Source organism: Eptesicus fuscus, chromosome 4 (assembly GCF_027574615.1).
Source record: "Eptesicus fuscus isolate TK198812 chromosome 4, DD_ASM_mEF_20220401, whole genome shotgun sequence".
Lineage (NCBI taxonomy): Eukaryota > Metazoa > Chordata > Mammalia > Chiroptera > Vespertilionidae > Eptesicus > Eptesicus fuscus.
The window spans coordinates 19,273,657-19,848,011 of record NC_072476.1 but is presented as its reverse complement, the minus strand read 5'-3'; the positions used below and the strand labels follow the sequence as shown (position 1 = coordinate 19,848,011).

Sequence of the window (574,355 nt, the reverse complement as noted above, 5' to 3'; positions counted from 1 at the left end):
CCAGGGACTGGCTTGAACCTCCTGCCCTGGCCAGAAGCAGACAGGCAGGTGACATTGCCAAGTAGAACAGAGAATACCCAGTCGAATATAAATGTTAGGCAATGAGTGGTGTGGGCTTTTTCTTTGTTTGTTTTTAGTTTCAGTATGTCCTGTGAAAGACTGGGCATGTATTACAGGTCTGCAACATTTGGGACATACTTATACTAAACAATCACTTGCTGTTTATCTGAAATTCAAATTTAACTGGGCATCTTATGGGTTGTTTTTTTTTTTTGTGTGTGTGTGTGTGGTTATTAAAGCATATATATTTTTATTGATTTCAGAGAGGAAGGGAGGAGGGGAGAGAGATAGACACATCAATGCCCCCCACTGGAGATCGAGCCGCAACCTGGGCAAGTACGCTGAGTGGGAATCGAACTGTGACTTCCTGGTTCACAGGTCGACACTCAACCACTGAGCCACGCCGGCCGGGCAGGCATCTTGTGTTTTTATTTGCTATATCTGGCAATTCTACCAAGGCCTCTCTCTACCTCTGAGTGTCCAGAGCCCCAACCCCAGCAAGGACAGAGAGCCAGGATCAGACACAGGGTCGGGGTGCTACCTAGTCAAGTCTCTCCTCCCCCTGGCCTCAGTATCCCCATCTGCATAACTCGGCAGTCTGAAGGTCTGCTTTCACGAGGATGAATTGTGTGATGTGCGTGGGAAATGTGTTTTGGAAATGGAAGAGATGTTATGGAAACATTAGTTACCAGAATTCATTATTATGAATAACACAGACCAGTCTGTGGAGGCTATTTCTGGAAACTGAATTCCTTTCTTGAAAATTAGTTTTCTTTTTTAAAGCAATTTGTATTTGTTCTTGAAATGTGAGATAATGGAGAGTAGCAAAAGGAGAAAAAAAAATCCTAATTTATATCACTCAGAGACAACTTTTTATAGTGTGCTGTATCCTTGAAAAAGTATGACGACTTCTTTCCAGGTGTGTGTGTGTGTGTGTATGTGTGTGTGTGTGTGTGTGTGTATTTTTCTTTTAAACAAAAATGTATCATATTTTGTATTTTTTTAGGCAACCTGCCTTCTCCTCAGGCTGCTGTCCCTTTTAAAGTAGAACGAGGAACTCTCACCCAAAGGAAGTCTCTTCTTTTCTGTCCAGTTCCTGTGATTCCACGGTATTGGCGTGTGTGTCTACTTTCCATATCTAGTTCTGGGCCCTTTTGGGTTAGAGCACAGCTGTGAAGTCTTCAGTGGAAAGAGAAAACAGTCAGATGTCATGTAACGCTGTGTGTCCCTCCTCCTTCTGCGTCCAAACAGGGCATACATGAGTTGCCTGGTTTACTTTTATTAAAATTGAGGTAATATTCACGTAACATACAGTTTAACATTTTAAACTCTACAGTTCAGTGGCATTTAGGACATTCCAAATATTGTGCATACCAACAGTACATACCACTGTTGTCAACTTCCAGAACGCGTTTAGCATCCCAGAAAGAAACCCCATAGCCATTAGCAGTCACTTCCTGTTCCTCCCAGCCCCTGGCGACCACTCATCAGCTTCCCGTCTCTATGGAGCTGCGTATTCTCAGAATTTCATGTAGATGGAATCATATGACATGTGACCTTTTGTGACTGGCTTTGTTCACTTAGCACATTGTTTTCAAGTTTTATCCACATTATAACATGTATCAGTACTTCCTTCCTCTTTATGACCCAATAATATTTCATCATATGGGTATTCCATTAGTCAGTTGATGGATATTAGTTTTTCCCCACCTTTTGACTATTGTGAATAATGCTGCTGTGTATATTCCTGTATTAATTTTCATTTGAATACCTGTGGTGAAGGAGTAACTGCACCATTTTATTTTTATTATTTTTTAATATATATATTTTTATTGATTTCAGAGAGAAAGGGAGAGGGAGAGATAGAAACATCAATGATGAGAGAGAATCATTGATCAGCTGCCTCCTGCACGCCCCCTACTAGGGATTGAGCCTGCAACCCAGGCATGTGCCCTTGACCGGAATCAAACCTGGGACCCTTCAGTCCCCAGTCCAAAGCTTTATCCACTGAGCCAAACCAGCTAGGGCATAACTGCACCATTTTATATTCCTACCAGCAACATATGAGGGGTTCAGTTTCTTCACATCCTTCCCAACACTTATTTCCATAGAAAAAATTTTTATGACCACTACAGGGGCAATGGGGTGGTATCTCATTGTGGTTTTCATTTGCATTTCCCTGATGACTAACGATACTGAGCATTATTTCATGTGCTTGTTGGCCATTGGTATATCTCCTTTTAGAAATGTCTACTCAAGTCCTTTGCCCATTTTTAATTTAACTTAATTTTATTGTTTTGTGGTAAAAACATACATAATGTAAAATTTACTATTTAACCTTTTTAAGTGTACATCTCACTGGCATTAAGCGCATTCACAATGTTGTGCAACTATCAACACCATTCATCTCCAGAACTATTTTCTTTAAAAAAAAAAAAGACAATTTTTAAATTTTTGTTTATATTTCTTTTAAAATATATATTTTTATTGATTCTAGAGAGGAAGGGGGAAGTTACAGGGAGAGAAACACCAATGAAGAGATAGAATCATTGATCAGCTGCCTCCTGCACGTCCCCTACCGGGGATCAAGCCTGCAACCCAGGCATGTGCCCTGACCGGGAATCCAACTGTGACCTCCTGGTTTATAGGTCAACGCTCAAACACTGAGCCACACCAGACGGGCAAGACAATTTTAAAAAGCAGTTTTAGGTTCACTAAAAGATTGGCCTTACTAATAACATGTACCTCACAACTCCCCATGCTTGGAGGACTTTGAAATCTCCTCCTCTGATTGGGTAACACATGCATGGTTGATGGTAGCGGGGTTGACATAGTGAAAGGTGGTGAGTGCTTTGGACAGGGATGGAGAGGACAGTTTGCTGTGGGACCTTGGGCAAGTCACTCTCCCTGTGTGGGTCTCATTGTCTCCCAGTCTCGGTGTAAAGGCCGGAGATTCCACCACCAGAGGAGTTCTAGGCCCCAGGTCTATGAATCCACTCATGACAGGGTTTATAAGCTGTCAGCCCAAGTGGCATGTCTCTAGACCGCCACGTTAGGGTCCCGTCTATCTCCAGAGTTCTATATTCTCAAAGCCAAGCACAAGCTCATTAAAGACTCACCAGGGAACCTTGCTGGGTTAGGACTGCTGCTATTACCGTATCAAATAGGCAGGAAGCACCCATTTAGGGACAGAGGGTTGAGTGGCTGTTGAAACAGGAGTTGCTGATTTCCAGAGCTTTTTAGCGATAAAGTGAAACAGTACTTAGGGGCCACAGGCCATTCTGACACATACAAGGTAGAAAAATAGCAGCTAGGTTTTCTTTAACACAACCTGTGCTAAACCCTTTGCCTGCATTATCTCAGTTAATTTTCACTAGATCTTATGAGATAGGTACGGCTATGCCCATTTTGCAGACAGGAAACTGAGGCCCAGAGAAACTGACTTGCCCAAAGGCACCAGGAGTATCTTGGGCTGTCTGGATGCGCCTGAATGTCCAGATTTGACTTACGGGGATATCAAGGCCCCCCCTCACAAGGATAGGGAGCGGGGGATTCCTCAACGCGGGGTGTGGGATTCGAGGTTGGTGGTCCGGGTGTCTGAGGGTGGGGGAGGAGAAGGAATGCCAGAAATGGGGGACCAGAGGAGTGCGGAGGGCAAGGGGAGCCGAAATCTGGAGGGTGGATCAGGAGGTGTCCAAGGCACGGGGCGCGGGTCCCGGCAGCGCGCGGAGGCGGGGAGGATCCGGAAGCCCGGGCTGCAGCTCCGCCCCAGCGAGTCCAGCCGCGCGCCGCCCGCGCTGCGGGCTCAGACCTCCCGGCTCGACTGGCGGCGCGAGCGGCGGTGAGTGCGGCGAGCGGCTGGACGCCCATGGGGGCGCGGCGGCGGGGCGGGGCGGGAGCGGGAGCCGAGGGGCTCCCGGGCTGGGAGCTGGGGGTCCCTGCGGCGCGAGCACCTGCCCGGGATGCGGGGCCGCTGAGGCCGGGAGTCCCGAGGCATCGTGCCTGTTGCGGCGGCCCAGGCGGGTCCCGGGGCGCGAGACCGGGTGGAGCGCGCAGGGCTCCGGCTGGAACTTTGTCGCGGGGCCGGCGCGGGCCCGTCTCCAGCCTCCCAGCGCCGTCTTGGCCGTGGGACCGGCGGGGTTCCGCTCTGGCGTCCCCGAGGGGGCCGGTCGTCCGCGGGTCGCGTGCGGTGCGGTCGCGCCCCTGCGGGTGCGCGGTGCGCCCTCCGCGGAAAGGACGCCCCGAGTCCTCTCAGGAAAGTCGGGGTTCGCTCTGGCGTCTGCGATCTTAAAAGTCGAGATTCCCAGAATCATCACCCGGGGATTTAGAAACAAAACCAAACAAAACCCCACCAGTGTCCGGACGCAGGGCTCAGAAATTCGGCTTCTAGGGGCCACGGCATCGGCGCTTTTGTCCTTTCCTCCGGAGATCCTCGCCGGATCCAGGGCCGCCCTCCGGGGGTGCCTGTGTGGACACCTGCGGGCCTGGGGAGCTCCAGGAAGTGAAAACCCGGGCCACAACGCAACGGGAGGCTTGGCGGGCCGGGCGCCCCCGCCCTGAGATGGGCGCCCTGGGAGCGCAGGAGGCTGCCCGTTTCCCGTCAGGGTGCGTGCTGGTGGCACAGCCTCGGGAACCCGTGGCAGAGGCGGACATTGCCCCTCCCGCCACGCGAGGCAGGCGCCCTGCCCTCAGCTTCCCAGGTCAGTGTGCATCTGGGCAGTGGGTTGGGTGTTATGCCAGGAGCTCCTGATCCAGGTTAGTGCGGGGGAGGAGGGGGGACAGGGGCACAAATCTCTCCCCTGGGCCTTGGTTCGGGGGCTGCCTGGAAGGAAAGTTGGCCCCGCCGTCCTCCGGGGGCCCTTTTAAGGAAAAACCATGGTTTGCAGGAATGTGTTCCTCACTTACTTTCCTACCCCCGCCCCCCTGGGCCTTCTCAGGGTGCCTCTTTTAAATGGAGACTCACCTGGATGCCTGTAAAGAGAGATTGTGTCTGGGATTCTACCACCGTTTGGCTTTATCACTGCTGGATCAGGATCCAGAGAGCAGGTGACTCGCTCTGTCTGGCTAGCATAACACCCATGCTGCACTTGGCTTTCCCCACAGCCAGCCCTGGCTTTGGATCCTCATGGGCACCAGACTCTCTAAGAAACACTTACCGTAGCTCCACAATGGGAGAGGCCCATCTTCCCTCTTTCCTGTTACGTTAAGGCATTAATAATAGATGCTTTTAGTCACATTTGGAAAAGTATCCTTGTTGTAATGTTTCCATGGATTACGTGACTTGGGTGATGGATCTGGGCCGGAGGATCAATTGGGTAAAAATCTCTTAAAAGACTAGACTGAGGTAATGCGCTCTCTTTGGTGAGTGAATTTCCCTTTGTTCCTTCAGTCCGTTTTGTGGGCTGGCTGTGGGGGAAATCAAGGGCTACCCTTGCCCTGGAAAGGACACGGGAGAAAGGGTTCCTGGTCCTGAGGGGTTGACGCTGTGGGTGGAAAGTGGAAGCACACAGTTGTGCAAGAGCCAGGGCTCACTAATGCCTGGAAGGGGGTTGGGAGGAATGGGGGGGAGGGTGCTGCGAGCTTGTTAACCAAGAAAAAGTTTAGTCGCAAAGCTGAGGCCTGAGCACCTTGGGCAGAGGGACGTGTGGACATGGTGGGCAGCGTCCCACGTCTGCAGAAGCATCTGAACAGAGCTTCGGAGGAGGCACAGACATACCCGGGGCTGAGGGCACTAAAAAGGGGGACCCCTGAGCGGGAAGGAGCCAGAAGGCATTTCCAGACCAAGTTCATTTTCAGGGACATAAGCATGCATTGCGGCCATCGACCACCCATGCTGGCCAGAGGTGTGGAGGGCCAGAGGTCTGAGAATAGGCTGGTGCCCATCAGGGTCTTAAAATTCTCCTGCCCAAAGTGAACCTCCCCACAGCGGTAGATCCACACGAGGACGTCCCAGCGTCTTGGTACGGGACTCGTCCTCTGTGCTGCTTTTGCTGCTGTGAAAACAGCCCTGTGGGCGAGGGGATCCGCCTCTCCAGGCAAACAGACCTCCTTCACTCTGTCTCTCTTTAGTACAGACGCGTCTGTGATGTCTCTGGTGCTCATTGGGCTGCCGTGGCCTGTTCTGGGCTTGATTGGTGTTTACTTACCGTAAAAATGGTTATTTGAGCCTAAAGGGGTACTTTCCTGAATCCTCAAAAGTTCATCCTGTTGTTTGAATCTGCGTTGGCGCTCTGGGCAGCTGTGGTAACACTTCCGCACCTAATGAAGTTGTCCCTTCAACTTACTTATTTCAGTAGAAGAACTGTGTGTAATTCCATAGGGTGTAAGGCATGGACAGAATCGAGGGTGTCTGTAGTGATTTCCTGCTCACCTCCTAGTAGGCAGGAAGTTAATTCACCTGGATCCTGAATGCCTGAGGCACTTTCTTCTGTATTGCTTTCTTATTGGCGTTAACTGATGGAGAATTGAAACTGTTTAGCTCAGGGAGCTTTGAAATTGACCGTGTTCCTGGGGTAAATTTAAGAGCTTAGCACGGTCTCGCCTGAACCTTGAGTCCAGAAAGGTTACTCATAGATAATGCATTGATATTTTTAAAAGTGATATAGACAATAACAATATTACAGAAAGTGTGGGAGATAGGAAGAAATGAGGCTTCTCTCACCGTGTGAATGAAACAGCTAGCACGTTTGTTTGTTAATTCAGCGGCCTGGTCTTTTGTCATGGTGCCTGTTTTTTTAATGAAGTTGCAATCAGGGTACACACACTTTGGTCTCTTGATGCAGTCCCATTCATGTTCTCATTGCACAGTTTCACCAAAAACCATCATTCATGTGGAAACCGGGGATGTGGTTTCACCAGGAACCCAGAGGGAAATTGCCCTCTCTGGTTCTCCCCAGTCGAAGCATTTTCCACTTCACAGTTCACTGTACTTTGTACTCGCGCTCTGTTTGAACCTGGCTTTCAGGTTGTGGTAAATTTATCTTTGACTTGTAGAATATACCGCCCTGCAGAAACAGATTGAATTCAGAAGATGGAATTTGAAAGCATTTCTCTGAAAATTTCACTATGAGCTTCTGTATTTTTATGGAAGTATACTGAATTTGAATTTGAATAGCCTAACACTGTGGTCGGCAAACTCATTAGTCAACAGAGCCAAATATCAACAGTACAACGATTGAAATTTCTTTTGAGAGCCAGTTTTTTTTAAACTTAAACTTCTTCTAACGCCACTTCTTCAAAATAGACTCAGGCCCAGGCCGTGGTATTTTGTGGAAGAGCCACACTCAAGGGGCCAAAGAGCCCCATGTGGCTCGCGAGCCGCAGTTTGCCGACCATGGGCCTAACACCATGGTACAATTTCTCACTTCCTTCCCTGAAGATGGTTAGAGATCCCAGTTTCCTCTTTTGTCTAAATTCTTCCTCCTTATTAACTTAGAGTTTAAGAATCATCATTTATGTTGGACATTTTCTGGAGCCATTTGCAGGTTAAATTCCTTTACAACAAAAACAGCCTTTCGGAGTCTTTGTGTTTTAAAGATGGCTAGCCAGTGGCCCTTACTTGAAGAATTTTGAGCGATGCTCGATTTAATAAATGCACAAGTGAAGGAGCTCCTTAGGGCGTTTGTAGTCAGGTTTCACTTATGCTCACATTGTTGGAAAGAACCCTTTTCTCCAGAGACAGGAAAAGACCAGATATTTGGGGCCTTCCCCAGCTGGCCCTCCACCTTGTGTACAAACGGAGCCATTTTCTTTGGAGACCTGACAATTTGCATGCGTGCCCTTCTTGTGCTGAAGGAATCCTTTCTTCCTTGGGGTCTCCTGGGGTCACTTCTGTTAGGCACATATTCCGGGATGTCTCCTGGGTTTCTTTTCTGGGGCTGGAGAGTGGAGGCGGGGAATGGAATTGAATAATCTTCCTTTTTTTCCTCCTGAAAGAACTGATTTTAGAGGATTAAGTTGGTGGTGAAAACACTGCTCTATCTTCTCTCTGAAGGCCTTGTCCTTTTGTGTGTTGGTCTGATACCTAATTCCAGAAAACAGTTCTGTACCCATCATGAAGATGTATTTTTAGAAGAGTTTATTACCAACATGTGGTTACAACCACTTTGTGCGTCTTTTAAAGTCTACACCTTCAGGGAGGGGGTACAGATGTGTGGGGTATTGATGTATATTCAGCTGGTAGGAGTTTGGGAGATTCCTTAAATCTTAAGGCCTGATCATTCAATTAAATTTGGGGGTATATTTTTCTTTCTTTCTTAAACCTCCCCAACTAGAAATATTAGAAACCCTAATTTGTTTAACTTCCCCAATTAGAAATATTAGAAACCCCGCCTCCACTTAATCTTTTGCATTTAACCAAAATACAATTAAAAAACATACTTTCTTTTTTTAACACACACACACACACACACACACACACACACACACACACATGCACGTGCATAATTGAACTTGAACGACTTTTTAAAATTTTTTTTTATTTTTGTTTTTTTATTGATTTTTTTACAGAGAGGAAGAGAGAGGGATAGAGAGTTAGAAACATTGATGAGAGAGAAACATCGATCAGCTGCCTCCTGCACACCCCCTACTGTGGATGTGCCGGCAACCAAGGTACATGCCCTTGACCGGAATCAAACTTGGGACCCTTGAGTCCGCAGGCCGACGCTCTGTCCACTGAGCCAAACCGGTTTTGGCTTGAACGACTTTGGACGAGGCCTGCCTGCCCCAGTTCACCTTACAGTTTAATTTTAGATTTGCAGGAAAATTGCAGTTAATATAGGGGTCCCCATATACTCTCACCCAGTTCCCCTGTTGTCAACATCTTACATCGTCACTGCGGCACATTTGTCACACTAAGAAACTGACACCGGTACCTCACTGTTAACCAAACTCCAGTGTTTCCACTGATGTCCATTCTTCTGTTCCAAGGTCCCATCCAAGGTACCACATTGCTTTTAATCCCCCGTCTCCCAGTGTTCTCATCGGCTAGTTTCTCAACCTTTCCTTGTTTTTCAGGACTGTGTTTGAGGAGTACCAGGCAGAGATTTCGTAGAATTTTTCCTCAAGTTGGGTTTGTCTGATGCTTTTGTCATGATTACACAGGGGTTATGGGTTTGTGGAAGAATGCCACAGAGGTGAAGTGCCCTTCCTGTTACATCACATCACTTGGGGCTGCACCCTCTCGCAGTCCGGGAGCCCTCGGGGGATGCCCGACTGCCAGCTTAGTGGGCCTAAGCCAGCAGTCAGACATTCTTACCACTGCTGCAGAGGTGGGAGAGGCTCCCACCACCGCCACGGAGCCCGGCTTCTGGCTGAGCAGCGCTCCCCCTGTAGGAGCACACTGACCACCAGGGGGCAGCTCCTGCATTGAGCGTCTGCCCCCTGGTGGTCAGTGCACGTCATAGCGACTGATTGTTCCACTGTTCAGTCAATTTGCATATTAGCCTTTTATTATCTTATTATCTAGGACTAGAGGCCCGGTGCATGAAATTCATGCATGGGGTGTGTGTCCCTCAGCCCAGTCTGCACCCTCTCCAATCTGGAACATCCCTCTCACAATCCAGGACTGCTGGCTCCCAACCGCTCACCTGCCTGCCTACCTGATTGCCCCTAACTGCTTCTGCCTGCCAGCCTGATCACCCCCTAACCACTCCCCTGCCAGCCTGATCGATGCCTAACTGCCCTCCTGCTGACTCGATTGCCCATAACTGCCCTCCCCTGCCAGCCTGGTCACCCCTAACTGCCCTCCCCTGCAGGTCTGGTGGCCCCTAACTTAAGGTGACCAGACGTCCCGCTTTTGGCGGGACAGTCCCGATTTTTAACAATTTGTCCTGCGTCCCACGGCGTTTTAAAAAAGCCCCGATTTTTGGAAAGAATGCACGACAAGCTAGGGAACGGCGGGAGAACGGGAAGGGAATATACAGTTTTCGGCGGCCATGTGGCTATTTAGCCAGGATATGAGTTTTATATTATTTTTGTTAATATTATAATGTTAAACTTTAATAATAACAAATAATTGTTGAGAACTGATTATCGAGAACTGCTTATCAAAGTTCGCATTGTTGATAAGTTGTTAGAATTCGACCACCATTGTTTGGACTTAATGAACAATGGCATTTTTTGGGATTGGCAACGACGAAAACATTTTGTAACTGTCTCTCAGACGATACACATCGTACTACATGCTAGTAAGCTAGTTAAACAAGTGATATCATTACAAATCAGCTATTCAGATAATTTAGGTAAGTAATTTATTTATTTCATAAATACATAAATATTCTTGAATTTAGCAGACAGTACTCGTATTATTTATATTTTATAGTGGCGGCAAAAAGTCTAGCGCCGGCCTTGAAAGTGACACTTACGACTTACGTTACGGCAAATTTATGACCTTTTAAACAACGACAGCAATCTACTAAAAAAAAATTCACTCAAATGAGAAATATGCCAAATAATAAAATAATACTATACATAATTTTTTATTTATTATATTTGTAAATTATACTTATGTTGAAATTTAAAAAAACATATTACAATACTATTTTTGCGTTCTATGAAAATTTTTGTTGCTCCATATAGACCAAATTTTTAATCAAGAACTGCCCTCCCCGTCAATGGTGTCCCGCTTTACCAATGTTAAAATCTGGTCACCTTACCCTAACTGCCCTCCCCTGCAGGCCTGGTTACCCCAAACTGCCCTCCCCTACAGGCCTGGTCACCCCTAACTTCCTTCCCTTGGCAGGCTGGTCCCCCCTAAATGCCCTCCCCTGCCAGCCTGATTGCCCCTAACTGCCCTCCCCTGCCGGCCTGGTCATCCCTAGCTGCCCTCCTCTGCAGGCTGGGTCGCCCCCAACTGCCCTCCCCTGCATGCCTGGTCCCCCCCAACTGCCCTCCCTTGCAGGCCTGGTTGCCCCCAACTGCCCTCCCCTGCAGGCCTGGTCCCCCCCAACTGCCCTCCCCTGCAGGCCTGGTCCCCCCCAACTGCCCTCCTCTTCAGACCTGGTTGCCCCCACTGCCCTCCCCTGCCAGCCTGGTTGCTTCTAACTGCTTTCCCCTGCCGGCCTGGTCACCCCAACTGCCCTCCCCTGCCAGCCTGGTCGCCCCCAACTGCCCTCCCTGCAGGCCTGGTCCCCCCAACTGCCCTCCCCTGCAGGCCTGGTCCCTCCCCAACTTCCCTCTCCTACAGGCCTGGTCCCCCCGCAACTGCCCTCCCCTGCAGGCCTGGTCCCCTACAACTGCCCTCCCCTGCCAGCCTGGTCACCCCTAACTGCTCTCCCCTGCTGGGCTGGTCGCCCCCAACTGCCCTCCCCTGCAGACCTGGTCTCTCCCAACTGTCCTCCCCTGCCGGCCTGGTCGCCCACAACTGCCCTCCCCTGCTGGCTGGCCATCTTGTGTCCACATGGAGGCGGCCATCTTTGACCACATAGGGGCGGCCATCTTGTGTGTTGGAATCATGGTCAATTTGCATATTACCTCTTTATTATATAGGACAAGACGCTAAATCCAGCTCCCACCCAGGAGTTGGAAGGAAGAGATTAGGCTCCACCTCCTAGAGGGGAGCTTGTCGATGCATATCACTTGGAATGCTGTAAGGAAGACTTGTCTTCTTCATTTAAAAAATACACCCTTCCGCCCGGCAGGTGTGGCTCAGTGGTTGAGCATCAACCTATGAACCAGGAGGTCACATGCCCAGGTTGTGGGCTTGATCTCCAGTAGGGAGCGTGCGGGAGGCAGCTGATCAATGATTCTCATCATTGATGTTTCTATATCTCTCTCCCTCTCCCTTCCTCTCTGAACTAAAATAGATCCAGAGACATGGAATCATCGAATAGGCCATCGAGCCTCAGAGGGAAGGCAGGGGAGAGTGGGTGGGGGGTGGGGGGATGGGGTGAGATCAACCAAAGGACTTATATGCATGCATATAAGCATAACCAAAGGACTCAGACAGTAGGGGGGCGGGACATGTGCTGGGGGATGGGGGAGAGTGGCCAGGGAGAGGTCAGTGGGGGAAAAGGAGACATGTAATACTTTCAACAATAAAGAATTTAAATTAAAAAAGAAGTATACACTTCAAAAGAGCTGGCACTGTACATATGCCATGGAGGGAGGGTCCATGTCTCCCCAATCCCTCAGCCTGTTGTCTGGGGTGATATAGGTCAGATATGTGCATGAAATCTCAGCTCTACACAGAGGTAGGCTGTGTTCCGCTTTCCCAGAGCCCTGTGGGGAATCCAGAGAAACAGAACAGCCCTGGCTTGGCCTGGAGGGGTGGAACGTGGTCCATTTGGACAACAAAATCTAACTTGCAGACAGGAAGTAATTAGGACGCATGAGGAAGGCATATGTCACAAGGGCTGGAGGGGGGGTGGGTTAGGTCCGGGGGAATGAAAAGAGCAGAAAGCGTAATGTTTAATACCCAGTCTCACTTTATTCCTAAGTCTTGCTCAAGGGGAGACTATTGTTTTCCATAGTTTTCAACGACAGGACAATTACAGTACCTGCAGTCATCTGGAATAGAGCCAAAATTGAGGAAATAAGCAAATATAGGACTCCCGGGAGTGTAGATGTTATCATTGAGCCAGATGTCCAGATTGTTTACCTTTCTCATAGGAGGCGCCCCAGTTCACTAGTAACTCTTACTTTACCTGGAGCCCGTACGCCCCGGGCCTGGTGGGACGTCGGGAGGGAGCTGTGAACTGGCCGGAGGAGAGGCGGACTGCGGCTAGCATCAGCCCAGGTTGGACCTGGGCCCGCCTGGGCTAGCGTGGCCGACACAAGCATGTTCTTATTTATTTATTTTTCGCTCATTTTAAGAAGGCAGAGAGCCCTGTGGGATCGATTTGAGAACTTGGTTAAGATACTTTCTGGGGAGCGATGTTGAAAGAGACTGTCAGTCAGAATGAAGCAACACCAGAAATTACGAGAGTGGCATTTTCGTTGTGTTTAGACGTAATCTGGTGGGGAGGACCCCCTTGGCCGTGGGCTGTGGGGCCTGTGATGTGTGTTTACACGGACGGGGGAGTTGGTGGTAGCTTCTGCTGTGGTTGGCTTCTCCCAATATGCTAGGTTTTGAGACTTATTTTTGGAATCTGAACTCCCCTTGGCAGGAGTTGAATACTTTTGGGGGGTTTTGAAGTTGCTCCTGGGCTACGGGTTAGTGAAACAGAACCCCTGTGTGAGGTCCCTCCTCAGAAGGTCCAGCCTGGTGCCCAGACCCTTTGCTTGCCTTAGAATCTGGACTCAGTTTCCCCTTTGTGTCTGCCTCCATATCTTCCTATATGGGCTCCTTAGGGCCATCGAGGGAGAGTCCATGTTTCCCCAACCCCTTGTCCACCACCAGCCGTCAGAACCTCCCCCGTGAAAAATGGATCATAGCACAAAATGCAAAGAGAAGAACTTTATTTTGGTGAATAGGATGTGGTCGGTACAGATTTGGGAATTCTATAGCAGGAATGGTCGAGTACACATCTCACCAAATAGAAATGATCAGCTTAATCACTGTGCAAACACTCAGGGAGGGGCCCAAGGCCAGGTGCGGGGCAGGATACAGTGCCAGTTCACGGGACAAAGGGCTGTGTTGATGTCAGTTCACCCTGAGGCGGGAGGACAGAGGAGGCCAGCCTGGGGAAGGCAGATAAGGGTTGGCAAAGGAGGCTTTTTCCCCCATTAAAAGATTGAATTTATTTTAATTATAAATATATATTGTTATAATCAATAAATTCTAAATCCATTGTGTTATAAAAAATATATGATTTAATTATTTTTCTTAATGTGATCTTGATTATATAATATTGCTCTGGTTCAATATACAAAAGATCGGCAAGGGTATAAATAGGAAAAGTGTTTGTCCCATTGCATCCCCAGTTCACCTTCCTGCTTACAGCCAGCCACTGTTACCAGTTTCTTGTGTATCCTTTTAGAGATATTTTATTCATCTTATATAAGGAAATATGTATATCCTTCTCATACACAAACTAGAGGCCGGTGCACGAGATTTGTGCACTTGGGGGGGGGGGGCGGGTCCCTCAGCCCGGCCTGCGCCCTCTCACAGTCCAGGAGCCCTTGGGGGAAGTTCAAGGAGCAGGCCTAAGCTATCAGTTGGACATCCTTAGCGCTGCCGTGGAGGCGGGAGAGGCTACCGCCACTGCCGCTGTGCTCGCCAGCAGTGAGCTGGGCTCAGGGCTTCTGGCAGAGCGGTGCTTCCCCTGTGGGAGCGCACTGATCGCCATGGGGCAGTCCTGCATTGAGCATCTGCCCCCTGGTGGTCAGTGCACATCATAGCGACTGGTTGTTCCGCCATTTGGTCGATTTGCCTATTAGCCTTTTATTATACAGGCAGTCCTCGGGTTACATCAGACTTGACTTACGTCATTTCGTGGTTATGTCACCATCTCCCATTTACAGTATTTATTAAAAAAAATGTTCCGTTATTTCGACATATGTACATATGTGCTTTATGTTTTTTATTATTTATTTACCACAAGTAAAGGTCAGGAATTGTTATCTTTCTTTAAAATTTTTTTTACTGTTTCACTTAATTACTTCTGTGTATGTGCTCCACGTGAGTGACATAGGTGCTTATGTAGGTGGGTTCCGACTTACGGCGAAAATCAAGTTACGTCACGCCGTAGGAACGGGTCTCCGACGTGATCCAAGGACTGCCTGTATAGCATGCTGACTTGCTATAATTGCTGTCCAAGCTATTCATACAATGATATATTTTAGGGGTTATTGCATTTCTGCACATAAAACTTCCTTGTTCTGTTTTAATGGTTGATACCATTGCCTTGGGTGGATGGGCCATCACTGATCTATCCAGCTCCCTGCTGATGGACAATTAGGTGGTTTCTAGCAACATTGCAGTGAATACCCCGTGTGCTCAAAGTTCTGTCACTTTGCCCATGCATGGGGTTATCTCTCATACAGATTCCTCGAGGGGGAAGTGCTAGGTCAAAGGACTCGTGCATGTTAAATTTTTGGCAGATGCTTCCATTTCGTGAGCCTCAGTTTACCTTTCCACCAGGCCTGTGTGACATCCACAACCAGGCAGCTCCATGTGGAATCAAATGCTTTGCTCTTTGCCAGGGTGAAAGTGCAGATCTAATGATGGGTGAAAAATATCCTGTAATCAGTTGTGAGTTTTTAAAAACACAAACCTTTTATTTTAGAACTAGTGGCCCGGTGCACGAAATCCATGCACATTAAAAGGGAATTAATTAGAGGAAATATTTTAATATTGCTATTTGCCCTTTCTCTATAATAGAAGTGTCAGAGATAAAAGAAAGTTAGTAAAATGTATATGAAAATCTTCCTCCTGTCAGAGCCTGGGGCATGCCGCGGGACCCAGAGTCAAGTCCCCGCCCACCCACGTGTGCCCTCAGACCTGGCTGGCCCCACCCCCATTGGGTGAGATCCAGATCTGGCCAGCCCCACCCCTGTCAAGCCCTGCCGGGTGCGGGGGGGGGGGCACAGCCTCAGGTCCCCCAGCCCAGTCAAGTCCTGCCGGGCGTGGGGCACGGCCTCAGGTTCCCCGGCCCGGGGCGAAGGGCACGGCCTGAGGTCCCCCGGCCTGGCACCGGGATGGGGGGGCGCGCTTTGAGGTCTCCCGTCAAGCCACGCTGGGCAGGGGGCGCGGCCTGAGGTCCCCAGTCAAGCCCCACTGGCTGGGGGGCGCAGCCTCAGGTCTCCCGCCCTGCCCGGCTCCATGAAGCCTCAGGTCCCTGCTGATTGCTCGTTATGGGAACCCCGCCTCCACTGTGGATGCAGCCATCTTGTGATGGTGTGACTGTTAATTTGCATATTACAGCTTTATTATATAGGACTAGGGGCCCGGTACACGAAATTCGTGCACTGGGGAGGGGTCCTTTAGCCCAGGCTACCCCCTCTCACATACTGGAAGCCCTCAGGGGATGTCCTACTGACGGCTTAGGCCTGCTTCCTGTTGGGAGCGGGCCTAAGCCGCAGTCTGACCTCCCTTTGCAGGAGGCGACTGGGCTGATCAGGGGAAGGCGCCAGCCCCATCACTCCTCTGCTGCAGACACTGCCAGTCACCGCAGCTGCCAAGGTATTTTCATCAACAGGGACTCCAGTCCCTTCACGATGAAAAATGACAACTTTAAGCATTTTCAAGATGTGTCTTTCATAAGATATGACATTTCTTTCTTTATCTTTTTTTATCCTCACCTGAGGATATGTTTCCGTTAATTTTTTCTCCTTCCCTCCAATCGCAGGCTCGGCCCCCCACCCAAGCCTAAAGCCTCAGGCCAAGGCTTTAGGCTTGGGCAGGGGGCCCCCTGTCCCTCCAATCGCCGGCTCGGGCCGTCCAGGCTTTAGGCTTGGGCAGGGGACCCCTGCCCCTCCAATGGCCGGCTCGGAGTGACCTGGGTGCCGAGGATGTTCCCGGGACCCAGGTACGTATGCAAATTAACCGCCATCTTTGTTGGGTTAATTTGCATACACACTCTGATTGGCTGTGGGTGTAGCGGAGGTATGGTCAGTTTACATGTTTGTCTATTATTAGGTAAGGTAGTTTCAGATTTACAGGAAAGTTGCAGAGTTAGTGCAGAAGTCCCATATACTCCATCTAGCTTCTCCCATTGTTAGCATCTTACATCACCAGGTGTTTGTCACAACTAAGAAACTGACATCGGCACCTTACTATTGACCAAACTCCAGATTTTATTTGAAGGTCACCAGTTTTTTTCCACTGGATTTTGTTCCAGGGTCCTCCATTGTATGTAGTTGTCACATCTCCTCCTCCTCCAGTTTCTCTGACCTTGGCAGTTTTGAGGAGTACTGGCCTGGTCCCCTGTAAAAAGTTGTCCGGTCTGGGGTTTGTCTGATGTATCCTCATGATGAGCCTGAGGGGTCAGAGGTTTGGGGGAGGAAAACCACAGAGCTGAAAAGCCCTTTTCACCCCATCCTATTAGCAGGTATGTGATGTCCACGTGACTTCTCACCCCCGATGTTAAGCCTGACCATCTGTTTCTGTGTTTTAACTGCACCTCCTTGCTTGGGAGAGAGATGAGGATCTTTTTGTATGTGAAAACGAAGTTGTCCAGAGATGGTCATGGTCAGCTCGATGGGTGTGGGGTTCAGGAGTAGGGGGACCACAGGAACTGTGTGCAGATCCCCAAGTCCCAAGGGACCTGCTGTAGAAGGACTGATGGGGAAGGAGCAGCCCTTGCAGGAGACAGAGGGTCAGGGCCAGGCCAAATGAGGAGGTCCTTCCAGAGCGGGTGCCTGGCAACTTGGGGAGAGAACAGGAAACGGAGTGGGCTTGGAGGGGTGGAGGCGGAAGGGGGAAGGAGGCTGGAGATGGAGGGTGAATCCGTTGGTGTGGGAGAGCGGCAGGGAGCCCCAGGGGCTGAGGCCCAGGCTGAGGGTAGAGGGGCGTTTTGCTTTTACATTTTCACAAGGAAAGATTGGGACCACTGCCGAGAATGGGATGCAGGCAGTGTGAAGGGGTCTGTGCTTGGGTCTTCCTGCCCGCTAGGGGTGAAACCTCTGCATCACCGTGGGCAGGTGACCGCCCCCCCCCCTCCCTGGGCTTTGCTTAGCTTCCCTGTAAATAATTAGAACTGTTTGCTTACAGCAACCCACATGCCCAGTGTTCTGAGTACACCCACCGACTTCACTAGTACAGCAGCCCTCCAAGGGGTAGATACTTTTTTCAGCCCATTTTCCAGATGAGGAAACCGGGGCCACACAGAAATGAAGCAGCCCACCCACGTTCAACCAGCCTGGAAGTGGCAGGGTTGGAATTTGAACTGAGGGAGCTTGGTGCCAGAGTTTCTGCTCTTAAACATTCGACCTGCCTTCAGATTCCATTGTCGTAATACTGTTTTCTTTCGGCAATTTTCATTCCCCTTTCCATACCCTGCCTGCTCACATTTTTTTCATGCCCTCTCTTTCCTCGGAGTGACTGTTGGGTATTCAGTAGGCCAGGCCACGGTCCAGGCCATTCCTACCGTGCCTTGAGAGATGAGTGGTACCTGATCACGCTTATCAGTGTCAGGGGAACACAGACAGATATGTCCGAAAATGCCACATCTGGGCACCAGGCAGAGATGTCCCTCCTGTGACCTGCCTGAGCTCAGTGGCCTTGGTTTCCCCACCGGGTCATTTTCCGATTGGATTTTGTCATGAAGCCCTTTGTATCTTGAGCAATAGTCTGAGGAGAATTCTCAGTGCTGGGCCTTCTCTCTCTGTCCTCTTCCTCCTTTGCTTTTGGGCCCTGCCTGCCTGTGGGTCATTTCACCAGAAAGGGATGAGGGTGGGAAGGAAAAAAGACCCAAGATGCCATAAGTCCCTCACTCGCCGCTATCCGCCCCTCCGTGCTTGCCAGGCATTGACAAGCACTGAGGATGGGGAGGTGTGAACTCTGTAACTCCTTCCTGTCCACACAAGTCAGCAGGAGTTCCTGATGGTTAGGACTCGGGGTACAAACGACTTAGAGCCTCTAAGTTTTCTCACGAAAAAAAGACAGGTTGTCATTGCTGGAGAGTGGGTGACACATCATCCATGTTGAACGAGTGGCTTTAGAGCCACACCCAGGACCAGGGCGTGAACACGGAGTGACAGGCATGTCTGAGCTTGGAGTGGTGGCGGTGATCACGAGTCAGACCCTGAACAGATGATAAAGTTGCAGGAACTGCCACTTCCGTAACCCCAGCCAGCATCGAGGAATAAAAATGAACTGATCTTGAGGTTCGGAGACTGTGGTTTTCTTTTCTTTCTGATTTTATCTTCTTGGTGTTTGCACGCCTCCGCACTTCCCCTTTCAAAGTTCTTTCCACCCACGTCTTGACTTGCTTCCCTGATGCACATCCCAGGGTGCCCTTTTGAGAAACATCGCTCCCCCCCAGGAATCCTGGAGGAAACGAAGGATTCCAGACCCATTAAGTGATTCCAATTCTGGAGCATGTTTGGAGATGCTTTGGCCAAATCCTCATGTTGCCTTGAGACCCTCCATGATGGAGGCCTATCGTCCCATGAATGTCTTTCTTTAAAAACTTTTTCTCAGGTTCTAGGTTGAGGCTCTGAGGGTAAGACCCTCGCGTTTACATCAGCTTTCAGACCTGATGCCATCCAAGGTGGGTCTTGGTGTCCTTTTTACACCCAGGTATTTTCCATGGACATTTGTTGAAACATCAGGGTGACCAACATGTCCTGGTTTGCCTGGGACTTTCCCAGCTTGAGCACCAAAAGTCCCGTGCCCAGGGACACCCCTGGGCTAACGGATGGCGCGTCACCCTGTGAGGCACCCATGATGTTTGGAGCTGGAGATGCAGATTTTAATAAATTTCCACTCCTTGTTCTTATAGGGCCCGCAGACTGGTCAGGAAGACTTAGTAAAAAATAAAATAAAATGCTCTGTGCCACGTACAGCAGAGGAACACTTATAGTAACAGCTGACACATCTGAGTACTTATGTGTCCTTCGTTGCTCTGGTACTTCTCACAAGGATTCATTTCATCCTCCCAAGAACCTTAAGAAACTACCATTGTGCCCATTATACAGATGGAAAAACCGAGGCTCCAGTGTCGTGCTGTGGGACATGGGAGAGCCTGGGTGTGACCACAGGCCATCTGGCTCCATACCCTGCACCCTTGATTCTGCACTGGGTGGAGAGGTTTGGGGAGGAATTCTGCCCTGGGAAGGCCACAGGTGGTTTCTTGGAGGGAGTGACGTGCTTACTGGGATAGGATAGGTGAGAAGAATTTGTAGACACTTTGGGAAGGAAGGAAAATAAGACAGAGAGAAGGAGGGTGCCTGGCATGTTGGAGACATCTAAGCGAGGCTGTGGATGCACAAAAGACCTGCATTTGCACTGGTGGTGGGGGGTAAAGTGAGAGAGGGGTGGGAAGTAGGGGCCCAGTGCATCCTGGGAAACCCCTCCATCCTGGGCAACCTGGTATCTGATCACCTTGATGGGACACATTGGGGGGGGTGTCAGAAAGACCCCAATGGTCTTGATGTTAATAAATGGGCATCACCGGATGGGCTGAACCAAGACTGTGGTGAATTTGGAGGCTCGGCTTGTAGGCCTTGGCTTGTGACATGGAGACCAGAGATTTCCAGCAATGCCTGCTTTTTTCTTTTTATTGAGGTAAAGTTCACATACCATAAACGCACACTTAAAGCGTACAGTTCAGTGGCATGTAGTACATTCACGATGTTGCGCAACCATCACCTCTCTCTAGTTCCAGGGCGTTTTCATCTCCCCAAAAAGAAACCGTACCCATTAACGGTCGCTCCTTATTTCGCCCCCAAACCTCCCTCCAGCCCCTGGCCACCCCTGATTTGCTTCCTGTCACTGCGTTCACCTTCTCTGCACATTTCAGATGGATGGAACCACATGATGTGGCCTTTTGTGTCTGGTTTCTCTCACGTGGCATCCTGCTTTCAAGGCTGGCTCTGGGGGTGTCTTGGAGCTGAGTTATCGGTGACAAAGCTGCTCGGCCAGCCCTCTCTAGGCTCCCGGGAGTCAGCTTCTTCCCTTAGAAGTTAGGGTTCCAGGCAGCTGCTGCCAGTCTTGGCTCCCAAATGTCAAACGAGTGTGGGTGCAGGCACAGGACGAGGGAGATGGCCCTCAAGCTCGTGGTGAGCGCCTGAAACGGCAGCCCTCGTGGCATGTTTCCGGGGATTCTAAAGCTGTTGAGGCCAACTTTTGAGGAGCAGATCCATTGCTGAAAGTGAGTTTATTCCACGTTCTGGGGTTTCAGGATCAGTTAAGGCAGCTCAGGGTTTTTCTCTAGGATTTCCAGGGCTTTCCCCTTCTTTCTTTCTTTTTTAATATACTAGAGGCCCGGTGCATGAAAATTCATGCACTGGAGGGGGGTCCTCCAGCCTGGCCTGTCCCCTCTCACAGTCCGGGAACCCTCAGTGGTGGGAGGCGACCCGGTGATCAGGGGAAGGCGACGCCCCATCACACCTCTGCTGCTGCCACTGCCAGCAGCACAAGCCTCGGCCAGCCCTGGTTACCTGAGCCTCGGGTGGCCCTGGGCGGCTGGGCAGCCAACATGTGAGACTTGCCTGTGCCTCGGGCCGGCCCTGGGTGGCTGTGGGGCTGAGGGGACTGAGGGACTCCGGAGGCAGACGCCCGGCGCGGCCGGGCCCGCCTGCCAATCCGGCGTGCCTGAGGGGACTGGGCACCGCCATCTTGTGGCTGTGGGTGCCATCATCTTTGAGGGTGGGGCAATCAATTATCATATTCCCTCCTTATTGGCTGTGGGTGCCGTCATCTTTGAGGGTGGGCAGTCAATTAGCATATTCCCTCTTTTATTTGATAGGATATTTTTTTATTTCAGAGAGGAAGGGAGAGGGAGAGAGAGAGATAGAAACATCAGTGATGAGAGAGAATCGCTGATCGGCCGCCTCCTGAACACACCCCACTGGGAACTGAGCCTGCAACCCAGGCATGTGCCCTGACTGGGAATCGAACCGCGACCTCCTGGGTGAGAGGTCAACGCTCACTGAGCCACGCGGGCTGGGCTGCCTTCGCTTTCATCAGGGCAGTATTAGAAAGCCAGCCCTGAGCTGCTCTGAGACTCAGCTGGTTAGAGGCCTTTGCCTTTTTCTCCCTTGGGGTCGCAGCCTGTGGCAGAGATAGCCTCTCCCACCGTCACTTACAAAACCTGCACCTCAGAAATTCCGAGATTCCCCCCGTCGTCGTTTGTCTCCCCAGATGAGAAGGAAGAGCTTCCTGGACACCTGCCTTTGGTTGATCGTTGAGATCCCGGCCCCACCCTTACTAAAGCAGATTGTGTCTGCATTGCAGAGTCCCCAGTGACAAAATGACTTAGAATCCATTCCGGCCAGGTCTTCCCTTTGTCTCGGTTGTGTGGTGTGAAGGTCTGAAATGCATCTTTTCACCCTTTTAGGCAGAGGTGACACCTTGAGAGCTGTTCAGATGTGTTGCTTCCACTGAGAATTTCTTTAAAAGGTTTTCTTTAAATTTTTTAATGTTTAAAATCTTTGGTTTTGAAAGCATTACATATGTGAGAATTTATTTTCTGTTCGTTTCACTTGGGGGCAAGGTGTGCAAAACGAGGCTGCTGATTGTGCCTGGATCTCCGAGCCTGGGCGGAGCTTTGGTGGACTCTAAAGGACTCCGGGGTTTGATGGGCCTGGGTTCAAACCCCAGCCCTGCCACTTTGTCTGTGTGACTTTGGACAAGGGGCTTAACCTCTCTGGGCCCCAGTTTTCTCATTTATCAGTTGGGATGATGATAATAATTCCGGACTTAGTGGGTTGAAAACTACATGGGATGGCACCTGGAAGGGCATACATTACAGGGCCTAGTACAATAAAGTAAGAGCCCCCTGTGATTTATGTAGATGCAGCTGTGAATCTGGAGGGGGGGGGGGTGTGGAGAGTAGTAGATTTTGCTCAGGTCAGACCTCTGGACTCAAAGATGCCAAAATAAGGTTTAACAGCCTCCTTATCTGGTTCGCCTTAGTACTCCTCAGCTTCTTTCTGGGGTGAGAACCCAGCAGATTCAAGACCCAGGCGAGTGACTGGTGACAAGAGGAATTGGTCGGCCCAGCCCTGCCTGGCTCCAATGCAGAAAGGAGTGTCACCCTATCCCGCCCTCCCCCTCAGCTGTGACTCATGAGATGGAGGGTGTGAGAGGGCTGGGCTTGCCTGCAAAAGAATATACAGATGTAAAGGGGCATTAGGACTTGGTCAGTAGGAGGTTAAAATGCGTTTGGACGGTTGCATTGATGACAGCGAGAAAAGAGGAGACACATTTTAGAAACACTAGATGAATAAATGTTGGCAATTTTGGAAAATTCATTGGACCCACACTGTGGATTCTCAGGGGAGGCCCAAGGGAGTGAAAATCAGCAGGGGAGGGACCCTCTTGCTGGGGACAGGAGAAGCGAAAAAATACCTTAGATATTACAGTGGTGTGTGGCCCTCCAAAATTCAACCCTGCCCAACAAAATCTTATTTCTTAGTATTTCATTACTCTTGTTAGGCAGAAATTAAATTATATTTAAATTAATTAATTAAATTTAAATATAATTTAATTTTACTCTCTGGAGTGGGGGTGGGAGGGTAGTGGGGGAGATAGCGGTAATGAAAACAAGCTTGAGAAATCCTGTTCTGTACTAGTTCCATGAATGAGCGACTCCCAGACTCATTCCTCTAGGCTCAGGGGTAATATCCACGTAACCCTCACTGCCCATTGACGAGAATGTTTCACTAAGCAAATCGTTGAAACTTGGAACAAGGGAAATTTTCTGCGAGGGACCCCAACATTCCAAGAGGCATAGTTACAGATAAGAAAGTGGGGGCCAGGGTTATGCAGCTGGTCATGAGCCAATATTTCTAAGGCCAAGCCCAGTTCTTGCGTCAGAAATGCAGATCCATGGATTGGAAATGCCTCCTTTTCCTTCTTTCATATATATATATATATATATATATATATATATATATATACACACACACACACACTAGTAGCCCGTTTGCACGAAGATTCGTGCAATAGACCTTCATTCACCTGGCTGCCTGCACCAGTTTTCTGCCGGCACCGGGGACCCAGGCCTTGGCTGTGGCCACCGCCTTCTGCCTTCTTTCAGGGTCGGGGCTTGGCCCCGGGTGGTGGCCTTGGGCTAGGCCGCACCCAGCATCCCTGCTACCGATCGCAGGAGCCGACCCCCAGTGGTTTCCTGTGATCCATGCAGGCTCCCCCCTGGTGCCCAAGGCCGGGAAAGCCTCCCCCCGAGGCTTTCCTGGCCTTGGGCTCGGTGGCACCCAGCGTCCCTGCTACGGATCGTAGGAGCCGACCCCCTGGTCGTTGCCTGCGATCTGTGCAGGCTCCCAGCTGGTGCCCAAGGCTGGGAAAGCCTCGGGCGGAGGCTTTCCCGGCCTTGGGCTCGGCCGCACCCAGCGTCCCTGCAACGGTTTCCTGGTGGGCGTGGTTGGTGGGGGTGGCTTGGGCGTAGCGAAGGTGCGGTCAATTTGCATATCTGTCTATTATAAGGTAAGATATATATGTATATATATACACACATACACACACACATGCAACACACACACAAACACACACTAGAGGCCTGGTGCGCGAAATTCGTGCACGGGGTGGGGGGAGGTCCCTCAGTCCGGCCTGCACCCTCTCCCATCCGGGACCCCTCTGGAGATGTCCGACTGCCTCTTGCAATCTGGGACTGCTGGCTCCTAACTGCTCGCCTGCCTGCCTGCCTGATTGCCCTAAACACCTCTGCCTGCCTGATCACCCCTAATTGCTCCCCTACTGGCCTGATCGCCCCTAACTGCCTCTCCTCGTCCCACACCCGGGACCCAGGATTCCCTCCTCCGGCCAGTCACAGGCACCCAGGACCCGGGCTTCCCTCCCTCTGGCTGGCCGCAGGCACCCAGGACCCGGGCCGGCTTCGCCCGGGCCAGCTGTAGTCACAGGGGACCATGGGCAGGCAGCTTCGCCCAGGCTGCAGCTGCAGGCACCCAGGACCATGGGGCGGATGGCTTGTCCCTCTCCCAGGATGCAGGCGCAGGCATAGCCGCTGGTGCCCGGGACCGCGGGGCAGGTGGCTTGTCCCTCTCCCAAGCCACAGCCTTGCTGGTCCCCATTCCTCTCTCCCAAGCTCATTTATGCCTGGCTGGTCCCCATTCCTCTCTCTCCAGTGTTGCGTGTCTGAGCCGTGATGGTGTGATGGCATGAGGGTGTGACAACCATTTGCATATTAGCTCTTTATTATTTAGGATATTTTTATTTATTTCAGAGAGGAAGGGAAAGGGAGAGAGTGTTAGAAACATCAATGATGAGAGAGAATCATTGATCGGCTGCCTCCTGCACACTCACTGCTGGGGATCGCGCCTGCAGCTGGGCCATGTGCCCTTGGCCGGAATGGAACCTGGGACCCTTCAGTCTGCAGGCCCATGCTCTATCCACTGAGCCAAACCGGCCAGGGCCTCCTTTTCCTTTTCTTTAACCAGCACTGACGTTCAGAGACAGAGCATTGGGCCCTGTGCAGAGACAGAGCATATGTGAGAGACGTTCAGAGACAGAGCATTGGGCCCTGTGCAGCAGGAGACACGGGGCCCTCCTTCCGAAGGTGTCCAAAGTGTGAGGTGGTGGCCCGGAGTTCCCGCCCTTGAGGGGCCTTCCGAGGGGAGCACCCTGTGGGACTGACTGCACAGGTTCCTGCCTGGTCTCACTTCCCATTCCTTAGCATTTTCTTGATTTCTATGGGGGTGCGTGTAAGGTCATGGAGACTGGCCTTTGAAGTGTTCTCGCAAATGGACAATGGAGAAAAGCCACTCTCGGGTTTAACAACAAAGTTAAACAATGGGGGCTGGGGAGGGACCCCCTTGTTTATTCCTGTATTTCCCCCCACAAAAAAAAAGCCCCCGGTAACCATGGCAACCAGGGCTCTGCCGCGATGCCTCAAGGCCCAGGATGCTCAAGGCTGTGCTTTTATGGGCAAAACTGTGGCTTTGCGTTTTGTTAAGTGCTGAGATGCTTTCCCAGGGTTTCCAGTTTGTCCCAGGAAAAGGGACACAAGTGTTAGCTATAATGGTGCTAGCACCTCAGCACCCTGGCAGCCCGATCAGCGTGAGGGAGGGTTCTCGGTGACAGTGGGGTGTGCGTCCGTTGTGTGTGGGGGCGTCTGCGTCTGTGTCTGTGTGTTGGGGTGAGAGACTGCTGCTCTTAAGAGTGTCATGTTGTGGGTTAGGAGGAGGGAGAGGAGGCGGGTTGAGCACATTCCTTCTGGAAGGGTGAGTAGGTGGGTGGCTAGCTGGGCCTCCTGCCCCTGGGGGAAATCAAAGAAAAAGAAATGCGGAGGGGGTGGACGTGGGACTGAGTGAAGTGGCATTTCCTGGCCTGGGGCCTGGGGGAGGAATGCTGTGGAATTTATTTAGAAAGCTTTCAAACCAGCTGGTTATGGGGTTGTTGCTTTTTTCTTTCTTTTTTTATTTTTATTTTTTACTATTCTAGTCTGTTGCTCTTGTTCTTTCCAAAGCCATAAGCATGCTTATGTGGCTGTTTGATCAAAAGCAGTGTTCCCAAGAGACAGTGCCCTGAAATTCCAGAAAATAGGATGTGACTACAAGAAAGACGATGCCTGGTTAATGAACGGGGATCCTGGGCCTTAATTTCCAAAAACAGGAGTTCTTTACAGTCCAGGGGCAGGAGGCTCCTGGCCCGACACTGGTTCTGTTCTTCCTTTCCAGTTCTGGCCGCGTTCCTTTTGGAGGAGAGAGGTGGTGGTTTTGAAGTAAAGGAATTCCGCTTCTGAGTTGAGTCATTGATTTCCAGCGGTTTGACCCAAACTATTTGCCCCATTTAGGGTACCCCAGACCTGGTCTTCCCCTCCCCAAAAGCACTCCGATTGCAACCACTGCAAACAGGGCTATTTTGGGCTTGCCACACGCACGGCGTTTTCTGCTCTCGTGGCGTTTTTCCATGGGACTCAGTGTTCGTAATGAATTGTGTAAGCAGCCAGGGTCTGCCTTTCTGAGACAGGGACAGCACGTCCTTGACGTTGGATGTGGATGTCAATTCCTGCAGAGCATCTCGGCCTGTTCCCCCAGCCGAAGACTGCGGAGCCCGGAGCCCAGTCCCTGCCGGAAGCAGATGGGGAAGTGCCTGGGGCAGCCCGAGGGGACATCAGCTGACGTAGGGGGTGAGCCTGATAGAGAAGTGTCCTGGGCTGGTCTTTGTGGTCTCTCTTTGTCCACCTGCATTTCTGTGTCTGTGTGTCAGAGGAGCCTGGCAACGGCCCTCAGCCGCTTTCCACGGCGTTCCCATGCGTCACCCCGGAGCCTGTGTCCACAAAGCTGGTCTGCCCTCCTGCTTCACCCTCCCCTGTGGACTTGGGTGTCCGACCTTCTGTCCCGTCACCCATACGTGGGCTGTCTGTGGTTTTCTTCTTGCCTCCCTTACGGACCTTCTGTGTCACCTACATTTTCTAGGGTTGGACCTTCCTCATCTCCATAGCCTCCCATGGTTCCCGTTGCTCCTTAGCATTGCTCTCCCGTAGAACCAGGAAATGGGCCACACAGGTGTTTTAAATGGTTTAGTAGCCACGTCTTTTAAAATTTAAAAGAAACAGCTGAAATGCATTTTAACAACATACTGTAACTCAGCTCCATATATCCGAAATAGTATCATTTTGACATACAGCCGATATTTAAAAATTATAAACAAGATATTTCACATTCATGTATTTAAAAGTACTTGAAATCTAGGGTGTATTTTACATCGACAATATTTTACATTGTATCCCAGATTAGATGCTAAAATTTTATCAAAAACATTCAGTCTTTTTTGTTATATATATATATATATATATATATATATATATATATATTTGATTTTTTACAGAGAGGAAGGGAGAGGGAGAGGGATAGAGAGTTAGAAACATCAATGAGAGAGAAACATCGATTCAGATGCCTCCTGCACACTCTCTACTGGGGATGTGCCCACAACCAAGGTACATGCCCTTGACCGGAATCGAACCCGGGACCCTTCAGTCTGCAGGCCGACGCCCTATCCACTGAGCCAAACCGGTTAGGGCAAAAAACATTCGGTCTTGATTCAGAGTTTATTAAATTTGCTGTTGCAAAAATAGATTCACCTACCTGAGGTGTCCCAGAATTACATAAAAGTTCTCTAGTCAATGAATTCCATAGTCAGTTTTAAATTTAGATTGCTTAAACTTAAAAACAATTTGAGAATTGAGTTCCTCAGTCACACTGGCCGTATTTAAAGTGTTCAACAGCCTTGTGAGGCTGGTGGCGACCCTGTTGACCCAAAAAGAGAACATTCCACGCTCCCAGAAAGTTCCATCGGACAGCACAGTCTTATCAAGCCCAAACACCCCAAAAGGACTTTCAACATTTTCTGCAACCCGGCCCCAGCCCGAGCTCGATGTGTCGACTTTGTCTTGCGCGTGTCCACTTCCCCGTGCCTCTCTTTCCACTTTGAAATGCACGCCCTTCTCTCCCCCCGGAGAAGTCTTTCTTCGTGCTCGGCTGGACGGCAGTGCCTTCTCGAAGGATTCGCCCCTTCTCCCCGCAGCAGAATGAATGGCTGCCCCTGCTTCCCACGGGTTCTAGAAGACCCAGCCGAATGGGAAGGGGCCGCAGGCCCGTCGGAGCCCCCGGACCGTGGCTCGCTGCCCCGGGAGCTCATACCCCATGTCTCCTGGGACAGGTTTGAATGGATCTTCTAACAGCAGCCTTGGCCCTGCCCCGTCGGAAAGCAGAGCCACACAAAGGACGGCACTGTGTCCTCTCCGCGGCTGCCCTGGGGCTGTGAGCGGGGCCTTCAGACAGGAGCTCACCCTGGGTACAGGCCGTGTAATTCTAGGCGGGCATCGGCTCCACGAGAAAAAAACAACCCTTTCTTTGCCCTCACAAAAGGAAATGTGGGCCTGGCTGCTCTGATACTCATTTTTCAAAATAGGAACTGCGTGTGTGTGTGTGTGCGTGTGTGTGTGTGTGTGTGCATGTGCGTGCGTGCGTGCGTGCGTGTGTGTGTGTGTGTGTGTGTGTGTTTACTTTAAAAAAATATATAACATATATACAGGAAGTGCATAATTGTACAACTCAGATGTTCACAAAGTTAACGTGCCCATGTAACCAGCCCCCTGATGAGGAAAGAGAACATGACCAGCACCCCCAAAAGGCCTCCTTCCCACCCCTTCCAGACTCTTCCCCGCCTCCTGGGAGTCACCACTTTCCTGTCTTCTAGCCCCATGACTCATCCCGCCCGTTTCGGAACTGTGTGTCCAGGGCATCACAGGCTGTGCATTTCTGGCGTCTGGCTTTTGCTCAGCACTCTGTTCGCCATAGCTTGTGGTTGGTCTCGAATGCCTTGGTCTTTTCTGGCATCGGAAACTTTATTCGTAAAAAGACGCGGCGGTTCGAAACGAAGAAAACACTCGAGGTGAAGGACAGGTTGCCGTTGGGTGGTGGTTTGAAGTGTGAAGAACCTTCTGCTCGGGGTTTTCTAGGTTTGGGCGATTTTCGGTTGTCATTATTTACCTTTTATCTTTACTTAGTGAATCCTGGTTAAGGTGATAATTCTTGGGCCTTGAAAGGATGTGAACTCCCTTTCTGGCTTTTGGCCACGGCTGGACATGAGTCATTTCTTCAGATTTTCTTTTTGTCGGGTAGAAAATTAAAGAAGAGGGTCGAGGAGAGAGCGAGAGAGAGAGAGAGATGTCAGTTAAATTGCTTATGTGGTGTCTTCTGGTTTTGCCTTAGGTGAAATGTCTGCTCCGGGATTGTACCAGGCGGCCGCCGGGCCTTCGTCGGTGCCCTCCGCGCCCCCAACCTATGAAGAGACGGTGGCCGTTAACAATTACTTCCCCACGCCTCCTGCCCCCGTGCCTGGGCCAACCACGGGGCTCGTGGCTGGCCCCGATGGGAAGGGCATGAACCCTCCTGCATACTACACCCAGCCAGCGCCCGTCCCCAACACCAATCCAAGTACGTGCCACCTCTCCCCTCCCTGGTCCCCCTTCCCACCCGGGCCTTGGGGGCTCCGTGAGAATCAGGAGCGAAGTCAGCCCAGTTTTCATCCGTCTGACATGTTACACACAGTCTCTCAGGTTCCGCAGCGGTGGGGCTCATGGCTTTCCCATGATAAAGTCCCGTTGACGAGCGTTCTCAAGTCCGCCATAAATCACCCCTTTGGCACTTACACTGTGCCAGAGAAATTTGGCAATGACAGTTTGCTTTTAGAGACCCCACCCTTCCCGCTGAGGTTTGATAGACGCCCTGGGCCCTGAGTTGAGGGCGGGAGTAGGAGCGGGAGGAGAAACGGCCCCGTGTGAGGAATCGGGGAGCTGAAACCCGCCCCAGCGCACCGTGTGCAAAGGGTGCGCCCCTGCCTCCCAGCAACTTTATTTTTATATCCGCTCAGGGCTTAATATCCAAAATGTATGAAGGACGCAGACAGCTGAACACCAAGGAGACAACCCAGTTAAGAAATGAGCAGACAACCTGAAATAACACTTCTCCAAAGGGGACACACAGATGGCCAGCAGACGGGAAAACGGGCTCCTTGTCACTAACCATCAGAGAGACACAAATCCAAACCACAATCAGATATCACCTCACACCTGTCAGGGGGGGGCGGGGGGAGAGCCTTTCTTTCGAAGCTCGTTCTCTAATCATTGCCTCCCAAACTACCTGAAAAGAAAGCACACGTAAAAAAGTGTACCGTGTGTCGTGCACAGAGGGCCTCGTGGCTGAGGCCGCGTGGTGCTGCCGAGAGCAGCGTGGGGCTCTGCCTGTTGGCACCTGCAGGACTGAACTCCGGGCGGTCAGGATCTTGGCGCACCGGCGTTCATTTGTGTAGCCCAGGGAAGACACCCGTGTGGACACGACACACACATTCAGCGTGCAAGGGGAGTCTCACTCCCTTTCCCGTTGCACCCCATCGACCCTCGCAACTTTTAGGTCACCACTCTCAACACTGAAGTCCCCCTCCTGCTTTTCTTTTTGCAGACACAATGAATACAAATACATAGTCTTGCCACTTCCTTTTCTTACAGAAATGGTAGCATGCTGTACACGTGCTGTGTGTGTATATGTATACTCTTCTGTACCTTGTTCCCCCCCCCCCCCCACTTAACAAAATATCCATATGCGTCCATAGACAACTTCTCCATTCTCTTTTACAGTGCCAACAGAGTATAATGTCCAACTTTTGAAATTCTGCCAGCCTGGTCAATAAAAAATGTTATCTTAGTACAGTTTTAAATGTCAAGAACGAAGGAGGCGTATCACCTTTTCATTTGTTTAAGCCCATCTGTATTTCCTAATAATAACTGCTCTTTTTGCTGGAATTAGCTGGAGCAGGTTCCTGTGGTTGCATACTGTCACGCTGTTTCAAACCGCTTTCTCCCGGAAGCCAGAGTTCCTTCATGCACTAACATTGATATCGGTCCGTGAAGGACCCACGTGGAAGAGCTGGATTTGGCCCCAAGTGTCCATCCTTCTAGAGATAAAGGAAAAGGAGTCTAAGGTGATGGGAGGTCGGCTCTGCCTCCAGCATTGGCTCCAGCTGCCCAGACTGGATCGAGTTTTTCTGTTAAATGCTTGGCAAAGGCGTTGAAGCTCACATTTCTGTCACAGGGACTTGGGACTTGGGAACAAGCAATATGGTGGCCTGTTGATCATGATTTAATAACTTCAGAAACATCCACAGATGTGACATTCTTCTATCTTTTTCCTTTCTTCTCTTCCTGTCTTCTCTTACTCTTTCTGCTTTGGTTATTCCACGCCTGTTACTCCGGGTCGGAAGTCTGACAGGCCTCCCCGGGCTGAGCGAAGGTCTGGGCTCTAGGAGAGAAGCCATTCCCTTGCCTGTCCCACTTCTTGGCTCGTGGCCCCCTTCCTCCATCTTTAAAGCCACACCGGCAACCCAAGTCCCTCTCACGATCACATTGATAAGGGCAGAAATAGGATACTGAGGGCCAACTCTAATTGTAAGAAATACTAATCATGCTCTGTTAACCATGATGGTTTTGTTCGGATTAACGAAGGCTCATGCTAACCCTGCTGGGAGCTCACCTGGAAATGCAGCCCATCCTCCCCATCAGGGGGCTGCCTATCATCACGGCAAGATTGACAACCTTGTTGCAGGAACCAGAGCTACCGGCCCTTTGAAGACCCCCCAGCCTTTGCATACCCACAGGCCTTTGCAAATCTCCAGCCCCCATTACCTGTTGACTACTTCCCCATGTAATCTTTGTCCTTCTACCCACTATAAGCGGCTGGCTTATGGTGGGGGGCAGAGCAGATTTTTGTGGGTGGCCTGCTGCTCTCCCATACTGCCGGCAGTATTGGAATAACCACTCGTGTGTGACTCAACCCTGTCTCTGCTTAATTGGCTCAAGTAGTGACAGGTAGCCTGGAACCACTGATTGTCTATCCGGTTACAACATCACATCATTGCTTCATGGCCTTGCCCTTGGGGACTTCCTGCTGCCTAGGGACACAGCTGATTCAAAATCACAAGCAGCTCAGGAGGAAATCGCCAGGTCAGAGAGTGGTCCCCGGAGTCCGCCCGGGTCCCCTCACCCCCTTGGGCCTCAGTTTCCCCATCTGTAAGTAAGTAAGGGCTCATCGGGTACCTGTATCAGTGAGTTCTTAAAATGAGATAAAGTTTTATGAGTAATCATTTCATAAAAGTGCTCAAGTAACTTTGACCCCCTCGAGAAGGGAGGGGACAATTATTTTAGATCGTTCTCTGATCGATAAATAACTCATTCTTGCACCTCCCCCACCCCCACCCCAAAAGTCTTAATGAAACTGACACGCGGGTACTAAAGCAGGCTTCAGTGCTGCTCTTCTGGGAGGAGCGTCAGGCTCACTTAGCCCTGGGCGGCCGTGCATTTCCTCTTAGGGCAGCGGCACTCCAACAGCCCAAGGAAGGACCAGGAGGAAGTCCCTGTGACAGAAATATGAGCTTCAACACCTTTGCCAAATACCAAAAAGAGCATGTAAAACTCTCAGGGCTTTGGGACTGACATGGCTAGATTCTCTCCCAATTGCGAATGTCTGTACACGTTTGCCATGGAGTTTCCTCTTTTTAGCATGACCTCATATCCTCACTGCATGTGTTCACATGGTTCCCGGACTTGTCCTGAAGAGCTGGATCCGGGTCCCTGCTCGGTGACCCGGCCTTTTCACTGGCATTGGAGTTGGTAAAGGGACCTGTTTTATGCAAAGAGGGAATTTATCGAGGAGCCCCTCTGTCCGAGGCACGGTGAGAGGTTCTTTCTTTACCAGCATTATCTTCTTTAATCCCAACAACAACTCTGTTACATCCATTTTTTATTTTATCTTATTTTATTTTTAAAACATATATTTTATTGATTTTTTACAGAGAGGAAGGGATAGTGATAGAGACTTAGAAACATTGATGAGAGAGAAACATCGACCAGCTGCCTCTTGCACACCCCCTCACTGGGGATGTGCCCGCAACCAAGGTACATGCCCTTGACCGGAATCGAACCTGGGACCCTTCAGTCCACAGGCCAATGCTCTATCCACTGAGCCAAACCGGTTAGGGCTACATCCATTTTTAAAATAACAGCTTTGTTCAAATATAATTCCCAGACCAGAAGGTTCGGCCTCTTTAAGTGTACAACTCAGTGGTTCCTGTCTGTTCGCAGCACTAATTCCAGAACATCCCATCACCCAGAAAGAAATCCTGTACCCTCTATACCCGTTAGCGGTCATTCCCCAGCCTCCTCCCCCAGCCCCTGGCCATCTAATCTGTGGGTTAGGAAAATGGGGGCGAAAACCTACCACGTCACGGTCTCTGAAATTACCATCTGCAGACCACCGTCATAGAACCACTCAGGGAGCTTAAGACAGTTTGGGGACCTGCCCTGGACCAGCTGGATCAGGCTGTGCTGGGGGCGGGGCCCGGGGACCTGCATTCTCCGCTCCTCACATGGCTCCATGGCCCGTTGCCTTTGGAAGCCTGGCCCGCTGAGCACAGTCCTTGCCTCGGCTCGCCTGTGGGGTTCTGAGAGCCCCTCAAAGGGTATTTCTGGAAATCTGCCACTTTCCTCTTTATCTCTTTTTATCACCCCCTCCTATTTTTTTAATATTAGATTTGTGTGTGTGTTTTTATATATTAGACTTGTGTGTTTTTTCATAGCACATACATGTCAGAGCAAAGTGCTGCACATACAACTACAGGTCATTTTGGGGGGGAGCTTGTGAAAAACAAAAGTGCACCTGCTTTAGTTGTGCAGTCCCACCTCGAGGGAGGAGTCCGCGGTGAAGGTGCTCCGGGCCCTGGCAGCGGCTTCCTGGTGGTGGCTGCCCAATTTCTGCAGCCTCGGGCCTCCCCACCTCATTTTTTAAATTATGGTAAAATCTATACTAATAAAAAGGTAATATGCTAATTAGACCAGGTCCACCGGACATCTTCCGGCCTTCCGACTTCCAGACAGTTAGGGGGAAGACCAAGCCAGCAGGGGGCTAGTTAGGGGGAAGACCAAGCCAGCAGGGGGCTAGTTAGGGGGGGGACCAGGCCAGGATGGGGCCTAAACCGGCAGTGGGACATACCCCGAGGGGTCCCAGATTGGAGAGGGTGCAGGCCGGGCTGAGGGACCCCCCGCCCCCGTGCACGAATTTGTGCACCAGGCCTCTAGTATACAACATAAAATATATCATCTTAAGCATTTCCAAGTATAAGTTCAGTGGCACTAAGTACATTCATATCGTGCCACCACCACCCATTTCCAGAACTTTTCCATCTTGCAAAACTGAAACCCTGTCTTCATTAACTCCCCAGCCCCCTCCCTCAGCTCCTGACAACCACCGTCTACTTTCTGTTTCTATGAATTTGACTGCTCTAGGTGCCTCCTAGATGAGGGATCCGGCAGCATTTGTCCTTTTGTGTCTGGCTTATTTCACCAAGCGTCACATCCTCAAGGTCCATCCATGTTGCATGTGTTGAGGCTGAGCCATACTCCATTGTATGGATGGACCACATTTTGCTTATCTGTTCACCATTCGAAGGACATTTGGCTCTTGAAATAGTGCTGCTGTGAACAGGGGTGTGCAAATAATTGTAAAGACCCTGCCTCCACCTTGTCTTCTAACAGATGTTTCCTGGTTTACTCACCGGCTCTCTCCTCTTCCCTTCCATCAGTTACCGTGCAGACGGTCTACGTGCAGCAGCCAGTCTCCTTTTTCGACCGCCCGGTCCAGATGTGTTGCCCTTCCTGCAACAAGATGATTGTGACCCAGCTGTCCTACAATGCCGGTGCCCTCACCTGGCTCTCCTGCGGGAGCCTGTGCCTGCTCGGGTAAGTCAGGGCCACTCGGCACCCCGGGCTCTCCCTCATTCCTCTCTTGCAGGATTTCTCAGCTGTAGCACTTACTTCTGTCTCACGAAGTGCCGTCCTATGCATGTAGGATGTTGCTCAGCATCCCTGGCCTCTACCCGCTATGTGCCAGTAGCTCCTCCCCAAATCATAATAAATAGAAATCGTCTCCCGTTGAGAACCGCTGTTCTTAAGCATCTCAAAGCTTGGGAGCTGCTGTCCCATCATTTCTTCTTTCTTGTTCGTTTGTTAATCCTCACCCGAGGATATTTTCCCATTGACTTTTAGAGAGAGTGGAAGAGAGAGAGAGAGAGAGAGAAGAGAGAGAGAGAGAGAGGTAGAGAGAAGGAAAGAGAGAGAGAGAGGGAGAGAGAGAACCATCAATGTGAGAGAGACACATCAATTGGTTGCCTCCTGCACGCACCCCAACCAGGGATGGGGATCGAACCTGCTATCCAGGTATGTGCCCTTGATTGGGAATTGAACCTGAGACCCTTCGGTGCGAGGGCTGATGCTCTAACCCCTGAGTTATACCGGCCAAGGCCCATAATTTCCTCTTGCTCGTCTGCTCACACCACTCCCTATATGACATATAGTATATGTAGTGACCAGCAGAGCATCCACTTGCATCTGTATAGCGTGATACCTCAGGGATCTCTTTTTCTTCTAGGATTCCGTGATCGAAATCATAATGTTTGCCTCACTCCGAGAGAAGCTTTAAACATCTGCACATTAAAATACTTGATAGTCATCTCTTTAAAATGCCTTATCCTTTTATGAGCCCAAGTATTTTTCCCATTGCCTCCACAAGGGGCTGTGTAAATATTTATGTCTGCACCAAGGGCATTTTATTGAAAGAGACAATAGTTTCTGTTCTGAGAGAAACTTGAATATACACAATTTAACACGCCCCAACACCCCCCCCCCCATCCCCGCCCGCCCCTGCAAACTGATAAAGGCAGCCTCCTGGTTCCTGGCCGTGGACTCTCTCAGAAAACCATGGGGCTCTGTTTTCTTCCCCGGAGGAAGCGGCGTTCGTGCGTTTCTTTTCAGGAGCCCCTGCCTCTTATACGACTGGCCATTTCTCCCTGTGCTGCAGGCCTGGTGAAGGCCCTGCCTGGGTTTGCCGGTGACGTGGGTTAGAGACAGGACTGGGGGAACTTTGTGTGGTGGTTGCTGTAAGAAGCAGCCTCTCCATGTGGAAAGGGGATCCCTCCGAGACAGAGGTCAGCACACTCCAGCCCGCTGTAAGTTGGACTGGAACACATCACCTCTGCCTACGGGGCGTCTCTGGCTGCTTTCACCCGACAGCGCGGGTGACAGAGGTGCTCCCTGGCCCTGTACCAGAGAAGCCCACCAACCTCAGTCTGAGGCTCTGGACGGTGCCAGATCGCCCGGGACTTGAAAACACACTCGGCACAGTCGTCGGTGGGAGCAGCCTTGGCAGGGGTTGGCGTATTCGTTTCCTAGCGCTGCCGTAACCAATGACCTCAGACCTGGTGGTTCAGAACAATAAGAATTTATTCTCTCTCGATTTTGGAGGCTTGAAGTCCAAAATCAAGGTGCCACGCGCCCCCTGGGGCTTAAGGGGCGAGTCCTTCCCGCCTCTTCCGGCTTCCGGAGGCCCCGTGTCCTTGGCTTGTGGCTGTATCACTGCTTGTGTCTTCACGTGGCCTTCGCCCCCCTGTGTCTCTGTGTGTCCTGTTCTTATGAGGATACCAGTCATTGGGTTTAGCGGGCCACCTGAACACTCCGTCATGACTTCATCTTGAGATGAATCATACCTGCAAAGACCCTTTCTCCAAATACGGTCCCATGCGCAGGTTCCGGGGGGACTGGGCTGCCTGATGTATCTCTTTGTACTGCCTGATGTATCTCTTTGGGCTGCCTGATGTAGCTCCAGCCGCTCACCTGCTCCTCGGGGGCTGTGTCTGTCTTCCAGGTGCGTCGCCGGCTGCTGCTTCATCCCTTTCTGCGTGGACGCCCTGCAGGACGTGGACCATTACTGTCCCAACTGCAAAGCTCTCCTCGGCACCTACAAGCGTCTGTAGGACTCGGCCAGACCCGGAGGGAGCCGTGCGTGGCAGGAAGTCCTTCCCGACTCTCACCCGCTCCACCCCGGATGGAGGGTCCACCTCGGTGGTCTCGTCTCTCCATCTCTTCGTGTCTTCTTTTGCGGGGGGGAAATATCGCAAAAGCCACACACTTCCCAGCCCCAGAAACTGCTGCTTGGAGTCGTGCACAGGACATGCAAAGACGTTGACCTTGAGGACTGGGTCAAGGGTTTCCGGCCGCCCACGACCCGAGCCGTCCATCTACCTGTGATCGTTGCCCTGCCTGAATATCTTCTGGTGATTTGCCTTGCCAGCTTCTTTTCTCACCTCAGTGGGCCTTTCCGGTGGCGGCTCAGACCGAGAAGTCACAGGGGGCCTTCTTTTTGAGGCCGTTCTGGCCTGAATAGGACTAAGCCAGCCTGTAGTGCTGCCATCGCACCCCTCTGGTCTCACGTCTGATGGCAGAAATCTTGCCTTAAGGCCTTGGCGCTCAGATTCTGTAACTGCAGGCTTTCTGCTAGCACAAAAATTCACTTTCATTTTTTACTTCATTTTCAGCGACAAGGAGGGACCACTCACAGCCCCCAGACCCATAGATGCGTGCTAGGGATACAGAGCTGGCTCTCGTCACTGGTCGGCTTCCCTCCGTTCTGGGTGCCAGACCCTCGGCCACTTTTCATGAAGGGCTTTTTCTTGTGGAGAGATTATTTGTATTAACAGTTTTTATGACCCTTTGGCCTTAAACGCCTTGGAACATAATTTTGACGGAAGGGATTTATAGAACCATTTTCTGTGACCATATAATTGGTGTCATTTTCCCTTTTGCCAGGGCACTCTCATATATATATATGTTTTTTGTTTTTTTTTTCCTTAATAGAAAAAGTAATGGGTAATTGCATCCCCGGCCTTTCCTTGGGTTTTAGTGTGGTCCTTACGAACCTCTATTAGGGAACTCAGAGCGGGGCCCCTTTTGGGTTCCTGGGGGTGTGTTTGGAAAGACAAGGAAAAGCATGTGTGAGCACGTCGGGTCCCATGGTGCTGAAAAGCTTGGGACCTGAGTGATTTCAAAGGAATCTAAAGTCTGATTTTAGTTTTCAGAAATAGAATTTGTTGTATAGCCTCGGGAGACATGATTTCTAGGATTCAAGCAGCAAGCCAGGGTTCTCGGGTGGCTGCTGTGTCACCTCTGACATCAAGACTTCCCAGAGTCCCCATTTTGATAATAAATAGGTCCACGGAGTGCATGTGAATAATACCATTTAGAAACCCAGCCTCATCCTTGAATGAAAATCTGTGTATCGGCTGAGAATTAGTCATAATCATTGATTCAGCGTATTCATTTGATGTTTTGAAAGTTTCAGTAATTATTTGCTCAACGAATATGGATACTACATTGTACTTTGGTGTTTATATCTGCTTTTAAAAAATAAAGTCTTTGGTTCACTTGGTGAACTATTTATCGACTCTTAACCGTGCAGAGGAAGGTCTCGTGCTTCCAGCCCTCGTGACCAGGGACCTTTATCTGCCCCATCGCAGTCGAATTCAGACCTACCGCGTAGCCCGCGATGCCAAGATGCCGATGTTGAGTTGGGTGGGTTGCTGGTGAGTCCGATTTGAATGTCAGGCTATTGGGACTCAATAGGCGTCATCGGTGGCAGCCAGCCACAGCTTTCAAGTTTTAATAAAATGCACAGAAGAGAGCTGTCCCCATTCATTCTTGGAACAACACATGCTTTGTTCATTGGTCAGGGTGGCTGTGGACGCTAAAAGGAGAGCTTTGTCACTCGCAGGGAATGGGAGTGTCATCCTCCCTTCCCTACCTGGCGACACGGCTTCGTTTTGGCAGATGCAGGAAAAGAATGTCCTCTCGTTGTGGCACACGTGGTCATTTAAACTCATCTTAGGGTCTTGGAAAAGTGCCCCTCCCTCAGTTTGGGTCCTGCGTTTTTTCTTTTCATTTGACAAAATGGAGAGCCATGCATATTTAGCAGTTTTTTTCAGATGGTGGTACAGTAAGGGTTTTCAAGCTGCTATTAATTACATATGCAAAGCCTTCAAAACAAGAGCCCTGCATCAAGGGCCATGACTTATCCGGTGGGACTTTTAATGTCAGCGGCCTGGAGACTCCCTCCTGAACCTGGGCTGCCCTGGGCATTTATTGGACATACCATTTTATTGTTCGATGTACAGGCTCACTCCTATATTTGTACCAATTAAAGGCTCTTTTGTTCTGCCGCTGTTTGTTAGGGATGTTGGCGTTCGTTTGTTGGCTGCAAAGACTGAGTCACATTCAATTAATAAAAGTACTTTGTATCTATCTGGACCTCAGCGAAGAATTGTACCCATTTCTGAACCCCAAATGGCTGTGTTTCGTATATACCGTCAGTCCATCGAGGTGAGGTGACCTTGTAGGTAAGAGTTGGTTTGTGTCTTGTTAACAAAATCTATTCAGTTATTGCATCTAGCTAAGCCAGCTTGAAGCACATGACCGATTCCTGGCAGATCACAGCACTGCCCATGAAAATGTTTTTTTCTGGGACAGCTGGCTTCCCAGTGGCTATTGAGAACACTTCGAATAGGCACGAAACTATTTCTAAATGTGGCATCATACGCCCTGTGGCCTCGGTGTTCTTCCCATGACAGCCTCTTGTGTTTGGGATGCTAAAATCCTTCTGACTTTCTGGGGTCAAAGATCTCCGTTAGGAGTAAGTATAGAGCTTGTGCTTTGACTTACAAAGTTCCCATTTGCATTTTGAAGCCTTTTAAAGTTATCTCCTGCATTTATGACTCACGTGTTTACAATGAGTCATCTGTTTTTCAGAGACATATGAGGAAATTGAAAATAGACCCAGTAAGGGTGATGAAAGAGAAAGGAGATTTTTAGTCCTAGAATTTTAAAGAAACATGATTCTGAGGCTCAGAAAGATTAAAAAACAACAACAACACAAAAACACTTCATGGCCTAGTATAGAGTCTGGTGCATTTACTTACCTGTTTTTGCAACTGTTCTCTGTAGTATTAGGAAAATGTTCACATGTTTAAGTACCCTTTTCCCCTAAAAATAAACTTTTCATAGAGCAGTTTTAGGTTTATGGCAAATTGAGAAGAAAGAACAGAGTTCCCATATACCCCACACATGCCCAGATTCCCCCATTAACAAATCCTCACCTGACTGGCCCAGCCGGTACCACTGACAACCTACATTGATACACCATCCCCCAAAGTGCATAGTTTGCATTGCAGCTCGCTCTGGTGCATGTGCGGTGGGTTTGGACAAATGTACAAGGGCGTGTCCGTCATTACAGTGTCACCGAGAGCAGCTCCAATGCCCGGACAGTCCTCTCCTCCACCTGTTCATCCTCCCAACCCCCAGCCCCGGGCAACCACGGATCGGTTTGTTGTCTCCACAGTTTTGCCTTTTCCCGAATGTCATCCGGTGGGACCAGGGTTTGTATCCTTTTCATCCTGGCTGCTTTCACTCATGCATTTAAGTCTTCTCAGTTTTTTTTTAAGTCTTTTCTTTCTAGCGCTAAATAACGTTCCATTGTCTGGGTAAACCACACATTTCATTACTTTTGTTGTTGTTCCATCTTCAGGCAGGGATATTTTCCCATTGATTTTTGGAGAGAGTAGAAGGGAGGGGGAGAGACAGAAAGAGAGGAACATCGATGTGAGAGAGACACATCAATTGGTTGCCTTCTGCAGGCGCCTGCGACCAAGGTACGTGCTCTTGATGGGAATTGAACTGGGACCCTTCAGTCTGAGGGCCAACGCTCTAACCACTGAGCAATCTGCCTAGGGCACATTTAAGTACTTTTAAAGTTCTTAACACTGTAGTGTCTCAAGTGACCTTGTACTGGGTTTCCCAAATGGGCAAAATCAACTTAGTGTGTCAATACCACGTGTCATCATAGCGTACGGTAGAGTTTTGAAACCTGTGGTTCTATAGCTGTGTATGTGTGGGGGTCACAGGGCGAAGGGAGCGCCCAGGGCAACATCTGGTGGCCTCTGATTTGGTACTTCAGACAGCTGTGGTTCTCATGTTTCTCGCTGACTGACTCGGGCTGTATTCGAGGTGTTGGATGGCCCGGGCACCAAACCCAGCCCTGCCTGGGAAGCGTGAGCAGTGGGCTCAGCACTGCCCTGCCAACTTTCCTGGTGGCTTCTTTAAAACAAACAAGCAAAAAAACCCCCCACTAAAATCCGCCTCACATTAACGTGTGTGATTCAATGACATTTGGTACATTCACAGTGTACAACCATCACCAGAACATTTTCATCAGCCCACCCAAAACTCCACACCTCATCCCTCCCAACCCTCAGCACCTGGCAGCCACCACTTTCCCTCTTGTTCTTTGGATTTGCTTACTCTAGACATTTCCTATAAACAGAATCATATAATATGTGCCCTGCGGTGTCTGGCTCCTTTCACTTAGCATCATGTTTTTAAGGTTCATCCAACACAGCAGGTGTCACTGCTTTGTTCCTCCACCCCTCCCCCCCGCCCCCCTTTAATATTTTTATGGATTTTAGAGGTGGAGGAAGGGAGAGAGAGAAAGAGAAACATCGATGTGAGAGCAGAACGTTGATCGGCTGCCTCCTGCACATCCCCTATCCGGGATCAAGCCTGCAACCCGGGCACGTGAAGAGAACCGGCAATAGAACCGGCAGCCTTTCAGCGCTCGGGACGTCGCTCCACCCACTGAGCCACACTGGCCAGGCGTGTGCTTCTGTTCCTTTCAGTGGAAGAATAACTGTGTGTTTATACCGTATTCTGTTGGTGCCTCATGAATATTTGGCCATGCCCACCTTTGGGCCAGCACAGGTAACGCTGCTGTGACCGTGGGCTCACGGGTCCTTGTGTGGACGTATGTTTCCATTCTCTTGGATGTGGAATTGCCGAGTCCTGGAAATCCGGTTTAACTTGTGGAGGAACTGCCCGGTGACGTCTCCAATGTTCCCTGTTGCACAGCCACATCTGGCAAGGCTTCCCTTTTGGAACCGCCCTGGTACAGAGAACTTTGTCGTCTTCTATCCCGAGAGCCATGGGAGCAGCCGGGTGGCAACAGAGCCGGATTCAGAGCAAGACCTGCGCCTCGGGCGGCCTGCCTCCACTCAGCTCATCTGGACCCACTCGATCCTCCTGGGGCTCCCACTGAGCCTGGAAAGCGAGCAGGGGTGGTGGCCGCGTCCGGCCCCTCTGCGCGGACCTTCTTCGGAGAAGGTGCTGCGAGCTCAAAAACAGAGTCCTCAGATGTCCTGTGGGTCCTGTTTACTGGTGCGCACAGCGCTGCCTACAGCAGCAAGGAGGGGACGCTGCCCCTCCCTGTGGAATTGGTGGGGGTGGGGGAGTGGGGTTGGGAACATTAAACCAGAAAGCCTACCATTACAAACTGGTGCAAACCGGGGAGGAGAAGTACAGGAGAACAGCCTATAGTGGGGATGGTAGGTGGGGGGGGGCTGGGAGGGGGGGGGCTGGGAGGGGTCCCTCATCCTTTAAAATTATCATCCTGCCGTTTTCTCCTGCCGAGGAGGCAGCACGTGGGAGTCCGAGCCGCGGAGCCCGCCCGCTGTCTGAGGCAGGTTCCCCTGTTCCGTGTCGCCCCGTGACTTCATGTGCAGCGGCTCCCTCTCTGGGCGGGATCACCAGAGCCTTTCCCTGTTCTCTGGAAGAGTGACAGCCCTTGAAATGGAATCGTTCTCCAGCTCCAGGTCTTCTGATTTCCTGTTAGTAAGCAGGAAGGGCCCGGCTGGCTTCCAGTAAGCGGGTGGATTCCTGTGGGTGTGGCTGCCCTGCCCCTGATCGGTAGAACTGCCCCCCCTGCCCAGAGGGCCTGAGTTCTCCCAGGTGTCTGCCCCGAGAGGGGCCTCCTCTTGAGCCTGGGCTCACCTGGCCAGGCCTGCCCCCGAGGAAGGACACTGTGGAGAAAGGGAAAGTGGGCAACACCTGAGCCTCGTTCTCAGGAGTCCCCGCTGGGAGGAGCAGGAAGGGAGCAGAGGCAGGAACACGCGCAGCCCTGCAGGAGAGTTTTCTAGGGGATTGTCTGCATTTCTCGTTCCTGTCTGAAACGGAGGGTATGTGCCCTTGACCAGGAATCAAACCCAGGACGCTCTGGTGTGTGGGCTGACCCTCTAACCACTGAGCAACACCAGCCAGGGCTATCAACACAGTGTTAAAACACACTTCTGAAAATATATTTCTGGAGGGAGGGGCCCAGGGACGTCAGCTCGTGGCTCTGGCTGGTCCCCCGGGGTGTCGACTCTGAGGTTTGCTTTCCGTTGAAAGGCTCTGTCGATGTGGTCGGATCCGTTGTGACTGTCTCCGACCACATCGGCAACAGATAGAGACAGGCCCCTGGCTCTGGGGAATTTAGACAGGAACTTCGTCATTTTAGGATGGCTTTGCACGTTATGATAAGGTTATATCTTGCATGCGAATGCTTCCTCGAATACCGTCTTCACCAGTCCTGCCAAGAACGTTTCCAGGTGGAAAAGAAAAACGTCACCGGTTTGCAGCTGAAGTAACGCAGACACAAAATAAGCGTGATGTCCAGGGGCCTCCCGAGCAGCCCATAGCAGGGGACGCCTTCTGGTCCTAAAACACACCGTGGACCAGTTAAAACCCAGACCCCCATGCAGAGGCGTGGGAGGGGCCCGGAACATGGTTTTGTTTGTTTGGTGCTTCCTAAGGGCAGGCAGGGCTAGAAATGCTGCTCCACGCAGCCTGGGACCAGATCAGCCAGAGGGAAGGAGCTGATGGCCAGGCCAGGCAGAACCCCGACTTCACACAATTGGCACCTGGTCCAGTCACTCCTGGGGTGGGGGGCGGGGGGTGGGGGAGGCTGTGCGTTGCTGAGCAGCGTCCTTGGCCTCTACTCACCACGTGCCACACACACACCTCCGCTGTGACAACCAAAACATGTCTTCAGACACTGCTAAACGTGCTCCCGGTTTGAGAACCCCGGGGCTCAGCTCATGGGCCGAAGCAGACACTTCTCATGTGGTTAAAACGTAACATTGGCTCATTTCCACGGACAGGAATGAAGCGCTGATACTTAGGACAGCGTGGATGAACCTTGAAGTCACGGTGCTCAGTGAGAGAAGCCAGACCCAGGCCACATGTGGCCAGATTCCATTTAGAGGAAATGTCTAGACTAGAGACACCCCAAGATTCAGAGCAGATTGGTGGTGGCCAGGGCTGGGGGAGGAGAGAACGGGGAGTGACTGCTTCCTGGGCACAGAGTCTCCTTTGGGGAGAGAACAAAGGTTTGGATCTAGACAAAGCAGGTTACGCAGCACTGTGAATGTTCGCAATGCTACCGAGCTGTTGACTTTAAAACGGTTCCTTTATGTTGGGTGAGTTTCACCTCCATAAACACACGTGCCAATTTGTGTGATTTACGGTGACAGCGAGGTGGGGGCAGAGTGAGCTGTGGGGGCCGGGGGAGGCTGAGTGGGTATCTGAACGAGGCTGTGACCCTTGGCCAGTGTAATAAGGGTGCACCGTGCAGTCAGGTGACATCGTGAGCAGGGGTGGAGCTTGTGGGCGGGAGGGACCCCGTGCTGCCGGGCAGGAACCGGTGCGGTGCTGGGATCGAGTGCGTGTGCAGGCCTGCTGCTGGGTTTGAGAAAGGCCTGAAATCAGTGCCATCAAGAACGGAGCTGAGCCACCTGCTGCCTGCAGAATGGCTGAGGCAGGTCGTTTATTTTTTATTTTAAAAAAAAATCTGTCTTTCTTGATTTCAGAGAGGGAAGGAGAGAGAGAAGAAACACCAGTGATTTTTGTGGCTGCCTCCTGCACGCGCCCTATTAGGGATGCAGCCCCAAACCAGGCATGTGTCCTGACCAGGAATCAAACCCTGACCTCCTGGTTCACAGGCCGACACTAACCACTGAACCACTGGCCGGGTGAGGCGGGTCATTTAAACATCCTGCGCTGAGTTCCTCTCCTCTCTAGAAAGGGGAAGGCTGATCCTCCCAACTCCAAAAGTCTGTACTAGGAAAAGGGCAGATGCAGGGGGAAGCTCTGAAACATGCTGGAACACGCTGGAACATTCATGGGCAGGCTCCTGGATGAGCTGGGAAACCTCTTATTTTTTAAAAAAATATATTTTATTGATTTTTTACAGAGAGGAAAGGAGAGGGATAGAGAGTTAGATACATCGGATGAAAGAGAAACATCAGTCAGCTGCCTCCTGCACACCCCCTACCGGGGCCCTTCAGGCCGCAGGCAGACGCTCTATCCACTGAGCCACACCGGTTAGGGCTGGGAAACCTCTTAAGAGAAGGCTTGGCACCTGGGAGCCAGTGCCATTCACAAGTCCCCACACACTTCACGGTGGGCCACAGGGTGCGCCGGCCTCTGCCTGGCCTGGGCATGCCACCAACGGAGCGACTGCTCCATTCACGGCCCCGGACCCGAACCCGGGCAGAGGCGTGTCTTCCCGGGGTCAGGAAGAATGCTCCGCTCCCTGAAAGCAGGAGCAGGGAAGTGCTGGGGCCTGGGTTCCAGGCCTCGTGGGAGCGCCCTCTGTGGTGGGGGCGTGGTTGTGCAGCTTCCCCGGCCTCCCCCACAGCTGGTGTGAGTGGAATGTCAGGCAGGTGCATGTCGGTGGAGGAGGTGGGGTGGAAGCAGGTGTGGGTTATAGGGCTGAGGGCGGGGGAGGTGGCTGCTGGGTCTCTGAGTAGCTGAGAAGTGGGGGAGAAGGTGCTGGAGGGTCAGGCCTCCGAACCGAACCCGGAGCTGCATTCAGACTCCACTGCAGCCTCGCCTCTGCAGACAGCCACTGACAAGGCTTTCAGGTAAGGACTGCTTGTTGTTGTTGGTAATAGCTTTATTTAGATAAAATTCACATACCAGACAAGTCACTTGTTTCAAGCGTACAATTCAGTGTTTTTTAGGATATTCACGGGATCTTGCAATTATCAGCACAATTTTACAACAGTTTCAACGCCCCCAAAAAGAAACACCTTCCCTATTAGCCGTCATCCCCTCATCTCTCCCTCCCCTTCCCCCCCTCCGCCTCCAGCCCCAGGCGGCCACTAATCTACTTTCTGTCTCTCTGGCTTTGCCGGTTCCGGACATTTCATATAAATGGAATCATATATTATGTGGTTTTTCGTGTCTGGCTTTTTTCACCCGGCGCAGTGTTTTCAAGGTTCAGCCTCGTAGGGTGCAGTTGGTTTGTTTTTATGGAGATAGTCTCTCCATTGTACGGATAGACCACAGTTTGTTTATCCATTCATCTGTTGACAGCGACCTTTTTCTAAATTTATGGTTCTAAAATAGCTACATTATATCGACTGTTCAAGAAAAGGGTAAGCTGTGCGCCATTTGTCAGTAAAAATACTGTTAGCTTTCTTTTGTATTCTCTCCCCCCGACCTCCTCTGTATTCATTTAAAATCTTATATTGTGGTGGCTAATCCAGGTAGAAACTTCAGAGGTGGAAAGGGCTGCTACTTAGGGCCACGCTAGACAACAGACATGTGTGGTGACTGTCCCGGGCGGACCCGAGGTGTGGACGCCCCCTCCGGGCCAGGTGACGCCAATGAACTGTGTGGTCCAGGCCCTGGTGAGACCTCTGAGGAGTCCAGCTCCCAGGGGAAAACCCAGGTGTGGTTTTCAGGCCTGACCCCTGGGCCTACGAAGCCAAGGTGCTACTTCGCAGCCCCCCCCCCGACCCCCCCGAAAGCTGCCTGGTGTCTGAGGGGACTTACAGTCCAGGGCTCACACTCCCCACCCCCTCCTGCGGCTGGGCCTTCGCAGGCCTGCATCCCTAGAGCTCTCCAGGTGCCTCTGCTGAGGCCTCCTGTGGTGGGCGGGGACAAGGGGAACCTCTAAGACACTGCTTCCCACTCAGGACTCAGTGCTTTGCCTGCCTCAACCCCCCGGAGCCCAGAGCCTATAAAACTCCCGGGCCTTGTTTCGGGGTAGCTCTGCAGTGAGAAGACCCCGCCCCGTCCTAGCTGCTGTACCCCGCTGCTCCGCCCACGCAGCCCAGCTCTCCCAGCCTGCGCTGAGCTCCCCTCAACGGCTTTGGCTGTGAAAGGGCGTCTGTACTGGGGGCCTGTAGTTGTGTGTTAAATTAAGAATATGCTCTATGTGTGGTGTCAGGTGGGCGCTAGACTTATTGGGGGATCACTGGGTAAGTTATACAAATATCTAACCACTAGGATGTATGCCTGGAACTGATATAGTACACATCAACTGTGATTCAAAACTTTTAAAAAAATTTAAAAGATAAAAAAATGAATCTGCAGCCCAGCCCGTGTGGCCTAGTGGTTGAGCACTGTCCCATGAACCAGGAGGTTACGATTCAATTCCTGGTCAGGGCACATGACTGGGTTTGGGGCTTGATCCCCAGTGGAGGGTGTGCAGGAGGCAGCTGATCAGTGATTCTCTCTCAGCATTGATGCTTCTATCTTGCTCTCCCTCTCCCTTCCTCTCTCTGAAATCAATCAATCAATAAAAAATTTTCAAAAGAAAGTGCAGTTTCAATACACTAACAAAGGGGAAGTAAAGTCACACAATATATTACTTACAAAAATGGGAGTAGAATGGGGGGCACAATGAGTTGGGGGAAGGACAGCCACTGTCCCAGGTCACCATCAAGCAGGAGACAGCAGGGTAGCAATTATCTCTCTATATAAAAGGCTAATATGCGAAGTGTCCATCTGGATAATGACATCACATAGCAAAGCCCAGCTTCCTCTCCCTAGAGACTAGCCTCCTAGGAGTTTCTTCAGCCCAGGAACACGGCTTGCTTTATAGCCAGGTGGAAACATTTTACACTGTAACCAAATGTCTGTGAAGCGTTTTCCCGTGCCTCATCTCATTTGATCCTCACAGAAGTCCTGGAGTAGGTAGATAGGAGACTCGGTGGAATCCTATTTTCTTTTCATTAGCCAGAAAACAGAGATTTAGAAAGCTTAGAAACTTGACCCGACTGAAAAGAAGTAAGAAATGATGGGCCTTGAAAATGACTTCAGGTTTTCTCACTGCACATAATATAGTCAAACACTGCTGCAGTTAAATATTTTACCCTTTGTTCTCCCTGTGTGATCTACAATAATAATCTGTTTCATGTTGATATTTACTGCTGTGTTGCTAACAATTACCTGAAAGAGAAGTTGGGGTGCTTCACTGGGCTGGAAAAAGTAGCTAAATCAGAAAGCAGGTCTAATTAAGCAAGTTTATTCTCTCTATATAAAAGGCTAAGTTGACTCTCTGGCATCAATTGCACATGAGTGTGTTTCCATCTGTCATTGTTGATTGTGAATTTGATTGACACTTCTATTATAGAGAAAGGGTGAATAGTGATATTAGAATATTTCTTCTAATTAATTTCCTTTCAATATGCACAGATGCATTATATTACCTGTAAGGTGACTGAAGCGGAGGTCACTACCTTCTCCCAGGTTTAATTCTAAGTGGTTATCGGGGAAGGTGCTTTGGGCAAAGCAAGGCCAGAATTGTAAGCTCAGGTGCTTAACTAACTGTGTGGACTCTGGGTGTGAGCAGGGTTGTCATACAGTAAGATGCCTGAGCAGCAGCCCTGGCCTGGTGGCTCAGCTGGTTGGAGTGCTGTCTGTACACCAAAGGTTGCGGGTTGGATTCCCAGTCAGGGCACATACCTAGATTTTGTCATCACAAGTGACCCCGTGATAGGGATCCAGGAGGGAGGAGTGGTCTTTGCCCTTGATGGTGATATACTGTCTGCTTCCAGGAGTTTCACATCCACAGCCTTCATCTGCCTTCCATCTTTCACCTCAAACGTCCACACCTTTTCACCTTTCTTTTCCCTGGAAGCACTGTGTCCTCACCCTTCCTTAGCTGCCACTAGTGCATCCAGACTTCGTTGCCTTTTCACTTATAAACACTTTAATTCTGAATAAGTGTTACATGCCCCAGATGCTACAGTGAAAATGGACTCTCCCTCACAGCTCGGCTTCCCCCGCCCCTGCTCCCACCCCAGACAAAACCACTGTTAGCAGTTCCTGGTAACCTTTCCACAGGGTTCTCTTTGAGCAAGCAAATGCATGCATTTTCTTTCTTGCTTCTATCTTTTAACACACAATGGTGGCATAAAACTTGCAACACTCCGCATCTTCCTTTTTTTCATTTAACGAAATACCACGGATCTGGCTTATGCTTTTCTACAGCTGTGTAGTACTTCGCAGTATGAATCGATGTCATTTGTGGCCTCCAGTGCTTGGCCGTTACAGGCCATGATGTTAGTAATCTCGTGGGTTCAGCACTTTGCACACAAACAGGTATAATGTGGTGGGCAGGATGGCCCCCCAAAATGTCCATACACTAGTTCCTGGAACCTGTGCATATGTTATGGCATGAGGCCAGAGGGACTTTGCCGATGTGACTAAGCTTATGGGCCTTAAAATAGAGAAATTATCCTGGATTATCTGGGTGGTAAACCCAATATAATATGCCCCCCCCCCCAAAACTTTCACACTCTCACCCCCAGAACCTATGCATGCTTCCTCATATGGTAACAGGGACTTGGCAGATGTGAGTAAGGACCTCGAGTTGGGTAGAGGATCTCGGATTATCCAGGTGGAGCCAATGGCATCACAGTGGTCCTTGAGAATAAATCTGTGTCATTTTAAGGCACAGAGCTTATGGTAATTTATTTCAGCATCTATATCAGTGGTTCTCAACCTTTCTAATGCCGCGACCCTTTAATACACTTCCTCATGTTGTGGTGACCCCCAACCATAAAATTATTTTCGTTGCTACTTCATAACTGTAATTTTGCTACTGTTAATGAATCGTAATGTAAATATCTGTGTTTTCCGATGGTCTTAGGTGACCCGGCTAGCGGTTCTCAACCTGTGGGTCGCAACAAATACTCCCAACCGGTTACATGAGCCCTTTAAGCAGAGAACTTTCCCTGGCTGGAGGCAGAGAGATGAGATAGGGGGAATATCTGAAGCATATGAGAGGCCACGAGGCAAAGAATGTGGGCAGCCTCCGGAGCAAAGCCGGCCCCTCAGCTGGACACAGGGACCTCATTTCTATACCCACAGGACCTGGGCTGAGCCAGCGACCCGCATGAGCTGGGAAGCTACCCATTCCCAGAGCCTCCAGAAGGGAACACAGCGAGACGTGACACGCATATCCAGATATCCACACGGTGGAGTAGAATGCAGCTGTAGAAAAGGACAGTCAGATTCATGATATATAGCTAAGTGAAAAAAGCAAGCTGCAGAACATTAGTGGTGTGCCTAATGTTAAAAGAAAAGACAAGAGGAAGAGAGAATATAGGTGTATTTTCTTGTTAACGTGTAGAACTCTCTGGAAGGTCTACCAAGAACTAGTAACAGCCTGAACTCAGCCTGTGAGGCTCCAAGCAGAGGACCCAGCTGCACCCGGACCTCTGCCCACCATCCCCTCACCCCGCCCCGAACTCTGAGATGATGAGTGGTGTTGCTTTAAGCTGCTCAAGATGAGGTAATGTGTTCTGACAGCAATAGAAAACCAATAAGAGGCAAATTCCTAAGAGTAGCATCTTCTCTAGAAATGCATCAAAGTACACATTAAATTTTATCAGCTGCTGAATTTCCCCCTCAAAGGTTGTATGCATGTTTGCATATAGTGTACGCAAAGCCGGGAGACTGTTCTCTCACAAGGTTTTGTCTGTGTCCGTCTGGTAGATGAGCAGGATATCACATGGTAGTGTTACTGAGGATAATTGACATGCCGCAAACCACACATTTTAAAAGAATACCACATGATACGTTTGACGTGTTTATACCCGTGAAACCATCACCACAATCAAGATAGAGAACACACCTATTTCCCACAAAAGTTTCCTTACTCCCCTTTGTCTTGTAAATTCCCTATTCCATGCCTCCCCAAGCAACCACTGATAGGATTTCTAGAATTTTACATAAATGGAGACATACAGAATGTACTCCCCCTCCCACCTCCCCACTGACTTCTTATTAAAAAAAAAAAAAGATTATTGGTCGATGAGAGAGGGAGAGAGAGAACATGAAAGAGACATTGATTTGTTGTTCCACTTATTTATGCATTCGTTCTTGGCGATGCTCTAACCACCTGACTACCCTGTCAGGGCTGCCCCTGACTTCTTTCAGAACAACCACTTTGAGGTTCATCCATGTCACTGTGGGTACCAATAGTTTGTTTCTGTTTGTGGCTGAATAGTCTTCCGTTGTATGGATGGACTACAATGTGATTATCCATTCACCTATTGATGGGTATTCCCCGCCCCCCACCCCCCAGTTTTGAGCTTTACAAGCAAAGCTGCTATGAATGGTCATGTCCAGGTCTTTACCTGAACATAGGTTTTCTCTTCTCTTGGGTAAATATCTGAGTGGAGAGGCTGGGTCACGGGGCAGGTGTAGGTGTGACTTTTGAAGAAACACACTTGGTAGCTTTACTGTGTGTTTCTTTATGTCTGAGGTTGAGCTGCTTTTAGTTTGTTGAAAACCTATTTATGTGCCATTTTCCAAGAACAGGGTGCTCATATGTTTTGTCCATTTATTCAATGATCTATCTTTCTCCAACTGTATGTGATACTATTTTTATCATGTGGTAATTCCCTTGTAACTTGTTTCTTTTCTGGTCCTTCTATTCTCCACTTGAATACTGAAGACTTAACCAGTAATTCCCAACCCCTTTATTTTGCCAATGAGTAAATGAGTCCAGAGAGGCCAAGTGACTTTCCCAAGATCACACAGCAATCGAATAAATAAAGAGATGATCTAACACTCCCCCAAACCTGGCTTCTCCCATCTCACTACTAATCAGCAGGTTTTATTTCAAAAATAAAAGATATGGCAAAAAAATAGAAATCATACTGTGTACGCTCTGAAATTACAATAAAATTAAACTGGAAACCAATAATAGAAAGGTCACAGGAAAGGCCAAAAATACTTGGAGATTAAACAACACATTTCTAAATAACACATGGGTCAAATAAGAAATAAAAAAATATTTTAGAGAAGTAAAAAAATATTTTGAACCATGAAAATAAAGATACAACTTACCCAAATTTGTGCGATGCAGCAACAGCCGTGCTTACAGGAAAATTTATAGCATTGACTGCATGTATTAGAAAAGAAGAAAGATCTAAAATCAATAATCTAAGCTTCCACCTTAGGAAACTAGAAAAAGAAGGCAAATCAAAGAAAGCGGAAGAAAATAAATAAGAATTAGAGCAGAAACCAATGAGATTGAAAACAGGAAATCAGAATCAACAAAACCAAAAGCTGGTTTTTGAAAAGAAATAAAGTTGATAAGCCTCTAGCCAGGCTAAAAAAAAAGGGGGGGAGGGCGGGGGAACAGTCACAGACAACAGTGTGGTGATCACTAGAGGGAAAAGGAGGGTGGAGGGGAGGGAGAGGCAGGCAAGGGACAAGGGATGGGGAATGGGCATGAAAGAGACTTTGCTTGGGGCTATGGGAATGAGATACCATGTGTAGATGATGTTTTACTGAGTTGTACACTTGAAACCTGTATGGTTTTGTGAGCCAATGTCACCCCAATAAATTCAATTAAAATAAATAAAAATAAAAAAGAGAAAGGACAGCAATTACTGATATCAGAAACAGATGATATCACTCCACTTCCCATGGACATTAAAGGGATAGTAAAGAAATATTAACAACTCTATGCCTATAAATTTGATAACCTAGAAAGATATAATCTGTTAAAACACACAAGAAGGAATAGAAAATCTAAATAAGCTTGTATCTATTAAACAAATTGAATCAATAATTAATAACCTTCCAAACAGGAAGCACCAGGCCCAGATGGGTTCACTAGTGAGTTCTACCAGAGTTTTAAGAAAGAAATTATACCAAATTCTCTTCAATCTCTTTCAGAAGATAGAAGCAGAAAGAGTGCTTCTCTTTCTGTTTCTATCTTCTGAAAGAGATTCTATGAGGCCACATTATCTATCTTCTGAAAGAGATTCTAATGTGGCCTCATTCTATGAGGCCACATTATCCTACCACCAAAACCAGACACATTCCAAGAAAAGAAAACTACAGACTAATATCTTTCATGAACATACATGCAAAAATCCTCAACAAAAAATTAGCAAATCGAATCCACAATATATAAAAAGAATCATATACCACAACCAAGTGGGATTTATCCCAGGTATACAGGGTTCATTCAACATTTGAAAGACAATTAATTGGCCCTGGCCTGGTAGCTCAGTTGGTTAGAGCATCATCCCGATACACCAGGGTTACAGGTTCAATCCCCTGTCAGGGCATATACAGGACTCAGTCAATTAATGCATAAATGGAACAACAAATCAAGGTTTCTCTCTCTCTCTCCCCCTCCCCCCTCTTCTCCCCATCTCTCTCTCTCTCTCTCTCTCTCTCTAAAAAATCAATCAATAAAAATTCTGTCCAGCCAGTGTGGCACAGTGGTTGAGTGTTGACCTATGGACCAGGGGGTCATGGTTCGATTCCCAATCAGAGCCCATTCTCAGCTTGCTGGCTTGATCCCCAGTGGGGGGCATGCAGGAGGAAGCTGATCAATGATTCTCTCTCATCATTGATGTTTCTCTCCCTCTCCCTCTCCCTTTCTCTTTGAAATCAATAAACATATTTTTAAAAAATTCTGAGATTTGCCCTAGCCGAGTTTGCTCAGTGAATAGTGTCAGCACTCGGACCGCAGTCCTGGGTTCGATTCTGGTCAAGAGCACGTACCTCAATTGCAGGCAGGGTACATTCGGGAGGCAGCCAATTGGTGTGTCTCTTTCACATCAATGTTTCTCTCTTTCTCTGTCTCTCACCCTCCCTTCCACTCTTTCTAAAAATAAAATCAATGGAAAAATATCCTTGGGTGAGGATTAACAAAAAAACAAAATTCTGAGATTAGAATTGAATTAAACTGGAAACTAATAATAGAAAGATCACAGGAAAGCCAATTAATGTAATCTGTCACATCAACAGACTAAAGAAGAAAGATCATGTGATCCTATCAATAGATGCAGGAAAAGCATTTGACAAAATCTAACACCCTTTCGTGACAAAAACTCACAGTAAACTAGGAATAGAAGGGAACTTCCTAAACTTGATAAAGAATATCTACAAAAAATCTTCAGTTAACACCACACATAATGGTGAGAAACCAGAGGCATTCCCGCTGGGATCAGGAATAAGGCAGGGTGTCTGTGTCACCACTCCTTTTCCATGTCGTACTGGCAGTCGGGCGAAGGCAGAAGGACAAGGAAAGGGAATAAATATGAGGTGTTCTGACTGGGAAGGAAGAAACAAAACTGTCTTCCTTCCCAGATGACATCATCATCCTATATAATAAAAGCCTAATATGCAAAATGACCAAATGGTGGAATGGTCAGCGGGGGGCAGGGCTGGCGAGCGGTCAGAGCCAGGCCAGCCAAGGTGGGTGCCAGCGGGCAGAGGAAGGGGGTGGCGGTGGCAACCAACGGCGGTGGAGGGGTGATTGGGGGGCAGGGCCGGCTGCTTGCTGGCCGGCGCTGTCCCCCAATTGGCCCGCCAGTCATCTCCTGCAGAGGGAGGCCAGACTGCAGCTTAGGCCCCTGAGGGCTCCCGAACTGTGAGCAGGTGTAGGCTGGGCTGAGGGACACCCTCCACCCCCGAGTGCATGAATTTTCATGCACCGGGCCTCTAGTCTATGTATAAAACAGAAAAGATTCGACAAGTTCCTGAAACTATTATGCTATTATAGTAAGGTTGTAGGATACGAGGTTAATACACAAAAGCCCATCATTTCCTATTGACTAGCAATGAACAAGTGGAATTTGAAAATAAACACAATGCCATTTATAGTATCAATAAACTACCTAGGTATAAATCTAATAAACTATTACAGGATCTACATGAAGAAAACTACAAAACTCTGTTGGAAGACATCACAGAAATAAGTAACTGGAGAAATATTCCATGTTCATGGGTAGCAAGACTCAATAATGTCAAGATGTCAGTTCTTCCCAATTTTATTTATAGATTCAGTGCAATCCCAGTAAAAATCCCAGCAAGTTATTCTGTGGATATCAACACACTGATTCTGAAGTTTGCCTGGAGAGGCAAAAGACCCAGAATAGCCAATATAATATTGAGGGGGAAGAACAAAGTTGGAGGATTGACACTACTTGACCTCAAGACTTCATATAATGCAACAGTATTCAAGAGTGTGGAATTGTTGAAAGAACAAATAGATCAGTGGAGCAGAATTGAGAGCCCAGAAATAGACCCACATAAACATAGTCAACCAATCTTTGACAAAGGAGTACAGGCAATGCAATGGAGCAAAGAGCCCGGCCGGCGTGGCTCAGTGGTTGAGCATCGACCTATGAACCAGGAGGTCACGGTTCTATTCCTGGCCAGGGCACATGCCCGGGTGGTGGGCTCAATCCCCAGTGTGGGCCGTGCAGGAGGCAGCCAATCAATGATTCTCTCTCATCATTGATGTCTCTATCTCTCGCTCCCTCTCCCTTCTTCTCTGAAATCAATAAAAGTATGAACAAAGAGGAAAAAAAAGGAGCAATAGTCTTTTCAACAAATGGTGCTAGAACATGGACTTTGGGTAATAATGCTGTCTCAATGTAGATTCATTAACTGTAACTAATGTACAATTAACCAATGTGAGGGGTGATGATAATGGGGGAGGCTGTGCATGTGTTCGGTGGTGGAAGGGAGTAAATGCGAAATCTCTATGCCTTCCTCTCAATTCTGCCGTGAACCTGACTGTTCTAAAAAATAGTTTAAAAAAAAATACGGTGCAGTGGTTTGTAAAGGACCAAATCTTACCTCCACCCAGGTAAGAAGAGCTCATTGCGCCCCCTATCGGTTACTTCTTCTCTACCATGGTATATCTCTTGCCTTAGCTCTGCAAAAACAATACTAGATTTTGATGGTTTAAAAATGCTTCTTAATTTTGGCAGCTCTGACTTGGGTGTGATGGTGCCTAATTTATCCTCTGCCTTCATCCAGAAGTGGAAGCTCGATCCCCAGTGTTGGGAAACCCCGTCCTGCAAATTTCTTCCAAGGAGAAAGCAGTACTTAGCTTTCGTGGAAGAGGAGGTGGGAAGGTCTGATTTAGGGGGGTCTGATCCTGAATCAGACCCTTGAGTCCTGGTGCTCCTTCCAACCAGTCCACCACATTTTTGTCCAGTACAGATATAGACGTGGAGAAAGGAAGCCAGAGATGTGGGGAGCCCTACTCCGGCCGACTCTGGTAGACTGGGGTGATGGCCAACCCCATGAGGCATCCGAATGGCCTGGAGGGAGGCCCTACCCTGGAGGTTCGGATTTCCCAGGTTTAGAGTGTGATGTCGCTGTGTTGACTGGACACAGCACCTGGGGCGTGGCGAGGTGTTCTCCCAGGGTCCTGAGGGTGAGCGGAGAAGACCAGGCCTGCGGGCAGAGAGGAGTCTCCTGGAGGGGAGATGGCGGAAATGAGGACCGCTGAGCTGAGCTGCCAGTTAAAAGAGAGGAGGCTCCGGAGCCAGATGGGGTTAGAATCCTCATGAGCTGTGAGACTTTGGACGAAGGATTTAACCTCTCTGTGTCCCTACTTCCTGTCTGCACAATGAGATGATGCTGGTTCCACCTTGCAGGTTGAGGTTGGTGGGGGCAGGGTGTGTGTGTGTGTGTGTGTGGGGGGGGGCGGGTGGTTAATTGAATGAGTTAATATTCAGTGAGTGTTTTTTTTTAAATTCACAGAGATATATTTGTCATATGACATACAACTTTGTGTAAGTTTAAGGTGTAAACATTGATTCGATACATTTATATTGCAATATGGTTTCCACTGTAGTCTACCTCATGACATAAAGATCATGTCTTTTAGGGAACAGTTAAGGTCTAGTTGCTTTCCCTGACCGGGTGGCTCAGTTGGTTAGAGCATCATCCTGTACACCAACAGGTTGTAGGTTCGATTCCCAGTCAGGGCACATACCTAGGTTGTGGGTTTGATCCCTGGTCAGGGATGTATGGGAGGCGGCCAATTGATGTTTCTCTTTTTCTTTGTCTCTCTCTCTCTCAAATCAATATTTTAAAAAACCACCATATGCTTGGGTGTCAATAAAAATAAAAGGATCTAGTCTCTCAGCAAATGTCGTGTTTATCACCCAGCTTTGTTGCCTGTGATGACTGTGCTGTGTATTAGGTCTCCAGCACTTATCTATCTACAGGTTGCAAGTATACAGTTTCCTAATAGCATTGTTGTCTATCCTTTGAAGCCCCGAGGAAATCTCTCCTTCCTTACTGCTCCCAGCCATCCCCGGGCACAATCACTGCCTCTCCTCCGTGCGTTTCCTCGCTGTGCGTTTCTGAGCTCCTCGGGGCCAGCCTGTCGGATGGAGTTTCCTTTGTTCCTCTCAGAGGTCAGAGCCAGCCCAGAACACACGTAGGCAGCTGTAAGCTGAGGGGCCTTTTTGGTCTCCGTCCTGTGGGTCGGGGGCTTCTGAGCTCTGCCAGTGGAAATGTTTGAGCTGGAGGAGGGGGAAGGCAGAGTCGCTGGTTTCAAAATAGGAAAAGAAAACGGCCCAAGTCTAAAAGCATAATTGATTGTTTTCATAAAACGGGATGTGTCAACCCGTCAGCTGGGTTTTAATTTAGCTCCAAGGAAGGTATATTTAACTGTCCATCAAGGGATGAATGAGCGCGAGAACTGTGTTTACCCGTCCCGTAGAACAGCACTCAGCCAGAACAAGGCCCGAAGTACCGACACCCGCTGCAACAGAGAGGCACCTGGGAAACGATGCTCAGTGACAGAAGCCAGTCACCTAAGGCCACACGGTGAATGACTCCATTTACAGAAAACGTCCGAAAGAGGCAAATCCATGAAGACAGAAAGCAGGTCCGTGGTGGCCGGGGACTGGGGTGACGGGAATGAGGAGCGACTGCTAATGAATAGGCTGTGGTTTCCCATCACGGGGATGAAAAGGTTCTAAACTTGGTTGTGGTGTTGGTTGCACAACTGTAAACATGCTAAAAACAACAACAAGAAAAACCAAACCATTGCATCATGTACTTTAAATGGGAGAATGGTGGGATATTTATTTTATCTCAATAAAGCAGTTGAGCCAGGCCGGTGTGACTCAGTGGTTGAGTGTCGACCTGTGAAGCCGGAGGTCACAGTTCAATTCCGGTCAGGGCACATGCCATGCCCGGGGGGTGGGCTCGATCCACCACCGGCCGGGCTCAACGGCTTTATTGAGATAAAATAAATATCCCACCATTCTCCCATTTAAAGTACACGATGCAACGGTTTGGTTTTTCTTGTTGTTTTTAGCATTTTTACAGTCGTGCAACCAACACCACAACCAAGTTTAGAACCTTTTCATCCCCATGATGGGAAACCACAGCCTATTCATTAGCAGTCGCTCCTCATTCCCGTCACCCTAGTCCCAGGCCACCAGTGTGGGGCATGCAGGAGGCAGCCAATCAATGATTCTCTCTCATCATTGATGTTTCTGTCTCTCTCTCCCTCTCCCCTCCTCTCTGAGATCAATAAAAATACAACTAAAAAAATAAAGGAGCTGATGAAAAGCACAGTTATGAGGGGAAGTAGGTGCATATGAGAGGGGCTAGTCACTGCAGCTGGAAGAGGCGGGCCCAGACCTGGCTGCCTGGAGCCTGAACACCAAAGGTGGGGGTGGAGGTGAGTGTGAGGGGAGGACGCGGGGGTGGGGCTGGGAGAGGACACTGCGGGGTGAGAACAGAGGGCCTCCTCTCTGTCTTCTCAGCTGGTCCTCACATGCCAAGGAGGGTGGCCTGGGCCTGAGCATGGAAAGACCCTTCAGCTGCCCACTTTTGGGGAGAGCCACCACTCAGGCCTGAGCAGTGGAAAAGACCAAATCTCAGACCGCAGAACTAGACAGTGGTGGTGGTTGCCAAGGTCGTGAATGTGCCCAATGCCACAAAATTGCCAGTTTAAAATGGTTAAAATGGTAAATTTTATGTTATACGTATTAGACCGCAGTTAAAAAAAAACCAAGCCATGGTTGTCATACCTTCTGCCCTGAGCACACCGTTTACAAGGGTTGAAAAGGCAAACCATTTCCCTCCCTGGATTGAAAAGGGATTTTTACTTCTCATTGGTCAGCAGCCCCTTTCCTCTCTCCTGGGTGGGGGAGCTCATAACTTTATTGGAGGTTTCTGATGGGCTGTGTCTTTGACCTGAGCCTCCCTCTTCCCCTCCCACCCGCTCTCACCCCCTGAGCTGGGAGAGGGGACTGAGCCTGAGCCCATCCCTTTGGGAAAAGCAGGTGCTTGTCAGGGTTGCTCTGAGCTGCTCTGGAGGGAGAGGCTGGTGGGGTGGGGCTCCCTCAGGCAGGGGTGGTGCAGGTGCCCAGGGCCCTCCTGCCTCAGGTCCGTTCTGGGTTCTGGGCGCTGGCGGCAGTGGCTTCCAGGCGTGAGTCCAGCAGCCGCAGTCCTGGCTCTGCCTGGGGGAGGGAGGCAGCGTTTGGGGAAAAGGAGGAGGAGATCCAGGTGGATCCCTCACCTCTCACTTCCATCTTCCACCAACATCCCCTGGGAACTGAGACCAGGGCTGAGTCCTGAGTGAGGAAACTCTGACTTCTGCCCAGGGCTCCCTGGACCCCGAGGGCAGGGGTGTTAGCTGTCTGTGGGGGTGTGAGGGGCTGTGCTTAAACATGCGGAAAGGCTCTCTGAGGCAGGGGAAACGCTGTGAAATGAACTTTTGTTTGTCGTCTATTTACTGCTGGAGGGTCTGGGCAGCACTATCATAAAAATCGAATGCAAGCCAAGGTGTAACTTAAAGTTTCCCAGTAGCCACATTTAAAAAGTGTAAAAGAGAGGCAGGTGGAATGGATTTTAATAATATGTTGTACTTAACCCAATATACCTAACACAGCCCTGGAAAATGTAATCGATATAAATGAGATGAATGAGACATAGTTCCCATTCTCTGGAATCTAGCGTTTACCTTATCCTCGGAGCCTATTTCAGTTTGGATGCTGAAACTTCATTGCCAATACTTGGTCTGGATTTAGATTTCCTAAAATGTAGGGTGCAACAAGTAGTGTCATATGCTAAGTTGTTCAAACATACGTAAAAGTTTTCCAGTAACTGACTTGAGTATCCGTGTTTAATTTAAATTAAGTTGACATAAAATGAAAATCTATAATAATAAAAGCATAATATGCTAATTAGACTGGACAGCCGAACGACCTTCTGGACGTCATTCTGGATGAAGTAGCGGCAGTGGGGGCCGAGGCAGAGGCAGAGGCAGTTAGGGGCGATCAGGCAGGCAGGCAGGCAGTTGGGGGTGATCAGGCAGGCAGGCAGAGTGGTTAGGGGTCATCAGGCAGGCAGGCCAGCGGTTAGGAGCCAGCGGTCCCAGTTTGCAAGAGGGATGTCTGATTGCCGGTTTAGGCCCGATCCCTATGGGATCCCTATGGGATCGGGCCTAAACTGGCAGTCGGACATCCCTCAAGGGGTCTCAGATTGCGAGAGGGTGCAGGCTGGGCTCAGGGGACCCCCCTTCCCGTGCACGAATTTCGTGCACCAAGCCTCTAGTGTTCTCCATAACACCAGTCACATGTCATATGCTCAGTAGCTACCTGTGGCTGGTGGCTGCTGCCCTGGACCGTGCAAGTCGATCCCAGCAGTTCTATTCACTGTATTTTCAGCACCTGTTTGCCTGGCACACAACAGGTACTTGGTAAATCGGTGTCATCTGGATCAATGAATGAACAGGGAGCAGAGTGAACATCTGAGAAGGCTGAAGGGAGACTCGGCTTCACATGGGTTTCAGTCTGTCTCCTGTCTATCCTGGAAGGGAGTAGGATCTGACAGAAAGATTTATTACCTCCCAACACTCAACATTTTCCCTTCCTTGGTTGACCTATTTAATAGCATCCTTGAATGATTTTGTTTTTCTGAAACTTAAAAAAAACACCACATCTAACTTTTTTTTTAAGTGCTTGCGAAGTGGAGGGAAAACAGACTTCGTTCAAGCAGAACACTTCAAGGACACACCTTGCTCCTGGGAACTGCTGCGTGGCTGGCTGGTAAACAGATCCGGAGGCTGTTGGTCTTTGCAGGTCGAGCAAACAGGCAGAACGCTGGGTCTGTGCACAACCGGGAGTTCAATGATTATGCGTAAACATGTTCAATTTGGTGCCCGGAGTCCATGTTGTCAACAAGTTGAAGGGAGATTGGAAGGGAAATGGATTGGGTTAAAAGTCTTGGAAATAGCCCAGATGGTGTGGTTCAGTTGGTTGAGCATCATCCCATGCAGCAAGAGGTCACAGGTTCAATTCCCAGTTGGGGCGCATGCCCATGTTGCAGGCTCTATCCCCAGTAGGAGGCAGCCAATCAATGTTTCTCTCTCATTGATGTTTCTGTTTCTCTCTCCCTCTCCCTTCCTCTCTCTCTGAAAAATCAACTTTAAAATATTTTTAAAAAAATCTTTGAAATAGGGTCTTATCCATTGATATTCTACTTTAATGCCAAGAGCATTTGGTTAGATGAGCCAAAATCTTCAGGGAAAAACCCTGCCAAATAGCCTGCCTTGTGTTATTGTTTCAAAGGATCTAACCCCAAAAATATAAAATGTGCTTTCCTCTCATTTTGGGGGATGCGTTTTGTTCTTCAAGGGATTAGGCAGGCTGGTGTGTGTGATGACTGCCAACGGAGGCACCGAGGGATAGAAGTGGTATTATTGAAAAGCCATTGCATGGAAATGGCCATTCTGGGAGGGCACAGATGGTGCTCAGGAAAGATCAGGCGAGTGACCGAAAGGAAGGACCAATGAGGATTGACGGTAGGTGGGAATGGAGAGGCTTCACGCTGGGATGGGTGGAGGAAGAGATGCTGACCTTTCTTAGGGAGGAAGGTCTGGGGGCCCCTGCAGAGGGTCCTCAGGAGCCTAAGGTAGGGGGCTGAGGAGTCCCCAGCCCGTTCTGTTCATACTCTGGTTGTCTTTTGCAGCTTAGAAGGAGGGGGGGAAATGAGGTGCCATAAGACCCACCAGGTAGCAGGGCTAGACAGCATTTGCTATTGCAGCCTCTTGGCCTTGCTTTGTTCATTCATTCATTCATTCATTCACTCATTTATTCATGATAATATAGAGGTTAAGGCTGTGGACTCTGGAGCCAGGTACCTGGGTTCAAACTTTGGCTCCACCACTAACTAGCTGAAGGAAGTCACTTAAGGCCTCAGTGTCTTTATCTGTAAGATGGGAGTAATAATAACACTTAGGGATTGTTGAGAGATTGAAGGAGTGGAATATATAAATTGTTTGGGACAGCGCATGACACACAGTCAGTACCATATAAGTATTGGTTGTATATGTATTCGTTTGCTTGTTTATTCCAGTCTCTACTGGAACCAGGTACTTTTCCAGGAGCTGGGGAATATAATGTTAAATAAGAAACTAAAATAAGTCATATAAAATTATATTAGAACTAGAGGCCTGGTGCACAAAATTCATGCATGGGTAGGGTCCCTAGGCCTGGCTGGCAATCAGGGCCGATTGGGGCCTTCTGGCTGCCAGCCGGGGCCTCTCTTCCCCAGCTGCTGGCTGCCAGCTGCCAGCCGCTGGCTGCCGGCCGGGGCCTTTCTTCATTCTGTGCCACCCCCTGGTGGTCAGCGTACGTCATAGCAAGCGATTTGTCTCCCGGTCAAACTCCCACAGGGACATTTGCATTTTAGGCTTTTATATATATAGATAATGATGAGAATAAGGTACTAAGGTAGAAACTGACCGGTGGGGACCTGCTTTGGACAAGGTGGTCTGGTGGAGCTTCATTGGGAGAGACCTTCCTTCTGAGACCTACAGGAGCCTTGGATGTGGAGAGCAGGTGGAAGAGTATAAGCAGGAAGGAACAGCATATGCAAAGGCCTTGAGCTAGAGAAGAAAGACCAGTGTGGCTAGAAGGCGAGAGTGGGCTGTAGTGTGGCCAGAGGGGCAGGCGGAGGCCGGCTCTCCTGGAAGGGATTTTATTATGAGTGCAGGTGGGTGGGAGGGAACCTTAGGAGCTGTTAAGCAGGGAGTGATGTTGATCTGATTTGGGTTTTTAAAATTCATCCTCTAGCTGTGGAGGATGAATTGTGGACACAGGGAATAGGTAGGAAGCTACTTACTGCACTTGTCTGGGCAAAAGAAACTGTGGCTTTGCCTAGTATGATGGCCACAGATTTGGAGACACGTGGATGTGTGGTAGGCAGTTAGAGAGACATGAGCACAGCAAGGATGACGGGCCAGGTACAGAAGGTCACCAGATCAGAAAGCCTTGGGTGCCTAGCAAAGGACAATTGTAGGAGTTCAAGGGTGACCTTTCCTCCCCTAGCATATTGCTGGTCATGCGTTTGGATCTTCTGATCTTTCCTCCCTAGAGAAACATCTAGGCCTCAGTTGCATTTTAGCTCCAGGTCCAGATAAGCAACAAAACCAGCCACAGCTGATCTCAGGACCAGCTGCATTGAATACTGACCCCCTCCCCTGGTGCTGACCAATCATCAGTGGAGACCACAACCCTGAAAGGTCACACAGGGGAAACGGCTGAATATTCTATTAAGATTGTCCCCTGGGACCTCCTGTAAAGTCTCCGCCCTTAAAACCCTTAGGAGGAGGACCCAGTGAGCTCTCCATCCCCGGAGCATGCCAGTGCCTCTCCCTTTCCCTTTCCCGCAGGTGTTAACCATTAGCTTCCTCATTCCCAAGCTCCAAGGGCCCTTCCTTTGCCTCTAAACTTGTTTCCTCAGGCCATCTCTTCTACCTCTGTGGTTTTATATGGAAACTAGTGGCCCACTGCATGAATTCATGCACATTGAAAGGGAATTAATTAGAAGAAATATTTTAATATCACTATTTGCCAAGTCCTGGGTGCAGGTATCCAGCTCCCTCCTCCCTCCTGTCAGAGTCTGTGATGGTGCCCATGGGGACACAGCATCAAAGCCGGCGCCCGTGGGGCTGCGGGACTCCCCCAAGTCCCAGAGTCCCACAGCCCTGTGGGGCCAGCGCCCCAGGGGACATGGGACTGGTGAGGGGGATGAGAGTGGTGGCCTGGCTCTAAGAAAACTGCCCTGGGCCTCCCTGGGTTACCTCTGGGTTCCCCCGTGAAAAGGGCCAGAGACATCGGGGCTGAGTGCAGAGCCAGTGACGGCAGCGACGGAAGAAGCTGTCATGGCTGGCTCTTTGCCTATCACGGCAGCAAGACTGCAGCAAACAGCAGAACATGCCTTGGTGGGAATGTCTCTATCAAATGAGCTGGGTAGGGGCTGATTTAGAACGTGGCTGCCTGGCTACCAGGGTTCCACATTCTGTTGGGCTCCATCATCAGGAAGTGAGGTCACTGCTCTTGTCAGGAAATGAAATCACTGCTCTTGTGTGGGGAGAAGCTCAGGGTAGGGGACCAGGCAGTGACCAGGGAGCTTTTCTGTCATGTTCATACTCAGGTCAAGGATGAGGGGTGGACGTGGAGTGTGGGCAGCTCCCGCCACTCCAGGTTTATCCCGACAGTGGAGCTGAATCTCATTTCCCCCAGGTGGAGGTGGAGTGGGGGTGGTGCCCTTTGCCCTGATGTTTAGCCCATGGAGCTGGCACCCTGTGGGGCTGCGGGACTCCCCTGAGTCCTAGAGTCCCACAGCCCTGTGGGGCGACTCCCCCGAGTCCTGCCCTATAGTCATGGCCGGCGCCCCACGGGACTCCCCATGCACCTCCTGGTCAACTTCCCTCCAGTGCCCTTGCGCACACAGAGTCAAGCCCAGCCCTGCCCACCTGCACACGCCCGCTGTGCATGCAGCCATCTTGTGACTGCATCACAGTGTGACGGTGTGAGGACCACCTTGGCTTTTATTAGTAAGATGTTCTCTTATAGTTGGAGTCTTGGCTCTGAATTCTTTCCTAACCAGAACTCAAGTACCAAAGTTGCTGAACCCAGGTCTAGTCTGACCTTGCCAATCTAACACCTGGTGGCATTCCTGCACCTACAGCAGATGGAGAGAGAGAAGGAGGGATGGAGGTATAGATAGGTGGATGATGGACAGACAGGGAGGAAGGAATGGATAGAGGTGTGAACCCTGAGAAAAAAGTCACCTAGTAAAAAGGGGTCCTGGTGGCTAACTGGGCTCAAATTAAAAACAAACAAACAATAACAACAACAAAAACAGAGCCTAGCAGCCATTTCTACACAGGGGCCTCTCATGCAAACTGCACTTCAGGGAGAAACCTGCCTGCATTGTATTCTGCCACCTGAGCCAGCCCTTATCAAGGAGTTCCTGGAGTCCTATTTCAACCAGTAGAACTGACACTTCCCATATCCAATCAGAGCTGTGAAGCTCTGACCAACCAAGACAGTGCCTTTTGGACCAATCAAACTGTGAGGATTTGGAGTCCTCATTTGCATGAGGATGAACCAATCAGGGACTAGGGGAAGGAACTTCTGTCCATATAAGTCAGCTCCCCTCTAGCTCTGATCACATACTTTTCTTTTCCACTGAAGAATGTGTATCCTTGGTTGAGCTGAAACATCAACGATGTCTCGTGAGAGCAGACAGGCAGGCGTGGGGCAGAACAAAGATGTCTAACTGCCAAGGGGCCAGGCCCCAGGGCCACCTGGACCCAGAACTATTCTAAGGCCTGCTGTTTTCACATCTGTGCTGTATCACAATTGAGCTGTTTTGCATTGAGTAAAGTTTCCTTCTTTACTGCACCCCAAAATTGGGGATCCCTATTGGCGTTGAATTGGTGCCAGTGGCCATCGGTTAACAGAGGGAAAGATGGATAGGTGATGGAGGGAGAGAGGGATGGATAGAGGGAAAGATGGACGGATGGGAGGGATGGAGACCTGAATTTGTTGACAGAATTGGCAGAACTTGTTAACACTGGACTTGGAGTTGATAATAAGGAAAGAGTGGAAGCACAAATGGCTACTGGCTTGAGCAATGGGGAGTGGGGGTTGGCGGGGGGACAGTGTTCCCTGTACCCAAGGTAGGGAAGAGCGGTTGGCTGACAGGTGAGGAGGCCATTACTGGTCCTATGGGAGAGAGAAGGCATTGTCCCCCTAATGCCTTCTTTCAGTGTGCTGTGGGCGGGGCAGTCCCTGCCGTCTTCTGGCGCTGCCCTGGTCCTGTCTGGTTTGTGGTTTCATAAATCCCAAAAGCCTCCTGCACCAGGGCACATGCAAGTGAGCAAGTCTCTCAGGACACCTGTTGTTACTGAACTCAAGAGGTTTGCCGATTGAGACGTGGTTGGAGCAAGGTTTATTTGCTTGCTGCAAGCCAAGGAGACGAAGGATTCCTAGCCAAAGCTCTGAAGGGAGGCTTAGCCGTTGCTTATCTACACTCCTTAGTCCATTACCTATTGATTCCTTCTTTGAAGTTGGCTACATTTATGGGGTGAGTTCCAGTCAAGCTCATTCTGTTTACAGCTGGTCTGCAAAATACTGGGCTACATTTTGACCTTTAGCAAGAATAGCATTTAGTAAGAATGGCTCAGACCTTGAGATCCTTGTCTTATCTAACACTATTGCACCTGTTGTGACCACACAGGGTGGGTGGGGTGTGATTAGGGACAAGTCCAGAGGGCCTTGCGTACATTCCCAGAAGGGCCAGTCAGGAGGAGCAAAGCCAGATCTGCAAGGCGAGTCGTGTTGTCAGCATTTAGAGAAACAAACAGCACACCAGGGCAAGATGCCTTAAGCCTTCCCAGCCTTCAGCCCTGGCTGGGGATTTTCCTCATTGCTGGTGCCCCCTCCCTCCAATGAAAGTCTTTAACCAAGTGATTCCATTTGTATCTTGGGGTGGAGTGGATGAGAGGACCTTAGGGCCAGTTCTTTGCATAGAGAGAAGCACTTTGGGAAATGTGAGGTGTAATTGCACTTGAGTCCAACAAATGAACATGAAAATGTTAATCCAATGAAAAGGAGAAGAGGTGTCATAAATAATACCTTGTTTCATTACTGGTCTCTTGGTGTAAATAGGTTAGAGCCGTGGTCGGCAAACTGCGGCTTGCGAGCCACGTGCGGCTCTTTGGCCCCTTGAGTGTGTCTCTTCCACAAAATACCACGGCCCGGGCGAGTCTATTTTTGAAGAAGTGGCGTTAGAAGAAGTTTAAGTTTAAAAAATTTGACTCTCAAAAGAAATTTCAATCGTTGTACTGTTGATATTTGGCTCTGTTGACTAATGAGTTTGCCGACCACTGGGTTAGAGAATCATAGACGTCATGCTCCCTAAATCAGATCTTCTCCAGAGCAACTACCCCCCACCCCCACCCTCCCCAGTACCCCAAGGCTGGCCAGCTTTACAGCTCTGTCTTCCATAAAGATCAGGATAACTGCCCCCACCCCACCCTCTGACCCCTACTTGCTCTCCACCAAGGCAGCAGGTGAGGAGTCGGACTGCCAAGGTTTGGATCTCAGCTGTGTCCCCTTGGGTAAGTTTGTTAACCTCTCTGAGCCTGTTTCCAACTCTGCAAAATGGATAAAATAAGAGTACTTACCTCAGAGTTGATTAAGAGGCTTAAATGAGTTAATGTAAATGTAGGTCCCTGGTTCTCAGTCAGGATGATTGGTCCTCCCCCCACCTCCACCCCCACCCCCCAGGACATTTTGCAATGTCTGGAAACATGTTTACTTGTCACAACTGGGGTGTGCTAGTGGCATCTAGTGGGTAGAAGCCAGAGATGCTGCTCAACATCCTACAGTGCACAGGACAGCTCCTCACAGCAGAATCACACAGCCCCGAATCGGACCAGTGCTGAGGCTGGGCCCTCAGCTGCGTCGGAGGCTCTTAGAAGAGGACAGGGTAGCACTGGCTAACATTTAGGAAGCACTCGTTGTGTTTTTATTACTTTCTTCTATACCCTCGTAGGGGTATGCAGCCGCCCAGCCTTCCCCCAAGCTCATGGCCCAGACGGACAGAGGGAGTTAGGAGCAAGGATGTCTAAATAGTCCAGGTGGAATTGGGTCTCAGAAAGTGACGGATTGTCAAGGTGGCATTGAGCTGTCTGTCTGCTCTCTAGGGTCAGCTGGTCCCCAGCTTCCCAAGGGCACCGGTTACACCTGTCACTTTCCTACCAACAGCAGCCCTGGCCTCCAGGGGGTCCTGGTGGAGGGGCATGGCCTTGGCCTCCAAGGCTTGGCCACCTTCCATGTGCTTGGCCCACGCCAGATGGCCTCAAGGGTAAGTGTCTTTGGGCAGCTAGGAAGTCACGTTGACACTGGAGAGGGCCAAGGGGAAGCCACAGCCTCTGAAATTTCCGATTTGTCTAATAAGCAGAGAGGAACTTTCTGAGGAATCTGCAATTCAGCAAGTGAGGGCTCCGGAGCGTGACATGGGGACATGGCACCATTTGGGTTGTAGGAGGGGCCGCAGTGGGTGCAGAGGGGGAGCAGCAAGGGTTAAGGATGGAGAGAGGGTCTTCCTTGGAGCAAGTAGAGCCACAGGATGGGACGAGCTGTGCCCTTGGGGGGACTGAGGGTCACAACTCGGGAACCTTGGTTGTGAGCAAAGTCAAAACAAGTCCGGGCCATGTGGACAAGGGGACAGGCTGGGCTGGAGACCCGAGGCCTGGGCACTGGCTGTGCAGTCCGCGGGCCCGCTGGCTCTGGTGGGACGTGGATGGCAGGGTGGAGTGGTGGGGGTCGTCCTGGGTCCGGGCACAGCGGAATTATGAGCTAGACTCATGTGGAGGTTGGAGGCTTCTCTTCCAGATTTCCCCGAATGTCCCCCATGTTCTTGTAAGAGGAAGTGCCTGCCTGTTCCTCGCTGTCCCTTCTGAGACGCTCATGTGCTTCCTGGGTAAACCCACCCACCCTGCACTCAGAGCCTCTTAGTTCCACCAAGGCCTTCTGTCCCACTGGGGAAGCATGTTTGAACTGGCTGAGTGCTTGCTGGCAAGAGTTCCTCAAAACTGTTTTGTTCTGTTTGTACGTAGAGCCCAGGAGAGGGTCTCTCACGGGGCGGCTCTGAGCTGCCTCCACATTCTTCAGCTTCCCCAAATGTCTCTTCGGTCAGAACTGCCACTTTGTTAGAGTCTTTGCTGTCCTTTCCTAGAGGGCATCAAAACATTGGTGTTGCCCGGCCAGTGTGGCTCAGTGGTTGAGCATTGACCTATGGACCAGGAGGTCATGGTTTGATTCCCGATCATGGCACATGCCCGGGTTGTGGGCTTGATCTCCAGTGGGGGGTGTGCAGCAGGCAGTGATCAATGATTCTCTCTCATCATTGGTGTTTCTCTCTCTCTCGCTCGCTCTTCCTCTCTGAAATAAAAATAAACACACACACACAGAACACACACACACACACACACAGACACACACACACAGACAGACACAAAACCACTGGCTGCTGTTTCTCTGCAGGGCGTTTTCACAAAGCGAATCGTGTCCTGCTGCCGTTTCACCCGTTTGTCTGCTTTGTGTTTAGTATTAAACATATTGATAATGTTGAATGTTGTCAAGGGCAGGAAGAACTGGCTTACTTTGGAGATTTTTCAGTGCACATGGAACTTTTATAGCTACATAGGAGGCAATCAGCTAAATAATTTTTGTGTGAAAATACATATTCAGAATGACGTTTCATACACTGAACATGCCTGTATAGTCATCACCAGATCAAGAAATCAAACATAATCCCTATAACTTCCCTCCTTCTCCCTTCTGGTCCCTTCTCCCAAAGGCCCTCCAGATTTCTAGCATCTGTCATCCGATGCTCCAAGGCCAAAGGAATCCCCATTTTGGAGTGCCATGAAGGAGGACACTTTGTTCAGTGCAAACCAGCTCAATGTGGTACAGCACGGCTGTGAACACAGCATGCTGGGAGGTGGCGCTGGGGCCAGGCCCCTCTCGGCTTGCTCTGTGCCAGTCTGCTCTGATGAGACACCCTCGGGGTTTCAGCTCAGCCATGGAAATGCAGCCTTCAGTGGAAAGGGAAAGAATGTGCTCCCAGAGAGGAGCTGGCTTATATAGACGGAAGTCCCCACCCCTGGTCTCTGATTGGCCTGCCTTCATGCAAATGAGGACTCCAAATCCTTGAAGTCTGATTGGTCCAAAAGGCACTGTCTTGGTTGGTCAGAGCTGCACAGCCCTGATGGGAAGGGGAAAGCCTCCGTTCTATTGGTTGAAATAGGGCTCTAGGGGCTGCTTTATAGGGGCTGGCTCAGATGGCAGAGACACAGTGCAGGCAGGCAGCTCACTGCAGGCTTCTCCCTCACGTGCAGTTTGTGAGAAGCCCCTGTGTAGAAATGGCTGCTAAGCTTTGTGTGTTTGTTTATTTTATTTTATTTTTTTAATTGAGCCAAGTTAGCCACCAGGAACCCTTCTTAGTAGGTGTCTTCTTACTCAGGGTTCACACAACATAGATATGTTTTGCTTATCTTTGAACTTTATGGAATTATACAGTACTAGAGGCCTGGTGCATGAAAATTCATGCACTGGAGGGCAGGGGGTCCCTCAGCCTGGCCTGCCCCCTCTCACAGTCTGGGAGCCCTCAGGGGTGGGAGGCGACCTGGCAATCAGGGGAAGGCAACGTCCCCATCACACCTCTGCTATTGCCACTGCCGGCAGCGCAAGCCTCGGCCGGCCCTGGTTACCTGAGCCTTGGGCTGGCCCTGGGCGGCTGGGGGGCTGAGGGGACTGGGGGACTCCGGAGGCAGGCGCGCGGAGCGGCTGGACCTGCCTGGGAGTGGGCCTGGCCGTGCGGCATGCCTGCTGCCCCGACTGGGCGCTGCCATCTGTGGCTGTGGGCGCCGTCATCTTTGAGGGCGTGGCAGTCAATTAGCATATTCCCTCTTTATTAGATAGGATGTTCTCTTTTGCCTCTGGCTTCTTTTTCTTTATTTTTTATCCTTGCCCAAGGATATGCTTATTGATTTTAGAGAGGAAGGGAGAGAATGAGAGAGAGAAACATTGATGTGAGAGAAACATTGATCAGCTGCCTCCCGTATGCATCCCAACCAGGGATCAAATCTGCAACCTAGGTGCATGCCCTCACTGGGAATCAAACCTGTGACCTTGGTGTACGAGACGACGCTCCAACCACGGAGCAACTGAGCCAGGGCATTTCTTTCTTTCTTTTTTTTTATTGTGGCAAAATAGACATAATGTAAAAGTTACCTTTTTAAGTGCAAAGTTCAGTGGCATTGAGTAAATTCTGAGGTTGTATAACCATCACCACTATCCATTTCCAGACTTCTAAATAATCCTAAACAGAAGCACTATACCCCTTAAATAATAACTCCCCACTCCACCTTCCCCCAGACCCTAGTAATCACTGTTGTATTTTTTGTCTCCATCAGTTTGCCTGTTGTAGGTAACTCATATAAGTGTAATCACTTACCATAATCACGATATCACCTTTTGTTTCTGTCTTCTTTCACTCCATATGATGTATGTCTTCAAACTTCATCCACACGGTAACATGTATCAGAACTTCATTCCTTTTTTAAAAAGCTATTTTTGAATTGTAAGAAGCATATTGATGTTTCTCTCTCTCCCTCTCCCTCTCTGTGTTTCTCTCTCTGTCTCCTTCTTTCTAAGCATGCCCTTAGGTGAGGATTAAAAACAATAATAAAATAAATAAGAAAAAAAGTGCCTTGAAGAAAAAGAAAATGTATCTTTCATGTCTCTATTTTACTTTTTGAACACATGGAGTGCAGTTATAATGGATAGTTTTCAAGCTTGTGGTCAGGCAATAAGTAACATCAGTAACATGGCGGAGACCTCATTGCCCTGGACAACCTCTCACTGCAAGTGGAACTGTATTTCACCCCAAGGTTTCAAGCCGGGTGACTGGGGAGGTGAAAGGCCCTCCGCTAGGGGGTGGGGGGCTAGCTTTGAAAAGACAGGAATTGGGCTTTAGACAACATGAATGAGGATTAGTTCCTTTTTTAAAAAAAAAATTTGATTTCAGAGAGAGGAAGAGAGAGGGAGAGAGGGGTAGAAACATCAATGATGAGAATCATTGATTGGCTGCCTCCTGCATGCCCCACACCGGGGATCGAGCCCACATCCCAGGCAAGTACCCTGACTAGGAATAGAACTGTGAACTCCTGGTTCATGGGTCTATGCTCAACCACTGAGCCATGCCAGTCGGGCAGGATTAGTTACGTTGAAATAATGAAATCACAGGGCAGTGAAATTAATCTGTGTGAGACTATAATGGTCCATACATGTCAGTATACATTTGTCCAAACCCACAGAATGTACACCACCAAGAGTGAACTCCCATGTCAACTGTAGACTCTGGGTGGTAGTGATGTGTCAGTGTCGGCTCCCCACTTGCAACAAACGTCCCACTCTGGTGGGGATGCTGGTAATGGGGGAGGCTGTGCTTGGGAGGGGGCCGGGGGGCATATGGGAAATCTCTGTGTCTCAGTCCCCTCACATTTCTATGAACCTAAAACTGCTCTAAAAAAAAGTGCAATCAGTCATACGAGGATGACTTTATGGTTTCAGGGATGACCTTGCTTTTCGCCTTTAGAAAGTCCGTGCTCTTCTGCAGGAAGTGTACTCGCACGCACATGTGCACCGTGTGTATATTTGGCATTGTTGGGGCTACCGTGGTGATAGTGGGACAGCTGAGTCTTTTATTCACGACGGCAGCCCTAACCAGTTTCTGTTCGTACTGCATAGCCATGGGAAAATGGCACACAAACTCCCAGGGCCTGTTTGGGGAAACCGAGACGCTAAGGAGGCCTTGCTGAACATTCAGCAGAGAGCAGTAGATGCCTGGCTGTTTGCTTACCCCTGGAGATATGCGGTACCCCAGACACGGGGACCTTCCGCTCAAGGGAGGGACTCTCTGCCTATCCTCCCCCCACCCTCTACCGAACACGCATCAGGCTGGGCCCAGAACTGCTTTGCAGGTGCGGGTGCTGGTGTGGTCCTGGAATAGCAGTGTTTCTGCTTCAGCTCAAAGACTCCCAGCTGACACCTACCGGGGGCCATGGTGCAGCTGTGAAGGGTCTTGTTCTGGGTGGGGCTGGGTGTGTGAGCCCTGCACCCTCTTCCGATGGCTGCTGGGCGCCGGGTGCACCAAGTTAGGTTAGAAGAACCCAGTGAGGGTGACCCCCCTGCAGCAGAAAGTGCCTTCTTGGACTGACATTCAAAGAGAATTCCATCTTTGTTTTTGTTTTTAAATATATTTTTATTGATTTCAGAGGAAGGGGGGGGGAGAGAGAGATAGAAACATCAATGATGAGAGAGAATCATTGATCTGCTGCCTCCTGCACAACCCCCACCTGGGGTAGAAGCCATACCTGGCATGTGCCCTGACTGGGAATCAAACTGTGACCTCCTGGTTTATAGGTCTACTAGAGCCCCAGTGCATGAAAATTTGTGCACTTGGGGGGGGTTCCTCAGCCTGGTCTGCACCCTTTCACAGCCTGGAAGCCCTCAGGGGATGTTCACCTGCCAGCTTAGGCCCATTCCCCAGGGGATCGGGCCTAAGCTGTCAGTCAGACATCCCTCTGGCAGCCTGGGAACCCTCAGGGGATGTCCAATTGCGGCTTAGGCCCGCTCCCTTGCGGCCGCCTCTGCGGAAGGGGGGGATGCTGGGACCACCATGGCTCGCTGGCCCCGCCCCCCGCCTACTGGTCGTTCCGTTAGGTCATTCTGCTGGCCAGTCTAATTAGCATATTAGCTCTTTATTATATAGGACTAGAGGCCCGATGCACAAAAATTCATGCAAGAATAGGCCTTCCTTCCCTCGGCTGCTGGCACCGGCTGCCCGCAGGCACCTGGGACCTGGGCTGGCTTCCCTCCGGCCCCGGCTTCGTCAGGAAGGATGTCCAGAAGACATCCGGTCTAATTAGCATATTACCCTTTTATTATTATAGATGCTCAACCACCAAGCCACACCAGCTGGGCCCATCTTTGCTTTGACAGTGTTAAGCACCTAGACCAGACCGTTGATGGAGACGGTTGGGAGTTGTCATGATACAGGAGCCCAGGGGCCTTCCCTCACCTGATGGAAGGGACTCCCCCATATGTCCCTATGTCACCCCAGCATGTGCAGATTCTGTGTCTGCCAGGCACCCTCTGGGCGTCGTCATTGAAAACACTCTGGAAGACACTGGGCGCCGTGGAGGCCTCCCCTTCTCTCTCTCAGCCAGATTGGGGTGTTCCCAGAGACCCCCCTCCGTGACCCAGCCAAGCCTGGAACTCGGCCTCTGGCGTGTTTCCCAGGACTCCCTGGTAGTGGCCTCGGTGACCTCAAAGCCCAGTCCAGCCGCCTGATGAAGGCAAGCCCATCTCCACAGATTCTTCTTCCTTTTTCATTGCAAATTCATTTGTTGAAAAAGAAAGCCTTTGTGCAGGGCTGTGGGATGGGGGTGCACCGTGGGCACAGGGACCCCCTTCAAAGGTTGCTGGGGGAGCCAGCGCCACAAGGGCTTTTGTCCCTGGACTCCTCATCAGAAATGCTAAGTCAGTGGGCGGGGCTGTCAGATCCTTCAGACCAGACTGACATTGGCTATTCTGGAAGGGGCGGGCTCATTAGCATTTCTCTAGCACCAGGTCTGAGACCCAGGGGCCTGCCTCCAGAAGGCCCGGACCCTCGCTGGAGCAGGAGAGGGGGCAGTGGCCTCCTGGGGGGGTACAAGTAGAGACAAGTGTCCCTCAAGGCAGTTTCCCCTTCATCATGGGGCATGCGCTGAATTCTGGTTCCAGCTCTTCCCAGACTTGCTGTGTGATTCCCTCCAGTAACTCTCCCTCTCTGAGCTGCGTTGCCTACTCTGCACAATAACGAGGTCTCAAGTCACTTCTGGCTCAGGGTTTCTGAGACCTGTGGTGCTGGAGCCAGCCTCCCTGGGTTCGAACCCCAGCTGCGGCCCTGAGCAAGTCACTTGACTGCTCTGCGCCTCAGTTTCCTCATCTGGAACGTGGGTGGGTGTTGAGTATCTCCCTGCTGGGCTGGGAATGAGAAGTTGGGATGAGCAGCCTTTGGGAGCTTGGCTGTCGATGATTTCGCACTGGACTCGCACACAGACGTTTTGTCCAAGTGATGACAAGGCCGGGGCAGCGTTGAGCAGAGCTGGCTGCCCTTATGTCGCTTGATTCACAAGTGGCTGGAGAGCACAGCTGAGGAGGGAAGCAAGGCCGATCGGGGGCCGGTGGGGACACCCTGGGTGCTTCCCATGGGGCTGACCGACAGCATGGGCTGTGCAAGAGGGGCAGGGATGCTGTGGCCCTGACAGGGAAGAGGTGGCCGGGGGCCTTGGAGGGCCTGCTGCTGCCCTGCTGCCCAGGACTGCGTCCTGCTCCATTTAGGATGTGGGGTGCCAGAGCCGGTGTCCCCACCACGCTGGGCTGACCTGGGGACAAAGTGAAGTGCACGGTGCTGAGCCTGCTTGGCCACTGGGGTGCCCACGGCCCCCAGGCCTTTGAGGATGTGAGGCCAGGAGCCTAGAGAGGGGCTGGGATAGGGGGGCAGAGGCAGGGGGCTGACCAGGCTGCTTGTCCAGGTAGATGTCGTGGGCAGGTGTCACCACCGTGGACTGTACCAGCAAGGTCCCCACAGGCTGCGTAAGACCAAGGACCTGGCCTGCTGCTCCCTGAGCTCCCAGGCCCTGCCAGCCTTCCCCTCCCTCCTTAGCCCCCTCCTCTCTCCACCCCCCTTCACCACCTTCCTCTCTTCTCCCTTTCCCCCACTTCCTCTCCTCTCCCCCTTCCTTTGCCTTCCCCCCTCCTCTCCTCCCCGCCCCTTCCCTCCTTCCCCCTCTCTTCTTCTCTAGTTCCTTCCCCCACTCCCTTTCCCCCTGGACCGTCTCCCCGCTGCTGTCCACAGCTCCCTGTCCATGGAAGTGTGTTGTAAATAGGACATATGTGTGTAAGGATGAGAGCGATCCCTGTTAACATGAACTGTTGTAGAGTCCTGACATCTGCAGGCTCATACAGGACTGGGATGACAGGTGTTTTCATTTTCAAACTGAGGCTTTATTGTTACCCCGACACCCCGACCCCCTGCTTGGGGTTACTGCTTGATGGGCATTCTTGCTTCCCTTGTCCCTCCTCCTCCGACAGCATTTGCTTGGGCTGCTTTGCTCCAGTCCAGGTGGAGCATCTGAAGCTCTGGTGGAGCCCCCAGCAGGGCCCCCATCCCCCCAGCCCCGGCTCTCGCTGCTGGTTTCAGGGGCACCAGCTGGGTCCCCCCATAGCCGGGACCTGGCCTGAGCCCCCGCTGTTTCCCGCCATGGTCCAGCTGCCGGGCCTGGCCTCCCGTCTGACCTGCCTGCGGAGTTTGCAGCCAGCGAGCTGAGGGAGGCCTCCTACACAGCGGACAGGGCGGCGTGGGCCTCTCCGAGCAGGCAGGTGCCGTGCTGAGGCAGGCTGTCCTCACTCACCGGCATGAGGTGCCCGGCTGTCACAGGTGACCAGGGCAGGTGAGGGGACCCTCAGAGGAGCCGCACAGGGTCCTCTGGCCAGAGGGGCCCAAGCAGGCCGAGCTCCACCGCTCTGTCTCTGTTGGGATGCTCTTCAACCGTTTCTGAAAATGGTCTTCGTCGGGAGAATCAGGCTCTTTTTCTAGAAGTTTCTCTGGAAGTTTCTGCTGGCTCAGATGGCTCGGGCTTGGTCTGGTCCTTCTCCCTGGGTTGTCCTTGGTGGAGCTGGAGTTTTGTGGGACCCCAGTTTTTGTGGGGGAATTCACCTTACCGCTGATGACCCCTCAGCCTGACCATTATGGGGATGAGCTGGCTCAGGTTTCATGGTTTTCTGAAAAGTTCCTGCCAACACGTAGCATTCCCTGGAGCATGGCTCCCTCCCACAGTGTTGTATGAAAAGAAGCAAGCAAGGCATGTGTCTGAGGGAGAGATCTTTGCGTATGGTTGAAAACCAGTTATTTCACTGAATAATGGAATAAGAGTGGTTAGTGGTTATTGCCGGCGTTTTGGAAGGATCCACGGTGGGTCAGGAGCTGTGTGGGGTGCTTTCTCTGAATTACTTAGTTCTCATCATAACCCCGTTAGGAAGGTACTGTCACTAACTGCATTTTAAAATAAGGATACTATCGCTCTGAAGAGGAGCGTGCCTTGTCTGAGGTCACACAGGCGGTGAGAGGCAGAGCTGGGACTCGAACCCCCGGCCTGTTCTGCAGCCCTGGCTGCTAATCATGTTTGCCTGCCACGGGCTCACTGCACCGCCCCAGGGAGAGCCCAGCGGGTGGGCGCTGAAGCCTGCGGTGGCCCAGTGTTCCTCTGGCTCCGTGGAACACGGGCTAAGGCCCCACTGGCCGGTGCCCTGACCCCCCCCCCCCGGCCCAGGCACCAGCCGTGCCTGGGGCATCATCACGTCAGAACTGGGGACTCCCCTTGGCGTTGAACGAACTTCTCACCTTTTTAAAGAACAGTTTCGTTGAGATAAAATTCACACACTTTACAATGCATCCGTTTAAAGCGAACAATTCAATGGCTTTCAGTGTATTCACAGAGTTTCGCATCTGCTATGGCAGCCAACCTTACAACATGTGTCGCCCCCAAAAGAAACCTTGTACCCATGCGTCATCACCCCCAGTCCTCCCACCCAGCCCAGCTCCAGGCAGCCGCTAATCCACTTCCCGCCTCTATGGATTTGCCCATAATGGATGCTTCAGGCAAACAGGATTCTATAGGACGTGGCCTTGAGGGCCTGGCTGCTTTCATTCACTCCACATCATGTTTTCGAGGTTCATCCACGTTGTAACACGTGCCAGAACGTCATTCCTTTCATTGCTGAATGAGCTCCCATCCTGCGGATGAGCTTTTCATGGGTTCTCTGTCGATCCTCAGGGCTTTGGCGTCAGCTTATCTGACACTCCCCTCCCCGCATCGCTGGGCACATGGTTAGTTTCCATTTTTATTGTCAGCAGCCGCCGTGATTGTCCTCATGCCTGTCCTCCTCACCTGTGTCTGCAGACATGTGGGAGGAAGCCCCGGCTGGGTGTCAGGAAAGCTCCCAGGGTGCCTTCTGCTAGGCCTGGTGTTCCCCCGCGCGGTTATCCCAGCCGGCGCTTCCCGCCTCAGATCCAGATGTGGGAGACTTACCCCAAGCAGCCTGATGTACGGCATAAACAGTTCTTGGCTCTTATGGTGAATGAGACACAGTCCTGCTTTCACATAAGATGCAGTGTGTGTGTGTGTGTGTGTGTGTGTGTGTGTGTGTGGGTGTGTGTGGGTGTGTGGGGCGGGGAGGGGGCAGGCGGTACCCGTGGCAAATGAGCGAGGATTTCCGTCACTGACGAGCTCTGTGGGGAGATCAGAGCAGGGGTGGCTGAGTGGCCACTTCAGATGAGGGGTCTAAAGTAGAAGACACTGGGATTGAGACCTGGGAGGTCCCTTGAAAACCTGGGTGCGGGGGGAGTGCTCCGAAAAGAGGGTTTGGCCAGGGCCACAGTCCTGAGCCTGAACACGGGGGGTGTGTGGGGAGCAGGCAGGCCAGCTCCTGCACGACCTTGTGGTCAGGATGACTTCCAGAACTTTTAGGCACATGGAGGTCTTTGTTGTACCTTTCGCAGCTCAGGGCTGGACGTCACCAGTGACATTGTGGGGGCGCCACGGTGTCCGGTATCTCTGCCCGTCTCGGCGTTGCTGCTGACTTGGTGTGACCACCAGGGCCTTTCCTGGAAGTGCTCAAGATGCTGGATTTTCCTGATTCAAACCCCAGGGCCTGTGTGCTGACCCCATAACAGCCTGGGAGGGTTTGAAATATACCTTTGTTTGTTTGGGATGCCGTAAAATTCCCACCCCCTCACTGTCGGCTTTCCTGGACCGAAGGCTTGGGGACTGTGGTGTGCCCAGCACGGACGGAAATGCGTCGTTCAGGGTGTGGGCAGAGCGGGGCCCCTGTTGGAGGTGCCAGTTCTAGGCATGGTGCCAGGCGTGCCAGGAGCACCCTGCCCTCCAGAGCTTGGCTTCCGGGCAGCACGTGGGCTGAGGGCTTCTCACGTGGCCCCGTGGCACGCTGGGCCAGGTCGTTTTTATTATGGGGCTGTCCTGGGCCCCGAAGGACGCGAGCGTCACCCCACCCCAGTGGTGACAAGCCAAAGTGTCGCCAGATGTTTCCTGGGAGCACAGCTGCCCCATTGAGAAGCGTTGCTCTATGGCCTGTACTCAAACCATTTTGTGCTGAACCTCATGAAACACGGGAAGGATAGGCCCCTTCCTTCCTCTCGTCTGAATCTCAGCGCGCCCTCTGACCCCCGACCGGGCACTTCCCCGAGGGCAGAGGTGGCTGGGACAAGGGGGGCTGGGCCAGTGCCTCCGAGCCTGGAGACTGGCAGTGCTGGCCCCAGAGGGCACAGGGCGGCTGTCCTGGTTTTACAACGTGAGAGAGGAAGTCAGTTTTTCTCATCCCAAAGGTCCCTGGTGCCAGGGTGAATGGCTGAGGACCTTCTTCCTGAAATGGCTTTTTAGGAAAGCCTCAGTGCATGCCAGCAGCTCCGTGCCCCCCTCTCTGTGTGCCCCCATCTCCTCCCCCCCCCTGTGGGCTGAGGGCCACCTGGTTGCCAGGGGACTGACCTCCCAGGCTATAGCTGGGAATGCCTCGGCCCCTCCCATTGTGGGTGGGCAGGAGGCAGGATTTGTTTTCCAGGCTGGAAACAAAACCAGGACTCCCTGCTGAATAGAGAGTGCCTTCCCCAGCCTGACCCTCAGCAGACAGGCCCGTGGGTTTCGACGTGGGGGGCTGTGGATGGGGACGGCCAAGAAGAGCATCACTCAGGAGTGAAGGCTCGGGGAGGCACAGCTCATGACCACCAGTGGGTCTTCTAAGAATAGGGAGCCCAAGTCACAGGCATTTCTTAAATGCCGACTGTGTGCAGCTAAGTGTTTTAGAGACAGTGTGTGCCAGAGCTGGCTTGCGAGAGCCCGAGGGTTTAATTTCCACAGCCATTACTAGAGATGAGGTTATCTCGTGTTACAATTAAATGACTCCTATTAGAAACAAAGGTAACGAGTGCTCAAGCTCTTCAACAGCAATTATTTTACTGTTGTATTTGCACATGAGGCTATTTGCATTGATTGTAGCTGTGTTCAGTGATAGCACACAGATGGCTTGAAATGGGCCATCGTGGGAGTATTCACACCATGGAAATTGGCAAACACTACGAATCAGAGCTTTCTTTCTTTCTTTCCTTTTTTTTCCATGTCCTCAAGTGGAGGACACTGGTTAAGGGTGCAGATTTAGGCCTGGCCAGTGTGGTTCAGTGTTTGAGCATTGACCTATGAACCAGGAGGTCATGCTTTGATTCCCAGTCAGGCACATGCCCGGGTTGTGGGCTTGATCCCCAGTGAAGGGTTTCCAAGAGGCAGCCGATCAATGATTTTTCTCTCATCGTTGATGTTTCTATCTCTCTTTCCCTCTCCCTTCCTCTCTGAAATCAATAAAATAAAATGTATTTTTTAAACAGAGTGTAGATTTAGGAGCTCAGTGGCCTGGGTTCAAGTCTCAGCTCTGCCACTTAGTAGCTGTGAGGTCACTGGCACTTGACTTAAATGCCCCGAATGTAACTTGACTTCTCTGTTAAGTGGATGCAATGACAGCCGCTCCTCATGGGGCTTTGTTAAGGTGCGTGTAGAGTGCTGGGAACAGTGTGCGGCACACTGCAGAGGCCCCAGACAAAGGAACGGGGCGGGGAGGGGGAGGGGGGGGCGGGGGAGGGATGATTGTTGTTGTTGCTGCTGTTATTTGTGGTGACCGGCTTCTCACCCAGGAGGTCTTCCCGCCATCCCAAAGCCTTCCTCCTCCCGCCCCCTTTGATGTTTGAATTCTCTCCCTGCTGGAGGGGAAACCAAGATGAGCCACTGTGGTCCTTCCCGCAGTGTCTGACTCTGGAAAACTGGTCCTGAAGCCAACACTTGGGACCTGAGGCCTCCCTGGAGGAGGCAGCCGCCCTGCCCTCCCCGAGCGGGCGGACCCAGCCACGCCCTGTGTGTGCCCACTTGCTCCAGGACGCCTGTCTGAGCCCGGAGTGTCTCCGTGATGCTGGGACAGGCAGCCACCGGCCAGAGGGACATGGCCTGGAATCGAGAGTGCCCGGCGCAGCTGCTCCAAATGCGGCTGACAGGGCCTTGGAGGCTGACAGTGGTCAGGGCCGGGTCGTGACGGTGGCGGTCGGCCCGCAGGGGCTGGCTTGTGTATTCTGCACGAGGAAATAAGGACAGAGCTCACGGCGGCCAGCGGCTCCTCCGACAGAAGACACATGATGGGAATGCCGCCTGCACCCCGGGGACAGCTGTGCTGGCAGGAAGGACAGAGGGCCGGGCGCAGTGAGGGGCCTATTTCACAGGCTGTATCTTGCTGACTCAGTCCCTGGTGGGGGGGAGGGTGGGGTTGGGGGCTTCAGTCCTGGCCTTGGCCACGCCTGGGGAAGCATGGGACCTGCCAGCAGGAAGTCAGGACCAAGCCCAGCGTCTCCTGAGACCTGAGGGGGTGTGTTCTGAATAGAGCCCTTTATTGCCTTGCGAGTTTTTGGACATTGAGAGGCCATGCTGGTCAGGCCTTCAGACAAGGGACAAAACCCACAAACCACTCTTTATTAGCCATCACTGTTCATAATCCTGGAAAAACATTTGATTTTTTTTTCCCCCCATTAAAATCTTGGAAAAGATTGCCACCTCACTAACTCTGTGAGATATGCAAAGACTCAATATAAGTAGATGATAATCATGATGAACATTTATGGAGCTTTTATTGGCATGTAAAGCTCACAAATGTAGCTACCATGTCTATTTTTTCACCGCCATGTCCCTACCCCCTATCGCAGTCCCTGGCACAGAGCAGGTGCCCAGTAAATGTTGGTGCAGTTAAAGAATGAAAACGGCCCCATGGCCAGGGGCAGGGATGCGGTGGTGAGGAGCCCAGATGTGCGACCTCATCTCCCTGGGTCTATGACACCTCAGGCGGGAAATGCCAGCGTTATGCCTACTTTCTCTGCATCCTGCCTGGATGAGATGACCCTTGGGGCCCCCCTCCTACTCCCCCTGCTGGGCCCCTCCTGCTGCCCCTCTGATTCCCGTGCTGCGGAGCTGTTCCTGACGCTGGTGTCCGAGCTCCAAGGCCTCCAGGATAAGCTGCCGGGACTCTGCTGGCAGCCTTGCTTTAAACGCAGAGACAACTGGTGACGGCCTCTCCCCACCCGGGGGGCGGGACCAGGAGCTGCCTGGGGTCCTGGGGGCTGGGTGGGCTGGACACTGTCCTGGGTCCCCCCCGAGGGATGGATGGTGGTGATGCCTCCTCTCATCTTCGTGATATCGATTCGTCCTTCAGTTTGGGGATGTCTGTTCTGCCAAGAAGGCGATTGATTGAGTAGGGAGCTTGGAGGTTCCCACGGGGCCCAAGCCCTCTAGAAGCTGAAGGGCCTGGCGGTATAAAGACAGGCATTGTTCCCTCCCTGGCCTTGGACCCTCTTGCTGAGAGCGGCAATTAGCATTCCAATGGGCATCCGGTCCCCTCTGCTGGGCAGGCTGAGAACCCACCCCTGGACCCTGCTGGTGTAGAGACCCCGTGTGTGGAGGGGTGTCTCTGGGGAGCTAACTCCACGTGCTCAGGGCAGTGCACGGGCAAAGCTTGGGGCTCCTTCCCAGAGTCTGGCCACTCACCAGACCCCCGAGATCCAGGTTTCAGGCCTGTGAGTTTTTCAAAGGCTCTCGAAGAGAATTTTGAGACCTGAAAAATTTTTACCAACTCCAAAATAGGAAAGGAAAAAACAAACAAACAAAAAAAACAACCCTGCAAAATAACATTGCCAAATGTCTGATTGAATAACCAGAAAACATTATAGCTCATGCATGATCACCATTTCAAGCCCTTTATCTGTATTTGCTCATTTAATCCTCACCAGACCCCCGAGATCCAGGTTTCAGGCCTGTGTGTAGGTGGTTCTCTTATTTCTACATTACAGTTGCAGAAGGAAACCAAGGCCCAGAGCAGTTAGGAAACTTGCCCAAAGTCACACAGCACAGTTGGGATTTGAACCAGGTGGTCTGTGCTTCTCTATTCAATTCTTAGGGACTTAAATATAAATGGCATTTGACTTGGGCCCCGTTGTCCCTGTGGGCCCTAAGACCACAGGCACCAGGCCCGCCTGCCTGCGTCCCAGGCCCAGCTGGGCCGCTTCAAAGTGTCAGAACGTGGACATGACCCTACTGAACCGCTCAGAGCTTTGCATAGCTTCCACGATGGCCTGAGGGCGGCCGCTGTGAGATGTGCCATCCCCTGGGCCTCTCTCAGTCTCAGGCAGCTGTGGGTGGGTTCCCTGCCCCCTGTGGCATCGAGCTCCACGTGGTCCTCATGACAGTGCTCATCAAGTCGGGGGAGGTGGAGGAGGCTGAGGAGGAGATGGAGGTGTGGCTCAGGTTCCTGGCCTTTGTCCCTCAGCCCACGGATGCCATGGTCTACAAGATGTCAAACTTGCGGCCCGTGGGCTACAGGCCTTGTTTATTTGGCCCGTGTTAACCTTTGAGTTTGACATGCTTGGTCTACAAGCTGCTGGTGACCCCTGGCACCCTCCCCCAGCACCCACGGGGGCCCTCGCCTGTTTGGCTGCTAATTGGACACAGAGGGGCAACCTGCTCTCCTTCAGGCTTTGTGCCAGCTCCTCATGGGGAACCAGTGGAGGCAGATCAGAGAGATCTGGGTTTGAGTCGCAGCAATGTTCCTCCGGGCTGTGTGACCCTAGGCAAGTGACTTAACCTCTCTGAGCCTATTTACAGGTCTGTAAGATGGAGATGGAAGAGTAGCTCCCTTCTAGGCTCTTGGTGAGAAACTTCTACTGGTTTCTGGCAGGAATCTGAGCATGCAGAGTAAGAGCTGCTGTTACCATTTTGAACAAACATTTAACCTTTTGCACTCGGATGTCGAGTGTGACTCGACACGGTTAGCATTAGAATAAAGGAATCGTGAAAAAAAGCAAGCGAGTGCAAAGGGTTAATGAGTCTGGAGATTAAGGAAGTATGCAAAACTAGGCCAACCAGCTCTTATTTAACCCTCACAATGTGTCTATGAAGTAGGTGCTCTTATTATTATTCCCATATTGCAGATGAGGAAACTGAGGCCCGAGGAGGCTGGGTAGCTTGCCCAAGGTGATACTTCTGCTCTCCCCTCCCCTGCTGGGAGTGTCCTCACTTGCTTGGGGGCGCTGTCACTTGTTGCTCTTCACTCTGCTGTCCCAGACCAGCAGTGGGCCCGGATTCAGAGGTCACTCTAGATCAGCAGTCGCCAGCCTTTCGGATCTCACGGACCACCAGTGGTCCGCAGACCAGTTGGCGACCGCTGCTCTAGACGGGGCCCCAGGAGTGTGGGAGACCCCTGCCTGGCCCAGGGGATCTCCAGCAGGACCTTTCCGTCCTCCTGCCAGTTGGGCTCTGGGTCAGTCTCTAGATGGAGTGAGGGCGTATTCACCCCAGGCCTGAACCTGGCCCCTGACCCCTGACCCCTGACCCCAGGGTTTGCAGTGGGGCTGTTCCAGGCCAGCTGTGTGGTTGGGCAGTTAGGAATCGGGCCTCGAGGGGCATTGCCCACCGCTCAGGGCCTAGCAGGTGACATTGGCCACCAGAGACCTGCTCGGGCTCAGCCAGGGCTGGGCAGGTCAGTGTCCCTGAAATCATCCTGCTCTTCCTTCTTTCCTTCCACTCGCTCCTGTGTTCGGCAGGAGTGAGGTGGCTGGAAGCACAGAATCCCTGAACTTCCAGCTTCAAGGCTCAGCTCTGTCCCTTACCCGCACGACCTTGGGCAAGGCACGTAACTATCCTGTGCCTCAGTTTCCCCATCTGTGCTGTGGGAGTAATGTGTAGGGAACGTGCGGACTGATGGGTTATTGTGACGTGTGCCAAGTGTTATGTATGTGGCTGGTGTCCCTGCTGTGACCACTGTTAGGGACGTGCAGTGACAAAGGCAGGCGGGTCCCTCAGCTCAGAGCCCAGCATCTTCTGTCCCTCTAGACCAGAGCTTGCACTGATGTAGACTGGATTTGCTCCTTCTCTCATCCAGTCCACAAGGATGTGTGTGTGCTGGGCACGTGGTGGGCATGCAGGCTTGTTTTGTACAGCCGGGAGAAGGTGGGGAGAAAGAGGAGAGGGGCTGGAGATGAGGGGGTGGGGAGAGAAGGAGGGGGGCGGAAGACAGAGTATTTTAATATACTTTTTATTCTGGAATCATTTTGGATTTATAGAACAGTTGCAAAGACAGTATTGCCTAGACCCCTCGCACAGCTTCCCCCATTAACATCTTCCATCGCCAGGTGTGTTTGTCACGGCTGAGAATCGGACATGGGTACCTTCTGTTAACCAAACCCCAGCTGTTCGGATCTCACCACTTTTCCCGCCGATGTCCTCTGTCTGCCCCAGGCCCCACAGGGCACCACACTGCAGACGGGGTGAGTGCTTTCAGTTACACTTAAAACCAGTCACCCAGAGATCACACTGCTCTGCATGTCCCCCTGGACGTCCACACCTGTGCGTGTCTGTGTAACCACCCCCAGAACAAGGTAGAGGGCATTTCCGGCTCCCAGAAGGCTCTTTCTCGTGGGTGGCCTCAAAGGTCACAGCTGGTCTGACCTTTCTGGCCATCACGTGCTTTGCCTGCTCTTGACATTCACACCGTGGACTCATGTGCACCTGAAGTCTGGCTTCTTTCTCCTTTGTTTTCTGTGAGACGTGTCCATGCCATGCATGCATGCATGTACATGTACATTTGTGATGAGACTTTGTTCTGCCCATTGCTGGGCCGTATTTCACTGCTCTTTGCCGTTTCCTCTCTCAGTGGTGTCTTTGAGGAACAGAACTTCCTCGCTTTGGAGGATCCCAGCCTGCCAGTCATTCCCAGCTGGTGCTTCGCCTCTCCCAGGTCACGGCGCTCCCTATTTTTCCTGCTCCCAGCTTTGCTGTGGACCGTCCAGGAGGGTTGGTTTGGAGATGAGGAAGAAACTGAGTTTGGGACCAGATGAGCGAATGTCAAAGTCCCACTAGAAAAGTGAATTCCGTTGTCTGAGGGTACAGGCTTGGGAACAATTTTATCTTTCCATCTTTAAAATTTTTTTTAAAGAGAGAGAGAACATTGAAGTGTAACCAAGCCTCTTTAAGGCAGAGACTTCTGCATGGAGACCTGGGGCTCCGATTCTTGTGAAATCAAGGAAGGCTGGCAGTTCTGGGCAGACCCCTCCGCCCCTCACTGAGCCACCATCCCTCTTGAACCCCCAGCCTGATGCTGGCCTGGCCTGTGGCTCCCAGAGAGCCAGGTGGCTCCAGCCCATCCTTTGGGTGGCGGCCCTGGCAGGCGGGAACCTGCTGCATGTCTGAGTGGCTTCTCTCCATCTTTTCATAACCCCTGCCCTCCCCGCTGAGCCCGGCTTTCCCTCCCTGGGCTAAGAAAACAGGGAGGGCTGGTTTTCATTTGCCGAATCCAGAATAACACGGAGTGTGCTTGTCCAAGCCACACGGCTCCCCCTTTCACAAAGAAAACACACATGGAGACGCACACACCGAGATCACATACATACACCCTGGGGACAGCCGCCACACTCTGAGACATAGAGACATACACATCAACACATACACGTACCTGGACATGCAGAGATCTGGTACACACAGACATGCCACCTATGTACACCAGGCCACCCACATGCACGGACACGTGAGGACATCCACCACACCTAGACACATGCATACACACCAGGATACATCCAGACATGTGCATACACACACATTGGGACATGCATGTGCACACACAGGGACACAGTACACATACACGCACACATACCCTGTTACATACTCAGACATGAACACACATGTACAGGACATGTGCACCAGTATGTACATGTATACCAAGATACACATGTATTCAGACACATGCACACCCACATCAGAATGCATGCACTCACAAACACTGAGATTCTAACACACACACACACACACACACATACACACACACACACACGCAGACACCCACGTAGACACCCTCCAGTGGGTACAGGACCTGATTAAGAACCGCGAGTCCCGGGAAGGACAGAGCTGGTGCAGAGGCTGCGTTTCCGCAGGCTGCCAGGTGGCCCCGCTCCGGAGAGGCGTGGGTGTAGGGATCCCAGAGGTGCCTCACGCTCAGCACCGGGGCCTGGTTTTCACGAGTGAGCCCAGAATTTGCAGCTTGTGAGGCTGTGAATGTGGGGTAGCATGTGGCCTGGGAACCAGACCCTCCAGGGTTAAGTTCTAACTCGACTACTTCCTGGCTGGGTGACCTCGGGCAAGTTGCTTAACCTCTCACTGTCTCAGGACTAAAGCAAGTGATATGTGTGGCGTGTTGACAGCAGAGCCTGGCAATCGGGGAGCTCGTCTAGGTGCTTATGAAATAAAATACATCTTTCTCATGTCTCCTCTGAGAGGCCTAGAGCCAGCGCTCCCCTGTCCTGAGTCCCCCGCCCCTCGCCCGGCTTTGCCTTCCTCTCAGTTGAAGGCTCAGTGCCCTGGGGTAAGCAAGGGTGGCTGAGCTTCTGGGAGGGGCTCTGCCTCGCCCGCCCCCGGAGTGACCGAATCAGTCTGGGCCCGGTTGCTGCCATTGCCAGGCCCCGGAAGAGATGGGCCTGGTTGAGCTGGGCGTGCAGAGCAGTCTGATCCCAGAAGGAGGACTGGGGGCTCCTCCGGCTCCTCAGGGAGCCCCTCCCAAGGGCCCCCAGCAGGAAGCCCTCTTCAGCTCCCCACCAGCCCATCCCTCTCACTCCCAGAATGAAGGTGGAAAATATATCCCAGAGAAAAAGATACTTTCTGCTGCTTTTGGGTGAAATGTCCTAAAAATCACGATTCAGTCCATCTGGTGTATGTGTTACTTAAGGCCACGGATTCCTTTCTGGGGACAACTGGCTTGTTTGGGGAGCAGGGCCTGGCTTGCCTGGTGGTCACCTCCCTGCAGTGCACAGAGGGATGTGACCCCTCCTTAGGACCCCGCGGTCCCAGGAGAGACGGCTTGTCTCTTGTGCAGCTTTGCAGGTTATCCATTCGCTTTTGTTAGTAGTTACCAGTCTGTTCACATTTTCCCTTTCTTCCTGAGTCAGCCTTGGATGATCATCTGTTTCTAGAAATTTATCCATTTCTTCCAGGTTTTCCAATTTGTTGGCATATAGCTGTTCACAGTATTTTCTTAGAATCTTTTGTTTTTTTTGTGGGGTCAGTTGTCACTTGTCCTCTTGCATCTCTGATATTTTTATCTGGGCCTACTCTCTTTTCTCCTCGATGAATCCGGCTAAAGGCCTGTAGATTCTCAGTCTGGAAGATCTACCCACTGATGTCAATGGGGCGGTCAAGTCCCCCACTTTGGCTGGATCACTGCAGATCGCTCCCTTTCTGTCCATCGGGACTTGCTTTACATATTGAGGTGCTCCTGCGTTGGATGTATGCATGTTTACGAGAGTTATGTCTCTTGTGGGATCGATCTTCTTATCATCATGAAATGCCCTTCTTTGTCTAGTCTAGCTTTTGTTCTGAGGTCTATTTTGTCTGATATAAATATTGCTTCCTTAGCTTTTTTTCATTCCATTTGCATGAACTATGTTTTTCCATCCCTTTGCTTTCAGTCGGTGTGTGTCTTTCAATCTGAAGTGGGCCTCTTGGAGCCAGCATATGTTTAGATCTTGTGTTTTTTGTTTTTGTTTTTTTTTAATCCATTCAGCCAACCTATGATTGGAGCACTTAGTCCATTTCTATTTAAAGTAATTATTGACAGATATGTACTTAGTACCATTTTACTCATTGTGTTCTGATTGCTTTCATATTTCTTTGTTTCTTTTTTATTCTCTTGCTCTCTTGTATGGTGACCTTTTATAGAGTTGTGTTTAGATTCCGTTCTCTTTATTTCTTGTATATATTTATAGATTTTTGATTTGTGTTTACCATGTGCTTCATATAGATCAGGCTATGTTTACAGCAGTCTTTTTTAAGTTGATGGCTGCTTAAATTCAAACACATTCTAAAATCACTACAATTTTTACTCATCCCTTCCATGTGTATGTTTTTTTGTTGTTGTTAATCCACACCTGAGGATATTTTTCCATTAATATTTTTAGGGAGAGTTAAAGAGAGAGGGAAAGACATCTATGTGAGAGAAACACATCAATTGGTTGCCTCCTGCACAAGCCCTTAGGTCTGCAGGCCAACACTCTACCCACTAAGCCAAACCGGCCAGGGCCATGTGTATGGTTTTGCCATTATTTTTACTTCTTTTGTGTGAATGTATATTTGTGTGTATTACTTCATTTATTGTTATAATTGCCTTTTACTAAGTGTTTGCCTTTGTCAGTGAGAATTTTTATATTTTCTTATTCATATTTTTTATCTTTTTTTCTTTGACTTAAGTCCCTTAACATTTCTTGTAATTCTGGTTTGGAGGTGATGAACTCCTTTAGCTTTTCCTTGTCTGGGAAACTTTAGCTCTCCTTCAATTCTAAATAATAATCTTATTGGGTAGAGAAATTTTAGTTGTAAGTCATTGCTTTTCATCACTTTGAATATTTTGTGCCAGTTCCTTCTGGCCTGCAAAATTTCTGTTGAGAAATCAGCTGACAGTTGTAGGTAACTAACTGTCTTTCTCTTGCTGCTTTTAAGATTCTCTCTTTGTCTTTAACCTTTGGCATTTTAATTATAATATGTTTTGGTGTGGGCCTCTTTGGGTTCATTTTGTTTGGGGCTCTCTGCATTTCCTGGATTTGTAGATCTGTTTCCTTTACCAGGCTAGGGAAGTTTATCATCATTATTTTTTCAAATAGGTTTTTAATCCCTTGCTCTCTCTCTTCTCCTTCTGGCACCCCCATGATGTGAATGCTGGTACACTTGAGGTTGTCTCAGAGGTTCTATAAACTATCCTCATTTTTTGGTTTCTCTTTTCTTTTTTGCTGTTCAGATTGGTTGTTTTCTGCTACCTTGTCTTCCTGATCACTGATCCTCTGCTTCATCTAATTTGATGTTGATTCCCTGTTATATATTCTTCATTTCAGTTATTCTATTCTTCAGTTCTGACTGCTTCTTTGATGGTTTCTATCTCTTGTTGAAGTTCTCACTGAGCTCATCTCTTCTTCCTCTAAGCTCATTGAATATCCTTATAACCAGTGTTTTAAACTCGATATCTGGTAGATTGCTTGTCTCCATTTTGTTTAGTTCTTTTTCTGGAGTCTTGTGCTGTTCTTTCATTTGGGACATGTTTCTTTGTCTTCCCCTTTTGGCTCACTCCCTGTGTTTGTTTCTACGAATTAGGTAGAGCTGCTATGTCTCAGTCTTGGCAGAGTGACCTTATATAGTCGATATCTTGTGAGGCCCCTGGTCACTTTAGCCAGGTGCTCTAGGGGTATCACTTGTGGGGGTTGAGTTTGCCCTCCTGTTGTAGTTGAGCCTTGATAGCTGTTGGCACATCAGTGGGTGGGATTGACCCTCAGGCTGACTAGCTGTGAGGCCTGGCCATGACTACAGCGGATGAACTATTGTTTGGGGGGCTGACCCCATGCAGCAGGAGTTGCTTTAGTGGGGCTATGGATCGAGCCGGGTCCATTCTTTGGGTGTATCATTTGTGGAGCTGCTTGTGTAATGCCCTGGTGTGGTCTGACATTGGCTACTGGGTGTGTTGGTTCTGGAGCCTCTTAGGAGGGGCTCTGGTGCAGGACAAGGTCAACTGCCATTTGTGCCCAGCTTGGGACCACCTGGTGAGAATCACAAAGTTACCTGCAGTTGGTTGCTCCTTGTGCTGGGCTTGGGACCCCTTTGGTGGCACCAAAATGTGAGCTGAGACCAGCCACCTCTTGTGCTGATCTTGTGGCCATTTAGTTGAAGCTACGTTCTAAGCAGCTTATGCCAGGCCTGAAGCCATCTGGTGGGAGTTACAGAGCAAGTTGAGACCAGTCGCCACTTATGCTGTGTTTGGAGCTTCTTATCAAGAGGTACAGGTCACGCTGAGGCCAGCTGCTGCTTGTTTGGGAGAGGTGAGGAAAGTCCACAGAGCATGCTGAGGCAGGCCACTTGTGTGGAGGGGTGGCTGGAAGAGCCTTGTGCTGGATGGACAAGGTGGGTGGGGCAGGGTCTCAGGCAATCACCATGGCTGGGCAAACAGTGTTAGCCAGGAGAGCTCAGATTTAGCACCTGCCTGCACCTGGCAGCTGGGTATGGGGAGGGCTCAACAAAGGAACAACAGTGGCTGCCAGAACTTCTGACCCTGGAGAGAGGGGTCCCAACTTGTGCCCCTCTGGCCCTCATCCTGAAGCTAGTCTTTTCAGTTCGTCCCCATATGTCCCTGGCACTTTTTGAGCTGCTGCCTCTTAGCACTGGAGCCCAGAACCCCTAGGTGCACGGGACGATGCCCAACCCACTGAGCCAATCCGCCAGGGCTCTTGCACCCACTGTTTGAGTAAGGTTTGGGAGGGGCCTGTCTAACTGAATTTATTATTTTAGGACAGTCACTGTCCCAAACACTTACTGACCTGTTAATCCTCATAGTTACACCATGAGGCAGGAACTGTTACCAGTCCCAGTTTACAGATGAAGAGCACCAAGGCACAGAGATGTTAAGTAACTTGCCCAAGGTCACACAGCTTAGAAGTGGCAGAGCTGGAATTTGAACCCAGGCAGTCCTGCTCCAGAGCCTGTGTTCTGCAGAGTGCTGCCTCACACTCCTCCTTTTTTTCTTTCTTTCTGCCTCACACTCTTTAAGTCCACACCAGGGGTCCTCAGCTAGGGGCGATTCTGTCCCTCTGGGGACATTTGGCAAGGTCTAGAGATCTTTTCCGTCGTCATACTGGTCTGAGGGGGCTGCAACTGGTACTTAGTGGGCGGGCAGAGGCCAGAGGTGCTGCTCAGCGTCCTACAGCGCCCAGAACAGTCCCCCCACCAAACACAACACAGAATTATCCACCGCCCGCCCCCATATGCCACTAGAGCCAAGGTTGAGAAGCCCTGGTCTACACAGTACTGCCTCCTATGATTAACGCCCATGCAGAAATAGAGAGAAGCTCTTTCTTTGCTGACACGAGGAGCCGTGGGCCCTGCCTGAAGCCATCTGACCCTCTGCTGCCCACTCACCTTATGTGCAGTCCCACACCGGGGGCTGCAGCTGTGCACAGAAGTGACCCTGTCAGCAGCTCACCAGCCCTCCCTGCCCTCAGAGCCTGTGTTCGCGGTGAGATGCTGAAGAAGCGGGACCAGGGCTATGAGAGTGTCTGCAGGAAGCTGCCTCTGCCCTCCACCCCAGGCAGGGCCTATGGACAAACCCCTTTCCAGTCGGGGAGACCGGGGCTCTTCTGTAGTGCTATTGTGCTGAGCCGCTCCTGCGCAGGCTCCCTCCCACCCCAGGGCCCTTGTACATGCTGATCCTCTGCCTGGGGCTCCATGACTCCATAGCTTAGTTCAGGGCTCACCTCCTCTTGTGTCAGCCCCAGCCTATTGTGAGTGACGCCATGGGCTAGGAATGCCCGAGGCACACAGTGGGCCTATGCGCTGGGCCTGGACCACTCCTGGCCAGCCCTCACAGATGTTTTCTGCAACGGGGGCGAGTGTGGGGCTGGCCTGGCCCTTGTGGTTCTTATTACGAACCACAGGATGCACTTCAGCAAAAACCATTAGGGAACTTTGAGGAATAAGAGTCACTACTCACAGTCCTAGGGGGTAAACGTCATTCCTGAGGGCCACCCAGCAAGATTGGGGTGGGGGTGGGGAGGGAGATAAGTCCGCTCTGCTCTTATTAGGGCCCAAGGATGGAGTGTCTAGGGTTTCGTGGGTTCACTCTTTTTTTTTTTAATATATATTTTATTGATTTCTTACAGAGAGGAAGAGCGAGGGATAGAGAGTTAGAAATATCAGTGAGAGAGAAACATCGATCAGCTGCCTCTTGCACACCCCCTACTGGGGATGTGCCCGCAACCAAGGTACATGCCCTTGACCGGAATCGAACCTGGGACCCTTGAGTCTGCAGGCCGACGCTCTATCCACTGAGCCAAACCGGTTTCGGCATGGGTTCACTCTTTATAGGCAAAGTTAAAGTGTAAGAACAGGAATTAGGATGTGGGGAGGGAGAACAAGGTCACTCAAGTGGTTACTTATCTGGGTCACCCAGGTCTTCCCAGGACCTTCCTGGTGGCATCAGCCCACTTTTTTATCAGGTTGCTAGTAGCTGCGCCATACGGCTGGCAATGCTTATTCAAGGTGGATGTCTCTTGAAACAGATGCTTGGCAATGGAAACCTTAATGTCAAGCACTAACACCACACCTCCTCAGTGAAGCCTGCCCTGATTGCCCCAAAGTAGTTGTGTTGTTTTTTTTACTTGGTCTAATAGGACCACATTCCTTCCTTTTAGATCGCCTTTATGTTCATTACTAGAGGCCCGGTGCATGAAAATTCATGCACTGGAGGGGGCGTCCCTCAGCCCAGCCTGCCCCCTCTCACAGTCTGGGGCAGGAGGGGACCCGGTGATCAGGGAAGGCGATGCCCCCATCACACCTCTGCTGCTGCCACTTCTGGCAGTGCAAGTCTCGGCCAGCCCTGGTTACCTGAGCCTTGGGTGGCCCTGGTTACCTGAGCCTTGGGTAGCCCTGGGCAGCTGGCAGCCACCATCCGAGGCTTGCCTGTGCCTCGGGCCGACCCTGGTCGGCTGGGAGGCTGAGGGGACTGGGGGACACTGGAAGCAGATGCGCCGAGCGGCTGGACCTGCCTTGGGGCAGGCCCGGCTGTACTGTGCACCTGCTTCTGCCCCAGCAGGGCTGAGGGGACTGGGTGCTGCCATCTTGTGGCTGTTGGGGCCTCTCTCTTTGAGGGCATGGCAGGCAATTAGCATATTCCCTCCTTATTGGCTGTGGGTGCTGCCATATTTGTGAGGGTGTGATGGTCAATTAGCATATCCCCTCTTTGTTAGATAGGATTGGAGCTAGCTGGTTAATATCTGTCCTCCCCACTGGCCACTCCATTCCTGGGAACAGGTTCAGTTCCTGTTTCACTTTTCACTCCCGTGTCCCCAGCACCTGGCACAGAATGGGCCTGCAGGCTCCTGCCTGAGCTCACAGCTCCCACCCTGTCACCTTACCATCTGTTCTGCCTCCTTGTCAGATGGACTTCCCAGATTCCATGCCTCTGCTCGCTGCAGACCTCTCCAAGGCTCCCGTCACTCTCTGAGCAGGAGCCGAACACCCTGACCAAAGGGCCCGCGGTGACCCAGCCCTGCCAGCCTCCTCCGCTCTCCCCAACTCCTTTCCGGGCTCGTCACTCTCCAGATACTGAACTCGGTTTTTTAATGCCAAACACATCGCTGCCCCAGGGCCTTTGCATGGCCACTTTCTCTGCCTGGCACACTCTTTCCCAAGCATCCATGTGACTCCCTCCCCTGCTTCTATCAAGACTCCTCAAATGCCCCCCTCCCCCTCAGAGGTGCCCTTCCCTGACCACCCTGTCTGGAACAGCGACCCCCTGAGTGTCACCGGGGCACTTAAGACTGACTGCTGTCTTCCTTTTGTGCCTGGTGGTCCTGTGCCTCCCCTTCTAGAATGTAGGGACTTGGTGTATCCCGCGCTCCGCCGTGTGCTCCATGGAATGCCCCGTGCCTGGGTATGGTGATGAACGCATGGACGTTGATGCAGGGTGTTAAAGGGAGCTTGTGACTTGGGCTGTGCTTTCCCAGAAGCAGACCTGAGCCAAGGATTCGGGTGAATGTGATTAAGCAAAGGCTCCAGGAGGACCCAGGGCGAGAGTGGGGAACTAAGGACAGGGGAGGGGCAGATCTGAGCGGGCCATGCCAGGTGAAGGCAGCCGCACCCATCCCCGGGAAGCCCAGGAGCATGAGTTGCATCTCAGAGTTCGGTCCCCTCGAGGCTGAGCAGCTGGGATTTTTTTTTTTTTTTCCTCCTGTAAAAACATTGGAGAACAATGTTCCGGAGGCCCAGGCGCCAGGCATTAACCGGGAAGCGTGCCAAAGCTGGGAGAGGAACAGGCGGAGATGGCGGAAAGCTCCGAGGGGACCTGGGCCCGTGCCTGGGGGGCACTACGCCTCTTCCGTGGCTATTTGCCCCTCCAGTTGAGACCATCGACATGGTCCCGGGCTGTCCCGCGGGGCTGTGCCCTTCCTCAGGATACCGTTTTAGGTCCCCATGTTCCTGGATTGGTTCTTGTCCGGCGAGGTCAAGGATGAGCGCAAGAACTCGAGTGTTTGAACTGGGGGTGGGGACTTCTCTCAGGAAGAGGGGAGTCCTCAGGACCAGGATGGGGTCCTCGATCTTGAGGAGCCCGCTGTTTCCAGGCAGCTGGCTCTCAGGAAGTCTCAGCCCACCTCTTCACGGGACCCCAAGTCGGACGTGCCCAGGGACATCAGCTTCAGCTTACCCCGGGGGAGGTACCGGCTCCGATCTCTCCATCCCAGGAAGAAAATCGAGCTGGACAGTAAAATCGGTGCCCCTTCCTGTTCGCTGTGCCCTCGCCAAGGCCAGGCCCAGGGCGGGCACCTGCCGCTTGCTCACTCATGGGCCCCCAGAGACCTGAGCTTTGCACTGAGTCCATCCTGTGTTGTGGGCGAGGAGCCACAGGCTCAGAGGAGGAAAGTGGCCGGATGTCCCCTGGCAAATGCAGGGGCAGACAGGATGTTGAACCCCAGTCTCTGAACTCTTGTTTCATCCCCAGGAAGGATCGAGACTCTCTGGAATGTCCACGTGAGTCCCCTGGAGGGGATACTGGATGGCAGGGATGTCTACTACGTCAAGGTTTGGCTCACACCCTCGGCCCGCCTGTGTTGGCACCTGCCACCTCCCCGGGCGTTTTTGGCCTTGTCCCAGAGTCCCTGCTCAGTAATAGCCACTTCCTTTCGTGTTTTAACCGTTCTTCTCCTTCCACTTACCAGTAACATTTGTGACTTCCTGATACCAAAACAGTATAAAGAAGGAAAAAATGGGCTCAAATCCCACTATCATGGATGTTTAAAAAAAATGGATAATATTAATAATGTAGGGACATGCTTAAAAAAATAAACTGGCAAGGGGCCGCATGCCAGTCCCCAGATTCCCAGAGGAAATGTCAGTGCGCACACCAGGAAATCTGTATGGGTCTCCGAGGGCTGCTGTGACAAAGGATCCCAGACTGGGAGGCTGCACCAACAGAAGCTTCTCTCTGGGTTCTGGGGGCTGGAATTCCACAATCAAGGTGTTGGCAGGGCGGTTCCTTCTGAGGGCCGTGAGGAGAGTCTGTTCCGTGCTTCTCCCCTCCAGTTTCTGGCAGCCTCGGGCGTCAGCTTGAAGACAGACGTCATCTCCCTGTGTCTTCACTCTGTAGGTAACTCTGTCCTAATTTCCACGTTTTATAAGGACACAGTCATGCTTGATTAGGGCTCATCCTTATGACTTTGTGCCGACTCAGCGATTTTCAACCAGCGTGAAACAAGACTTTTTAAAACATGCAATACCTAACTATTTAGCCAGGGGCTCTGATCTCTTTTCCCTTAAATTGTCAAAATAAAAAAAAAAAAAATGACAACAGAAAACACAACAATAGCTGTCTGGTGCGAATGAATCAAAATAATACCTTTATCTGGGGGGTCAGATTGGTAAAAAAATATATATATATATATATTGGTGTGCCACAGAATTTTAGTAATTCGTTTATGTGTGCCATGAGATGAAAGAGGTTGAAAATCGCTGTGCTAACTTGATGATCTATAAAGGCCTTATTTCCAAATAAGGTCCCACTCACAGGTGCTAGGGGTTAGGACTGCAATATCTTTGGGGAAATAGTTCATACTATACTAGAGATTTGCAAAACCTCTCCGTTTTGAGTTGTTTTTGTTCCCTTTTTAAAAAAAAAACGATAATTACACCCTAGTCTCTGTTTGCACTTTGCTTTTTTAAGTAAAAAATATATATTGGCAAACTTTCTGTACCAGCATGTACTGGTACAATTTAAATTGTATTTAGTTAAGAAAATGGGTAATACATTTAAATGGTTCAAAGTTCAAAAGGTATGGAAGGGCACAGGCCAGCGTGTACAACAGGGTGGTGACTACGGATGTGGCTCCTTGCGTGAGTGAGAGCGATGGAAAATCAGTTGCACTCAGCACGGTTCAGGTTCAGGAACGTTCCCTTGTTCCCTTCGTTGCGGAGAGTTCTGCTGGTGAGCGCAGGCACAGAATCAAAAAGCAACTCTCCCTCCACCCCGCCCAAAGCCAGAGGCCATCTTGGCCCAGAATTGGCAAATAGGTCTCAGTATAGTTGGCCCCGGCCTTTCTAAAAGGACAGATGTCTCCCGTGCATTTTGAATGGCCGTGTAAGGGTTGAAGGGATGGAATTTATTTAGCTACTTCCGTAGTGATGGAGTCTTAAGAGTTCCCAGGCTTGTGGTGTTACACATCTACTTCCCCAATGCCCTTCTCTGCAGGCTAAATTCTTAGCAGCAGGCTTCCCAGACCACTGGGTGTGTGCACTTAACCAGGGATGCCTGCCTAGGGCTCCACGAGTGTGCGGAGTTTTGTGTCTGTCCGCCCTCCATCTGCTGATCAAGCAGGTCTGCGACTCCCCACAGGGCAAGAGCAGCAGCTGCAGATTTGCAAGCAGGAGTCGGGCACCTCGGGCAGCGAAGGCGACTCGGCCTCGGTCTCCAGCGTCTCTCAGAGAGGTCGCAGCTGAGAATCCGGAGCCGGGGCTGGGGTTTCTGCTGCATAAACACAGGCTCCGCTCCCAGATCCGCTTCCTGGCCAGGTGGGGAAAAACCAGGTGTCAGGGGAGAGCATCTTCCTCCAAAGGCCCAGCTGCCTGACTGCCCAGACGAGAGAAATCATTTCCAGAACTCCCTGGGAGCCCCCGGCCCGCGGTGTGAGCTAAATGCACTCGTGCTAATTGCCTGACTTCCCTGGGGCCTCTCTGCTGCTCTCCAGAGGGCTGTCTGCGCCCAGACACATGTGCCTGCAGAGAAACGCCAGTGCTGGCTGCCTCAGACCCGGCACCATGCCGCGGACAGCTGAGTCCCACAGCTTTCCAAAGCCTGCCCTGGTGCAGTCACAGCTGGCCTTTTAGTCCACTCGGGACGCCCGTGTCAGATGAGGAAACTGAGGCAGATGAGCTCACGAACACCAAGCAGAAGAGTACGATTCAACTCGGCGCAGTTGGTGGGGCTGTGGAATGGCGGAGAGTGCACCCTGCCTCCAGGGGTGTGCAGTGAGAGGCACCCCATGTCTCTGGTTGCCTGGAGAGCCCCAGTTTATGACTGATCCAGCTCAATAATGACTAGTGCTCTCTGTAACTGGTTTGGATGAGAAACTCTGCAATCATTCTCCTCATGGGCTGCACCTTGAGAAAGTCATGGCCACTGCTGAGTGGCCTCCGATATAGACCAGACTAAACCAGAGCAGAGTGGAGAGCCTGCATCTGTTTTTGTGCAAGGGGGAGCATGCATATGTATGTGTGTGTGTGCACACACACACACACACACAGAACACACACTCATGTAGGCCTATGTTGTCTCTTGGAGATGCACAAGAATGTGGGCACAGTGGTTGTCTTTGAAAGGGACTGGGAGACCAAGGAGGAGAATGAAACCTTTGTCTTTCTCCATTTGTTCAACTATTTTCAAGCACCTACAAGGTGCCGGGACCCAGAAGACAGCTCAGGGAAAGAGACACAAAATTCTCTCCTCTTGGCGCTTCCATTCTCATGGGAGAGACAATAAAATGAGCAAATTGTGTGGTGATCGGTGGGTCAGTCAGTGCGATAGGAAAGGGAATCGTGGGGCTGGGCACGGGGTCTGCAGTACGTGGCAGGAAGGGCCGGGGCCGGCTGCAGTGTTAATAAGGGGCCGGCTGCAGTGTTAATAAGGGGCCGGCTGCAGTGTTACTAAGGGGTCGGCTGCAGTGTTAATAAGGGGCCGGCTGCAGTGTTAATAAGGGGCCGGCTGCAGTGTTAATAAGGGGCCGGCTGCAGTGTTAATAAGGGGCCGGCTGCAGTGTTACTAAGGGGCCGGCTGCAGTGTTAATACGGGGCCGGCTGCAGTGTTAATAAGGGGCCGGCTGCAGTGTTAATGAGCTGACAGGGTAAGCCCGACGGAGAAGACAGCTTTTGGCAAAGACAGGAAGAATGTGTGGAAACACTGCGTGGCTCTGGGGGAAGGAAGGTCGGTGGAGGGCACAGCGTGTGCCAAGGTCCAGAGATGGGGATGCGCCTGGAGTGTTGGAAGCACAGCATGAAGGCCTGTGCGGTTGAAGCAGAACAGGAAAGAGGTGGCTGTGCCGAGGAGCAGCCAGAAGACAGCGATTTGAGCCTGGCCAGTGTGGCTCAGTGGCTGAGTATTGATTGATGAAACAGGAGGTTGCAGTTCGATTCCTGGTCAGGACACATGCCTGGGTTGCAGGCTTGGTCCCCAATGTGGGGGCGTGCAGGAGGCAGCCGATCAATGATTCTCTCTCATCATAGATGTTTATCTCTCTCTCCCTCTCCCTTCCTCTCTGAAATCAATAAAAATATATTATATTTTTAAAAAGACAGTGATTTGTGACTGTTGTCAAAGAACAAAGGCAAAGACAGGATTTACGAGAGAGCATAAAACAGCAGACAGTCTGAGAACGGGGAGGCTGCTCTTACATGTTTTGGGTAAATGGATCTGCTGGCGGCCAGCAGAGAGGTCTGCCGTCGGCAGGGGCCAGCAGCGACGGCAGTGCAGTCGCTATGGGCTCTCCAGAAAATCTCGAGCGTGGAGCTCTGGAGAGCATTGTGGGTCATGTCTGTGCCCGCTCGCCAGTGCCCTCCCCTGGGCAGCTCTTCGTCTGGCCAGGTCTGCATCGCTGTCCCCTGGAGAAGGTCTGGGCACGCTGGCCTCTGCAAGGACTTGGGCTTTTGCCCTGAGGAAGACAGGTGCGCCGAGATCCTACTTGTCTCGAAGGGGTTTCCATGGTCACCGGGGGGAGAACAGGTGTCAGGGTCCAGGGCGGGAGCCAGCAGAGCCGGGAGGAGGACGTCACAGCGACGCAGGCTTGACGACCAGGCTGGAGCCGGGCAGTGGAGGTGGCCGAAGTGGCCAGGTCCCGCGTTCCGCAGGGCGAGCTACCCTGAAGGAGTGGCTGAGGGAGAGAGGATGGTCCTTCGTAGTTATGTCTGAGTTTGTAATGTGGACGACCGATTTTGAAAACGATCGCGTTTAAGGGATCGGAGAAGGATCAGCCTAGGAGGCCGTCCCCTGCCCTCTGTCGGCTCCCAGTGCTGTGGTCAGGGCCCCGCCTGCTGGCTGGGCCCTCCCCCGGGTGACGCTGGGACCTGTCCAGGTGGGGCGACCTGTGGCAGCAGCGGCGGTGAGGCACCGTGGTCGGAGGCCAGCTGGAGGCGAGACTGGGGATGGCAGGAGGTCCTGGGGTCCCCGCTGGGAACCTCGCTCAGCAGGCAGCAAGGTGGCCTCCTCTGTGACACTGAGCAACCTGCTGAGCGAGCAAGCCCATCTGTCGGGTAGCAGGAGGGGCCTCTTCCTGCCACACCCTCTCCTCGGGGGCCAGGTATTGGGGGGGGCCCGAGGACCCCACTGAAGTCCCCCTCACCCAGCCCACCCATGTTAACATCCCACCTAAGGGAAAGTCAGGCGCCATATCTCCTCACAGCTTCTGTGTGATCCCCCTCCATCCCACTGACGCGCCCCCGCCTGCCCTTCCCTCCCCCAACCCAACCCCCCAACCGCCCCAACGCCCGAACCTTAAAATAGCAGCTTTGGGACTGTTTTGATTCTGATCCACGTTACGTGATATGCTAAAAAACACATTTGCATTCTGAGCCTAGTTGCATGGGTGCTGTTCAAATCTTGAGCGCAGGGTCTGAGTGGATGCCTGCGCGGGGCGGGCCAGGCCGGAGCCCTGTGGTTGTGTGCCTCCTGGGGTGCCTGGGATGACTGGAACTGAGCACCCGCCTGTTAGAAAAACGAAACAAAACAACAGTGTGTGCACGAGTGCACACTGGGGGAATGTAAACCCGTCTCTTAAAACCTCCCCATCGTTACCTCCCCCAGGTAACAATGAACGACATTAAGTGGGGCCATCCTGGGTTGCTGGGAGCTCCTCTCCTGGGAACCAGGATGGAGGGCTGCCTGGCAGAGGAAGGGCAGGTGTCTCTGGTTTCCCTGCACAGGTCAGACCACGCAGCCGGCGCGGACTGCAGCACCAGCAGAAGGTGGGGGTGGGACGCGGCTCAGAGGCACCCACATGCTGGAACAGAGCCACGAGGTCTGCTTTCCCAGGTCCCAGCACTCAGCTGAGTGGGTGCCCAGGCGGATGGGGGGTGGTGGTCTGGAGAGAGCCCCAGGGTCAGGAGAGGGTGGGTAGCACCCTGAACTCCTCCTCAGAGAGACAGATCTGCTCAAGGCGCCCCATGGGGACGGATCTGGAACTGGACCTTCGGTCTCAGTCTTCCATCCATTAACTCAGTTGGTCTTTATTAAGCACCTGCTGTTTGCCCAGTGCTGGGGGAGAACTGTGCACAAGGCAGCACTGGTCTCTGGCATCCTTTGCTGCATGGGGCAGAGAATGAGAGGCACAGACCAAATCCAGGGAGACTCCATTGGCAGGATGGTAAACAGGGCAGAGGCTGAGGGAGCCTAATAGTGGGGAGTCTAGTTTGGATGGGCAGTGGGAAGGCTTCTTTGGGGAGAAATAAAATTTAAGCTGGAAATTAAAACATGAAACAGTTCTGTTCCCATAGAAGTGTGTTGCTGGTAGGGGGAACAGCAAGTGCAAAGGCCCTGGGGCACGAGGGAGAATGGATTGGTTAAGGAACTGGCAGTTCACCAATGACGGGCAGGGTGAGCCGAAGGGAGAATTGGCTGTTCCTTTGTTCATTTACTTGTTTCAACCACTGAGCCATGCTGACTCTTCCCCTGGGGGAGAGGTGACTTCTGGTTCCTTTACTCCTGGGTATCTGGTGCCCAGTGCCATATCTAGTACCTACTTGATACTGAAAAAAAAAAAAAAAAGTATTGAGTGAATGAATGAATGAATGAATGAGTGAGTGAGTGAGCCTGTGTTACCATGATCTGTGGTTCAGAGGTGGAAGCAGCAGGAGGAGCACACAGGTCTGGGAGCCCGAGTCTGCCGTGGAGAGTGGAGGACAGGGAGTCGGGGGTTTATAGGAAGCGGATCAGGAGTCACCTTCCCATGGATTTTTCAACTTCTTATCAGGGCGTGTTCCAGGGTGAGGCGTGTGAGGCACTGACCGTGGGCTCAGTATTGAAGGAGGCGCCAGAAATGCAGTCAGGAAAGGGCGTCACATTCTAACACGGCAGTTCACAAAATCAAAATCAATGCAAAAACAACAACAACAACAAAACAAACAAACAAACCCCATGCCTCCCTCAGAGCTGTCTCCCCAGAGAAGCCGGCCTGCAGATACTTTCTCCCGTTGTGGCGGGCGGCCTTGTCACTCCACGGATAGCGTCCGCGGATGAACAAAAGTTTTTAATTTTGATGAGGTCCAATTTACCTATTTTTACTCCTGTTGCCTGTTTTTAAGAGTCATATTCGAGAAATCATTGCCAAATCCAGTAATGAAGCTTTTCAACCCATGTTTTCCAAAACATGAGCTTTATAAAAGTTTTAGCTCTCCTGTTTGGGTCTTGATCTATTTGAGTTAAATTTTTATACGATATAAAGATCCAACTTCATTCTTCTTCCTTCCTTCCTTCCTTCCTTCCTTCCTTCCTTCCTTCCTTCCTTCCTTCCTTCCTTCCTTCCTTTTCTTTCTTTCTTTCTTTCTTTCTTTCTTTCTTTCTTTCTTTCTTTCTTTCTTTCTTTCTTTCTTTCGGCTGATAAACAACATAAATGTATTTCTCGCCGTTCTGAAGGCTGGAAGTCTTAGATCAGGGTGCCAGCAGGGTTGGGTTCTGGTTGCAGACGGCCCACTTCTCACGGTGTCCTCGCAAAGCAGAGCCCAGCTTCCTTCTTTTGCATGTGGATGTCCGGTTGCCCTAGCACCGTTGTTTTAAAAGACTGTCCTTTGCCCCGTTGAGTAGGCTTGGCGCCCATGTTGAGAGTCGTTTGTCTATAAACGAGAGAGTTTATTTCCGGGCTCCCTATTCCATTTGTCTGTCTGTCTGTCTTTATGCCACTACCATGCCGTTTTGTTTACTGTAGCTTTGGAAGGCCAACTTTTTTTTTTCCCTTCAAGATTGTTTTGGCTATTTGCAGTCCCTTGAGATTCCATATGAATTTGAGGATGGATTTTTCTTAAAAAATAAAGTTCTCAAAATTGATATTAGAGAAAGAGAGGGTGATATTGAGAGAGAGAGAGAGAGAGAGAGAGAGAGAGAGAGAAACATTAGTTTGTTGCTCCACTTATTTAAGATTCATTGGTTGATCCTTGTATGTGCCCTGACCGAGGATCAAACCCTCAACCTTGGGAGTATTGGGGCCACACACTAACCAACTGAGCTCTAGCCAACTGAGCTACCTGGCCAACACACACACACACACACACACACACACACACACACACACACACACACACAATGGACTTTAGATAGGGATTGCATTAAGTCTGTAGGTTGCTTCTGGTAGTATTGACATCTTAACAGTGTTAAGTCTCCTGTCTGTGAACACAGGATGTCTTTCCATTTGTGTCTTCTCTAATTTTTTCCTGCAACAGTCTGTCCTCCTCAGTGTACAGTCTTTTGTCTCCTTGGTTAACGTCATTCCTATGTATTAAATGGACTTAAAGTGATACCAAGAGCAAGGGAATAAGTTCTCCTATGGGGGAAAATGCGACAGTGAAAATAAGCCTAAAATTCCCTCTGGGAGTTACCATCCCAGATCCTGGTCCCCTCCTCCGCTGCCAGGGAAGCATTGTCTGTCCTCACGTGACAGAGGGAACCACAGTCCCAGTTTGGGGCCCATCGCAAGCACTCAGCTCCATTCGGCGAGCCTGGCTCGTGGGCAGCTGCTTCTGTGGCGGGCTTGCACTGGGAGGGCACGTCCCTGGGGGCGTGGGAAGTTGAGTGTCATCTGGGGAGCCCCCTTGGCGAGTGGTGAGGATTTCTGGCCTCCAGGCCTCTGCCTAGCCGTGCCCACCACCTCCCCCTTTCGTTCGCCTGGCTAACTCGAGACGCAGACCTTTCATGTGTCCCGTGACACTTAGATGACATCCTTCTCGCCCGCACCAACAGAGCTCCACGGGCCTGCGCACAGTCAGTGCTTAGTGAATGGCTGTCGCCTCAGTGCTGTTGACAATCCACTGTGTTCCCAACCCAGAGCAGGGACGGCAAACGTTTTCTGTGGAGACCCAGATAGTAACGATTTCAGCCTTGGCACGCCCTACAACCTCTGTTGCAACTGCTCATCTCTGCTCCTTTCTGCATAAAAACACCACAGAAAGTCCATAGCTGATGGGTGTGGCTGTGTTCCCATAAGACTTCTGCTGTGGACTGAACGTCTGTGTCCCTCCCAGATTCACACGCTGAAGCCCTGTGATGGTGTCAGGAGGTGAGGCCTTTGGGCGATGATTAGGTCGTGAGGGTGGAGCCCCAGGGTGGGATCAGTGCCCTTACAAGAAGGGGGAGAGCCCGTCAGCATGGCTCAGTGGTTGAGCGTCAACCTATGAATCAGGAGGTCACGGTTCGAGTCCTGGTCAGGGCACATGTCCGTGTTGTGAGCTGGATCCCCAGTGTGGGGTCTGCAGGAGGCAGCCGATCAATGGTTCTCTCTCATCATTGATGTTTCTTTCTCTCCCTCTCTCTTCCTCTCTGAAATCAATAAAAATATATTTTTTTTAAAAAAAGAAGAGGAAAGGACCTAGCTCCCTCTCTCTCTTCACCACGTGAGGACACGTGAGAAAACGGCTGCATGCAAACCAGGAAGAGAGTCCTCCCCAGAACCCAACCGTGCCGGCACCCTGAGCTCAAACTTCCAGCCTCCAGAACCGTGAGAAATCAATTTCCGTTAAGTCACCCAGCCTGTGCTATTTTTGTTGTAGCAGCCAGAGCTAAGACAAGTTTGTTTACAAAAACAGGGTGGATATGGCCTGTGGACCATGGTGTTCTGACCCCTGCCTTAGGGGGTCTTGGCATCAATCTTCCTAGGAGTAGAACTCATTTTTGCCTGTGTTCTTAGTAAATTATTTTGTCTCTGGGCCTCAGTTGTCTCATCCATGGAATGGAGACAGCAGCACTAATTTCTTATGCAGTGGTTTCTACAGTCGAAATGTAACGCAAGACTCTCCCTCAAGTACTTAGGACATGCCTAGTAGGCCCTTATCCAAGCCTCCTTCTGACCCCTCTAGGAGTAGAAGCTCTGGGCGATGACCACATTGTCCAGCAAGCATTTATTGAGCACCTACTGTGTGCTGGGCCCGGACATGGAAGTCAGTGCTGGTTTCTCCCTTGTAGGACTTACAAAAGCCTGTTGGAAGGTGGGTGACGCCAGGCCAGCTGTGGCCTCAGACCTGTCCCTCTGGGGCTGGGAGTGGCTCCCGGAGGTGTGGTCCCTGAAGTCCTGGGAGCTCCTGGGGGGTGCGGGGGGAGGACAAAGGGCAGGATGACAACCTGAAACACCTGCAGGAACATTCCCCAGAGGTGTCTGCGGTGTTTCACACCGGAGATTGCACAACGGCGCCATGGCCAACTCCAGCCTGCAGGTGTGTTTTGTTTGGCCTGCTTAGCACTTAAATTTGTTTTAAAAATTAACTGTCAACATTTAAAATGGGAAGATTTGGGATAAAACCCAGATGTCAGCTCCTAATTTAAAAAAAAATCAGAAGATCTGACACCTTACAACAAGCTACAACCAAGTAGATGGGATCCTTTTTTCATTTAGTTTAACTTGACTGTCCATTTAAAAAAAAAAAAATCCTTTTAGTGACATTTTTCTCTTCTCTTGGACTCCTATTTATTCTTCATCCATCTCAATTCCAACATAAAGCAACATATTAGAAGTATACACTAATGGTAAAATTCTGTGACAAGACATTTTAAACGTCTCAGTCAAAAGATGGGAAAAGATAGTAACCTGCTACTGATCAAATAACTGTGTATTTATTTCTTACTAGAGGCCCAGTCCATGAAAATTCATGCACTGGAGGTGGGTACTTCAGCCCGGCCTGCCCCCTCTCATAGTCCAGGAGCCCTCAGGGGCAGGAGGCGACCTGGCGACCAAGGGAAGGTGACACCCCCATCACACCTCTGCTGCTGCCACTGCCGGCAGCACAAGCCTCGCCCAGCCCTGGTTACCTGAGCCTCAGGCAGGCCCTGGGCGGCTGGGCAGCTGGGCAGCCGCCATCCAAGGCTTGCTTGTGCCTCAGGCCAGCCCTGGGCGGCTGCGGGGCTGAGGGACTCTGGAGGCAGGTGCGCGGAGCAGCCAGACCTGCCTGGGGGCAGGCCCAGCCATGCTGCATACTTGCCACCCCAGCGGGGCTGAGGGGACTGGGTGCCACCACCCTGTGGCTGTGGGCACTGCCATATTTGAGGGCATGGCAGTCAATTAGCATGTTCCCTCCTTATTGGCGGAGGGTGCCACCATCTTTGTAAGGGTGCGACAGTCAATTAGCATATTCTCTCTTTATTAGATAGGATTGCTGTTATAACAAACTAGAGGCCCAGCTGCCCACCAGGGCCTTCCTTTGTTCCACGCTGCCCCCTGGTGGTCAGCACACACCAGAGCGGTCAAACTCCCCCAAGGGGACAATTTGCATATTAGCTTTTTATTATATAGGATTACCACAAACTTAGTGGCTTAAAAAACACACATTTATCTCACACCTCCAGAGATCAGAAATCCAAAATGGGTTTCACTTAAATCAAGGGGTCGACAGCGTCATGCTCCTTCTAGAGGCTCTGGGGAGAATCCATTCTCTGGCCTTTCCTAGCTTCTGAAAGGTGCCCACATTCCTTGGCTCACAGTCCCTTTCTCCATCTTCAAAGCTGCAGGGTAGCATCTTCCACTCTCTCTCTGCCTCCGACCTCCTGCCTCTGTCTAACAGGAACCTTTATGATGATCTCGGGCCCCTGGACACTCCAGAATAATCGCCCTCCCAAAACCCTTCACTGCAAAGTCCCCTTTGCTCTGTGAGGTGACATATTTGCAGGCTCCAGGAATGAGGGCATGCCCGTCTTTGGGTGGTGGGTACTGTTCTGCCTGCCGCACTAGGAATTGAACATTATTCCACCCCCGCATGGCTCTGGCTTGGGGCTCAGGCTACACTAATGATTCTGCAATTGTCCAAGTGTGTACAGAGCACCCAGGATGTGCCAGGACCTGTGGGGAGTGTTACAGGTCAGCAGCGAACAAGAGAGACCAACGCCGGGCGTGCTCTTCGAATGAGACACAGGCACTCAAGTTTGCCCCCTAAGTCCACCCCGCTAACCTTACCTGAGGTCCTGAAGTTTACCATTTCTGTTCAAAAGACCCCACCTGTGCCTGTTCCTCCTGTCTGCCCTGTGCATGGAACAGTATAGACTGTGTTTTAACACTTCAATCTTGAGACCCTTCAATCTTCTGACTGCTGGGCCCCAAGAGTGGCTTCTGCCGGCCCTTAGAGGTGGCGGGTAATCTCTCTCAGTGCCTCCAGTTCTTGCACACCCAGGCTAGGAACAGGGACATCGAGGCCACTTTGAAAGTCAACCGGAAAGTTGTGCTGCATGTGAACAGTCGGCCCCATGACAGATCACAGCCAGGGAAATCCAGCACAGCATAGCCCTGACGGGCTCACTTCTCCCAGATACCCGTCCCCAGGTTGGGCAAATGCCAACGTGGGACCTCCAAGCAGAGCTCGACTATTGGCGAAGGTAAAGGATGCTGCCTGCTTCTTCCCAGGGGAGGTTCCCCAAGGCCCTGAGTTTGGACGGGATGGAGTCCTCGGGGAACATTCGACTGCAATGTGTACATGAGCTGCCATCAACCACAATGCCACCTCCAAGGTTGCCAGGCTCAGTTTCGCTCCCTTGCTGAGAGAGGAGCGGTTTCAATGTGAGAGTGCAGGCTTCTCTATGGGTTCGCTGAGGAGGTGGTAGGGTGGCCCTGGAAAGTCAATAGCCCAGCCCTTATTTTGACAGTGTCCATGGGATTAATCAGGATGTGCTGACTGTCCTAATATATGTTTGGTTTACCATGCAAGTTTACTTCCCAGTCAGTGTAGCTCTGGTCCATGTAGTCCCTCAGGACCCAGGCTCCCTCCACCTTGTGGCTCTGCCCTGCTAGCTGGCTGGCAGATGGCGGGAGAGAGGGGGAGAATGATGCAGGAAGTTTTCATGGGCCAAGCCCATAAGAAGTCCATGCCACTCTTGCCAGAACTCATCACAGCTACAAGGGAGGCTGGGAAATGCAGTTTTAGCGATGTGTCCAGGAGGAAAAGGAAGTGCGTTTTGGTGAATATATAGCAGCCACTGTAGGTATATTTGTTCACTCATCACCATATACAGCTTGTGTCAATGCTGCATGCCAGGTTCTTGGCGAGGTACTGGGGATGCACAGGTGACTGTTTCTGTCCCCATCTCCAAGGAGCTTTCAGGTTCAAATCCTAACTCCACTGCTGACTAGCTGTGTGTCTTGGGTGAATTACTCAACCCCATTCAGCCTCCGTTTTTCCAGCTATGAAGTGAGGATAGTAACACCAGCCTGCGAGAGCCGTCAGGAGGATTAAGTGAGTTGACCGTTGTAAAGCCACAAACCCAATGCTGGTTCCTGGTCAGGGTCAAATGGAGGGCAGCCATGGACATGGGAGGCACGAGCAGGCGCCAAGGCAGGGAAAGCAGGGGCCTGGGGGTCCCAGAGCTATCCTCCCAGCCCCACATGGGGCCTCACTTCTCAAGCTTTCGAGGAAGAAGCCTGAGTAAGGTTTAGGGCTGAGAAATATCCAGGGAGGATAGAGGTTTCTGACTTCTGCTGTTGGACCTGGGCTTTGGGCAAACTCTGGGATGACCTGTCCCTTCTCAGGTGCCCAGCAGCCACCTCCTGGACTCCTGCATCTCACTCCTCTGCTCCCTCTGACCTCCTCCTCCAACTCCCCCTCCCAACAGGCCTCAGTCCTGCTGAACGGAGCTGACGCCCTCTTGGTGGTGGTCTTCCAGCTCAGACGTCCCCGCGGACATGCCTTCCTCCAAACTTACAGGTAAGGACTGTGGTCCCTTTGGGGTGACCTTGAATTGCCTGCCAAGTGTTGTCTCTGAGCAGCCAGCCCTGGGGGATGGGGAGGAGGAAGGAAGGAGGTTGGAGGCCCCCCGGGAGGGAAGAGGTGGGAGGCCACGCCACGATGTTCAGCTTAGCCAGACAGCTCCTCCAGAATCAAGAACAGATGGCAGGGAGGTTTCCAAATCCATCATTTGGAAGTGATTGTCCAGGCGAGAAGGGTTCTGAGCTCCCTGGGGGGTGAAGGGATCACATTTCACCCTTGAAAAAGGAGAGAAACAGTACTGCTCTCTCAACCCTATCCTGTGTTAGGGTCTGAGGGATGTCTGTGTGATCCTTTATTGACCCCGAGGTATTTTGCTCAGCGTGGGAGAGAAACATTGAGGGGTTTCCACCCCGCAGGGAAGCGGAGGGGCAGAGAAAGAGGACCAGGTGGGGAGGCTGTGCTCAGCTCCCGGGACCTGGTCTTAGAAAGTGTCCATATGTTTATTGCTTCGCTGAGCAAGCATCGTGTGCTCTGTGCATAGGCACTAGGCAGGGGGTGGCCAGGATGCGGAGCTGTGGACAGGTGATCAGCAGTGAGGAGGCCCGGGATTTGATAGCAGTTTCAACGCCTGCCTTGCTCTCTCTCCCCTGTGCTGGTGGGCTTCAGAATGGAGGCCGGGAAGGGCCCTGAGTTACGGAAACTGATCATCCTCAGATGCAGGGGTTTTTTACGTCAACACCTGAAATCAAGGACATGTCTTCAGATCGACACAGGTTCATTATTTCATTAGCAGCCTATCGCTTTCAAGGTGGAGCATAAAGTTGTGCATCTGAGGGCTGCTGGCAGCCAAGGCCAAGGCCACGAGGTCACTGTGCTCAGCTGTAATGGGGGCTGACCTCTGCTGCGTGCCGCGCTGGGCGCTGCTCTGAACCCGTTCCCGGGGTCGTCTCACGGACGCCTGGTGCTGCCCTGGAGTTCCATGTTGCAGATGAGAATCCGAGACACAGGTGACGAGACGCCCAAGGTCACCGAGAGTATAAGTGGAGGCTCTTGGTTGGGAATCGGGGGGGGGGGGGGGAGAGAAGAAGGGGCCCACTGGGAGCTTGGCGGCTGGGTCATCTAATGGGTTGAAATGTTATTATTATTTAAAGCAGCAGGACCCTTTGTTCTCGTTGTCTCTGGGGTTGAATGGGGGTTGAGGGAAGGGCAGGAGCTTGGCCTTCTCAGCCTCCATCCCCTCTTTGAAACTCCCGCGAGGCAATTCTATACCGTGTCTCTCAACCTGATTTTCATTGTTGCCCCACTAAGGAACCTTTTCTAGGCATTGTTTTCCTAACTGCCCTCTGTATGAAATTTTAACCCCACAACCATACTTTGTTTCTGTCTATGTGCTGTATGCTTCTCCAGGCCTCAGACATAAAAGGAGTAAGTTTTTTAAAATACATCTTTTATTTATTATAGAGAGAAAGGAAGGGAGAGGGAGAGAGAGATAGAAACATTGATGGAGAAACATCGATTGGCTGCCTCCTGCATACCCCCTACTGGGAATCGAGTCCACAACCCGGGCATGTGCCCTAATCAGGAAACTAACTGGTGACCTCCTACACTCAACCACTGAGCCACACCAGCCAGGCAAGAGGAAGTTTTGTTTGTTTGTTTTTTATCCATCCCTCTCTCCCAGAACCAATTTTTGCATTTGGCAGTGACATTGCCCCATTCAGATCACATGCTCTGCAGGACCCCTGGGGACCACAGAGGCAGCTGGAGAAAAGAGGGCCGTAGCCTCGTTCTCGGCCCCAGCCACACGTTGGAAACCCCGGGGAGGTTTTAGAGAACACCCGGACCCAGCCCAGAGAGGCACGTCGATTGGTCAGGGGGCCCCAGGTACACATTAAGAAATTAATACACTTTATTTTTAGGGGGGAGCAGTTTTAGGGTAATAGAAAGATTGGGCAGAAAGTGCAGGAGTTCCCATACACAACCTCCCCCCACTTCCCCTATTATTAACATCTTGCATTGGTGTCGTACATTTGTCACAGTGGATGAACTGATATTAATATAATACTGTTACCTGAAGTCTGTGGTTTACATTAGGGTTTACTCTGTCATACAGTTCTATGGGTTTTGCCGAATGCATGCTGTAGGCCCACCTTTACTGTATCATAGAGAATAGATGCACTGCCCTGAGAGTCCCCCATGCTCCACCTGTTCATCCCCCCCTTCTTCTTAACCCCCTGCCACCACCGACCTTTTTACTGACTCTGGTTTTGTGTTTTCCCAGAGCAGCACATAGTTGGAATCACTCAGTATGTAGCCTCAGGGCCTTTGCACAGGCTGTTCCCTCTGCCTGAAATGCTCTTCCCTGCACATCTGCTTGGTTCACTCCCTCACCTCCTTTGGGTATTTTTCAAATGCCGTCTCCTCTGTGAGGCCTTTCCCAGCCATCCTATGTATTGGCACCCTCACCTCCCTGTAGCTCTTCCCATCCCTCTTCCTGGCTTGGCCGTTCTAACATACTATGTAACTTATTAAATATCTTTGCTTCTCGTTGCCTGTCTTCTACTCATCCGACACGAGAATGCAGACTCCGCAAGGACAGGGGTGGTTTTTGTCTGTTTTGTGGAGTGGCATATAGTAGGTCTTCAATTAAACACCTGTTGAAGGAATGCATGAACGTATGAGGTAGGGATTAGCGACTCCATCCCCATTCTGCAGGGGAGGAATGGAAGCTCCAAGAGATTGCGTCACCCAGCTGGTTAATGAAGACATCAGGGCTTGAACCCAGGCAGGGTGACTCCAGAGCTGACCTCTGGCCCCCATGCAAATTGTGGAGATGAGGACCCCTGAGAGGCCCCCAATCCCACGGTCATCTTCTCCTGGCCTCAAGCTCCTCCATCCTTGGCCCTCAGCCTCCTGCAGGGTGAGTGGGGACTTGGATCAGACGGGGGGGGGGGGGTGTCTGAGTGTGAGCTGACCTTCTGGACTGCTCTGGGGACCTGGTGGGTAAGTGATGGGATGGTCTACACCCCCCCGTTCCCTGCCCCCAGGAACCTGACGTGGTCACTCCAGCCAGGGTGACCTCCATGCCCCGGATTGCTGTCCACACGGGGCGGTCCCACCCCTTCAGGAGGCAGTCAGGTTCTTGGTGTCCCTGGTGTGAGAGCCTCCCCAGGCGTGGGGACCGTGGCCCCTTCTGCTGCTGCTCCACACGTAGGAGGGGACGGACTATTGCATAAAGCAGGAAGGAAGTGAACATTCCCGAGGCCCACTGTGCCCCACGGGCAGTTTACTGAGGTGTGGTCCCCGTTCGTCTTGGCGGCGTCCCTCCAGGTGGGCCGGCTGTGCCCATTTTACGGATGAGGACATTGAGGCTCAGAGCTGCCGGGCTTGTCTGAGTCTGCCTGGGAGTGCCACCCGCCCTGACGGGCCCAGGTGGCAGGTGATGGGCTGGGCCAGGTGGCTCTCAGGCTGGAGCAGTGCGTTACCCCCGGGACCCGGCCTCTGGCACACGCTGGGCTCCATCTGTTTACTCTGGGGAACCATTTCCGACTGTGGATGGAGGAGTCTAAGCCAAAGGATAACAAGAATAAACCCCTGACTGTGAGGGTCCAGATCCTGGAGTCTCCGTTTTGAGAGGGTTTCCACCTGCCTGCCAACATGAGGAGCGGTAAGCTCGCAGCCGGGCCCTGGGAAGATGTCCGTGAGGGGTGGGAGGAGGTGGGGACCTCCCGGCCTGGGCTGGGTGAGCTGCAGGTCTATATCAGTTGATAATTGATTTGATACTTGGTCAACCCTGAAGAGAAGCGTTCGTTCATTTGTTCACTCCTTCAGTAAGTACTGAGCACTTGCCGTGTGTCCGGAGCTGTGCTTAGCCCTGGGGACAGAGCAGGGAAGGAAACAGACTCAAGGCCCTGCCCCCACGGGCTGACCTTCCGGCCGGCCAGGGAGGGAGCAGCAAGGGCTGGGAGGTACTTTCGATGGGCAATCAGGGGAGGCTACTTGGAGGAGGTGTCATTTCAGCAGTAACTCCAGTGAGAGGAGGCGGTCAGGCCACGTTTGGGAGACACCTCATGACAGGTGCCATCGCAGGGGCGGAGACATGATGGGCTTGCCCAGGTTGAGCTGGCATCTTCAGGGTACAGCGCTCTGCGGTCTCTGGTGTGACCCTGAGCTGGGAAGGGATGAAAATCTGAGTCCCCAGCAGCCTGTGCCATTTTCTGCCGCTAGAGATCCAGGCCCAGGCTAGTGTGGCCCTCCGTGGCGGGGGCAGTGTGGCCCTCCGTGGCGGGGGCAGTGGGGCCCTCCGTGGCGGGGGCAGTGTGGCCCTCCGTGGCGGGGGCAGTGTGGCCCTCCGTGGCGGGGGCAGTGTGGCCCTCCGTGGTGGGTACAGTGTGGCCCTCCGTGGCGGGGGCAGTGTGGCCCTCCGTGGCGGGGGCAGTGTGGCCCTCCGTGGTGGGTACAGTGTGGCCCTCCGTGGTGGGGGCAGTGTGGCCCTCCGTGGCGGGGGCAGTGTGGCCCTCCGTGGCGGGGGCAGTGGGGCCCTCCGTGGCGGGGACAGTGGGGCCAGTGTGGACCAGGCAGCCCTGGTGGCCCGGCCACTGGATGGCGGTCTAGACTGGTGAACACCAGCCACACGGCACCCGCTTTCTGGAGGCTCCAGGCAGGTGAGCAAGGAGCAGGTGGGCCAGCCGGGCAGAGGCAGGGTTTCCTCCTAATTCTGTCAGCTCCCTTCTGTTCCCAGTGTGCTGAGGACCCACTTTGTGCACGATTGCTGGGGATGCTCTTGCCTCGTGACTCTCAAGCAGTTTACAGGTTGTAAAGGCTTCATTAATAATCATCATAATAGTTGAAACCAGCATCTTGCTGAACAGGCTGGTGTGGATGAGCCTCCGGGAGCCCTGGGTTCCGGCTCCTGGTCCAGGTCCTTTCTGCTCTTCCACTCTTTATCAGTCAAAGCCCAGCTTCCATGTGCAGAGTGCCTACTGCGTGCTTGCCGCCATTCTAAGGGTTTTCTATGTGTTGATTCTTTTACTCCTCCTTATGGCCCAGTGAGAGGCAGGACAGCGCAGTTCACATGAATTCCATCTTGAGGTCAGATCCCAGCCCTGCCACTTGCTGGCTGTGTGGCCTTGGGCAGATCCCTCACCCTCTCTGTGCCCTCAGTGTTCTCGTCTGTGAAATGGGGATAATAATTGCACCAGTAACATGGGGTTGGTGGGCTTGAGTGAGTTCCTACCAGTAATGTGCCCAGGATGGTGTGTGGAGAGGGAAGCTTTTGCTGCCATGGAGATGGTGGTGATGATGGAAATCATGTTCATTGTCATTATTCTGCATCGCACGTGGCCCGCTCAGGGTCACATAGCAAGTAGGCAGCAAACTAGGGACTCGGCGTGGTACCTGGGCCCTTCCCCATGGTGTCCTCCCATCTCTGAGAAGGGGATTGGCTGGGGCCCCCACCGCACGGGGGCCAAGCACGGGGCACTGTCACTCGCCGTGAAGTTGCCTGGCCTGGCCCAGACTCTGCTCCTTCCTGACCCACAGGGCACACAGGAGCCAGGCAGCAACGCCTTCACAGCCTCCTAGCTCAGATGACCCAGTGATTCTCCCCCCGCCCACCCCTCTGCATGGGAGGAGGGACAGTACCCGGAGGCCGAGGGGCCAGGACGTCACCCCCATGAAGAGGGTCTATCACTATACCCACACTGACCGGCCTGGTTCCCTTCTCCCCAGACTTCACCTAAACCCCTGTCCTGGGCTGGGTGGTGGGGAGGTCTGTACGGAGCTTGTTCTTTGCTGATGTCTGGGGCACAGGTCTGTGTTGGGGGCCCACAGAGGGCATTGCCATGGGGCTGGAGTGACAGAGCAGACCTGGGCCCTGCCCATGGGCCCTCACTGTCCAAGGGGGTGTCAGGCAGTCTGGGCCTGTTGGACAGCTGCCACGTTGGGCTAAAGAACAGGGGCATGCTGGGGCTGAAGAGAGTGGCCCAGCCTGTGAGGGTCCCAGGCCCCCACGCCCCCCATGCCTCCCAGCTGCTCCCCTTCTGCTCCCTCCTCAGCCCCTGTTCCTGGAGCTCTGGCAGAAGAAGAGAGGAGCACCTCGTGCAGTGGCCTGTGCTCCTGCAGCCAGCCCGGACCTCGGCATCCGGGGCCAGAATCAGATGCTCAGGTGAGGGGTTCTTTGCAGCTCCGGGGCCCCTAGAGGCGAGGAATGGGAGAGGGAGCCTTGTGTACCTGTGTGTTGATCCCTGACCCCCAAAGTTAATCTTTCTATATCCCACTGCACAGATATAGAAAGAGGCTCAGAGAGGCCAAGTGACTTGCCCAAGGTCACACAGCTAATAAAATAACCTTAATCTTTGGGATCAGGGTGTAAATGAGGAGTTCTTAGTCCCGCAAACTCTAGGCATCCCAGGCCTCAAATATGTATTCGTAACTATTGTAGCTCCTCAGTCTGCAGCCCTACTAGGTGTGTGGCACAGTGCCTGGTGGTCTTACACATACACAGCCAGGTGGCCCACCCGCTAGGCTCTGGCACTTGTACTGGGTCCTGGAGGGAAATGAGCAAGCCGGCTGTTAATGGCGTAGGCCAGTGGTCCTCACCCAGGGCGAGCTGACATTTGGAAATGATTGGGAAGTTTCTGATTGTTATGGCTGGAGGGGTGCTGCTGGCTTCTTGGGGGAGGGGGCAGAGATGCTGCTACACAGTGCACAGTGCATAATTCGGTAGCAATGAGTCATGTGGCCCAGGCCTCAGTCGCGCTGAGGGGGACACCCTGGTGTAGGGGAGCCACGGGATGGTAGCACCCGGCGCTAGCGATAGTGGGCAGCCGTCAGCACCCTGGCCTGGAGGTGAGGCAGGGTGCCGTGTGGACCGGGTGGCAGGCAGGGGCCCACAGAAGACATGCCACCCAGTACCCTTCCGCCCCTAAATTAAAGGGGAAACTGAGGCTCAAAGAGGGCAACTAAGGAACTGGCCCAACATGGCAGAACTAGGCAGAGGCTGAGCTGGGGTTCAAACACAGGCTAGGTTGCCTGAGGCCAGGCTCCAGCCCTAACCACTACCCTGCATGGCCCTCGGGACTCGGGGTGTAGGCATGGCCCTTGGTTGGGCTGCTGATGTGTTCCTGGGTCTCTGGTCTCTGTTGGGAGGCTGGCTTGGCCCTACTCGACCCGGAGCCCCAGACAGGGGCCCTCCCGCCAGGCCTCTCCCATTCTCTTTCCTCTCTTCCAGCGAAGACCTGCAGCCCTCCTAGGCCGTCGCCCCAGCAGAACCTCGCTCAGCCAAGGTAACCGTGCCCCGGCCGCCCTGAGCTCCTAACTGGTTCCAGATGCCCTGCCCGAGGCGGGCCGGGCCCCGCTGCGGAGTGGTAACACGGCCACATCTGTCTGTGGGCCTCCCGCGAGCCCCCCTGGGCCGCCCTCGGAAACCCCTGGCTCCAGCTTTCCCAAACATGCCCAGGTTTACATTCCTGGGCAGCCCCTGCAGCCCCAGCCAGGCCCACAGGACCCTCGGGAGCCGGAGGGGGCCTGCTGCCCGGAGCCTGGCGCCTGGCGCTGCCTCACCCGGCCTGGCATGCTCCCGGCGGCGGGCTCAGATGACACAGGCCTTGAGCTAAGCCAGCACCACCTCCCAGGTATCCCGTGTGCCTTCCCGTGGCCCTGGGTCTCTGCTTGCCATCCTGCCCTGGCCCATGAACCCTGTTCCCACCTGGCCTCTGGACCCCCCAGGACATCCCTCAGTCATGCATCGCCCCTGCATGTGGCGCCTGGGTCCTGGGAGTAGGCGGGAGGGGCCCAGAGGCCTGGCCGGGGTTCCCCCTCCCTGTGTTGCCGTTGTCTCTTTCCCTGTCTGCCCTTCTCTCCCAAACCTGGAGCCGCTGGAGGCCGTGCGCAGCACCGGCCCAGGGCCCTGCACTGGAGGTGCGCGGTGAAAGCACACGGAGTGAATGGATGAATGCCTGCGTGAGCGCGTGAGTGAGTCCACTTGCCAGCTGGTCACGCATTGTCCCGCCAGCTTTGTCAAACGCCCTCCCTGGCCCAGGCCGCCTCTGTTTGCAGAGTGCCTACTGTGCGCCAGGCCCCACACAGCACAGTCACAGATGACTCCCCAAGCCTCAGCGCACCTGCACACTCATTCAGGGAACCACTTGGTTCCTCCCCCCCACCCCTCACCCCCGTCTTTAGTTAGAATAATTTCCAACCTGTAGAAAGGTTACTGTAAGACAGTGAACATTCACCAGTTGTTGACATCTTGTTATGTCTTTCTATTAAACTTATATATGTTATACACATTTGTATATTCACACACACACACTTTTTCTGTATCATCGAGCATTGATACAAAGATGTTTCTGGAGACATCATACCTCTTTATCCTCAGTACTTCAGAGAACGTTTCCTAGAACGAGGATATTTTCTGATAAAACACAATAGAAGTACAAAATTCAGGAAATTTAGCCTGTGCTGTGACACTGTTATGTAGTCCATGATAAAACTGCACTTACCCTGACAGTGTTCTCCCAAGCTGTTTTGTCTGTCTTAAATCCAGGATACAATCCAGGGTCGCCCTCAGTATTGGTTGCCGTGTCTCTAGTTTCTCAATCGAGAACAGAACTCTGCAAACTTTTACTGAAGACCAGATAGTAAATATTTTACACTCGACACGGTCTGTTGCAACTACTGAACTCTGCCATAGGGCAGAAAAAGCAGCCACAGACGTGTAAATAAGTGGGCATGGTTGTGTTCTAATAAAAGTTTATTTGAACCATTTCCTCATGAACACCCACATCCCTACCTAGGTTTCCTCATTCATATTCCCTTCCACTTGCTTTATCACATAGCTCTCTATCCATCTTAATTCTGGATGTATTTCAAAGTTGCAGATACTGATATATGCCCATTAAACATGTCATTGCCATTCACCACCTTAAAGAAGAATCTGGGCAGTGACAATGTTGAAGTGTGCAGGCAGTTTCGGGAAGCAGCCTCCATTTGGATTTGTCAGATTGTTTGCTTGAGGCGAGACTCGAGCGGAACGTTCTCGACAGGGGCTTCCCTAAGTGATTGTCATGATGCTCTGGGAGCTCATAGAAGTGCCAGTTCTCCTGCTGGTTCCCAGAGGCTCTGTCTCACGGCCCGAGGTGGGGGCCCAGAACCTGTACTTTTAGCTAGTGCCCTACGGGGTTCTGCCCTTCAGCCAGCCTGCAACACTATTAGCACATTACTTCATACAGCTTTCATATCAACACAGTAGTATCACTATCCTAACTTACCAGGTGGTTAAGGAACTGGCTGGAGGTCATTCACCCCATAGGTCAGGGGTGGGGAATTCTGGCCCGAGGGCTCTATAAAGCCAAGAAGTCATTTGGTCTGGCCCTGCCAAGGCTTTAGGGGTGAGTTAATCAAATGTTTGGCCAAATAGAGCAGGCTAATTTTTAAGTTGATAATTGTGTATGGCCCAAGAATGATGTTATAAATATCCAAATGTTCCTTGGCAGAAAAAAGGTTCCCCACCCTGCCATAGGTGGTAGAGCCAGAAATGGGAGCCCTGGCCTGTGTGATGTGCTGCCTATACATTGTCCTCTGTGCTAGGCTGCCCCCTGCTGTCCATATGGTAGTACCACCAGAATTCTTGCCTGCTGGCCCCAGGCCGGTAGCTATCTTCAAGTCAGTGTTACAGCACGAAGGGCGTGGAGATTATTGTCATGGCCATGCCTGAGGACCGGCATTTTCATCAGAGTTCATCCAGTCCTGGGCGCCATGGGTCTCTCAGGCCCGGAGCTTTGGGAAGCAGAGCCTACAGGCTGGAGCAGCATCTTCCTGAATGTTCCATCAGCTACTGCTCTCCGCTCTGAGGGTGAGGCTGAGAGTGCGTCTGTATTGGCGGTGGAGGAGCGTCAGTTCTACGTCAGCACCAGGCTGGTGGCTGCTGAGACCGGTCTCACTAACACCATCAGGCTGGAGCAGACCTGCCCCCAGGTGCGTGGAGGGTGACCAGGGCCAGGGCAGACCAGGAGGCTCCCGGGAGCCATTTGAGCAAAGGTTCCCAGGGCGACCCAGTGCAGGCAGGGCTGTGAAATGGACAAAATTGGCTGGAGTGGACTCTCAGTTGGTCTCCAGGTCCTTCCTCCCCTACTCTCTCCCCCATCCCCTCCCTTTTACATTATCCATTAAGCATCTACCAGGTGCCAGGCCAGGGCCACGCCAGAAGCTGGGGCTATTGTCTAGAACGGTACTGATAAGTCCTTCCAAGTGTACAGTCTGATGGGGAAACTGACTCCCAAATTCATACAGGATGGTGATACTATAGAGAGAACAAAACGGGTGGTATGAGTGGGAGTGACTAGGGAATTATTTAGATTAGGTGGCCAGGATCGGCCCCACTAAGGAGGTAACATTTGTGATAGCCCAGGATGACAAGCAAATGTCAGCATTTGAAAATCTGGTGGAAGGCATTCCAGGCAGAGAGGACAACACGTGCAAAGGGCCTGGGGCAGGGTTGAGTCTGGCACGTTTGAGGAATGGCCACTGAGTTGGAGCAGACTGGATGAGTGAGGAGAGAGTGGTAGGTGGTAGTGAGGGTGTGATGGTACAGGGCATGCCAGGCCGCAGGGAAGAGTTTGGAATTTATTGGAAGCCTTTGAGGACAGAGGTCCATGTGAAGATTTCAGATCCCCCTCCGGCTGCTGTGTGGCAGCAGAGATGCCAGTGAAAAAGCCCCCGTAGTGAGCAGGGTGGGGATTATGTGTCTTGGTCCAAGGTGGGGGCAGTAGCCATGGGTTTTAGGGACCTTTAAAAGGAAACTCCCATGCTCCCCACAGTAGTTCCCCTGAGCCACCCCCCAACTGCAGCCACCACCGGCAGGGAGAGTGTCTCCTTCTGGGCCTTTGCAAAGCTATTGCTTCTGCCTAGAATGCCCTTCCCTGTTTGTTCACCAACTTAAATACCTGTCGTGGCCACCCTTGTCACCTTGCCCCACCATTTTCTGTCTCTGTGACCATGTCCCCGCCGGCTCAGAACCCGTGAAGGACCAGGACCAGTCTTGGCTATCTTTGTACCCCAACACTCAGCTCTGGGTCAGGAACACGGTACCTGCTCACTAAACGTTTGAGAAATCCCACTACAATGCAGCAGCTCCCACACGGTCTAGCCCTGGGCTGAGCATACCACTCCTGTTATTCTTACACCATTTTTTGTTTGTTTTGTTAATCCTCATGTAAGGATTTTTTTTTTCCATTGCTTTTCAGAGAGAGTAGAAGGGAGGGAAGTTGAGAGAGAGAGAAGTGGGGGAGGGAGGGGAGAGAGAGAGATGTGAGACCCATCGACTGGTTGCCTCCTGCACACCTGCAACCGAGGTAGTTGAACTTGACTAGGAATCGAACCCACGACCCCTTCATGGCCGTATCCAACCCTCATCCTCTCAGTCCCCCACCTCCCATACCATCAGGTTGGGATTAGGGCTTCAACATATGAATTTGGGGGGACAAAGTTCAATCCATAGCAGCCCTGGGGGCTCCAGCGAGGGGCTCAGACTTCATTCTGTCTTTGGAAGTGAGTCTGGATGTGGAGAATGAGGCGTTTCCATTTAAACACTTACGGCTTCCTGGTCTGGACCTGGCTGAGCTCCTGCAAACATGGGCAGGAAGGGAGGAGTCTCTCTACTCCCCTGCTTCATCCCCTGCAGGGGGCAGGGGCCTCCCGCTTCCCCACCCTCCTCGCCTCACCCTGGGACCAATGCCCGGGGCAGCAGAACCTGACCCCTGGAAGTGAGGCCTAGGGGGCCGGGTCCCAGGCAGGTGACCCACAGGGTGGCCCCACCACTGCAGAAAGCACCCGGCTCTGTAGCCATATGGTCCTGGATGCTCGCTGTGCTATGGGACCCCGGGCAACTCATTCCTTGGCTGTAAGCCTTGGTTTTCTCATCTGAAGATGGGTACAGTTCCCTGGCTGGCATGTAGCGAGAACTCCGGGAGATGAGAGCAGGTTGCCCAGCAAGAGGCAGGCGCTCAAGGAGCAGATGGGCGAGGAGCCAGTGACCAGTGGGCTTCTGGAATCGGGGAGGTGGGGAGCTCAGGTTTCCAGAGGGTTCAGGGTCCGGGACCCCAGCATCACTGTATCACAGGGCTGAGCGCTGATCTGCAGAGCCTGGGGCAAGGACGAGGCTGTGGAGAAATGGGGCCAGCCAGCCCTGAAGGCCCCCTCACTCCTTCTGGGTTTCCTATGACCCTGAGGCCCCGCCGCTCAGTGCTCCCAACAAAAGTCCTGCTCAGAGTATAAATGGCTGCGATGCTGGCCAGGGCTCTAGGGTGAGATTTCTGGCACCTGTGGGCATTCAATCCTCTTATGGGATGAGCCCCCGTCCCAGGGTGCTCTCATGTTCCAGGGGCATCGACGTCCAAGGCCGACCAGATCCCCACAGAGGCCAAGCCGGAGCACAGCCTGCAGCGGCGCTGGCAGAGCTGCCAGGAAAGTGGAGACGGACTAGACCCACACCTGGGGTTCTGTGACCTGCCCTGGGTGAGTGTGTCCTGGGAAAGGGGCCCAGGGACCCGTGGTGGGAGTGAGGTGAGGAGAGAGGAGGACATGAGTGAGGGCGCTAGATGCCCACATCAGGTTCTCCTCGCCGAACGCCCAGTCAGCTGGGGAAGGGAAGAAGCGGCAGGCTCCGGCATGCAGGTGACTGTGGACTTAAGGGAGGTGACACAGGAAGAGCACTTAGCACACAGACGAATGCTGCTGTCATCACAGCAGAGGTGAGGTGTGGGAACCCCGTTCCCCCAACATTCCCCCCGGGCTTATTAGCTGGTTGATTGCTCCTTCCTTCCGTCCATCTGTCCATCCACCATCCACCCCAGGGGTCACAAACTCTGTAAAGGGTCTGAGAGTAAATATTTAGGCTTTGCAGACCACACAGTCTTCCATTGCATCATGAAAGCCACCACCGATGATGTGCAAATGAATGGGTGTGGCCGCTGTCCAGTAAAAGTTTGTTTATAAGAAGCAGCAATGAGCCGGATTTGGCTCATGAACCATAGTTTGCCAACCTCTGATCTATTTATCCACTCATTCAGAAAACATTTTTGGGTTTCACTTGTGCCAGGCCCTGTTCTAAGGACAAGGATGGTGACAGGGACAGACAGTGCCTGTTCTTCTGGAGCTCACATTCCAGTGGGTGGAGGAAGATAAACAAGATGCGTGATGTGTAGTCAGGCGCAGTGAATGCTGTGGAAGGACAAAGCGGGGAGGGTGATGGGATTGCAGGGGGCCTCTGACAAGTGCAAGCTCTGCGGAAGAAACAGTCCGTGCCAAGGCCCTGGGGTAGGAGCATGCTGAGAGTGTTTGAGGAACACAGTGTGGCCCATACAGAGTGTGTAAGGAGGTAAGGTAGGAGGATAACACAGGTCCCCAGGCTATGCCAAGGAGACCAGTTTCTCCTTTAAGTGCAATGGGAAGGCAGAAGACTTTGAGCGGCGGGGGGTGGGGGTGGGGGATAGTAGCTGATTTGAATTTTTTAAAGGTCATTCTGGCTGCCAAGGGGAGCAGGGGCTATGGGCGGGGGCAGGAGCAGAGGATGGGAGACCGGATAGGCCATTGCGACAGTCCTGGTGGCCTGGACCAGGGCGTGGTGGGGAGAGGAAGCTGTGCGCCTGCAGCTCCCTGACCACTGACATGCACTGTCTCGTCTCAGGCCCTCTCGGTCTCCCCGGAGCACACCCTGGGTCAAGATGGGTGTCTGCTGCATTCCCATTGCAGTTGGACCTTGCTCCGGACCTGGACCACAGCCTGCACCTGAGTCTGACCCTCCGCAGCCACAGCAGGACGTGGACATCCGACTTCTCCAGGAGCAGGAGGTGGGTAGCTGGGTTGGGGCTGCCCACTCCTTGGGAAGATTCACTGACCCACCTTGGTTTCCCTCTGGCCAGTGGGCCCACCACCGCCTGGGCATCTGTGCCATCTAGTGGCTATTGTTGGAACTGTAGGCCAGTACCCTGGTGGGGACCAGAGCTTAACTGTAGAACCTTGCTGTCTAAGGCTCTAATGGTGGGATTTCTGGCTCCTGCTGTCCTCTTATGGGGGTCTCTTCACTGCAGCCCTGAGAACAAGCAGCCCTGACACCCAGTCCTAGAACTAAGAGGCGGCAGCTAGACTGCCTGGGATTGAATCCCAAACTAGCCTCTTCCCAGTTGGCAACTTGCTTAACCTCCGCCTCTCAGTTTCCTCACCTGTAAAGTGGGTAATGATAACTGTGCCTACCCTACTTCCCATGAATTAATATGCAAGGATTAAGTATGTTAATTTGTGTATATTGTTTAGAATAGTGCCTGATATAAAGCGGCCACTGATAATAGCTAGTAAGTATTAGCTATTATTAACTTTAATTGGCCCAGCCTTCTCATCCCCTTCCTGATTCCCAGCAGCCCCGGGAGGTAGAAAGGGGCAGAGGTGGACTTGATGCCTGCTCCACCCCAACCTTGCCAAGTGATCTTGGGAAGGGACCTCCCTGAGCCCTGTTTCCTCGTCTGTACGTGGGGAACAGATATATTTCATAGGGTGGTTGGTGGGGTTCTGGGCACCCTCCCCTCTGCCCGCACAGCACAAGCATGCCTCTTGTCTCCCTGGCTGGGCGACCCTGACCTTGTGACTTTCCCTCTCCAAGTCTCAGTCTTCTTCTCTGTCAAGTGGGAGCAAATCCCACCTCCTTCTTAGAATTGTTAGGAGGAAAAAGCGACATCTGCACAGTGCGCACAGTAGGTGCTCATGACATGGGTGGTTCCTGCTGGCATCCGGAGCTCTCCCAGCCCACTTCCAAGTCCAGTAGCTGAGGCCGGTTCAAAGAACTTTCCTTCCTGAGGTTGTCCAGGGCTGACCCTTAGTTTTTCATTTGCCAGCCAGGCCCCAGCCACTCCGGCATCTGTAATCCTGGTGCTCTGTGGCCTGCCTCCCTGGAACCGGAGGCCTGGGAGTGAACCCTTCTTACTTGCTCACTGCTTCCCCCTCCCCCCACTTTGGGGTTTGTGGGGTGGACAGAGGCCCTTCCCAGCCTTACTTGGCCCTCATGCCACCCAGTGGCCCCTGTGCAGAGAAAGCCCGATCCTGGAGGTCGGGAACCCACTCGGGCTGCACGGCAGCCAGCGGGGCCCTCGCCCTTCAGTGAAGGCAGCTCGGCACAGCTGGGACACAGGAGGCATCGGGACAGACACCAGAGTGTAACCCGCGGACGCCCCACCTGTCAATTTTCCTAAGGATTCCTGGGCTCCACCCCCTGCCCACGTAGAAATCTTGGGGAAAGGGGCCTCGGGAAGCTGCGTGTTACTACGTACCCTGAATGAGGCTCCAAGGGCTGCTTCACAAAGCACCCCAACTCGGCAGCGTCACACAACAGCATTTCTCCCCTCAGTCCTGGAGCCAGAAGTCTGGCATCGGGTGTCAGCGGGCCATGCTGCCTCTGAGGCTCAGGGGAGTCCTCCTGGCCTCTCCCAGCTCCTGGTGGCAGGGCACAGTGAGAGGGGGGGACACTCCTGGCCTCACGGAGGTGAGAGAGCCGGGAGCGGGGAGTGTGGCTGTCCCTCTGGGGCAGAGGCCACAGCACAAGGAGCCCTGAAGCCGGGCCCAGCAGTGCCCAGAAAACCAGAGGCCACCAGCCTGTAGCCTGTCCCTCTGTCTGCCGTCCAGGGTTGTAGTTGTTGGGCTCCAGGTACAAGCCCAGCTGGAGGAGAGGATCCGAGGTGTGGGTGCCTATGGGAGAAGGTCCCGGTGCCTGGTGGGTATACTGTGTTGGGGTGTCAGGGGTGCACTTCGAGAATGGGAAGTCTGTGGGGGTGCCTCTCTGGCCCATCCTGTGCCGCTTGCTCACAGGCACAAGGGTCTTCTGTGCCCCGAACCTTAACTTGATCCTGCCTCAGTTTCCCTACCAGCAGCAGGCACCCTGGACAGCTGCCTCAGGTGGGGCCGGGAGCGGTACAGGCAAGTGGCCAAGATGTGGGGCCAGAGCCAGACCAGACAGGCACGACCCTGCACCCAAATCCACACCCACCCCCCCAGGGCCCCCAGCGCAGGCCCTCACACCTGGCCTGGGGCGCTCTTTCAATCAAAAAGGCCGCCTGCTTTCTGGTGGGCCTGCAACCTAACTTCTGTAGACCCTCCTGCCTTATTCTCAGGGACCTACAGCCTTCATATTCCGTCGGGGTGCTGTCTCCATTCTTGTAGCTAACATCTCTTATTCCCGCCGCCTCCTTTCTTGTGGGACAGCTGCCCACGTTTCTTCAGTCCCCGCCTGACTTTCCTGGGTACACAGCTTTCCTGCTCTCGCGCCCACTGTCGTGGGATTCCAGGGCCCGTTTCCGGTCCTGTGATAAGCACCAGTGTGGTTGTGCCGGTGGCTAAGGCTCCGGGCCTGCTCACTAGACACTGCTGCCCCGGGCGCCCTGGAGCTGCGGGAGCCTCTGTCCTCTCCGCAGTCCGGCAGCGGCGCTGACAGCTGGCCCAGCGGGGAGCTGCCAACACCCTGCCGGCACCAAGGCAGCGGCCCTCTAACTGGCTGTGAATCCTTCTCTCACCCGCTTATGTCCCTGGGCCAGAGGCCCCCCTCTTCCCTGGGTTCAGGGAGTCCCTAGATACCCAGAGCGGTGACCTGTCACACGGAAAGGACACAGGACAAGCATAACAAGGTGGACAGTGCAGGGGCCAAAGCCCAAGAGACCAGGCACAGTAAGTAGTCCAGCGGGCGCAGGGGACGCCCTCGGTTCCCCAGCCTAGAATCGTGACAACACCTGGCAGACCCTGTCTGCCGGGGAGCTCTCCAGGGACCCTGTTCTCGGGCTTTTTACTGGGGCTGGTCACGAGGGCAGCCTCTGCCTGGCACGCACCAGACTCGCAGAAGGAACGGGGTGCTCAGCATACACCACGTGTGTGTACAGTGTGGGCGCAGCGGGCCTCACCGCCCTCTCGCCAACCCTGGCTCCCCGATGCCAGCCAAGCGCCGACCTTGTGAACGGCCCTCAGAGGGGAATCTCGGGCCGCCATGCCGACAATCTCCTGCAGTCTCTCGTGCCCCCACCCATGCCAGGTAACAGGCCCTGTTTCCTGGAGGCCGGGCCATCAGGGGACTGGCTTTCCCGCCTGGGCCTGGGCGGTGGGCAGTGGCATCCTGCCTGTCACCAGCCCCAGAGGCCGCACGGTGGCACTGGCTGCCTGTTGCAGGGCCCAGGCCACGCTGAAGGGTGTCTATTGGAGGTGACGCTGTAGCCCCTGGACGAGATGCGGCCAGAGCGAGCAAGAAGGCTGTGCGGCAGTTGCCAGCCTGGGTGTCTGAAATGCAGGGACCTGGGGGTCCAGGCCCCTCGAGGCAGCACTGGAAGCCACAGGGCACCCTGTATTTGGTGAGGTGGGTGAAGGGGTGGCACGGGGCTGTGCCAGGCGGGGATGGCCCTGGCGTCTCTCACTGCTCCCTCCCTTCCCAGGCCGCCCACCAGATGCTTCTTGGGCTGACGCTGCTCCTCAGAGGCGCTCATACTCCGCAGGCCCTTGCTGGACCCGTGCAGCTTCTCACCAGGTAACGGGCTGTGTGCTCCCGCCCCCAGCAGGCTGTGCTCAAACACCCTCGCTCTCATGACAACCCTGCCTGCCAGGAAGGTGTGTTCAGTCCCCATCTTACAGATGAGGCAACAGGGGCTCCCTTGGTCCTATACATCTTATGAGCCCTTTCTCAGAGGCGCTGTTTCAGGGGCTGTAGCTACAGCGGGAATGAGACAGACCCTTGCCTTGTGCGGCCCGTTTCCTGGGCAGCGGTCACTGTGTCAGTAACTAGGCGTCCGCACCAGCCGTTGGCAAACCTTCCCAATGATCGGGCCCGAGGGGCAGGTTTGTAGGCTTTGTCAGCCGGTGGTCTCTCCCGTGGTCTGTTTGTTACTCCTCACCCGAGGATCTTTTTCCCATTGACTTTTAGAGCAAGCGGAAGGAGGGAGGGGGATAGGGGGCCCCTCTGAATGTGAGTCCTGCACCCTCCTCCCTGGGAGCCCCTGTGCCCTTTGGAATGTGGCAGCAGGACCTTCAGGGGCAAGAAGAGAGCGGGCCCACTCCCGGGCGCCACAGTAAGCCCTAGCCACGTAGTGCTGGGCGCATCTGGCCCAGGCTGAGCCCCAAGGTGACTCCGCTGCCCAAGGTCATATAGGACGAAGGCTGGGCTGCAGATCCCGGCTTTGTCCAGCATATAAAAGCCTGGGCCAGGGGCCCAGCACTGGCGAGCAGCTCAGGGCTCCAGGCCAGCGCCCTCCCAGGGGACTGACGGTGCCGGAAAAGCAAAAGGCAGACCTTCAGTTTAGCCGGAAGTGGCTAATTGAGTCCAGCCTCTCGGACAGTCAGGGGCTGCAGTCCTGGCTCGTGCCTGAGTGTGGTCCGGGCTCACTCCTATGGGTCACACGTGTGGGCTGTTCCTGAGCCCAATTCCTCGGCGCTGGGAGGGTCTGGGCAGGCAGGAGTGCCCCTAGGGCGGGGTCCAGGCTGGTGTGCCAGCGTGGGGTTGTAATCACACAAGCGGGAACACAACTGAGGGCACGTGGTAGCCCTCCCGGAGTCAGGGGGTCCGTTCATTGCTAGGCAGCTGCTGCTGGAGGAATGGCCTGGTCTTGACGTCCACCCCCCGAGGCTGGCCTGGGCCTGTGGCACACAGACAGTGCTGCCCTGGCCAGATGGGCCAGGACTGCCCCTACTTGGGCCATCTTCTGCCCACCATGTGGCACCTCCCTTGTGTTGGACGGAACCTTGGCCAAAATCTTTTTTAAAAAAAAATAACGTTTCTTTTTTCAGTAGCTTCATATACCACACAGTTCAGTGGCTTTGAGCATATTCACAGGTGTGCACCCCTCACCCGTTAGTTCTAGAAACATTTCCATCACCCTCCAACCCTCAGCTATCACCAGTCTACTGTCTCCAAGGATTTGCCTATTCTGGACACTGTGTAAACAGAATCACAGAATATGTGACCTTTTGTGATGGCTTTTCACCCAGTAGAAAGTTTTCACGTTCACGCATGTATTCACCCTTCTTTCCTTTTTATTGCTGACTTGGCTGTAAACACGCCCCTAGAGGTCAAGTCATCTTGAAGCTGGGGCTCCTGGGGGACTGGCTGCTGAGCCAGGGACAGACCACAGCTCCCGGCCTGGGCTGCCCAGGAGGACATCGGCCACAGAGCAGGCTGGACACACTGGGGTGCCCTGTGGGTTTGGGGCTCCACTGCAGTAGGCAGAGCCGGCCCTTCTCACCCAGACCATGGTGTGTGGCCGCGCCAGGCATGCTGACCTCCGATGCCAGGCACTGGTGCCCACTGCGGCAGCCTGCTGTTGGCCAAGGACCTTGCTCGTGACACTTTCTCACCGACGCTGAGCTGGCCACACCGCCTCCACCCCAGCCTGAAGGTGAGCACGGGGGAGAGCTGGCCACCACGGGGCAGGTGGCCCATACCCTTCCTGCCTGGTGCCCCAGGAGCCAGTCACCTGTCCCGCTCAGCCCTGCCTGGCCCACGACCTCCAGACTGCACTACCCCTCCCTCCCTGCGGGGAGCTGTCCGGGCCTGGATCTGCCTCTTGTCCCGGCGAGGAGGGCCATCCCCAGGATCGAGCTGACCACTGATGACGGCGCCTCTGTCACCTGTGACATCGAGCTGGCCTCTGGCTCCACGGTAGGTCTGGGCCTGGGCTGGCCTCGCCTAGCCCATGGTCAGCTTCCAGTGAGCACCGCTGTGTCCTCGCGCGGTTGTGAGCAGGAGGCCCAGGTCCTCTCTTGGGCCGAGGCTGCTCCTTGGGGACTCCCAACCGGGGGGAGCGGGGAGGGCTGGAGAACAGCCTGACTGGCTCAGAACTGGAAGGTCAGAGACCATCTCTCCCTGCTCCGCTCACTGATGGCTGGCCCCGTTTCTGGGGCTGTAACGCACACGCTGTCCTCATGCAATCCTCCCAGTGTCCAGTGTCGTCCCGCGGTACAGGGGACCTGACCGGGGTTAAGTGACTGGCCCACATCCACAGCCAGGAGAGTGGGCCAGGATTTGAGCCCTGCCTTGCACGCTCCCCTGGCCCAGAACACCTTGAAGAACTGCATCCTGGCCACACGGGATGGGGATGGTGGCCCAAGAGGTCACACCCTTTCCTCGGTCCCTCTTCTCTCCCTCTGATGAAGGTTTGGGGCCAGTATGATGGGGTTAGGCATGGAGGGGTGGGGTTCAGCCGCCCCCTCAAAGCCTGGCCAGCTGTGCATGTAGGAGGAGGACATGTCCTGCCTTCTCCTGCCCCACAGGCATTTTGGCCGGCCTTCTGGGTGACAACGAGGCTGGGGATGAGCTGATGGTGCTGATGCTGCTGGATGCACAGTGGCCAGCAGGCTGGAGATCACCCTCACCTGGCAGGTCTGCGTGTCACTAGGGCTGAGGGAGGCCCCTCTTGCTGAGGTTCCCGGGCCTCATGCTCTCTTCAGAGATCTCAGGCTGAAGGGGTGGTTGATCCCTATTGAGGCTGAGCTGCCCAAGAGAAAAGAGGTCCAGGCAGAAGGCCAGAGTCCTGCATATGTCCCATCAGGTAGGTGGCGACTGCAGGGCCATGGAGAAGACTCAGCAGGCGTGCCCGGGACAGAGTCCGCCTGCCGGGCCTTCTCCCGGACCCCCACTCAGCCTGGGGAAGTGCTTCCAGGTGTGGAGTGCGAGACTGGGCCTGGACCCTATGGAGGCCACAAGGCAGGTGGACCATGGGGCAAAAAAACGGCCCTCACCCCAACCTAATCTGAGCTACTCGCATGGGTGCTGGATTCCAGGTGACCCCACACCATCCAGGACACCTGTGGCTCCCAAGGAAAGCCAACCTGCCTGAAACCTGGAGGCTGCCTACATCCACCTGTTTGCCCGTGACTTTGTGCCCACAGGAGGTAAGCTGCCCCCGGCCAGCAAGCCCTCTGACCCCACGTTCCATCCCAGAGGGAAAACCAGTGCCTTTCTCCTAGCTCTGCCAAGGGCGGTCAGGCAGCTATAAAGTCGCCTTCTGAAAACGTATAACCACATACCCGCCATTCAGGGGTCTGAATTCACATTCCCCACCATGTCTGGAAACACCTGGGCACACCTGCAACCCGTGTGTGCGTGATTCGAATGACGGACTTCCCAATGCACAGAGGTGGAAGGCCGCAATCTCAGCAGACAACATGAGATTCCTGTTAAATTACTCGTGACACATGTAAAAACACGGTAAGGCAGGGGTCACTCAAGGGGACTGTCATGATAGAGGTGGGGAGCACTAAGGCTCTACCCCAAAAACAACAAGGAGAAGTGGGAATTTAAGCCAAGAATAGGGCAGGGGTCAGTGAGATTCTGGCTAAACAGACCTGACAGGATTCTTGCAGGCCAGAATGATCTCACCTCGCCTGGGGAGACCCTATCAGGTGTCAAGATGATCAGTTACGAAGAATGCAGGGTTCTAGTTAAACGACAGCAGAATTCCTGTTAGAATAGAATAATGCGCAAACACAGAGGTCCAAGAGTCGGGGCCTAGTTGAGATGAGACTTTGGTTAAGGAGAAAATCTTTCTCCAAGGCCTTTGGTCACTAGGATTCAAGATTGTTAAAGACATAAAAGAAGAAATTTTAAAATGACAAGCATAATTCCAAAATGAATCCCATTGACATTTATTTATTTAAATAATTTTTATTGATTTCAGAGAAGAAGGGAGAGATAGAAACATCAATGATCGGCTGCTTCCTGCATGCCCCCCATTGGGGATCGAGCCCACAACCCAGGCATGTGCCTATGACCTCCTGGTTCATAGGCTGACACTCAACCACACTGTCTGGGCTCCACTGACATTTAAAACTTGATAGATTCAACAGCAGAAGAGAAAGTTATGAAAGAGGGAGGGTGCAATGAGAGGGCCCAACAGAAATCCCAGAATGAGAAAGATTTGAGAGACGTGACTCCTCAGATTCAGGAAGCACATGGTCTCCAAAATAGTATAAATAAACCCATACCAGACACGCCAGGCTGGAACTGCAGGAAAACCAACAGTCCTAAGAGGTAATCTTTCAAGAAATGAGTAGATAACCTATCTCCCAACAGTAGTGACAGAAGACAGTGGAATGAATCTTTAACGCATTAGGAGAAAATAATTGTCAAGTCCAATCTTATGCCCAGTTCAACTATTATTTAAGTTTATAAGTTTAAAGAGTAAGTAAGTGCTCAGCACTGAACTATCTGAAAATGTTTTACTACTAGTGGGCACTCACCGAACTAACTCGACCTCGCATTCATTCACACGCTGTCTGGCTACTTCTGTGCTATGATGGCAGAACGGTGTTTGTGACAGAGATGATCCGCTGCAAAGCATAAAATATTTACTGTTTTTTCTGTAAAAGACCAAGCTGATCCCTGGTGTAAATCAAAGAAAGCAGAAGGAAGGAGATCAAAGAGAAATTAATGAAATAGGAAGAAACAATAGAACAGATCAGATCAAGATAAAAAGACAATACTAGAAATGAGCAAGAAGTCAAAACTATAGATCCAACATCGATGATAAATTTCAAAATCTGGATTAAATTATTTCCTAAAAAGATAAAATCTGCCTAAACTGATTTGAGAAAGAATATCAAAGCTATTAAATCACCTGAATCTATAGGTTCAAATGTATCTCTGAAAGACTACAGGTGCAGCTTAGTGAAATTACTAGGATTTTTTTGCTCTGTGAAAGACACTATTAAAAGGATAGGAAGATACACTGAAAGAAAATATTTGCAAGCCACATATCTGACAAAGGACTGATATCTAGAATATGTAAATAACTCAACAGTAAAACAAACACCAAAAACAATCTAAATAGAAAATGGGGGGAAACAAAGGACGTATGGATGGCAGATAAGCACATGAAGAAATGTTTCCCAGTACCAGCCCCTAGGAAAGTGAAATAATACTAACCCCCTGTTAGAACAGTTAAAATAAAAAACACTAACAATACCAAATGCAAGAATGCAGAGATGCTGGATCTCTCAGGCACTGCCGGTGGGCATGTACAATGGTGCAGTCATTCTGGAAAATCGTGTGGCAGTTTCTTTAAAAGCTCAACCTACACCTACCCCAGGATTCAGCAACTGCACTCCTGGACACAATCCCAGAGAAATCCAAACATTCTCCCAAAAACCTGCTCATGATGTTCCTAGCACTATTGTTTGTAATAGCCTACTCCCAGTGCATGGTAGACAAATTTGGGTACATCCACACCATGGAATACTATTCAGCAATAAAAAGGACACAGACTCACCTACTGGCTTGGCTCAGTGGGTAGAGTGTCAGCCTGCGGACCAAAGGGTCCCAGGTTTGATTCCAGTCAAGGACACGTATCTTGGTTGCAGGCTCCTCCCTGGCCTGGGCCGCATGCAGTAGGCAACCAATTAATGTGTCTCTCTGTCTTTCCCTCTCTCTAAAAAAAAAAAAAAAAAAAAATCAATGGAAAAAAATATCCTCAGGTGATATTGACAACAACAAGACACAAACTCTATATACAGGCAACAACTTGGATGGATTTCAAGGGCATTACACTGAGTGAAAAAAGCCAAACTCAAAGTCACATGCTGTATGATTCTATTTATAGAACATTCTTTAAACATATTAGTGGCTGCTGGGGTGACAGATGGGGTGGGGAGTGATTGTGATATAGTGGGGGAGCACAAGAGAGGTTTGTGATGATGGGAAGTTCCGTATGTTGATGGCGGTGGTGGTTACATGAATCTACATGTGTGACAAATGTCAGAACTACATATTCACACACATTCTACCAATGTCCATTTCTGAGTTTTGATATAGTTATGGAAAATGTAACCATTGGGGGAAACTGGACGAAAAATGCACAGGACCTCTCTGTACTGTAACTGTTTCATAATAAAAAGTTTTTTAAAACACCAGGCCCAGACTGTTTTATAAGCAAGTTGTAATAATTTACCACAACTGTTCCAGAATAGGAAAGTGAAACCTAACTCTTCCCAGCTCATTTTAATGAAGTTAGTACTATCTTAGGGTACAAAACCTCACAAGGACAATACAAGAGGAAAATTAGAAGCCCAGCTGCATACTTGATGCAGCTGTTCAACACATTGATGTTGAACATACAGGTTACTAATATAGTAGGAAGCAAAATTCAACAAAGTGTTGAAACAAAAACGAACAAAGCATCGTGACCAGCTGAGGTCGCTGAAGTAGTGACTTAGACCCGATAATTCAGAACCACCCTTCTGGGGGATATCCAATTACTCCAGACAGGATCCAGAAAAAGTCGGATAGGTCAAGATCCAGGGAAGACAGGAGAGTGACATCAGCAAGAGGGCAGGCTAGGCAGCTACAGGCCCTCACTCCTCCAGGGAAACACCGCGTATGTAACAACACACGGACCAAAGTAGTGAGAACTCTAGAAACCAGCTGAGCAGCAGCACCAACCGAGTGCCTAGTCAAGAAAAAGCCGCATTCAGATGGTAGGAAATGTCGTGGCGTTCTGGCTTGCCTTCTGCAGTGCAATTTCAAGGAAGCCAACTAATTCCTGGCTGCTCCCTCAGTATAAAAGGGAAAGAGTGAAACTTGCTTTCAATATTCTGGCTTATCTGGGGGCTGCCAGAGGGACTGGTTTCGGTCTCTCCTGAATCAGATACTGCTAGAGGTTGGAGGTTGCTGAAAGCAGAAGTAGATGCCAGTGAAAGGAGTTTGCAAACATGGGGGTGGCTAGGAGCAAGATTATGGGCAAAGGAATATAATACTACATCGAAACCCTTGAGAAGCAGCAGGTGTGAGACTCCTAGGGAAATCAGGACATTTAAAAGCAGCTGTGTAGCCCGGGCCTGGTATCTCAGAGCGTTGTCCTGATACACGAAGGTTATAGGTTCCATCCCCGGTCAGGGCACATACAAGAATCAACCAATGGATGCGTAAATAAGTGGAACAACAAATAACGATTCAATTTCTCTCTTCCCCCACCCCCCGACCCCCTTCTCCTTCCTTCCTCCCTCCCTCCCCGCCCCCCTCTCTCTCTCACACACACATCAATAAATTTAAAAGCAGCTGTGTACTAGTATATTAGGGAAGTAGAATTAAAGCACAAACACAGGCCCGGGGAAGATGCACCCGGAAATGTTTGAAAGAACCCAATGCCTTACATCAGGCTGTCTAGTTAAGGTCTTCCCTTGCACAGGGACACAGAGACTGGGAGAGTTAGGTCTTTTCCAATGCCCAGTTTCAACAAATGATGACAAGACCTACAAAGAAATGAGCCCATTTACAGGAACAAAAATCTCCAGAAACCAACTCTCAAGAAACACAGGCCTCTTGACTTACTTAGCAGGGACTTTATTTATTTTTATTTATTTATTTTTGTTAACTCTCAGCAGAGAATATTTTTTCCATTGATTTTTAGAGAGAATGGAAGGGAGAGGGAGAGAGAGACACATCTATTGGTTGCCTCCCGCTCATGTGCCCACCAGGGCCAGGGATTGAGCCTGCAACTGAGATACATACCCTTGACCGGAATCGAACCCAAGACACTTAAGTCCACAGGCCGATGCTCTATCCACTGAGCCAAAATGACTAGGGCTCCATTGATTTTTAGATGAGTGAAAGGGACGGGAGGGAGGGGGAGAGAGAGAGAAACATCAATGTGAGAGAGACACATCGACTGGTTGCCTCCCACACACGCCCTGACCAGGCTAGGGATGGAACCTGCAACCCAGGTAGGTGCTTGACCAGGAATTGAACTCTCGACCCGTCATTGCATGGGCCAACACTTTAACCACTGAGCAACACAGGCCAGGTCTAATAGGGACTTTAAAACAACTGTCTTAAATATGCTCAGTTAGCTGAAGGTACATATTGTTTTCCTGTTTTGTTAAATAGAATACCAACAAAGAGGTAGAAATTATAATAACCAAGTAAAATTCTGGGGCTGAAAAATACACTTGAATTTATGTTGTTTACAAGAGACCCACTTTAGATCTAAGGACATGCAGAGGTTGAAAGTGAAAGGATAGAGAAAGATAGTTCTTACAAATAGTAACCAAAAGAGAGCAGGGTGGCTCTATTCATGTCAGACAAGTAGAATTTAAGAAAATTCTATTCCAATTGAACTGTTACAAAGAAGACATAACAATTAGAAGAAAAAGCTCTACAATAATAGTAAGACTTCAATATCGCCCCTTTCAATAATAGATCACCCAGGAGGAAGGTCAATAAGGAAATAGAGAACTTGAACAACACTACAGGTCGATTAGACCTAACAGACAAATACAGAACATTCCACCCAACAACAGTAGGATAAACATCTCTCTCACGTGTACGAAGAGCATTTTCCAGGACAGACCAAAGGGTAGGCCACAAAACAAGTCTTAGAAATTTTTAAAAGTTGAAGTTATACAACTGTCTTTTCCAATCAAAATGGAAAGATACTAGAAATCAATAGCAGAGAAAAAAAACTGGAAAAAAATCACAAGTGGTGCTAAATTAAACACCATACACTTAAATAACCAATGGGTCAAAGAAATCACAAGATAAATTAGAAAATATCTTGAGACAAATACATAACCAAACTGTGGGATGCAGAGAAAGCAGTGTTAAAAAGGAAACTTATTCCTGTAAATGCTTACATTAAAAAAACTAGCAAGATCTCAAATCACCACCTTAACTTCACTAGAAAAAGAACAAAATAAACCCAAAGTTAGCAGAAGGGAGGGAATCGTAACGATTTAGAGATAAATGAAATAGAGAATAGAAAATGAGAGAAAAATCAATGGAATCAAAAGTTGGTTTTTTAAAAAGATCAATGAAATTAACCATTAGCTAGATTGACTTAAAAAAAAAAGAAGACTCAAATAACTAAAATAGGAAATGAAGCCTTTGCTGGGTAGCTCAGTTGTTTAGAGCTTTGTCCTGATACGCCAAGGTTGTGGGTTCCATCCCCGCTCAGGGCACATACAAGAAGCAACCAATGAATGCATAAATAAGTGGAATAAATAGGGGACATTACAACCAACTTTTAACAAAATAAGAGGGGTTATATGGGAGTACTCTGAACAACTATATGACAACAAATTGAACATCGTAGATGAGAATGGCTAAATTCCTAAAAACATCTAACCTGCCAAGACTGAATTATGAAGAAGTAGAAATCTGAACACACCTATACTAGCAAGAAGTTTGAATCAGTAATCAAACCTCCCAACAAAGGAAAGCTCAGGACCAGATGGCTTTGCTAGTGAATCCTAAAAGCACTGAATGAATTAAATCCAGTCTTCTTCAAACTCTGACCAAAGAGGGAACACTTCCAAATCCATTTTATGTGGCCAGCATTACCCCATACCAAAGCCCGACAAAAATACAAAACACTCCACCAACAGGATAAACATGAGACAAAAATACTTTTAGAAAACGACAGAACAACATCCCTGATGAATACAGATGCAAAAATCCTCAACAAAATACTAGCAAACAGGATTCAAGAGCACATTGATTTATAACATTGAAAGGGTTATAAATCCCACAACCAAGTGGGATTTTATTCCTGAAATGCAAGGATGATTCACCACAGGAAAATCAATTAATGTGATACAGCACATTAACAGAATGAAGGGCAAAAACCACATGATCATCTCAATTGATGCAAAGAGAGCATTTAACAAAACTCAACACTCTCATAATAAAACCATCCAATAAACTAAGAATAGAAGGAAACCACCTCAACATCATAAAGGCCTTATATAACAAGCCCACAAATAATATCAGATTCAATTGAAAAATATTAAACGCTTTCCTCTAAGGTCAGGATCAAGACACGGATGCCTGATTTTTTTTCACTTCTATTTCATATAGTACTGGAAGTCCTAGTCAGGGCAATTGGACAAGAAAAGGAATTAAATGCATACAAATTGGAAAGAAAATGACAAAGTTATGTCTGTTTTCTGACAAGATGGTCCTATATGTAGGAAGCCCTAAAGATTCCACACACAAACAAAATAACTGTTAGAACTAATAAGCCAATTTGGCAAAGTTGCAGGATACAACACAAAATCAGGTTCATTTCTATGCACTAACAATGAATAATCCAAAAAGGAAATTGAGACAATTCCGTTTAAAGTCGCATCAAAAAGAATAAAATAGGAGACGACCTGCTTCTGGGTCGGGGTTTCGTACGTAGCAGAGCAGCTCCTTCACTGCGATCTATTGGAAGTCAGCCCACGACGCAAGGGATTATAAAAAAAAAAAAATTAAGTAAAAAAGAAAAAAATGCAAAAAGAATAAAATACTTATGAATAAACTTAACTGAGGAGGTAAAAGACTTGTACACTGAAAACTACAAATGTTGCTAAAAGAAACTGAAGATGATACAGATAAATGGAAATACATTCCATGCTCATGGGTTGGAAGACTTAATACCATTAAGGTGTCAATACTACTTAGTGATCTACAGATTTAATACAATCCTTATCAAAATCTCAATTGTTTTTGCGGAAATAAAAAAATTCATATGGAATCTCAAGGGTCCGCAAATAGAACAATCTTGAAAAGAACAAAATTGGAGATATCACACTTCCTGATTTCAAAACTTTTAACAAAACTAAGTAATAAAAACAGTGTGGCACTGGCATAAAGACAGATATATATAGGCCAATGAATAGAATAGTGAGCCTAGAAATAAACCTCTTCATATACGGTCAAATGATTTTTAACAAGGGTATCAAGACCATTCCATAGAGAAAGAATGGTCTTTTCCTCAAATAGTGCTGAGAAAAGTGGAAATCCATAGGCAAAAGAATGGAGTTGAGCCCTAAGCTGGGTTGCTCAGTGGTTAGAGTGTCTGCCCAGGGACTGAAGGGTTGCAGGCTCGATCCTTGGGCAACCAACCGATGTGTCTCTCTCACATTGATGTTTCTCTGTCTCTCTACCTCCCTTCCACTCTTTCTAAAAATCAGTGGAAAAAATATCGTCGGGTAAGGATGAACAAAAATAAATAAATAAATAAAAATGGAGTCGGGTCCTTACCTAACACCATATGCAAAAAATTAACTCAAAATGGATCAGATATCCAAATGTAAGATCTAAAGCATAGAAGGAAAGCTTCATGACATTGGATTTGGAAATGATATTTTGGGCATGACACCAAAAGCACAGGCAACAAAAGAAGAAATAAGACAAACTGAACTTCATCAAAATTAAAAACTTCTGTGCATGAAATGACACCATCAACACTGTAAAGGCAATATATGGAATAGGAGAAAGTATGTACAAATCATATCTGGTAAAGAGTTAATATTGAGAATATATAAAGAAATTCTACAACTAAACAACAAAAAACTAAACCTAATTTTAAAATGGCCAAAGGACTTGAATAGACATTTCTCCAAAGAAAATACACAATGGCCAACAAACATTTGAGAAGATGCTCAACAGCATTAATCATTAGGTAAATGCCAATCAAAATCACAATCAGATACAACCTCACACCCATTAAGATGCTATTATCAAAAAACAGAAAATAATAAGTATGAGTGAGGATGTGGAGAAATCAGAAGCATTGTGGAGGGAATGTAAAATGGTATAGCTATTATGGAAAACAGTATGGCAGTTCCTTAAAAAATTTAAAAATTAAAAGTACCATATTTTATCCAGCAATTCCATGTCTGGGTATAGATCCCAAAGAATTGAAAGGAGGGTCTCAAAGAAATATTTGTATAGCCACATTCATAGCAGCATTATTCACAGTAACTAAAAGGTAGAAGCAACCCAAGTGTCCACTGATGGATGAATAGATAAGCAAAATGTGGTCTACACATTCAATGGAATATTATTCGGCCCTAAAAAGGAAGGAAATTCTGACCCATGCTACAAAGTTGATGAACTGTGAGGACACCATGCTAAGTGAAATAAGACAGTCACAAAAGGACCAACACTATATGACTCCACTATTATGAAGCACCTGGACTAGTCATATTCATAAGAGACAAAGTAGAAGAGTTGACATGACTGGTGGGAGGGAAAGTGGGGGGTTGCTGTTTAATGGGCACAGAGTTTAAGTTTAAGAAGATGAAAGAGTTCTGGAGATCAGTTGTGCAACAACAAGAATGTATTAAATTTATGTACTAAACCAAATTATGAAGTTTAGTGCATTAAAGTACTAAACTACTCTTATAAATGGTTGAGATGGTAAATTTTATGTTATGTATATTTTACCACAATTAAAAATGTTAAATTAACAAACATTTATTGAGCACCTACTGTGTGCCAGGCATGGTGATACAATAAACACTGTACTTATGAAAACCGTAATTATAAAAAACCAACAAACACACTTTAAGGAGACAAAATTCTAAGAGCAAGAACCAGCACAGGCAGACAACAGACACAACTCACCGGAGTTCGGAGCTGGGTTTATCAGACACAGACTGTAAGTCTTGGCAGGGAATTAGAGATTATTAAAAGGATAATACCGATGTGAAAAAGAAACAATATAATCTCAACAGATGACAGAAAGACATTTAATAAAATCTTCTAAAGCTTATATTTTATTTTTTTTAAATTCTCCTAGCAATGCGGGAGAGGAGGGACCTTCCTTTCCTGATAGGGTGAGGGTTTGGTACACAGCCTTTAATTAACATCACAGTGGTGGGCAGCAGAAGCGTTCCCTTGAAAGTCAGCAGCGAGATAAAGATGCACGCTGTCTCTGCCTCTATTGCACACTGTACGGAGGATCCCATCTCAGCACCAGAGAAAAATGAAGTACAAGAGATTGGGAAGGAGAAAACTTAAAACTCACCTGCTAATGGCGACTTGCCTGGAGGGTGCCCAGGGGCCGCGGGGACCTGAGACCCTGGGCTGAAGAGGTCCATGCTTCAGCATGAGCCTCAGATCCGGGGTGAGGCCAGCCTTCCTGAGAGTGAAGAGAAATCATTCGGTCACTAAATGTTCCGGAACCACCCAAATGCTCCTGCTGCCTTTGTGACCTTGTCTTCATCTTTCAGGGTTCAGCCCCGGCATCATCCCCTGAACTTCCCTCTGCCTCCTGCCTGGGGTTAGGTGCATTGCTGTCCTCCCAACCGTCGTGTGCAGGGGTCCAGCCCTCCCCCGTGGTGGGAACTCCTGGGCTGGGGGAACCATGGCTCTTGGTCTCTCGGGTGTAAGACCATGTACCCGTACCTGCTGCTCTCCCAAGGGGGACTATGTCCTTTGGACGAAGGCCACACTAGGCCCGACACCGCTGGGCCTGCAGGGAGCCAGGGCGATGACAGGGCCCCCAGCACAATTCCAGGAAGCACGGGGCCCCTGTCCTCGGGGCCCACCACAGCCTGGCTTCTCTCCTCTTTACAGTGTGGGATTTTGCTTGAGCCAGCACCAGGCTGCCAAAGGTTACAGACCCCTTCACCTCCAACCACAGCCCAGCTCCTCAGCACGGTCAAGATCCTTGGCTGGGACAGAACAGCGGGCATGGCGTGGCCAGAAGGCCCAGAGGTCACACCCTCCCCAGATACAGAAAAAAAGAGCTGCTTGTCAATGCTTTCGAATGCTTCTGGGGACAGCGAAGCCCATACTGGTCTGGAGAATCCTCTCCCTTCAACACCTGCACTGCGGTCTGGGCGTGAGCTGGCCCGCGGGACCCCCCCTGGGCGGGAGCTCTATCTAGCAGGTGCTCTTTCTTGCCCAAGGTAGTTTTTCACTCGCTCAGCTGCTATTTCTCCCTCCCCCCCCCCCCAGGCCGCCCTTAAGGTCTTCCTAGCTTGGGATTGGCTTCCCCCAGCCTCTGCAAGGGGGTCCCCCGAGGCATGAGGTTCCCAATTTCTTACTCATGAGCCTGAGTGGAAGCCTCCCTCTTTGGGGCAGATACTGAATATAGGACTGAATGTCTGAGGGGCCACTTGAGAAGTCCTTCTTCTTGAAGGGCCGCTTTCCATAGACACGTGCTACGGGCACCTGGGCAATCAGGTCCCAAGGACCCAGCATTCAAAGTGGTTTAGTGTCTTTGGGGGAGGGACAGCCTTTACCCTTTAAATTTTCAATGAAAAAATACAGCTGGCAGATCCAAGAACATGTGCCTTGGATTGTGGGGGCCGATGATCCACTGGAGAAATGGGGGAGACTTGGGGGGCTGTGAAGCCTGCTCACCACTAGGCTTTGAGAGAATTTGAGCTTTTGGAATATGGAGTGGATGGGAATAGGGAAGCCAGTGCTGCATGGCCCTACATTCTGGGAAGAAGAGGGAGGGAGGAGTGTTCTGACGTATTGAGCGTGAGCTGTGTTGTCATGGTTCCAACCAAAGACCCCAGAGTCCAGACAGTGCTCCTTAGATCAAGCATGTCAAACTCGCGGCCCACAGTGAATATTTTTGTGGCCCAGCCAATATAACGGTATGTAAGAAACGTTTTAATAAAAATTTCATAACTTAATTTTTACAATATCCTGTTATACAGAATTATTAATAACGAACTACAACGTTCGCTAATGACTGATTAATCATGTTGCATTCATTTCCCTTACACGCCTTACGTGCAGGCGCACCATTTCTCTCCACTAATACTAGCAGCAAATATTTTAGCAGCCGATTGCCACATCATTAGTCTTGGACTGACTTGTTTGGTATGTGCAACAGGAAATATTTCACTTTCGGAGAACAAGAAAAATAGGTTTATTTGCATAACACTTATTAATTTGTGCAGTTATTCAATGTCTTGTAAGTTAATGATCAAGAAAAAATATTAATTTTTATTAAAATGTTTTATTATTTTATGTTAACAATTACTCGTTTGTTTCAGCCCTTTGTATTCAGCCTGTCTCTTTCGAAATAAACCTGTTTCTATGAAAATTGACGCTTTTGTTTTTTTGCGGCCACATAAACTTAAACCTTGTTTATTTGGCCCGTGCTAGCCTCTGAGTTTGACAAGCTTGCCTTAGAGGTACTGGATGTTGTCTCAGACTTTCTAATAGCCACAGAGGCAGGGAGGACCCCATGGAACGGAAGCAGCAGCCCCTTGGGGACTTATTCAAGGCCGTACAACTAGCAGGCGGCCAGGCTGGCTCTGCTCTGACCTGTCTGCCTCCCAAGGCGGCCCAACCTCAACCACCCACTTTCTACTTTCGCAACAGCCGGTGCCACACCACCCACCACTCCCTTTAAGAAAGAGTCCAGTGAACTTTAGCCCTGTCCCGAGCTATGCTAGGTGGTGCTTGTTCATTTTTTCCTCAGACGCATTAAAATGCCCAAAGCCACCATCACTCACGATCAGAAAGGCAGCCACCACCATGGGAGGGGCTGCCCGAGGCCTGTGGAAGGCACCAGGAGCAGCGGGAAGGAGAGGGTTCACAGTGGAAGCAAACTGATGTGGAGGCCGGGCTGAGGAGCTCAGAGCTTGCTGTGCCCAACACACAGCTGTGGGTTTTCCTGCTCAATTCAATGCACCAGAAATTTCAGTCCATGAAAATTATTGCAAAGAAAGAAAGAAGCAAAAGAAAACTGCAGAAGACTCCCCAACCTGCCTGCACACTCCGTCCATCAGTGCTTACCAGGAACCCAGCTGTGGGCTGGGCGTGGGCACCACCGACCCAAGGAGGGAGGAACAGCTCTCCTTTCTCAAGGCAGACTCACCTTCAGCACTTTGCAGTGTGTGTGTGTGTGTGTGTGTGTGTGCACGCGCACGTAGGTGTGTTTGTGGGGGTGTGTGTAGGTGTGTTTGTGGGGGTGTGTGTAGGTGTGTTTGTGGGTGTGTGTGTGTGGTGTGGGTATGTGTATGGGGGGGTTGGTGGGTGTGGTGTGGGTGTGTGGTGTGGTATGGGGTGTGTGTGTGGTGTGGGTGTGTGTGTGATGTTGGTGTGTGGTGTGGTGTGGTGTGGGGGTGTGTGTGTGATGCTGGTGTGTGGTGTGGTGTGGGTGTGTGGTGTGGGGTGGTATGGGGTGTGTGTGTGGTGTGGGTATGTGTATGGGGGGGTTGGGGTGGTGTGTGGTGTGTGGTGTGGTATGGGGTGTGTGTGTGGTGTGGGTGTTTGTGTGATGTTGGTGTGTGGTGTGGGTGTGTGTGTGTGATGTTGGTGTGTGGTGTGGTGTGGTGTGGGTGTGTGTGGTGTGTGGGGGAGAATGTGGGAGTGGGGGAGTGGGGGTGGGGGTGTGGGGTTGGTGGGGATGTGTGGTGTGTGGGGGAGAATGTGGGAGTGGGGGAGTGTGGGTGGGGGTGTGGGGTTGGTGGGGGTGTGTGGTGTGGGTAGGCATGCTGTGTGGGAGGCTGCGGGGGTGTGAGTGGGGCATAGGGGGGTGTAGAGGTGTAGGGGTGGGGTTAGGTTGTGAGGAGGGGAGGTGGTGGGGTATTGTTGGGGGGTGGGGGGTGGTGTGGTGTGGGTGGGTCTTGTGGATGTGGGGCAGGTGTGTGTGTGTGTGTGTGTGTGGTGTGGGTGGGTGTGGGTAGGTATGGGTGGGTGGGGGGTTTGGGGGCAGGTCCATTGGTGGTGAGTGGGTGGGTATGTGGTATGGGTGGTGTGGGTGGGTGTGGGTAGGTATGGGTGGGTGGGGGGTTTGGGGGCAGGTCCATTGGTGGTGAATGGGTGGGTATGGGGTGGGTGTGTGGTATGGGTGGTGAGGGTGGGTGTATATACACATGTGCAGACTTTATAGAAAAACAGATGTGAGAGGGAATGTTTCCACTTAAAATACCTAAAAATGTTTATGTCCACAGCATATAAAGAGCAAGTACAAATAATCCTTTTTATTGAGTCTCTATGAGATAATTTGGTAAAAAGAACAGGCAATTCAAAAGAGAAATCCAACTGGGGAGTAAACATTAGGGGGGATTTGATTTTACTGGCAATTAGATGTGAATAAAAATAGGATTATAACTATCTATTATGTGGCAAAATAGTATTTAAGTAGTATCCAGACTGTTGAGGCTGTGGGCAAAACTGACCCTCTCATCCTGAAAATGGCCATTTCAATTAGTTCATCATGTTTCAAAACACTAAAACCACTCATTCCTTTGACCTAAAAAGCTTACTCCTGGAACTTGATCCAAAATGAGGGAAATATAAATGCTTCCCCAAAAATTTCAACATAATTTTATTATTCAAAATGATGAGAAATTACAAAAGCCAACAGGGAATGATTTTTAAAGTTGTGGATTTAAAAAAATGCATGCACTATCTTGAACTCATTTGTCAAAAAGTCCAACATGAGGTGATGAAAAAAAGATTAGGCTCCACAGGAACCAGAAGACAAGATGGCATAAAATCTGCATTTAGAAGGACTGCATATGGACAAAAGCTGGTAGAAAATAGAGGGACCTGGAAGATCTGTATAGGAAGGGCCACGACACTGTACTTTTCTTTTAAAATTCCTTTATAACTGTCATCATGCTGTTTGGCCCAGATATATTTTTTAAAATATATATTTTATTGATTTCAGAGAGGAAGGGAAAGGGAGAGAAAGATAGAAACATCAATGCTGAAAGAGAATCATCGATTGGCTGCCTCCCGCTGCCTCCTGCACACCCCCCACTGGGGATCAAGCCCGCAACATGGGCATGTGCCCTTGACCGGAATTGAACCCAGGACCCTTCAGTCTGCAGGCCAACACTCTGAGCCAAACCAGCTAGGGCTGGCCCAGAGATTTTTAAAAATTAAAACAAGGGAGGGAGGGAGGAGAGAAGGAAGAAAGCCATCAATAAATGAATAGATTAAAAAAAAAAATAGTACATCCATACAGTGGAATACTATTCAGCCTTAAAAAGGAAATTCTGACGCATGCCGCACATGAATGAACCTTGAGGACATTATGCTGAGTGAAATAAGCCAAACACAAAAGGATGAATACTGTAGGATTCCACTTCTATGAGGCACTTAGTCAAATTCACAGAGACAGAAAGTAGAATGGTGGTTGTCGGGCTGGGGAGAGAGCGATGGGCAGTCAGTACTAATGAGTATCGGGAAGACGGAAAGTTCTGCAGATGCCTGGTGCTGATGGTGGCACAACATTGTGAAATATTTAATGCCACTGAATCATACACTTAAAGTGGTAAAAATGGTAAGTTTATGTTAGGTGTATTTTACTACAATAAAAAAAATGAAACAAGAAAGGGAAGGAGATACGAGGCTCAAAGGAATTGTTTTCTGAAATGAAGGAGTCAGGGCGGGTGGTGAGTGGTGCATGCTTTTGGGACAGAAGCTTGGAGGGTGAGTGAGAAGGTGGAGATGGCGGTGAGTGGGGCGGGGGAGGGAGGAGGGGAGGCTGGCCTTGGTGAGGAGGCAGGTGCCCTTCCTACCTGAAGCGGGAGTTCTATCTTCAGGGAGAATAACATGCAAATCATTTTCTTTTCTTTCTTTATTTTTTCTTTTAAGAGAGAGAGGAAGGGCCCTAACTGGTTTGGCTCAGTGGACAGAGCGTCAACCTGCGGACTGAAGGATCTCGGGTTCGATTCTGATTGGGGACACATGTCTGGGTTGTGGGCTCAATGTCCAGTGTGGGGCATGCAGGAGGCAGCTGATCAGTGATTCTCTCTCATCATTGATGTTTCCATCTCTCTCTCCCTCTCCCTTCCTATCTGAAATCAGTAAAAAATATATATATTAAAAAAATTATCTTTTTAAAAAAAAAGGGGAGGAGGGGAAGAAGGGAGAGAGAGAAATATTGACATCAGAGCGAAACATCAATCGGCTGTCTACTGGGGATCAAGCTCACAACCTGGACATGTGCCCTGACTAGAAATCGAACTGGCAACCTTTTGGTGCATGGGATGAGAACCAACCAACTGAGCCACACTGGCCAGGACACGTCATTTTCTGGAAGAAACTTCTGTAGAGGAGGGAAAAAATATTTGCTCTGCCCATCTTAGGTTCACTGGCCAGGGCCCTATGAATATGATTGACAAGTGGATAACAAACATACACATTAGCATGTCGCATCAAGCAGACACACAGAAACAAGTAACTCAACGGGGTGGTTAGACCTTGTTAATACAGCATCTTAACAAACCAACTCGTCTGTAGAGAAGGGACAAACAGGAAAATGGGTGGGAAGGCAACTATATGGGAAACTGATTAAAGATGAGGGCTAGTTCTCAGCAGGGCTTTCACGCAGATTCCTGTGGTGCTTATGAAGGTCCCAAGTTAACCTCTGTCCTTCCTGGAATCTACAGGGGAGGGGACACCTTTACAAACTTCTGTCCTTTTAGGCATACGGGGGCAGCAGAGAGCTTTTCTCCTATCTTCTTCTCAAGTACCTTCAGCTCAAAATAATCCTTATGCCAAAGTGGCATAGTTTCAGGTGGCAGAGTCTGCTACCCTCCCCCTTCATCACTCCCATTCTTGCCATCCTTTGGGTTATGACCAAATTAAAAAGTGTGGCCAGTGAGTAGAGCCTGAACAGAAAGAAAGAGGAAAAACTGCTCACATTTGACCTTTGTAAAGGAGGGTAGGAGACTGACCTAGTCAACAGGCATCTTAGGAAAAACGGAGTCAGCTTTTATTACCTAACCTCACTTCTCAATTATTCGTTAAAGACAGGAAACGAGTGGGCAGAAGTGAGGTCACACTGAAGCACTGGCCAGCAGACTTGGAGTTCAGCGGCCAGGAGAGGAGCAGGACCCTGGACTGTTAACGCAGAGGATGCTGCCAGCGACTTCGGCTGCCTCAGGGGCTCTGGGTGTGTCTTAGCCTGTTTCTCCAAGACCAACTTGGAAGCATGGACTCATTTCCCGAATATAAACGTTTCACAAATAATAAATTAACAGGAAAATGGCCTTAATTACTCCCAAATTGTTTTATTGGGTGGTGGTGGGGGGGGTAAGCTAATCCAGACAAGAAGGGGGATATCAATGCTAACTTTCTATACAAACTTCAAAACCTAAAGAAAATGGATTATTTTCAGAGGGCGAAGAGGGGTGATGGGGGCGGGGGGGGGGGGGGTGGTATCAACAAGCACCAAAAGAGAAAATATCTAACTATACCAGGAGAAACTGAGAAAGTTGTTAGAAAAATACCATCATCCCTGAAGTCACATGGAGGGAGCCGGGAGGGGCAGGGAAACCAAGCTCAGGTACTGAAGGTTACCCAGGTGAAGCCAGCCAGTTTGAATGCTAATCCCAATGCTATGCAACTGCACCAGGGCCCACAGGAAAAGGAAACATCTCCAAATTCTTTATTGAGGACTACAGAACATTGGTATCAAAAGCCAACAATTGTAGCACAAAAAAGAAAAACCACAGGCCAACCTCATTTATGTAAAAATCAATGCGAAAGTCCAAAATAAAATATCTACACTATTAAAAGAGAAACATGCGAATTGACCATCACTCCCCTACACCCACCAGCCAATCATAGCGAGTATGCAAATTAACCCGACAAAGACAGCTTAGAAGGAAGAGGGAGGGAAAGCGAAAAGTGCGGGGCGGCTGCAGGAGGGAAAGCACGGGGTGGCAGCAGTGGTGGGAGGGAAGCCCGCCTCAGCAGGCTTCGCTCCCTTCTCTGCTTCGCTCAGGCCACAGGAAGCCCTATTCTTGCAGGAATCTTCCTGCAATAGGCCTCTAGTTAGCAAATAAAATCCACCTGGACATTAAAAGGAAAAACCAGGACATCTTTTAATTCACTTTATAATAATATATTAAACGAGGCCCTAGCTGGTTTGGCTCTCTGGATAGAGTGTAAGACTGTAGATGGAAGGGTCCCGGGTTCGATTCCAGTCAAGGACACATGCCAGGATTGCAGGCTCGGTCCCCAGTAGGGAGCATGCAGGAGGCAGCCAATCAATGGTTCTCTCTTATCACTGATGTTTCTATCTCCCCCTCTCCCTTCCTTTCTGAAATAAAATGTATATTTAAATATATATAAATAATAAAGAGGTAATATGCAAATTAATTATCATGTGATCACAAAATGGCTGTGCCGACAGCAGAGGCGGGGTTCCTGTAACACAAGATGGCCACAGCTTGACAGGGGACCTCAAGGCGCGCCCCCTACCCCGGTACCGGACCAGGGGACCTGAGGCCGTGCCCTTCGCCCCAGGCCAGGGAACCTGAGGCTGCACCCCTGGCCCGGTGCTCAGCCAGGGGACCTCAAGGCCGTGCCCGCCTGGCGGGGCTTGACAGGGAACCTCAAGTGGCACCCCCCACCCCGGCACTAGGCTGGGGGACCTGAGGGTGCACTGGGGGACCTGAGGCTGTGCCCCACGCCCAGTGGGGCTTGATGGTAGACCTTAGGCTGCGCCCTCTGCCCGGCTCCAGGCCAGGGGACCTGAGGCTGCGCCCCCCACCTGGCGTGGCTTGATGAGGGTGGGCCAGCCGGGTCTGGATCTCACCCAATGGGGGTGGGGCCGGACGGGTCTGGGTCTTGCACAATTTCGAGGCACACGCAGGTGGGTGGGAACTTGACTCTGGGTCCCGCAGCATGCCCCAGACTCTGACAGGAGGAAGATTTTCATAAATATTTTACTGATTTTCTTTCATCTCTGACACTTCTATTATAAAGAAAGGGCAAATAGCAATATTAAAATATTTCTTCTAATTAAGTCCCTTTTAATGTGCACAAATTTTGTGCACCGGGCCACTAGTATATATAGATATATATATATATATATAAGGAAAAAAAATCATGATTGTCATAAATGTTGAAAGGCATGACAAAATTTACCATTTATTCTAAAATATTTTATCAAATTAGAAATTACACATGCAGACACACATACCCATCGAGCCAAAAAGCAGCATCATTTGTAATGGTTGGAAGCAGCATAAGTTTCCATGAGACTCTGGAGTAAAAGACTGCTCTCTTTCAACATTATTTTATTTGGAAGTTTCTGGGTTTTTTAAATCCTCGCCTGAGGTTATTTTTTCTATTGGTTTTTAGAGAGAATGAAGGAGGCGGGGGGAGAGACAGAGAGAGGGAAACATTGATGTGAGAGACATCCATTGGTTGCCTTCTTCACGCACCCTGGTCAGGGCCAGAGATTGAGCCTGCAACCGAGGTACGAGGTTCATGTCCTTGACGGAAATTCAACCTGTGACCCTGAAGTCCACAGGCTGATGCTCTATCCGCTGAGCAAATCCAGCTAGGGCTGTTTGGAAAGTTCTATCTGATAAAAGGAGGCAAGAGAAAAACGTAAGAAATTTAAGGAGAGCTCAGCTGGTGTGGCTCACTGGCTGAGTGTTGACCCATGAACCAGGAGGTCATGGTTTGATTCCCTGTCAAGACACATGCCTGGGTTGCAGGCTCAATCCCCAGTAGGGCATAGGCAGGAGTCAGTGGATCAATGATTCTCTCTCATCATTCATGTTTCTATCCTTCTCCCTTCCTCTCTCTGAAATCAATTTTTATAATATTTTTTAAAAAGGAAAGTTAAGGAGAAAGGAATAGATAAAAATCATTATATTTACTTTGAAAAATCCAAGAGAAGCAATTGAAAAATGTGGCAGACAGTAAGAGGTTCAACTATGGGGTCAGGTACAGAAGTAACATACCAAAACACCTAGCCTTCCTATGTACAAACAGCAAGAAGTGAGATCCCACTTACAACAGGCCCCCTGCCACCCCCCAAATAAATTACTAGAAATCAATGCACTAAAATGTAAAGAAAAAATTTTAAAAGCTGCCAAGGGATACAAATACTTCAAAGGCAAAGAAAGCCATACTGCAAATGTTCTCATATAGAAAGGTTTGGCGCTAAAAAGATGTAACAATCAACTGAGTGTCGGGAGAATGTGGAACTGGAGCCCTCACAAATGCTGGTGGGAATGTAAGATGGTGTGGCCACTCTGGAAAGATAGTTTGGTGACTCCTTAAAAAGTTCCATATAAATTTACCACAGCTCAGAAATGCCACTCCTAGGTACCTACCTAAGAGACAGGTAAACATATGCTCACTCAAAGACTTGTGCACAAATGACTATTAATTGTTAAGTGAATAAACAAATTGTGGTGTGTCCATACTATGGAATGCCACTCAGCAACAAAAAGAAAGTACTAATAAAATACAGAGATAATCTCAAAAACATTATGCTAATTTTAAAAGCCAAATGCACAAGGACACATAATTGTATGACTAGAGACCTGGTGCATGAAAATTCATGCACTGAAGTGGGGGGGGGGGGTGGTCCCTCAGCCTGGCCTGCCCCCTCTCATAGTCCGGGAGCCCTCAGGAGTAGAAGGCGACCGGGTGATCAGGGGAAGGCGACGCCCCATCACACCTCTGCTGCTGCCACTGCCGGCAGTGCAAGTCTCAGCCAGCCCTGGTTACCTGAGCCTCGGGCAGCCCTCGGCGGTTGGGGGGCTGAGGGGACTGGGGGACTCTGGAGGCAGGTACGTAGAGTGACCAGACCCACCTGGGGGCAGGCCCGGCTGTGCCATGCACCTGCCGCCCCAGCAGGGCTGAGGGGACTGGGCGCCGCCAGCTTGTGGCTGTGGGCGCCACCATCTTTGAGGGCAGGGCAGTCAATTAGAATATTCCCTCCTTATTGGCTCTGGGCGCCGCCATCTTTGAGGGCAGGGCAGTCATTAGCATATTCCCTCCTTATTGGCTCTGGGTGCTGCCATCTTTGAGGGTGGGACAGTCAATTAGCATATTCCCTCCTTATTGGCTGTGGGCACTGCCATATTTGTGATGGTGTAAGGGTCAATTAGCATATTCCCTCTTTATTAGGTAGGATTCCATTTATATGAAATGCCCAGAAAAAGAAATTTGATAGAAAACAAGCTAGCAGTCACCCGGGGCAGGGATAGAAACAGGGGGTGACTACAAATGGGCACAGGGGATCTACTTGAGGGAAATTTTCAAAAACTGGACTGTAGTGATGGCAGCACACACACAATTGACTGTAAATTCACTAAACACCACTGAAATGTATACAGTAAATGTATACAGTAAGCCCTTACTTAATGTCCTCTGATAAGTTCTGCAAGCAAGTAAAACAATGTATAACAAAACCAATTTTACCACAAGCTAATTACTATAAACAAGAGTTAAGTTCCTGACTTCCCATCAAGATGGTGGACTAGGTAAACACTATGCTCACCTCCTCCAACAACCACATCAAAACTACAACTAAATTATAGAACAACCATCGCTAAGGACCACCTGAAGACTAGCTGAACAGAATTCCTATGACTAAGGATCTAAAGAAAAGCCATTCTGCTGACAACGGGACACACAGCAGATCTGCCTAATACACAGAAACCGAAGAAGTCAGCCAAAATGAGAAAACAACAAAACATGTTACAAATGAAAGAATAGGAAAAATCTCCAAGAAAAAAATAACAAACTAAAAGAAATGGAGACAAGCAATCTAGCAGATTCAGAGATTAAAACACTGGTTATAAGGATGCTTAATAAACTTAGGGGAAGAATAGATGAACTCAGTGGGAACATTAACAAAAATATAGGAAACATAAAATGGGAGCTATAAACAAAGAAGAACCAGTCAGAAATGAAGAATACAATAACTGAAATGAAGACTACAGCAGAAAGAATCAACATCAGATTAAATGAAGCTGAGGATCAAAGAGTGATCTAGAACAATCATCACCAACCAGTGGTCCGCGGGTGGTCTGTGAGGTCCGAAAGTTTGGCGACCACTGGTCTAGAAGACAAGGTAGCAGAAAACACCCAATCAGAATAGCAATAAGGAAACAGAATTTTAAAAATTAGGATAGTTTAAGGGGGACCTCTGGGACAACGTCAAGCATACCAATGTCCTTCCTTCCTTTCTTCCCTCCCTCCCTCCCTCCCTCCATCAAAAATCAATAAAACAGCCCCGGCTGTCATGGCTCAGTGGTTGAGTGTCAACCTATGAGCCAGGAGGTCACAGTTCGATTCCTGGTTAGGGCACATGCCCAGGTTGTGGCTTGATCCCCAGTGTGGGTGGGGCATATAGGGGGCAGCTGATCAATCTCTCTCTCTTTCTCTCCTCTCTCCTCTCTCTCTCTCTCTCTCTCTCCCTCTCTCCCTCTCTCCCTCTCTCCCTCTCTCCCTCTCTCCCTCTCTCCCTCTCTCCCTCTCTCCCTCTCTCCCTCTCTCCCTCCCTCCCTCCCTTCCTCTCCCTTCCTCTCCCTTCCTCTCTGAAATCAATTTTAAAAAATGTTTTTTAAAAATCAATAAAAACATATCCTTGGGTGAGGATTAAACAACAAAAAAAGAGCCTTGGCCAATGTGGCTCGGTGGATAGAACAATGGCCTGTGAACCAAAGGGTCACAGGTTTGATTCCCAGTCAAGGGCATGTACCTGGGTTGCAGATTTGATCCCCAGCCCTGGCAACCAATCAATGTGCCTCTCTCACATCAATGTTTCTTTCTCTCTCTCTTCCCCCACTCTCCCTCCCTTCCTTCCACTCTCTCTAAAAATCAATGGAAAAAATATCCTCAGGTGAGGCTTAACAATAAAAGATAAATAAAAAGAAATTATGACCCAGAACTTACCTAACTTCATAACCTGGCAAAGAAAACAAACATACAAGTCCAGGAAGTACAGAGAGTTCCAAACAAACTGAACCCGAGGAGGCCCATACCAAGACACACCATAATTATAATATCAAAGGTTAAAGACAAAGAAGGAATCTTTTCTCTTTTTTCAAATACAAGCAAAAGTTTATTTAGAAAGTCACAGAGGTAGAATAAGTGAGCTAGCTGGGCTGCATGGGCTTAGGAAACAAGTTACAGAGGCAAAAGAAGGGTCCTTAGAGCTTAGCAGAGGGAGAGAGAGGGTGAGAAAGCAAAGGTACGTGCCTGGAGGAAAGAGGGATAAAGGGGCAGGCATGCTCCAGAGGGAGAGAGGGGGAGAGGGAACCAAAAAGAGAAACGAGAGTAGCAAGAGGAGAGCCATTAGTTACATACAAGGGAGCTCCCATAAAACTGCCGGCGATTTCTCAACAGAAACTTTGTAGGCCAGAAGGGATTGGCATGAACTATTCAAAGTGGTGAAAGGCAATGACCTACAATCAAAATTGCTCTACCTGGCAAGGCTATCATTTAGAATGGAAGGAGAGATAGTTTCCCAGACAAGAAAAAGCTAAGAGTTCATTACCACTAACCCAGTATTAAAAGAAAGGTTTAAAAAAAAAAAGAAATAAAGAAAGATTATAGGAGTTTCTTTCAGTAGAAAAAAGTCCAAAATTAAATAAGAAGATATAAGAAAGAAAAAATTCTCACTGACAAAGGCAAGCACTTAATAAAAGTAGTGGATCAAGCAACAATAAAGCTAGTACAAAAGTTAAAAGATAAAAGTAGGAAGATCATGTGTAATTGCAACAAGAAACTAAGGGATACACACAAATACTCACATAAAAGAAGTAAAAAATAATGACAGAAACATATCAGTGAAGGAGATGAGTAAAATTATAGTGATTTTAGAATGTGTTTAGACTTACATGACTACCAACTTAAAATAGACTGCTGTAAACATAGCTTGGTATATATGAAGAACAAGGTAACCACAAATCAATATCTATACAGATATACAAGAAATAAAGATAAAGGAATCTAAATACAACACTATAGAAAGTCATCAACATGCAAAAGAGCACGAGAATAAAAAGGAACGGAGAAGAACTACAAAAACAATCAGAAAATTATGAATAAAATGGCAATAATTACATACCTATCAATAATTACGTTAAATGTAAATAGAAAAAATGCTCCAATCAAAAGACTTAGGGTGGTTGAACAGATATAAAAACAAGACATGAACATGTGTCCCCTACTTCAGATAGAAAGATACACACAGACAAAGAAAAGAGATGAAAACAGATATTTCAGCCCTAACCTGTTTGGCTCAGTGGATAGAGCATCGGCCTGCAGACTGAAGGGTCCCAGGTTCAATTCCGGTCAAGAGCATGTACCTTGGTTGTGGGCACATCCCAGTAGGGGGTGTGCAAGAGGCAGCTGATTGATGTTTCTCTCTCATCAATGTTTCTAACTCTCTCTCTCTCTTCCTCTCTGTAAAAAAAATCAATAAAATATATATTTTTAAAAAGATATTTCATGCAAATGGAAATGAAGAAAAAAAAAAACCTGGGGTAGCAATATTTATATCAGACAAAATAGACTTTAAAATAAGGGCTGTATGCCTGGCTGGTGTGGCTCAGTGGTTGAGCATCAACCCATAAATCAAGAGATCACCCGTTTGATTCCCAGTCAGGGCACAGGCCTGGGTTGAGGGCTCAATCCCCAGTAGTGGGTATTCTGGAGGCAACCAATCAATGATGTTTCTCTCTCATAGATGTTTCTATCTCTCTATTCCTTTCCCTTCCTTCCTCTCTCTAAAAATCAATAAAAACATTAAAAAAAAACACCTCAAAATAAAAAATCAAGGGCTGTACTAAGAGAGAAAAGCTCATTTCATGATGATAATGAGATCAACCCAACAAGCGAACATAACTTTTGTAAACATCTATGTCTCCAAAGTAGGAACATCAAAGTATACTAATATAAAGCTAATACTGACAGACATAAAGAGAGATATCAACAATCATACAGTACTAGTAGGGAGCTTTAACACTCCCTGACCCAAAGGATAGGACATCCACACTGAAAATCAACAAAGAAATTGTGGCCTTAAATGACACATTAGACAGATGGGCTTCATTGATATTTTTAGGACATTTCATCCAAAAGCAGCAAAATATACATTTTTCTCAACTGCAGTTGAATCTTTTCCAGGACAGACCACATGTTAGGACACAAAACAAGTCTCAATAAATCTAAGAAGACTGAAATCATATCAAGTATCTTCTCTGATCACAATGACATGAAACTAGTAATCAATTACAAGAAGAAAACTGGAAAACACAAACACGTGGAGGCTAAGGAACGTACTACTAAACAATGAATGAGTTAACAATGAGATCAAGGAAGAAATCAACAGTACCCTGAGACAAATGAAAATAAAAGCCCGTGGGGCACTGGCAGGCTAAAAGGGGTCAATGGGGGAAAAGGGGACATACATAATACTTTCAACAACAAAGATTTTTTTAAAGTCTATGGGACATTGACAGTGTGAGATTACAGAGAAATTATCCTTCTGTCATTGTTCAGACCAATTATCATATATTCTTAATCCTTAATTGTCATTTGTATTATTTCATTTTCTTTTTCCCAGTTCCCTTGGATTATTAGTGTCTTTGTTATTGGTTTCTAACAGCACATTTATGACTAAAGATGTTAATTATTTGTCATGCATTGCAAATAAAATACCATGTTTTTTGTTGTTATTTTATTGTGGTGTTTTATTTTTTGGTTGTACAGAAGTTGTGTATTAAAATATATATTTTTTTAAATCTATGGGACACAACCAAAGCAGTTCTAAAAGGAAATTTTAGCCTGGTGTGGCTCAGTGGTTGAAGGTCAACCTATGAACCAGGAGGTCACATTCGATTCCTGTACATGTCCAGGTTGCTGGCTTGATCCCAAGCAGGGAGCAGGGGGCGTGCAGAAGGCAGCTAATCAATGATTCTCATCATTGATGTTTCTGTTTCTCTCTCTCCCTCTCTCTGAAATCAATAAAAACATACTATTTTAAAAAGAAAATTTTATAGTAATATACAAAATCTAACTTACCCCTAAAGGAACTAGAGAAAGAAGAACAAAGCCTAAAGTGAGTGGAAGAAATGATAAAAATCAGAGTGAAAGTAAATGCTGTAGAGTTTAAAAAAATAATAATAGCCGAAACTGGTTTGGCTCAGTGGATAGAGCGTCGGCCTGCGGACTGAAGGGTCCCAGGTTCGATTCCGGTCAAGGGCATGTACCTTGGTTGCCAGCGCATCCCTGGTGGGGGGGGTGCAGGAGGCGGCTGATCGATGTTTCTCTCCCATCGATGTTTCTGGCTCTCTATCCCTCTCCCTTTCTCTCTGTGGAAAATCAATAAAATATAATATAATAATAATAATAATAATAATAATAATAATAATAGAAAAGATCAATGAACCCAAGAGCTGGTTCTTTGAAAAACTAAATATTGATAATCTTAGCCAGACTCATTAAAAAAAAAAGGCCCAAATAAATAAAATCAGAAATGAAAGAGAAGTGACAACTATATGCCAACAAATTGAACTACCTGGAAGAAATGTATAAATTCCTAGAAGCATACAATCTTCCAAGGCTGAATCAAGAAGAAACAAAATCAGCCCTAGCTGGCTTGGGTCAGTGGATAGCACGTTGGCCTGCAGGCCAAAGGGTCTCGAGTTCGATTTCTGTCAAGGGCATGTACCTTGGTTGCAGGCTCCTACCCAGCCCAGGCCCTGGTCAGAGCTCATGCAGCAGGCAACCAATTGATGTGTTTCTCTCACATTGATGTTTCTCTCTCTCTTTCCTTCTCTCTTCCACTCTCCCTAAAAGTCAATGGAAAAATATGCTCGGGTGAAGATGAACAAAAAACAAACAAACAAACAAAAACGTGGCTACGTAGGGATAAAGGGACTATACCTTAGCATAATAAAGGCCAAACATGACAAACCAACAGGTAACAGCATATTCAACAGTGGAATTTGAAACCTTTTTCTTTAAGATCAGAAACAAGACAAGGCTGTCCACTTTCACCACTTTTATTCAATACTAGAGGCCCGGTGCACGAAATTCATGCATGGAGGTGCGGCGGGGAGGTGTCCCTCAGCCCTGTCTTGGCCTGCAAAGACACCAGCATCCCTCACCCCGGCCTCTAGCCAGAGGTTCCTCCCCTCCTTCTGCACAGCCTCTGGGAAGATGCTTGTCCTGGGGCCTCCTCAGGGCCCTGGCCCACGACGCCCTGCAGTTCAGGTACTCGGGGGCTTGGGCTTTCAGGTCTGGCTTCCTCACCTGGCATGGTGAGCATCAGCTGCCATGGGAGCCTTGCCTTAGGAGTCACCCCCTTGGACCATACTACTTGTGAGTGTGTGTGGGGGGATGGCCTCGGTGGCAGTGATTTGATGTCTGTAGCATGCCCGCTGACACCCACCACTGCGGCGCCACACTGGTCCCGTCTGGACTGCTGGCAGGGGGCTTCCAGTCTGCGACTGGGGCTGACGGACTGCGACTGGGGGCTGCAGGTGGAGGACCCCAGCACCCATAGGGCTGTCAGCATCAGGAACTGGAAAGATCCATTTTTCTGGTTCCTTCCCTGCCGCACGGATGCTGAGCTCTGGGCCCCACAGGCCAATTCACTCCCGCCGCACGGCTGGCCGGGGTGGGGCCATGGGCGCGTGGCGCCGGAGGCCGGTTCACTCCCGCCACACAGACGGCCGGGGCAGGGACGTGGGCGCACTGCCCCAGAGGCCCCTTCTGTGCCGCAGCACAGTCATGGCGCAGACGCTGAGCTCGCGCCGCCGCTGGCAACGCGAGCTCAGCGTCCCGCCGGCCCCATTCGGTCCCCGCTCAGCAGCGCAGCGGCCGATCGTGTCGGTGGGAGGCGCCCCCCGCTCCTCCTGCCAGCCCAATCGACCACCTCGGCCATCCCAAGTCCTGCCCCCCGCCGGCCCGATCGTGGGCATAGCGGAGTGATGGTTAATTTGCATATTACCCTTTTATTATGTAGGATAGTATGGGAAGTCCTAGCCATAGCAATCAGACAAGAAAAAGAAATAAAAACATCCAAACTGGAAAGGAAGAAGTAAAACTGTCATTATTTACAGATGACATGATATGTACATAGAGAATCCTAAAGAATCCACAAAAACTGTTAGAATAAATGAATTCAGTAAAGTAGCATGATACAAAATTAATATTAAAAAATTGGTTGCATTTTGTATACTAATAATGAACTCAGAAAGATAAATTAAGCAAGTAATTCCATTTATAATTACATAAAAAATAATAAAATAATTAGGAATAAATTTAACCAAGGATGTAAAATATATGTACTCAGAAAACTATAAGTCACTGAAGAGAGAAATTGAACAAGATATAAATAAATGGAAGGACATACTGTGTTCATGAATAGGAAGAACTAACAGTGTTAAATGTCCATACTACAAAACCAACCTACAGATTCAGTGCAATCTCTATCAAAACACGAATGACATTTTTCAGAGAACTAGAATAAGTAATCTTAAAATTTATGTGGAACCACAAAAACAACAACAACCTGAATAGCCAAAGCAATCTTTTTTTTCTGCCAAAGCAATCCTGATATAGAAGAACAAAATTGGATGTTTCACGCTATCAGGTATCAAACTATACTAGAAGGATATAGTAATCAAAACAGTATGGTACTGGCATAAAAACAGACACATACATCAATAGAACAGAATATAGAACCCACAAATAAACCCATGTGTTTATGGTCAATCCATCCACGACAAAGGGAAACAAAACACAACAAAAATTTAAAAATGGGACTACATCAAACTAAAGAGTTTCTGCCCAGCAAAGGAGACTGCCAACAAAATGAAAAGACAACCTATTGAATGGGAGAATATATTCACCAATGATATATCTGAAAAAGAGTTAATATCCAAAATATATATAAGGAACTCATACAACTTAACATAAAAAAACAAACCAAAAAACCAACAATCTGATTTTTAAAAATGGGCAGATGACTTGAACAGACATTTTTCCGAAGAGGATATATATACACATATGGCCAACAGACATATGAAAAGATTCTCAAAGTCACTAATCATCAGAGAAATGAAAATTAAAACCACAATGAGATATCATGTCATACCTCTCAGAATGGTTATCATCAATAAATCTACAAGCAAGTGTTAGTATGTGGAGAGAAGAGAACCCTCATGTGCTGTTGTTGGAATTACATATTGGTGCAGCATGGAGGGTCCTCAAAAATTAAAAATAGAACTACCATGTGACCCAGCAATTCCACTTCTGGGTATTTATCCAAAGAAATCCTAAAAACTCACTCGAAAAGACACATGTACCCGCATGTTCACTGCAACGTTATTAACAATAGCCAAGATATGGAAGCAACTAAGTGTCTGTCAATAGACAAATGGGTAAAGAAGATATGGCGCATATACACAATGGAATATTACTCAGCTATATGAAAAGAATGAAATCTTGCCATTTGCGGTAACATGGGTGGACCTAGTGGGTATTATGCTAAGTAAAATAAGTCAGATGGAGAAAGACAAATACCATATGATTTCACTTATATGTGAAATCTAAAAAACAAAATAAATAAACAAACAAATAGACACAAACTCATAGAAACAGAGAACATTTTGATGGTGGCCAGATGGGAGGGGGTTGGAAGGATGGGTAAAAAGGGGGAAGGTATAAAAATGTACAAATCGCCATTTATAAAAATAGTCACGGGGATGTAAAGTACAGCATAGGGACTATGGCTTTCTTTGGAAGGAGCACTTTTCAAGCTGCTGAGTGAGGATATGTAGTCCAAGTAGAGAGAAACAGTCTTGTTGAGTGGAGGAAAGAGATGGAATTCAAGAATGCTACCATACCTGAGACTCTCAGGGCAAGGCATAGAAGAGGAAGGAGCCACACAGAAGGAGCCCCAGAAATCTACAGACATTCACCTTAGATCCTTGGCCAAATCCTAAATTATCCTATATAATATGAAAATCGACCCAATGGTGGAACGACTGGTCGATATGATGTGAACTGAGCACCAGGAGGCAGAAGCTCAACGCAGGAGCTGCGCCCCTGGTGGTCAGTGCGCTCCCACACAGGGAGTGTTGCTCAGCCACAGACCGGGCTGATGGCTGGTGAGCACAGTGCCGGTGGCAGGAGCCTCTCCCACCTCCACAGCAGCACTAGGATGTTCGACTGAGGGCTCCTAGACTGTGAGAGGGTGCAGGCCAGGCTGAGGGACACTCCCCCCCCCAGTGCACGAATTTCATGCACCAGGCCTCTAGTGTATATATAAACTGAGACTCTATGAGGCCTAGTGGAAACAGCTCTTGGGGGGAGTGGGTTGATAATCAAAGAGAAATTTTAGAGATCATACAGCTCCAACCCTGTCTAAGAGAAAAGACCTTGATAAATATCCTAGGTATTGGTTGATATCTCTAGAATGGCCAAGCCTGAAGAGTATGTACCACACCCTACAAGAAGGGGCTATATACTAGAACTAATAGGGGTGAGAGTGAGGGAAGACCTGAATTATACCCATGTTAACAGCTGGAAACAAATCCTTAATAGGTTCAAGGTGACCAGTCAGTAATTTAACTGTCTGCAAGAACAAAACTCCATTATTCATTTATTTTTTTATTTTTTAAATATATTTTGATTTTTGAGAGAAAAAACAGAAAGATAGAAACATTGATGAGAAACATCATCAATCAGCTGTCTCCTGCATGCCCACCCCCACACACAGAGTGTTGAGTCCACAACCCAGGCATGTAACCTGACCAGGAAGTGAACCTGTGACCTCTTGGTTCCTGGCTCGATGTTCAACTGCTGAGCTATACCAGCTGGGCAAAACTCTATTTTTTAGAGAAAGATAATATTATCCAGAATCTCTACAACATAACATACAGTGTTCAGCATACAATCCAAAATGGCTAGTTATGTGAAATAGGAAAATACAGTTAATAAAAAAAGATCCACAGATGACCCAGACAATTTAAAATATGTTAAAGAATTTAGAGATAAAAGGAGACAGTGGATGGAGAGATGGAACAATAAAAGAAAAATGGCAACTCTAGCCCCAGCCGGTGTGGCTCAGTGATTGAGCACTGACATATGAACAAGAAAGTCACAGTTCAATTCTCAGTCAGGGCATATTACCTGGGTTGTGGGCTCGATCTCCAGTAGGGGGCATGCAGGAGGCAGCTGATCAATGATCTCTCTCATCATTGATGTTTCTCTCTCTCCCCCTCTCCCTTTCTAAAATCAATAAAAGTATTTTTTAAAGAAAAAAACAAATCTTAAAACCAACCAAATAGAAGTTTTACAATTGAAAAGTATAAATATCTGAAATGAAAAATCCATTAGATGAATTTAACAGCCAACTGGATACAGCCCAAGAAAGAATCAGTGAATCTGAAAACAGGTAAATAGTAGTTATTCAAAACTGAAGCACAGAAAGAAACAAGAATTAAAAAGGAAATTGAGAAAGGGAGAAAGAAACAAAGAACAGATATCTGAGATCTGCAGGACAGTGTCAAGTTATCTAACATACATACATGTATTGGATGCTCAGAGAGAGAATAGGGCAGAAGAATAACTTAAGAGATAACAGCCAGTAATTTATTGAATTTGATAAAAGCTATTAACCTACAAGTCCAGGAAGCTCAGCAAATTCCACACAGGATTAATACAAAAAAGATCACACCTAGGCACAACCTAATCAGATTTGTGGAAACCAAAGAAAAAGAGAAAATCTTTAAAGCAGTTAAAAGATGAAAGAGACATTTGTGTGAACAACAATAATCATGACAGTTGAATTCATTAGATACAGTGGAAGCCAGAAGAAAACAAAGTGACTGGTGAGGAAAAACACTGTCAACCTAGTATTCCATATCCAACAAAAAACAGTCTTCAAAAATGAGGCAGAGATTTCAGGCAGAAATGAGAGAATTTGTCACCACCAGACTCTTGGTGGAAGAGATATTAAAAGAAATTGTTCATACCCAAGAGGAATGATTCTACATGGAAGCCCATATCTGCAGAAAGGGATGAGAAACAATCCAAAGATCTTACTTTTTCAGATGTTTTTCTCCTGCTAATCTGAATTTGGAAAGGAAAGGACGAGAAATTTTTTACCTTCCTCTCAATTGGGCATACAGTCAGTTCCAGGATTGCTAACTTTGGTAAGAATTTTTACCCTCCACTGGCTTCTGCCAGTTTTCTCAGGATCCTATTGCAGGTTCCAGAGCAAACAGGATATCCCAGTGGGTTTCATCTGAGTCATCCAGAAACTACAGTGAAAGAAAAATAATTTTCCCTCTACCCTTCTGTGTTGTTGGCTGAGACCACTGTAATAAAAGATAGATTAACAATAGAAAAATGAACAGAAGTTTATTAACACGCATGCCTCCTGTAAATACAGGTGATGCCCAGGAGAAACGAGTCAACTCCCACGGTGGCTGGAGCCACCAGCTTAAATAACATCTTCAGCTAAAGACAAAAGAAAGGTGTTGGAAGCCAGTAATGGGGAGGTTACCAGCAAAAGCGTGATAAACAAGGGTAAGTTCGTTATGCAGATCTTTAGTTATGCCTTGTTCGTTGATAAGATTCTCTTGAAATTTAGTCATCCTTCTCTTTCCAGGTACGGAGAAGGAGACAGCCAACTGGATACAAACCTCCTTTCCAAATGGAGGTTTCCTTTATAAATAAATTTCCCTTACAAAAAGTTAACTTTTCTGTTTTTCAGAGTTTCTACCATTTCTCAAAATGATCAGCTCAAAATAATCCTTATGCCTAAGAAACATATTTGGGGGTGGCATATTCTTGCTACCTTTCAGTACTTTTGAATGCAACAATTAAAAACTGAGAAAAAGCCTTTTATTTTTTTATGACAAATACCAAATACTGTACTATCGTTTCCCAACTTCCAGTTAAACGTTTCCTAGGACCCAGGCCCAGCTCTGGGACTCCTACAGTTTCACTAGGTGTTAGGAGGTCCCTTTTGCCAAAAAGTAGAAACAACCAAATGTCCATTGACTGGTGGTAAAAATATAATTTAAAACCCCCCACACAATATGCTAAGTGAAAGGGGTCAGACCAAAAGGTCACATGTTATATGATTCCATATGTGAAATGTCCAGAATTGATAAATCCATAGGAACAGAGAGTAGATCAGTGGTTGCTAGGACATGAGGAGGATGGGAGGATTGTGAGGGATGACAGTGTTACCTGTGATGTTGGCAGGGAAATAGTACCAGTTGTTACCGGTGAAGCTGGACCTCGGTTCAACTGAGTTTGGCCAAGAATTCCGAGCCAGGAACTCAAGTTACAGAAGTAGTAGAAGTGAGCCAAGCTAGGCTGAGGCTCGGGAAACAGGTTACAAAGGCAGAAGAAGGGCCCTTGGAGCTTAGGAGAGAAATGCAAAGGTAATGCATTGGGGGGGATGTGGGGCAGAAGGGGGGAAGGGAAAGGCTCAAGCATGCTCCTGAGAGGAAAGCCAGCCCTGGGTGCTTCCTCTTGAAGGTTTTATTTTTATTTTTTAAAATATATTTTTATTGATTTCAGAGAGGGAGAGGGAGAGAGACATCAATGATGAGGGAGAATCACTGATCGAATGCCTCCTGCACGCTGCCTTCTGGGGATTGAGCCTGCAACCTGGGCATGTGCCCTGACTGGGAATTGAACTGTGACCTCCTGGTTCATAGGTCAACGCTCAATCACTGAGCACACCGGCCAGGGCTCCTGAAGGTTTTAAAGGCTGGGGCTGACCTAGCCGGTTTGGCTCAGTGGATAGAGGTTGGCCTGTGGACTGAAGGGTCTCAGGTTCGATTCGGGTCAAGGGCATATACCTTGATTGCAGGCTCCAACTCCCGCGCCGCCCCCCTCCTCCCCCGGCCCAGTTGTGGCCCAAGTGGGAGGCAACCAATCAATGTGTCTCTCTCATATGGATGTTTCTCTTTCTGGCTCTCTCCCTCCCTTCTACTCTCTCTAAAAAAAAAAAAAAATAAAAAAAAAATTAATAAATGAATAATAACTAAATTAAGGCTGGGAGTTTAGCAGAGGATCTCAATAGAATATTCATCTGCTTTATGCTGATGCACCAAAATGAGGTCTATTCCCTTAACGTCATCTACTCTTGGGTGTGATTGGCACAAATGGCACTAATTGGATTTTTGTTCTCTATCTCCCTGAGTAGGGTGATTGAAGCTATTTACCCTCTGGTTGGAGGGAAGTGTAAATCACTCTTAAGTGTCCTTGGTTAGGGAAGATGCTTGGCCTTTTAACTATCTGTCTCAATTTCCCTATTCCACTTGTTCTGGCTTACTAGTCTGTCTCAACAGCTAATGGGTATGGAGTTTTTTTTTTTTGGGGGGGGGGTGATTAAAGTGTTCTGGGATTTAGATAGTGGTGATGGTTGCACAACCTTGTGACTACTAAAAGCCACTTAATTAAAGGGGTGAATTTTGTGGTATGTGAACTTTATGGTATATTTCAATTCTTTAGAAGAGACTAGTAAAAAAAAAAAAAAAGGAAAGCATTGCAAATGATATTTTTGTTTCATAATAAAACAAGAGATTATTTTCCAAAAGAAAGAAAGAAAAAGAAAACTCTTGGTTTTTGCAGACTTCTTTAGTCCCCCGTCCACCCACCCAGACAATCTTTTGTCTGCTGCCACCCAATCAGATTTGCCTTTTAATTTGGAGCTTGGCTGGTAAATTAGAAAGGAGCTCCCAAGTAAAGAGGAGTCCTACATGGATCTGAGCCTCCCACACTCCATGACTCACTTTACCCAGTAACAGGCTTCCCTTCCTGTTTATCAGCTGGGAGAAAGGACAAAATGGCACTTGGTTTTGCGGGGTGTTTTTTTTTTTTTATCCTTACTGAGGACATATATTTCATGGATGAGAGGGAGAGAAGATGGGAGAGGGGGAGAGGTTGGGAGAAACATCAATATGAGAGAGAAACATCAATTGGCTGCCTCCCAAGGATCAAACCCACAACCTGGGTATGTGCCCTGATCGGTAATCGAACCTGCAACCTTTTGGTACACAGGATGATGCTCTAACCCAGTGGTCGGCAAATCTCGGCTCGCGAGCCACATGCGTCTCTTTGGCCCCTCGAGTGTGGCTCTTCCACAAAATACCACGGCCTGGGAGAGTCTATTTTGAAGAATTGGTGTTAGAAGAAGTTTAAGTTTAAAAAATGTGGCTCTCAAAAGAAATTTCAATCGTTGTACTGTTGATATTTGGCTCTGTTGACTAATGAGTTTGCCGACAACTGCTCTAACCAACTGAGCCGCACCATCCAGGGCAAAATGACACTTGCTTTCTGTGGGGGCGTTTTCCACAAATTTTATGTAAGCCAAACTTTGCAAACAACGGTTTCCTTAGCAACCTCTGACCCATTCTCTTCAAATACAATTGCTCTCCAATAATAGAACTGTCCTTTCCCAGCCAACAAAAGTTCATTTTGAGATCTCACTTAAGAAAGAAAAGCTTAGTTTCTCACAAAGGTTGGCCACGGAGAAGCACTTGCAGGAATGTCGGTCTTTTGGGTTTTATGGTGAACCCTGGGACAGGTGACCAAGTCAGGTATGCACGCGCAGGGACCTCCTGTTCTAGAGAGGAGATGCTGCCTGGAGCCCTGCCCCCCACGTTGTCACTGCCCATCACACTCAGCCAGCTTCCCAGCCTAGACCACAGCAGGCCCTGCTCATTTTACTAGCCTTAGTCAGTCAACAGTTTAGGAAAGATGTGAGTCAACTCATCCAAAGTATAGGGTGACCAAATTTATCTGCGTGACCCTGACCAGCTGCGGCCCGATCTCTCTGGACCAGGCTTCATGGGCCTGCAAACCGTGCAGTCAGGGCCCTGCACTCAGAAGAGCCCCCTCGCGTGCCTGAACGCTCTGCTGTCACCACATGAATCATCATAATTTTTGAATGAGGGGTCCTGCCTTTTCATTCAATACAAGGCCCCGCAAATTATGTAGCTAGTTCTGCTTCAGAGTCACTTAACACAGGATCTCAGGTGCCTGGGGAGGTCAGTTTCCATAAAACAAGGGACTGGCCAGCCATGGAGCCTCAGTGGCCCTGTGGGTCTGACCACACCCAGCCCCGGCACCCTGGGCTCTGGCCAGCCGGACTAGCTGAGAACAGCCATTCCCAGCTGTGCTCTGGGATCTGAAAGGCCCTTCCTTTCCTGAGAAGCCTCCTTTGGGGTTTCAAGAAGGAAGTGGAGACACAGAGAGGAAACCGCAAACACTTAAAACTCTAATAGCAGTACCACCTCTCGGTCCATGTTCCCTCCTGAGGGCAGGGGAAGGGCTCTATGTGCTGCCTGTCACCCTGAAGCCACCGTGGGGAGGGGAGCGAGCTGTTCTCCCATGTGTGACACCACAGCAGCTCTGCTCTGAGAGACGAGGAGTGACTGAGACCACCAGCAAAGCTGGGACGTGGACACAAGGGGTCTCTTTGACCTGGGCACCTTGGGTCAGGTGTTGATTTCTGCAGCGCCTGGACCAGAGGAGCCGGTGGTGTCAGCCAGGGCCGCGTCCACTCTGCTGACAGAGGTTTCCCTGTTAAGGACACTGGGGGGCCATGGCCCAGCCAGCTCATCTGTCCCTGGGAACATTCTCTTACAGAGAAACCCAACGAGGAAGAGAAAGCGGGAGCAGGACTGTCAACTTCTGCGTTTCTAAAAGTAACTTTGTAAAAAGATGAAAGGACCCCAGCATTGCGCTTATTATAATCAAAGAGCTAAAGTCCCCAGCTCAGAGAAAACTTAAATGTAGGCTGTTTCCTTTTCTTGTCTAAGTCCTAAACTCGGCCTCCAGACTTTTAGTTCTGAAGGCTAAATTTAAAGCCAGAATGAATCCCCACTCTGTCCTTGCCCACCTATCCCTCTGCCCGAGCCAGGAAGGCTGCTGACAGACCAGACCCTGCTGCCCAGACTGAGCTGGGAACACCTGAAGGACCTCAGACGCCTGCATGAGCTCTTTGCCCCTTTCGTCACTCTGGTGACCACCCTGGGAGCTGATTACACCCCCAAAAATCTTCTGGGAACACTTGAGGCCCGAGCCCTGCAAAAAGGATTAAGGCAACTGAGAAGAGACATGTTTTTCCAATTAGTGATAAACCACCCATGTTGGAACTTTTTGCGAAACTGGCCACTTGCTTTCACATTACCCAAGTTTCCTCATTCAGTCTTTCTCCATTAATGAGTTCACAAGGTTTTCAAGCAAACTGGGTACCGAAGGCCCATAACCGAGGAATAAGTAGGATACTGATGGCAAAATGCCTCCACCAGAATGCAAACACCAAGGGTCTCATCTTCTGTGAGCCGTGCAAGGAGGGAGTGGATGGAAAATTGACCTACCAAACACTCTACTTCGGGTTCGTTCACACACACCAACGAGTGCAATTATGTTTATGTTGCAATTGGATATACATTTTACTACATGCATACATTTTTTTAAAAGAATTTTTTCCCACTGACATTTCTTTCCCAAGCCAAGTCTGGTCCAGCCTGCCAAAGCGGGGAGACCAAGATCCCAATCCAGTGAGCTCAGACAGTGAGCTCATGCTCCTTAAAGAGCCTTATCGCGAGCCAGAAAGGCGGAGAATGCGGGGAAAGCAGGGAAATGCCATTCTCACGCCTGCGAAGACAAAGCTAGGCAGCTCTGGCAGCAGGGAAGTGAGAAGAGCCATCAACCTGTCAGATACAGTCCACATGAGCTTAACAAGGCCATTCTTATTCCCATTTTGCAGACGAGGTAACAGAGGCCCAAGGAGGCTGTGTGCCCCAGACCGCACACACCTTGAGTGGTGGTGGAGCTGGGACTTGAACCCATGATGTCTGTCTCTGGAATCTGCTTTTCTCCTTAGGCTCTGCATCTGCCAGGTCCTTGAGGAGGACAACTCTCAGGTGCCCCCTCCAAGATTCCCACCCTGGTGTATACGCACCTTCTCAATCCAATACTAATCTAAGTGGTGCTGTGATGAGAATTTGGAGATATAATTAAAGCCCCAAGTCAGCTGACCTTCAGGTGAATGGGCCTGACCTTATCACATGAGCCCTTTAACCTGGGGCCTGGAGGACAGACGAGGGAATCGGATGGGAAGCACAAGAATTTGGCACTGTTGCTGCTTAAAGATGAAGGGGGATTCGTGGCAAGGAACGAGTGTGGCTCTGGGAATTAAGTAAGTAAATTAAGTAAGTCCCCAATTTACAGCCGGCAGGGGAATGAGGACCTGTATGGCAAGGAACTAAACATTGCCAACAATCGGAGGGAGATTGGAAAGGATTCTTCCTGAAGCCTCCTGAAGAGCTCAGCCAGTCAGCACCTCGATTTCAGCCCAGTGAGGCCTCGAGCAGAGAAGCCAACCATGCTGTGTCAGACAAACTGCCAATCTGTCTCTCGGCACTATGGTCCCTGACCAATGGCCTCACGCGCCAGTCCCAGCTGTCACATCCGCCAAAGACTCTGCATCCTCAGCTGGCCCTGCAGGCCTCCCTGAGGCCCCACGCTGCCATAATGGGCTCCTGCAGGCCCCTGAGAGCTCTGCTCATTCTCCGCAGGAACCAGGGTAAGTGCAGCGGGAGAGGACTGGCTTTGCGATTACTAGTAGAAGATGCTGAGCAAGTCTACAGCCTCTCAGGGCCTCAGCTGTCTCACCTGCTTTCGTAACTGCTGACTTCTGGGCAAGCCAGACAGCTCTGGACCTGTGCCGCCAATACCAGCTGCATGTAGCTGTTTAAATTCAACTTCGGATAAAATATAGGAGGCCCAGCTAAATTTGAATTTTAGATAAATGGATAATTTTTTAGTATAACTAAATCCCAAAAATTGCATGGGACATACTCATACTAAAAATGTATGTTTATCTGAAATTCAAATTTAACTGGGCAGTCTGTATTCTTTAATTAATAAAATTCATTTTTCAGAACAATATTAAGTCTATGGAAAAATTGTGACAATAGCAGAGTTTCCATACCCCTGACACTCAGTTCCCCCTGTCATGAACATCTTACATTGGTATGATACGTTTGTCACAATCAATGGACCACTCTTAATATATTATCATTATTATTATTATTATTAACTAAAGGGCATATTCTTCAGATTTCCTTAGTTTTTCCTAGAGACTTTTTTTTCTATTCTTGGTACCAGAAATCATTATCTACAAGTATAGGCATCTGATTTTTTTAAAACTCACTTTGAAGCCCTGGCCGGTGTAGCAGTTGGTTGGAGCATAAAGTTTGCAGGTTTAATCCTCAGTCAGGGTGCTTAGGGTAGGCAACCAATTGATGTTTCTCGCTCACATTGATGTTTCCCACTTACATTGATGCTCCTCTCTCTCTCTCTCTCTCCCCCCACCCCCTTCCGCTCTCTCTAAAATCAATAAAAACATATCCTTGGGTGAGGATTTTTTTTTTAAGTCACTTTGGAGCAAAAAGTAATTAATTAATATTTTCTTTTTGTAAATCAATCAAAATTATACCATATTTTTTGTCAGATCGTCAAAAAAAATTTTTTTTGGTGTGCCGCAGAATTTTAGTAATTGGTTTATGTGTGCCATGAGATGAAAACGGTTGAAAAATCGCTGTTCTAGAATATCAAGTAAAAGCAAACAGTCTACCCAAACATAGGTCGTTCACATACCACCCATTCTATTGTTCACTTAATATTTTCCTTTAAATGGACTTTAAAAAAAGAAAAAGAAAACCAGAGATCAGTACCTTGTGTTGTCCTTAGCAGCAGCCCAGCACCAAGGAGGGTCGAGGGTCGAGGCCCAGAACAGCCAGTGGGCGGTCTAGCCCAGCTCCTTTGCATGAGCTTCTTCCATCCTGTTTTTCCTCCTCCTCAGGGAAACTGGGGACAAGTGGCCCTGTTGGTCCTGGTCCTAAGGGCCCCTGTGTCAGTCCTTCATTTGTCCTTCCTCTGGCCAAGGTCCAGCTCCTCCGGACTCCAGGGTCCCCAGCAAAAGAGGCAAAGGGCTCAGCGGTCAACCATCTTCGGGGCAGCTCTGATTCCCGGCCCGCTGCCTCCAGGCCAGGAACCTGTGGATAGGCGGCTGCTACACCTGGCAGGTTTTAAGATGCACGCGGAGAGCTTTCTAAATACTTAGATTAGGGCTGAGGCCGGGTTAAAGGCATCCCAGGTGGGGCTGGTGATGAGCCACGCCTGACAGTGCTGAGGCCCACGTGCAGGATGCACAGACTCAGTAGTTCCTGGGAAAGTCCGTTACTTAAACTTCCATTCTATTCTGGATGGGAAGCCTAGAACAGTTTTTTGCATCTCAGTTGTGATATCTCACAGAGACCAATTCAGTTCATTAGTAGAGCTACCCAGAAAATATGTATTAAACCGTAATCCCTTTTAAGTGGTAGCACAGTTGTGTAGTGGAAGACCCGAGTCTGACTTTCTAAAACAGGCACGGAATATTTAACGGGAACTCTGGCTCTGCTCTTTCCTCATCTCAATGGATACAAACATAGGTGCTAACAGGCCACGCTGAGAAACTCCTTCCCTTTTCCAGTTTGCCCAGGAGGAAGGGAAACTTAAGAGTGTGGTGTTTCCAGGTGCTAGAGCCCATGTTTCTTCTTCACCATCTTTGTCATGTCTCCGGTCCCTTGGATTAGGGACAACTAGACTGCATCCCCTCTGGGTTGCCACCATTGTATTTTGGTGATGGGTTAACTTACTTCTTGAGTTCCACAGGTTCACAGGTGGATTATATCCAGGGCCTCTCCCCTACCAGATGCATATGATTTAGATGATGAGATCCTATAAATGGGATGAGGATTGGGGGCTGTGGGACAGGGTGAATTATTTTGCATCTGGATGGACCTGCATCTTTAGGGGCCAGAGGGCAGTCTGGGTAGGTAGAATGCCTTCCCTTCCCTCCAAAGATGCCCACATCCTAATCCCTGGAACCTATGAATATGTTACCTTATGTGGCAAAAGGGCCTTTGCAGATGTGATTAGATAGATTAAGGGCCTTGAGCTGGGGAGATTAGCCTGGTGAGCCCAATCTAATCATGAGTCCTTAAAAGCGGAGACTAGGTGGCAAGCAAGAGAGGTGAGGCAGAGTGGGAGGTCAGAGAGATTTGAAGGCTAAGAAGACACCGTGCTTCACAGGGAGCAGCCCAGTGTTTTTTGTTCACCGCGTATCCCCAGAGCCTGGGACCCAGCAGGTGTTGAGGAAGTGCTCGGTGACAGAAAGACCAATGAAGTGACTGCCTGGACTCCAGTTAACAGCCATGTGGACAAGCTCCCTCATCTCTGTGACTCCACATCTTCCCTTTGCTACAGATGACGGAGGTCAGTCACCCAGTTAATAAACAGTAGGGCTGGAGCTCAAAGTAGGACCATCGGAACCCATCTGGTTGCCAAATCCAATGCCATTCCCCACATGCTACCCCCAAGACGGCTTGGCCACAATGGGCAACACCCCCGGGATGGACAGCTGTGAAGCTTATGGCCTGCTTTTATTTCTTTGCTTCCTTCTTGTGGCCACTGGCTGTCGTCCCATTTTGGATGGCACAAGCCAGCAGGGGGTGCTAGCACCTAAATGTAAAGACCATGAGCTCCCACTGGAGGACTAAGCAGGCTGAGTCTGATGAAGCAAGACTGCTGATACAAATCTTCTTAGAAAAAAGGGTTGGAGAGAACAGCCCTTATTGGAGAATATCACAGGGCTGACTGTATTACCCAATATTCTTAAAAACAACAAACACCCATGAACTCCCAGGGCTAGTCTGAGGTGTTTCTACATAAAAGGCATCTCAAGCCCTAGCTGGTTTGGCTCAGTGGCTAGAGCACTGGCCTGCAGACTGAAGGGTCATGGGCTCGATTCCAGTTGGGGTACATGCCCGGGTTTCAGGCTCAATCCCCAGTAGCAGGTGTGCGAGAGACAGCTGATCAGTCATTCTCTCTCACCATTAATGTTTCTATCTCTCTCTCCCTCTCCCTCTCTGAAATGAATTTTTAAAAATTTTTTTAAAAGCCATCTCAGGATGAAAGCCCTGGACACCTCTCCTACAACATCGGACACAAGCTGGCCTGAGACCTGTCTCTGCTACAGCCTGCTAGCCAGATGCTCTTGGGCAAAGGGCTTCCATCTCCTTGGCTGCAGTTTTCATAGGCACAGGGGCAATGACACAGTAAAATGAAATAACAGGGGTAAGCTTCTAGCAGTCCCTGGCACATAACTCTTGGTTGAATTTGCATTCTTTAACCAGAGATGGTTGATGATTCTTGTAGGACTAGATTTCTTCCCCCCACCCCACCCCCAACTCAGCAGTCTCCCTCCTTTTCCTCCAGACGGTTCTGTCTTTGCCGAGTCGTCTTTATCTGTTCAGAACATTCGAAAACACCCTAGCAAGCACCCTCAGGCCAGTTACAAAATGCCCTGGGGTGCTTGATTTAAAAGGTACACTTAAGCATGGCCTTTAAGGGCTCCTTTCATTTGAAAACTTGTGTGCCGAGTGCAAATTCAAGAACATTGTGCCTTGCCTGACCAGAGTGGATCAGTGGTTGAGCATCGACCTATAAACCGGGAGGTCATGGTTCAATTCCTGGTCAAGGCATATGCCCGGGTTGCAGGCTTGATCCCCAGTGTGAGGCAGGCATGAGGCAGCCAATTAATGATTCTCTTTCATCATTGATGTCTCTCTCTCTCTCTCTCTGTCTGTCTCTCTCTCTCTCTGTCTCTCTCTCCCCCCTCCTCTGAAATAAATAAAAATATATATTTTTTAAAAAAAACATTGTGCCTTTGCTTGTACATTCCCTCTGTCTTCCTAACTACAAAACAGCCCTTCACTGAACATTTACTCACTGCCCATATATATTACACAAGGCCCGATGCTGGGTGGAGACAGAGAGAGATGTAAGACACAATCACATCACTGGAGGCCCCTCCAATGCAGACAGAGAATGTGCCTATCTGCAGAGATCTGCACTGAGAAGGGGGCTCTAATCTGGTTTCTATGAACCTGCCGGGTACCATCCTGTGGACAAATCATGTCCACTTCACAGACTGACCTCCAAGCCCAAGTGCAGTCAGGAAAGGGCAGGACCAGGATTGGAGCTCAGGTGTGGCTAAGTCTCTCCTTTACCTCAAGCAGGTAGGGGGGCCCTAAAAGATGTGCTTTTGCACAGCCTCCAAGATGTCTGCTAAATGTAGGTCACTATGGCAGAAAAACAATCCTCCCCCTTCTTATTCTTGCAAACAGGCAGCTGTTCAGGGAGTTTGGACCGTGGCCTGAGGTTTAGCAACATGAGGCTAGGCAACACGGGACATTTGGTGGCCCAACAGATCTCAGGACCATACCATCACGGCCGACACCCCTGGGATTTGAAGACGACTACACACAGCGTGTCTTTCAGGTCCTTTTTCTCCTTGGCCATTAAACAAAAAACAGGCCAGGAGACAAAACACAGCTACTTCACGTGTCATTCTGTCCCCTTCCTGCTTCACCTGATGCATAAGATTTTTGTGGTAAAACATGAGCTTTACAAGAATATGCAACAGAAAGAATTAGGGAACTCAGTGATCCAAAAACCAGCTAAATGAGGAGTTTCTTTTCTTTTTTTTTCTTCTAATGTAAAGCAGTTCCAAGAAAAGTGAAGTCACAGCCCGGGTGCTTATTTTCAGTTCTTAGAAAAGAGCCGATTTCAAAAGAGAAGCAGCACGGCCCGGGCACACAGTCTGCCCTTCTCTGGCGAGGAGTGCGTGATGATAAACCAACTTTGATTTGGCACCAGCACACTGACACCCCTACCCAAGATGCGTTCCCATCTGATGATGTCAAGGAGGAAACGTTAGCCGAAACAGTGAGAGATATTATATTCAGGGAAACCACAGGAGCTCAGCTAACATGCTGAAGCGGTAGGGAGCCACAGGGAGCCACGGGCAGTCTGTGGGACTGTGGGAAAAACAGGGCACCCTCCTTTTCCCACCTCCCATACTGCTGCGTTCCTTTGCTGCTCAGGCAGCCATACCAGCCCAATTAGCAATTTTCAATCAGACATTACTTACCAGAAGTTAGGTAGGGGCAAACAGGGTAGAACATGGCAGAGGTTCTCAGCAGCCCGGCTCAATTTTCTAGAAGAAAAGCAGATCTCAGATAAGGGGAACCGCAGTCTAAGGTCTTAAGGGGCCTACCACATACCCAGTTCAAGGGCTGCTATTGGGAGCTCCATGATAATTGTGAAAAAAAGCTTTAACCTAAGAATCCTATAACTGAGGTCCCAAGGACCAAATTAAATGTCAAGGTAATCAAAAGCAGCTGATCGACTGTCCCACCCAGAAGGAGCCTAAGGAGACAGGAGGACTGAATGTAATGGGGTGTCCTGGATGGGATCCTGGAACAGGAAAGGACATTAGAAAAAAACAAAGAAAATCTAAAGTATAGACTTTAGTTAATACCTCCATATTGGTTCATTGATTATAACAAACGTACCATACTAATGTAAGATGTTAATAATGAAGGAAACGGGATGTGGTATATGGGAACTCTTTGTACTATCTTTGTAATTTTTCTGTATACCTAAAATTATTCTAAAAAAATATATAGTTTTTAAAGGCCACTGATGGATGTAAGAACTTACTATTCCTCCCAGCAACTATCATTCGGTGGCTACCATGTGCCAGGCACACATGAAAGTGATTTAGATGAATCTTCATTTATTCCTCACATCAGTGCTATGAGCTGGGTATAATCTGCATCTTATAGATGAGGAAATTAAAGCTCAGAGAGGTTAGGTAACTTGTTTACAGTCACACAGCAAGTTTAACAACAAATGAAGGGCTCATATTCAGGTCTATAGGGCTGCAAAGCTCCAGAAATAGCTCAGCAACATTGCCTGAAAATCCCCAAACTCTGAACATAAACCTCCTCAAAACAAGCTTCAAGAGGTCAACAAACCCAGATCAGTAATAAAAATGATGCATTATTTCCAATTTGCCCACCTTTAAAAGAAAATGCAACATAGCAAATCCAAAACATTGAAAATACCAAATGCTGGTGAGGATGTAGAACAACAAAAACTCATATACTGCTGATGAGAAAGCAAAAGGGTATAGTCACTTAGGAAGACAGTCCTAGAGACTGAAGATGTGTTCCCCCATATTCCTACGTTGAAATGTGGGGGCCTGTGAGAGGTGATTAGATCAGGATGGCAGAGCCCTCATGAATGGGATCAGGGCCCTTGTAAGAGACCCCCGAGCTCCCTTCTCTCCTGCCACGTGAAGACACGGTAAAAGGACGCCATCTCTGAACCAGGAAGCAGCACCTTCATTCTGCCAGTACACTGATCTTGAACTCTCAGCCTTCAAAACTGCGGAAAATAAATTTCAATTGTTTTTAGGCCCCCGAGTCTATGGCGTTTGTTATAGTAGCCCCAAGGAACTGAGACAGTCTGGCCATTTCTTACAAGGTTAAACATAGGCTTGCACATGATCACCAGTTGTGCTCCCAGGCATTTACTCTGGTAAGTAGAAAACATGTCCACAAAACCTGCACACAAATGTTCATTTAAGCTCTATTAATAATTGCAAAAACTGGAATCAAATCGATGTCCTTCAGTAGGTGCATGGGTAAACAAAGCATGGTACATCCATACAATGGAGAATTATTCAGCAATAAAAATAATCGGGCCCTGGTCAGTGTGGCTCAGTTGAGTATCATCTTATGCAACATAAGTTTGCTGGCCCAATTCCCAGTCACAGCACATGCCCAGATTATGAGCTTGATCCCCAGTAGGGGGCGTGCAGGAGGCAGTCAATCAATGTTCACGCTATCATTGATGTTTTCCTCTCTCCCTCTAAAAATATCAAGTTTAAAAATCTTAAAAAAAAGAAATTGGTATCAAGTTGTGAAAAGACATGGAGAAATGTTAAATGTATATCCCTAAGTCAAAGAAGCCAGTCTGAAAAAAACACAACTATATCCTGTATGATTCCAACTACATGACATACTGGAAAAGGCAAAACTATGGAGGTAATAGGCAAATAAATCAGTGGTCATGAAGGGGGAGGAAGGGATGAACAGGCGGAGCACACAGGATTTTCAGGGCAGTGAAACTATGCAGTATGATACCATATGGTAGATAAATGTAAAACGTATACAACTGTGTATCACAGAGAGTGACCTATAATGTAAATTATGGACTTTAGTTAATAATAATGTATCATCAATTATAAAAGAAACTGAGGAACAGGGTATATGGGAACTATGTACTTTTTGCTCTTTTTTTTCCTATAAATATAAAGATGCTCTAAAACTGGGTCTATTAAAAAAAACATACAAGCCGAAACTGGTTTGGCTCAGTGGATAGAGCGTCGGCCTTCGGACTGAAAGGTCCCAGGTTCGATTCCGGTCAAGGGCATGTACCTTGGTTGCGGGCATATCCCCAGTAGGGGGTGTGCAAGAGGCAGCTGATCGATGTTTCTCTCTCATCGATGTTTCTAACTCTCTATCCCTCTCTCTTCCTCTCTGTAAAAAATCAATAAAATATATTTAAAAACAAAACATACAGCATGTAAAACAATTTATTAGTGGTAGAAGATAAATAATCCAGCAAAACTCGACAGCAATGTTGAAACAAAACCTGACTCCTTTGACATTTATAATCTAAAGGGAAAAGAGGGTTGAGTAAGAAGCAGAGAGCAGAAATCCAGTGTTCAATATAATCCCAACAAATAGTCCTTCCATACCAAAAATGTAGAACTCTACACAGGAGGATGCTCCCTTGAAGTATCTCATCAAATGTTAAAAGACCGAAGTTAAAGTTGAGTGAATGCCTGAAAGTTGTTCTCAATCTTTAATTTTAATTTCAACAAGAATTTCAGCATGTCCTATCATCACCCACATCTAAGGGAAATGGACCATAAGGGTTGAGTGGTGTTCAAGAGAGCTGTATCTCTGAGAGGCTGCTGTACCGCTTGACTTGCAAACTGGATATGGAAGTTGTTGATGGAGAAGACGTGGGGCCATGATGTCATTCTTCTTTCACGCAGTCTATTTTCCTGCCCATAACCACACTTTAATCACCACGGACAATGACTGAGATTCAAAGTTTGTACCATAAAATAGGATCGCAGCAGTAATGGAAAAAGTATCATCACTAGTAAAACCTGAGAAATGCAACATGAGATTCTGTGTGCATTAGAGAGAATGAACACACATAAACCAAAACAGAGAGAGAGAATGAACACAACATCTGCTTTTCATCAAAGCACAGGGGCAGCAGGGGCTGAGTTAACTGGTGTCCCAGAAATCCTACATCTGGACAACTGGTGAGCCAAAGCAAAGCTCTCCGAGGAACTTTTGAGAAATACACATTGAACAATGTCCGTGAAATCCACATGGAATAAGAACTTAAGTCCTTTCAGAATTTCCGTTGTTTTTAATGGTTTCCGTTTTTACTTCCAACATCATCTAAGGAATATTCCTGTGTAAATCTTCTACTTCCAGTGCCCACATGCTTTCATGGACGGGATTATCAGAGAGATCTGTCATCTTCACAGCCTGAAGGCAAGGCTCAGGGCTATAGGCCTGAATCACTCCCATTACCATCACATACTTTCCTAGAAGAAAAAAGACCATGGTAATATTCACATTGATAGAAAAAAACAAAAACAAAACAGACCCAGTCCTTCAGAGGGCTTCACTTTATCAGAGAGGCAAATTGGAGACTTTAAAGAAAAAAAAAATGCAGAGTAGAGATCAAAATGCCAAGGCGGTCAGTGATCTATCTATCTATCTGTCTATCTATCTATCTATCTATCTATCTATCTATCTAAAAAGAGCAAAAAGTACATAGTTCCTGTATATTCCCTTCATCAGTTTCTCCTATTAACATCTTGCATTGCTGGAATACATCTACACTAATAAAAGGAAAAGATGCAAATTGACCGTACCTTCGCGACACCCACCAGCCAATCAGGAGTTGAGTATGCAAATTAACCCAACAAAGATGGAAGGTTAATTTGCATACACAGATACCGAGAGGCCAGGGGCAGGACGCAGGCGTCCCACACTGCCCCAGTTGCTCCAGGCCTGTGGGCAGCGTGGGAAGGCAGAAAGGTAGCTCCAGGTCAGAGCAAAGGCAGAAAGGCAGCTCTGGGCTGGAGTGAAGGCGGTGCTGGAAGCCAGGGGAAGGAAGGCCCATTCTTGCATGAATCTTCGTGCATTGGGACTTTAGTTTGTTATAATTGATGACACATTATTATTAACTAAAGTCCATAATTTACATCATGGGTCACTCTTTGTAATATACAGTTCTGTAAGTTTTACATTTATCTACCATTCTGGTATCATACCACATAGTTTCACTGCCCTAAGTTCAACATTTAACTTGGAACATGACATCTGTATATTCTTTGGTTTCTGGTTTTCAAATGTTAAAAAAATAAAAATAAAAATCAGCAAGCTACCATCTTGCACAAAACAATCACGCCCAAGGAATGGAAAAGACTCACATCAGAGTATGAGCTATAGTTAGACAGACTGCTCTCAGGAAGGGGCAGAAAACCCAAGCTTTCTCTTGTCCTTGTTCCTTGCTCAAAGCCACAGAGTATGTGACTGGTTGCAGTCATGGGACCAATCCTCTTTCTGCAAAGACAGCCCCTAACAGCCCCAAAGCAAATCCAATTTTCCCTCCATGTTGCCAAAAGATCTGGGCAAGCTACAGCACCCCTCCACCCCACCCCCTGCTGCCCCGTTGTTCTAACTGCCTAGGACCAATCCCTGCCACCTCCTCCTTTATCCTGACCACCAGCTGGGTACACATAAGCAAATCAACAAGAGGGCAGGCTGCCATCAGGATGATCTAATGACATATTAACTGTGACTCTCTTCCCATTCTAGTGGAGAAGTGGCTCTCCTTGAAAGCAAAACTTGGCAGGTCTTAACCACACAAAACTCAATTGTATAAAAATACCCAAACACAGCAGGAGGGGCAGGCACGCTGCCAGGCCCCCTCCATGCCCTTCCAGGCCACTTTAATCACATGCCTCCAACAGCCGGGCTGAGTCTGCATGTGGGTCTGACTGAAGGAAGCCAGGCAAGCTGACACCTGACCCTCTGGTTTTCAACTCCTGAAAGGATGTACTTAGGTTTCTCTGAACTCACCTCCAGATTCTACTAAGCAAATAACATAGCATTCCTCAGTGACAGAGGCTAGTTCTAAAAATACATTTGCCATACTCTCTGTGAATGGCCCTAAAGTGCTGGTAAAGAGAGAACCCTCAAAAAACAAACAAACAAACATGAATAAAGACACAGGAAAGAAAGAACAAGCTCAAGGAGATCCTAACCAGGAGAGGCTAACAGGAGCCGCACTGTGAAGGCACCCACAACTAGAGGGATGAGCTCAAAGGCATGCGTGCTTTCCTCCCTGAGATCAGACAAGCTGGCTACTAGTCCTGTCCATCATTCCTTCTCCTCCACAGTCTCTCCCCACTGTTTCCCCTTCCCCTCTGTGGTCAGGCCTTCATCCCCTGCCCATTTCAATCGCTGCTTCCTCTTCACAACCATCCCTATTGCACTGCGTCAGCGACCTTTCTCAAATGCAGCTCCTGCCTCCAGAACCCTCTGATCACAATGCGCAGTCTTGGCCACTGTTTGTTTCCCCCCTCTCCACTGCAGACTGAGAGAGTTCTGACTCAATTCTGCATATGCAGCACCTGACATTTATGGAAACAAACTGCTGGCTGTTCCAGAGGAGAAAGCAGTGGGGGTACAGCACTGACGTGATGACTATAGCCAAAGGCCACCTTGAAACAGGCAGGTCCTTCCACAAACAGCTCACTCAGCAGGATGGGAGCCCTCCCACCTTTCACTGCTGCCCCACATTCTGCTTCAGGTTCCACAAAGGTCCAGGGCTCTCTCTCACCTCCAAGCCTCTACACATGCTGTTCCATAGACCTGGACAATCTCCTGCCTCAGGTAGACATAGGGTGGCCAGTTGTTCTGGTTTTAAAACTGGAAGTCCCATAGCCTGGACTCCCCTCCGTCCTAGGCAACCTGGGTAGATTGGACCCTGCAGGTAACTCCAACACATCCTTCAGGTCACCTCCTCGAATAAGCCTTCCCTGACCCTACAGGCCTGGGCCAGTTGTCGCTCCTCTGCTCCTCTGGCAACCTGTGCTCAGGCCTAGATATTACTTCGTGTTTTAGTGGTCTGTTTACTTTCTTGGCTCTCCGCCTGCAGGCAGTAACTAGGTTGCCAATCGAGATTTGGTATTAAGAAGAGGCAATGGCATGACCCCTGCCAGCAAGCATTCAGGCAGTGGGTAAGTCAGACAGGTTCACCAATGCCCATCAGTTCAAATGCTAAGGTACCCACTGATGCCAAACTCATGCCATGGCTGGGACTAGACATGGGCGACACCAAGCAGCTCGGGTTACATGCTAGGCCAAGGGTCAGCAAACTTTTTCTGTAGAGGGCCAGATACTTACAATATTTCAGACTTTGCAGGTGATAGTGTGTCTATCGCAACTACTTAATTCTGTAGTTGATATTATATAAATGAATGTGTCACAATAGAACTTTACTTAGAGCCCTGGCTGGTGTGGCTCAGTTGGTTAAGCATAATCCAGTGCACCCAAAGGTCACAGGTTGATTCTCACTCAAAGAACATGCCCAGGTTTCGGGGTGAGTGTGGAAGGCAACCAATAGATGTTGCTCTCTTTCCCTCTCCCTTCCACTCTCTCTAAAATCTATAAAAAGAAAAAATACAGAAATATATTAAAATTTTATCTCAAAAAATAACTTGAATATTACTTGTGATTTTTTCAACTATTTGAAATGTGAAAACCGTTTTTAGTTTGTCGACCATTTGAAGAGAGGAGGCAGCCTGCAGTTCACTGAGCCAGTGCTAGACTAATGCTGCAGCAGAGGGCTGAGAGGGAGGGACGCTGAACAATGGGGCAGGGGCTGGGGCAAGAAGGGAACAGGAGTATTTCACTGTAAGGCACAATGGTCACTATTTTTTGAACTATCACAATTTTTTGAAAAATCACCTCCTGCGAGGGGGTTTGTTACAAAAACAATGCTGGGGGTCTCTTCCCTGAAGATTACAACTAGGTTTGTGTGTATGTGTGCGCGTGCGCTGCGTGCAGTGTGTGTGTGTGGGTGGGGGGGGGGGGTAGGGTGGGCCCTGGGAACCTGCATTTTCAAAGATCCGGCTGCAGGTGATGCCTATCATCAGGAGAGCTTGGGCAACGCTAGATTGGGCTTGGAACCGGAGGGAAGGGTCCTGAATCAGGGAACCAGCACTGGCAAAGCCCGGAGGAGGGACGACCAGGCCCTGCCCTCTGGCTGCACAAAACAAGGGTCAGTCCCGAGTTCCACTCTGGCCATTACCTGGGGCGACGCAGGGCCGCCCGCGCGGCACCCGCTCCAGGCCGCACACCGAGAAGGCCCCGCTCGGGTCCCGCAGCCGCGCCTTGCCGCCGCCCGCCTCCACCACCGTGCCCTGCATCCACACGGCCGCCAGCTCCAGCGGCGCGCGGCCCGCCGCCGCCCGTGACAGCCGCCACGCGCCCGGGCCGCCTTCCGTGTTGCGCCGCAGCTGCTCCGCCAGCACCTTGATCGGCGGTGACGACGGCAGCCTCACGGCCCCCGGGCCCCCGCCAGAAAACGAGTCCGCCCCCGCTGCCGCTGCCATGATGCTTGGCGGCCACTTTCCCGCCAACTTTGAAAGGCAGCGGGGCCGGCCTACGGACACCAATCAGGGGAGAGCTGGAGGAGCCGGCCAATGGTCGGTCAGAAGGCGGGACCTCCCGGTGGAGCGGCCCACACAAGCCAACAGGAGTGCGCATGCGCACGTAAAGTAAATACCCGCCCCCAAGCTGGGAATGAATTAAAAGAGAATAAATAAATAAAGGGAGCCCGGCCTGTGTGGCTCAATGGTCTACCTATGAACCAGAAGGTCTCTGTTAGATTCCAGGTCAGGGCACATTCCCCGGGGGTTGTGGGCTCAATCCCTAGTGGGGGGCGCATAGCAGGCAGCCAGGCAGCCAATCAATGATTATCCTATCTCTCCCTTCCTCCCTCCCTCCCCCCTCCCTTCCTCCCTCCCCCCCTCCCTGCCTCCCTCCTTCCTTTCCTCTCTCCCTTCCCTCCTTCCTTCCTCTGTAATCAATAAATATATATATATTTAAAAATAATAAATGTAGGGAGGTAAAGAACCTGTTTAACACACCTTAAAATTTGGTGTGCACGCATATCACCTGGAGAACGTAAATATATCTTTACATCTTCTTGCCTAGGAGAGTACTCTGGGGTTAATAAATAGTAAATACTGAAAGGAATAGTACCATATGAGCTCATGTTTATTGGGAGTGATCAAGAGTTGAGTCAAGCCCTGGCCAGTGTGGCTCAGTAATTGGATTGTCAGCCAGCACACGGAAAGGTCCCAGGTTCGATTTTCAGTCAATGCTTGAGGCAACCAGTTGATATCTCTCTCTTTCTCTGCCCCACCCTGCTCCCTTCCACTCTATGAAAAGCAATGGGAAAATAACCTAGGGGAGGATTAACAGAACAGCAACAACAACAAAGAATCGAGTCAAGCCCAAAGCATGCCTGGTGTGGCTAAATGGTTGAGTGGTGACCCATGCACTTAGAGGTTGCAGATTAGATTTCCCCCATCAGGGCACATGCCTGGGTTGGGAGGCAGCTGATCAATGTTTCCCCTCTCATTGATGTTTCTCTCTCTTCCTCTCTATTCCTCTTTCTGAAAAAATCTTTTCAAAAAGATGACATTCTTAAAAAAAAAAAAAAGAATTGGGTCAAGAGAGAAGGCTGAGAAGAGGGACAAGGACTGCTAGTAAAATTACCCTTCCTTTTATTGTATATATAAAATATCCTCCCCCCATGAGTGAGGACATTTTTTTCCATTGATTTTTAGAGAGTAGAAGGGAGGGGGAGAGAGAGAGAAAAGAGAGACAAATGTATTGCTTGCCTCCTGCTGGAGCCCCAACCAGGGGCAGGGATTGAACCTGCCACGGAGGTATGTGCCCTTGACCAGAAATTGAACCCGGACCCTTCGGTCTGTGGGCTGACACTCTAACCACTGAGCAAGCCAACCAGGGCTATTTATTATATTTTAATAACATAAAATAAATTAAAAGTTAATACATATATTACTATATTTCTTACAAAAGAAATGCACATTCATTATGGAAAATTCCGAAAAGTAAATATAAACTAAGAAGAAAATTGTAAAAAGCACTGAGATACTGTATATATCCACTGTTAACATTTGGGTGTATTGGCATCCAGGTTTTAAGAAATACATATAGTTATATAATTTTGATATTGAAATAGTTATGTATATATATATATATACATTTTTTGAAAGAGAGGAAGGGAGAAGGAGAGAGAAGGGGAGAGAAATAACGATGTGAGAGAGAAACTATGGAAGCCCCTTTCACGTCCCGCGTGATTTAGGGTTCCGGTTCAGGGTTCGAGTTCTGGAGAAGGCCGCACACAAATGAAAAAGAGACTTTAGAAAATATTTAATTTGGGAAATGGGGGCCAGGCGGTAGTCCAGCTCTAGTGGGAGAACTACTACTCGCTCTGGCTTTTCCATCCCTTTTATTAAGATTAAAATTATAGGATACACCCATATCTCCTAGGCAGGAAACTCCAATAAAAGCCAATCAGTGAATTTAGGACTATAGGTGGGGGCTTCTTCAACTACCAATATCTAATAATTAGCTCTGACCCTTTAGAGCAATTAAGGTTGACCAGCGCTCCAAATTCCCTGTCCACAGCTCTCTATTATTAAAACAATGATCGGCTTCCGGCAAGAAATACTGATCGGTTGTCTCCTGCACACACCCCAACCGGGGATTGAACCTGCAACCTAGGCATGTGCCCTGAAACGGCATCCTTTTGGTGCATGGGATGATGCTCAGCCAACTGAGCCACACCAGCCAGTGTTGTGTATCTTATTTTCACTTAATAATAAACATCTTTCCATGCTTTCTCCTGAATGCCTGCATAATATTCTATCTGTCTCATCTCCCATCTAACCAATATGCTGGAGTTGGACATCAAGGCTATTTCCAATTTGTTCCTTAAAATCGCCACTGTGAACTGACTTGAGCTAAATATTTGTGCACATGTTTCAGATAAATTCCTAGAAATGGAATTGATCCCTAAAAATTAGATGTCCCCAATCAGCAAAATCCACAAAACCTAACCAACCCTTAAAATCATAAGACCAGTCCTTAGGAGACTCTGTACTCCCAGGGGTTCCTGCAATGCTGGGCATACAAAGGGTATTCAGTAAGAGCTTGGTTTTTATAAAGCAGCTAAAACATATTGTCTGCACTCACATCCCTAGAATGCAAGCTCTTCTGTTGTCTGGGCAGCTTGTGTGTAAACTAACGTGCGGCTCCTTGGAATCTCCTACAAAAAATATCCAAGAGGTTGCTAGCAGCGTTTCACTAGCGCCTGAAGTTGTGACATTGGAGTCTCAAATTATTGTTGTGAGCAGACAAGTGGGGTGTATTGACACATGCTAGGAGACTCACCTCCATGGAAGATTATCTCTCTTTCTACCCACTACTCTCACTTTGGACCTCAAACAACCCCCTTGGCCCCAGCTTCCAAGTGAGTTCAAAGCCTTCTGGAAAGGGGATTTCCTGCCACCTGAGGACAAAGGTCAGGCAAGGGGAATTCTGGGCCTTGGCCTCACACTCAATCTACCCATTCACCTGGACAGATAAGATCTAAAACGCTCTGGTTGCCTGGGACAAAGCCCAAATCCTACCACCCAAAAATAGGGGTTTGTTCTGGAAGGATATATATGCAATGGCATCTTCAAAATAGCAGCAGTTAGCTGAGCATTTACCATGGCACTATGTGCTAAGCACCTTGCCAGGTGCTTCATGTGCAGAGTCTTATGACAATCCTAAGGAAAAAGAGCTTTTCTAAAGCCCACTGTATAGCTGAAGAAATCGAAGCTTAGAGAGGTGATGTGACCTGCCCAGGACCACACAGCTGGTAAGAGGTGGAGCCAATTATTTTGATCCTCACCTGGAACAAAGGGTCCCTCCCAGGTATCTTTCAATAATCAAGCCCCCAGGGGAAGGGGACTCTTACCCACTATCCTGGGTCATCACCAGGGAAGAATACCCTGGGGAATTAAGAAGAAAATACAGGTTCTATAAAAACACACAACTTAGGCCTGGCCAGCATGGCTCATTGGTTGAGCGTAGACCTATGAACCAGGAGGTTGCAGTTTGATTCCTGGTCAGGGCACATGCCAGGGTTGTAGGCTTAATCCCCAGTAGAGAGCATGCAGGAAGCAGCCAATCAATAGTTCTCTCTCATCATTGATGTTTCTATCTTTCTCTCCCTCTCCCTTCCTCTCTGAAATCAATAAAAATACCCTACATATTGTGTGTGTATATATATATGTATGTGTGTATATATATATATGTGTGTGTGTATATATATGTATGTGTGTATATGTGTGTGTGTGTGTGTATATGTATGTGTATATATATGTATGTGTGTGTATGTATATATATATATATGATAAACACAACTTAAATTTAGTTCATGAGATACATGCCAAAGTATGCGGGGTGGGGGGTAATAAATGTCTGCAACTTTCTCTGAAGTGCAACAAAAAGTAAGGTGGGTGGGGATGGATGAATGAGAGGACAGGCAGACAGAGATGCGATAAGGTGAGGAAACTATTCATTATAGAATCTACATGGTGTGCTCATCAGTGTTCACCGCACAACTCTCTCAATAATACAGTGTCAGGAGTGAGTTGGACACTAAAGTGCTCCTGAGACCCAGGAGCACTTTAGTTACTTGTTGCTAATGCCCTCCCCACCCAGCGACAAGCAGGATTCCTATTCCCTCATTCACATAACATCACCAGAAGGTCACTGGATGACCGACACTTCTTGCCTCTGGTGCCCCCTTTTCTTGACTCCAAGCCAGACCCTGGGGTCCTCCTTTCTGCAGGCCCCAGCCATGGAAACTGCAGGCCCAAGGCAGGGTGGGGAGAGATGGAGTTAAACCGCTCAATGACCAACACCCCTAGATCCCCTGCCCCAACCATGATGCCTGCTTTTCCACTCAAGGTGACCAGCCCTACTTCTAGCTTTATAGAGGAGCTCCTAGGCAAAACCCACGTTTTAGAAGTAAGACCCATCTTTCCATGCTAATAATAATCACAATAGCAACTGCTTCTGTCACTACTACTACAGGCTGTGCATGGTGCCAGCTGCTATGTCTATGTCTGCTCATTTCATCCACAAACCCTTGTTAGAGACCTTGGCAGAGGAGGAAATGGAGGCTCGAATGGCACTTAACCTACAGCAATCAAGTCCATGAGTTAATGCAGGGTTCTGACGCAGGAAGGCTGTGGTGCAGGCCTGCAACCTATAATCACCCCGACATTGTATTATTGAAAGAGTTGTGGGGAGCCCACCATTTAGATTCTACAACGAACAGTTCTCTATCCACCTGTCCTCCTCTCTATCCCACATCCATCCACCTTACTTTTTGGATCTCTATCCACCCGTCCTCCTCTCTATCCACCTATCCATCCATCTTACTTTTTGTTGCATTTCAGAGAAATAAACTCATGTAACTATGGCCAGTTGCTTTTTGATAAGGGCCAACAAGATCATTCAATGGAGGGAAAAATAGTATATTCAACAAATGGTGTTGGAACATCATGCAAAAGAAAGAAGTTGGACCCCTACTTCATGTCATATACAAAATGGATCAAAGCACTATATGTAGAAACTAAAACTATAAAACTCTTAGAAGAAAACATGGGGCTAGATCTTCACGACTTTGGATATGGCAATAGATTCTTAGAAATGACATCAAAAGCACAAGCAACAGGACAAATAAATTGGACCTCATCAAAATTAAAAACATTTGCACATCAAAAGATATTATAAAGAAAGTGAAAAGACAATCTAAGAATGAGAAGAATTTTTGCAAAGCATATATCTGATGCAAGTTCAGTATCCAGTATATATAAAAGAGCACTTGCAACTCAGCAACAAAGACAAATAATTTGATTTTTAAAATGTGCAAAGCACTTGAATAGAATTTTTCCCCAAAGGGATATAAAATGGCCAATAAGTACATGAAAAGATGCTCAACATCATTAGTCATTAGAGAAATGCAAGAAAGCACCAAGCTGGAATTTGAACCTGGATCTGTGGCTCCAGAGACCTGAGCTACCTGAGTCTGCTCCCTTACTCCCCCTGCACTAGTCCACATCCTCTGAGCCCAGTCCAGGGAGTTGAAGCAGAGCCAGAGCTTCTGCAGGTGGCATGGCAATGGTGGGGCTGGGAGCTGAGCTAGTCATGGTGAAATCTGAAAACCAGATGGCCCACATCCCTCCCACAAACAGTCCTGGTCTGTTTGGGGTCACTGGTGGATCCTAGAACAATGCCTGAGACATAGTAGTTGTTCTACACATACCTGTTAAATAAATGCGTTGGCAAGGTTATGGCTTGGCAGTTCACCTGGGAAGCTGGCAGGTTGGCAATCAGGTGCACTGCGGGTAGCACCTGCCAGGCAGTGAGGGAAGCAGGAGCAGAGGGAGGAGCTGAGATGTGATGCGGTCCCACCAGAAGTTCTGGAGCTGGGACAGCCCTGCAGAAGTGTCCCAGCTGGCGAGAGGGGGCTGGGCCTTTGAATCCAAGTGGATCAGTCATACTCCACACAGCCAGTAAGAGGTGGGGGTGTGACTAGGGGCCATTCCCAGAGAAAGACTCAGCTTCCAGTCATCAACTACCAACTCTCCCAGCAGCTGAGGAGTGCCTGCCTCAGTCCAGAAGGTGTATCCCACCGAGGTACCCACCATAGTGGCCCCACAGCAGGCAGTTTTTTTCTCCCTCCAGGCTGCTCAGTTTATCTCAGCTGCATTTAGTTCCCACCAAAATGCATTCATTCAACAAGCATATAACAGGCACCCACTCCATGGCAGGCACTGTGCTGATCCTGGGACTAGAGAGACTTACAGACAGACCCAGCCCTTGCCCAAAAGGAGCAATAATCAAGTGGGGGCATAGATATTAGAAAGATACCATGAGGTCACCTCTGTGCCTTCAGCTCCTCCTCTCTCTCCCTCGCTCCCTCCATTCCAACCCCACTTGTTTCCCTGCTGTGCCTCAAATGCACCCTCTGGCCTCAGGACCTTTGCACATATCAAATCTTTGAAATCCACTATGTATTTGACACTGACAGCCCATCTCAATTCACAGTAGGCACAGTTCAAGTGCTCAGTTGCCTCATGAGGCCAGTGGCTACCGTGTTAGTGCAGCTCTGAGTAGTGGAGGGCAGTGCCCTCTCAGCAGCTGGCTACATGGCCCTGGGCAAAACTTCCCCACATTTTCCTTGACTTCTCAGAAAAACCACAAACCACTGAGAAGATCTATGTTTTTCCCAATTTGTCCCTAGAAGATGTGTGAACACTCTGACAGTCCCAAACTGGAGATAATTCAAATATTATTCAATAGGCGAATGGAGAAGCAAACTGTGGTATACCCACACCAACACATACAACTCAGTAAGAAAAATGTATGGACAACTGACAAATGTAGCAGCTTGGATGAATCTCAAGTACATTGGGTTGGGCAAAAGCCAGGCTCAAAAATTAACATACTGCAGGAGTCCATTTATATGATACTAGAGGCCTGGCGCACGAATTCATGCACCGATGGGGTCCCTACCCCTTGGGGGATGTTGAAGGCCCAATGCACAGATTCAGCCTGATCCCCGCAGGCCAGGCCAAGGGACCCCACTGGTGCACGAATCCATGCACCAGGTTTCTAGTCCTATATAATAAAAGGCTAATATGCAACAGAGGAACAACCAGTTGCTATGATGTGCACTGATCACCAGGGGGCAGATGCTCGACACAGGAGCTGCCCCCTGGTAGTCAGTGTGCTCCCATTTGGGGAGTGTGCTCAGCCAGAAGCCGGGCAGCACAGCAGTGGTGGCAGGAGCCTCTCCCACCTCTGCCACAGCAGCACTAAGGATGTTGCATGGTCACTTAGGCTTTTATATATATACTAGCAGCCCGTTTGCACGAAGATTCGTGCAATAGACCTTCATTCACCTGGCTGCCTGCACCAGTTTTCTGCCTGCACCGGGGACCCAGGCCTTGGCTGTGGCCACCGCCTTCTGCCTTCTTTCAGGGTCGGGGCTTGGCCCCAGGCAGCGGCCTTGGCTCTGCTGCACCCCAGCCTCCCTGCTACGGATCGTAGGAGCCGACCCCCGTGGTTGCCTGCAATCCATGCAGGCTCCCCGCTGGTGCCCAAGGCCAGGAAAGCCTCCGCCCCAGGCTTTCCCGGCCTTGGGCTCCGCCACACCCCAAAGTCCCTGCAACGGTTTCCTGGTGGGCGTGGCTTGTGGGTGTAGCGAAGGTGCGGTCAATTTGCATATTACTCTATTATTAGGTAGGATAGAATTCTGCAATGGCTAAAACTATGTGGACAGAAAAAAGAGCAGTGGTTGCCAGGGGCTGTGGGAGGTTGAGGGGACTGACTATAAAGGGGCAGTAGGAAGAAACTTTCCAGGGTGATAGATTTACTTTGTGTCCTGGTTGTCATGGAAGTCACATGAATTTCCACCTGTGTTAAAATTCATAGCACTGTACACACACACACACACACACACACACACACACACACACACACACAGCAGAATCCCAGTTCCAGGCTAGTTGACTCCATGTAAATGGCAATAGGCTGTCTATTGTCACCAGCTGGTGGCCCAGCCCAAAAAACATTTCCTCTTCAAGGGGCTCAGCCTGGAGACCCAAGAAATTACAACAGTGTGTAAGTTAATGTTTAACATGCACTGAGGACTGAGGAGTGCATACAGTGTCTCCTTTTGGACTGATGAAAATGCTTTGGAACTAGATAGAGGTGGACTGTACACTTTAAAATGGTTAATATGGCCCTAGCCAGTTTGGCTCAGTGGATAGAGCTTTGGCCTGCAGACCAAAGGGTCCTGGATTTGATTCTGGTCAAGGGCACGTGCCTGGGTTGCGTGCTCAATCCCTGATAGGGGATGTGCAGGAGGCAGCCAGTCAATGATTCTCTCTTATCACTGATGTTTCTATCTCCCTCTCCATCTCCCTTCCTCTCTGAAATCAATAAAAAATATATTAAATAAAAATAAAATGTTTAATATGTGAATTTCATCTTTTTTTAAAGGTTCAAACCAGAAAAAAAAAGTATCTAGGGATAATTGTGCCCTCAATTTACACCCAAGGAACCCAGAAAGCAGAAAGGTTAAGTAACTTACCTAGGGCCACACAGCCAATAAGAGGCAGAGCCTGCATCAGTCTGCCTCCAAAGCTTCAATTCTTTGCACTGGACATATGTGATAAAATGGATTAAATATCACCCCAAAAAGTGACCAGTTATGACCTGGAAGCTCTGGCCAACTGTTCCTTCTGTGCCATGGACGACCTCAGACCCGTGGATATGTGGCTCCTAAGAACAGCTTTCCAACTGGAAATGAGACAGAGTCCAGTCCAGGATTCCTTTCCCCCTGAGCAGTGTAATCTGATTTACCAGTATCTTTCAGGGATATAAGCCATAAAACTGGGGCAATATATTGTATCTGTAATGGACCCTTTTCCTGAAATGATGGCAGTTCTGAGAAAGTGGAACTGTTCTAGAAAACTGAGACTGAGTGAACATCACCGTCCATGTTTGCATCGAAAAAAACACACACAAAAAATCCTTTGAGCAAGGCAGTGAACAGGAATGCCTTATTTCATGGGGCAGGGAGAAAAGTGGGGAACACAAAGCACTGAAATGGCCCCCCAAAGGCAGCAGGTGCATTCTTCTGGTGGGTTTCAGGCGGGCTTAGGCTGGGAGGCAAAGGGATAGACATGATGACCACCCGTCAAAGCCCGAAGCTGTTTCTCCAAACCAGAATGCCCCACTGCCAGAAAGAGCTACTTTCTTAGCTGTCCTGGGACTGAGTTTGTCTGGGGGTGAGGGGGAATGACCCTCATGGTGGATCCACTGAGGCATACAGCTCTGCGTCTGGGGACTCAGAAACCTCAGCCTTGCAAAACAGAGACACTAGAGTGAACCCAGCTGGGGACAAAGGAAGTGTCAGTCAACCCTGGCTGGGTGGCTGGGTTGGTTGAAGCGTTGTCCCATACACTAAAAAAAAAAAAAAAAGATTGCGGGTTCAATTCCTGGTCAGGGCATATGCCTAGGTTGCAGGTTCAATCCCTAGTCAGGATGCATGCGGGAGGCAACCAATCTCTCTCTCTCTCTCTCTCTCTCTCTCTCTCTCTCTCTCTCTCTCTCTCTTCCTTTCTCTCTCTCTCAAATCAATAAAAACATATTCTCAGGTGAGAATTAAAAAAAAAAAAAAACACAACAAAAAACAAGGCTGCATTCGGGTGCCACAAGAGGCTGGGCTGGAGACAGAGCTTGCAGTTGGGTTCTGAGTGCTACCCGCTCCCCCCTCCGCCCCCCAGCTGTTCTTGGGGACCTGTGGGCAAAGGCCACTTAGAGGGGCTGAGCAGTGCTGGCCAGGGAGTCCACAGGAGAGCCCTTGTGTCCAGGCATGAGGACAGGGGATTGGGGAAGCTGGAAAGAACCAGCTCCCGTGTACGAACAGGCCGGGCCCCCAATGGATGGTCCCGTTCACAGTCCAGTCTCCAGATCTTGCCTGATGCGCCCATGAGTGACTGCCTGGTGCAGTTCATCCCTGCTCCTGCTCCTCATGGAGGACTCCCACCCCGATTTTATAGGAGGGGAAACAGGGCCCCCAGCCCACACAGCTGGATATGCTGTGGTAGATGCCTTCACCAGCCTTTCTCACCACTTGGGCCCTGGTGACCCAAGACAGGTCCCCAAGACGCACCCCATTTCCTGAGGACGCTCTGCCCTCACCAGCCCCAGTGGTGCATGACTTTCCTCAGGCTCCTGTGGTGAGCTGCATGCCACAGAGTCACAGCCCCTGCAGCTGGCTGTGGGGCCAGGTGTCCTGCCTTCATTTACATCCCTCCACACGCTGCAGCCACTGGAGGAGCAGAGGAGCGCGAAGGGGAAGCCACAGGCAGACTAGCCTGGTCACCGTGCCCACCACCACTGCTGCGCAGTGTCTGGTGGAAACTAGACCATGAGGTTTACAGGAATCAGGGCTCCTGAGCAGCACTGAATGTGAAAGCAAAACTCACATGAACACACGCAGAGTAAATACACAGAGGTACATGTGTGTGTGCATGCACATGTACACACACATAGGCACATACACAGATGCCCACGGGCACACACATACACTCACAAGGCACATATACCCCCCTCTCCTTGCAACCCCCTTTCCCAAGTGGCCAGCTCTCACCACCCCCACCCACCAGGAAGCAACCCCCCAGCAATCACAGCTGATCAGAGGGAGGGAGACCTGGGCTGGGGTTCTGGCTCTGGCTCTGCTGGCTTGGTGCCTTCTATAAAGGATTTAACATCTCTGAACCTTGTTCGCCCTCGTTCCTAAAGAGGAGATAATTATAATCATAACACTAACAACTGGCTTCCTTGAGAAGGGTAGCATGGCCAGCCAAGCACACAGTAAGAGCGCAGTGAAAGCTCATTAAAGGAATGAAACGAATTCACCACAGATTGAGGGCCGCCATGTTTACAGGCAGGACCCCAGGAATGCTCACAGCAGCCCCAGGAGGCAAGAGGGCTCCCATCCTACAGAAGAGGAAACTGAGGCCCTGAAGGTAGCAGCATCTTGTCTGAGTTCACTAATATCTACAGTGGGGCCCCTAGCTCCTGACCCCAGCCCAGCCAGCACATCCCAGGGGAGGCTCCAGGGCCCACCATGACCCCAGAGGCCCCAGAAAGGTGTCTGGCCAGCTGGTGTTAGGGGCCAGTGAGCAGGGAACCAGGGGCTGAATGGTGGGGCTGAGGTAAGGACACAGAAGCCCAGAGAGGGGAGGGGACTCGCTCAGGATCACCCAGCACATCAGCATCCTCGGACCGGACCGCTGTAACACATTACCACACACTGGGTGGCTTAAAACAACCAAAACTGCTTCTCTCACAGCTCTGGAGGCCAGAAGTGTGAAATCAAGGTGTCAGCAGGATCCCACTCCCTCTGGAGAGGCCAGGGGAGAGTCCTTCCTGACTCTTCCCGTTTCTGCTGGTTCCAGGCATTCTTTGGCTTGGAGCTGCATGATTCCAGTCCCTGCCTCCGCCCTCACTGGCCTCTACCCCCATGTCTCTGGGTCTAAAATCTCCTTCTGTCTTTCTGTTATAAGGACATCTGTCACTGGGTTTAGAGCTCACCCTAAGTCCAGATGTTCTCATCTAGAGATCCTTAACTTAATTACATCTGCAAAGACCTGTTTTTCCAAATAAGGCGACATTCACAGGGTCTGGGGGTTAGAATGTGAACCCATCTTTCTGGGGGCCACTGATGAACCCACTGTACGGGTAAGCCAGGGGTAGTACCAGGCAGAGCCCTTCCCATACCCCAGCCCTGGTCTGGACTATCACAAGCAAGACCAGGGTTGGACCAGAGACAAGACTGTGGGGCTTCCCAGCCTTGCCTGGTTATCTTGATCTTACCTCTTATTTGCTGTGAAACCTCAGGCAAATAACGCACTCTCTCTGTGCCTCGGTTTCTTCACTTATAAAAGGAAGATAAGACAGTTCTTAGCTCATAATGGGAATTAAATGCACTGATAGATATAAAGCCTCAGAACAGTGCTTGCCTGAAACCTAGGAAACTCACAATAAATATTCTATAAATAAATATACAAAATCATGTCTAGCACACTGAATGCTCAGTAACTGCTGTCTAGTAAAAAGGATTGCTCACCATTAACAACCTGGGTTCTCCTCCTCATTCCCCTAAGCCCCCCGCCCCCCGAAAGGCAGAGAAGGTCACAATGGTCTCACTTGTCAGATGGGAACACTGAGGCCCTTGTGGGGACAGCCCCAAGTTGGTGTCTGGACCCAGCGGAGGGTCCCATGTTCTGGCTTTTGGACTCTAACCCCCGGTCGTATTTTCCAAGCAGAGAGAGGTGCTCCATCAGCTAAAGCGAAAGCGAGTCCTGGGATCAGTCTGACAAAGAGCAGAGGTTCTCAGTGTCACGGGGCCTGTGAGGAATGCACATCCTCAGGCTGCCCCCGAGTCACGGGAGTTCTGGGCAGCTCTCTGGATGTCACTGATGCATGCTGACGTTTGAGGACCACTGGCCTAGGGAGCCACCCCCAACCCCAGGGCTAGAGTCCTTGGGCACATCACTTCATGCCCCCAGGCATCCACTTCCCAGCTGGAAATAGAGGTACCTCTCAGGAGGCTGCACCAAGGCCTTAATGAGCTCACACCTGGCCCTGTGCAAGTGCTGACACGGAAATCATTCCATTTTAGGGACTAGCTTTCATCTGACAGTGTGAATTCGTGTGCATGCACACATATGCACATGGGTACGCACATGTGCACACTAAATATCCTTCTTTTTAGGAAGAGATAAAAGTGTCGATATTAGTTGATTTCTTCAAAACTCTGTTGTTTTTTTTAATTTATGTTGCTGGTTAACTCCCCCAATCAAGTCTGCTGATCCTTGAAGTCCTAAAATCAGGTAACCAGTGCTTTAAAGTCAGAATCACTGAAGCTCTTTCACAAGTGGGTAAACTGAGGCTCCCTGTCTCAGAGGGATTATGGGGCCCCTCCACCTCCACTTGATTCCCAGGCAGGCCACCCTGACCAGCTGGGCGATACTCAGCACTTACTTCTGTGGAGAGTCCTAAGGGCTCTGCTTGTATTTGCGTATTTCATCTTCACAAATAACCCACAACCCCGTTATGTTTCACAGGCAAGGAAGCCAAGGCACAGAGAAGTTAAGCAGCTGCCCACAGACACGCACCAAGTCGACATGGAGCAGGTTCTGACCTCACAGACTGGTTCCAGAGCCAGAGCCCCGCACTGCACCACACGGCCCTCCAGCCCTGGGGAGCCAGGGACTCAGTGAGGAAATGAAAGAACAGAGTGAGGCAGGAGGGGCCAGAGAGGGAAGGAGCCAGGAAAGGGCACAGCAAGGGCAGCCAGAGAGGGGGGGCAGGTGGGGAGGTCAGAGGGCAGAGGCCACTCTCAGAAGGGCCCAGGCGTCACCAACAGTAAAGGAGGGAGGGACAGCAGGAGGGTGGCTCTGCTGCAGATTCCTGCAAAGGAGGGAGTGTCGGGGGCTCTTCCGGAAAGCAGGCGGCAGCTTTCAGCCGCCTGAACTGGGCACTCCCTTGGAAGTAGTAATCCTACTTCTTGGAACCTCTCCTAAGGATTTTCTCCCCTTCCCTTCCTGGGGGCCAAACCACAAAGGAGGTGGCTTTGTCTCTAGGCCCAGGGACCACACGCATTTCCTGAGAAAGGGAGATTGGTTGGTGTGATGCCTTCCAATCCCCCCCAGCACCTGGTGGGAAGGGTGGATGGGAGGGGGGACTTGGAGGGGGTGGAGTCGGGGATACAGAGAGGGTAGGGAGGGAGAGGAAGGCTGAGGGGCACTGTGTGTGGCCAGGCCCAGGCAATGATAACCCGGTTCCTCTTGAGACCATTCTTGATTTCTTTCTCACTGTTATTTAATGTTGTTTAATTCCCTGCCCACGTAGCATCCGAAATCATCTGTGTGCAAACTTTTTCATCGAGGTATAACCCACATGCAGTGAAGTGCACTCATCTGAAATTGCAGCTCAGTGAATTCTTACACATATGCACACGCAGGTAAGCTGAAACCCTGACCAAAGCCCTGGCTACTCAGAGTGTGGTCCTCAGGCCAGCAGCACCCACCCGTCTCTCCAGGGAGCTTGTTGGACACGCAGAACTGCAGGCCCCACCAGCAATGGGTTGAACAGACCCCAGAGGATTCGTGTCCTGAAGCCTAGAACATCCCTGTCACCCAGACCAGGTGCTTGGAGGCCCAGCATTTTACAACTCCCCAGAGAGCTTTTGCAATTCAGGAGAGGGGAGGGAGTCACATCGAAGGTGACCAGACCCCCCAACCAGGCCCTCACCCTGGACTTTGCTACTTTGTGCCTCAACTTACCCATCAGGAAATAGGTACAGGAACTCGGCCCGCCCTGTCTCCCATTGCAGTGGGAACCTTTGTATAAGGGGGGGGGGGGGGGGGAGGGAGGGGAGGGAATTGTGAGCTCCTGACACTTTCTCAAGCCGGTCTGTACACAGCTTCATTTAAGCCACACAACAAGCTTATAAGGCAGGAACTATTGTTACTATATTAATATCAACATCAATTAATATCATCATATCAATATGAATATTAATAATGTGCCATTACAGAAGAGAAAAATTACGGCTCAGAGAGGTTGCCTGGGATAACTTCAAAGTGAGACAGCCCAGATTTGAACCCAGACTGTCTGAGTCCAAAGCCCTAACTGACTTTAACCTAAATCTCTCAGAAAGTGAGCAACATAGGATGTCCCTCCAGGGAGCTAGTTTAGGAAAGAAAGCCTCTTCCTTTTCCTTCTTCCTTAAAAAACATGCGCACACAAACACACAAAACCCACATGCATATGATTTAAACAAAAATTCGAAGCATCCAAAGGCTTTATAGGAAAAAATGTCAGCTTCCCTCCCATCCCACCCCCAACCTCTGGTTGTCCTCCCTGGAGGCAACTGCTGGGATCCATTTCTTATGGGCCTTTCTGTAAAGATACTCTGTGTGTCCCAGCACATAAAGAAAGCGTACCAGTTTTCCTCACTTGGACAAATAAATAAATGGTCTACACCCAGACCTGCCTGGCTTTATCACCTGCACTTTGTCTCCCTATCAGCACATAAAAGCTGGGTTATCGTGTGGATATACTATAACTTGCTTTTCACTTTCAGATTGCCGGGCACACAGGTTCTTTCCAGTCTTTTATAACAGCAGCATGCCATGCCAAGTCACCTTGAGCTCAGGTTCTTTTGTGCAAGGTGAAAACGCTTGTGAGCATTTCTGAAAGACGCCTCCCAGAGGCAGAACCACCCAGCCCTGGTGTGTATGATTTTGACCTTGGCAGATACAAGGGGCATTTCTTATCTACCAGTCTTGGATGGACTCAGTATTTCTGGCGCCTCTTGTGCCCGGATCCTGGGTGGGGGCTGAGAGGAGGGGCCCAGGGTAGGGAAGATTAGGCTTTCCAAGAAGCTGAAAGTGGAAGCAGAGAGAGGTGTCAGCAAGACTAAAGGCGCCTTGAGAGTGAGGACCCAGCTGTGCAGCTGCTTCTCCAGGAAAAGGGCTGGGAGCTTCCCTTTCCCTGAACATCCTCGTGGACAGCTCTGAGCGCCCCAGCCCACTCACGTGCCTCGAAGCCACTCAGACGTGAGCTCTGCCTTAGACGAGGGCCTGGAAGGCAGTGGGAGCCTTTCTGGGCACTCACTTAACCAGCAGTTGTGTGGCACCAGGGTGTCCGGCCACGTTGGTGCCAACCTCCCTTAGGCCAGGCAGAGCTTTATCTGTTAACCTTACAGCTACTCCTGGGGTGCTGGCTGGGTGTCAAGGACTGTTTCAATCACAGTACTGACATTAGCTACCTTAATCCTTGAAAACTGCTGTGAGGGGGTATGGTTATCATGCCCATATCACAGATGAGGACCTGAGGCAAGAGAGGTTAAGAACTACGTGTAGGAGACACAGGCCGTATAAACACTGAGCTATGAGCACTGGCTCCAGCATCCTGGGGGGCTGGTTAGAACACGCTGTGCTGGGTCCACCCTCAGACTTCCTGACCCTGTAGGTGTGAGGCGGGACCCCAGATGCCGCAATTCTAACAAGGTCCAGGTGATGCTATGCTACGGGTCAGGGACCACACTGTCAGAACCACTGCTATAAGCCATCTAGAACACTCTCTACACACCATCATAGTCTTTCCTGGATAAGGGCTGGTCATCAAGGACCAGACCACAACTCAGACCACAATTCTTCACGAAGCGTCTCATGCAGCATCCCCACCAGAGGCGCATAATGAAAAAGACAGAGTTGGTGTGGGGCACTGCCGGGCCCTCTGGGAGCAGATGCTGGGACTGTGAGTTTACAGAGGCTGGACATGCACACGGCCTATGGTTCCGCAATCCCCCTTCTGAGTATATGCCCAAGAGGAATGCGGTTGCATGGTCACCAAAACAGATACAAGAATGCTCAGATCAGCACTATTCCTAACAATCCAAACTGGGAACAGGGAACTCATCAATAACAGAACAGATAAATAAGTGTGCTCTGTTCACCCAACAGAATCACACAGTGATGAGAACGAATGACTATGGCAGCTCACGGAGCCAGAGTGAGCGCGCAGATACAGCGCTCAGACAAGGAGGCCAGACACGAAAGGGGACACGCTGCATGACTGCAGTGAGACATCTGAGAAGAGGGGTAGGACTGGTGACAGTCTGGTCAACAGGACCTGTTGGGGGAGAGGTGTGATGGGCATGGCCCACAGGGCCCCTGGGAGCTGCATTTCCTCTTAGTCTGGGTGGTCGCCACACGAGTGTGTTCACATGTAAAACTCCATCAGAGATTTAGGCACTCTGCTACTTACATGTTATTACACAATAATTTCTTTTATTTTTTTATTTTTAATTGTAGTAAAATACACTTAACCGTTTTTAAGTGCACAATTCAGTACTAAGTACCTTCATGTTGAAAGAGTCTCCAGAACTCTTTCCATCGTGTGAACCTGAAACTGTACCATTAACTCCCCATTCCCCTCACCCAGCCTCTGGCACCCACCATTCTACTTTCTGTCTCTATGAATTTGGTTATTCTAGGTGCCTCATAGAAGTGGAATCATATGGTATTTGGCCTTCTGTGACTGTCTTGTTTCATTTAGCATAATGTCCTTGAGGTTCATCCATGTTGTAGCATGTGTGAGAATATCCTTTCTTTTTGTTTTTTAAAATATGTTTCTATTGATTGAGAGGAAGAGAGAAAGAGAGGGAGAGAGAGAAAACAGAGAGAGAGAAACATCGATTGGCTGCCTACTGCACGCCTCCCACTGGGGATTGAGCCTGAAAGCTGGGCATATGGCCTGACCGGGAATTGAACTGGTGACCTCTTGGTTCATGGAACAACTTCAACCAACTGAGCTCCACAGACCAGGGCAGAATTTCATTCCTTTTTAAAGCTGAATAATATTCCATTATATGGAATATATAATAGTCTCCCACCTTGTATCCCTAGGGGATACCTGAAACCACAGATTGCACTAAACCCTATGTATACTATGTTTTTTTCTATACATACATACATACATACATACATACCTATGATAATGTTTAATTTATAGCCTTGGCCAGTGTGGCTCAGTTGGCTGGAGCATTGTCCTGTACAATGAATGGTCTCAGGTTCAAACCTGGTCAGGGCATGTGAGGGAGGCAACCAATTGATGTTTTACTCTCTCTCTCCTCCCTCCCTCTTTCCCTTCCTCTCTCAATTAAAAAAAAAATCAATAAAAGCATGTCCTCGGTTGAGGATTAAAAAATAAAGTTTAATTTATAAATTAGGCACAGTAAGAGATTAGCAACAATAACGAATAAAAAAAATAAACAATTATTATAGTAATTATTATAATAATACTAGAGGCTCAGTGCACGAAATTCATGCACTTGGGGGGTCCCTAAGCCTGGCCTGCACCCTCTCACAGTCTGGGAGCCCTCAGGGGGTGTCTGACAGTTGGACATCCTTAGCACTGCTGCAGAGGTGGGAGAGGCTCCTGCTGCTGCTGTAGCGCTCGCCAGCTGTGAGCCCAGCTTCTGGCTGAGGGGCGCTCCCCCTGTGGGAATGCACTGACCACCAGGGGGCAGCTCCTGCATTGACTGTCTGCCCCCTGGTGGTCAGTGCACGTCATAGCGACTGGTCGTTCCGCCGTCAGGCTGAACTGGCTCTCTGACATCCCCTGACGGGTCCCAGATTGTGAGAGGGTGCAGGCCAGGCCAAGGGACCCCACCGGTGCATGATTGGGGCCGGGAAGGGACACAGGAGATTAGTCAGCTGGGGATGGGCTGTGGGAGGGCTCCAGGGCGTGTCTGGTCTATCTCGCTTAGTTCCCATCAGCCAGACCCCAGCAGCAAGCTAATGTACCGGCTAGAGTGTCTGCCCCCTGGTGGTCAGTGCACATCATAGAGAGCAGTTGAGTGGCCTTAGCATATCATTAGCATACTAGAGGCCTGGTGCACAAAATTCATGCACGGGGGCAGGGTCCCTCAGCCTGGCCTGCACCCTCTCGCAATCCGGGACCACTGGCTCCTAACTGCTCCCTGCCTCATCGCCCCTAACCATTCACCTGCCTGCCTGATCATCCCTAACCCCTGCCTGCCTGCCCCTAACTGCTCACCTGCCTGCCTTATTGCCCCTAACCGCCTCTGCCTGCCTGCCTGATTGCCCCTAACTGCTTGCCTGATTGCCCCTGACCGCCTCTGCCTTGGCCCCCGCTGTGGTGCCTTCATCAGGAAGGATGTCTGGAAGGTTGTTTGGCTCTCTGGTCTAATTAGCATATTATGCTTTTATTATTATAGATTACACTTTGAATGGCTGAATGGCGACCAGACTACCAGACATTTAGCATATTAGGCTTTTATTATATAGGATACTGTAATAAAAGTCATGTGACTATGGTCTCTCTCTCAAAATATCTTCCTGTACTGTACTCACCCTTTTTTAAAAAATATTTTTTATTGATTTCAGAGAGGAAGAGAAAGATAGAAACATCAATGATGAGAGAGAATCATTGATGGGCTGCCTCCTGCACACCCCCTACTGGAGACCAAGCCCGAAACTCAGGCATGTGCCCTTGACTGGAATCAAACCTGGGACCCTTCAGTCAGCAGGCCAATGCTCCTATCCACTGAGCCAAACCTGCTAGGGCTGTATTCACCCTTCTTGTGATGATGTGTTAACTGCAGGCAACTGAAACCACAGAAAGTGAAACCTCGGATAAGTGGGGATCACTGTACTACGTTTTCTTTATGCATTCATCTGTTGAAGGACACTGATCTGCTTCCACCTTTGGCTATTATGAACAATGTTGCTATGAACACGAGTCTGCAAATGCACAATTTTGTTTTACTCTTTCACACACACACACACACACACACACACACACACACACACTGGGCTGGGCACTGACTAGCTGTATGACCTTGGGCCAGACACTTTCCCTGTTTGAGCCTCATGTCCTTGTCTGTATGGTGTGAATAATGGAGAGCACTTAGCCCAGCCCTGGCACACAGGAGGCATTTGATCAACATTAGCTATTGTTATTCTTCTCATCATCCTCACTCCCCACACAGCCTCTGCACTCAGTTCCCCAAACCCCAGAGTGAATTTTGACCTCCTGAGTGCAGTCATTCCACAGAGTAGGGTAGTAGCCAGGAGGATGCCAAGGAATCCCAAAATGATCCACAATGTAAAAGTTGCCTGCTTCTCCCAAAGGCAAGTGGCTTTCAATTCTAGAATCTAACCGTGTTCAGTAGGGTGAAGGGTCTCTGACAAGGAACTGAGTTAATACGGGTCCTTTAGAGGTATGTGTTTTGGTTTGTTTGTTTTTTTAAATCCTCATCCGAGGAGAGTGAGCACTTTTACAAAATACATCTCAACAGCCCAGAGGCGGAGGCGTCCAGCGTAGGCAGGCAGGAGGAAAGCCCGAGGCTGGGGAAACAAAGGGCCTCCTTTGCAGGTAAAGTGTCTCCCGTGGGACTTGCACCAACCTGAAGCAGCCACAGGAACAGTGGCTTTTTGCCAAACAGAAAAATTAGACTTAAGGTGTTTTCAATGAAGTCCCGAGAGAAGGGGCCCCAGTTGTAGCCAAACCTGCTGGCATTTGCTGAAACTTCTAAACCAGGCCAAAGGGAGCATCTGAACAGCTGACTGAACATTTATCCATGTAAATATACAGTGATGGGCAAAAGGAGGCTTACAGTTGCAATACAAATAAATAAAACATTAATAAAAAATACAAGAATAAACTTGGTGTTTTGCATACTCACAACTGTAGACCTACTTTTGCCTACCCTGTATGTACATATTTTTTGAGCACCCATTATGTGCCTGGCACTGGGCCATATGCTAAGATCTTACTATCATTTATATCCCGATTGTCATTTTTCAGACAGCTTCCTCTGATTCCTTCCAGCATTTATCTGTATTTTGTTGTAGTGGTTGAACAGTGCTCCTAAAAAGATACATCCAAGTCCTAACCCGAAACCTGTGAAGGTCACCTTATTTGGAAATAGGGTCTTTGTAGATGTAATTAAGTTAAGGATCTCAAGGTGAGACCACCTCATATTGTCTAGGTGGGCCCTAAGGCCAATGACAAGCGTCTTTATAAGAGAAGGCCGTGTGAAGATGGAGGCAGAGACTCTTTATGAGAGAAGGCCGTGTGAAGATGGAGGCAGAGACTCTTTATGAGAGAAGGCCGTGTGAAGATGGAGGCAGAGACTCTTTATGAGAGAAGGCCGTGTGAAGATGGAGGCAGAGACTCTTTATGAGAGAAGGCCGTGTGAAGATGGAGGCAGAGACTGGAATGCCGTGTCCATGACCCAAGGAGCACCAAGGATGTGGACAGCCCCCAGGAGCTGGGAGAGGGGCCGGTAATGATCCTCCCCTACAGCCTCCAGGAGGAATCAGCCCTGCTGACACTGTGGCTTCAGACTTGACTCTAGAACTGTGAGAGAATAAACACATTGTTTAAGCCACCAGGTTTGTGGAAATTTGTTACAGCAGCCCTAGGAAATGAATATGATGGATATAATTTATTAACAAGGTTGTATACATGAGGTTTCTTGCTAATACTTATGATAATTAGACTGAACAGCACAATGACCATCTGGAGGACCTTCTGGACGAAGCCAAGGCTGTGAGGGCCAAGCACCTTGCACGAATTTCGTGCACTGGGCCTGTAATATATATATTTGTTAAGCCTCACTAGAAGATATTTTTTCCCTTCCTTTTCAGAGAGAGAGTGGAAGGGAGGGAAGGAGGTGAGAGAGAGAAACATCCATGTGAGAGAGACACATCGACTGATTGCCTGATTGGTTGCCTCCCACACCCACCCCGATGGGGAGGGGAGTGAACCTGCAACCTAGCTATCTACCCCTGACCATGAATCAAGCCTGAGACCTTTTGGTGTGCAGGCCAATACTCTAACCACTGAGCCACACCGGCTAGGGCTCTTGCTGATATTTTATATTGATATGAGGAATAAGATCACTTTTGGGGTCTCCTCACTTTTAACCTGCCTGGTTTTGAATGTACCACTCACTGTGTAACCTTGGACAAGTTCTGTGGTTTCTCTGGCTTCAGTTTCTTCATCTGTTGAAGAGGCCAATGGATTAAATGAAATACTGAATGTGAGGGTACAAGGCCAGGTGGGCACACAGTAGGCCTCTATCAGAGCCAGCCTCTGGGATTTCTACTGTGGTCTTAAGAGTCTCATGGCTTCGGCAAGGCCTGGGGGACCTTGTAGTTTCCCGCCCCAAAGGAGAGGGACCAAAGCTGAGGAACAAGAGGGCTTGGTCAGCCCAAGCAAGGAGTTTCAAAATCCAGGCCAGCAAGGAGCAGAGGCTCAATTTGGACAGCAGGGCTGGCCAAGCCCATGCTCCCTGCCCTACTGGTCATGCAGCCAGCGTTGTGGGAGGGCCCCTGCTCCTGCAACAGCAAACCAAGCGCTCCCTATCCGGGCACGGCTCTCAGGCTTCACAGGTAAAAGGACGTTTAATTCTCCCAACAACCTATAAGGATCATGAGTCCCACTTGGCAGAGAGAGAAACTGATAGAGAGACCTCAGCACAGCCGCCCTCCGTGGAAGAAGGGGTTGGCGTTTCCTAGACACGCAGACCCCTGCATTACAACAGATGTCCCAGCGGTTCTCACCACAGGGTCTGGGGACCATAAAGAGTTCTCAAAGCACTTTTTTCTCTCATTTTATTAACTTTCTTTTTTTAACCACAAAACTACTACCCCTGCGTGCTGAAACACATCACCCAGGACAAAGGAAGGTGAGCTAACGTGCTAATTTTCTCCCTTTCTTTAATCCAACCTTCAGGGAAAAACCATGTTAACAGTTTGGTATAATACAAATTTCACACTCTTCTCAGCTACACAGATCTGGACATAGTTTGAATTTCCTTCTGTTAGTTTTATTTTCATTAAAAAAATAGGGGCTCATAACCATTCATGTTGCCTGCATTTTTTTTTTTTTTTTGATGGCCCCAACATCAAAACACAGAGCGCAAATGCATGCTGTAAACACCTCTGTGGCTAAGCTGGGGCACTGATTCCCTTTGGCAGACAGGGAAACTGAGGCCCCGGCCTGGAGTGAGCCCAAGCACAGTGGCTGCCGCTGAGGAGGAGGTCTCAGGCACTGGGCCCCCGGGGTGGCACTCGGGTTTCTTTGTGCAGCCCTCCTGGGGAGGGACAAGCAAGGAGCTGGCTGTGTGGCTGCAGCAGCCGCAGCCTCACGTGCAGCCACCTCTGCTCTGTGGGCGGTCCCTGCACAGCCCAACTGCAGACCAGGCAGGAAAGTGAAAACAAAACCTGGCTGAGTTTCTCTTTCTTGTCAAACAAGTGCCTTATCGCACCCGGATGGCTGTGTGTGTTATCTGGCCGGTGTGTGTGTGTTATCCGGGACCCCAGACTGCTTTTAATTTTGAGGGCTAAAATTTACGTAATAAAGTGTATGAACTGTATCAACCTTATAGGTCCAGCTCAATTCCTTTTTTATTATTATTATTAATGATCAAGGGCATTCCTAGCCTCCCAGAGATTCCTTTGCAACCTCTGCTCTGCCTTCTGTAAATATCATCGCGTTGCCTGTTCTTAAACTGCACACAAAGCAAACAGCCACAGGGGTGACCCTTTCTTGTCTAGTTTCTTTCGCACAACATGACGTGTGTGAGGGTCTGCACTCTTGCGAGCCGGGCTCTATTGTGTGGATGTGCCTCAGTTTGTCTCTGACCTCCTGTGATGTTCCAGCTTGGGGCTATTAGGGACAACGTTGCTGTGAACATCCGTGTACAAGTCTGTGTGTGGAAATACGTTGTTTTTTTTCCTCTTGGATAAATACCTAGAAGCGGGACTGCTGGGTCACAGTGTAGGTGTATGTTTATAAGAAACTGCCCAACAGCTTTCCTCCCTGGCTGCACAGAGCTGCTTTAAGACCTCAGAGGCCCCACTCCACATCACAGCAAACCTACAAAACGACCTGGGAGCCACATGAAACATCCTTTTTTAGTGTAAAAATACTTTTTTTCGGAGGCTTTTCTAATTTTGCTTTTTGAAATTATTTGGCCCCAGAGCATTTGCTCTGTGGATCTGCTGGAGTTTCTCAGCAATCAGATTTGGGCTGTCTGACAAAGGGGAAAACTGAACACCCAAACTGTTTTTCAATTGGGGTAAGATTTTAAAAAAATTTTATTGACTGATTTTTAGAGACAAAGGAAAGAGAAAAGGAGGTGGGGGGAGAAACATCGATCCGATGCTCCACCCATTCATGCATTCATTGGTTGATCTCTGCATGTGCCCCGACCAGGGATGGAACCCCAAATCCTGGAACATCAGGATGATGCTCCAACCAGTTGAGCTACCTGGCCAGAGCTAGCAAGAAATTTTTATGAATAATACATTTAGCACCTAAATGAATGTCCTTTCCTTCCTCATTGGCTTTGTGAACTCCTATTCACCCCTCAAAACCCCACTCAAAGTCCACACCTCCACAAAGGCCTCTAGTTACAGGGAACTGCTGCCTCCCCCAACCCCTCACCAAGACCAGAACCTATGTGTGACCCCAATGTCACACCCCCTTGGAGGAGGGCACTGGGTATTATCTCAGTTAGTGCATTTGAGGAGCCTATGTCTGGAGCAGGGCCTGACTCAAACCTCCACGTGTGCCTAGCCTATACTGGACACCTGGCACATGTTTGTTGACCAGATTTTTCTAGAATTATTTGTATAGCAGCTGTCCCGCCCAGAACTGCAGGGCTGGGAGGCAGAGAAGCTGAGACCACCTTGAATGTGAATGCAAAATACTGAGTGCTAGGGACAAGGGCCTTGTTTTTCTTCCCATTCTCAGAGAAGTTATCTATGACCTCTCCGCCCCACAAAGAGTTGAGAAGGAGAATCTTCGATGGCCCTGGAAGGAATGTTTCCTGGGCAAGGACACCAGTTACTTACAACCATGCGGGCAAGAGAGGGGACACAGAATTCATCCAGGAAGCATTTAGAATACCCCTTTGCTCCGTGCACTGGGCTCTGGGCTGTGGCAGGGAACATGACAGACAGGGATAGGGGTAGTTAACACATGAAGATGATTTCAGATCACGGCCAGGGCTATGTGATAAACAGTAGGAGGAAGAGGAACATCAGACAGGGAGGCCAGGGAGGGCCTCTCTGAGGAGTCAAAGACCTGCACGACAAGAAGCAGTCAGCCAGGCAAAGCTCTGGGGCCAGTGATCCAGAGGGAACGCCAGTCCAAGGCCCTGAGGCTGGAACCCTGGCTGTGGTGGGAGAATAGCCAGGAGACCCTGGGATCCCAGGTTTCTGCAGCACGCAGGGTGGAGGGGGTGAAGATGGGTGGGTGCAAGGGAGGAGGAGGGGGACTCTCACTGGTCCTCTGACTCCCTAAACTCTCTCCCAGAATGCATTTCCCCATGCTCCTCTCAACCAACTCCTACCGCCATGTGGGGTCTCAGATAAATGTTATGTATCAGATACCCCCAATTTAAACTAGATACCCACTTTCATCTCTTCCTTACAACCTTGACTATCTGAGTGAAAGACCTGGATTCTGAGTCCAGCCCCCTCAGAAACTCCTCCCTCCACCGCAGCCTCCTCCACACTGGGCACCCCAAGTCCCCTTCCCCACCCTCTGCTAGGTCCCTAAGATGTAAAAGCCCAGGCCATCCCTGATCCCGATAATTACAGTGGCCACAATGAGAGCCTACCCACCCCAGGGCCTGCAGGTTTGACAAAGCCCCACCCTACCGAGTCAGCCATGGAAGGCGCTGCCCTGGCTGGAGAGGAGAGACCCTCCAAGTGGAGCCCAGACGCTGGGCCTCCAGCACTGCCCCACCCCCACTCTCACTGAACACATCCGCGCTCTTGGGGTTTCCCTGAGGCTTGCTCATTATATTGATTTAAAAAGGAATACACTAAGTGCAATGTGGGATTCTAGTTTGGATCCTGGAACAGAAAAAGGACATTAGTGGAAAAACTTGAAATCGAGCTCTGCCAATGTAGCTCAGAGGTTGAGCGTCAACTTATGAACCAGGAGGTCACAGTTTGATTTCTGATCAGGGCACACACCCAGGTTGCAGGCTCGATCCCCAGTGGGGAGGCGTGTAGGAGGCAGCTGATCAATGATTCTCTCTCATCATTGATGTTTCTATCTCTCTCCTTCTCCTTCTCCCTTCCTCTCTAAAATCAATAACAATATATTTAAAAAATAAAAATTTGAAATCTTAATAAAGTCTGTAGTCTAATACAGGGGTAGACAAAAGTAGGTCCACAGTTGGGAGTACGTGAAACACAGAGTTAATACAACTACAGTAACAATCACAACCTGCATGTCTTTTCCACACGAACAGCTGTAACCTACTTTGCCCACCCTGTGGTCACGTTCCAATGTTGTGTTTTTAGTTTTCATACTAAAATGGGGAACTGGGTGATGAGTAGATGAAAACTCCCTGTAGTAATCTTGCAACTTTTCTGAATTATTCCGACATGTTTAGTTTAAAAAATAAATGAAAGGATAAAAAGAGGAATGTGAGCCACCCAACAGATTAGTGAAAAAGGAAAACCTGGAGCACCCAGGGAAGGCGATGTGGAGACACACAGGGAGAACCCCACGTGACCAGCGGCAGAGACTGCAGCGATGCTTCCACAAGCCCAGGAAGGCCCCTGGCTGCCAAGGGCACTAAGAGAAACAAAGAGAAAGGCCCCAACAGACCCTGCCCTGGAGCCTCCAGGGGAGCAAGGCACAGCTGACACCTTCCTTCAGTCTTCTGGCTCCCATACCGGTGAGAAAATAGCTCTCTGTTGTTTTAAGTCACCCAGTTTGGGATACCTTGTTATGATAACCCTGGGAAGATAATACAAATTGCATAAAAATGAAAGCACTGGCTCAGGAAAAAACTTAAGTAAAAATTAAATGACAGTTCCAGCATTGGTGGGTGAAAGGACTGGCAAATCCTCTCCCCCCAAGACAACTATGAAAATGGGCAAAATGCTTACTGGAAAACAACAATTATTTCAGAGCTTTGGAATAGGCCAAAGGCATATAACAAATGGAGCATTTATTTAGCAAAAATTGCTGAACTCTGGGTAAGAATAGTAGGAGTCTAGCTCTGCTTTAACATGACAGCCAGGAAAATTAGAGATGCTGTCACCTACAGCCATAAGCATTCTAAAAGTTCTCATTCCAAAACCATTTTTTTAAAATATATTTTTATTGATTTCAAAGAGGAAGGGAGAGGGAGAGAGAGATAGAAATATCAATGATGAGAGAGAATCATTGATCGCCACTGGGTATCGAGCTGGCCACCTGGGCATGTGCCCTGACCAGGAATCGAACGGTGACCTCCTGGTTCATAGGTTGATGCTCAGATGCTCAACCACTGAGTGATGCCAGCTGGGCATCATTCCAAAAAAATTTAAACACACAAATGACACATGAGAATATTCTCATTGCAAAATAGCAAAATGAAGAAAATGAAACTCCACATTGGTTCTTTTATCCTCCAATCTCATCTCCCTCCTTTGTAGAGAAACAAATCATCTGATGGTGTGTTTGTTTTGATATTTAAATGAAGTAATACTGTACTATTAAAAAAAAAAAAAGAGGTAAAACCTGACCATGTCAGGTGTCAGTGAGGACATGGAGAAAGGGCAGGGAAGAGAGGAGGAGGGGTGTGTGATATGTTATAAACATCCTTGGGTCAAGTTCAAAACGGCATATCCAGCAGCCCCATATTCTTCTACTGCAGAGGCTCTCAGAGTGGGGCCCTCAGACCCCCAGCATCAGCAGCACCTGGGAACTTGTTAGAAATGTAGGTTCTCAGGTTCCTCCCCAGACAAACTGGGAAAACAAAAACAAACCGCACGCCTCTGGGTTGGGAGCCAGCAATGGTGTTTTCACCAGCCCTCCCGGTGATTCTGATGCCTGCTGGAACTTGGAAACTGCTGGTCTGCTGAAGGTGCCCTCGGTAATCTTTGACCATGGGCACAAACTTGGCCACTGCAGTGCTGTTCACAATGGCAGAGAATTGGAAACAGCCTACGTGTCCATGGAGAGGAAATGAAGACATCAGTTAGGATGCAGTATCCACATGCAAATGGCAGCTCAGCCCCACTCATCCTCACCCATGTGTGACCATAGGCATGAATCTCACGCACACACAACACCCAGCAAACAAAGCAAACTACATTACACATACAGTGGGATGTCAACAAAGGTTTCAGGACCCAGGAGTGTTCTGATGGGGGACACATGGGTCTGACTATAATGATAAATACCGTTATTTGGGGAGAGAAAAGGGAATGAGATGGGGAAGGAGGGAATAAAAGGGGGAATTCAGACCTACCTAAAATGTTTTATGTTTTTAATCCCCAGAGATGGGGATAGGTACATTGCATGCCCGAGGAGCTTCATTAAAATAATTTTAATGGATACATGCTGTTTTAAAATGATTCATAGAGCCTTAGCCAGTTTGGCTCAGTGGTTAGAGAGTCGGCCCGCTGACTGAAGTGTTTGATTCTGGTCAAGGGCACATACCTCCGTTGCAGGCTGGAACTCTGGCTCTTGTCGGGGCTTGTGTGGAAAGCAACCAATCTCTCTCTCTTTCTCTTTCTCTCTCTCTTCTCTCTCTCTCTCTCTCTCTCTCAAAATCAATGGAAAAAATATCCTCAGGTGAGGAGTATCAAAAAACCAAACCAAAACAACAACAAAAGAATAAAAATGATTTATAGAAACACAGGTACAGTTTAAACCAAGGGGCCGTCATTTTAACCAAACATCTACTCTGAATATTTGGTGAATATACTTGCAAAGTTGGGTCTATTCATTCCTTAAAAAATAATGAATGTGATATTCTGGAAAAGACAGTAAAGAAATCAGCAGTGGTTGCCAGGGGTGGGGGAGAGGAGAAAGGATGAACAGGCAGAGCACTAAAACAGGCAGTCAAACTAGTCTGTATGATTCCGTAGTGGTGGACACATATGGTTATACATTTGTCAAAACTCACAGACCATACAACAGTGTGAACCCCAATGTAAACCAGGCTTTAGTTAATAATGATATATCAATATTGGCTCATCGATTATAAAAAATGTACCAAACTAATGTAGAATGTTAATAGGGGAAACTGAGGTGGAAGGAGGGAAAGGGGATACGAGAACTCTACTTTTTGCTCAATTATCTGTAAACCTAAAACTGCTCTAAAAAAATAACTCTTTTAATTTAAATAAATTAACCCCAAAATGAATGTTTACTTTTCTCTTTTTAAAATGTTTTCTTTAGTGTATGTTTTCGTGTGTGTGTGTGTTTTAAATGAAAAATGGCTCTCAATCACACATGGAGACCACCTATGAGTATTCTCAGAGTTGTCCTTGAACGCACGCTTTCTGACTGCCCACCAGATTCCAACAGACCAGCTAGAAGTTACTGGCCAGCCCTGGCTGATGGACACTGAGATTGCTTCCAACTCTGGGGCTGTCACCAGCAGGGCTGTGGAGGATTGGTCACAGGTGCATGCTTTCCTCATCTGTGGGCCAACACTTTCCAATACAGAAGCCACGAGCTCCATGTGGCTTCTGAAAACCTGAAATGTGGCTTGTCTGAAATGAGAGGTGCTCTAAGGGTGGAATCTACCCGGATTTCCAAGACTTGGTACAAACAGAATAAGACACCCCTACTTTTTCAACCTAAAATTAAGAAATCAGTATTTTAAACATTTTGCTGGTTTTCCTTGTAAGGCCTTCTTTTTTGGCATCTTAAGGAGTTGTTCTTCCTGTTTTCTCCCGTCTGATCATACACTCAGTGGGAGGAGGTCCAAACTGTCTCTCTGCAGCTCTATTTCCATGCTCTTTTGCATAGCTGATTACATTCCGTTTGTATTTATCTTTTTATTTTTTGACATCCTTATGGGCTCAGAACGCTCCGGTCCCTGTTCCTTCTGCACATTCACCTCCACCTCCAATTACGGCATCAGCTGAGGTCAGTAACAATAAGGCTGGTGATTGGAGGAAGCCTGTTTGACAAGGTATGGGCAGCTACGCACCCACGCGGCTCCCTCCTTGGCTGACTTCCGTGTATAAGATGCCCCTCGATTTTCAGTCTAACAATTTTAGAAAAAAATAGCATCTCATACACAGAAAAATGCAGCATCTCATTTCAATATTAAAGGCATGTCAAAATGATATTTTGGAAATGTTGTGTTAAATAAAACATTAAAATGAATTTCACTTATTTCTTTTTACTTTTAAAGAAATATTTTTTATTCATTTCAGAGGAAGGGAGAGGAAGAGAGAGATAAAATATAAATAATGAGAAAGAATCATTGATCGGCTGCCTCCTGCACATCCCACACTGGGGATTGAGCCCACAACCTGGGCATGTGCCCTGACAGAAATAAAACCAGGACCTCCTGATTCATATAGGTTGATGCTCAACCACTAAGCCACACTGGCTGGGCTCTTTTTACTATTTTTAAGGTGGCTACCTTAAAATGACATATTTTTAAATGACATATACCCTGTATTTGTGGCTTGCATTCTATTTCTATCAGATGGCCCTGATCAAGGAGGGAGACTCATGCAAGTGAAACTGCACAGTCCAAAACCTGCAGAAATGTTGCTAATATGTAGTTAAGTGAATAAAAGTAAGTTGCAGAAATGTGGTGGTATCTTCTATTTATTCTTTTAAAGACAAACAACTGTGTGTGTGTGTGTGTGTGTGTGTGTGTGTGTGTGTGTGTGTGTGTACACGAGCCAAATTTTGGAAGGATCCACCAAACTATTCACCTGGCTCTCCAGGTGGAGGGGCTGGTAAGGGGGCCACTGCTCTTTACTCCACCTCCTCCATAGTGGTATCAATTCTTTTTGATAAGGAGGCCCTTACTTACTGAGTAACAAAAAATCGTCTTGGAAAGATACACACATGTAAAAGTGTGGCCGAGCTCCCAGTTTCAGGTACTGGTTCTCTAAGTGGAGGCCCATGTGGCTCTGAAGCAGGACTTGGCTCTAGGCTGGCACCTCTGTCCTGGTGGGTGGAGGGATGACAGGTTGGAACCAAGAGGAGGAGGCTGGACTCTGAGTTTGAATCCTGACTCTGTGAGACCCTGGACAAGTCCCTAAACCTTTGAGCCTCATTCCCCTTCCGTAAAACGAACAAATCCTTCCTGACTGTACAGAGCTGCAATCAACCAATGAGCAGAAAGCTCGAGAGAAGCCTGGCAGTGGGCATAATAGACTTGAGCTCTGTCCGTCGCTGGGAAAGTGGAAGCCCTCAGCTGGAACTTCTGCCATGCCAGCCCACATTCGCCTGCCCTGCAGTACCTGCTCCACATCCCCTCCCTTCCTGCCAGGTACCTGGATGACCACCCCTCTCCTCTCTAAAGCCAGGCCCACCACTGTGTCCACTGCATCTCGTCCCCTCACACCTGCTCCAGGACAGGGCTCCAATGACTGTCTGCTCAGTCTCATCACTTTTTGTTCTCAAAAAAATGAGCATGATTGTTCCCACCAGGAACCAACCATGCTCTGTTTTCCCATCTCAAAACCAAGCCCAAGCAAACCTCTCTGCGGCCCACTTCCCCTGCCAACTGCATTCCTGTTCTCCTGCTTCCCTTGCAGTGGGAGTCCCTGAAAAACCTGTCAGTCTGGCTCTCCAGTTCCTCTCCTCCCCTAAACCCACTCCCATTAGCACGCCTTGCTCCATCATGTTACACAGACTGTTCTGAAGGCTGCCGGTATCTGCCATGTTGCTAACTCTTGGGTGAATTCTCAGCAGGGATACTTTTGATGGCTACAGCTTCCTAACTGGGTTCCTCACTTCCTCCCCTTCCCTTATATCCTTCTCAACACAGCAGCAGAGAATGTCACTCCTGTGGTCCCCATTTCATTCAAAATAAAAGCCAATCCTTAGAGTGACTGACAAAGCCATCATAATTTGGTGTCCCCATCTCTGTGACCTCATCTCCCATTGACCCCTCATCTCTCTTTACTCCAGTCACACGGGCCTCCTTATTGTTCCTTGAACACAGCAGATACATCCCTACCCCAGGGCCTTTGCACTGGCCGTTCCCTCTGCCTGTTATACTCTTCTAAGATGTCCACATGATTGACCCCCTCATTGCCTTCAGGATTTGCTCAAATGTCATCTTAACAAGGCCTGCCCTGATCACCTGAATTGCCACTTGTCCCAACCACCCCCAGGAAGCCCAGCCATCCTCATCTTACTCTACTTTTTCTATTTTCCTTTCAACATACAACACAATTTACTTCTTTATCATGCTTATTGCTCTATCTCCTGCTGTAGACTATAAACTGCAAAAAAACAGGGACCTTTGTTTTGTTTATAGTGCTCAGCACAAAGGGCATTCATCAAATATTTATTGGAATTAATTCATGAATGGAAAGGTACCAGGGGTAAAGGTTAACAATTCTATGACTACCACATGCATACTGAACTGGAACAATTAAGTAAATGATGATGAAAGGCAGTAGCCAGGGTTCCCCCATTGGGGTAGGAAGTTACAGCTAAGCGAGGGGGAGGCCAGATGACCCATATGGAAGTGGATCGAGTTGGAGACATCAGAATGAACTCATGTTTATTTTAACAGCAATACAGATAGTTGTGTATAAATATGTATATGGTTAATATATGCACACATATTTCCTTGCTCTGTCACGGAGAAGGCCTAGAAGCAATATCACCCCATAGCAACAAGCATATCAGGTCCCAGATCTGGGTTTCTAACACCATTCTCCAATGAAAGGACACAGGGCTCCTTGGAGAAATGGCTGATTCTAGGTCTAGGACAGGAAATAGATGAGCCTGGAGCATCTCATAGGGCCTGAAATAAGGAAGTGCTCAAAACTCACATGATTGGGGAGAGGGGGCAAAGGGACACAGGAGTCAACTAAGAGAGCTCCCGATGGCCAAAACTGGAACAACTTGAGCAATAAAATAAAGTAGTATTGGATTATAACCCAAAGTGTGAAATTTCCACGAGTCTGTGTTGATATAAATATGATTAAATAAATAAATGAGGGAGAAGAGACAAATATCCACCACAGAAGAATTTCAAATAATTTATGTACATACCCTGCTCTCAAGGAGGTGGGACATAGCTTCTCATCCCTTAAGTGTGGGCTGCACAAAGCAACTTTCTCCCAAAGACTACTATATAAAATGGGGGAAGAAAAGGAGTAATTCTACAGTAGAAAACCTGATAAACACACCTCAGCCAGGGGATCAAGGTCAACATCAATGTGATAAGTCATCTTGAGAGCATGTGCCCTTGATAGAAAGTGATAATGGCCCTTCTCTCTGTCATCTTCCTCCCAAAACATACACACCTGGTTATGTTTCTTAGTTGTAACAAAGTTGCCATGGTGATGTAAAATGTTAACAGTGGGGGAAAGTGGGTGAGAAATCTGAGAACTCTCTGTAACCAAATTTTTATTAAAGAAAAAATAATATTCAGATAATGCAGTAATGGGTATTATTTTCATTTTTCTTTTTAATATATTTTTATTGATTTTAGAGAAGGAAGAGAGATAGAAACATCAATGATGAGAATCATCAATCAGCTGCCTCCTGCATGTCCCACAATGGGGATTGAGCCCACAACCTGGGCATGTGCCCTGACCGGGTATCCAAACATGACCTCCTGGTTCATAGGTCAATGCTCAACCACTCAGCCACACCAGCTGGGCTGTTTGAATTTTTTTTTTTTACCTAAGGTCCAAGGCATTGCTGAATATGTTATTTCCATGATCAGGGGAAAAAAATGAATGAAAAAAAAATAATACCCACCTGGCCAGCATAGCTTAGTAGTTGAGGATCAACCTATGAACCAGGAGGTCACAGTTCAATTCCCAGTCAGGGCACATGCGCAAGTTGTGGGCTCGATCCCCAGTGGAGCACATGCAGGAGGCAGAGGATCAATGATTCTCATCATTGATGTTTCTCTCTCTCTCCCTCTCCCTTCCTCTCTGGAATCATTCATATATATATAATTTTTTTAAGCAAAAATTTCCTGGGGGTGGGAATGAGGGGAAAAGGAGACATATGTAATACTTTGAACAATAAAGGATTTAAAAAAGGGAAAAAAATTTTCAAACAATACCAAAATAAATAAAAGATAAACCTCCCACAATTCCGCTCTCCACTGCTCAATCAATGTACTGTATTCTGGACTCTCCCACAGGCATATGTGAACATTGACTTAAAAATTTTTTACAAACATGAACATGGGATGACACCCTACATGTTGGTAACTTGCTTAGTGTGGAGATATGTGGACTTCCCTCTCGGTGTACCCCCCTCTCCCATGTTCTTATGAATGACTTGAGCTGTTCTGCAACATGGATGTAACAACTGACTGACCATTTCCTTAAGATGAACACTGTTACTGCCCATTTTCTTCCCACAATGTTCCACTGAACACCCTCCTACACACACCTTCATGAACACATGTGAGAATTCCTGCAAGACAGATCCCTGGCGGTGGGATTGAGGGTGTGACGGCACATTTAAAACACTGTCATCTTACTGCTAAATCGTTCCCTCATTATCCTAAGAATTAATTTCCTGGCTCCAACCTCTGCCTTCACTTCTTTGGTGACATCTCCCCTTGATCAAGATGGCTGTGGGGGGCCACTGTGACATCACAAATGTGGGATGTGGAGAATACACATCCTGTGACTGACCAACCAGGACCTCGGGGGACAGCACCACCCACCCTCCTGACATGCTAGGAATCTCTGCGGGTGTTTGAGATTACTGGAGTCTTGGTGATTAGCCGCATTTCTCAGCTTGGGGCCGGACTCAACAGAACCAGGGCAGAGGGAAGGGATAGGGTGTGTAACATTTCAAAAATCAAATACGGTATCTTGATTTAATATTTGAAAAGTGACAACAAAACTTTCTCATACAAAGCATCCATTTATCATTCAGTTCTTCAATAAATATTTGGTTTATGTACTGATTACTCTGTTACAGAATTGCCATAAAGTCCCAGCTTTATGCTGAGGGGCAGGTGTTCCCACAGTAAGGTAAACACAAGTTCCTGATCTCACAGAATTTATATTCTACTTGGAGACAATGAACACAATAAGTATCAGTTAGTGACAAGTGCTGGATTATTTAGGATAACAGCTGCTAGAACAAATAAACCCCAACATTTCAGTCCTCCCGACCCCAGACCAGGCCAAATGCCCCACCTCATAGCTCCAAGGGCCTCTTCTTCCAAGATTTACAACTATTTCTGTAATGATCTTATTAATGCCTGTCTCCCCCCACCTAAACTGGAAGGCCAAGACTTGTTTTTTCCTCTGAAGCCACAGGGGCCATCTTTCATTCCAAGTTTTTTCCTGTCCCCTGCATAGTCTTCAAACCAGCAAACCACTCCCATCAGCCAAGTCTTCAGCTCACAAGTCCCCTCCACAGAGTGGCCTTCTCAGGCCTCCTTGTGGTACTATGTCCTGCCAGCCACTCTGCCCACCGCCAGCTCGTGTCCCTTCCGCTCTACGGCAGAGGGAGAGAAGTACAACCAATTCTCACTCCCCTTTCCACAGAGGACATTCCTGGGAAGCAGCAGTCCACAGACTTGACCTCCAGGCTTTCCTTGTGTCCCACAGGGTCATATGACTACTCACCAATGATGGAGAACAGAAGTGGAGTGAGTCACTTCGGGCCAAGGCAGTAAAGACACGGAGGAAGGAGCCTTTCCTACTCTCCCTCCCTCCGTCCAGTGGCTGGATGGGAACATCCAGGACATGCTGGAAGCTATGTGTCCGAGTCCCTGAATGACTGCGTGGGGCAGAGCCACTGGCTCTCTCCCTGACAGGGACACCCACATTCAACAGAGGTTGGCACAGCTGGCTCCTTCTCATCAATCAGCTCTCAGCTCAAATGTCAGTAAGGCCTCTCCCAACACCCTCCAGTCATTCTCTGGCTCATCAACTGATTCTGCACATAGTTGTGATAAACTTCAAAGTCTTCTGTACATTTATTTGTTCACTTGAATACTGTCTGTCCCAACTAGAATGCAAGCTTCTTGGGGGACAAAAACTCTCATCTCTCTTACTCATGCTGTATTCCCACTGCCTAGAATAGTGCCTGGCACATAATAGAAGCTCAATAAAAATGTGAATGAATGATACAGCACATATGTTTCAAATATCTCATCTGTAAAACAGGGTCCATACCAAACTCTCCCATTTCTTGGGGCTCCTCCGGGACCATGTAGGTTAACTTTAAAAAGTGCTAAGTGTTATAGGATTTGGGGTGATAATTTATAGTTGATCTAGACATGAATCAACAAAGAAAACGTGTTGCTAACCTACTATGTGACTGGTGCAGCCCTCTTAGTAACTCAGTGGACTTTAGCTTCAAATTCATGGTTTTCCTATCTTGTTGTGGGTTTGGAGGTAAGGTTCTGGAAGTTTCTGGCTGCACCCCCTCTGGGACAAAGAGTACAAATTATCTAACTATCCACTGACCCCTTTCTCCTTCCTAAAAGCCCCAGCTTTATTCTGAGGGGCAGGTGTTCCCACAGTAAGGCAAATGGTCAGAAGGTGAAGCTGGTGGGTGGGGTGTCTGGGAAACTCTTTACAGGGTAATCACACCTTTTACGCCCTCCTCTTCTTCCTTCCTACTTCCTTCCACGGTAAATATGGGTGAATTTCCAAGTCTAGCCCTTAGGGTGCTTTTGTTCCAGTTAGAAAAAAAAACTTGTATGTGAGCATTCAAATGGGGAAAAGGCAGCTCTGTGGACAGACACATGCCTCTGGGTGCTGGGTCTGCATTTCTGAACCACCCAACCCTACGCTGGGAGCTCCGAGCAGTACACCAACTGCAAAACCACCCACGGAGCCCTGGTTTTGGACTGTGGGACAATCGAGGGTGGAAAGAGTTTGCTAAGGGCAGAGCTGAAAGATAAAAGGAGCCGCCACACCAGCCCTGGAAGGCCTCTCTCCTTTTCCTTTCGTTTGTTTGTTTGTTTTTAGTTTAATGATTTATTTTGAAATAACGTCAAAGTGACAGAAAAGTTGCAAGAACTATTCAAAGTAATCCCCTTCATACAGACCGGTCAGTTAACATTCTGTTCCATTTACTCCGCTGCCCTCTCCTCGCCGCCGCCCGCTCCCTCTTTCTCTACGTAGATCTGGACCCACTGCTCCTCCTCCTCTTCTGAATCACTTGAGAGCACTGGGCAGTCACGATGCCCATCATCCCTAAGCACTCCGGTGTGGACACCCAAACTAGAACACTAACGACTGCCCAAGTCTCCTCTGACTGCTGAAGCGAAATGTCAAACTTCTATCCAAAAATCACTTCTTTTGGCTTGCTGTTAAAAGTAACCACATCTACAATGTCATCCTGATAAATTCAATAAAAAGCAAGAAACAATTTTAAAAATGAAAAAAACACAAGAAAAAAAATAAAACTAACCAAATCTAATACCCTCTGTGTCCCTAAAATTCCTGGGGGACGTGGGAACAATCATAGGAAGCTCAGAGTTTCAGGCCTCATCTTGCCTGCCTCTCTGCCCCACCCTGTGGGCCCCCTTTGATCCCTTATAGCTGCCACGCACCTTTCAGCCTCAGAACTTTTCAACTGAGGTAAAATTCAGATAACAGAGAATCATTTCACAGCGAACAATTTAGCGGCATTTAGTACATGCATAATGTTGTGTGACCATCACCTTTCTCTAGTTCCAAAACGTTTTCATCACTCCAGAAGGAAACCTGTACCCACTAAACAGTCACCCCCCAGCCCCCTTCTCCCACAACCACCAACTGATTTGTCTATGGATTGTCCTTTCGGACACTTCATATAAATGGAATCACACATCTCACGCTGCCTCAGAACTTAGCACCAGCTGTTTCCTTCTCCCAGATGCTTTTCCCTCCTCCGACTCGAACTTGTCCTTTAGGAATTCACTTCACCAGCACTTCATTAAGCAGCTTTCCTAGGGCCTCAAGTTCCCCCAACACACGCCCCCATAAAAATCTGAAGTTTCTCTTGTCAGCATTTCTCACAACTACATGTATTCTATGAGGTTATTTCATTTGTGTTTCTTGTAGTTAGAAAGTTTATTAGGCAGGAACATGTCTGCCTTATTTATCACTGTATGTTGACACCTAATCCAGAATCTGGCACATAGTAAGGTGCTCAATAATACTTTGTGAATTGACTGAATGAGTGATTATCAGTGGCTGGTGAGCCGGGCAGCCCCGCCCTGCCCTCACCAAGGGCCTCCCACATGCCCATATATGGACACGATGCAGGACAGTTCTGGCCATGGTCGGAGGTGCAGGCCTCTGCGACCTCACAATGCCCAGGCCCCCCCCAGCGTCTATAAGAGGCACAGGACCAGCCCCTGGTTCACAGCCCTCAAAGTTCCACCTGCTCACAGGTTGGCTGGCTCAGCCAAGGTGGTACCCCTGCTCTGAGCATCTAGGCCAGTTCCACCCAGCACCATGGCCAGATACAGATGCTGCCGCAGCCGGAGCAGATGCCGCCGCCGGAGAAGAAGATGTTACAGACGAAGGAGGCGCTGCTGTCGGAGGAGGAGGAGAAGAGGTAAAAGGGGTCCCTATCTGGGGTACAGAAGCCACAAAGAGCTGGGCAGAACTGGGGGTTCTGCCACACTAAAATTTTCTCTCTCCCCATTTTGCTTCCTAGTGTGCTGCCGCCGCTACACCGTTATAAGGTGTAGAAGAAGATAAGATGCTGAAGGCACAAGCTAGCAAGTCCACACACTCCTGCCTGAGTTTTACCGGCTACAAGACCCTCTTGCTACACCTTGAACATGCCACCATCTCAATGAAGTGAACATGGAACAGGAGCCTGCTAACGAACAACGCCGCCTGTCAATAAATGTTGAAAAAATAACTCCACTCTTATGTCTTTGCCTTGAGAAGGTTGTTCAGGGGAGAGGAGGCTGGGGATTAAAAGTGGGGGATGCCCAGCCAGTGTGGCTGAGTGTTTGAGCTTCGACCCATGAGCCAGGAGGTCAAGGTTTAATTCTCAGTCAGGGCACATACCCGGGTTGTGGGCTCGATCCCCAGCAGGGGGTGTGCAGGAGGTAGCCAATCAATGATTCTCATCATTGATGTTTATATTTCTCCCTCTCCCTCTCTCTGAAATCAATAAAAAATATATTTAAAAAAATAAAAGGGGTTGAGGATGCCGGGAAGAGGGGACATGAGTGACAATTGTCACATTAAATCTTGTTCAAAACTCCTGACTACTAAGTCAATCAAAAGCTGCCTCCCCAACCACCCCTTCAGAGATCCCCCTCCCCCCAGTGGGGACAGGAGCCGAGCCATGCTGTTTCTGAGCACATCTCTCCCCAACACTGAGCTCCATGACTTCTGTTGGCAGCTTGAAATGGACCGCAGAAATTCGTGCGAAAGCTACAAATCAGGACTTGCTCTCCCCTGCCCCTGTCGCAGAGAGCCAGGTAAACATTTACCAGCTCTAGCTCATCACTATATCATACCAGTCCCCAACGTGCCCCCAGTTTTCGGCCCAAAGCTCCCCTTGGTCTGGGTACAGTGATGCCCAGGAGGTAGTTGAACTAAGCTTTCACATTTAACCTATGAAGGAGGCAACATGGTAACCTGACCATTTTGTCTACCCACTTGATCCACATGATACACTGAGGGCTTGAAACCCCAAGATGATGTGGAGATGGTTCACACGACACTTTGGACATCAGCCTACTTGGCTCATTTCACAATCTCATGGTGGCAGAGCAAAGCCCACGGCTGAGGCTCTATCCCTAAAGTGACAGGGCCATCTAGAACCTCCAAAACATGACCAGAACCTCCAAAACATGACCATGACCTGCATGTTTCAGGCATCATGGTGTACAGCTGTTTGGATTTCACTTTCAGGCCCCATACTGACCTTGCAACATAGGCACGGACAACCCTGTCCTTCCAAGTGAGGGCGTTAAATGGGGGTCTGAAGTTGCTTCCATTACCCCAGTCGCCGGATGGCTTCCTATACCCAGTCAGACGATATGGCAGATAACTGGACACAGACCTCCCTGGCCACCTTAATGCATATGAACACCGGATGAAATTAAGCCTCTGTATTCGTTTCCTTTGGCCACTTAACAAATTGCCATACACTTCATAGCTTACAACAACTCAAATTTATTATCTTACAGAATTCCACAACGGGTCTCACAGGGCTAGGGTCAAGGTGTGGGCAGGGCTGTGTTCTTGTCAGCTCCGAGAGGCCCCGCCTCCATCTTCAAAGCCAGTGGCTAGAATCTTCAAAGCTCTTCCTGTGACTCTCCTGCCGCCTCCTTCCAGCTTTTAAGGACCCATGTCACTACATTTGAACTCACCTAGGATAACCCAGGATGAGTTCCCATCTCCAGATCCTTAACTCACCCAGAAAGCTCAGGGAATAGGGCATGGCCAGACATCTCTGTCTATGAAAGGGAAACCAGTTGCTATGATTCTGATTCTGCTTTAATGGGATCATCTCAGTACAGTGAGAGGGGTAAGAAGGGGAGGGGCCAAGGGCATAGACTCTGAAGCCCACCCTTGCCCCTTATTTGCAGAGTGACCTTGAACAAGTCATTTAACTGCTTTGTGCCTCAGTTTCCCCATTGGAAATGGGGATTATAACAGTGAGGAGTAAATGAGTGAATGTATGAAAGTAAACGAATGAAATGCCTGGCATACAGTAACCACTAGATAACTGTTGGATAGAAAAGCAGTAATGAAGGCCCACGCAGACCATGGCCCAGCCTCTCGGGTGGTGAGGAAACTTCAGAAATGGCTACATGGGGATCCCACCAGCTGGATGAGAGAAGGGCTTAGATTTGGACAAGAAAAGGCTGGCAAAGTCCCACCTGCTACAGGGATCGGGAAGGGATGGCCTGCCCTTCCAGGCCCTGCTGGCTGTGGACCCTGGCTCTGTTTTCTTCACAGAGGAGCTGGCCCAGGTGAGGACAATGGTGGGGTGGGGCTGCCAAGTCATAGTGGGGGGGGCCCTTTATATACAAGTGCCCAAAGAGCTGCCGGCAGACCAGACCAACATTAACAGCAAGAGCAGGTGGGCAGGCCTCAGCCCTCCTCCCTGCCCCCAAAGCCAGCGACAGCCTCAGCCTAAGCTCCTGACCTGCAATCACAATGGTCCGACACAACGCCAGGAGTCTGAGCGAACGCCCACAGCAGGAAAGCCAGGAGCAAGAGCAGGATCCGAATGCAGAGGACGGCCAGGTGGATGGGAGGACGCTCAGAGGCCGCTATCACTACAGACACAGGCGCTGCTCCCGAAGGCGGCTCTACAGGATCCACAGAAGGCGGCGCCGCTCATGCCGGAGACGCCGGAGACGTGCCTGCAGGCACAGGAGGCACCGCAGAGGTTCGGCTAGTCCTACTCACTCACGCTCTGGGCACCCAACACCTCCAGACCATGCCCAGAAAGGCAGTGGGAGGCTCATGATACCCTGGGATCCTACCCCATTTGACAGTCCCCAGTCCCCAGCCCCACCCAGGTTCTCTGGATTGCCCTATGACCAGAACTTTCCTTTCCAAAAGGTTGCAGAAGGATGAGGAGGAGGAGAAGATACAGAAGGTGCCGTTAAACCTTCCTGGGCCCATCACACACCTGGTTGGAAATCAAGGAAAAGTCACCTGACAAGGAACCACCTCACATGACCATAGCAATTCCTCCATGCTGGATGCCCAAACCCTGAGCCCATAAGTTCTTGAGTAAAATGAGCAAAAGTCATCTGCCAAATAAAGCTTGAGATAAGAAACTTGCTGGTTGTCAGGGTCTCCTTTATGCAAATGATACGAACATGGCTTCCCTTCTTTGGGGGGAGGTAAGGGGCAGGGGCTAGGGCAGGGAGTCAGTAGAGTGCTCCTGGGAGACAGGCACAGTGTGTTACCTGTGACATCCCCTGTCACCCAGAGCCAGGGTTTGCCTTTTATGATGCTAAAAGCCACACTATTCCACCCTGACCTTCCCATTTCCTTGTCATCCCCATCTGCAGGGGTCTTTAAGGCCAGGCTCTATGCTGAGATGGGAAGGTCTGGCATAGAGGAAACAAAACGAAAGGTGTAGATTAGTGTGAGGCCTATGGGCCACTAGATTGAGATGGGACCCTGTGTACCAGTCAGCAGGGCTGCACTCCCTCTGGGGGCTCCAGGGCAGAACCCGTTCTCATCCCTTCCTAGTTTCTGGTGGTTCTGTCATCCTGGTGTTCCTTGGCTGTGGCCACATCACTCCTGTCTCTGGTCACAAGGCCTCCTCTGTGAAATGTCTGCCTCCTCATGGGGACCCTTGTGATTGCATTTAGGACTCACCCCGCTAACCCAGGATAATCTTCCCATTCAAGATCCCCAGGGGGGCCCGGCCAGTGGGACTCAGTGATTGAGCATCAACCCATGAACCAGGAGGCCACAGTTAGATGCCCAGGTTGCGGGCTCAATCCCCGGTAGGGGGTGTGCAGGAGGCAGCTGATCAATGATTCTCTCTCAACATTGATGTTTCTCTCTCTCCCTCTCCCTTCTTTTCTGAAATTAGTTTTTTTTAAAAGATCCCCAAAGGGTCATTATTCGGTTTATCATAGCCACCAAGGGTTTGGAGCAGAAAACTGGCAAACTGTGATTTACATGTTGGAAAATGGATACCAAGGGAACTTAACTCAGCCCTCCTTTGCTGAAATTGTGTCCTATGGGTATGTGTAGCTAGAGAGACCTGTGACCCCAAAAGCTTAGGAGCGCTGCCTTTAGAGGGTGATTTTTAGAGGACAGGAAATAAGGGTTTTCTTTAGATTTATAGAAGGGGGGTTTTACCGAGGACACAGATTTTAAGTACACCTGCGTAGGCACCACCCAGGTCAAGAAAGTGCACATTTCCAGCCCTTCCCACCACAAGCTCCTCTGTGTCTCCAGGCCCCAAAGGGAACCACTATCTGATCTAGTGTCACATTCTGTCAACAGCTCTCCTAGGCTGGGTATTTCTGGGATGTGGGGAGGAGTCTGTGCGCTCTCCTGCTTCTGGAAATTCTATCCCCAACTGCCACCCCAGCTCAAAGGGGGACTTTTATAAGAGCAAATGAGGCCAGATGGAGGAGGCAACCTGGCAGGGGGAGGCAGCATCGGCACTGGCCTGGTGTTCTGCCTCTGTCCTGCTCTGTAGGTGGCGAGCGCTCAGTGGGGCTGCTCGTGGCTGAGGTTTGAGTCAGGTGTCAAGACTCAGATATCCGAGGGTGGGGAGCTCCAGGGGCACCTTTGTGATGTCAGCGCCCTGCCTGCAACCCTCAGAGCCCCTCCACTTCCCCCCAGAGGCCTTCCCGCCCAGTCTGGAGAGGCAGCCAAAGCAGGCATGGGTTCCCACTGTGCCAAGCTAGGCACAGGCCACAGCCGGGGCCACGAATCCTCCATGAAGAAGCTCGTGGCCTGTGTGAGTCAAGATAACTTCTCCTTGTCCTCAGAGGGTGAGGAGGAGGAGGAGGAGAGAAGAAGAAGAGGAGGAAGAGGAGCTCCCGGTACAGGGCAAGCTGCTGCTGATGGAGCCTGAGAGGCAGGACGAGGGCGCTGAAGACGACCCTGTGGCCCAGCAGAGCCCCGAGCCCAAGCAGACGCACTCCTGACCCCCGAGGACGACCCAGGAAGAGGTGCCTGCTGCTGTTCCAGCGAGAAGAACTTTCAGAAAAGAGCCAATAAAGTCTCCAAAGGAACTCTCCTCCTCCTTTCTGGTCTCCTCAATCCTGTGCCTGTGGTACCGTGTGTGTGCCCCTGTACATGTGTGCGTATTGCATGCTCATGTGTGTATGTATGTGTGTGTTTAGGGAGGTTGAAGAGCAGAAATCTATCCTGCTCTTGACATCCAACCAGAAGTTCTCACAAGGTCCACTCCCTGTGACTTCTCCTCCACCCTCCCGTTTTAGGGGACAAAAATGTGGTCGCCTGGGCAGGAAAGTCATCTCAGCCAGTCCCTTCTCTGGGGGTGTATACATAATGGGACAGAGCGGGAGCAGGTGAGTACGCAGGCTGAGAGCGCCTGAGGGGACAGTGTACCCTCCCTCAGCAAAGCCCCCTTCCTGCTGCTCTAGCCACCACAGTTTTGGTAAGGAGTACTGGCTTGGGAGTTCAGCACACCAGGAATCAAACCTCTTTCTGTTAGCTGTGTGACCTTGAGCAAGTCACTGTCTGTCTTTGAGCCTTGGCCTGCCCCTCCCTGGGTAAGGGTGAGATTAGTAGTGCCCCCTAGGTCAGTGGGTTGGGGGAATTAACCGAAGCGTTGAGTGGGCCCAGGCCTGGCACACTGTGAATGTTTAAGATGGTATTGTTGCGGGAGTGAGGTGTCTCCACGCCTCACTGGCCCTGGTTTTGGGGACAGAGTATGTGTTGGGTCTTAGTCCTCAGCCCGTGATTCTTCTGCTGCCACCCTCATATTCAAGGTGACACCCGTGCTCACAGAGGCTCATATCTGCCTTTATCAAGGGGTCTGGCTGTGGGAGCAGAACCCATGTCCTCATGAGAGCAACAGGCAAAGGAAGCCCAGAGAAGCTGCCAGACACAGATACAAAACCCAGGCCCTCTGTCCACTTACTCTGGCCTCTCTGTTGTCCATCCTGCCCCTGAAGAAATGACACATAATCTCCATCTTCTGCCCTCAGTAGGCCCCCAAGCACCAGCCACTTGGCTGAGTAGAATCCTGATCAGGGCTGTTGGGGGAGGGAGTGGGAGAAGTTTCCTGGGAACCCTCAGCTACTTGGGGGCGGGGTGGGGGAGAGTGTTAGGGGTAAAGAGGCCTTGGGTTACTCAGAGGGGAGGCCACCGTTAAGACTTGCAGATGGCAGCGGGCAAGTGATGTCCAAAACAGGAGGCCCCGCTTTCTGCAAGTCTTAACGGATTCCTACCTACACCCCTGACCCAGTACCTCAGTCAACCAGCTTCTTCCATCTAAGTCAAATATTTGTCAAGCCCCTTCTGTAGTCACTATGGGCCCTAAGATGAACAAAACACAGTCTCCGTCCTTCTACACACTCGGCCGTGTGGAAGTGGGGAATCAGCAGTGGAGGTGGGGAGGAGGAGGAGGACCCAGAATCTTCACAGCATGGCCAACCAGCCCACTGAGCCCACACAAGGCAAGGCCATTAGAACAGACCCCATGTGCCCTCTGTAATTCCCTCAGACCCCTTAGTGACCATAAGGCTGGACAAGGGGGGTGGAGGGGAGACCTGGGTTTGGATCCTGGCTCTGCCACTGACTATCTGTGACTCCTAGCCTGCTCCCTCTTTATAAAATATAACAGTCATGCTGGCCTCATAGGGTTCATTCGTTTCTTAGGATTGCTGGAACAAATGATCACAAACTTCGTGGCTTAAAACAACAGAAATCTATCTTCTCTCATTCTGGAAGCCAAAGTCTGAAATCAAGAAGTCAGCTGAGCCATAGCCCCCTCCTCCAGAGGTCCCAGGGGAGAATCCTTCCTTGCCTTTTGCAGCTCATGGCAGCTCAAGGCAGTCCTTCGCTTGTGGCTGCATAACTCTAATCTTTGCCTCTGACTTTATGTAGTCCATTCTCCCTGTGTGTCTCCTGTTTTATAAGAACACTTGTGCTCTGGCCGGTTTGACTCAATGGTTAGAGCGTTGGCCTGCAGACTGAAGGGTCTTGGGCTCCATGTGGGAGGCAACCAATCCATGTTTCTCTCTCTCCCCCTCCCCTTCCCTTCCACTCTCTCTAAAAATCAATTTGGGGGTGGGGGAGGGAATATCCTCAGGTGAGGATTAACAAAAAGAAGAACATTTGTGATTGGATTAAGGCCCACTTGATAACCCAGATACACTCTCCTTAACTTACATCTACAAAAATGCGTTTTCAAAATATGGTCATATTGACAAATTCTGGGGTTAGGACCTGGACATATCTTTTGGGGACCACCATTCAATCCACTACAAAGGCTCACTGTGAGACTCAAGGAAAAAGCTGCCTAGAAGGGGGGAGGGGTTGCCCATTAATGAGGGTGGTTGTCACCTGAATGATGTGACAAGCTTGTTAAGAAATAAAACTGTAATAAAAGCAGATGATAGTAAAGTCTCATAACAAGAGGAAAGTGTGCTTGAGGATAGAGAAGGAGAAGTAGATGTGGGCTGGGAGGCCTGGGGGGTGGGGAGGAGAGAGATGGAGACTGAAGGAGTTTCATGGGGAAGAGGGGGAAAGTGCAGGCTGACAGTGGCCAAGAGCTAAGCCCAAGGGTGTTGGCCAAGGCGTGGGAAGGGTTGGGCTGCTATGTGCTCACAGGGTCTCCTGTGCAAACAGATTGGGCTTTTTTCCGTAGGTGCCTGGAGGTCTGAGTGGGGTGGGCCTGATTCCTACTGTAGGTGAGGCTTCATTAGTAGGGAGGGGGGTAGAGTCAGGAGGCAGGAATCTGAAGGAGGAAGAGGGTTTTCAAGCACCTCCTGTGGCTTGACAGGCACTTCAGGTTCACAAGAATACCAGGAAGGAAGGAATGACAGCCCTTTGTCAGATAAGGAAGTCTCAAAAACCCAAGTGACCTACCCTAGATAGAAATCAGCACACATTGGGATTGAACCTTGCTCTAAATCTCCCGAATTTAAATCTTGACTGGGAGGTGGGATTGCCAGGCAGCCCCCAGGACCATGGATCAGTTTATCCCATTACTCTTATCATTCATTCATCCAATAAGCCATCCAATCCATTCACCATCCATCTACCCACCCACCTATCCTTGCTCTAGGTATCTATCTTATCAACCACCCTCCCCCAGCCAAATATCACTGAGGTCAGGACTGTGCCTTGGCCTCTAAGTGGCTGGGAGGAATAAGAAAAGAGCTGGAATGTTTAGCAATGTTTATTGAGCTCTTACTGTGGGCTGCCCCTGAGCCAATTGCTGGACACAGATCCTCTCACTTAATTAGTCTGGCATCCCTAAGAGGCAGGCATTCTTACTGTCCCCACTCTACAAAGACAGGGGAACTAGGACTTGGAGGGATGAAAACCCAGGTGAGTGACCCATAATGAAAGGAAAAAGTAGATCTGGGATGTGGGTCTAGCTCAATCTGACCCAAGGGTCCCTACTCTTAACCAACAGATAGGATTACCCCAGAGGGCCTCTGAAAATTGCCCCGCCCTAGGGGTTAGTGTAAGAGTTAGGGGGCTTTGTCCCAACCAGGCCACATCTGTTACACCTCCATGGCCTGTGCCATCACAATTGGGCCCAACTATATAACTGGGGGATGCCAGGGACTCTGCAAAGCTGGGTGTGCTGGAAGAAGAGGAGGAGGAGGAGGTGGCCTCTGCCCCCCTACAAGTGGCCTCCCATGGACACCAAGACACAGAACCCTCCCATCACCCACACCCAGCCCTATAGCAACTCTCGGCCCCAAAGCCACACCTGCAACCAGTGCAATTGCAGCCACCACTGCCAGAACTGCAGCCATGGCTGCAGCCGGAGCCAGAGTTGCAGCCGAAGCCGGATCTCCAGTCAAAGCCCGACCGGCCACCGCAGCCCACCCGGCCACCAAATCCAGAGTCCAAGCCCCAGCCCGCCACCACGGCATCACAAACACACCACGCACTCCCACCACTGCCCCATGAGGCCCACCACCCACTCCTGCAGCTACACCAAGAGCAGAAAGAACTTGGAAGGAAACGTGAGAAAGAGGAAGGTGGTCAATAGGAGACAGCAGGTGTACAAAACAAAGAGGCGAAGCTCAGGTACTTTCCACGCAGGTGGGGAAGGGTGAGAGGGGCTGCCCAGCTGGACGCTGTGGGGCAGTGAGGCGAAGGCTGCAACCTCCAAGCCAAGGAGAAGAAATCATGGCAGTTGTATATATGGTACACTGCTGGACTAGTTCTTCCAATAAGTTGGATGGGTTGATTAGAAAAATAGATAGGTGGCAGGTTAACTAGATAGAAGGATGGATGGGGAATGGGATCTCGGTGGATAAATTCATTAGAAGTGTGGTTAGTAGATGAGTGATAGGAGGGTTAACTAGTTGGTTAAGTGGATTGATGGATGGATAGAATGCAGTTGAATGAGTGGAAAGTTTGAATATGGTTGGAAGGATATGGATGGTGAACTGATTAATTGACTAGTGTGTGAATGATTAAATCATTGTGGATAAATAAATGGGCAGGTGAACTGATGGATGGATGAATTTAAATAACAAATGGAAGTTTCAATAAATGGGTAGCCTGGATATAGTTGAAAGAATTAAATGAATGTTAGATGAAAAGACTGGGTGATTCATGGATGGGTCATGAGTCACCCAGTCTTTTTATTTTTTCACGCCGTCTTTTTAAGTGGATGGGATGGATGGATTCACATAGGTCAAAAGGAACTTGACCTATATAGTCTATGCTCTATCCATGCCCATATTTGATTACAAATGAGAAGTCCAAGACTCGGAGAGGGTTAGTGACTTCATGAAGCACAACTATTAAAGGGTCCCTTTCCTATTCCTATCATTTAGGGCGGAAATAGAACTGAGATCGCACTCCATGGCTTGTTCCTGTGTCAGTTTCACCCAAATGAGAAACACCATCATGCATGGAATGCTAGAGGGAAGTCAAACTTTTTGCAGGAACGTGTTACTACAAGTGATTTCTACGCAACAATGATTAAAGCTTGTACACTGGATGACCTTCCTTGTGTTGGCATTTTTATTTCACTAAAGGTGTCATGTGTTTGGGGGCCTGGTTTGGTAGCACAAAGCAGAAAAGAGGTTGCACAGGGAGCAGGGACATGCCTTGTGATGAAACCTCATGAAAGTTAAGGAGCCATGCCAGCACAGGGGCAGAAATGAAGGGGGGGGGGGGTGGGGAGGTGGAGACACCAAGAAGCCTTTGAAGTAGACAACACTCTGTGCAGAGCCTTCTTTAGTCCTACATGCTCCCACATTCATGCACACGAGTGTGTGCACACACATGGGATGCCCCTGGGCCCACACACTGTTCATGTGATCCGCATGCAGTAGGCAGCCTAGGAGCATAGGAGACAGGTGGGAAGAGGGGTCAGAAATGTGCATTTTAGTCCAGTTTGAATCCTGGTTTATCCTAGCTCATATTTCCCTGCTGTGTGCCTCATTTGTTTCAACTCTCAATAAGGGACCAAGTGTGTTCAGGGCCTGGGTGAGGACACACAAGCACTTTCTGTCCAGAGAAAGAACATACATGGCCAGTCACAATAAGCTGTATCAAGGGAGCAAAGCAACATAAAGCAGAGCAACTCTGGTGGGGTTCCAGGCCAAGGAAAAAGCACGTGTAAAAAACCTGGGGTCTTCAAAGACTGGGGTAGCTGATACAGGGGATACAGGTGGCAGGAAAGGAGGTGAGAGTGCCGGAGGAACCGGCTTTGCAGGGGCTTGCAGGCTGGAGAACTTGGACAAGGTCTAATATGTACAGTATTTAAGGATGGTGTTGGCTGCTGTGTAGAGGCTGGATTACAGAGGACAGAAGGGACAAGAGGAAGAACCATTGGTAGGGTGTGGCCAGGAGAGAGGAACTGGAGGGTGGCACTCCAATGGTCATCATCTCCAATGGTGATGGAGATGGTGGTACCATCTCCAGTACAGATGGTCTGAGGGAGTGAGTTCCTCCTCCAGCAAACATTTGTTGTGAGTCCTCACCTGAGGATATCTTTTCCTGTTGATTTTTTAGAGTTTAAGGGAGAGAAGGAGGAGGAAAGACAGAGAGAGAGAGAGAAACATCAATGTAAGAGAGACACATTGATTGGTTGTCTCCCAAACTCGCTCAGACAGGGGCCGGGAATCGAACTGCAACCCAGGTATGTGTCCTTGACTGGGAATCAAACAGGAAACCCTTTGGTGACTGGGCCAATGGTCTAACCACTGAGCAACTGGTCAAGTTCAGCAAACATTTGCTGGGCATGTACTTATATAGGCATTGGGGTAAGTACCAGGGGGAAGACAAAGGTGAAGAGAGCCCTACAGGCACATAGCTTCCAAATGAATTAGGAGATAAGATGCTGTGTCATTAGATGATTAGATCAATTACCAAGAGAAAACTTCGGCCTTCTCATCTATAAAATGGGTCTCTTGCTGGGTGGCTGGCGGGTTCAATGAGATCATGTGTGTGAGTGGTCTCTAGGCTCAGCACATAGTAGGTACTCAATGGCGCTTTGCTATTATTAATAGGGCATATAAAAGTGCTAAACAACATTTTTAAAAGAAATGCTAGTTGCCAGAAACAAGGACTAAGGAATGGTCAGAGTCCCATGTAAATTATCTTCAAAACTCACAAGCCTTGATTTTAGGGTCAGACCCCAGTTTACACTGGCTCCCACAGTTCTAGCTGGGGGACCTCAGACTAGTCACATTTGCTCTGAGATTTACTTGTCACATCTGTCTAGCAGGGTAATGGCTCCAACCTCAGGATATCAGCAACCCAAGGCGTGTAAGAGCACCTAGCCCAGCGCCAGCACACGGTTGCTCTTACTCCCTTCTGTGTTTCATCTGGGCGGGAGGAATGAGGTGGAATATGTGGAGGTGAAAGATGGGACAGATGTGGAAATGAGGGGGGTGGCTGCAGTGGAGGGAGAGGGACTGAAAGGGGGCCTTATTGTGGTGGTTATTTCATAACAGATACATAATATTTCATTATAAGTAATAATATGTCAATTATAGCTCAATAAAAAAAGTGAGTTTTGCAGGGCAGGCAGTGACATACAGTAGAAGGTCCTCTTTCAGAGCTCAGCTGTGTGGCCTTAGCAAGTCATTTCCTCTCTCTGTGCCCCAGTCAACTCCTCTATAAAATGGGACACTAAAGTGCCTCCCTGGAGGGGTTACTGGGGTTCACTGAGATGATGACCATGCAAGCATCAGCAGAGGGTCTGGGATACAGTCTGCACTGTGTCCCTTGACCCCTCACAGAAGGGAAATGTTCCAGGTTGATACCACCTCCCTCTGAGAGTGTGGGGTAGGGCCAAAACAGGCTGGAGAAATGACCATTTACTGAGCACATACTAAGTACCAGATGCTGCTTTTAAAAAATACATTTTTCTATTGATTTCAGACAGGAAAGGGAGAGAAAGAGAAATATCAAGGATGAGAGAGAATCATTGATCAGCTGCCTCCTTGCATGCCCCACAATGGGGATTGAGTCTGCAACTGGGGTATGTGCCCTGACTGGGAATCGAACATGACCTCCTGGTTCATAGGTGGACGCTTAACCACTGAGCCATGCTGGCCGGATGCCAGATGCTTTGACATAAAATATTTCCACTGAATCCACACACCCTCAGCAGGAGGTATTACTGTTCTCACTTCGTAAATGAATGAGGTGAGATTCAGGTGGAATGATTTGATCAAAGTCTCCAAGAGGGCATGTCTAAGATCAGAGATTCATCCTTACCCCAAACCTCCTGGTTCCTATTTAAAAGTGTAAAGCCACATAATCCCATGATAGTCTTTCACATCACAGTGAAAAAGAATTTGGTAAGTACTTCTAGGGAGCATGTTTAAGGGAGGAGATAGAGAGAGAGGGTCAGAGGATAAGGTCAGGGAATTTGAGCTCCACTCACCAAAGGACCTCCCTATTCCCTGAACAGTGTCCTTTTATAATATGATCATTGAAAGCAGAAGAGCTTCTATTATAGAGACACGATCTCTATAAGAGAGGAAGTGGACTGGGAAACAGACAGACTGGGTCACTTGTGTGGTTTACAAACCCACCTTTAACCCCACATTTCCCTAAAATCAACATGCAGAATAAATGGTGGCACAAACACACAGATATCCAGTTACTTATACCAAGAAACTTCCATTCAAATCCACTCAGACACAGTGACCTAGGTTCACATGAGGACTCCCAAATACAGGCCTCCCACCCCCGTATCGACAGGCAGGCTCTCACATGCTTCCCCTCTTACAGTCAGACACATGATGACAAGAGGAAAAACGTCAAACCACAGATTCATTCTTTCACTTACTTGGTTTGGGGTGGGGTGACAATAGTTTGGGGGCAGGCCTGCTAGAAACCCAAATTCAGGAAAGAGACGCCCAACACAGCCACTGAGGCTATACAGATTCTGAAGGCGACCTATCTGCCTTTCAAATGGTTAATTTCTGCGGGCTTAGTGTGAGGTGAAGCCTGGGAAACAGACACAGCCCTGCCTGTGGTAGGATTGTGGGCTCAGCTGCCTGGGGCACTGTCACGCCTGCAGGTCCTAGATGTCACTGGAGGCCCCAGCAGGCCTGGGGGAGGAGGGAGCAGTCAGGGAAGAGGCTGCAGAGCCGGGTTGAGATGCCCATTTGAGGAACAATTCAGGAGGAAAAATACCTCAAACTCTGTAGCCAACTCCCTGTTCCCTCATTCCCTCTCTGGCTGATCCCAGGCCTGTCTCTTAACCTCTCTGAGCCGAATCTGCACCTCGTGCTTTGTGAAGAGCTCCAAGGGGCCAGGCTGTTCTTGATTGCTGCATCCCTAGTACTTAGCACAGTCCTGCACATATTAGGAGCTCAGTCAATATTTGTTGAATAAATGAAAGAGCGGACATTAAAGCAACGATGATTTGTCACTTGTGTACCTGCTGAATGGACAAAAATGGAAAAGGCTTGGTAATAACAAGTACTAGTGCCGGCACAGGGAAGCAGACGCGGCCAAATGCACTGTGGAGAGGGTAACAGGCACATTGGTGGGCAACTGACAGTGTCTATTGGTGTTTAAAGTCTACAAAGCGCTTCTCACACGTGTGCCAAGACCTCGTACAGGGAGGTGCAGGGCCACATTGTTTGTAAAGCAAAAAACTAGAAACAGTTTATGTGCCCATCCACAGGGGGTGGCTGCATGAACATTGAGGATGCCTTTTTTAAAATATCATGCAGGTTTTTTTTTAAAGAATGAAGTTGATCTATATGTAGTCTATCCAGGTTGCCAGGACATGTTATTGGGTAAAAAGGGCAGGTGGAGAAAGATATAACATTTATAGAGGAAAAAATTATATACAAAGCAACACTGTATTCTTATGGGGGAAAATGCAGGTATGTGAATGCAAAGAAAAAGATCTGGAAGGACACAGACCAAGCTGGTGTCTGGGGTTACAGCTGGGGAAGGGAAATGCTTTTGTTATTTTACACAAGGAAATAAAAAAGTAAATTGAGAGGTGGGGGGAGAGCATCAATGAAGCATCTAGTAAGCATCTAGCAAAGCTTTGTTGACACTGAAAAGAGATAATTCAAGAATGTTGAATAAACTCCGACTGTAAAGTGCTATCTTCTCTCAAGCCAATGGCATCAGTCACTTTCTGGGCTTGAAGGTCTTGGCAAGGTGACTCAGAAGGCTCTCCCCAGAGGGACTCATGCCCCAGGGCCAGCCCATTGCCTTTCCCTAGTCAAGCCTCTGCCTATAAACCAGTATGGTGGCACCGAGTGTCTCCTTCTTAGCCTCAATTTTCTGTCTCCAGGCCTGTGCCTGTGTCATGCTCTGCCAGGAGTGCTCTCCCTTCTCTTCCTTGGGCTAAGTCCCACTTGTTCTTTAAAATTCAGGTCAAGGATCACCTCCTCCGGATCCTGCTCAGGGCCCTGCCGGCTTGGCCAGGTGCCTCCTCTTGCACCAGCAGACACTGGGCTTCGCCACGTCATGGGCCAGTGTCAGGCCTGCTGCTGGTCATTGTGCCCTGAAACGAGATGGCTCCTCAAACTGAGAGAACCAGGCTGAATTCAACCTCTCGCCATGGCACCTGCCACTCTCAACAGCTTTCTCACAGTGAGGGGCCCCTGAGCTGAGGAGTGTTCCTGCCCCCAACTCTCAACATCCCCAGCCTGCTGTGTCGCTTCTTGTGTCTCATCTCATAGCTTGTGTAAATTCTTTTCTCCCTTATGTCAACTGCCAAAGGTAACTGCTACTGCTTCTTGCTGTTAGCTGCTGACACCTCATTTGCCACTTCTGGGATGGGGTAGGGTGGGAACCAGAGCAGCTTAATAGAATAGTATATAAAAATAGAATAAATAGGCTCAAGCAAGGTCCTGAGGGATTTGCTGATGAAAAGGCACTGGGCCTGCCAGCTTGGGCTTTGTGACAGTACTTTGAGCCACTGGCTTAAGTCAATGTGCCTGAAGGCACAGGCTGATGAGGTGGGGGTGGGGAGCAGGGGCTGGAACCAGGTGTCTGGACTCCACAACCAGTGCTCTCAGAAATCCTCTTCCCAGCCCCTCCTATTTTGGAGTTATTAACACAAGAATAGTGACTACTTTCTGAAAGCTGGTTAGTACCAGCTACTTCACATGATCTCCGACCAATCTCTCTTTTCTTCACCTGTCACATGGGAATGAATCGGCCTGCTACACGGTTCTCATCAAGTCTCCCCAGGATTGCCAAGGAGCCAGTCTGTCATCACGCTGGAGTTCAGCCACCAGCTCATGTCATCACTCCCTGGCCCTTGGGCTTCCTCTGTCCGAGAGGAGAACCTTCCCCTTGGACTCACGTGTCCCCAGCTGCATAGCCCTTCCTCCACTGGAACACATGATCTTCCTGCTGTTGGGAGGGGCTAGGACTACGGTCTACTACACACAATGAAGCAGGGCTCACCGAAACACATTCACCAAGTTCCACCAGCTCCAAGCCGTGCTTTTCTTCTCTGGTAAATGGTGCCACAGAATTTCCAGAACTGCGAGGAAAAGGAAATAAGACAACATACCAAAAAGTTGTCACCGGCAAATGGTGATTCCCTTCCCAAGGTCTCCTGGGGAATAGTGACTGACCCCAGAACTCGGCCCTTGGACTCCCAGAGCAGTGCTCTCACCTACAAAGCATGAGTGTCCCAGCTCTCCCTTAGGGGGGTTTCTCCCCATTTCAGGGGCTAGTGTGGTGACATTCCAGACCGGGATAGGGGATGGTCAGGGACAGTCATGAGGTATGTCCCAAGGTCCATATTGAAGGTCATCATGGCTAAAGCCCTAGCTGTCTTAAAGGTCAGCAGCCAGAGGGCTCTTTCTCTCTTTCTACTCTCAATCCTGCAGTGTCTCCTGGGCTTTTAGGGTTGTTTCCTGCAGCCAGGGTGAAATCCAAACCCCTCTCAACTCTCAGCAAGACCCTGCCCCATTGACTGGCCAAGCCCTAGGCCTCACCCTTGCACTCACCCCTTGCTTTTACATACGTCTCCTTTGTGATCCTTCAGCATGCCCCTCACTCCACCTCAGGGCCTCGGCACTGGCTCTTGTTTCTACTTGGACTCTTCATTACCCACTTTTAGAAAGACCTCAACTCCCATGTCATCACCTCCAACAGCTTCCCTCACTGCTTTCTCTCACTCCTCCTCCACCCCATAAACACCTTGTGGCTCCCTTTCTCCCTGTTTATTCCCCCCATAGCACTTGTGATCTGAAAAAATCCTGTGAATTCACTGTCTTCCCTACTTCTGCTGGAAGACCTGAGTTCCCCGTGCCTGGCAGACAGTAGACAATCAATAAATACCAAAGAAGTGAAATAGATAAGGAAACAGAGGCACAGAGAATCTAAAGCTTGCCCCAGGCCACATGCTCATTAAGTGACAGATTTTTTTGTTGTTGTTAATCTTTACCCAAGGATTTTTTTCCATTGATTTTTTTATTAGAGAGTGAAAGGGAGGGGGAGAGACAAACAGAGAGAGAAACATCACATCAATGTGAGAGAGACACATCAATTGATTGCCTCCTCTAAGTGCCCCAACCAGGGCTAGGGATCCAGCCTACAACCAGGGTACGTGCTCTTGGCCAGGAACTGAACCTGAGACCCTTCAGTCCGCAGGCCAACGCCCTATCCACTGAGCCAAACCAGCCAGGGCTAAGTGACAGATTTAAACCCAGGCCATCTGATAATAGAATCCATGCTCTAAACCCCACAGTTCAGGCCCCCACGGGAACCTTGTCTGCCCCACGTATCAGAAGAGGAGGACGGCTGGGGAGCACTGGGGCAGAAAGCAGTCTCAGGATGACACATCCTAACCAGGGCTGCTTTTCCCAGAAGGACTCTGCCAAAGCTGGAAAGAAAAACTGCAAAACTGAGCTCCAAGGGCCGGGTCCCTTATTTCTGGGTTTCCGGGGCCTGCCAAGTGGAGGAGGAGAACCATCCCACATGTCTGGCTGTGGCCCAGCGAGCTGTGGACACAGGGCTGACCCTGTTATAAGAAGTCACTTGTGCTGAGCATGTTCTCTGTGCTTGGCACTTTGCTTCAGGCTTTACAGGCATTGATGCTCTGTGAGGTATAAAGTTCCAGAGCCCACTTTGCAGATGGGTCAAATGAGGTCTGGAGAGGGCAGTTGCATGCCCAAGATCACACATCTGGGGAGCAGTAGGCCTGGAGTCCAAATGCAGCCCAGGCTTGCTGTAGATTCTGAGCTCCTCAAGGCTCCCAGCACCAGGCCTCCAGAAAGAATGACCCAGGAGGCAGATGTTTGTCAATCAGCGTATTTCTTTTTCCTTTTGGCATCCAGATTTGGTTTCGTTTTGAATTCAGAACTTTAGAAAATGAAAACAAAGCTATAGTAACCGTCAATGTTGGCACTGAAGAGAACACACGTGGGTTTAGCAATTGGGGCCTGACTCACTATGCTTTCACAACCAGGATCTGGACAGGTTTGAGGAAGGGCTACTTCTGTTGTGCAGGCCAGGAAACTGAGACTCAAAAGGGCCCAAAGCCACAAAGGGCAAGACGGAGGCTTGGATGCCAAGAGCTTATAAATGAGAGGGAAGCTGGCAGACCTGTACCCACTCCTCCCTAGGCAGGCTCAGGATCCAAATGAATCTCTGATTTCTTTGGCATCTACTCTTTTTTCCAGAGATGGAGTGGTCCAATACCCTGTGTATGAATCTTGGCTCTGCCCCTTCTAAGCTGTATGCCCCTGGACAAGTGACTCCCCCTCTTAGCCTTAGTTTTTCTATCTGTAAAATGGGCAGGTTGGATTGTTGTACACCAATCCAATAGTCAAAGGGCTGTAAGGCATTTGCACATAGTCAGCTTAGGCCAATATGTCCAGGATAAGTAAATTAAATGAAGGAGGGGGCTCCACAGGAATGGGTTGGAGGATATCAGCAAGATGGGGAGTGGGGAGTAAGAGATAGAGGAACCGGTCCCCAGGGAAAAGGGGTGGCTCTCCTAAGAGACTGCCAATGGGAGTTGGGGGCATATGGGCCATCAGCTATTTATAGATTTCCCTCTGCCCAAGGAGACACGTTGGCAGGAAGAAACGTCACGCAGGAGCCAGACCAGCCTGGCTGCTTTCTTTGGGCTTGGACTACCTGTGCTCAGCTCAAATGAGAAGAGAAGGAGGTGCCACTCCTCCCCAGGGCCAGCACCCAGGGGCCTGGTTTGCCCTGGTGACATTCTCCTCCTTCTACTCTGCTTGTGCCTCCTCTAACCTGTGCTCCCTAGCCTAGGGCTCCTAAGATGGGCCTAAGGAAGGAAGCCATGTGTCTGCGGGCTTCAACATGCTGCCACACCCACAGGTGCCCCTGGGTGAACAACAACAACAACATCAAACACCTACTGAATGCTTATTATATGCCAGGGGCTATTCTAAGCACTTGAACAACCCATGATCACTCATTTAATCCCCACTGCTATGAGGGAGGTGCTATTACCACCTGTTTCACAGAAGAAACCAAGGCAGAGGGGTTAATTACATGCTTAAAGGCACAAGGCTAGAAAGTCGAAGAGGTGAAATTGGAACCCAGGTAGTTTGGGTCCACAGTCCACCTCTGGAATGGCCACAGCACCTGACCACTGGCACATGCATGGTTCTGCATCTTGTCACCCCCTGCACACAAGCACATGCATGTACATGCACATGTCCCAGGACCACCACACCAACAACCAACACTAGCTGCTGTCACACACTACTCAGGGAGCTGTTGGGGTCCTAAGCAAGACTGGTCCTGGGGCTACCTTCTATATTCAGGAGGAAACACAGGGGCCTGGGTTCTGCCTGGGGGCAAAAGGCAGGCAGGAAAACGCTGCACCAGAGCTTCAAGGAGAGGAGCTGGCTAGTCGGCCACTGAGAGCTGCCTGTAGAGGGCAGTGCATGCCAGCGTGAGGCCAGCCACCATGCCCTCAGCCTGTCCTGTCTTCTGTGTAACCCCCTCCAGCCTCTGAGACTACCTACCCACCAGCCCCAAACCCTCATTTGTTCTTTCTTCCCTTCAAAAATACATGTTCCAGTCAGGCACCTACTCCATGCCTTTCTACCAGACAGGATCACTGGATCACACATAAATGAACAAATTATAACCTACACCACCATGCCCGCATCATCCCAAGCCTAAGGTGTGAGTGCTGGTGGAAGCAGATGCTTGACTGAGCACTGGGAAGAAGTGGGGGGAAGGGAAGGCTGCCAGGATAAAACAGTAGGTTTTAAGAATCATCACGCAAACCATCTTTTCGTTGGGCTCCAACGTGCTGTTGGAGGTGCCCAGCTGCTTGCTCTCTCCCCTATACAAAAGTGAGGAGGGCATGCCTCCTCCGGAGTTTTCCATCTGACAGTCACTGCAAATCAGAGCCCCTCCCCAGCCTCAGTTTCTCCAGCGTAGGAGGCTGAGCCAAGGCCTCGGGGGACCTTGCCGGCCCCGCCCGGTTTCTGAGGAACTCGACCGGCATTGGAGATGCCCCTCCTGCGCTACCAAAGGGTTCCTCCGAAGCCTGTGGTCAGGCCGCCACTTCCTGGGAAGCCCAAGACAAGACCAGCTGCAGGCGGGGAGTGCGGGGGAGGCTGCAGAGGCTCCCGGACTACAGGGGAGGGGCACGGCTGGAGCAGTCCCGAGAGGTCCGAGGCCGGACCTCCAGGTAGGGTGGGGAGGTCCGGCTCGAGCAGAGTAGAAGATAGAGACCTGCCGCGATGGGTACTGAGACACCTGACGAGGAGAGGGCGCGTCAGGGCTAGTCCAGAATATCCTAAAGGTCTAGGCTGCAGAAATCTGCGGCTGAAGGCAGGGACAAAATAGGGGCACTAGTTCCGAAAGGGGCGTCCGAAAAGTGGCCAGGGGGTTCCGGGACGAGGCCAAGGATCTTGATGGAGGGTTCCTAGGATAGGTGCGAGGCTAAGTCAGGGCAAGGGTTCTCCCAGGGGAGAGCCTCCCGTGTGTGCAAAAGGTCGAGCCGGAGAAGCCTCCCCCTAAGAAAAAGAAACCGAAAGTGGCGCGGGAGATTGGGGCCTGCAAGGGGTGGAGTCTGTGGGGGCGGAGCGTCCTATCGCGGGGCCCCGCCCTAATCCGATTTAAAAGACTGGTGCAGGGGCGGGCGCGGAGCAGAGCGAGCTGCGGCCGTGGCAGCTGCACGGCTCCCGGCCCCGGAGCATGCGCGAGAGCCGCCCCGGAGCCCCCCGGAGCCCCCTGCCGCCCCTCCTGCGGCGCCCCGCGCCCAGCCGCCAGGTGAGCCGGGCACTGGGCAAGGAGGCGGGAGGGAGAGGGAGTAAACGGAAAGGAAAAGACGGCCTGGAGTCAGGCTGGCCTCGAGGACTGCGTTGTGGGGTTGCGGCCGCCACAGCCCCTGTTCCTGCCGGCCCCACCCTGGCAGCCCCCCGCGCGTGGGGTTCCCGTAGCGAAGCTTTTCTGCCTTTCCTGCCTTTGCCCAAATCGCCCAGACCAGGCGCCAATACCTGGCCTGGCCAGCAGGCGGCGAGCCGAGGACCATCCCGTAGATGGGACAGGCTTCTCTGGCACCTCTCTCCACGCCCCCTCCGTTTACCTAAACTCAGAGAGCCTGCTGGAGGCTGGACCCTGCTCCCAGCGAGCCCCCATCGCCTGGAAGTGCTCCGCGCACCTGAAAGTCCATTTTCAAGATAAGCCCACTGAGGCTCAAAGGGGCCGAGCAGTCTAGGTCCTGTACCCTCGGCCCTTTAGGGCCAGCGACTCAGCCTTAAGCCCTCTGCCCACCACCACCACCCACCCCCGTTGCCTCGCGGCCCCTACCTGTCCAACCTGACCCAGACTCCGCTCACTGCCTGTGTCTCCCCCATCAGCGCACCCCCGGACGCTATGGCCCACCCCTCCGGCTGGCCCCGCGAGTAGGATGGTAGCACACAACCAGGTGGCAGCCGACAATGCAATCTCCACGGCAGCAGAGCCACGACGGCGGCCCGAGCCTTCCTCCTCCTCCGCGCCCGCGGCCCTGGTGCGCCCGCGGCCCTGCCCCGCGGTCCCGGCTCCAGCCCCGGGCGACACACACTTCCGCACGTTCCGCTCCCATGCTGAGTACCGGCGCATCACCCACACCAGCGCGCTCCTGGACGCCTGCGGCTTCTACTGGGGGCCCCTGAGCGTGCACGGGGCGCACGAGCGGCTTCGCGCGGAGCCCGTTGGCACCTTCTTGGTGCGGGACAGTCGCCAGCGGAACTGCTTCTTCGCCCTCAGCGTGAAGATGTCCTCGGGCCCCACGAGCATACGCGTGCACTTTCAGGCTGGCCGCTTTCACCTGGACGGCAGCCGCGAAAGCTTCGACTGCCTCTTCGAGCTGCTCGAGCACTACGTGGCGGCGCCGCGCCGCATGCTGGGGGCCCCGCTGCGCCAGCGCCGTGTGCGGCCGCTGCAGGAGCTGTGCCGCCAGCGCATCGTGGCCACTGTGGGCCGCGAGAACCTGGGGCGCATTCCCCTCAACCCTGTCCTCCGAGACTACTTGAGCTCTTTTCCCTTCCAGATCTGACTGGCCGCGCAGGAAGCATTAACTGGGGCGCCTTATTATTTTTTATTATTAATTATTATTTCCTTGAAACCACGTGGGTGCCCTCCCCGCCTGGGTTGGAGGGAGCCAGTGTGGAGGGCGAGGTTCCTCCCCCTCTTGGCTGGAGACGAGGCTACAGACCCCTACCCAACTCTTGGGGGCGTGCTCCCCTCCTGGTGCTCCCTCTGGGTCCCCCTGGTTTTAAGAGCAGCTTAATTTAACTGTATCTGGGGCCAGGACCTGAACTTGTACCTCCTACCTCTTCATGTTTACATATACCCAGTAACTTTGCACAAACCAGGGGTTGGGGGAGGGTCTCTGGCTTTATTTTTCTGCTGTGCAGAATCCTATTTTATATTTTTTACAACCAGTTTAGGTAATAAACTTTATTATGAAAGTTTTTTTTTTTTAAAGAAAAATGGTTTCTAGAGCGTTTGCTTTTGGTCACAGGTTTTCCTTGGTTCTGCATGGGTCCAGGAGGAAAGGGATCCTAAGACTGACCTGTTTGGCTGGAGGTGGTGTGTGGTCCATATTCTGTGGCTATGAACTCTGCTCAGTTCCCCCCACAGCTCTAGGGGTAGAGGAACCGCTGGTCTAGTTTTGGTATTGTATGTCTGGTTAAAATGGCAGCTCATGTTTGAGCACCAGGCCCTATGCGGAGCTTTACCTGCTTCCATTTACTTATATTGAGACAATCCTAGGAAGCAGGGCTCTTTGCCCATTTTACAGAAGAGAAAACCAGCACAGGGGTCAATTTGACTTTGGTCATTCCTGTGTCAAAGAAGACACTTGGGTTTTTATTGGCTGTACATAGAGACTCTGTTTGAAATGGATGACAGAGGAAATTTCATTGTGACCACAATAACTTCCAGGAAGGGATGAGGGAGTGGGGGCTTGATTTCTGGAAGGAGTGGTACATTCTGAAATTCAGCATCAAGGGAAACGTTTTAGATGGGACAGAGGATACAGGGTTGGGCCTTCCTTCTTCCCGCCCTGTTTTGTCTGGTGTACTTTTTGGTGAATGCATAACTTGGAGTCAGACGAGGCTCTGTGGTCTGTGGTGGCTGGGAGGGCCCTGCTAGTGGCAATTCCCTTTGCCTCTTGGGGCCTCAGCACAGGCCTCAAAAATGGGCTTGTTAGTGGAGGTGGAACCCTCAGCAGCAGGTGTCGAGGCATCACAGAGAAAGTGATGTTTTCAAGAGCCAGGGGAGGGAAGAGCTGCTCCGGGATGTTTGCTGGGCTGGCCTGCGTCACCAGAAAGTCCCCATGCCATGGGCTTTATGGCTACTCCGGGCATCTCTGACCGGCCGGACAGATAAGCCATGCTGGGAACGCAGGGCTGTGCTGCTGCACCCAGGGAACTGAGTCATTGTCAGGTATAGGGTTAAGCAGACATCGCGCTTCATTTTTAGAAGTTAGAATGGGCCTCTGCAGCCTCGGACATGCTTAAAATGGAGTGTCCTCGTATTTAATAATACCTTTCAGACTCGAAAGTGCAGCATAAAATTAACTTGAAATTCGGAGCTGCCCAGGCTTGTCTTGGGATTAAATAGGCTCCAGACCTCAAGGTTAAGGACAGCCAGGAGAGATTCCGGGTCTCAGAGAGCTTTGGCAATTTCATCCTTTAATAAGATGGGATGGGAGGGAAGGGGGTGCTGGGAGGTCTCTGGCTCCAAAGAATCGCTGCTTTTTCTTCTTTTATCTACTTCCCTGCCCTTTGTTCTTTACTGTGTGGATCAAGTTCTGTCTTTGTTCTGACTGTCCCTGTCTCATGCCCAGTTTGGGCAGTGCCTGATAAAAACCAGAAATCCCAGAAGGCAGTGCTTGGGCACAGCACAGACACTCAGTGAGCACTTAGTGTGTGTAGGGCCCTGTGCTACCTTGTTTAATCCTCACAACGGGCCTGTGGGTTAGAAACCTCTCCCCCCCTTTTTATAGGTGGGAAAACAGGCTCAGAGAGGCACGGGACACACAGCAAGTGGTGGAGCCAGATGTTCAAACTTAGATTGTATTGCCTCAGAGGCAGGGTACCACTAGGTAACAGCCTCCCACGAGGCCTAACGGTCGCGATAATAATAATAACAGCAGCAGCTGCTAACATTTACATATAGCGTTACTGTGCAGTCACCATTCCAAGCCCCTAGTTACCTATATTAAGACATTCAACCTTCACCCTAGCCTTATGATTTACTGTTAATATCCCCATTTTACAGATGAGGAAACAGATCCTCATCTAAAGAGGGATGAATTAGAAGGTAGTTGACAATATTTTCAGGGTTTTTTCCTACTCAAAAAAAAGTTTAGAAGCCACATCTTCATTACACAAACCCATTCTCCCTATAAAACTTGGAGCAAAACAGCTAAGAATAAAAACCCCCTCTGACCACACTCCCCAGAGCTGGCCCCTTCTCTAAGTATTGAAAAAACATCTGTGTTAACATGAACAGCAGCAGAAAATGACCTAAAAGTCCCCAGGAGCTGTACTCCAGGCCCCGTGTGACTGAGATCCTGTCAGACACCAGGCAGAGGAAAGGGGCTGGGGGGTGGCGCAGTGTGTACCATGTGGCTTCCCCGGCAGTGCAGATTATCTCCAACCTCAGCTTTATGATTCAGCAATGCTGATGTCAATTTACAAAAATGAAAAGTGAGAGGAGGGTTTGTGTGTGTGTGTGTGTGTGTGTGTGTGTGTGTATGGGGGGGGATGCATTGGGGGCTCAGGTACCCTCCCCAATGAGAGGGGTGAGCTGGGCAGCACGGGGCATACAGAATGGGAAAGGGGAAGCTCTTTACCATCATGGGGACTTCATGCAGGTGCAGGAACATGCTTCAAGCCACATCAAAGCTAGGGACTCTGATCCCCATTTCAGAGATGAGAAAATGGAGGTACAGAGAAGTACAGTCACTTGCTCAAGGTCACACAACTCAAACATGATAGCCAAGACATGCACCAGGTCCATCCCTCTCTATAGACCTCTGGTTTCTTAAAGAGTGGGGGAGGGAAGGGAGGAATCCTGATCAATGCATGTTCCCAGGCCTCACCTCAGCCTGCTTGATCCTCCCAAGCGTATGAGTAGATCTGTTATTGTCCCAGGGCCAGGAAGTGGAGCACTGAGCCTCTTCCTGAGGTGATGCACATAAAGCACTTAGCACGCAACCTGGCACTCTGTCTCCGAATGATACAGTGCTTAATAAATGATAGCTGGGTCCATACAGCCCACATTCACTGGCACCTGCTGTGTTCCAGGCATTACTCTAAGCCCAGAGGATACTTGAAGGAACAAAATCGAGGGTGTCCTGTCCCTGCTATGGAGTTCACGACCCCACACAGTAAATAACTAAACATGAAACTAAAGAAACAAGAACATTCCAAGTAGTGATAGTGCTCAAATGAAGACTCAACAAGGTGGTTGGATGAGGGGGGTGTGGTGGGAGGTGGCATATTTTAGAACGAAAGGTCAGGACGGTTCCTCTAAGCGGGACACTGAAATTGTGCGTGGAATGACAGTACTGAGCCAGCCTGGGAGGCAGGCATTCCAGGCAGCAAAACAGCAAGTGCAAAGGCCATCAGTTGGGATGAGTTCAGTGCATTCCAGAAGGCTGGCCAAGCTGGAGGGGACTGAATGAAGGTGAGTGGCAGGAGATGAGTTGGACTGGGTGGGTGGTGGGCAATGGGCAGGGGCCAGAGTCCTGTAGACCATGGTAAAATGTATGGATTTAAGGTGTGGTAGGGAGCCTGGGGGTGACCTGATTTAATCTGTGTTGTGACTAGATCCTCTGACTTCTAGCTAGAGATGGACTAAAGCAGGGAGGACTGGTGAGAGGGCGTTAGGCTTCTTGCCTTATGTGTATACTTGTGGGGGTGAGGGGTGTTCATTCTTGGCCAGACCCTCAGCTCCAGCCAATCAGGCCAACAGCAAGGAAGGGCCAGCCACAGGAATGCTGAGATGGGGCTGAATGCTGGGACTGAGTGTGGGCTAGGCCTGGAGTGGCCAGCCCTGGGGCAGGCATCAATCAGAAACCACAAGTATGACCAGACCCCAAGCCTGGGTCTGAACAGAGCCCCAGGCTCCAAAGAGGGGCTTCTTGGAGCAGTGTTCACCCCTGCAGGGCAGAGCTGGCCTCAACTTTGGGGAAGGAAGCAAAAGACCTGCGAGGAGGTGGACGGGCTGGCGGACACAGGGTGGGTGTGGCCAGTGCTACCTGGAGGCTTGCTTTGCATCCCCCTCACCTGGCCTCCACCATGAGCTTCCAGATAATAACAGGCTTGGCCTGATTTGGGGGGTTGGGGGGGGGGGTGTCTCAAGATCCCTCAGAGGAGGGATGAAGTTTTCAGCAAGGCAAATTCTCACAGGGACAATGGTGCTCAAGGAGGGCGCTCCAACTGCACCACCCGACCCTCGTCCAGGCCCTGGAACCTGCCAGACAACCCTGAGGGACACCTGGGTTCCCTTCTCTACAATGACTGTTCGGCCCCAATACGAACCCTACCATCCTGTACACACATACCCAGTGCGGGGGTCAGGCATCGCCAAGCCCCAGTCCCCCAAGGACTCCCGGCCGCGCTCAGGAGAAGGCAGGCCCGCCTCCCACGAGGACCCAAGAGGCCTGTAGGCGGCCCTTGCCCACGCTTCTGGCCTCAGTTCTCCCCACGTTCCCTCCTGCTACTGGGCCTTTGCACATACTGTCCGCTCACCTCGTGCGTCGTGGGTGTTTCCCAGCCGGTTTCGGGGTGAAGAGCTTATACAAATAAAAGGCGCCTTCACCAAAGTCCGAGGCCCCGCGCGACTCTCCTGCTCCGGCTACTACCGGGCGCCCGCCACGTGCTGCGCGCTGATGACGTCACCGCGCCACTCCGCACGCAGCCCCCCAGCCCACCCTACCTCGGCCTCTGAGCCTCTGTGGGCTTCTGGCCCCTTTTGCCTCCGCATGGTCCTAACGCCGACCTATGAATTCTGCCCGCTGGACATCTGTGGGCTTTCTGGACTCTGAGAGCGCACATCCTAAGGACAAATCAGGCCAAGCCTGTTATTCTCTGGAAGGTCAAGGCCATAATATCGGGCCCTCCCCCACCCCCTCGAGTCTACAGAGACCAAAAAAAAACGCTTCTACTTCATCCCAGTCCACAACCTCAGGTCTCGAATTTTCTCTCTCTCTCTCTCTTTTTTCAAACCCTCTTTTTCTCACTTGGATATGAGATTAATAACTGTACCCACCCCATGGGTAAAATTAAATAAAAGGGTGCCCGTAAAGTGCTTAACATATGATAGGCATCCAATAATTGGGACTGGCCCTCTGTTTCTTGACTATTGCATTGCTGCTATTTTAAAACAATGGCATTTATTGAGCACCCAATGGGTGCTAATACTTCATCCAGGCTGCATCGTGAGGAGACAGGCTCAGAAAGGTGAAGGAGTTGCCCCCATGCACGTGTAAATGGCAGAGCCAGAGTCTGACACCAGTGCTTGATGCCCAAGCTCATGGTTTTATCCACTACAAAGGTCAAGCGTTCATGAATTTATGCTTTATTTCTAACACCCAGGACCACCCTGGAGAATGTTCAGAACCAGCCAGGGCTCAGAGCATCTCACTCACTGCCCCCCTTTAAAAAAAAAAAAAATTTACTGATTTCAGAGAGGGTGAGAGAGATAGAAACATCAATGATAGGAGAGAACCATTGATTGGCTGCCTCCTGCACATCACACATGGAATTGAGCTCGCAACCCAGGCATGTGTCCTGATCAGGAATTGAACTGTGACCTCCTGGTTCATAGTTTGATGCTCAACCACTGAACTACACTGGCCAGGCTCACCCCATACTAACCCTTTCTTTACAGCACAGGCTGGGAAGCCAGGAGAGGCAGTGGGCTGACAACTGCAAGGCTATGTCTGATTTTAGCCTAGGAGAGTGGCCAGGGTTGCTTGGTCAGATGGGGTCCTGAGGAGTGGTCCTGGGACACAGCCTTGGGAGGGGCCATGGATGCAAATGAGGATGGGCAAGGTATGAGCCAGTGAGCTGGAGCTGTGCAAGGGCAGGGCTGGGAAGGTGACATTCAGGGCTGGCCTCACCTAGGGACCTGCAGGGGCCTGTGTGGTGACACACATACTCCCACACCGGGGTGCAGCTGGGAGGGGCAGCCAGAGAGAGGCCTGATGAAGGAGAGAAGGGGGCATGGCCTGGCTAAGCCTTGGAGGGCCCCTCTTCACCAACATTTTCCTCTGGGAGGCAGCATGGAGGAGCAGAAAGAGCTGGGACCCAGGACCTGGGTTTAAGTCCTGACCCTGTCCACTGTATGACTGTAATGGCCTCATCTATAAAATGAGAATTAGACTCAAATAGACCCACTGCTCTGTTTCAAAAGGGTCATAAGGATCAAATGATTTAATATGAGTGGAAACAAAATGAACCACCACCCAAATATAGAATTATAATAATAATTACTACTATTTTTCTGCACACAGGTTGCCCAGATGTATTTGAATCAGCATAACCCATGAAGTCAGACAGACCTGGTCCTATTCGCAGCTCGCCAGTTACTCAGAACTGCCAGGGCTACCAGCTCAGCCACGTCCAGTGCTCACTAGGCATTAGGCATCATTCTATGTAATTCATGCACAATATCTCATCTCACCCTCACAAGAACCATATGAGGCAGGTACAATTACTATTATTATCCTCATTTTGCAGATGAGGAAACTGAGGCACAGAGAGGCTAAAGTTCCCAGGGCCACTCACAGAGAGAGGTGGCAGAACCCAGGGGATGCTAATACAGGAGCCCAGTTTTACAGCCACCCCCTAATTTTAAGCTCTAAGCTGAGTCTGTCAAACCATCAGACACTACAGCTTTTCTTTTATTATTTTTGCCAGATCTCTTCAAGTTCCAGCTGTTCTGCTGCTCAGTTATTATTTTCTTCAAATCAAGTTATTTGTAAGTTTTCTTTAAAGGGAAACATCATTACCATACACAGGAAGCCAGAATCACCTGCCACAAAGAGAGAAAGCCTTACAAAACGCAATGAAATCCCAACAATGTTCGTGAATTCTAGCTAGATATTGGGGTCTTGCTCTCCTTTGAAATAAGGTCTGCTCTGTGTTTGGTTGAAAGGGGGGAGGGAGGGTGGCAGGCGGGGGGGGGGGGGGCGGGGAGAGAAAGAGAGGTGTCAGGTGTCACATGTTAAAGACACAAGAGACATTCCCCTTGACTTAAGCATAAAGACTACAAAAGAATTAAAATAACAAATTGCTGTTTTACATCAGGGGCAGGGCTCAATGTTTTATAAAACTATCCCTGTGTCCCACCTAAAACCATCATCCTGAAACCCTCTAAGGCACCCATCCCCCGCCTGGGAAAACACTGCCCAGCTTGGCTGCTAGCTGTGTGTTGTGGGCAAGCAGTCCCTTCCCTGACTCTGAGACTCAGTTTCCTCACCTGTGACATGGTATAAGCATCCAAATCTCACAGGGTGCAGACTAGAGGATTAAAAGGAAGCAATTACAAACTGGTCAGCGTGGAGTTCATGTTGTGTAAGAGGCACGATGTTGGCAGGGCAGGCTGGGTGCTGTGGCAGGGGCCCTGTCCTCATTGCCAACTTGAGAGGCTGAAAATGAAACCCTGACGTGCCCAGCCCGGGGCTCCTCAGTGCCATTTACCTCATCGTTCACCAAGTCCCCTCTGTGCTTGCCTAGTGACAGGAAGGGCCACCGTTTTTTGGAAGGTGGGTCAAAGTGAAACTACCTCTGGTCCAGCTGGGAGGGGCCTGCGAGGCTCCCCCAGCCAGGTGAGCCGGGGTGTAGGGGAATGAAAGGGGTGGGGGAATACCCACTTGACCCTTAAAGTGGGCCTCCCCTTCAATGGATTGGGAAACTGAGGCTCGGAGATGTGAGTACTAGGGGGAAACTGGGTCAAGTTTGCAAATTTGATCACTTCACACCCCTGGTCAAACACACTCCTTAGCTCCCACTGCAAGTGAGTATACTATTAGCTCCCGCTTAGCACTTTCTAGGTTGGTACCATTATTATCTCATTTCACACTCAAGGCAACTGGGGCCAGGAGTCCTTGTCTATGATCTCACAGCTGGTAAAAGCAATAGAAGCAGAATTTGAACTGAGCAAGATGATGCCAGAGTATTCTAATGGCTCCCAACTGCTAGACATGAAAATTCCCATGGGATTTGAGAGTCTTCACCCCCTGGCCCCAACGTACATTTCTAGCACACCGTTCTCTTCATACTCCCCATCTGCTGCCATCATCCCCGATTTCTCATCATTGCCTCGGCCTTTTGAGCAGCCTGGGGAAAGCCTTGGATGTTTCCCTTGCTCTGCTTCACTTGGTAAACTCTTACTCAACCTTCAAAGCCCAGCTCAACCATCACCTCACCCAGGAATCCCTCCTGGACTCCACCGGGCCCCACTGCCTCCCTGCCTGCCTCTGCTAGAGCCCACAGCAGAGTGCTAAGAGGTTTGCTCAGTCTCTGAGACTTGTGAGCGCCAGGAGAGCAGGGACCGTCTTGTTAGCTGTGTGATACAAGCAAGTTACTTAGCCTCTCTGTGCCTCAGTTTCCCCATCACTGTCATTGCCATCTCCCAGGACTGCTAGGGAGAGGAAATACGTTAATATCTGTAAGTACTTAGAAGCAGGCTATATGAACAAAGTTCCCTAGAAATGGGATAGCAATTCACATTGACAGGATGGCAGGCTAACCCGAGGAGCCCTGGAGAGCGGATGTACCAGGGCACACAGGTGAAGGAGTCTCTAACACAGCCCTTTTCTGAAGTGCAGGTGTTCCACCCCAGCATCATCCTCACATCAGATATGTTGGGCTTGAGATTGGCAAAAATTCTCCTACATGTTTGTTTTCATGTGTATTGGGGAAAAAAATGCATCACCTCAAACCTGAGAGGTTCTGGCTATTATTCCCTGAGACAACACGAAAGTAAGTATATAGATTTTTTTTTTTTTAAGTTGGGAGAGGGACATTTGGTTAGAAAATGTGGGAAAATTTTGTCTTAGGTGAATGATGAGGCTGGAGAAATGCTGGATTAATGTCAAAAGAGAAAATGGGGGGCGGGGGGGGGCAGGGGGGCGGAGGGGAGCCAGAGAGTTGGAAAAAAGGAGAAAGGGGAGAGGAGAGAGAGAAGGGGATGGGAAAAGACAAGAAGGAAAAAAAGAAAAGAAAAGAAAAGAAAAGAGAAAATAGAGTGCCAAAGATTAAAAGAAAGAACACAGAGATGGATGGGTGAATGAATGAATGAGTGAGTGAGTGAATGAATGAATGAATAATGGGTGAAGGAATAAATGACTCAAGGCATGTATAAACTAAAGGGCAAATGAGTGACAGAGAAGCATTGGTGGCCACGCCCAGTGCCAGGCCCTTAGCCCTGGCAGCCCCTGCTTGGCTCTCCTGTGTGTGTGCCAGGCCACGCAGGACCGCTCTGGGCTCCAGGCCTGGTCCATGTCCTGAAGTGTGGCTGTGCCACCACTGGATCCTGCGAAGCCATGCCTGCCATACCCTCCCTTCCCAACCGAGTACCTTGGGCACCTACTCCACGCTGCCCCGGGAAACTGAAAGTGAAAGCCATCCCAGCTCAAAGCTTTGCCCAGGCCTTCCTGTCCCTCAGCTGGTTTCTTAGAAATCAGCTGCCTGACCTTCCAGCTGCAGCCAGGACTTCCTCCCTCACCCAAGGGCCTGGCCCCTGGAGGTGCGCGCTGCCAGCAGTGATGGGGTAGAGGCCTGTGCTGGAGTTGGGGACCATACAGCGTGGGGATTAGGCATTCATCCCACAAGCGTTTATTCGTGCCCGCCGAGGGCCAGGTGTGCAGGGAGCAGACGAAGCTGAGCTGCTCGGAGCGTTAGGAGAGAAGGACCTAGGGCGTGCCTTCAGTATCACCCTCTCCAGGCCCCAACAGGAAGGAGGCTGGAGGGCTGGGCAAGAGGGGGGGCACCAAGGACACCAATTAGGCCCAGGAATTGTGGGAGATGAGGAATAAGGGGAGGCCCCGGGGAAGGTTGCCTGAGTCTTCCAGCGTGAATGGGAAGGAGCTCACGGGGCAGCCTGGGTGGCAGAGGGCGTCCCAGGCAGAGGGGACAGCATATGGACAGGTGACCCATGTCACCTCCCACAATCCATGTAACTGCCCCAAAGCAGCAGGTTTCTCCATTCTTTGCCGGACCTCACAGCGGTGCGGGAGACAAAGTGCAGCCGTGTGACTAACCTCTCCTACCAGAGACGCGAGGAGCCCGGGACCTGCATCCTGGCTGCCTCACCCACCGGGAGCCGGCGCGCTCTTTTCTGCCCCAGGCTTTGGGCTCCCACACACTCATTTAAATCCCGGGCACCACTCTGGTGGGGAGGAAAAATAAGACTCGGAGAGGCAAAGTGACCGCCTAGGTCACACCGCCTGCTGGGGAAGAGCTGGGATTCTCACCCAGGTGTGTGGGTCCCCAAATCGCCCCCTCCTTCTTCTACATGAGGTATCGGGCCCTCACAGAACACAGACCTGAGCTGACAGTCTCTGTCTCCACATTCTATTTATTTATTTATTTATTTTTTAGGGAGGGAGAGATTTGTTATTCCACTTATTTATGCATTCATTAGTTGATTCTTTTATATATACATACATATGTGTGTGTGTGTGTGTGTGTGTGTGTGTGTGTGTGTGTGTGTGTGTGTATAAATTGATTTTAAAGAGGAAGGGAGAGAGAGAAAACAAAACAAAACAAAACACATCAATGAGGGGAGAGAATCATTAATCGGCCGCCTCTTGTACACCCCATACTGGGGACCAGGCCTACAACCCAGGCATGTGCCCTGACCGGGATTTGAACTGTGACCTCCTGGTTCGTAGGTCGATGCTCAACCACTGAGCCACAACGGCTGGCTCATTAGTTGATTCTTGTATGTGCCCTGACCAGGAATGGAACCCGCACCCCTGGCGTATTGGGATGATGCTCTAACCAGCTGCACTACCCAGCCAGGGCTCTGCCTCCACAATTTAAAGGGGTGGAATGAACAGCAAGTCCACAGCCGCCGAGGCTGGAAGGCAGGGCCCACACATGGTGCGCTGTGAGCTAGAGCTTTGTTCTCAAGGAACCGCCCCACCCGGTTCTGTTTGGTCCTGAAGGGGCTGTCAGTCACGGAGCCTTGGCCACAGGTGGACATGGACCAGACGTGGCCAATCAGATGTCTCCAGGCCTAAATTCAGGTCTAAGTTGGACCAGTCAGAGACCTTCCTGGGACTTTTCTGCTGAAACAAAAAGGAACTATTTCCTCTAAACGGGGGCCTGCTGGCAACCACTGTGCCCAACGTGTCAAGAAAGTTGTAGAGAAGGAGCGCAAGACAGAACCTGATGCATTGCATGAACGCCTGCATCCAGCCGTGCCTGAACTCCACCTCTGGACTTACCTATTACACATACCACAAGTTTCCTTCTTTCGCTTATGCTTGTCTGAGTGATGTTTCTCTCTCTTGCAACCCTGAGTCCTGGGTAGTCAGAGTTTGAAGAGCAGTAAGGGTCAGGGGTCAGGTGTGGCTGGAACAAAGGGTGAGTAAGTGGAGTGGAGCAATGCATCCCAGGAAGAGAAAAGATCTGGAAGAGACAAGATCAGCTTTGCCAGACTGGGACCTCACTGATGTCTGCCTTTGAGGAAAGCTGGAATGCAGATACTTTCACACTTCCTGATTTAATAACTCACTTTTTTTTTTTTCACTTAGGAAACAAAAAACCCACATGAAAACAAAATTTCCTTCCCATTTTTAAAAAGACCTATTTTTAGAGTAGTTTTAGGTTCATATCAAAATTGAGTGGAAAGCCCAGACTTTCCATATACCCACTGTCCCACACATGCACAGCCTCCCCAACTATCAACATCCCCTACCTGTCCACATTGTGTCTTAATGTCTACATTTGTTTTTAAATTTTTAAAAGAATCTACCAATAATGTTATTATTAGACACATCATATCTTCTTGATTTCTACAGATGTATATTTTTTTCCTTTTAAAAAAAAAAAAGACACCATCCTTTATGACCCATATTGTAACCTACTTTTTCTACGTAGCATTTCATGAGCAGCCTTCCAGATCACTGGCGACAAGGTAGGGACGAGTGTACCCACCTGATCATTGAGGAAGCGGAGGGCCAGCAGGACCAGTGATGGGGCCCAGGGTTGACCTTGTGATGCACATTTCACCAAATGCTCTCAGTTGTTCCTTTCATGCAAGGGAAAATTGCTGTTGAGAGAGGGTGGGTCACTCTGGTGGGGGGCCCTGGGTGGGGTGGGGAGGGGCTGCTGGTCAGCAGCCATGAACCCAGGCACAGCAGGGGGCTCCGGGAGCTTTGTCATGGGAACAGGGAGCCTGGCCATTGAGGAACCCTCGGAGAGGATGGGCTCCTGCTAAACTGCTATTGTGTGCTGGGCACTGCTGCTGAGTTCCACACACACACACACACACACACACACACACACACACACACGGTCTCAGTTAATCCTTCTTACCACCCTAGAGGGCTACGACTATTATTATCATCCCCATTTCTCAGATGAGGAAATTGAGGCCCAGAGAAGTGAAATGACTTGCCCAGGCTCACACAGCTAACCTGTGATAAAACCAAAACTGGACCTCATGAGGTCTGAATCCATACAGAAGCAATGGGTCTCTGACTTTGTAAACTGTCAACTACACACACACACACACACACACACACACACACACACACACACACCAGCTGGCTGAGCAGTCTTTTTTTTTTTTTTTTTTTTCTTGACCCGTGTCCCGGCGCTTGAGGATAGAACCGGCGGACTGGAAACCGCCGGCACGGAAGACATGACGCCGAGGGGGCCGGAACCCGCTCCCTCTGCCTCCGTACATTACGGGGACCGGGACCGCATGCCCGAACCCCGCCAAGAAGAGGAGGGTGGCTGAGCAGTCTTGAGTGGTGTGTCACAGAGCTCTGGCCTCCGCTCTGTCCTACCTTTCATCTTCCTGGATTCCTCCATGAGAATCCAGACAACCTGCTTATTGCAAGGACAGTGAACCCCCTGGGCAGGATGCCAAAAGAGCCGAGTGGGTGCCCAGGTGAAATTCAAGACATTCACGTGAAGTATTGGATTAAAAAACCAACTGCCCCAATACAGGCTGACTTCTGGCCTTAAGATTATAGTTGAGTGTGAGCTTAAAATTAACCACGAGCGGCTTGCACAAGTTAATCTGGCATTAGGACCTTCCCACCAGGACGCTCAGAACGAAGGGACCCACAGTGACAGTGTTGGCTTATGCCCTCGTATTATGCCTGCACGTGGCGCATGCCCAGGAATCATGGGTGACATTGAGTGTTGGTGACAATGAAGAATGCTTATACCCACTCTGGGCACGTGCTCAGTAAATGGAAGTTCCTATCGGTTGGACAAGGAGAGCATGGGTAAAGGAACTGGTAACACGGAGTGTCATTATCACTGGTCTGTATTATTAGGTAGGAGATACAAAGTATGCATTACAATATAACATAAGGGCTATTTTTGTTTAGCACTTGTTACATATAGGCACTGTACTAAGGACTTCACAAGATCTTATTTAATTCTTAAAATAATATTCTGGGTAGATCACGTCAGGCTGAAGCAGATGAAATTGCTGTGTTTGTAGGTCCAAAACGTAAGAGCAGGCAATTTCACACGGTTCAATCGAATACCATCTTCACATCGGCAGGGCCCGGAGGCTTCTGCTCACAAGATTCAGATTATGTCCTTGGTTTCCTCTCTTCATCCACCTCCCATTCTGGGTACCGTGCGCCCCCCGCCCCGCCCATTGTGGCCAGGTCTATATTTATAGCCCAGGTTTCTGTGAACTGGGGAGTTGAGGAAGTGACTTATTCCAGAGTCATCGCAGCCACCCAGAGATAAAGGCACCCAAGAACTTGAAGTTTGTGACCGACCTCCTCGCCCTACCCAAGTGGGATTTCCCCCCACCCTGGATTGTCAAACCAGCAAGACAGGAACCCACATTGTAGGCCCGCCAAGTGTCCACTCTGGTGGGCAGATGCGATGGATGGGAGATTTGTGTCCATTTTGCTGCCAGGAAATCCGTGCTCAGCCTGATTGGCAATTGCCTGTGTCAGGGGCAGTGAGGAGAGGGGGTGGGTTCCTGGGTACCCAGGGTCCCAGCCTGGTCCAGCCTGGTCCAGCCTGGCCAGAGCAGCCCGGAGGCCTTTGGAAGGAGCATCTGGACCGGCCCTGCCCCCTCTGCTCTTGGGGGATGATGCTAAACAGTCAAGCCTATGGACTCTGTGCCGGAGGGGGGGCGTTTCCAGGTAGTCAGACTGAGATAGAGGGTGGCAGCTGCGGAGACAGCGGAGGAGGAAAGGGGCAGCCTGGTCCCCGCTGCTCACAGCCCGCCCGCCAGGCACAGCCGGTCTTCGGGGAAGTCGCCGAGTCGGAGTTCCAGGAAGCGATAACGCTTGTTGAAACCTCTTTCTTGTGGCCTGGTCTCGTCACATGGCTTGGTGGGGGACCAACGTCAGGCAGGGCCACAGGTCTGGGCAGGCTCACACCCCAGCAACTGCTGCCACCCTCTGCTCTCCCCAGAGGCTGAAGGGGGGAGGAGGGGGCTAGGCAGGAAGGTAGGCAGTGGCGCCACCTCTCCCTCCCCCCCCCCACCCCCACCCCCAAACACACACACCTGGCACAGGCCAGCATCCTCTGTGGCCCTTGTGGCAGGTTCAGCGTCGGAGTCTCCTTTGGGCAGATAAGGCTGAGGATCCCTAGGCTGTAGGGTTGCCGTGAAAGCAGACAGCAGGTGCTGAGGAAACAGGAACTTAGCTCCTCTCCCGTGAAGGCAGGGAACGTGTCTTTGGCCATTCTGGAGCAGGGGCTCCCGGCCTGTTTACTGTGCAGGAGGCAGGGATGGTCAGCAGCATCCCTGGCCTCCACCCACTAGACATCACAAGTACCCACCCCCCGGTTGTGACACCAAAAATGTTTCCAGACACGGCCAAGTGTTCCCTGAGAGGCAAAACCCGAATCTAAATTCAGTGCTTCCCACACAGTAGGTGCTCAGAAATTAGTAGGGCCTCAACCTTGACAGAACATGTCTGGTGCATTTTATACCCCATCACCAGGCAGCATGGAGGTGCCAAGGGATAATGTGGGAGGCCCTTAGCTCTCCAATATATATATTTTTTAAGTTTTATTTATTGATTTGAGAGAGAAAGAGGAAGGGAGGGGGGAGAGAGAGAGAGAGAGACTGATTTGTTGTTCCACTTATTTAGGCATTCATTGGTTGATTCTTGTATGTGCCCTGACCAGGGATCGAACTCACAAGCTTGGCGTATCCGGATGATGCTCTAACCAACTGAGCCATCTGGCTAGGGCAGCCGTCCAATCTTTATCAGCCTCTCGCCCCGCATCCCAAATAAACACACCATCTAAATAAAAACTGTGCTGCAGGCCTTGAACTTGAGGACAGCAGGCTGAATGGTGGAGTCAAGGCCTGAGGCAAGGGGTAAGAGAAAGGCCACATGCCCATCAGCATGATGCCCCTTCTCCCCTCTCCCTGTTTGGTCCCTGGAAGCTGGCAGCCTTGCTTTCCGCAGGCAGGAGGCTAGTGGGGGGCGGGGTGTCTTTAGGGACACTGACCTGCCTAAGAGAAACCAATCAAATGCTGACTCTGGGGTCCTACAATGGCAACCAGGTCCTGCCCAGTCACCCGACGAGACTCACCTGTCCTCATGCCCTGCCCACAGGCGTGAAGCGTCGATGATCTGTTTTCAGTTTCCTGCTCTTCATTATGAACTCACAGCCAAGATCACCAGGCACACCCGGCGGCCTGGGACATGAGAGGCAGAGAGCATCAGCAGCAGAGGAAAAGAACTCCTAGGAAACAGCCAGTGCAGGGAACCCCTTCAAGACCACAACACTCCCTTGGAGAAACAGAAGATGCTGCATCTACAAAACAAGAACAAGAGACTGTGTCAACAGACATTCAGAGACCAAGAAAGAACTAGAGAGGTGACAGCAGAAACAACAAGGTCGACACTGGAAGGGAAGGTTAGGAAATCTCACAGGAAGACAGAAAGAAAATGCGAGAGAGAGTTAAGAAAATGAGATTATTGCACAAGATAGCACATCCCACCCATGGCAGTTACAGAGAGAACAGAGCAAAGGAAGGGGAATTTTTTTTTTTCTGAAACTGAGGGACGTGAGCTTCCATATAAAAAGTTCATCAACTACATCATTCATTTTCGCTTTCTGTGTAAAAAAAAGTTACCCCAACTCGTAGCGGCTGTGACGGGCAGGATTCTCAGATAGCCCCATTATTCCCACCACCTGCCTCACCGCCGGGACCTGTATCTGATGGATTCCGCTCCTGTGGTTAGGTGATGCTACGTGGCACGATTGACCTCCCAGGGAGGCTGTCCAGGGGCCTAACTTAATCACAGGAACCCGTTCAAAGCAGAGCGTTCTCTCTGCCTGGTGCCAGAAAAGGAAGTCAGAGATTTGAAGCACAAGAGAGATTTGACACACAGATGCTGGAGTAGAGGGGGAGGGGCCCGCCCGGCAAGGAATGTGGGTCACCTCTACTGAGGCTGATATCTGGGAACTTCAGTCCTCCAACCACAGAAACTGAATTTTGCCAAAAATCAAGAATGAGCTAGGAAGTGGACTTTTCCCCAGAGCCTCCAGACTGGGAACTGAAACCTCAGCTGACCCTTGGTTTCAGCCCCATGAGTCCCAGAGCAGAGAATCCAGCTAGGCTGACCTGGGAAAGCTGTGAGATAATACATTTGCATTGTTTTAAGCTTTAAATTTGTGGTAATTTGTTAGGCAGCAATAGAACACCCACACAGCTGCTTAGAACAACTCACACTGACCTCACACAGTTTCGGTGGGACAGACCAGGGGGTCCATCATTGCTGGCTGCTAGAACCACGGTTGTTTATCGTTGTTTAGGTACTAGGAAGCAAACTGGAAACTAAAAAGACATACAGATGCAAATTTTCATTGCCTGAAAGAGCCTTTCAAATATTTTCAACTTGCCACCATTGAGCATAACCATGCAAAAGATAGGTTTTGTTTCTTAATTTTATAGAAGAGTGACCTAAGGCTCAGAGAGATGAACAGACTGGCCTGGTGCTGCACAGTGAACCAGGGCAGGTCCCAGCTCTCCGGAGCCCAGGGCTTCTGAACCCAGGCGGAGGGCCCGAGTCCTTGGTGCAGTGGGCAGGTGGGGTCCTCGTGTAAAGCAAAAAGGCAGACGGTTGGGACTGGAGTTGGGACCCTCCGGCACCCTTGAAGAGAAGAGTGGGGAGCGCCCAGCTCTGATCTGGCCCATTCGGGCAGAGGAGGTGTGCAGAGATGAAAAGGCACCGGGGCACCGTGGAGGATGCCTTTGGTCCACGTAACAGAAGCCTGATGTGAGGTGCCTTAAAGCTGCTAGAAATGGACTATCTTCACATCTTGTGCAACAGGAAGTCCAGAGGCAGGGGGTTTCTGGGCTGGTTGATTCAGCTCTCCTGCCGGCCATCATGGGCCCAGGCTCCTGCCATCTCTCCGCTCTGACATTTCGGCATTTGGTTTCACCTGAGGCTGGTTCTAGGGTAGCTGATGTCACATCCGGAAGAAAACCAGAAACCATCTCTCCCCAGGGCAACCCCTTAGGAATAAGAACACATTTCCCAGAATCCTCCCCGAACCCCTGCAGCTGTCCTCCTGTCTCATTGGCTAGAACTGGGTTGCCTGCCCATTGTTGAAACAATCGCTCACCGGGGACAAGAACTTCCTTAATGGACATGGAGTGAGTGTTGGAGAGGGTGTCAGATTGACTGAAAAATTTGGCCCCCGATTCTCCCTCCCTCCCTGTATCCATGCCCTTGACAGTAAGACTTTGCTGCCTTTCTCATCGAGAAGTCTGCATCTCATCCCAAGAACTTGGGCTGCTTTGGCCAATAGGAAGCGATGCAGGAACTGTATTGCTTCCTACCTAAGCCTCAGGAAGCCTTCTGGCTTCTGCTTCCCTTTTTGGGATCTGCAACCACCGTGAGAACAAGCCTGAGCTGGCCTGCTGTACAACGAGAGGGCGCGCAGAGGAAAGGAAACATCCTAGCTCAGGCCACCCAAGACCAGCCAGCCCCAGCTGACCCATCCGCTGGCTCTGGATGCGAGCCTGAACCCACCCAGATCAGCCTAGCCCTGCCTGGACCAGAACTACCCAGCCGCCCCACAGCCTTCAGAGCGACAGTAACTGCTAATTGCTTTAAGTCACTCATTCTGGGAGGTTGGCTATCCAACAGTGGCTACCTGACACAGGGGCTTGACCACATTGCACTACTCATTGGAGTCTGAGCCTTTCAGAGGAGCAGGAAATGCCATTCATTCATTGTCTACATCTTCCTGCCCACTCCCTGCAGCTTATATAATAGACGCAGGACACTCAAAGCCTGATATGGCGTGGCCCCTGCCTCAGGAAGCCCCCAGTCTGGCTGGGAGACAGATTTGTCAACTGAAGCTGGTCACTCTCCCGTGGCTCTCCACTGCCTGGGACCAGGGTCTGACCGAGGTTTAGCAGGTTGTGTGTTCTCTTCCTGCAGACCAGCCTCATTCCTTCCCCACCTCTGCCCCTCTGCCCTTCCCCAAGCCCCACACTCTCTGCCCCTGGGCCTCTGCACCTGCTATTTCTCCCTCTCCACTGTTGTGGCCCATCTTCTATGACTTAGGAACACTAGTCTCTTTTGCACCTGCTATTTATCCCTCTCCCAGGAGCCTTCTCAGAACCACTTCCCACCAAAATCAAGAGCCCCCTTGGAGCCCCACAATCCTCTGTCTGGGCTTCCTCTAAACTGCCTTCATCACTGCATTGTGACTCTTTACCCTTCAGTGCCGCTGCCTCACTTCACAGATGTGGAAACTGAGGCCCAGAAAGGGAAAGTGACTTGCTGGAGGCGGAGCAGAGCTGGAGCTCAGCCCAGGGCATTTCACCGCCCCACCCGCGTCTATGCTATTTTCCTTTCCTTGGCACTCCAGCCCACAGGGGACCAGACGTCCAACGAGGGCGGGGGGGGGGGTGGGGGGGGGGGGTGGCGGGGGGAGGGTGAAGGAAACCTGTGCTCCTACTATGTGCCAGGTCCTGTGCCAGGATGCGATTCCTGGAGGTTCTCCTGGGAGCCTCCATCCTTCCCAGAAGGAGACATGAGGCTCAGAAGGAAGAGGCTCGCCAAGGTCACCTGGCCAGAGAGGGACAGAGTGGGGACTTGAACGCAGGCCTCACAGCGCTCTACATCGGGCCTCTGCCATGGCTTTCAGGCTGAGCCAGGGCCAGCCATAGCGAGGGAGGGACACGGAGAGAAAGCTGGGGCAGCAAGGGGGAGCAGGGGATGTCGGGGAACCACCGAGGCAGGAAGAGGCAGAGCAGAAAGTGAAAGGGGACAGTGGCCGAGAATAGCTGCGGGTGACAGAGTGGGGGACTGCAGATGCCGCCAGAGAGAGAAACCAGGCTGGGCCCCAGGGAGGGCCTAAGGGAGCTGGGGGAGGGGGCGTGGCTCCTGCTGACCCAGGCAGCCCCAAACTGGGGAACAAAACCGGGGGTGAAGGGGCTATCTGGGAAGGCTGACGATACAGCTTTCAACATTGCTGGCATCTGTTACAGTGAGCTTGGAGGGTGTGGGGACTGACGAAACCCGTCAAGAAAAGGCAGCCTGTGAGCCACGAGCCGGGGCTGCAGAGAGAAAGCGATTTATTAACATCGGGGCCGCTGCCACGGCCTCCAGCAGCAGCTCAGCGCAGCTAGGCGGCCTGGGTTCCATCCCGCTCCCGGCGGGTGCTCGGGCCTCTGTTTGCTCCGTGGGGGTGTCCCGAGGAGCTCACAAAACATCTTAGCTTGTGTTCTCCATCAACCACATCTGTGGCGAACAACACCCCCCCACACCCACATGCAGAAAGTCCCTCCAGAATGTAAATGGCCCTACAGCGGGGACTTGATCTTGTTCACTATTGTTCCCAGTGCCCGGAGCTGTGAGTGGCTGGCACAGAGCGGGTGCCCAATAAATGTTTGTGGGAAGAAGGAAAGAGGGAGGAAGGAAGTGAGGGGAGAGGAGGAGGGAGTGGAGGGAAGAGGGGAGCTGTGACCCATGCTGTTTCCAGGTGTGGGACACTCATCTGTTTCTCTGTATTTTATGCTTCTATCACGCCGCCATGCACCATTTGAGCTGACTAAAAGAAATAGTTTATAGGGACAGCCAAACCAGGGGGAGGTGGCTTGTAAACTGTGATGGCCTTTCAGCTCAGGATGCCCCCAAGACCACCCCCACCCCCTGCTGGGAGCTTCAGAGACCAGCCTCTGCAGGGTCAGGCCCCGAGGTGGCAACCCTGAGGCCAGCAGGCAGCGAGAAGAAGTGACAGGAAATTCTACAGGACAGACTGTTCCCGGTCTACCAAGAACTGCGAGGCGAGAGGACACACTGTTCAGGGCTGAGACCTGCGTGCCCCAGCCCCATCCGCCTAGGGGAAGTGTCACCAGCATCCAGGGTGGGGACCTCTGCCCTGGCCTGGGGATCTTGTGGCTCCTCTGATCTCTACGAGGAAGTCACGGCTGGCTTGCTTTCCAAGAACACTTCCTGTAACGGTGGCAATGGCTCACAGCCAATGTCTGGGAGGCGGTGTGACCTTGGACATGTCCATGTTGCTCACCTCTCTGGGCCTCAGCGTTCTTACCTACAAAACAGAGAAAACAGCACATCGTGTGCAGGGCCATTGTGTGTGGATTAAGAGTGAAGTTTGAATATTTTGTTTTACCATCAATTACTATTTTTAAAAATATATATTTTTATTGATTTCAGAGAGGAAGGAAGAGGGAGAGGGAGAGGGAGATAGAAACATCAATGATGAAAGAGAATCGTTGATCGGCTGCCTCCTGCACACCCCCTACTAGGGATAGAGCCCACAACCCAGGTATGTGCCCTTGACCAGAATCGAACCTGGGACCCTTTAGTCCACAGGCCGACGCTCTATCCACTGAGCCAAACCAGTGAGGGCCCATCAATTACTTTTTGAAAAATTGCAGTAAAATACACCATTTATATTGTACAGATTAGTGGCATTTTGTACATTCACATTGTTGTGTAACCATCATCCCTATCTAGTTCCAGAACATTTTCATCACCCCAAATAAAACTCCATACCCTTCAGCATCACTCCCAGCCCCTGACAACCACAGGTCTATTTCTCTCCTCTATGGATTTGCTTGTTTTGGACATTTTATATAAATGGGAACATAAATTGTGTGTTTGGCTTCTTTCACTGAACATCATGTTTCTCGGCTCATCCATGTTGTGGCATGTGTCAGTGCTTGGCTACAAGTCCTATGATTTGTAAAAGTATTTCTTGAGGTAAAACATACAATCAGAAGTATGCATTCATACAGACTATCCAATTTGGTATATTCTGACATAGGTTTATGCTCATGGAACTACCACATGGGTCAAGATCTAGAACATTCCTAGCACCTGAGAAGGTTCCCTCAGGCCGCCCTGCCCCTCCTCCCTACCATCCCCAAGGGTTACTCCTCCAGATACACTACAAATAATTCCTGTACAAAGACAGTCATTGCAGCCCTGACTATAACAGCAAAAGATCAGGAACAACCCAAGTAGAGGACTCAATAGAGGACTGGGTATATAAATCATGTTGCGCCCACATGGAACACTATGTAGTTGAGAAAAAGAAAGTCATCTCTGCATATTGATACAGAACTATTATGTAGACCATTGCTCAGTGACAGAAAAAAGCAAGGTGCAGAATGAGATGAGTGGCAGGCAGCCTGCAGGTGTCTCAACAGCTCTTACCTACCTCCTCGTCTTCACACTTCTGTGTGTCCCTTTTTCACATTAACTAGTGAACAATGTGATTAATAGGAGATGGTGGAAATGTGTGTCTTCTGAGGGTTGGTCATAAAAGGTGTGTGTGTGTGGCTTCTACCTTGCCCCCTTTTTGATCACTTGCCCTGGGAGAAGCCAGCTGCCATGTGTGAGGAACTTAGGCCTCCTGCCAACAGTCACACGAGGGAGCTGTCTTGGAAGTGAGTCAGTCCTTCAGCCCCAGTTGAGCCTTCAGATGAGTAGAGCCCCAGCTGACAAATTGACTACAGCCTCCTGCAACACTGAGCCAGAACCACCTGGCTGAGTTGTTCCCTAATTCCTGAAACTGGGAGATAATGCAGGTGTATTGACACTTTAAGCTGCTAAGCTTTTTGTGGGTATTTAAAAAAATTTTTTTTTAGTTGATTTCACAGAGAGGAAGGGAGAGGGAGATAGAAACATCAATGAGAAAGAATCATTGATCAGCTGCCTTCTGCACGCCCCCCCCCTCCCTCCCCCCCCCCCCCCCCCCCCCCGTTTTACTGGGGATCAAGCCAGAAACCCAGGCACGTGCCCTGACTGGGAATTGAACTGTGACCTCCTGGGTCATGGGTCAATACTCAATCACTGAGCAACACCAGCCAGGCAAAGCTGCTAAGTTTGGGGATAATTTGTTACATAGCAACAGATGACTAATACAGTATGTGTAGTATCCTAACATTGAAGTTGATGCATTAACGGTCTCTCAAAACAAGACATGGATGGTATCAGGGAGGGAGTCCGGCAGCTCAGGAACTGAGAAGGCGACCTGTTTGTCCCTTTGGCATTTTGAACTATCTTTCAAGAAGATCAACTGAATGTCAAATAAGTAAATAAAAACTTCAGTAGCCCTCAGTGAAGAGCTGCTGTGAGTTTTCATTCCACAAATATTTCTCGAACTGCTGGAAGTCCCCTTTGGGTATGTGTGGCTGAATCTACAACATGGGTTTATGAAGAACAGGAAAGTCTGGGGGTTGACAGACATATAGGAGTCCCACCATGCACTAGCTGTGTGTCTTGGGGTAGATTGCTTAACCTCTCTGAGCTTCAGTTTCCTTATCTGAAAAATGGGGATCATGAGTACAACAACTGGGGCCAAGTGTTCAGCCAAAGGCCAGGCATGGGGTAAAAGTGGATTTGGCTGTTATCCTAAATAATAAAAGGGTAATATGCGAATCGACTGAATAGCGGAATGACCAGTGGCTATGATGCGTACTGACCACCAGGGGGCAGATGCTCAATGCAGGAGCTGCCCCCTGGTGGTCAGTGTGCTCCCATAGGGGGGAGCGCGCTCAGCCAGAAGCCAGGGCTCATGGCTGGCAAGCGCAGAGGCAGTGGCGGGAGCCTCTCCCACCACCACAGCGGCGCTAAGGATGTCCAACTGATGGCTTAGGCCTCAGGGAGCAGGCCTAAGCCGGCAGTCAGATATCCCCCGAGGGCTCCCGGACTGTGAGAGGGCATAGGTAGGGCTGAGGGATGCCCCCTGACTACACAAATTTCATGCACTGTGCCTCTAGTTATTAATAAGGTTCAAGGATCTTGCTCTGGGCCAGAAGGGAGAAACCTACTGAGCTCCTTGTCCTCACCCCTGGGCTAAGTAGCCCACAGGGGACAGCTGAGCTGGCCTCCCAGAATAGAAACTGTGTGGGTGAGAGGGTTATGAAGACTAGGGGAGACCAGAGGGTGAGAGAGGAGACCATTGCAGAATCACAAGTCCTCCCAGCCCCCATCCTTCCCTGTGCAAGACCAGTAGGTGGGACAGCCCTGATTTTGAGGTTTTGACAAGGCTGTATGCCCGTGGAACTATACAAAACATCATGCCTGCTGCTGCCCGCTCCCTCCACGGGCCTGATGGGCAGTGCCGAGCAGCAGGTAGCTCCGGCTCCAGAAGGAGGCACTGTGCCCAGGGAATGTTACTTGGATTCTGGCCTTGCCCCAGGACTGCCAGCTGGGAGGGGCAGGGCAGGGGCCCACCAACCAGGAGGCATCACTTAGAGGAGTCGGAGGATCTAGAGGTGCTGGGAGGGGCTGAGGGGTTCCGAGGTTGGGGTGCCCTGGGCTCAGCCCATCCAGAGCTTGGCTCTCTCCCTCCTGCACCAGGAAGGGTGTTGAATGACTGGCACCGGAGCGCTGTGATGACGTTGTAGGGTGTGTGTGGGGGAACTGGGGAATTCCCACACGGGAAACCTGGGCATTGGCCTGGTAGAGCAGAAAGGTGTTGGGAAGCAGGGGAAGTCCTGAGGCTCGGCTCCCCCATCTGCCAAAGGCACGCATCCTCTGGGTCCTGGGAGGCTTACTGGCGGCCTGTCCTGACTCTGAGGACAGGAGGCTGTGTCCCTTTGGGGCAGCGCCTGGGAGGCGCCCGGCCTGGCCGGGGAGAGAGGCTTGATGGGGTTGCTCTGCTCATGACTCATGCTTTCTGGGACCAGCCTTGCCCCTGGGAGGCACTTTCCAGGAAGGCCCCCATCTGGCGCCCTCCACCCCATGCAGATAGACCTCCAGGCCCAGCTGCACCCGGCCCAGGCCAGGAAAAAGCGGGTCAGCCCTGCCCGGAGGAAGCCTGGCTGGGATGGGGTCACCCTTTCTCTGGGTGGTGACCTGCCTGGAGCACTTCTGGCAACATGACCAATAGAGCACCCTGTCACAAGAAAGCTCTGCACCCCTCACCCGCCCTCAGAGCTCCTAGCCCAGTGTCTGGCGGCCACCCTGCACAAGCCAGGGCCCGGACTCCGCCTCTGCTTTCTTCTCGAACTGATCAGCAGCTCTCCTCATGTGGGTTCCCCAGAAGTGGACTGGGAGGAGGGTTCCCGTATTCCCAGGAAGGGCGTGGGGAGGTGGGGCCAGGAGGAAGCTCAGCCAAGAACAGAGCTGGGGTGGGGGGGTGCGGAGATTCACTGATCAGGGTGCATGAGCTGGAATTTGATGCCCTCATGTCCTCTTTACATCCCCCCTAGGGGGGCGGCGTGAACTGTCAGCAGCAAATGGTGCTGTGACAAAGAGGGGCAGGTGCTGCTGTTGCAGAGACAGTTCCCTGGAGGAGACAGTAAAGGGATGAGGGGACCTGGGCAGGTCACCCACAGCCCCGTTGCAGCTGCTGAATGCTTTAGACTCGACCTCTCATTATTTCTAGGAAATGTTTGCTTCTCTCCGTCTCCACAGCTGCCCTCATCTCACTGGGACACCCAGGAGCCTCCAACCTGGAGAGTGGGGGAGGGAGTCAGGCAAGGTGGGGGGACCCCCCCATTATACAGCTAAGACTCAGAGAGGGGAAGGACCACCCGGCCAGGAGGAGAGGGTGTGGCACCCAATGCAGGTGAGATCCCGTTCACCCCAGCAGCACCAGCCTCCCTGCCCTGGCCTTCAGTCAACCCTGCCCAGAGTGGGACCTGCCCCTGGGTGGGTCTTTCCTTATCCTTGTCTTGCAGACTTGACACTGGTTGTCGAAGGGGAATTGCTTGTGTGTGTTCCCCAAAGAGGTCAGCTCCCCAGAAGGCTGTTGTGGACAGCGGTAGAGGAGGGAATGTGGAGGGGGCACCCCAAGGATGTACTTACTATTCTCCAGGCATTTGGCTGAAGGTTGCACATGCCCCCATTTTCCAGAGGAGGAAACTGAGTTACAGTGAGGTACTGGCACAGAGAGAGAGCCCATGAGGATCCCAGGGCCCCTTTTGCTTTTAAATGTGTAATTTGGGGCAGGGAAAAAAATAAGTTCCTTATATGACTCCGGGTTCTAAGCTTTCACCCACAAAATGGGAAAATAAGCCCAGATATTCTTCTCCATCCCAGGGACAAGGCCAGTGCAATTTGGGGTTAAGGGAGGTGAAACTTGGACTTGATATCCATCTGCCACTGCCCCCTGACCCGGAGATTTTGTTAACTCGTGACGCCCCCTCCTCTGCCCACCTCCCCTGGGCTGGCAGGAAGCAGCTGGTGTCCTGCATCCCCTCCCCCCATTTCCCCACCCTTTGGCTTTTCCTCACACGTTCTCGGACCCTGACCGCCCTCTCTCTGGGCAGAGGTGGCCCCCTGCTTCTGCCCTCCCCCTGGAACCCACGTCCCTGGCAGTGGTATGGAGTTCATAGATCTGCTTTCCATTCCTAAATCACGTCTGAAGGTCGGTATCAGCTTGGCTGGGCGTCACCCAGCACCTCCTCCCTCAGAAGGAAACCCTGAGAAGCTACAAGGGCTGTTTGAGGACCAGACAGTGTGTGCAACCTGTACTCAGGAAGCCATGTGTTCAAACTCCGCTTTCTTCTGGTCATGTCAGGTCGCTCAAACCTTCAAGGGCTCCCACTGCCAGCCGCACTGAACTGCAGCTCTCCCCTTGCCGATCGCCACTGCCTCCGTCTTCTTTGTGGCTCCCAGGAGAACCTGCTAGGACCGCTGCAGTAGTCTTTCACCTGGTCTGGTCTGGTTTCCCCGTAGCAGCAGAGTGAGCTTTCTAGAACACAGATCTGATCAAGTCACACCTCCAGTTAAAGCACGTCATTCGGTCCCCACTGCCTGCAAGACAGAGTCCACGCTTGCTCTTGACCTGGGGTTCGAGGCTGTCTTGGATCTGATCCCGGCCAGGATCTCTGACCTCATCCTGTATCCTGAAGCCCATACTCCAAACCCAGATGAGTGGTTCCCCTGTACTGTCCCTGACCTTGACCTTGGCAGCTGTTCCCTGCTCTCGAATACACTTCCTGTCCTTCCGGTCAATACTGTCTCCTCCTTCAAGGTTGATTCGAGGGGCGTCCCTCAGAGGAGCTTTCAGGGTTCTTAGTGACAAACGTTAGAACCAACTGTGGATCATTTAAACAGGAAAAACACACTGAACAGACATTTGGGTGCTCACTGAACCCCCAGGAAGGCAGAAGGCCCACACGGAAGGGAAGGCTGCAGGGCTGCCACGGAGCCAGCCTGGTGATGCCCACGCAGCCTCGCGGATCCCTCAGGAACTTGATGTGCCGAGGCTCCCTCCAGAAAGACCCTTTCTTTGTAGGACCAGCTCCCAATCCAAACTCCATCCAGAGTGGGTGCCTCTGATTGGCTGAACTCAGGTCACATGGCCAGGGGCACCCACGCAGCAAGGGAGGATGGGAAATGGGTGTGGCTATTTGGGCTCCTCCAGTGGGAGACCGCTCTACCTTGCCTCAAGGCCCACGGTGGGCAGGGGGTGAGATTCCTAAATGTTTGTAAGGGGTCTCAGAGGGTGAAGGGCTCAAAGATACCCCCCAGCATTCCCGATCATGGGGCGGGCACAGTGGGCACTCCTTGACACCCCTCTCCACCTCAACCCGTGTCAAATTCATCATCAACCCTATAGGCTGAATGTCCTAAGTGTACTTTAAATCCATCTGTAATTCCCCATCTACCCTGCCTTCTCTGTGCCAGCTTTTTGAGGAGGAACAATGACAGCTAAGTGTAGCACATGCAGTTATGGAGGGACACGCAGGGGGCAGGGGAGCCCCGAGGGGGTACCTGGTCTACTGGGAGCATCTGGGAAGGCTTCCTGGAGGTGACAGTGCTGTCCTAAAGGATGCATAGGAGTCATAGCAGAGCCACAGAGATATAAGAGGGAATGGGGAGGAGCTCTGGGGTCACCCGGGACCGGGTGTGTGTGAGGCAGGGGGGCCAAGAGATGAGGCTACATGGAGTGGAAGCGGCCTGATTGTGGGTCATCTGTGGGCCCCAGCTTTGAGCAAGGATCTGAGAGCAGGGCAGTGGAGTGACGCACATGGTCGGACGTGAGCTTGAGAATGACCATTTGGACAGCGTGACTGGGGCAGGGAGGCGGGGGGAGGCCAGTCGGGTATGTGAGTGAGAATCCTGGCCGGCCAGGTTTGGCTGGTTCTCAAGGCTGGTGAGGCAGTAGGGACCAGAAGAGGGATTTGGGGGCCCAGTAGGCTTCTGGTACCAAGCAGAAGTTTGCCACTGATGCCAAGGCGTGTTGGTGTGTGTGGGAGAGAGGCGGAACTTGGGCAAGTCCCTGGCACAGCCTGGTGTCCTCAGTTTCCTCATTTGTAAATAGAGGGATTGGACGCAGTGATCTCTGGGACAGCGACAGAGAGCCAGTGAGCCATCTCTGCTTCCTGCTCCCCACCCCATGAGCTGGGGAGGCAGTGATGAGCTGTGGAAGCTGCCTCCCGGCTCGGAGGGGAGGCCGGTCCAGGTGGGCTGGACAGGTGACTAATCCACCCAGCAGGGCAGTAGCCCAGCAGACAGGATCCCACATCAAGAGCTGCACCAGGAGGGAAAGGGATCTCAGCCGTCTACCCTCCCCCTCCCGTGGGGGCCCCACTGGGCCAGGTTTCTCCGGACAATCAATGCCATCATTCCAGGAAGCCTGCCCCAGGAGAGGCCCTGATTTCCCCCCATTTGCATAGACAGTAACAGGAAACAGGACTCACATTGCCTCATCCACACGGCTGTGCCTGGCCAGGCCAGCTCAGGGCTCAGCTCGATGACCCAGCCTGGGCTGCCCACCCAGCCCGGCCCTGGACAGCTGGCTGAAGCCCCAGCTGGGCGCCCTGTCCCACGGCCAGACAGGTGGCCGGATCGGCACTCCTGGATGTCAGACATGGAGACTCCAAGCCAGGCCAACTGTGTCCCCCCGGAAGGAAGTGGGGGCAGTTATCAGTGACAGCTGGGCGCTCCGCTGGGGTCAAAGTACACCATGCTCTCACTGAGCCCTCCTGTTCCCAGAAGCGATGGATAGACTTTCCACCCCAGGAGGTGCGCCTGTCTGCAACCTGGCCCTTCTCTGTGCCTTCCTCGTTTCCCCACTCCTTTCCCGTAAGGCTAACTGGCCTTTGAGCAGGAAGCTGACTTCTCAGATGCCCCCTCTCCACCCCCGTAGCAGGTCCAGGCAGAGATCGACGACTCCATGTGCTGAGCTGGGCTCAGAAACCAGGAGTTTGGGGACAAGCTGGGGCTTAGCTGAATCAGAGCCAGGTGGCCTTGGAGGCTTGGACCTCCTGGGCCTCAGTCTCCCCATCTCTGCAATGGGGATACATGTGCCTACCTCTCAGGGTTGGTAAGAAGGAGAAACAGCGAGTGAAGGTGCCATAAAAGTGATAGTTACCGCAATGCCAGAGCTCACTCCTGCCTTTAGGTCAAAGTGCTTCAGACCTCTTCGTGCCAGCTGAAAGAGAAACCGGATTTTGTCAGTTTGTGAAGCATGGTGGAGCCAGGTGAGCACCCTCGGGACACCCTGCAGACACAGCCCGGCCCTGGTCTGGATCCTGGCTCTGCCACTTGCCAGCCATGTGATCTGGGGCAAGCTCCTTGGCATCTTTGAGGCTCAGTCTGCATCTGTAACGTGGGAACAAATAGTGGTACCCACGGGTTGGGATGTGGACTAAGGGATAAGGCACGAAAAGGGCCTGGTGAGAGAAGTGCAATGTAAGGCGGCCATGAGCCCACCCAGGGGGTGTTAAGCTCGACTCAGCAGCACCCCTTGTGGGAGGTTCTGGGTTACAGAAATGAACCCCAGGTGGCTGTGGTTGTGGCCCTCAGAGAGGCCAGAGTCAAGGGGAAGGGGTTAGAGGACTAAGTCCCACACAGGGAACCCAGCGAAGGGCCCAGGAAGGCCTGTGCCTGGTGGGAACATCCAGGAGGGCTTCCTGGGGGTGGGGGGCGTGCGCGGGGGGGTGCCTGAACTGGTCTCCAGGACTGACAGGTGTGACAGTGAGGGTGGAAAGGGAGGCATTCTGGGCAGAAGAATCAGCCCAACCACCCACTGTGCCTCCCCACCCCTCCCCACAGGCCCCGGCCTGCCCACCTGGACACAGATGGCCACCCTCTCCCTTACTCTGGTGTCTTCAGACGCCCTTCAATGGGGACACCCCCTTTCCCCGGACGTGGGAACCTCTGCCGCATCCAAGGCAGGACAGCTTGGGGGCGCGGGGCCTGATGGGCTGGGCCCATCTTTCCCCGTGGGATCCCGCTCTCCCGCCTTTAGTGGCACTGCCGACAGGCCTATAACACAACAACCTGCCGGCCTATTTTCTATGCAATCCATTTCTAAATGAACAAAAAATGGGGTTTCGTTTTCAAACACCTGCAACTTGCTTTTCCCTTTAATGATATACCACAGGCGTTTCCCCAGAGCAAGTAATATTCCAAATCACCATTTCAATGGCCAGGGCAGGGTCCATGGTGCGCACAGACTATAATGAACTTAACCAAGTCTGTAATTTCAGCAAACATTCCTCGAGGCAGCCGAGGAGGTGTGAGCAGCCAAAAGAACAAGGCTCTGCGTTCTGATCCTGGCTCCACTTAGAGCTGTGTGACTCTGGACAAGTTAATAAACCTACGTGTTTGTTCTGGCTTCCTGGAAGACGGGGAAAGAGCCGCCTCTGCTCACCTTATTGGCGAGACTTCCTGGAGACCCTGTGTGGGCAGCACTGAGTTAAGCACAGTGCCCCTTAGACAGACAGGAGACGCCCCATCCGTGGGGTAATGGTGGTAGTTGTGTGTGTGTGTGTTTTTTTTTTTTTTAAATATATTTTATTGATTTTTCACAGAGAGGAAGGGAGAGGGATAGAGAGCTAGAAACATCGATGAGAGAGAGACATCGACCAGCTGCCTCCTGCACACCCCCCACCGGGGGATGTACCCGCAACCAATGTACATGCCCTTAACCAGAATCGAACCTGGGACCTTCCAGTCCGCAGACCGACGCTCTATCCACTGAGCCAAACCGGTTTCGGCATGTAGTTGTGTTGTTTGAACCAGCCTTGAATGCATGATCTGGAAGTGGAGGGTTCTCACGTGACCACAGTTTGAGGCAGAGGGAGAAACGGGGCGGAGGGGGTCGCTGCCTCCTTCCCTCCCTGCCCCCCTCAGAGAAAGCATCAAGCTTGACTGTCTCCAATTCTCAGAACCATCTGGGTCTGGTGAGCCCACAGGCCCAGTACCCGGTGCCTGGCCCCAGAATTGCAGCATTGGGCAAACAGTACTCTTGCCACCCTGAAGTACCACCATCTCACCCCCACCCCCCCACCCCCTGCCTCCTCTGGGCTGGCATTGCCTCTCCCTGGGTCCCCTTTTCATATGCAAATCAACGCCTCAGGGAGGCTCTGCAGACTGCCTGGTGAGGGCCATCCCTGGCGCTGGCCGAGGATGGAGGCACAGCCCCCACTCCAGAGGGGGCCTAGCAGGAGAGCCGGGAGGCCCAGCCCAGGCCCCCAACTGCTCACATCCCAGCATCAACTCCCCTCGTGGGACTCGCCAGCAGCCCTGCTCCCCAGAGTCCTCACCACAGGCTCCTTACTCTGCCCCTCTGTTCCCACGTGCTCACCAAGGATCTCCCAAGCCCACCCTCCTCCCCAGGCTGCTCAGCCCTGAGCCTCAGTTTCCTCCAGATTGGGGCCACTGAGAGGACTAGAGGGCACCACACAGGAGACTGTCACCTCTGTGGGTCAAATGCAGGCGGACTGAGGGCGATGTCGTAGGGTTCCCTCAGATGGGATGGGGCCCAAATGAGGAAACAGCCTTGGTACAGTGCCTGGCCCCCTAAATGCTCATTGTCATTACTATTACTTATTGTGGGGGGTGGAGCTGATTGTGAAGTGATACCTGAGCACCCCAAAGTTCAGTCCAAGGCACCTCAACCCCAACCCAGGGTCTCTAGGTGCCAGGAGCCCCTCCTGGTCCCGCCACAGTCCCAGACTTGCCCGGACACCCCTTGCTGAGTCTTTCAGTCTTACTTCCCCCGAAAAGCCCTGATTCATTGTCTGCCGGGCCTGGGAGGTGGGGGGAGGCACTGTGTGTTGCAGGCCTGGAAGCAGGAAACATGACTCAGGGATCCTGCTAGGCTCCTTGGCTCATTCTCATTGGAGAGTGATTAAGTGGGTGTCACGGGTGTGCACTAAGCATGGTGGGGCGCCATTTCCTCACCCCTGACCTTGTTCTGACTCAGGGCCGGCCTCTCCTCCCCTCCCCAGGGGCCAGGCCCCCTCTCCGTGGCTCTGGGAGGCAGGTACTGAGTGTTTCATTCATTGATTCATTTCTCTCATTTGTCCATTCATTGCATTAGATCGATCACCGTGGCTCATTTGGGTGACTCATGAACTGGTCCGGCCCTTCATTCATTAGTAATAAGTCCAGCCATCCTCCGTGGCCTGTCTTCCAGCGGCTGCCCTGCCAAGTGCGGTTTGTTCTGAAACCCTCCCCGCGCCCAGGAAGAGGGCTGTTACCCCCATTAGACGGAGGGGAAAACTGAGGCACAGGAAAACTCAGGATTTGAATCAGGCCTATTTCTAGGTAAAATGTCATTGTCCCCTCCCCAGCTGTGCCTCCCTTGCTGGGTTGGGGACCCCTCCTCTGTGCTCCGTAACAGCCTGGGGGCACCCCAGTGCAGCTCCTGCACCAGCTGCTAAAGTAATGGTGACTGCATCAGCCTCCTGCCCATGCTGTGAGGACAGGGACCTTGTTGTCTACCTGTGTCCCTCACTCAGCACAGGTGTCTTAACGCTCAGCTCCTGAAGGTTTGCCTCATGAAGCCACCTGTCCCTGGAGGCCACACAAGGTCCCCCAAACCCGCATTCCAAGCCCTGCTGCCGGCCAGCGCCTTCCCTCCAGTTCTCGAAGAATTCCCAGACTTCCAGGGTCCTCACTGCCCTGTCCCGGCACATGGGGTCTCTGTTCCTCACCTTGTGGACGGACCCCAGTGAAAAACTCAGCCCTCCATGAATTCCTCAGGATAAACCCACACTCCCACGAGAAATTTGAGATGGACAGGGCTACCAGGATTTGGGAGTGGAAGGCGGGAGGGGGTTTGGTAGGGGTAGCGCCCATGGCTTCAGGCCAGCATCCATGGCAGGTGGCAGAGCGGCAGAGTTTCTGGCAGAGGCCACTCAGGTGTGGGTCCTCCCCAAAGGTGGGATTTCTTGGGTGGGTCCCGAGGCTGGTTATGAGCTCATCGCCGGTGGGGAAATTTGGCGTGTGTGCCTGTGACTGTGCCCGGACGGACGTCTCACCGGGAAGGTTCCACGGGGCCCTGTGAGTTTGCTTTGGCCGATGCTCCAAGGGGCTCACCAGGTGGAGACCAGTTTTCACACTGATGCCTCAGCTGGAGGTGGCAGCAACGCGGGAGGGTGGGCGGGGGGCGGGTCTGGGGGGGTGGTCCTTACAGACCCCAGACCCTGACCAGCCCGGCTCCCAGTTCTTTAGTTCTTTCCCGGACTTTCAGGTTCTCTCGAGAGACTTCTTCACCCTCCCTGGTCCCAGGATGCGTCCCTGGGTTGGGAGGCAGAGCGCAGCCCCCTTTCACGGAGGGGATGGCCCTTCAGGGTCCTGCCTTCATGCTGGTTCTCTGATCCTTCTCATGTTCAGGCCCAAGGCCAAGTCTCCCGGCCCCACCTGAGGTCATGTCCCATCAGCCTGGGCTTCCCTCTTCATTGCTGGCCCCTGGAATTTACTTTTCTTTTTCTTTCTTTCTTTCTTTCTTTCTTTCTTTCTTTCTTTCTTTCTTTCTTTCTTTCTTTTTTTTTTGAGTTATCAATATATATTTTAAAATTAGTTCCATTTATTATATTTTATTCCCCACCAGGGCTTCCCATGGCCCTTAGGATAACAACTGGACTCCTGGAAACAACTGGACTCCCCGCCAGGCCTACACGTGACTTAATTGGCACAGCTCCGGTAAGAATTAGTGTGTCCACCAATCAGATGAGAAGCTGAGGCGCAGGTAGGAGTGGAAGGAACCCTGCCTGGTGTGGGGGTGGAGGGGATGGGGTACCTGCCTGAGGCTGCCTGACCGCTCCCTCCCGCCCGAGGAAGCAGACACAAGGCCTCTGGCACAGGTGCCTGCGAGGTAAATCCTGGGTGTGGCCCTTCCTTCTAGGAACAGGCTGACTGGAGGTTTCCTTCAAAGAAGTGGGCAAGGCCCTATCAGGCCGCCCTGAGGTTGAGCCAAGAACTCTGTTATGGACTCACTCCGAGTGCCAGGTTCCACCGGCCTCCAGATGGAAAGTTCCACGGGGCCCTGTGAGTTTGCTTTGGCTAATGCTCCAAGGGGCTCACTAGCTGGAGACCAGTTATGGTGAGAGGGTGAGAGCCTGGGGTCTAGGTCAGAGGGACTGCGTCCTGGTCCCTGCTCTGCCCTGAGCAGCCCCTGTGATCTCAGGCAGGTTGCTCTCCCTTTCCGGTCCTCAGTTTGCCCATCTGTACAGTGGGGTTGATAAAGCATGGCTGGAGTGAGAGGCCCACTCCACTGGGCATGGACATATGCTTGGCATATCCTTAGGCCAACCTCTCTGGGCCTCAGCTTCCTCCTCTGTGAGACGGGTGAGTAGTGGGGCCTCCTCATAGGACGGGCAGATGAACGGAGCTGATGCATACACAGGGCCCGGAGCGGGCAGGCGGCGGCAAGGGCTGTGTTGGTGACAAGACTATGATAACCAGCCAGATGTGCACACAGTGGCAACGTCATCCTCATTACTCAGGGTTAAATGTAGTCTCTCACACACCACCTCTTCTGACTCAGGACTCTTGCATTTCCATTCCTCCCCACTCCATCCCTTCTCCCAGGGGTAACATCCTGTGGGGAGAGAGGTCTTCACAGACCTCTGGTGGCCCCTGGCTTCTGCCCAGCGGTGGTGCTTATTCTGGTCAGTGGGCTGCTCAGGTCTGGGTCCTCCTGGGTGTGGGAGACATCGCTGGGCCCCCGATGCCCGGTTCTCCTCTCCTCCTGGGCCCACACCCTCGCAGGGGGGTGCGCTCCAGGCCTTGTGAGCGTGAGCAGCGGGGATGGTTTACCTGGGAGCTGAGACCCGCCAGGGCCGGTGGGATCCCCCGCTCTTCTCCTCTGTCGTCTTGTGCTGAGAGGCGTGGTGCCTCCCTCCGCCGGGAACGGAGTGACGGTGGCAGGCAGAGCCCCCGCACCCAACGCTGGGCCCTGAGGAGTGAGAGCTGACCCTGGCTGTGCTCAGCCGCCCGTTACTGCAGCATAACCTGGTCCACCCTCAGCGAGGGGACACAGTGCCCAGGCCTCTGGCTGGATTCTGGAATTCTTGGTCTGGGACATGCGACCCCTCTGGCTTTTCTGCGGGCCCTTCGCAGGCTGGGGGCCCTGGGGTGGGCGCCGCCTCAGGCTTCCCTTCGCCTGCACGTGGCTCACAGCCGTGTGCCCGCTGCTCACGGGGAAGCAGGGCTCCAGGCTCTGCTGCTCTCAGCGGCGCCCCCTCCGTCCACTCTGTGCTTCCAGAGCCCCACACCCACCCTCTCTTCCTGGGCTGAGTCAGGGCTCCATGTTTCACCTGGTAACCACAAATCTCATCTCTTCTTTTATGATTTTTTTTTTAAGGTTCGACATAGAAGTGAGATCATACAGTATTTGTCTTTCCCTGTCTGGCTTATTTTACTTAGCACAGTGCCCTCCAGGTTTATTCCTGCTGTTGCAAGTGGCAGGAAGGTCTTCTTTTCACGGCTGAATAACATTCCATTGTGTGTACACACCAGGTCTTTATCCATCACCTGTGGAAGACTTTTGGGTTGCTTCCGTACATTATTGGGAATAATGCTGCAATGAACACGGGGATGGCATATGTCTTTTTGAATGAGTGTCTTGGGTTTCTTCGGGTAAATGTCCAGAAATGGAATTGCTGGATCGCCTGGCAGTTCTAGTTTTAATTTTACAAGGAACCTCCATACTGTTTTCTATAGTGGCTGCACCATTCATCTCCCCATCAACAGTGCACAAGGGTTCCATTCTCTCCACATCCTCACCAGCACTTGCTGTTTGTTGTCTTTTTTTTTTTTTTATGACAAGCATTCTAATAGGTGTGAGGTGACATTTCATTGTGACTAATACTTGGAAAAGCTAATTTTAATTGCAAAGGACATTTCACAATGTTGCCACAAGTGAAACACCAGCCTGGTTTGCCACAAATAGCAGGTAACAAACAAGTGCCATGAAGATAAAATCAAGCTGTCAATTCTGGCTCCAGAGGTTGCCTGTTGAAGAAGGGGGGGGGAGGGGCGGAATGGGGGGAAGGCTGGGAGTGGAGGAGGTGTTTTTTCTTTTGCAAAAAGGAAAGATCAGCAAGTGCTTAAATGGCATTAAAGACCAACAAGCACCCATAGAAACTTTCTCTTTGCCTTCACCTGAAGGATCATAGGGAATGAAAAAACGGAATCACTTTCTTTCCTGTGATCTGAGGTTATCTGAGACCCCCATCCCCACCAGGGCATCTCACCTGGGGGGACCCAGTGGGGCCGTGGGGAGCCACGGGGGATCGTAAGGGAGGTTTGGGTGGAGGGGCCGAGCTCTACACATGACAACACTGTCCCCATCCATGACACCACAGTCCGCCCCATAACCTGCCCTTCTTGGACACAGTATGAGAAACAGACCTGGGTTTGACTCCTGCCCTAGGCCTGGAGCGGGTCTCTGCCTCTTCCTCTGCTCCCTCCGGGAGAGGCCGAGAGGCACGCTGCTCTGGGGAGTGTCAGTGCAGACACGGATGAGGCACAGTTAACCCAGCAGGGCTTCCCCTCCCAGCCGGGGCCCAGGCCTGCTGGGTGGGAATCAGTCTCCGCCCCATTTCCCAGATCTGTGACCTTGAGCAAGTCTCATAACCCATCTGTGCCTCGGTTTCCTCATCTGGAAAAAGGGGAGGTCAGAGTACCCACCTCACAAGGTTATTGAGAGGATGAAGTGAGATGGATGATGACTGTGATTTTAGCACAGGGCCCGATGCAGAGGCGGTGCGCGAAGGCTGGTGATGAAGGTGATGAAGATGAGGAAGATGAAGATGATAAAGATGAGGATGACGCCGACAGAGACGCAGACGACAGCTCTGTGTGGAATAATGCAGGGCAGGGAAGCTTAGACTCAGAATGTTTCCCACGTGTGTTCCCCATGATTACCTTCTCACAGCTCAGGGGCATCCGGGGAGGATGTGCGAGTGGCCCCATCGCACATGGAGGGCTATTTAGGGGGCTGCCTCTGTGGAGCCAGGGACTCCCGAAGGATGGCCGTGGTCTCCGCAGCCCCTGCCCGGCCCGGGACCATCCTGCACAAGAGGCTCCAGTGGCCACTCCCTGGAGTGAGAAGCCAGGTGACCTGTCCATTCACCTCAGGGTGCAAAGGGTCATGGTGTGAGCCAGACACTCACCACTGCTCCTCTGGGCAGAGTGTGAACGCTTGCCCACCGGCACTTTGGGAAGAAGGTGTGTGAACTTCCATTTACCAGGAGGGGAAACTGAGGCTCAGAGATGGGAAGGCGCTTGCTCTTGGTCACACAGAAAGCAGGTTGTGGAGTCAGGAGGTGAGCCTGTGTCTGTCTGCCCCTAAGGGCTGTGTGTGTGCCCGTGTGCACATATGTGCATTGTGGGGATATGTGTATGAATGCACACACACAGCGTGCATGTGTGCATACTTACACACGTGCATGTGTGTGTTGGAGCCCTCGGGGCAAAGCTGCAGGGCTGGTTAGATTGGGAGCTGGACTTTCGGCAGCAGCCTCCTAACCAGCCTCTGGCCTCCACTCTTACCCTCCCCCAGAATATTCTCCGAGCAGCAGTCTGGGTGGTCCTGATAAAATACACGTCATGACATGGCCTCCTCTCCTCGAAGTCCCCCCAGGGCTCCCCACATCCTCACAGAGAGAAGGCCTCCCAGGGGCCCTGGCCTATCCCATCATCTCGCAGCTCTTCTCCGCTCGCCTTTCCCAGGTGCCGCCCAGCCACACCAGCCCTCAGTGCCTCCATGTGCCCAGGCCTTTGCACCAGCTGTTCCCTTGGCACGGGACACCGTTCCCCAGATATCCAGGGGGCTCCCTCCCTCCCCTCCTTCAATCTTTGCTCGAATGCCCTTTCTAAGCACGACTTTCCATGACCTCCCTGCTTAGAACTGCAGCCCCTTTCTCCTCTCCTTTCTGGGCTCCATGTATATGTCCTGTCACTGCAGAATTTCTGGATTTGTCTGTCGCCTGCCTCCCCTGCTGGGAGTTCGGCTCCAGGGGGCACAGAGCTTGGTCTGACTGCTCACTGCTGCCTCCCCAGTGCCTGCTTCACGGTAGGGGTTCGGTGTGGAATAATGTGCAAATGATGAGAGAAGGGAGCCCTCTCCCCTGCTTGGGGCCTCACGGGGACCAGCCAGAGGGTGGTGGGCTTTGCAGCCACCTTTTCTCAGAGGCAGATGTCACCTCAGGCAGGCAGAGGGTGCAATTCCCAAGGTATTTTGACAGTGACTGTCCTGCCCAGGTGGATTGGCAGGAAGCTCGCTCGGGAGATAAGCAGGGAGATAAGCAGGTTCAAGAGAAGTCACGAGATAGGGCGAGCTCCAAGCAGTTCCTGCGAATTTGCTGGGCAGGGGAGGGGCGGGCGGGTGCCGGGTGCTTTGCTGGGGCAGCTGGGGTTGGCGAGGAGCCTGCCTGCGTGAAGGAGCAGATGAAATGTGGTCTGGCCTTACACAGGGATGAGATGCTGACACAGGCCACCACAGGCACGCACCTTGAAAACTTTATGTGACGTGAAATGAGCCAGTCACAAAGCCACATACTGCATGAGTCCACCTACAGGCGACGTCACAGGCAGATCCAAGACAGAAAGATGGGGGTGAGCGGGGAAAGGCTGCTTAATGGGCCCGGGATTGCCTCTGGGGGAGACAAAGATATCCTGAAGCTAGATAGATACAACATGATAAATGAACCTGAAGACACTTTAAAATAGTTAACTTCGTTATGTGAATTTTACCCCAAGTGATAAAAATAGTAAAAAGCTGATGGCAGAGCCGCCTCTTCTGTAGCAGGCTCCTCCCACTGGTGGTCCTGGGTGACCTGGACACAGACTGGAATAATGAGTCCCAGAGTGAGCTGCTACTGCTCTCTGCCCAGCCCCCTGACCTCCGCGGAGAGAAAGCCTGGGTGGGTGCCAACACTGTCTGGTCTCTCTCTGAAGAGGGAGAGGGCAGGCCTTGGCCCAGAACCCATGCAGGTAATGGGATTTGCTGTTATTGTACTTACTTTTATGGTGTCACTGGTGACCTCTCCTTTACAAAGACGGGTCCACATCCGACCCTCAGTACCCGGGAGCAGGGTCTTTGCCGATGTGATGAAGTGAAAGGATCTCAAGACAAGGCCCTACTGGATCAGAGGGGTCCTAACGCAATGGCCGGCGTCCTTGTAAGGGAAAGGAAGTTTGACACAGAGGTAGAGAGAGAAGGAGGCCGCAGAAGACAGAGGCAGAGAGCGGAGTGGTGCAGCCACAAGCCAAGGAAAGCCGGGAGAGGCAGGGGACAGTCTCGCTGGGAGCCCAGAGGGAACCAGGAAACAACCCACCTGGCCCCTGGATTTCACTCCTCTGGTCCCCAGAACCGAGGGAGAAGAGCTTCCTGTTGTCCAAGCCCCCGGCCTGTGGGGCTTTGTGATGGCGGCACAGCAAGCGCCACCAGCTGTCAGTTTCCAGAGGGAAAGTGTCCCTTTTAGATGCAACTGATCCTCGGACAACTTGGGTTCAAACTGCACGTCCAACTACACAGGGATTTTAGGGAATAAACACTGTAAATGCACAGGGTGGGGCCAAGGTAGGCTTACAGTTATGAGTAAGTGAAACACAGAGTTTATTCTTGTATTCTTAATTATTGTATTGTTTTCCATAGAACTATAGACCTACTTTTGCCCTATCCTGTATTTCCTCTTATGATTTTCTTAATAACATTTCCCCTCTAGTGGATTTACTGTAAGCAGACATACACATACAAACGATGTGTTCATCAACTGATGGTTATCGGTAGGCTTCCAGTCAACAGCAGGCTGTCTGACGGTCACATTTTTGGGGAGTGAAAGTGATACTGGGGTTTTCAACTCCCTGGGGGTCAGGGCACCCGGACCCACTGCTCTTCCAGGGCCCCCTGCACCCTGAATGTGTAAGGCGGTCAGGCGTCGAGGAAGTGAGCGTCCCGGTGTTGAGGGGCTGTGTGTGTAGGTGGCACATCCAACTGCCCGGAGGGGAATCGGGCTGAGCTGGGGCGTGCGGCCGGGGGCAGATGGTGGAGGGCTGGGGGTGTGAAGGCCGCTCAGGCAGCAGCGCCTGTGGCCTGTGGCAGGCAGGGAGGCCCCACTCTGTCCCCGTCCAGACACTTGAGCACATTTGCAGGAAAGCCCGAGTGTTCCCGGTGATTCAGATCCGCCTTCCTTTGGGGAAAAGCACTTTAGACAGGGAGGTTTTTTCCCACCGCCCTGAAGTGCGGGGAGGAGAGGGAAGGGGGTTCCCAGCAGATGGCCCGTGGGAAAGCCATCTGCCCTGTGCAGGACTCAGGGTCACTTGCAGGAGGGACGCTGCCCACCCTCTCCTGCCTCCCACCTCCGGGTGCCATCAGAGGATGCATGGACAGGCCTCCTGGCACCTCCTCCAGGACAGAACCCCAAACTCTTGCCCGTCACTGGATGGGTCCCTGGGGAAGCCCTGGGCTGCTTCCAGCTGGAGGGGGGACACGCACGCTCTGGACGCCCCTGAAGAAAAGCCGGCATTTCCTAAGAGCTGGAGGCAGAAGAGGAAAGCCAGCGCTTGCCGAGCACCCCGTGTCCACACCGGGCAGGGCCTTGCACCAGGCACCAGCTCAGGGTCTCACTGCCCAGGTCTGGGGAGCGCATGGTTCTGACACCAATTCCACCTCACCTCCTTCTTCCTGCAAACAGCCCGGGCACACGCGGCCCAGCAGCCCCTCACCCTGGGGCTGTCTCCTCACGGCTGCTGCCCCTGGCCCCGCTGCCCCGGGCTGCCTTCCACCTTCTCCACGGTACCCTTCCAGGAAGACGTTTTCCACACTAAAGCCACCGTGACGCAGGAGTGCCATGTCCCCGCCAGGCATGGCTGCCGCCGGGATGGGCAAGGCTGCAGCCAGACTGGCACAGCACTGGGTCCCCAGCAGGCCCTGGTGCAGAGCAGAATCCAACCGCAACCCAGGGACTCCAGCCCCTTTGAGGCCCTGGGCTGGGAGGGGAAGGGAACCCTGCCCTCCGCTGCAGCCTCTACCTTCCGGAGGCATCGCTCAACCTGTGGTATGAGGTGGGCAGGTGGGTGGCGCCCCATTCACTTTGGACTCAATTCAGGGTGTACCTCAAGGCCCAGAAGGTCCGGCTTTTCTGGGCAAGGTTAAGCTGGAGCGTCAGGAATTGCCGTGAGAACCCATTTCCAGAAGTTCCAGAGCTCACGCTGGTGCATGTCCTGGCTCTGGAAGGAGCCAGCCCCAGCACCAACTTCCTGATGCCTGGCCCTGCTGCTTCCCCGCCCAGCAGCACGTGGAAGCCACACGCAGAGGCTCCCTGCACCTGTCTGGGGAGGTAGGGCTGTTCCCACAGGTGCACCACCTGAAGCGCGATGGCCCGCAGGTGAGGGACACAGCACGGACCAGGCTCACTACACCTGGCGGGGGCGGGTGGTACCTTCTGGATGGAACCTGATGCACCTGCGTTTCCCCAGCTCTCTGACCGCTGTGACAGGCTGAGGGTCAGTCAGCAGAGAACCTGCCTTTTGCCTGCGTGGCCGCCCGGCCACAGACACGAAGCAGCAGCCACATTCTGGTAGCTCTTTCGCGTTTATTGCCAAGTAACAATTTACAAGGAAGTTCCAGTTTTCATTTCCACCCTGGTGTGCAGTGCTCAAGAAGCATGAGTCACCCTGGTGAGCAGGTACTTCCCTGAAACGGTCCCTCAACCCAGAGCGTGAGGTTTCCTAACCCTGCTCCTCCTTGGGACAAACTTATTTACATATTTTCAGCTCGGAGGAACATTAGGAACCCTTACAGTTTATGCCCAGTGTCAACATGACTAATGAAATATTTCTCATTTATTGCCTCTAGAAAAGATGAGAATCAGTTCACCCCGTGCCTTTTCAAACAGTGCACCTCGAGACCTTGGAGATGTCGCATGTCCGTGAAAGGTGTGTTTCTTCACTCACCATCACTGGCTGACGCGGGTGGGAAGCTGCCTCCTGCAGAGCACAGAGCAGGGCAGGCCTGGCGGAGGGGGCGGGGGCAGAGAAGGCCTGCTGGGGTGGGAGGACCCTCCTGCCCGCCCCTCCCTGGGATGGGGCATCTGCCCCACCTTCTCACTGTGGCTTTGGGATTGTCCCCTGCTCCTCCCTGGGGAGCTCCTTGAACTCGCCCTACCTGGCCTTTGGGGGGAGGCGCCCTCACTCCCTCAAGCCAGAAAGGACACGGCTTCTCGATGGCAACTTTCAAAGCTGAGGTTTGGGGGTTCATGTGGTCAACCCTGCCCCTAGCGTGGCCAACCCAAGAGCTCAGTGTGGACTTGGGGAGGGTGAGACCAACCCCAGCCCCTCCTGACATCAAAGATCTGAGTTTAAGGGCCCATGGGTCAGAGGGTCCCTCCTGTTCTGGGCTCTCCAAGAATTCCTCGCTTACCTGTCTCTGCCCCACCCGAGACCCAGCGCTCTGTGTGGACTGGCCAGCCTGGGAGTGCCCCGCTGTGAAGTTTGTGGGGTTCTCCTGAAAGTAGCCGAGTCCACTGCTGCTAAGACGGCCAAGACCTTGTGAGATGAAACTTTCATCAAAGCCAAGACCCTGCCTGCTTCCTCCGGACCCGACCTCCCAGCACAAGGACATACATCCTCCTCCTCAGCACCAGGTGTCGGGTGAAAGCAGTCCCCACCCACACACCGAAAGGTGTCCTGCCCAGGTGAGCTACCGGCTGGCTGGGGGGCCAATCTGCACCTTTCACTCGACAGTCCATGGAGGCTACTTCCGGCTCCCCAAGCCTGGGCATGCTGTCCCCCTGCCGAGATCTTCTCCGTCAGTGCCGGAGGCCACGAAGCCACCAGGAACCACTGGATTCCGGACAGCAGGCGGTGGTCCCGGGGACGGCCTGGCTCCACCTGGGAAGTCACTTGGTTTCAGTTCTGCTGCCCGAGTCATTGGAAAACCAGAAGTGCACGGCCTGGGACGGGCTGTTTCTACGTGCAAGCAGATCACGCAGGACCCGTGGCTGGCTGCTGGAGAAGGCGTCCCACCGGCCCTCCTCCCCACGGACTGTCTTCTTCTTCTGTCCCACCTGGCTCTGCGGGTGGTCATGGCTTGTCCCTCTTGCTGGGGCCCTGAACTTCAGCCTAAATGAGTCCTTTCTTTGTTGAAGATTGGTGGGCACAGCTGCCCGGAGGGCTTCTGACTGGCACCACTCCCGTCCCCCGCAGGAACTGTCTCCTCCAGGCCCTGCTGTGGCGGCTGGATTGAGGGAGGCGGAGAGGACCCCATCCTCTAACAGGTGGGTGGTGAGCAGGCGGAGTGTCTGGAGGCCACCGGGGGGGGGGGGGGGGGGGGGGGAGGGGGACACCGGGAGGCAAGCTGCGGAAGGTCTCAGCACAGAGGTGGGAGGGTCGCTTGGCTGTGCCAAGCAGGAAGGAACTTTGGCTGCTTTACTGGATCCGGGAGAACTGGCCCACGCACCCCTGGCCCAAAGGGTGGGGGTTCATTTTACAAACAAGCTGTGTCTGGCGGTGGCAGCAGAGGAAGAGTGCACAGGGTCGAGCGGGCGATGCAGATGCTGCTGCCACGCCTTTGCTCTCATCACAGCCAGTGGGGGCTTCGCGGTCCCCTGTGGTTCTTTCTTAGGCGAACAGAGATGGGGCAACTGAAGGGGATGCTGGGTAACTGTCCTGCTTGCTTTTGGGCCAGAGACCAGGAACAGGTGCTGAGCCAGGAGTTGACTGCAGTTTCATGAAAAGACTTCAGGTAATGTGAGGCCCCTGGGCTGCTGGCAGGGAAACCCCCGCCCTCTCTGCTCCCTGTGTACCTGAGAATACACGTATCTCCCTTATTTTGTTTAAAAAATACTCTAAACTTTCCAGGAAGGTACTTATCATCCCACAGGCCTGCAGAGTTAGTGAGTAATAAAGAAATAAGAATCACTTAAGAAAACGGAGAATGCCAGACGGAGAACTCTAAACCAAAACACTGGGAAGTTCAGGGGAAAACGAAAATGAAAACTTAACAGTAACCTTACACTTTTTACATGACATTAAACCTTAGCATTGAGGATTTTTTTGGACTTTTCAACAAAATAGGTGCTTTTAAAATGAATGCTTTCCACCTGCTGCCAAAAGTGGAAATAAATACCCAAAGGAGATGTTTATCGAAGTTCGCTTTTCTGCAAATTTCTACCTATGGTGACCTCGTCCGCTTCTTCCGTGCACACTGGGATGCACGGAGGAGCTGTGAGCTGGGCAGGGCCGGCTGATGGAGTGGTGGTGGTGGGTCCTGCCACCCAGGCTGGGGGGTGCGCAGACCGGGAACCCAATCACTTCCCGAGGCGCCGCCTCAGCCCTCTGGGGTTGCTGGGGTGTCTCCATGGGTCCCAGCTGCTCTCGAAGTGGAAAGTGAAAGAGGGATTCAAATGGAGTCAAGGAGCACATGGGGTGGTGAAGATGGTCACGGCGATGCTCCAATGTGTCTTTGGAGTCAGTGGCCTGGGTCCCTTCCAGCGGAGCCACACCCACACAGGGAGGCTGCAGGCTCGGACTAGTGCTCGGTGGGGCCTGCTGGCTCCGGATGCACAATCTCCTTGCCTGGGGTCACCGTGCCCTCGGCGGCCAGTGTGGGTGGCGGGGGGATGCCTGCGAGGGTGTGGAGGCTGTGGGGGTCCACAGGTGGGACAAGAGTCAGCGACTCCACGCTCAGCGCGTCGGCCGTGTCCTCGCAGAGCAGGGAGATGGTGGGCTGCTGGGCCGGGGTGAGGCTGGGGGACAGGCTGACCGTCTCCATGTCCACGCTCTTTGCCAGGCTCTTGCAGGGCCTGGCATCTGCTTCCATTTCGTTGACGATCACCAACTGGTCGGGAAGGTTAGGCTGAGGCTGTTCCATAGTCACGGCGTCATCTGGGTGGGGGGGAACACAGGGACACTTAGCTCTGAGGCCTTCTGCTCTGCGGGCACCCTCTGCCCCCGTCCTGAACAAAGGCCCAGGGGAATCTGGGTGGGAGATGGTGGTGTGGAGGGAACAGCTTGTTCCACCGCTCCTTCTGGGACACAGAAGCTGGTGAATCCAGTCTGACCTAGGCCCGGGGGAATCTGTCAGGGCAGGGCTACCCTCACTTGTGATGCAAAGGAAAAGTGAGGGGCTTGTGCAAAAATCCAGGGGTGGATGATGGAAGCCCAGTTCCTGGGTGCCCAGGGAATGGCCCAGGGGGCTGTATGGATGCACCAGGTCTGACCCACCTGCCTGATGATAAACACACATGTAGGGAGGAAATAGGCTTGGGGGTGCTTATCACTTCATGTTATTTCCAGAGTCTAATTTGGTGACATTTACCAAAAAGGAAACTCACTGCAATATTTAAAAAAAAAAAAAAAAGGACAGAGAAGGGAATTCTATAGAACGTTTTAACTTGCAAAGCTGGGACTGCTGTCTCCTGTTCCTTCTTGAAGTGCTGAGTTAGCACTCACAAAGGGACTGTGATCGCCCGGGCCATTCTGGTCCCCACAGGGAGAAACCAAGTCAGAAGAAAGGGGAGGTTCTGCCCACCACAGTTATTCTCAGAGCGGCAATTGCTTTTTTGGGTGCTTTTCAAAACCCTTGATTAGGTTACAGACAGATGGTCTCATTTGCTTTCCATGACGAACCTGCCTGGACAGACACGCCGGTTGTGACTGGAGGGCATCGTGGAAAACATCTTCTAGGATGTCACATGCCCGTAATTTGAAAGCATTGATAAGAAGGCTGTGAGCATCTCGCTTGGAAAGCAAATTGCTATCTGTATGGACCGTGGAGTTGAGGAGCCATCAGCTGGAGGTGCTGGCGACAGTGTGTGGGCCATGAGTCTGGGCCCCGGGGATGGTGGCAGACATTCTTTTTCTAGTTGTTGCTTTCTTATAAATTAAGCCAAAACAAAATAGAATTGCCAACACTGAGCAACAGAATGGAAAAACCAAGAGCAAAATAAAACCAAAGGGCACACAGCATGGATAAAGGAGAGAGAGGATGAGGATCCCCATTGTGGAGAGAAAGTGCAAGCAACAGATTGAGCCCCCAAAGTACATGGCAGGGTTTCTTCCCACGAGACTCTCAGGCGAGATGAGCACTACAAGGTCCCAGTTAAATTTCTTTACAGGCCCCCCCCCCCCTTTTTTTTTAAGTAAAATAAGGTCAGAGAAAACCACCATGTGTAACTTTGGGCCTGTCCTCACTCCTGGAGGGTGGCACCGTGGGCATTAGTGGAAAAAGTGACTCGAGCAGGGGTGACCTGAGACAGAATGGTGAACACCCCACACGCATTCTGGTTTCTCTGAATTTCTGCGACTTTGCTTCATTCCGTTAAGAACGGCTGTGGTGATGGGCTGACCCAGCACGACCTGCCTGTCAATCACCAGGATGTGTGGCTGAGAGGGGGCTCACTTGCCCCGCGGCTGCACCTCGCTTCACATGAGTGGGTGCGTGTCCGTGAGCCTTGTGCATGTGGGTACACATGCAAGTCGAGCTGCTGACAGCACAGTTAAGAAATGACTAATTCTCCAAATGGCACTTTTGTGCCATCTGGAGACAGAGCTGCAAAGCATTTCCTTCACATTTTTCTCAAAACTTCTATGTAAGAGTGTCCTCTCTGCCCATCCACATTTGCAGGCAGATATTCAAAAATGCTGGCAAAGCTCTCTCCCTGATCCCTGATGGGGTTTTTGGTGATGAGAAAAATCAAGGATGTGCAAAAGTTGCCATCAGATATGTTAGAAAACAAACAAACCGACAAACAACACCCTATACACAACACTGGTCACTTCTTTAGGAAAAGAACCCACACTTTTATTAAAGAGATGGGTTTTCCCCATAAAAATAGCCTCTTTTTTTTTTTTTAAGATCTGAAACATGTCTTCATTACATTATTAAATTATTCAGGGCCCACCTGAATAACCCAGAATAAACTCCTCCTCTCAGGATCCTTAACTTAACCACACTTTTTGCCCCATATGGTAATATTTACAGGTTCCAGGGATTAGAACATGGGTGTGTATTTTAGGGGCCACCATTCAATCTATATTGTGACCCTAACAAGAGATTTCAGTTTTTTGGAGCTACAGTTCCTCATCAGTAAGATGAGGACAATGACCCTTCATTGTCATGGCTGTTTAAATGTATTTTCCATGTAAAACATGTTTTCAGGGTCACATAAAAAATTAGCCTGTTTTTTTTTTTTTTAAATAAGAAAAAACAACCTCCTCTTACTCATCACCCACAATATTTTATTTATTTTTACCTTATTATTATTGTTAAACTAAGAACTGCTTCTTAATGTGACCGTCACACTTATCCACTGGGGAGGGGACTTTGCAGGTTTCACCAGGGGAACACAGCCCAGCGAGGACATGTTTTCTGGTCAAGTGCTGAGTGCAAAGGTTACTGCAGTTGGGGTTTAGGAGGTCTAAGGCCACAAGTTGGGGCCTGGCCCAGGAAGTGAGGGATTTGGAGGACATCCTGGCTTCCTGGCCAGGGGCAGGGGAGACGACAGGAGGCTGGAGTGGGAAATCCCGGATGTCCAGGCCTCCATGAGTGATGCTTGGCCTCCCCGTGGCTCTGCCCCAAGCTGACCATCACGCCCCTGACTGGCACCCCCCGAAGCTGGTCTCTGGCTTTGGGCAGGGGCCTGGCTGACCCTTGCTGAGTGAGTTACAGTTTCCAGTAAAAACTTGGGTTTGATGTGCTCGTCTGGAATAGGTGGCCCTGAGTGAGGTGGGGGAGAAAAGAGCAGCACAGCAAGTCAGAGGGCAAAGCTCAGAGGAAACAGCTTTTAAGCACAAAAGAAGGCAGGAGGCTCCTGACTGGCAGGCGCAGCTGCCAAGTGGGAGGGCGCATGTGGGAAGCCCTGAGGAAGCACCGAGGGAGAAGGCAGTGCCGGCGACAAGGTGCGCCGCGGCCCCCCGACCACCCTCACCGCTATCCAGAGCGTAATTGTAAGAGGGGGATGATGGAGTTATAGCCATTGGTGTGTTTGTAACTTGCGGCCTTTGGCTGGAATGTGATGGAATCTATCACTTAGCTTTGAGCAAGACCAGGAGAAAATGAAAAGAAAAAAAAAGCTGACTTACTGCTTGCTTATTGCAAAATCTACCACCCAACCCTGTGGCCTGAACTGGGGCTGTCCTGGGAAGGCGCAGGCCTGTGCCGAGCCTGGCCTGGCCTGCGCGGTGTTGCCCGGAAGGGCGGTGTTTCCAGGCTGCGGGGTCTGGTGTGGAAGGGCAAAGAGCCAGGGGATTTGATCCTCAGGTGAGATGAGGCCACAAAGGGAGGGAGCTCCAGTCCAGCGAAGGTGAGGGGTTTTGCCCACTCTGAGGGAGCTCCAGTCCCCCACTTGGTGTCTGGGAGCCCAGGCTGGCTCGCTTGCCGAGCAGAGCCAGCTGACTGTGCAAATGCGGCGGGCGAGGGGTGTCGTGGGCCGCGGAGGCTAACGGAGGAGACCTGCCTGCATGGACTGTGCCAGAGTTGCCGTGACAGCTGCCGTTCGAAGCACTAAACCCAGTGGCCGCCGTGACTGTCGGCCTCCGACAGGCTGAACACTCGCCGGCGTCCTTTCCTGCCACTCCTGACTAGAGGGAAACACAGCAACAGATCATTGAAAGCCTTTAACAACAGGACAGAAAGGTGACACGGAGAGGGGCGCAGAGCAGAGACGAACACTGAGCATCGATGAGTGTGCAAGGGGCGGGGCAGTGCCCAGGGGTGCTGTGACAGCTGGGGCGTGGGGCGCAGCCCCCCATGCAGGTAAGACAGCCCCACTCTGTCCCTCCAGGACGAGGTGGTGTCGGGGCTCAATCGGGTAAGGACAGCAAAGGTTCGGTCCTGTTGGAATGGAGAGAGTGGGGCCATCGGCATCATCTGGTCTTGGTGAGAGACCAGGGGCCCATCAGTTTCGATGCAAACCAGCAGGTAAGAGGTGACACTGCATCCGAGGGAGGCTCTGAGGAGGGAAGGCTGTGTGGTTGGAGGATCGGAGCCAAACCAGTTGGTGAAACAAGCAGATTTCTGACCCAACGATGAGGCCGATGGCCCTCGGTGTCAGCACCCGAGAGCTGAGAGCGCAGCTCTGTGAGTTCTGGGAAGGCTCGGGGCAAGGCGCTCTGAGACACCCTCCCCAGCCATGGGTGACACTCTCCAGGCGACGCTCTAGTGACGAACCTTTGAAAACCAAGACTGAACCATGGCAGGAAGATCTGAGACCTGGTGCCAAGAGGCCAGAGGGTTGGTTCTAACCGGCTGAAACAAAAATGTTAGGAGCATCTCATTGGGAAGGAAGGAACCGTCATCTGAGACAAACTTGGGATTACAGCAAAGCTTAAAATCAAGGCCACAGAACACAAGGTGAAGGTAGCTAATGCCACTAAAATATAAGCTTAAAAATGGTTAAATGGTACATTTCATGTTATTTATATCTTATCCCAATTTTTAAAAAATGTCGTGGAGAAAATTGGGGAGAAAAGACAATACCTTCGACTCAGGTTTCTGTCCTTAAAAGTTCTGCCCGACTGTGGTAACTGAGTTCAGTGACATGCAGGTCAGTCTTGGGCTGTCTGGCTCTAAGTTGGTCCAAATGGGACTGTGTCCTGGGGTGAAGGTCGTACGTTTGAACAATCACCCTAGGGAGAGGTGAGGACGGGGAGGGAGGCCAGCAGAGCAGTACCCTGCCCCTGTCAAGCTCCAGACAGGAACCAAATCGTCTTTCTTTCTGTAAACCTTGGGGAAACGTCATAATGGCCACAACTCAATTCTGTGGACCTTAGGAATGGACATTAGAAAGAGCAGGCTGGCCCAGCCGGTGTGGCACAGCGGTTAAGCATAGACCTATGAACCAGGAGGTCATGGTTTGACTCCTGGTCAGGGCACATGCCTGGGTTTCCGGCTCCATCTCCAGTGGCGGGTGTGCAGGAGGCAGCCGATCAATGATTCTCTCTCACCATTAATGTTCCTATCTCTCTCTCCATCTCCCTTCCTCTCTGAAATAAATAAAAAAATATATTTTTTTAAAAAAGAAAAGAGCAGGTTGGCCTTAACTCTGACTTAATTTTAACAAACTATTTTCCTTCCTCCTCAAAGTAGCTCATCCAGAACACGTGTGAAAGATTATGGGTGCATCTGTGTGTATGTGTGTACATGTGTAATATATCTATCATCATGTGTATGTACAGGTGTAACTCAGCAAATATTTTTTTTTAAATTTATTTTTATTGATTTCAGAGAGGGAGAGATAGAAACATTAATGATGAGAGAATCATTGATTGGCTGCCTCCTGTACACTCCCCACTAGGGATTAAGCCAGCAACCCAGCCATATCAAATGGTGACTTCCTGGTTCATAGGTCGACGTTCAACCACTGAGCCATGCTGCCAGGCTCAGCAAATATTTCTACAGAATTCCTACTGGTCTTACATTTGGTTCCAAACTTGGGTCTATTTTCTCTTTCCCGCCATATGTTCTCTGCAATTTCAGTTTCTCAAAACCATAAATGTTTAAGGAAAAAATGTGCTGACTCCAACCCTGTAATTTTCTCACTGGGGAATGAGCTGAGGCCTATCAGGCCAGCTCTTGGGGACGAGTGGGCGACAAGAGGCTGGGTTCCTGGACGCTCCCCTGTGCAGGGCGCCAGCTCTCCCCAGAAAGACTTGAAGATCTCAAAGCACTTTAAAAGACAGTGCGAACAGGTCAACTCCTGTGTGAGGTAGTATAACCAGACAGTAAAGTCCCTCTGCACACCTTTAACAGGCACATAATCGAAGATGGAAATAAAATCCCTTGCCCCAACTCTTTCTGGTTGGTTACTTTAGTTACCAGGGAATTCAGCTTTGATTGTGCCTTCGGTCTGGAGTGTCTCTTGGCCCTGATTTGAGGGTCAGTATTTGCTAGAGCCAATCACACCCACCCAGTCTCTGGTGTGCAATGGCAAATCAGAAGCTGGTGCTTCTGGGCAACTGGCAACCGGTGACCCCTCTGGGTGGGGTCCCTTCCCCTTGGGAGGAGCCCTCTGCCGGTGCTGGGCCACAGGTTCAGCCCTGATGGGCACGGGGACTGTTTCTCAAAACCAGGCCGCCCTAGTCTGTGTTTAGGAGGGCAGAATTTACAGGCAGACCCCAGGGAGATGGGGAAAGGAATTAACCTGTCTCCTGTCAGATTCTGGGCTCTTTTTGTGTGAGACCCGGGGCCACCTTCCTCTGGCCTGGAGCCCTGGCCTGGTGAGCCCCTCACCCTTTGGCTTTCAGCTCCAGTGCGGCCTCCTCCAGGAGCCGCCGGCCCTCCCGCAGCTGTTCAGCTTTTGGAGCTCCCTGCACGTTTCCTTTGTCGTAGCTTGTAACTGGACACTTATCTGTGTGGTCGTCTGTGGACCGTGGGCTCCCCGGCTAGCCTGTGCACGCCACCCTTTGTTATCCTGTATCCCTACTGCCTGCATGTAGGAGGGACTCAACAAATCTGTTTGTTTAGAGAAAGTTAATACAATGGAGGTGGGGTACCATGGCAGAGGCAGAAAAGATGCAGAGAGATAAGCCACTAAGAGGCTGAGGGGCAGGGTGGGGTGCCCTGTAGAGGGCCCTACCGTGGTCAGGGTTGACAGCCACAGAACTTGAGTCGTGGTACTGAAGGCCCCGGGGAAGCTGAGAAAATCTGCATTTGGGATAAACCTGTTCTCTTTCAAACTCAGACAGGAAACTTAAGGTCCTCTGGCCGGGACACAGGGCAGAGGCAGAAACACAATTGGGTATCAGGATGGTTTCATGCCCTCATTTAAGGACGAAGCCATTTGGGCTGACAGAGATGTGGCTATCTGGGGTCCACTTTGCTGCTGATTTTGGGGGACCACCAGGCTTTCCCCAACAGGGGTCGCATAGCCCAGCCTCTGCTGACTGGGGTGCAGTTTCCTGGGTCTCTGTGGACGGGCTGCGCTTTTCATTTGGGCTCTGTGCATACTGGAAGGAGAGGTGTGTGCACCTTGTGGGCTGTCCCCAACCAGGACCCAAACCTGGGTCCCGAGTCTCTGCAATACCCTTGAAGGTACCCGAGACCGACCGAGGAACCCCTGATTCTGCTGGGCTGTGTCAGAAGGTAGAGCATGAGTTGGGAGTTGCCAAGGCGAGGGCTCCCCCGCTCACTTACAGCAGCGTCTAGACCAAGCTGCATGGCCTTTCTGAGCCCCCGTGTTTTCAGCTGTACAATGGGAGGCGGGATTCGATGCGGAGGAGTCTGTGAAGCACTTCTGAGCAAGTGCCTGTCATGTGGGGCTGCTGTGGACACAGAGTACGCAGCAGCGTACACAGAGAAGGCTGGGCGGTAGGTGCCGCGCCATGTCGGTGGCCAGATGGTGTGAGGCTCACCCCTGGCTTTATGGGTCTCCTTGTACAATTCCAGGTTTCAAAACCACAGAGCAGAGACATGGGAAGCTGGGCCTGTCTCGTCCCCTGGTGGCCGGCATCTCTCATGTGCTTCCCCAACCAAACACCTGACTGAGCAAGGCACGGCTCCAGGAGCAGAGGAGCCACTGGAGTTGCTGATTCGGCTGCAAGGGACTTGGCTGCTGCTCTCCACACTGGGGACTTCCTGGACTCAGGGGCTCTGAAAACAGGGCTAGGAATGCTTCTGATTCAGCACTGTGCCCTCAAAAGCCACTTTGAGGACTAGTGGCCTCTTGGCTGGGCTGCGGGGAGGCCCTGGCCCACCCCTGCCCGCTGGCCCTCGAAGGATGCAGCCTCTGCTAGACTGTGGCCAGGCCCTGTGGGTGTAGAGTCTGCTGAGCAGGCAACACAGGCCCAGCCTTTCCAAATCAGACGCCTCAACACTGGCCACCATTCCAGGCTGATGTCAAACCAGGAAACTGGCCAAAGGACACCCGTCCCACTAGAACCTTCTCCCCTCTTCCGTCCTTGGCTCCCCATCCAGCACGGCTCAGTAAGACATGGCTCAATAAGGTACCAGGCGGATGTGGGGACCCTCTGGGCAGACCTGGCACTTAGGGACATGGGAAGCCAGGTGCTATCTTCTGGATGGATCTGGGAGGTGGGGGGCTGGCCTGGAAGTTTGGCATTGCGAGGCAAGGGAATGGTGGCCCTCCCGAGACCTGCCACCCTGGCTCATGGCCTGGGACAGAGCTGACGCCTGTGGCTGGGCAGCTGCGATGGGCAGTTGCTCGTGCGCTCTGACGCTCTCTTTCCAGGGATCAACAGGTGGGTCCTGGATTGAGAGTGAAGCACAAGCTGCCCAGTGGGCCAGCCCCTCACCAAGAGGGGAGCTATTTCAGTGTCTGCAGAGATGCGGACAGGCAGGCTGGCCTCAGGCTTTCACTGTCAGGCAGCATAACAAATGGGGACTCACATGCTGGCCCCGCAGGCCTGCCGAGGATGCCCCAAACGGGAGCAGACACCCAGGAGGGTCTGACAATCAGTTATTGACTGGAACTGCCTGGCTACCCGACAGCCAGGCTAACAGTCCCTGCATTTCTGAGACAAAAAGACATGTTGTTGGCACCGTGCAGGGGATGGTGGGGGTAGGGATGGAGGGGCTGAGGGAGACCAAGGAGAGGAGGGGGAAGGTGCTGAGCTAAAGCCTCATGGCCTGTTCAGGGGAATATCTGCATACATGGCCCGATTTTGATAATGTGGCTCTTTGCTGGTTTCAGTTTTAGGCAGAGAAGCGTAAGGCTCATTCGTTAGCTTCACTGTTGGCTGTGCCTCCTTAAAAATGAAAGAGAGGTGTACCTACCTACACCAGGATGAGACCTTTCATCCCAAATGTAACATTAGGTATGCATGTGTTTGGGTGCACACAACACGGACAGAAACATGCACAGGCAGGCAGCACATGGGTTCAACACAAGCACACAGATGCACAACCCTGCACCTTGGCCCCAGAGCCAGCATGAGACCAGGCTTCAGAGGGGCTGGGGGTGCTCTTGGCTTCTGGAGGAAGCTCTGTCTGAATTTCCCTGCTTTCCCTGCTACGAGCCTGGGAATGGCAGCGGCAACTGCTCGGATGTGCAGTCAATCTTAAACGGGCTCAGAAATAGCTCAAAAGAGCCGTCATCTCCCCAGCTGGGGCACAGAGAGGGGCAGGTGCCAAGCGGAAGAGGGTCTGAGTGAGGTGGCTTGAGGGTGACCTTGCTACCTGGGCCTCATGAATATTTTTTTAAATATATATATATTTTTATTGATTTTAGAGAGGAAGGGAGAGGGAAAGAGAAACATCAATGATGAGAGAGAATCACTGATCAGGTGCCTCTGCATGCCCCACACTGTGGATCAAGCCTGCAACCTGTGCATGTGCCCTGACTGGATATCAAACCATGACCTCCTGGTTCATAGGTCGATGCCCAACCACTGAGCCACACCGGCTGGACATAGGTCTCATGAATATTAACGAGATGGAGGTAATGGATGCTCGTGGGAGGAGGGTAGGGGTACAGGTGTTCCTGAGTCACAGGCACAAAGGCCATGCTGGCTTATCCCTTTGCTAGGGACTGCAAGAGCTAAATAGCCCAGAGAGAGGTGTGGGCACCCAAGGAGACCTCTGCCCCTGAAGTGGAGGGAACAGTGGCTCATACCTGCACATCGCTTTGTCATGACCCGTCAATCTACAGTTTAGCAAGAGTTACGTCAGGGGCCCCTGAAGTAGGAAGGTGAGGGCTCCAGATGGGACCATGCAGGAACAGGCAAGGACACCAAGGGTCCCCAAATGGGGTGTGGAGCACACACACTCTCAAGGCCATCGCTGCCACCCCAGCTCGAGCCCTGTCCTCCGGCTGCATTTGGAGGCCATACTGTTGAGGAAACAAGCCTGGGTTCATACACAGTGTAGGGAGGCGCTCATGTGTGAGGGCTCAGGGCAGCTGAAAACACGGGTGGGGGAGACACCCACTCCCATGTCCCTTTCTGGGCTCCCTGCTCACGGGGTCTGTCAGTGACACTTGTGTAAGTTACAGGAGGCGAGATATGACTAGCACATCCTGACTGACTCTCAAACGGGCAGCAGGTGCACCCATGGTCTGAGACGACTGCACTACACCAAACATTTAAAGAGGAAACAGGTATGTTATGAAGGAAAAACAATCAGGAGGGACGTGATGCTTTTGCCAGCCTTCAAACAATTGTGTCTGGGAGGCCCCTCCTGTGACCCCTATGACTTTGGAGGTGAAGAGGAGTGGATTTAGGCTCGGCCTGCCTCTGGTCCTTCCCCTGCAGCTCTGTGGTCAGGGACGGCCTTTCAGTGGACCAACCTGCAAAGGGAGTAAATCCTACCCCGCAGGGAGCGCAATCAGCCAGCCTGTGGGCAGCGCTGTTAGAGAGCACAGAACCCCTAAGTGACAGGGTTCCAAACAAGGTGGTGAGGCGCTGGGTGTCAGTGGTCTTGGCGTCGAGGAATCACAGGTTCCCCGAACACCCCCCGCACCGCGTCACTGGGCCAATACCTGATGGGCTCTGGGCAACAGAGGAGGTGGATGAGGAGCTGGCACCTCCTGAGTCGCAGTGGCTGGTGCTCCCGCTGCCGCTGGGGCTCCCGCTGGCAGATGGTGAGGGCGACGACAGGGATGGTGAGCTGTGCTGGTTTATGCACTGGGCCACGGCAAAGCCTGTAAGACAAGTGGAGGGTGATGTGATCAAGCAGGAGGAAACCAGCCGGCCTGGCGGGAGGGGTCCCAACTATGTGTGGGACCCTCTAGGGCCATGGTCGGCAAACTGCGGCTCGCGAGCCACATGCGGCTCTTTGGCCCCTTAAGTGTGGGCTCTTCCACAAAATACCACGGCCTGGGCGAGTCTATTTTGAAGAAGTGGCATTAGAAGTTTAAGTTTAAAAATTTGGCTATCAAAAGAAATTTCAATCGTTGTACTGTTGATATTTGGTTCTGCTGACTAATGAGTTTGCCGACCACTGCTCTAGGGCAAGCCCCCACCTCAAAGGTGGGGCGGGGCCTTCGTGCTAACCAACTCAAGCCCAGCTCCTTGAAGGTCTGAAATAGTTTACTCTCTGGCCCTCAACAGAGTCTGGTAGAGGATGGAGCAGGGTCTTTGGCACCAGGAAAGCCGGGGTTCTATTCCTGATCTGCCCACTTAGCAGTGATGGGGCCTGGGGCAAGTGTGCACTTCCCTGAGCCTTCCCTTCACCCACCAGTGGGTGGACACAGGGCCTGTGGGGGGTGGTGTGTGCAAGGGGACCTGCTACTCTGTCCCCTATTAGGACTTAGTGGGACCCCCCGGAGGGGCTATTTTGTACTAAGGTTTGTGTGAAGTTATTTTTGTCTAAGGATCAGCTCCTTAAAAGCCATACATCTATTTATATCCCCAGTCCTCCTGGTTTGGGGTGATGTAATGGCAGGCAGATGCGAGGCCTGGGGGGAGCGTCGGAGGTAAATCACCGCACCCTTTTCTGTAGAGGATGATACTCCCACCCCACCCATGGACAGAGGTCTGCCTGCCAGAAGAGCAGGATTACCATGCTGGAGTTCTCAGGAAAGGCACTGAGCGGTATTCTGCGTGTGTAGTGGTGGGGGCCGCAGATGAACTATGACAAACCTAGAAACAGATCCAAACACAGCCAGGAAGATCCCTGGGGGAATCAGCCACAGCCCTGCAGAACCAGCTTTAGAGCTGCTTACTTCTTAATCACTCCCAGTGGTAAACCCCCAAGTTCACAAGCTGCTTCCTTGCCTCAAAAATGAATTGCCCCTCAACAAATCAAAATGTCAAGATGGCTTTTCCTGAGCCACGAATTTGTCAGACCTGTGAGCAGAGGGGCCTGCGAGTGTGGGAACAGAGTTAGGACTAAGCTTTCACCCTCCAACAACGCCTCGGCCCGAATGGATGAATGATGAGGCTGCCACCAAGGTGACACTCACCCCTTCTCTCCCAAGCTCTTTAAAGCCCTGGTTTATTGCCATAAGACATCTCGGGTGGGGCCTTGGGGGGCGCAGCAGGCAAGGTGCTGAAGCTGCAGTCAGATTACTAAAGTTCCTTCGTTTTGGGAATGGATTGCGGGTCAAGTCATACACTGGCAATAAACACTGCACATCTGTTGTATGTGCTGAGAGTTAAAAAGAAAAAAAGTCACTGACCTCTGATACCACCCATTTGCAGGGTCTAGCTGGGCAGAGGTGACTGAGTGCATCTCTCTCTCATCTGCTACTGCTAAAAGCCCACCTTCCCTTCTTTCCTCACCTTTTGCTCTCTTCCTCCCTCCCCCATGGCACTGGGAACCCAGAAAGGCTCGATAATGTGCTTTTTTTTCTGGATGCCCAGACTCCCCCTGCTATTTCAAGGGGCTCCTTCCCCAAATTGAGGTATTAACCACTTTTTTTGTTGTTACTCCTCACCAGAGGATATTGAAATGTATATATATATATATATATATATATATATATATGTGTATATATATATACACACACACACTGAGTGGCCAGATTATTATGATCTCTGAACGCATAATAATCTGGCTACTCAGTGTGTGTGTGTGTGTGTGTGTGTGTGTGTGTGTGTGTGTGTGTGTGTGTATATGGCCTGGTGCATGAATTCGTGCATGGGTGGGGTCTGGCCAGCCTGGCCAGGAGGAGGGGACATGGCTGGTTGGCCGGCCTGCCTGCTGGTCGAACTCCTGGTCGAGGGGACAATTTGCATATTAGCCTTTTATTATATAGGAGGATATACACTGAGTGGCCAGATTATTATGCGTTCTGAGATCATAATAATCTGGCCACTCAGTGTGTGTGTGTGTGTGTGTGTGTGTGTGTGTATGTATGTGTGTGTGTGTGTATATATATGAATTTCAGAGAGGAAGAGAGAGATAGAAACATCAATGATGAGAGAGAATCATTGATTGGCTGCCTCCTGTATGCCCCACACTGGGGATTGAGCCCACAACCCAGGCATGAGCCCTGACCAGGAATCAAACCATGATCTCATGGTTCATAGGTCAACCTTCAACCACTGAGCCATGCCAGCTGGGCCTGAGAATATTTTTCCATTGATTTTTAGAGAGAGTGGAAGGGAGGGGAGGAGGGAGAGGGAGAGGGAGAGAGAGAAAAAGAGAGGAAGAGAGGGAGAGAGAGAGAGAAAGATGGGTGTGAGAGAAACACATTAATTGGTTGCTTCCCACACATACTCCACCGGGACCGGGATTGAACCTGCAACCCAGCTATGTGCCCTTGACTGGGAATGGAACCCGAGATCCTTTGGTGCGTGGGCTGATGTTCTAATCACTGAGCCACACTGGCCAGGGCTAGTGTCAACCTCTCTGAGTCAGTTTGACATGTCTGAGGGTCAGAAGGGCCCTGGAGAAGGCCTGTGACCGCAGAGGCCTGCCCTGTACCTGCTTCATCAGGGCAAGGCAGCTCTTGCTGACCTGGCTTTGGCGCAGGAGGACAGGGGCTTTCTGGCCGTGAGTCAAAGACATCACCTGGAACTTGCACACACTCAGACAAACCAGAGGTCATAGGACAAGGGCACAGGCAAACAGGCCTTCCTGAGATCTCCAGCAGATAAAATTCTTGGCTCTTCCAGAGTATGTCTCAAGAACAGCCTGCGAAATGTGTATCAAAGGCCGTGTGGATTTTCACACCATCTGACCGATTCCAAATCTAGAAATCCGTGCTGTGGAAAGGGTCCACATAGAGAACTACGTGGATGTGCAAAGCACTGGTGTGTGTGGCGGAACTAGAGACAACTGGAGTATCCAACAGCCGGGGAAAGGCCAAGTAAATGCTAACACATCTAGATGACGCATTTAGGAGGGGACACAGCTGCCTGGGAGCTCGACAGGCTCGAGCTCTCAGGTCCCTAACACACCCCTGGGATCTGTTCTGGCTTCCAAAGCTTTCTCCCCAGCCTCACTAAAATCCTCCCCAAAGCCAGGTCAGGCCCGCTGCGCCAGAAGCAGGTGGACCTGTGCCAATGGAGCACCCCCCACACACTTTCCAGGAGCCCGGGTTTCCCAGGGGTGGGCCAGGTCTTCCTGCTGCACTCTGGCCCTGTTCTGCCAGTTATTCTGGGAAGATGAACTCACAGTATGTCTCTAACATTTGTCAAGTACAAAAATACAACAAAAGGTCAGCCTTCTATTTGAGGTCCACTGATAGAAGGAGCACTGGGCTGGGAGTAAGAACCCCAAGTTCAAGTCCTAACGCTGCCCAAATGGCTTTGTCACCTTGGGCAAGCCCCCTCTCCTCTATTAGTGAGGATCTCTTGGCTTAGATGGTCAATAATTTTCTTTTTACCTATAAATCTGAATCTGATTTGAACTCTACGAGGAGACACTGGAATATGCGCCTTGAACATAGCTTCCATACCTTTTCTCTGTGGATAGCACACCACCACCGCGTTCTCCACGGAGAGCCACACTGCTATGCGAGTCCGGGGGCTTGCAGGTGTGATATGCTTAGCTCACATCATGTGTGTGTCAGTTTATTTCAGGTACCACCTTTGTAAGCTAGAAGATTTTACACACAAATCTGAATTTCTGGCTTCATACGAAATAGAAAGATCTGGGCCCCATTCCCCCATGACAACAACTGGAGGGAGGGAGAGAGTTGGTTCCTCCCCTCCCCACCTGTCTTGCCTGGCATTTCAGTTGTTAATCTCTGTTATTTATCCTTAGATGCTTGGTCAAATCCACAGGACTCAAGAAGTTCCAACTCCCAGAGACCTTTTGTGCCAGCTCTCTCCTCAAACCCTACCCACCCCTCAGAACCACTGGGTGAACACGCTGAGATGGGGCCGCCTGCCGTTAGCAGCCTAGGCGGGCCTCACATGCGTGACAAGAACCACTTTCTCTCTCCTCAGCTGGGCTGTTCCTTCAGTCTGGAATTCCCTATTGCCTCTTTTAAGTTCTCACAAATCCCTTCCTCATCCTTTTTTAAAATTCTCACCCCAGGATATGTTTTTATTGATTTTAGAGAGAGAGGAAGGGGGAGAGAGAGAGAGAGAGAGAGAGAGTGATGTGAGAGAGAAACATTGGCTGGTTGCCTTCAGTACACACCCTAACTGGGGATCGAACCCACAACTTAATTAAGTATGTGCCCTAACTGGGAATTGAACCCGCAACCATTTGGTGTACTGGACGATGCTCCAGCCAATTGAGCCACCCGGCCAGGGTTCCCTTCCCCATCCTCTAAGGTTCACTCAGCTCAGGGCCAGCTCAGCCCAGCCGCAGTGGTGGCTTTAACTGTTCTTGCCCCTGTGCTCCCGCAGCCTGCCCTGTCCACCTTGGGGCCTGATCAGCCACAAAGGAGTTGGCCTTCCCAAGTAGGGCACAAGGAACTTGACCTCCAAGATGCTTTTCTATTTTGTGCAATGATTATCATTACCTTCATAGCTAGCACCTGGAATCCTCTGGGGTCAAGAGCATTTCTGATATGGTGAGATGTCTCCCACTATCAATTCTCACCTTCATCTAAGTTACAGAACTTGGCAGCTAGGCATGGCCACGTGATTAAATTGTAGTCGAAGAGATAGAAATGAAAGAGGCATGCTGGATTTCAGGACGGCTTCTTAAAGTGGAAGAGGTGTGCCTTCTTCCATTCTGCTACCGAAAACATGGGTGGAACCCCAGCAGCTATCTTGGACCATGAGAATGAATGACATACTAGGGAGCATTGAGATGGAAGAGCATTGAGCGGAAAGGCGCTTGGGTCCCTGATGCCTATTTGGAGCCCTTGACTACCTTCATCCAGGTTTCCTCTACTTAATAAGGAGATACACTTCTTCTGGGTTTTTCTTTACTATGTAGTTGAACCTAATCTTAACTGACATTTGTGAAAAATCACTGTTAATGCAGGGACGTGAGCGGAGCTCCATAGGACCAGGGACTGGCTGGCCCCCAGAGTTTCCAGTGTAGGGAAAGCTGCCCTGCACTTCCTGGGGGAAATCTGTGAGTGAGGAGTGAGGAGGAAGAAGGGGAAGGGGCAACGGAGATGGGGGAGATGACTTTCTGCAACCCCCCAGATCTTTAGGAAATGCTCCTTCAACTCCTTAGGTGGCACAAGTGGACTTTCTTGGTGGAAACCAATGAAAGGAACTGAGTTTCATCTGGGTTCACATCAGGTCACACAGAGGTTACACACGAAGGCCAAGACCTGGAAATGGGGGAGCACAAGAGACTAGAGGGCGGAAAGGCCCATTTGTGCATGGGCTAGAGAACTGGGTTTGAGCCCAAGGTTTTCTAAATTTCTAGCTAATGTCAGTGCTTGTGTTGTGTGGCAGACTGTAATTCCTCCAAGGACATTGGTTGTGTGACTGAAGTGCAAGTACTTCAGGTTAAAAACTGGAGGATGTGAAAACTACCTAAGTGTGTGAGGGACCTTTTTAGAGAGCTGACGTGGAAGGAACCCAGTTGGCCTAGAATTCATCTCAAGGATTCTCTCTACTAAATGGCAGGCACCTCACCCACAGCCTCATTTAGCGCCTGCTTCCAGGAGGGACTTGAGGTGGCTTATATTTTAAAACCCAAACCCAAATGCCATACACACTAAACTGAAAGACACTATGACACAAACTAAACGACGAGAGTCCAAGAGTAAAAGGTGGGTAGAAAGTGAAGTTACACCAGGACTTCCAGCTGTGGGGAGCTGATGTCAGCACTTGGCTCTGAGCTTCCTGGGAGCAAGATCTCAAGGACAGCCCAGGTGACCTGGCTCTTGAGACACTCCCATCCCATCACACACTCCCAGACGATGTCCCCCAGAGGCAGCTTCCTGGAAGAGACAGCTGCCTGGCTAGAGATGGGGCCTAGTTCTGGGAAGATGCCGCCACATCACAATGCTCTGCAATCTTTTTCCCTCAATAATGAAACTCCAAATTATAAACGAGGTAAAAATGGAATCACTCTGGCTACAGGAGCCTTACAAAGGGTGGACTTCCCCTGTTATTCCCACATACCTCTGCAGCTCCTACCTTTGAAAATAACAGACATGGCAAGTGGGTACCTTAAAGGCTCGAGCCCACGGGCCACAAACTTGAGAACCAAACTCCTGATATGAGGTCTTCTGAGTCTGAAGTGCACGACCCTGAGCCATTTAAGTCTCAGACAGCTGTGCTTTCAGAAGTCCGGTTTTCAAGAGACCTCTTTTAGGATAAAGCTCTAAGATTCTGAGACGACAGCTGTCTGCCCTAACAAAAAATGGTATCTACTTATGCTTGATCCATACTCAAAAGCATAAAATAAAACGCACCAAGAGTTGATTCAGGAGAGGCAGCCCATGCATGTTGGACGGTCTCTGACTTGAATGAGGACCGTGGGGTGGGCTAGGGTGCCCTGAGCTTGCCTTCCATTAGCAAATTCATTCCACTCGGCCTCAGCTCAGGTTTCTGCCATGTAGTGTTCACATTTTCTCACCAGCCCTGATGCTGGGAAACAGTAAAAAATCAATCGGCCCCTTGACCTCGCGCACAGAGCCGAAGACAGCAAGTGCGGCCATGGCCTTATTTCTCCCTCGCTGGCTCCTTCCTCAGCTCTGCCCTCTCACCCCACAGTGCAGTCAGCCAGGCCCCTGGGGCGAGAGAGAAGGCTGGGGTGGGACTGAGCCTGGGACTTCAGCCGCTGGTGGCTCTGGACAGACTGCCTATCGGGTGTACAGGCAACACAGAGCTTCACATCCACACCTCTGACTCAAGAGGCTGGTTCCTCCCTACCACTGGGAAGATGAGAATGATGCTGGAAGCAGTAGGGGGCGGGGCCATTGCGTGGGGGCCACCCCAGAAAAGCCAAACTACCTGTATCTGTTCCAAGATCATGTGTATGAGGAGGGGTGCTGAGGAAGCAGGGGTCAAATCTAACAACGGTGCCCCATGGGGCCAGGGAAGGCCTGTGTGCTTTCCCAGACTCCTTTTGAAATTCACACAAGAAAAAGGCATCTACCAACACAGGGCAAGGGTTCTGAATGGCAGCAACCCTGCCAGGCCAGCAGGACCCTCAGGATCCCCACAATCCCCTCACGCACTGCGCACACTCTGAGGCTTGAAGGAAGATAGAAGACTCAGCTACCTGCGTGGAGGCAGTCCTTTGTCTCCCTTCAGTGAGCCACACCTCAGTTAGAGCTTCAGGGCTGTGTGGACAAACTCTGGGCTTTAGGGGCAATCTATGAGCGTCCCCACACCCCCAGTGGTCACCCTATGTGATTTCTGATTTTCTTTGTGTGTACTTCCTGTCCAGCTCAGGGGCATATTTGCAAATCAGGTGTCTGGGAAGATGGCATTTCTATGGCCTCCTCCGCCAAGCCTGAGCAACCTCACCACACTTGACTAGATCACTTGACTGCCTGCACCTCAAAATGCGTCAAGACTTTCATTTCTGGTTGCTTTTAAAGGGATAACATATCCAATATTTAAAAATAGCTGGGTACAGGGAACTCATACAACTTAACAAATGGAAGATAAACAATCCAATCAAAAAATGAGCAAAGGACCTACGTAGACACTTTGGAAGAGGACATACAGAAGACAGAGACATATGAAAACATGCTTAAAGTCACTAATCATCCAAGAGATGCAGATCAAAACAACAATGAGGTACCATCTCACAACTGTCAGAATGGCTACCATCAACAAATCAACAAATGACAAGTGCTGGTGAGGAGGTGGAGAAAAAGGAACCCTCTTTCACTGCTGGTGGGAATGCAGACTGGTGCAGCCATTGTGGAAAACAGTATGGAATTTCCTTAAAAAGTTAAAAATGGAACTCCCATTTGACCCAGTAATCCCACTTCTAGGACTATATCCCAAGAAATCAGAAACACCAATCAGAAAGGATATATGCACCCCTATGTTCACAGCAGCACAATTTACAATAGCTAAGATTTGGAAACAGCCGAAGTGCCCATCAGCAGATGAATGGATTAAAAAATTGTGGTACATCTACACAATGGAATACTACACTGCTATTAAAAAAGAAGGAACTTTTACCATTTGCAACAGCATGGATGGAACTGGAGAGCATTATGCTAAGCGAAATAAGTAGTCGGAGAAAGATAAATATCACATGATCTCAGTGATATGTGGGATATAATGATCAACATAATCTGATGAACAAAAATGGATTCAGAGACAGGGTGGCACTGAGCAGACCATCCATCCTTGGAAAGAAGGCGGGGGTGGGGGGGTTACAGATCAACCAAAGGACTTGTATGCACGCATATTAGCATGGCCAATGGGCACAGACACTGGGGTGGTGGGGCTTGCCCTCGGGGGTGGGAGTAGCCGGGGGAGGGGGTTAATCAGGGGGAAAAAGGAGACATGTAATACTTTAAACAATAAAAAATTAAATAGCTGGGAACTTGCAGAATCTTTTAGCTTATAGCTCTTTACCCACAGATAAATCTTCTGGGATTTTAAGGACTACACTTGAAAACCTGCAGAAAAGGAAAAATGGTCTTTCAGTGTCTCATGTCATCTTTCAAAGTGTCTGTGTCCAGGGTGAAGCCTGCCTGAGTGTGCTTCACCCATGGGAGAGATCCAAGGTCTCAATGTCCTTGGCTGCTGAGAGGCACCTGGGTGGTGTGAATGCCAGCCCCTGGCTGTGCTCGTCTGGGCTGGCATTCCTTCACAGCCTCAGACACGAGCATCCTCCAGGCCATACCCGGTTGGCTGTTATGTGGATGCGGGTGGGCTAGATCTCTTACAGTGGCAGAACCTTGCTCTGGCTTTTTATAACTGAAGGTTGCCAGGACATGGGCTTTATTCCCATGGACCAGGTCCCCACCTGCCCCAGCCCTGCTCTCTTCCAATGGCATTACTGTCTGTACAGTAGTGATCAAAGAGCTCACAATAGCCTCTCAGCAAAGGCACGAGAAAGCCCATCAGTGGCGGTCTCGGCTGCCTCCCTATTGAGGCAGAGAACAGGGTGGAAAGAGCAACGAGGGCGGTGGGTTAGACAGTTATTAGGGCGTGCTTCCAGATGCAGGGAGGGGGCCACAACCCAGGACTCCTCTGGCCCCAGGGATTCTGTGCCTGGAATCACTGGCCAGGGCTGGGGTGGGGCAGCTACAGCTCTGCTTGCAAAGGACAGCTTCCTGAGGTTCTCATGGCCCAAGGATCGCCTGATTCTTTTTGGCAAGTCTCTCATTTCATCAGACTGCTCTGTCCCTCAGGCCGGAGGGAGGAGGCCACATGGTTCACACCCCACACTTACATGAATGCCCAGCCTCGTGTGTTCCACAAGGCGGCATTGTGCAAAGGAGACAAGGGATTAGTTTGGATCTTCTGAAAGGCACACACATGTAATACACCCCCAAAGCAGAACCAGTACACCTGGGGTCCTGGTTCCATCCGTATGGGTTGCCAGGACTTGGGTTCTGTAGAGTGGAGGGTTACCTTCTGCAGCGGGGCCTCTCCCACCGTGTTTTAACAGACTGGGGTTAGGCCAGACCAACAGCGGGTGACGTTCTATCACACATCGTCAACAAAAAGCACTGGAAATTCTATCTGGGTCCCACTTGGGTGAGACAGAATCAGGGAGTGTGTGCAGGGCCACACAGAGACCGTGATGGATATGGGCCCAAAACAAGCTTCAAAAGCCATCACTGAGGTCTCAAGCAGATAGGACTTTTGTCAACTTCAGCCTTGGCAGACCTGTGGGACAAGCAGGCGGCTGTACACATGGCTCTGATGTCTGCAAGGGAGGAGCCTTGAGAAGAACAAATAGTTGGGTCTGGGCCTGTAGTTCCCACGCTGGGCACAGAAGACAGAGGTGAAGATGCCGGGGGTGTGGCCACCTGGGTGGGCATGTGACTGCCAGGGAACCATGTATCCCATAGCCTGTGGCTCTCATGTGTAAAGTGGGGTGACAAAAACACAGCTCAGGGGCCTGTGAGGGCTAAGCGAGTTGATATGGTCTAAACGTTCAGTTAGCATGAGCTGTTTTGATTACTTAACTGGCGTTTATGGTCCCTGGAATTTGGGCCCAATGAGGTAAGAACTGGAATTTTCATTTTCATAAATGTCATTGCACATGGGGGGATTGGCAGAAGGAATGGCTCAGCTCTTTAGAGAAAACAACACAATACAAAGCAAAATTCTTCCTCATGCTGTCATGACTTAAGGTTTTATGAGTTAACAAAGAGAGCTTTTCTAAACTAACTTTAAATATCGAAGTTTAAAGGCTTTCTATCAAAATAGGTGAGAAAACGGGTTGTTATTTTCATCTCTTTTATGCCTGGGTTCAAGACACATGTGACTGTGTTCTGTTTGCTGGTGTTTCTTTGCTAGAGAGTTGAATGTATTAGGTGGAACTGTATGAAATCGCCTATATTTAACCAGCATGAACAGGAAAATGGCGATTTCATACAGTTCAACCTAAATGGAATCTGTTCCCCTTGAAGATCTCCCCTGGAAATAATTCATGGAGGGAGGAGAGGAGGAACAACCAACTGGACATTCAAACAAGCAACTTTCCCTAGTTCTCCCCTTTTGGTTTCCATCTCTCTCCCGGTGTGTGCGCCTGTACACATGTGTGATCCTCTGTCCAGCTGGGATTCATCTTTTCATTTCCAAAAGGCAGCAGCTGCACCAAAACACTTAAGGAGGTGTGTCTTCCTATGGAAAAGCCGGGAAAGGGGCCTACAGGACTCAAAGGGGCTTCTCGGCGGTCTCCAGCAGGCTCTGTTTTCCCTCGGTGCCTCCTTGCAGATGCTAAGCTAATGCGTTCGACATTAAAATCACCCTGGCCATTCTGCATTTGTAGTTTTGACTTTTTTTTCGTATTATTAATATTTCATCATAAAAGTATTGATTTCCTTTAACGAAGAGACTTTAAAGTTTGCTGCATCCTTAAGCATGATTTTATTATGTCTTGGGGCCAAATGTTTTCCCTCCCCCAAAAGGAATGCTTTTTCTTTCATATAATGTGTGTCAAGAAGAAAAAGGAATTGATTCGCAGAATTCTGCATTATAGGCAACTTTTAAGGAGCGTATCTAGTAGGCATGGTGGATAGAGGTTTCCTAAATGTGACCACAGTGTCTCATTGTTAAGCCCTTTCATCTGTTAGAGGTAAAAATCAAAGCACAGCCCTGACCTGTTTGGCTCAGTGGATAGAGCGTCGGCCTGTGGACTGAATGTCCCAGGTTCGATTCCGGTCAAGGGCATGTACCTTGGCTGTGGGCACATCCACAGTAGGGGGTGTGCAGGAGGCAGCTGATTGATGTTTCTCTCTCATCAATGTTTCTAACTCTCTATTCCTCACCCTTCCTCTCTGTGTAAAAAAAAAAAAAATCAATAAAATATATATATTTTTAAAAAAACCAAAGTACAAGATTTGTATTAAAATACAAGACAACTCCAAGAGAAAGTAGTATGGGAAAATTAAGACAACTCTAGACATGAAGCCAAAGCTCAGAAACTCCACACAAGCTCCAGGATTCATAAAACCCTGTTTGCACACTATCGTGTCTCTTCCCTCCTTTGAGAATACGAACAGAAAACGAGAAGAAATACTGCCTGTGTGAGGCTGCCTAGAAGACGCTCTGTTTCCCTCTGGGTCTAAAGTGCCTGCGTCAGATGTCAGCGGCAGCGTTAGGGAAAGAACGCCTGGTTTTACAGAACCCATCCAGGAAGCGGGCGGAGGGCAGTAACTGGCAACCCAAACGAAGCGCTCTGAAATGTTTAAATATTGAACATCCTTTCTCCTCCCTCCACATTCATTATTAACTTGGACCCACATCACCGGGTACATTGACCGTTTCTTCCCAAGAATCCAAGAACAATGGACACTGCTCGGGGCTGCCGGGTGGGGGTAGGCTGCGATTTGGGCTCCTTTCTTTCTTACCCTCCCTGGAAACCCTTTACGGTCAGCCCCACGTTTTCAGAGCCATGAATTCCTGGAAACGTCTCAGCCTTTCAGTGACCCCTGGTGCCCGAAAGCAGATGATTAGTGCCCCAAATATTGACAGACTTCCCTTCCCAAAAGGGAGCAGTGTTGAGGGAGGCCGCACGGAAGATGCTGCCACCACCCGACGAGGGAGGCTGTGGCAACGCCACTGGGACAGGAGCTCTATTGTGTGGGATGTACACATGCCCCCCAGCTTCGCCCAGGTAGAAACAATGCCACGATGCCATGTGACCATCAGAAGGGTCAGGTTAAAAAGAAATCTGTCTATACCCACCACATGTCCTTTGCTTAGTATGAGACAACGGGGTGGGGGCTGGCAGTGGACCTGCTCTGACACATGAAGCCCATCAGATGTCAGCAGCCGGGCCAAGCAAACTCAGCCTGGGCTGGCATCACTCCCTGTGCAGATGAACACTGGGGCCTGGAAATATAAACCTGAAATCTTTCCAGAAAACGTGGCAGCACCTTTTCTTGGGAAAAATAAAGGAGAGCAAGGGGGGACCATCCATCATCCCCACGCAGAAACCAGCTGCCCTCCCGCCCACAGGTCCTTTGGAGCTGCCCGCAGGATAGGCTGGTGACAAGCATTCGTTTTTCCTGGGCTTTTATCTGTTCACGTGAAACTGTCCCAAATGACTGGCCTGCAGCCCTCACTTTCCTTTAAAAGACAGCACTACATTTCAGATCGATGTTTTCCCCTGAAACGCCAGCTAAATTTATCCTTCCCTGCATCCTGCTCTCTGGCGCGCAGCGCTGGCCCTTGCCCTGCTGAGTGAAGCGTCTGTCTTCCCACGCCATGTGGGCCGGGCTTGGAGCACTCCAGCACCCGGCCCTGCGCTTTGGCTCCTCATGTGCACAGCACCCCCCAGTCCTCTTCAGGATGCCTTGCTGCCTCCTGCTCTGAAGTCCCGTAAATTAAGCTCCTGCTGCCAGACTTCCCTCTCTGGTCCCAGCTCTCCGATTCTACCCTGAAAAGCCTTCAAGTTGGCTCTCTCTGAGTGGCTCTTGAGAACATCCTCCCTACCCCCCAAAGTGGCTGATGCTTATTATATGATTGCTTTTCGAAGGAGTGGGAAGATGTAGGCTGCCGTGGGCTTTACAAACTGAACCAAAGCAGAGAACTTACTTCTCTCTCGCTTGGCAAGCTGCCCTGTGAGTGAAATTGCCCTGATTGATTTAATGTCTGATGCCCAGAGAGCCCAATATTTCTGAAATCTTTATTCGTATATGCGGTTGCAAGGGAAACATGCCCTAAACAGACATTTTGAGCTACGGTTTCTATTTTGCCGTTAACCCGTGGACGCTCCCTCTTTTTGGCAGGAATAAGAAATCAAATACAAGTGAGATAACAGGAAGAATGCAGGTGCCCATGCTGGAGGCACGTGCACACATGCTGAAGAGGACTGTACCTGAAGCACCCAGCAGCCCACATCTCCAGAGAGCCCCACTGAATGAAAAGTCGGGGCCTGGGTACAGCCAGTCGGGCATCCCCAACTCTGCTTTCTGGAAAGCACCCTGGCAAGGTGCTATTGAGAGCCTTAAACACAGGTATTCCCAGGGACTGTAAGGAATAGTTTCTAAAGAAATAATTGGAAGCATGGACAAAGATTTCTGTATAAGGATGTTCATCGCAGGTACAGTAGAAATAACTTAAGTAGCCAATATAAGTGGACTAGTTAAACAAATTTGGCTAATCCAGACTGTTATCCGTTAAATTCTATCCCCCTGCCTCAATTCTTATGTTGAAATCCTTATCTGCAGCACCTCCGAATGACTTTATTTAAAAATAAGGTCATCCTGCCGAAACCGGTTTGGCTCAGTGGATAGAGCGTCGGCCTGCGGACTCAAGGGTCCCAGGTTCGATTCCGGTCAAGGGCATGTACCTTGGTTGCGGGCACATCCCTAGTAGGGGGTGTGCAAGAGGCAGCTGATCGATGATTCTCTCTCATCGATGTTTCTAACTCTCTATCCCTCTCTCTTCCTCTCTGTAAAAAATCAATAAAATATATTTTTAAAAAAAATAAGATCATCCTGCAGATGTAATTGGTTGAGATGAGGTCAGTAGGGTGGGCCCTAATCCAATAGGAATAGTGTTCTTATAAAAAAGGGAAAATTTGGACACAGAGGCGTATGCAGGGACACCATGTGAGAACAGGCAGGTTGGGGTGATGCTTGTACAAGCCCAAGAACAACACGATTGTCAGCCAACGAAGAGGAGCGAGGAGAGAGGCATGCTTCCTTCTCATCACTTCAGAAGGCACCAGCCCTGCAGAGTCCTGAGCTCAGGCTTCCCGCCTGCAGACCAGTGAGATAATAAATGCCTGTTGTTTAAGCCACCCACGTTATGGCACTTTGTTACGGTAGCCAGAAGCCAACAGACAACGGAGTCTTAAGCAACCATTAAAAAGGAAGCTTAAATTAAGCTCCTGCTGCTGGACTTCCCAGGGACTGGCTGGGTGGCTCAGTTGGTTGGAGTATCATCATGCACAGTAAAAAGGTTGTGAGTTCAACCCCTGGTCAGGTGTTGAAGGCAGTCAATCAATGTTTCTCTCTCACACTGATGTTCCCTCCCTCTCAAATTAATTTAAAAAACATATACAAAGGTGAGGATGAATGAAAGAATGAATAAATAAATAAATAAATAAATAAATAAAGGGAGCTTAGGAAGAGGTACTTTGCAGCATAGGAAAATGTTCGTGACATAATAGTGAAGTTGTTAAAAACAAAATTGTTAAAAACAAAACCCCACAGCCCAGTACTTCTGATCTTGGGCTGCACCTGTGCACAGAGTGGTATGTCCAAGGATGCCCACTGCAATGCTGTCTGGGATAATGAAAACCCAGAAATAACCAAATACCCCAGCTAAAGAAACACATGCACCCCACATTGGAACACACAGCCATTAAAAGAAATGAGTGAAATCTGCATTACCACGGAAAGATTTTCAATTCATAGCGGTGTCTGAAAAATCAAGCTGCAGAAAGGTATACAGAATTATCATTCTGTTTAGGTTAAAAAAAAAAAAAGGCAGCTCAACTTATAAGACAATTACAGATCTATAATCCCATATTCTACAAACCTGTGAAGGTAGGTGTGTTCTGGAATTTAGAATCCCTAAGGGTTGGAAGGCCATGAGGTGCATATATATATTAGGTCACACCCTCAGCTGGGTCTCAGGCAGCTGAAACCAAACATTAAAATTCTGCAGGAAGATAACACGAATATTCACAATAAATGGCACATGCAACTCTTATAAATAGCCTATAGATAGTTCAGGGCAGGTTGTGCTAAAGAGCGAGTTATGAAAAACCTTGTGGTTTTCAGTATTATTTGGGTTTTAGAATTGCAGAGAAGTGATTGTGGCCCAGTCCTGTCCTTTGGCTATGGGCACACATATGGAACGTGATTACAAAGAGAAGGGTCTGGAAGGAGATAAACCAAATGGAGATGTCTGGGAATTGAGAGGAACAGTCAAAGGGAATCTAAGTCCCATTTGTAACATTTTAATTTTTTACAAAATGAAGAACCAACTCATGTATTTCTTGAATAACTAAAAAATAGGGGGGAAAAAGAAAGGAAAAAAACAGAGAAGGCACAGATGAAAAGTAAACTGAAATATTAACGATGCTTTCTTTCTGGGGTGGTGGTGGAATGTGCTGATTTCTCCTTCCTGGTGCTTTAGTTTTCATTGATAATTTTCTATATTCGTGGGTTAATGAACACACAGGGAATACAAGGGGCCTGCAGGAACAAAGAACAGCTCTTAGGGTCCATCCATTTCTGCCATCAGCTCATCCCCAGGGCCTTAGGGACTTTGAAGGGCCAAGTCCCGTGCTCTCGGACTTGCTGCCGCCACCACCCCACATCTGCTCCTGCTCCGGCGGCTCAGCCTGGCAGCCGCCTCACCTCCATCGCCATGAAATACGGCCCCTTCCCGGGGCGCCGCACACACACTTGCAGCTTTGATTCATCATCTCTCTTACTATCGCCGTCCTTTATTTTTCTGCCCTCTTTGGCCTTTGATTGCTTTTCGGGAGTTTATCATATTGAACTTTTATCCCTTTCCAGGAAACCCTATTCTTTTTTTCTTCCCTTTCACAATTAATAAATAATCGTGAGAGCACTTCTTTGGAAGAAGCACATCCTGCCTCCTAACAAGAACTGCTGGAGCGTCTCTTTGGGGCCTTTCTGGGACTGTGAAGGACAGCAGTCAACTGTCACCAGAGGGAGAGCATTTTGGTCCAGCTGCACTCGGAGGAAGGGTGCCATCGGGGTTCTCACAATGCGAGCTGCCCTCTATCCCACAAGACTGCTGTGCTTTCACAGCCATCCTCCAGAGAGGGGACTGGCAGGATGGAGCACTGGCCTGGGGGTCTAAGTGCCAGCTACAGCCAGGGAAACAAAGGTACAGCATAAGAGGTCGAATGAGGGCTTGGGAGACAGAGAGACGGGTTCAAATCCTAGCTCAAAGCTGACTGCCTGGGTAGCCTTGAGCCTGTTTCCCTGGGTACAATACAGAGGAAAGAATCCCTGCCTCATGCATTGTTGTGAGGAGTGAGAAGAATACACACAACCATATCTAGCTTAGGGGCTGATATGTACTAACTGTTCAATAAATAGTAGCTGGCATTATTATTATTTTTATTGATTTCAGAGAGGAAGGGAGAGGGAGAAAGAAACATCAATGATGAGAGAGAATCATTGATCGGCTGCCGACTGCCGGCTGCATGCCCACACTGGGGATCGAGCCTGCAACCTGGGCATATGCCCTGACCTGGAATGGAACAGTGACCTCCTGGTTCACACGTCGACCACTGAGCAACACCGGCCAGGCAGTAGCTGGCGTTATTAAGTCGTAGCCCCAGGCACAGCTCTGAGCATTTCTCTCCAGACACCCTTCAAGAGTGTCTCCCACACAAAAGGAGGAGCACAACTAGCCCTGATCACCTCCAAGAAATAACACAGAGCAGGGGATCATGCTCTTAAGACGTTATTGCAGTGAGTTACACAGAGTGGCTATGTATCATCTACCAGCACCAGGAGGCGACTTCCATGGCAACAAGCAGATATTGTTCACCTGTTTTCTCAATTCTACCACGCAGCCTGCTTGCCACTTCAGAGGTTTTCAACAAATGCTCACAGCAGTGATTCTAGTACCTACTTTCTTTCCCAGAAGTCATGATTCTGAGGTCAGACCACAAGCAAGAGAGATTTCTGGAAAGGTATGAAGTGCAAACTTATCTCATAATTTACAGGAAAGAAAAGGGAACAAGAGGCTATTTTACCAGTAAAAACATAGTCTTTTTCTTCAAAGTCAAAAAGAAATGGAAAAAGGAAAATTTTAGGGAAGAGGAAGAGTGCCAGGTGAGTCTGGATTGCATCAAGGTTTCCAAATTATTCCGGAATGCGTTGTGGGTTCCAATTTCTTTTCCCCCCACATTTGGACTGCTTTAAGGAAAATGTTGCATAAATTAGACTATTTTATGATCAAAATGGGACACAAGTAAGATAACCTGGTCTTGAGAAAAAGGCGACAACTTTGTGTCAGTCTGAGTGGTTTAGAACTGTTTTTTAAAAACTGTAACAGCTTTATGGAGATATAATTCACATACTGTATAATCTACCCATTTAAAAGGGACAATCCAATGATCCTTAGGCTATTCTAAGTTATGCAGCCATCATTATAATTCATTTTAGAACTAGTTGTGATTAGAACTTGTAGCAGGAGGTTCCAAACACATTTATCCCTGACTCTGCCGAATGAGCCTTTAAGGACCTCCCACTCCGGATTCTGCCATTAGTTCTCTTGTATGGGGCATAAAACATTCCATTCTTCACATCAGGCCTGAGCTCAAGAGCTTTTCATTCCAATAGAATTCACCAGAAAAATGCCCTGGGTCCAATTCCTCCTCCTGTGCTAGTTGCTAACAAGGGGAGGAGACCTGGGCTGATGCTGGGCGTGAGCTCAACTAAACCAGTGGCAGGTGACACGTGGACAGCCACGTGTTCATTCCTTGGGAGTGTGGGCAGCCCGTGGGCCAAGGCATCAAGGCTCTCCCGTCCGTGCGGGCTCCTGTGTGGGATGGATTCCTGCCAGCTTTGCTCCTCCATCTCCTCCCAGGTCAACAACACCCCTTCCTCACAGAAGCCTTCCAGATTCCTGCCCAGGTCAGATACCGTTGTTGCACAACTATCCCAGCTCTCAGTCCATTCCTCCAGGGCCCTGATCATGGTTGTCAGTTCTGGACTGATCGCTTTGGTTCGCCTGAGTCTACAGTGAATAATGCCAAGCACATAAAGAGGATATTGAAGACTTGTTGGCTTGCTCCATCCATCCACCCATCCATCCAATACTTCCCAAGCACTACCTACCTATATGCTTCCGGTGCAGCTCCAAGAGCTGGACATTTAGCAGTAAACAAAGCACAGTGTCTTCTATCTTGGAGCTGACAATTCAATAATGGCATGGGGTGGGATGGAGAGGTGGGGTGGGCAGACAATGAAAAATCAGAAAATGTTGGGAGGAGAAGAGTGTTGCAAAGATAATTAAGCAGGACGTGGGAGGGCTAGAGTGCTGGGAGTGGGGCAGGGTTGTGATTTACACAGGATGGTCAGGGAAGACCCTGAAGGCAGTGAGGATAGAGCCACCTGGGATGAGAGTGCTCCAAACAGAGGCCACCCAGTGCAAGGACTGCAAGGTGGGCAAGCCTGGCATGGTCAAGCCTCTAACGGAGGCCCCTGTGGCTACCTTGGAGGAGGTCAGAGGGACAGTGGGGAGAGGTGAGGTCAGTTTTAGAAGGAGCAGAGGGACCAGACTATGTGGGCCCTTGGTGACCACTGTTAGGAATTTGGCTTGCACTGGGAGTGAAATGGGAGCCAGTGACAGATTTATACAGAGGACACGTGATCTGATTTACACCTGAAAAGGATCTTTCTAGCTACGGTGCTGAGAACAGACCAAAGAGGCCAAGATTTTGAAGGCCAAGATCAGGAGTCAGTAAACACTATCCTGCAGGCCAAATCCCCAAATCCAGCAATGGGCCTGTTTTTGGAAGTAAAATGTTATGGGAATGCAGCCATGCCCACTCATTTATATATTGTCCATAGATTCTTGGCTGCTCTGGTAGAGACAGACTGTGACGGAGACCACATGGCCCGCAGAGTCTTAAATATTTGGCTCTTGAAGAAAAGTTTGCCAATTTCTGGCCTAGGAGATGGGATGCAGGGTGGGAGGGGACTGGATTCTGACCATATTTCCCAGGTAGCAACACCGACAGCCTGAGTAAGTAAGCTCTGGCCCTGGAGTGGACAAACCAGTGATTTGGTTTCCAGCTGGGAGGACATGTTTTCAGGCGCCTCTTCCTTCCAGCTAAGTGTGGGTCATGGGATCCCAGGGGCAGCCCGGCCTGGGCCCAGCCCCTGTGAATGGTGTTTTCTTTTTCTGTTTGTCTGTTTGTTTTTAATTTATTTATTGGGGTAACATTGGTCAACATGAACATATAGGTTTCAGGTGTGGGTTACAAGATCTGTATATTGCACCGTGTGCCCACCACCCAAAGTCAAACCTTCTCCTCTCACCTTATATTAGGACCCCCTTCTCCCCCCAGCCCTTTCCCTCTGGCAACCACCACACTGCTGTTTATGTCCACGAGTTTCAGTTTTATATCTCACATATGAATGAAACCATATGGTTCTTAGCTTTTTCTGACTGACTGACTTCACTTAGGAATGACTGTTTTTCTGCTCCGAGGGCCGTGTGGTCAGTTTACAGGGCAGCCTTTAGTGCGGCCCCAAGCCCTCAGATAAAGCCACAGGAGGTCATCCCCACATGGTCTCATCTCCTGCTACCCCCGCCCCACACAGCCCAGGCTGCTTGCAGGACCCAGGTGCACACTGTGTTTTCATAGCCTGGGATGCCTCACATTTAATCTGATCCACCCATCAATACTCCTTCCAGCGCCCACCTTGCCCTCCATTTTTGGGAGGGCTGGTGCCCCTGTCCTGGGCTTCCACTCCATCACAGTGCAGATCAGACTATGCAGCAAGAGTGGGTTAGGTGTCACCCAGGACACTGTGAACTCCTTGAGGGAAGGGCCCATCCAAAACTTTCCACTCTCCAGTTCTGGGCAGAGCGTGAAGCAGAGCAGTGCCTATATGGGTTTCCTCTAAGCATGACAAGCTTTGAAGAACTAGTGCCTCCTGAAACTGGGCCCAGGGCACCAAATACACCTGCCCAGTTGTGCTGGACCACATGCCACCCAAGAGCATGGGAGGTACTCAGTGAATATTTGTGGATTAAAGAAATGAAAATCAGGCCATGGCATTTGACCCCAATGGTTACTCTCTTGAAAAGCCACCTAAGAGAAATTCAGTGAGATCTTTCCAACTCTACCAGTGTTGTCAAGACTGGATGAACAACAGAATGATTCAGGGAGCTTCAAAAACACCAGTGACCCTCTCCTAACTGGGCTGCACTGGGCCTACGCAGTGGGGTTTTTCAAATGCTCTTGGGTGTCTAGAAATACGAAGCCAATCAGAGGGCCACAGGGTTAGGCTGGTTCAGCCAAGGGCCTCTAAACTGAAGACCCTGCATGGCCTGGGACTCTATGCTTCCTCTGCCCCAGGCACTGTAAGGGCAGGTCCTATGGGCCTCTCTGGCTGAGAGTAGGGGTTCTAATTGACTGGCTTCCTGATCGCCTAGTTGGCTGTCCCACAAAAGCCACGGAAGCCATGGGGCCATGGAAGGACAAGTCTGCCTACTTGGAGAAGCCAGGAGCTGACCTGAAGGCTATGCTGAGCTGAGCAGGCCTTATCACCCGGCAATGGGACAATGAGATCCCTCTGCTCCTTGTGGATGGTACTGCTATGCCGCATTTGGGTGCAGCTCTGACCAAGATTGAGGGCTATGCTTACTCTAAGGTGGATGAAATGAAGCCGGGAGCCAATGGACCAAGTGGTTTGCTGAGAAAGTGCCGCATGCAAGGGACAGGAGACACTTGCAAGGCATGGTCTTGGGCTTCCAGCTGTTTGTGGATTTGAGGTCAGTAACTTAGAAGCAGTTGTCCTCCCATGGGCTTGTTAGTTATGGGGTTCTGATATCTCTGGCAGGCCTCTGAGCCATATCAGTAATAACACAGGATAGGGGATAAGAGCACAAATGAGAATGTAGAGAGGAAGGCTGGCAAGAGCATGGGCTAGAGTAAGGCAGAGGTGGGATGGAACGCTGGTGTTGCTGACTCACTGTGCAAGTCCAGGTAAGTCATTTAACCACCCTGAGCCTCAGAAAACCTCAACTGTAAAATAAGCACAAACCTGCCTCTCCCCAGAGAAGTTCTAAAGGTGAGATAATGAATCCAAGTAACATGGCTGGTACAGCTTGAAGCACAGAATGATGGGGAGCCAGGGAGCCTACCCTGCCTACTAGTGGGAGCCAGGGATCCTGTCCCTGTCAGAGAGGAGGAGCTAGGGAGCCCTCATCTGTGCCCCTGTACCTTCCTGCCTCAGGGGCCTGGCACATGCTGTCCCCTGCCTGAGACACTTTCTCACCTCCCCATCCAGTTTGTGCCAATGAATCCTTCCACTGTCAGCCCACACCACCTACTCAGGGAAGCCTTCCCTGATCCCCACTAGAGAAGGCCAGGCCTCCCGTTATCAACTAATTATTTACTGGTACGGTTACTTGAATAGTGCCTATCACTCTTAAAAGACTACATGCTCCATGTGGCAGGGCCATGCATGTCTGTTTTGTACACGGCTGCCACCCCAAACCCAAGCACAGCACCTGGCATCTAGCAGATGCTCAATAAATGTGTGCTGAACAAAGGACTGATTGAAAAGATGAACTCCACGGCTTTCCACTGAAGGCCACCTTCGTAGATCTATGAAAGCAATGAGCTAAAGAAATCCCCAAACTTGCATCATTGAAGGGCTTAACTATACTCTGGGCTAGCCCCAGCACCTTCCAGAAAGTTTCTCAATTCATCCCTAACCAGCAGTCCTCAAATCCCTACTGCAGAAGTTCCTGTGCTCGGCGGGCCCACCAGCATTTTCCATGGCAGGTCAGTGCCTTATTATTTTTTTAAAAAGAGTTCTGGCTGAGAGCCAGCCCAGGCTGCAAAAAGTAGGAGAAAAAGCTGTTGATACATCACACCAATTGGGCAAATGTCACTTGGCTTGGGGAAGCCTAGACAACCACTTAGCGCCGCTGCCAAGCACAGGCATCTTGGCCTGATTTATCAGCGAGCCCTGACAGACATGCTCAGAAACCCTTGGCTAGTAGTGAAGAGAGGAGCTCAGGAGCCACTTGTAAAGGGCTGCAGTTGAGATCACGGTGTCCCAGCTTCCAACGGAGGCTCCCCCAGGGCAAGGCCAGGAATTTCTTAAGGTCCCTAGGCCCTGAGGACCCCTGGACCCTGGACTAAGCAGACTGTGGGGTAAGACAGCCTACGAGTGGGTTTTAGCAACACCATTTACCAACAGTGTGATCTGGGGCAAGTTACTTGACCTCTCTGAGTCTCAGCCTTCTTACCTGTTATGTCAGAGATGGGTAACATCTGACCGTGGACCGTGTAAGGCCTGTGAAATCATTTGGTTGGGCCCTGCCAAGGCATTAGGGGTGAGTTAAATGTTTGACCAAATACAGCAGGCTAATCTTTTAACTGATAATTTTGTATGGCCCACGAATGATGTTATAAATAGCTAAATGGCCCTTGGCAGAAAAACGGTTCCTCACCCCTGTGTTACATGGACAGTAACAGGGTCTTCCTCCCCAGGTTGCTGATCGTGGAGACATTTTGCCTGATGCTGGCAATGCACGAGCCCCAGAAAATACTCCTCCTCAGGGGTACCATTTAGACATTTCAACCTCAGAATGGTTCAGCAGGGCAGAATGCAAAGCACACCACCACTTCCTGGAGGTGGGACCTGGGGGGTCACCTCATCACTGAGCGTCAGTTTCCCCATGGCACTGTAGAGATCACAAATGGGAAATGCTTTGCCAACCCTGAGGTGCTACACGACGTGTGGGGACAGCATCATCCACAGGAGCAGATCTGTCATGACCAGGCAAGTTGTACCCAACCTGTCACTGACCACATTAGCCAACATGTAGCCCTGCCCAATTGCTCTTGGCTTCTGAGGGGACCCCAATGGCCCCTGCACTGCTAGCACTGCTATCTCCAATCCACCCATCACCCAGTAGCCACAATGAGCTCAAACATGAATCAGGTTCAGCACTCCCCTGCTTAAAGCCCCCTAAGGCTCCCCAGAGCTCTCAGGATAAAATTCACACTCCTACCCTCAGGCCTACCCCACTCCCACCTGGTGACCTTCACCCCTACCCCGACCCCTCACTCCCTGCGTTCTAGGTGTATCCTCTAGGTGACAGCCCTATCAGGGATTGCCCCCACATAATCTCTGGCACAATGGTCACCCCATTTCAATGTCTGCCTGCCCCACGTGGCTACTGGCTGCACGAGGGCCTGGCACGGGCCTACAGAAGGGGCTCCATGCACACTTGCTGGAAGAATGCACAATACCTGTGATGGTGCCTTCTCTAGTGGCTCTGGCAGATGCAGCAGTCCCTTGCTTGGCAGAGCCTGAGAGTACCTGTGAGGGCTCTGTGGAGCGGCCTGCAGGAGCTGGGCCAGCTGCTCTGCAAGGGGCTCGAGCCATGGACACAAGGCTGGCCACCCCGAGCTAGTGGCCCTGGGCAGGCAATCTAGCTCCCTGGCTCGCCTTCATCAATAGCAGTGACTACGACAATGCTATGCCAGCAGGAGGCACCTATAGAGCATTGGTCCAGGGCTAAGCGCCTGCGAGACAGCTCTTATCATCAACCCCATTTTATAGAAGAGGAAACTGAGGCTCAGAGGCTTTAGAAAACCTCCTGACATCACACAGCTGTCAATGGGTAGGTGGACCGACTCTAGGGCATGTGCCTCTAACCCAGTGATGGGCAACCTTTTGAGCTTGGTGTGTCAAACTTGGCCAAAAAACTGAGCATAACTCGGGTAGTGTGTCACTTTGAGGAAAAAACATTATTTCGCAAATGTTTCATCCTCAGGAGCAGCGAATGTTTCATCCTCGGCATGTGGCCGCCTTAGCGGCCGCGTGTCATCAGAAATGGCTACGCGTGTCAGTGTTGACACGCCATCACTGCTCTAACCTCATGGCAATGGTTCCCTGGCAGGAATGTGGCACAGTTTAAGCAGAATGGTGGCACTTCTGACACACAGTAGGTACCCAAGTGCTAGTAGCTTTTAAGCTGCTCGAGGCCAACAGCTTCCCGTGGGTGTCTCAGCCAGCACAAAGGGCCCCTCTGTGACCCAGTGGAGATAGCAGTTCGTGTGGGGTAGTTTCTGCATTTGCTCTCTGCTGAGGGTGGAGTGAAGAGGTCAGAGAGAGGGGACTATGAGAAGGCTGTGGCCTCCATCAGGCCTGGGCACTGTTTTAAGAAGCAAGAAAGCTGCTCTGAGCTGATGGATGTTTCCCTGGGGCGTCAGGATGGAAATTTGGCCCAAAAAAAAGTGCATTTTTCCAAAATGCCCAAAATTTTATAAATGTCAACTATTTCAGAACACTCTCCAGTTTACTAAGGGTAGTGGCAGGGTGTTTGCGGATAGTCAGCCCATCCACACTGACTCTTCCTGCCATCTGGCCACCCCGATGACTTATGAGGACCTGCTCAATCCAAGAGGCTAGAGCGTGGGTGAGACCCAGCATCTGACGCCTGTGAAGTCAACACGCTCAGAAAGCCACAACAAAGGGCGGCTTTAACTCAGAAGCTCCACAGAGCCCATATGTCAACTTAACAGGAAAGGAAAGAACACTGAACAGGAGATAACCTTTTTCTCAGGAAGCAGGTAGAAGAGGCATTCAAAAAAGCAGGTGTCTGAAACCAGTTTCTCTTTCTGTGTGTGTGTGTGTGTGTGTGTGTGTGTGTGTGTGTGAACTCCAGGACCGTGGACAAGTGACTTTGCTTTCTGAGTCTTACTAGTCCCAGCTATGAAGTGGGATTAATAACATGACAGTTTTTACATATTTATCTCCTTATTTTACGTGAAGCAATTAGCCGGTGCCTAGCACATGGTTGGCATTCAATAAATGGGACTTTTATCCTGGGGTCTTGACAAAATCTGTGAGGCTAGAAGTATGCCACAGATAGTATGCACCTGAACTTTTACTAACTTGCAAGTATTTTGGAAGGAGCCATTGCAATCACAGTCCAAATTTAGCATTTCACATGGTTGAAGCATTTACTCCTGAAATCATGTTGGGACTGGAACTTGGCAGACAGAGAAAAACAAGTGGCCAGCCCCAATGCGATGGGCTTCAGAATGCTTCTGCGATTACTCTGTGCTGAAGGAAGCAGGCTGCTTAAGTGTGAAGAGATGTCACAAAATAGCCATTCCAGTCACACTGAGATAATATTGACTTTCTGTCCTTTGGGAATTTCAGATGTTAAAAAAATAGCACCGTGTTTTTGGAGAAAAGCACATTTATGCAAAATGCCATGGCTGGGCCGCCACAAATAAAGGAAGCTGTATTTTAGTCGTGGGATGCTGGCTGCAGAGAAACGAATCACAGAAAGTCATAACCTCAGCAGAGATGCCAGGCGGCAGGAGCAGAAGTCATTGGTGGCCCCACTGTGCCAAGCTCTGACGTTCTGTCTGGGATGACAACTCAAGCCATGGGCAGTGCCTGGAGACCCCTGCGAGCCCCTGAAAAGCTTTCCCATCATCGCAGCTCCTGAAGGCCTCCTGGACAGAACAGGATCCACAAGGAATGACGATGTTGCTGGGGCAGAAGTTGGGAGTCATCAAAATGCTCTTGTTAGCTATATTCACAAAGAGCATTCAGAGAGAAACCAAGGCTCTTTGATATTGTGCCTTGAACTAGCCCTGTGGCGTCCCATTCCCTTCAACCACATACTTCATTGGTCACCAAATCCTGTTAGTTCCACAGCCTAAATATTTCTGGACTCACTTCATAGTTACTTACCTCAGGGAAATTCTTGCGCAAGGGTGCACGGAGGCACCCATTATTTGTTAAGGACAAAAAGTTGGCCACAACCTACACACCCATCCATGGGGGATTGGCTAAATAAACAGTGGGTTGCCCACGTGATGGACTGTCCAGCAGCAGTCAACAATGAGTGAGGGTGCTCTTATGAACATAAAAAAATCCAAGACATATTGCTCAGTGAAAATAGCATTCCTCTAGGTTAAAAAAGGCAATATAATAGTACAGTACAAGTACACTATGTAAATGCGCAGAAAAAGGTATAGGACATACATCAAGCTGAGGAAGGGGGTACCTCTGTGGAAAGACTTTTTCTCATCCGTAACACAGGCACAGCACCACCTACTGCACAGGTGGTGAGCGCCAAGGGAAAGCTGAGTGTGCCTTGGGTCTTCCCATCCCCTTCTCTGCCCTTCCCGACTCCTGTCTACCCAAACCCTGACTCATCACTCCTCTGCCTTAGAACCTTCAATGATTTCCTTCCAGGGTAAAATTCTAATCCTTCAGCAGGCCGGAAGTCCTTCGCCATCTGACCCTACCCTAGTGTTCCAGCCTCTTGTCACTTCCCTAACCCATGGCCATGCCACCAAATATACCCGTCCCTCATGCCTTTGCACATGCTGTCCCCACCATGTCTGCCTCTTTGCTCTGCATGACCTGTTTATAAGCCCATCGCCTCGTCCAGTGCTCTCTGTATGCTTGGCACAGCATTTATCTGACTCACAAGAGACCCCAGTAAACACTAGCTAAATGCATCCTCACCTTCCTGACTCTAATTCGTGTATTTGTCATGTAACTACCCTGGAATTCTTACAGTTGTTTTTAAAACTGTCAGTTCTTCCCCTGTAGCCCTTTTCTTCTCTTCCTGATGGTCTCCTACCCTGGGTTCTAGAAGCGGCCATGCTTTAAAGAGGCCATGTAGGGCATAAAGAAAAGGGACGTCTGGAGGACTCAATGGCTTATGTCTCTCTGTGAACCTCAGCACTATTATTGTGTCCCTCCTTTACTGCTTTACTTCTTCTCACTCTTAGCGGGTCTCATGATTAACAACACTCTAGCCGTCTGCACACTTAGCAATGCCACTTGTGTCTCCTTCTCTTGGATGCCAAGGTAGGCAGTATGACTGGTTCTTGTGAAGTGATAAAGTGATTCTCAAGTTTTGTTCTGGGGGGACCCTGGGGTTCCTTGAGGTAGTCAGAATTATTTTAAGGCAAAAATTAAACCAAGGCGGTCTTTTTCTAACTCACAGATAAAATTAAGGGCTAGCGTTTTCTGTTTCTGGGTTTTATCCCACAAATGAGTCATCAATCCTTGGCATTTGTTAACACGTATTTGCTAATGAGAACTTACAGTTGATAAAACAAATGACTCAGCAACAAAAAATAAACATCAATGGAAAGAGGCTCATGTTTCTTCAAATAACATTACGGACTTTTTCTTTAGATGCAGAGACTTGCATCCACCGAACACAGCCACGTTCTCTGCTAGTTTTCGTGCTCCTGGTTCATACAACGAAGGGGATACAGCAATCATTTGCGGTGTTCTGCCACCAAATGCTCTGCAGGACTGAGGACACTGTGGCTCGTGGAGCGGAAAGCAGGTGTGGCCTGGTGCAAATCCCAGGCTGGCCACCTGTGCGGCACTGGGCCAGGGGCTCCCCCTTTCTGAGCTCAGGTTTCCCGGTCTGCAGACTAAGGAATGGCGCTGGCCTCTCAGGACTATTGTAAGGTTCAGCGGGAAGCGCCCAGCTCAGGCGGGTGTGGAGAAGGAAGTCAGTATTACGGGTGATCGGGTGTATGCTGGGGGCTGTAGGGGACAGATCTCTGTTCTTCTCTGGCCCTGGCTCTGCCTCTAGGAGCTGTGGACCCTCAGGCAGATCATACATCACAATTCTCATGGCCCATCTGCAGGAGGCAGATTCTGCCCTGTTTTATCAGCTTCGGGAGAAAGCGTTCCTGAAATGATCAAATCTGTACAACTCCAGGGTCTCTGTTAGTTACAGCAGACAGGGCTATTGGATTATTAACTCTGTGCAAACTTATTTAATGTGCAGAAAGGGAACCTATAATTGGGGGTTCCTGGGTCAGCCCTGACTAATAATGACAATAAAAAACACTGAGGGCTGCCAACCTTTATTGCCTGCTGCACATGTGTGAAGGCACTTATGTGAATTAACTTGAACAGCCTAATGAGGTAGGTAGGTGACATATTCATTCTCACTTTTTTCAAATTGTGGTAAAATACACATAATATTTACCATATTAATGATATTTTAGTATATAATTCAGTAGTGTTAAGTACACTGGCACTGCTATGCACTGTCCTCTCTTCTTATTTATTTCCCTACTAAATAAACAGGCCCAGAGGGGTAAACCATCTGGCCCAAGGCCATGGAACAAGTTAAAGTTGGGGCCAGGACCTGAACTGGACTGTGCACTACAGGGCTGTGCTAAGCCATCTCCCTCTGCCGGCTCTCACCTGGGCAACACCCTGCTGCTGAGAAAAGAAGCCCCACAAAGGATGAACAGGAAGCACAATGACCAAGGACACCGGAGTTTACTTTATGGGTACCGCAGGGTGTGAGATCCAGTGCTTTCGCTCTCCTTGGTGCTTTTCTATCTTTACCAATTGTCCTGCAATAAATGTACCCGAGTGGGACTACGAAATTCAGAGATGAGAACTGACAGACAGTGCTTCCCGGAGGCAGGGACAGGCGTGCACACTCGCTCTGGCACATCTCCGCCCGAGCCTACAGAGCATTCCAAGGCATAACCGAGGCCCAAAGGCAAGAATGAAGCTGGGGTTTTGATCTCTTCCCACAACCTCCTGCACAGCTCTCCATGAGGAATCTGGGGGTGTTCCCTGCTCTCTGAGGCCAGGGGCACGCAGTCACTTCAATGGTCTGAAGTGGGTAATGACCCTGAGAAGTGAGGCAACATTCAATTCCTAGGAACTCTGTTCTCCTCCCTGTCTCCACCCCCCAGGAAAAGTTGTCTGGGGCACGATGGTTGGCTCTGCCTGCTGTGTGCTGTGTTTCGCAAGGGGATGGCTCCTCAGACAACAAGTGCTAGCGTCTCTATTGGGAAAGTGTCTTTGGGGACATGTTCCAAGTGAGGAAACCTTGTGGGCCCTGATTCAGTAGGAGGCTCCTGCCGGGCAGTGTGCTCCATGTCCTCAGACTCTCTCGTCAAGGCTGCCCTGGGTGCTCTGAGAAGAGGTCTGGCAAGCAGGGACCCATGGACTCAGCTCAGGACTGACTTCTGAGTGGGATTGGTCCCCACACCCTGACCTAACCACCTGAAGGCTGATCTCTTAGAGACAATTGCCAGAAAGCTTTGAAAGAAGCTTAAATCCTGCTGCTTTTGCACAGGCAGGATTCTGAAGTCTCATTTCTGCTTTTTGTTTATGACAAGCCAGAAACCTGGGGATCGGCCTTTACGTGACTGTGACCTTTAGCCTGGTTGGGAAGTGGTGGCTGTGGGAATTGAGTGTCTTTCTGCATCACTGCCTGGCAGGTTTGTCCCTCATCCAATGGAGGTGGGCTTGGAGAACGAGGACTTGGGAATGTGTGAGTATATCATACAGAGGACGAAAAGGGGAAACGCTCTATGACAGGGCTTCCCTGAGTGTCCCCTGTCTACCTCTGACATGCAGAGGCAGGTGGCAGAACCGTCCCGTGAAGCTGCTCAGCCATGACCAATGCCAGTCTTGAAACAAATGGGATTTAGAGGCAGGAAGTGGAGGCACGGATCTCAGCTGGCCTCGCTTTGGCCCTGTGGCCTTGGTCTGAGCCTCAGTTTCTTATTTGTAGAGTGGGGCAGCTGATACCAGCTGTCAGCACTGTTCAGAGAACGAATGCATACAAAGCACCTGGCACAGCTAATTTTTCTGGTCAACTACACCGCACACTCACAGAAATACATGACTTTTCTAGCCAAAACATGTCTAGGGGCAGAGCCAACGACATGGTTTTGCCTCATACCAGTGAGGCCTCAGGTGGTAAGAACTCACTTCAGATGCATCAAAAGTGAGTCAGGAATTAAAAGGCAAGTTGGTAAGGGATCAGGGTCTGAACAGACAGACCTGAATTCAAAGCCTCACTCAGAAGAAAGATTTTACTATTTTCTGTTTTTGTATGTGAAGAAGGACCAGATATCAGATACCCTTCTAGTTCAATACATTTTACTAAAAAAAAAAAAAAAGTTTCTGTAACTCACCTTCCCCCCACCCCCACCCCCAGTGGGCGGAGTTTCTAACCAGGGAGGGGAGGCTGGGAGGGATTACCAGGGAGTGGGGAGACTGGAGGAAGGTGCAGGCAAGCTCTCCTTCCCGTGTGACTAAAGAAAGGGTATCTTTTTGCCTTGGGGAGCTGGAAGGAGAGAACTGGCTCCAATTTTATAACTGGAAACAAGAAAAAGAATAGGCCTAAAAAATTAGTTTCTGGGAAATGCTGCCATGAGATGGCATCAGCACCTAGAGCGTTATGCCCAGGGGTGAAGTCAGAACTGAGGTCTATGAATTAAACATTGATTTTCTTTGCTCTTTTTTAGATGTCAGTCCGAGGCTTTGTGGTCAGCTCGGCTGGCTCCAGGCACACTGTAATCTTTGCATTCTTCTTTAGTTACTCAACTGTCAAGGCTGGCGCTGGGACTGCCACTGCCTTTCCACAGAACTACTAAGTGTTCTGGGTCAGTGACCTATAGGGTGGGTTGCTCACCTTTGAGAAAGTAACACCTGTGGAAGGCACGGCTCTCCTCCTGTGCTCACTGATTTAAATGTTGGCCCAGAGACTCAGTAGGACAAGAAGCTGGGACAAGAAGTGGTTAAGTTTGACTCTGCAGATGGCACCCCGAGCCACCACCAACTGGTACAGGTGCCAGACCCAGGCATGAACAAGACGGTGCCACCCCTGCTGCAGGGGATTACAGCCTGAGACACAGAACAATTCATCCGGCCCAGCCTCCTTCCGCCAATCCTCATCTCCACCCGCCATGGCTAGTCCTCAGCACTGCTCACTCACTGTCAACACTCAAGGGCAGGAGGGCCAGGGCCCCAGCACCTTCCATGCTCGTGCAGGACTGTGACGGAGATGGGAAGACAAATGGGACAGCTTCACTCATGATAAGGGCTCTGAAGACGGTGAGAAAATAGTTCCTCAAAAAGTTGTATTACCATCTGACCCAGCAATTCCACTCCTAGGTAGATACCCCAAAGAACTGAAAACAGATGCTCCAACAAAAACCTGTACACACACTCATAGCAGCACTAATAACACTTGCCAAAAGGTGGAAAGAACCCAATGTCCATCAATGGGTGAAGGACTGGGTGAATTTAAGTGGTACATCCACACAATGGAATAATATTTAGCCATGAAAAGGAATGAAGCGCTGATACCTACTACAACATAAATGAACCTTAAAAAGATGATGCTAAGTGAAAGAAGCTAGACACAAAGAGCCACCTACTGTATGATTTATATGAAATATCCAGAATAGGTAAATCCATAGACACAGAAAGCAGACTAGCGGGAGCCAGAGGCTAGGGAAAAGAGGAAATGAGAGTGACTGTTTAATGGTACGGAGTTTTATTTGGGGGCGATAAAAATGCTTCAGAACTAGTAGAGGTGATGGTGGCACAAGATTGTGAACGCACTAAATGGCACTGAATTGCATACTTTCAAACAGTTAGGTTATGTGAATTTCATCTCAATTTAAAAGATAAAAATCAGCTGCTGCACAGGGAGGGCCTGGGGTGGGTTGGGGCCCCAGGGAAAGCCCCTGACGAGGTATCTGAGCAGAGGCCTGAATGCCGAGAAGGAACCAGTCTCAGGGAAGTGTGAGGACAGAAGTCGATGTGCTTGGCCCCTATGAGGCGCAGACAGAAAGCTGATGCAGCTGAAATGCTGGGTTGTATTATGCAGAGAGTGGAGAGAGGAGGAGGGGAGAGAGGTGCTGATAGTGGAAAGAGGGCCAATGGGCCATGGAGCGGAGCTGGGGACAGGAGGTGCTAGGGATTTTAAGCACTGTCACTGGAGCTGAAAGGCTGGTGGGGCATGGCTCATGATAAACAAGGTCATGTCATTAAGTCCCCATCAGTGAGGACCTGTGGGTGTCAACCTGCTTAACTGTCCCACTCAAATCCCACAATGCCCTCTGGGCTGTAGAGCCCTTCTATTTAGATAAGAATTAGGAAGGGTCCAGGAAGGACCCGAACGAGAGAGACGGTGATGTTCTGCTCGCCACTCTGCCACCAAGTGAACACCTGGGAGCAGCCTCTTGGCCAGAAGGAGCCCAGGAGTGGGCTGAGGCTGCTCTGGGAGGCCAGGGCCCTGGCCCTCTGACTGGGCTTCTGCTCTGGGTCTGCTGGTCTGCTCAGTTCATGGAGAGACTGCCCTGGTGGCTCATTTGGAAATTCACTCCTCCCCCCACCCCCAATGACAGTTTCTGGCAATCAGCTGTCACGGTGGGTCAGTGGGACGGGTCTTGAGGCACTAACCATGGAGACCTGCACCTCAAAGCCAGACTCCAGAACCAGTCCTCCCTGCCACCCCAATACATGGGTCACCACTGTCCCCCCATCCCCCAGGCCAGGCACGCACACAGGCTTCTGCCCTTGTGAAGCCAACCATTCTGTGGGGCAAGAGCCATCAACATAAAACCAGCTAATAAATAGAAATTGTGATTTCTTTCCAAGCCAAATGGAAGAAGAAAAATATATCAAAGTGGCTAGTTGTCTATTAGCCCTGATTTATATTCTACTTTAATATCTCTTCTAAGGAAATGAAAGGCATATTTTCATCAAATATAATCATTTATAGCTTCTAAAGGGGAGACAAACTGCTCTGTGACAATTACTTGGGCCTGCAGATAGAACTAGAAGATGCGTCATGACAGCAGTGGCTCGTCCAGCAGTCACCTCGAGGCAGGTGGCCAGAGTGAGGACCCCACCCAGCCTGGGAGTCTGCAACAGTGCAGCCTGTGGCAAGGGACCCAGCAAAGTGCTGGGCTCATGGGCCACAGCTTCGGAGGCCAATCTGGGCTGTGCTTCTGATGCCTCCCTCCAGCCCACTCTTTGGCTTCTGCAAACCTCTGACAAAGGTGAGGGCAGTGAAATTCAGTTGATGTGCAACTGACCCAAATCTACCATCCAGTGTACCGGCCCTCTCGGGACGCACATCTCATTCACTTTGTTTGATGGAAATTAAGCAGAGGAATCCTCTTACAATCTTCTGAAATCTTGGTTTCCTCGTCAAAGTGCCACAGAGTAAACTACCCAATGTCTAGGGTCCCAGAACGAATTTCCTCATCTTCCGGGTGTTCACACAAGGAGAAGGCATTAGGTGGGAACTGTGCCAAGGTTGTGCTCATTCTTCATTCAACAACTAGTGAATGCAGGCACAGTGCTAGGCGCTGAGATACAGTGGGGGCAGGACAGATCCGGTCCCCTTGGCAGTGACATTTTCCATGGGGGAGGAAAGACCATAGACAGTTACGCAGATATGTCAGCCAGATAAGGAACTCAGGGTCACAGAGAAAATAAACCAGGCTAATGTGATGGAAAAACCTTTCTGGGGGAGGGTATGATCAGAAAAGGCCTCTCTGAGGAGACTGAGGCCTGAGTAATTAGTAGGAGGCAGCCACACAGATCTGGAAAAGGATATCCAATGCAAAGGCCCTGAGGCAGGAGAAAGTTCAGTGACTTAAAACAGAGTAGTGGTTCTCAAAGTGTGGTCTGGGAAACCTTGGGATGGGGGGCCTCCCAGGGTCAGAACTACTTTCATAAAAATAACAAGACAGCATTTTCCTTTTATTTCCATACTCCCAGGAATACACAGAGGAGTTTTCCAGAGGCCACATAATGCATGCATAGAAAGCAGGAGCAGGCACGAGAATCCAACTGCCTTCTATAAAGCCAGATAAGTACTTAAAAAGCATTTCAGTTTTAATTTATAATCTTAAAATACCAATAGATATAATCCATATAAACCAAAGCTCTTTGGATTCCTCAATATTTTTTAAGAGTATAAGGGGTCCTGTGGAGGCTGAAATTTTGGTAAGTGCTGACTTAGAGGAGCAGTGGGGATGGCATTTGACCATGGGTGGAGGAGCTGCGTCTGTGAGAGGCCAGCTGGAGCCAACCACACAGTGATCATAGGATCAGAGTGAGAGATCTGGATTTTGTTCTAAGTGCAACTGGAAGCCACTGGAGGGTTGCAGGCAGGAGCTTGGATTTGATTTCTGTTCTAGAAAAATCCCTCTAGCTGAATGGGAAGAAGGGGATGAGACCGAAAGCCAGAGATACTGAGGATGCTGTTGCCATGATCTAGGAAGAGATGCTGGTGGCTGGGAGGGGACGAGAAAGTGTGGCATATTCTATAAGCAGAGGAGGCCAGTGGGTGTGGGAGAGGAAAGAGCAGGATTCAGATGATTCTGAGATGCTGGGCTGACTACTGAGACAGCAGATGATGAGGAGGGTGGGAGCCAGGGAGAGCTCCCCTCCCTCTCTGAGTCTCAATGGTTTCGACTTTCTCTTTAGGTCACATCTCTAGCCCAGGCCAAGGTAGGAGGGGTGCGAGGCCTCTGTAACCAAAGGCCCAGAATAATCGACCTGGAAAGCACATCTGTGAGCAAGTCCCTACCCCAGCCCATACCTGAGTGGCACTTCCAGGGGAGAGACACAGCCAAGGGATGGATGGCTGCTTTTGAGCAACTACCTTTGATTTGCCAATTCCCCTGGCTCAACCTCACATACCCAACCCTGGGACCAGCAATAGGACGCTGTGCCGACCCCTCTGCCAGGCAGGCCACTGTAGACCTGGCCACACCCCAGCACTGGATGACCCTACAGTAACCCTGGGCTCCAGCAGGGTGGGAGAAGTAAGCAATAAGTCATGTAGAGCCTGCTGCAAACAGAGAGATGATTATGCAGATGCTGAAGAATGTGACATTTGCCTCTATTTATTTACTTACACTCCGATTCAGAAAGGAAGGAGCGGAAATAAGCCCAGAGCATTTTTCCTTAACCCATTAGAGCCTGAGCTGAAAGACGCTTCAATGACCCTAAAGAAATGACTTTTTAACTAATATAATGTTATATATATCAACTATATCTCAATAAAAAGTTACAAAGGGGTGCTTATAAATTTATAATAAAATGACAGCTGTGTGTAAAAAGAAGAGAGTGAGAGAGGAAGGAAGAAATGATATTTTTTTACCAGGCTAATCTATACTTAGTTAACCTAGACTCATGGTCATCACTTATATTTGCGTAGCGATTACCTCTAAGGAACATGAAGCAACCTGGAGAATGTGTAACAAAGAATCCCTCAGACCCCAGAGCAGGCGGAATCATCTGCCGTTTCACAAATGAAAACAGGCAGTGCTACCATCCGCCTCGTAGCCTAAGACTGGTTTTAAGAATGGAAACAGCCCTGGCTTGGGTGGAAGCGTGAACTGGTGTACTTTTTTTTCCTAGAACGCACGCTGCGACTACATGTATCAGGATGAAGGCCTCCCCTTTGATGGCAGGTCCATTGCTGGGAATGTATCCCAGACACGTGAGGTTTGCACAATTGCACAGATACCCCGAGCAGGTGCAAGGTGACACTCACTGCAAGAGCTCAATACTGGAGACGACCCAAATGGCACCAATACCAAATGTTACAAAAGATGTTGTTGGTCCCTCTGCATCAAAAATACTAACAGTTAACAAGCATGAAGTCGATTTATAAGTGCTAACATGTAACACTGTCTTATTAAAAGTAAAACAGCCCGGCAGAATCACATATACGATATAATCCCGGTGTAAAAACAGATAAGCAAAGACATACATATGACATATAAAGAAACATTTCTGAAAGGATATGTAAAGAAATTGTTAAAAGTGTTAGAAGTTTCTAGGGCCAAGTAGACTTATTTTTCATTTTATCATGCCTTGTTTGGATTTTCAAATATCATATGCTTACAGTATATATATTTCCAAAATAAATCAAGCAAATCAAAGAATGAAAACAGAATGGGGTAGAAGGGAAACAAGGACCCTGACTTTGGACAGGTCCTTATGGCTGAGTTTTTTCTTAAATCGATAACTGCTTTTGAAAACATTTTTCAACATTTGTGATTGAAGCTCGAAACCCTAAATGTGGGGAGGTTCAGTTGCAGGGGCCATAGGGCCCATTTTCTGAGGTTTTTCAATGAAGAGCAAAGCTCTCTTTCGAGGGATGGGGGTGCATAGGGAATTACTTAAATCAGAAGTGTCAGAACAGAAAGGGGAGGGCCTACCCTTCTGGAGAAGCAGTTCTTCCTGCTCCACCAAGGCGACCTTGAACTTTCTATTCATGCTTCCTTTTTGGGAGAGGGGATGAGCTTTGGTGAAAGTGGTTAGAGAGGCTCCCAGACAGGAGACACTGGCAGCTGCCCATGGCTGGCGGGGCCCTCTTCTCAAGTCTCACTTCTTTAGGGGGTTTGTAGCAGGGACCCATACACTATCTCTTTCTAGTCACCCTACATGGAGAAGGAAATTACTCTCCCACAACCTCATTACTAGTCATCTAAGTATTTCCAAGAAACTTCTTTCTTAATTCTGAGAAGTCCTTCCACATCCCCAACAAATCTCTGGAAAACCAAAGCCAGGCGGAAGAACACCAAAGAGAAAGCCAAGATTTCTTTCTGTGGCTTGTGTTTAATACTGTGCTACACTCTGATAAATTCTAAGAAATTTATCTGGTGCTTCCAACTGGCTGGATTTCTAAGAAGGGAGAAGCAGCGTACACAGGCTCAATAGAGGGAAAGCCCTGGACCCCCAGGAGGGGGACAAGTGGTGGTGCGGGGTGGGGCCGGCTCACCTGGCACCTTGTCCACGGACGCGAACACAGAGCGCTGCACTGTGGGGTCACTGCTGCCTCGGCGGCACTGGTCGTAGAATCGGAAAGGCAGGTGCTGGGAGGAAGAGGAGCCGAGTCCGAATCCCAGGACTTCAGTGGTCGGCTGGATCGGAAGGTCCAGGAGGGCTACGTTCAAACAAACCCATGGTCATGCTCAGTGCACGGGAGAAAGTCTAGGTGCGGAGACTCTGGGTAGGGTGGTTGTAGCTGGAGTGGCCAGGCCCTGCCAGGCACATCCCTTGGGCGATGCAAGCAGGCAACTGGCAGCCTCAAGCTGGGGAAACCAGTGTGACAACCACAGGTCCAGCCTGAACCTCAAAACACAGCTGGCGAGGGGTTCAGGAATGGGTGCAGGGTCAGGTCCCACCTAGGTTTCCTGGTTTCCACCCAGACAGGCCAAGGCTTAGCCAGAGGTACAGTTTCAGATCCCACAGCAAATGGGGCCAATTCTGCCCTAAAAGTTCACATATGTGTGCGCACGGGGAAGACTGTGTGAGAGAGAAGATACACACATGTGTATGTGTGTATTTACGAGTGTGTGTTTATCTGCCACAGTTGCTTCCTTCCTTCTATAAACAAATCTCATGATATAGCAATTTGGAGGGGCTTTTAAAAATCAATTGAAGAAATACTCAAGGCGTTAGTTCTCACAGCCACTTTACGGCATAATTCTCAATTTTCAAATGAAATATTTAGCCTTCATGGCAGCTGTGAGAAACTGCTTTACATTAAAAAAAAAAAAAGCCTCTGAAAATAAATCTTGAAAGAAAGGACTGAGTGATTTAAGTCACTTTGCACATTACAAATGCTTCTGTAATGATTTTGCAGGCCAAGTTTCAGCTAAGTGAGAAATAAGACGAGGACTATATGGGATGCAGACTTGCACAAATCAACGAGGCATGTGCAGGAAATAACAATCCACAACGGCCAGAAACCCCGCCCTCTGCGTCTTTATTTTTAGGTAAAGAAAGCTCTCTTCCTCCCCCCGTGGGCTGGAAAGCCTCCCAGAGACCACACCAGAATGAACATCAGCGCTTGAACAGAAAGGCGCTAGTGTCTTGAGAAAGACTTTATAATTTTAGTAATTGATAGCACTTCTTTTCCCCAAGGAAAACACCATGCCTTCCACCCTGACAACTGGAACGCCCTCATCTCAGTGCTTTTATATCTAAGCTGGGGCATTCCCAACCCTGGGCAGCAGGGGGTCTCCTCACAAATTCTCCATATCCCTGTGAAATGTAAAAGGACTTCTGATTTCAGAACTGGGTCCTGGCTCCTCACTAAGCAGGGCGAACTCTCATGAGAGCTGGGAATGGATGGGCAATAGAGTAAGAAGTTCTGTGTTTGGGTTCTTCCAAATAGTTGCCTGTGTGATGTTGGGCAAGTCACCGAGCCTCAGTTTACTCATCTATAAAATGGGCAGAACAGGCCCTACTAATCTCAAGGGTTGTCTTAAGAATAAAATGTGGTACAGGAACGTCGAAGCACTTTATTAATGTAAGCTAGAGAATATCCACGTGCAGGAGTGAGAACAGTTGACCCACTGACGCCTGCCTGTTCATGGCCTCTGCCCTGGTCGGGAGAGCTCTCCTTCTCTTCCACAAGGCCCTAGAAACTCTCTAGAAATCAAGTACGTAGGAAATGGGAAATTCTGAGCAGATTCTCCATTCTCTCACCAAAACACAATTAACTCCTGAACCGTGTGTGCCCTTTTCTGGAGGAGTTACGGGGGTTCTCAAGGTCAATGTGAGAACTACACTGACAGCTCAGAGGACTCTGCACCAGGACCAAGCACTCACCAGCTATCCTCTGCATCTTCATGCGCCTCGCCTGGATGCGGCCCTTGGCCAGGCGCTGCTTGGCGATGATGCAGCGGATGTGGTCCGAGAAGACAAAGGTGGCCTGGAGGATGGGGAAGGGCTTTGAGTGGGGGCTGGAGGCAGGCTTGTGGATGGTGATATTTAGGGCACGGCTGTCATCTTCCACACCAGTCACCTGCATGTCCTGCAGGAGGAGGAGGTGAAAGAAAATGCTTCATTAGGTTCAGGAGGGTGACTGCTCAGAAGCTGTGGGATCCCTGTCTCATCTGCAAGTGGCCCCCGCCCCCAATTTCAACTTTGCTTTTGCCCTGAAGGAGACCATCCCAAGTCTAAGACAGTCAAGGAAGGACACAAACCAGATCAGCCTAGCAAGAGAAGACAGCGTGGGAAGCACAGAGCGTTCACCAGGAGCGATGCTGGTTGTGGGGTGGTACCATCCACAAGAGGACTTGAGTCAGCCTCTTCAAGGGAACCCAACAGTCAAACTCCAAAATTCTTACTTCTGAGAAGCCAGTGATAACAACCCAAATTTTCTATGCCATCTGGCACGATATTAGATTTGTTGACTCATCTACAAACCAATTTCTTCCTGGTTTCTCTTAATAAGGGGGCATCATTAGCACCCATTTGTATGTCTCTGAAGAATCTCTGGTTCCTAAAGGAAAAACTAACTCGGAGAAAGAAGGGAGGGTCACTTAGCAGGCATTTGAAGAACACTGTGTTTGAAAGCTGGAGAAGGAACTCACACATAGCAAGTGTAATTAAGGATAAATCCAATCTAAAACCTCAGGATGGATTCCGTGTAAAGAATCTGCTTCCCACAAAGGTTTGAGGTGATTTAAGATAAAAGCCTGAGACAGGAGCTAGACAGGAACGCCAGACATGCTACGGGAGGCGGGAAAGTGCTGGAAAAGGCTCATTAAGATGGTTGCTGTCCATAGCATTAAAGCTGGCATGGGCTCTTTGGAAATAATACCTACATGGAAATGTTGCTGTGGGATTAGATGAGATATTACACATTTAAGACGGAGAGTTTGGCACACAGTAACGACCTGACAAATAGTGGCTATTGGAAGACGACCAAAAGAAAAGGTTTATGTGGCTTTCATTGTCTGATGGAGGACATGTATTAATCCTTCGAGGGAGAAAAACACTTTCCTAACACTAAATTCTAAAGGAAATTGATCACAAGCCTAGATAAATAAGAAGCACTAAGTCACCTAATGGACAACCACTTACATGGAAGTCTTTTTATAAATAAAAGATTCTTCATATAGTTCTTTCTCACATCACCCTTGGCAAAAGACATTTTTTATATAGAAAGATCTTGAAAAAGAGGAGGTTGGGGAAAAGGTTGCAACAGCATCTTTAAACACGTGGGTGGTTCTCTTGGAGAGCGGCACGCTGCCAGCAGGTCACATTTGTGGAGAGGCGGATGTGGGTCAGCCTGAGCAAGGCCTTGCCAGCAGCCAGGCCTGTCCAGCAAGGAAACGACCTGCCTCAGAGCAGGGCAAGCCCCAGGCCTGTCAGAGTGCACTGGGCATTCAGGGACTGGGGTCTGACGGGGATGTGAGCCAGAAGGCTGTTTTCGACTCTTCCAGTTCTACGTTTCATTCAATGAACCAGCTGGCATTAGTAACCTATCATAGAGACAAACATGGAGGAAACCCAAGCCCCAACTTGGCTTTTGGCAATCCGGAGCCTAGCTCTGCTGGACAGGGGTGGGGAGAAAGGAACTGTTACACACTGCCAGTGTAAACAATCATTTCAGACAAAAATGTGGCGGTGTCTATGAACTTCTTGGAGTCTGCCTAGGGAAACCCCTGCCCCAGTGCACAAGGAAGGAAGATCAATTCTGTTCAAGGCAACCCTGTACAGGTAAAAAGCTAGAAACAGCCGCAGGGCACTGGTAACCATGCCTTGGTATGGCCAGGCGGCAATGAAAAGAATTCCAGTAAGTCTGCATTTACTAACATGGTTAGTTCTCCAAGATATATGTTAAGTGAAAAAAAGCAAAGTTTAGACTCCATTCAACGTGACACTATAAAAAATACACACACATACCCCCTCCCAAGTATATGTACACAATTTTAAAAAACATGGAGTTATATTTATATATGCATTTGGCAGAGACCAGATCTGGAAGGATTACTGGTAATGGGAGGAGAGGAGTGTAAGAATTGGGTTTGGGACCTGACCTGTATCTGTGAGATATTTTCATTTTTTTCAATGACAGCCTGTTCATGTGGTCCTGGTGCCATTAGAAATTAACTATAAAGATGACACTCGTGCGTGTTTGTACAGTCAACGGAGAAGAGCTTCTGCAGTTCTCAGCCGTCGTACCTGCAGGAGGCCCGCGAACTTGACCACTCCCCAGCCAAGCCTGGACACGTCGGGCTCCACCAAACTCATCTGGTAAATATCGACAGCCAGGAATCGCTGGACCATGCCGCCATCCTTGGTGATCACCGTGCACGCGATCAGGTCGCTGTTGTCTGCGAGGAGGGAGACAGAGCAGAATGAGGCGCAGTCTGGCTTCCCAGCCTGATGGAGACTCAAGCTGACTCATGCTCTGTTGGGCAGCAGAGTTCAGTGGTCAGAGTCCAGGCTTGAAATCACGCACTCCTGGGTCTGAGTCCTTCCTCTGAGTCACCCTGGGCAACTTTCTTCACCTGTCTGGGCTTCAGAGTCCTCGTCTGAAAATGGGAATAATGTCCATCCCTCTCAGGGCACTATCTGTGAGGCCTGATATAAAGTACACACGGCAATAGTGCAATGTTTACTACACTTCAGGTGTGCAGACTGCAGACTGGAGCTGAAAAAATAAACCGAAACTCTCGGGAACATTTCAGCGCTTCCTTGTGGACCACTGTGATGGTGTTTGCCTAAATTAAGTGAAGAAGCAAAGGAACAGGACCACCAAGCCCTCAAGTTGGTGTCTGGCAGTGAAGAGCTGAGCTCCGCACTAGATGGTGTGTGATCCTGGGGAGGCACCTGGCCCCGCTGAACCATGGTTTTCCATCCGGACGATGGAAACCATGTCCCCTCTTATGAGATGTTCGGTGCATTAAATGAGAAAAAGCAGGTAAAAAACTTAGAACGGGGTCCTCAGTGTATGCGGGGTCCTTTCTCTTACTTGAAAGTTATCTCCAAATTCGATGTCTAATTTAGTGCCTATTCTGATGACAATGAAATCACCAGGACCATTCACTCTCTGGCCTGCTCGAGTTCCCCCCAATGGAATCCTCCGCTACATGTCTAAAAAGAAACAGCCAAACAAGGAAACAACCTAAATGTCCCCAAATAGGGGAACATTTTGAGTATGACTGTTCCCCAGCACATGGAAAATTATACACCCATTTAAAAATTATGTTTAACCAAACTGTGAGCAGTGGTTACCTATGGGGAGGGAAGTGAGAACTGGAGGTAGGAGTGTGTGTGTGATTGGTGGGGGAGGGGAAATATCAATGAAAGAACTTTAATTTTTTTCTCTATACATAACTGTTTTGCTTGAAATTATCTTAAAGTAAGAAAGTATTCAAGATACACATTTGAAATACATATTAAAAATCCAAGTAAAATACCCTCTTTACAAATACTTGCAGTGACATTGGAAAAGACATTAAAATTTTAAATGAAAAAGAGGGTGAAAATATTCTTACTATGATTTTGATATATTAAAAAAAGATATCCCTACAAAAAACACAAGTGCAGAGAAATATACTAAAATGCTAAAAGAAGTCTCTGATTAGAAGACTGGTAGGTGTTTTTTTTACACACAGCTTTGAGATAAAATTTTATATCATAAAATTTACCCATTTTAAGCACTCAGTTTGCATTTTAGTAAATTTACAGTTGTGTATAACTACATCCAAGCTGTAGACCCCTACCCTGATAATTTCTATCAGGAGCACTGTAACCTAATATTCAGCTTAAATTTAGTGGTGGTAGAGGAGTGGAGGTGACACAGATGGTATAAATTCTGGCCCCAAAAACATGTGATAACAAACTTGGGCTCAAGTATTCACCAAGTTTCCCTCCTCCCATTTCACTTTTCATTTAGGTCTAAAGCAGTCGTCGGCAAACTCATTAGTCAACAGAGCCAAATATCAACAGTACAACGATTGAAATTTCTTTTGAGAGCCAAATTTTTTAAACTTAAACTTCTTCTAACGCCACTTCTTCAAAATAGACTCATGGCCCAGGCCATGGTATTTTGTGGAAGAGCCACACTCAAGGGGCCAAAGAGCCGCATGTGGCTCGCGAACCGCAGTTTGCCGACCACTGGTCTAAGGGATGGCAGATAAATTTCTCCTCTCTTTCAGGCACCTCCCTCACCCCCATGCACACTTCAGTTTAATCCTCTGAGAGCAGAATCTATCTGGGATTGTGGCTTCATGGGGATGAATGTCTTCCAATCCACCTTCTCGGCTTTTCCAGGCCTTGAGTTTCTGTCTGTTCTTCCCAGCATATGCCAGAGGCTCCCAGGGCAAACACCAGCACCAGACAGGCTTAGCTCTCTGGGCTGCACTTTCTTACTATCTAGGGCAGTGATGGCGAACCTATGACATGTGTGTCAGCACTGACACATGTAGCCATTTCTGATGACATGCGGCCGCTAAGGCGGACGCATGCCTAGGATGAAACATTTGCTGCTCCTGAGGATGAAACATTTGCAAAATAATGTTTTTTCCTCAAAGTGACACACTACCCGAGTTATGCTCAGTTTTTTGGCGAAGTTTGACACACCAAGCTCAAAAGGTTGCCCATCACTGATGTAGGGCAAGAAGTTTCCTCCCTTTCCCACAGTCCAGCCAAGTATTTTAAAAGATTTCTAAAAATTATTTTCTCCAGAATTTCTGGTTCCACACTGGAAGACATCTATATTATCAGAAGTGTAAGTCATCATTTTCATTCTTATAAACATACTAGAGGCCCAGTGCACAAAATTCATGCACCGAGGGTTGAGGGGGTGGGGCGTGCGCCTCTCAGCCCAGCCTGTGCCCTCTCACAGTCCTGGACTCCTCACTCCTTACCGTCCGCCTGCTCCCTACTCCTTACTCCCGCCACCACCGCTGCGCTCGCCAGCCATGGGCCCAGCTTCTGGCTGAGAGGTGCTCCCCCTGTGGGAGCGCACTGACCACCAGGGGGCAGCTCCTGCGTTGACCATCTGCCCTCTGGTGGTCAATGCGCATCATAGCAATCGGTTGTTCTTGTCGTTCTGCCGTAAGGGTCACTTAGGCTTTTATTATACAGATTCTTTGTGGTAGGTAGAGTTTATTTTCTTTACTAAATACTTAAGGCATGTTCTTCAATGGGAATCTTTTACTTTTTAAAAATAGGAAACAAAACTAAGTGTATAGAGCATGCTTTTCCTTTCCTTTTTTCCCTTTCTCTCCTCCCTTCTCTCCCCTCTAAACAGGACAACTGCCCTCTTTTATCAGTGGGGTGCAATGACAGTGGGGTTTGTCAGCAGGCAACCCCCTCATAAAGCCCAGAAGCCTCAGGGGCTTCGGGGGAAAAAGACCTACCACCTCTGCCACAGAGAACAAAAAAAGGAAGAACTAAACCCCAAAGCGGAACAACTTTCAGCAATGCAATTGAGGCATCAAAGCCCTGTGAGAAATTTCATAAGAAAACTAAAAGCAACTGTCACCATGAGACAGGACCGCTCAGAGTGGGAGGGAGCCCTGGCTTTTCAGAACCTGTGGGGCACTTAAAGAGAAACACAGTGGCTTCCGAGGACTAAAGAGAAGGGCGTCCAATCCTCAGAAGAAAGGAGATGCTGGTTGGGGACGCGTTTGTGGTCCTCTGCGGTGTAATTTCAGGGAACACCTTCAACACCCTGGCCCTCGCTGCTCTATCCTGGGGGTCAGGGGCTGTCTGGTCACCTTTGGGTGGCCATGATGTCTTAGGCAAAGGAGGACCCAGGAGAGAGGTGCTAAATGGAACCCAATTCTGCCCAGAGTCTGCCCTTTGCCGGCAGCCTTCATGCAGGCACCTGGGAATGTTGCTCTGAGCCAGGGAGCCATGCCGGGGCTGAGGTACCAGGAGACAGGCAACTCTGTCAGGGTACATTGGCAGCCTCATGAGCCTGCCTCTCAGGAGTGGCCTGTGGCCAGGGGAGGCCAGTGCAGGTGACAGGTCCTCCATACACCAGCACTGCCCACCTGAATCTCTGGGTCCTTCTCCCACCAACCCCACTTCAAAAGGGAACAGGTGTCCTGGCTGATTTGGCTCAGTGGATAGAGCACTGGCCTACGGACTGAAGGGTCCCAGGTTCAATTCCAGTCAAGGGCATAGGCCTGGGTTGTGGGCTCGATCCCCAGTGGGGGGTGTGCAGGAGGCAGGAGGCAGCCAATCAACTGATTCTCCTCTCATCATTGGTGTTTCTATCTCTCTCTAGCTCTCTATCCCTCCCCTTCCTCTCTGTAAAAAATCAATAAAATATATTTAAAAAAAAAATAAAAAATAAAAAAGGGGACAGGCCTAGGACTCTATTGAAAAGAAAATTACAGAGAATTGTCAGAAGACAACACAGGAGACTAGCCATATGACCTCAGGGGAAGGAAATAATTTCTTTATAAAGAAATAAGAATCAATACATACAAATAAATAAATGTAAGACTGCTAAACTAACGCCATCAAAATTAAAATTTAACTCATGTATAGCAAATGACTTTATGATTTTATGCATAACAGACCAGGGGAAATATATGCAAATTACCTCTAAGAGGCAAAAGATGAATAAAGCAGGTACTATGAGGGCTCCCATAGGCAATGCACAGATGAGAGAATGGGGACAGCCATCACTCACACACAAAGGTGCTCACCCTCATGAGAAGTCAGGAAACATTCAAACAAGATACCATCTTCTACCCATGAGATTGGCAAAAACAAAAATGTCTGATGACATCAAGTACTGGTGAGGACAAAGAAAAACTGAGATTCTCAAACGCTGCTGGTATGAGAATCAATTAACATAGTCACTTTGAAGGGCAAATTAGCATTATTTGTTAAAACTGAAAGTTTCACACAATATGACCCTCCAATTGGTAAGTTCCCAAGAGAAACACACTTGTGGGCCAAGAGACACGAACAAGAATGCTGATGGCAGGATTTGGGTGTGTAATATCCAGTAATAGAGGAAAGCCTTTAAAAAAAGTGTACATTCAGTCATTCAGTGCAAAGCCAGATGGCAACGGCAAGGAACGAGTTAGATCTCCAGGTATTTCAAGAACATACTGTTGAGTGGAAAAAGCAATTTGCAGCCTGACACATGCAGTGTGACACAATTCGTGTAAAATTAAACCACACAAAAAGAAACTGAATATTTTCTAGGGGTTCAAGCATACAGATGTAAAAGGAAAATGTAAGAAAATGTCTGGCGGGTGCACAGTGATTACCTATTGTAGTGGGGGAGGTGGGATTCAGGGTGCAGGGTCAAGGTCATTTCAGTTAACACAATGCTCTGATGTTTTAAAGGGAAAAGAGGCATGTTATTTGTGTATTTAAGATTAAATAAAGAGACAAGTTCATCTCTTTCCAGACTCAGACACAAAGGGCTCAGTTCCTCGTGGGGCCCAGCCAAGTGGGGGCGGCAGCAGCAGGCCATGCTGTCGGCCAGCCGGCTCTGCCTGATCCCCACGGTGGTGACAATCATCCCGAAAGGGCGATGGCAAGCCGACAGCTTTCCCACAGCACCTCTTGGTACACAGGTGTGCATGTTTTCAATCTGGCCAGGCATGCAAGCTAAGAACTCTGGCACCCATTTCAACAAGCATGTGGGTGTCAGGTGCTGCACTAGGAAAGCAGGCTCCAAAGAATGAGGCGTGACCCTGCCACAAGGGGCTCAGGGGCTGGCGGACACTGGAACTAGGGATCACAAAACACCATGCAGACCAAGTCTCCATCTGGGTACCCCAGGGACAGAGCAGGTGGGATGACAATGTCTCCATCACAGTCCAGGGAGAGGTGACATGTCCCTCCTACTCCTAGGCACTGCCTTTCTTTTATTTAAAAGGCGAGATTTGCCATTTTATTTATTTATTTTTAAAAATATTGTTATTGATTTCAGAGAGGAGGGGAGAGAGAATCATTGATGGCCTGCCTCCTGCATGCCCCACACTGGGAATTGGGTCCAAAACCCATGTATATGATCCAGCCTGGAATTGAACTGTGACCTCCCGGTTCATAGGTCGACGCTCAACCATTGAGCCATGCTGGCTGGGCCACCATTTTATTTTATTTGAAAATATTAAGCTTACCAATCTCTTTGAATAGATAACACATTCATATGTTTCCATTTTAAAAGGAATGCATTCTTTTTTACAGTGGGTGTCAAGTCTTCCATCCACTATGTCTCGAGTGTACATGTAGCTACATTCTCTCCACCTTGCCTTTCCAAATGGTGGAATGTCACTCCCTCTGGTTATGCTTCTGCCACTCGGCCATGAGTCTTGGTGACCCATCAGCACACAGAGACCCTCCTCACTCTTTTTCAGAGCCATACCCGCTCCCACTATCAGGATAACTAGGTGATTCAACAGCTTCCTAGCTGATGGAACATTCTTATTCTTCTATGCATGTGAGAGTAATTCTATACCAGTAAAGAACTTGCACTTAGTTTTTCTCTTAAAATAAAAGGAAACTTCATATCATTGCCATGGATGAAAAACCAGAAGTCCTTATGATAGGGTGACCATGAAAACAGAATGAAATACAACGTGATTAACTTACAGCCTAAAGAACACTCTTTGGGCAAAATGGGAGACCCATGAGTTAGGGAAGTTCTAAGACAAACTAGTACCAATCTGAGACTTTCTCCTTAATGTAATAGAAGGAGTGGCACTGAAATGGATTATACTTCCCAAAGATGGCCACAGCAAAGACTCCCACCTTACAAGCTCTTCTTACAGTGAGACCTTGACCCCTTCCCATCAAGTGGTGGGGTCTTTTCTCTGTGAACCTGAGTGGGTCTCTATCATTGCCTAGACCAGTGGTTGGCAAACTCATTAGTCAACAGAACCAAACATCAACAGTACAACGATTGAAATTTCTTTTGAGAGCCAAATTTTTTAAACTTAAACTTCTTCTCACACCACTTCTTCAAAATAGACTAGCCCAGGCCGTGGTATTTTGTGGAAGAGTCACACTCAAGGGGCCAAAGAGCCGCATGTGGCTCGTGAGCTGCAGTTTGCTGACCACGGGCCTAGACCAACAGAGTACAGTGGAAGTGATCCTATATGATTTCTGGGCAACGCTATAAAAAATGCTCTTAGAACCTATCCGCCATGCTGTGAGAAGCTCAAGCAGCTAGGGAGCACCCCAAGAAAAGCCAGGCCCCAGCCCGACAGCCAGCTCAACCTGCAGCTCCCAGCGAGTGATCCTCTCGTCCCCAGCTGGGCCACTCCAGAAGACACACGTGGAGCAGTGAGGACCTAATCCCACTGAGCCCTGGGTTAATTATAGAAATGTGAGCAAAATGAATGACTGTAGTTGTTTTAAGTCACTCAATTTTAAGATGATTTGTTACTTAGAAATAGAGTTTCAACAGTGATTTACTATAATTTAATGTAGTTTACTGCTTACCCAGGCATAAAATTCTGAAATTCTTTCAGCACCATCAGGGGCTGCACACCACAGCGTGGAAGATGGGCCTGGACAAACGGCCCGGAGCTGACCATTTCGGATGTGCAAAAGGTCCTTCAGGGTTTAGCAGAATGAAGGAAAAGGAGGATAGCCATTTCCCAATCAAAGTTTAAGATGCTGGGAAAGAGGAGGAGAAAAGCAAAAAGCACGAAAGGGCCACGTTACTATGCAGTGTAGAATCAGAGCAACTTGGCCTGGCAAAGTATCTTGGGCTTTGGGGCCATGGAGACCTGGGTTCAAAACCCAGCTGTGCCATTAAAAACGGTGTGATCCTGGACAAGCCACCCCCCTCCGAGTCTCAGGGTCCTCACATGTAACACTAATACCTAACCCCCCGCAGGACCGTTGAGGGAATCTGAGAGAGGCCTGGGGTTATGCCCAGAGGAATGCCGATGGGCATGACAAACACAAGCCCTGTGGTCTTCATCGGCAGTGGTGACTGCTCGGAATGCCCTGACTCTCAGGAGCCAGGACTCTAGTCAGACAGTTCTGCTGAGGTGAAGTCATGCTTTCTGAATGTAGGCTCCAGACTAAGCAAGGTTCCACAGAGGGAGAAAGTGAATCATGGCTTTGGGTTATTCCTCAGAACTCCTGTGGGGTCATGGACAGTGAGCTAAGCTATATAGTACCCCCCCAACCTTTCATCTGTGGTTGCCCCACCCACACAGTTACTCTCCACCTCATGCACCTATCTCAGCCCTACTGCACCCCAGTGCCAACCAGTTTCATGATCCCATTCACTCCCTCCTTCCTGGTTGAGGCCTGTTCTCTGCCTAATGTAAGCCCCCAGAAGGCATTGCCTTGGCCTGTCTTCTTCACTGCCGCGACCCCAGGAGGGGGCCTGGGCAGTGGCAGATGTAGAAGTACTGTCACTGGATGAAGGGATGCTAATATCTTCTGGTCCTCTCTGGCTTTGAGGCAAAGGACTTCTCCACCAGCTGTCCTTACAGCCCCCTGGCTGCAGCCTTCCTCCACAGCTCCTTCTGACAGTGCAGCTCATTACTGAGCAATAACTGGGGCTGATTGACTCTTGCTGCATTTAAATGATCCCTTCGTAATAAAATATGGGTGCCAATAGCATAATTTAATTCTTGGCATTGGTGGCTCCGCACACATTTAGAATTGAAGTCTTTATCCCTACAGTGAGGTTTCAAGGCCAAGAGAGTTCCAGTGCTTTGAAATCTAATACCGTGGGCCTTAGGGCCAAATTCTTAGAATACCACCACGGTAGACCTTGTCCTTCAGGCACGCATTGTTAATCAGGGGTCAGGTGGGTCCAGGAACAGGGTGCACTGATTGCCTGAGAAAGGCAGGCTCATTGTGGGTGGGGTTCTAAGACCAGGCCCACAAGGAGACTTTACAGCTGACAGGAGACCAGGAAGCAGAAAGGCACGTGGCTCTACTTACAAGGAACATGTGGTCCCCACCCCTCCTTGCATCCAAGAGCAGGTTGAGTCCCTGCTCCAGCACCTGCACGTGTGCCAGGCACTAGTGAGACTGCAGTGGCCTGCGGGCCCTCCCAGGGTGACCTAAGGCAATGGGATGACTGACTTTGCTGGAGTTGGTGGCCCTGTGCTGCGGGGATTCAGAGCCATCCAGGGCTTTGGTTCTCTGAAGCCACCTACTGAAAGACTGTCAGGGCTGGGGTTTTGGAAAGGGGGCCCCGGCCCTGCCCCCCACAGTTTATGACTGCTGCTGACACCACGCTGACCTTTACCGAATGCTCCTGTGTGCCAGGTGCTGAGCTCCCACTAGGCAAGTTCGGGATCTTATGAGGTGGATGCACTGGTTCCAGAGGACACAGGCTGCAGCAAGCAACTTCCCCAGGGACACACAACTTCCCCAGGGACACACAACACGTGTGACCTTCACACCATCCTGAGCAAGCCTATTGTAACCTGGGTTCTAGTCCTCTGGATGGGGCCAGAGAGGGGGCTGACCCTCGTTTACCTCAGACGGGGACACCCTCGACCCCGGTTGGCTGGTTCTGGTAGGGGGACAGTCACATGAAACAAGCTCTCAACAGGCAGGCCCGAGAGGTCTTGATCTCATGGTGGCTGGTGGTGTGAAGCCACCTGAATGCTCCTGGGCTGCCCTTGGCAAGGTTCCCCTTTCGCCGGGCACTTGGTGCTCCCTCCAGCATCACCTATGGACCGGGCAGCCCGCACAGAGCTTTCAGACCAGTGCACAGGTGGTGGCGCTTTGGAGCTGCCCAACACCGGGAATTAGTGTGGGAGACAGAGAAGGTGCTCTGTGGCCTTGTGCTCAGTTCCAAGACTCCAGGCCTGGCCTGGCTCCCCGATGACAGAACACAGCTGAGGGGAGAGGCCTTAACTGGCCAGTAATGCAAAGATGGGAAGTGACTGATGAAGCGTCGGCATCGCTGGCTCTCTGGGGTGGAGGTGGGGGTGGGGTGTGGAGAGGGAGAGGCAGGCACATCAGTACAAGGCAGTCAATCAGAAGCCCAGTGGGAAAGTGCAATCCATCTCCCAAACGTCACTACTCTATCAATACCTACTACAAGAATGAAATGATAGCCCTTCAGGGCGTAAGTAAGTTACATACGTTTCCTTGGGAGCTACCCTGAGTGCTTGCAAGTCTTGTGCTGATTCAAATGCAACACAGTGGAGCTGGGTGACAGGGAACCAGGTAAATTCTACAGACCCAGCACAGGAGAATGGGCTTGTATGAGCGACTCCCAGATCTCCTCGGGCCTGACTAATGGGGGAGACTCCACGTATGGCCCAGAACATTCAGAAGTCAAAACAAGGAAGAGATCCGTTTGTTCCCATTCAGGGTGTGAATCATGCACTCAATTAGGGTGGCTGCTTCTCCTGACTGTCAAATCAATCCTTTGAAGAAAATTAAGTAACCATTTCTCCATCAACCCAGCAACAGCTTATGGGTTATTTGCTGCAAGTAGCAATCAATTACTTTGTCTTCTTTGAAGCTCCCTAAAGCCTTCCTTCCCAGCACAGCACCAGGGCAGGTGTAAAGTGAAAGATTTCCTGGATGGAGAGTTTTGCCACACTTCTACTGCCAGGCATAGAGTCCAGTCCCTCCAAGAATAAAGATAAAAAATGTACCAGTGTTGTTCCTAGGATTTGCAAGGGGAGTAGCAAGTGGGGATACAGATATTAGGCTATGGGCTGAAATGCAGTCACCCAGGGAAACTGACCTAGTGCTCAGTTCCAAGATTTCAACCAGGATCACCAGGCTACCTCAACAGCTGCCACTCCTCTCCTCAGCCTCCTGTCCACCTGCCTCTACCCAGAGCTCGATGGTCTCCTAACACATTCCAACTCCACCGCCCCACCTGCAATCACAGCTCTAAACGCAGGGAGCCATGCAGGGAACAGTCGCCCACCAGGCCTGAGTGCTGGCTGCCTGGGGCTGAGCTGTAGCTCGTTGCTCTCTAGTTGTGTTGACTTCGCTTAGGTCATCTCATCTGTGGAACAGGGTAATAAAAAGACAAATGACTTTATGGCTCTACTTCATGATATGCATGCTGATGTATTTAGGGATAAGGGTACTGATGTCTGCAATTTACTTTGCAATGCACCAAAAAGAGAAACAGAGAGAGAGAGGGGGGGGGGGGGGGGGGGGGGGGGGGGGGAGGGAGAAGGTGGGTTGATACATGTGAGGGAATGATTTTCAGGCCAGGAGTCCAAGGCTTGGGGACAGTGCTGGGCTTCAGCTCAGCGCCACCTGCTTCCAGGAGGGGTTTTCCACGACTATTTCCTTCCTCTTGCACGAGGCACTATGACTGGTAAAATAGTGTGACCAATTTTCACAAAGCAACCAAGAAAACCCGTCACATGTCTTCATTTTTCCCTCTTGGAAAATTTCAAGAAATTCTCTTCTTGGGAGAACTAAGAATGAGAATTTAACTTTTCTTATTGCCACACGTCCAGACATGTGTGGGGTGCCTCCCTCTGACTGCTCAGATCTACATAAGGATGGGCAACTTGCAAAGGCTCTATTCCTTGTTCCTTCTTCGCACTAAACAAAGTTCACAGATAGACAACTCGGTGAAAACACAATTACCAGAAACAGAATCCAAATGAGCAGCAATTCCAAGTAGAGCCTTGCATATCCCCTTATCAAGTGACACAGCCTGCCACCAGAGGTACTGCGATCTGATCTTTATAATGCATTGGTGACCACACTTATCTCTACACTCACTCTCCCCGGAATGCCACATTTGCATAGTACATTGCATAATTTCCTCTCTGAAAATGGCCCTGTTTAGCATGAGTAAATAAAGTTACCTAACTCTGTGGCAGCCGAATGGAATACTTGAGATTTCCAAGAAAAGATTTGAATACCTAAGCTCTTCACTATGCAAGATAGTCTAACACAGAATGACTTTCAGCACAGCTCCCTCCTTCCTGCAGCTCAGCAGCAGAAGATGGAGATATCCTGGTCTTGAGGAGCCCATGTGTACCCGCTCCCGCCCGCCCCCCCCCCCCCGCCCAATAATTTCTATGTTCTGGGCCCCTTCACTGGATGTGGTCAACCGACCTGGACTTAGATCAAGGTCCTGTCTTTCCCTTCCTTCTTTTTATTCTTCCAAGAGTCTTTCCACCCAGTATTTGCCTGCTGGCTAGGCGCCAGGTACTGGGCTATAGGCATGGAGAGGGTAGAGATATCCCTGCTCTGGGAGACCTTTCTGAGCCTCAGTCTCCTTATCTGAAAAATGGACGCAACACTTACTTCATAGGCATCCTATGAGAAGCAAATGAGGTGATTTTTCTCTGCATGGGTCGTGTAGGCACATGTCTCCTTTCTTCCTCTGAATAGAAGTTCTAGAAGACAAGGCCAAATCTTCCCTTGGATTTCCTCTTTAAGATACGTCATCAGAAAAGTGCATGTGGGTATTCTAGAGAGCAAATCTTGGCCCAGGAAATTCTCCCTTCTTGGGTAGGGGAGGAGTGGAAGGGGGGTTCCACCTGGGAGAGAACATCGGCTAGAGAGTTTTCCTCAAGTGTTAAACCCCCTGGGCTTTAATATTGCTAATGCCACTAGAGAAGGCATATGTGGGTGCCACACAGGCATCCCCAGATGCTGGCTAAACTTCAGGGAGCTCTTGTGGTCAGTGGCTCTGAGCTTGGCCTTCAAGGCCCTTCTTGGATGGGAAATATTCTCTCTGCTAATATCCAACCTGGATCCTCCCCTTGAGATAGGCCAGTCAGTGGAAGAAAACAGCTTTGTAGATAGAACCCTTTACGCCCACTGTCCTCCTTGCTGTCTCAGACTTTTTATTCAAGCATTTCTGCGGCACTTTCCTCCACACTGGACCATGTGCTTGGCAAAGGAGACTACAGAGATGGGCAAGATTCACGAGCAGCTCCTGTTTAGTGGGGGAGACCAAACAAGTGACCATTACATTTGTAATTTGTGACAAGGCCGCTGCAGAAGAAGACAGGGGGCTGTAGAAGGCTAGAAGAGGGGCTACCGACAGCCCTGGGGTCAGGGAAGGCTTCCTGCAGGAGGTGATGTTTTTTGTTTGTTTGTTTTTTTAAAATACATTTTTATTGATTTCAGGGAGGAAGTGAGAGGGAGAGACAGAAACATCAATGATGAGAGAGAATCATTGATTGGCTGCCTCCTGCATGCCCCCTACTGGGGATGGAGCCCACAACCTGGGCATGTGCCCTTGACTGGAATCAAACCCAGGACCCTTCAGTCTGCAGGCCAACACTCTATCCTCTGAGCCAAACCGGCTAGGGCGGAGGTGAAATTTTAACTGAATCCTGAAAGATGCCCAGAAATTGGTCAAGCAGGGGAGGAAAGCAGCACTTCAGTCCAAATAAAGCTGTTGTCTGTCTCCAGAGGGCTCAGAGGCTCCTCTCTGATATGCTCCTGCATCTGACCCTTCCTGGACCAGCACCAGCCTCCCATTTTTCCACCAACCCTTTGGGGTTTCAGGCTGTTTTCTTCATTTTGATTGGAAAGGTTGAAGGGATGCCCACATGCTCTCCCATGCCCACTGCATGGGTCTTCCCTCCATGTCTGCCCCTTCTGAGCCATACCTCCTGAGGCAGCACGATCACATGGGGGAGGGGCCAGACGCTGCAGTGTGGGCCCTCGGCACACCACCGCTTACCCTGGCTCTTAGGTACCTCATCCAGCAAATGGGGGTGACTGTAACAGAACTTTTCCTCTAGGGCTGCTGTGAAGACTAAGCGATATTCGTGAAGGGCTGGAACCGTGCTTGGCACTCAGGAATAACAGACTCTGAATTCAGCTGAGCAAGAGCAAGCAGGGTTTGGTGAGAAGAGGGAGCTGAGAGCGAGAAGGGGCCTGGGTTTGAATCCCAACTGGGCGCTTATTAGGCTGTAAGGCCTTTATCAAGGCAACTGACCTTTCTGGGTGGGCCTCAGTTTCCTTCTCTCTCAAATGAAGAGGCTGGGACTAAACCACACGCCTCTTCTCTGATGAGAAAGTACGTCTAAATTTCATACCAGGGGACACATTTATGGCCGTTTGGCAGAAATTAGTTTCACAGAGTGAATGCTTACCGGCATAGCAGTCTGATTTTTAATTAGCTTGTGGGAATTCAGTATACTTCAAACATTAGCAGTAAAATATGGGAGACCTCTGGTGGAGACAAGCCATACCTTTGGGCTTAAACAAAAGCTGTATACTTCACACACCAAATTGCCTGCTTTATGTTTCTAATCTCTAGTGCTCAAGCTGAGTGTCAATAAACGCTTAGCACTAGAACAACACTTCCAAAGTATGTGATTTAAAGTGATATGGTTAGTATGAAACTAAATCTTATCAGCCTAGCTCTGTACATCCTACACACCCAATCAGAAGGTCTTCTTTAAATTATTAAGCTGTTTCAAACAAGATAAAAATCAAGAATCTCAACTAATTTTCCCTTAAAGTTTTTTCTTCTTTTAAAAATGAACTTGAACGTAAAGTCCTCCATTGAGTTCATGAAGAACAAAATGAGAAAGAGAACTTTATTTATTCACTCATTCATTTTACTTTAGACATTCAAGGTGGTGGGTCCTCACCCAGCCTTCTGAGCATGTGGTGCAGTCAGCAGGGGAAGAGACACGGAAGACATGTGAGTTGGGGAAACTTCAGCAGTTCCGTGAGGCGGAAGTCTGTGGAACAAGGAAGCACGGGCAGGTAGGGGGTGAGGCTGCAGAGGCTGGAAAACTGCCAGTAAGAGCTATTTATTAAAGCCACGCTAAGGAGTGGAAACAGAGGCCCAGGAACTGGTGACCAAGGGAAGGTTGTCATGGCAACTAAAGATTTTGCCTGTGTGTGGTTTTTCTAAATTAAAATTTAATTCAGGTCTTTAATTGGAAGTTTATAATTAACACGGGAAGTTATAATATACATTTTAAAAAGGGCTACTAAGGATAGGAAAAAATGAACATTTCTCAATCATTCCTTTATTAATTCAACAAAGGATGCAGGGGTGAAAAAGGAGGTTCTTACACTCTTGAAACTTACAGTCTGGAGGATGCAGAGAAATCATAAACAAATAACTTAGGTCTATTTGTACAAATTTTGCTAACACAAGCAGAAGGCAATGCTAAATCTGCTTATAAAGAAACTCTTTTAAAAAGTTCATTTGCAAATCCTGAAAATAAAAAGACTGGTTTCGAAAGTTCCATTTACAAATCCTACAAATAGACCTTTCAAAAGTTCCGCTTGCAAATGCATAGCTATGCTCATTTCAAATAATAACAGTTACAGTTTAGTGAGTATGTTAACAAGCACCTGGCTCTCTGCTAAGCACTCAAATCAATCCAGCGAAGAAGGTACTATTATTGTCTGCAGGTTCCAGATGAGAAAACTGAGACCCTGACAGTCAGTAACTTGCCTGAGGTTGTGCTGCTGTGACTTTTCAGTAAGGTCAATTCCCAGGACCCCAGGCAGGAAATACCCAAAGTAAGGCAAGTCCAAGTTCTTCCATACACTTGAAACCAAACCCCAATCCTACAGATAGATTCTTGTAGTTCATACTCTACAGTACGTTAGGATCCAGACTGGCTGGGAAAAGTTTGACTGCCTGTGTTAAGACACAGCTGCTTTTAGAGCAAGAGCTGGGTGACTTCATTTTGGTGGGGCTCATGAACATCACTGCTTTGCTGAATTCTTGGCAGAGGAAATCCACCAACAGGGAGGGAGGAGAAAGATCAGAGACTGAGATGTTGGCAGGACGGTAGGAGGAAATAACAGGTAGCAAGAAAGCCCAGGCTCCAAGAAGCTGGGCGCCCTGCACACCTATCTCCTTACTACAGCGTGGTTGGCACTGAAAACCCTGTGCCTCCTTGAGCACAAAGCATGTTTGCAAAGCTAGGATGCCACAGATTCTATTTCTTAGGCAAAAAGAAAGGAAAGAAAAGAAAAAGGCAAGCACTGCTTTCTTTATGTGAGAGTTAGTCAGGTTTGTCCAGTAGTAAATAGCATAAGGCAGAGGCAGAGGAAGGGAGAAGATGGCCAGGCTGCAGAGGCAGCTCGGGGCGGCCATGCGCTAACCCTCAGCTCCCATTCTCTGGCTGGACAAGAATCACAAGCCCCACTGTTTCTGCTTCCTGCCACGTGCTGGGTGCATACCCACAATACAGGCCCTAGGCCTCTACTTTCCCATCTTTAAATAGGGGTAATAACAGCACTTAGCTCCCAGGCACTGAAGAATTATCAAGCAGAGAGTCAATGCCCAGGAAACACTAGTGTTCTTTAGCATCATTTCTTCATCTACCACCAGGTCACAGGTGAGGGTGTTGGAGGCTCAGCAGCGTTAAAAACTCAGAGCCAGTGTCCTGGCCGGGTGGCTCAGTTAGCTAGAGTGTCATCCTGTACACCAAAAAAAAAAAAAAAAAAAAAAAAGGCTGCGGGTTTGATTCCTGGTCAGGGCACATACTTTGGATTTGATCCCTCGTCGGGATGCATGTGGGAGGCAACCGATAGATCTCTCTCTCTCTCTCTCTCTCTCTCTCTCAATAAAAACATATCCTTAGGTGAGGATTAAAACAAAAACCATGGAGGCAATATTCTGAAAGACCCCAAAGTTGTGCTTTTCCTGGTTCCCCACTTCATCCCACCTGCCAGACAGTGCTGCCCAGCAGGACTTTCTGTGTTAATGGAAACGTTCTATGTCTGCACTGTCTAGTCCAGGAGCCACAGCCACATGTGGCTAGTTAAGTGAAAATGTCATCCTCTTTCATGTTAGCCGCATATGGCAACTGAGCATCTGAAATGAGGCCAGTGTGACTGAGGGACAGACTCTTTAGTTTAATTTAGGCTTAATGTTATTTTCATTAATTGCTATTTAGATAGTCACATGTGGCTCGTGGCTAGAGGAAACCAGGAAAGAAGAGACGCTGACCGCTGTGGGAGACTGTGGGAACCGGCCCTGCTCCATCTCTGGCTAGGAGCTTGCAGGCGAATGACCTGTCTCAGGAAACCATGGCGACACATGGCAGCGTGACCTAGGGCTGAGAGCTCCCTGACCTGGAAGGAATGGGGCACTCTGGCCACAGGTGCTCTTGTTCTCGGCTCATTTGATGTGGGAGCCTTAGCACCCATGTGTAACCTTAGCTGCTGTTGGGGAGGGAGAATTCTCCCAACCCTGTTTTAGTTCTTATGGGTGGATTAATACAACAATCAAATGGGCACAAGACTACTTTAATAGGAGAAAAAAAATTTAATACGTGTGCATGGGAGAATCACAATAGGATCATGAAATAGGGCTCAAAGGAATGACTGGACCAGATACCTTTGAAAACTTTTTAGACAGCCCTAGCTGGTTTGGCTCAGTGGATTGAGCCTCGACCTGAGGATCAAAGAGTCCCGGGTTCGATTCTGGTCAAGGGCACGTACCTCGGTTGCAGGCTCCTCGCTGGCCCTGGCCCTGGTCAGGGTGCGTACAGGAGGCAACCAATTGATATGTTTCTCTCACATCGATATTTCTCTCTTTCACTCTCTCTAAAAATCAGTGGAAAAATATCCTTGGGTGAGGATTAAAAAACAAACAAAGAAGCAAAAACTTTTCAGACAAAAAAAGCACCAATACATTTGTAAGAAACTGACAGGAAAAAGAACGTTAGTGCTCATTAGAAAGGAATCTAGGCAAGGTTTGGGTATTCATGGATAAGGAATTTAAACAAAGTAGTAAATTAGAAAAGACGCAATAAGACTTGATATAGATGTTTAACTCCAGTGATGAGGAGTACCTCCTCCCAGAGCACAGGACAGCTCTCACAGTGAGATTTATTTCCTGTATCCAAGGAGGCAAGGGAGGGTCAAGGTGCTTTTCTGGCACTGGCTGCTTGTCAAGCAACTTTAATTCAAAATAATCAATATGCCATTGTGGGGCATTTTGGGGCAGGCAGTCTTGGGTCCCGACGCTGCTGTGGCCCTGCAGATCCCACCGAGGAACACATCCCACACAGCTCTCTGGAGCACTAGGGACAATAATAAGGCCGGCAAGTGCTGCACTCCTGTCTCACTTCTGGGTGGGGATTACTCACGGGCTGCCTGCTTCTCTCCAGCTTGACCCCTGAGGCAAAGCAGGGTGTGGTGTGTCCACTGCCCAGTTTTCCCTATGTCCTGGCCTCCACACGGGGTTGGGCACAGTGTCAGGGCAGGGCAGGAAAGGCTCACGGAACGAGTGAAATGGAAAGTTACTCCCTTGCACCTAGCACTTGGAAGGGGACATTCAGACAATTGAAGAGGCTGTTGCTTAGACACACAGATTGAGAGAGATCCAGGATTTCCCACAGGGAGGGCCACTGACAGCCTGGGCACCTAAGCAGTGCAGATCTCAGGAATCCAGACTACGCAGGTGGAGACTGGGAGAGTCTGTGAACATGTGCTTTGGAGACCTGTTGGAGCCTAAATAAAGTTACAGGTCCCACTGAGGCCCAGTATTCACAACTCTTCATGAAGAAGCCACAGCCGGGCCGGGCCTGGCTCCCCTTACTCAGGAGCGAATGATTCTCCAAAGCAGAGGGGACTCAGCAATGACATTACACAGGCCAGGATGTAGAGATATCTGGTGGCAACTTAGAATGAGAGCTGACCACCTCTTGGTCCTCCTTTCTCTTGCTGGGGCCCAGGCATGCACAGGCAACCTCCCCAGGAGGCATTCACCCAGCCCTTCCTAAGAGAGGGACTGAGCAGGATCTGACTTCTGATACTCCTCCTCCCCAAACCTTCTCTTTTTCTTTTTTTTTTGAGGGGTAGGCACTGAGCACCCTTCTATTAGTCCCCATGCTAGAGTGTGCCTTAGAGGTCTCGGTGAAACTTACAGCAGTGGCTCCCAAACTTTGTTTCATGTAGGGTCACTCAGCTCCCGCCCTGGACAGTCTGATTTCACTGATATGGGTTGTGACCTGGGCACTGGGAGTCTTAAGAGCTCTCCAGGTGACTCTACTCTGCAGCCAAGTTTGCAGACCACTGCCTCCAGCATCACCTGAGGAGGCAGACTTGGCCAAGGCCGTCGCCTGCCCAACAGTGAACCCAGCCTTGGTGAAGAGGCTTGTGATCCCCTATTAAAGTGCAAGGAACTTGCAGCCCACCATTAATTCAAACATAACACAACACAACACAACACAACACAACACAACACAACATCCTTCCCTTCATCTTACTCTGAGACCTTAGGGCCTGATGTTTCAGGCCATTCACAAAACAGATGTCTAATGGGGCCAGAAAGCTGGTGAGGTTCTCCTGTACAGGGAGGGCTGGATGAGAAAACACCAGTAAACACACGGCGCTGCAGTGCCATCCAGGTCTGATGGATTGCTTACGGCGTCCTTGGGAGTTCATTGGAACAGCCCTGAACTCAGTCCTCTAAGTCAGCACTCTTTGCCATTAATGATTCAGGTAAAGAAAGATGGAAAATAATAGGGCAGGGAATGAAATTAATTGAGGTAAGCCTTTTAAAAATATTTCTGATACATCAAATTCTAATTAAAGATTAACACACGCAATGGAAATATTAAAAGGCACTTACAAAGGCCCCCAGAACACAGGGAGAGCATGGTATCTGTCAAGGGTGAGGGAATGGATTAAATCTTTCAGATAAAAGAGTGGTCATGATGCACTCACAGCTGTGAATTTAAATCAGGAAAACAGCCCCTGATTACCCACCCTGCTGCCCACACAGGTATCGCCTTCCTGGAAGGCAACTTGGCAATAGGTAAAGATTTTCCAACTGGGCTTGCCCTTGAACCAGCAAGTCCACTTCTAGAATTGTATGCTTCAGCTCACAGAGATTCAACTGCATGAAAGTTCAAACTCGTGTGTGTGTGTGTGTGTGTGTGTGTGTGTGTGTGTGTGTGTGTGTGTGATGGGAGGAGGGGACTTAAAAGGGAAAAACTCACAGATACAGGGAAACTAAATCTTGGCTGACCCACACAATGGGGTGTTATATAGCCAGTTGTGTTTTTTTTTTAAATTTATCTTTATTGTTAAAAGTATTACTGATGTGCCCATTTTCTCCCATTGCCCCCCTCCACCCCGCACCCACCCAGTACATATAGTCAGCTTTTTAAAATGCTCTTTTTTTAAAAAAAAATATTTTATTGATTTTTTACAGAGAGGAAGGGAGAGGGAGAGAGTGTTAGAAACACCGATGAGAGAGAAACATCAATCAGCTGCCTTCTGCACACACCCCACCGGGGATGTGCCTGCAACCAAGGTACATGCCCTTGACCGGAATCGAACCTGGAACCCTTGAGTCCGCAGGCCGACACTCTATCCACTGAGCCAAACCGGTTAGGGCTAAAATGCTCTTAAAATGTTGTTTCCTAAGCCTCAGTCATTTCTTTACCACTCTAAGGATTCTTCCATAATTGTAGCCTCTGCATGATTTACTTGATATTTTCCTTAAGTTGCGTCCCGGCCTTTTAAATTTATTTTAAAGGGAAACTCTGTTATCATTTACATAAGTGCAAAATTAGCATCATCTGTCAACAGAGGATATAACCATTTATATGGACAAAATATTCACACGTGTCCCACCAAACACTGTCTCAGGTACCACCTCATGAAAAGCCCAGCCGAGAACAGCTGATGACCTGGAAACACGTGCCCCTAGGGCGGGTGTGAAAAATGAACACTACTAACTGAATGCACAGAATGACCTCGTTTCATATTTAAAAAAACCCCACTCATGTGCTTATCTTTGGGATTAAAAAAAAAAAAAATGCTTACCTCTAGTTTCTAAATTTTCTACAGTGAATCGATAACACTTTTATAATAAAAACATAAATTTATAAAAATTTTCGTGGTCCTGTATTTCTGTGGGTCCCCAATCTTAGAAACATATCTGGAAGAATACACACGTGACTGTAATGTGGTTATCTCCAGGAAGGTGGGTGGGAGGGGGGAGAGGGGAGAGGCAGGAATAACCTAGTTTTGTTATCTTACAAGGATAATGAATTTGTACAATTATAATTTAATGAAAAAACATTAAATTCTAAAGTGAAGGCTCATTTCGTGCCAATCTTTTAGCTCCCTTCTCCCTTGAACATCCAGAGTCATGGCCAACTGCTGGGCTCTGCTCCTCCTGCCTGGCACTTAGCTCACTCACTCCCCCCAGCACAGAGCTGGCCGTGGAGAGAATGGCAGGTCCCGTCAAGGTGAAGGCAGGCAGGACCCGGGGGGTAGAACATGATGTGGCCAGTCTGGGATTAGGGCCTGCACAGCCTCAACCCCTCACAGGGGCTTTTTCTTATTCATTCTCCACTCTCTGCTGCTCGTTGCCCTTCTTGTCTTTCTTCTCTCTGGTTTTTGCTCTTAAAGCCTGGCCTAGAAAAGCAGCCTTTCCACGTTCCATAACATTACCGCCCACTTTTTCCTGCTATTTACATCAAAGATCCCAAGCTCACACATTTGAAACCAAATGTCATTTAAAAGATTACCGACTTAAAAAAAAAAAAAAAGATTAGCAACTGTTCAAAGAAGAAACAAGTCATGGAAAATCTGACTTTCATTCTGGTTCTGCTTGATCACACCTACCAAGAAGAAAGCAGAGACTTCAAAGGCATCCGGGTACCCAGGGAGTCCAGACCTGTGAAAGGTTACTGGTTATTTCATTGGCTGATCCAGTGGTGGACAACTTTTTCCATCTCTAACAAGGGGTGGAGTGCTTAAAGGCTCACGACCCCTTTAAACTGGCCCCCACTTCTTCATAATAAGGATAATAACTTGGTTCCTTCTACAGACTTTATTGATTTAAATGTGATTCATGTAAAATTTATGGCGACCATGCAAAGCTAATTTTTCACATTTGAGTTATATTATGAACTACACAGCAGAGACAGTAGGGAAATGAGAGAAGGCATATTTGGGCAGTGGGGGCCCAGGCAGGCAGGCAAGGCCCCAGAGGGAAAAAGAGAGGGATTCTTTCTAAAGAACCCAGATGCAAAAGAGATGCATGAGGCCAATTCTCAAGAAGGAAAATGCTTGGTGTATGTGGTTAGCTGTGGCAACCAAGACTTGGATTGGGTGGTGGTGGTGGGGGGAGGTGCTACAGATGCCTCAAACTTCATAGGGGAGGCCTCCTGTGAGATGCAGCTGTCCCTGTCTGAGCAGCTGGTGCCCCGAGGGCCCGTTAAGCCACAAGAGCACAGTATGCCTCCTCCCACAAATCTTGCACCTGTAGGGGAAGCCTGGCTTTGGGACTGAGTAGAACACCCCCCCTCCCCCGCCCCCCGCCAGGCTATTTACTGTAATCACACAAGATGGCTGGAAACTTCTCAGGCAAGGCCTGACTGGGACTGGTTCAGAGGTTCGGGGTCAAGCCTCTGGAATCCCTGACTCACATCACCTTTCAGTTTCCCTTTGAGCCCCTGGAGCCTGCGTCTTCTGTCACCCAAAGGTGACACAGCAGTAGGACCTATCACAACATAGTTTATTAGGGGAATGGCCCTGCAGACCCAGTACGTACCTGAAGAAAAGGTTGAGACGGGGGCATCACTTAGAAGAATGGGGTCAGTCCTGCTTCCTGAGGCCGCTGTTACAAGATAGAATTAGCCCAGCCAGCATGGCTTAGTGGTTGAGTGTCCACCTATGAACCATGGGTCATGGTTCGATTCCAGTCAGGGCACATGCCTGGGTTGTGGGCTTGATCCCCAGTGTGGGGCATGCAGGAGGCAGCTGATCAATGATTCGCTTTCATCACTGATGTTTCTATTCTCTCTTTCCCTCTCCCTTCCTCTCTGAAATCAATAAAAATATATATAAAAAAAACACAAGATAGAACTAAACTGCCATGGCGGCTGCACAGATGGAGAACTGCCTATTGTTCAAAGGCACTCACCCTCACCCACTTCCCCTCCAACAGGTCATGAAGCCAGTGGACCCTTCCTCCCAACTTCCACCCTTCAGACCCCCTGGTTCATGTCATCATCCTCTTGCTCAAGGTCCAATGAGAGGCACCTTTCAGCAGTCCCCTGCCTCAGCCTGCTCCCTCACCTTCACGCTGACTGTGGAAGTGACCTTTCTGGAGCACACATCCTAGTGCAGCACACCTTTGCTCAAGGCACAGCCCCGAAAGCTCCAGGGGGTGGGGTGGAGAGGCAGATTCCTGGCATGGGTACCTAGAGATGGTCCAGGTGAAGACGGCTTCTCCCTGCTCCGTGGGGACCTCAACACTTGGGGGTGGGGCACCTACTTCCTGGCCTGTCTCCCACCAGACTGGGGATGGTCATGACAATGACAGTAGTGACAGCTGACATGTACTGAGCATTATATTATGGGCCAGGCACTGGACCGGGCACTTTCTGGTATACTAAGTAACTTAATTCTCACAACAACCCTGTTTTAAAGATGAGAAAACTGAAGCCCACAGAGTTTTAGAAACTTGCCCAAGATCACACAGTGAATAGACAACTGACTTGGTGATCAAACCCTGATGAATTATGACTACAGAGCCCCTTCTGTTACCACTGTGCCCAGAACAAAAGAACGAAAGGAAGACAAAGAAACCGAACCCAAAGTTTTGGGGATAAGAACTAAATATGTTCAAATTTGTATTTGCAAACCAACTTTCAAGGAAATGTTGGAAATGTCTGCCTGCCAGGGAATGGATTAAGTGAGTTTTAAGAGCTTATTTCCCATGGAGTATGTAGGACTCCTGCACATTGAGCCCAAGCAGACCCTAGAGCTGGGCTGGATGGTGGAGAAACCTTCTAATCAAGCCAACTCACGGCAGAATTGCCCCCAGGGGGTCAGAGCACCCCTGCTCGGGACCAGGTACATGGGCATGCCTTTCCTGCCAAGAAAAGTAGATGCTTTAGAAGGGAGAGCTCAGGCCCCAGCCAGCCAGTAGCTGTTACCAGAAGCCTAGCAGGTCACTTTACAGCCTCAGTCATAAAACTGGTTCACTCCTAGAGGCCTGCTGTGTTTCAGGCATGATGCTCAGGGCTTTCCCGACAATGCTCCGTATTTTCCAGACAAGGAAACCTCAGGCCAAAGCCACCCCGCTGGTGAGCAGCAGAGCTGGCTTGAGGGCCACTGGTCTGCTGTGCACTGCTATCCTGTCCTCTACCCCTTCTTGCCGCTGCACCAGGACCCCTCCTTATGCTGTGCCTGCATCTAATGACAGGGTGCCCGGGGCTTCAGGAACTGCCTGGTCGCACAGTTCTGCCAGCCCAAGTGGCCGGGCCAGAAGTTCAGCCTCCGGAGCTATGCTCTCGCCTCTTGGCCCTGCTCTCAGACCCTGGAGTAAATACCCCACAGAGGGGCCCTCTTTGTTGAGTGGCTGACACTGAAAAGGCCAGGGAGCTTTTACTGAAAGCCACACACAACTTCCCGTTCACCCTCTGGAATAAGTGATATCTTTCTCTACACCAGTTATCAATCTCCTGTTTCTTTTAATAGAAGCAGTCTATGGTGTGAGTTGGGGTGGATATAACATAGGAGGGAAAACTGCTTACCTCAGGCCTTTACTGAGAAAGGGGGTTGGGAGCTTCAAAAGCAAAATCCAGGGGCGCCTCTTAAGACACAGGACTGCGATTCCATGGTGATGGGGCAGGGTGGCGGGAGTGGGGGGTGTTACTGGAAGGCTGTAGTAATAAAATGGCCCACTGAGGAGACGCAGAGGCTCCACGGCGCTATTTCTGCTGCCCGCCGTCATCCACTCTGCTCCCTGAGGACATTTGTCATGTAAGACTTCCAGTTCGGGTCCCCTGGGTCCCTTTTCTGACCAGCCCCTAAGTGTCACCTGAGGAAGCTTTAGCCTATGAGGCAGGTCCCCCTCCTGTGGTTCTGAAGAACCACGCAGGGGATGTACTATTTCACATGATGGAGATTTGGCAGAGGACCAAATAACTAAGCAAGCACATTTCTGGTACTATTTTAAAATAAGCAACTGCCATGCAGAGGGTTGGGAATGTCAAAGCAGATATCCTGAGTGTAAAGGATGGCGGAGGTTTGAGAGAACACAGCTGCGTGTCCTCTAAACACGCACGGGGCCAGGAATTCCAACGGCAGGAAGTCGTTTCTGATGAGCAAAGACAGGGTTGGGAAAAACAGAGGCAGGACACGGGGTTGGCTGGTTTGGATGGTGCCTTGGGGCGCTGAACCCAAGCTGTGAGCCAAGCCTGATGCTTCTTAGCAAGGTGCCCTGCTGTTCGCATCAACACTGTTTCCTGAACTGGGTCCCTTAACCCAGGCACCTGGGGTCTGGGAGGCCGAATTCCTGCAGGCTCCCCCCTCCCCTTTGACTATTTAACCAGGTTGACTACATGCTGGCACCAATTTAAAAGGCCGACAGTGATCAGCATGGGTGAGGGTAGAGGAAATGAGAACTTCCAGCAGGAGGCTCGAGGGGTCTAGCTGCTTTTGTGAAGGGCAATTTGAGGACAGCTGTCCTGCATATCAAGACACCTAACTCTAACCCAGGGATTTCACAGCGAGGCCTCCCTCCCACCAGAGCTGCTCAGGAGGCCCAGCTCTCCTGGGTTCTTTGGAAGCTGTCCAGTGCCCACCGGATGGGGGTGATGCCCGAGGATGGCACTTCGAGCACTTCCACTTAATGCAATGATGTGCAAATAAGCTCCACCCACAAGTCCTGACACAGGAAAACCCTGCTTTTAATTGGAAAAGCCAAGTTGTAGACCAAAACAGACATGGTCCCATTTGTGTAAAAACAACAGGAATAGTCATGCAGTCAATAAATATTTATCACATACCTACTAAGTGCCAGGCTCCGTGCCTGGAGTGACATGGTGAACAAGATAAAGTCCTTGCCTATGAGTACAAACTTAGAGGTGTGCACGTGCCGAGAGCAGAGTCTGGAGGGAGATACACCCAGACCAAGCTGGGTGTTCCTGCTGGAGAGGCTGGAGGGAGTGGGGAGGGGTACAGGGTGGCTGGAAAGGGTACACTTTCACTTTTACAGACTGAATTGTCTGAGCTTTTAAAATGTGAATATGTTTCTATGTTATTTGGTGACTTTTAAACAGCACAAGGAAAACATGAAAGTACTGACTTTATGGCAGGACCTCAACCTGAATGGGCCCAGGACAGGTGCGTGAGGGGCAGAGACAGAATTAAGTAGGGGCCCATTTTCCAACCAATGCCAGGGGGCTGGTTTTGCATCATTTTCAGGCCCTTAGGAAAGAAGAGGCTCGCAGAGCATGGACTTCTGCAGCCCATCAGGCTACTTTAGAGCAGGTCTCGGCCCACAGCTGGGTTCGGGGAACCCTCTCGAGCCTGAGATTGTGTGTCAGAGGGCAGAAACGCCAAGCCCACTGAGCTTGCTCAGCTGCCCAGCCAGGTGCACCTATGGGCCTTCTCCAGCAGCTCTCTCTGGGTGTGAGAGAACAGCCAGAGGTCCAGCCTCTTCCTCATCAAGGCTCCACCTATCCCAACTGAAAGTGGTACACGGAGAATGACCTATGAGCATCAGCAACAGCACCTGAACAGGAAACATGTCACCCACTCCCCGTGGGCGAGGCTGAGGGTAGAGGCCTGCCCATGGAGAGAAGAGCAAGGGGCCTTGGGGGCCAGGCAGCTGGGGCTCCGAGACTGGTTTTGTCACGTTCTAGCTATGTACTTTTGGGCTGATCACATGACCTCCGGGAGCCTCAGTCCTCAAAGATGCAAAATGAAGATATTACCTGCTTTGTAAGTGCAGGAAGATTCCTTTCACTAACACATAAAATACTCCATGGAGTGCCTGATGCAGAGTAGGGTTATGTTTGTTACCAATACTGAGGGATGAAGGGGTCTTGGTGCAGGGACAGCCTTGGGGATGGAGAGCACCCAGGTACTAGAAAGATCTAATAGGCTCTAAGGCAACAAGAGCCCTGAGGCCACTGGACTGCCCAAAGGGCACGGGGGCTCCTGCTCCTGCAGTGTCTGATGTGACGGAGGCTTCCGGGACAGCTGTGCACATGCAGGAGCTCAGTCAGCATGTTGGACCTTTCCGGCTTCAAACTTGCAGGGCCTTCCCTCCCAGACACCTAGCATGGCAGCACTTCCTTCACCTGGCTGGTGATATGGGCACCCCCCGCTAGCAGTGGGTCAAGAAATCAGCATTTTAAATATCTATCCCTAGTGATTATGATACGTAATTGGTTTGTATGGGTTCCCTGCCTCCCTGGAAGAAGTGCTGATGAGATAGAAATAGAAGTTTTTTGCCTGGGCCCAAAAGAACCTGGGGTTGAATCCTAACAGTATTATTCAAACCCAGCCTTTTAAAGCAATGTTCACTCAGGCAAATTCTGTCCACATTTAACATCTGTAGGTGGCCATAAAAAAACAAGTAGTAGTTTAGGTTAATTTTGTAAAATAGAAATGACAATGCTGAATATTAAACGTGGTTTTACAAACTGCCTCACAGCCCACCGCTGCAGAATGAAAATCACAGCCCAACCCCTAGAGAGGGAGTGCTTTTTCCTGGAAACCCTGGGACCAGCTGCTCTGAGGGCAGGTAGGGGCCCAGAGGTGACCAACAAGGACACTTATGTGCAGACCTCAGGGGACGGGAGATGGTTGTAGATGGCACATGTGTGAATGGTTACTTTTATTTGAGTCATTCTATATTTATCTTCACATGTTGAGAAAAATATATTCTTAGCTCATGGATCCCAAGATTCATGGGTATAGGTTAGAATTAGCTCAACCCACTCCTCCCCCTGGCCCTGAGCAGGAGAACTTGTGAATCGATTCAAAGGAAAACGTGAAATAGATGCCAGTACATTTAGTTCTGTAACATGGCTAACACCCTCAAGGTGGTACCCAAGTGCCTCCTGACTGGGGAGTACTGGTACTGGGCACAGAGCTGCCTCTGCCGAGTGGAGGTGGGATGAAGTGAATGGAAGAGCTAGTGTAGCACTGATTTAAAAAATGACACTCCAGAAAGGCAAGAACCGGGCCGCGTCCAGGCCCTCAGGCAGTCTTGCCTGTCTGTCCCTTTTGGGCAGTGGTATACAGTGACTCGGCTTCTGCCGCCATCTGCCCTGCTGCCATCACCTGAATGACATCTTGGCTATATCTTTAACAGGGAATTCCGTTACTGGAGTTACTATTCAGGTACCTAGTATAGCAAAGCACAGTGAAAACAACATAGAACATCTCACTGAATCCTCATAAGCCCCGGAAGGGGGAATCAATTATGATCTCATTTACAGGTGAGGTTTAGTCACCTGCTCAGGGCACAGAGATAGCAGTGGAGCTATCTAACCAGCCCATGCTAACCATTACACACCCCTGGCCCCCACCTGCAGGCCAGGATGTGAGTCCAGGCGCCCCCACCTGAGCCTTATCCTTGGCTTTGGTGCTTGTGTACACACCCAGAAATCAAAAAATCTTCATGAAAAGCAAGCCCAACGACAACAATGGCAATAACAGTGCACTTTCAGCAGTGGCTCTGTGCTTTACACACATTATCTTATTTCATCCCCGTGACATCCTGTTGAATAGCCATTATTTATTATTCCCCCTACTTCACTGAGGAGACAGAACCTGAGAGGTGAGGTCACTTCTCATGGCACACAGCCACCACGTGGCAGAGTGGGGATTGGGACCCAGCCAGCCAGCCCCCAAAGCTCCTGCTCATACCCGCCATACTCCCCAGCCTCCTCTGCCATGCAGGCTTGACCTGTGTACCCATGGTACTAGCTCTCTCAGTCCAAACCAGTTCTGAAACCCGGAAGGACATCCAACCACAATGGCCAAGCTGTGTTACCACCCTCCCAGTCCCCCTCTTTTCTGGCGGTGGTTTGGGGTACTGGGGTAATTCTGGAGCTTCCTTTGGTGCCTGATGTTAAGTCAGCAACGGTGATGATTTAAGAACACGACCATTTGCAAAGCACCCTCACCCCACCCCCAATAGGGCCGGCCTCATCTCAGCCCAGCCCACCCCAGAATTTGCCTACTGTCTTGAAATCAGTCAAGGCCTTAATTCACTGGGTTCTTCCATTTCCCCTTCAGTTTTAGTCTTTGTTCTTCCCTCATTCTTAGTTCCTTAGATTTTTTCCTGGCTTAGTACAGGGAGGTCTGGGTACACTTGATCCCCTAAATCCTAGCTACTGAACTAAGATTTCCAGGGGACAGAGGCTGCATACTCACCAGCATGGCCGAGACAAAAGCCATGTCTCCCCCCATCCGCCAACAGTTTGGTGAGGCCATAGGGACAGTGAGGGAAAAGTGTGTCCCTTCTGGGTAGAAGCTTTTAAGAGCAGGGGCATGATTTTTCACTTGTCCATGCCCTTCGTGCTGAGGAGGTGGGTGTGTGCCAGGCAGCACAGCTGTGGGATGGTGGTGCCTCCGTCAGCCTAGTCTCTGAGTGACATGGGGAACAGGGCACCCCGCTGACCGTGAGGGACAAGGAGAGTGAACGGAAATAAATCTTCATGGTGCTAAGGTTAACCTGTTCCTGCAGACAGCCTGGCCTGCCCTGAAGAATACAGCATGTGACACTTTGGACTAGGGTCCCACAGACAGTGATGAAGGCACTTAAGACTAAAACACGAGGCTGTTGTTGGATCTGGCCATCCAAGACCACGGCAGGGCAATAATGACTGTGAGTGCTTAGAACACACAGGTTTTAAACACGCTTTCTCACTCACTCCTCCTTACAGCCTTACATTATGTTGGGCCTCATTACTCTCATTTTTTCAGACGGAGAAACAGAGACTTGTAAAGACGAAGAGAGCAACCGCAGCCTCAGAGCGAGTGACAGAGCAGGACAGGGCCCAAGTCTACCGCTGCCTCCAGCGTCTCCATCCCTGGGGACTCAATCTGAGGCCAGTTTCTCTCTCCTTCACGACAATCGTCGGGCCATTTGTTTTTTATAAGCCACAGATGTGCCCTCTGACCATCCAATTAAGGCTTGCAGTGTGAAAATGGGTCTGTCACGTTTGCTCTGACAGCCAGGCTGAAAGCCCCTTCCCATGATGCTACTGGGGACAAGGACGTGGGCACCACAGCCCCGTCCACAAACCAGTTCACCGCTTGGCCCCCGCTGAGAACAGGTGTTGGAGAGGTGCCTTTCAACCCCTCAGACTGAGACAGACCCTGGGGAAGAGGGGCTGTGGTGCTGGCTCCCTTCCCCCACCTGTGACAAAGGCACCTGCTGGCTCTTGGGGAAGACCTGCTGATTTATCTGCAGGGCCAGGGCTGTGAGTTATTCCAGCCAATGCACAGCCATCTGGCTGTGGGCCCTTTCTGCCTCCAGAATTGATGGCACGGTATTAATTTTCCTCGAGGTAATCACCATCCACGCCTGGGCTGCTGCTTCCTCGGCAGCATCTTTGGGGAGCGGCACAGGGCAGGCATTTCAAGGAACTGGAAGGAGCCCTGTAGGCGCAATGTGATTTCCTACATATTTTGACGTATTGATTGACCTTTCGAGCTTCAGACGGCCTCCCTCCACCATGGTGATGACTCACATAGCCGGGCAAGTTCATAAGACTAACACTGGACCCTCGGATCTAGTCTTGATCTCATTCCAACTTCCCAGTGAGAAGAGACCAACCCAGAGTGAGGATGAATGTCTGAGTTTGTTAAATCAGCGAGGTTTCCAAGTAAGCCCCTGGGCCCTAGAATCACAGTCTGATTTTTGAAAATAAGGACAATGTCCTCATTTATGGGCTCAGTTCCTAAGCCGCTTTCTTGTTTCCATTCATTCACATCTGGCAAATCTTCACCAAGTACCTACTACGCTGTCAGCGCCAGAATTTTACTGTGAGCAAAAGAGTCGGGGTTTCTGCCCCCAAGCAGCTTTGTACCCACATGAATCAAATAACAACACAAAAATAGAAAATAAAAAACAGTAGCCAATGCTGTGAAAAGAGAGAGACCTGGCAGTCAGAAAATGTTCTGCTGGGACGTGAGCCATCTGGAGAGATCTGAAGGATGTCAGGGAGTTAGCCAAGCAAAGAGGACCATGGTGGCAGGAGAGTGTCCCAGGCAGGGGGACTGGCCCGTGTGAGGGTAAGAAGTAGAGGGGAGCATGCAAGGCAGGCCAGAGAACTAAAAGGGGTGGTGTTGCTGGGACCCAGAATGGGCAATGTGGCTGGAGAGTGGGCTGAGGGTCAGACTGCACAGGCCCTGGTGGCCCCTTGGGGCTTAGGCCTTGAACCTACTGGTGATCAGAAGAACCAGCCAGGAAGAGCTGACCATGGATGTGATCGCTGCTCCCGCCTCCTTGACCAGGTGAATAAGCCCACCGCTGGCTTCCATCCCTGGCAGATTAAACCCATGAAACAGCAGATCAGAGCCATCGCCTTCTCCCCCAGTCAACAAACTCCATGACAGGCTCCTGTAGACAGCCTGCCAGGCCCTTGCAGCTCACAGGCAGGAGGAGGTTGGGAGGAGAGGGCTCCCCAGGTCAGGAGAGAGGGCTGGGGCTCAGTGTGTTTATCCTGGGTTCCTAGCCCCACCTGCAATCAAAATCAGTACTGGGGAAACTGAAGATATTATTACATGTGCTGAGAAGAATTAGGCTTCAGGGTTGGAATGGCTGGGCCATGCTAGGATGGGATGAGACATGGTGGGGCTCGGTGGATGAGAGCATAGCCACTGGAGCTGAATGGACCTGGGGTCATGTAAATCCTCAGACAGTGCCTGACGAGAATTGGCTGCCAATGAGGGGCAATTCCTACTACCCCTGCCTGTTCAGTGGCTTTGGGTCTGCAGGACTTCTCAGAGCCTTTGACTAGGCTCTCCAGGGGTCACTGTTTTGCAGGGTTTGGAGCCAGAAGGGTAAACTGGAGGAGATCAACTGGAGGAGAAACTGCAAGCTCGGACCCTGACGGGGAAATCCCACTGGGCAGAGATGTCAATGTGCAGCTAGTTCTCCACCTCCCACATTTTTAAGAGCTAAATATAATCTCACAGCCACACACCAAACAACAAAACCAAGATAGATTCACCAAATATGGACGTTTTAAAAATGTATATCCAAGGCGGGAGGAGCCGGTTATCCTGGACCCAACTGTGAATGAGACTCTTTCTTTTCAGGAGAAGAAGGTTGAATAGAGAGATACAAGAGGTGGGAGACCCCTTATCTTTATTTCCAGTGCCCTACCCTGCCCCAGCACACAGTAGGCCTCAGTAAATGGCTGCTGAACAAACGCAGAGCCCCTTCAGCTTCCTACACACACTACTGGCTCCCAGTTCACCAGTAAACCCATCAGGGCTTCAGCCCTGTCAACTCTCACTTTTAACCCTCAAGTTTTCACCCAAATGAGTTCCTGTCTTTGGTGTCACTTTATATCATTTAGGGAGTGGGAGTGCTGTCACTTGTTTTCAAGAGAAACACTTTCTTCATAGCAGGAAGAGAAGTGAAAGACTGGACCTGGGTCTTGGGGAAGAGCGGCCCAGATGGGGAAGTGGGACTTCTCATGAGCCATGGTCCTGGGCCCGAAGGGATGACTGGAAATGAGTGAATTTGGATTTCCACAAAGCAAATTACTATGCCTTCCCGTTACATACACACACATGCGTATGTGCATACACATAAACACACATGCCCGCACGCACACACAGTATCTAAGGTTACTGTGGGTTTATTTTTTTTAACAAGAGCCATCAAAATCCAGGAAGGCATTTGCAGAACTTTGCAGAACCTCAATTCTCATACATATACTTAAGGCCTGAATCAGAATGTTTTTCCATCATGGTCAACAATGTTCTCATTTCTTAAACACACACACACACACACACACACACACACACACACACACACACAAAACCGAAAACATTTATTTTATTTCATTTTTAAATCCAACCACTTTAGTCAAGGACTAACATTCTGCAATAGACCATTTAATGACTGGAACTCTAATCCTTTCCTGGAGAAATGTCCCTCTCACAACCAAATTGGGGCTTTTGATTAAAATTCCTCCCGATTAAAATCGGCTGGCGAGAACCCGCCTTCTCAGTCCCACTGTCCTAGACTAATGATGTACGAGAAGAAACAAGAAGGGCCTCTGTGGTTTGAGGACCCAAGGGAGTGGTGCCTCATGTTTGTGTGTGTGGGAGGTGGTCAGAATGCCATGGAGGGTGACATCTGAGCCTTTTAGGGCAAAAAGGAGTGTTGAGGAGAAGTGAGCCTCAACTGCTGGGGAGAGCACCAATCACAGGAAGGGCCTACGGCAGGAACCCAGGGGAAGGATGGAGAAGACTGGCAAGAAAGGCAGGAAGTGGCTGGGTGTTCGGAACTGGGGGAGGCAAGTTGGGGAATGTCAGTGGGCAGACACCAGGGACACCCTGGGGACGGTGGCAGGAAGGGGTAAGGCACAGAGAAAAGAGCCTTAAACTGTACCACCAAAGAGGAGGCCTGCTGGGCTGGCCTCAGCCCTGCATGGGGCTGAAAGGTCAGAAGGATCTGCGTAGGATGTGGCTGGGGGTGGGTTCCAGTCACATAACCCAAGAGCATCTCAAGGGTTTCGTCCTAGCCCGTGCATCTGCCACTGGTTCTTGGGGACCTCATAACTGCAGAAAGTTATGCCGGGCCTCGGCTCATCTTTCTACCCCCCACTTTGCTAGATCCCACATTCCACTGTGGTAGATAAAACAACGGCCCTCAAATATGTCCATGCTCTAACCAGCCCCAGGAACCTGTGAAAATGTTACAAGAGGATATTCACAGGTGTGATTAAATTAAACGCCTTGCAATGGGGAGATGGTCCTGAATTATCTGGGTGGCTCCATCTAATTAGAAGGGGTCCTTGAAAGTGGCAGAGGGAAGAAGAGGTCAGGGTGATGTGATATGAGAAACTGCTGGTTTTCAAGATGGAAGAGGGGCATGAGTCAAAGGATGCAGGCAGTCTCAGGAAGCTGGAAAGCCTGCATAAATCTAGCCTATGGATTCTTCCTTAGAGCTTCCAGAAAGAACAGCAGGCCTGCTGACATCTTGATTTGAGCCCATTGAGACCAATGTTAGCTAGACTTCTGACCTATAGAACCGTAAGATGGTAAGTGTGTGTTGTTTTAAGTCACAAAATTGACAGACATTTGTTATAGCAGCCACAGGAAATGACACACCACCTGATGTTCTAGACACAGGGTACTGACCAGAGTCACCACACACAACTTTGTGACTTCACTTAGGATGCTCCCTGCCTGGAACACTCTTGCCCAGCTTGTCTGCCTGCTATCCACTTAGAACAACACTCTGCTCAATAGCTGGGGCTCCCAGTAGCAATTTCTATCCCTATCTATCCCCCATCATGAGCAAAGACGCAACGACTCTCTATTGTCCTTGCTGCTCCCTACAGTTTCCATCCAAGCACCGACATCCATCTGCTGATGTAACTCCTGCCAGGATGCCAGCAGCTGCCTGAAAGTGCAGGCTGTCTTATTCCTCTGTGTATTTCTGGCACCTCGCATAGTGCCCACCACTCAGTAAATAATGGATGGACAGGAGGACATGTTAGACATGGACAGAGGTGTCCTAGACCAGAGTCAAGTGTACAAGCTCTGTGTCTGAATCTTGTATTTGTGTCCTGGCTCCTGCACTTCTTGGCAGTGTGACCCTGGCGGGTTATTTCACCTCTGTACTTTGGCTTTCTCATCTGTAAAGTGGGAATAATAACAGGACCTACTTGGCCAGGTTGTCAGGGTTAAATGAGTTAACCTGAGTAAAATGCTTGCAACACTGCCTGGCCCAAGGAAATGGATCAAAAGATCGTATCTCCTATCATGACTGTGTGATCCAGCAGAGGACACAGAATGGGAAGGGAAGCAGCTGAAGCCAGGGCCAAGGGAGTGGCAACAAGCATAAATCTAGCCTAGAACCTTCACTAGATACTACCCGGGACTCACATTTCCACCTCCAGGTTGCTCTGCTAGAATTGGTTCTGGGGCTCATGGGGTGGATGCAGCAGAGGAAAGGAGGCTCAGCATAGAACAAAAAAGCTGTAGATCTTCATCAATTTTGCTGCTGTAGAAAATGCAACCAACCCATCACTGGGAGAGAGGCAAGTTTTATGAGCAACCAGTTAAAGGCTAAAGGTTAACTGGAGTCATTTAAATGACATGCATATTTCCTGGCTTTGCACAGCACTGGAAAACCCCAATTGCATTTAGAAAAACACAAAGCATATACAACTCAAAAGCCTGGGTATGGGTAATGATGAATGCAAAAGATAATTTGGATGTGCCAAGTTGAAAACCAGGAATTTGCATGGGACTTGTTTGCATAAGGATTTGGTAGAGAGATGAGAGGTCTATTGCATGTTGAACCTGGTATAAAAATGGTGACCCCACCAGACCAGGGAGGAAAGAGGGGAAGATGGGATGAGAACTTTTACCTCCTAATTATAATAGGCAACTGACTTCCAAGCCTCCTGGTCTGCCTGTCTGCTCTTAGGCGTTTTTACAACTCGGCCTGAAGCAGAGCAGGCTGCTTTCAGGACTGGAGTGGTTCAGGACAACCAGAGTCAGGGACAGGCTGGGGTTTCAGTGCTGTAGAGACTGCCAGCTCTGCAAGGGCCCCCTTCGCCCAGCCCACATCAATCATAAACAAGGCCAAGCACAATGGCTGCCTGAGCACATGTGTAGCTGGGGGAGAGGGAGGTGGGGCTGCAGGGCTGCGGGGGGAAGAGGCCAGGAGGCCCAGTCCCTTACCCAGGCCCTTCTTCTGTCCAACAAGGTGCCCCAGGCTTGACAGGTAAAGTGATTTGGCGTCAACTAAGATGAAGGCATGCTGCATGCAGACTTAACTTCAACTCAACTGTGCATATTTAGGAAGGGAGAGGGGAGAAGAACCTAACAGCTTAAATACTACATAGGCCGCTCTGGCTACCACCCCACCGAAGGATTGAGCCTGAGGGGCAGGCGGAACTCTGTGCTTCCCTGTGGGCCCCTCCTGCCTCTCTTCTGAGCACCCCTCCAGTGCCCAGTGGGAGCCTCCCAGGTAGATACATGCTCTCATACAATGCAGCCTCCCCCTGCTGGTGAGCAAGGACAGGTCTGTTTCAGCCCTGCCGTGAAGACCAGCTGTGTCAGATACCTTGAGAGATGTCACTCTCCTACAGGTCACCTTTCTGAGGGATTTGTAAGGGTGACTTGGACGGCACAAGGTTTCCACCTGGGAAGCAGACATCAGAACCTAGAGAGAGATGTGACCACCCTATCATGCCAGCAAAGCTGGCCTCCCTGACAACATATGGTTGAGTAGGAGATGGGCAAAGAGAGCTCCTAGAAGGACTGGAATGCACGGGGAGCAACAAGTACAGACTAAGTGTTCATTCTGTCTAACCCAGTGATTATCAACACTGGTTGTACAATGGAATCCTCTAGGGAGCATCTAAAAATAGAGATGCCAGGGCCCCATCCCTGGAACAAGTGAATCAGAACCTTCCGGAGTGGCGCCTGGGAATGGACAGTTTCCAAGTGATGCTGAAGTGATTTCAAAGCACAACTCAGGTTGTGTATCTCCACTGTCTCCCTCTTCTGACACAGAGAGCCCCAGGCCAGAAATAGCCAGACCACCAGCCTTCCCACTACCCACCCATTGCCCAGGCCCTGTCTTGTCCTACGGAGACAGAGGCAAGTTAGACACCCTGAGAGCAGTTCCTCTGCTGCGTGGCTGTACACAAGGGCAGCATGGCAAACCAATTTTCACTTTTATTTTCAGGCAGGTCAAAGTGAAATGACAATTTAAGCTTTTAAATGTCCCAAGATCAGTAGTCTGTACATTTCTTAAAGGCTCAGCAGAGCAAACAACATTTGACATTCATTTGAAAAATCAGTCCAGACATCCTACTGAGCCCCACAGCATGCTGGTCACTGGGAATACCACATCCTTGTCACAGGAGTCCTGAAGTCTTAAATCAGGACATCCTCTTAACTCAGAGATTCAATGGTCATTCCATGTTATTCCAGGCGCTTCCTAGGCCTCCACTTTGACCCTTTCTTAGGATTCTAGGTGGAACACTAACCTGAATGAAACATATCTCCTCCCCTGAGAGAGGGAGGGAGAAAGGTACTGGTCCCTTTCCCCATTCCTGTTTTTCTAGTGGGGACCGGGCTGGGCTGCTGGTGAGGCTGGGGTGACAGCAGAGTGGGCTTGCTAGCAGGACAGGTGCTGGGGAAAGTGACACTGGCATCCTGGCCTGCAGGAGGGGACAGCACAGGTCAGATGGCCTGTTCCTGTCGTGGACCTTTGGTAAAGGTCACGCTGTCTGTTGCTGCTTCAGTCTCCCCAGAGATTTGTTTGGGGTGTTCTGTGGTTGATGAGGTATCAGGGCCAGAAGCCAATCCTCACCTCCTGAGGCCAGAGCAGTCCTGTGTTGTCCCTGTGGCTGGGCAGGGTGGTGGAGGTGGGCGGGAAACTGTCGGCTTTGGGGTGAGGAGCCCTGTGTAGGCAGAGCCCCAGACAGACTCATAGAGTGGGTTGGAGTGAGGGATGTCTTGAAACTCAACGTTAACCCTCAACCCCACTCCCCCCACGAATTCCTATTTCCTGTGGCAGCTCATTGCCCACCCCCGCCAGCCAGACGAGGTTAAGGAGGCTGACTTCAGTAGTACCCCAAGGGAGTGGGGGCTTGGGAGCCCCTCTGAAGCCAGCAGCCCAGGTGGGAAGATAGGGGAGGAGATGGAGGAGGCCCTCATTATACAGGCCCTGCAGATCACAGGCAGGAGACTTGGAGCTGCCCCTGAGATGAGCAACCAGGGTCTCTGGAGGGTTCTGATGGACAGTTTAAAAGGTTGCAACGGGCTGATGGTGGAGAAAGGGCAGTGGAGGAAGCTGGCATCCCAGTCAGAGGGTGGTTTCCAGAGTCAAAACCAGGGTGGAGGCGATGAAGGCAGGGAGCAGGGGCGGATCTGGATCTATCTAAAGCCTGAATTGGCAGCATTTGCATTCAGCTTTGTGGTAAGAATGAGAGAAAGATGGCAGTACACTCCAAGGCTTTGGCTTGAGCAACTAGAAAGCCGGAATTCCTGTTTATTAGCTGGGGAAGGCTCAAGTTTGAGGAGCTTCTCTGTTGGCCTTTGCTGGCTGGGTCCTCTAAAGCCACTCTGTGTGCTCAGCACACCAGGCAGCACCTCTACCTCCTGACAGCCCCCTGAGGTACGGACAGAGATGGGTGAGGTAGGGGGAATGCCAAGGCTACACAGCCTGAGTGCCAGGGCGGGACTCCACCACCCACTGGAGCCCCATCTGCTTCCCTGGCCACCCCTATCCAGAACCCACCCACTTCCTGAGGGCTGTGATGTGCCTCAGAAGATATTGCTCCTTGAGCAAATCTAAGCCACCAGGTCCCTTGTTATGGGAGAAATCAAAACTGTGGCCCCATTTCCAAATGTGTGGGAAGGACTGGGATTTGGAAAAAAAACACAAAAACTTAAATTGTAGAGTACCTTCAGCAGAAATTATCATTTTAATAGGCTGAGAAAGAAAAAGCTCAAAACCCAATCTCTACTACTCAAATGCCTCATTTCCCCAGTACTTAGAATGGAATCTAGAAATTCTGCTTTGTAGAGGAAAAAAAAAATGACTTCTGTCTTTTTCAGAAGAACTGTCCTAGGACTGCTTCAATACATAACCAACAAGAGGGCACAGCCATTAGGTGACCTTGTGATTTCAGCAGAACATGTCTCTCTAATGCAGCTCAATTATGATTGTAAGTTTATAAAACAGGGAAAGATTACAGGAATATACATTAAACCACATCAATGAGTGCTACTGAGAAAAAAAATAGGTTCAACAGACAGGTACCAATCAAATAATCAATACGCAGGAAACAGCTACATTACCCTGCTTTAAAAGAACCAAATAATGTTGCAATTGGATTTACTTAAAAATTTTCCACTTGAACAAAACTGACAGCTGTATTATAATCACATTTCCAGTCACTTTATAAGACACAAATTTCATTTCTCCATATTTCTACTTCATTTCTGAAAAGGGGCCAGCAACATTATTCATCAAGCACACGGAGAAGGAGCCTAATCACAGGGAAGGGGGGAGACGCTGTTAATTCCATGTTTTCCGTTCCCTTAGAGAATTGGTGGTTTAATTCAGACGTGCTCTTTTTCTGATCAGTCTAGTTCAGGTCCTAGTCTCAAAGATATTGGGATGCGGGGGGGGGGGGGGGGGGAAGACGGGGAAATAAGTATTTTAGCCCTTAGGTAAAACGATTTGGGATAGTGCAACGTTGAAATGAGACAGTCTATATTTTTAGAAAACACCAAGGTGGGTTTAAGAGTCTTGGTATATTTCATTGGTGGGGAAAGATCTGCATTAGGAAATTGCTCATTCAAATGTATGGGAATGATAAGCAAACATCATTCTTTTAACGCAAATCCGACTGCCCCAAATTACTCAACATTTAGAAACATCATTTTTGTGTTAATGAAAATGCCTTAAGTGTTTATGAATAAAGTGACTGCTACAGCTTTCATCAGTTCAATCCAACAAGCCCTCTTCGAATGCGTACTATGTGCCAGGCCCTGTGCCTGGCACTAGGGCTAGAAAACATAGTGGCCAGTGTATGTGTGAGGTGCTTGGGAAGAGAAGAGGAGGAGAGGGGTTACCTAATTCTGCAGTGAGGAGGGAGGAGGTTGGGAATGAGGTCTGGGAGGGCAAGCCAGGCAAAGGGGACAGCCTGGGCAAAGGGCTACAGGTGGGAAGCGGCAGGCAGGCTGTGTCCAAGAGCATGTAGGCAGCATCACAGCCAGGTGGGTTCAGATACAGTGAGACGGAAGGCAGGAGTGGAGGGACAAGGCTAAGCGCGGCAGCTCTGGAAGTTTACAGCAGGGAAGTGATGGTGGGATAACTGTGTCTTTTAGACACAGGCAGCAGAGAAGATGGACCAGTGGTGCAAGGCCATGGGCGGGAACCCCACAAGGGAGACACTGGGTATGGAGAGCCTGAGGTGGGGAGGGGGCAGAGCTGCAGAGGTGGAATGCCTGGTGACTTCCTAGATGTGGAGTAAAGCGGGTTCAGGAGTTGGCAGGTCAGGTGACAGGCAGGTGGGGTGCCCACCATGGTGCTCTGCCACATGTCTTCATGTGAGGAGACCCAGTGTAGACTGCACTTCTTTCGTTGTTGTTGTTAATCCTCACCCACGGATACTTTTTCCATTAATTTTAGAGAGTGGAAGGGAAGACGGGAGGCGGGGGAGGGCGGGGAGGAAGAGATTGAGAAACATCAGTGTGAGAGAGACACATCGATTGGTTGCCTTTTGCATGAGCCCCTCAGTGAGCGGGCCGATGCTCTATCCACTGAGCTACACCAGCAAGGACTGCAATACTTTTAAAGACAAAACACAGCGGGAAAGGGTAGGCCAAAGAGCCACAAAACCACACTTGCCTGGAGAGTGGGCTTCAAATGCCATCTCCATACTTGCCTCTCGGGTTTCATGTTAACAACATTGGTCCACTTCAGCGTCAGCACTACACAAACCACTTCTTAGGGGCTCCATGCCTGAACACTTGAACTAAATTGCCCCCAAGGAGCCATCTGGGCCTGAATCAAGCCTTCCCTGAGGTTTCAGTTCTTCTCCAGTCAGCCAGCACCCACTTTCCTAAAAGTCATCTTTCCAAGAAACTGACCATCTAATTAGCAAGCCTGTGTGACCTCCTCCACTTTTCAGTGCATCCCATGGACAGAGGAGGAGGCTTGGCTTTGTCAGAACTCCTACAGAGAAAAGAGTCTAATAAGAAAAGAGTTTAATGCCGGATGTGCAGTCCAGATGACAAAAGCCGATGACTGTTTTTACTAGGAAAGCTTCCGCACATGGAAGACGCTGCTGAGCTTTTTTTTTTTTTTTAATTTTAAATTTTCTTTGCAACTTTCTTTTTGTTGTTGTTCGTACTATTATAGATGTCCCCCATGCTACTGAGCATTTTTGATAAATTCTCTCCTTTAATCTACAGAAAAACCCTGAAGCAAGCACAATCACTCCCACTTTACAGATGTGGAAAAAAGCTCAGAGGTTAGCTAGTTTGCTCAAGGTCACACAGCTGGGATTCAAACCCAGGTTTTTCTGAATCCAGGGCCCTAGTTCTTTTTTTTATAATATATTTTATTGATTTTTTACAGAGAGGAAGGGAGAGGGATAGAGAGTTAGAAACATCAATGAGAGAGAAACATCGATCAGCTGCCTCCTGCACACCCCCTACTGGTGATGTGCCTGCAACCAAGGTACATGCCCTTGACTGGAATCGAACCTGGGACCCTTCAGTCCACAGGCCGACGCTCTATCCACTGAGCCAAACCGGTTAGGGCAAGGGCCCTAGTTCTTAAACATTACATTCCTCATTAATTAAATGTTGGATTTTCAAGAATGTTGATTTTCTAATGTTGATTTCCCTCTTGCTACTTCCTTTGGCTTTTATTTTGAAAACTTTCAAACTTACAGAAAAATTTCAAGAATAGTACAGTAAACACACATATGCCCTTCACCTGGATTCATAATTAATATTTAGCTGCATTTGCGTCCTCTCTCACTATACCCACACACTTACACATTTTTATTTTGTGAATCATTCCAAAGCTGTAGGCAGCATGACATTTTACTCCTAAACACTTCAGCCCGCATTTCCTAAGAATAAAGACATCTCTCACAGAACCACAACAGCAGTATCACACCCAAGAAGTATAATACCAGCCTCAATTTTATTATCTAATCACAGCTATATGTAAATTTTTCCAATTTTACAAAAAAATGTCCTTTAAAGACACAACCCTCAATCCAAGACCCAATCCAAGTGGACAGCTGTCGTGTCTCCTTTCCTTTCAATCATCTAGGACAGCACCCCGGCCCTCTCCCCCCATATTTTTGATCTTCCATGACATTCACACTTATAAAAAGTTCCAGTCAGTTGTCTTCTAGAATGTCCCACATTCTGGATACGTCTTTCACAGTCTGCATTATTTATATGCTATTTTCTAATTTTCGCCAGGATGAGGCACATGACAATGACTGGAACATCAGCAAAAGAAGGCAACAGAGAACTGACAGATAGGACCACAAGAGAAGAAAATCAATGAGCTCACATTTTCAGGGACTTACACTCAAACCACATAACTGGCTTGGGGAGCTTCATAACACTCTTGCTGGAAACAAATCTCTAGGCAGCCAGATGATACAGCCAGGGACTTCCACTTGGTCTAAGAGCTCTGGCCTGCAAGGGCACCGGGACAAAGCATGAAGGGTGATAGGAACTGGGGAAATGGGGGAATACTGCAGTCATTCATGACATTCACATTCATATTTATTAACAAACAAAAGAATTATAAAAAAAGGAACTTGATCCAGAATTCAAACATGGAGGGAGAATTTGAAGTATGGCTGCCACACGGGGCTTCTATAAGCCTAGTAAGAGTCCCCAGCTGCACTTGTTCTGCAGAAGGAGCAGTTTGCAGGTGGGCACAGGCAGAGCAAAGGCCCTGAGGTGGGAACATGCCTGGTGTGTCTGAAGAACAACGATGAAGCAGAGAAAAGCCAGGTGGTGCCAGATGGTGCTTAGCCTGTAAGTCGCCGTAAAGGTCTCTGACCATCTAATTAACAAGTCGGAATGACTGGAGGCTACTTCGAGTACAGGCAGGACATGATCTGACATATTTTAAGAGGATAACATTGGACACTGTATCGAGAATTAACTATAGGGGACAAGGCAGAAGCCAGTGACTGGCTGACAGGCTCTTCTAACAATCCAGGTAAATGATGTTGGTAGCAAAACCAGGTGTTCAGGGCTGGAGTTGGAAGAGATGGTCAGAACCTGGATGTATTTGGAAGGGAGAGCCAAAGAGGTATCCTGACCAACTGGAGGTCCAGTTTGAGAGAAAGAAGGGAGGAAAGGCTGTGGGAGGCACGTTTGTGGGGAAGATCAAGTTCCACTGGGTTCATGGTAAGTGTGAGGTGCTGAGCAGGCAGCTGGGTCCTCAGGTCTGGGGTTAAGTGGAGGCTCATGGCTGGAGACATAGTGAGATGGTGAGAAGGGCGCATGCCCAGGAAGAGAGGCAGCCGACTGCTGCCTGTGGGTGTAGAGGCTCCATGGACAGACTGTCCAATTTTCAAAGTGACAGATACCTGTGTTTGTACAATAAAATATCCTGATTTTAAAATGTTGGCAACTAATATAAAATTTAATGATAAGTGCTCCATCAGCCTACAACTCTGGGCCTATCTGCCTGAGGGCCAGTAGTTTGCAACCGCTATACACAGCTTATTGTTCTGCCTTACAATAATCCTGCAAAGATGGGCACTGCTGCCCTCATTTTGTCAATGAGGGAACCTAGGCTCGGAGAGGCTAATCAATTTGTCCAAGGTCACACAGCAAGGAAGAGGCAGAGCTAGGATCAGATGCCAGATCTGTCCTCTCTTAAGTCTGTATTTTTCTGGGATCCAATGTTCCACCATACCCTCAGCTTCTTTTTAAAGAAGCAGGTTCGGGCTAGAAACAGCCAGAAGGAGAGCAGATGGAAGGTCCACAGCAGCCTGCCTTGCCAAGGGACAAGCACAACTGAAATAGTGTTACTGTTGTTAATAATTAGCTTCAAAGGCATGATGGCTTGGGTTCTAGGGAACAAACTAGATCAAACAGGATGGGCCCCCTTGAAATAGAGTCCCTGCGCTAGGCCACAGAGCAGAACACAGCAGCGCCCAAGAACAACTCGCTACGGGTATGTGAGAAACACATGGGCACCACCTTTTGGACACTTGTATAAGATGGTTCTTGCATGCTTGACATCCCAAGGGAGCTCTCTGCGTAACCATCTGCTCCCACCAGGTCCATAAATACACTCTTCACACTGAGGCCCGAGGGGCTCTCTGAGGCGCAAATCTGATCATGTCACCCGGTTAAAAACTCCTCTCATTGTATTTAGGATAAAATCAAATCTTTGATACATCTACAACAAGCATGTCAAACTCAAAGGCCAAATTAACAAGGTTTAAGTTTATGTGGGCTGCAAAAAAAAAAGCTTCAATTTTCATAGAAACGTATGTTTATTTCGATAGAGACATGTTGAATACAAAGGGCTGAAATAAATGAGTAATCATTAACATAAAATAATAGAACATTTTAATAAAAATTAATATTTTTTTCTTGAACGTTAACTTACCAGACACTGAATAACTGCACAAATATGCGTAACGCAAATAAACGTATTTTTCTTGTTCTCCGAAAGCGAAATATTTCCTGTTGTGCACACCAAACAAGTCAGTCCAAGACTACTGATGTGACATAAACAAATTGAGAGATAAAAATCACATAGTCATATCAATAGATGCAGAAAAAGCATTTGACAAAATCCAACACCCTTTCTTGATAAAAACTCTCAACAAGGTGGGAATAGAAGGCTCATACCTCAACATAATAAAAGCTATTTATGATAAACCCACAGCAAACATCATACTCAATGGGCAAAAACTAAAACCATTTCCCCTAAGAACAGGAACAAGACAGGGATGCCCACTCTCACCACTTCTATTTGACATAGTACTGGAAGTATTAGCTATCGCAATTAGGCAAGAAGAAGAAATAAGAGGCATCCAAATTGGAAAAGAAGAAGTGAAGCTGTCCTTATTTGCAGATGACATGATATTGTACATAAAAAACCCAAAAGATTCCATCAAAAAACTAATAGACTTAATAAATGAATTCGGCAATGTAGCGGGATACAAAATTAACGCCAAGAAATCTATGGCTTTTCTATACACCAATAATGAACTTACAGAAAGAGAGACTAAAAAAGCAATCCCATTTACCATCGCACCAAAAAAATTAAGATACCTAGGAATAAACTTAACTAAGGAGGTAAAAGACCTATACGCAGAAAACTACAGGACACTGAAAAAAGAGATAGAGGAAGACGTAAACAGATGGAAGAACATACCATGTTCCTGGATTGGTAGAATCAACATCATTAAAATGTCCATACTACCCAAAGCAATCTACAGATTCAATGCACTCCCCATCAAAATACCAACAGCATATTTCACAGACCTAGAAAGAACTCTCCAAAAATTCATCTGGAATAAAAAAAGACCCCGACTAGCCTCAGCAATCCTCAGAAAGAAGAATAAAGTAGGTGGGATCTCAATACCAGATTTCAGGCTGTATTACAAAGCCACTGTTCTCAAAACAGCCTGGTACTGGCACAAGAACAGACATATTGATCAATGGAACAGAATAGAGAACCCAGATATCGACCCAAACCACTATGCTCAATTAATATTTGACAAAGGAGGCATGAACATACAATGGAGTCAAGACAGTCTCTTCAATAAATGGTGTTGGGAAAACTGGACAGATACATGCAAAAAAATGAAACTAGATCACCAACTTACACCATACACAAAAATAAACTCAAAATGGATACAGGACTTAAACATAAGACGGGAAACCATAAAAATACTAGAGGAATCCACAGGCAACAAAATCTCAGACATATGCCACAAGAACTTCTTCACTGACACTGCCCCTAGGGCAATGGAAGCTAAAGAGAAAATTAACAAATGGGACTACATCAAAATAAAAAGCTTTTTTACAGCAAAAGAAACCATCAACAAAACAACAAGAAAGCCCACTGCATGGGAAAACATATTTGCAAATGCTATCACTGATAAAGGTTTAATCTCCAACATCTACAGGCAGCTTATGCAACTCAATAAGAGGAAGATAAATGATCCAATAAAAAAATGGGCAACAGACCTAAACAGAATATTTTCAAAAGAAGACAGAAGGAAGGCCAAGAGACACATGAAAACATGTTCAAAGTCACTTATTATCCGAGAGATGCAAATCAAAACAACAATGAGGTACCATCTCACACCTGTCAGAATGGCTATCATCAACAAATCAACAAACAACAAGTGTTGGCGAGGATGCGGAGAAAAAGGAACCCTCGTGCACTGCTGGTGGGAATGCAGACTGGTGCAGCCACTGTGGAGAACAGTATGGAGTTTCCTCAAAAAACTGAAAATGGAACTCCCATTTGACCCAGTAATCCCACTCCTGGGAATATATCCGAAGAAACTAGAAAAACCAATCAGAAAGGATATATGCACCCCTATGTTCATAGCAGCACAATTTACAATAGCTAAGATTTGGAAACAGCCTAGGTGCCCGTCAGCAGATGAGTGGATCGGAAAACTGTGGTACATCTACACAATGGAATACTATGCTGCCATAAAAAAGAAGGAATTCTCATCATTTGCAGCAACCTGGATGGAATTGGAGAACATTATGCTAAGTGAAATAAGCCAGTCAATGAAAGAAAAATACCACATGATCTCACTCATTTAGGGATAGTAAAGAACATTATAAAGTGGTGAACAAAAAGATAGATACAGAAACAGTAAAGCATCAAACAGACTTTCAAAGTACAGGGGGAAAGTTTGGGAAAGGTGGGGGAGTTATGAAATCAAACGAAGGACTTGTATGCATGCATATAAGCATAAACAATGGACGCAAAACTCTGGGGGGGGAGGGCATGTGTGGGTGTGGGGTGGGGGGGGTAATAGTAAGATATGTACACATATAATACCTCAATAAAAATATTAAAAAAAAAAAAAAAAAAAAAAAAAAAGACTACTGATGTGGCAATTGGCTAAAATATTTGCTGCTAGTATTAGTGGAGATAAATGGTGCACCTGAGCGTAAGGCGCATAAGGGAAATGAATGCAACACGATTATAGAAATCAGTCATTAGCGAATGTTGTAGCTCGTTATTAGTAATAATGTATAACAGGATATTGTAAAAATTAAGTTACAAAATTTTTATTAAAACGCTTCTTACATACCATTATATTGGCTGGGCAGCAAAAATATTCTTCGAGTTTGACATGCTTGATCTAAAAGGCCTGCACACTTGGAGATCTCCTCAGCTTTATCTCACCACTATTTTCATTTATCTCCTGCCTGCCCTCTGGCCACACTGCTATTTCTCTTCTTCCTCTACTCCCCATTAGCCCCAGGGCCTTTGCTTTTGCAAAGTCTCCTCTTCGAACCCACATCCACACCCAGCCCTCAGATGGGTCTCTCTTCCTCAGAAGTCTCTCTGACCTCTGGGAAGGTCATTCACGTTATGCAGGTCATGCTCCTACAGAACTTAGCACAGTGGCATCTGACTTTGGTCTGTGCGATGCAGTGATCAGCACTCACCTCCCCCAGAAGAAACTGAATCAGAAAAAACAGACATTGGCTTTTGCTCTTGTCATTGATCTGCACTTGATTTTTAACAGACACCCATTAAAGCACAGTACATGGGCCTACAGTTAGTCCCACTGCTGTTTCTTGGAAAGACTGTCCCTCATTCTAAAATGATGTTTTGTCCTTTCTTTTATGAAATGATAGTGCACAAATGCTTTTTTCTGAATATGACTACTTGGTGAAATAAAAAGTTGGCAATCCCATCCCCAGAGGTTTGCTGGGTTTTACTTTTGTTTGGGCATTTCCCTAGGGCCTAGGCTGTGAAGTCCCAAGGTCTGGGAACCACTTCCATACTATGCTAGATATTCTCTAGGCCCGCAGCCCTGGCAAATGTGTCCAGTCTGGTGAGGAATCAGATCTAGAGCACAAAGACCTGCTTCTCTGTGCACCTCTGTCTGGAGGGCTGGGCTTTCTCACAGACCGCTGGACCTAGGATTCTAACAAGCTGCTGCAAGGCCTTTGAGGAACAGCCCTCTTGGTTACAACAGAGCAGAAGGGGAAGTGCCAACAGCTGTGGGATGGTAACATGAGACCATTTCACAGGGTAACATGAGTGGAATATTACACAAGTTACTAAACACAGCAGTTCTGAAATCTATGAAATAACGTGGAGAATGGCTTCTGAGGAGAACAAGAAGAGGTTTCCCACTCACTCCCTGGACACCGTGGCCGAGCCGCCTTATGGCACCTCTCACCTGGCCATCAACTCACCTCTCATCTTCTGTTTGGAACCATCTCTTTCCCCAGGACTGAGCCTCGGATTACATAATCACCATCCCCTCATCCTGTACTTTCTGATTGCTCCCAAGCTCAGAAACCCGGAGTTGAGCTAACTCTCCAGCATCCCCATGGTGTATTAGTCACAAAATGCTGCCCCCAAACTGTGTCCCCATCCCCCTTTCCACTATCAACAGCCCATGGGAACCTGCCACAGCCTCCTAAATGGCCTCCCTGTAATTGTGCCAGGCAGTGTTCTGGGCACTTCATAAATACCAACTCATTTATTCCTCCCAACAACTCCCATTTTACAGATGAGGAAACAAACATCAAGAGATTAAATTACTGGTCAAAGGTCACACACTGGCAAGTAGCTAGGGGCAAAGCTGGGATTTCATCCTGGACACAGTCTGGCTCCCAAGTTCATGCTCATAACCCTAAGCTCCGGGGTCTCTCTAGCCCTGGCATGGTTCACAGGCCCCTGCTGGGACCGCCTGACCTGGCAGTTACAGTTCTAGAAGTGCACTTGCAGGACACATGTCCCTGCAGGAACCCTCTGATGGCTTCCCTCTAATTTTTGTTTGTTTGTTGTTTTCTGTTGAGTTTAGGGAGAGACAGAGGGAGAAACATTGGTGTGAGAGAGAGACATCAATTGGTTGCCTCTCTCATGTACCCTGATCAGGGCTGGGGATTTTTATATATATAAAATTTATTGATTTTAAAGAGAGGAAGGGAGAGGGAGAGAGAGATAGAAACATCAATGATGAGAGAGAATCATTGATTGGCTGCTTCCTGCATGCCCCCTATTGGGGATTAAGCCCAAAGCCCGGGCACGTGCCCTTGACCAGAATCGAACCCGGGATCCTGCAATCCATAGGCCGACACTATCCACTGAACCAAACTGGCTAAGGTTGATGGCTTCCCTCTACACTGGAATTGAGATCTGGCTCATCTTAGGCCTTCCCTGCCTTGCTCCTTACCTCCTGGACACAACAGCCTCCTTTAGGATCTTAGGACACACCAAGCTTTGTCCCACCTTTCAGCCTCACCTCTCCATCACCTCTAACTGGTGGGCCTCATTCTTGCATTTTCTGATAGAATCTCCTGGTCCTTCCTATACAGCACCTCTCCAGAGAGGCCCTCCTTAACCAGCCTACCAGGTCTTTCCTCCTAGTTACTCCCTAGCACAGGACCCTGTTCATTTCCTCCACAGAGCCATCTGAAAGGTCGTGCTCCTTCTCTCCTACTCCTCTCTTAGCTCCCCTCTCCCCAGTCAAACTAGAAGTATCATAAGAGCAGAGACCAAGTCTGGCTTTAGCTCACAACCACATCCCAGCTCCCAGCACTGTGCCTGGCATACAGCAGGCACTCAATGTAATTGAACAAATGGATGGATTTCACTGAATGGATTTCATAAATGGGTCTTAAAAAATCAGAATACAATCAGGTGCATGCAGCACAAGGCATGGCTACAACTATGTAAAAGTCAAGTGCCCACGTGGATAAGGCTGGGAAGGAAACCAGACGGTTCCTGAGGATGCTGGTTGCCTGGTATCTCCCTAGGATGTCTGGATAATGGGGGAACTTCCCCTACCATGATTGCCCGTGTTATCTGGAAACAGGCAAGACTCTTTTCCAAAGGCTCCAATACCAATCTAGGCAGGAACCTGGCGTCTCCTTGAAGCCTGCTTGTCCTCAGAGCACTACCAGGACTGTTGGTCAGTAGGCCTATTGGTGAAGGTGCAGTGTGCCTTGCCTAGACAGAGGTGCAGCTCTCTTCATCTCAGCTCAAGCAGCCAGAATGCCTTTCTTGCCCCGAAAACACTGCCATCATACAAGTGATGTTCTGGTTTGAATATTTCAGGATATGTTCCTAAAACATTGTTAAAGCAGAAAAGGCCCACCCCTTGGTGCCCCACAGTATGAGTTACATCTCGATACTTAGCAGCTACAACAGCAAGCTCTTGTTCACTGAGCACCTACTATGTGCCAAGCACAGTGCTATGTGCTTTACATGCATGTTCTCATTTGATCTTCAACAGCCTTTGCAAAGCCTTTTAGAACCATCTTAAAGGCAAGGCCACTGGGCCTCACAAGCATGAAGACCCCGAGCAAGGTCACAAAGCTGATTACTTGCAACTATACCAGAGACTGCAAAATCAAATGTCAATGGGGCCAGGGTGGCAGAACACAGGAGAGCACAGGCCCCAGGTCTGACTCCACCCAGAGGAGCAGAGGGGCTGGAGAAGCTCACAATTTGCAACGGTGGCAACCAATTCAATTAAGGAGATAACCAAAGTCCCTATCTATTAGAAGTATTTATAGATGCAATAATATGATGTCTTCCATTAGCTTTCATACACAGTCAGGGGCATATTATAATTTGAGAAATGGTGGGGCAAATACAATGAGATTGTGCAAACGGGTAATAACTGTTAAAGCTGAAGACTGGGTTTATGGAGATTCATGTTGTTCTCTCTAAAGAAATCTAATCTACTTTATCTAGTCTATCTTCTCTTCCCTTTCCCCTTTCTTTCTTCTTTCTCCCTTCCCTCTCTTTCTCCTTTTCTTCCCTGCCCCTTCCTCTCTCTCCCTCCCTCCCTCCTTCCTTGGTGGCCAGTTTGCGACCTCTACCCCCACCACTCTCTACAGTGAAAACAAGGCAGGCTTTAGCAGTTTCTTGAGGACTGATAACAGGTTGATGCATCTTTGATGATCCTTGTCAGAAGTCACCCCACCAGAGCTCACCTGCCGTACTGGTCAGCAGGCATGTGGATGGCTCCTGCGTACTCTTATACTGTGGTTTCTTATCAAAGTGTGACAAGCGTAGTAAATACACTCTTCTGTCATCCCTTCCTGCAGTGCAGAGCGAGCATTTCTTTAAGTGTGTCAGGCCACCTTAGATAAAAGCTGACCAACCCAAACATTTCTCCCAGAGTCAGCTTCCTTTTTTGTTGTTGTTGTTAGGGAAACAAAACACTAAGCTCATAAGAAGTGTACCCAGCTTCCAATCATTTAGCAAATACAAATGCTTTCGCCTACTTATGATGCTTCCTTCATTTTGTATACACAGAGGACATTTTGTGAAATGCAAAGCATGCTAATTTTTCCCCAGTGGAAGGTGAGAAGCTCCAGCATTTAAAAATAATCACACACACACACCCCAAACACAAGTCAACAACACATGGAGATCTTATTCTATGCTAGGCTTGCAAAATCCATAATTCCTAATATTCTCTGAGTGGCATCCTCTTTAACAAAGACATTAATTTACAACCAGACTGGGTAGAGATAGACAGCCGTTACTTTCTTAATGGTTAACTACCCCAAAAAGCTCAGTTAAGTGAACTCAACTAGCAATCTAATCAATTAAAATTGATAAGTGAAATACTTTTAACCTTCATTTCAGCAGGCCATTCTTGGCGGGAGAGGGAGGAAATGTGAGTTCCCAGCATAAAATTTAATTCCATTTTCAAACAGAATACAGTAGCCCCCTTTAAAGCAAGCTGTTTCCCTTTCTTTCTTTGAATCAAATCAGAAAAAGACTGATTTGTAGTTCTCTCGAAAACTGGATCAATTTAAACCCTTACAGAACCCACTATGGCCATTTCTCAAAAGTGAAAAGCCAAAGGAGATGGGCATAGAGCACAGAGAGAACATAGCTTCTTTGTTCTTCCAAGAAAAAGGAGAAAAGAACATAAACAAAGAGGCAGAAAAAGAAGCTAGACAGCCAGGTAAACTCATAATAATCACTTACTCTGCTCTTCATATGCTTCACCTCATTTAATTCATGAGTGATACTGACAACAATTTCCTGAGAATAGTTAAATGCTAGGCACATTTGGTTAAGTCACATTTCTTTTTTTTTTTTTATCCTTATCAAAGGATATTTTTTTTCATTGCTTTTCAGAGAGCTTGGAAGGGAGGGAGAGAGAGAGAAACATCGATGTGAGAGAGCAATCCAGGTATGTGCCCTTGACTGGGAATCAAATTCAAGACCCTTCAGTGTGAGGTCCTCAAACTTTTTAAACAGGGGGCCAGTTCACTGTCCCTCAGACCGTTGGAGGGCCGGACTATAGTTTTAAAAAAACTATGAACAAATTCCTATGCACACTGCACATATCTTATTTTGAAGTAAAAAAACAAAACGGCAAAAACACCCACATGTGGCTCGCGGGCCGTAGTTTGAGGATGCCTGCTCTAACCACTGAGCCCACCAGCAAGGGCTCAAGTTACATTTCATATTATATTTCACTCAAGTGTCAAAACAGCCTCAAATATAAAGAAGGTCATCCCCATTTTCTAGGCGAGAAAACAGACACTGTGAGGGTTGCTCAAGGGAAGGAGTATCTGGCTTGAAAGCCAACCCTCAGTGGTCTATCTCATGATCGCTGGTCACACAATTGAATTGTTTTGTCAAAACTAATTCAATTGTACACTAAACTTGGTGAATTTTATTGGCTGTAAATTATATTTCATAAAGCTGATTTAAAACAAGGACTCCTTTCCTCATACTACACAACAAAGAATGGCATTTGCTGTTCCTGCTTGCTCAGATTCCATGTCTTCTTTACAAGTTTCCCATGAGGGATCTTTCCTTCCTCACTCTCAGGTGATGGGGCTCAAAAGGAACAGGCTCCACTTCCAGCTCCAGGCTTATGACCCCAGCCTAGCCAATCACTGAGTTGAATTCCTCTGACCATTGACTGGTTCAGGGATGGTCATATGACCCACGCTGGGCCAATGAGAGCACAGCCCTGGACTTCTATAAAAGGGAAAGAGTGGCTCTGTTTCTGTCAGGGCTGCTTAGCTGCTTCAACAGATCTTGGAGCTGCTGATGGCCACTGGTTGCTACTTGGTGAGAGCCCTCCTGAGGGTGAAACCAGAACAGAGGAAAGTAGAGCTAAGAGATGTAGGGTCATCCTGATGACATTGCTTGAGCACCCAGATCCAGCCATGCCCGAAGGCAGCTAATCCTGGACTTACTAGTGACACCAGCCAATTCCCCTTGTTTTTTCCATAAGCAAGCCTATGTTGGATTTTCTGTCCATTATAACTAAAAAGTCCTAATATACTACAATGCCTTTAAGAATCAGAAACCATCTTGTCTGCCCCCTAGCAAATCGAGGAAAGAGAGAGCTACTTGGACACAAGACACACTGGGAGGGTTATGGTAAAATGACCAGGCTTTATACCTTTTGTCTCCTTTAAATCTCAGCCTCATGCTGCAGTGTATTAAATAAATAGCCCAAGGATTCAGGTTGAGCACAGTTCTCTAGCCTCCAAAGCTTTTATTCATGTCTATCTAAATACTGGTGATTTGCTTCCTTTTGTTTTTTAATCTTCACCCAAGAATATGTTTGGGGGGAGGGAAGGGGGGGTAAGAGAGAGAGAGAAAGAAACATTGATTGGTTGCCTCCCATATGCACGCCCTGACTGGAGATTGAACCTGCAAACCAGGTATGTGCCCTGACCAGAAATTGAACTGCAACCTTTTGGTGTACGGGATGATGCTACAATCAACTGAATCACCCGGTCAGGGTGTGATTTGCATTTTTGAAAGGCTTTTTTTTTTTAAGCAGCAAAACCCTTTAATTGTTGGATTCATACAGAAAACCCTTAATAGACAAAACCAATCAAACTGATGCTGCTATGATTGCATGGAGGACGGAGATCCTGGAGCTTGAGGATCCCCAAAGCCCTGGCACAGATCTTTTAGCAAACCACCTGCTCAGCTCCGCCTAGTCTCCAGAGAGCAGAACCCACAAGCCCAGAATCAAAGTGCCTAGAATCTGGGTCCCCTTCTTCAAAAGTTTTATGGGACATGCACACTCTATTACCTCAAGGTCACAGATCAACCCCAGTACACAATGCAGGTCACGCACCGACCCTTACAGTGACGTGTGAGTCAGCACCACAGTGTCCCCCCTGCTGTGACTCAGAGGCCAACTCACTGAGATCTAGGACGTCATCGGTTTTAATCAGATCTTCCTCCCGAGTCAGTGGCAACTGGGTCTCCGGCTCCCCTCGCAGTTGCAGTGACAGCGAACGGAGCATGAAGAACACCCGGATGGCCTGCATGGACAGTGCAGAGAGCAGAGAAAGGTGAGATTGCAGTCACTTTGGTGAAATGCTCCACATGGAGAAATCACACCGTGAGACTTGATTAAAAACAAAAACAAAGCCCGCCTCTCCCCCTCTCCCAGTATCATGGCTCTGGTGCTTTCAGAGCAAGACAAAAAAACAAAAAACCGCCCAAGGCACAGCCTCTTTTCAGTTATCCATGTCCACGGGTTCAGGCGTGGGCCACTTTCCCTCAACTGAGCACCTGTCATTTGCCAGGACATTTACCCTCGTGTCATGTGACCTTGATGACACCCAAGGAGGTGACATGATCTGCCCAGGCACACATCTGGGAGGGCTAGAACCAGGCCTCTTTCAACTAAACCAGCACGGAATTTGGAAATCCAAATCATGAGTGAAAGTATTTCAAGGTCCCACCGACTGAATATAGGGGCAGGGGCGGCAGAAGAGAGGCGATGCTGGTGGGGCTCAGAGCTGGCCAGACCCCATTAAGGCCCTGCCCCTCCCTGGATGAGCCCCTTCACCTCGGAGCCTTGGTCTCTTGGCCTTCCACCAGGGTGGGTTACTGACGGGGCAGCACACCTGGCACCTGGCAGATGTGCAGTGATGTTAGTGCCCTGAGCGACCCTCAGGCCTCCCCTGCCAGCTCTCTGGGGGCAGAGGCAGCTCCATTAGCGCTGGGATTCCTGGCCCCTGGAAGAGGCATCTGGAAGAATCCTGTGTGGCTATTAGGCATTTCCAGAGAGCAGGAAAAAAGCAGAAGCCCAGGCCCCGGAAGCCAAAGAAGTTTGTGCAGAAAGCAGCCTTCACCCTGAGCCAGCTTGCTCCCTTTGAGTCTTAATTGGGGCTGACTTGCCCACCACCCCGAAGCCAGGAAGCAGAAGGGCAGCCCACAGGAGAGGCCTCCTCCAGACCACTGTCCCTGACTTTAGCAGATGGCCACAGGTAAACAGCTCCGGAGTCAGACATATGAGATCTATGTTGGACTCCCAGCTGCACCAAACTGGGTAAGGCCTCTGACCTCTGTGAGTTTCAATGTCCTCATCTGTGAAATGGGGATGGTAGTCCCCACCTCGCCGGGCTGCTAGAAGGCTCTGAGATAAAGCTGGGGGGTGGGGCAGGAAGCAGCCAACATGTGTTCTGTAAAGGGGCAGCTATCCTTTAGTCACTCGCCAGCTGGGCACGGGGGCGGGCATGGGACAAACCACTGTCGCCACTGGTGAGCCACAGGAAAATGAATTCCAGCCCCTTTTTGGGTCTTCTTGTTTACAGTTCTGAGGACTACAGGCTTGGTCTACTGAGAGAAGAGGCTGCCCTTTATATGGCAAGGTGTCTCCCAAAACAGGACTCCTGATAATCCATGCAGTAAAGATGCCCAACGGCAGGCCTAACACTAATCCTGCCTTGGCCTGGAACCAGCAGGAGACCTTGGGACAATCACTTAATCTAATGTAGAAAACTAGAAGAACAATCCTACTTCCTGGACCTACTGTCAACCATGAGCCCTAGAGAAAGATAAGTTTTTATATTATAACTAGAGGCCTGATGCACGAAATTTGTGCAAGAGTAGGCCTTCCTTCCCCCGGCTGCCGGCACCAGCTTCCCTTTGGTACCTGGGACCCAGGCTTCCCTCCAGCAGCTGGCAGGCACCCAGGACCCAGGCTTCCCTTGCAGCCCTGGCTTCATCCAGAAGGTCGTCCAGAAGGACGTCCGGTCTAATTAGCATATTATGCTTTTATTATTATAGTTGATGATGGTAGTGGCATTAGTACTGATCTGATCTGTTTTTAAAGTACAGTCTTCATAAAGACATCTGCAACAATAAGAAGAAGTATACTTTCATTAAAAAAAAATCAAAACAGCTTTTATTCATAACGCTCCTATTGTGTGCCAGGCAATGTGGTACTTGCCTGAAATGTAAAGATTTTATGCAGGAAGAAACACCGCAGAGGGGCCAAGAAATCTAAGTTTACGCAGCTGCTGAGTGGCTGATCTGGAGTTGAACGCAGGAATGTATGACACTTGTGTCACTTAACTAAGCACATGAGGAGAAGACATTCCAATGCTCACGCCAACCTAAGTGCAGAAAGCCCAAGATGTGGGTGGGCACCTAACCTATGTGGCAGTTTGAGAAAATAGGGAGTCATGGCCTTGAGATGAGGGAAAAAGAAGAAAAAGGCCCATGGCAGTCAGGTCCGAGTTATGTGGATGCTTCATGTCACTGTCAACAACCCATTCCTCTCGGGGCTCTGAAGGCAGAGAAATCAAGAGGACCCTGTACAGGGATGAGGAAAGACAAATGTGTGCAGCTTACACCCATCACTCTGAAAACCAGAGCCTTCCAATATAAAAGGAGTTTGAAACTTGGCCCCTAATGTGGACCTTTTTGGTAAAACATCTGCTTTTGCTCTTCAAGCAACAGATGGAAGATATTTCCAGGAATACAAAATAATAAAATAATAAAAATACGAAGAATATAAAATATATAAAGTAGAACCTCCAATAATATTTTTCCTGGTTCCTGCCCCAACTGCTAAGAGCAGGAAGAGTGCATGAGAAGCCCACGCCCATGAACGTGAGAGGAGGCAGGTTCCCACGGGGCCCGGTGCTCCACTTGGGGGAAAAGCTGGGCTCCCACTGGGGGCTATTGGGTCTGGAAGGCACTTGACCAGCGACACAACTCCCGAGAATTCGCAAAAGTTAAGACACCAGGAGAAGACATAAAATTCATCCCACCACCCCCTAAAACAATACCCATATCCTCTGCTACCCCCCGCCTGCCAGGTACGGAAGGGCCCTATACTGTGTCATCTCATTCTAGCCTTTTAAGGACCTGCTTGTTTCTCACTGTACAGATAGAAAACTACAGCCCAGAGATGTTAGGCAGCTACTCAAGGTGACTGGACTCCCAAAGTCTACGTTCTTCCAACCACACGCCTTTGTCTTTAATAGATTTAAGCTTGGGATCCAGCCTTTTACTGAGTACTTTACTTTGCTAAATAAAAATGCAAATTTAAAAGTAATACTAAAAAAGAATTATTCTTTGAGGTGCTTCCACAGAATACCAGGAAGACTGACTCTGGAAGAGCAGATTAAATTTGGGAAGGGTGACAGCTGACTAAACTCAGATATAAAGAACTCCTCCAGTTGGCTTCAATGCATGGGGAGCAAACTCTGGCAAGGAGAGTCCTGGGGATGAGTCCAACGAGTAGGGCAGAAGGATGGGTTCAGTCAGACAAACCTTGACTCAACCTGGGGTTGGGCAAGTAGCATGAATTCCTCAAGCCCAGGCTCAAGCTCTGGAAATGGGGACCCACCACCCCTGAGATCATGGGGCCACTACAACCATGCAATGACAAAGTGCAGGTGACACACTGAGCCCTGGGGCTGGTCTTGGATCAAAGGCCCTGCTGGAGCCCTTCCCCTGCTTCCCTTGCTGCATTTGCAAGCTGCTGAGTTTAGGCGACAGTCACTTAGGTTAGCAGCCCACCAAGACCGTGGACGTGGCTGTGAAAGTCAGTCATTCTTAAAATGCTGAAGCAGTTTAAAGTGGGCACAGCCCATTGGGAAAGCAATCTGGCAATATGTGGAGAGTCACACACACACAAATATTCATACCCTTTGAACCAGAAATTCCACTTCTGGGAACTTATCCTAAAGAAATAAGCCAAAAGAAAGAAAACACTGTGAAGCTGCTCATTACAGTTCAGTTGAAAATAATGTAAGACTGCAAGCAACCAAAATGTCTACCAACAGGAAAATGCCTAAGTAAATTATGGCAGAAGCCACCAGATAGACTTTTATGCACCAGTAAGAAAGTAGACTTATTAAAATTGTATTACCCCATGACAAACTTCTTGCTCTACAAAGGAAAGAGAAAGGGGTGTGAGGATAAAAGCAAGGTCATGGTACACGGCTCCCTGAAAGCATGTTAAGATGTGTTTGCAAAGATAGGGAGGAGACAAAAAAATGACTAAGTGTTGATTGTGTAGGGTGATGAAATCATGGGAAATTTTTCCCTCTACTTTTGAAACTTTATGAGGTGCTGCTGTATTTTCTTTAATGCATAATAAATATCCAAGGAGTAAAGCAAAATATCCTATTTCCTCAAGGCCAGTAGTGATAAACAAAAATTGTTTGTGGTTTTACAAGAGAACGGGGAAACAGAATGCAGGGACAAATAAAACTTTATGCAAATAATTTATTTCATAATGGTTTCCAAGATTATTAACATAAAGATGGCTAGTGTCTTACATTCAGAGTTTGATATCCATCAAAAAATTCTCTCCCAAGCTCTTTTCCTTAGCATTAAACTTTGGTAGATTTAGATCAGTAAAGACTATTTCTTTCCCACCTAAGGTGCTGGAATGCTCCACCAATGTTCAGCCAACATTCCGAGTGCTTACTGCCTGCTAGGCACTGGGCTCTGTCACCTCACAGTCACTCTCTCATCTACTTTGAGCAAGGGCTGACAGGCAGGACACACAAGGAAGTTCAGGCACAGAGAAATTAAGTAACTTGCTCGAGATCACACAGCTAGAGTTGGGATTGACTGATGAGCTTTCTCTCAAATACCCCTGCACAGGGGGAAGTCCAGCCCAAGTCTTAGGTTCTGCTTTCATGTTCTCATCAGACCCCAGTAGTTCTTGTGACCCTCATTTCAACATAAATTTCCCTTCTCAGCTGTCATGACCAAGTGACACTCTTGCTATTTTGATCTTTCTTATATTATTTGTTCACTGTCTAGTCTTACATCTTATAGTGCCTAGCATCTAGAAAATGCTTAATAAAGATGTCAAATGAAAGAATAAATAGTATAATTTGCAAAATGCATGAGGAAAATATGACTATTGCCAGGTGCCTCTCTATGGCCTGAGAGTCCCTGCACCCCTCCTCTGGTAGCCCCTCCCCCCCTCCTGGCCCCTTCACTCACTCTGCTCCAGTTACCCCACTCCTTGAGCACGCTGTGCTCTGTCCCATCAGAAACTTTGCACTCACTGTTGCCTTCATCTGGAAAGTGCCTCCTTTAAGTCTTTGCATGGCTGCCTCCTTCTCGCTCTTCAGTTTCAGCTCAGGTCTCAACCTTGGCGGAGGAGCCTTCCTCCTATGATATATCACTATATATCTAACATAGTGCCAGCCCCCTTTCCTTCAGAGCCTTTACTGCAGAGTGACAACACACTTGTCATTTGCTTATTTGCTAATAAGCTTTACCTCTCCCAATTTCATGGGAGGTTCAGAAGGCAGTGACATTTTCCCTGGTCCTCAGCATTTGGCACAGGAATCTATGAAGGATGAATGTATGAAGGAATAGTTTACAAGTTAGCAATGATTTACTAGTCCGGTTGTCTGAACTTCTCTCACAAGTCCCTAAGGAAAATAAAGGGTGGGATTTCTGAAACGCTCAGCCTCCTAGAGTTAGAAAAGTCTAGTTAGTAGAAAGAAAAAAAAAAAAAAGCCTTTGAATCCAAAAGATGAAATGGAATGTTCTTTGGATACAAGCAAAGAACTTGAAACAAACCACATAAGCCCTCAATTGCTTGCTAAACCATACACTTCCTTAAGTTCAAATTCAAAGCACACTGCTACACTCTCATGTCTGAAACGGGTTGAGGAGCTAAGCTTCTGGAGGATTCCAAATAGCTAGCTACCTTGTAACAGGAACTGGACTGAGGTGAGTGGTGGAAATTCCCCTTCAGAAACTGATTCTTCACTACATTGTACACCTGAAACTAATATAATATTGTATGCCAACTATACTTAGACTAAAAACAGAAAGAAATTGATTCTTGAAGTCAACAAGGGAAGTTTCTTAGGTGGATGGCTGTGCTTGCGGGTGGCCAACCTATTTTAATATCAATCTTCTCCCTGGCTCTAAATCCATGGGCCCTGGATTTGCTTTTATAAACTTGTCAGATAGACAAAGGCCAACCAAAGGCCCTAGGGAAGCCCAGATGTTCCCAGAGGTTCTGTCCATGCTTCAGGTATTAGTTAGGACTATGCAACACATCTGGGGCAAGGGAGGTGGGCAGCACAGCCCCAGGAACTTGCAGCTAAGTGAGCCGTGAAGGGCAATGAGGATAAGCAAACCCCCGTCATCAGGAACTGCCACTGGCTTCCAGTGTTTCTGCCTCTCACTGAGTCCTCACAACTCTAGCAAGGCGGGCACATGTTGCTTTCTAGATGGAGAGAATGGCTTACAAGGGAGCAGGAACCCCAAAGCCCAGGCAACCCTCCCTCTGCCATATGCCTCACCCTTGAGTTTCTCCCATTCTCTCCTGTGGATCAGGACTGTCTGCCCTAAGCCAGCAGAGCATGGTGTCAGGAATCTGCTAACAGGGCCAAGGGCCTCTCGGGGCCTCTGTTCCCTGTTCCTCCAGCCCCTCGACTCATCACTTCCTATGTAGCCTCCCTCACTCTGGCTCTAGACACAGTCCCTGCTTGGTGCTGGAATGTTCCACATCCCTCTCGTGTCTGCTCCCCGACCCTCCCCAGATAGGATTAGGGACCTGACCCCATGTTCCTTTCCTAACAGCCCCAGCCACATGGGTTGATGCTGCTCTTCCCACCCTCACCCTCTAGACTTTGATTCCTTGAAAACTGGGGCTGTGTTTCTTATATCCCTGGTGTCCAGTGCTGAGTAGCACTAATATATACAATGAAGGGAGCAGTAAGGAGCAGCGAGTCAGAGTGGCTCTGAGGCCACCCCAACTGAGATGAATCCTGGCTCTGCTACTTTTTAAAAATATATTTTTATTGATTTCAGAGAGGGAGAGAGAGATAAAAACATTAATGGTGAGAGAGAATCATTGATTGGCTGCCTCCTGCACACCCCCTATAGGGGTCAAGTCCGCAACTGGGGCATGTGCCCTGACTGGGAATTGAACCGTGATCTCCTGGTTCATAGGCCAACGCTCAACCACTGAGCCACACCAGCTGGGCCTGGCTCTGCTACTTAATAGCTGGGTGACCTTGAGCAAATCACTTGACCTCTTCGTGCCCCAGTTTCTTCCTCAGTAAGATGGGAATAATAGTAATGACAACCTCTAGGACAGTTGTAGAATTATGTGAGAAAATTCATTTAAAGAACTGCTATGAACAATCCACTTTATAATAAAGAATGGGAGCTCGTGTAAGTGTTAACAAAGCCTGATGGACCATATCCCAGAAAGGAGGCAGGATGCAACCCAGAGTGGCAGCTCTCAGCGTTCACAGCCTTCTGGACCTTCTGGCTCAAAGACTAAGAACCTCAGAGACATGCAGCCCATTCGGGTGGGCAGCTTCACTGTAACCTTGCTGGGGAGCACCTCTTAGACCAGTAGTCGGCAAACCGCGGCTCACGAGCCACATGCGGCTTTTTGGCCCCCTGAGTGTGGCTCTTCCACAAAATACCACGTGCGGGAGCGCAAGTACAGTGCGATTGAAACTTCGTGGTCCACAGGCAGAAGTCGGTTTTCAGCTCTCAAAAGAAATTTCAATCGCTGTACTGTTGATATTAGGCTCTGTTGACTAATGAGTTTGCCGACCACTGTCTTAGACCAACCCAAAGCTAAGGGCGAGCGTGCCTGCACCATGAAGGAGTCACTGATACGACTCACACCTGTCAGAACCAGTCTCTTGTAAAGCCGATGCCAAGAATGCCCAGTGCAAACACCACCACCCACAAACACAATCGTGTGCCCACCGCAGGGCCTGCAGCGCTGGCTGGGAGCACACGGAAGGAAGGCGTCACTGGCTTGGACAGGGCGTGTTCTGTGGTGAGGCCTGTGGGTTTGGTCAGACAGCAAGGAACGTGGATTGACTTAAGACACATGGGTCCCACTTCCTCTGCCCCGCCCCCCCAGGCCTCTGTGGCAAAATTGCCAGCTGGGTGGAGGAAGGCCACAGAACCCTCTGGTCTGAGGCAGATCTAGCAGGTCCCTCCTGCTTCTCATAATCCAAAACTTAAAACACCTCAGCTGCTCTGGTTACAAGCGGATTAACTCAGAGGAAGATACAGGCCGATAACGAGAGCTGAGTGCAATGAATTCCACTAATTTATCCACTAGCATTCACGTCTCCAGGGAATGATTTTCTAGGAAAAGGTTATGGTGCTTTCTAAGAAAGAAAGTGTAATCTTAAGAGGGAGATAAAATACCATGAACAGCCCCGCGAGACTGCTTCAGAAAAAAACGCTGATAACGGAAGCACACACTCCAGCTGGGTTCTGAGAACTAGTCCACCCTTCCCACAGGTCTCTCCCGCAGGTCGGCAAGAACCACCATTTCAATTGTTGTGCCTCACCCCGAGATCACTCAGATACCTTAACATCACACCATCCTGGGGGGTCCTGAGCCTCTCTGGGCTGATTCCACGCCAGCCCCACCTGCACTGTGTTGGCTCTGCTCACTCCCCCACGTCCTGTGCAGACCCAGCCCCTGGCTTCCTCTCCCAAGCTCAGGGGGGGCCTGCACCAGCGAAGGCAGCCTGCCTGCAACCCACCCCCGGTGCCAGATGCAATGGGATTCCAATCCCTGCTTTAGCAGAGCGCAGCTGCTTGGGGAAGTTTCTCCTCTTGCGTGGTGTGGCAGGTGTTGTCTGTCTCCTTACAATCTGCACTTGTGTGGGAAGGCGGACTCATGACCTGATCAGAGACCTTTCTTCCCTGCTCTGTGAGTGGTCCTGGCAGACAGCTGCCAGGAGAGGCCAGGTCCAGTGCCCACTCACCCGCCGGGTCCTCTCCACGTCACCACATGGCAGCCGCTTCACAAAGTCAATGCCCGTCAGCGGCGTGCCCGTGGGGGGCAGCAGGATGGAGACGTCCATCATGAGATATTCCACGTTCATGGGCTTCATCTGGAAGAGAGACATCACAGAGACCTCACTGGAAGGAGAAGGGGGCAGGGCAAGTCACACAGGTAGTTCAGCACATGAACCCTGGATTAAGACCGAGGAGAAGCCTGGAGGCAGGCAGATGTGTGAGATGGGCCTTTTTTTGGTTTCTAAGGTCCAGATTTTCCCTTCGTTTGAAGTGACAGCTCTGACACTCTTGAGAAATGGCCTCCCTGCTATGAAAAGCTTTGCTTTCTCATCCTCATTCCCCTCCACCCAGGAGGGAGGGGGTCCTCAGGAAGGAGGCTGGTCCTGTTACTGTGGTCCCTTCAGGGTGGCCTGGCCCACGTGGATGTGCCTGACTGCTGCCCACCTCCTCCTCTCGGTACTTCCAGCTATGATGACAGTTACAGTGACGGCAACTTCCATTTAAGGAGAGTGGACTACGGGGCAGGCGACAAGCTAAAAGCTTTGCATGTAGGATCCTGTTTAACCCACCCCAACAACTGCAGAGGGAATGTTTCCCAATTTGCGAATGAGAAAAAAAGATTCAGAGAAGCTGAGGAATGGATCTGGGCCCGCTCAGTGGGCTGGTGGCAGAACCAAGACACAGATCCAGGCTTACCTGGCTATAGACCTTCTATGATTTGCACCACATGACCAACATCCCCCTATCTTCCTTGCCCCCTTAGCATCTTACCTGGGATAATATAACAAAGCCGCTTATTGAGCATCTACTAAGTGGCAGGCACCACAAGGCTCACTTCCTACTGGATGGTGGGTGCTGGTGCAGTCCCATATCATAGAGGGGGACACTGAGCTCAGAGGAAGGGCAGATGTCCATAGCCACTGGGCCGGTCAGGGGCAGAGCTGTCTCCTCCTTCCACACCATCTTCTCTGATTACTAAGACACTGTAACGTCACCTCCCCTCCTGAAACTGTTGCATCAGTACTGACCATTTACTGTACACATGTTGGACCCTGACACTTCATTTATACCTGGCATCATAAAGGAACGACATTTCACAAAGGTAAGTTTTCTACAGAATTCATTTTACTCCTTAAAGCATCACAAGCTTATTTTTGTGTCGTTTAGAATGTGGGCTTCAGTCACATTTTTTTGTCCCTCCTAACCAAAGCTAACTAAGCAGGGCAAGGTTGTGGTGAAGGCCCAGCTGTCTGGAAACCTGGTGAATGGGCCAGGGAGCCACTTAGTGCATGCTGCCTGCCTTTTTCTTTTGGACACTTTAAACACTTAGGCTTATTATAAACTTCCCGAATCACTTCACTTTTCGGTGAGTAATTTCCATGAAAAAGATCATTTATCATCTATTTATTGAGTGCCAACTAAGGGGCAGGTGCTGGGGATGCAGAGAGAAAGGAGCAACACAGAGAAAACTGCAATCTGCTAAACCTATCTTCTCCCACAATTCTGCCTGCTGGATGCAAAAAAGGAAGGCTTTGAGCTGGCACTGCAACTCAAGGAACATTTCAGAACATTCTGGTGGCATGGCAAAGAAGGAGGTGGCATAATATAGAGAGGAGGGCTGGGACTGGGAGGCGAGTTGCTCTGCCCCTCTCTGGCTGGCACCTGTAGGCATCTCATTTAAGCTGACTCTCCTTTCCTTATCAGTAAAAGGAGGCTAATGATAGCAGCTACTCCACTGGGTTGGCATGGGGATGAGCGATTTAACATGTGTCACAGGCTTTCCACACCTGACACAGAGTAAGTCCTTAATCAAATACTATTCATATCAAAGTGAATCTTTCTGACCTGTCTTAGGACACAGCCCAGCTCAGGGAGAGTGAATGTCATCTGAAATTTCCCCAGTGGCGGGGATCACCATTTCCAGTTTACCTCCCTACCAATCTCTGCAATCTGGGCAGAAAGCCCCAAGTCAGTGCTCTCTCCGCTCTCTCTCTCCTCTCTCTTCTCTCTCTTCCCTCCCTCCCTCTCTCCCTTTCTCCTTTCCTCCCTCTCTTGGTTCGGCTGGACAAGCTTTGCGGGAACACAGGTGTTTCTGGCCCCTCACTTACTGTCATGCTCCTGTACTCATCTTCAAACATGTCCAAAAAAATTTCTTCTCCCTAAAAGGGAGAGAAGAGAAAATTATGCATATTTCCCCCCATAAACAACTAAGTATTATGAACTTCAGTTCACGGCTTCTGGGACCATCTGTTTCTCATTAGAGAGTTCTCGTAAATCACCAGCAAGTAAAATGCACACGTGAACATGAACACATGCTCCAACAAAAGCCCAGATATCAAATTGCACCTCTCAACGGTTTTCTCCCTTGCTTAAGCATATGTAGCTAGATTTATTCTGTCAAGGCAGTTAGTTAAAAATACAAACCAAAAAAACACCATAGATAATTAAAATATTAAAATGGGTAACGTTTCAAGTGTTTATCATCCTCTATTTGTCGAGCATAGTTGAGGAATGGGGAACCCTGGTCAACCTGCCATGTTAAAACTATGAGGCTCCACACCTCTGAAAGGGAGAGTATAATTAAATATGCTTAACACTAAAATTATAGGCCTGCTCCATTTGTTTCTGAGCCATGCCCTTGAGGTTCTGTAATTCCTGCAGCCTTGAGGACTGTCTAGGAAGTCCCTCTCAAAACAGGCTGGTGTGTGTGAACTTGGGTCCAACACATAAACCAGGGGCCGAGTCCCAGCTTTACTTCATCGAGACCTTCTTTGTTTCCCTGAGAGCCTGGGATGGCAGCCCCTGTCTGTGTGGGTCTTTGTGAAGATGAAATGAGTAAGCACACATAAAAAGCTGAGCACAGAGCCTGCCACTCAATCAGGGCTAAGTGTTAGCGCCCACAGTCATTATGGTCACTACTGGACGGGACCACAGCTAGGGAGGGGCTGGGAGATTCAGCTGAATGTATTACGACTATTAGAACTGTCCTGTCTCTCTCATAAGTCCTGAATACCTATCCCTCCTTCCCTCCCCCCCCCCCTGCCCCTTTCTCTCTCTGGCACACACCCCCCACACACAGTCAATATGGGAAAAGCAATAGGTCCTTTATATATTTTTTCCAGTTATCAGATCTACAGATAAATTTGAATATTCTTGTGTGGTGTAAATACCAGGTAATAACCACAGAAATAACAGCCCCTGAAAACCCAAAAGCTTCTCAGATATTATACTTAGGATGAAAGAGAGAGAAAACAGGGTTGGGAGAAGGGAGCTACAATTCAAATACAGCAAGTCCTTACCTAACATTGTCGATAGGTTCTAGGAAACTGACTTTCAGTGAGATGACATAAAATGAAATCAATTTTACTTTAGCTCAATTGATATATACAAGAGTTAAGTTCCTAGAGCATATCTCTGGTCACAGAAACATCACACATTTCTAAATAAAAACCTAAAAACACTTCTAATATTAAACATTTAAGAAACATTAATAAAAACCAGGCAGATTATTCTTTTCTAACCCACTTATTCTGGGTCAGGGTCGCAGGTGGCTGCCTGCCCTGGCAGTTCAGAGACAGAACGCCCTTCCCAGGCCACTCACACAGCCACACGCAGTCAGACTGAGACAATGCAGACACTAATTCTCCCCTCATGCACATCTCTGAGATGTGGGAGAAACTGGAGTCCCTAGAGAAAACCTCTGTAGACATGGGGAGAACATGCAAACTCCACAGGTGGCCCAGCTGGGAATCGATTTCTTCCCCTCAACATTATAAAAAAGTGACATTGAACAAAATGCTATTAGAGAATCTGCAGTATATGCTCTCCTCTTGTTACAGGATTCCAGGGCTGGAGGAATAGGGAAACTGAGACAGGAAAGTCAAAACAAGGCCAAACGGTGTTGACAATTTGCAGCCAGTACGGTAATAAGCCATTATCTTTCCCAGCCAAGGACACTTGAGAGCAAATGGTTAAAAACCTCCTTAACAGGAGATGGAGGAAGGAGGGGGAAAGGAGAAAGGGGGGAAAAAGGCCGTTTTATTCCATAAGCAGAAAAGCTAGCAGTCTTGAAGCTTGGCGAGATAAAGTTGCCAGTGCTTCTCAAGAATCCTGGGAAGGCCACAACAAAGTAAAAAGGTACCTTTGAGAATTAACCTGTACCAAAATATTCAGCAAAGGAATTCTGAAGCCTGTAGATGCCTCGGATCCTCACCCAACTCGCTCTTCAGATTAGCTGAGAGCCCATCAGCGCGTGTTAGGCCGGATGATAGATTTGCTTGCCATGCTTCTTTAATAAATTTGCTTGCTTTAATAAATTGGCTTTATCACAACACAGTCAAGGTCTCTCGTATAAATTCATTCATATCAGACGACAAGGATTGAGGTTGCAAACAGCCCTCTCGCACTGACTCAGGGGGCTGTCTGGTAACACCTCTCTGTTGTCAGTGAGAGGTGCCTCTAACACTTTGGTTAATGGTAAAGAAAAACCCTTTGGGAAAATGCCTACTAATGTGTCTTTCTGTTTTTGCAATCCAGAAGCTTTCTAGGGGGTAAATACACTAAAAACAAGTTACATTGGAGATTCAAAGATGACGGATGCAAGCATGAGGTCTCTGCCTTCTTTGGGGCTTTGCTAGAGGACACACATCCTCACTTAGGATGGTCTAAGGGGAGACTAGGATTTCCTCCCCGGAGTGTGGGGGCCACAGTGGAGCCACCCTCCTCTGGGCATGCCCAATGTGTTGCAGTTGCAGGGGGTCATCGGACACTGGGGAGGTGGATTTCCAGATTACATGACTTGATTTTATTTCAGTGAACACTGACAATAATGGCCAGTGGCTTAAAAAGTGTCCTGCAGCCCTGGCCGGTTTGACTCTGTGGATAGAAAGCGTCGGCCTGTGGCCTGAGGGTCCTGGGTTCAATTCTGGTCAAGGGCACATAGCCAGGTTGTGGGCTCCATCCCCAGTGGGGGGGCATGCAGGAGGCAGCCAATCGATGATTTTCTCTGTCTCTCTCTCCCTCTCTGAAATCAAAAGAAATATATATTTTTAAAAAGATTATATGTAAATTTAAAAAAAAAACAGAGTATCCTGCAAAGAAAAAGGCTTCTTGCATATACCTATCTAATCCACAGAAGTTTAGAGAGAATACAAAAAATGAAGCACAGAGGAACACGAAACAGCAGTACCAACACCATCTCCTAAGAGGATCTCTTCATCGGTTAAATTACTGGAGGAACCATCACTAACTGGATCTGGAGAGATCTGATGTGGAGGCCAAAAAATCAGAAATCTACAGACAGTTTGACATATGGATTAATCCACTTTTGCTGACAAATGATGAGCTTTTCAAGTAATATATTATGCTTTAAGCTAAGAGTTAATCAAAACCATCACAATGAGATATTTAAAAAGTAATCACCTAGAACCTAAACACAAATCTACAAATTTTTCTGATACTGTCAAGTCATGATGGTTCTTGACAAAATCCCACTAAACTTAATGACAAATGTTTGGAAGCCTGTATGAGGTTTCTTAGCATAAATGTATATAAGTAATATACATGTATATAATTCATAAGTTCATATGTAATTCACAAGTAATTTTATATGTATAAGCAAATATAATTCATGAACATATAAATTCATATACATAATTTAGTCATGCGTGCATGTATAGATATAATTCATAATTTACACATGAATCCATCCATAAACAAATTCATATCGAGTTGATAAACAAACTGTCACATACTAGGGGTGAGTCTTCGAAAGTTGTACTGATAAGAGAGCATGGGCAGAAAAGTTGAGAGACCACTGCTCTGGAGATTATGAAATTGAGCATTTTGACTCAGGAACCACAAGTAGCAAAACAACTGAAGACATGCAACCTTTGTGTGTACAGGGCAGACTCCACAATCCTGTTTATACAATGCATACCACCCTGCCGAGCCCCGTGCGCTGCCAGTTTACCTTATAAAAGTGCCGCAGTAGGTGAACGCTTTCTTCTCTGGCACCCTGTAAAAGAGGGAAGATGTGGAGGCAGGTGTCATGGAGGCAAGTAAATTGGGTAAATTACCGATTCTAAAATCTGAGTATATATAAGACAGATATGGGGCTAATATCCTTAATCTACTAGTATAAGTGGTTTTTAATGAGAAAGGGAAAAAGAGAAAGAGAGAGGGCTCAAAATAAGAAATGAGCAGAGGATAGGTGATTCATTGTGACATGGAAAGCTTTTAATATACAGCTAAGTGGGGGGAAATGGATTATAAAATATGGTCATGACTCTATTTTTATTTTTTAAAATCTGTGTATGTGTGTATCTAGAAAGACACACATACCAAAATGTCAACTATAGTTACTTTTAACAACTGTACTTTCGAAATTTCTAAAATAAACATGGAAAATAAAAGGAAAACCATATAAGCTATTTAAAACAATAAATATAGATATTGGCACAATAAACTATAAATAAATGTACATGTTCATATATGTATAAAACTTCTGTAATACAAAAAGAATTTCTAAATCCTGGAGCCAAATAATTATAACAGAAACTACTAAAATTCACATCAAGCCAATCCCAGAAGGGAAGTTCTGTGGGAACAGGGCTGCAGTAGGGCATCAGTGCTAGTGGGCCCAGCTTCTTGCTGGTGCTGTGGCCATACGGACCAGGGCTCCCTCACTCTCCCGGTGGCAGTGGCTCACGGGCACTGGGAGTGTGGAGGTCCCTTACCTCCAGACAGGCCAGGTGCACGTCCTTTATGATACAGCCCGTGCTGGTCACAACTTGCTGCTTTAGGAGCAGGCAGCTCAGCTCCAGTGTCGTCAACCGGATCTTCCCATCTGCAGAGCACACCGGGGTCAGCGTCGCAAACCCAGGGCTACATGCCCTTTATCACAGCTTCTTGCCTTCCAGCTTTGAGGCTAACAGGTCAGCTGATCAGCTGACTGTTCAAGGCTCCTGACATCCAGAGGGGACAACCCTTGCCAACCCTTTTCCCAATCAATTATAATTAAATGTTCCCAGTAAAAGTGCTTAGACCTAATACTCCCCTTTAGTCTCTTCAACGGGAGAGGGGATACAGGAGAAAGAAGGCACTAATTAGTACTGAAGGTCTAGGAAGTGGCCTCTGTGCTTACTTTGCTTGTCCAGCATTCCTTCCTCTTCTTCAGGAATGAGCACCCCCACTTTCCTTTGGAAAGCACCAGCCCCACTATTGCACATGTGATTTGGGTGGAGTTGGTCCCCCTTCCGACATCTCAGGGGTGGGCATATCACCCAGGCTGGTCAGGGTGCTCTATCCTGGGTCATAGTAACTGGGTAGGAAATGGGCAAGGGAGCCAGTCAGAGCTAGTAAGGCTGAATTCCACAATTTGCTAGAACCATTTGGGCTGCAGAGAGGACAGGAATAGTTGTGTGGCCCTGAGTGGCATAAGCATTTTAATCCACAGTGGCCACTTCCCCATTCTTACCAGTGTTTGTGATTTTTGGCCAAGTGTTCTGCAAATTGAGTCCCAAGCCCCCCTTTCCACCAGATTACCCAAGTGTCTCTCCTAGAGCATGTCTAAGGCCCCAGCAGAGAAAGGGATGGCTGAAGCTGCTGGCAGTTATCTTGCCAACACAGAAGTTGCAGAGGCCAAAGACTGCCTTGAAAACAGTGCTTGAGCCCCTGGATCCAGCTGTGCCTGAAGCCAGTGCCCAACACACCTGAAGTTACATAAGCCAACAGTTTGTTTCTGTTTGTATTGTTTCAGCCAGAATGAGTTGGGTTTGTAACAACAGGGACCAGGAGGGCCACTAGTAAAAATCAATGCAAATATACCACGGCATACCTCCCCGCCCATCCTTTGATGCCTCATGTCAGATGGGAAACAGGTGAGAAGAGGGCATTGTTTGCTCAAAAATGAACAGCTTATATGCAAGCAGAAACAGGCCTTCCTCAGCATGATACAAGCCCAGGGCTGTGTGGGAAAAGGCTGGTAGTCTCAGCTTAGTCACTCTCCCTGCCGCAGCCCCACCGGCCCAGAACTAGCGCTTCTGTGCTGCTGCCCTGCCCACATGGCACCCCCACCTGTCTTCCTCAGAGTTCAGTAGTTTCTCCGGAGCCCAGTGTCACTCCTGCCTGCACCTCCACTGAGCCGCACAGTTGGCCAGGTCAGAAACACCCCTTCTGCTGCCTCCAGGGAATTGGAATGGGATATTCCACCAAGACCCTTCTCCCTTTGCAAGCTCCTGCCGCAATGAGCTGACTTCCTCCCACTGGGCTTGTCTCATGAGGGAAACAGAGGGAGCAGTGAGCTCCTTAGTCGTCAACACAGCTTCCAGACTGTCCCTCTCAGCTGCCCCAACCTCTTCTCTTCAGAAATGCAGGCTGTTCTACACACCGGCCCTCAAGAGGCCCGTTGTCCCTCCCCACCCTGGAGGTTCCTCTCCCAACATCCAGGCCACAGTCTACCTTTCTCCACCACGGAGCCACGTCTGTTCACACAGCTCCTGCCAACTGCCCTCTTGATCACCATCCTCGGGACACACTCTGCCTTCCTGACTAGACTTCTCAGCAGAAACTGACCCTGCCGAGTGCCCCTTGGTCCTGAGCCACACACACCTTTCTTGCCACCCAAGACACCCCCTCCCGCTCCACTTCTTCCCATGTGGGGCCTGGTTCAGGCTCCTGTGCTCGCCCCCCATGTCACCTCCAGATATCTGTAGTGGCCCAGGGCTCCGTTCTACACATGCCTCTCTTCTCTCTGTGGCTTTAAAAACACCCACATGCCTGTGAGCCCCACAGTGTTAGTTCTGGCCCTGACCCACTCTGAGCTCCAGATTTCATCTCCACAAGGAGTCCCAGACCACTGGGACTTCCCAAACCATGAGCAGTGGCTCCAAAGGACACTTCCAGTGCCCCCATCACGCACAGTGGCTGGCATGCAGGAGAGTTCAATAAATACTTGTTGAGTTTATTGATCCCCTGTTGACACTCTTCAGGCCACGGACTTGGCTCTCCAAGACCTGCACTCCCTCCCGGGCACTCCTCTGTGCTTCTGCCACTAGTTGGAGCCACTCCCCTTTATTTTTCAAGTTTTTGTCTGCGATCACAACCCCCTCCCTGGCCATTTTCCTGAGCCTGACCTGGGCCTACTCCCTGGATTGCTCCTGATGGCTTAGCTCAGTTCTCTCATTTGGGCCACATCTCAGTCGAGCCCCTTCCCATGCACTTACTCCAGTCTGCCAGCCTCTCTCTGCCTTTGCAGAGAATCTGCCTTGCAATCAGAGTTTCCCAGCCTTGGCACTGTTGGCATCGTGGGACAGACAATCCTTTGTGTGGGGCTGTCCTGTGCATTGTGGTATGTTTAGCAGCACCCTTGGCCTCTCTCACTCCATGCCAGTTGCGCCACCTTCTCAAGCTGTGACAACCAAAACTGTCTCCGGACTCTGCCAAATGTCCCTTGGGAGGCAAGGTTGTCCCCAGTTGAGAATCACTATGCTAGATCCTTCTGCCTGCTATTTGTAGCCCTTCTGTGGTGGGTCAGTGTTGATTAAAATCCAGAACTAGGCTGACAAGGCCAGACATTGGGCACATCTTGTATTATCAAAAGCATCTGACCCAAATCTTTTTTCCCACTCACTCACACTCTTGGCCTTAGTTCAAGCTCAAACACAGCCTTAGGCTACCCCAAGATGAGGGCTACAGACATTGGCAAAACTGGCCAAAGAAGGGTAGAGAGGAGACAGAAAGACAGGGTCTGGCACAAACACCATGGTGGGAGAGAAAGAGAGGAGACCCAGGTTACGGATGTGCATGCCAGAGGGAGTGGCTGAGATCTGCCTGGATCACCAGAAGGGCCAGGTGTGGAGGCCTGATCCCTCTAACTCCGCCCCCCCTGTGAACAGCCAACATGCTCCAGGCACCTGGCTGGGCAGCGCTGTTCATGATCCTGATGAGTCTTTCGGCCAGTAGGTGGTTGTAGACGGTCTTCTCAGCAGCACTGGGCTCTGGGAGCTGGATTCGCTCTAGTTTTTCAGGATCCATGCCTGGAATGGAGAAAGGAACAAACTGTAAGTAAGTGGAGCCACATTATCGCAAGCTCTCTGCATACTAAAAGGCCCTTAGAGCAGGGCTTCCCCACCCTTGGCCATCCATGGTGCATCCTCGTGATTTCTGCCATGGCTGTGTGCTGTCCATACTATAACTAACCTTCGAATTTTCTGTAAATGAAACTTAGGTAAATATTAAAATACCAGAGGCCCCGTGCACGAAATTCATGCATGGTTACGGTCCCTAGGCCTGGCCTGTGACCAGGGCCATCTTCCCTGGCTGCCGGCAGCTGGCCCTGCCCCCCGCCGCCACCCACCACTGCTTCCCTGTTCCCTATTGGGCGATCAGAGCCTGCCAGGCCAGGGGAAGGGACTGAGAGGTGATCGGGCCTGTAGGCTATGGGCAGCTCCTGCGTTGAGCATCTGCCTCCTGGTGGTCAGTGAGCATCATAGCGACTGGTTGTTCTGCTGTTTGGTCGATTTGCATATTACCTCTTTTATTATATAGGATTATTATATAGGATTATTATATAGGATACATTTTCTGCCCAGTCCCTCAGTGGTTGAGTGTCGACCTATGAACCAGGAGTTTATGGTTCAATTCCTGGTCAGGGCACATGCCCGGGTTGCTGCCAGATCCCCAGTGTAAGGCGTGCAGGTGGTAGCCGATCAATGATTCTCTCTCATCACTGATGTTTCTTTCTCTCTCTCCCTTTCCCTCTCCCTTCCTCTCTGAAATTAATAAAAAAAAAGTATATATATATAAAGCAAATTTACCTTTAAAACAATAAAACATACATTTTCTATCACTATATGTCAATAGGAAATGAGATTGCTGCAATATTGACTATAATTATAACAACAAAAAAATAAAAATAAAATGTTTTTACATTTTAGCCAAAGACCGATGACTGGCTACTTGTGGCCTAAGGCCTACTCTGTCTGTTACACAGGGAGCTTGGCGGGTGTTTAAAAGGTATGGGAGACACTAGCCCCAAATGGTAACACACTTCTGGATGAAATCAGAGGGAATGGAAATGGAATGGAAAAAGGAGTAACTTTCGCAGTGTGCTTCTCTGCCATTTTGTGCCAGGTCTGGGTGCCACTCCTATAGGAGACACAAGCCACAGTGGGGGACACAGACCTAGAGAAACAGAGACCAGACAGAAAGGAAAGGACAGTCATACCCAACAACTACACCTCAAGCTTTTAACACCGAACTCAAAAGAGCTGGGCCCACCACTAAACACACCCACAGGCTGTAGCAGCAGGCGCCTTGCTGGGCCAGGGGGTGGCACTGCAGAAAGAGACTAGGCTAGACCTTATGACAGAAAGGTACACATACCGTGAAATCCATGGAGTGGCTTTGTCTTTAAGAGGCAAAGGAATCATGCTTTCTCCAGTACAAACTAACAGCTTTGAAAAGACAAAAGACAAGACGGGAGAGGTGGAGGAGGGAAGAACACGCAGTCTCATTGTGAATAGAGTGACATTTCCCCTAAAGCAGACCCGAAAGCTGGGGCAACAGGAAGACCTGTTGGGCTACTTCAACAGGCCAAATGTGGGATGAGAGGCGTTCCAAGTCCTTATCCTCTCATCGAAGAAAGCTCTGGAAAAACACACTTGCATCTGAGAAAGCTCTGGAAAAGCACACTTCCCAACTAACATTTCTAAACAAACATTTCTCCTGATCCAAGCCTGGAGAGCTGAACAGATTGTTTGTGCTCGAAGCACGTCTCTTCCTGTTACTCTACAAAAGGGGGGAAGGTGGCACCTCTGGGAACTCTTGAAATTCGGTCCCTTGAGTACTAGATGACGCTTCATTTAGAACCCTGACAAAATAGTAGAGGATAGCACTGAAGAGCTGATTGTCCGGATTCTAAGGAACTCCCCCCACATGCACTGACGTAAGAAACCATAACAACATATCTTGTTTTATTGAGTTCCTTCCAGCTCTGAACCTGAGGCTAAGTCATGCCAAGGAGATGACATGGGTGAGGGACGGCTGGAGGGCTTGAGTTGGGTAGTTCTCTCTCTCATACCCCATCACCATGGCTTCTGTCAAAAAATCTGATTGCAATGGAAATTTAATTTGTGGATTCTATATTCCATTTTGATGTGACATGTCTAACTCCGAAGCATTCTGGTTTATTAAATGCCACGAATGTCAACTAAAACTTTTTGGCATTTGTTTTTTTCCAGAGATGTCAACACCGTCTTAACATCTCTCTATCTTTTCGTTTCTGGCCCTTTTGGGAACTGTCAGTCAGTGGTTCTGGGAAAAAATGGCTCTTCGTCCTGCCCAGAGTACCACCCAACTTTATGACTGAACCATCTATCATCCCACTTCAACGAAGCCCTGCTGCTGGCTCTCTCGGGACTGGTGGTGGCCGGCAAAAGCAGGGAGAGACTACTCGGACCAGGGCTTGAATTTCTATGGTGAGCTCCATTTTGTCTCTTTCCTATTATCGCCCCTACTTTCTTAGAACTTATCAGAAACGATAAAAATATGTGGCAAAAACTTCTCTCGACAGGAAGAGAAAGACTCCAAGGTTATTCTGACTTTCCTCAACTGGCAGCTCTGTGAAGGGGACAGGGGACCCCGGGGGACTTGAAAACCTTCCAGAACTTCACAGGGCCAGGTTCCAGTGTAACCTCTTCCTCTAGTGAGGAAATTAAGGACAAAAGATGTTACGTCACATCCCCAAGGTCACAGAGCAAGATAGAGGCAGGGTGAGATTGCACAGTTAGAACCAGGTTGAGATTACAAAGATGGACAGGATGCAGATGGGGATTTCAGATTCCCAGCAGACCACTACCTCACGGTGAGCCAACCACAGCAAGCGGTGCGCAAGGGGCCTTCCCTCTATGCTGACAACAGCCATCATCTCGAAGGCCTCACAGTACTCTGGGGTTCAGTCTCCCCAGGGTACCTTCCACACTGTGGTCAGGTGGAGGTGGAGAGCACTGTGTTCAGGTTGCAGAAGGAATTTTGTTTTGATACTTAACCTCTCCAACCCCCCTGTGCAATGGGGTAATTACAGTAACCCTGTCCCAGGGCTGTTGTCAGCATCCAGTCAAAAGTATGTAGTCATGGTTCAATAACTACAGCCTGTCATTAACATGCACTGATGGGAATTTTTACTTTGAGCATGGCTTAATGTATTTCTGTATCGTTTGTATTCCAAGAGGAAAGAAAGAATAAAAGAACAAAAGGACAAAAAGGAAAATCAGCTAACAAAAGCTAAAAATCAAGCTAGAAGAAGGCACGCTATGCTGTGTGAGGGCCGGCTCAGGGGATGAGCTGCTCAGGTTGGATTCACCTTTAACTGCACATGGACAGCCAGAACTTGCCAGGCCAAGAGGATTATGCAGAGCTATGGTAGAGCTTGGGGAGGGTGGGATGAAGCTTTGGGAGGAAGTGATGAGGCAGATGTTGGGGGGAGGGTGACAACAGGCAAGGCTTCAATGCCAGGGCCCCTGGAGGGCAGATAGAGGAGGTGACATGATCTGACTGTGCTCTGGCTGACTTTGAAGGGTCTCCATTACCTCAACCATTCAAGGTAATCACACTTCCAGCATTTTCTTCCAAACAGACCTGGTATTGTAACACATTCTATGTGAGTTGGATTTCATCACCAGCCATGAGGAAACAGAGCAGGATCCATTCCATACACCATATGGCAAAATTTTGTCTAAAAAAACCGCTTTAAAGATCTCCATTCTTTCTCCTCCTGGGCCAGGTACCTCATTTCTTTCCCCGTCTCTCTCTCCACCATGGCCTCTAAAACCCCTCTGGCTACTCTGAATTATCCCACCCTAGCTAGCAACTGGATTTCGAGGCCTGCGCAGCAATTCAAAAGCTCCAGACATTTTTCTGGATCCAAACAAATTGACAGCTGACAGTTGTGAATAAGGCCAATGTCACATATGACAATGATCTGCATATTAAAGGGAAAATGGTACATGTGTGCATGAGAGGACACACACTCATTGGTGTTCAGTCACTGAAACGCACGTTTTGTTGCCAACTTTATTGAGTTTCCTTGCTAGCCATTTCCCTCTGACTGAAATAAACACTGGAAAATATATTGTCGTATTTGCTTCAACCCTTAAGTGCCGAGTGACAGACTAATTCCAAAGAAATCCAGATGCACTTTCCATGGCCCGGGAAGACACACCAGGAAGTTCTTCCCACCTGGGTCAGATGATGCTCTGCAGAATGAGTCAGAATAGGACTTTCCTTTCCATTGCTTCCACCCAACAACCCTGGGGGGGGGGGGGGGGTGCGGCGTGGTTTCCCAACTAACTAATTCAAAGAATCCTAAAAGGAGGGAAGGGTGTAACTCTGAAGTGTCAGTAACCAGTTACTAAGCTTTTCCCACTAAGTTCTGATTTCTGGATTCTTCCTCCTTAACAGTAGCCCCCAGCAAAGGGTGGAAAAGACCCAGACTAAAGTTACAGAAAAAGAAGTAGACAATCAAACCTGGATAAAGAAACCACAATAATGCTAGGTAAAATAATGGTCAAAATAATTTTTTTCTTTTGACCACGCAAGGTCTCCTTGGCTATAGTCACGCAAGCACTGCCAGCTTTGGAAAACTATAGACCAACTATTTCGAAAGCTAACCAGATGTTGGGCTGATTTCCAATGTACTTCCAGTTCTGATTATGTGTCAGTCGAGATCCAAAATGTTGTTTTGCCAGCTCTCTGCATGGCGAAAGCCTCCCTTTATCCTATTACCTTTCAACCTTTCCCATACCTCTCATCTATGTTCCAGTAACTTCTCGGCAAAGCAAAACAAGCCCGATTCCTCTTGGTTAAACAATAATAAATGGAGGGGCAGGAGTAGAAGGGTGGAGGGTGAAGTGGGGGAACCTTTAAGAATACAAAAGCTGCAAACCTCACCCCCCTCCTTGGGCCAGGGCTCTGCAGACCTGACAAAAGAGAGAAGGCTGCATTTTCTATTACAGATATGAACCAGAATTCATTATGTGGCCCAATTGAATCACAACGAGCGCCTTCCTTCAACCGGTCAACCCTTTCCACTGTGGGATATTCATTTCGGTACAGCATCTAATCTATTATGATTTACTGGAAGGCCTGAGCTAACATTTGGTTTTTATTAACGTTGCTTTTATGTTAAAATTGTCTTATGATGAAAAATCTATCAGAAAGAGACCATTTCATTAGGGGGCCTGCTTGGAGGGTATGGATCTGGAAATGAGAGGTTGAAAGTTAAGTGCAGCTAACTGCCTGCTGCCTAACCAAAAACCAACCAACTAACCACCACCACCACCAATAACAAACCGAAACCTCCCCTCCCCAAATGCAGACCCTGTGCCCACAGGCCAGGACTAGAGCACAAACCAGGTGGTAGCTCCTCTACTAGGCAATTTGCCCTGTGGGTCCCCCGGCTCCTGGGCCTCTGTTTATCAAACTTGAACCCTCCAGCTTCCTCCCCAAAGTGCTCCATGGCCCATGCTCACTGGTTCTAGAAATGGCACCACCAGCCACACAGTGGCAATGAGTCAAGGATTTTGGCATTAGCCAGACTTTTTTTTTTTTTTTTTTTTACATTTTCCCTGCCTTTTAAACAAAGAGCCTGCATTAAAAAAATAAAAAATGTTTTTATTTGTTTCAGACAGAGGAAGGGAGAGAGAGAGAGAGAGAAACATCTATGATGAGAGAGAACCATCAATAGGCTGCCTCCTCCAGGCCCTCTACTGGGGATCTAGCCTGCGACCCAGGCAGGAGTCCTGACCTGGAATCGAACCCTGTCATCCTGGTTCATGGGTTGATGCTCAACCACTGAGCCAGGCAGCCTTCCTTCCAAATCAAGCAGAACTCCCCCTCCCTCCCTCAGTCCTGCTCCTCTCCTTGTCTTCTCATCTTAGTAAACAGTCCCACATAGTTGCTCAAGTGTCCTTTTCATTCAACCCCCACATCCAATCCATCAGCTCACTTGGCTCTAACTCCAAAATATATCATAAAACCTTCCACTTTTCCCCATCTCTACAGCCAACATTCTAATTCAATCCACATTAGCCCGTGTCTGGACCACTGCAACAGCTTCCTAACAAGCCTCCCAGCCTTCCCTCTTGCAACTCACTCCCCCACCCCAATTAATCTACTTTCCATCCAACAGCCAGAGGGTTCTTTCAAAAATTTCCATTGTGCCACTCTTCTAATTAAAAATCCTTTAGGCACTTCCCACTGAACTCAGAATAAAATCTAAATTCCTTTTCAAAGCCTTCTATGCCCTTCACAATCTTGTCCTGGCCCCCTGGTCAGCCTCACCTTGGCCTGCTTTCGGATCCTCAAACCAGCTCTTTCCCACCTCAGGGCCTTTGCACATGCTATTTAGTACACTCTTGCCCCAGATCTCTGCAGAGCTGACTCTTACTCACTCTTTGGGCCTCAGTTCAGATGTTCCTTCCTCACAGCAGCTTTCCCTGACCACCTTGCACCACCACCACCATCAGTTAACTACACTTGAACAAGACTCATCAAACTTGTTCTAGCGCTCACAACAGTGCCTAGCATGTAGCAAGTACTCAGCACATGTTTGTCAAACAATGAGAAAGCCTTTAAGTTTCACCTCCTCAACACTAACCACATCTTCATCCCGCCCTCCTCTGGCTGAACTACCGTGAACCCATCCTGGTGGATGCAGAAAGGATCAGGTCAGTTCCTGGCTGAACCATCCTTCAACATCCCCCACACCCAGCTGGTAGTATGTAGTTCACAGTTGTTGCCCACCCTACCTCATTCCCTATAGACTGGCTCCAGCCTGCCATCTCTCAGAGAACCTGCCCACCATACGCATGTTGCCCATCTGTCTGATGATGCATCATCACAGGCTCTTATGCCCCCTTTTGCTCTGCCCTCTGCCAGTTACCCTTTCAACCTTCTGGCCACTCTGTCCCCAGCCCCCTGAACCTTCGGCCCAGGTATTTTTGGGAAATCTTCCCTGACTTCCATGGGCCTGGTCCATACCCTCTACTAGGTACATCAGCCTCCACTGTGCCACAGTCTCCTTACAAATCTTTTGTACCAGACCGACGCTTTTTTGGGCAAGGGTCTCAGGTTGCCTGGAGTTTGTAGCCCCATGCTGAGCGCACTGCCTAGCATGCAGCTGGAGCCCACATGCATTTGTTGAATAACTACATGAATAAATTCATCACGATCTACCTGATTACATGGTCTTTTAGAACCAAAGGAGATTTCAGAGAAAACAGATGGTCACTTTCAAGAGAAAGCAAACCCATATAAGCCACACAGATTACATAATGCTTTCCTTGAACAACCTTCAGAGCTTCCCGCATCAGAATACAATCTAAGCTCCTGTCGGCCATGATGTGTTTCCGCTCACCTGTCACGCTGCTGTCCCCTCCCACCATTCTCACCAAGCTCCCTTAAAGCAGTCACACTCGCTTCCATAAAATTATTTGTTTGCTTCGCCTTGTATTCTCAATACTAATTACAGTGCCTGTCATTTAATAAGGGCTTCACAATTAGCTTTTAGAAGGGCAAATGAATAAATAAATGAATAGTGTTAGTAGGAAACAAAAGAAGAAATTAAATGTCCTCAAATACACAGTCCCACTCCTTTAAGAAGAAATCCCCAAGAAAAAAGGTAGGCTCCCCAGATAGGACCTTGGTGGGTGATCTCTCCAGGCCACAGCACTGAACAAAGAGTACTGCAGCGTGTGTGCAAGCCAGGACTTCTCTCCTCTCCACACAGGGCGGGGCTCCAGGAAGAAAGCCCATAGGGAAAGCCAGCTACCCACAAGATGAGTTCACTCAGGTGCCCCTTGGCCCTGAGGAGCCAGGCATCTTCACCCTCCAGATAGTATCTTCCCTGTGAGGCCCTGAGTACAGGCTGTGAGGAAGGCAGCAGCCTAGGGGAGCGGCTGCCTGGCTGAGAGATACTCAATCAGCCAACTCTGGCTGAATGCTGACTGATTGATGCAGGTGCTAAGTTGGATGCTGCAAGGGGCCATTGGGAGGGACACGGTCTCTTTCTACCTTCAGAAGCCGGGCAATCCAGAATGGGAGAGGAAACATGAAGAGGAAAATGCTATAGCCACTTTGGAAAACAGTTTTTTAAGAACAAATCAACATATACCTGTCATAAAATTCACCCATCCCATTCCTTGGTATTTATTTACCCAAAACAAAGAGAAATATGTGTCCATAGAAGACTTGTACATAAACGCTCATATCAGCTTTATTTGTAATAATCAAAAACTAGAAACAATCCAAATGTCCACTAACAGATGAATGGATAAACAAATTGTGGTACATTCATACAGTGGAATAGTATTCAACAAGAAGAAGAAATGACTAGCAGTACACACAACAACACGGTTGAATCCCAAAACAACTGTGTAGATTGAAAGAAGTCATATTGCATGATTTTATTTATATGAAATTCTAGAAAAGGCAAACTAATCTACAGTGATAGGATGCAGTTCAGTGTTGCCTGAGGAGAGGGTGAAAGAGGAGAAGGAGAGAAGGGTGATAAAGGGACAGGAGGAAACATTTGGGGTGATGGCTATGTACATTGTAGTGATGGTTTCATAGGTGTGTACATATGCCAAAATTTATCAAACTGCACCTCAAATATGTGCAGTTTATTGTATATCAACTATACCTCAATAAAACCTTTTTTAAAATGCCATGGCTTCCAGCAAAGATGGATTGGATTTACTCTCCTGATTCAAGCAACTAAAAAGCTAGACAAATATATAAAACAATGGTTATGAGACACTGGACAGGACAACAGGCAGCACAGGAGAGTGAGCTTCAGAGAGAGGAAATGAAGGCAGTGGGCCCAATGCTTCGGCTCCCTGTACAGAAAGATTTTCCAGGCCTCAGCACAGAGAAAGAAAACCCAAGAAAAGCCCTTGGTCTTTCTGAGATGAGACAGCAGAGTTTGGAGATGAAGGATGTCAAGATTGATAGACGTGAAGGGAGAAAGTACTGGAGGAGAGGGAGCTGAAGTGAGAGCTGTGGAGGTCTGCAGAGGGTTCCTTTTGAGGCGGCAGCTAAGTTCTGCTCTGTGCACGCATGTAAGGAAAGGAGAAGACCTCCTGGCATGCATCAGGTGAACGACCCCTAGAGCTCACCCAGGCCTGAGAAGAGTCCATGTGCCCACCAGCCACCATGGATTAACCACCTAACGGTGGCTGGTGGCTCGTGGAGCAGAGTCCTCAGAAGGGGACTGCCTCAGGAGTGGGGCCAAGTGAGCCAGAAGCTAAAGGCTGTTTTGGACTCACACCAATAAAGCTTAAAAGCAAGCCCTGAAAAGGAGCAAACTGATTCCAAGAAACTTATCCATGTCCTAGAACAAAGCCAAAAAATATCAAAAGGGAGAAAGACTTCAGCATCCTATACTGTAATATTTACAACTGTCAAATATATATATACTAGAGGCCCGGTGCACGAAATTCGTGCACGAGGGGGAGGGGGGAGGGGGGGGGGAAGAGGTTGTCCCTCAGCCCAGCCTGCACCCTCTCCAATCTGGGACCCCTCGAGGGATGTCCGACTGCCCGTTTAATGGGCAGTCGGACATCCCTCTCACAATCCAGGACTGTTGGCTCCCAACTGCTCGCCTGCCTGTCTTCCTAATTACCCCTAACCACTTCTGCCTGCCAGCCTGATCACTCCCTAACTACTCCCCTGCCAGCCTGATTAATGTCTAACTGCTGCCCTGCCAACCTGTTTACCCCAAACTTCCCTCCTCTGCTGGCCTGGTCACCCCTAACTGCCCTCCCCTGCAGGCTTGATCGCCCCTAACTGCCCTCCCTTGCAGGCCTGGTCGCTCCCAACTGCCCTCCCCTGCTGGCCTGATCGCCCACATGCCCTCCCTTGCAGGCCTGGTCCCTCCCAACTGCCCTCCCTGGTTGGCCATCTTGTGGTGGCCATCTTGTATCTACATGGGGGCAGGATCTTTGACCACATGGAGGCAGCCATCTTGTGTTTTGGAGTGATGGTCAATCTGCATATTACTCTTTTATTAGATAGGATAGAGGCCTGGTGCATGGGTGGGGGCCAGATGGTTTGCCCTGAAGGGTGTGCCAGATCAGGGTGGGGGTTCCCTTGGGGCGTGGGGCGGCCTGGGCGATTTACAGGCTGGCCACGCCCCCCCGAGACCCAAGTGGAGGCCCTGGTATCTGGGATTTACTTATCTTCTACAACTGAAACTTTGTAGCCTGGAGCAGAGCCAAGCCTTCTGCTTGCTCAGTGGCGGCAGTCATTTCTGTTGGATTTATTTCTATAATTGAAACTTTGTAGCCTTAAGCGGAGGCCAAAGTAGGCCAGGGCTGCAGAAGCTTGGCTTCCTCCATTGCCAGGGGCAACCCTAGCCTCCTGCTCTCTCCAGCTCTGTGGCTGCCACCATTTTTGTTGGGATTTATTTATCTTCTATAATTGAAACTTTGTAGCCTTAAGCGGAGGCCTAGGCCGGCCAGGGTGTGTGAAAAGCTTGGCTTCCTCCATTGCCGGGGAAACCCAAGCCTCCCTCCTGCTCTCTGTGGCTGTAGCCATCTTGGTTGGGTTAATTTGCATACTCGCTCCTGATTGGCTGGTGGGTGTCATGGTGTGATGGTTAATTTGCATATTACTTTTATTAGATAGGATATACTAGAGGCCCAGTGCACGAAATTCGTGCATGGGGTGGGAGGTCCCTTCAGCCCAGCCTGCACCCTCTCCAATCCGGGATCCCTCTCACAATCTGTGACTGCTGGCTTTTAACTGTTCACCTGCCTGCCTGCCCCTAAATGCCCCCCCACCAGCCTGATCACCCCTAACTGCCTATGCCTGCCAGTCTGGTTGCCCCCAACTGCCCCCCGCCCCCGCTGGCCTGGTCACCTCCAATTGCCCCCCACCGCCACTGGTCTGGTCGCCCCTCACTGCCCCCCTCTCCAGCCTGGTCGCCCCCAACTGCCCCCCTCTGCCAGCCTGGTTGTCCCCAACTGCCTCCCCTGCCAGCCTGATTGCCCCCAACTAACCCCCCCACCAGCCTGGTTGCCCCCAACTGTCCCCCACTGCTGGCCTGGTCACCCCCAAATGCCCCCCTCACCAGCCTGGTCACCCCCAACTGCACCCCCTGCCGACCTGGTCGCCCCACGCAGCCTGCTGTTCAGTATTTTGGTCACCCCTCACTGCCCGCCCCCCCGCCAGCCTGGTTGCCCTACGCAGCCTGCTGTTCGGTAGTTTGGTCATCCCTCACTGCCCCCCCTGCCAACCTGGTTGCCCCACACAGCTTGCTGTTTGGTTGTTACCATGAGGGCATCCTGACCAATTTGCACATTACCCTTTTATTAGTATATCCTATCTAATAAAGAGGGAATATGCAAATTGACCATCACGCCATGACAAAGATGGTGGCACCCATAGCCACAAGATGGCGGCGCCCCGTTTCCTCAGTCCCGCCAGAGTCACACAGTCCTTTCAGCCCAGCCAGGGGAGCAGTAGGCGCATGGTGCGGCCGGACCCGCCCTCAGCCCCCCAGCTGCCCAGGGCCAGCCCGAGGCACAGGCAAGCCTTGGATGTCAGCTGCCCAGCTGCCTAGGGCCGGCCCAAGGTGCAGGGAAGCCTCGGATGGCAGCTGCCCAGCTGACGCCCAAGGTGCAGGCAAGCCTCAGATGGCAGCTGCCTAGCCGCCCAGGACCACCCAAGGCTCAGGTAACCAGGGCCGACCGAGGCTTGCGCTGGCGGCAGTGGCAGCAGCAGAGATGTGATGGGGGCATCGCCTTCTCTTGATCGCTGGGTCACCTACCACCTCTGAGGGCTCCCGGATTGTGAGAGGGGGCAGGTCGGGCTGAGGGACCCCCCCCCATCCAGTGCATGAATTTCCATGCACCAGGCCTCTAATATATATATGTGTGTATGTACACACACACACACACACACACACACACACATATCCCAAAGCCAACCAGGAGAAAAATCAATAATAGAAACATAGCTAGAAATGACACAGATAATAGCAAAAATAAGAAAAAAAAAAAAAACCAGAAGGGAAATCACAACATATTTTAAAACACATAAAAATGAAATCACATATATCAAATTTATTCCATGCAGCTAAAGCAGTGCTTAAAGGAAAATTTAGAGCATTAAACTCATTTTATGAAAGAAAAGTTTAAAAATCAATGACTGGTATGGGAGGGTATGACTGAATAGGAATAACTTGAGGGAATTTTTGGTTGATGACATTATAATACACACTAATTATAGTGGTGCTCACACAAATCCATACATGTACTAAAATTCATAAAACTACACACAGAAAGTTAATTTTACTGTATGTTAATTTAAAAAAGTAAAATAAAATAAATTAGCTTAAAAATCAATGATTAACCTTCCATCTTAAGAAACAACAAAGAGTAAATTAAATCTGAAGTAAGCAGCTGAAGGTAAGAAACAAATATAAGAACAGAAATTAGTGCAATACGGAACAGAAATTAGTGCAATACGAAATAGAAAAACAATACAGAAAAATCAATAAAACCAAAAGAAAGTTATTTAAAAATTTCAATAAGATTAATATAAAACTGATAAATCTCTAGACAAATTGATCAGAAAAAAAATGAAGACCTAAATTATTAATACCATGAATCAGAAAGGGGCTATCATTACAGATCCTACAGACATTAAAAGGATAATAAAAAAATATAATGAACAAGTGTATATCAACAAACTCGACAGTGTAGATGAAACTCACCAAGAAGAAACAGATAAGCTTCAATAGCTCTATATCTACTAAAGAAACTGAGTAGTTAAAAACTTTCCCTCAAAGGAAACTCCAGGCCTAGAGGGCTTCACTGCTGAATTCTACCAAACAGTTAAGGAAGAAATAATACCACTTCTACAAAAACTCCTCCAGAAAATTCAGAAGGGAATACTTCCAATTCATTCCATAAAATGAGCATATCTCTGAGAGTAAACAAGAGAATTACAAGAAGACCACCGACCAATATCACTCATGCACATAGATGCAAAAATCCTTAGCCAAATTTTAGCAAACTGAATCCAGTAATGTGAAAAATGTGCCTGCTACATTAGCTGGTACTAACCCAGAGTGCGCATCACTTGAAGGGATCATAGAAAACCTCCTTGAGAAGGTGACTTCTGAGAGGATGTTTTATAGGCAAAATGTTAATAGGTGGTGATGATGGGATAGAGAAAATGATAGGAAAAAAACACTAAGAAATACAAGAAGGTGGCCAACTAGCCAGAAACAGGTAGGCATGTTGGCACTGACTGGGGTGGCTGCCAGGCTTTCAAAGAGCTCCTTTCTCAGGGAACAGTCCCAGAAACAGGGCTTAGCTCATGGGGCTAACTCTGTGTTATGTTACCCTGCCCCCTGGCCATATCTGACTATTCCAGAGTTAGATACTACCTAGCTAAAACAATCATACTCTTGTCCAAGAATCTGGAACTTGAATGGAGGTAAACTCTCAGCCTGGGATTTGCTGGGGCCACATCAGGATCTACCTTGAGAGAAGTCCTCAGAGCAGGTCAGTTCCTGCCCTTCCCTCAGCTTTTCAGCAACTTCTTGGACCCTATGAGCTGCCCCTGGAGCTTCCTATAAACTTACCCTTTTAGTTAGATTAATGAGAGATAGCTTCTGTTGCTTGTAACCAAAAGAACATTCAAGAGTTCATGAGCACAACAGCAAGTTTATCCATATGAAAGAGTTATAGCACTACATAAAAATGTTAACCTCTGGGCCAGAGCTGAGGGTCTGTGAAGGAAAGTCAGGGGAATCACATCAAGTTGGAACGATGGGTGAGTGTGAATACTATAAATGACAGGTACAGGAGGGTGAAGTTTAAGGGAAAGAAGAAGGCACTAAAGGTTTCTGACCAGGGGAAGGACATGGTCAACAGTCTTACAGAGGATTATCTTGCAGTGCCATGGAGAATGGATTATAAAAAACATATGACCCCTTGGGAAGGCTATGATAACAGCCACTGGAAATGATGTGCCCAGATATCTCTTGCTCTTATGTCTTTGGCTCTCACCTCCAGCATCTAGCTTAGAGCCACGCACTGAGTTACACTGAGTTAAACTCTGCTGGTCAGACAGTCTGAAGAAAAAACTGACAAAACTTGATGGCTAAATGCTGGGATCCAAGGAGGGAAGAAGCTAAAAAGGTCATGGCAGTCTCAACCTTGGTTGGCAATTTCAACTAAACCGGAATGGCAGGAAGTATGACGAGGTGAGGGTATATTGGCAGGAAGTATGACGAGGATGTATGGAAGTATGACGAGGAATGGCAGGAAGTATGACGAGGTGAGGGTATATTGGCAGGAAGTATGACGAGGATGTATGGAAGTATGACGAGGAATGGCAGGAAGTATGACGAGGATGAGTATTGTACAGACAGACTGTTTCAAGGTGTTGCTAAAACACCTAGGTAGAGTGTCCAGGATGCAACTGGCAGGAGTTCAGTCTCTTGGAGGTCTGTTTACCCCCAGTAACTGAGGGCTTCTGTGTGCCAGGCACCAAGCCAGGAGCTAATGGGGATCGCAAAGCCATGGGAGTGAATAAGACTGTGGAGGAAGAGGAGCTTCATTGGTCAGTCCTGTCTATAGAGGGAAAAGGCTGGAAATAGTTTCAGTGCCATTCAATTAGGGAATGGCAGAATAAATAGTGGCACAGACATGTGATTAAAAAGAACAGGGCAATTCTATAGGGAGGTGAAATGATGTGCCGATGCACGTTATGTTGAGTGCTTTTTAAATGTCTCTAGCCATAGGCTTAGTAAAACCCACCTCCACTTACTTCCCAATAAGCTCAAGAAAAACCTACTAAAACATCCCTTGATGCAAGGTCTCCTCTATGACAAGCCCAGTCGTGGCAGGAGCCGAGGAATATCCTTGATTTCTTCTTGGAAGAGGTTCTAATGTGGAGGTTTCAGAACTTGCTCTGTCAAGCCAGATGGGGCACTCACCAGGCTGTTCCCAGGGAGGAAGTGAATGAATGAACCCTAATCAAATCTGTCAGCTCTGTGGGAGTCTGATCCTGACCACTCAGCCTCAACAGGGGAAGCAGGAGAACCACACTTTTCTTCAGAAAGGAAACCTACACTTCCACACAATCCACCTAGAGTCTATTTTAGCTCAGAACCCAGAATGAGAACATCAACTATTATAAATAGCAAAACCAAGATTACACTTTGACTAATTTCAGTTCTGATGCTAGGAAAGAGGTCAGACACTAAAGCAGTTGTAAAGCAAGGGGTCAAAAGAAAACCACGGTGTGAATGCAGTGTCTGGGTCAGATAGACACCTGAATCATTCCCTCCCTCCCCACGCCCCCATCCTATCTAATAAAAGAGTAATATGCAAATTAACTATCACTCCGATGTGCACACAAGCCACGCCCACAAGCCACTCCCATCAGCCAATCAGGAGCGAGTATGCAAATTAATCCAACCAAGATGGCTGCAGCCACAGAGAGCAGGAGGGAGGCTGGGGTTTCCCCGGAGATGAAGCTTCCTCAGCCCTGGCCGGCCCAGGCCTCTGCTTAAGGCTACAAAGTTTCAATTATAGAAGATAAATAAATCCCCTGCTGCCATGGAGCGAGCAGAAGGCTTGACTCTGCTCCAGGCTACAAAGTTTCAATTATAGAGGATAAATAAATCCCAGATACCAGGGCCTCCACTTGGGTTGCCGAGGGGCGTGGCCAGCCTGCAAACCACCACAGGCCCCTCGCCCAGGCCGCCCCATGCCCCAAGGGACACCCTGATCCGGGACACCCTTCAGGGCAAACCAGCTAGCCCCCACCCATGGCCTCTATCCTATCTAATAAAAGAGTAATATGCAGATTGACCATCACTCCAAAACATAAGATGGCTGCCTCCACGTGGTCAAAGATCCTGCCCCCATGTAGACACAAGATGGCCACAAGATGGCCAGCAGGGGAGGGACCAGGCCTGCAAGGGAGGGCAGTTGTGGGCAATCAGGCCAGCAGGGGAGGGCAGTTGGGAGGGACCAGGCCTGCAAGGGAGGGCAGTTAGGGGCGATCAAGCCAGCAGGGGAGGGCAGTTAGGGGTGACCAGGCCGGCAGAGGAGGGAAGTTTGGGGTAAACAGGTTGGCAGGGCAGCAGTTAGACATCAATCAGGTTGGCAGGGGAGGGGTTAGGGAGTGATCAGGCTGGCAGGCAGAAGCGTTAGGGGCAATCAGGAAGGCAGGCAGGCGAGCATTTGGGAGCCAGCAGTCCTGGATTGTGAGAGGGATGTCCGACTGCCCATTAAACGGGCAGTCGGACATCCCTCGAGGGGTCCCAGATTGGAGAGGGTGCAGGCTGAGCTGAGGGACACCACCCCCTTTCCCCTCCCACCCCCCGTGCACAAATTTTGTGCACTGGGCCTCTAGTATTGCATAAGTAACCAATTCCTATGGCTTTAGTCTGTAGAAAAACACCTGAGAAATTCTAATAAGGTTGAAGAGAAGTTTTGAGAGAGTCCATAAAAAACATGAAGGGAATGAATTCCTCAAGAAAAGGAGCTTTTCTCCTTCCCTCCAGACAGCAGAGAGCAGGGATGGCAGAAAGGCAGGGAAGTGAGTGGGCTTACCTTTGTTGTGAGACATGGCGTAGAGGAGGCAGAGCACAAAAAGCGCATGGTAATCATCGTCTGGGCTATCCAGGGCATGGTACACCATGTCTAGGAAGGGCCTGGAAAAGAGGAGGGACACTCATGAGCTTCGTGGCACGGATGAACACTTCTCCTCTCCCACCTGCTAGTCTTTGCCTCTTACAGTTCTGCCACCAGCATGCAGGGAGCCCACCATGTACCCAGGCCAGGACCAGGCACTGAGGACACAAGACAAATGAGAGACAGGCTCTGCCCCAGGGTAGCTGCTGTCTCAAGGGGAAAGAGACTGAGGAACAGACCACTTAATTACTCCGCAATCGTTCACCAGCTGTCACAGACCCTGGGGATAAATGATACAAAGTCCTTGCTCTGTGGCACTCCCATGCCAGTGTGCAGAGACAGAGCAGACAGACCACATCATCACTTCAAAGAGTGACAAGAGAATGAAGAAAACAGGGCAATGTGACAGACTAACAATACCAGACAAGGCACCACGTCAGAACAATTTCAGAATGTGGGTCTTGGAGCCAGACCGCCTGGGTTCAAATTCTGATTCTGCCTCTTCTTAGCTGCACCCCTTGGGTAAGTTATCTAAAACCTCTCCATTTCCCCACCTGTGAGATAGGGATTAAACCCGTACAAGGTCATTATGAGGATTCAAGTGAAATGAGACTGAAGGGCATTTAACATAGGGCCAGGTACACAGTGAAAAGTGCTGGTACACAGGAATTGTGGTTTGATTTCTACTTTGAATATTTCAAGGGCATTTCTCCATGATCTCACTTCAGCAGGTCCTGGCCCAGCAATTTCTTGGACTGACTTTCCCTGACTGGTGAGAATCGATGAGGTCTCCCACCTCTGATGCTTTGTGGGTAAGATCTATGGAGTGGCTCCAAATATCACAAACCGCACGCCCTGAATGCTGCCCTTCCAGGTGAGGGCCTGGCCGGGAAAGACTCAACACAAGGGAAATAGAATATGCACACTTCTGGCCCTGAGGCAGAGTCTCTGATCCCGTGACCATCTGCGGCTGCCCCTCTGGATGCCAGGCTTAAGCCAGGAGAGCAGAGCGCCTCAATGAATGACCAAAGGCACACTTGACCCCTGGAAGGACACACAGCTACTGTCAACACCAGTTGTCTGGGCGGTGGGGGGGTGGGGGGGGGTGGGGGGGAGGGAGTGAAATTGTGGCAGAGAAATACCACATAACCTGTTTTACTTTTTTTGAATTTTGACTGCCATAAATATACACTGAAAAATGCCAAAGAGAAAGTAGTGAAAATGTACTTGTCATACATTTCAAACCAACATGGGACACACAGAAATGAAAGGAAGAACCTTAAAGGGAATGTTTATGTTTGGGCTGTTTCCCCTGAGTCCCAGATTGAGCATCACCTTTCAGATGTGTGAATAGTTTTGCAATGTGTGCATTTGGGTTTTTGTAAGTCCACAGCGATAGCACTTTCAAATTAAAAGTGGGATAAAGTAGAAAATGCTTTCTTATAAACCAGCTGCTTGGAGTTTGGATTGTATCTTCATTTGGGAATAATGTGAATAACCAAATGCCCAGGAGCAGAGGGGGGGCTGGGAGGATGTATCATCTCTTATGAAATGAAGTATTATGAAGCCATTAGCTTTTTGTTTACTAAGAGTACAACAAATGAAAAAGAATCTAGGGTTTGATTAGGCAAAAAAAAAAAAGAAGAAGAAGAAAATTACAAATATGGCATGGTATAACTTATTGGGAGGAAGGAGGAAAAAATCCCCATAGAATTGGCATTGAAAAAAAAACTGGCAGGAAATAATCACAATGTTAGTAACAGCTGCCTTTGAATGCTGGCATCACGGAAATCTTATTTTCCTTCTTTACACATTTCAAGACTTTTTATTTATTTTTTTATTTTAAAGAAAATATTTTGAATGGCTTTTAGTTTCTTGGCATATATCTAACCCTGAATACAGATATAGCCCATATGCAAGAACAGTTACGCTTTGTATTATGCTGTTTCTTCAGACAAGTGGACCAATGTCAAGATCCAATTCATGTCAAGAACAAACTGTCCCCCTCCCTCACCCTCAGCACCCCCCTCCCTGCTCAGTGCCGGGAACTGGGAGGACAGTAGTCCTTGGCGGCGTTTCTGACAACCAACAACTCAATACCTTTTCAAAGAGAAGATAAGACAACTCCCACCTGGGCCACTCTCCTTGGCATTCAGTCTCAGGACAGAGCAGGGTTCGGAACCAAAAATTCCTGGGGCCACAGCCCATCTCAGGGCACCAGAATTAGCTTCCATTGTAAACCATGTGGTAGAATATGCCAGTTAAAGTCACCAAATGTTAAGGAACAATCTCAATCAACTCTAAGAAAATCCCTTTCTTCACTAAAATTCAGGGGGAAAAAGAAGTGTTAACCCCAACATTCAAATATAACGTTTTGGTCTGTTCACCTTTTTTTTTTTGGACAACACTGGATATTTTTCTTCCTTTAGCAAAGCTGTAGTTTTACCATACTATGTAAAATACTAGTATGCGCTCTGTTTCCATTTACTGGATCCTAAGAAACTGAACACATAATGACAGTATTCACTTAAAAGCAAGAGCCAATAATCTATTAAGCAGACGCACCTTCATTTGCTTGAGCATCCCCCACTTCTAGTCATTTGTGGTTTCTCCAATTATTCATAGTCTAACTAATGCTGTGCCAAGCATCTAAAGGTTGCTTCCCCTTTCTTTCTGTGTTTAGAATGATTTCCTTAATTTTCAGAGCTTCAGAAGTTACATATTTTGCTGCCAAGCAAAATCAAAAAGGTCTTTGTAAGTTACAACAACCAATAGCCCACACTGCACTCCAGTGTGTTCTATTTAACCAAAACTAAAAATGGCTCCCTTGTGCATATGATAAAAATTAATCCTGTTAGGTAACTGAAACATCTGCCAAGCAAAGAGATAAGTAAGACACGGAGGGAAAACAGTGTGCTGCAACTCTTCACTTCCAGCAGGATTAATACATAGGGTGGGGGTTTGTGTGAATTTCAACCACCCTACCCTCAGGGCTCAGGAAATGAATTCCTTGTAGGCTGACAGAGGAACCACGCTGCTGTGCGTTTATTAACACCAAAGCAGGATTAGGAGGTTATTACAGGGGTCTGTGCCGTGGGGCCAGTACACATGGAGCCCTCCTAACAGTTCACTGCACACCCTGGGAGCAGTCTTCTACCCAAGTCTATTCCGAAAGGGGTGGTGCTATAGCAAGGTTCCAGGAAATGTGACATCTCGAAGGTTTAAGAGCATGTAGCTTTGGCAGGCCATCACTGGAATAAACAATCAGGCACCAAGTCAAAGGTGGACAGCAGCATTAAATCATACTGGCAGAGTCATGAGGGCAGGCCCTGTGGATAGCCATGTGCGTGGCAGAGAATGAATGAGACAGGGAGACCCAAACACTGTTCCCAGGGTCTTCCAGGAATGGCCAGTACAAGGTTACAGGGCCTCCCATACCCTTTAAAACAGGGCCCAGAATTGCAGTGCTTGGGGGATGGGAGGGGGAGGGGAGAAGGCGGTGGCGTCATGTCTTGCTCATTCTCTTTCCAAGGGGTGAGTGTGCTAGAGCAGCGGTCGCCAACCAGTGGTCCATGAGGTCCGAAAGGTTGGTGACCGCTGGTTTAAGGAAACTTTTGGAGCAGCGGTCACCAACCGGTGGTCTGCGGACCACTGGTGGTCCGTGAGGTCCGAAAGGTTGGTGACCGCTGTGCTAGAGTGCTGAGTGTCAGCTCCGTCCCCATGCCTCTCGAGAAGAGCTGGATCTCTGGTGGCCAAGGGCTGAAGTAGAGGGAAAGGCAGGAAGCAAGGTGGCTTGGTTGAGAAGCAGACGAGATCATTTGGGTGGTGGGAAGAGGCCCAGGGTTATCCTTAGGGGGCACCCCAGCCAAGGCACCCATCACTGCTGAGCCCATCTCCTCATCCCAGAGGCTGAGCAGTACCCCCAGGCTGGCTGTGGGCAGCCCTCCCCAGCATCAGCACGAGTGTACCCCACCTGACAGGCTGGGCCTCCCACCTGTTCCACTGCACACTCTCCAAGCCCGTGGCGGCGCTCTTCTCCTCATCTGTGGTGTTCTGCTCCTGCATGGAGGTGCTGGCCGCCAACTCAGGGAGCTTGCTGCGCTCCATGATCACCATCTCTATCTCTGGAAGCAAATACAGAGACTGGGATGAGCCCAGATAGCTTCCCAGACCTAGTTTATAGACATACTCGTGGTTGAGACAAAGCCCCAGAAACTGTTCCTGACACATCAAGCAAATATTCAACAGTGGTGACAGGAGCACCAGCAACATGCTGGGGGAAATATAAGACAAAGGCCAGAACCTCTCTTTCCTTTCATCTTGGCATCACCAAGAAACAGGGCCCTGATTTTGACTAGAAAGAACAAACTACAATTTTATTTATTTCAAGGTGTTTTTTTTTAAAAACAGTAATTTATTTTACTTTATTGATACCACACTTCCTTCCCCAAAGAGCTGAGGCAGCAAGGAAACATGTGGTTAATAAGACATAACCAAATTCCCTGAAAACACGCTGAAACTGTTTATATGTTAGAAAAAGCTTTGATGTGACTGAAGCCTTTTGTTTTCCCTTTCTATTTACAACTTCTAGGCACAGAGAGGTTAGGAACCATGTTTTATTTTTCCCAATTAAAGAAGGGCAATTTGTAGCAACTGACTTAAGCATGGGGCACATTTTATTTTTCAGAAAGAGGTATGAACCAATGAAGGAATGCATTAGAGATGGTGGTTGTTGCGCTGTAAGGTGTCCTATTAAGAGTTTTTGACACACAGGTATAGACCTTCAAATAGTTCTTGGGACCCAGACTTCAGTTCATTTCCCGCATCTTCGGGAGACAAAATGGGGGTGGGGAAGATAATTAAAATGTAACCTGTGTTTCCGTTTCCAGAAAGGTGGGAGCACAGCGGGTTCTGACATGACCCCTGCCATCGTCGTTCCCTGGACTCACACAGGAGCCCCCGCTTGGCCACTGCTTCTTTTCTTGCTTGCCTGGTTTGTTCTCTCACAGACCCAAGTGATTTTAAGTGGAAATGAGCTCATGTCACCCTTCCGTTCAAAACTCCGCACTGCCTTCACTTCACATTCAGCATGAAATCCAAATGCCTCCATGGCGTCAAGGCCTTGCACGGCCTGGCACCTGTCCACCTCTGACCTCACCTCCTGGCCCTCTCCACCCAGCACCACTCCAGCTGTGCTAAGCTTTTCTCACTCTTCTTTGACTGGCCCAAGCATGTTTCTGCCCCAGGATCTTTACCCGGCTATTTCCTCTGCCTGGAATGCTCTCACCCGGGTTTCCCTACCCAGGCACGACTCAATCCCATCATGTCAGACTCCGATGTCACCACCTCAGAGACCTCTCGGAGACCATCTCCACCTGTTTTTCCTTTACCTCTTCAAATGATTAATTAAACTGCATCGTTCAGAATTCAGATTCCCCTAGTTTTCTCCTAATACCCTTTTTTGTTCCAGGATCCCATCCAGGATCCCATGTTACATCATGTCTCCTTAGGCTCCTGTTGGCCATGAGTTTCTCAGACTTTCCTTGCTTCTGATGACCCTATGGTTTGAAGAGAACTGGTCAGGTACTTTGCAGAACGTCCCTCAATCTGGGTTTGTCTGATGCTTTTCTGATAATTAGACTGGGGTTAGGGGTTTCTGGGAGGAAGACCACAGAGGGGAAGTGCCCTTCTCATCACATCATATCAAAGGTACAGGGTATCAACATGACTCATGACTGCTGATGTTACCTGCATCACTTGGCCAAGTGTGTGCTGCTCAGGTTTCTCCACTGGAAAGGTACTTTTGTCCCCCTTTCATTCCATAATCTTTGAAAGCAAGCATGAAGCACAGCCCACACTTAAGAAGTGGGGAGTTAGGTTCTTTCTCCTTGAGGGGGGAGTAGCTACATAAATTATTTGAAATTCTTCTGGATAGATTTGTCCCCTCCACCCTTATCTTGATTTCACTTATCCTACCTAATAATAGACAAATATGCAAATTGACCACACCTTCGCTATGTCAAGCCATGCCCACCAACCAATCAGGACGAGTATGCAAATTACCCCAACAAAGATGGCGGCTAATTTGCATATCAAGACAGCTTAGAAAGAAGCCAAGAGATGCTGAAGGGAGCAAAGCTGCGGAGAAGCAAGCAAGCCGTGGGGAGGAGAAGGGAGGAGCGGAGGCGGGGCCGGGGGAGAAGGAAGGAGAGCGGGGCGGGCTGGCGGAGAAGGCGGGCCGGGGGACAAGGAAGGAGCGGAGGCGGGGCCGGGGGAGAAGGAAGGAGAGCGGGGCGGGCTGGCGGAGAAGGCGGGCCGGGGGACAAGGAAGGAGCGGAGGCGGGGCCGGGGGAGAAGGAAGGAGAGCGGGGCGGGCTGGCGGAGAAGGTGGGCCGGGGGACAAGGGAGGAGAGCAGGCGGGGCGGGGTAGAGTGCAGCAGGAAACCCTATTGCAGGATTTTTCCTGCAACGGGAACGCTAGTAGCATTTATAACTCCCTGGATTTTATACTTTCTATTTATTGATTTGCTTGTTGCCTGCCTGCTTTCCCCTACTATAATGTGGGTTTCATAAGAGTGGCTGCCTTAGCTGCCTTGCTCTCCACTACTACTCCAGTGTCTAGCCCAGGGCCTAGCACATGGAAGGTGCTCAATAGAGATCTCTGGAATGGAGAAATGAATGACTGGTCTAGCCCAATGTGCGAGGTTCTGGCAGCTGCAACATATATTGGGGTGACCAACTGCCCCACCATCCTGCATCCAATTTGTGCAGTATTCTCATAGGGAGGTGTCACATCCCCACCACCCTTCTGGGACTCTCAGGAATGACTGTTTGTGACTATCCTGCGGCGTGGAGGACTGCATCCCTCACAGGTCCACATGGGCCCAGACCCTGGCAGGGGATGGGGGCCCTTGCTGTCACTAGCCTCTACCCCGACACTGTGGTCTGGAGTCAGTTGCCACCGACTGGAGTCTCCCACAGGGCTGTCCCCCACTACACAGGTGGGGGCTGACATGATTTTTACGTGGTATGTGGACAAATGTTTTCTTTGCATAGTTTTGCATTTATTTTAATGTGCATTAGAAGAAAATTCTAACTGCACAGAAAATCTGTTCTTTTGGGGGTGTTACTGCTTAGGATGAGGCTAAATTTAAGAAAAAAAATGAGTGGATTCAGAGAACTACTGAGCAAACAGTAGTGCAAGTAGCACATGGATGCGGCAATGAGCAGGAGGTGGTGCTGACTGCTGACTGGGAACCATCAATCTTTCCTGTCCTTGCACCTTCACCTCCACCAACCTCCTTCAGATGCCCCCCAGCTACCCCTGTCTTCTCCACAGTGGGGTACAAATACCTCAATGGGTATGCAAGATGATTCTTCTAATTATTCTCATCTTTTAAAAAACCAATTTTTGTTGGTTTTATAATGTACACTAGAGGCCTGGTGATGAAAATTCGTACACTTGGCGGGGTCCCCTCAGTCCGACCTGCCCCCTCTCACAGTCTGGGAGCCCTCAGGGAATGTCCTACTGACAGCTTAGGCCCGCGCAGGCCTAAGCCACAGTCTTACCTCCCTTTTCAGGAGGCGACCGGGCTGATCAGGGGAAGGCACCGCCATCACCCCGTCACTGCTGCTGCCTCTGGTCTCCCTCTGCGGGAGGCGACCAGGCAGATCAGGGGAAGGCGCTGACCCCATCACCCTGCTGCTGCTGCCACTGCCGGCCACCACAGCTGCAAGGCCTGAGCCCCAGCCGCGCAGTCGCTGTGGCTGTGTCCTAATGGATGTCCAGATGGACATCTGGAAGACGTCCGCTCTAATTAGCATATTACCCTTTTATTAGTATAGAGAACATTAGCATAATAACATCAAATGTATAATTTATAGTAAATAAGTGTATATATATTTGGGAGATGCATGAGTAAATTATGTATTTACAGTGGAACCTCGATTCTCGAATTTAATTCGTTCCAGAAGGCTGTTGGAGAAGCAATTTGTTCGAAAACCGATCATACAAATACAATAATGTAAATTGAATTAATCCATTCCAAACCCACAAATGATTCCCTGTTTTAACCTTTTTTATATACAGGACACGTCTAATGTACTGCTTAATCTATAAACACTTCTTTTCTTAAATTTATTGAACCACCCCTTACTAGTCTTAAATGAATCACTTAAAGCACTTGTTACAGGAATGTCTTTAAGGAGGTGGTATGCAACATCTTTGTTTTTTCATGTGTCTGCCTCTGAAATGCTATCACTAGCTAACTGCTTTTCGTTTATCTAAATCAACGATTTTTCTACCTCTTCAATAGTGATTGTTGGTTTTTTTTTCTGAGCACTCTCACACCCTTAGCAACATTAGCTATCTTGATGGCCTCATTATGTTTTAAAATTGTGCTAATTGTCAACTTCCCAGCAACAAAAACATTCTCTCCTTTGTTGCCTGAGAGACAAGTTTTGTCATGATGGGGTATCAGCATGAAAGGGTTGTCAGGTGGAAAATTGAAGTTTTGTTCCACAACAGAGACATTTTTTCCATGAACAATTTGGTGGAGAAATGAAGTTTGACTCTGTTTGTTTGTTTTTGTTTACTGATAGGGTGTGCCAGCAAAGACATCTGAATACTACCAAGGTAGCCTATAGCACCAGCCTCCCACTCTGGTTTCTGCCCTGTAACCTTTGACCTGCCTCCTGCCCTACTGCAAGCTCCCCTTCCTCCAAGACTGGCTGTCCTGGCAGGAATTCAGCTTCAAGTTATGGAGCCAAGCCCTAGCGCCTGGGCCTGAAGAATAAGCCTGCTGTGATGTGGTTGGTCCTTTTCAATTTCTAATCTCCTCCCTGGACACTATCAGAATTCTGGAGCAGAGGAGAGAGGGTTAAAGATAAGCCAGCCCAGTGCTCATCGAACTTTGTTAAGCAGTAGGATATTAATTTTGGACACTTTCCTGTGGTACACCACCTGGCAAGCTGATGAGAGCACAGCTGCTCCAGGTAATAAGTGGTGGATCCCAAATGTCTCTGAACCACAGGTTCCCTCAAGCGGTGCACAGAGCCCACTAAAGCTCCTTTGTGGAATTCTGAAAACCACTGGTTTGGTCCTGGATACTGTATTTGAGGAAACGGAAACCCAGAAGAGTAGTGACTCTTAATACAGCTAAAAGTAAGAGTGAAAGCCAGGACTGCTCCCCCTCCTCACCTCCTATGTCACGTCCTGGTACAGGACCAGGCCCACAAGTGCCTCTCCACATAGAACAAGGTGTCCAAACCTCGGCTGGGTCGCCCTGGTTCTGACAGCTGCACTGCTATCCCTCCCATATACTCCTGACCCAGCCAGCATAGTTGTGGAGTAAGCTGTTAGATTAATTTAGATGAATTTTCTAGATGAATATAGAACACTTCTTCCAATGTCAAAAGAGTTTTTTCCCAGTGTCTTTTAAACAATTTTATCCAAACAACTTTTAAAATTAGTGATTCTTACCTAGTGTCTGCCAACTCCCTGTATGCAAAAGGCTACATAGGCATGAGAGGGTCTCCCAGATTCTCACTGCTATAAAATAAATTCTATAGCCATCTTTAAAATAGAATTTGACTTTTCCTGGTAATTCAGGGTCAATGTGAACCCCTCTTTATGCCACACCAGGACATCTGGCATGGTTCTGCTTAGCCTTCTGCCCCCTCTCCCCCGCCCCTGCATAGGCATCATGCCTCCCAGGGTGTGCACGCCATGCTACCGCCACTGGGAAAAACAGATCAGTGGGCTCATGTGAACTCAGATTTCCAGATAGTCACTAAAGACTCAGACTCTGATGACAAATTCCCAGGGGGCTCCATCTGAGCCTCTGTTATAAAACCATGAGCCCCCACCCAAACCAGGTTTCTTTTTTGGGGTCTGAAAGAACTGTAACAATAACCTGCCCAGTTTGTTCACACTTCAGTCATCTGCCTGCCTTTACAATTTTCCATGTCTCTGTTTTACCTGTACTATTTGCTATTTATTTAATCACTTTGTTCGAACTCACTTTGTTTACTTAAATACATTTTAAAAATTTTATGAATAAAAAAACTTTTTTAAAGAAACTTTTTAAAAAAGGAAATTAAATAACTACTCTACCCTTCAATAATCCCACTTGCAGGAATTTATCTGGAAGATACACCTCCTGCAATAAGAAAATGCACACCCACAAGGGTATTCACTGCAGTATTATCTGTAATTGCAAAATATTGGAAACTACCTAAATGTCCAAGCATAAGGACTGGCTGAATAAACGATGGTGCATGTACACAGTGCAGCTGTAGAAAGAAATGAGGAAGAACTCCGTGAACTGATAACGGAGTGAGTTCCGCAAATACTGCTCACTGAAGAGATCAAAGTGCTATTCTGTGTGTAAGAAAGAAGGGAAAACATACATATACACACTTCTTTTTACAAAAAGAAACACAGGAAAGATATTCCAGATAACAGTCAAGTTGCTTATATACAAGAGGTGGGGGGAATGGATGAAAGGAATATGGGAGGGAGGGACACATTTTTAAACATACCTTTTGACATAGTTTTGAGTTTGTTAATATTCTATATATTTTAAAAAATTAAATCAATGTGAAGGGAAAACCCTAAACAGAAAAAAAAAATTGAAATACCCAAATTTATTTTAAATGAATATCACAACTCCCTGAAGGGGGAAAGAAAGGAAGGAGGACAGACTAATCCAAGTAGTTTATAAACAATACGTAACTCTATAAACACAATACTTAATTCTGAAAATTTTTTAGATGTGTTTAGAGGATTGAGAAAGTAAGACCTATTGATCTTGTAGTGTTGTTGGGAGCCAGAATTCTCACTGTGGAGGTAGAGATACAAATCTGAAATGGAGGAAGGCAGGAAACAGCCCTATGGGAATTGATCAGAACTGGAGGTATTGGTATGAACTTAGGATCTCTAAAATATGTATATGTGCACAAAATGAATGAGTGTATTTTGTGCATACACATGCATATATTTTCTAGCTCTGTCCCTTAAAAGGGCCAAAAAGCCAGACAACCCAGCAGAAATGAGCACATCTAGTGTCCAGATCTTGGCTTCTAATACCATTGACCATTGAGCGGAACCACAGCTTTTCAGAGAATTGCCTAATCCCAGGGATGGGCAGCACAGACACAGATGAACCTGGAATACCTTGTTATGCCAGAAAGTATAAGGAGTGTTGGAAAAAAAGGTGGGGGCTTATCACAAGGACATAGCAGCCAGCTTGAAAGGATTCCTAATGGCTAAATATGGGACAATTTCAGGATCAAATTAATTAAATATAGTAATGAAATATAAACCATTAAAAAACTGAAATCCATGAATCCATGCCAAGAATAGAGAAATAAGTAAGTAAATGGAAAGAAAGGAGGAAGCCTGTTTAAAGTGGAATGCTGAGGGCTGACTTTTAAACATGGAGAGGGTGTTGGTGTTGGAAAGACAACAGTTTGCTCCCATCCTGGTAAAGGCTGAATCAGGCAAGAATCATCAATGAATGCCAAGTCTAAGGGGGAATTTTAATGAGGCATAGGATATCTACATAATCAGAGGGTCTCCCCAAAGATTGCTGACTAGTTGCAGAGAAAAAATAAAGTAACTGTATGGTGGAGAAACTGGGCAATACCTTAAGCAGGTGACCAAAATTAACATCACCCATGAGGGACAGAAGGACATGCAGATATGACACCCCAAGAAAGACATGACGTCACCTATGACATATTCCAATCAAGAATGCATAACCTCAACCTAATCACAGAGAAACATCAAAGACAGAATGAGGAACATTTTATTAAAACAAAAGGAGGGGGAGGTTCTGTACTCTTCAAAATGGTCAATGTTGTAAAAGAGAAAGAAAGGTTGTGGAAATGTTCCAGAGTAGAGGAGGCTAAAGAGACACAAGGATGAAAGACATGACCTGATTCTAGACTGAATTCTGTACTAGAGGAAGGAAATAGGCTACATAGGACATTGTTAATGAGCCAGTGGGTAGACTGGAACATGGACAGTAGAAAACTAGTATGAAGCTGATAACTGTACTGTGGTCATGAAAGAGCAAACCCTATTCTTAGCAAATGCACGCCGAGGAATTAAGAAGGGAAGGGGCAGGATGAAAATGTTTGTGAGCAAGTGTGTGTGTGTGTGTGTGTGTGTGTGTGTGTGTGTGTGTGTGTATGCATGCATGCATGCATGTGTGGAGAGAGAGACAGAGAAAACACAAATAAGAAAGCAAATGGGGTATATAATATTGAAAGGTGAAACTGGGTAAAGGGTAAATGGGAGGTCTTTATCCTATTTTTAACTTTTTATAAGTCTGCAATACTATTGTAAGCATAAAACCAATAAAAATAGAAAGCAACTGTGAAAGTAATATACATGAAGAATAAATAAAAAAGTACCCAGGCAGCCATGGCCGGTATTCCTCAGTGGTTACAACAATGGCTCACACAACAAAAGATCAAGGGTTCGATTCCCAGTCAAGGGCACATACCTGGGTTGCAAGTTCGATCCCTAGACCTGGCCAGGACGCATGCAGGAGGCAACCAATCGACTTGTCTCCCTCCCCTCCCCTCCCTCTCTCCCTCCCTCCCTCCCTCCCTCCCTCCCTCCCTCCCTCCCTCCCTCCCTCTGTCTCTCTCTCTTCCTCCCTTCCTCCCTCCCTTTCACTTTCTCTAAGAATCAATGGGGGAAAAATATGGTCGACTGAGGATTAACACACACACAAAAAAGGTACCCAGGTACCCAGGCTGGTTATGCACATGAGAAAGGAGAGATTTAGGAATGGGAGAGAGGTGTGAAAGACATGGCACTGAAAACCTCAGGATCCCCTGGAGCTCATCACATAACAAGAACCTTCTCACCAGTCTTTAAGGCCCACTCTGTCCCCTCTAAAACAAATCTCCATACCCCACAGTTGGGACAACGCAGTTCTAACATAATCTCTGCATTTTAATGAAGGGGAAACTGAGGCACAGAGGAATTTCTTTTTCTTTTTTTAGGTGACGGGCCTCTGCCCCACTCCCAGCTGCTGTGGGCTCCTCTTCCGCACTGCCCATTAGCTGCGCTGTATAAATGAGCATCTGTGTGGTATTTGTTTCTGGGCCAGGCACCATGGCGCATAATCTTGAAGGCTCCAGCAATCCATTACACTACTAGAGTCTTGAGCCTCTGGGAGTGGAGGAACATGCTTGGAGGCTGTGATGCTGGGAGAAGAAACCCAAATCTCCAGCTCCTCTGGCTTCAGCAGCCTCTGCCCAGGCCCTCCTCGGCCACTAACATTTCTACAATATCACTTCCCCCAAAGCCTCCAGTGTAGAAGAGGATTTGCACACCCATGCCTGTAGCAGTATTCACGAGAGCCAAAAAGTGAAGACAACCCAGTGTCCACCGGATGGATAAGCAAAATGTGGTCTATCCCAAAAAACAGACTATCGTTCAATCTTAAATAGGAAGGAGATCCTGCCACTTGTTACAATCTGGATGAACCCCGAGGACATTATGCTAAGTGCAAGAAGACAGTCACAAAAGGAGAAATACCATACGATTCCCTTTATGAGGAACCTCGGGCAGTCAAATTCAGAGAGACAGAAAGTGAAACAGTGGCTGCCAAGGGCTGGGGGAGGGAGAATGCAGTTGTTTAATGAGGACAGAGTTTCAATTTGGGAAGATGAGAAGAGTTCTAGGGCTGGATGGTGGTGACGGTTGCACAACAGTGTGAATGTACAGAGGCCTGAGGACGCAAGGATGTCAACTTCTGCCTCTCGTTATGACAACTGGCCAAATCCATGCGCTTCCTCAACACTCTGACACTCTGATTTTTTAAAATAACAGCAACAATTCATCAACTTGCCTGGGATGATGTACATTCTAATCTGATTAATATTTGGTAAATGAAGCACTTTTCAGGGAAATGGCAGGCATGACCTCCCAATAGTCTTTGACTTCACAAATTCCAGGATTTTCTCCGTTGCCCTCTATGTTCTCCATTCCAGCAATCACAGCAAGGACAGACAACAAACAGAGGGGGAGGGGAGAATAAGAAGTCCTCTGAGAGAAGGTTGAGGGAAGGAGGAGAAAGATGCTCTTGCTGGTTACCTAGGATATAAGGGAAGCAGTGCATGCTACTGGCTGGCTTTAGAGCAGAATTTCAAGAGGCAAATAGGAACTGACAACAACAGGGTGTTTGTGTGCAGAGTATTTAGGGCTCCCCTTTTCTTGATTTTTGTTTTTTTGTTTTGTTTTGTTTTTCTATATTTTACTGAGTAGCACGAGCTTGAATTCAGAACATTTTTCTGGGAAGTTGCTTTTCAGAGGATTTGTCTAAACTGACCTCAGTCCTTCTCCTTATACTAATTAAGCCCATTGGAGACGTGTCCAGCCCACCAGTCCTCCTCCCTCTAGACACACACACACACCCAGCCATCTCGCTATTCCTTATAGAAATTAACAGGGAAAGGGCCCCCCAGAAACTTGCCAGATGCACACAAACAAAGTCCCCCCTTAAACCTCAAGTACCACTTCCAAGCTCCTCACTCTACTCTCTACCAGGGTTCCTCCTATTCAGTGCTCATGTGTCCCACGCTAAATGCTGAGGCACTGATGTTCTCATTTCTGATACCCTGAGGACAGGGCATTATGAAGCCCCCTCTATTGATAGAGAAGCACAGAAAGGGTGATGACTTTCCCAGGGTCACATAGCTGCTCAGGAAGAGACCCGCAGGTCTGGGATATAGACCCTAAACTCCTGACAGCTAGTCCCTGGCTCATCACAATCAGAAAACTGCTGGATCTGGGGTTGACTCTGGCTTCACAAGAGGAGTCAGAAATGAGGCTAGACTCCACTTCATGTTAGGAGAGACTTAAAAAAAAAAAGGCAAGTTGGGGCTGCAAGTTCCCAGGCACCCTTCAAGTCCCAGCTGAGCTGGCAAGTTCAAAGTCAGTGCTGTCACCTGCACGCCAGGTCCTCGCTGGAATTCCAAGACAAGGGTAGGCTATGAAGGTCAGGCTGTGAAATCGATGCCCACATTTTCCATAGGCAAAGAAACAGAAACCAAATCCTGTATTTTCAAACAAAAAGTTCAAATGATTCATTCTCTTGCCTCAGGCATGTTCATAAGTTACTGCTCTAAGTGAATCCGGAAAGAGACTACTGCCCTTTCAGACTGCAGAGCAAGCTAAGACATGAGCACACGTCCGAGTGAGCACTCCTTCAGCTGCAGGGACAAGGGCTCCCTCGTCTTCCTTTCAGCATTCAACTTCTGAAAATTTAGGGGCCCTGTGATTTTCTTGGTTTCAGAATGAGTCACCCATCACATTGAGGCAGAGCAAATTTCTTTGCAAACCGGGGATAGGAGTGGAGGGTCCAGGGGAACACATTCATTTCACACAACATCCTTGTCTGGACTTAAATGTGGAGGAAGTGTGAATTTTGGGTGATGCATTTATAGAAAGAAAAAAAAAAAAAGACACACATGTTAATGCCATATTCAAATCAGGTCATGGCAAAATTGTGACTTGCAACCACATGCCTTTTTACTCCTGTGCTTTTTTTTTTTTTTTTTAATATATTTTATTGATTTTTTACAGAGAGGAAGGGAGAGGGATAGTTAGAAACATCGATGAGAGAGAAACATCGATCAGCTGCCTCCTGCACGCCCCCTACTGGGGATGTGCCTGCAACCAAGGTACATGCCCTTGACAGGAATCGAACCTGGGACCTTTCAGTCCACAGGCCGACGCTCTATCCATTGAGCCAAACCGGTTTTGGCTACTCCTGTGCTTTAAGCCACCTTTTAAAGTAAAGATTTCACTACTAATATGTGGATGGCAGGGTAGGCAGGGGGAAACTGCTGTCAGCATCTCTTTATTGAAGAGTCACCTGTGCCCGTCTGTTACAACCAGGCTGTCAATAAGCACCTAGATCCAGAGACAATGCAAGATGTTTGCTAGAGAAGAGATCATTTGGACAGGAAAGCCACCTATCCACCTCAAAACAGGAAGGGAGAAGACGGCCCTCGGGGGATGAGAACACTGAATACCATGACTTTCTAGGGGAGGGTCTGCTGTTTGTGCTGGCCCAGCATCTATGCCCCCTTCTTCTGATGAACACTCCTAATTTTTACTGAGAGAGTCACTGTAGGGAGACACGTGACGCAGGCCTGGCCAATCAGTACAGAACATCCCTTTCCACTGGTGGGCAAGCCAGGTCCATCAGCACCTACAGGCATCAGCCCCCAGGATTCAGCTGCAGCCAGTGGGAAGAAGCAGCTCCCTCTCCACTTGGTGGTAAGTTGGCAGGAAGTGAGCCTGGTGCTGCCAATGGTCATCTCTGCACTTGGGTCCAGCCCTGCCTGGCCTCCCAATTACATAAACATAATCACCCCTTTTGCTTAAGCCAACCAGAGTTGAATTTCTAAATCTTGCAAACTCAAGAATACCAACCTATCCTCATTTAAAAAGTTGTCCCCCTGGCTGGTGTTGCTCTGTGGTTAGAGCATTGGCCCAGGGTCACAGGTTCGCTCCCTGCCACTGGTCGGGGCGCATGCGGGAGGCAACCAGTCGATGTGTCTCTCTTACATCAATGTTTGTCTCTCTCTCTCTCTTTCTCTCTATCTTCCCCTCTCTCCCCCCTCCCTCTCTCCCTCCCTCTCTCCCTCCCTCCCTTCCACTCTCTCTGAAGAGCAATGGAGAAAATATCCTTTGGTGAGGATTAACAACAACAACACAAAAATTGTCACATGAATCATATTTTCTATACTCATAATCTCCAGAAGGAAAGAAAGGCCTCAAGCTTGAGAAGACCATCCAAGGCCCAGAGTAAACCTGTAAGTCTGTAAGTCAGGTCTCCCATCTCCCAGGCACCTCCCCCATCTACTGTCCTCTGGCTTGAAACTGAATGAGGACATGTGCCTGATGCCCTTCCAAGTCACAGGAATTAACAGCTGTGTGGTTTCATCCAAACACAAATACAGTCTAGGGAAGAGAACACCCACCAGCCACACCTTCAAATATGAGAATAACTAAGAGATCAAATATGTGGTTCAAAATGCCCCAGAATACAACTCCTGCTGCCCAATTAGATGTCTGTTTGATGGACGGGCCTGTGGAAATTGTTATTTATTTACGGTGAGCTGGATGCACCACGGTCAAGAAAATAAGAAGGTACCAAAATGCTGAGGGGGTCATTGAGAGCCATGCTCAACTGAGCTCTGAAGTCAGCACCATGAACAAGCAAAACCTCTGGAGAAATTCCTGGGCCCTGTCTGGCACAACCTGGCCAAGTGACTGCCTGGAAAACAGGTTTTTGGAAACTGGTGAGCATTCTCACCTTGCCCCTTGCACAGGGCAGGTGGGCTCAGGTTGCAGGAGTCCTTACCCCAGCACAACAGCAAGCTGGAACTGCAGCCTGCAGAGCCACTGAAGCGCCTGTGCATGAGGATGGGGCCGCTAGGCTGACTCACTTGGTGTGTGCTTGAGGCCAAGACTGCCCTGTCCACACCACGTTTAGTCACAGCCCAGCCCTGGTTAGAGAGCAGCCCTTAAAAGGACTGGAATGAAAGAGGGTAGCATCTTTCCAAAACAAAATTGACGAGAACACAAAGTACAAAATGGGGTAAAGTCATCCCTTGCCCCCTGATGTGGCTACAGGACAGCTAAATCTAGTGTTTAAGCTGACAATTTGCTCCCAAGTTTAAAAAAAAATCCGAATGATCCAAATAAGCAAACAAGTATGGCTTCCCTTGTGTTTGCCCCTCTTCCATGCCCCCTCACCGAAGCGATGTATGTTGGTAAAGATTTTCCAAGCCAAATGAGAATTTCTAAACCGAAATGCTTACTGCACACTTTGAACAGAAATAAAAGCATACTGGAACTCTAAGCCTTAAAAAGAGGGCCAGGTGGCACCAGAGAAATGTTTTGGAGATACTTATCAAAATGTGATCGTGGCATTCACTGAGAACTGCCAAGAAAATCAGAATGGGGCCAGTGGGGGGGGGGGGGGGCGGGGGCGGGTTTTGGCTGCATAATTGCAGTAAACTTCCCCAAACAAATGAGTTCCCAGTCACTGATTTACTGAGCCACTCTGTTTCCCAGCTTCAGATGCCTGGGACTAGGGGGCTCACAGAGTCCAGGCAGATGGGCTTAAGAGAGCTGGCTTTGGAGCAGCCACTGCTCGGCCAGGACCCGGGAGGATGGCTTAAGAACTACTCTTCACACCCCCAGCAGACCACAGCTGAGAGCCCGAGCATGTCCTAGGGGGTGCGGTGGGGGTTCAGTTCTAGCAACCAGAGCCCCCAGCCCACTTCCACCCCATCACCTTTTCACCCTGAATGTCCAGGGCTGTGGCCAGGGACCCCATCTGTGTGGCTGGCTGTATGCCCAGCCCATGACACAAGGAACTGGACAGTTTAAAGTTGCTTAATCACAGAGCAGACCACGCTCTCTGTATTAAGAAGGTCTTAACATCTATAAGAGGGAGGTGAAAAATAAAACAGAATCATTCCTGACAAAGGCAAAAAAGAGGACTGAACTATTCTGCTTATTTAGCACATAAGCAGCAAACACAAGTGTACCTCACTCTAAACACGTGGAACTTTAAAAACACTTAATGCGAGAATCCAAGGGATTATATTTCATTATTTGATTCCAAGAGACAAATCTTATTAAAAGCATGTAAGTTCATTAAACACTCTCCACTTTTCTTCCTGCAGTGTAAGGAAGAATGACTTCTGTCAAAAATAATAATCCAGGTTATCATGAATAATAAGAAGAGCAATAATGATAAAAATGATGATGATAACAACAGTAGTAGTAATAGTAGTAGCAGCAAATATTTATGACACGGGCCAAGCACTGTTCTGTGCATGTTACATGTATTAACACATTTAATTCTTGCAGAAAAAGTAAATGCTATTTGTTACCTTCTTTTTATGGATGGGGAAACTGAAGCACAGATTAAGGGTACAGAACCCTGCCCAGCCAGTGTGGCTCAGTTGGTTGAGTGTCATCCCATGCACCAAGAGGTCACTGGTTCAATTCCCGATCAGGGTATGTGCGTGGGCTGCAGGCTCGATCCCCAGTAGGGGGCACACAGGAGGCAGTAGATCAATATTTCTCTCTCATTGATGTTTCTATCTCTCTCTTCCTTTCCCTTCTTCTCTCTCTAAAAATAAATAAAATGTAAAAAAAAAGAAAAAAGAACCCTGCTCCAGGTTACCCATCCAGTGAGGGCAGGCCTTATACCAGATTTACCTTCAACTGGCTAGGTTGTTTACAGCAGCAATTTTTAAATGGAGTGCTGCAAGAATTTTTAAAACATGCAATACCTGACTAATCAGGGGCACTGACCTCTTTCCCCTTAGATTGTCAAGTAAAAAAATAACAATAGCCAACACAACAAATAGCTGTCTAGTGTAGATGAATCAAATATTACACCTATTTTTTTTTGGGGGGGTCAGATGGGCAAAAAATATATTTATTGGTGTGCTGCAGAATTTTAGTAATTAGTTTATGTGTACCATGAGATGAAAATGGTTGAAAATCACTGGTTTAGAGTGAGGTACACTGGTGTCAGGATTGAAGAGAAGCACCCACTGACACACAGAGGGGACCAGACACAAATGACAGCCTGGCTCGCAGCAGGCAGCAGGGCAGAGTTCATGGGCACACTCACCTTCATTCTCCCCACTCGTCTTCATGCCTTTTGAACCACCCTCTGTACCTTTAGCCTTCTCGGCGTCATCTTGGGCATCCTCGGTGGGCCCTTTCTCCTCGTCTTCTTCCTCCCCGACGTTTTTGTAGTTGGGTCTCTTTTGCACCCGTCGCTTGCCCTTGTGCTTGTTCATTTCAAGGGATCGCTCGAGTGTTTCGGTGGGTTTAATAAAGCACCGAATGCTGGGCTTGGCCTAGAAAAGTAGAACCGAGACAACAGACGGATTTGAACCTTTGCGTCTCACTGGAACCTATCAAGCTCTCTGAGAGTGTCTGCTCCAAGAAATTCATTTCCAAGACAATGAATGCTACCTCCTAGTTGTTTTTATGACTATTATTAATATCATCATTATTAAGTAATCAACACAATAACACCAGCTAGCATTCCACGGTGCTAAGTTGGAAGCTGCACTTCACCAACACCATCTCCAATGTTCCCAAAGGTCAGTCATTTGCATTAAAAACTTCTGCGGCCGAGACTGGTTTGGCTCAGTGGATAGAACGTTGGCCTGCGGACTCAAGGGTCCTGGGTTCGATTCCGGTCAAGGGCACGTCCCCAGTGGGGGGTGTGCAGGAGGCAGCTGATCGATGTTTCTCTCTCATCAATGTTTCTAACTCTCTATCCCTCTCTCTTCCTCTCTGTAAAAAATCAATAAAATATATTTAAAAAAAAAAAAAAACTTCTGCGAACACTCTATGGTATTTTGTACGTGCCAGATGTGTTCTAAGGGCTCTGACGATATTACCTCATTTAAATGTTACAACCCCATGAGGTAGTACTATTGTTATCCTCATTTTACAGATAAGGAAACTGAGGGCCAGAGACGTTAACTGACCCACCCAAGGCTGCACAGCCAGGAGGAGGAAGAACTGGAACTCAAACCCACATGCCACCTGCACAATTTGTCTAACTACAGCACATTGTTATTGTTATTAACTCTTATTTAAGTACAGTAGGTCCTCGGGTTATGTCAGAGATCTGTTCCTACAGCGCAACCTAACTCGAAATAGCTATAAGTCGGAACCCACCTATATAAGCACCTAAGTCACTCACATGAAGCACATACACAGCAGTAATGAAATGAAACAGTAAAAAAAAAAAAAATTTAAAAGAAAGATAACAATTCCTGACCTTCACTTGTAGTAAATAAATAATAATAAAAAAATAAAGCATATATGTACATATGTCGAAATGACGGAACTTTTTTTTTTTATATAAATAAATGGGAGATGGCGAAGTAACCACGCAATGACGTATGTCGAGTCTGACGTAGCCCGAGGACTGTCTGTAATTTGTTTTAAAAGAAACAAATTAGTGTATCACTAAAGGAAATGGAACACCAGTGTACCTTGCCATTATAAAAATTATAAAAATAACAGAAAAGAACAGCAAGGTAACTGAATGAGCCAAACGTTGGCTTTCTTTAGAAGGGGAGCAGGTATCAGTGAGGCATTAAAGCTCATACCCAAAGGAAGTTTACCCCAAAGAACTTTTCCCTAGAAAGTCAGAAGGCTTCTAAGAGAAATGAAGGCCTGTTGTGGCACCAGTGGTTCATGTCCCATATTCTGGAAAACATGGTTCTCAGTCCTTATAACAACCAGGAGATATAGGGATTATCAGTCCCACTTTATAGATGAGAAAATAGAGGCTCAGAAGTGTTAAGTGACTTGCCCAGTGTCACACAGCTACTGAGCAGCAGAGTCAGAATTTTAATAGAAGCTTGCCCAATCCCAACCCCCAAGCTCTTCCTAAAATAACAGTGCTTCACCTGGAGCTCAAACTCTGTTCCATTTAGTACTCCCTAAAAAGTATTTGCCTGCAAATGGACCAGGACTAGAAAGGGGCAAAGACAAAGGAAAACAGCCTGATTTGTTTGGGCAGGATTCTCATGGGAGTGTTTTTCTCTTTCCAGGGTCTGGATGATGTTCAGACACCATTCTGTCATTTAAAAAGAGGAAAGTTTTCAAGTGAACTTTTCCATTATCTTGATATGGTTTATCCATCTTCTGAATTTACCCCCAACAACGACCAACTGTATTCTGGGGGCCACTGTATCTTGCCAATAAGTAGAATGTGCTCAAGAACACAAATTAATTTCAATAACACTCAAAACAAAACGTAATTGAAAGCTAAATTAGCATCCAAATACAAACATTAATTTTTATTTACCCACTTAGGATTATTCATCCACAAAAATGACAAATCAATTGAGACATGATTCTAGGAAACCCAGATAGCGAATTAGAGACACCACCCACCAAGAGCCCAGGGCATTCAGAGTGAGCGTGCACCGCTTGACAGACAGCATCCATCAGAGCCCACTTGGGATGCCGAGTGATCGAATGCAGCCCCGGATGCCCCCCATTCTCTCATGAAGGACCTGAACCTGGTAAGTTAGGGCCCTGAGATGAAGTGACAGCTTCCTCTGATCACTGCTTACTCCCAGTGAACGTTAGAGCATGCCATACATAACCAAAGCTTTCAGAAACAGAAAACCAAGACCAAACACGGAGCTAGTCACCACCCAGCTGGAAGTTCCGAGCAGAAATTCACAAGGATGGATGACGTAAACTCGCCCTGAGCTCTGTGTGGATGCAGAGGCACAGAACAACGGACAGAACTCAGGGAAGTGAGACGGTGCACAAAGCCCAGGGCTGGTCCAAGCTGTGTGAACCGTAGCTGAACTCCACTTTGGCTATGGGGCCTCTCTGACCTTCAGGTTCCTGGTCTAAAACATCAGGAAAGTCGTTATTACTTAAAATTACTAAATGAAATCATGGACATAAAGTTCTTTTCAGAGCCTGTCAATACAGTAAGCATCCAACATAAGAATGATAAGTTACCTTCCTTTCCCTGCCTACATTTAAAAAAAAATCAACTATGAAAATGAATTTTAAAACTTTCCAAAGGGATCTGCTTTTCTCGGTGACGGGGTATTGGGGAGTGGAAGAAGGGAAGGCATGCTTGCTGGGGAAATTTCAAACCTTTAAGATGTAACCTACCTAGTAAACTGCTGGAAATAACCTAAATGTCCACCAACAGGGAGTGGTTAGGTAATTATGGTCTGCCCATAGCGTGATGGACTGATACAGAAACAGCACTAGGATGAAAAAGCAAGAACAAGGGACACAGTGGGGCCCCTTTCAGGTAAAGCTTTTCAAAGGCTCCAGTTGGAAACACAATTTTCTTGGAAAGCTGCGTTAAGAATGTAGAAATATTAAAATGTAATCTTTGAGGAAAGAAAGGAGGAGGCGGGACTGTGTGTGCCCAGCCACACAAGTGCACTTATATTTTTCATTTCTGTACCTTTCCATTAGGTTTGAAACTTCCAATCATGCATGCATATTAACTTTTTAAAAAATTCAACAAGGATCATCTGGATATTGGAATTATGGAATTATTTTCCCTCTTTCTCTTCTATATTTTAAAAAGTCTAATTTTTTGCCCTAGCTAGTTTGGCTCAGTGGATCAAGTGTCGTCCTACGGACTGAAGGGTCCCAGATTCAATTCCAGTCAAGGGCACATGCCAGGGTCTCAGGCTCGATCCCCAGTAGGGGGTGGGCAGGAGGCAGCCGATCAATGATTCTCTCTCATCTTTGATGTTTCTATCTTTCCCTCTCCCTTCCTCTCTGAAATCAATAAAAATAAAAAAATTTAAAAATGTAAAATCCTGATTTTTCCTGCCAGTTACCATGGAGAAGCTGATAGGGCTTGGCAGAGATTCGAGGTCATTCCTGCTGCTCTGTTCAAGATGTTGTGGCTGCCAGCCTCCCAGGAATCTCCTTGTTGCACTGGATAATCCCCGATGTTACAGATGGAAAGCCCTAGGGGAGGGGTCCTGGTCCAGCCTACTCCCACTGTGCTCTCAACACTAAACCAGGTGCCTGGAACAGGGCAGGGCCTCGATGGGATGGGCTGTTGAGTGAATTCGTGGCTGCCTGTACCATACTGTATCCAAAGTGCAGGAGAGAACAAAAAAAGAGGGAGGAAGGAAAGAAAAAAGTTGCCCGACACCCTCAGGAGCTGAACTTCGCACAGAGGAAAAGCAGGTGTGATGAAACGAACCAAAGGTGGCAAAGCCCACTTATAAGTAAAAAATCAGAAGGCTTGGGATTTTCTTCACATAAAGAAAGCACACCAAGCACTCCTCAGAGAAAAATGTTCTGAAATAAGGTATTTCCCAGAGGCCGCAGGTGGGGTTTCACCTAAGGCTCACCTCCTAGGGACCAGGAGCCTGAGCTGTGGGAGGAGCGTTGAGATCCTGGGCCCTGCTTGCTGACCACAGATTGGGCCAGTACCCAATTGGGGGGTGCAGGAGGGAAGCCTTGGATTCTGGCTGGCATTTAGGCTGGTTGCTGGGGTCAGGGACAGCTGAAGGCAAACAATGTGATTTCAGGGGTGGCCTAAGGGTTAAACTGCTCCCTAAAGTGTCTGCCCCTGCCTGCTGGTTAATGATGCCTTCCACCAGCCTTCATTCGCCAACCTAAGGCTTTGGTCCTTGCTTAAAAGTTGAATACTTGAGGTGACTTCCCAGAGGTCAGAGATAACTAAGGCCTTTCAGGTGCTGCAGGATTTGAGAGCAGGTCCTGCAAGGGCAGCAAGTGGGGTCAAGAGCAAGGAGTCAGGAGGAAGGACGGAAGCACACATGGCCCCGGTGACTGAGTGAATGAGGAGAGGCAGCACAGCTGATGCCCAGATGTCAAAGAGAACGCCCTCCACTAGGCCTGGGCCTGCCCCCTACAAGGCATTTTTGCATTCAGGATCTCATTTCAGCCCCGTGACAGCAGGTGATGGAGTTGCTCTGACTGCACGTGATCAAGCTTGTTACAATCAGTGAATCAAGGATTCTAAACAAAATTATAGATTTAAAACATGTACATATATCTCATGTTTTCCTGTGTGGATAGATATCAGCAAGACATTACACCAAGCAAAGTCTAGAAGGATATACAAACTGAAAATAGCGGTTCCTTCTGAGGATGATATTGATGTTGGGGGAACTTTCACTTTCTACTCTAGTTGCTTCTGTTTCATTCAGTTGTTTTACCCCAAGAAAGTATGACCAGTGCCATTTAAATGTAAAAAAATATATTGAAGGAATGTACCTAAATGCCACTGAACTGAATACTTAAAAATGGCTAATCCATCATAAATGGTATTTGTTATATGTATTTCACCACAATTTTTAAAAATGCCTTTATAATAAAGCCATCTCTGGAACTCAGAATGGTGATTAGCTGGGGGAGGGGAGGTGTTGGTTACAGACCGAGAAGGAGCTGCATGGATGACAGAAATATTTCCTAGCTTGACCTGAATTACACACAAATGTGATCATATTACAACGCCATCAAGCAGTACACATGAGATACTGCTTTTTTATTTATATTATCCCTCAATTAAAACAACAACATTTACCTAAAGGATTTTCAATAAAGTCAGATTGTCGTAATGCCCTAAATACAAGCTAGGAGCCAATCAGACAACTTGGGAAGCTGGATTCACTGCAGGCACCAGGGGACGGACCTAGTCACTCACTGAGCCCTGACTAGATACCAAGTGCTGGGCTGAGAGCAAAGAAGCCAAGAGTCGTGCATCCCAGGTGGAAACTAGGCGAAAAAGGTCATTGGGGCACAAAGGAAGGAGAGGGAACTGTGCCAGGAAGGAGGGGGAGAGGGGGCAGTTAAAAGGGCTTCACAGAGAAGGAAATGACTGATGGAGTCTTGCATATTAACAGTTCACCAGAACACTCGGGAACAGAAGAGAATGCGAGGAAGGACAGCTCAGAGCTCCAGCCTGTATTTGTCTAGGTCAGTTACCTGGAACGGGTGTGCTTGGTGACAGCTGCCATATCCTGGGACACAATGTGCTTGGCCAGCTCCCCAGATGGCAGCATGCACATGGGAAGTCAGGAGGTGGTGCTGGGCCAGCTGGGCAGCCTCTCCAGCCAGCTGTTCGTGAAGGAGCTCATGCTGCACATGGCCTGGGACGTGATGTTGGGGTGCTCCTGCCTCAGCACCTGGCAGATAGTGCGGGGTGGGTTTCTTTGTGCCTACTCAGTGGTGCGGTGGAGAGAGAAGGAGGGAAAAAGAGACTGGTAGCTAGAGGGGGCAGTAAGGGAAAGGACAGGTGACATGGCCCCGGAATCCCGTTTGGATCTATAGGAGTGGCCACAATGATGATGCGAAGGAAGCTCACCTTCCAGGCTCTCCCAGGCTTAGCTCACTCATCTTCTGAGGAAGCAACGAAAACCTTTTTGTTCAAACAGCTCTGCTAAGAGATTAGAACTAAGAGAAAGGTTTTCCCCTAAGAAAAGAGGCAGCCATATTGACTAACAAAAAAAATGCCCAACATAAGGGCAGATCTGAGACTAGACCTCAGACCTGCTCACTGGCCAAGTGATCCTGATCAAATCAGCCTCACTTTCCTCATGTGTAAAACAGGGACAAGAGCAACTCCATCGCATGCTGCCGTGAGGCTGAAATGAGATCCTGAATGCAAAAATGCCTGGCATGCTGCCTGCCGCAAAGGGGCACACTAGAAATAGTCATTTACCTTCCACCCTTGGCAAACAGATCACTAGGATGGAAGACATGGAGGGGAGGGCTAACCTTTAAAAAACAATCACACTCTCTGTTTTAAACTTGACTCCCTACCAACTTACTGTTCACTGGCTTTCTGGTTTGTTAGCAGCCTAGACTCCCCAAGTGCTCCCGGGCACTGGCCAACCTTCCCAATCTCCAGCCTCGGGGCTGGGACTGGTGGGGTGTACAGCACACACGGCATGGGATTGTCAGGGACTCGGAAGCTGGAGTCTGGGCTTTGTGCCCCACTCACCTGATTTGAGTCCTGGCTGTGCTGCTCACTACCTTCTCTATGGGCGGGCCTCAGTTTCCATGTGCATCAAAAGGGCCTCAATTAGCGTTCCCCCATCTAGAGCTGCTGTGTGGTGGCAAGAGGTAGCACACTTTCTTGTTATTTTTTGTAATAACAATGATCAGTAATACCTAGTGAGCATCTGAAATGTGCCCAGCACATACACTGACTCACTGATTGGGGCAAGGAGCTGCAGAGAGCGTGGGACTTGTCAGCCCGGGTCACCAGCTAGTGAGACAGTCAGGATTAGAACCCAGGAAGTGCAGCTTTAGGCGCCCTGTGTTCAAACCTTCTGTTGCACTGCTCAAACATTCATCCCCTGCAACAAGCACTTGCTGAGCTTCCCAGGGTGGGCCAGCCCCCAAAGGCATGACACTAGGTCACACAAATCAGAGGAGCAGGCAGCCAGAGCGCAGAGACAGTTTACGTACCACTCATTAGGTGGTCCGCTGACCTAACTATCATTATGGCCGACCACAATGTATAACTGTTTTCCGTTTTTGTCTCATATACACAGAGCTTCCAATGTCATGGGGGTCACGGTGACCCAGGTTTACACCAAACATAACCAACGGCACTGCAACATGGCTTTGCAACTGGCTCAGAAGGAAATGGGCTGATAATTGCAGCAGAGTGAGCCTCTTCTCATTCCAGAATGAGGTGATCAGCAAGCACACATCAGACAGAATAAACTCCAGCGTGATGTATGGGTGGGAGTGCTACATGCCAAACCCTGAGTAATGTGGGGCTGCTGAACCAAAGCCCAAGCGCGTGTCCAGAATGCACAATCGCAACCACATCAGCGAGGCGTCTGGGCAACGCTGCCAAATTTAATGGGGAAAATAAAACGCAGCGAGGGGGAAAACATGAAGAGGTAACAGGCCACTTCCATTAACAAGAGGAGCATGGCATTCTTTTCCATGAATTGGCCAATTATCAGGGAGCATTGTAGCAGCAGAGGCATAAACCAAAGAAATGTCCATTTATCTGGAATCAAAAGAATCTTAGAGCTCAGGAGACTCGCACTGCACACTCGCTGAGCACTCCTTGTGAGAAATCAGGTAACATCAAGACGGTGCTGTGACTTCCTAGAAAGCAACCTCTGAGGTGCTGCTGGGTCTGCAAGAGACCAGCCTCATCCCGCTAGCCTGTCCCACTCAAGGTCATCGTCTCCGTTCTCCTCAATGCCACATCGGGCATTCAATCAAGAGCTAATTAACTGCAAGATATTTATGACTGAAGAGGCATGTTCAACCCTCATGCAAAATAAAATGTACTCTTTCATTGAACAATGACATACCAAGCACTTATTCGGTATTTCCTTGTCTTGTTCTCTAAAAAGAGATAATGGACTGTGAAATATTGGTGACTCTCAAGTACCCAAAACATTTGGTCTACAACCCTACATCTCATGCTAAATTGAAAGTGACTATCATTGTAGATGGTGACATAGGACACAAAATAGAAAGGGCATGAAGATTTGGGGCTGGACACCTGTAATCCCTGCAACTAATGATCTCTTAACCTCTGGGGATGTCGGCTTCCTCATGCACAATGTGAGATAACACCACCTCCCTCTCTGGATTATTATGAGCCTCTGCTCTTCTTCCTCAAGATTACTGTGGCTATTTGCGATCTTCTGTGGTTCCAACCAAACCTGTTTTCTATTTCTTCCTAGATCCAATCTTAAATCTGTGTTGACACATTTGTTTATTGCTTCCTCCAACCAGAATGTTGGAACAGGAATCTCATCCACCTTGTTCATCCTGTATTCCCTGAGGCAGGGAATGTGTAGGTGCTCCAAAAATCCTTGTGGGAGGGAGAAAAGGGGAGCAAGCTAACCAGCCTGGCACACAGTAAATGCTCAACAGATGAGCACTGCTCTTACTAAGGAATGGCCCATCCAGAGTTTAAGTGTCACCCAGAATAATACTGTTTTGAGTTAATTAACGTACTTTTTTCTCCCCTTTGCTCATGAAGCTCTTGAGAATCTGTCCCCATGACTGGCTGGAGGTTACCAGGAAGGTCCCTAAAGTAAGATTATGAGCACTGAGGTGAGTGGGCAGTGGGCAGTCACTCGGGGCAGCCAGGGCCTCAGAACTCACTGGGGAAACCCCACTAACGATCTCCTGGGATGCGTTTTACCCACCTGCCATGTCTAATGTCAGTCAGGCAATGAGTGACTCCCACCATTCCCCTAAATCGCAGGAGCACCCAGGGAGAAAAGTGAATGGAGTGACCCATGTGCAGCCCCTCAGCCTCCTATCAGGCAAAGCACCCCAAGCAAAACCAAGTTTCCTGGCGGAGGACTTTGTACTGGCCAAGACTGCATTTCCTTGGCTCATTAGAGACAAGGTGCTTGATTCCCTCAATGAGATTGTTATTTCAAGACAACCGGTATCTACTACAGGAACCATGCTAAACACTGGGGACACAAACGTTATGATGTTCTCCCAGTAAAAACTTCCAAGTCCTCCAATGACTAACAAGGTGCCGCATACTTTGGACCCTCATTCCCCTCCCTACTACTCGCTCTGCCTCAACGGTCTGCTCCTTTCTGTTGCTCTAACACACCAGGCCCTGGTCTTTGCACTGGCTGTTCTTTCTGGCTGAAACGCTCTTCCTCCAGATAGCTACATGATGTGGTCCCTCACTTCCTTCAAGTCTTTGCTCAAATGTCACCTTCTCAGTGAGGCCTGGCCTGGCCACCCTAGGGAGAACTGCACCCACCCAGCATCCTAGCACTGCCCCTCCTTGCCGGAAACAAATCAGTTTCACTAAAAAGAGAGATGTTGACAGGAAGCCAGGAAGGCTGGTCAACAACCTTAATTGCTCTAACCACTCACCCTTTAGTTGAGATATTGTTAGCTGAAGCAGCTTCCACCTTGTTTTGTCCCATTAAGTTTTTGTTATTTCCTGCCTAAGGGCTACACGTATATTTCTGTTTATCTTGCCTAAGATGTTTTTCCCCAAAGCCTCAATAAAAGGGATGGCAGAGCCAGAGCAGTCGTTAGTTCTCCCACTAGAGGTGGATTACCGCCTGGCCCCCCATTTCGCCAAATTGAATTTCTTCAAGTCTCCATTCATTTGTGTGCGGCCCTTCTCCAGAACCCGAACCCTGAACTGGAACCCTGGACCACGCGGGACGTGGAAAGGGATTCCTACACCTCCTCTCTCTGCCTCACCACTGCTGCTTTTCTAGAGCACCTCCCGCATGCTAATGTGCTGTTTACTAAAGTGTTACTGTTCCCCTCGCTCCTTCCACTACCACAGATGCTCCCGGAGGACAGGGGTCTTTGTTTTCGTTCCTGGTCTATCTCCTGTGCCTAGAAGACAGCCTGGTACATGCTCGATAATTAGTTGACTAGATAAATGAATAATGCTGACCCGGCTTCAAGGTACTCAAAAGTCTAGTAAAAAACTCAAATGCCCAAAAGAGCCAGGCTGCTGATGAAAACTGACAAAGCCCCAGGGCAGAGACACCAGAAGTGGTGGATGCCTCATTTTTCTGTCCTCACCCTGGATTTTTCGATTTTAGCAGAAACCTGGAAGAAGTCACCAATGGCTCAATGTAGACCACCCTCGGTGCAGACTCATTCAGCAGGGGGCATGATACTACCTCATATCCTTCTCCAGCCTTGTGGCTACCCTAGCCCATTCTGTGTCATGCTTCCAGACAGACACAGAAAAGCCAGCTAGAGTCTGAGTCACAGAACCTTCTCCACCCCCACCCCACTTCGCCCACTCTGTTTTTCCCTGTTGGCTTCTCCAGGATGTGACCATTCCATCCGAGAACCCCTGGCCCTTCTCTGGCTCAATGAACCAGAAGCAGCATCCCTGGGCCCTCAGGTCCAGTCACCTGTAGCCCTGGCTAAATAAAGGCTGTCCCTCCATGAACATCTATACTATGGGACTTTGATTAGTTGTCCAGCCCCACTTTCTGCACAGGAGGAAGGGAGAGGCGACTGTTTGTAGGAGGTCTCTTATCTACAATGCTGCCCTACTTGATATGTGGAACATGCTGCACCTGGGATTCTCTTTGATTCTGTCAAATCCTTTTACATGTGAACCAGAGCTGCCACACTCAATACCTCTGCAGGCAACAATGGTGCCTGGGAGCTGTAATTCCATTGAGGGATTATGGATAGACCACAACGGCCCCTGCAAAAAGCAAGAATACACATGAATTCTAATTCTTTTGCGGCAATGTTTGCAACTGTGGCAAGTAAGGCCCTTGATTTACAGAAGCCTATTTTTTTCCCCTTCAGTGTTCACAATCAACCGTCTCCCTGAAGCCCATTACACTCTCAGGAAGAAGAAGGTCTGTCCTTCAGAAGCAGCACTGACTAACTAGGGCTCACGAGTAAGGTCAGGGTCACTGAAAGATTTGGGGGAACTCCAATCCGGGGGTCTATTCTGCTCTGCTGCCGTCTGACTCGAGCTTGGTGTGGAGAGAGCCCTGAAGCCGCAGCCCCAAGGCCCTGATGCTGCTTCTGCAAACACACAGGCCAGAGAAGCCAGGCTGCTACTTTCTCAGCTGCCGGCTCCACAGGCCATGCCCTGGCAAAGTGTTCTGCCACCAGAGGGCCCAGCTCCCAGGAGGGATGGGTGTCACGCAGAGAACAGGCAGCTAACATTCTAGGTATAAGCTCAACCCTTAGGATCCCCAGAGAGTCAGCTGGTGACCAACACAACTGGTTGAAATGATGTCTACAGACAGTCAGCATCTTCATTTTGGGACAAACAAGACTATTTTGCCTGAATTCTTCACTTTTCTGAATTCATAGCCAGCCAATGCACATTAATTGGTTAAGTATTTGTACTTTCCAGAGATCATATGCACACTGAGGGCTCAGACCACTGCCACTAAATGGCCATGTTTACTATTAGTGCTGTCATCATGTTGTCATTGTTGCTAACACTTGGCCCTCCATGCCTTTGTGTCTGGTCATAAGGCACCTCCCTAAGGGTGCACTGAGTGTGCCTCTGTTAATCATTTCTAGAAGAAAGGTCCCAAGTAGGGACACAGGGTTGTACTGCAGCCTTAGAAACTAAGATCATGATAATGATAACATCTAATATGTATGTCTTGATGTGTGCCAGGTTTTGGAATAAGCATTTTATGCTGCATTTAATCCTCTCTAAAAATCCATGTTTGTGCCGAAACCGGTTTGGCTCAGTGGATAGAGCGTCGGTCTGCGGACTGGAAGGTCCCAGGTTCGATTCCGGTCAAGGGCATGTACATTGGTTGCGGGCACATCCCCGGTGGGGGGCGTGCGGGAGGCAGCTGGTCGATGTTTCTCTCTCATCGATGTTTCTAGCTCTCTATCCCTCTCCCTTCCTCTCTGTGAAAAATCAATAAAATATATTTAAAAAAAAAAAAAAAAAAAAAAAAAAATCCATGTTTGTTATTCTAATTGCAGAGGCGAGGAAACTGAAGCTGGGAGAAGTGGACTAACTTGCCCTAGGGATCACCTAGCGTAATGAGGTGCTGGCATCTGAGGTGCCCAGGGAGTCTGGCTCCAGAACCCTCTCCACTAGACTGCTTCTTATGGTGGAATGTGGAACAGCCCCGACAGCAACGCTCTCACACTCCTTCCCCAAAGCCTTCCTGTGAGCAAAGAGAAGGTGGCATGTGAGGGTTAGGCCCCGAGGCTATTTCTGTTCTGAGAGTCATTAAGAGCATCACGAGGGCCCTTATGACCCCATCACCAGTTCACCCATTGAGTCATTCATTCCTGCAGTGAGTGCCCACTGAGCTTCTCTGGCAAGCCCCATGATGGCGTAAGTGATGCAGGCATCTCCAAGACATCCCATGGGGGATAGGAAGCCCAGTGAGGGCAGGGGTCGTGTTTTTTGTTTGTTTGTTTTTGTGCATCATTGAGTCTCTGATGAGGAATAAATGAATTAATGAATACAAGAACTAAGGAATCTATCCACAGAAACCCAGGATGAAAAAAGTCCCTACTTAAAAAAAAAAAAAAGTACCTACAGGTCATGAGGCATATCCCATAATCTAATCTATATGTTCATATTGCAAGAATAATGAGATGTTAGCAGTTTCAGAATTAGTGTTCTCTTACTCTGTTTCCCTAACAAGAAACACACTATCTGCTCTGCATTAGAATTATAGCAAGAAATTATCCCTTAGCAAGAACCATAGTATTTTAATGCACAGATGAATTTCAATTAGACATTTATCTAACCATGCTGATGTATTTTAAATTTAACCCTAAATTACAGACTTTTCAAATAACTCTGCTCTTCCCTCTGCTTCTCTCTCTTCAATTTTGGTTTGGTTTTGTGAAAGGTCTGCTGGTAAAAATGAAGCAATACCAGTAACTTATCTACAAATTACGGGAAGGAGAAAGTAGGTTAAAAAAGACCAAGAAACTTAAAACAAGTATGACCAAACCACATCCGAGTTAGGCAGGAAACAATAGGAGACTGTTCTTGCTCAGAGGGAAGGAAGGTAAATCTTACCAGGACTATTGTCAAACAAGTCATAAATGAGATTTACCTCCACTTTTCCCAAATGTCATCAGAATACAACAAACTTTGATTTCACACCAAGGGAAAGGCAAAAACCGGAAGTAGAAAGCTGACACTTTCACTTGGGATGGCAACTGATTCCACGCTCAGAAAAATCTCATTTTCAGTTCAGAAATCCACCACAATGAGCACTGTGCCTCTATCACATTGAAGGAACAACCTTCATCCCAAGCAGAAGCCATAGGGAAAAAGAACAAATCTCCTAAATTCTCCCTTTGATTAGATGGTTTGACTAAAGTGGGTATCCGAAGCTGAGAAGTCACCAGTAACTTTCTGCAATTAGCTTTTGCTCAAACGGTAAACCCCATGTCTCAATGTCAATATCCTGCTTGCGGTACTTAAAGTTTTGCAAGATGTTATCAATGGAGAAAAGCTAGGGAAAGGATATTATTTCTTACAAGGTCATGCCAATCAATTTCAATTTAAAAAGAAACCCTGCAGCCCTAGCCAGTGAGGCTCAGTAGGTTGGAGCATCATCAAGTACACCAAAAGGTGGCGGGTTCAATTCCCAGTCAGGGCACATGCCCAGGTTGTAGATTCAATCCCCCAGACAACAGGGTGTGTGTTGGAGGCAACCAATTGATGTTTCTCTCTCACATCAAATGCTTCTCTTTCTCTCTCATCCTCTCTTTAAAATCAATTTAAACACACACACACACCTGCAAACCCTAGCACCCCAACCATCTCTGGGGTCTATCTTGGAAAACCAAGTCTAACCTCAGCAGTGAGTGTCACATAGGAAGACATTCTGTGATGAAGCCTTAGCAGCTATTTGGGTTCTGGAAATCACAAGATGAAAGTAAGTCCAAAGGGGCCCAATACATTCTAACTTGTTATTCATGTAACTGTAGTATGAACTAGTGCAGGTTGGGGTGGGGATTAGGGAAACTGAAAGGCAAACACATGCCTCATGTGAGGGGCAGCCTCTGAGATGCTTCCTGCAGAAACATATGCACAATGGGACCAGATTTTCTGACTGTTCAAGACAATCGTGAAATCAATTTTCAGTGAAAATTCTTAATTCATAAAATTTTCTTTTATCCACATGAAGACCAAACCAAACAACTCCGAGGACTGGGTTGCAACCTGCAGAATTGATGGCACTTTAAGTGTATTTTCTTCCTATCCTCACCAAGAGCCCTTTGGCGTAGGGCTTGCTCTCCCTGTTTTCTATCTGGGATGAAACAACTTGCCCAAGATAACCTGCTGGCTGGCAGGGTCCTCAGCAGCCCTGCTGATTCTGTCGCCATTACTTGCATTCGTTCTGCAAAAGTGAGCTTAGGAAAGCTGCAAAGAAATATCTCTGGCTTCATAAACACCAAGTCAGCTCCACATTTTCTAGACCATGTGTTGTCTTGACCAAGGACCTTTAGGACCATTAAGGGAGTGTTTTCTGCTCCACACTGTCACCCCCACCATCTCTAGGTTAAATCCTCTCACCAAGCACTACACCTTCTCTTTAGAGCACTTAGAAGACTCGAGATAGTACAGTTATTTGTATATTGATCAACATTTGTCTCTCCTACTGTACTGTAAAGCTCCAATGTGACAGAGGCTATTAGAATTTTCTATATTCCCAGAAGTAGCATGATGCCAGGTCCAAAGAAAGGACTTAAGAAACACTTGTTGAATGAATCAAAGAGAGGACGGGCCACACAGGGGCCATGAAAAGGCCCCATTCAATACAGTTGAACTAATGCCACCACCAATAAGGACAGAAAGTTTCTGGGAACCTTTTAAGAGGCTCAAATGCTCCCTTAAAGAAAAATGGCCTGGCTTAGCTATCCTACACCAGAAAAACAAGAAGGACAGGGGACTCTTGTAATGAATGTACACCATACAGTTCTGGCCTTTCATACAACAGGATCCCCCCCACACACACACACACACACCCACTCCTTCAGATATGGCAACAAAGCTGACTGCCCGAGGGCAAGGCCAGCCTTTTACCTGTGTGCCTACACTCAGGGCTCCTTTCAGATATGTCTGCTCAGTCCACACTGCAGCAGATACAACGACAAACAAGATGCCTGCCATAAGCTGCTTAAAGCTGGTAAGAGGGAACCAGCAGCAAGGGCCTTCCAGATTTGGGGTTTGGTAAGGACACCGGTACAACAGTAAAAACATGGGCACACTGGGGAAAAGCAACCTGGGCCAGTACTAAAGTAGCCTGGAGCTCAGTACATATGAGCAGGAGGGGAGGAGTGAAGGCAGGCAAAATACACGGGAGCCAAGCTGGGAAAGCCTCAGAAATCATTATACTGGTCATCCGGTGTTTGCCTTTGGCAGAGCACAAAATGCACAAACATGCACAAACCACATATGTCCTGTTTAGGCCACAGTTGAGTGATAATTTAAATCCTGGGAGGTTTTGTATCAAAATGCAGATTTCCAGCTTCTCTGGAAATATGAGAAAACCTAGCAATATTGCATCCATATTCCTGCAGAATGACTGCAGTCTGGGGTGGAACAGCAGCTGCTCACAAAGGACGCATACACTCTCCAATTTGCTACAGTCCCCAACACTCCCTTACTGCCCTCAGATGGGGCCTATCTCTTCGTAGATGTCCCATAACCAGCCTCTATAGCTATTGGTGTCTTAGGCAAGGTATTCTCTCATTTTGTCCCCATAACAGTGTCTCATAGATATACAACCTGAGGCCCAAAGGAGTACAATTCCATGTTCAATAACATACAATCATGCATGTAACATTATATTTAAATCGTTTTTCTTGAAGCATCAATGTTTATTGCATGTAAAATTATATTTAAAATCATTTTTCTTGAAAATAAAATAAATAATAATAACATACATTCACTGAATCTATTCTTGGTATAGACCCCCAGCTTTTCCTGGGTACTCATTTCAAGACTCTGATTAGGTTCCCTGAATCCCAACATAGTTGAGACGTCACTGTTGCTGTAAGCAGAAAGTTGGTTTCCGGTTTTAGAGAAACACACAAGTTAACAAAATGAGCCATGGCTTCTTATCAGGGTCTAGAAACAGTCGTAACACTAATGACTTACACAACTTCTCTGAACATCCTGTTCAGTCTTAGCGTACATCTCAGACAGATCACCATTCAGAATGACTTCAGCTAACGAGTTCACCAGGGGTGCATGATGTATAATTAGGAAGACCTGGTGAGAAAGAAGAAATGGGATTTGCATCAAAGTGTGCAGTCTTTCAACCTCTTCCTTTCTTGATCTGCAGCGATACTGGGCTACACAAGCCCCATATTAAGTAGCAATCTCTGTGATGCAAAATCCAAAGAATGGGTGACATTCAGGAAAAATGAGTTACACGTTTCTCCTTCTAGGGTTGCCCCCCCTACCGCCCCCTTCATTCAGACTGTTGCCTATTTGGCTGGCTGCTCTTCTTCAGCGGAAGGAAATGCATTAAAAGCAAGACTGTCCCTCATGGCTGGGCGAGGCCAAATCCAGCTGAAGTAAAGCACAGTGGGGAAGGAGCAGCCAAACCAGCACACTCTTTCCTCTCCACAGGCATTTCAGTGTCAAATTCGATTAGGAAAAGATTAGAAGGCACCGGCCCAATACTTTAGTTATACGGGAAGAAGGGGCTGGTGAGTCTTGTTCCAATCAAGGACTTGGCAAAGGATCAGCTGCACAGAGAGCCACCACTGGAATGAGCGCTGACCCCTGCGGTGGGCTTCGGCACACCAGAATTTCATGGCAGTATGGGTAGGTGTGGAAACTGTGGGGAAGAAAAGCCACACGAGCCAGAGATAGACTGAGTTGTGCCAGGATGCAAAATCCGAAGGCACTGGGCCATCTGGGATGGCCCCACCACCCCACCCTGTTGCCCAATATTCAGAGGAACAGCTTTAGGAATCAGAGTATTCAAAACTGCCTCACAAAGCTCGTTCAGACACACCTGCTACTTTGCTTTAAAATGGAAAGGCAAACCGGTGTAGCACAGTGTAGGGTTATCTACTATTTGTATATAAAAAGGGTGTGTGCACACATTTGTATTTGTTTTTATGTATATACATGGAACAAGGTTTCAAACCTCGGCACTAATGTCAGGCCATAACCCTATATTGTGGGGCTGTCCTGCGCATTGTAGGATATCTGGCAGCATCTCTGGTCTCTACCCACTAGATGCCAGTAGCACTCCCCACCCCAGTTATGACAACCAGAAACATCTCCAGACATTGCCAAACATCCCCTGTGGGGAGAAAGGTTTTGAAATCACTCCCAGTTGAGAACCCCTGGTAGAGAACATTTCTGGAAGGACAGAGGAAAACCCTGTAACTATAGTTGTCTCCAGGGATAAAAATCAGGGGGCTGAACAAAACTAGAAAAGAAACTTGGTTTTTACCTATCTGAACTTTTTAACTTAAAAAAATTTTTTTAAGTGAACACACACACACACACACATACACACATATATTAAAGGCAGAAACTGAAACACCAGCTGCCTTTGGGCAGTGGAACTGGGTGCCTGGAGGGTCAGGGTTCAGAGAGAGACCCCTCCCTACATGTCACTTTGTATTGTTTGAATAGGGTGAATATACTGTTAAATAAAATAAATACAATTCAAATTAAAGGTACAGGCAGAATAACCAAATGTAGTACCTACCTACTTACCTAAAAAACACACACAGAAACATACAAAACATGTTTACTATCATAGAGACTACATAGTATGATCACATGAATTTACCCATGTCCGGGGCTCTGGCAGGCATTCAACCTTAGCAATGATGATGATGAGGTAGGTAAGTTTTCTCACCTTCACATGGCCAAATTATTCCCACATTTAACTACAAAACAAATCCCAATCACTGAGTTCATTCATTCCACAAATACCTACTGTGCACCTTATGTGAATGTGACCTTAATGATCATTTCGTTGTTCTTTCAGTCAGTCCACATTCAGTGAGTGCCTAACGAAGGGCCCACTGGACAAGAGTCACCTGATTCCCACCTGTGGACCCACCCAGGGCTCATTCCTTCCTGAGCTCTGGATGAAGAAAAACAAGTAAGCGGAGAGCCAGTCGCTGCATGGCGTGTGGAAGTGTTTGCGGGCCAGACTTGAAAAGCGGGCGGGCCTACCTGCACCACACTCTCCTTACCAGTGGCAGTGTAGTTCCAGCAGGACAGAATCCTGTCATACTAAATTAATGTTGTTAATGTGAATTTTCTTGGTTTTGTGGCTGTGCTTGTAAAATAATTGGTAAGGATGATCTGATGTAAGGCTTAAGAACATGGGGTTTATACCTGCTTCAAGGTTTTCACACACTTAGGCAACATTATGATAAAGCTAAATGAAAACACAGGGGAGGAAGGGCTCTGTTACTCACATTGAGGTACACCAGATTACAAGCTGTGCTTTTTGTGTGTTACTGAAACAAGTAATTAGGTGTCTGAGCTGCTGGTCCTTCACTAAGAAACAGGAGGAAAGGGATTCTCAGAGTAAAGGGGTGGTCTGACCCCTCACTCCTTGGAGGAGACCCTGCCCGTGCAAGGCTCCAACAGCTGAAGCATCCTGAGGGTGTGTTCCGTGAGATTCCTGTGGCTGAGCATCTGGCCTGCTCGGGTCCTGCCAGACTCCCAGAATCCCAAGCGGAGATGCTGGCGGATTTGTAATGAGGTGGTGGAAAAAGCTGCCAGGAGAGGCTGGGGTTTGCACTGAGCTCTGTTTCACAGAGGGGCATTCAGAAGGAGTGAGCAGCAGTGCAGAGCTCCAAGCAAACAGAGTCCCCGAACAAGACACTAGGAGTGAACAGTGAGCAGGCCACTGCAGATCCCGATTGGCTGAGTCGCTGGGAGGAGGCCGGGTCTGCATCTCTCTCCTCAGGCCAATGGGAGACAGCCCCACCTCAAACTCAAAATGGCCCAGGGACCAAGTTAGAAGGACGTTCTCTCAGCAAAGCAAACAAATGCCTGTGCCATTTGCAGAAGTGAGAACAGAGCTCTGGTCAAACATTTGACTACTTGACAGTCTAATGAGATGGCCTGAAAGTCTGGACTGCTTGTAATAAAAATATTTTTAAAGTTATGTAACTGGGTCACCATGGAGTTTTTCCCTTCTTGTAAATATTACATAATTACGAGAAGGAAACACACTTAAGGGGGGGGGAGGCAGACAAATTGGCTTAAGATGCAAATCTGGGAACTGAGGCTGCTACAAGATACCTTCCAGAAGGTAATCTGGGAACTAGAACCATGACAAAAGCCTTTAAAAACAGCCTCATTAGTGGAAGTCTATTAAACCGGGGTCGCTGTGTGTCTGCACACAATAGTCTTGCAGTTTGGGGCTTATTTCAAAATGCCATGAATAAAACCCAGACAGTCCACATTTCCAGGGTATTTAGAACACTCCTTGGTTGTTTTGGAAACCTCAATCCTCATGGTAAAACTCAACTACCTAAGTGCCAGGTTAGATTTATTTTTCATTTCTTGTTAAATTTCCATCCACTACCATGAAGAAGATACTGACACCTCTACTCGGTGTCTAGAAAATAGAACCCCCATTTATTTTATTACCTTATTTCAAGATGGGGGACACTGAGAGAGAAGATAGGGCAATGTGATCTGGAAAATTTCTGAGGGGCAGCAGCTTTCCAAGGTCCCCTACATGTGGTGGGGAAATAGGCAAATGACCAAACATACCTGCGACAGAAGATAGAGCGAAACCGGCAGGCTGATTTTGGGCCGTTCTCCACCCTTGAATATTGAGGGGAAACAGAGAGAAGTCCAGGTCACACAAGTGAGTGGCACAAAATACATGCAGCCAAAAGCCATCTGTCTGGAGAAGAGGCACCCTGTCCCCTAATCTCCTCCAGGACCCTGAGTTATTCTGGCCTGGCGCTAGCTAGTCAAAAGTCCACTCTGCAAAAGAAATTCACAACCAAATCCCATTCGATACCATTTGCAAGACTCTGATTTTTCCACCTGAAAAATCTTTCATCATTAGTCACGGATTAGAGGTTGGACCCAAAAGAAGAACTGGCTCCTTAAATTACCAAGAATGTTAATTTTTCCCAGCTGGGACATGGAGAGCCCAAGTCCCAGCCTGCCAGGAAAGCCCCCACCCTCCTCCCCAGGGCCCTATTCTCAGGAAGAGCTTTTAAAATGGGGCAGGAAGACTTGGGTACTACAGCCTCTGAAAAGCCTCTCCTTTGCACTGAGCCTCACCGAGCTCCACCAACCCTGAGAGGATCTTCAGGACCCTCATTTTGCTCAAGGAGGTTAACTGCTTTGTCCAAGGTCACAGAGTAAGGAAAGGGAAGAGACAGAATTTAAACCCAGGTCTGAAAAAGCCACTTCCCATACTTTCTCTCTGCCTCCCAGAGCTGCCTCTGCTAGTCTTGGTTAGGGTTGCAATTTTCTTCCATTTACTTATTTTTAGTAAGAATCTCCATCTTCTACCTCCAAAAAGAAAGCTGCACCCCTGTGAGACACATCTGGCTTTGTCCCACGTCCTGCTGAGGCCTCTGCCTCTTAACTCTGGGAGGGACTGGGCAGAATGCCTCCACTCCCTGAAGCAGCATTTCTCATGGGGGAAGCAGAGTACTACCAGCTCAGAATTTCCAGGGGGCAGGAGGGGGCAGGTTAAATATGGAGATTTCTGGTCCATCCCAGACCCACTGGACCAGCATCCCTGAAAAGGGGGGACACCTGAGGATGTGCACTTTTAATAGGCATTCTCCCCACGAGGGACTCTGAGCCTGCTAACTGGGGACAGTCATTGCCCTGGGAGCTTTTCCTAAGTGCGTTCCATCCCTTCATGTCCATTCTGTGAAAGTTTTGTGGCTGGCTGGATCTTCTCCAAATCGATTAACCCTGGCAACTACCAGAAAAAGTTACCAAGGATGAGAACACCACAAGAGAAGGATGCACAGAAGCCAAAAACCTAAATTCATAGAGGTTTCCTGTTTCATTCTGATGTCAGTATTCTTTTCTCATTCACTTTTATAGTTTTTACAATCTACCCCCTTCACACACACACACTCCTTCCTCCCTCCTTTCTCCTTCTCCCTCTCCCCTCCCCCTACTTCCAGTAAATAAGAGGAAAGGAAAAGAAAACCAGTGTGCTTTGAAAGGGATCTCTCGCAGGCTCAAAGCTATGGCCCCTTACAAAGCTCAGCCCTATTCAAGGTGACTGTCCCTCCCTCCTTCTGAAGACCTGAAGCCCGCAAGAGCAATGGGGCCAGGCCCCCAGCCTCACCTTGTCCTGGTTCTCCAGTGAGTACACGTAGAGGGGTAGGAAGAGTCTGTTGAGCAGGTGGTCCGTGAGCACGTCATTGAGGAACTCACAGTTGATGATCAGGATGTCATTAAGATAGTGCAGGTGGTCCAGGTGCTCAGCCACCAGGTCACTCAGTTTTCCTCGATTCCGGTGCCTGCCAATAAAAATGACCACCTCAGTCTGGAATCCGAAGCTCAGAGCCCTTGGGCCTAGATCAATGGCCTGAGACTTAGGTCACTGGGTGCACTCATTCATACAGCAAATAACTGAATTCGTTTCAAGAAACATCTATCCTGCCCTACCATGGGGTACACAAAGGGAAAAGGGCCTAGTCCACTCTAATGTATTGATTTTAGGGGACTCCTCGGGTACCTCACCCTCTGGGGGCCCCACCATAACTCACCCCCACCACCACCACCCACCACAACCACAAAAAAAGATGGATAAATAGCAAAAAACCAGCTAAGCTCTTGGCAAGCCATTTCACAAGAGTAGCCACTAGCCAATGTGGCAAGTTCCCCTCGCTCCCACGATAAGCGGTATTAATGGAGCAATAAATCCTTGCTAATTAAAATGCTCTAGGAGTTCGAAGAGAAAAGCAGGCCTCAGCAGCTGCGTGGGACCCACTGGCCCTGACCTTATGTGGGACAGAGCACAAGGACATGACATGCCACGTCGGGCCCCAGCAGGTCTCTATCTCCTTGCAGTGAAGCAATAGCATGCTGGTTGGCCCCATGGGTGAGTCAGTCTCAACCTCACAAAGGATGGCAGAGCTCCGAAAATAGCTGGTGGGCTCATTTTCCCCACCCCTAAAGTGGTATCTGTTGCAAAAAGTAATCTAGATAGAGTAAGACATTTTGTTTGTATTATGGGTATTCCTCAAGGAATAGATGGCCATTTTAGAAGAAAGAAAATTAAAGAAGAAAATATAAGCAAAAAAACAAAAGAAAAAAACAAAAGCAAAGTCTCCTCTAGCTCCACCACTAACAGATGATATTTTTGGACTTGTGTCCCTGTTTCTCCACATTTCTGTCTCCCATAGTCACACTTAAAAGGCAGGTGTTGTATTCTATCCATCTAACCATCTCTACTTTAAAATCGAGATCAATTTTGCTTCTTTTATATATCTTTCGGTAATCATCCTTTATTATACTTTAATAATAAGATATGTAGTCAGTATTTATGCCAAATACATGTTGTAAAGCATAATCGTATAATGAGTACCTATGGGCCCACAGCCCACCTGAGACCTAGAACATTTATACACCTTTCACAAGCTTTACCCCACTTAAGATACTGTGGAAATTTTTCTTCTGCAGGATACTTAATGCTCTTTACTTTTTAAACCTTTACTTTAAAAAAACTCTTAGCAAAGCAATATATGCAGATGGGTTTAAAAATCAAACAGTACTGATAAGCTGATAAAAAAAAAAAAAGTAGCAGCTCCTGGCCCAACTTCCCCCACCCCTGCCTACTCTCCACAGGAGGTGCTTTTTAACTTTTAGTTGTTTCTGTGGATCGTTCCTCCTGTATTCCTATAAAATCTGAGAGAACCTCTATTTTGTGACTGAGCCGCTATGCATAATGTTATGCATTATGTTATGACAGAACCCTTTGTGCTCCCTCCGCTCCTTCCCCCCAACAGTCATTGGCAATTGATGTTGACATTATCACAGCCATTCACTGCAGAGACAGAGGACTAGGGGTTCATTTCCTTCCTTGTATAACCTGTTCTCTCTGGAGTTAACTGCCTCCTTACATTTCATATCTACACCTGCTCATGTCCATATGAAACTGCCCCATCAGATTTGCCTTCCACCTTTCCTTGCTTTTTTTTTTTTAAGTTTTAATTTAAGTTCATTATTGTTTAAAGTATTACATATTTCACCTTTTCCCCCATTGACCTCTCCCCTACCGCTCCCACCCCTCCTTGCTTCTTTGTCAACAAGAGATCTACTAAGCTCTCTCTCTAGTCCCCTCCCCCTAGAGGACCTCCTTCCAGAGTCCCCTTATCGCCCTGACCCCTTCTGGGTGTGCCTCTCACTAGTCTGTGCAAAGCTGTCACTCTGGGACAGTGGTTCTCAACTGACAGCAATCTTAAAGGAGACATTTGGCAATGTCTGGAGACATGTTTGGCTGTCACAACTGCAAAAGGAGTGCTACTGGCATCTAGTGGGTAGAGGCCACGGATGCTGCTAAACAGCTTACAATGCACAGGACAGCCCCACAACAGAAAATTAGCTACTTCAAGAGACCAAGAGTCCCGGGTTGGAGAAATCTTTCTCTGGAATTTCTATTCATTACTCTAGGGCCCAAATTACCATCTTCATCTTTAAAAAAAAAAACCACAAACAAAAACAGATACATTGAGATATAATTCATATACAGTAAAATTTGCCCATTTAAATCACAAAATTTAATGGGTTTAGTGTATTTGTAAAGTTATCCAAGCATCATCACAATCAATTTGAGAACGTTTTTTTATCCCCTCCCCTCAAAAAAGACCTATACTCATAGCCAGTTACTTCCCAATTCCCCCATAAAGCCCCTGCCTCCAGTCCTACAAAACACTAATCTACTCTCTGTCTCTATGGATTTGCCTATTCTGGACATTTCATATAAATGCAATTATACAATACGTGGTCCTTTGTGTCTGGCTTCTTTCACTGAGCATAATGCATTTCAGGTTCATCCATGGTGCAGCATGTATGAGTGCTTCATTCCTTTTCATTGCCGAATACTAGTTCAGTGTATGCAAATGCATTTTGTTTATTCATTCACCAGCTGACAGATCACTTTCATCTTTTTACCAGCTGCCTATCACGCATCTACAGGTGTACTGAATTTACTAACCCTCATCCTCTCTGGAAGGTATCTGGGTTGTCTCCAGTTTTCCACTATTATAAAAAGTAGACAGGTGGGTGGAACCTTTCAGAGTATGGAAGTCCATATTATGCCTATCCATAAGCAAGTAAGTTTTGTTCTAATGTGTATTTTCCTCGATGAAAAGGAAATTCTCCCCTAATCACTCTGTCTACCTAACAAGTATCCCACAAGGTCACTTACTCCTCATCAGTCTGCACACAGTTATCAAGTTCGATCACGTGGCTCCCGATGAACCAGACCAAATTGGAGAAGTAAGGGACAGCAGTTTTATCTCTGATATAATGTAGCATGGCCTGGTTATCCACTGGGAAAATTCACAAAAGAAGAGAAAAAAAGAGTCAAGCTACCAAAAATAACTTGGGGGAGATTAAAAAAAAAAAAAAGAAACCATAATGAAAAAGTCAGCTACTATTATCTGAATCTTTTCTGTTTTCCCTGAAAATACTTGAAAATGGTTATTTTATTCATAAAACTATACTTGTTAAGGCAGTTCTTACGCTATTTTTATGATTAATAAAATTAATTGAGTTCAACTTTAATAGTGCATTAGAAAGCCTACTTATCAGTGGTGTGTTTAGCTAGACTACAATGAAAGCTACATTCTTAAGCAAGTTTTCTGTGTATACATGTAATGATAAGTTAAGAAAGCGAAAAACCAGAGGTTAATAACTTACATGACACTGGAATAAGGAACACGGGACTCGTCATTGAAGGAAAGGCAAAAAACAGACAACGGTTAACAGGGTTAGGAACTGGGATGGTGAGACAGCTGCTCAGAGGGAGAGAGCTAGGGCAGGAGGCATCTAAACTGAAAGACACAGGTTAGAAGAGAACAAGAGAAAACAGGTAACAGGAGGCAGCAGAATTGCAGCCTGGAGCAGGTCGCAAACTCAGAAGCCAGGCTGGCAGATGACTCAGTGAGTGAAGCCAGCAGGCCTGGCCAGTGAACTGGGGAGCATGATCGCAAAGGAGGCAACTGCTCCTCAGCACAGGTTCACCACCACCCTGCAGTACTGTGAGCCCAGAACAGCCAAATCTACATTTTCAAGTCAAAAATCCAGATTATTACCCAAGATCTTCTAATGTTTAAATACTGGCAACTATAGTCCTGGCTGGTGTCGCTCAGTGGTTAGAGTGTTGGCCTATGCACTGAAGGGTCACAAGTTCAATACGCACCAAAGGGTCACAGGGCATGTATCTGGGTTGCAGGGTTGACCCCCAGCCCCCGTCAAGGCCCTTGCAGGAGGCAACCAATCGATGTGTCTCTCTCACATCAATGTTTTTCTCTCTCCCTCCCCTCCCCTTCCACCCCTCCTTTCTACTGTGTCTGAAAATCAATGGAAAAAATATCCTTGGGTGAGGATTAAAAAATATATATATACTGACAACTATATAATTTTTCAAAAAATATCTAAGCCAATTAAAACCTGTCTGAGGGCTGGATTCATCTAACCAGGCCCTCATATTTTGACCTCTGGATAGGCCCCACTGAGCTCTTAGAAAAGCTCTTCAATTTAACACAATCCCAGAGCTAGGCTGGAGTGAGTCCCGGAGGAGCTCTCGCCCCTCCCAATTAGGATCACCTCAAGTAACAACATCCTAATTTGTGAAGGTCAAAGCCCTTTGGTTCCAGAGAAACAGTCCTAGCATCAGTGTGGTGATTACAAGGAAAATAACAAGATGGCATTACCCTGAGGGTCAATTCCGGGTGGGGGATGGGGAGGGGATTTGTGTGCAGCCAGCCTTTGTGCTGGTTTGGGCAGGGAGCTGTGGTAGCCTTTCTCCTGGAGGCAATGATTTGGGTATTAAGTTCATCTTGAAAGAAAGGAGGGCTTTGCAGCAGGCTGAGAATACAATATTGCCCCCTGCTGTTCATGATGTGAAATGCTTTTATACATGATTTAAAGATAACATACCCCCTGGAAGTATATCTTTTAGGCCAAAACAAAAAATTTAAATTAACATTTAAAAGATAACTCTGCTTTATCTAATTATCACATGACCACTCAAAGTCCCACATGTGCCTCTCTTAGGACACTACTACTTCTGTGTTAGCACTAAGGTAACTTACATGACACTGGAATAAGGGACAAAACTGCGTATGCAGGGAAAAGACAGTGGTACAAAATTTTTTAAGGGGCCAGCTAAATGTTCAATGCCTACAAGCCCTTTGTGAGACAAGCAACCACAGCTATAGTAAATGAGCTCCTGAGAGGGAGCGCTAGCTGCCAAAGCAGAAATCATAAGGAAAACTTACCTTTGTAGACGTTCAACGTGATGGTTCTTACAGCAATTCTAACCATGCTTTCAGGGTGATTGAAAAATTTGATGGCTTCTGTGTACAGGGCAAAGTCATTAGTGTGCTAAAACAAAAGAAGTACCAAAAAGGAGTTACCAACCCATAAGAAAGGCCTGCCCCCACCCCAGCTTTCTGAATCCTATCACAGACATCAGTCAAAGACCCCCAAAAATATTACCAACATGGACGTTAAGCCGATGGTTCACTCCCAATGGGGAATGTGGGAAGGAATGGAGAAGGGAGATCATGGAATAGAAAATGGTCCAGACCCAGGCTAATGATCTGTTCTACCACTTCTTAGCTATGTGATGTAATATTTCTAAGCCTCTATTTCTTCATCTAGAAAATGGGGATAATAATTCCCACTTCATAACTGCCAGGAATAAATGAGGTTACTTCTAACACAATGCTAACTCCAGCACCTGACACTTAAAAAGTACTCAGTAGTAATGCTGGTTATTAGATGCTGCTAAAAAAAAAAAGGCAAATGTCAAGTTTTCCTCTATTTGGAAATACTAAAAGTGTATACAATATCATGGAGGAGGAGGGTCTTAGGAATATTCTGACATTAAAAAGGGATCAGAACAGACAAAACAGTTCAGGACCACAGAACTCCACTGAAGAGGGCCTAGGAGAGAAAGGTGGCGTACTCGGCTACCGTCTTCTGGCCACTTCTCCCACAGGCTCCAGAGCCAACTGAGGAGCACTCACGGCAGTGAGGGAGTGGGGACGAGGCCACCTCCAGCGAGGTGACAAGTGTCTAACAAGAAAAACACGACTTTGAGCACTAGAAGTCAAGTGTACAGTTAACAATTTGGAAGCTACTGTACTGGCCCACATAAAAGAGGAAACCAAGCCCATCTCAACAATGAGACTCCCACCACCCCTCTGATGACCAGCAGGATCTTCTTCCAGAAGCATCACTCTGGCCCCAGAATCCCAGTGCCCTGCCCTCTTAGCTGGGTGCACAGAAGCCCAGGTGCACCTGAGTGGAGGGATAGTGTTTCTCCCTCTGATCTGAACTTTGGAGGTGGGTTTTCTTCCACCCGGAAGAGCCCCTCAGAGAATGCTAATGTCATCTTAGTGGTCTCTAAACATGTTTATTGAGCACCTACTATGTGGTAGGTACTGGGCCACACAATGTTGATTTTTCAAATTGCCACAGTTAGTGTGATTGGCAGTTAGTATTCTTCCCTTTGAGGCCAGCTCTTCCCCACTACCAATCTAGACAACAAAACCAAGGTTCAGGCCACTGTTGCCGCATCATATGGAAATAGCTAGATGGACTCTGCTCAAACTCAAAGGCTATGTTTGGGACTATGATCTGACTTTAGACATGAGGCTTCACAGCATATGTAACCACCAATCAGAAGACACCTGCCGTGCAAACAGCAAGTGGTTGTGTGATAGCTGGCCTCCAAGATGGCCCAATGATCCTGACCTCCCGTATTCACACACTTATGTCGTCCTCTCCGACACTGAATCAGGCTCTCTTTACGGCCTAAAGAATACGGCAAAAGTGATGGTGTGTGACTTCTGAGGATGGGTCATAAAATGTATTCCAGGTTGCCTTGGTATCTTGGATCACTCATTCTAGGGGAAGCCAGCACCAACTGGTCAGCCGTATGAGCAAGCCACCCTGGAAACATAAATTCCAACCCTAATTCCAGCCTTCAGATAATGCCGCGTCACGAGATATCAAGCCAGAAATGCTCTGCCAGGCCACCCCAAATTCTAGACATACTGTGTGATAAATGTGACACAATTCTGACCAGAGAGACATGAGAGGAAGCCTGCTGGGAGGCTTCTGGAAAAGAAGGTTTTTGGAAGTTAAAGAGACCAAAAAGGAAAGTGATCTCATCAGGCTTTTCAGCAGTGGCATGTGAGCATGTGAGGTTTGGAGCTGCTGCAGCCGTTCTGAGATCATGAGGGTTGCGCCTGAGGAAAGATGCCAACTGTATGGCTAGCAGAGCAGGAAGATGGAAAAGGTTAGCCACAGGATGAACCAGCCCAGGACAGCTGGCATCTGTACCTTTTGGTATGAGATAAATTGACTTTATTGTTCAAGCTACTTTTAATTGTGAGAACAATAGCAATTTATTTATTTAAATTTTTAGTAATTCTCCCAAGGATTACTAGAGATGTTAACTTCTAAAGAACAGCAATAACACATGGCTGGTGTGGCTCAATGGTTGAGCGTCAACCTATGAACCAGGAGATGATGGTTAGATTCCCAGTCAGGGTACATGCCTGGGTTGCGGGCTCGATCCCCAGTGGGGAGTGTGCAGGAGGCAGCCTGTCGGTGATTCTCGCTCATATTGATGGGTTTTTTTTTCTCTCTCTCTCTGAAATCAATAAAAAAAATCTATATACTTTTAACAGAATAGCTACGACTTTAGGGAGCCAGGTACATACTAAGTGCTTTGCGGGCATCATCTCATTTAATTCAATCCCTGTAAAAACCCTACAAGGTATATATTATCATCCCCATCTCTCAGAGGAAGAAACGGAGGCTTAGAGGACTGGGACTTCTCTAAGGTCACACAGCAGGGTAGTGGCAAAACTGGGTCTGACTGGACTTCCTGTTTTCCCCACAGGGTAACACCACCCCCAAGTCAACTTCCATGCACTTCTCCCTGCCAAGTATACCGCTCTCAGTTTGCAATAATTGAATTTTACATAAGAAACGGAAAGGTAATTTATCAAATTAAAAAATGTAAGCATGCCAAGGCCAAGCAGTGTTGCTATGGAAATGAGAAAGAACAAGCACATAAGTGCTTTGTAAACAGACAGGAGGCCTCCCAGACAGAAGGTGCTGCTCTGACCAGCTGGCTTTGCATCCAAATGCACCTCCCCGGCAGTCACTTACCTCATTGTAAAAAAAATGGACAGTGTGGTTGTTGAGTTTTAACGAAAGTGTTTTCAGGAATGATATATAATATGCCATAATCTCTTCATCGGAAAAGTCAAACTTATGGACAATGATAGAATTTACATAATTATTAGAGAGCAAATAATCTAGAGGGAGAAAAACAAAACAAAAGAACAGGTTAATTCGTGCTGGAGGATAGACAAGTAGAGAAAGTCAGGTAACAAGCAGATGACCATATGAATATACACAAACCAGTCAACTTTCTGCGTGGGTGGGGTTAAACAAGCTAACAGAGAGCACCTTAACCTTTAGCCATCAAAGAAATCAGCCACTACGCGTAGTTACCAGAAAGTTCAAAAGCAATGCCAGAGAAAAGCCCGGGGTACCCCACCCTCCCACACCAAGCAGAAAAGAACCCTTGAACATTTTCTTCATTGCCGGCACAATTCAACACAGAGCTGGGAGTGGGACAAATGAGTTGGTGCGTGGGCATTTCACCACCTACGGATGAGGGAAAAAAGCACTGTATTTTATAAAAAGCTTCCCCATTTTGCCCTCAAAAGTCACCCCATCATCCTGAATGCCACAAAGGGCCTCACACAAATGTTGTTGTTCTTTCTCCCTATATAGCTTTTATAGCTTTTCATAAAAGCCACTTTATGCTGAACCTCTACTACATGCCCAGCATCAGGCTGAATGCTTTACACTGTAACTGTCACAACGATACTGCAGAGTAGGTCTCATTCTTCCCATTTTGCAGATGAGTAAAAAAAAGCTCAGAGCGGTTGATTAATTTGCCCCAAGAAACAGAAAGTTGCAGAGGTGGAACTCGAACCAAGGTCCCATGTCAAAGCCTGTGTTAATATCATCACTAATGGGGGTCAACAATGATGAGGGCCTGGAGGCACTGGGGCCAACTGAAGAACAGCTACCCTCTCGAAGCTCCCAACTCCTGGCCCCTTCAGAAATGCAGGTTCAGCATGGTGAGAGCTCCCAATTATGCAAAGGAAGCTGGGTAACACAGATTTTAATGCTGCATCTCCTGAATGTGCAATGTTGGCCACTAGATTGGCTGTTTTTTAAAGCTGTGCTGGCCTGAAACACAAGTCTGTAGACCAGCTGTGGCCCATGGGCCTCTATAGTTCGTGACCTTGGCATTGGGCCCTCCTCTTAAGTCCTCACCAGCCACCCTTCAAAGCAGGCTCTGCTGTATCCTGTCTGTCCTCTGGGCTGCCAGCTTGTGAGCTCTGCACCACCCCAGCTGCTTCCCCACAAATGGTTAAAGGCAGAACACAATCAACACCTGCACCTACAGGCAGACACACAAGGCAGGAGAGTGGAGTGGCTCAGAGTGTGGTCCTCGGAGTAGCAGCACGGCATCACCCAGAGCTAGTCAGACATGCTGGATCCTGGGCCCATTCCTGACCCCACTCACATCTCTGGGGGTAGGCCTGGCACTCTGTGTTAAGAAACCCTACAGGGCTTCCCATCATCTCGTGTGTGAGACACTGGGTTAAACATGGACTTGGATCCACACTGCCTCTGCCACATCCTAGCTGGGTGACCTTGAGCAAACCGCCTACCCTCACCACTCCCCAGTCTTCTTGTTTGAAAACTAAAATAACAATACCTTCCTCACGGGGCTGTTCTGAGAATTAAAGATAATACACAAAAAGCACTAAGAACAGTGAGAGACACAAAGTAAGCACTCAATAATGTTAGCTGCCATTACTTATTACTTTCATTTGGAGATTCATAGTCTCCACCACCATATTCCCAGGACTGAACACAGTTGCTCTTAGGTGAGTCGAAAATAAACCATTAAGCTATTTGGTGCCAAAGAGGTACCTATCTTAGGCCAAAGTATTACTGAAAAGACTGTTTGGAATCACCAAACACAATATAAAGAGCCAGCCAGGAGCCCAGGGCCACGAGAGGCTATGGCAGGGGCCACAGCTGGGTCCTCCTCAGAAGCCAGCTCTCCGGAGAAGCCACTGCATTCAATGCACACGGGGTATTCTGGCTGCACAGACAGGCCACGAAGTCTGTAATCTTAGAACGGTTGTCAAAATTTCTTGATCAAACAATAACTGAGGCAGATATTGGCGCCTGCTCCAAGAGAGGAAGCAGTGTGTCTGGGGTGAGGGCCCAAGAATCTGACTGTGTTTAAAAATGAGGTACACATTCCACAAATGTGTACGGCTTGATATATGTGGAAATGCACATATATAGGAATAGTAAGTACATGTACCTGTGAACTGATATATACACACTTCACAAATCTTAGGTGTCTAGCTGGATGAATTTTTGCAAATAAGCACCACCCAGACCAGACATAGCATATGTCCAGCTCCCCAGAAAGTCCCCATGACCTTGTCCAGTCATTACCCCCTCTCCAAAGACAACCCCTAGTCTGACTTCCATCATTAACTGGCTTTGCCTGTTCTTGAACTTCATAGGCATGGAATCATACAGTATGCACGCTTCTTGTCTGGCGTCTTTCATCATATCTGAGAATTAGTCATGTTGCTGCACCTAGTGGTAACAGTTCATTCCTTTTTTTCCTTTTGCAAAGTATTCCATGCTTTGAACAGTTTGCAATCTACCCGCCTAGAATCTTGACAAGCACTGCAGGTGATACTAATGGCTAGGGTACTTCTTTTTCATTCTGCCATTCTGGCTATCGATGGGGAAAAATGAGCTGGCAGGAGAAGGGACAGTTGAGATGTCATGGTGAGCTTCGTTGTGACTGGTTAGTGGCTTCCGGGCCACCAGAGGTGCAGACACTAATGCTGGTAGCTTCAGACTTGCAACGTGAGCCTATGGGCTACATTCTCGAGGTGGAAAAGCCACATGCTCCAATCATTACAGCAGGGACTTTTCCAGGGCCTCCACAAAATGACTCTGTGGGTGGTGGGGACCAGCATGGGGGCAGCGGAAGGGCCTCTATTATTCGGCTGGAATTTTTTCTCCTACCCCCTCACTGTGTGGCTTGACTTTCTGTGGTATCCTTTTATAATAAACCCAGGAGTCTATAAGTAATCTCAGTCTCTCAGCCTTATGTCACTTAGGTCACCAAAATCAACAGCCAACAGGTGCCCCTGTGATATGGCTGCTTGTAATAGTGAAAATCTGGAAACCACCTAAATGCCTATGGTCAAGTTAAGTAAGTTATGGCCCAGCAAATGCAGCTCTTGAACCAAACTACGTAAGGTTGCATGGACAGGCAATCAGAAGGTTTAAGATACACTGGTAGGTTGGGGAAAAATAAAACAAACAGCAAAATGGTATCTGACTGAACTGTAGGGTGAGATTCTACAGGACTATTGCTTACTATATTTTGTAATGTTTGATTTTTTAAAAAATATATGTTTTTATTTATTTCAGAGAGAGGAAGGGAGAGGGAGAGAGATAGAAACATCAATGATAAGAGAGAATCATCGATTGGCTGGCTGCCTCCTGCATGTCTCCCACTGGGGATCGAGCCCGCAACTTGGGCATGTGACCCGACCAGGAACTGAACCATGATCTCCTGGTTCATGGGTCGACGCCCAACCACTGAGCCACACCGGCTAGGATGAAATATTTGATTTTTTTTTTTTTTTGGTTGTTGCTTTATAATGAGGACATTTTCTTTGCATAATTAGAAAATAAAAATAAAAGCAAAATTCATCTATCCTCTTACCCCCATAAATCCAAGTTCTATACAAAGAAAGTGACTTCTCCACTTTGGCAGGCTTATAAAAGTACTCTGGTGAAATTCCCATAAAGCTGGAGGCATTTGCCTGGGTTTCTTACAGCAGGGCACCCTTTTTAGACACAGTACATGAAAAGTCATCTAATCCAGGAACCCCAGAATTTTAATTGTCCCAACTCCTATCTTTAATGAGTAGCCTGGGCTTAGAAAGGGTCACCACAGAACAGACATTTGGAAGGAATGCTATATTTCATAATAAAACCAACTCTTCTGGACACTTCCATCTATCTGCCAGACCCAGTACTATGCTCTGCAAACACACTATCACATTTAATCCTCAAACCACTCCATTTCCCAGGTACTAGGATTATCTCCACTGCAGCTTGGAGAGTTCACTCCCTGGAGCACACTGGGGGAATATGTGGCAGAACCAGCCTGGGGCCTAGATGGGTCTGAGTCCAGGGCCTGCACCACCGAGCTGGGTCTTGCCCTCTCGGAATTCTCAGAAATCACACAATTCATATCCAGTGTAACAAAAGCTGATAACAAGAGAACACTTAGGGAGAGTCAACTCACATTCATCTTGAAGCAGTAGCACCATCTACTGGTCGCTTCTGAGAGTCACCATTCAATTGCTCTTCCTTACATCCTCCTTCCCCAAAGGAATGCTAATGACACTATCACTACTCCCTTCTACCCAACAGAAACTATTTTCAAACTTATCTTGGGGATCTAGAGCCTGCCTCTGATGTAGACATTCAGTCACTTGTCTTCTTTTCCTTACTTACTACGGGTAGGGCCTAGGGCTTGGTGTGGTCACCTTGGATAAGACAGGTAGCGGTCAAGCATGGAGGAGCTAACAGTGTTTCTCACCCTCAGCACTGTTGACATTGTGGGCTATAAAATCCTTTTGCTGTGGGGCTGTCCTGTGCATTGTAAGATGTTTAGTCGAATCCCTGGTCTCCACCCATGAGATACCAGTAGCAGCACACATCTCCCCCAACCTCCACCATCTTTACAACCAAGAGTGTCTCTGGACATTGACAAATGTCTGCTGGTAGCACATCACCCTCAATTAAGAACCATAGAGATAACTTACCTGGATTGAACCCCTTCTCAATTTTGGCCTTGCTAGAGCTGTCACCTGGGCCAGTGACTCAAACTCTCTGAGCATTAAATGAGGGCAGCAACAGCTCCTGCCTCTCCGGGGAGGTTTAGATGAAGAACCATGGGCTTAGGGGCAGGGAATAAGCTCTGAGTCATACAGGTGCCAGTCGGGCAGGTGCCAAAGCCCACACCCTGCATGCTTTGTGGCTGAGTTCTTCCTCCCAGGCTACTTCCAATGCTTATTCTATTGGCTGATTTGACTCCAACTCCTTAGTAATAAATTATAAACAAGAAATGCCAATGCCCCAGAATCACTCAGCAGTAGAGACTCTCCCTTAGCCATTCAAAGCACCACCAAGCAGGGATAAACATGATGTTATGGACTGAAATGTGTCCTCAAAATCCCTATGTTGAAGCCCTAACCCCCAATGTGACTGTTTTGGATACAGGGCCTTAAGGAGGTGATTAAGGCTAAATGAGGTCATAGGATAGGGCCCTAATCCAATAAGCCTGGTATCCTTATAAGAAAAGAGACAGCCCTGGTCGGTGTTGTACAGTGGTTAGAGTGCCGGCCACACACACTGAAGGATCGAAGGTTCAATTCCTGGTCAAGGGCCCATACCTGGGTTGCACGTTCAATCCCTGGCCCAGGTTGGGTGTGTGTGAAACATCGATGTTTCTTTCTCTCTCTCTCTCTCTCTCTCTCTCTCTCTCTCTCTCTCTCTCTCTCTCTCTCCTCTCTCTCTCTCCTCTCTCCCTCTCTCCCTCTCTCCCTCCCTCCACTTCCCTACTACTCTTTCTAAAAAATCAATGGAAAAAAATCCTCAAATGAGGATTAACAAAAAAGGAAAGAAAAGGAAGAAACACCAGAACTCGTGGTGTGTGCACACAGAAGAAAGATCATATGAGGACACAATGAGAAGGCAGTCATCTGCAAACTGGGAAAAGAGGCCTCACCAGAAGCCACCACTGAAGGCATATCTTGGATTTCCAGCCTCCAGAAAATAAATTTCTCTTGTCTAAGCCACTCAGTCTGGGGTACTTTGTCACAGCAGCCCAAGCACACTAAGATATATAGCAAACACAGACATTTGAGAAACAACACAAAAATCATGCCAAATTACACGCTGCCAACTCTCAGCAGTGCAGAGGCAGGTGTCAATGATTGTCCTTACACAGTGAGGTCTCGTGACTGATATTCTCAAAGAGGATGTTCAAGGTCTGCAACAGCTGAACGCACACATAGCGGCCTGATTTCTGCCGCAGGATGTTCAAGAAGAAAACAAACATATTCTTCTCCAGGAAGAAGCTGGGGAGAGAATGGGAAAACGTCAGTGGTTTGTTTCCACAGATAGAAATCCAAATCATCCTCTGGTTCCATGCTTAGCACACGTGCGCCCCCCAGCCCCCAAAGGCATTTGCAGAGCAGCCAGACCATGCCATCTGCACAGCCTTAGCTTCCATGCTATCCATCCAGCTCCCACGATGCTAGACAGGCAACTGCAACCTTCCCAGCTCTCTTCTCAGAAGGCAAGAACAGTGCTGATTCTGGAAGCAGTGAACTACTAGATTTCTGACAGAATGAGAAAGATCTTTACCTACTAAATGATTACATAGTAATCTGTGTTTGAAACTTGGTAAGCAAGATATTTGGTAAGCAAATATTTTATATCCTTCCTTTTTCTTACTAAGCCTCTTTCCTTTGCTCTCCATGTCTTTGAGTGTTAAACAACAATGGGATATAAAGGGTTTTGGTTTCCAAATTGTCAGGTTTGTCGTTTCCATGTCTGGGGGGAAAGAACGGGAAGGAAATAGAAGATGCTACCATGGTGGTAGGACCCTAGCCAGTCCCCAAGTCCACATTTGCCTTTCTTGTTCTGGACAGGACTTGGTCTGTACGCAGCCTGGGGCACTGACATTTAGGAGTACATGTTGGTTTGTTTAGTCTTGAAAAGGAGACAGAACCCCCTAATGCTTTTCTTTAAAGAAAGAAAGTGATGTTTCTAGTTATGTGTTCTCTGAGTTCAAGCTAAGAGCAGATAACCTCTCATTTGGGGTACTCCGAATAAATCGCTGCAGTAACATGTGTCTGCTGGTTGACTTAGTTTTAGTAGCTCTTTCCCCTCCACTGTCAGTTCCACAGTAGCAGGACTGTGGGCTGCATAACCTCTGTTTGAATCCATGAAAGGGTAAATGAATGAATAAATTACCTTAAAAAAAGACCCCTAAAATCTTTTCCAACTCTGATTCTGGGAGCCATTCACATGGACCCCCAGAATATTCCTAACATTTGACCTATTTTGTTTATCTTGTCTATCAAGGATCACCCAACAAGCTCACTGCAGCATAATGATAACCAAGTTGGGAACTTATTAAAATGCCTGTAGATTTTGCCCAGAGATCTATCCCCTAAAACCAGCATGAAGTCCAAGGGCCTGGATTTTTAAAAACACCCTGGAGGAGTACAGAGGGGGCTCCTTGGAAAAATGACTAATTCTAGGGCTGGGGCAGAAAAAAATAAAAAATGAACCTGGAGCATCTTAAAGTACCAGAAAGTAAGGAAGTGCTCAAAAACAAAAGGATGGGGGCGTGTCAAAGGACACAGGAACCAATCTGAAGGAGCTTCCAAAGCTGGAACCAATTCAGCAACAAAACAAATAACACTGTATTGGATTATAATCCAAAGTATAAAGTAAATATCCATGCATTCATATTGATATAAATAAATGATTGAATAAATACATAAATGGGAAGAAACAAATCTTCCATGCAGAACTTCAAATAGTGTATGTAGATACTACCCCCTTACAGAAGGTGGAGCTTAATTCCCATGCTCCTAGGCGGGATAGGTACGCCTAAAACTGTCAAGGTCATGAAAAATCAAGGAAGACTAAGAAACTGTCACAGAGCAGAGGAGAGTGGGGAAATGTAACAACTGAATGCACTGTGGGAGCCTGGATTGGGAGTCTAGATTGGGATTCTAGAGCAAAAAGAGGATATTAATGGAAAATCTGGCAAAATCCAAATCAAGTTTGGAGTTTATTTAATAGTTAGGTACCAATGTCAACTACTCAGATTTGACAAATGCACTTTGGTAATCTAAGATGTTAACAATGGAGGAAACGGGGGCGGGGGGGGGGGGAGGTGGCAGATGGGAACTTTCTGTACTATCTTTATAACTTTTCTGTAAATCTAAAATTACTCCAAAATAAAAATATGTATTAAAAACAAATTCTCTTGGGAACTCTGTTAGGCAGCCACGTAAGAATCCCTGGGCCTCGGGGAGTTTTCTAAGCTGACAAATGGACTAAGGAGGACAGTTTCTAAGCTTTAACCCAAGGGTCTCTTTCATTTCCAAAAACAGATACCAACCAACCAATTCTCCATGGAACCTTAAAGAAAGCTAAGTCCCGTTTATAAGCAACGCCTCACTCTATTACTCCGATTATCCTTTGGGGATTATGGCCAGTGTCACAGGTTTGCGTTTTTACACGTAGCTTTATTTAAATAACCTTACCGATGAAAACATAGAGCTATCCAGAAAATCAGGATATCTAATAAGAAGCCATGTTAGAAATGGAATACCTTTTTTTTTTAATGGTCTTAAAAATGGCCTCAATACTTATAATTGAGATTATTTTATATAAAAATAAAATCTATCTGGTGGTTGTCATAATCCAAATTCTTCTGTACTCAGACACTGAGACAGATCTATTGGGGAAGTAGCCTTTGCTTTTTTTTTTTTAATTTAAATTTTTTATTGTTGAAAGTGTTACATATGTCTCCTTTCCCCATTCCCTGACCTCTCCCTGCCCACTCTGGCCCCCCAGCACATGCCCTCACCCCTCTATTGTCTGTGTCCATTGGTTATGCTTATATACATGCATACAAGTCCTTTGGTTGATCTCTTAGCCACCCCACCCAACCTTCCCCTGCCTTCCCTCTGAGGTTTGCCGGGCTATTCGATGCTTCTATGTCTCTGTATCTATTTTTGTTCATCAGTTTATGTTGTTCATTATATTCTACAAATGAGAATAACCATCCAATAGGGACACCTTTATTTTATTTTATTATGAACTGCTAACATTTCTTAATACCTAGGCTATACCAGGCACTAGACAGGGAACTCTCTCTCTTTTAAAGATGAGGAAACTGAGGCTGACCTAAGCTTGCTCATCTAGAAAGTATGAGAACAAGGGACAAAGCCCTCCATGGGCTCTGGTAGGAGGCACTGCTTCAATGCTTACCAGCTGTGTGACCGAGCACATAAATGGGACAAGGCCATTACCCTGGAGTCACTGGGAGACGTAGGGGGATTATCTCATCAAGAGCTCAGCACCGTGCCTGGCCCATCAGTAAACACAGTAAATGTTTGCTCTTAGTCTCTCCCCCAGTTCACTTAGAGTCTAACTACCTAGGACACTGTTTCCTTCCTTGGGGGTGATCATCAGACACTACTGGAAAAATTACCCATGATATTTTCAGATTTTCTAGAGACTCATCTCCATACTTCCCCATTTTCAGCTGTGGTGTTTCAGGACATTTTATATAGATAGAGGAACAGATATCCGTGCAAGACCAAATTGGCTTCAAATTCTGACATCATCTGAATGACTCATGATATGCATTCCGAAACATATTCAAAGGAAGATGAAAAAAATTTTAAAACATTAGAAACGCTTACTCAAACACAGAGCTGTCATTCTGATCTCCCCAAATCAGGATCTCGGTGATGGAACGGATGGTCTCCACTAGCAGGTTCCGGTTCTGTTCTGTGACTGTGGTGTTCTTGGTCAAAACGTGGTACAAATACCTGAGAGAAAGGAAAGAATAGTGAAGATTACCAACTGAAATGAAAGCCAGGCTCAATGACCATGAGTGACATTTGGGGGACAATATGGCTGTGCTTATTCACATCCACTTAGCACAACTGCCATTCAGTTGAGACAGAAGTTATCATTCAGGAAAAATGGCAGACACTTCTTTGAAGCATTAAGTAACCAGGGACACACCAACCCCAACTGAGGTAAGAGAATTGTCAAGTCCTTGAAGACAGCCATCTCAAACTTGAGTGTGTAAGATAATCACCTGGAGAACTGGATAAAACGGGGGTATGGAAGCCCACCCGGAGATTCAGATTCAGGGGGACCGAGGGAAGAGCAGGCATTGGCCTTTTTCACACACTCCCCAGGTCATTCTGATGCTAGTGGAGCAAGTGGAGACACGTGGCTCAGGTCTGACTGCTCAACATAAGACCTGCATGAGGTGTTGTCATAGCTTAGGGGGGTGGGTCCCAAAGCCAGCGCCTGGGTAAAAATCATGTGCAATCACAAGATTACCCTTGGATTGCTCACAATTCCCTTAAAGTTCAGATCGCCCATCAGAATTGATGGCTCACACAAAGTGGGTTACTTGCAGGACACTGATCTTATGTGCTGAGTGCAGATTGTTGGAAATCACAAAGTCAAGTAGGCTTGAGACTATGGCACTATATTTCACCCACCCAAATGGTCCTAAATGGTCCTGGAAGGCCCATGCTGCTCCAGACCTATGCCAGCTGCTGGGGCAGAGACAGGAAGGCTCAGGTCCATCCTCGAAGCCCTCTGCCAGTGGTGAGGGCAACTGAATCACTGAGGCCAGTGCTGAGCAGTGTTGGACCCAGAAGCCTGGTCAGATGCCCTGGGGCTGCCACCTGACACAACTTTTAAGAGATGGCATCTTTAGGACCCACAGACTGAGGTAACGAGCTGTATGGGAGCCTCAGACTTGGGAAGGCAAAGGGAATACCAAGAGTCACCTCTTGGTTTCTTTTATGGCCCCCTTCAGTTAGGGGTGGGGGCTAGTCAGAGCAAGAAGGAAAAGATTAAATAGGATCGTCCCATCAAAAAAATCTCTAAAAATGTGTAAGATATAAAAGACAGATTCTTTCAGAGGGCACAATAAAGAGCAATCTACTACTTAAGGGGGCTGTGTTTTAATTTAAAATCACATGCAACTTCTATGCAGTAACCAAAATAGCCCTCGGAAAACAGAAATCTCCACCACCTATGTCCAAATCTATAGGCAGGGCTACAGACGGGAGCAGAAGCTAGTTTTCCTCAGGGATAAGGTAACTCCACGGCACTGTTTCAGCCTAGGATGAATCACCAGGGCACTCGTAAATCTCTATGTTCATGTCACCTTGACTCATCTTCTCCAAGTCAAAGAGCAGAGTTTTTCAAATTGCGGTTCACGGGCCTCCTGCATCAGAATACCTAAGTTGCAGATTCTAGTTCCCCATCCCGGATCCACAGAACTGACTCCTGGGTGTGGTACATGACGCTGAGTCAGCGCTGAGTCCTGGTGACCCTATGAATAAGTGAAGTTCATAATGTCCTGTCCTCAACAGCCCTGCTCAGCAACTATAGACTCATGCCTACAGCTTCTTTTATGGAGTCAGTCTGTCTCTTTAGTCTTTCTCTTTTCCTGCTGCCTTCTATTTTTCCCAGCATTATTGTCTTTTCCAAAGAACCCTGCTTTCTCATGATGTCCCTGCGGAAGAAGAGCTTTAGTTTTGTCATTTTTTGCCTCCAGCAATGTTTCAGGCTTAATGTGCTCCAGGATCCACTTGTTCATCTTTCTGGAGGTCCAGGGTATCTGTAGAACTCTCAACACCATATTTCCAATCAGTCATTTTCCTATCAGTCTTCTTCACTGCCCAACTTTCACATCGGTACCTAATAATTGGGAATATGAGGGTGTGGATCTTAACCTTGGTCTCTAATGACATATCTTTGTGGTGATCCTCCCTAATTCTTCCATTGCTGCCCTTCTGAGTCTCAGCCTTCTTGAGTTCTTGGCTACAGTCCCCATTTTAATTGATATTTGAACAAAGTAAGCAAAATCTTTAACAATTTCAATATCTTCACTATGTTAAAGTTGTGTGTTACTTCTGTAGTCATGATTTTATGTTAAAGTTGTGTATTTCTTCTGTAGTCATGATTTTATGTTAAAGTTGTGTATTTCTTCTGTTGTCATGAGTTTTGTCTTCTTGATGTTCAAATGCAAGTCCTGCTTTGGCACTTTCTTCTCACTTTCATTAGAAGTCATTTCAAACCATTGCTACTTTCTGCCGTAAGATGGTGTCATCTGCATATCTAAAGTTATTGCTAATTCTTTCACCAATTTTCATTCCTCCTTCCTCTGAGTCTAGCCCAGTTTTTAGTATGATATGTTCTATGTACAGATTAAACAGGGAGATAAAATTCACCCAACCTGTCACTTTTGCCTATAGGAAACCATTCTGTCTCTCTCTACTCTGTCCTGACAATGGCTTCCTGCCCACAATACAGGTTACACAACAGGACAATCAAATGCTAAGGCACACCTGTTTCTTTCAGAGCAACCCACAGACTCCCAAGTGGAGAACCCCAAATCTGCATTTTGAATGAGCTTACACTAAAGTTTCAGAGTCATTGCATCACTCACACGATGGCCATCAATGACACTTTCCATGCAGCCCACAGCATACCCATTCCCTGCCATGATAGGCACTATTGGTGCCAGGGGAGAGGCAGATTCTCCCACTCTGGTGTTTCCTTGTGTATAGAGGATGACATCCATTAAGGATCAGAGAGTAAAATCTTTAGAACCAGCCCTGACTTCTATTCACTGTGCCTGGAATGCCCTTGCTGCCCTAACCAATCAATAAACTCTTACTACTATTTCAAAACCTACCTCAGGCACCTCTTGTAAAGCCTTCTTTAAAGAACCTCCCCACCCACCTGCCCTGGGGGATTTGATTAGTCCCTTCTCTCTAGTGCCTCTGTACCCATAGGTATTTGGTGCTGCACAGGTCACCCTCATTTGCAATGATCTGCCTCCCTTTCTAGACATGAGTTCCTCAAGATCAGAAACATCATCTTATTGATCTTGGTGACTCCAAAATGCCTGTTCACAGTAGGTACTCAATAAATTCTGAATGGCGGGAAGTTAGGGGACCGTCTTCATGAACATGTTACATCAGAACACGTAAAGACTGAACAGAGTCAAAGGTCCAAAGCCAAACAAGGCAAGTGGCAGCACAGAGAGGCAGTGGAGAGCTCAGGCTTTGGGAGTGTAACAGACAGACTTGGGCTTGACCCCTGACTCTGACACTTCCTAACTATGGAGATCAGAGTCAGCCTCCATAAGGCACCAGTAACAGTCAAGGCCTCTTCGCTGAGCTGTTCCAGGTATTGGACATGATAACGCATAGAAAGAGCCAAGCTTGGCATCTGGCACACAGTAAGCACTCAACAGATGCAGAATTGGCTGCTACTACTATTATTATGTTGTGGTCGTTATGATTGGGGCCATAATCAACATTACTACTAAATTATACATGGAATATTCCAGAACTTAGGAAGGAGAGTTCATGCTGGATCCATTCATGAAAAGAAGACTTCATGGGACGAGTTATGGAACCATCCAGAGAAGCCAGAGCAGGAAGTGGAAAGTCTAGGCTTAGCTGGGTAATCTTGAACAAGTTAATCTCTGTTCACCTCAGTTTTATCAACCGTAAAAATGGAGCAGCAATTGAACCTTAATGCTTTAGTACCTACCTATTATGGTGTTGTTAGGAGGAATAAACAAGTAAAAAGACATATATAACATGGCAGTTTGTACATATGATACTATTATTGTTTCCATCATTGCCTTCGTTAAATAATCTATGAAAAAAATTCTAGTAACTACGGGGAGGCCCTTACAGACAAACCCAGGAGAAAGAGGAAGATTCTAGAAGCTCCCACATGTGGTGCATGGCCTACAAACCTGACTCTATGTGAAGGGCTTCCTGTGACCCTCATACTCATAGTAACCTGGGGACATGAAAATTGTGACCACCACTGCACAGGCAGGGTTGGCAACGGAGGGACATTTAGGAGCTCGCCCGCAGCCAATGGCCAGGAGGCACAGTGTGAGAGTTCCAGCTAATCCATGGCCCAACACCTGCTGTTCTTAGCCTTTTTCAGTGGAGCTATTCTGATGTGTATATAGTGATGTTGTACTGGGGTTTTATCCTATATAATAAAAGGCTAATATGCAAATAGACCGAATGGCGGAACAACTGAACAACCAGTCACTATGATGTGCGCTGACCACCAGGGGGCATGTGCGGAACATGGCGGGTGTTGGCTGTGGCGGGATGGTGGAGGTGAGCGGGGGTGCCAGACCAAGGCGGGGCGCTGGTCGCTGTCATTGGGGCGAGCATCTGGTGGTTACTGAAAATTCTTTGCTCCTGCATGCCGTGGTCCCACCCGGCACTCAGACCTGCTGCCGGCGCCGGCCCTACTTGCACCTGTTGCTGGTGCACAGCGCTGGTCCCGATCACTCAGCACCATCAGCAGGTGCGAGTGGCGGCTGCCAGCCCTGATCACCCTGCTCCTAAGGGGCGATTGGGACAGCAGCTGCCGCTTGCACCCACTGATGGCGCCAGCCCTGCTCACACCCGCTGCTGGCATCAGCCCCAATCGCTCCACGCCATCAGTAGGGCCAGCGCCATCAGCGCATAGGAGCAGCGGCAGTGGGAGGGGCCGGGCAGGGGCATGGAGGATGGGCCGAGACCCGCCCCTGTGCCTACCACAGCCTCGCGGCCCACAGTTCCTTTCAAGGTGCACGAATTCGTGCACTGGGCCCCTAGTTGTATAATAATTGAAGTTGAATGCCTTTTCACATATTCATGGCTATTTGAATATCTTTTGCAAAGTACTGTGCAAGTCTTCCTCTTGTCCATTTTTAAAATTAGGTAGAGTACCTTTTTCTTATTTATTTGATGGAATTCTTTATATATTCTGAGCACAAATCCTATATTGGATATACACATGACAAATAAATATTTTCTCTAAATGTAGCTTGCCTTTTCACTCTCTTTATAGTTGTCTTTTGATGAGCAAAGATTCTTAATTTTAATGTAAAAGTCATTCCCTTGGATAATGTTTTTTGGTCAAGCTTAAGAAATCTTTACCTACCCCAAAGGTCATGAAGAAATGCTGTTTTCTTCCCCCCAAAAAAGCTAGTTTTCCCTTTCACATTTCAACTTACATTACATCTGAAACTGATCTTTGTGTATGGCATGAGACATTGGCCAAAACTCACTATCCATCTGGATATCTAGTTGACTCATCATTTACCGAAAAGGTCCTCATTTCTTCAATGCACTGCAATGTCACCTTTGTCATTAATCAGGTGACTACAGATGCGGGACTCTTTCTGGAGCTGTACTTCCACTGATCTATTTGTTTACTTTTGTGCCAATACCATGCTGTCCAATTACTGCAGCTTTATAACAAATCTTGTTATGTGATAACGTAAGTCCTCCAAACTTCTTTCCTTCTGTTTTTTTTTCATTATGGCATTGGCTATTCTTGGCCCTTCGTATTTCCACATAAATTTAAAAATCCACCTTCTCAATTTCCACAGAAATATTTGCTAAGATTTCCTTTAAGACTGACCTAAATCTATAAAGAGAGAGAGAACTGACATCTTTACCATAGTGTAACATTATGACATTTACATTTCTCTCAATGTTTGGATAGGGGTCTTATGCATCTTTTGTTAGATTTATTCCTAGGCAGTTGATGTTTTTAATGCTATTGTAAACAGTAATCTTTGAAACATTCATTTTTAAAATGTTTATTGTTGGTAAATAGAAATTCCCACTAAAGCCCTAGCTGGTTTGGCTCAGTGGATGGAGCGTCGGCCCACAGACTGAAGGGTCAAGGGTTAGATTCTGATCAAGGGAATGTACCTTGGTTGCAGGCTCGATCCCTGGCCCCGGTCGGGGTGCATGCTAGAGGCAATCAATTGATGTGTCTCTCTCACATCGATGTTTCTATGTCTCTCTGCCTCCCTTCCACTCTCTCTAAAAATCAGTGAAAAAATGTCCTCGGGTGAGGATTAACAAAGCAAAACAAAAATACCCACTAGATTTCAAGCTCTTAAGCTCTATGATGTTATACCTGCACCTTGCTCTTCTTTTCTCCCCACGATGCCCTAGCACACACTGTATTAGATACTGTTGTAGAAGAGACCCTCACTATATGTTTGCTTAAATGTACTAGAAAAGAAAAGAAAGCTGAATAGGTTAAGATTTAATATTTTAATGCTGTATCTAATCCCAGAGCTTTGGAAGATCAACTAATTCAACCTCCTCAGAGATATTAACAGTTTAATAACATTCTGAGTGTGAGAAATGGGACACTCATTTTAGAAAAGTTAGAAACTTCAACAACAAAAGAGAAATGGCAAGTCTCAAGCATGCTGCTGCCCAGAGATGAGCACTGCTGAAGCTGCAATGTATTTCCTTGGGTCTTTTCCTTTGCTTATGGATATTTATATAGTTGAGCTCACGATGGATATCCATTTCCATGCCCATCTTTTTTCCCACCTCTGGCTAAAATAAAAGCATTTTTGCCATTGACAAGTGTTGCAGACACCCATATGGCTACATAGTAAGCCACCGAAAGTACAAGCACAGCAGTTACGCTTCTGTTAGGCGTGTTTACATGATCAAACAGTTAGGGTGGTCAACTTTGTGTGCAAAGCTGTGTCCCTCAGATAAGTTTCCAAGGACAGAATGATTACCTTGGACATTCAATTACATAGCAAATTAAGATTTTTCTCTTACAATGATAACAACTGTTATGTAACATTTTCTCTCAAATTCTGTGTGTGAATACTTTTATCATCATGATAAAAACTATTACAGCCTCCTACAGCCAGGCCCTGTTCTGAGTGCCTCAGATGTATTCACTCGTTCAACCCTCACAACAACCCTGTGGGGAGCTGAGGCTCCGGGAGGCTAGAACCTGCCCAGAGGCCCCACAGAGAACCCAGGCAGTCTGGCTCCAAGCCCCATGCTTAGCATTATAGTACAGAAAATACAAACAATGGAGTAAACAACACTTTATTAGCCAAGTATTTACATGAAGTTATGAATGCCCCGCATTACAAGAAAATCAAATAGATAAACAACAAACCAAAAAAGCAAGAAAATACGTATTAGAGCTTAAGGAAAGTCCTTATAACTGAACTTACTCCATTTCTTTGGGAAAGAGCCAGCATTACCATATCTCCAAAGGAAGATCTGCAGAATGAAGAACCCCAATCTCAGACTTTTGCACATTAACAAACTCTACCTGCGAGAGGAGTTTAAGAGTCTGAAATGCCTGGAGACAGAAAACTGCAGCCTATTGCCAACATGCAACCAACACACTAGAGGTTCATCACAGAACTATACACTGCAAACAAATCCCACTTCCGCAGACCCTTCTTTCTCAAGAGAGTCACTTATTTCACAAGTTAAGCCATTACAGTTAATAGTGATTATGTCCACTCCAGAGACGGACATACTAAGTTCAAGTTTCATACAAGTTTTATGATATGCATCATAATATGCCTTTTAGGATGCTCCTATTGAAAGGTCCTGAAACTTATCTGTAAGATAAAGTGTAAGAAAGGGTAAGTGGAGCTAGGGGGACTAGAAATCCACTCCCCCAAAGCATCCCCCCAATCACTCCCCAAAACACACACACCCAAAGTTAACAATGTCGGAGTGGAAGAGCGGGGGGCACACAGAGCCTGTGTCGGGCTGGCCTGCTCAGCACCAAGGCAGAGACTCCCCAGACATTCTCCAGAGCGTCCCACTCTGTGCTTTGAAAACTCGCATTTGGACAGCATCCAGCCTTCTGGCTGGCAGGACAAGGAAAAGGTCCATACAGCGTGAAATCAGACTAGAGGATTAGAGAAAGTTTATCACAGGCGGTGCTTCTCCTGATGAATTTCCCCCAAAGATGTTAAACTGGGCTGGCAGTGAGACTGCATCTGGAATGCCAGGGAGTCAGCAATCATGGCAGGTGTGTAGGAAGGGCTTTCAGCCCTAGAACAAGTCACAGCTCCAGCACAGACGCTAAGACCAAAGTGGCAAGAGCAAGCTGTTGTTAAGAAAAGCCTGGCCAGAACTTACCTCTTGTGTTCATCCTGTGACAAATACTTGTTGATCACTTAGTACGTGTCAGGCCCTGCCCTAGCATCTGACAATGCCCAGGTGAACAAGCCACACAGGTCCCTGGCCTCATGAAGCTAATGTTCAAATTGGGAGACAGACAAACAAATAAATAACCAAGTAAGAACATTTATGATGGCAAACGGACATGCCTGAGGAACCCTGGCCAGCTTCCTGGGGATCTAACCCCAAGGCTGGGATAAAACTGGAAGAGCTCAGAGCACCTGACAGCTGGTCTAATTCTTTGGCGATGAGAAGACTGTATACGATAACATGTTAACTGAGTGTAACAGCAAGAACATGAACAAGTGAAGCTAGAGAACATGGTAAAACTTCTTGGCTGAAGCCACAAGGGCAATATTTATGGAAGAACTAGAGGCCCGGTGCATGACATTCGTGCATTCATGGCGGTGGGCGGGGCGGGGGGGGGGGTCCCTCAGCTTGGCCTGTGACATCCTTAGCACTGTGGCCACTGCTGCTGCGCTCGCCAGCTGTAAGCCTAGCTCAGGGCTTCTGGCTGAGCAGCACTCCCCCTGTGGGAGCGCACTGACCACTAGGGGGCAGCCCCTGCATTGAGCGTCTGCCCCCTGGTGGTCAGTGAGTGTCATAGTGACCAGTCATTCCGCTGTTCGGTTGATTTGCATATTACCCTTTTATTATATAGGACTGGTATTTGGGCGAGCAAGAAGAAGAGGGGAGCTCAAGTGGTGGAAACAAAGGTGCAGAGAAGTGGGTATATGAGGTATGTGAACAGTGAATGAGAAAGGACCGTCAGTGTGAAATGGCAAAAGAAATATCCTTGGATGACAATCAATAGGCTGCTATCCTAACTTACCAGAAGACAGCAACAGTCCCGAGTAGAAGCCCACCTCCTCCAGTTTGGCCCTCCCCCAATCCATTCTCCGAACTGTGGAGGGACCACAGCAGCCCTCTGGTTATAAACTTTCAATGGCTCCCCACTGTTCTCAGCCTAATGTCCAAATTTCTTAACATGATTTACAAGGCCCAGCAGGACCTGGCTTCTATGACTTCTCCAGCCTCACTGCTCTGCTTTAAAGTCTTCCACCTCCCTCCACCACATATACATACACATCCCCTTACTGAAGGACCCCAGACTCTCTCCTCCCAGCCTCTCAAATGCTGTTTCCTCTGGCTGAGCATCCTCCCTTTAACTCTGCCCTGCCCCACCCCCAACCTGGTAACAACCACTCATCCTTTAGGGCAGTGGTTCTCAACCTTTTTAATGCCGCGACCCTTTAATACAGTTCATGTTGTGGTGACCCCCAACCATAAAATTATTTTCGTTGCTACTTAATAACTGTAATTTTGCTACTGTTAATGAATCGTAATGTAAATATCTGTGTTTTCCGATGGTCTTAGGCGACCCTGCTAGGCGACCCTGTAGAGCCTAAGACCATCAGAAAACACAGATATTTACATTACGATTCATTGACAGTAGCAAAATTAGTTATGAAGTAGCAACGAAAATAATTTTATGGTTGGGGGTCACCACAACATGAGGAACTGTATTAAAGGGTCGCGGCATTAAAAAGGTTGAGAACCACTGCTTTAGGGTCTCCATTTAATGGGTATATGCCCACCAAGGATGCTCCTGACTCCCTGGGTTATAGGGCCCTCCTCTGTGCTCTCAAACAAGATGGGTAGGAACAGAGTCTAGAGTGCTATGAAGGCCTGAAAGAACTTAGACTTGACATAGCAGGTACCTTGGACTCACTATGTGTGACACGTTAAGTAGTGTATGCTAAGAAAATAAATCTAGCAATATTGTACCTCTAGTTCTAAAAGTACCAATGCTATCTTAGGCAAAAGTGGAATATACCAAGAGTAGATGAGTGTCTACCTGCTGGGTATACATTCGCCGTCTCCTTCGGGTAAAACCCCTGATTTTCCCTTTCTCTCATTCTCTGTCCAGTAGCTTGTGTGGAGCTGATGGCATCCCAGCTCCAAAGAAAGACCAATTGGAGCACTCCACACCCCCTGCCACAGTCACTAGGTCAGGGATGGGCATGAGACCCCAACTGGTCTAACACTATTCAATTCTGGACTTCTGCTGGCAATACTAAGAAAAGAAGTTCTTTTTCCCAGGGACTGCTAAGCTACCGCAATGTAAGCCTGGAGCCTGCTGAGGATGACACCAATACAGTAGAAAGCAGAGACAAGAACTGTAAAGAGGCAGATAGTGATAGCTCCATCTCAACACCTGGACTCAGCCATGGCTTAGCCAGGTATGACTGCTCAGTGACAGGAGCCAATCAGTTCCATTTGGGGCTTAAGGCAATTCCATCCAGATTTCTGTCATGTGCAACCAAAAATCTTGAGCCACACAAAAAGGTGATCAGAATTAAGACAACCACACAACACAAGAACAAAAAAGTTCCATCAGTTGTAGACGCATAGTTCCCAGTACAGGTGATGTTAGAGTAGCAATCACACGACTCCATCAGTAAAGGTTCTTCTTAGTGGTGGGCATCTGTTAGTCAGTGTCACAGTCTCGCCACTAGTGTGGGCAATAAACCACCTGTGATGTGCAGCAAATAAACTCTTACTATTTCAATCTGCCTCAACTAAATCACGAACTTGACTGAATAGACAAAAACCACAGGTACACAATTTTCCAAGAGTAAAACCCTGTATATTCCAAGAGTAAAATCCCTTTCCACTTTGAAAGCTGGGAATGTTATGAAGAATAATGTAGTTCAAAAAGGGTTTCCAGCCCTCTGGACTGTCCTCTCAATTTTTCTGTAAATCTCAAACTGTTCTTAAAAAGTCCATTAAAAGGGGGAGGGGAGGGGGAGAAGGAGGGTTCCAAGATGCTTTGTCTGCCCCCCCCCCCCGAAATGACCAATTCTAAATTATTTTAAGTATCTTAATCTCTCCTTTCCATCCACACTGTGTCCTCTGTCAGGGTAAGAGTGTATTAGGAACTGTCACTTGTCACTGGGAGGGTGACCAATTTATACCAGTTGCCCAGGACTTTCCCAGTTTTAGCACTGAAAGTTCCATGTCCTGAGAAACCCTCCAGTTCCAGGCACACCTGGATGGTTGGTCACCCTGTGTCAGATGAAACCCAAGCCTCATTCTACCTCCAGCCTTGTTTCCCACAACTACCAGCCCCACACTGATGCTCCACAAACTCCAGGGTCCCCCTCGCACATCCTGCTCCCCCATACAGTGATTCCTACTTGTCCTTGAAGACTGCACGCTGGTGTTGCCTCCTCCAGGAAGCTCGCAAGGTTTCCACAGAACCCTGGGCCTAGTGATCCTAGTGCTTGTCACGCTGCACAGTCACTGGCTCTATGGTGGTCTCCTTTTCCCTCAGGTTATAAGCTGTTTACCATCAGAGCCAAATGAAGATGATCACCAGCACTGGGGTGGGTACTAGCTGTTTATGGCACTCTTATCCAAGTCACTTTAGGATCTTCTAAGTCCCACCCCAGTGAGCAAATCACCAGGTTACTCAGGCAGGCTGTAATATGGATTAAGCTGATCTGCCTGATCCAGGGCAGGCAGCTCGGGTTTCCAAAAAGCACCCAATGGCCATGCAACCTAAACAATGTACCTGGGCAGTTCCAGGATACTTCAAAGGAACCTGAGAACCTTTACCATTCCCTGGCTGGCGGGAGAGTGAAGATGACCCACTGGCAGTGAGACTCAACCAAGTTGAAAGACTTCCCAACCTGACTTATTAGGAAGTTTTATTCAAACAGACAGTGTAATGAGCACAAGCACTAAAGTCAAATCCTGGCTTTGACACTTTTCAGCTGTTGTTATCTTGGGCCAGTGACTGAACCTCTTTGAACCTTAGTTTCCATTTCTATAAAATGGACTAAAGGAAATAACACACAGGAAGGCCTTAGCAAGTACCTGACACAGAAAACGCATTTAATAAATATTACGGCAATTTAAAAGGCCTAGAGTCAGGCAGTGAGGTGACAGCCTGCAGGTAACTGGGTGCTGGCAGGAGGCCCAACCATTCTGCTCTTCTCAGCCACATCCACCCACTCTCTACATTCCTGAAATCCTTAAGCCTCTCCCTTTCCCCTGCAGCTGCCCTCCCACTTAAGATTCCTGCTTTCCTATATGCCCCACTTCTTGTCCTGGGCCTCTCTCCTCGCCATGTTTTCTCTTACCACCGTTCCTCACCACATAATGAGCCCTCCTGCTCCCCCCTCCCCACCCCTCTGAGACCCACAAACATTTACTAAATGCATGCTCCATGCTAGAAAGGACACAGCTGAGAATCACTGTCCCCTGACCCCTGGCCAAATGAGAAGCCCCCATCTAATGTCCCTCCCCACCAATCCTTTCCCGTCTTCTTCCTACTGTTTGCCCCTCCTCCCTCCATCCTTCTTCCTTCCCATCAGTAATCTTGGGAGGTTCCTCTGTAAACCAGCCTACTTCTTACCACCAAAGTTTGCCTACTCCAACTCCCCCCAATATTTTCCTCCCTGAAGTTATTCCCTCCTCAAAGGTCTCCGTTTTCCATCATCACCAGCCACCCCCCCCACCCCCCGCCAAAAAAAATAATAAAATCCTAGACTCTTGTCTGCATGCTCTACACCTCTCCCCAGTTCATTCTCCCCCCCCCCCGCCCCCCATTCATTAAGCATCTATTGAGCTCCTACTGTGTGTCAGGCACAGCACTAGATTCTGGGATACAACTGTGAGCAAAACAAGCAGTCTCTGTCGGCCTAGAAGTGCCAGTTTAGTAGCAGACAAAAAGGTAGTAGAAACAAGCAGGCTAACTGCAGCTAGTGGAGATGCATTGAATGAAATCAAGATAAAGATGGACAGGAATCGGGGTGGGGGAAGCCCTTGAGGTAGTGTGGTCTGGGAAGGCCTGGCCTGGCTAATAAACACAGCTACCACTGCTGGACACCTACTGTGTGACACACACTGGGTCAATCTCTTTCCATGCATGACATTACTAAATACTTGCACAATGTTCACAATACTCATTTGCAGATGCGGAACCCGAGGCTCAAAGAGGTGAAGTAATTTGTCCAAGGTCACACTGCCATTAAGTGGTGAAATCAGGATTTGAAAGCAGGTCTGTCCGCTGCACTCCTGCTTCCCAGGATCCCGTCTGCAACTTGTCCTCCCCTCGAGCTCTACTTCTGATAGTCCCTCTTTAGACTCCCCCCTAGAAAGTAGTTTGCTTTTAATTACTGCCTTTGAATGAGCACCTGTATGTGCTCCCACCTTTAAGTGCATTCTCTTACGCAATCCTCAAGACAATCTTGGGAAGCAGGTGCTGTCACAATATCCGTTTTACAACTAAGGAAACTAAGGCCGAACTCCACATACTTAGATTGCAACCCAGATCTGTCCGACTCCGGGATCCAGACCTCTGACCTCTGTCCAGCCTAAGAAGTACCACCCCGGGAAGCTAGGTGCGCAAGATCTGCTCCGGCAAGAGCGAAGTCGGTGTCCGTAAACTGAAATCTCATCCCCTTACTTTAAAAAGACGGGGATACTGAGGCTCTGAGAAGCTAAGCGACTTGCCCAAGGTCACACAGCAAGGAGAGACGGGGTCAGGGTTCGAACCAAGGCGCCCTGACTCCAGAGCTCTCGCTCTTAACCACCATACAGCCTTTCCTGAGCACCTCTCTCCACCCTCCACCTCAGCTCTGACACCTCCCAGCGACCCGAGCCCGTGGCTACGCGCTCCCATCCCAGTTTCCAGCCCCCAGGCCTCCCACCTCCGCCCCCAACACACTCACTTGAGGTGGTCCAAGGAGTGGATGTTGCGGGAAGACTTGCCATGGCCCCCGCCCACCCAGCTCCGCGAGCGGCCAAACATGTCGGCTGCCCCGGCCCGTCGCTCGCCTCACGGTCTCATGCCCCAGCGGCCCAGCGGCTGGGAGCCCGCGGCGGCAGCACAAACCGCGGAGGTGGTGAAGAGACCGCCAACCACCTTCCTCCCCGGCCCACAGCCCGGCACTGACATTCAGCCGGAACCGGCCGTTCGACCGTCGCGCTTTACGGCCACCAACACGAGGAATGCTGGGAAATGCAGTTCACCCGCGAGGCCCCAACAGACAGGACTCTGCGAACCAACTACAAGACCCGGCGTGCATCACGCAACTGCGGGCCTGCGGCCTGGGAGAAGAGGCGGAGCGAGAGGAGGAGAATGCGCTGTCCCGTCCCGGTGGGCGGGAATGGGAAACTTGTGCACAGAACCTTATTAGGAAGTTGGGGAAGTAGATTGATTATAAGTAATGGCAGTATTAACAATTATTAGCTTTATGATAAGGATAAGAGTAGCTATTGCTATACCATGTGCCTAAGCGCTTACATATAATTATTCTAACAACCCCATGAGGTGGGTTCTATTATTATTCCCATTTACTGTCAAGGAAATTGAATCACAGTGAGGTTGACTTGCCCAAGGTCATGCAGCTAGTAAGTGACAGAACTAGGATTCAAACCCAGGTACCCTTATTTTTATCCCCCAGTAAAAAACAAACAAAACTAAACTGCATCAAATCGGTAAGGGCCTTGTTTGTCCTCACAGCCTTTTTCTACTTCAATTTATATTTAGACCTTCAAGCAACAATGTACCAAAACTGAACATCCTGTACTTTGAGAGGATTTCTCTGGTCTTCACCCAAAATCCATGCCATTTCCCAAACTAACATATTTTTGAAAATGGAAACACTAACTTCCTATATGAGCCAAGAAGATGTCTCTATAAAAAGTGAGAAGCTCCAAGGAGGTAAAATGACCCTGTTCACCATTTATTCACTTATTTCTCTACCTCATACTTATCCAACGCCTATTGTATACAATCTACTTTGCTCAGGACAGAATTGGACCAGGAGCTAATGTTCTCCCCAATGCCTAGCACAAAGCTTGGTGCTAATAGGTGTTCAGCAAATATTGACAGAGTGAATGAATAAATGAAAGTTTGTTTCACCTTCTGCAGTTGGAGAAATGGAGACCAGTGAAGGATTAATGGTTTTGCTGTGTAATTCATCTAAAGGAGACTTACATCTAAAGAAACAGTCATGGAGGGGGAAAAGGGGATGGGGGCAGGTTCTGGCCTCTAGACACAGGCAGGCCGATCAGCTTCCAGGGCCCCAACATTTCTCTGGGTCTTGGTTTCCTCATCTGTAAAAAAGTGTAACTTACTACACTGCCCTGTCTGGCTCCACATAAGCAATGCATGTAAAGCACCCAGCTCAGTGGCCTGAGATTTAGTAGTTTATGGAACTGCTTTGGAAGGCCCTGTGAGCAAGATCAGCCTCCTGAAGGATGTACAAGGATTCCCCAGGAGAAGGGAATTCACTTTTTTGTGTACTTCTTGGGTTGCTTCTTATTTCTTTGTACTGTGTAAGCCATGTTTAAAAACAATAATGCAACCCTACTGGCTAAAGGTCCGACCTGCCTGGAGATCTCTTTACTCAGGTGTCCCTGAACACTACAATGCAGAACTCTCCGCAGTAGGCAGACCTTCCTGCAGCCAGAATTTGGAAACCAAGGGGACATTGGTTGCTTATCCCCACCATAAAAAAACTGGCCCTTTGAGAAAGTTCAAGATTTTCACTATTAAAGTCCACCACCCCTCCCCTACCCCGCCTCCTTTTTCATCTGGTAAACTGAGTCTCAAAAAGGCGTGGCGTCCTATTCAAGTCCATCAGGGTGCAGAGAGGGCTCGCGGTTTCCTTCAGCTTTTGTCGCCTCTAAGTTTGAATTGTGTCGGGTTTCTTTCCAGTCCCCCTGCTCCGAGAGGGATTCAAAGAAGCGAATTGGATTTGAGATCAAGGCGGAGTCCAGAACCAGGAAAGCAACTCAGAGGCCAGCGCCCCCAGGCACAGGGCTGACAAGTACCCGCCCCCAGGCAGCTCGGGCCAATGAGCGCGGACAGGGGGCGGCCGGCCAATGAGCGCGGGGTCTCTCTGGAGGCGGAGCTCGGAACGCGACCAGCAGGGCGACGCGGCGGCGGCTGCAGCCATGGGCGCTGAGCCGGAGGAGGCACAAATGGGGCTCGAGGAACTGCCGGGCCGACCTGGAGAGGCTGCCTCCGGGACTGGCCCTCGACGCTGAGCCGCGGTGGGCTCCCCGCCGGCTCTGCGAGGGTCCGTGATTGCGAGCGGGGCTCATCGGAGGAGCCAGATAGCCACCGGGCACTTCGGGGGGGCCCGCCTGGCCGCGGAGCGAATCGAGAGGGCTGTGTGGGCACATCTGGGGGTACGGGGACCCCCTCCACGCACGTTTCGGAGGCCGGGCGCGTCCCCAGGTTTCACCGCCGGAAACCAGCGCCGCCTCGGTCGAGCCGCAGGGCGTCCCTGGATGGCTGAGCTGCCCCCTCGCCGGCCGCCCGGGCGCCGCAGCGGCTGAGCTCGCTGGGATCTCCGGGCCGCTGCCGCCCTCGTCGTCCCCTGCATGCCCAGTGCCCGGGTCGCGGCCCACCTGGACGTGCTGGGCCCCCTGAGCCCCTACGTGCCTCCGCCGCTGCTGCCCTCTATGTTCTACGTGGGCCTATTCTTCGTCAATGTGCTGATCCTATACTACGCCTTCCTCATGGAGTACATCGTCCTCAACGTGGGCCTCGTCTTCCTGCCCGAGGACATGGACCAGGCGCTCGTGGACCTCGGCGTGCTCTCCGACCCGGGCTTGGGCCTCTACGATGCCGACTCGGAGCTCGACGTCTTCGATGGTTACTTGGAGTAGGCCTCGCTCCCCCGCCACCCCCCACCACCCGCAACCTTCCACCCGGACCAGCCGCCCAGAACATGCCGCTGCTGCTGGTTGAGGGCACCGTTTGGCCGGGGATGGGACCTCCAGGACGAGGTCCTCTCCGGCCTCCGAGGCCTGTAAGTGCCCTCTGTGCGGGATGAGGACGGATTGGGGCACTGGGGAGGAAGAGGGAGGCCTCCCCAAGCCGGACACACACCCCCTCCCCCAGGCTCCTGATTCATTCCTCCATCCACCTCCTCCTCCAGGTCTGTTTGGGTGTCAGGAATGGCTGGACTCCTTAGGCCCTTAGTTGGGGGTTGGAAGGCTTCTTCCCCTAAGGAAGGTGACAGCTGTTGAAGAGGGGAAGGGAGGCAGGGCCTAAATAGTGTTTGGGTTAGCCATGCTGCCAACTGCCACAACGTATGGGAAAAACCTTTGCACCCAAATCCATTGGAGGCAGAGCTGTCAGCTCCTCCCCCTATCCTCAGTCTAGCTTGAAGATGACCTTGATTTTGGGGGCGGGGGGGGGGGGGGTTCTCACTAGTCCTGGAAGGATCAAGACCTGGAGTGTCCCAAAAGGTAGGAGGCCAGGCACTGGTCACCTTTGTCTTGTGGCCTCTTGGAGCCTGAGAGCAAGGGCTTCTGGCTGGGGTTTTAAGAGGAGAAACCTCCTTTAGCAAAGAACCTTGTACTTTTGGCCTTGGGTTTGCTGCTGGGAGTCAGGTTTCAGGGTGAAACTGCAAGGGCTGCCAGTTTCACAAGCTGCCTTCATGGAGCAGCGGGGGAGGGAGGACGGGGACAGGACGGGGAAGGAGCGGGGACTTTGCCTGCGTGTTTGCAAGGCCTCAAGGGGCTCTTGGGCATGCAGAAGAAACCACAGGATCATTGCACTAAGGTGTTCAAGTCCTGCCTCGGGGCTGCAACCAGGTAGCTGTGTCCAGCCCCACATGCTTGCTGGTGGGAGAGAAATGAAAATCCAGAAAGGAGAAAATCTTGGCCAAAGTAACACATCAAGGGAGAGAGGCAGATAAATAAAAAGAAAAGAAACAAACAAAACAACACACACAAAAAAGGAAGAGAGGCAGCTGGACGAGATGGGAGAGACAGGCAGACTGTTGGGTCTGGTGAGGGTTCGCAGGGCATGTAGGGACTCTTTGGCTGGAGCCCCTCAGCTGGCCAGTGCTGGAGTGTCACTAGGCACAGGGTCTGAGCTGCAAAGAAAGGGATACTGAGGCATTGGGCAAGGGCTTCTTATGGAAAACAGACACTAATGCCACTCACCCCAAGCAGGCTGAATTAACACCTCAGGTGACTTAGGGTGGGGCAGAAGCTATTGCCAGTAATGGGAGAGGGGGGGCGGGGGTAGGCAGGAGCTCCCTGAGGGGTTAACAGTGGGATTTTTTCTGAAGACAGCTTTATTTGAGCTACTCTCTATAACTGCCCAGTCTGCCTCCTGCCTGCCATCCATCCATCCATCCATCCATCCATCCACCCATCCTTTCTTTTATTGAACAAATGTGTACTGAGTATCTACTGTGCCTGGTGGATGAACACGATGAACAAGACAGACTTAGCCCCAGCCCTCTTGTCACTTGGTAAGAAGGACGAGCAGGTTCCCAAACAAGATAATCAGATTTTTTTTTTGAGAGCTATGAAGGCAGATAAGGACATGGGCATCTGTATTATGCTCACAGCTGTTTCCTCAGCACTTAGAATAGCACCTAGCATCTAGTAGGTGCTCAATAAATGTCTATCTTGTAAGTGACACAGAAGAATAGAGATGGGCTGCTTCAGATGGAGGTGTCACAGAAGGCCCTTCTGAGCTCTAAATTGATAGGAGCCAGACATGAAGACCTGGAGAAGAGCCACCTGGGCAGAGGAACTGCCAGTGCCAAGGCCGTCGGGCAGAGAGAGTTGGTTCTTCCAACAACTAAAAGGAGACTGTTGTGGCAGGAGAGCAGCCCCAGGAGACGTCAGTGGGGTGGGCAGTAGCCAGACTGTGTGGGACTTGGAGGCCACAGCCATGAGCAATGGGAAGCCACCAGTAGGGATGACACATTTCCACTTCACATTCTGCAAAGATGGCTTAGGCCAGTGGTCGGCAAACTCATTAGTCAACAGAGCCAAATATCAACAGGACAACGATTGAAATTTCTTTTGCGAGCCAAATTTTTTAAACTTAAACTTCTTCTAATGCCACTTCTTCAAAATAGACTCGCCCAGGCCGTGGTATTTTGTGGAAGAGCCACACTCAAGGGGCCAAAGAGCCACATGTGGCTCTCGAGCCGCAGTTTGCCGACCACGGGCTTAGGCTCTTGTGGGCAAAATGAGTTATAGGGGCAAGTGTGGAAACAGGATAGCCAGTTGGAAGCTGTTCAGTTGCTCGGGCCAAAGGTGACCAAGGCTAGGATGAGGCAAGGTTAGTAAAGATGGAGAAACACAAATAGACCAAGAACCCCTTTGGAAGGTAGAACTATGGAATCCATTCAAAGCCTGTACTGAGTATTGGTCATCTATACTGGTTCCACGCCCTTTGTGTATTCACTGATTGAGTCATTCAGCAAATGTTAACCCTGCCTGCTCTTCTGCGAGGCTCCAGGATCCCAAGATGAATCCCTGCCCCCAAGCCAAGTGCTTGACTTTCAGACAGTGTCATTTGGAGAAGACTGTCTTATTTTATCTCTTCAGCACATCAACAGAAACACTTCCCCTTGCAAATGAAAACATTGGCATGCTCTGAACCAAAAACCGAAGCCCAAATGCTTTGACATACTTTTTAGCAAACACTGTTTGAGCAGAAACACAGGAAGTGTGTCTCAAGGACACCCTTGCAAAGCTTTCAAAGTGACAGAGCTGGACCCTGGGAAACAGGGAGGCCAGGGGCAGTGGGAAATACTCCTGCCTGGAGAAATGGTGGAAGTCACGCACATTATTCCTCTTCTCCACTCCCAAATCCAAACCAAGGTGGTCTTGGCCCCAAGGACTGGGAAGCCCAGACTTGGGTGGGTGAGGGGTGGCTAGAAGCAGGAAAAGCCTTTGGGGAAGATAAAGATGATCTGACAGCACCCCATCTCCAGGCTCCTTTCCATAAGCAGAGGAACACCAGTGGTCAAATCTTACTCTTCTCACTCATTCTCACGTGGACACAGTCTCATGAAACCCTGACTAAGGGTGAGGGGCATGCCAAGCAGTGGGGGAAAGGGTGGATCTCAAGATGAAAAGATTCACTCACTTTTGCTCCCTCTTTTTCTTTTTTCTCTTTATGTGAGTACCTGCATAATTCAGGTCCTCAAACATTTGTGGAGCACTTATGAAGGAGGCTGTATTGGGGTCAAACACCCCAGATTCAGATGCCCTGGGCTCAAATCCCAACCCTCATTGTGACTTTGGGCATGCTACATACCTCCCTGCATGTCGGGTTCCTCTTCTATAAAGCAGAGATAATGAAAATTGATTTTCTTGTGAGGATTAAATGAGATATATGTAAAGCTCTTAAACCTTCCTGTGATATATTAAAAGTAAACACTTACTATCATTAACAGATATAATGGAAAGTGTGTATACTCAGGCCCTTGAATATATAAACCTGCACATATACCCACTGGTAATTTAGATTCCCTGATGAGCGACGGAGGACTGGCTGGCTGAACGATGGGCAGGTCCAGGACTAGACTACAGGGATAGACTTCTTACTCTGCCTTCTAGGTCTGGGACCCTCAGGAGTCCTTGCCCATTGTGCTGTGCCCTCCAAAGGCCACCAGATCTGGAGCCCGGAGAGCCACAGCTCTGGTTTTCCTGGAGTGTTAATCATTGCCCAGGAGCAGGGGGAATAGGGCGTCAGTCCCAGGAGAAAGGGCCACTGCGGCTGGCCTGGGAGCTGAGGAGAGTCCTAGCGGCCTAGCAGTTCTGGTGTGGAGGCAGCTCAGCTGGATTGATTTGTCCTGATTCTTGATGAAAGCCCACAGGGCTGCCAGCCCTCTTGGCACCCAGGAAGGGCCGAGGGAAAGGAGCCTCACTGCACTGGGAATGGAGAGACTTGAGGATGCAGCTGCCAGTCACGTGCCTGGCGGACTCAGATTTGGAGCTAAGGGTAACCAGACCCAGCGGTCAACTTATTACAGGGTTTCTCAGGCTTCAGTGTCCCGACTGGGTGCTGCAACTCCTCTTTCCTGATCTGCCTGCCCTGCTCCCTCATGCCAATCTATGGCCTGTGCCATCAGCAGAAGACACAGGCAGCTGGCATACCACTACTCTGCTCAGAAACCCAAACCTTTTGGGGGCATGGGCACGATAGAGTCATGTCCTGGGAGATCCCCCAGGCAGCTGGAGGAGCTCCAGGCAGGGGTCTGGACTGACAGGAAACTAGGTCGGAAGTTGTGACTGTTACCCAGACAAGAGACGGGCGATGTTGATGAGGGGAGGCACGTGTATCCGTAGGCCTGCGGACTCTCCAGCTCTGTCCTGACACGATGCTTATCTGGAAGGGCGCTGTCCACAGGATGCATTGGTTTGGTTTGGTTTTTTATAATTCTCACCCGAAGATATTTTTCCATTGATATTTAGAGAGCGTGGAAGGGAGAAGGAGAGACAGAGAAACACCGATGTGAGAGAGACACATCGATTGGTTTGCCTCCCGCATGCCCCTGACCAGGGCCGGAAGCCTGCAACTGAGGTACATGCCCTTGACCAGAATTGAACCTGGGACTCTTTAGTCCACAGGCTGATGCTCTGTCTACTGAGCCAAACTGGCTAGGGCAGGATACATTGGTTTTGGCTGAACCTTTAGACCTAGAAAACTCCCAGTATCTGTTTCAAGACAGCTGAGATGCCAGAGGTTCTGCTCCCTTGACTCTGTGTTACACAAACTAGATTTCGTCCAAGGAACACCCTCACAGGCCTTGTGTCTGCTCTGTTGAACTAAGAAATTTAAGCGCTCCTCTTGACCATTCGTTTTCCTGGTTAATCTGCTGACTCTCTTCCCCCCAACCCCACCCCAGCGGGGGCTTAATTTGCTTTTGGGAAACCAAGATTACAATAAAAGGGACAGGCATCATTATCCCCATCACAGAAATAAACAGAGGCCCAGAAAGGAAATAAGGGCTAAGGGAACAAAGCTGAGTAAGAGCTGAGCCTCTCTACCCAGTGCTGTGGGGGTGTGGGGTGCAGGGGCCTCCAGGGAGGGCTCTGACTTCTGACCCTTACCCTTAGAGCACTAGTCCGGACTCTGCCAGACCTGCCTCATGTACTCATTCCTTTTTTCGGAGTTTTTGCTTTTAAATAAAACTTTTTAAATTTACAATTATATAAAAGTCATAGGAAGAGTACAAAGAATTTCCACCCAAATTCACCAATTGTACCGATTAACGTTTTGCAACATTTGCTCATGTGCTCACTAGGTATGTGTACCTGTATATGTGTATAATTATGTTTCTGAGTCATTTGAAAATAGATTGCAGATGTTATGTTCCTTTGTTCCTAAGTATTTCAGTGTGAATTTCCTGAGAATAAGGACACTTACTTATAGAACCACAGTACAATGGTCAACATCAGCTAATTTCACAATCCTAGGAAATTGATACAATCCTAGGACCAATCTAATTTATGCCTTTATTCAAATTTCATCCATTGTCCCAATAGTGTCCTTTCACAGTAAAAAGGTTGAGGGGAGTGGGGGGAGGTGAGGTCCAGGATCCAATCCCAGAGCAGCCCTTTGCATTTATTGTTGTGTCATGTGCCTTCTTCAGTCAGGGATGGGTCCTCAGTCTAGCTCTCATGACATTGACATCTGTGAAGAATACCAGTTCGGTATTTTGTAGAATGTCTCACTTTGGGTTTGTCCAGTGCTTACTCGAGATTAGATTCAGATGATGAATTTTTGGCAGGAATACCACAGAGAAGTGAGAGGGTTTTTCTGATTGCAGCATATGAGAAGACACGTAACACCTCTCTGCCCCATTGCTGGTGATGTGAACCTTGATCACTTGGCCAAGGTGGTGTCTGCCAGTTCTTTCCACTGTAAAGTTACTATTTCTCCCTTTATAATTTATAGTTTGTGATTAAGTCTACTAGTTTTAATGCTTCGTTTTTTTAAAAAATATTTTCATGTGAATTTTTAAAGAAGAATGTTTATATCACTGAAAAGAGAAAACCAGCATCACTTGGCATGGATAAAAACAGGAAGTGCCAAAGTCAATAACTTCTGGCCAAATAGTAAGGCCAGCTAAAGGTGCAGGACCTCTGGCCTGCTCTTTGTTAAAAAGGCAGATTAGCAACAGTCAGGTGATAAGATACTCCAGCTCCAGAGTGGAACTTTCTCCTCAAAGTAATCAAGGGTCGATCTAGAACCCAAGTGAATCGCTTGCTCACCTCATGTGACTCGGTGTTACTTAAGGCCATCTCCATGTGCCCCCTAAAATTGTGGCTTAGAGACTTTGCAGTCAGATTGGGGTTTAAATCCCAGCTCCACCAACCCCTTGGACAAGTGATTCACCTCCTCGGGCCTCAGTTTCCTTCTCTGTGAACTGGGGATGATAGCATCTGCTGCAGGGCTTGTGCACAGTAGATGAGATGGGGAAGGAAGGACTCAGCCAGTTCTTAATAAATGATGCTGTCAGTGTTGATGGTGTGGCACACCCAGAGGGCATGGCCCAGGAAGCCTTCCCCTTTCCTTGGCTCTCGTACTCTTGGGGCCCAGTACCAAGGAGGGTATGTCAGTGTGGGCAACCTTTGAAGCAGCCCAAGGCTGCTAACTGATACCCTCGAAGCCCTCATCCCTTGCCCCAGTCCTGGGGGTGGCTGGGAGCTGGTTCCAGTCCCTTACCTCCAGAAGGCATAGGAATTCTGGAATTCCTTCCTGGCACGGACTTGGTGGTGAGATGGTTAAAAATAACCGCCCCTCCCACATCCATAGCTTCCCCAGAGCATCACCCCATGAAGCAGGCAGGGCAGGGCTCATTAACTTCGTTATGCAGGAAGGATACTGAGGCTTAGGGAGGTTCAGTGACTCACCCCAGATGCCAAGCTATCAGGTGGCTAAGGTGGGCCTCCCAGCCACACTTCTGGTGCTTCCCCAGTGAGGTCGCCTGTCTGGCGTCCCTGGAGGCAGCAAGTACACTGAAGCAGAGTGCCATCCGCCTCTCAGCGCTCTGCCGCCTCTATGGCACCTACTACTTCTCCCTTTGGACCAGAGAGGCCAGGCCCAGGCTTGCCTTTGCAGGCCAGGGGTATCTAGCTAGAATTCATAGTTTCGTTTCCATTATGTTTACTTTTAGCACCGCCTCATGTTTATGACAAATGATATCAATTTTTATTCATGATAATGGCATAAAGGTTCCTTTTAAATTTTTGTAGTTAAGAAAAGAGGTGTGTTGCACTAGCTGGTTTGGCTCAGTGGATAGAGCATCAGCCCGGCTTCGATTCCTGTCAAGGGCACGTACCTTGGTTGCAGGTTCCCCATCCCTGGTCGGGGTCCATGCAGGAGGCAACCAATCAATGTGTCTCTTTCACATCAATGTTTCTCTCTGTCTGTCCCTCTCCCTCCCACTCTTTCTAAAAATCAATGGAAAAATATCCTCGGGTGAGGATTAACAAAAGAAAAGAGGTGTGTTGCTTGAAAATACTAAATAAAGAGCAGTCCAGGTGGCTCTTGGGCGTGGCAGGACTTGTGAAGGTGTTGGGCAGGTGCCGCCCTACAGAAGGCCTCACGGAATCTTGGACACTGACCAAATGGAAACACGTTCTGGACAAAGAATCTTCACAAGCCTCACGGCTGATGAGCATCAATAGCTGACATATGAGCCAGAGTCCACATTTGAAAAGCTGACTTCCATCAGAGACATGAGCCAGGCAGCCAGGCAGCCAGGCAGCTTCTCCTTTCCCGTCCCCTTCTGGCCACACACTTGTCAACTAGACAAGGCGGAGGCCCTCCTGCTGCACAGCCCGTCCCAGAGACCACAGTGGAGACACTGGGCAAATCATACTTGGATGACCTCTTTGGTGACACCACCACTTTGATTGGTTGATACATGGACAAAAAGCAACGAGTAGCTCTAGCCGGTTTGGCTCAGTGGATAGAGTGTTGGCCTGCGGATTGAAAGGTCCCGAGTTCGATTCCGGTCAAGGGCACATGCCTGGGTTGTGGGCTTGATCCCCAGTAGGGGCCGTGCAGGAGGCAGCCAATCAATGATTCTCTTTCATTATTGATGTTTCTATCTCTCCCTCTCCCTCTCTGAAATCAATAAAAATTAAAAAAAAAAAAAGCAACGAGTAATGGGTTTCCAACAGGCAAGGTCTTTGGAGGAGGAGAAGAGCTGCTTTCAGAAGGCCCCAGCGTTGAGGAGGCCCCTCCTGGTGGTTTCTAACTGGGAACAGGTGGGGACAAGGAGAGGAACCAGCACGTACCCGGCCTCCTGTGTGCTGGGTAGGGCAGGCATTCCACCCACACGATTTCATGTAATCCTCACCACAAACAGCCCAAAGAGGTAGGCACTGTTGTCTTCCTTTCAGATGAGGAAATAGGCTCAGAGAAATTAGGTGATTCGCCTGAGGCCGCACAGCTAAGAAGGGAGAGCCAGAATCACCCGGTAGAGCAGACCCACAAAGAAGAACCCCCTTTCAGTATGTCCAGAGCATCGTTCCACCAGCACCCTTAAGTTACACGGGCCATTTCCTCACTTAAGCCCTATCCTCAAGCTGGGATATTGGTGCTTAAAATGGATTAAGTGCCCAACCATCATTCTAATGAAAAGCGAGTCAGCCATTCCCTCCCTCTGTCCACCTCTGGGGAGTGGCCTGGAATGAGGTTACAGTTTCAGAAAGAAAGAAAAACAGCCAATGGCTAATGAATTGTCTCATGTTCTAATGATGTTAGCCATTGCTTGGATGCTCTAAGCTGCAGCCCGGGATGGTTTTCAGCTGCGGCTTTTAAAAAAAAAAAAATCCTCAACTGAGGATATTCCATTGCTTTTCAGAGAGAAAGGGAGGGATGGAGGGAGAGAGAGACATTGATTAGTTGCTTTTGCATGCACCCTGATGGGGGAGGGAGGACAGGGAGCAAACCTGAAACTCAGGTACATGTCCTTGACCGGACCCTTCAGTGTGTGGGCTGACACTCTGACCACTGAACAACACTGGCCAGGGCTCAGCTAGGGCTTCTGAAGCCTTGGAGGAAAGAGCTGGACCAAAGATGCTGAGAGGAATTAAGACTTTGGAGTCATACCAAGGAGGTTCAAATCCTGGCTCTGCTGTATGGCCTTGCACAATTTCCTTAACCTCTCTGAGCCCCATCTGAAATTCAGGAATGATGGTCCTCCTTGGCCCCACCTCCTAGGGTTGTTTTGAGGAATAAGTTAAGACATGAGTCAAAGCAGATAGTACAAGGTGAGTGTAAAGCACTTGATCAAAGTCAGCTGTTCTCATTCTGGGTTTTGCTGTGAGACCAGACTTGCAAGTCAGAGGAGCAAGGGATTGGTCTTTAACAGCCACAGTGGGTGGCCCAGATGAGAGGTCCCAGGAAATCTTCCAGCCATGGATACAGAGGCCTGGGACGATGTCTCTGTGCTTAACTTGCTGTGTGACCTTAGGGCAGGTCACCACCCTCTCTGGGCCCCTTCATTCTCTGTGGACTGAGCGGAACTAACTTGGATCAGTTTCTCCCAAACCTCACATGACACCTTCAACACTTCGACCTGTTGCCTGAACTATTATTTATGTAGTTGTTTTCTTTAAACTGGCTCCCTAAATTTTTAAAGTGAAATTAACGTGCTGGGTAAAGAGGAACTTGATGTTACTATCAGAAATGGAAAATTGGCATCACTTGCCATAAATAGAAAGTGACCCTATAGATAAACACCATGGAAACAGAAGAGCTAGTGAATTCCTGCCGAGCCAGCTCCTGCGAGGCCCTGTATCAGCACAGGACAGAGGTGCTCCAGGCTGCCTGACAGGCTCTGGGACTTGACAGTTGGTTGTGGTCACAAGGACTGGGAAAGGAGTGAATCTCTTCCATGGGGTTCTGTGTTCCCTAACACCCCATCCCCACAAGTCTGAAATGGGCTCAAGCATGATCCCCTGCCTTGGAGGTGGCCGCAGTGAGCCCAGTAAGGGTGAATCTGAAGGAAGAATCCTGCTCCGGGTTCATGGGCACCAGGTTCTCAGGAGCACCCCCATAGGAACCCCAAAGGTTACTCGGAAAAGGGAGGTCAACAGGAGGTGGACTCCTGGCAGGCTGAGGGGGTGAGGGGACCTGTTAACACCTCTCTACAGGGCCAAGAGCTCTGATGCTGATGCTCTGGCTGTGGCCCCGGTTCCCCTTCCCACCTGTCAGGTCTAGTGGGGAGGTGGGCTGAGGCCCGAGGACTCAAAGACTTACCAGTGTCATTAGTGGAAGCTGGGAAAGGTCTCTGAGCCGTGGAAGGATGTGTCCCCAGCCGGCCTCTAGGAGGTGAATCTGGCAGAGAACACAAGAAACTTGAACAAGTTGGCCCCTGCTACCCTCTCCAGCCTTGTCTCCCCACTGGCCTGCCTTCTACCCCTCCCCCACCCCATGCCAAACTACAGGAGGTTCCAAGACCTGCTGTGCCCTGGTCACCTGCCCTCCACCTGGCATGCCTTTTGTGCACAGCCTTTCCCGGTCATCCCCTGTGCATCCTCCTGTTGTCGGGTATATTACCTTGGGCTGAAATTGTTCACTATATTGTGTCAAAGGCAGGAGCTGCACTCCTCATGGGGTCCCTGGCACCCAGCTCAGGACCTGGCACACGGGTGGTACAGGGTTTGGTAGTCTTTGAGATCTGTGGGACAAAGCCCTGGAGAGGTGGGCATCCTTACACCCTCTCTTAGTGTCTCTACCTGTAAAGTGGAATCGTCATAGTATATAACTCCTGGGGTTGTTAGGAGGGTGGAATGAAATCACCTGTGTAAGGCTCCATCGCAGGTGTGCTCTCCTGTGAGCAGACCAGGGATCAAGATTCAAGTGCAAGTCCTTTGTTTGGGAGGTGATCCTAGCACCGTGGTTGGCAAATTGTGGCTCGCGAGCCACATGCGGCTCTTTGGCCCCTTGAGTGTGGCTGTTCCACAAAATACCACGGCCTGAGCGAGTCTATTTTGAAGAAGTTTAAGTTTAAAAAATTTGGCTCTCAAAAGAAATTTCAATCATTGTACTGTTGATATTTGGCTCTGTTGACTAATGAGTTTGCCGACCACTGTTCTAGCACTTGCTGGCAGCCTCCACCTGCAGGAGATGCATGGTTCTCAGTGGAAGCAGTTCTGCCCCCTTGGGTGGTCTTTGGAAATGGAGCAGGGGGGCGTTTTTGTTGTTACTGTACCTGGGGATGCTGCTGGCAGTTAGTGGTCAGCGGCCAGAGATGCTACTAACATCCTGCAATGCCCAGAACAGGCCTCCAACACTGGAGAATCATCTGCCCCCACTGTCAATAGTGCCCTGATGAACAAGACGTGTTGGGTGTCTAACAGAAGTTTTATATGATGCTGGATGACGTTTGCAGAAGGAATAGTCTGAACTGGCAAAGATGAGACTCCGAACTGGGGCGGAGGATGGGCATGGGAGTATGAGACACTGCAGACACACTGGCACCAGCTGGACAGAGAGAAGGGCAAGGGGAGTGGGGACCTTCGAGGGGCCTGGCAGTGGGGATGATGCTGTGTCCTGGGAGAAAGAGCTAAGTGGGGCTGCTGAGTGCCTTGGCTGTGGCCACAGCCTTCCTGTAGGCTGTGAAGCACTTATGGGCAAGGTGGGAGGTGCTGCCAAGCCCTGCCCACTACCCAGAGCTTGCTCAGCTGCCCTGGAGCTCATGTCAGCTGCCAGACTCCTGGGTGACCACTGCCTGGGCTGCCCTCTCTCAGGTACCAGGATTCCCTCCCTCCTTCCCAATAACAATCTTCCTCCCCCACGTAAAATTGCACTGGTTCTTCAGCCCAGGGTCCTTAGAAATCAGGCAAATTCATTAAAAGAAGTTTTTAATAAGTTACCGGAAAACACTCCCAGCCCAGTCCCCTCCCTGCTGCCGCAGCCTGGCGTACCAGGGCTCACCTCTGGGGCTTCTGGTGGTTCCCTGAGAGCGAGGAATGGAAGGAAGACTTCCCAGGCCCGCCAGGAGCCTCCGGAGGCCTGGTGGGTGGGTCCAGAGCCCCATCGAACGGGCGGCAGTTGGTGCTTCCATGTTGGTAACGCCCTTTTTTTCCTCTCTTGTTAGGCCTGCTCCCTTCAAAAGTTCTGTGCCAACAGAGAGGTCCCCGTGCAGAGCCAGGTCAGTGGGATGGAGAGGTGGAGACTGAGTGCCGAGGCCTGGAAGGCATCTGTCCCCCTCCCCAAAGGGAGAAGGCGGGCATGTCCGAAGACCTCTCCCGCCTGCAGCATTGCACACATGGCCTTGCCTTGGCTTCCGGCCGTCCGCATTGCGATGGATGTTTACAGGAACCCAGCCAGAGTATGCCTCCCTGCTCTTTATCCCCGACTGCACCTGCTGCCCACACTTAACTTTCAAGAGGACACTTCAAACCGCGGACACACACACAGAAGCGACAGGCAACTCCGGCTGATGCCCGCGGAGCCCTGAGCCCGACTGGGTTTGGCCCAGGCTGATCTTAGCGGCAGCGACTGTTTCAGGGAATGGCTCCGAAGGAGAAGAGGCAGGGAAGGTGTCGGGGCTGAGGGCAAGGCTTTGACTTATTCATTTGAAGTTGCCAAAACTGATCCATCGCGCCTGGGGAGGCCATGTTGCTCCTCTGGCCAGAATTATTTTTAGAAAATGTGAGTGGTTTGAATACTGAACTTTGATAAACCTGTAAAAGCAATACTTAGGAGGCTGACTTCTTTCAATTAAAAAAATGTATGCAACTTCAATCCCTGCGGACCTGCCTTTTTTTTTTTCTTTGAGATTTGGGAAAGGAATTCATAAGCAGAAAACCTCATATTTGACAAAGGGCAAAAGAGTCAGGGCCTCCCAAGTTGGAGATCTAGCCAGGTGTGGAGTCTGCCCAAACGGCTGGCGTGGGAGGCCCAGACCAGTCCCCTCCCTGCTTCCACAAGCCTGGCATACCAGGGCTGACCTTTGGGGTGTGGTGGCACAGGCCTGGTGGCCAAGCTGGAAATTGGGCCCAAATCCCCAAGAATCAGTGGTGTGGTATTCGCTGGGCACACAGTAGAACCCAGTGAAGATAAGGGAGGGAGGGAGGGAGAGAGAAACGAATGAGTGAAATGGCGCCCACTTGCCTCCAGTTTCATGAAAACAAACAGCATAATTCTCTCCAGTTGGCAGAGCACCTGCTGCTTTTCAAAGCACCTTCCCCTGTGCCCCACGTTAAACCAGCTACAGATGATCAGCTCCATCTTACAGGGGAGCAGACTGAGGTGTGGGGGACAAAGGTCCGGCAGGACCCAAGAGAAAGGACAGCGTCAGCACCACTTGTCTTCATGCGATTCTAAGAAAGGGGTGCTAAGGAATGTGCACAGAAGACTTGGGGAGGCCCAAGGTGAGCGTGAGAAAGGAGACATCGGGAGAGGCCTATGGGGAAATGAGGGTTTAAAAGATGCAAGCACTTGAGGCCTGACCATTGTGGCTCAGTGGTTGAGCATCGACCTATGAACCAGGAGGTCACAGTTCGATTCCCGGTCAGGGCACACAATGATTCTCATTAATGTTTCTATCTCTCCCTCTCCCTTCCTCTCTGAAACCGATAAAAATATATTTTTAAAAAAAAGATGCATGTACTTGAAATCCACTAAACATGAGATTGTGCCATCAATATATAGTGTGATTCCGGACAGCACGTGCCCAGATTCCCGTGACCATCACCTCCCGCTCCGACAGGTGGGGCTCAAGGAGCAACTCCAGTACACTGTGCCCGTGGCCACCGAGAGACCCTCCGAAGAGGTCAGAAGGCAGTCTTGCATCGTGACTACCTCCTTTCTAAGGGTGTGGCCTTAGGCAAGTATGTCTTCTGGGAAAGTCCCACTTCCTAAGATGGTTTTGCGTTAACAAAGGTGCCCCTCTGGGCTGAGATAGCTCCACAGCAGGACTCACCGCCTGGCAAGCAGACTGGGTTGCAACCTCTATTTATCCCCATGTCCAACTATACCTGGCAGCCCTGCTCAGAGATTTTTAAAATTTTACTAAAATGCAAGACTTACCAGAGCATCTTATTCACCACTGTGTACCCGGTACATATTGGTGGAATGAATAAAGCAAAGTTGTGGCGGGCTTATTTGTTCATTCCATGAACATTTATTGAGCACTTACTACGCGCTGGCACTTTGCTGGGGGCAGAGGGCACAGCAATGAACAAAGCAGACAAATTGCCTGCCCTCCTAGAGCTCACATCCTAGGATAAGAGCAGACAGCACAACAAATAAGTGTGGAAAAGATAAGCTGGTGATGAGGTTGGAGAGTGTGTGTGAGTGTGGAGGGGGGAGGGTGTGTGTCTGTTTAATGGAGTGATCTGGTACACCTTCCTAGGGAGCTGTCCTTTAAACCTAGTCCCGAGGATGAGACGAAGCCGGCCATGTGAGGAACTAGAAATAACATTCCAGGCAAAGGCTGGAGTGAAACACATTCATATGTAACAAGGAGAACGAACATGGGTTGCGCTGCATGCCAAGCTCTTGCTCTCAATGTGCTAGCTCACTGACTCTCCCATAACCCCAAAATGCAGACAGTACTGTGAGAATTTTACACGTGGGGAGACTGAGGCACAGAAGTAATTTGTACAGGTGGTGAGCTGGGCATTGAGTCCAAGTGATCTACCTCTAGAGTCTGTGCTGCTGATCCCAGGCGATGGTCCCTCCTGATTAGGAAGGTGCCTGACACAAAGTAAGAATCAATTCTAATATTTATTGAGCACTTAGTATGTTCCTCGCACTGTGCTAAGTGCTTTACATGTATCAACTCATTTAACAAAGGGTAGCTGTCATTTAAAATCATTACTATGAATAATTACAGCCTCTGACCTCATTTTGTCACCTCTGAGCAGACCAGAAGCAGGGAGTACGGTAGTGCCCTCCCTGCCTGGCCAAGGGTGCGGTAGACACCTCAAACGGAGGGGTACTGGCTCGGTGCTCACCCCAGTGTCTGCACGAATGGAAGTATCTTGTGGACTCCACAAAGTCCATAAATGCAGGGAAACCCGAGGGGCAGTGCCCGAGCTATTTAAAGCCAAACCCGGGTCAGGACACCTGATGCCCTCCGCAGCTTCGCCAAGGCGGAAGGCACCCGTCTCTCTGCAAGGATTGCCAACCAGGCAGCTGGGTCTCAACCCCTTGCCCCCCACCCCTGCCCCGCCCAGACTCCCAGTTGCTGGGAAGAGACGAGTTTGGGCTCAGGTATCAGGGCTGTGCACTAGAGCTGAACAGACAGCTCCCACTGCTGCCAGAGCCAAGTCACCCCAAACCAGGCTTCTGACCCCAGTGACAACAACGACAGGCGAGCTGGCAGCTCTCTGGGCAGAAAGCAAAGCTGCCAAGGCCCTTCCAAGCTTGCCTTGGCCGAGGCAGAATCCAGCTGGGCTGGGAATGGCTCCCAGGATGCAGCGGGGTCAAAGGCAGAGGGAAGCACTCCCTCTGCGAGGCTCACGGTGCTGCTCCCCTAATAATGAATTTTCCACTGAATCTTAGGACGCCACAAAGAAAACCCTTTCTGAAAAGACAGGACTTGGGCCAAGGCAGACTCAGGGCGGTGTGGGGGGTGCTTGTGTGTGTGTGTGTGTGACAGAAGAGATGCAGTGTGACTGCTAAGGCTGGGTTATAAAAAGGATCCAACTTCTCTCTGTTCTCTCTCCTCTCTTTCCCTCTCTCCCCCCACCCTCTTCCTTTTCGGGTGACCACCTACAACCCAGCCACCTCGCTATGAGGAGACCCAAACTAGCCCACATGGAGAGGGCCCCCGCCGACCCTTCCTTAGAGGAACCCAGGTCCCCAGCCACCAGCCAGCACCGAGTGAATGAGCCTTCAGCTGATCCCAGCTGACACCGCGTGGGGCAGAGACGAGCCCTGCCCAGCGACAGGCGTGTGAGCAGAATGAGTGTGTGTTGTTTTCAGCCACTACATTCCGGGGTGGTTTGTGATGCATTAGACCAGTGGGCACACCAACAGGGTAATCATGCTATAAACGCAAACACTGGGCCTGCCTGTGGGGTTGAATGAGTCATTTATAATGTAGTGAAGAGACACAAACGAAGGCAAAAAGGCAGGTATGGCTCCAGTCGCCCCCGCCCCACCCCTGCATTAGTGTGCCATCCGTTGTTTCCAGCTAAGGTCCAGTGCGTCTGGCCTGGCCTGGCCTGGCCTGGGCCTCGGCCAACAGGTTTTGTGCAAACAGTGAGTCCCACAGACAGAGAGCAGCTGCCTCAGAGTCCGTCGCAGTTTGGATCCGGCTCCCTTCTGGTGCCCTCCAAGCGCCAAGCGTGGCCTACTAGGACAGCAGCCTGGAGAAGGGCTTTCTCCCCAGCCTGGCGGGGACGTGCGGAGGCGGAGCTGTGCTGCCTCAGTTCCTCTCTCTGGCCTGGCCACGACTTCTGGAGCGTCCCATAGAAAATGCACCAGGGCTCCTGGGTGGACGGCAGCTGCCACCAGGCACCCACCTGTCTGCCAGGGCTGCAGCGGCTGCGCAGGGCTGGCATCCACCTGGGCCCCAAAGGAGCCTGGAGCCGGGCCTGGGTCTGTCCAGGTAGCAGGCCAGGGGTCCTTTCCGTAGCCGGCAGGGCTGGGTCCCGGGACCCCGAGGCTCTTAGGATATGACCTGAGAAGAGCTGTGTCCACAGATAACCAGTTCAAGGTCCAGCGTGGCCCGTGTCCTCGGAGAAGGGTCTGTGGGAGGTCTGGAGAAGGGGTAGGTCAGGAAGCTTTAGGACACATGGAGAGAGTGTTGTCGAGACTGGGGACAGAAGGGATGGTGGGAAGGGAGGACGAGACAGAGGGTTTGGAGGGGGACCTCACAGGTCAGAGGAGCAGGGAGGTGGGAGGACAGTCACCTGCCAGCGAGAGGCAGGAAACGCACAGAGCAAGTTCCGATCAGGACAGTCCGAGACATGGGGCCGCCAACAGGCTGACACAGCAGCACACAGGGCTTGGGAGTCCCCGCAGGAACATCTTCCCAGTGCTAACGCTGTGGGGCGTGGACGGCCCAGTCTCTAAGCCTGACCACAGGGAGGGTCCTCAGGCTCAACTACAAAGCCTTTAGGACACCTCCACCGAGCCCAGCGCAGAGACGGGGAGGCCCTAGACGGTGTATGGTCCAGGGGTGGTCGCCCACATCCCACCTGCTGTCCTGTGCACTTTTTATGGATTCTGCCTTCCCAGGGTGCTGACCCCAGGGGCCCTGTGGTGCTCCCCTCACAAACCCTCCCCAGTTACCTTGTCCCAGGCACAGTGGGGTCATCGCAGGCTGATCCGGGAGTCCAGCTGCTGCAGGTGTTCCTGGACACCAAAAGGGATGGTGGGTGTCCACATCCTGCAACGGGGCATGGGACACAGAGGCCAGGTTAGAGGAGAGAGCGTGACCCGGAGCCCCCAACACAGCCGCTCCCAAATCGCTCCTCTCATCAGCCTGGGACCTTGGGGAATTCCCAGCTGGCAAAACCAGACCAGGGGTATGGGGACAGCAGAGGCCCAGGAACCCCAAAACCCCTTTCTTTAGACCTGGTTCTGATGCTGACTGGCTGTATGACCTCAAAATCATTGGTTAAACTCTGTGCCTTATTCTTCTCAGCTGTAAAATGGGTCTACACTGAGTGGCCAGATTATTATGATCTCTAAACGCATAATAATCTGGCCACTCAGTGTATATCCTATATAATTAAAGGCTAATATGCAAATTGTCCCCTTGACCAGGAGTTCGACCAGCAGGCAGGCCAGCCAACCGCCCATGTCCCCTTTCCCTGGCCAGACTGGCCAGACCCCACCCATGCACGAATTCATGCACCAGGCCTCATACACACACACACACACACACACACACACACACACACACACACTGAGTGGCCAGATTATTATGCGTTCAGAGATCATAATAATCTGACCACGCAGTGTATACGATACACCTTATCCCTCTTAGAAGATATGAGTGCTTATGTATATGAACGTGCTTTGAATGTATATAAAGTACCAGTATTGGACATTAGACATCATGGTGACATAATAAAAAGTTTGAGCCATATGAAATTGCCAATTTTGTAGGTGAACATGGTTTATACAGGCAATTTCATATTATTCAACCCAACATATTAAGCATTTTCATTTACCAAATAGTGTTCTAACTGCTTTATAAGTCTTGACTAATTTAAACCTCACAAAACTGCTTGTGAGCAAATATTATTACCACTGCTCTTTTACAGATGAAGAAGCTGAGGCCAGAGGGGTGAAGTGTCCTGCTTGCCCAAGGCCACACGTTGGTGGCAGGCAGAGCAGGATTTGCGCTCAGGACTCACGGAACCACCCAGCTGGGCCACTGAGACTTACGCCAGTGTCTCCACATCAGGGCACTTCCTCAGGCTGGCCGCGAGCTGCTGGGCCCCGGCGGCTGTGAACTTGTTGTACTGGACACTGGGGAGAGAAACCCATCCTGGGGCCTGGCTCTCAGGACCATCCCGCCCCAGCCCAAGGCCACCACCACACTCTCGACAACCAGACCGCAGCCCAGTCCTCCCGGTGATGCCAGAGGGAACCCCCGTCTCTGCAGGCCCTCGCGGTGACCACCCCCTGCCCAGGTTCCCATACTCACTCCAGCACCCGCAGGGACACCATGTCCGGAAGCACGTGAGCCAGGCTCTTGGCTCCCACGTCACAGATGCAGTTATTGTACAAGCTGCCGGAAACAGAAGACAGGCACGGGCTGGGTGCAGGGGTTCAGGGCCCCCACACCCAGCTGGGATTACTGCCCCACTTTACAGGGGGCAAACTGAGGCCCAGAGAGATGAGGCCACTTCTCCATGCTCAGACAGTGAGTCCAGGAAGCAGCAGGACTGAGAAGTGGTAGCTTCCGTGCTGAGACTTCAGGAGTTCAAATCCCAACTCTGCCATCTGCTGCCTATGTGACCTTTGGCAAATTAACTCCTCTGTGGCTCGGTTTGCTCCTCCATAAAATGGGCATGATAGAGTCATTGTGAGGAGGAGTAAATGAGTTAATGCTGGTAAAACATAGAACAGGCCCAGCATGTGGAATGAACTAAGTGTTAAGTGGTTATTTCACCTCCCGGGATGGGTAGTGAGGGTTAAATGAGTTACTGTAGAAGGTATGACCAGCACTGAGGATAAAGGGGAGAGAAAAGCCCAGTCACTGGGCTGGCTCGGGTTTCTGTGGTGTATTCAGTCACCATCTGCAGTGTTGAAAATAGCACAACGGATGTCACTGATGCTGACTTAAGCTGTACACTCATTACTAAGCATCCTTTTAACAAGCCAGCTACCGCTGTGGTTCTAATCTCAAGGCCATGACTTTGCCATGACAGCCTCAGGGCTACACTGCAGGGCTGCATGTAAAAGCAGCAGGTCTATACTGCAGCGAAGTGGATTCAGGCTGAACTCCAGCATCCCCTGATGTCATGATTTGGCTGCTGCCAGGACAGGCACCAGGCAAGGGGCTTTGCAATCTGTGTCTGGGGTGGGTCTTAGAACCCAGGAGGCCCATATTTCATTCATGCCAAGAAGCACATGTTCACATATTTGAATATTACTGAGATCAGGATCTAATAATCAGTGGGGTGTCATAATCTGCAGTGTTTTGTCCTCCGAAAGATGTCTTACAACAAATAGCATCTTAGATTCCATGACATGAGGTTTCTTTAAGCATCAGTCGGATCAGGTGTCACCTCCCTAGGCCCCGCCTGCTTCTTCATTTACAGTAGAAAAATTCCAACCCCCCTCCTCACCTACAAGGGTTTCTTTGCATGATCTGGCCTCCACTGACCTCTCCCACCTTATCCCTCTGTCCCTCATTCACTGTACCCAACCACAGTGGCCCTCCTGGCGCTCAAAGACCCAACCTCTTTCCTACCTCAGGGCCTTTGGATCTGCCGTTCCCTCTTCTTGGAATGCTTTTCTCCTAAAGCGGCCCATGGAAGGGGAATGGTCACCTCCTCACAGGTTTCCTGACCTCTCTGGTGAATTCATTATTCCCTGTTGTAACCCCTGGGCCTCTGTCAGTTTCCTTCCCAGCATAAACCACTATTTTATTTTTAAAATATTTTATTTGTGCATATGCTTACTTGCTTATGTAAGAAACTTGAAAGCAAGAACCACATCTGTTTTGTTCGTAGTTGTATCTCTAGCTCCTAGCCACAGGCTGGCCCATGGTTGATGTTAGAGAATATTAGATGCCCTGCACAACTCAATAGGGTGCCAATCACACAGACTAGGAGTTGCACAGTACACAGCCTATACAGCTGAACCCAGTGGTCCTGAATGGAAGGATAAAGAATGGATCCATCGGTAACTCGGCCAACCAGATGCCATCTCCCCTGGGAATTTGACTCTGGCTGTCCTTGGCATGGGATGAGGGCTGGGGAAGGAGAGGGAAGTTCCTCCCAGCCTGGGGAGGGAGGAGAGCTGGCAATGCTGAGCTGAATGACTGGGGCTCTGGTCCAAGCTCTCAGTTCCTTCACCACGGTCCAGGCTAGAAGAAATCAAGAGCAAGAGGTGCTATGCCAAAGTCCACCAGAAGGTGGCAGTATAGGCACTGACTGGTGTATGAGTGATAAGAGCCAGCCAAGGCTGAGGGTGGTCAGCCTTCTAGAAATCAACACCCCGCTTGCCCCTGTGGCTCAGTGGTTGAGCGTGTACCCATGAACCAGGAGGTCACAGTTCGATTCCTGATCAGGTCATGTGCCTAGGTTTCGGGCTTGATGCCCAGTAAGAGTCATGCAGGAGGCAGCTGATCAATGATTCTCTCTCATCATTGATGTTTCTATCTCTCTCTCTTTCTCTCCCTTCCTCTCTCTGAAATAAAAATAAAAAGACTCTAGAAAAAGCTTAGTCCTCCATCTCCTGGGGGAAGAGAACCAATATTTATTGTGCCCCAGGGCCCAGCATTGCACCAAGGGCTTTCTATAGGGCATTGGGATGGTACCCATTTTCCAGGTGAAGAAACAGAGGCACTGACCAACCAGGGGTTTGTGTTCATATTGGATTTTAGATGAGTACCGCGCCCCCCCCCCCAAGTTGTACAACTCTGACACAGCAGAACAGCCTGTAGTGACTGCCTCCAGGGTCCCAATGTGGGACTTCGTAGCTGGTACAAAGGGGGCTCTCTGCCCTCCCCGGCCCGCCAGCTCAGCAGGGCCCCACTCACCTCAGCCTGAGGAGGGATGCAGCCAGTGAGGGCAGGGCCTTGGCGAGCTTGCAGGCGCCCACGTCAGTGATGCTGTTCTGGGACAAGCTGCAGGGACACAGCAAGAAGGCCAACTTTGTACACCCTTCCCCCCTACCTGCCTTCCCTGGGACAGAACTGAGAAACTCTCGCTTCTGCACAGGGTGGCCCAGAGCAGCTAAGACAGGACAATGACCTTAAGGAGAGCTGTGGCTAATCAACTGTGAATGGCACAGTGGGTAGACTGGTGGTAACTGTTAATAAATAAAAGGATACTTGTTAGGCCCTGTGGCTGAGTGGGATGATAGGGGGTGAGGATGCACAAGAGAGAGTGCTTTCCTGCCCACACCTGTTTTATGATTTTACTAGTAGCCCTGGCACAAATCCGTGCACCAGTAGCTCGCCAGTAGCTCGCCGCTGCCCTCCTGTAGCTCCCTCCGCCCCTCCCAACCCCACCCCCTCATAGCTTGCTGCCCTGCCCCCTCCTGTAGCTCTCCACCGCCTGCTTGTAGCTCGCTGCCCCACCCTCCTGCTGATCCGTGATGCAGTCGTTATGTGGTCGGTCATTATGCTTCACAGTATAAAGACCATTTGCATATTACATCTTTATTATATAGGATAGCATCCCCTTTGAATGGCTTTTTTTTTTTAAGTATATCTTTATTGATTTCATAAAGGAAGGGAGAGGTAGAGAAAGACAGAAACATCACTGATGAGAGAGAACCATTTAAACGACTGCCTCCTGCAGGCCCCCCACTGGGGATCAAGACCACAACCCAGGCCCTGGCCGGAATCGAACCCGGGACCCTTCAATCCGCAGGCCTACACTCTGTCCACTGAGCCAAACTGGCTGGGGCCCCTTGGAATGACTTTTCAGCTCTGTAACTAAGTAAGTGTTCATGTTATTTGTCTGATGGTTGTGGGCTCCACAAGGCAAGGGGCCTGCTCTGTTTTTTATTCATTACTGTATTCCTGCTGTGCTTAGAGTAATGCCAAGCACATAGTAGGTGCTCAATCAAAAGTTAAGTAGGGCAGTGAAATGAAGGAAAGAGCAGGAAGGAAAAAGAGGGAGGGATGGAGGGGGAAAGGAAGGAGAAAAAGGAGGAAGGAAGAACTAAAAGGGAAATCTGGCTTACTTGCTCTAGTTACCTAGAACACTATAAATAACTTGAGAAGTCTCAGTGTCTTACAATCAAGGAAATGCCTTAAGTGAATTCTGGTGAATTCTGTGGCCATCCTAATCATGGTTATAAAGTGAGGTGTGGATAAGTTTTGATGATACCATCTATGTTCAGTAAAAAGAAAAAGATCATATTGATCTTCTTGCATCATATCCATCTCCTACTTCCCAACGCACCGAATAGCTTTTGTTGTTAATCACCCAAGGATATTTTTTTCCATTGATTTTTAGGGAGAGTGGAAGAGAAAGGGAAAGACAGAGAGAGAAACACTGATGTGAGAGAGACACATCAATTGGTTTCCTCCTGCAAGAGCCCTGACCAGGGGCCCGGCCAGGGAGGAGCCTGCAACCAAGAACCAAGGCACGTGCCCTTGACTGGAACTGAACCCAGAACCGTTTTGACTAGGGCCCAGAATAGTTAAAAATAATAATAATAATTATATATATATACTATTTTGATAATGTTTTACTGATAAATCCTAATCTATCTCTCCTATTTCACCTCCAGGGTAATTTTCTGTCACTAAACATTGTTTACTTTTATTACTATATCCTTTATAATTATGGCTTTATCTGTTTGCTTGTTTATTGTGTCTTGCACTAGAAGACTCCTGAGGTCAGGGATGTTGCTTGTTTTGTTTAAAGCTGGATCTCTAGGGCCTAGAATGGAGCCTGCACATATTAGGTGCTCCTTAAATATTTGTTGATTAAATTAAGAAATGATTGGGTGCATGAATGATTACATAAAGGAATGAATGAGTGAAAGGAGGAATGAAGGAATGGATGGATGGATGGATGAATGGTTGGATGGATAAGTGAATGAAAGAATAAAAAAGCCAGCCTGCCTTGAGGGAAAATGGAGCAAGAAGGGCAGGCCCAGCCCACTTACTTGAGCGTCTCCAGAGCCTTCAGCCGAGGGAAGGTGGCTGAGAGCTGCGCGACACCCTCGTCCCCGATCTTGTTCTCGCTCAGCGAGTCCAGGCTGCAGGTGAAATCACATGGGGGGGCCATCAGCCAGCACCCTGGAAGTCACCTGACGTTTCCCCTCCCTCCAACCCATCTGGGGCCTCCTCCCATCCCCCACCCCTGGACACACCATAGCAGATATCTATCTGCTCCTGAGCTTTTGAGAGGGAGTCTTCATCACCCAGGGGCACCAACTGGCCAGCCAGGCGACAAGGTTCTAGCTCTCAAAGGGCCCGAATCCCTATTTTGCTTCCTGGGCGCCCTCACATGTTTGGGCAACTTCCTGGCAACCTCTTGGGCCTCGATTGTACCGTGGGATCCTGCTCTCTGACCCTGCTTCTCTGTGGGCTGCTGGGAGCAACATGTGAGGGGAAGAGTTTCAAAGGTCATAAAAGGATTCGACTTAAAATAAAAAGGGGAAGGGGTGGAATTCCCATCTGTTGTCGCTTCCCTGCCGTGGGGTCATCTGGTCACTCACACCAGCCCCATAAAGGAAGCTGTAGGACAAAGAGACAAACTCACACAAACTTACACAAACAGGGGCAGGGTTTGGGGACTCCCAAGCCTGAGTCACGGAGGGCTCTGGGGTCGGTACTCACTCCAGATGCTGGAGGGAGGAGAAGGCCTCCAGGATCCTCACCAGTTTGGGGAAAGCCTGGGGGCCCGAGACAGGGCCCAGCCTAGGAAGCAAAGAGCAGAGGTAAGACCCTGAAACAGTCATGGTCCCTCAATTCAGCCGCAGGGTGGGGTACAGACAGGGCACAGAAGGCAGGCCCGTCTGAGGCCTCCTCCTCTACCCTGACTTCCCTCCCCCCGGTCCCACCAAGTGGGACCCCAGACCTGCTCTAGGAAGATTTCAAAGCCCCTCAAGTGGCCAGCTGGCGGCTCCCCAGCTTTCATCTGGGTGGGTTCTCACTCCTGCTTACATCTGCATGCACCCTTCTCCTGCCTTGGCCTGGTTCCCAAATGCTGGCTTGAGCACCACTACCAGCCCCAAGAAAGATGGTTTGCTTATTTTCATTTTAATAACAAATAGAAGAGTTTCTTGAGCACTTACTATGTGCCAGGAACACAGCGTGTCCTTCACTCGGACTAGATCTTATTTAATTCCACAATGACTCTGAGCTAAGTGCAATTCTTGTCCCCATTTTACAGGTGGGGAAGTGGAGGCACAGGGAGGTTAGCTAACTCACACAAGGCCACATAGCCTGGACTGTCATTTAGACTAGACTTTGAGAGAATGAGAAAAATAAAGACAATGAAGGAGCTGTTTAGTTTTTAAAATATGGTAAACATAGAACAGTCCTTTATTCTGAAATTATATTCTTTGGACTTTTTGCCATTAAAATGTTCATTCTTTGATAAAATGATGGTGCCAGCAGGGGTTCTTTTGCTTGTTTGGATGGATTATACTTGATAAAAATTAAGATGGTAACTGCACATAGCCACTCAAATTCACTCTGAAATATTGTGTCTTTGAAACCCCAAAGTTTGGGAGCCACTAGCCTCCGAGAAAGGCCAGGAGATACGAGTCCATAATCTGATTTGAATCAAGGACCTGACACTTCCCTTCCCTGGGGCCTTTTGGGCAAATCCTTTCACCTCTGCACCTCAGTGTCCTAAAAGTTAGCTCTAACCTTATAAGGTTTTTAGGATTAAGGAATTCATTCATCAAATATTATTTGCCTCCTGGGTGCCAGGTCCATAGAGCCCGTCACGGAGACAGCTGTGAACAAACCAGGCAAAAACCCTTGCCCTTGTGGAGCTGAAATTCCAGTGGGTAAGACAGATAATCAAAGATATTGGTATGCTCAGCAGGAGTGGCTCAGTGGTTGAGTGTTGACCTATGAACCAGGAGGTCATAATTCAAATTCCCAGTAGGGGGCGTGCGGGAGGCAGCCAATCAATGATTCATCATTAATGTTTCTATTTCCCTCTCCCTTCCTCTCTGAAATCAATGAAAAAAAAAATATAAATATATATTTTAAATATTGGTATACTCTCTGGTGTGGGGGACAATACATGATGTGGGGTGGAATTTTACTTTTAAAAATGGGGGTCAGTAATCAATAAAGAAAAAAAAAAGGGGGGGTCAGAAAAGGCCTCGCTCAGTGAGAACCAGAAGATAGTGAGGGCGCCGGCCATGTAGCTACCTGGGGAAAAGTGTCCTGGGCAGAAGGCACAGCCAATGCAAAGACCCAGAGGCCAGGCCATGCTTAGTAAGGTTGAAAACCAGCAAGGAGCCCATGTGATCGGAGTGGAGTGAGCAAGGGAGGGAGTATAGGAGGTCAGGTGAAGAGGTAAGTGAGCGCTGAATCAGTGAAGAACCCTGTCTATAAGGCAGAGCCTCTGCAGGATTTTCAGGGGCCGAGCAGTCTGATCTGTGTGGGTAGATGAGGCCTACAGTGTGCCTGGAACAGTGGCTGCCAGTCATGCACCAGAATATTTTCTCCTTCCTTCCTTCCTTCCTTCTTTCCTCAGAACTGTCTCGGGGCTTCCGGCCTCCAGGTGGCCTGTGTCCTGGTTCTGGGCTGTTCCGCCCCACGGTTGCTGTTCCCCAGAGCACAGTTCCGATCTTGAACTAGGGGCTTTTTAAGCTGAAAATAATTCAAAGCTAGAGGAGCCCCGATTGTTTTCATACATTTCCTCTTTTCAGCAATATTTTTATCTCTGCACAAATTTGGCAACTTGTCTCTGTTTGAAACAAGGAAACCCCCCTCCATTTTTTTTCTGGGCGCAGGGGGAGCAGTGACCAGGAGAAGCAGACAGCTTGTGGGTGGCCAGCTGGGAACCTTTGGCAAGTTACATAACCTCACTGGGTCTCAGTTTCCTCATCTGTAAAATGGGAAAGATAATGACTATCTCCCAGAGTAGCTCTTGAAATTAGTGAAATTATATATAAGATGAACTGAGTACACTGTAGGTGTTTAATAGGTCCTTCCTAAACGTCAGATGATTTTAGGTTCCCTTACAAGGACCAAACACGAATTTAGCTTTTCTCTTTGTTGGAGCAAGAGCCAGGCTGCGCTGACTTTTGTGACTCCGCACAAACAATTTACATCCTCTAGGCCTCAGTGTCTGCATCTGTACAATGGGGAGATGATAACAATACCTCTGCCCTGTGTGGCCTCCCCACCTGCTCTTCCAACTCCTTTCTCAAGGTTTATTGCTTCAATCACCTCCTCTAGGAAGTCCCCTGATCTCCCCCACATCTGCACTCTTACAATCCTTGAGTTTCCTGCCACTTATCTCAGCAGGGGGCAACTGTCTCTTTACACTGGGCTGAAAGCTCACTGAGGACAGTGGCCTTGTTCACCTGAGTAGGTCTGTTGAATGAATGAATTCAAATAAGCATGCTTGCCAGTCAATGAGCCCATTATCTTCACTAGCCCAGAAGGGCCAAGCCCCAGCTGTTAGAAGCTAGTTTCCAGAGGGGTGGGGTGAGAGGGTAAGAATAATTCTGGGGACCCATCTCCCTTCTGGTGGCACAAGCCCAGCTATCGATGGAGAAGAAACCTCATGGGGACCCGAGACAGTCCGCCCCTTTGCTTACGCAAACTCGAGCTTCCTTAGGTCCCGGATGGCGGGGAGTTCCCTGGCTGTGTCTTCTGAGGAACTTCTTGTCCTGGAGAGAAGGGACAATGTTAGGGGGGAGCAGGCTCTTTGCCTGTTGCTGAGCCCCTACCTATGTGTCCTAAGATGCATGCCCCAGTGCCCAAAATCCCCCCCCCCAAAGATTGCCTTTCTTGTGGCTACAGACGCCCCCTATTAAAAAGAAAAACCTTGAGACAGGACATTATTAAGGCATTACTGTGTGTCTCATGGCAAAGCCCAGACCCATCGTAGACAGCACAGAGCATGTGCTCAGACAATGTATGATGATGGCATGACTGAAAGACAGTTGTCCTGTGGTCAAGTTTCCTCTGCTCTCTGGACTTTCGAGCTCTGCTCTCCATAAAATGGGTACAATACTGGTCCTGGCTGCCTTGAAAGGTTGCTGTAGGTTTCCCTTCTGTTACTCGCTGCAGAAGGCAGCTCATTAAAATCTCTTAGCAAAGAAGAGTATGCACATCCCTGGCATTAGCTGGGAAAGAATTAGGTACATGATGGCAAGTTTTGAACGGGACAAAGTGGAAGTTCTGGGGGCTCTGCCTGGGTGGTAACTGCATTGAGAGATTCTGGGTAACCATGGCCCAGGGCGAGGGCACGGGATCCCAAAGGAGAGAATGCCTTGAAGTGCTACCAGTAAACTTGATCTTAGGTCCTATAGGCCTTCAACTTGCATGGCCTGGACCACCTCCCACCCCTGTCCCCCTCACCTCTGGATCTGCACAAGGTTGCCCAGGTCTTCCACATCCTTCATGGACTTGGCTTTGAAAGGCTCAACAGTGAACTTCTCTTCCACCGCCTGGAGTAGCTTGGCCTCCCCATGCTGTTGTAGGGACTCCCACAGCCCCACCGTGTCACTCAAGGCGGCCCTGTGGAGGGAGGGCCTCAGACCCATGCACAGTGACAGGGCTAGACCATAATGAAGGAGCAGCTTCCTGAAGGGACCTCCTATGTATTCAGATACTTCCCTCTCTCAGCTGAACCCCTACCTCCTCCAGAAAGCCTCAAAGACCACTTCAGCCCTTATTGATTTTTTTTTTTCAAATCCCTGAGTGGTTTTGTTTCCCTTTTTGCTTTGGCTACTAGGAAGCTCAGTGCTAAATTCTTGGATTGAACCATTACAATGATGTAGGACCTTACAGCTTGGGTAAAGTATATTTATGGGAAAGGTGGGAGAGGTTCTCTAGAGATTAGGCTGAAGTGATCAAACAGAAGGATTTAAATGAGCCAAATTAAGGAATTTAAACGTCATTCTGAAGGTACTGGGATACTTCTAAAGGATTGTAAGTATGACCAGATTCAAGTTCTGGGAAGACTGCTCTGATGGTTAAATATAGTGACGTGGAAGAGGAGAGAATGGATGGAACGAGGGAAGGCTGTAGCTTTAATCCAATCATGACAGAATGGTGGCCTGATCAGGGGTGGAGAGAAAACAAATCTGAACCTCAATCAGTCTGAGATTCTAGACATGGCCCAGTACCTGGCATATGGGCACCTTCAAATACTGGTTGAAAGAATGAAGCTGTCCCTCACTGGGTGTGTGTATGATCTTGGCAAGCCGCTGGCCCTCTCTGAACTTCAGCTTCATCTTAAAAACGAGGGAATCACTTCTGCCCCCCGCCCCCGCCCCTGGCTGCTGTGCATATACATGAGACCCCACAGAATGAACTCAGCATGGTAGCAAGACCACAGCAGGTGCTCAATGCAAAGAAGCCCCTTCCCTATCCCCTGACCCCACCTGAACCGGGTGACACAGCTGAGTCCCACGAGACTCCTGAGTCCAGAGGGGTCAATGCCAGTGCTGCGGAGGTCCAGGGAAAAGTCACGGCCCGCTGTCTCCAAGGTCCTGCCCAGTATGTGGGTGTCCGGAGGTGTGAGCCGGGTACCCAGGAAGGAGAGGTGGGCGGGGAGCCCCTGTACCACATGCCGCCAAAGGCCAGCGTCCATCGCCTCGTGGGCACAGTGCAGCAGCTCCAGCAGCCGCCCTGCCTGCAGCAACCCTGGCTGCAGCCGCTTCAGGTACTTGGTGAGCACCTTCTGCTTCCTGTCCACCACACTGGCCACCACCGGCCCGGCCAGGGCTCCCAGGCAGCGGGCATGAGGCTGGAAGACCAGCCCGGCCAGAAAGCGCGGCATGCCCTCCAGCCAGTTGTCATAGGGCCTCTTCTTCCTCGGGGTCAATGCCAAGTACTGCGGCAGCTCCTTGTCCTTGATCTCACTGCTCACAGCCAGCCACAGGGCCCCCAGGAAGCACTGCAGGAGGAAGCTGGGGAAGGCCAGCTCGGTCTCTGGAGCCCCAGGGCAAGGCTGCACCAAGCCTTTGGCCACAGCCCAGGCCCTCACCTTCTCTGGGAGCTGGTCCTCCCGCAAGGCGCTGTGGTGTCTGCGGCCCAGCTCCCAAGCCAGCCTGGCCACTGTCTCCAGGGCCCCGGGGGGGCTGTCATGGACCGCTGGGCCGAGGAGGCCAACGTAGAGTCCCGTAAGTGTGGAAGGCAGCTCGGCCTCCTCTCCCAGCTCCAGGAGGGCCTCAGAGAGCTGGCACACGGCCCGGCACACAGTGGGGCTGTGGCTGTGACTGAGAAGAAGGGGCTGGCCCCGGAGGAGCGCCAGGGCTCTTTCCTGGTGGTGAGCGGCCCCCAAATGTTCAAAGTAGCGCTCCACATAGGTCTCAGCCTGCTGGGCTGAGAAGCCGGCCATCTGGAACAGGGCGTCCGCCTTGCTCAGGCTCTGAGCCAGGCGGCCCCGGGACCGGGCCGTGACCAGCAGGGTGCAGCCTCGCAGCAGCTTGCGCTGGAGGAGGCCGGCCAGCAGCCCTCGGAGGGAGCTGGGCTCCGCCGCCGACACGGGTCCACATGTACTGGGCAGGAGGCCGTCTTGGGCTTCGAGCTCCTCAAAGGCATCCAGGATGAGCAGAAGGCGGTCAGGCCTCCTCAAGATGTGACCAAAGACCTCACTGTCCCCCGGCAGTGGCTGCGGGCCCAGGGAGAAGAGCAGATCCTGCAGGCGGTAGGTGTCCCCTGATCGGTCCAAACAGTGGCAGGGCAGGTAGAAGACAAAGTCGTACTGTGGCAGCTGGCCACAGGCCCAGGCCCGGCTCACTGCCCGGGCCCAGCGGCTCTTCCCCTGTCCTGCCTTGCCCAGCACAGCAATCACCTGTGTCTCACGCGGCCGCCGGCAGTCACTAGCAGCAAGCAGCACCCCAGCCAGGCCACCGCGGGCTGGCTGCTGCTCTGCCCAGTCCAGGATGACCAGTTCCCTCTCCAGGCTCTTGCTGCTGCTCCTCTCCAGCCGGGCCCTCATCAGGTCCACCTCCACCAGGATGTCTTCCGGGCCTGCGGGCTTGGCCTGGTACTTGTCCCGTAGTGAACGGCAAAACTGCTCCACCCTCTCTGCCAAGCCAAGGAATGTGTGGGGTGAGGAGAGGATGCTAGTGGCAGGACTGGCCACCATGAGGGCAGCCAAGAGGCCAGCCCGGCCACCATCACAAGCTTCTTCATTCGTTCACCACACAATCTTTACCAACCACCTTCTTTATTAGCTGCCTCGTTGTTACCCAAATACTCATTCATTCCCACGCCCATGATTCCCTCATCTTCTCACTCATTTACCTTTCCACTCCTTCATGTACTCACTAACCTCTTTCTTTACTCACTCACAATAGGGAGGACATTGGTGGGGTGTTAAGAATTAAGATTGTGAAATCCATGTGTCTGGTTCAAATCTTAGCTCCACCACTTATTAGTGTACCTTGAGCATGTTATATATTCGTTATGCCTCAGTTTCCTCATCTGTAAAATGGGAGTAATATGAGGGTTGTTTGTGATGTTAATGATCTACACTAATAAAAGAGTAAGATGCAAATTGACCGTAACTTCGTGATGCCCACCAGCCAATCAGGAGTATGCAGATTAACCCAACAAAGATGGCAGGTTAATTTGCATACACAGGCGCAGGCGGGCCGCTCTGGGCCTCTGGGCAGCATGGGAAGGTGGAAAGGCGGCTCTGGCCAGAACAAATGCGGTGCCGGCAGCCAGGGGAAGGAAGGCCCATCTTGCACAAATCTTCGTGCATCGGGCCTCTAGATTAATATAGAAGAGTACTTGGAACAGAGTAAGCACTTACTCACTTGGCCATTCACTATTTGCTCTTTCATTCTCACCTTCTCTCCCATACTCATCATCAACTTCTTCCATCTCCTCACTCAGTCACCCACTCTTCTTTCATTCATTCTCTCAACCTTGCAAACAAGATGCAGCACTAGTGTGGGCTTATTGAGGGGTAGGTCCTCAATAAATGTACTGAAGTTTGAGTGCCAGAATGAATGCTGATATGATGGCAGAATCAAATGAGTGAATGAATGAATGAGTATGCCAACATAAACAATTGAATAAATGTTGAGTGAAGCAAAGCCAGATTTGGGCTCCTGCCTCCAACACCCAGGGCAGAGGGACCCTGCTACCACTCACCAGGATATTTTGGAAGCTTGCTGGAGACCTTGCGAGCTGCCCGGCATTGGGCAGGGGACATCTCATCCTCTGGAGATGAAGAAGACGGTGTCAGAATTGGGGTGAAGAGTACCCTAGGGTCTTCCCTCCCTCCGAGGCATTCAGTCCTTTGAGTATGCAGAGGGTAGAGCCCATAAGGGCTGGGGGGTAAGGGGGTGTCACAAGGTGGAGACTTGAGATTGTATCCTGCTCAAAGATGTCTTTCTTTGGCCAGCTTTACTTTTAAACATTTTCACCAATGTTTTTAAAAATCACCATATGTAAAAAGTCAAGATTTCCAGATTCTGCTGACAATTCGGAATTTCTGGCCACACTGGGCTTTCCTGCCGGGTGACAAGCTGATAAAGGCTGGTGGCCTGGTTTAGGTGGGACCTGGATTCTCCAGCTGTCCCCCTCGCCCACCCTCCCAGACCTTCTACTCCCTGGACACCCTCCCTGCCCTGTTTACATAAACACAGCCTGCTTGTCCCTGCAGGCAGCTGTGTGTGGACCTGATGGTCCGCAGCAGCAATTCTTTCCCCAGGGCCCGAATCCTGCTTCCAGTGCCTCTCACAGGCCCTGAGCCCCTTACCTGTTACGTTTGCACGGGAGGTCAGGGCTGGCTCTGGCATGTTGGGAAGGTCAGCTGCAGCCGGAGCAAAGGGGCTGGTAGAGCCAGGCCGGTCTGGGGACTTCGGGAGGCTAGAAGGGGGTGCTTGGGGCATCTCGCCTAGATTAAGGGAAAAGGGAATATAAGAACAACCTGATGCCCAGCCGGGAACCCAGTTGAGTCACCCAACCTCAAATCAGCCTGTGGGGCTTGGAAAGTCTGGGGAGAGGAAAAGAGAACTTCCAATGGACATTTCAGGATGGAATTGAAGAAAAAGCTCTGGAGTTACATCTAGCTCCTGAAACTTTGGTTTCACCACCTGTGAAATGGACACAATTAGCTCATAGAGAGCTTACGTCGGTGTTTATTTTCCTAGATGCCCAAAATGTCCCCCTGCTTCTGGGGCGCCTGTGCCTTATACATATGCGGCCTTCAAAGGATGCTCTTCCATTGAGTGGAAGTATAGCCCTGGCCTCATTCTCTCTCCCATCTCGGAGAGCCAAACATGCCTTCCCCTGGGCAATTCACAGCCCATCATTGCGGCCGTCAGAATGGTTCATTTTACTATTCACGAAACAAGGTAATTCAGAGAAAGCTGTGCAAGGATGCACACCAAACTGCTCACAAGGTTTTACTAAAAGAGTGAGGGAGAGACTTGGTTGTTCTTATAAGCATCTCTTATTGTTTGACTTTTTAATGCATATGTATTGATGTTGTAGTTTAAAAACATAACAATGTTTAATAGTGTGGGGAAAAGAAGGAAAAACGAAGGCTTAGTGGGGAAAAGTGACACTTGAAGGCCACACAGCCACTCAGTGGGTCACTCACCCAGACCCCCTGGGGGAGCTCTGCTCCTCTATTTTGATTCTTGGGAAGTGGAGACAGAGAGGAGGGAGGATCATGAAAGTGTACGGAGGGAGTAGTCAGGTAGCAGGAGAGGGGTGGGGCCAGGCCTCCCTCACTCACCTTGGTAGATGAGTATACTGGACACCTCTGTCCCGGCTCCTGAGATTTGCCAGAGCCCCTGGGGCAGAGCAGGGAGGGTGGGGATGATGTGGATGGGCCCAGCAGGGAGACTCAGGCAGCTCAGCAAGGAACCGGAGGGGGGCGCTACAAGAGACCAAGGCAGTGAGGTGGGACCCTCCGCAGCACCTGTGTTTGTAATCCTGTTTTGTGATTATCTGATTAATATCTGACTCTCTTCCTAAAGGGAGCAGCAGCGGTGTCTGCCTTGCCCACGGCAGTGTCCCTGGCACCTGGCATAGTGGCTGGCACAGAGAGGTGCTCCCTCCACAGTGGATGGATGCACTGGCTGGCGGGCGAATTCTCTAATTGGTGGCGATTCCCTGCTGTGCCTCCCAGGGACATGTTTTCTGGCACAGACCGAGTTGATGGGAACCCAGGATGGGACTGGCTGGGACGGGAGTGGGTGACACTGGTTGGGGTCAGGATTCTGTGTCTGGTGGGCCCTGCCTTTGTCACTCCTCTGGCACAGGGAGGGGGAAGCCCTCCTTCTCCCAGCCCCTCACCTACCAGGCGTCAGGACGGTTTCCTCCAGCCTGGTCGGGATGGATGTTGGCTCCTTGTTGAACAGAGCAGGGGGTGATGGGCAGGGCAGAGCCGAGGAGTCACTCACTGGCCCCACCAGGAAAGTGCCAGTCACCATGGACGCAGTCAGGGGCTCGGCTGTGGGGAAGGCCATGTTAGAGGCTGCAGGGGATCTAAGAGGATGCCTGGAGGGGCCTTCCTGGGGTGGGGGCGCTCTGGGAGCAGAGTACATCTCTCTCCTGGCAGTTGGAGGAAACTCCCGTCTGCTTCTCAGCCCTGGGCAAAGCTGGTTTGATCAGCAACTACTCTGTGCTGGGCAGCCAGGCCCCTGTCCCCAGCCCTCTCCTGTGCCTGGGCCCTTAGAGCTTCCTGAGCTGGAGACTCATGATGGCCCCAATAAGCCACTGAGGCAGGACAGACCTGACGTAGGCTGCTGGCCCTGGGCCCTTCCACTTCCTACAGCCAGTCACAGAGCTCCCAAGGAGACCCAAGCACTTCCCAAAGAAGAGTGGTTGCACCCCCATTGGACTGGGGCAAGGGTGTAATGGGGAGACTAAGAGGGTAGAGACTTGCTTCCCCCATTAGATTGGGAACTCCCTGAAGACAGGGACTGCTTCTCCATTATCCTGGGATCTTCATGCGCAGGACCCCTACCTCCCTGAGGTCAGGGACTAGGCTTCCTCCATCAGATCATGAGCCTCTCATGCCTCAGTCTGTTCCCCAGGGGCTAGTCTTTCCACCTTTGCAATAACAACTGGGTGGGAGGAGGGGGGGGGGAGGAAGCATCTGGTGGGGAAGATGGTGAGCTAGGAGGAAGAGGCTCACTGAAGCTTAGGGGCGGGCGGGCAGGGGTGACTGACTTCACTCTGAAAGAAGCAGTGGAGCAAGGCGGGGATCTGCAGGAGAGGGAGCAAGGTCTCAGCTCTGACTCAGCATAAAGAAGAGGGAGGGATGTTAGGGAGGAGGCTCTGTAGGAGAAGCTGTTTCCCAGCAGCCCTCGGACTATACAAGCTTTGGGATCATAAACTGGCTCTCGATCCCAGCTCCACCTCTCACTAGCTGTGTGATCTTGGACACGTGGCTTTGCCTCTCTGATCCTCGGCTCTCAAATGCCAGTTTCTGTGTGTACTTGAGGAGCCCTGGCTGGCCCACCTTGCAGCCCCCACCCCTTCTCCCCTTGCCCCGGGCCCACCCGCCCTGCTTACCGAGCTTCCTGTGCTTCAGGTCTGCGGGCAGCTCCTCTGGGAAGGCTGCAGAGAGAACACCAGGGTCAGCAGGCCCAGGGGAGGGGTGTTCCCAGCCAGGAGGGGCTCCTGGGCCCCAACAGGCTAAATAGCTTTGCCTGGGAGGTGGCCTTGGGGGTCCCACTCCCGCCCCCTGACCATTCCTGCTCTCCTCATCTGTTTGTTTATAACCAAACCCCACCTCGAAGCTCACAGGACAGTGAGGTACTGGAAGTGGCACAAGCACAGCGGGGACACACAAGACAAGTTTGAGTTTAAAAAGATATGAAACACCTGCTTTTGATTCCTTCCTAGTTGTGTGTCTTTGCAACACAGCCTCTCTGAGCCTGTGATCTCTCATCTGTGAACTGGGAGTATGGGAGGGTGATTCTACCTCCCAGGAGTGCACTGAAAATCAGTGAGTATCAAACACTTAGCACACCAATGGAGAAAACCCCTAGGTGTCCCTTAGCAAGGGGTAAACAAACCATGGTTCATCCACCAACGAAATACTGTGCAGCCCTGAAAATGAACAAGGGAGGACGCCGAAAGATGTACGAGGAAGTGTACTAGCATCTGCAATTCACTTAAAATTTTCCAAATGTAACATGAATGAATGGGGGGATGGATAGAGGGATGGACCAATGAATAGAGATGGGTTACGGCAAATACAGCCAAACATTAATTGTAGAATGTAAGTGGTAGGTATGTGGTTGTTTGAAGCACAATTCTTCCACCTTTATTGTATGTGGCAAATCTTCATCATAAAATGAAAACGAGAGAGAGAGAGAGAAAGGAAGGGGGAAAAATGAAGGATGGAAGGAAGGAAGAGTTCCCTGAAGGCAAGACAATTCTTCATCAGTGATGCAGAAGTGACCGCCCCCCCACCCCACCCGACAAGACTGTTAAATGAAGAAAGCCAGGTGCAGATAGCACAGGTAAAAATGTGGCCATTTGTGTAGAAGATTAAAAAAAAACACAACAACTTTGAGTTGGGTTCTAGATAAATAACATGTCTAACAAGGCAAAAAGGAAAATGACAGCATAGGTTGTCTTCAGAGAGGGGAACCGAGAGAAATAAACTGAGAAAAACTGTTTGAACATAAAGAAATTGGTACAGGGCTTACACGTGGTCTGGCACATAGTATGCACTTCATTAACTGTTATGCCCATTTTACAGATATTTTCATTCAACGGATATTTATTGAGGTACTACTGCATGCCAGGCACTGTGGTAGATGCTAGGGATGTGGTGATGAGTAAGAAAGACAAGGTCCCTGTCCTCACATAGGGGGCACTAGGCAAAAGGCAATAAATAAAATGAGTTCAGACTATGACAAGTACTAGGAGAGACACAACAAGGTGAAAGTAAACGAGGTAATCACATGAAAATTGTGGTCAAGGAAAGCCTCCCGGAGGAGGTGACATGTTAGCCAAGACCTAAAAGATCTGAAGGAACTGGCCATGGAAAGAAGTAGGGGAAGGACATTATAGATAGAGAGAACAGCAAGTGCAAAGGCCCTGAGGCTAGGAAGGGTCCGTGGGTTACAGGAATGGAAAGAAGCCAGTGTGGCTGGAGCAGGGTGGCTTATGGGGAGTTTGGAGAGATGGAAAGGGCCCGATCATGCAGGCCTTGTGGTATGTATTTTGTAGCCATTGGAAGGTTAACAGGTAAGCGGAATGATCAGATTTGTATTTAGAAAGCTCATGTTGGCTGCCAGATTGAGGAGGGAGGGAGACTGAGTAGGAAGCTCAAAAAGGTGCAGGTACTTGCCACACTCACAGGGAGCATAAGTAGCAGATCCAGGATTAAAACCCAGTCCTTGCTGATTCCAAAACCTGTGCTTGAAGAGACCTCCCCCAAATACAGGGGTGTCAACTAAAGACGAAAGGGAAGCCAGAACCTAAAGGTCCTTCGGACATGGCAGTCAGCACAGCCAGTGACAGACCCACCAGGAGACTAGTCACTTGTACCGGGGCTGTCTGCTTCCTCCCTGGCTCACCAGGGGGCCGTGGTGAGGGGAGAGGCAGGTGGGACACCCACACCCAGGTGGATTAGACAGGACTTAATGAGGGAAGCAACTGAGAGCCTCAACAGGCTGTGGAGCGGAGGCAGGGCCAGGAGTCAAGCGAGACTGGGTAGGACCAGGGCGGGGCTCACTCACGTCTTTTCTGACTCTTTTGTCCTGCTTCCTCCAGCATCTCCACACTCTCGCTGATCATGTCTTCTAATCCTATGTGCTCGACTTTGGAAGAAAACCAGACGCCAACATGCACAGTCAGTGGACACCCCAGCTGAACCCGTGCTGCCCCTCTGTTGGGAAGGGATCTGACCACCCAGGAAAGAATGGTCTTCGGGCATTAGAGTGCTCCCCAAGGAACAAGGAAGGACATGTGGGCTGAGCCAAGAGCCCCCAACTTACTGAAAATGTCTTTGCTCAGGCCCTCGAACTGGGAGTCCTGGAACACATACTGGTCCAGTTCCGCTGCCCAGACAAGGAAAAGTGCAGTCAGTGAGTTCTCAATAATGTTTGCTCAATGAATGATCAAATTCATGAAGGAACACTGAGCCTTCGTGGGCTCCTAATCTAACTGAAGGGCTGGGTTATGTATCCACAAAAACTTATCTATTGCTATAAAGGAGTGCAGCGCAGCGTGGATGAGTTGTCAGGGGGGCTTGAGTTTCAATTCCAGCTCTCTCCCCCACTATGCAACCTTGGGCCAGTTACTTAACCTCTCGGGGGCCCCCATTTCATCAACTGTGTCATGAGAATAAATAATGCCTACAACCCAGGCACCGATGGTGAGAATGAGAGGCTCTGCACTTAAAGCATTCAACACAGTAGTCAGTACACGGTAGGCACCCAATAAATGACGTGGCTAATTATACGAAGGAGAATGTGGTTTGGAACCAGTAGGAAGACAACGACCATGGCAGGAGGTCAGAGGAGAGAGTGGGATGAGGCAATCAGGGAGGGCTTCTGAGAGGAAGGGATCCTGGAGCCAGGCCTTGAAAGATGGGGCAGAGCCTGAAAGGTTGAGAGTGGGGGCCTTCTGGATATTTGGGGTATGTATGGGAAACTCTGAGAGACAGGTATCTGCAGGAGAAGTTTCATGTTGGAGAAATTTAGGACTTAATTTTATAGATAATAGGGAGTCATTAAAGGCTTCTGAGCTGAGGAATGGAGGAAAGGCAAAAATGATGATGATGATAATGATGATGATGACTATAAGGGTGGGGTGGTACCTAATACTTATTGAATGCGTACTCTTTGCAAATTCCTTTTCTAACTACTTTACATACATACAAGTATTCAATCCTCCCCAGCCATTCCATGGGGAAAGTGTGATTATTATTCCCATTTTTCACACATATGGAAGCCAATGTAATATTTCAGGATGTCTCAAATGATTGCGTGCCCGGGAGCAAACCCACAGACTTGAGGAGCTCAGGCAGTTCCACTTCCTGTGTAGATGCCCCTAAGGGAGAAACCCCCAAATCGTAGTGATGCCCAGGTTTTTTACTACGGCCGCCCGTTGTGAGGAAGTGTGAGTGCCCTCAGCCCCAAACACTTCTGCTTCCTGCTAGTAAATTCCCAGGAAGAAAGGAAGCAGGCAGACTCTCGGTTCTGTAATTTGAGACACCTCTCCATCTTCTGCCCTGGCGTGACACTGGACTGTGCCCTGGGAAAGACCAGCCGCATTTGTGCTGAGCACAGGCCTCCTGAGTGACGTGCTCCCGGGGTTGCCAGAAAAAGGGCAACTAAGAACAGCTGTGCAGGTTGTTCCGTGTACAAGGTGCCCAGCTAAGAGGGCAAATGTGGGGGGCAGGAAATTCAGCCGGCACTTTACATTTTTTAAAATTGATTTTAGGAAGAGGAAGGGAGAGAGAGAAACATCAATGTGAGAAATATCGATTGATTGCCTCCTTCACACACCCCAACCAGAGATCCAACCCTAAACCTGGGTAAGTGCCCAGACCAGGAATCAAACCCGCCAACTTTTGGTGTACGAGACGACGCTACAACCAGCTGAGCTACAGCCAGCTGAGCACGCGGCCAGGGCTCAGCCTGCACTTTAATAGCCAAGCGGTTACTTTCCTTTACTTTCAGGTGGGGGCTGTGTCTTCCAGAAGAAAGGCTGCCTTTTTCTACCTCAACAAAGTCTCTGTGTGGGATAGTGGTGGCTCCGGTGAGGAGGGATCCTTACCCCAACCAGCCCCAAAACAACAACAAAGCAAACACCTCTCCCCAGACTTCCGCCTTTCTGAAAGCCTAGCTCTTTTTAAAGCTGCAATCCAGCCTCTCAGCTTATGCCTTAGCAAACCTTCCCACCCCAGATACTTCCCTTTTTGTGGTGAAGAGTAAGACTCTGAAATGAGAAAGACATAGGTTAGAATTTTAGACCTGCCCATAACTATCTCTAATGCAGGTTTGGGTAGATTGCTTCACCTCTGAACTTCATTTCATTATCTGTAAAATAGAGATACTAATAATGCCTACGTCCTCTGTTGTAAGGATGCAACACATCTGGTGATTAGAGTAGTTTGGCTTAGGAGCTGGGGAGAATAGGAGGGAAGGATGTATAGCATGGGCTTTGTTCAAAGGGAAGAAAGAACAAGAAATAGGAAAAGGTAGAGAAATGGAGGCAAAGGATGTAAAAGTGAGGTTTTGTTTGCCTGTGGGTCATTAGTGGAGGGGTCAGTCTCCCTCACTTTTCTCCATCTTCTTGGAGTCCGCCCTGGAGTCTGTTCTTTTTTTTTTTTTTTTTTTTTTTTAAAAATACATTTTATTGATTTTTTCACAGAGAGGAAGGGAGAGGGATAGAGAGTCAGAAACATCGATGAGAGAGAAACATCGATCAGCTGCCTCCTGCACACCCCCCACTGGGGATGTGCCCGCAACTAAGGTACATGCCCTTGACCGGAATCGAACCCGGGACCCTTGAGTCCGCAGGCCGACGCTCTATCCACTGAGCCACACCGGCCAGGCTGGAGTCTGTTCTTTAGCCCTCGCCCCACATCCCCCTTGCCCTGATTTGTGAGAGAGGGGCTGTGGCTCGAGGTGAATGGGGGAGATTAACAAAAGAGGGAATAAAACCTTTCCCCTTAACTGTCCTTTTTCTGGGCTCAGAGTATTTCTCACCGATATTGGCATAAGCTTCCCTGGTCTCTTCATCACCTTCTATGTCGCACAACAGCCTGCTGAACTGCTCGCAGTTGATGGTGTCCGTGTCAGGTTCTGTGGGGAAAAGCCCCGTGAATGAAACGAGAGATCTAGGAAGAGGGCAGGTGGGGGAGGCGGAAGAGAGGAGTGGGGCTGGGCTAGGAGATGTTCCCAGTGCAAGAGCCAGACGTTCCCAGTGCAGGAGCTGTCCGCGGTGCTGACCGGAGCTCCGTGGCCGGCGCTTACACTGGTTGCTGTCAGTCTCCACTGCAGGCTGAGGGTGGGAAGGGGCTTGGGAGGGACCAGAGGGAGGAGAGCGCACCTGAGCAGAGATCAATCTCTTCCTCGCCAGCCAGGTCCATCTGGTCATAGAGGTGGTAGAGCTCCAAAGGGTCGGCATTGCTGTTGAGAAGCTCCAGGTACCCACCTTCTAGAGGCCCCAACTCCATGGTGGTACACTGTCCACTGCCTGGAAGGGAGACACACTTGTCATCTTATCAGATGTTGAAAAGATGCAGAGAATTAACATAGTTACCAGCTGAGTTACTTGGTAAAGGCCGGGGTTGGGGTAGCCAAAGAAAGTGTGCAAAAGAGCTCATTCAGCTCCTCTTATATGCTCAGGACATGGGAAGAGGAAGCCATAGTTCCTTCCTTCAAAAAACTTACAATTAAACTAGGAAGATGCTCATGATACAGGAGAGGAAACTGGAGAAGTGTAGGGTCAAGACATCTTACACCTGGTAAGCCAGGAGACTCGAGTTCCACATCTTGCACTGCCATAAATGATGACAGCTAGGACAGAGAGCACCTACTATGTGCCAGACCCATAGGCTAGTACATTTACTCCTCACATCAATAACCACATGAGGCGGGTATTATCACTATCCTGATTTTATACGATGGCTCTAGGGGAGAATCCTTCCTTGCCTTTTCTAGTAAACTAAGTCTCCGAGAGATGAAGTGACTTACATAAGGTCACCCAAATCCAAATGGAACCAGGATTTGGTCTGGGCAGACTGACTCAAGGACCTACATTTAGCTGTAATGCTCTACTGCTGTGGGTGACCTTGAGCAATTCTCTGCTCCTCTCTGTACCTCAGTTTTCTAATCTGTAAATTGAAGCAGTTGGGGCAGATTTTCTGTAAGATCTTTCATTATCATTTGTTAAAGGCCATAGAAAGTACCTTAGATGCTACTTCATTTAATCTTTAGGATAACCTTGGACGTGTCCACACAAAAACTTGTGTACAATGCATAACAGTCAAAATAACAGAAGCAACTTAAATGCCCATCAATGGATGAATGGGTAAACAGGATGTGGTAAATCCATACAGTGGAATGTTATTTAGCCATAAAAAGAAATAAGTATTAACATATGCTACAACACGGATGGAACTTAAAAACAATCATGCTAAGTGAAAGAAGTCAAACAGAAAGGCCCACATATTGTATGATTCCATTTATATGAAACTAGAGGCCCGGTGCATGAAATTCGTGCACAGAGGGGGGTTGTCCCTCAGCCCAGCCTGTACCCTCTCCAATCTGGGACCCCTCAAGGGATGTCCTACAGTGGGATCGGGCCTAAACGGGCAGTAGGACATCCCTCTCACAATCCAGGACTGCTGGCTCCCAACTGCTTGCCTGCCTGCCTTCCTGATTGCTCCTAACCGCTTCTGCCTGCCAGCGTGATCACCCCCTAACCACTCTGCTGCCAGCCTGTTTGCCCCCAACTTCCCTCCTCTGCCGGCCTGGTTACCCCTAACTGCCCTCTCCTGCAGGGTTGATCACCTCCAACTGCCCTCCCTTGCAGGCCTGGTCCTTCTCAACTGCCCTCCCTTGCAGGCCGGGTGCCTCCCAACTGCCCTCTCCTGCTGGCCATCTTGTGGTGGCCATCTTGTGTCCACATGGGGGCAGGATCTTTGACCACATGGGGGCAGCTATATTGTGTTTTGCAGTGATGATCAATCTGCATATTACTCTTTTATTAGATAGGATAGAGGCTTGGTACAGGGGTGGGGGCCAGATGGTTTGCCCTGAAGGGCGTCCCGGATCAGGTGGGGGTTCCCTTGGGGTGTGGGGCGGCCTGAGCAAGGGGCCTGTGGTGGTTTGCAGGCAGGCCACACCCCCTGGCAACCCAAGCGGAGGCCCTGGTATCTGGAATTTATTTTTCTTCTACAATTGAAACTTTGTAGCCTGGAGCGGAGCCAAGCCTGGGGCTCCCTCCGAGGCCGGTAGCCATTTGTGTTGGGGTTATAATTGAAATTTTGTTGCCTTAAGCGGGTGGGCCCGGCCAGGGTGTGTGGAAAGCTTTGCTTCCCCTGCTGCCGGTGGCAACCCTGGCCTGCTCTCTCAAGCTCCATCCTGCCACCATTTGTTTGAATTTGTTTACCTTCTATAATTGAAACTTTGTAGCTTAAGTGGAGGCTTAGGCCTGGCAAGGGCAGGAAGAAAGCTTGGCTTCCTCTGTTACCTAGGAAACTTGCTCTCTGTGGCTGTAGCCATCTTGGTTTGGGTTAATTTGCATACTCACTCTGATTGGATGGTGGGCGTGGCTTGTGGGCATGTCAGAGGTATGGTCAATTTGCATATTTGTCTATTATTAGATAGGATGTGACAATTAGGCAAATCTTTAGAGGCAGATAGTAGATTAGTGGCTAGGATTGGGGTAGAGTTGTGTGTGGGTGGGGAATGGGGAGCAACTGTTAATGGTACAGGGTTTCTTTTGGGGAGGATGATGAAAATGTGCTAAAATTGACTGCGCAGAGGATTGCACAACTGTGGAAATATACTAAAAAGACCATTGGATTTAAATGGGTGAATTATATCCCAATAAAGTTTTTATTTTTATTTTTTTCTACTGATTTTATTTTTTTTAGAGATGGGAGAAGGGAGAGAGAGAGAGAGAGAGAGAGAGAGAGAAAAGGAGAGGAGAGGAGAGGAGAGGAGAGGAGAGGAGAGGAGGGAAGGGAAGGGAAGGGAAGGGAAGGGAAGGGAAGGGAAGGGAAGGGAAGAGAAGAGAAGAAACATTTATGTGAGAGAGAGACACTGATTGGTTGTCTCCAATCCAGGTATATACCCATGACCAGGAATCTAACCTGCGACCCTTTGGTGTGAGGCTGACACTCTAACCACTGAGAAACACCAGCAGGGCAAGTTTTTAAAACAAAACAAAACACTAACCCTGGAAGGTAGGCTAGCTCTGGCCAGCTAAAGCCAATTTGAAGCCTCACCTGTGTGGCTCCAATACACCCACCTGCTCCCTACTTCAGGTAGTCTATTGCTGCAACAAACCACCACAAAACGAGCACCTTAAAACAATACAGCCTTCTTCTCTCACAGTCCTGCAAGCCAGAACTCCAAAATCAAGATGCTGACAGGGCCCTGGTCCCTCTGGAGGCTCTGGAGGAGAATCCTTCCTTGCCTCTTCTAGCTTCTGGGAACTGATGGCATTCCTTGGCATGTGACCTTGTTGGCCAAGCCACTCTAATCTCTGCCTCTGTGGTCACATCACCTCTTTGTGTCTCAATTTTTTTGCCTTTTTCTTATAAGGACACTTGCCATTGGATGTAGGGCCCACCCGGATAATCCAAGATGATCTCATTTCAAGATTCTTAACCTAATTACATCTGCAAAGGCCCTTATCCAAAATAAGGTCACATTCTCAGGTTCTAGGGATTTGATGTGTTGATATTCTTTTGGGTGCCACCATTCAACCCACATGGGACACAGATACATGTTGGAAGGAATCAGAGGAAGCTTCTTGGAGGAGGTGAGAGAAGAGCTAGCCTTGAAGGCCAGGGATGTGAGAGAGCCTTCTGAGCACCCCCACCTGACCCAGAAGAAAACAGAGTTGAAGTGGGGAAGGACAGTGGGAGGGTAAGATTGAGAGAAAATACACACAGTTTACCACTTCCAGGTGCTCTTTTCCTTTCACTCAACAACTCTCACTACCGATGAGGGGTGCGGGGGGGGGGGGGGGGAGAGGGGTTCTCAGCACAGACCCAGAAGTCACAGAGAATGGACTTTCTAGTCCAACAGAGGGCCCTGGCTAGAGTTGCCTGTTTAGGGTTAGGCGGTGGTTACAGGAACCCAAACAACAGGTTTGCATCAGGGCCCAGCCAGCCATGACTGGAGGAAGCACAACTGAAAGGCCAAGCTACCGCCCTTTTCCTGGGCCAAGGCGGGGAGGCGGGGAGGCGAGAAGCGGGGAGACAGGGGAGGGAGAAGGGCTGCATCTCTCCCAACACGTGGCCTGAGAGCCCCAAGAAATCTACTATTTTCTCAAGGATGGTGAGGAAAGACTTCCCTGCCCCAAATCTTGCCTGCTGCCTGCCTCCCCCTTTCAGTCCATGCTATTTGTTGGGAGTCTAGCCATCTGCCTCTTTTCCCAGGCAGTTGGATTTTGTGATAGCAACCCAGGACTGACCCCAGCAATTCCAGGAATGCGTTATATAACTTTGGTCAAATTATCCAATCTCTGTTTTCTCACAGGGCAAAGTTTGAGGCTGAGCCTCACTAATCGACAGGCTCAGCTTCTAACTTTGGGCAATATCTATCACTCAATGTGGTCAAACACAGGAAACTACACTGACAAAGAGAAAGAAGGCAACCCACCGCAACCTGGGCAAGTTCATTTCTTAAACCTCTCGGAGCATCAGTTTCCCCACCTATAAAATGGGGATTATAAGAACTGGTAACTCCTAGGGGTTAGGTAAATTAATTCATGTAGAGCCCTTGGAAGGTGACTGGTGCTTAGTAAGCACTTAATGAATGAAAGCTTAGAACAGCACTCAACATATACACGATGAGTGCAATATTATTATTATTATTATTATTATTATTATTATTATTATTATTATTACTAGAGGCCCGGTGCAAGAAATTCGTGCATGGGGTGGGGGGTGTCCCTCAGCCCATCCTGCACCCTCTCCAATCTGGGATCCCTTGAGGGATGTCTGACTGCCCGTTTAGGCCCGATCACAATTGGATATCCCTCTCACAATCCAAGACTGCTGGCAACCAACTGCTCACCTGCCTGCCTTCCTGATTGCCCCTAACTGCTTCTGCCTGCTAGACTGATCACCCCTAACCACTCCCTGACAGCCTGATTGATGCCTAACTGCTCCTCTGCCAGCCTGTTTGCCCCTAACTGCCCTCCCCTACAGGCCTGGTCACCCCTAACTACCCTCCTCTGCAGGCCTGGTTCCCCCCCAACTGCTCTCCCCTGCAGGCCTGGGTCCCTCCCAACTGCCCTTCCCTGCAGGCCTGGTCGCCCCCAACTTCCCTCCTCCGCTGGCTTGGTCACCCCTAACTCCCCTCCCTGTAGGCTTGATCGCCCCCAACTGCCCTCCTTTGTAGGCCTGGTCCCTCCCAACTGCCCTCCCATGCTGGCCATCTTGTGGTGGCCATCTTGTGTCCACATGGGGGCAGGATCTTTGACCACATGGGAGCAGCCATCTTGTGTGTTAGAGTGATGGTCAATCTGCATATTACTCTTTTATTAGATAGGATTATTATCTTATCATAATTCACTTCTTACCTCTGAGGTTGACTAAGGGACCCTTTTTCTTCTATTCCTGCCTGATTCTCCACATTGTCAAGGTAAGATTTCTGTTGTTTTGCTTAAGGAGGCCTCACAGTCCTCATAGGAACAGTGTAATCACTGCCCGCTGCCACCCCCCATCACCACCACCAAGAAGGGTTTGAAAGAGTGTATGTACCAAAATGGTTTCTGAAATAAAAATTCATTTCTCTCTCCCCCCCCCTGGGAAATCAAGTGTGACCAGAATGTCCTCAGTCAGACCTGAGCAACTTGATGTTCAGTTTATGTAGCTCTTCTTGTGTCAACATAACATCCTCCCAGAAAGAGAGCATATATCTTTGAGGGTCTGAGGAGGAATTGAGAGGGAGAAAGGGGCTTCTCTGTTGCCCCCCAAAACCTTCAGCACTAGTCTGCACTGCAGTGCAAGAGTATGAGAAGGGATACTTCCCTACTTGTTGACTATGAACTTCTCCTCTGGAGGAAGGAACAGGAAATCTCAGAACTGTGTGTCTAGAGACATGGGTTTGAGTTCCAGCTCTACCTTTGACCTTTTATAAAAAAATTATATATATATATATATATATATATATATATATATATATATATTGATTTCAGAGAGGAAGAGAAAGGGAGAGATAGATAGAAACATCAATGATAACAGAGAATCATTTAATGGCTGCCTCCTGAATACCCCCCAATGGGGGCCGAGCCTGCAACCCGGGCGTTCACCTCGACCAAGAATCAAATCGAGACTTCCTGGTTCATAGGCTGATGCTCAACCACTGAACCATGCCAGTTGAGCTATCTTTGATCTTAAATTCATTTCTTTACCCCTCTGAACCCAGGTTTCACCATCTGGGTGTGGGAGTCCATACAGCTAAGGCATTTTAGGATTCTAGATTTCCCATTGCCTTTCCCCTTTCTATTCCCCCAAGGCCCCCTCAGCACCCTCATGACAAGCTGCTTCCAGAGGTCAGACAGTGATAGGAAGCAGGCTCCCAGAGATAGTTATCTACAACAACCAGCACCCAATCAGCATCTTTGTGGGTTTCAGGTCAAATGAGTTATGAGTTCCTCTTTACACTTGCACCCTGCAGTCCTCCAGATAAACTCAAAAAAACCTCTTGCATGTTTTTTTCTTTCTGTAACACAATGATTTACTGAGCATTTCCTACAAGAAAATCACCAGCATGGGTCTCCAGGGGCCTTAAAGAGGTTTCAAAATATAGTCCCTGCCTAGAAGGGTGTGGTGGAGACCCAGATAATATTTTAGAAGAGAGACAAAATATGATCATAATAGTACAGGGGTCAAGAGGGTGAGCTCTGGGTTCAAACCCCAGTTCCACATTAACTGTGTGAGTTCACATGTGTTACCTAGCTTCTCTAGATTGTGAGGTCTACTGTGCTGGGTTGGCATCAAGTGTCTACCTCATCTGTTTGCTGTGACTCGCCTATAGTGATACATCAGGACATGCTACTAAGATGTAAGCTCCACAGTAAAAACAGCAAGTTGTCACTTGACACTGTACAACTGGCAAAAACCGGAAAGCTGGGCCGTGCTTTCAAATGGGTTGGTGGAAGCGGGCTGGTGTGACCACCCCAGAGAAGAACCTGGACCACTTAGCATATCTAAGGATGTGCAGACCCCACAACCCAGCAATTCAGTTATTGGGTCTGTGCAGCTCCAAGAACTAGTCCCATAGCTCTACAAGGACACACGTCTGAGGATACACACCGCTGTGCTATGAGTGGTGACAGGGAGTTGGAGGCCACCTGTCGTCCCTTGCTGGGGGAGGGACAGGAAAAAGTAGCCACCACAACCCATGGAGGATGGTGCAGTGATTAGAAGCAGCAGACCAAATGCACACAGAGCAACACAGGTGGACTGTGATAACACAGTACAGAGTTAAAAAGTAAAAAAACAGGATGAACTCTGGTAGCCCAGTTCTAGACATGCAGAGTGACAACACATATTTTACAAGAACATATACAAAGAGGATGAAGAAGGTAAAGGGGGTCAAATATATGGTGATGGAAGGAGACCAGACTTTTGGTAGTGAGTTTACAATGCAGTATGCAGATGATGTATTATAGAATTATACACTTGAAAATTCTATAATGTTATTAACCAATGTCACCCCAATAAATTTAATTTAAAAGAAAGGACACATATAAACAAAGGGACGCACATTGAATGCGCTGGAATGGGTGGCAGAAAGGGAAGAGGGAAACTGAGAGTTGCCTTATGTGAACCAAAGATCATAGAGTGCTATGAAGTGAGGTGGGCAATTAGCAAGGTGGAAAGGCTCCTGAAGTTTACAAGAAACAAAGCAAAGCCAAATACGATGGAAGCTTCATGGGGTGGAGTACCTCTGTGGCTCCCCAACAGAGCCTGGCAGCTGTAGATGCTGGAAAAGGAACACCTGCACTCTTGAGAACCTGTAGGCTACCCCAGGATGGGCAATCTGGGCCCAAGAGCCTGCAGTTCTGGGGGGAGGAGGAGGAGGTCAGGACTTGGAGGAGGACAGGGGAAGGCAGGGTCACCTTCAGAGGCGAAATCCCCAGCACTCTGGCCCGCTGTCTGCCAGCCCAGCGTGGGCACCGCAGGAAAATGAAAAACTGCTGGTCTCACTCAAGACTTTCACTTCCTAGAGGAACTTGAGGAAGTCACAAGAGACAGAAGGGAAACTGAGGTATGTGGCAACGCTGAGGGAATTATGGGGCTGGAGGTTCTGGTCTCTTCTCTTCCAGGCAGGGAGATCAGAAGAGGTGTGTGCGTGCAAGTGTGTGCATGTGTGTGAGCATGTACTAGGGGACAGCAGGCCGGACAAGCTCTGTGTCAAGAGAGGTCTGGAAACACGGCTGTTGGTTAGCTCTGGCACTCCACTCTAACTGTAGGCTCTTACGCTATAGGGGGCTTGACTTGAAATATGACTCAAAATGAGGGTCGAGTCAGGCCCATAGGCCTAGGTATTTTATCTGCCAAGGCAATTTGAGTATGTGTATGGGTATCTTAGACCTTGCAACGTCTCCATATAGAGTCACGATTGTTGCCAAAGTTCCCAGTACTCCCTGTTGCCTTCTGCCTGACCCCATTTTGCACTATTATGGTCCTTCAGGCATTTGGCTTTGCAACCCTTGTCTTAGAGACCCTCTAAGGTCCCTTCTGTCTCTGACCTGCTAGAAAGATGATGGCTTGGAATGGTGGGTGATTGGGGCAGAAAGAGGCAGGATTATACTCTGTTCTGCCCCACAATGGAACTGGGATGCACAGGAGGGTCTATTCCGACAGAAGGTCTTGGAGGGGACTGGCCCTGCACACCCACACGGTCAACTCCACAAAGCGGGGGAGCAGGAAGCATGGGAGTTATGGCATCTAGGATGGTAGGAGTGTCTTTCCAGCTCTGATGCCAGCTTGGACTGAAAGGAGGTTAAGAGATAAGCTGTCTGGGAACTGTGGGGCATGGAGTTCCATTGGATCCCAGTGAACCCCTCTCCCCTTCCCCCCTCCCCCGGTTCCAGCACCCTCAAGTATCTTGGCATTTCAATCACAGCTCCGCAGCCCCTGTGTGCTGAACAAGGGGGCCTCAGAGAAGGAAAGCCAAAAATGGAAGCATGATTGGCTCCAGGCCCTGTTCACAGGGCTTCTCAGCAGTTGGAGCGAGGGGGGAGGCAGTGGACAAGGAGGGAGGGAGTGGACGGGCATGGCCATAGAGATGGCTGAGTTTACAACAGACTAAGGATGGGATCAACATAGGGACTCATGAGACCTGGGATTTGAGCCCTGCTCTGCATCTAATGGGCTGTGTGACACTAGGTGAGCCCCTTTCCCTCTCTGGTCTCCAGTGCCCTCATCTGTTAAGTAAGAATGTCACTTTAGAGCAGTGGCTTTCAAATGAAATTGAAAGGAGCCCGAACCTCAGAACAGGTGATGAGGGAGCTGTTTGGTTCAAGGGGGTGGGGGGCCCTGAACCTCCCCTCCCGCAAGGGGGCTGCCCACGGTACAGTTAAAAACACAACTTCAAGTGACAGTTTAGGCCTTGGCCTCCAGATACTCTCTGACTTGACAATTTACACTTGTGTGGCCGATACTATGGTGTGTCGCTCAGATCAACACAATTAGCAACAGTTGCTGAGGGCAAGTGGTTTAAGCTCACAGCTCAAGCTCTCTCAAAATAGTCCAAAGTCACACCCTTCTCTAGGGGTAGCCCACGTGTGATGATTGGTGGCAGTGGCCTGCAAAGATCTGGTCTCTGCCTCAATGTGAGATAACCCTATAGTCTGTCCCAGATTCAGCACTCCCCCTGGGATTGGCTGAGACCTTTGTTATAACTGTATTGTAACCCAACTCCTCCCGCTGCCCAGTCCTGCTTCCTGCCTTTCCCCTCGGGTCTCCCCCACCAACCATGACTTCTCTCCAATAAACCTCCCACGTGCAAATCTCAATCTCCTAGTTTGCTTCCCAGGGAGCCCCACCTAAGACAACTCAGCTCTGGTTTTTCCCAAGTGGGGTCTGGAAATTATAAAGAACCCCACAATTGGTTCGGTGGGCATGGTTCAGTGGTTGAATGTCAACCTATGAACCAGGAGGCCCTGGTTCGATTCCTAGTTGGGGTGCATGCCCTGGTTGCGGGCTTGATCCCCAGTGTGGAACGTGCAGGAGGCAGCTGACCAATGATTCTCTCATCATTGATGTTTCTGTCTCTCTCTCCCTCTCCCTTCCTCTCTGAAATCAATAAAAAAAAATTTTTTTATATATAAAGAACCTCACAGATGGCCCCACAGAGACCACTTCTGAGAGCTCAGGTAAGTCACCTATCTCTCTGGACCCTCATTGAAGGAATCCACCTCATCACAACTTGGGGAATCTTAGAACTCAAACAACACCACCTTGGTTTGTGCATGTGTCTATAAGTGGTACAGTTATTGGGGGTGGGGAAGTTGGTGGCCGTGGAATAAAAAGGGAGGAGACACACTATAAGAGCTGCAGCCAGGGGCAGAGGGGTGCCTGCAGTGCTAATGCAGACGGTAATCCCCTTCCAGCTCCCTGGCCTCCCCCCCCCTCCAGTGGCCTTCCCTCTGCATGTCCCAACATTTCTAGCTGCAGTCAATGATCTGGAAAAGGAGTCAACACATTTTTGGGGGACGAGAGCCTGAGCCAGATGCTGGGGAGGGAAGGGGAATGAGGCTGCTGTGCTGCATTAGCAGATCATGCCCCCAACTCCAGTCCTGACCCCTCGCTCTACCTAACATGGCACCTACGCCAGCGCTTAGCCCTCTGCTGGGTGCTGGAGACTCCGAGATGAATCACAGGCTGGCCCTGCCTGCCAGGATCTGTCTACAGAGCTCAGCAGTTGACAGATTTGGTTATGAATTAAAACTGCCCCAGAAAGAATAGAGTGAAAAAAGAAAAGAAAAGAAAAAAAAACCTGCCTGAAAAAGTTGCTAACCACATAGCAGCCTGGGCCTCACCCCCACTAAGTTCTGATTCAGTAGGTCTGGGGGCGGGCCTGGGAATCTGAATTTTTGAATGAGCATCCTTTTGTGTCTCAACTCCTCCCGCTGCCCAGTGCCTCACCTGTTCTTGACATATTGTGAGTACTAAGGTTTTATTTCCACTCACCAAGAAGACACTGACTCACCTGGCAGGGCCTTTCTTGAACACCAGGAAGGCTACGATTCTCCTTCCCCCAAGGGCACTTTCTAGAACCTCCGTTTCTGCTACCACTGGACACTTCCTCAATTCTTGTATTTTTCATTTCAAAAGTCCCTCAGCTGCTCTGCCGTCGATCTGGGAGCCCTCAGTCCCACAGCCTAGATTGTTACAATAGCTACAAGGTCTTTCCACTAATCCCGAGTCTCCCAAACTTCAGCCAATCATCTGCCTCCTTTACAATTTTTCATCATATCTTCATTCCACCTATTCTATAATTTACCTTAGCATTTTCTGTAAATTAATTTTTAAAGAAACAAATATATTCATTTTAAAAGAAAACTTTCTAGCCTGGTTGGCATAGCTCAGTGGTTGAGTGTCAACCTATGAACCAGGAGGTCATGGTTCGATTCCCGGTCAGGGAACATGCCCGGGTTGCAGGCTCCATACCCAGTGTGGGGCATGCAGGAGGCGGCCAATTGATGATTTATGATTCTCTCTCATCATTGATGTTTCTATTTCTCTCTCCCGGTCCCTTCCTCTCTGAAATCAATAAAAACATATGTATTTAAAAAAAGAAAGAAAACTTTCTAGAGTTGAAGGCAAGGACTCAGGCATATACATGAATTGTTCATAAAAGCCCTATTCACAATAGACAAAAGGTGGAAACACTCAACTACCCACGGACAGATAACAGATAAGCAAAACGTGGTTTATCCATACATTGCAATATCACTCAGCCATCAAAAGGAATGAAGTTCAGACCCAGGCTACAACATGGAGGCGCCTTGAAGGTGTTATGCTAAGTGAAAGAAGCCAGACACGAAAGGAAGAATACATGATTCCACTTATATGAGGCACCTAGAATAGTCAAGATCTTAGAAACAGAAAGTTAAATGGTGGTTGCCAGGGACTGTGGTGGGGAGAGGAGAATAAGGAGTTACTGTTTAATGGAGACAGACTAAGTTGGAGAAAATGAAAATGGTGGTTACAGTTGCACAACATCATGAATGTACTTACTGCCTCTAAATTGCACATTTAAAATGGTTACATTGGTCAGGTTTGTTATTACTTTAGTAAAAGAAAACTTTCTATAACTACTTCATATGAAAAAAAAACACACACACACACCCAAAACCACAGTATCACTTGCCATTGAAAACAAAGCAAGGTTATCAAAATAATGTTAGCGGCTTTACCAGTTTGTTAAAAAGGAACCTTAGCGAGTACCACACAGCCGTTAGAGTGCTGTTAAAGACCCCTACACACAAAATAGATGGAGGATGAAAAAGAATCAGAAAAGCACCCGTTCCCTCCCTATGAGAACCAGTGTCAATTAATGCCTCTTGGAGAACGGTCTTTGGACCACTCACCACATATGTGTCTAAGCCTTTGGGAAACCTCCCTGCTGCTCTGGAGACCTCAGTTCAAATCCTGACTCTACCAACCACTCGGCTATGTGGCCTTTGACAAAACCTCCTGGGGAAGTTCCCAGAGTTTCTGTAACATGGAGAGAGGACAGGGGTTGGGGCACATCTGTGCCTCTTAATGTGTGTATGGCCATTGGACCCCTGACATAAGAATCACCTGGGATAAATGGTTTAACCTGCCATTAGGAGGCCCACCCCTGGCCTAGCCAATGGGGTTTAGGGGCAGGGCCTTGGAACCTGCACACTATACAGCCTGCCAAGGAACTAGGGGTGAGTTAATTAAAGGTTTGACCAAATATAGCAGGATAATTTTTAAGTTGATAGTGACATTATAAATATCCAAATGGCCTTTGGCCAAAAAAAAAAAAAAAAAAGTTCCCCACCGCTGCTAGAACAAGAAGCACTGATTTTCTTAACCTTCTGGTTGACCTGCAGTAGTTCCTTGGGTGGGGGGAGGGAGCAGTGCACAGATGGAAGACTTTCTGCCCAAGTAAGGAACCCCTGGCTGCCACTGGAAGCGGGGTGCTGTGGCCTTCTGGGCTGTATCCCCTCCCCTGTATCAGGTGGAGAGAAGGGGCCGCGGGACTCAGAGAACTGCGTTGTTAAGGGCCCCCCAGACAGAGCTAGACATGGTGGCTCCAATTCCAGCATTCTGGGGCCCTAGAGAACGCACGCCCCCTTTCCAGGGGCTCAGGACCCCAAAGTGAGGCAGAGATACCAACCTTCAAAGACATCCCAGAAAAGACCCCGCCTCCCAGTGTCCTCAGAGAGGAGCGGATTTCTCCAGCGGCTAGCTGGGCTGCCCAGAGCCCTCCCTGCAGGGGATCCCACCAGGAGGGCCGTTCCCAGACTCCAGAGTCTGAGCAGGGATATGATCCAACAGGGAAACTGAGCCCCACGCCCCCTTTTCAAGGGCAGGGCCCCCGCGGAGGAAGAGCTTGCGTCCTCTGCACTCACCTGCGCGCCTCTACAGACTCTAGGAGGCGCAGTCGGTCAGCCTAGGGCTGACCCCACCACCTGTTATCTGCGCCGCGTCCCAGTCCCTCTGCGGACACTCCCTCCCACCTGGCTCTCCCTGCCGCCTCCCTCGGCCCCAGCGTTTGGGGCGCTGCAGCCCAGCGCTGGTTCCCAGCTCCGGGTCCTTCAACGGATGCTGGAAACCACGAGTTTCCCAGGTCTACATCCTGCACATCCTCTTCCCCTGCTCCCAGCCTTGCTGTGTGACCTCTGGCAAGTCGCGCTGCCCGTCTGAGTCTCGATTCCCAGCCCGACTTTAGGGGCTGCAGAGGGGACCTTGCTCACCTACCGCTGTTCCCTGGACTCCCGAGCGGTGCTGCGCTGCTGGCGGCCTCTCCCTCCGACAGCTCCGGGGCTATTGTGAGCCTGGGATGGCCAGTCACCTGGCCACCCTGCCTCCACCCCCGGCAGCAGCCCCTTTTCTCTTTCATTTTCATTCTGCTCCGAGAGGCTTGGGCCAGACTGGGGAGTCAACAGGCATCCAAGCCTCCCCCTGCTGCGTCTACCACGTGGTTTCTCAGAAGCACCTCCGTGGTACCCCTACACCCCTGGGCGCTTCCAGGGCGTCCCCTGCTGCGGGGGCGCCGGCCTGCCCACGGGCATGCGATCTGCACGCCCTGGCTTGCAGGGAGCTCGTGCCCTTAGTTTCTGTCTAACTCACCACCGTGAAGGCAGCAAACCACCCTGCAGGGCATGTAAACCAGAGCCTGCTCTCTGAGCTTTACTTCCAGGAAGCTGGGTGACCTTGGTGGGTGGGGGGAGAGGAACCATGCCTCGGGGACCTGCACTGGAGGTTCCGCCCAGTAACCTGGCATTTCCAATGCCACACCCCCTGCCACATGACTTGCCTTCCTCCTCCAGAATCCTGGACCTCTGCCCCACCCACCCTGAGACCTTTGGGGTGTGTGTGTGGGGGGGGTCACTTCCCTTCCCAGGCTTGGATTTCCTCACCTGGAACTGAGGGGGTGGGTCTAAGTGACCTCTCTCTCCCCTCAAAAACTCCCCCAACAGCACTAGCCCATAACTCTGTTGGTTAGAGCATCCACCTGATACGGCAGGATTGCGGGTTCAGTCCCTGGTCCGGGAACTTACAAGAACCAACCAATGAATGTGCAAATATGTGGAACACCAAACCAATGACCCCCCCGCCCCACTCAAATCAATAAACAAAAAATTTAGAAAGCAAACAAACTTCTCCAGCAAGCTCTGGCAAACTCATCATAATCTAGGGTTCAGAGGAAGCCACACATTTCAATGGTGTCTGAGCAAAGGAATCCCACCACTTCTCACCACACAACAATGGCAACACCAATAACATCGGGCTCCTATGATGACAGTCAGTTCCTACAATGTGCCAGGCTCTGTGCCAGACCCTTTAATCCCCCCGCCATTGTCCTGTCAGAAGACACCTCCTCTTCTCCCCTTTTACAGCCCAGGAAAACGGCCTCAGAGAGGGCTGGCGACAGGTTCAGTGTCACACCGCAGCCAGCCCACAGTGCAGCCGGGATTCAAACTTGTGCTCTGACTTCGGAGCTGGTGCAAGTTGTCTGTACTATGCTGTCTCTCGCCATCTGTCCCCTGTCTCCCACTTCTCCCCCAAAACACCACTTGGAAACTGGGGAGAGGGCAGCGTCTGACCAAGGGCCAGCTGGCTGAGGCTCAGCAACTATACCAAGGGGCTGACTCCTGCTTTGGTTTCCCTGTTTCCGCGAGGATGGGGTGGGGTCTGGCAGGAGTCCCGTCCTTCAAGGACACCCCTCAGTGTTTACCTGGCAGCTAGAGGGCCCTGTGATTGGCCGAGCCAGGCCACCGACGCTGAGAGCTAACAGCACACCCTCTGAAAGTGGGCCCTCAGAACTCTTCAAGGGCTGATAAAACCCTCTCACATCCCAGGCATCCGGACTGACTGAGTGCCCCTCAAGTGGAAGGAAATGGCCAACCACCTCACTTCTTCCCACAGCTATAGCTGGACAAAGGCCCCCTCTTTTACCCCCAAACCCCCACTCCAGAGTGTGTCTGTTCATTTGGGATGGCAAGCTCAGCTGGGACCACCCTAAATTAAGAAGCATTCTCAACTTCCTCCACCCACTTTTTTACCTTGGGGCTCCGGCAGGTAGGACCCCGCAGGGCGTGGAGCCAGGCAACGCATGGTGTGGGAGACACAGTGAGTCCGGCAGTCCCTCCTGGCACCCTCAGCCTGCCCAGTGGTGCTTTCGGATGCTCGGCTCAGGAGCAGGCAGCCTCATCTCTAGCCTGTTTCCCTACACCAGTCAGGTCAGGACAGGAGCCCACCAAGACTAAGCCAGCATGCAAAGCAAGCAAGCAAGGGACCAGCAGAAAACTCTCCCCGCTACAAGGTGGCTTCAAGCTGTCAGATCTCTCTGTTCTAGACACCACCTAATTTGTCCACACTCCCTTAAAGCCCAACTCCCGCCACTCCCCAGCTGGGCTCTGTTAATTTCAGTTCCTTGTTGTGGACAAAATGGGGTGACTGAAGAAGGTTGTAAAGTTGTTTGCTGGGGGGCCCTTCAACACACTAACATTCTGAAATGATGGAGACCACAGTGGTGCCAGATGCCAATATGTGCCATACTCTGCAGGATGGGGCCAGGACTAGAGATCCCCAAATATCCTAGATTCCACTCCCTGCCACCGCTACCCCTACACCAAATCACCCTGAACTTCCTGCACAGCATGAGTGGTCTGCCCATCATTTTAGTCCAAGACATTGAACTGAAACATAAATTATAAAAGGGTGCGCCGAAACCGGTTTGGCTCAGTGGATAGAGCGTCGGTCTGTGGACTGAAAGGTCCCAGGTTCGATTCCGGTCAAGGGCATGTACCTTGGTTGCGGGCACACCCCTAGTAGGGGGTGTGCAGGAGGCAGCTGATCGATGTTTCTCTCTCATCGATGTTTCTAACTCTCTCTCCCTCTCCCTTCCTCTCTGTAAAAAATCAATAAAATATACTAAAAAAATTATAAAAGGGTGCTACCCAAAACATGGGATATATGCCCGCTGGTTTGGAGTGACACACAGATGTGGTGGCAAATAGCATTGACTCGCCCAGGGAGAAAGTTAGTGCCCCTTCAAGTCCCTGCCCATGCTCCTGAGGGCATCAAGGAGACAGTCTCATTTTGGGGCTATGTCTTTAGCACCTAATGTATGAGGTCCCCATTGCACAGAGATCAGCCCCCCAGCCTCAAGCCTTCGGTAGTCAACAGTATGTGTCTAGAATCAAACAACATTGCTCTGTTTTCCTATCTCCTGTGTGGCATTCTTTTTCATTTATGACAGACACAAACTTTCCTTAGGAAATAAAGTTGAATAAAAACTGTGAGTGGTTTGAAAGAAACTGTCAAGTAAATAATAGTATAGGTGGTAGGCAGGCATCATGAGGGTGGTACTGAAATGAAAGAAGTTTGGGAAACAATCACTTAAGTGCCTCATGCATTTTTACTGACAGTGCACTGGGTTGGGCCTGGCCAGTGTAGCTCAGTGGTTGAGTATCGACCAAGGAACCAAGAGGCCACGGGTTCCATTCCCGGTCAGGGCACATGCCTGGGTTGCGGGCTCAGTCCCTTGTGTTGGAGGCAGGCAATCGATGATGTTTCTCCCTCATCGATGTTTCTATCTCTTTATCCCTCTCCCTTCCTCTCTCTCTAAAAAAAAAACAATAAAAAACATTAAAAAAAAATAAGAGCACTGGGTTAGGAGCGTGATAAGCTGTCACTAGCAGGTATGTGACCTTGTGTAATAGGCAGTTAGACAGACATCAGCAGAGCAAGGACGATGGGCCAAGTACAGAAGGTCACCAGGGCAGAAAGCCCAGTGTCTGGCAATGGGCTAAACGGGGAAAATAAGGACCTTGCCCCTAAGGCAGTGATGGGCAACCTTTTGAGCTTGGTGTGTCAAACTTCACCAAAAAACTGAGCATAACTCGGGTAGTGTGTCACTTTGAGGAAAAAAACATTATTTCGCAAATGTTTCATCCTCAGCAGCCGTGTGTCATCAGAAATGGCTACGCGTGTCAGTGCTGACACGCGTGTCTTAGGTTCGCCATCACTGCCCTAAGGTAATCTTTCCTCCCCTAGCATTGCTGGTCATGCGGTCTAGACACTCAGACTTTTTATCCCTAAAGACAACATGTAGGCCTCAGTTGTGTTTTAGCTCCAGGCCCAGAAAAGCAGCAAAACCAGGCTTGTGCCTCTGTGGCTGCCTCAGGACCGCCTGCAGTGACTGATGACCCCCTGCCCTGGCTCTGACCAATCAGTGGACACCACGACCCTGACAGAGCGCACCTGGAAAGCTGATGGATATTCTACTAAGACCTTCCCCTGAGACCTCCCCTAAGATTCCCACCTGCAAGAAAGAGATAAACACCCTCAGGATGAAGACTCAGTGGGCGCTCTCTCTCTCTGGGGAGCACGCTGTGCCATTCCCTTTCCCCTTTGCTCCCCCCACAGGTGTGCATCTGCTAACCTCTAAGGGACCCAGGGCACTTACAACCAGGGGAGCAATGGGCAGCTCCTCCCGCGCTAACCCCCTGAAGCTGTGACCAAGGCCCTTTTCTCTGACTTCTCAGTGAGCCAAAGCAGCCCAGCCGAGGCTCTCCTGTAGCTTCTTCTATGCCCTTCCTTGTTTCACCGTCCAGGTGTGTTTTTGCCATGGCCCATGAACTCTTGCTTGCTTTGCTGCACTTCATCTCTTGACTGAAATCTTTCCTTTAAGAAGGTAAGAACCGAGGTTTCATTATCTCACCAGTAACACTTGGACCTCTCACTTCCCTTGTGTGGGCCTCAGTTTCCCCATATGAAATGAGGATAACGATGCCTATTTTTGTATTGGTGGTTATTTTGAAACAGTCACTGCATTCAGAAGTCCCAGGAGAGGAAGTAGGCAGACAAATAAGAAATGCTAAGAGTCAATTTAGAAATGTTAAGAGTCAATCTGAAACAGAGTCCTGCTTTGATAGGTTAACAAAACAGAAGGGACGGATATTAGAAATCCCAAGAAGTCTCACGGTCCCATGACCTGGTGCCAAGAGAGGCATCCCTGGCCATTCAGCTGTCTTGAGGCCACCTATGGGAGTCCCTTCCTGTCCTCAGAGGCATCCAGTTCCAATGGCCAAGGCCAACGCAGTTCTGAGTCGGCTTCATGGCAGGGCAGAGATGGCGGTGAGAGTCAGCCAGGCCTGGAGGTGCGCCTGTCTGGATGCCATCATCTCAGCAGCCTGCCACCTGGTCTCTCCACACACACACACACACACACACACAAACACACACACACACACACACACACCCGCCCCTGGCCAGAATCTGATCATGCCTGTGTCAACGCAGGAGGTCTCTGAGCTGATCAGTGACATGTGCTAGTCTGTGTGTTTGGCTGGTGGCAGAGCCTGTGGATCAGTACAAGGAGGGCCTGGGAGGAGAGAGGCACAGTGCTGCCTTGCCAGGAGCTGAGGGGGGTCTGAATTCCAGCAGCCTGATGGTGGAGAGATGAGGAGAGGGTCAGGCTGGTGCAGAGTAGAAGACAAGCCTCATGAACTGAGTGGATAGGGCAAGGAGTAGGTGGGCAGGTTACCGGTTAAGCCAAGCCCCTATTTTCTCCCTACTAAAGCATCCTGTATTCCTGCTGATGTTCCTCTTCAAAACTCCCCCAGAGGAGATGACCATTCTCTTGAGCCCAGGGCTCCATTCCCTCCTGCTGAGGGGCCCTCTCACTGCTACTGAAGCCAGCCTTGCCCTGGGCATCTGAATGTCTCTATCTTAAGTCAGGATCTAGCATGACAAAGAGACCTCTCCTTCCCCACAGGCACGCATCTCCCCAACGCTAAGGGACCCAGGAGACTTGCAACCAGGGGAGCACTGGGCAGCGGCAGCTTGTCCCAGGCTAACCCACTGAACCTGTCTCCAAGGCCCCCTTTTTTCTGACTTCCCAAAGCAGCCCAGCCGAGGCTCTCCTGTTGCTTCTTCTATGCCCTTCCTTGTTTCACTGTCCTGAGTGTGTTTTTTCTGCAGCCAATAAATTCTTGCTTGCTTTGCTGCACTTTGTCTCTTGACTGAAATCTTTCCTTCAAGACAAGAACCAAGGTCTCATCATCTCGCTGGTAATAGTGCTAAATAAATGATTAAGGAGGAGGAAAGGAAGAAGGTGGGAAAGGAAGGAAAGAGATCAGTGAATAGAGGGCTAGGTACTAGATCAAGCATGTCAAACTCATGGCCCGTGGGCCACATGTGGCCCACAAAGAATATTTTTGCAGCCCAGCCAATATAACGGTATGCAAGAAACATTTTAATAAAAATTTCATAACTTAATTTTTACAATATCCCGTTATAGATACCGTATTTTCTGGCGTATTAAACAACTGGGCGGCTGAGGCCGGTTTGGCTCAGTGGATAGAGCGTCAGCCTGCGGACTGGAAGGTCCCAGGTTTGATTCTGGTCAGGGGCATGTGCCTTGGTTGCGGGCACATCCCCAGTAGGGGGTGTGCAGGAGGCAGCTGGTCGATGTATCTCTCTCATTGATGTTTCTAGCTCTCTATCCCTCTCCCTTTCTCTCTGTGAAAAATCAAGAAAATATATTTAAAAACAAACAAACAAACAAAAAACAACTGGGCGTATAAGATTTTCCTGGGTTAAAAAGTCGTTTTATACGCCGGAAAATACGGTAGTCCAATATATCTAATCCATTATGTCTAATCCCATCAATATAGTCCAATATACCGTATTTTCTGGCATATAAAACGACTTTTTAACCCAGGAAAATCTTATACGCCCAGTTGTCTTATACGCCGGAAAGTACGGTAATTATTAATAACGAACTACAATGTTCGCTAATGACTGGTTACTATCATCATGTTGCATTCATTTCCCTTACACGCCTTACGTGCAGGCACACCATTTCTCTCCACTAAAACTAGCAGCGAATATTTTAGCAGCCAATTGCCACGTCATTAGTCTTGGACCGACTTGTTGGTGTGTGCAACAGGAAATATTTCACTTTCGGAGAACAAGAAAAATAGGTTTATTTGTGTTACACATATTAATTTGTGACATTATTCAGTGGCTGGTAAGTTAATGTTCAAGAAAAAAATGTTAATTTTTATTAAAATGTTCTATTATTTTATGTTAATGATTACTCATGTATTTCAGCCCTTTTTATTCAGCAAGTCTCTATTGAAATAAACCTGTTTCTATGAAAATTGAAGCTTTTGTTTTTTTTGCAGCCCATGTAAACTCAAACCTTGTTTATTTGGCCGGTGTTCGCTTTGAGTTTGACATGCTTGTAATAGAAATAATAAAACTGTATGCAAATTAGGCAGATAAGGAGGTATATGAGAACATAAGCCTATTAGTAGGTATTATGCAAATAGATTAGTTGGTAGAAGGCAGGTAAGTTGATACAGAAGTATATAGGCAACTAGATAAGTAGAAGGATTGATAAATTGATACATAGATATAAGTAGATAGTAGGTGGGTAGGTAAACCAAGTAAGTTAGAAGGCAAGCAAGTAGGTGGCTGGAGAGACCGATAAACAGTAAGTAAACACACAGGCGTGCTGTTCAAGGTAACAACAACAGAGAATAGAAACCGTCTGTGGTTGGGTCAGGCATCAGGCATGGAGCCAAGCCGAGTGAGTATGGAATAGGCGACTGGTCAGCCTGGGGAAAACCCATAGGGAAGTGCCAACTTCCTGGTGCAGGTGATTCTCCTTCTGTGGTTCCTTCGGGTGAAGGTGAAGTGGGTCTGACTGGCTGAGAAGCCGCCCAAGGTGAAAGGACAATAGTCACAATAGTCGTTTGCCAACTTGTCTCCTTCCAGGAGGCCAGGGGGGCTCCCCGTCGGAGCAGGACCAGGTTCAGGGAGAGGAGGGAGGCGGGCGGGGAGGCACAGCTCCTCTCCTCTGTAGCCCCAGCCCTGCGGCTCTCATCTGAGGGCCAAATGGGGAAGGAAGCTGGAGGAAGGGCTCGGCAGCCTGGGCTGTCCCTCCCTTTCCAATAAATCAGGCAGCATCCTCCGGGGGCTTTGTTCTACGGTTCCTAGAACAGAGTTCTCATGAAAACAGAGAGCAACGAAACACAAAGGAAAGACAAAGAAAACAATAATATATAAAATCAGTGGGGGCGAGGGGTGTCCTACAGCCTCTTGGAAAAGTGCCCGGATGCCCCTCACTCTGTTCACACATCCAGGGGCATGGACATTTGCCTTCACCCACAGTTACCTTTCTGTTCCACCTCCGGTCTGCACTTCCCCCAAAGGCTGATGAATAGAACCAACTTTCCTCTTGCCAGAAATGCATGTGCCTTACGTTAGATGAAGTCACTGAATCCTCAGAACCCCACTCTGGGTACTGTTATTACCTCCACTTTTTAGATGGGGAAACTGAGGCCCAGAGGGGTCCCAGCAAGTGCTCTCAGTCATACCTCTTGGATTCAGGGAGTCATAACTGGCACCCAGGCGCTGAGGGCACAGCCCAATTAACCAATGTGCCAATCTGAGGACAGGGGCCACACTGACTCATGGCTCCGATGTCCACAGCACCCAAGCACTCAGCAATGTGCTTTTGTATGAAATGAGTGTCTAGATATTATCTGAGGCTCCCAATGAGACTGCAGACACAATTGTTTTCTCAGCTCCTCAAACTGCTGGTTTATTACTTCCTTGTCCAGTTCTCCTTACTGGTAAGCGCCCCTAGAATTATTTGTCTAAAGCCAAGCGCTACCTTGGAAAGTTTCCCAGATGCCATTTCATTTAAGCCCCACCATAGCCCTGGGAGGTTTATATCATCACTCCCGTTTTCGAGATGAAGAAACTGAGGGTCATAGTGGTTTAATGACACGGCCAAGATCACACAGTTGTAAGTAGCTGAACTGGGCCTCAGACCCAGAGCAGTCCAGCTTCCAGCCTGGTTTTCCCACCACTGCCTTCCTAAGTCTCTCTTTTCTGGCCCTGGATTGCCCCTCCAGGGGTTGTCGCCCACTGTCAACCAAAGAATGCCCGAGAGTGTGCTCTGATTCCCCAGTGAAGCTGCTGAATTCTGTCAGGACAAGGACCTTGGCTCCTGGGCCTCCCTGAGCCTGCCTGGGGCTGGATGCACACGTGCTGCTTTGTGTAGCAGAGTCAGACTCCCAAGGCCACACGCCCAGATGTGGGCTTTCTGCACAACTGCCGCAGCGTCGAAGTGCCTTCTGAATCATCAGGCTAGTTTCATTTTGAAGCGGGCTAACCGGTTTTTGGCACTTTTACGGTATTCCTTTGGGGGTTCAAAAGAGGCAGCCAAGCAGAAAGTGCGGCCAAAGGTCTGGACAGAAGAGATCCAATAGCTTCCCTCTGCAGGCCATGACCTGAGGCAAGTTACTTAAGCTCTTTGTGCCTCAGTTTACTCATTCGTAAAGTCAGAATGATGGCCATACGTGAACTTTCCACCCACCCACCTATCTACTCATCCACTCCCCATCCACCCACCCACCCACCCACCCATCCATCTACCTATTTATCACCCATCCACCTACCCACTCACCCACTCATCCCTTCATCCACCCACTCATCTATCCACCCATCCACCCATCTCTCCATCCGCCACCACCCTACCCACCCACCCATACCAGGCAGTTGGGATGCATCTGTGATCAAAACATAGATCCCTGACCATGTGGAACTTATTTTCCAATGGGAGAACCAGACAGTAAACAACAAGCACAGAAAAGTAAAATATATAGAAGGTGAAATGTCAGTCTAGGGAGGGGCTCAGAGTGTAGAGGGGCAGTTGCAATTCTAGATGAGATGGTCAGGGTAGGCCTGGTTGAGAAGGTGACATCTGAGCAAAGAGCTGAAGGATGTGAGGTGGTTGGCCAAGAGGATATCTGGAATAGAGTGTACAGAGGGAACTGCAGGTGCCAGGCCTGTCCCAGGAACAGCCGGGGCCAGCATGGCTGGAGTATGAGCAAGCACAAGTAGGTGATGAGAGCAGAGAGGTGATGGGAACCAGAAGGGTCTTGTAGGCCATTGTCCCGATTTAGCTTCTCCTCTGAGTGACATCGGGGCCAGTGCTGGGTTTAGAGCAGTGGAGGGTGAAGATCGTTATGGGGTTGTGAAGAGAGTTACAAAACTTCACATGATGATTTCCTTTCCTGAACCCTCAGTGAAACTACAATGAGTGCAACTAATTTATAAATCACACTCTTTCCCGTTCTTCACCCCCCTGAAGGCTGCTCCCTCTCCCGTGCATCACAGCCACAACACACCTGCCTAGGCCTGGGTCAGGCCTCCAGCCCTGAGGACAGCTGGCCTGGGGACAGTGTGGACGAAAAGGGGCCACATGCTAACCTGACTAGCTCAGGGAAGGCCTGCGTGGCGGCCTTGCAAACTCAGACCTAAAGTAACCACAAAGGATGGTCTAAAATTAAATTTCTTAAAATTAAAAGGCAGTTTATAGTGGGTAGGTATGTCCTAGTCTTGTATTTCCCTGCAAAAGATCAACTTTAATCTTGACTGAGCCTATTGTGTTTTTGCAATATCAGGGTAACTTGTAACTTCTCTTTTTCTGGAACCCTCAGGACACAACCAATGCACGAGGGCAGAGATTACAAATCCCCTCATTTGTTATTGTTATCCTATTAATTGTTGACTGTTAACTATCCTGTACCCACCTCCATAAAAGAAGCATGTGTCTATCACTTTACTTTTTATCCAATCCCAGAGGGTCCCTGCCTTTCCCCCTTTGCTTTCTCCCACCTCCCTAATCTATCACCAATGGATTTCATGCAACCCACTTATATCTCCTCCTTTGATGGTAATTTATAAAAATAGGTGAAAAACCGCCATTCTCCCAGAGCATTATCTCACTACATTGAGATTTTGCTTCCTGGCAATTGTCAACAGTTTGGCTCAAACTCATAAAAATTCTTTGCAGGTTTGAATGTTTCTTATGTTGACAACAGAAAGAGCAGAAAAGAGATTTGCCATTCTCTGTCTCCCAGCCTCCTGAAGACCATGGGACCCTGAGCTCAGTTCTCTTTCTAGAGTCATGTGGGGTCAGAAATAAATATATTACATCCCCAGGGAGGAAACACAGTTAATAACAGGAACCAGAGAGAGGAGGAGGGAGGAGCGGAGGTGTCTGAAGGAACATGCAGTTTTCAGGGGTTGTGGGGGCTTGTCTAGAAGAGAGGAAGGCTTTGACTTCCCCCAAGGTTGGCCTCTGCACTGCCCAGTGCCCTCCTCCCAGACCACCAAGTGGGTGAGGGCACTTAGGTAAGAAGTCAGGGAGATCATTCAGATGTAAAAGATGTGTCCAGGAGACCACCTGGGTGAGAATTTAACCACAGAGAGCCAAACCCATGTAGACTTATGTCTTGGCAGAAGAGTTGGAGAAATTACTATACCACCCTGATGCCTAAAGGCAAGACCATCAAAAGGCTTATTCCCCCCAAGGCCAGGTTGAGGATAAAAGCTTATCTGTCTTCAAACTCTGCCTCCACCACTTCCTACCTGGGGACCCAGAGTTGTGTCACCTCTGAGCAGTGTCTGCTTTCTTCTTTAAGTGTAAAATAAGGCTGGAGATCAGCAAAGGGCTTAGGATGGATGTGAGAACCATCTAAAGAGATGCTTGAATGGGCTTGGCCAGTGGTCAGCAAACTCATTAGTCAACAGAGCCAAATATCAACAGTACAACGACTGAAATTTCTTTTGAGAGCTGAAAAGCGACTTCTGCGCATGGGCCACGAAGTTTCAATCACACTGTACGTGCGCGCCCGCACGAGGTATTTTGTGGAAGAGCCACACTCAAGGGGCCAAAAAGCCGCATGTGGCTCGCGAGCCACAGTTTGCCGACCACTGAGCTAGGCTGTACCTGGCGCACAGTACATACTCCCGCAAAGTGAATCACTGCTATTATCCCAAGTTTCCAAGTTACTCTGAAGCCATAAAGGGACCAAGAAGGACTAGGAATTTATGGCGCCAAGTCATAAAATTGGAAAGGCACAGATTTGCACAGAGGAGAAAGGACAAACACATGTCTTTGGGAAGAAGGTTGTTTGCAACAAAGAGAACCTCTTTGTAACTCTGGGGGAGGAAGACCTAAGGTGTTTGAGGAGCCAAGGCTGTGAGTGACCCGGTATGGTGTGGACTTGTTTTGTCTGATTTAAGATGCATCAAGTGTCAATGCTCTTTAAAAATAAGACACTCTCTCCCTCTGATCTACTTCCTATTGCCTGTCTCTCTTTCTCTCTCACTCTTTCTCCCTCACCCTCCCTCTTTCTACTGCTCTTTCTCCCCCACCCACTTTCTCCCTTTTCCTCTTTCTCCCTTCCTTCCTCCCTCCCTCCTCTCCATCTCTCTCTGTCTCTGTCTCTTTCTATTCTGTCTCTCCCTTCCTTTCTCTCTCTCTCTCTCTCTGTCCTTTGGTTTCTGTCTCTATCTGTGACACATATATGTACATAGAAATGCATGTACATGTACATATATGCCCATACACATGCACACATAATTGCACAAGCATACTCACATGTGTGCATGTATACATATGCACACACAGCATCCTCTGCTCTCCAGCCCTTTGGTCCCTCCTGTCTGCGGCACCTCATTTCTCCATCACTGAACCACACTGATTGTGCCTGCATCTGTCTTCCCCACTGGACTGTGAGCCCCTTGCATGCAAGCCCGGATCTGTCTATCTGTGGCTCCCAAGTGCCCCCTACAGTGCCTGACACATCAAGGCAGCTCAGAGAGTAAACCAAGTGGGCATTTGGCTGCATGCCTCCAGGATGATTTTGTTGTTGTTGCTAATCTTCACCAGAGGATATTTCCATTGATATTTTTAGAGAGAATGGAAGGAAGGAAGGGAGGGAGAAAGGGAGGGATATATCCATGTAGAGAGACACATGGATCGGATGCTTCCCGCACGTGCCCCTTCAAGGCCAGGGATCGAACCTGCAACCCTTCAGTGTGAAGGCCGACACTCGAACCACACCAGCCAGGGCAGAGGATTTCCTCTTTAGCAGAGTGGGAAGCACGCTGTATGCCTCCAGCACACCCATCATCATAGATTGAGTTCTCCAAGCCCTTGCGGCTCCTGCCAGCTCCACCAGAAGGTCTGATTCCTGTGTAAGTCTGCCTTCCCATCTTGGAACAGGAATGATCACATTGACTTCTTTTTCAGAGAGGAAGGGAAATCCTTGAGATGCCAAGGGCCAGTCATTGCTCCTGGAGCAAAGGGGATGTCACTTACCACCATGGTCCTTGTAGCTGGGGTTCCTCTCAACCACTGGGCCCTGCAGCCCACTCCAGGCCCATCCCAAGAGGGCCAATTCAGGGTCTCCTTTCTGCAGCAGGGTCAACGAGATCTTCCTGGCCAGAGCCTCACCGTCAGGCTCCTGGAGCAGGGCACAGTGGTACTCCCTGGAGAGAAGCCGCTCCTCCAGCAGGGTGTCCAGGAGGGCCTGCACCTGGCTTGGCTGATGGCTGGAGAGCAGCATCCGGACCTGAGTCAGGATGGTCTGGAAGTGGTTCATGGCAGCACTCAGAGGAGGGCAGCTGCCCGGAGCCAGAGCCTGGGATTTCTGTCACCCAGCCTGCAGCATCCAAAACATGAAGTGAAAAACAGGATGAGGGAACCTCTGCAATTTATTGCAATTTATTCCTGCTTAGGAAGAGTTCCTCATTTGCATTGTAGGCTGGGGTTCCTGGTGAATGGTTGGAAATGGGTTCGTGGGTGGATTCAGACCCCACTGGCATTTGCAGGTACCACCAGTGTGCATGTGCCGAGAAGCCCACAGCCTGTAGATTCCATTCAATCTGGTATTTACTGAAAGAAAGGGAGCCTGACTCTTCCAGGACCTCTGGAAGGTGAAAGGCCTTTTCAGATGTTTTATCATTACAGGAAGGCAATTGGGGCATAAAGTTTAAGCAATTGAGTTTGGAGCCTGAGTTCAAATCCTAGGTCCACTGTTTGCTAATCATGTGCCCTTGAGCAAGTTATTCAGCCTCTATTCTTCCACCTGAAAAGGTAAAGTGATAATAATAGTATTTACCTCCAATGTTTATAGAACACCTCACATTATCTACAATATGATAATAGTTCAATAAATATGAGCCATTATTTTATTTTTTATTGCCATTATTATTATTATTATTATTATTATTATTATTGATTAATCATGCAAACAATTCTGTGTCATCTTGGGTTTAACCTTACCTAAACTTCAGTTTCCTCCTCTGCAAAATCTATGAAAAGTAATCCGATCTCATCTAGTTTTCTTCAGGATTCAAAGAGGTAGAGAATGCATTTAAGGGGCTTAGCATTAGACCTAGTAAGCATGTAATGAACATTATCCTAATATATAAAAAGCCAGGTGCTGTCACGACTGAAATGACCGGATGGATGCCCAAACAGCAGGCTAGGGAGCTGAGGGAGCGGGAGCTGTGAGCCCCTGGTCGCCTGCAGCATGGCGTGGGGAGGAGGGAGCTGTGGGCCCAAACGACCAAAGGACTGGTCCGGCTCTCACGGTGTGGTAGGGCGGGGCTGCAGAGGCTGGGGAGCCTCATGGGGCGGGGGCTGTTAACATGGAGCTTCCTAGGGTGGTTAAGGGCAATCAGGCCAGCAGGAGAGAGCAGTTAGGGGGACCAGGCTGGCAGGGGAGAGAAGTTAGGGGGATCAGGCTGGCAGGGGAATAGTTAGGAGCATCAGGCAGGCAGGCAGAGTGGTTAGGGATGATCAGGCAAGCAGGCAGAGTGGTTAGGGGCAATCAGGCAAGCAGGCAGAGTGGTTAGGGGCAATCAGGCAGGCAGGCAGGTGAGCAGTTAGGAGCCAGTGGTCCCAGATTGCGAGAGGGATGTCCAAAGGATCCCTGATTGGAGATGGTGCAGGCCGGGCGGAGGGACCCCCCACCCTGTGCACAAATTTTGTGCACTGAGCCTCTAGTATACTAATATTATCCCCAGTTTAGTAATGCACAAAAGAAAGGCTTTGCACAGGAATAGATCTCTTTCAGGATTTTACTCTAAAAATCCCCAACTTAACTTTTTTTTGTAACTGACTGCTCTCACTGCCCATTCTGAAACATAACCATGACCTGGTTTCCTCTCCTGGCCTCAGCTTTACCATCTCTTAGATGAGACCATTTGCATTCACTCATTTAAATGAGACAAATAAAGATTGCCATTTCCAGTATGGTTAAGTGACTCCTATCTGACCAACTCTACCACAGATAACAACTATAAACTTCTGGAGAAAAATATAAAAAATAACTACCTGGAGGTACTGGAGAGTGACCAGAGATGGCAAATACTAGAAGGGAGTCAACTTGTGGAAGACAAGACTATCACTGGTGAATTCTCAGCTCACAAGTTCAGTCTGAATGAAAGGGGGCAGCAATAGAATTTGGGGTACCAGCTGGTATTGTAAGAAACATTAATCACACTCTGTTAACCATGATTGTTTTATTCTGATTAAAGAAGGCACATTCTACCCTGGACCTGGAGATGCAGCCCTTCCTCCCCATTTGGAGCTGCCTATTATCTTGGAAAGATTAACAACTGTGCTGCAGAAGCCAGAATCCCAGCCCTTTGAAGACCCTCACCCTTTTTGCACACCTGCAGGCCTTTGCAGACCTCCAGCCTGCTTACCTGTTAACTTCCCGTCTGGCACTCCCTTGGCTGTTTCCCCATGTAACCCCAGCCCTTGCATATCACTAAGCCCTTTGAAGAGCCCCTAGTCCTTTTGCATTTGTGAAACTGCCCTTTTGCTTACTTTTCCTTCGTGCTTTTACTATATAAGCAACTGGCTTCTGGTAAGCGGCAGAGCAGATTTCCGTGGATGACCTGCTGCTCTCCCATACTGCCGGCAGTATTGGAATAAATGCTCATATACGATTCAACCCTGTCTCTGTTTATTTGGCTCGAGTAATGACAGGCAGCACGGACCCATTATTTGTCTGGTGACGTGAAGGCAGGTCACAATCACTATTGTGCCAGACAGATAAAACTGCTGAAACATACAAAGTGTTACTGCCCTAAATGACCAGAGGACAGAATTTGGGGTAACAATACCTGCCAGAAAGTGGGGGTTGAAATTTGAGAAAGGAGAAAGACACAGAGAAGTTGCTTCAAATTCTATGTATAAACTGCCCAAATATTTAGTTGACCTCCAAGTAGCTCAGCTAAGGCTAAAGGAACTGAACTGAGAATTGAGTGCAACCTACTATGGGGGTGCAGAGTGGATGGGAGACTTTGCATTTGATGCCAGCCAAGTTATGAACCTGCTGAAATAACAAAAAAATTAACACTGTTCCTATTATAACACTAGAGGCCCAGTGCACAAATTCGTGCACGGGTGGGGTCCAGCCGGCCAGGCCCCAATTGGGGCAGATCAGGGCCAGGCCTGTTGGGAGGAGACAATGGGAGGTTGGTTGGCAGCCCCGCCCCAGATTGGGGTGAGGGGGCTGATTGGGGGTGGGGCTGGCCATCGGGAGGGGCTGTGGGTGGTGGGCCAACCAGCCCCACCCCTGAATGGGGTAAGGGGATTGATCAGGGGTCAGCAACTGGGGGAGGGGCTGTGGGAGGTTGGCTGGCCAGCCCCACCCCCAATTGGTGTGGGGGGGGGAATTGGGGGTGGAGCTGGCTGGTGGGAGGGGCCATGGGCCTATCAGGGTGGTGGGAGCCCACTGGGGGTGGGACCAGCTGGGGGGAGGGGCCACAGGTGGTTGGCCAGCCAGCGCTGCCCCCTATTGGGATAAAGAGTGGCAATCAGGGGTGGGGCCAGCTGGGAGGAGGGGCTGTGGGCCAATTGGGGTGGTGGGGGCCCAATGGGGGTGGGGCCTGCCAGGGGGAGGGGCTGCAGGAGGTTGGCCAGCCAGCCCTGCCCCCTACTGTGGTAGGAGGGGCAATCAGGGGCAGGACCGGCCAGGGGGAGGGGCCGTGGGAGGTTGGCTGGCTGGCCCCACCCCCTGATCAGGCCCTTCGCTGGCCACAGTGGGCGTCATAGCGACTGGTCATTCTGGTCATTATGGCATTACAGTTGCTGGCTTTTTATATATATAGATGATCCAGAGTGTTTACAATTTATCATTCATGATGTGCAGCATATATTCAAAATTACTTGACTATAAAGAAACAGGAAAAAGAGACCTACAGTGGAGAGAACATGTTTGGCTTCTGGGAGCCAGTGCTGGGCTAGGTGCACTGTACCTGCTTGTGTATCTTGTAAATAGCCAGCCATTTTCAGTTACTATACCAGAACCTCTTCTCATAGACCTATGTAACTGGATTGATCTCTTAATATATTGGAAGGTTTTTGTTTCCTTAGACTGGTAAGTTATACAGAGTTTTATTTTGAGTTTTTCTTTTTGTGCACTGTCCTTATGGTTACACTCTCCAGAGAACTCGCT

At 49.2% G+C, this 574,355-nt stretch overlaps 8 protein-coding genes, 4 long non-coding RNA genes and 2 other non-coding genes across 19 annotated transcripts; 8 read left to right on the top strand and 6 right to left on the bottom strand.

Moving 5' to 3' along the window:
- The first annotated feature begins 3,820 nt into the window (after positions 1-3,820).
- LITAF (lipopolysaccharide induced TNF factor) lies at positions 3,821-38,419 on the top strand. The gene is made up of 4 exons (XM_054714726.1): positions 3,821-3,901; positions 29,302-29,526; positions 34,721-34,877; positions 36,838-38,419. The coding sequence occupies exons 2-4, from the start codon at positions 29,307-29,309 to the stop codon at positions 36,944-36,946; spliced, it is 486 nt and encodes a 161-aa protein (XP_054570701.1). The 5' UTR covers positions 3,821-3,901; positions 29,302-29,306; the 3' UTR covers positions 36,947-38,419.
- Positions 38,420-171,038: 132,619 nt separating this feature from the next.
- LOC114231633 (small Cajal body-specific RNA 4) lies at positions 171,039-171,166 on the top strand. The gene has a single exon (XR_003617616.1). It is a non-coding gene; the product is annotated as a small Cajal body-specific RNA 4 (non-coding RNA).
- Positions 171,167-175,996: 4,830 nt separating this feature from the next.
- Positions 175,997-181,124, bottom strand: RMI2 (RecQ mediated genome instability 2). Its single transcript, XM_008141755.3, has 2 exons — positions 180,821-181,124; positions 175,997-177,038 (listed from the first exon to the last, which is right to left on the bottom strand). Exons 1-2 carry the CDS (start codon positions 181,122-181,124, stop codon positions 176,890-176,892), a joined length of 453 nt encoding a protein of 150 aa, XP_008139977.2. The 3' UTR covers positions 175,997-176,889.
- A 37,838-nt stretch (positions 181,125-218,962) lies between these two features.
- LOC114231490 (uncharacterized) lies at positions 218,963-219,606 on the top strand. The gene is made up of 2 exons (XR_003617445.2): positions 218,963-219,294; positions 219,397-219,606. It is a non-coding gene; the product is annotated as an uncharacterized LOC114231490 (long non-coding RNA).
- Positions 219,607-221,739: 2,133 nt separating this feature from the next.
- On the top strand, positions 221,740-222,503 carry LOC114231491 (uncharacterized). The gene is made up of 2 exons (XR_003617446.2): positions 221,740-222,102; positions 222,279-222,503. It is a non-coding gene; the product is annotated as an uncharacterized LOC114231491 (long non-coding RNA).
- A 1,453-nt stretch (positions 222,504-223,956) lies between these two features.
- On the top strand, positions 223,957-224,433 carry PRM3 (protamine 3). Its single transcript, XM_028145123.2, is given in 2 exon segments — positions 223,957-224,202; positions 224,204-224,433. Coding segments are annotated over 2 exon segments (267 nt in total). The 5' UTR covers positions 223,957-224,073; the 3' UTR covers positions 224,342-224,433.
- Positions 224,434-227,959: 3,526 nt separating this feature from the next.
- TNP2 (transition protein 2) lies at positions 227,960-229,362 on the top strand. Its single transcript, XM_028145124.2, has 2 exons — positions 227,960-228,434; positions 229,193-229,362. The coding sequence occupies exons 1-2, from the start codon at positions 228,038-228,040 to the stop codon at positions 229,201-229,203; spliced, it is 408 nt and encodes a 135-aa protein (XP_028000925.1). The 5' UTR covers positions 227,960-228,037; the 3' UTR covers positions 229,204-229,362.
- A 10,567-nt stretch (positions 229,363-239,929) lies between these two features.
- SOCS1 (suppressor of cytokine signaling 1) lies at positions 239,930-241,773 on the top strand. The gene is made up of 2 exons (XM_008141588.3): positions 239,930-240,077; positions 240,668-241,773. Exon 2 carries the CDS (start codon positions 240,718-240,720, stop codon positions 241,345-241,347), a length of 630 nt encoding a protein of 209 aa, XP_008139810.1. The 5' UTR covers positions 239,930-240,077; positions 240,668-240,717; the 3' UTR covers positions 241,348-241,773.
- A 12,358-nt stretch (positions 241,774-254,131) lies between these two features.
- Positions 254,132-254,280, bottom strand: LOC114231622 (small nucleolar RNA SNORA57). Its single transcript, XR_003617606.2, has one exon. It is a non-coding gene; the product is annotated as a small nucleolar RNA SNORA57 (small nucleolar RNA).
- A 542-nt stretch (positions 254,281-254,822) lies between these two features.
- Positions 254,823-258,288, bottom strand: LOC129148695 (uncharacterized). Of its 2 annotated transcripts, XR_008555659.1 has the most exons (4): positions 258,229-258,288; positions 257,078-257,302; positions 256,038-256,244; positions 254,823-255,946 (listed from the first exon to the last, which is right to left on the bottom strand). It is a non-coding gene; the product is annotated as an uncharacterized LOC129148695 (long non-coding RNA). The 2 variants fall into 2 exon arrangements; XR_008555658.1 differs by lacking the exon at positions 258,229-258,288 and having other exon boundaries at positions 257,078-257,569.
- A 2,787-nt stretch (positions 258,289-261,075) lies between these two features.
- On the bottom strand, positions 261,076-279,732 carry LOC129148694 (uncharacterized). The gene is made up of 4 exons (XR_008555657.1): positions 279,694-279,732; positions 277,870-278,036; positions 270,314-270,373; positions 261,076-262,063 (listed from the first exon to the last, which is right to left on the bottom strand). It is a non-coding gene; the product is annotated as an uncharacterized LOC129148694 (long non-coding RNA).
- Positions 279,733-284,518: 4,786 nt separating this feature from the next.
- Positions 284,519-500,477, bottom strand: CLEC16A (C-type lectin domain containing 16A). Of its 3 annotated transcripts, XM_028145526.2 has the most exons (24): positions 500,268-500,477; positions 486,184-486,312; positions 482,675-482,808; positions 476,693-476,841; positions 473,782-473,887; positions 471,705-471,828; positions 468,618-468,792; positions 467,060-467,113; positions 463,448-463,561; positions 446,957-447,188; positions 431,260-431,389; positions 427,185-427,285; positions 410,460-410,582; positions 407,283-407,392; positions 406,517-406,561; positions 402,654-402,704; positions 400,512-400,640; positions 395,424-395,459; positions 391,676-391,796; positions 338,085-338,236; positions 335,721-335,925; positions 333,883-334,047; positions 296,622-296,783; positions 284,519-286,071 (listed from the first exon to the last, which is right to left on the bottom strand). In XM_028145526.2, exons 1-24 carry the CDS (start codon positions 500,345-500,347, stop codon positions 285,716-285,718), a joined length of 3,183 nt encoding a protein of 1,060 aa, XP_028001327.2. In that variant the 5' UTR covers positions 500,348-500,477; the 3' UTR covers positions 284,519-285,715. The 3 variants fall into 3 exon arrangements, with proteins under 3 accessions (XP_028001327.2, XP_054570700.1, XP_028001331.2); XM_054714725.1 differs by lacking the exon at positions 395,424-395,459; XM_028145530.2 differs by lacking the exon at positions 395,424-395,459 and having other exon boundaries at positions 447,005-447,188.
- Positions 500,478-502,448: 1,971 nt separating this feature from the next.
- DEXI (Dexi homolog) lies at positions 502,449-516,088 on the top strand. The gene is made up of 2 exons (XM_008141590.3): positions 502,449-503,363; positions 515,439-516,088. Exon 1 carries the CDS (start codon positions 502,933-502,935, stop codon positions 503,218-503,220), a length of 288 nt encoding a protein of 95 aa, XP_008139812.1. The 5' UTR covers positions 502,449-502,932; the 3' UTR covers positions 503,221-503,363; positions 515,439-516,088.
- Positions 516,089-520,612: 4,524 nt separating this feature from the next.
- On the bottom strand, positions 520,613-559,116 carry CIITA (class II major histocompatibility complex transactivator). Of its 3 annotated transcripts, XM_028145520.2 has the most exons (18): positions 543,648-543,789; positions 543,305-543,400; positions 540,584-540,646; positions 540,326-540,406; positions 538,143-538,187; positions 536,923-537,075; positions 536,356-536,499; positions 535,372-535,509; positions 534,762-534,830; positions 532,034-533,684; positions 531,006-531,164; positions 530,240-530,311; positions 527,286-527,366; positions 526,610-526,702; positions 524,523-524,609; positions 521,958-522,041; positions 521,696-521,779; positions 520,613-520,688 (listed from the first exon to the last, which is right to left on the bottom strand). In XM_028145520.2, the coding sequence occupies exons 1-18, from the start codon at positions 543,772-543,774 to the stop codon at positions 520,613-520,615; spliced, it is 3,303 nt and encodes a 1,100-aa protein (XP_028001321.2). In that variant the 5' UTR covers positions 543,775-543,789. The 3 variants fall into 3 exon arrangements, with proteins under 3 accessions (XP_028001321.2, XP_054570218.1, XP_054570217.1); XM_054714243.1 differs by lacking the exons at positions 532,034-533,684; positions 536,923-537,075 and adding an exon at positions 559,065-559,116 and having other exon boundaries at positions 531,006-531,230; positions 534,758-534,830; positions 543,648-543,794; XM_054714242.1 differs by lacking the exon at positions 536,923-537,075.
- Between the last annotated feature and the right edge of the window lie 15,239 nt (positions 559,117-574,355).

What these genes read in the sequence shown, in the direction of transcription:
- LITAF (XM_054714726.1), top strand. Translation starts at nt 29,307, where the DNA reads ATGTCTGCTCCGGGATTGTACCAGGCGGCCGCCGGGCCTTCGTCGGTG. An exon ending in CGTCCCCAACACCAATCCAA is followed by an intron (nt 29,527 to 34,720) that starts GTACGTGCCACC and finishes CCCTTCCATCAG; the next exon opens with TTACCGTGCAGACGGTCTAC. An exon ending in GGGAGCCTGTGCCTGCTCGG is followed by an intron (nt 34,878 to 36,837) that starts GTAAGTCAGGGC and finishes TCTGTCTTCCAG; the next exon opens with GTGCGTCGCCGGCTGCTGCT.
- RMI2 (XM_008141755.3), bottom strand. Translation starts at nt 181,124, where the DNA reads ATGGCAGCGGCAGCGGGGGCGGACTCGTTTTCTGGCGGGGGCCCGGGG. An exon ending in GCGGCCCTGCGTCGCCCCAG is followed by an intron (nt 177,039 to 180,820) that starts GTAATGGCCAGA and finishes TTTTTCTTCTAG; the next exon opens with GAAAGTATGTGATGGTAATG.
- TNP2 (XM_028145124.2), top strand. Translation starts at nt 228,038, where the DNA reads ATGGACACCAAGACACAGAACCCTCCCATCACCCACACCCAGCCCTAT.
- SOCS1 (XM_008141588.3), top strand. Translation starts at nt 240,718, where the DNA reads ATGGTAGCACACAACCAGGTGGCAGCCGACAATGCAATCTCCACGGCA.
- CLEC16A (XM_028145526.2), bottom strand. Translation starts at nt 500,347, where the DNA reads ATGTTTGGCCGCTCGCGGAGCTGGGTGGGCGGGGGCCATGGCAAGTCT. An exon ending in CAGTCACGAGACCTCACTGT is followed by an intron (nt 476,842 to 482,674) that starts GTAAGGACAATC and finishes TTCTCCCTCTAG; the next exon opens with ATTATTTGCTCTCTAATAAT. An exon ending in AGTTCGCGGGCCTCCTGCAG is followed by an intron (nt 335,926 to 338,084) that starts GTACGACGGCTG and finishes CTCCTCCTGCAG; the next exon opens with GACATGCAGGTGACTGGTGT.
- DEXI (XM_008141590.3), top strand. Translation starts at nt 502,933, where the DNA reads ATGCCCAGTGCCCGGGTCGCGGCCCACCTGGACGTGCTGGGCCCCCTG.
- CIITA (XM_028145520.2), bottom strand. Translation starts at nt 543,774, where the DNA reads ATGGAGTTGGGGCCTCTAGAAGGTGGGTACCTGGAGCTTCTCAACAGC. An exon ending in GGAAGCTTATGCCAATATCG is followed by an intron (nt 540,647 to 543,304) that starts GTGAGAAATACT and finishes TTGTCTGGGCAG; the next exon opens with CGGAACTGGACCAGTATGTG. An exon ending in GCATCCCTCCTCAGGCTGAG is followed by an intron (nt 522,042 to 524,522) that starts GTGAGTGGGGCC and finishes TGTTTCCGGCAG; the next exon opens with CTTGTACAATAACTGCATCT.